The sequence below is a fragment of the Sturnus vulgaris genome, chromosome 2 (genome assembly GCF_052056855.1).
Source record: "Sturnus vulgaris isolate bStuVul1 chromosome 2, bStuVul1.hap1, whole genome shotgun sequence".
In the NCBI taxonomy this organism is placed as follows: Eukaryota; Metazoa; Chordata; class Aves; order Passeriformes; family Sturnidae; genus Sturnus; species Sturnus vulgaris.
The window spans coordinates 86,962,004-87,454,927 of NC_142244.1; the positions used below are offsets into that span (position 1 = coordinate 86,962,004).

The window sequence follows — 492,924 nt, forward strand, 5'->3', positions numbered from 1 at the left end:
AAGATTTGACCATTTTATGCTAGATTTCTTTTCCTAGAGTATGAATCTTTTATTAAGAAATAGAACTGAATAAATCATAGACATTTGGTTCTGGTGACTGAGAAACAATTTAAGAGATGACCAAAGCTCAAAAAAGACAAATATTTATTTATTTATTTATTTATATATTTATTGTTTTAAATTATGCTTAGACACATTCCCCTTCTCTCAAGTAATGAAAGTTATTGCAAGCCAACCAGAACCATTTACTTCTTTGTAAATAAATGTGGGTGGTTTGCTATTTTTTGTTACTTCTTATCAATTGCAGGGGGAAATTATTTACTGTCCTTATATTTAGATTTTTTTTTAAATACCTCCTCCTGTCTGGCATCAGGCCATGGCTTGAGGTCATCTAGAATGCTGCCATCTAAACATATTCAACCCATCTATGAGATATCATTTCTCAAACCTCAGATACTCAGATTTTCCTTTTTATATTGTTCTGTTTGATCTGCTGAGGTTGAATTAAGCAATTCCTTTCTGAGTGATAAAAAAAAAAAAAAATTACTGATGTATCAAAGCTCGGTGCATGATGTTAGACACATATTTGTCAAGGATGACATCATCCCAGCTGATCCGATCTACAGAAAAGCGTAGACAGTCTTCTAGTCCTGTGACTGTCTGACCCTCATTGAGGCTCATTTGTGTTTGTGTCACGCTGTTCTCTGCACCTTTAGGTTCTGCAGGACACAGCCTGCCTGGAAATGCCTTTGGCTCCAGCCCCAGGATCCCAGAGGAAGGTGTTGGATTCTGCGGGGCTGTGCTGGTCACTGACATTGTTCCTGTCCATACCTGTCCTGGAGCATCTTTAAGGACTGTAAGGTTGGGTGTCTCATTTAACCTGCTTGGGATTTATCGTCTGTCACAAAACGTGCTCAGCAGCATTCACGAAGTTTATAGCAGGAGTAAGCACCCGCCGTGGCTGACAGAGTATGGCTGTGCTGGGAGGGCTCAGGTTCGCCTGCACAATGTTTTCTCAGCTGTAATATCTCAGCTGCCTGAGTCTTCATAGCCAAGAGTGAGGTGCTATTTATGCTGAAAACCATGCCTGCAAGAAAGGTTTTCAGATTTAAAATGCTCCAAATTTTTTCAGCTTTTGTTAACACAAGCACATAAAAGTAAAATATTACTTCCAACTGTAGATGAAAAGACAAATAGAGTAGTGAAAGTTAGAAAATTATGGTAACATTCAGTGTCCATAACATTTAGTGTTCAACTAGCTAATGGGAAAACATCATTCCTTTCTCAAGTGCTTTACAATATCCTGTAGCTTCCTTGAAAATTAAAACTGCCAAATAAATTTAAAACAGGTTTTTATGTAGTAGCCTGCAAAGTGAGCATTGACTTCAGACTCACTTCTGGGGCATCTTCACAGAAGGGAAAGTCATTGGCTGAGCACTGTCCATGTATAATAATGAATAATACATATCTGATATATAGCTAAACTAAAAGTCAAACAACACGATACAGGAAAAAACAGGAAAAAAGAGCAATTGTCATGCCAGAGCAATCATCTCCTGTGAGAAATTTGATATCTGAGTTTAGAGGAGCAAGGACTTGAGAATAACAGCAGGAGGACGAGGCTGAGAAAATATCACCACCGCAGTTTAGGTGAAGGATTGCAAAGTGAAAGGCTACAGAATTGCAAATCTGAGATCTTTAGCATTACAAAGGTTAAGGCACAGTGTGACACTGGGAACTTGAGGCATTTGATGAGACAGTCATTATTCCTCAAAGAAAGAAAGGCAAGATCAATAGGAAAATAAATAGACCACTCTGCAGCTTGACAGGATTTTACAAGATTCTCTAATTGCTTAGTTTCCTCCCTTTGTGTCTTTCAGAGAAATAATGACACCTGGCTCTGTAAGTCATTGCTAAGAAGCCAGCTTGACAGCTTCAACTGAGGAGTTTAGATTTCAGCTTAGAGCCCCTCCATGGACTAAATACTGCTGCAGAAAAGGAGGCAGTTGTTAGGTGTATGGCAAATATGCCAACAGCTGTGGTTGATGGATATGGAAGTGGAACCTCTTGGAGGAGATTTGGAACTAGAGTAATTCTATGCTTTTTAGGCCTTGCTGATGTGATGATGCTATCATGACTCATCTGCTGACATGCAAAAGTGTCTCCTTCTACTAAGTGAGGGTCCCAGCTCTTTGGTCAGCCAAAGCCTTAGCTGTAAATAACCTCAGGCCAGCGCTTGCAAAGCCTCCATCCTCTTGACCTCTGAGGAACGCCAAAGAAGGGGACTATTGGAGTATTTCTTAAGTCAGAGCATCCTTGCTTACTCTGTTCAAGTCCTGTGAAAAATATCTCTGAAGAGAAATCCGTGTCTAGTTGCTTAACATCAACAGCTCTGATGTGTATGGAAGCCAAAAATCAGGTTAGTTAAATAAGATCGAGTAAAAGAGGTAACAGCCAGGACTGTTTGTAATGCTGTTTCTTCACAAAGAACAAGCACCTGGCAAAGCAATTTCTAATCTGAGGAATTGGTAGAAGATAGAGAAAGTGTTTTCTATGGAGAATGGTGTGATGCCCTTGGCACAGACTGTGGTGGTCCCTAGAAGTGTGCAGTAGATACTGGTGGGTTTTTCAGTATCTGGTAATTGAAACAACATTGCTTCTACTTTTTTCTTCTTTCAAGTCCTAGGAGCTCTCCTACTATAAACTGAAGGCAGGCAGTGTTACTTAAGAATAATAACTTTAAAACTGCAATTAACTATGCATAAATTGTCTAAATCTATGCTGATACTCTTGGTTTCATGGCTCTCTGCTCCAAGTTTGTAAAGAGAAAAGTGACACTGCATTGAAAACCCTAGAGAAATACTGGTCTTGAATTGCTTGTTTGGGAATGACATTAATTACGAAATAGCCAGACAGAGGAAACCACATAGAAAGCTGTTCCTGACAATAGCATGAATACTCCTAAGGGCTTTGTCACACAACCTACATGTTCTTACATCTAATCAAGTTGATTAATAAAGTAACAGATGAACAAATTCTTTCTTCTGCCCCAAAATGCAATCCAAACATTGCTGCACAGCTCAGAATTGCACTTGTGTGACAGTGTCTCTTTGGCACACTTATTCCTCTGGCATGTTTAGCCCTCTAATGAGACCCCACAATCAAGGTATACACACTTTTAAGGGATAAAACAATTATGTCTTAGCCAACACACACACAGGTTAGCTGTACTTATGAAGCCACATGGTTTATTATATTTTCCACCCGAGCAAGACACTGAAAGACTGTTTGTGGGCCAGGTAGGCATTAGCCAGGAAGAGGAATTAGGCAGAAATTGATTCTGCTCCTGAGCTGCTACCTTTCAGCATTGCATTTGGGGATCTTTTGTTTGTTTGGTGTACTTGTTTTGTTTTGTTTTATTTTCTTTTATAACCTTCCATGATAGTGCTTTCCTTCTTGAATCCAAGAGCTATTAATGATCCTGTCTCAGCATTCTTACCTGTCTTCAACTTTATCTTCCTTATCCTTGCTCTACAGACTTTTTCACAGCTTATTCTCAAACTGAGTAATTAGAAGTCTGAGCCAAGGTTGTGCAACTCAGCCACATCATTATGTGGCTTCACATTCATGGAAGCCTGGGACGAGTTACAGAGGGGTGAAGAGGGAGAACTACACCACCTTGTCTTTCATATTCTCCAGCAGAAGGACAGTGAAGCAAGGAACAGAAACTATAGCAAGGACTTTCTTATATGTTAAATTTCACTTTAACACAGCTTCTAATGATATTTGAAAGAGCTTCTGAGGTAAATCCTGACCACTTTCAAGATAGAATGGTATTACATATATTATTTTGCACTAGAAATGTGATTCCGAAGAATAGGTGCTGAGTGATTAAAAATATAAGGAACGATACCCATATGCGAGTTTGAGTCTCCTGGGCCTCTTGTGCCTTCCTGGCTCAGGTTAGATCTTTTTTAAAGATTATCATATGAAAGGGGAGATATGTTTGACCCTTACTGTTTGATTTATCTGTCAGTGCCCCAGGAAACCCGAGACCCTTGTGCTTGACCAGTCTGTCAGTGTCCCATTAGAAGCACACTTCACTGAGCAGTCCTGCTGGGATCAGAGGGGGATTCAGCTGACTTCTGCAGAACACACACCAACAGCTTAAGGGACAGCCCCCGGCAGGTCTCCTATTTGAGTTGAGTGTGTTGCCTGCTACTGGTGATGGTCAGCGCCTGTGAAGGACCCACACTAGCAGTTTATGGAATAATTCTCTTTCATTTTAAACAAATTAATTTAATTTCAATAGAAAATTGTGACAGGTTAAGGTTCAAGGATTGCCAGTGACTGTATCTGACTCCAAAAATATATTCAAAGCAATACACAGATGAGCTCCAATCCCCAATTCAGTGTGAATAGAGTATGGTTCTTACCCATCAGGCATCCCTATGGGGCAGAAGACAGGTTCAGTCCGTCAATTGATCCTAGAATTTATCATTAAGTTTTCCCTGGCTTCTCTCTATTCTTTACTTACTTTTATGCTATTTCTTTATGTTTAGAGCTTGAGCAACTTTAGCCAAACATACCTTTGTTATTGATTGGTGTAAAATTCTCTTGCTTCACTCTGAAAGATACAGTCAAAAATATAAGCACATGCACAGTAAGGTTTACCTTGGAGGCAGGAAACTTTGGGATGGAGGTGTGAGTCAGTATCACTATGAGATTATAATGAACCAAGTTCATCTGAGGAGGGCATTGTTGGCTCAGCAGCAGGACATTTTCTCCTATCTCCCTTGGTGCTTTGTGATATTTCAGCTGCAAAGTACCACAAGTTACCACCGAGTTCCCCTCCTGCAAAGGTTTCAACACAGCCCGGCTGTTGTGTCTCCACTCTGCTCCGCCTTCTCCATTCCATCTCCTTTAGCAGGTGCTTACAGTAGCACATTGTGGGCGTGGGGAATCATTGTGGAGTAGGTTTCCATCATGCCAACCACATTCCATCCAGGGAGTAGCAGTTGCATTTCACCCTGTAATTCCTTTACTTCTGTTAGGATGTGAATATAACTTCTCAGTTTCCCCTAATTTTGCCTCCAGCCATCTTTTCATGAAAATTATAGTAATGTCTCTTCTTCTACACAATTGTTTCTGGAATTGAGAAATATTTTCAACCTCACATAAGATCAGAGACTAATTTAGGTTAGAAGAGAACTGTGAAGATCTCTAGTCCACACCCTGGATTCAAAGATAGATCAATTGCTCTGACCGAATTATGAAAATCTGCAAGGATGGTGATCACACAAAACGTCTTGGCAGGATAACCCAGTGTTTGACAATCCTCACCATGAACACTAGTTTCCTCATTTTCAGTCAGAATTTTTGAGGCAACTTGTGCCTTGTTGTCTTTTGTTCTTTGTAGAGTAGCAGAGAAGAGTCTATCCTCCCAAGGAGAGAATATGCCCGAGTTACAACCTTGAGCAACACAGACTTGACTTGGGGAAATTAATTTAATTTATTCCTAATCAAATCAGAGTAGGATGATGAGAAATAAAACCAAATTTTAAAACACTTTTTTCCCTCTCTTCTTTCTCTGGCTCAACTTTTCAGACAATTTCTCTACCTTCTCCTGTCTTGGTGTCATGGGAGATGGGGAATAAGAGTTTTGGTCAGTTAACTGCACTTTGTGTCTTCCTTCCTTTTCAGGGGAACAGCTCCTCCCATTCTTCCTGGCTCCACACAACTTAGACCACTAGGTAAAAATCTCCAGTTGTTATTCACTGCCATTATTTCCTTCGCTGGCTTTAATTCCTATTTTCCATTATTTTTCTCCCCTCGCTTTTGGATGCACAAGAAGGATGCAAATGAAATCTGAAAACTTCTTTCAAAATTGAGAGAAATATGTAATTTAGTCCAGTAGATTCTCGTCAATATTTCTTCTGTTATAAAAAGACAAATTTCAGCTAAGAAAATGCAGTGAATGAAGACTATATCAGCAAGTTTCTTAGTTTACACTGTTAAACATTTTGAAACAGAAAAACTTCAGATATTATATAAAAAACACAAGATCCTTACAACAGAATAGTTCATTTTGCCTTTATGTCCATTTTGGCTTGTAATTTGCTTAAAAGCTTTGTGGAGAGAATCATTTATGTTTTCATAAAAATGGTTAGCAAATATGTCAGTGCACTTAGGTTGTCTTGTTTGCATGGGCAATGAAGTTTAAGGTTAATCTCATCTAATCTAAATGATGCTCACGTTAGGCTTTGCCAGAGAGCTGCAGGGTGAGGGATCCCATGCCTGTGCAGCAAAGCAGGCACTTACCTCCCACATTTCTTAAAAGAAGCATTATTTCCAGATGCCTTATCCTTATATTGTATCCTCAGTTCAACTCCAACATCAGAAAGCAATTAACTGTTTTCATCCCTACTTCTGGCTGGGAGCATAGGCAGTAGCAAACTGCTTGGTTGTCAGAACATTTGATGTGAAGGGCTGAATTTCCACTTCAGTGCATGAGATTCATCCCTCTGCTTCCTATTAACATTAATGGGGATCCCTTCACTAAATCCCCTGCAGTACACTGAAAATCTCTTCCTGTTTATAACTCCGGGTCATGTTTTTTTTTCTCCCTGGATTGTGTCCTGAGGGGATTATATCCATTTTTATGCCCATGCTCTCACATAAAATAGAAGGAGATGATTTTTACATTTTCAGGCAGCGTAATTTGCTTTTCATGAGTCTCTTGGAGCTTGAAGATGATTAATATGTTGCAGTCCTAATTTTCCTCTATGACTGGACACACTAAGAAACAGTTCTGGCCCCCAAATAACAACAAAAAATAAGAATAACTTACATCCTCTTAGATCTCTTCTTTAGTTTTATTGCAAGTTGCTTCAAGACCTGAAATCCCAATCTGCAGCTGGTCTGAACTGGCACTTTACAAGAGTACACTGTCATTCTTGGGTGGGCCATGTGCATAGATCCTGCTTTAATGTACTGCTGAGGATGTTGAGGAATTTTAACCCCTGGAAAGCATTCACAAATTTCACAGTATATAAGTAGTCCTGTGAAAGCACTGTGTGTGTATATGAGGTGAGTTACTGAATTGTCTTTCCAGCTGTAGGTTTGTAATAGTAAACAGAGAGTTATTTGGACAAAGCTGGTCACAGCTGTCTCTTCAGGGTGGAACAGAGTTGCAGTAAGTGTTGAAGTGGAAAAGCTGTGAAAACATTAAGGAGTAAATGCTTTAAAATATGTCTGAAATGTCTAGCATGACCACAGAGCAAAGTGAAAATGCTGTATTCAAAGACTGCTTTTATAGCAGTAAACAAAATGTGCCTAGGAACAATCATGGGCATTGATTGTTACCAAGGTCCATCTCTGCAAAGAAACTATTACTTTCCTGCCCTGTTGTCAGTTGGGATAGTTAATTTTCTTCTTGTATAATGTTGTGTTTTGGACTTAGTACGAGAAAAACGTTAATAAGACATTGATGTTTTAACTGTTTCAGAGTAGTGCTTCCTCTAAGTCAAGGATTTGCCAGCTTCCCATCCCCTGCAGGCAAGTAGGTGCACAAGAAGCTGGAGCTGACCAGGACAGCTGACTCGGGCAGCCCAAGGGGCTCTTCCATACAGTAGAACATCATGCTCAGTATAGGAACTCATGGAAAGGTCCTACTGCTGTCTGGGCATCTGTCAGCAGGTGTTGAGCAACTGTACTGTGCATCACTTGCCTTTCTTGGGCCTTATGCCTCTCTTTCACACCTTTTCAATGCAATTATTATTACTATTATCATAATCTTTTTTTTCAATTATGAAACTATTCTCATCTCATCTCAACCCATGAGGTTTACTCTTTTTGCCTGGTGCTAGCTGGGGTTAAACCATGACATCTCCCAGAGCAGTTTTGCCTGCCTGCAAACTGTATGTGTGTGTGGAATTGTCTCTCGTGTGTGCTGACTCCTGAACTATGCCTGGGAATTATTTGTATCACACTGACTGGTTTGGACCAGAACAAACCCACAGTTCACCCGTTTAACCATAAAAAGGGCTGTGTTGCTTAATCCACTAGTATAAATGCATCCATACTGTTTGCACACTTATGTTTGCTAGTTTAAACAACTGTCATAATAAAAGTAGTGAAGATGCATCAACTCAGGTTTTATCTGAGGCAGGTGCTAAGGTGCAACCTCTTGACTCCAGGAGCTGATTCTGCATGTCACCTTCTAGCAGCACATGCTGACATTGAAACTATCCCATCCTTGTTGCTGTTGCTGTCCCTGCTATATAGACTAAATCTGCCACATTTGTTTTGTGGGGTGGACAGGCCATATGCTCCTTAGAATTTAATTTCCATTTTAAAAATCATTTGGGTGTTGAGCTGCCTTAAACATCCTGAAAGTCAGCAGAGTTAAGGTCACAAAACACTTGGCAAACTTGTGCAAATGCTGCTCAGTGCCTGTCACAGGCTGGCAGCCAGAGAACCAATGCTGCAGCTTGCAGCTGGCCCTGGAGGACTATGCCTGAAGCCTCCTCTTCAGGGGAAGAAGACGAAGTCTGCCTTCTTTAGGGCAGATTCTTATTGGGTTGAGACCCAGGGCAGCCATGGGATTCCATGATGCAATAAACAGATCTCTGTATGAGTTAGGAGCTCACATGCCTTTTGTCAACCTGTCCCTGCTCACTTTGGTTTAAATCATAGCCCAGTCCTAACTGGAGCATTTTCAGCCTACCTGCCCCTCACATATCATGCTTGGGACTGTAAAGAGCTTTTTAAGTGAACTTCGCAGCCAGTGTTAATCTCAGTGTTTTTGATTTGGTGTGCAGGCTAGAAAATATACAGGGTAATTGGCATCTGCTTACATTATTCCAGAGGCACGGCATGGTTCTCAGCAGAGCCACACATCAAGAGAGCAAACAGGCCTGCAAACTGCTGCCTGTGCACATTTGCATACTTACAGAAACACGGTTCATTGCTGCTCTAATATACAGGTTTGTATCTGTAGGTCAGAGAAGAGTCCTGTGCTTTCCTGGCCCAGTCCTCTGACCAAGCACAGTTTCCACCTCCAGTGCCCACAGAAGTCCCCAGGTGGCTCAGGCATGATGTCAATATCAGCTGTAGCCTGTGTTTCCTTCATTTGCTGCTCAGAGCACTAGATGAGTAGTGCATTCAGAAAAAAACTTCACAGGCATTGTGAAAACTTGACTCACTCAGCACTGGCTTAAGAACACTATCAGGAATCTTTAATAACCATAAGCAGCTACGGCTCAGGATTGTGGTTCTTCATGAGAAAAAAACCCACAAGAAAACACTTTTAGTTACTGCACTATGAAAAGTGTTAGAACTTGAATCAGAAGGGAGAGTCCTGTCAGCTGAGTCAAATTCATCTTCACATTAATACTAAATATAATTGTCCTAGCTACTGGCAGTTCTACATTTTTAAATAAGGACTGATGCAGCCTGTTCTACACAAGCATACATTTTTAAATGGACAAAAATTATTTAACAATAGGAAGTTTTGTTATATTTTTGCATGAAAATCATTTCCATATGACTTTACTTGAGGATGAGCCAAAGACTCTAACCTTTCTCCATTCCAAATAAAGACTTTCACTTTGAAGAGATCACATATAGGCAATGTTTAACCCCAATTTAAAAGCTCAAACAAGTGGTAGCAATTACCATATGTGTTTTGTTGACTGCCATATTTATTTTAGTGATCTTGGAGCCAAATTCATTGGATGGTGGGAAAGACTGAAGTACAATCCCCTAAAAAATCCCCCAAACCAGCTCACATAGACCTTTCCTTTTTTCACAAGTCCATGCTGTGTGTCAAGAATCACATTTCTGAGATTCACTGAGTATGCTGCTGCTGGCTATTTAAAGGCACTGGTAATTCTGCAGTTATATTTTTCATTTATCATTGTCTTCCAGCACTTCAGAGCAAAATTGTTTAGGTTTCTTTTTCTGCCCACTTTTCAAAGGATGTGTTATCAAGTTTTTAAAAAACACTAAGGGGAACATATTTATGACAGCTATATCCTGCTAATGGACAGAGAAATGCTGGCAGCTTCTTTTAATTACCTGCACAACCAGGGTCCAACTGACTGAACTTTAGTCCCTTCTCATCTTTCATCCAGACTTTATTCCTTTGGGACATACCCACAGCACTCCAATGAATTATATTTGTCAATCTATTGCAAGCAATGTTTTGACTCATGAGTCACCATGTCTGTGCACAGGTGCCTGCTGTGGTGCTGAAGAGGATACCTGCTGTGGTGTTCAGGTGAATTGAGCTGAGCTTGGAGGTAAATCAAGTTGATGAACTTTGGCTAGGTCAGGTCTAGTGTCAACAAGGAAACTTAAGAGTTTCATCCAGGCTGTGAGATCTTATGTAGCAGGGTTCTTTGCCCCCTGTACTTGTTGTGTTTTATCTTTACAAATGTTCTTTGAACAGGTATTTCCTAAATTCCTTGTGCTGTGTTGAAGCAAAGAAAACAGGACCATAGATAAGGATAATAGGGAGGTTAGGAAACCTTTGTACCCCAGTTACTTACACTGTGTTAATGCATTCTTTACTACTTGGATTTTTAACATTTTCTTGTGGTAGAAACAGAAAGTTCATTTTTCCAGATGTTAGTCTACCACTTATAAGGTATCCTTCTGAAGGGACTAAACCCACTCTTGAACGCTTTTTGCAGGTAAGCTCTGGAAGAGATTGCTTAGGGGTGTAACTAAATCTTCTTTACTGAAGACCTTTGTGAAGATCTGCTATGAATGTGATAGGTCCAGCAAGCCCAGATGTGGGGGGAGCCTTTGTAAGTCAGTCTTACTTAATTTTTGCATGAGTTAAATTAAAAATAAAACTTCAAACCATAAGGAAGATACAGGAGTAAACCCAGATTTTTTTCCTTTTTGGTCTGAAGGTCTGTAAAGTACAAACCTGAAAGAGGGCTGTAGTTATTCTACAACTTTTAAGTGGGCAAAATAAGCTGTAAGAAATTTACCAGAATCAAATACTACCCTTTTGAATACTGCATAGATATTAAAAATTATGACACTGTAGAGCTGGTAACTTCCTTCCTAGTGGCTCTGCTTGCAGTTGATTTGAGATGCTCGGGGACCATGCCAGAGCTCTTGTCATCTTCCCTGCAGGGAAAAGTGCCTACTTATTTTTCTTCAAATACTAGAGTCCTGACATTAAGATGAGATACAAATCACAATATACAAGACAGATTTTTATGTCCCCTTTCATCTTGCAAGAGTAATTTAGCATTTTACAAGACTGACAGAGTACCATCCACATAAGGACAGCAGATTTGGCATCTCAAAGAAAGGGGACACTTGATGTTGTGCAAAGCTGTCCACAGATTCTTGAAGACACGTCCTTGTATCCATTATGCTTGCTTCAGCTATTTCCATAATTTTTTAATAGCTAAGATTTATTTGCTTTTCTTCATTAAAATGCTGAACTTAAGGCAACAAACTCAGAAAAATGTTGCCAGTATTCACTGCTTGTGCTCCTAATCCTTTCTCAACATGCTTGGATGAGCTCTGCTTGTTCCTTCTGTCTGTTGTCATTGTTTGTGCTGTGTTTTGGTGGACAGCCAGGAGAAAAAAAGAAAAAGGGAAAACAGGCCACAGCTGTATAAAGGAAATGCATGAAACAATTGCACATGAAGTACCACTGAATAACAAGCTAATTAAATTTACCTGTATGCTTTAATTTTATAGAATAGTATAAATTATAGCAATTTTTTGGATATATCATCGCCATCACTGTAATGGTGATGACCTTACAAATATTTGGAAATAGGAATAATTGTGGAAAGCTGTTTCTGGCAAAGATATGCTTGGTGGAAATTTGGAAAACAATCAATAATTTGGGCTTTATAGCTCATCTCTGACAAGGAAGACCTATAGCAAGGGCAGTGGCACAATGACATTTCTAGAAGGTCAGGTGTTCTGAGGGCTGCTAAACGAATTCTGCCTCCAGTTTGGAGAGACTTGAAACAGGAGGGTAATTAACACCTTCTTGATTTCTGGCCTCTGACATAAAATCTCAGAGAAGAGAATATTCTCTGCAGGTAAATAATATATATATATAGCTCTATATTACCTCAGTGTTCACTCTTCCTCTTTGAAAAAGAAAAGAATGCTATTTAATGAACATGAGTTTGTTTGTATTTATTTTGCAATGGAAGATACAAGGCAGTGGAGAATCTGACTCCTGATGTTTTCTCTGTAGATTCACAAATCACCCATTTTGTTCATAGAAAGTGGAAGAGGTAAATCTCTGAAGAACTCATGAAGCAATAACAAACTTCAGTGAACAAAATGTGCTATACCAATAGAGAAATTCTTTCTTTCTTTCTTTCTTTACTCTTGCCATGGACAATTACATCAAAGACAGAAGTGTTGTCACTGCACTAATGATCAATTTTTTCATGTACTTCTGGAAGCTACTTTGAGCCTTGTTGATACCTTCTATTCGATTATTATTGCATTGAAAAATTTTCTGATATATCAAGATTTTCAAATGAATCTGTGGAGATGTTGTTTATGGATTTCTATTTTAGAAACGGATTCATTGGAGAGTGTAAAATACATATTTTCTTGGCATATAGTGAGCAAAACCTGTTGCAAAAACTATTGATAGGTGTGATAAATGAAAGAGCGTTTGCCTTCATTTTAACCTGGACAAGCTTGCATAGGCTTGAATAGATTAATTTTGCTATTTCTGTGCATCCTACTCTATGGTCAGACAAAACCTGGTTGTGTCTGATTTGTAACAGGGGGAGGTATTAATAATGGAATTAAAAACTAAAAGTTAGTTCTAACACAGATTTATCAAGAGTTATAGTAGGAAGATAGGACATACTATATATATATATACACTACATATGTACTGATGTACTAAAGTCATTTATCAGATGTTTCAGAAAAAGCCTTCAGTGGGAGATTAAATATTTGAGAAGTCTACACTGAATCATTCATTGGTAACTTGGGAAGTGGTAACATTAGGACACCATGGTTAAAGAACTGCTAAATGACAGTGATAAGCAGAGCCCAACTCCATGTTTTTGATAATTGATGGGTGCTAAGACAAAATGGGCAAAAATTATGCCTGTCTAAAACAGATCAAGCTGATTTATTCTAGGTGAGTTTTAATTTATAGTAAGACTGAGGGATCCTGACAGATCACACAGCACATCTACAGGGCAAGTGAGGAGGAGTGATGCAGAAGAACACTGCATACTTCAGACAGCTTCAGTGAGAAGCACTTAAATGCTCTTAGACAGTCTTGTGTGCAGGTTAATAATCAATAAGAGCCTGTCATGAACTAATTACAATTATAGAAATAACTACAGTGTTATTTTAACTTCTCAAGGAGAAGGCATGCTCTACTTCTGTGCCAAAACTCCCCTAACTGGTGTGTGACACTTGGTCTGAAATGAGAACCTCCTCTAAAGGTCTGTGCTGGTGTGGAGGCCTTGTTCTGCCTTTGAACTACAAAAGCAAGGATTTTCTTTATGGACAACTATAGTCTTGTTATAAAATATCTGAAAAAATAAGTTTTAAACAGTTAATTTTAGAAACTTTATTTCAACTAAATTAGATTTCTTTGATTATAAAACTAAATAGATAATTGCATTCTTAGGGGAAGAATAATACTAGTAGCCAAAGCTAAATGCATATTTTAATTTAGCTATCCAGTCAAAAAATATATGACACCTTATATAAGGTTTAAATCTTCCTTCTTGTGGGTGTTTTGCAGTGGAATCTGACTCCCTCCTGGTACCCTCTCATTAAAAGCAGCCCTCCATATTTACAGATGTTTAACATCACTTTTGACCACAGGGAGAGATCAAGGAGAGGCAGACAAAACCCATCCATGTCATGTCATGTCATGTCATGTGAATTAAGAATTATCACCTCAATTTTGTTTGGACTCTACAGGTACAGTTTAGATTAATTATTATCCAAGAACTGCATCTGGATGAAGACTGTACTCCAAAGTGGATTTAGATGAAACACATAATGTACAGTTTATAATGCAGTGCTCACCTCTAGTCATGGCTTTTAGGGCAAATGAGTTTTTCACTTACACAGGCATTTTTACTATAATGGCATTAGCACTTTGAGCAGGTTTAAATGTAACTGAGACACTTAAAACAATCCGTGTTGGCGGAGTGCAACATACTCTCTGGTTCATTTTAGGTATAATCTATTTTCATATTTACAGCAGTGAAAATCTTTTCTGTGTTTAAATACTGTTTAGACTTTGCATGGTTGAACTCACCATTTGTCAGTGAGGTCAGCTGAAGAGTCTTTTTTTTTTAAGTTGACAATAATGTACTTGTTGGTTTGTGTAAACTTACTTCACCCATCCCAGTGGTTCCAATGAAAATATATACTGGATTACCTTTATTATTTACAGAAAAAAACCCTGAATTTATATAATTCCTGTAAACCTTGGAAGTGCCAGCCTGCACTGTGGTCCCCCTGAGAAGCTGGCTAGATTCCCTGGGTGTGAGAGGGGCACCATGAGATGACCTCAACCTGCTAATGGTCATTTGAAACTCATCTGTTTCTGATAAGCTTTCACCATTGTTCCTTCTGGCCTAAACTTCATCAAATCAGGTCCAGAATTATCCTAATCTCATCTTGGATAACTGAACCTTCATTTTCCTATATCTTAGCATCTCCTTCTGTACATTTTCCAAATTCAGTTTATATTTTCTAATCATAGCTGACAAGAAATGCACATATTTCATGAATTGTGTAGCCAGCACTTCAATAGCACTTATTTTTACCTTACTCCTCAAACATCTTAAGACATAATTTCTCTTTATTATGTATAACCTTGCATTGATTGCACTTAATTATGATGTCAGAGACTAGACTTTCCAGAACTCTGTCCTTGGCTCTCTTCCTACTATAATCTTTCTTTCAGAGATGGGGGAGGAGGTGTGAAACTCTGCTATATCTTGCAACATTTGTCAAAGAATCACAGAGCAGGTAAGGTTGGAAGGGAATACAAGGGGCCATCTGGGAACATGGCACAGGATTGCATCCAGACAGTACCTGAATATCTCCATGTCTCTCTTGTGCTGGGGAGCCCAGAACTGGACACAGCCCTCCAGATGTGACCTCAGCAGGGCTGAGTAAAGGGGTACAATCATCTCTCTTGACCTGCTGGCAATGCTCTTCCAAATGGTCCCCAAAACACCGTTGGCCTTCTCAGCCCCAAGGACACACTGCTGCCTCATGGACAGCTTGCTGGCCACTAATTAGTAAGGAATGAAAGATTAAAGACTGCAGCGTATAGGTCTCCTGGAAAACATAAAGTTGTGGTGATAAAAGTAATAAAAAAATCTGTTCAGAAAAATGCATCTTAATATCTTCCAAAAATCTCATGGATGGTTGAAAGAAACTGGAATAATAATTGTAGGGAAAATGGAGAAAAGAGGATGCAGTACAAATGGTATAATGATCACTTGCTAATTTTGGTTGCCTATCCCATTGGCTCATTAACCCTGTGCATATTCCTCTGTGTTAATCACCATGCATTGTATGTCATAACAGCTAAGAAGACTAGAATTTTCTTATGTTACTGTTTTAGTAGGCTTTACTGGATAATTATTTGAAAACCAGTAAAAATCTTTCTGTCAGAAGAGTTTTATGTATATTTTTTCTTGCCTGGTCAATTGTGTGTATTGCAAGGAAAATTATGTCACCTCATCTAGTTATATTATAACTTACACTTACAAATAATATTATGTTCCATGTGGAGATTATCTGAGGTTCTGAGTGAAATAGATGGACAGTGAAAAAAGTATATCAGTCTTTCAATAAGTTTATTTTGCTTTGACAATTGTGGCTTTTCATTCAAAATTGTGCAGAATAACTGCAGTTTATTGTACCCTAGAGACTGGTTAAGGATGTTTCAGTAGACACTGGTGCAAATCTGATATTTAAATCTACCCTCGACTTTAGAATAATATTCTAATTTATTCAAAGTCCACAGTTTCCAGCTGTGTGCAGTTTGTAAGCTGGAGAATTCATAGTGTAAATATATTCAGCAGAAAGTATTTTATAATGGACTTTTGAAAAATGCTGTAATCCACTAACAATAACTCCTTTTGAATGGTGAATCAATATGCAGATAGAACTTTGCACTAGGAGGGTATATTTTTCTTTTTGTGTCTGTGAATTGAGAAACTTTAATGAGAATAATTTGTGCACCGCAAAGTTTTTCTAGGCCAATTTGTCTTCTTTAAGAAGAATTGAAACTTAGCCTTGATACTGTAGCAGAATTATAAATATAGAATAAGCAAGATTATACTCACAAAGCAGCAAGATGTTTCAAACTGTAAAATCTATGGTAATGCACCTGCAACCTCTGGCCGAGTGCTCTGCTCTGGTGACCACCTTGCTCAGGCAGGACTTGCTGAGGGTTTTCAGTGCTCTAAGGAGAGACTCAGTAAGGAAAAGTTGTTATCTGGCTGACAGAGAAGATAGCTCATGAGTTGAGGACTGAGCCTGCAAAGAACCATATCTTGACTCCAGTGGTTTAGATGGATACTGTTTGTGAGTATAGTGAATTAATTTTCAGACATACCAATCTCTCCACCTCAAAGTATTTCCTGTAGTGTCTGCTGACCTGCTTGCTTAGTTTAACCTCCTTCTACATTAATGTGGGAGGCTCTAATTCCCAGACCAGCTTCTTAGCATATGTGCACATGCCATATTAGAAAGAGTGAATATCTGCACTCTGAGGATGCACCTTCCCTGAGTTTAAATCTAATTTGTCTTCAGTATTGATGGAAGAAAGCACCTTTGTGTTTTGTCACTTCTCTTGAAATCCTTTCACTAGAACTCTAGACAAGCTACTCTCTATGATATTTTTCAACTTGAGCAATTCTGCAAGGTTAATTTCAAAAATAATCCCACAAATCACATATCCACTTCAATAACAACTAGGCTTTCATCAACAACTAAAATCAATATGGTGACTTTTTTTTTTGCATAAATCACCACCTTTTTCTAGCAAATTGTTGAAGAATGGAAGAATGGCCCTGTTATCAGCAGAGACAAAAAACATGGTGGGTCTTCTGCTTTGTACAGAAACTGCAGCATTAATAATTACTGGTAATGCATGAAAAATACATACTGGTTTTAGATGTCAAAACCACATAATGGTGCAAATATTCCTAACTGAGGAATGTGACAGTTGCTGTGACAGGTGTACTAATAATTGTGCGTTGGTAAGTTCCTACCAAATTTTCCTCCTTATCAGTTCTATGTGAAATACAAACACTTTTCTTCCTAAAATAAAGCCAAATTATTCTAATTATGTTCTTTTGAAAGAAGAATTACGTGTTAAAATGGCCTAGGGGAAAAGAAAATCTCAATAACTATCCTTGTTAATAAAAGGTTTTCTCTATATGAACTGTTTCTGAAGAGGCATGCTATAGGCCAGGCACAGACCATCTTTTATCCATAGCGTTGCCAAGCAACACTTCCTTGCATTCTTAAAATTAAAATTATTTCCCTTTCATTTTGCAGAGCAATAGGGTTGAAAGGGAGGGGGTACATAAGGCCTTCAAGTGAAAAATGGAGCTGGAACTTATTATGGTTACTTATTCTCTGTGTAATTGAGTAACACATGAGCATTCCTGTTCTGCAGCACAAAAATTCCTTTACAGTGGCCATGGCTGTAATGTGTGAGTAGGTGTGTATATCAGATGGAGCACACCAGTGTTTTAAATTACAAAATATGTTTTTGGGGTTTTTGAGTGTTGCTTTTGGGGTTATACTTGTTTTGTGCTAGAAGTTATCTATCATGTATCTCATGCTGAAAAGGGATTTACAGTGCTGATAACAAGTGACTAACAAAGTGAAGACAAGAATAGCTGATCACTCCTCATCATCATCATCGTAAGACACCAACTGCAGTCCAGAGGATGGCTCCTCCACAGCTACATGAGAAAATCAATTAAAGAAGTCCCTGGATCAGGGATGACATACTTACTCCACTAGAATGTGAAGAGTGACATTTTCTTGACTTGAGAGGAACACCGGTTTCCACAGGAATTTGGGAGATTTGGAAGAGCAGGCATTAATATTTAGATGTAGCAAGTTGATCTCATGCATTTCTAGAGGCAAAAAATTATAAAGAAACCTCAGAAATCCCCCAAATGCAGGGGGTCTAGTTCAGCTGTGGATTGAGACACTGAATTTCAGGAAGTGTAGTTGTCTTTATGTGACACAGATGTCTAAGCTCCTAGGATGAAGACAGTACAATGGATCTACTCTAGTGACATATCCATCTCATCCTCAAAGGATGGTGCAGATGACAATGTTTTATCACCTGAACAGACGTCTTTAGGCATCTCTGTCTTTACTGTGGCCTTGTTATAGACAACCACATGAAGCTATAGATCACCACTGATGATAATGAGAACTTGGATGTACAGCATACAGCCTGATATCTATGTCAGGATACCTGATCCTGTCTGAAACTTAAGCTTAATGCTCCCCAAACGTGATAATTCACTTGTCTAAATATTGGCACCTACTCCTGGTTCAGCTCTTTGGAGGCATCTATCTGGCTGCTACATGCCAGCATATAGCCCTGTTCCTACAGCCCTGCTATTTCCACAAGCCTCACCTGCACATTTTGGACTCTGCATGATCTCTGAAGTGATGTTGGATGTCTTTAGGCAGAGGTCTCCGTGGCACCCAATGCTTTGCTCCACATATACCCTTGTATCCATTCCCTAAGGATCCAACCAGTGCAACTGCAAAGCAAATGGTTGGATTCATCTCATCATGTCCAGAGGTTTCAAGGGTAGAAGCAGATTTCAGTTTCCAGAAAGAGCTTTCTAGGACCATTTCAGACATCCAGTATTATCTGAAATTTCAGCTGATTTCTTCAGTTAGGTATGATGCAGGACCTATAGAAGGATAGGTCCTGAAACAAGGTGAGATTTGAAATGGCAACAGGCACCTCTTTTTAGGTAACTGAATTTCATCCTAATTGTCTATATCTGGGCTCATAGTTCTTTTATACTCTATAGAGGGAAACAGGCCCCTAGAGACATGACAAAAATATCAAATCCACATATAAATGTCTGTTCTGCAAAGCTTGATATGCACAGTAATTGTCTAAAGCAAGGCAAAATTAAGGTGGCTGGAGTTTCCCACTCAGTTTCACCTTAACTGTAAAGCAAGCATGTCATTGAAAAGTAAGGTTACATCTGCATTGTTTTCTGAGGAAACACTGCTTAAGAAAATAGACACAAGGTGTATATTTATAACACCAATACATACAGCTTATTCAAACCTAGGTGTACTTTTATGTGAAGGACTTTTAAAATGCAAAACATAGACTAAGAGCTTGCACAAGGTGTTTTCAAATGCAGCTCAAGATCTATTTACTTTGATAAGAGGAATAAAGATGTCTGAAGAGATGATAATATAAGAATCACCTATGGTTTTTATGACTATATAAATGTTACTGTTGAGCCAATTATGCATTGGAGAGGTTAATAACCTCTAAAACAGTGAGCTAATAAAGCTTAATAGTCTAAGATAGAGTGACATTTCTTATACTGACATTATGCCACTGTTGTGTGCACTGTTGGTAAAGGTGAAAATTATTTCTGATCTCGTTCCTCTAAAGTTTGTTTCTGTGGTGATGTTTAAGCAAGCATTAGTGAGGCATGAGGTGAGAATAGGTGTGAAGCAGTGTATTTTTATACAGTAGATGGCAGGATTTCTGGATATGAAGAGATTGTATTGCCTGAATTTATACTAGAATCTCTCAAGATGGAAACGACACAAAAGGATCTTTAAATACAATTCCCAGCTCCTTGCAGAGTTCCTAAATGTAAACCATGCTATAAAAGCATCATCTAGACACTCTTTGACCTCTGGTGCTGTGACCACTTCCCTGTGGATCCTATTCCCCTGACAGACCACCTCATCTTTTTTCTTACAGAAAACACAGCCATATCTTAGATGGTTTTACTCAACAGTTTTCCAGTTCTGTCTGTTTTCTGCAGAGCCGTATAGAAAGTAATCTGAGGTTAACCCCTTTTCATTTGTGAACCTAAGCAGAACATTTCTACCCTGTCAGAAACTGTTAAAGTATGGAGGGGACTTCCATGACCTTCTTTGATTACAAGCTGGAGACCCTTATTTCATTTTGTTTCCCATCTAGCTGAATGAGAAGAAAATTACAGATACAACCCAGTAGGAAACAAGATCCTAAAAGGGAACAACAGTGGGAATGGATTGTTAGTGTAATAAAAGTTGAGAAACACCACTACAATGCAGCTAACACAGTACACAGTAAAATTAGTATTTCTAAGAAAATCTCCACCCACTAAGCAACAGAAAAAATCTCTTGACATTGTTTATTGTGCTCTGAAAAGAAGACCAATGAATGTGATTGATTCTCTTACAATTTATTTGAAATATGTTCTCAGTCTGATTTATAAAATGAATCACATTCTTTGAGTTGGGCTGGAACCCTGTGTCTTAATTAATGCCAGTACATCTTGTTTAGAAATATCCTGGGGCCAGAAACCTCCCTCATATTTTATTTAAATGTTCCTCCTTTTGCTCAATGTCCTGTCTTGTCTTCATGACTTTAATGAAACACTTGGATGCCCAGTAGAGATAATAAATTGTATGACATTTGCAAATGCCAGTTAAATAAACATCTCTGGAGATCTTGGGTATTGTCATTGGCTTGCCTTAACGTTAGAAGAATGAAAAGCAGCTTCTCTTTACCAATTACAGCCTATGAACAGGTATAGCCTGATGGACAGCAGATACACTATTCTCCTGACTGTCAGGTAATACAGCTTACCGAGCTAGACAGTTTCCTTTTCCACCAAAATTACTGTAGGTAAATCTTACAGAGTTCACCTTTCTTCTCCAATTACTTCTTCCAAGAGCAGTAGGTTATTTCTCCAGGCTTTCATAAATCTTAATTTTCAATATTGGCATCTTTTTGGCAGTTAAATGGTTTTTTGTTTATTTTCATTAAAAACAAAAAATTGCAGTTTTTTTTCCCCCCTAAACCTATTTTTCCTTATTTTTTCTCATATCTCTCTGACACACCAGAGCAAAATTTTACTTCTCCAGTCTGGGCTGCTCAGGTGTAGGTATAAGCAGCACAGACACTTCTTCAGGCTCTAAGAACGAGACTTAGCCTCTCTGTTTACATTAATTCCATTCCTTGGACTGCAAAAGTGATTCTAACTTCCCATAGTAAAATATGACAGGCTGAAAAGTCAAAGCTGCTCATCAGAATAAACACCACGTTGAAATATTTTTGTTAGACAATATTGCAAATCAAAGCTCTTTTACAGGATAGTTGCCTCTGTATGCCTAGAGAGGAAAGAGGAGGTGTTGAAATGTTGAGGAAAAAGCAATTTCCAGGGCTTCCTTCTGATGGAAATACTACAGTGCTGCTGGCTACGTTGGAAGAGGAATGTGAGAGGTAACCTAGCTTTTGCAGTTTAACATTCAGGAATGTCTGCCAGTTTGTAGAGAAATAAGCATGAAAGAAACACAGAGCGTGGAAATGTGAACTGACATAAAGGAACCTGACACTTGGCACAAGGGAGGAACAGTAATCATACGAACTAACACTGAAAAGAAAGCAAATTTAGGGAAATAATGCTTTAAAAAAAGGGTCCAATAAAAGAAAGGATTCTCTCAGATACTGTTCCCCTTCATGCTGCTGCAGTAAAATTATTCTAATGAAGTCTCTGGCATCCTTTAAGAGCACAAAAATTAACTATTAGTATTATAATTCACTGAGAGAGAAATGGAGCAAAGAGATTATGTGACCCAGGACAGCAGCTGAGGACATTGGCTGGAGGAATGGGACTATTTCTTGTAATACTTGGATTCCCAACAGATCTCACCCTCTTATGCCTGAAAAACAAAACAGAGAGATTTTAAAAGAGGGCTGGAGATAGTGATAGATATTTCCTAATAACCAAGTGCCTCTTTTAGAAGGCCTACTCATGTTCTTTTTGCATAGTTTCCTGTTGACAGCTGTGTTTCTGTTCAACTTGACACTTTTTCTGAGAATATATCAGTTACATAATGAAGAACAAAGAATCAAGAGGAAGACACAGACCTTGCTTTTGCTCTTTTGTTAGTCATAGTCTGTTAACTGCAAAAAACTTCATCATAACATTCAACTTCCCAGGTAGGGCTGGATCTTGGAACAAGAAAGTTCAATGCTATTGATGTCAATGGCTTCACAGACAAAAAAACCTGTTGTGCTTTCCCTGCTGTTTCTAGAAAAACGTTTTTACAGGAGAAAATGTGTTGATAGGAATCAAGATAAATTTTACTAAAATGGCTGTGGGTAAATGCCGAAATTCCACTTGTTAAAAAAATAAAAGCAATTGGTATATCATGTTAATTATGTGAAACATTTTGTCATTGAAAACGTCTGGCACTCCATTTCCGTGGTGCAAATCAAATTTTGGGAAATAACAATCTTTTAAAGGAGCCTGCTGTGAGTATACTGAGTCTAAACAGTAAATTCAGGAAGAGAATACAAAATCTGTATTTTACACTCCTGACTGTGATCTACAAACTGCCTACCAAAAAGCTCTTTTGGCTTTTATTTATCATCCAAGTTAGATAATGTAGGGGCTTTTTTGGTTGTTTGGGGTTTTGGTTGTTTGCTTGTTTATTATTTTACATTTTCTTTATTTGACTACACAGTTACTTTCCATTCTGTCTGTTAAGTGGGGTGACCTATTGCCATCATGTTCTAAACTTTGGGATTCTCTTGTGATATTAATTGATGAAAAGACAAAGCAGGAACATAGAACTCTGTAAGTTTTCCACATTAGAATAATCCATCAGTTCATGAACAGCAGAAATGTCTGGAAAGATAAAGTCTAAGCAGACTAATTCACATATATGTTTTATAGCATTTTGCCTCATTTCTCTTTAGAAAAGCAAACAGCTTTGTTTTGCCTCTGGAATGAATGTAATGATTTTGCTCAAGAGTTGAAAAGACTGGGTAATTAAAATGTATCCAATTTGAAGTTTTGTTTTTTATTTTCCTTTTTGTATGAAGAGCTGCATCTTACAGGGTTGGAATTGAGGAATCTGTCTGCAAAGTAGGTTCAACTGCTGTTTAACTTAAAAGAAGAGGAAAAACTCTGCAGAGGATGTTCCCCTGGAATTCAAGGATGGAAAAAAAATTGGGTGTGTCCCCTGTACCCTCCCAAAAACATTACCTTTTGCATCCAGAAAACTCCCCAGAGTGGCAAGAAAAAGCAGACTCATGGCTTATAAGAGTAACTGAGGCTTAAAAACCGTGAAGCTTTAGAGTTTGCAATTGTTAGGTAACACAGGCAGCCCTATAGGCACTGAGGAATATGAGGCCCAAGCTGGATGTGCACAGAATCAGATCTTACCTCTCCACTTGGTTTTAGCATCTTCTGGATATAAATGCACCATTTAACGTTGGACTTGAGTAAAGAATTAATGATATGGCCTCTATGTGGGCTGCTAGCTCAAACACAAATCTTCACTTACAGAGAGATACAGCTGTCAGACTAGAACCAGTTCCAGTTCTCACTCCATATCCCTGAAAGTCTTTTCTTTATGAAAACCAGTAGGTAGGTAGAGGTAGCTCATTTTGGTCCCCTCCCATCTTTTCAAGGCACAGTTTGAGCCATTAATGAACACAGATCTTCTGTAGAAATAAGCAAATGTCTCTACCCGATAGTACTTATGTATTCCTCTTCCCATCATCAGTGCCAGAATTCCAGCAAGAAACCTAAAATCATTGTTTTATAGCTTTTTATAAGTGCCTTTCTTAATTTCATCTTCACAGCCACCTAAGTTTGTAGTGAATTCCCATTGTGCAGAAGAAAGGCAGGATACAATTCAATGATATCTTGATATTTTAGGGCCCATTTAATTTTCCTGCAACTTCCTCTTCACATCTCCCAAAGAAAGCACTAATAATTCAAATACTGTTTTTGAGCTCAGATAAAAGGTATTAGCTCTTGGAATAGAATTTTTCTGTTTTGTGGAGAGGATCAGGGGACTTGCTTTGGCACTCTGGCACTTGTCAGGTTTTTAGGATTATTAGCATCAACTCTCAGATTAGTAGTCTACACCATTTGCTGCAGATCATTTCATGTACTGCTCCTGCCAGAAAGTATTGTAATGCACTGTACCCAGTCTTTTGCTCCTGCTTTGCCTTTCTCCTTCCTTTTTGACAGGACACAGTTTTCTATGTCTTCTGCCAGCCCACCATATTCCTCCTCCTTTCTGTGCTGTCCTGTCTTTCCATTTCCTCTCTGCTCAATTCCTCTACTCACTTTCTGTGGTCATCTTAGTTCACTTCTCTGCCTCCTGTCACTCTTTGTTGTCTGCTATACTTTCCCACTTACTAAAAAGGGGATTTTGTGGGGAAGTTGAAATAGCTGTAGGCTTAGGTATTGCCTTAAGTAATACCTTAATACTGTGAGTCTATATTTTGTCAACATTTGTGGTTTTCTGAGTCTGCAAATTGCCACACACCACATGCCCTAAATTTCTATATACATTGAAGATTTTCTTTATGTATGCACACTCTTATTTTTCACCCTTTTTCTTTTTGGAATACAGCTTCATGTATTCAAATATGTTCCTAACCAAAGGCAAGAAACATGCAAATTAAAAACCCAGTAGATTCTCATGGTATCACATAGCAAGAGGAGCAGGACATTAAGGCAATGCCTACTATTACAAAACTTATAAGATTTGGAAATCTGGCAATGTAGTTAAAGCATTGAGCAAATGTAACTATTTGGTCTTTTTTGTTAATTTTTAATTTCTTGTGAAAGTGGGATGAATATAATTGAAATATAAATTTTAATACGGAGAAATTTAATCTGAGACATAAGGTTTAGCTCTGATTGTGCTGTGGGGATCTTGAAAGCGTCATGAATAAATATTCCTGTGTAACCTGCTTTAGGTGACCCTGCCTTGGCAGGGGTTGGACTCTTCAGAGGTCCCTTCCAACCCTAATGATTCGGAGGTTCTGTGAATATGAATTAACCACTGTTCCCATTGCTATGTTAATGTGACATGCAGATGGAGCACTTCATTGTGACATGACAACACTTCTCTACAATCTCATAATAATATTTTTTTCTTATAAAAGCGAATGTGATGTTTGGATGCTATTTTTATAATTATTCATCAGCTTTTCTTCATACTGATTACACTTAATACATACCAAGACTGTTTCCAGGCAAGTACTAATTAAAGCTATCTTTATGGACAAATAGGAGAACAGAAAGAAAACCAATCTCAGTATAGAGTTTTGCCTTTAACCCTTTCATACACATCTGGGAAATGTCTTCAGGGTTTCACAAGGAAAATTTGATAGCACTTGTCTGTATTGCTTTGTTGTTGGAAGCTCATTAACTGATTATAATGTCCTAATAATATAAAAACAGCAGAATTAATAACCCTACTTAAGTGGCGGTGAAACAGCTCAGTGTCTTCATCACTGAGCATGTCCTACAGTCACACTCAGCTCAACAGGTGTTACACACAGGGAATCCTGAATTAGGCAGGTGTAAAAGAATACCAAAGGAAGGACACTGCCTCTTCTTTGTGCTTCTGAGTGACACGAAATTCATATTGGCCATGGCTTTGCTCCAAAGCTATGTTAGTGCAGGAAAAGTGATTTCAGCCATGGGAGCAGCCAGTTTATGCTGTGTGTGCATGTCTTCTGGATGCCATGGCTGCATTGATATGGATAAATTGGCTTGGACAATCAAATTTGCTTGAAACAGGCCAGTCCTGCAAGACTTGGACAGCCTAGAGATTTTTTAAGACACATTGTCATGGCTGTTGCTTATGCTTAGATCAGTAAATAACGGGCAGTGGGCAGGCTGTTACTGCAAGTTTACAGGGAACCTTAAAATGAGACACCTGAATTTAAGTATGTGAGTATTCACTAGAGATAAAATGGGAATACATGGAAAATATAAAACCTTTGCAATTACCCATTCTTGAGTGGAAAAAAGTATTTCTTTTGATCTTTAATTCAGCCATACAGCTAAACCCAAAATGAAGTAAAATCTTAAGAGAGCTTAGCTTTGACACAGATTATTTGAATCACATTAAGGGTATACATGTGTTTAAGGATTTTATTACAATGGAATGACAGCATGCCGTAGGATTGGACCAATATTTCTCTGGGGTACAAATGTCAGACTCACCTCGGCAAGGCCATGATATAAAAATGAAACCTCAACAAGTTTTTCTAAACAAATGAGATGAAACTGCAAAGTGGAAACAGAAACTAGGTGTATTTAGTATGTGTCAATGTCTTATGATCTGAGAGAAATGTAAGTACATGCTAGGACTGTGTAAGGTAATATATAATAGGCCATGAACTTTGAATGATTGATTTAACTTTAAAAAAAAGATGAAATTATGGATGGTTCTAATGTAATGATTTTTTTTATTTGATGTGTCAATGATTGTTCAAGTAATTGAAGAAATGAACAACCAGCTGAAAGCTTTTAACATACTCAACACTACTTAGATATCTACCTTTTCCACCTTTTCCTCTGCTATAGATAATGAATCTTTTAACTTTCTTTGGATAGACAAGCTCAGTGAACTTTAAGATTTTTTTTTTTTTCAGCCTGAAGTTTACATTCTCTTTGTGACAAAAATAAGTTACCTGGAGATATATATGAGTCTCTAATTAAAACAAGTGTATCTTATTTACTTCTTCATCCAATAACTTTGTCTTTTATATTTGGACTTATGTGAACAAGCATTATCTAAATGTTAATATGTTTGGGTTGATGCAATTATCTGAAGAAAAAGCAAAAGAAATATAATCAGTACATCTGATTCTGGCAATGTGTGTGGGGCTACATCCTTGAAGATTATACAGAACTCTTGAATAATCCCCTTTTGTCAATATACTCTTGTTCTCAGATAAAATCAACCTAACTCAGCCAAGGACTTGAGATTTATGAAGTTTCTCAGCTCTTAAAAATAGGGCTTTGGTGAGATAAAATTCATATGCAGAGGTTGTGCTGCCTCTGTGTACATAAAAATGTCTGTCTGGTAGGATGAAAAGCCTGTCTTACTTTAATGTTTTATTACCTGGAGTTCAGGTAGTCATGAGAAGTTGTATAGTAACAACCCTAGAGTAAGCCATATTAGCATTATTTATTAGCCAGACCTTAAAGTAAAATATCAAGTACTACTCTGATGTGGCCAATGAAATCACAGCAGAAGAGTACTGGGATCCCCTTCTCTTTTATTATGTGTCTTTGTATAGTCTATCAAATTTTCAGTGGCAAAACAAATAATTTACATCCTTTCAGATGCAAATGCCTTCATTTGCATGTGTGACTGTAAATATGAAGGCAGTTTATTTGCATCCTGACAGTTAACCTCATCTTTAAACAGTTTACTGAACTGATTCCTGTGGAACTACGTCAGTATTTGCTGCCCTCTGAATATGTAGATGTCCCGTATATGTCCTGTACTTGCTGAATGGATGGGCACTGAATCATGGCAAATGTGTTATGTGAATTGCAAAACATCAGTACAAACAACTCGCTTAAACAGGAAAGGTCATTTAATGATTATCTTTTGCTGACGTGATTCTGGACTTCTAAGTGGGCACTGATTTGAATATTTGCCTCATTTACTATAAAGATTATGAATTTACATAAATCATCGCTAGTATCTCTCTGCTTACCTTTTGTACATTCTTTTTTCAAAGCTTCTCTGCATTAATCATCAGTTATTTCAGAAAATAATTGCACCATCATTACACTCATATTAAAACAACACTTCAGCAAGTGTGCTCTGATGGCCTGCTGTTTTTGCTAATTGTGTTCACAAGCATGTGAATATTCAATATTTTTGGGACATTTTCTCACATGTTTAAAAACAATACAGGCCAATATCTGTTGATCATTAAGTGTCTGAGATGATTGAAACAAATTATTTAAAGTCATAGATGGTTGTAGGGTGAAAAACCTGTGAACTAACAGGTGTCCTGCTCTAACCAGCACAGGGTTCATTTTTGCAGTAGCCAAGAGGAGGCATGGCCAGGACCCAGAGGTTATTCTGTACCACCTCCTGCCATTTCCTGGAGATGGGAGAAGGGGTTCCTTTTGGGTTGGGGTAGCATGGTGATAGACTGATGTTGTTGGGCTCTGCATAGAATAGTGGTGAACACTTGAATATGGATTATTTGCCTCTCTTATACACTTTTGCTAATAATATTGCTGCTAAACACTGTTCATTTTCTTACCTCATTGCTCATTCAGTAAACTGTTTTAATCTCAACCCGTGACATTTACCTTCTGTACCTCCAATTTTCCTGAGAAGGGAGGGAGAGAGAGGGAGATGTAGGAGAGTGAGCAAACAGCAAGTGGTTTGGAGTAGTTTCAATGGGAACACTAAATTGGAGAATACAATTCCTAGACAGAAACAATAAATTAAGAGAAAGACTCAGAACCTACAAGAATAAACTACCTCATTTCTTTCCTATAATGTACCACTTATCTTCAGCTGAGATATTAAGAGGAATAATAATGAAACTACTAAAAAAAAAAAAAAAAAGGCAATTTTGTTTAGCTTATTTTTCTTGCTGGTTTTCTGCAAAACAATTTTTCTCAGTGAAAGAACCATGGTAATTTGTCCTCTGAAACTTATTCTGGTCTCTCCTGGTTCTTAAACATTGCAGCATTGCATATGTAGCTTTTAAAGAAGATATCATTTGACTCCTTTTATTTATGAGTTTGCTTGAGTCTTTTCCAAAGCTGTAGTGGAAACATGACTCTAAACTAGGTTGAATTAGGTTGGTATTTTAAATGAATCAGAATGAAGATGATTTATTATTTTTAACTTTACATTTAGCAGTGTAAAATTAATTCTAAGATTAGATTAAATATTTTAAAGTCGATTATAGGAACAATAATTTGGGAAATGACCTTTTATTAGCTTAAAGCTACAACTCTAATGTATTTTGTCTCCAGATTGTCCCACATAAATGATTGCTTAATTCAATAATTTTTGTTACATTCATATGCCTGTCTGCTGCCAGCCTGTGCAGGTTGGTTATATTTTCAAAAGAGTAATTATATTATTGATACCGATGTGAATAATCAAATGGCCCTACATTGTATACAGCACTTAATGGAAACAGATGCTATTCAAGCTAGCAGAAGTGCTGAGACCTACAAGAGTGCACTGAGAGATGGAAAGCTGAATAGTTCATCCTTGCAAGGGAAAGGAGGCTATTACTTTGACAAATTACATCCCTCCTTTCACTCTCTCTACTGATGCAGCTCCTATTAAAATCAAAGGAAAGCTTCATATTGGCTTCAGTGAGAGCAGACTGGAGCTTTGTCATACCTGTGAGTCACTGAAATAGAATAAATCTTCCTCTCTCATTACTTTAGTCCTGGCTGATTTGTAAGTCCTGAGCTCTACTGTCATCTTCCATGCCATGCAATCCAGAATATCACCAGAGCACTTGTACTAGCTCCAAGCTGGTATCGAAGCTCAGCATCTCAAGAGAAGTTTGTGTCCCCATCTGGCATTTTTCCTGTAGCACAATGGATGGGACAAGATTTATGGTGCTTTTTAGTGTAATTCAAGCCACAACTTCCAAGAAATGGAGGCAGGAGACAGAAGGAACCAAGGGTAGGTCTAAGTAGCAAGTCCATTTTTTTGGAAATTAAAGAGATTAATCAGACTAAAAATAAGAACCAGACTGAGGATGGATTGTTGCTGATGGTTAAGGAAAAAAAAAAGAAAAGAAAACTTGTTAGTATGTGCTCATCTTTATATAAAGAAACTACTTGCAAGTTCCAACATAGCACTTTAAATACACACAATATATTCAATCAGTTCCAGCTGGAATAAATCCATTTATTCTCAGGTTTGCAAACCTAAACTGATGTGTAGTTTTTTGTTGAGCCGTGTACTGAAAAGGAAACCTTTTCAAGACAGCAAGACTCTCAGATTGCATAGAAGAGAAATGGAATATTACAAGTTATTGCTAGTTATCCAGAATAAGAAACAGCAAAATGAAACATTTTTGGGAGGACTAATGATTACAACTCTGACCCATTGCAACAACATGAAGTTAATTCAGCACAGAATTTTAACTCCTTGAGAAAAGATAAGTGGAGTGAGTAATATAAATTATTCACTTGAAAATCTGCATGCATATTCTTTCTGCACTGCACTGTCAGATACTGCAATAGGTAGAGTCTATTACATCCTCCTAAGTGTCCCTCAAAACACTAACAGAACAGTAGGTTTTAACAAGCTTATCTATTTTGCTGGAAGTACCTCTCATGAAGACTTTTTATAAGAATAAATAGAAAGAACCAGGATCAGAGGAGATTGCCTCCTTTTGCACCTGGCAGAGGGTTGGACTCAATAATAGGAAAAAATATTCACTGAAAAGGTGGTCAGACGTTGGAACAGGCTGACGAGGGAAGTGCTGGAATGACTATCCCTGGAAGTGTTCAACAGGTGTGTGGATGTGTCACTTGAACAGATGGTTTAGTGGTGAACACAGTGGTGCTGGGTTAACAGCTGGACTCAAGGATCTTAAGGGTCTTTTCCAAACTTAATGATTCTATCATTACGTGACAGAAGGCTTTTTGCTGTAAGTTTTATTCCTATTCAATTATTTCAAAATTCATTATTTGAGGCAAAGGAGGACTTTAATAAATTAAAATTCTTGTAAGAGTAAGAGCTGAAAAAGTGGGCTTCTTGGGTTTGAAACTTGACACCTAGCAATTTCAGAGGTGTCTAATGTTGTATCCACTTGTTTCTTCTGTATTTTCTACCAGGTAATATGAGCAACCTGAAGTTGCTCAGTGCTCTTATCTAGAGAATCTAGGCATACAGACTTGGTATTTAGGTTGCCATAAATAAGTGGGAGGTTCAAAAACTTGATTTTTTCAACTCTCATTCTTTCCTAAGTTCTTTTGTAGAGGTAGCCCTTTGCAATTCAATGCTATTGTTCACATTGTTTGTATTAAGATAAAATATATGAAATCTTAGAAAACAGTACTTGTGAGTCACTGCATCTGTTTTCTGATTTTTATACTCATTTTATGAACTTTATAAGTGTATAAATTGGAAACAATCTTGACAACAACATAAATGGATTACTCTTATGGAAGTTTTAGTTAAAAAAAAGAGAAGTGAATGTGTAGTGTAGTCAATTAGGAAATATTATGCTAATTACTGTAAAGAAAACAGCTGTTCATACTCTTTGGATTATTAACACCTTCTACACTCCAGCAGGGAAGCATCCCATGCAACGCTAATCTTCCATGTGCAAACAACTGCTGCTCCTTCATAGGGGAGTGGATAATATATTCTTCTCTCTGACAGAACAATAGGTGAGCAACAGCAGGCAAAACAGAAGTTTTACGACTTTCAAGATTTTGTTAATGTCATTGGTGCTGCAAACTGTACATATGCTGTTTCTTATACAATACAGAATACGTGTTTCTTATAAAGCTGAAATCCCATCCAGTCTTTTATACATAAATAAACTACTAGATTAGGCCAGCTGTTACCTTTTTCTCTTTGACTTTATCTGAAAAAAACGCTAAATCCAACATCATTTCTGAAGTGACTTTGTGAAAAGGTAGATTTTTTACTTTAAAAATCAAATCTGTAACCAAATTATTATGGTGCTCACTCCTTATTTTCTGGATTATCATTTCAGCATACTGATACCTTAAGTGTTCTGCTCATGTTCCAGAACAGGATAAAAAAAATATGTTATCCTTCCCTACCAAGGAAAATTGCCTCTGATTTGTGAAAAGGTAGAACAATGTTTTATCCGCAAAAACAACAACAAAAACCCCCAAACTTGAATAGTAAAAAAAAAAGCAAAAACACTCTGAATCCCTGTAATGTAGGATTTGAAAGCAGTGTGAAGTCCAAGAAAAAAATACAAACAAGTTACACAATTAGAAAGTTCATGGGGTATCTTGATCTATTACACTTAGAGTTTAATTAAAGTGAATTGAGACATTTAAAAGTTGCAAAAGCCACGGCAGTAAAGAACAAACAAACCTGAAAACATCTAACTGTGAAGGAAATGAGATGGATAAAGCCATCCCTTAGTGCTATGTTGTGCTCTTCCTGTGAATGAATCACAAGGCAAGCCAGGCACTCTGGGTGCTTGCTTTGGCAAAGCTGTGGGCAAGTGCCTGCTGTTTTTGCTGATAACCAGCAGGATTAACAGGTTGTGACCCTCATTCCCCTTCACTCCTTGCACTAAAAAGAACATCCAAAATGGAGCTTTCACATATTTATTATATGGGCAAGTCCTACCTAACATTGTTCTGTCAAATTTCTCTCTATCTGCTGTTCTCCCCCTTGCCCTCTTAGAGAACTGTTCAGATGCCTGTGTTATCCTACATCATTTTGCTTGTCATGGGGCACCCCAAGAGAAGCTGTGCCAACAAAAATCAGGAGTAGAATCTCGAAAAAAGTACGACTTTCTGAACAGATTGTTTTCCATATATTTGTATTGCTCACAAACTTCCCAAATTCTCTGGTCCTTTGGTCAGCCTGCAGCTAAGGAACATCCTTAACAGGGTGAGTCACCCTCGATGAATCAGCTCTGTACCACTCTGAAGCATTGAGGTGCATTTTGCATCACTCCAGCTGAGGTCAAAGAACTGCCAAACCACAAATTATCCCCTCCCCCTACCCAGCATTCATGTTCAAAGGGACACCATGACGTGTATCTATCTTTTTTCTCCCTAGTTAGTACTCAGGCTTTGTTATCGCAGAGAGATGTTTAGTGCAACAGGCCATTTGCTTGTGTGGATAATAAGCTGTTTCACAGCTCATCTCAAACAAGAAACCACCTTACTTCACTCTTCATGGGAAACCAGGAAATGAAAAAGGATTTATTTCCTGAGACCTTATTTTCTAAGGTCTGGAAAAAAAAATATCTTCACATTCTCTGTGGCATAATGCAGGTATCAGACACAGACAAGCTGATAGCTGGCAGCAAAATACTAGAGTTTTCAGATCTTTAAAGCCCCTTTTCATAGAGTAGAAGGACTCTTGATCTCAATGTGTAAGAAATTAGGCAAGGAAGGCTTGGCATGGCTAAGTCAAGACCTGTTCATCAGCATTAAGGCCCAGAAGGAAATGCACAGGCAAGGGGACCAGGGACAGGTATCCTGGGAAGAGGATAAGTATGCTGCCTCTTTGTGTAGAAATGGAGTCAGAAGGCCAAGGCACATCTGGAGATGAACTTGACAAGGGTGTATAGAATAACAGTTATGTCAGTCAGAGAAGGACAAAAAGTGTACCTCTCTACAATGAGGATCAGTGGCAAACGTGACAGTGGAGAAGGCTGAGGTACTCAGCCCTTTTGCCTCAGTTTTCAATGGTAATCTCTCCTCCCACGCCTCACAAGTGGATGGTCTGCAAAGCAGGGACAGGAAAGTCCCTCCCTCTGTAAGAGAAGATTATGAAGAGAGGTTCATGATGATGTGAAGAACCTGATTGTGTATATCTGTGAAACATGATGAGATGCATCCTGAGGGAATTGGATGACGTAATTGTGACTCTCCATGATATCTGAAAAGTTATGTCAGTCTGGTGAAGTCCCAGGGGACCAAAAAAAGGCAAAAAAAAGTGCATTTTTAAAAAGGGTAGAAAGGAGGGCCCTAGTAACTAATGACCCATCAGCCTTACCTCTGTACCTTGGAAGATCACAGACAGACCCTCCATGGAGGACAGGGAGATAATTCAAGACAACTAGCACAGCATTAGCAAGGGACAGTCTTGTCTGACCAACCCAGTAATCTTCTATGATCAAGTGGCTAAACCAGTGGACAAGGGATGTGTCATCTACCTGTACTTTTGTAAGGCCTTTGACATAATCCCCTCCAACATCCTGCTCTCTAAACTGGAAAGATATGAATTTGATTGGTGGAGTGTTTAGTGGATGAGGAATTGTTTGGATGGTCACATCCAGAGGAGAATAGTTAATGGTTTGCTACAGCAGACCTCTCATTAGGGGTAGAAATGAGCCAAGATATAGACTCTCATTCAACAGCATGAAAAGGGCCCTGGTTCATTCTTCTTTGCAGATTAGCCATCCTGACTCTTGCTATAGCAACCTCCTACTGCTGGGTCCAACTGCAGACTCTGACTGCTGGCTGCTGGCTATTCCCTACTAGACTGACTGCAAGCATTGGTTCACAGACTCTGAATACAGCTTTCACTCAGCTCAACTGTGACTGCAGTGTCCAACAGCAACTTCTAACTCTATCAGACCCAGACTGACCTCACAGCAGATCTTTTACAGCGGCAACTCACTTCCTTATCTCATTTTTCTTTGTGTTTCTCTAGATCCTTCCTCATGCTCGCCTACCTCCTTAAAGCCCTCTTTCCCCAAGCCATCTATCTCCAAAGCCCCCCCCCCCCCAACCAGGCAGCTCTTTTATCACACTTATCTTTATTAGTTACAGCTGCAACCCATTAAGGGCAAGGCTGTTTCTCTTCTTTGGTAATTAGTACAATTGTGAGTTATTAGGGGCAAGGTCGTCTGTAATCCTTTCTTCTACACCTACAGATGGCTCAATATCTGGATGAAGGTCAGTGACAAGAGATGTCCCTCAGGAGTCTGTGCTGGGACCAACACTGTTTAGTATCTTCATCAATGATATAGATAAAGGAACTGAGCGCACCCTCAGCAAACTTGCAGAGGACACCAAGATGGGGGATGAGAATGGTACACCTGAAGAGCTGGATGCCATCTAGAGGGACCTGGACAAGCTTGGAGTGGGTCCATGGGAAAGTAACAAGGTTTAAAAAATTTAACTGCAGGGTCCTACACTCTGTCTGGAAAAACCATCAGTATCAATACAGGCTGGGGGATGAACAGATCAGGAGCAAGAAAGACTTGGGGGTGTTGGTGGATGAGAGGCTGAACGTGCCCCAGCAATGTGCACTTGCCCAGAGAGCCAAACGTGTCCTGGGCTGCATCCAAAGCCGTGTGGGCAGCAGGGCCAGGGAGGGGATTCTGCCCCTCTGCTCTGCTGAGACCCCACCTGCAGTGCTGGCTCCAGTTCTGGGGTCCCCAGCACAAGAAAGAATCATACCTTTTGGAGCAAGTCCAGAAAAGGCCACAAGAATGATTAGAGGAATGGAGCATCCCTCTTATGAGTAAAGGCTGAGAGAACTGGGGTTGTTCAGCCTAGAGAAGAGAAGACTTCACTGTGACCTTGTTGCATCCTCTCAAAACCTGAAAGGGGCTTATAAGAAAGATAGGGACAAACCTTTTTAGGGTATATTGTGATAGGACAAGGGCTTAAAGAAAAAGAAAAGAGAAGGTCTATTTAGATAAGAAAAAAGGAAGATTTTTTTTACTGTGAGGGTGCTGAAACACAGGAACAGGTTGCCCTGTGAGGTAGTAGATACACCATCCCTGGAAACATTCAGGGCCTGGCTGGATAGGGCTCTGAGAAACCTGACCTAATAGAAGGTACTCCTGCTTATTGCAGGGGGGTTGTTCTGGGTGACCTCTAAGGGTGCCATCCAACCCAAATGGTTCTATGATTCTACAATTCTAGGCTGATTTTACCAAGCCAAGTTCCATTTCTGAGACATCCAAATCGACCATAATGTATATTTCCTGGTATAGGACCTGATAGACATTATTTTCACTGTTTCTTAAGTGTTTCCAGTACAGAACCCCGAGCTAGTTCCCTGTGGACTCCTTCTCAGACAACGGGTGCTTTTAGAGTAAAAGGCACTTTGGCAAATGGAAGTGCTTAATTTAGGATGAAGTGAAGCGAACCACAGAAACAGTTCCATAGACAATAAGGGGAAAAAAAGAGTAATTCACTGAGATGCAATGTCTGTATTATATTAGACTAATACTGTCTTTTGCATTTAACTTACAGCAAACTTTGTTCTAATTTAGTTGAATATTAAAATACAGTGCAAGTGCATCAGCTTGTAACTCTATTTTAGCAACATTCTGTGCCTTAAAAACATTTTTAGGAAATAAAAGCTTTACGGAGGTGAAATTTTGTGAAGTATTATCTTAAAATCCCCAGTCATTTTGTTCCAATCTAAAGTGAAATTAGAAACCCTGCCTCCTCCGGTTTTACTAAAGGACAATTCTATGTTAGAAACCTCTGCAAGGTTTATTTTGTTCTAGACATCTGAAGTTCTGATAGAAATAGTTTGAAATTAACTCAGTCTTAGGAGCTTGCTTGGATATTAAAAATCTTCAAAATTCTATTTGATTTCCTAGTTTCTGTGCCAAGGATTATGTGGTGCCCGATTTTGGAGTCTAGCTCTTCCCTTGCAATTACTGCTTTAACTGGAGTGTAAAATTAGGCATCTCCAAAATTTGTATCTATTGATAACAGTAGTGAAAAGGAAAAGGGACAGATAGCTCTTGAATAAATATTCATCTGTAAATATGATATAAACATGAGACATACGAACAAAATAATGTTTATTGTACAGAAAGCCAAAATAATGTAATGCTACTCATATTTCACATTTAGGAAGCATTTAAAAATAAAAATTATTATTGATATACACTAGGAATGTCTTTAACCTATACTAAATCTAGAAGCATATAAGGGATCTTTTCTGCATACAGGAAAACTCTACAGATAAAATACCAATATAATTCAAGATCTTCCTTATAATTTAATCTATGAATTTTTTGACATTTTTAGGTAAGTATCCAGATGCTTTCTAATGGATAGATACATATTTTTTCACTTAATGGTGGAAAACTGGAACATTTAATAGAAAAGAAAATCTATGTAAATGTAAAAGGTTATATTTAGGGAAATGTTATGCTGTATAGAACTTTCCTTTATTTGTAATCACTCAAGTAACAAATTGCACGCATTTGATGTAAATGTTCACATGATCACCCCAATCCTAACCTATCTTCCATCTTTTTTAGTGATCTTGTGTTGTAATGAAAACTTTCTTATTAAATGCCTTCTGCATGTCAGGTGGTGGTTATACCAGTAGATTTCCAATGAAACAAAATCTTGACAAGAAATCTTGCAGAATAGAGAATGTGGGCAGCTCTGTATGAGTCAACATTTTGTCTGTTTCCTTATCCATCAGGATCCGAAAAAAATATTCCCAGGTTAGCAAAGTTGGTATGTATTGTTTTTGTAACTCTACTTTTTTTTTTTTTTTTTTTTTACTTTTGTTTAGCTTGTGTTTCCCATTCATGTATTTGAAGCCTATTTTTCTGATGTGCATGATAACATTCTGCTATTCCATGGAAAATTGGCTAAATGTCTTGAGAAGCCTGGGATGGTTTCCAATATTTGATATAATTAGGAGCATCTCAAGTAATGGTGGTTTATTGCATCAGTGAAAAACAGGAAAAAATATTTGCTTTTAGTGCTTATTTAATAATCAACCCTGCTAAATTGTGGTGGGGTTTTAAAAATTATTTTACCTTTTTTTAATTGTGCACTGCTCTTTTTTTTTCCTCTGCTGCACAAGAATGTTGTAGAATTTCCTGAAGGACACTACCACAAACTAGCTTGAAAATGTCTTTCATAAAAGTAATTTAATCTTCTGTCTTTGATTTTATTGGATTTGGATCATTTTTGGAGAAACTGGTCATCTACTTGAAGGAAGTGGTTACTTTTGATAGCACAACTAATGCTTCATTTACTTTGCTGATTCACAGAAGGTGCAAGCTAATCAGAAGAAGTGATTCATGAGGTACAGCTGAGAAAAGACATAATCTTCTGTGAGAATCTTAATTGCCATTTTGTAGCTTTTGCTCTTGTGTTTTAAACCTACAGAAGAAACTGATATATCCCTGCAAACTTGTAGGATTCTGGGGGACACCATGAGGAATAATTGTAAAGGTTTTGTGCTCAACTTCCTGCTTCATGGTTCTGCTGTCATGCCCAAGCTGAATTTTACCATCCTTCCTTGACAAGTGAGAATGCAGAGAGACACTCATTGCTGGTTTTGTATGAGATATGACCTCTAACTCCTCCATCTAACAACAGCCCCTTTGCTTCTTGCAGGAGATCAGGAACCAGAAAGCCTCCTGCCTACACTGAAGCTGACTTTAGGCAGTGACATTTTTTGACAGGTTCCATACATACATATACCACGCGTGCATTGACTCTGCATTCCATCTTCCAGGATAATTTACAAAGGCATAAAGGCCATGAAGGATTTTTCCAGACTTTGGCAAAGACTGCACCACATCCAGTCTTGATCCTGGGAGTTCTGAGTGTGTCTGAAAATCTGAGGAACCCCATTTGACTCATCATTTTGCTATGCAGAGCAGCTTTGGAAGCAAGACTGTGTAGGTCCATGGAAGATAGATTAGCTAAATCTCCTCTTCCACACAGAACAGTCAAACAGGACTCTAGGATGAAGCTTTTTCTTGTCTGGTTAATCAGATTCTGCTGCTCTAGCTAAGAGCATGAAGGAGCAAATTTCATCTATATTCAGGCTAGGACATAATGGTCTGGATGGGTGGGTGACTACCTGGGTAGATAACTGTTTGGATTATCAGTAGTTAATGTGTTGTGCTCTGTTTGGGTGCCTGTAGTGAGCACTGCAGAGGTGTGTCCTGTTTAATGTCTTGGCAGAGGTGGTAAAATGCATTCCAGGCGAGTTTGCAGGTTACACAAAGTTGGGGAAACATTTGATAAGCTCAAGGGTAGGGCTGTCTTCTTGGTTGGAAGGAAGATGCCAGCAGAAACCTCATAAAATTAAACAAGGATAAATGCCAAGAACACAGCTGGATCATGTGTTCATTTTTTGCCTCCCTCAAATAAGAAAGAGAAGGCTTAGTGGAGAACCCGAAGCATCATGAGGCTGGAGTACTTGCCCCACATGAAGAGCTGATCCTATTCAGACTGGAGAAGGCATGCTTTTGGGAATATTTAATAGTTCCCCCAGCACCTACAAGGAGTCCTTTAGGAGCTGAAGCCATGATTCTCAAAGTGGTGCAAGGCAGAACAGTTGAAACAAAAGAAGAGAAAGCTTTTCCTGGGAGTCAGGCAGTGGAGAGGTTCCTCTGATGGGCTGAACGGTGGCCATTCCTGAAAGACCCAGTTGTGCAAAGTCCTTCTGATCTCATGATTGACTGTGCTTTGGCAGGATTTTAAACTAGTTGGCATCCCAATGTCCCTTCCAACCTGAATTTTCCTATCAGTGTTATGACCTTCTTTCAGCAGCTTCTATTTCTGGACTGTTTTTAAACTGAGATTTCCTGGGCTAAAGCCTTTCCAGAATGTTTGGAAGGGAATCAGTTCTGATTCAGATTGTTTCTCGCTATCCTTCTCTGTGAAAAAAGTGTCTTCTGTCATTGGATGAAGAAGAAAATTGGAAGTAAAATCACCTGACTGTTAGGATATGCAACATAGATTCCTACATCTGGACTTCTTGTCTAGACTCACACTGTAACTGATAGAGAGAAATGTCATTTTTGGAATGACATTAATCTCATCTGAAGGCAGATGTCTAAAATATATTTTCTGAATCATGCATATGTTTCTCCACTGGCTATATTGGAACTTAAGGTGAATAGCTGAGTTGTATCTGCCTGTAATGTAGCTGCCCACAGAGTTAAATAAGATCATTCCTATCTGAAATGCCAGCAACTACCCACTACCCTTCCTATCTGCTCTGTACACTGAGAGCTGTGTGACAGGTGGAGACCAGCTATCTCCTGAGATCCTTTGTCTTTGGAAAACCCTATGGGAATAATTCGAAAGCAGCATGAATCTGTGGGCAAAAATGGCTTTTTCCACTGTACAGAAACCACAAAGTACTGACAGAGCTTCAGAAAAAATTTGATCTTGATAACAAAAGTGATGATTCTTGTATATCTGTCTTCATGATGTGAATCTGGCAGAAATAGTCTAGCCTTTCCCCTGTTTTTTATTCTATAGATGACAGCACAAATACGAGGAAATTGGCAATGCAATTATGTACCTTAATCCTACCAGCTGAATGATCCTAAATTACTCCTGTTGGCAGAAGGATAAGGAGCTCGTAGCTGATCTACCTCACAGTTCAATGTATTAGCTTTGTGTGCTGTTCCTCTGAGTACTTTCAGTATATGAAAGAATGGTATGCCAGGGACCCTGACCAGGGTTGCAAAATTTCAGGAGGGAGAAAGTAAAACAGTTTTAAGACTGAGGCCTGAATGAGCCTTTATATCTCTTATAGACAGATACACACACATGTGCACAACACCTGGGTCATTGGAACTAAACATGCTATCTCTGTCTGACCGTCCTGGTGATTAATGTGCAGAGACCTCTCACATCTCAAAACACCAGCACATTAATCTCATCAGTTTAGGCAAGTGACATCAGTTGTAGAGAGTAATATTTTACAGAAGCCTCGATTTTGCAATTTTAGGACTGTGTTAATTTACTGCCTAAGTACAGCAAGTTTAGAACAAAATTCATTTTGACTTTTCTAAAAACCATACAAGTTCCATTTCTGGTTAGAAGCTTTTCATAACTAGATCCAATCCTATAAGTCAGAGCAAAAAATTTAATACTTTTGGTCATGTTCCCATTCAGTCAATGGTAAAAACACAATTTTGTTCTTTATGTTCCTTTCAGCAAGTACTGTATGACTCATGAATTTACTTTTTATTACTTGATAATATTTTTTTGTCATTCCCTCCCCTCTCCCTGCTGTGTGGTTTTCTGTGAATGCTTTGTGGCAGCCACAGCATTTGAAATCAGACTCATTCTGGCCAAGGATACATAGAGGTTTCCCTAATTGAATGAGCATGTGACAATCAGTATGATGTGTACCTGAGAGAAAAAAATTATTGAAGAAGTCAGCAGGTAAGCAAGGAATATGGAACAGGTAGATATTGAACAAATTTAAACCTTTTTCTTTTCTTGGTCAAGGTAAGACCACTAACAAGGTTTCTGGCTCATTATTAGTAGAACTGAAGTGTAATTTTTCATAAGATTCAATGAATTAATTGTATGTGAATATAATAAAAATAGAAGGCATAATTCTCATTCTGTTGACAAGGAAGATTTTTGACATTGATTTCAATGAAATCAGGGTTGTACATGAGGTCTTTAAAACTTTCAGAATGTAACAAAAGGAGTGCACATGCAGCACACATAGGAGGGAAAAATATCCTGTAGGTTGAATTAATTTTGTGCATGTGTATATGTAATTAAGGGTGCTGAATCTTGCAAAAGTAAATTATTTATTCACACAATTTTGCGTAGGTAGAATTGGATTCTGAAGAAATATTTAAAACTGTAGTTTGTAAAGTGAAGATTGTGGAGTCCTGAAGAGAGCTTGTTTTGATGCTTCTAATGCAAGAGACAAATTTTCATGGATTTGGGGAATGGAATGAAAAGAATTATAACAGCAGATGAAAGGTAATTAAACTTAAGGAGCAAAAGATGTAAAATGCAGTTATTGTGTCAAGTTCTCAAAGCTGCACACAACTGGGATGTGTGTGCTGTTCCTTAAACTGCAAATATCAAATGAAATAATTGGCCTTGTGATCACAATGGCAAGTACTGAAAAAGACACTTCACTTTAGATTGAAAGATATTGGAAAGATATAGAAATTGCTTCTCAATAGTTAAACAAGGTGGCAGGGTTTCTTAAAAATATCTGAAAAGGAAACAGACTGAGAAGTTCATTTTGGGGGAACTAACTGTTAGCAGAAAGTCTATTCATGCTAGAAAAAAGGTTCCTTTTTCCTTCTTTACAGTCTTCCTATTTCAGCTTTCAGGGGTATATTGAGGGAGAACACTTAAGATCAAAACCAGCAAAAAAGACACATTTCTCTTATTTTTATGATAATTCTTAAAAGTGCTGAAGAACTCTTTGTATAGGATAAGGACTAGTGATTTTGAACTGAAAGAGGTTGATTTAGATTAGTTTCCCAGAAAGATGGTAGATGCCCCAGCCCTGGAAATATCAAGGTTGGATTGGACAGGGGTGTGAGCACCCTGATCTAGTGAGCGATGTCCCTGCTCATTGCAGAGGGCTGCACTAGATGACTTTGGAACGTTTGCTCTAAACCAAACTTTTCTATGACTATATGAATTCCTGGCCTCAGAGCAGTGGGTTCTAAACTTAAGGTGGATTCAAAAGTCAATTGAAAAACTTTAGGTGTAAGAGTCCATTATGACTAGTTCTGATTCAGCTACAAATAACCACAGATGTTGAGCCTGGTCTTGAAAAATATCTCTACTCTTCCTAAATATATAAAAAATATAATCTTTCTTTCTAGTCTTCACTATGTGCTTGATTCTGGACTAGACAGAAATTCAGTCTGACCCCACACAGCTCGTGCTGTGGTTAATCTGTATGTGCTCAATGTGTTTTCTCTTTCTCTTAGATTGAAAAGATGGAATGGTTTAGATTTTGGCTAATCCTGGGGACATTCACAGTGTATCTTCTATGGGTTTTCCAGCAGATTTGAGTTTAATAAGAATTCCAGCAGAACAAAAAAAATGGGGCTGTGAGTTGAATGATTTTATTCAATAGATAATGACAACTACCTAAGTTCAAAGCTGACTGCAAATTAATAATTTGGTACACAAAGAAACAAAGGTCTTTACTTTCTATTGTCCTATGTAAAAACTAGTGTTTACCACTATCTAGTATTTATCTGTTCTGTATAGAGTAGAGCTCTAGATCTTCTTGGGTACTAGGCTGGCACTGGGGGAGACTACTAGAAGGGATGAGAGTTTCAGCATTTTCCTTCCATTACAGCAGTGACTCCTGAATAATAATTGTCTCAGCTTCAGACTGCTGAAAGTAACAATAAAGTTTTACCGCACTTTTATCCTAATTTTAGAGGATGTTAAATCAAGAGTTTTCTTCAGCAGAACTGGAGGCCTGAGTTTTCACCTCTTTTCTTTTTAAGGGAAGTCTCCACAGTTTTCCTGTCATATCCTCAATGACTTTATCTGATCCCTTTATCTGCCAATAGCAAGTACCTCTGTAGAGAGAAGTCATGTCAAAATATTAGTCTGAACTTTTTAACACAGGGCTAAACGTTGTTCTCTAAAAGAGAAAATTACATTCCTCATGGTCAGTATCAAGTATACATGGTAAGTATCAAGGATCATGGAAATTCTTGTGCTTTGACACCAGATAGGTGTCTTCTGAACTAATGACTCTAATACTTATTCCCCTTCCAGCTGATGAAGAGGAACAGGCAATTTTAATGCCTGATTAAGGTACTATTTTAGGTAACTCCAGAAAGAGTTCAGCAGCACAGTGTTTTGCTTTGACTAGGAGAAACTGGTCATCACTAGCTCCCATATAGTTGCTTCAGTGTGGTCACATGGACCCAGTACCTTCCTCAGAAATTGCTTCTGCCCTCTTTTCCACCTATGACCCAACAAGCAGAGCCATCTGACTTGCTTTGGAAAAGCCAGGTGGCTTGGTGGCCAGGTGCTTCATAGAAGCAAGCAGATGCAGTGATCCAAAATCTATGTCTTTTCATCAATTCAAAACAAAGCCATAGCAGCAAAGGAGCAACCACAGCCTTATATTGATGAAAATCACACCCATCTCAGCAGTGATAATTCCAGCTTTTTTTTTCCCCTACCAAAACCTGGAAAAAAAAACCTGGAAAAATTTGTTCACATATTGAAGTTAGTGGTAGCTGTTTCTTTCCTCATGAGGTGATACTTTTTAATTAAAAGTTACATGTGTTATTTTTGTACTTCTCTCCTAGTAATTGATTCACTTTTTAAACAAAATTTATATTTTCAGATAATCAAACTATACCATTATCATGTGATTGTGGTATTGTATATGCACAGAAAAATACAGTCATTATTAGAAGTTTCCCTTTTAGGGTGAATAAAAGGATTAACATGAGTAGGAAACCCATTAATTTTTTAATTTAAATACACGCCTCCTCCCCAGCTGCCTGATTAATTTAGTTTGTAGTGCTCTGGACCTCCTAGAGTCAGAAATAAAGCATCAGTGGGTACTGGGAATACAAGTCACTTCCATATCTTTGTTTTTAGTATTTAATGAAATCCATCCATTCAAATATACTAACAAATATAAAATTTACTCTGCATAAGCAGAGCTCCAGCAGCACTGGGTTTCTTCCTCCTACCCCAGGCCTACCAGCTCAAAGGTCAGTGTGCAGGACACAGAGAAGCTGTTGCACATTTCCAAATCCCGCTGTACACATTTGCAGCTATTTATGCTGATAGATAAGAAGAAATTAAATTTCCTCTGAATAAACACATATTTAGTGGAAACCAGAAATAATAGGCATAATTGGCGTTGTGGGCTTAAAGAACCCCTTGTTCTACCTGGAGCAAGGGCGTTTTGAACATCTTTCCCTTAGCAACCACAACACTCTCAACTCCAGACTGCTCTTTGAATAGTCCCAGGGTACATTCCTGTTTTTTCCTGATCCTTTTTATCACAAATCCAGCCAGCAGTATGGCAAAGGGCAAGTTTAACATCCTTTTCAAAACAAACCATTGATACCCCAAAATTAACTACTGAAGCTGCCTCTGCCAAGTGAAGGTAAAGAGATGAAAGACTGAGGGGAGAAACATGAGATAGAGTTGTGGCTTTGATCTTCCTTATGCACTCACATCAATTGCATGTGCATCAAGAGCCCCACAGTAACTGCACTGGCATATCCAGTTTGCCTACTGCAGTGTACCAGGACACCTTGTGGAGTCTGCCTTTTCTAGCAGGTCTGCTGGAGCAGTCCCCTCAAAGTCTGAGTGAGAGCGAGACATTAGAAGAGAAACCATTACACTGACATTCCCGCCTTCCTCTGTGAGAAGACACACTCTGCTGACACCCTAAGTACTGTGTACAGACAGAGGAAAACGTGTCCTCTTTATAGCACCAAAGAAAGTAGATGGTGTTGCTGTCTGCAGTGTTTATTCCTCTACAATTCTTCCCATTAGCCTATGGGGATTGGGGGCCTTTGCTTTACAGCGTTAAAGTCTCACTGTTTACCCACCACACTACGTGCTGCTCATCAATGACATTTGCTATAGGAAGATGGCTCTGTCCTAGCTTTTGCCACAGAATACTTGTCTAATTTCTCTGATACAGAGTAATGATTTGTACTTTTGTGCTTCCAGAACTGCTCACCTAGTTCTTATTCAGCTGGCTTTCTCTGTGTTCTCCATCTGCCTGCCTTAGTTTCCCCTCCTTGCTGCTGCACTTGGCTTTGCTGATTCTCTCCCAAGACCTCTCATCCAAGATCCCTGACTCCTCCTGAGCTGGCAGCAATTTCCAGCTGTTGCTGTGATCTCTGGTTGTCCTGCAATAAGTGCTGTGAGGGCTGCCTGCTTCATCTGGAGGGATTCTCTCCCAAGAATAATTGTTTGCCTCCAAACAGGCAAATGGCATTTTTCAGGCAGCAATCTTTCTAGGCATTCATATTTATCCAGGCTTTGGCACCATGTCAAAAAGCTGTGTTGTCTGGTAGTATTTTCTCACTGTTTGTAAAGCTAAATGATTGAGCACTGTCAGTTATTAATTAATTTTTTCATTTTAGATCAAGTGAAAATTGGGAAGTTTTAAATATTCAAAGCGCCTTTTTCATTCCTCTTTGGTTGGACCATTAAATAGAAAAATGAATTATTTGTACAATCCTATGAAGATAATATTTTTTATTCTCCCTGCATTATCACCTGACACAAACAACATTTCCTTAATATTCTGTATTTGGCCATGGCATCATTTATGCTCAGCTGGGGAAAAAAAAAGTCACCTTCTTAATTATAAATCTCTGCAAAAATTAAGGGAAAATTGGAAGATAATAATTAAAAGCCCAAACAAGAATGATTATTGAAGAAAGCAGTGTTGGTTCTTTTAATACAATACAAAGGCCTTGTTTAGTAAGTAACTAATACACGATGAAGTATATTTTTCCCTCACAAGATACCACAGAAACGACTGCAAGTATTCAACTGGAACATGTGAAGGCTTAATAATGTGAACTAGGAAATGAGAAGATAAGGTGAAACAATTCAGAGTTCTTGCTCAGCAATTGAAGGAGGAGCTGAAAAGGAGAGCAAAGAGCATTTGATGCATATTAGAACTTCCTGATATTCCTATGCTTGGAAAAAATTGCAGATATAACTGTATAGCTGCAGCTCTTTTGCAAGATGATAAGCGAAAAGAAAAAGACTTCTTTGGAAAGAACACTTGTCCACCTTAAGTGCTACAAAACCCTGAATTCTTAAGTCCCTTACATAGAAAAAGATGAATTATATTACATATTCTTGTGTCTGAGACTGCAAAAATAACATTTGGGGTTTTTGACTTTTTTATGCATTTATAAATACCTGGTTTTCATTGTAGTGTTTTCAGGAATGAGCCTGAAGTAAATTCTAGTCATCAGTTTTACATTTCACACAGAAACAGCAAAGAAAAAATTCTTCTGACATAGGAAAATATGTTTTTGAGAACAAAGAAGTGGACACAGAGACTCCAAGGCAAAAAAACACCTGAATTAACTCTGCAGTACTTTTCTTATGATCACATAGTCACAGAGTGGCTTGAGTAGGAAGGGACCTTAAAGATCATCTAGTTCCAACTCTCCTGCCACCGTCACGGATCCATTCACAAAACCAGCTTGCTCAGGGTCCTGTCCAACCTGGCTTTGAACAGTTCCAGGAAGGAAATATACCCAGCCTCTCTCAGCTACCTGTTCCAGTGCTTCACTATCCTCTAAGTAAAGAATTATTTCCTAATATCTAAACTAAACCTAACCTCTTTCAGTTTAAAACTACTGCCCCTTGTCTTCTCACTATCTGCCTGTCTAAAAAGTCTCTCTCCCTGCTTTTTTTCTAAAACATCTTAAGGTACCTTCAATGAGGTCTCCCTGCAGTCTTCTCCCAGTGGAACAACCCCAGCTCTCTCAGCCTGTCCTTGTAGGAGAGGTGCTCCCACCCTCTGACCATCTTGCTGGTCCTCTGAACTTGCTCTAACAGACCCACAGTATTTCAGGTGAGGTCTCATGAGAATGAGGGGGAGAATCACTTCCCCTGATTGCTAGCCTCTCCTCTTTTGATTGACTGTAATTACCAAAGAAAATTTTCCTTGAAACAAGAGAATAAAATTACATGCTTTCATTCTCTAAATAAGTTTTGTGATATGTTATAGCTTTATACATCCAGAGAAGGAGACTCCAGCAGACATTCTGTCCTCCAGAAATTTCATTAGACAAATGAGGAATATGTGGGGTAGGCTGCAGGGCATGCTCTCTGAACATATGCTGTGAGGACATTATACAAATTGGACAGTAGCTGAAATAGGAGTTCATGTGAAACAGAAATCGGGAAGGCTGACTTTTGTACAGCAGTGGGGGCACCTTAATGGCTAATTTAAAAGAGGGCCAGATATGCTCAGCCTGTGATGACTTAACATTTGACTAAGTCATATAACACTGAGTTGTTATTGACTGCTACTACTCGTACTGGGGCTCCCATCATCATCAGAATGTCCTTTGTAGAGCTCCCCCATACCCACGAGTCACTCAGCCAGACTTCAGCCTAGATGGAGCATTTTGGAATTGACCCTGTTGCATTTTGGACCATTTTTAAGGGTTTTTTTCCTCCAATTTTCAGGATCATTCCTGATCTCACCAAATACTCTAGGCCAATCTTGACTTTAAGAATTTGATTCAATACTTCTTTCAGGGAAGGGAAATGTTTCTACTATCTTTAGAAAGAGTGTAATCAGTCTCTTTATAACCAGTTTATCTCAGTGAAAGTTGACTAATGTCAGAATAAATCTGCTATAGCAAAATAATTGAGCTTTTTCTGCAAAATGCAGCTTGGAACAATAGCATCATTTATAGATGGAAAGTTATTCTGGTGGACTGCTTATCTCAGAAAGATAGATCTCCTATGTTTCCCTTTCCTTTATTTGTGTTATTTGTTGCTGATTAATTTAAGTGGGTTTTGATATTTTATAAATTTGCATTTACAGTCAGTATTTAATTGATTTTGCCATTAAAATTCATAAAATGATAAAGTTATTGATCAATATAATTATTTTAATGACAAAATAATTATAAAAAGTATAATTAATAATTATTAATCATATTTCAAGTTGTATGACCCAAGGTGTACTTTTTTTCTGTTCTCTATTTGTGCTCATGACAGTGGAATGTGGCAGTGCTACCAGGGTACTTTGATATTTCTAATTCAGATAATTTAGGAATGAGTTGTATAAAGCTTTTGATACAAGTATATATCTGAATACATTTTTCTTTCTCTACAGCTAGAACATTTATCTTAGTCTCACAGAGGGAAAACGTCAGATATGGGTGGTAAAATTCCAGTGCTGAATAAAATCAGCCTTTAAAACTAACCTCAAATTATGACCTGAATGTCACACAAAAGTTTTAGGAAGTGGAACTTCAATGTAACAAGCTATTTTTTAAAGGACTTAGGATTTTAAACCCCTTTTGTTACTTCAGAACTCTTTGTCTTGGCAATACTGCAGAGTGAAATTTTCCTATGAGAAATTCTACCTCTGTCAAATGGATTGATGAAAATTTTTTTTAAGTTGTACTTAAAATTGGTGATGATTAGTGCTTTGAGCAGAAAGACATAAACTTTAGCAAAAAAAGAAAATAGAAAAATTCATATTATACTCCCTAATTCATTTTTGTGTCGCAGTAACATTGTTCATTATTTCAGATCTACTGCTGTGATTTATAGATTCAATTAAATGTGCCAAATACTAAAGCTTCCACTGCTTCTAAGTTATTTTTCACTACCTTACCTGATAGGTGTCACTGAGGAAACAGGAACTTTTTCTGTTCATAGATTAATTAGAGAAATTCCCAAAAGACTGTTTCAAAGAAATAGCTTGGAGAGCAAACAGCTTGACAAAGAATGAAAGAGGCAAAGTCACAGTGTCAGTGTGTCCAAACTCTGGAAGACCAAGCCACTGTAAACATACCCTTCTCTCAGTTAATACCATGCAATTCTCAAAGCACACGTGTGTCTTTGCTCCCTGCAGTGTCCTCCTGATCCCTTCCTGTGTGATGAATGATGACTAGACAAGGGTATGACACAATAAGTTCAGGAACTACATCTTCCAGGACAATTATTTTTAGGTGCCAAGGAAAGACATTCAGGACTCTGCAGTCAATTGTGTTTCTATTTATAATCAGCACCTTTCTTCAGCCAAGCACTCCAGTTTAAAAGTCAATTGATGATTGACGCTGCATAAAGATTTCCTCACTAGATCATTACAGCCTTAAAAGAGTGCAGAATTTGTGTTTAGACAAAGGATCTAGTTAAATCCTTTCTCCATCCAGGGTTAGACTAGACCAGTCTTAAAATACCATCTAGCTGCAGCAACAGGATGTTAATCCTTTAAAAGCAATCTCCTGTTGTGTGTACATTTTACACCCTTGCCTTTTGTTACTCAGATAATTCCTCCATACAATACTAGCTAGGGGAAAGGTATATCAGTGCTGTGTTTGCCTCCTGCTTATGCAGAATTCCCCCTGAGACTCCTTTGATTTTTGTGCTAGAGCAACCCTTTATATTTTGCTGGGCCAGCACTAAAGCCAATGGCAAGGACAGAGTCTGATACAGTATGTTCACCAGTTTTAAAATCAGATTCACTGCTGATAGAAGCTGGATTTGGAACATAGCAAAGGATTGCATTGTCCTCTGCTTTCTACATTCCTTCAAAGCTGAAGAAGCATTTATCTTGCTTCTCTACTTAGCAAACTGCTTTGGACAGCATCAACTTCCACTGGAGTCTGTCAAGCCCTCCTACCCTTTCATTAATTTTTGTGTTCATGATCTCTTGATGGAGGCTTCACATACTCCTGAACAAGCAATCAAAGGTTATCTGGACGTCTGCAGAATTAATTTACTTTCTTTGCTGCTTTTTTTCACCCTTACTTCCCCCATTTATAGTCATATTAATTACGGGCATATAAAAGTATTCTGTCTCTTTGACATTAATTACCTGGGAGTGAAGATTAATGAACTTGGTAAAACATTCAGTATTACACATTCATAAATGGCTAAGAATCTGCATGGGTCACCAGTATAGTGGAAAACAAGTAATGACCACAAAAAAGTTTCCTACTAGTAGTCAAAAGAAAAAACAAATAAACAAGCCACTAAAAATTCCCCCAAGTAAAAAAAGAACCTTATTTATGTGCAAAAAGCTATGCAAAGTGACTTTGTAGATGAATTTTTTATACATTGTAGTCATTTCCCACCAGAGTAGCTAGCCTGTAAAGCCTTTTTTGTTTGGGTTTTTTGTTACTCTAATGAAGCATAATTTTGTTAAAATTTGCTGTTTTCTCACCAAGCTCTGAGTCTTTTTCTTCATATTTTCATTTCTACACAAAAAAGAAAATCTACCACTGAGCCGAACAACACTAGCATTTTTATGGCAAATCTCTCAGGGTTTGCACAATTGTTTGGCCAGAGAGAAGATATTGAGACTGCTATAACTGGCTTATTATGACCAGAGCTGCACAGCAGATAGGCACAATATTAGGTAAGTTGGAAAAAAAAAAAAAAAAGAAAAAAAGTGCTGTAAACAGTAGTATGACCAAGAATGGTGTGTAATTTCCTTAAATCTGCCCTGTGTAGTCTATGCTGCTCCTGGTGGGATGAAGTCTTCCAGTAGGCAGCCTAAGAAAACATTACAGGGGCCATTTTCCTGCATCTGCTCCTCACATGGCATTAGGCCACAGAGGAGAAGGTCAGAGTGGCACAAAACTGAAAACCCATGAAGAACAGTTTGCAAACTCTGTAAATTCCAGCAACCACACAACAAGGGATTAGAGCTCCATGGAAAGGTGACTGTGCTGAAAGGGACATGCTGAATGTCCCAACACTGCAAGCCTGTGCAAGATGCAGTCACACACACAGTGTCTGCCATGGTGTGGATTAATTAGCTGGTGGCTTTAGCTGGTACTGAAGTAAACAGAAGTGTGTCAGAAGCCCAGACAACTGGGCTTCTACAGTTACAGTGAAATAGCACAGGGATAGGGTCAATAAAAGTTCTGCAAGATCAGAAATGAAGCTTTTCAATAAAAATCTGAGCTCTACCTGAAATTCTCTGTAGCCGTATTTTGAGAAAAGACTTAATTTGCAAAAATAGACTACATATGTTATTAAAGCTAGTCTCTAATTACATCATGTAGAAAATATAAATCCAGTTTTGATGGCTACTACGTCATCAGAAGGGAAATGTAGCATGACCTAGAATTCAGCCACTTTGTGATTAGTAGTTTACTCTCAGCTGCATTTAAAATGCATTTTAATATTTACTGTTTTATGCAGCTGCTTCACAGTCTTCATCTGTTTCATCACAGCAATACAATGCATTAGGGAAGTTTCATTGCTTTTATTTTTTAGATTTCACAGAGAGGAAAAAAGGCCACAAGTAAATTGGTGCCAAAGACGGAAACTGAATCATGAATTTGGACTCAGACACACAAACTCTCAAGAAAATTGAATTTTTCTGCCTATAGTCATGTGGAGACACATATGGGGCTGTAATCCAAGTGTACATGTACTTTGCCTTCCACAGGCTTATGTTTTATGCTTGCAGCTGGCTATGGACATGACTGTTTCAGGACTAATTAATACTTAGTGGACTCTATCCAAGTGCTACCTCACTACATCCCTACTGTCCTTAAGGTTCCCATGAAAGACTTTTCTACCTGTATCTTCCTCTGCAAAGTACATTGTAATTAATTACTTATATTTCTGCAATTCTCTCTCCTTTTGGATGACTCACTCTGTAATTGATAGACATTTTTCATATTAAGAGTTCAGGAAAATTATGCTTGAACTTAAACATTGTTAGGTTGAATTGTATGGTTTGGTTTAGCTGTAGGTCAAGTGCTCCAGTATGATTACTGAAAGTGCAAATGAGTCACTACTCACTATGCTATTGCTCATCACTAATTCCAGAATAACACTGGTTCTTTGTTATGGGAAGGAAAAAAAGGACTTTGAATTAACTTGCACATGAATGAGACTTTGATCTCAATTATATGCATGTGGTAGCAAGGATGAACATTAATGATGCATTGAAAGTTTTTGCCATATTAGGCCTAGGATATTTCCCAAGAGTACAAATCGACTTTTCCATAGTGGGTAGATTATTAGAAAGCTTGTTTGGTCCAAGCTTTCTAAAATGTTGAGTGCCTTTATTTTTGACAGCCAACTTTAGCTACCTCAAACGAACTCTATTTTAGATTTTAGATTGTGCAAGAAACATATTTTTGAATATGTAGTTTATTTCTTTCACACTGGGTGCCTAGAAGTATCTTGAAACTTTTAAAAACTGATAGATCCGTGCTTTTATTTTTCCAGCATTTAAGAAAAAAAAAAAAAAGACAATTATATACAGTCTAGAACAAAACTCAACATACAAGATTTTTTGTTTCTTCCCTAGTTTAAGAATGCTTGTTGAGGTAAAGAATTTTCTCAAGCAAAACAAAAATCTTCACACAGTCCATTTTAAAGTCCCATTTTCAGTATTTGACCAAACTTCCCTCACCCAGGGCTACAGTTATGGCCATCTAGAAAATAACATGCTAAATATATGATCAGCAAAGCTATCAGTGTGTTAACAGAACTGACTATATGGAAGACATAGCTATAAATGCAATCATTGCCTTTATAGATTAACTCAACCCATTTAAAATTCAACTCCTGCAGCCTAGAAACAAGAATCTTGAAAATTTCTTCAGGTGAGGATTTCTCTGGTTCACTTTGGAGCAAAGAAAACACAGTAGGAAACCAACTCCTGAAGCCATATTTCAAGTGCAACTTTAGTCATTGAAGAAATAAGAATATTAAAAATATAAATTGAAACTACTTTGGAAGGTAGCATGTTATTTGTTGTCTTGTATTGAAGAACTATTCCTTGAATGTGTATCAGCAAAAAAATCCAAGCAAGCAAGCAAGCAAGCAAGCAAGCAAGCAACCAAAAAACCTCAAAAATCAAAACACCAAACATTTGTTGCTTCATAAATCCTAGAATGCTGAGGTTATAGATCAGAAATAGAAATAGGAAAGGCTTGATTTTTGACTCAAGTCCAATATATTCTTCCATCAACGGTAATGTTAGGTAGAAAAAGACATTTTTAAGCCTCTGGACCTGTGACTCAATTTAGTCAGCCTTGAGCTGAACTGATTTTTATGTCATTCCAGATATGTTTTCTTAAAAAAGACCAATAATGTACTTAAGAAGTAATGTGAACCTACAGAATACATTTCTCGAAGACAATATCTTGTTTGGGTGTTTCCCCTGAGAAGATTTTGTGTGTTTTATTACTTTATATCTGGAAGTTTAATAATTGTCCTATGTGAAAAAAAACCCAGTGTGGTGACCTTTAATTCATGGCAGTAAAAAAGGCCACCAGAGGGCACTTATTCTGTGAGAATGAGATTTTTTTCCAAATTTAAGCCATAGTGGATTCCCACGTCACCTATTCTGACCTGTAGCATATCACAGGAGATTCATCATTTACAGATTGACCTTCAGTCACTATTACTTGAATGGTGTGGATAATGCACATGTATAAGTGTTTATATGTACCTTTGCAGAGTTCATAGCTATTCATATGGCATATTCATATGCATATTTTCCCCATTTCAGCCCAGCATCTGTCTGATCAAGTCTGTCTCAGCATGGTAAAGCAGGAGAGTGCATATTATGTAGGTGGTGCAGGTACAGATGGCAGGGGAACAAACCTGGCAAGACACTGTGGTGCTGGAAGATGTTCCTTACAAATAACTGAACCCCTCTCTAAGAAATCTCAGCCCTCTTGTACTCTATTTTCCTGTATCAATTGTGATGCAACTTGATAACTGAAAATTAATTATGTGCACATAATAGTACTGTAAAGAAAAGAGTAATGGAGTGGTTCCAGCAGAGGACAATGAGGATGGTAATTGGACTGGAGCATCTTTCTTGTGAGGAAAAGTCATATATTTGGGCCTATTCAGCCTTGAGAATAGACGACTGAGGGGTGACCTCACTAATTTATGTAAGTCTAAGTGGGGGAGTACCAAGAGGAGGGAGCCAGGCTCTTCCTGGTGATGCCAGTCACTAGGACAAGAGGCAGAGAGCAGAAACTGATGTACGGGAAGTTCCCCCTGAATAAGAGGAAGAATTTCTTTACTGTGCAGGTGACCAAGCACTGGAACAGATTTCTCAGAGAGGGTATGGAGTCTCCCTCACTGCAGATATTCAAGAGCTGTCTGGACACAATCCTGTGCCATGTGCTCTGGGGCGTTCCTGGGTGAGCAGGAGGTTGGACCAGATGACCCACTGTGGTCCCTTCCAACCTGCCCCATCCTGTGATTCTGTAATGAAAAAGACATTCTGAGACCACAAGAGGCCTGAAACTCATCTTGTATAACCACTATACCCTGCCCTAACGCACTATCAATTAAGCAATGAAGAGAGTGAAGATTGTATGCTTTGATTGAATTTTTTCTGCTACTTTCACTCTTATTGTGTTTATTCAAAATAATTAAATAGCTGGTACAAGACCACAGAAATGTGTCTTTATGCTCAAATGAACAAAGAGAAGCAACAATTGTTAAATTTGTGTGGCAACTATTGTGTGGCAATCATGAATGTGGAAACAAAGATGCCAGAAGCAGGCACCAACACAGAAGTTCTTTTTCCATCTATTTACCTCTTCCTTTAAAAGAGGTGGGTATGGGGGCATGGCATCAACAGAAGTTAACTGGATTGTTTTGAACAGGAACAGTATTGCTTCATTCATAGGAGGGCTGCACCTTTGCTGTTCGTGCAATGTGAAGAATATGATGAGCCCATCCTTGCAGAGTGGGATTCCAGGAGCCCGTGGGTTGTGCTGTGTACAATGCATGAGGCTGGTTACCTGTGCCAGCTTAGTCACACAGCTGACACAGAGGGATTGGGAACGAGGGCTCACCCTGCTTAGTCTCTACACACAGTGGGAATACCTAAAGCTCTCTGTACCTGAACTGATTCTCTCTGAGCTATCTAGGAATGAGCCAAATTGAATCTCGATGCTGTGTACAGATTTTAACCTGAGGCAATCAGTCTTGCTGACATGGATCCTGCATAACACCCTATGACCTCCGTGTCAAAGATAACTTGTGTCTGCCCAGATTGGGGCACACACAGGCAGTGAAGCTGTGTCTGCCTATGTTATCCACATGTATATATATCCATCCTCGATAAATATGAGAAAGAATATAAATGTATTGCCCTGTTACAGTAAAAGGCATCCCTAGAGAGCACAGCTGAATGGGATGGACGTACTGGGTACGTCTAACTCCATAGGAGTCTCCCTCAGGCCTTAGTTGTTTTCATAATTGCCTTTGGAAAGCAGCTGACAACCAAGGAGTGCATACCTCAGGGACACCACTTCTTTATATCACTTGTCATCCTTTTACCCTCAGAGACCTCTTTATTCATTATCTTCAATCTTGCCTAGCATACAGTTTTGGAACCTTATCAATCCCAAAAACATGTTGTCCATAAACTGACAAAACAAAACCACTCTCAAGTATAGATTGAGTTTAAAAAATCTGCCTGCTGTGTAGCCCTAAATGCAAATATGAAATAGCTGCAAAGATGAGCCGCCTTTTATGCTCTCACCAGTGATACTCCAAAAATGTTTTTTGCTTTCCTTGTGGGAGCACACAGCAGTCCTGTGAATGTGTGGGGACCTTATTCCTGTGTTGGCTGCAATGGAAGGATTTCTGGATGAATTTTACAATAGTTAAAGAGCAGTTCTTCTTCAAACATAATTTTTACTTTCACATGTTTTAAGGTTTAAGTAATGTCTTTTACAGTTTCAATTTCCATGTGGAAATATTCATCCAGCTTTTGATTTTTGCCAGAAATTCAAAGGAGGATGAGAATTAGGGGAGGAACTTGTTTGCCCAAAGTGTTTGCTCAAACACATCTAGCATGACTTGAGATGCCCTTGGATATCCTGGGCATCCAGGCTGGCAAATAAGCCACAGATCTGAACTCTTCTGGAGCAACAGTTCTAGAATATCTGAGAGCACGTCAACTTGTATGATGCATGCAAACATTAATCCTCTTGCTTTCAGTGTAACCCTCTGGATTCTCTAGATAATACCATAGTAGTTAGTACTGCTACCAGTATCTGTATTCTAGATAATTAAATTGGCTGAGTTTGGGTTTGGGGGGGTGGGTTGTTGTTTGGTTTGCTTGTTTTTATCATATAAAATATGCTTTTCTAGGTGAGTTTTGAATGCACATATGATGGTAGAATTATGGGTGCCTTCAATCACTGCCTAAATTATCTTCATGGTTAATTTTTACTTCCAAGGTGAGACAGTTATTGCCTGGTTCAGACATATGTTGCTTGTTTGCATTGCTCCCTTGTATCCTGTAGTTGTACCTGTGTGTTGCTTTATCCCATAGGTAATCTCAGTGCAGCTTTTTGTTGTATGCACAGTGTACTGGAGAACTGTATTTTTATCTAGTGATGAAAGGAAAAACAACAAAATTATCCAGTCTGTGTTATGCAGCAGTGGCCACATCAGCTACTCTGTACGTATGAAGCAAAATCATAACAAGGCTACCAGCATGCAGCAGTTTAGCTCACAGCCTGGAGATGGTGTAAAAAAGAAGATTGACTAAATCATTGATGCTTTACAAAAGGTCAGGAAGAAAGTATCTCTTTCCTCCTTTCCTTCCTTCTTATCTTCCAAATAAACCAGCCTATCAAAATGTGAATTGATGACCATAAGATATAGGGGGTAAATACAGAACATAAAGAATAAAGATTTTGGGAAAGTGAATTAGCTGAGAAGGAAAAGAGCAAATGAAGCATCTGACTCCTGCTCAATAGAAATGGAAAGATATTAGCAAATGACAGTAAAAGGTCAGAGTTTTCATTGTCTTTTTTGCAACAGTCTTCACTGAAAAGGTTAATTTTAGACAGGTGGCTAGCTTAAAGCCACAAGTTAGATAACCCAAAAATTTACCTATATTGTCTGAGTGATGGAAGGTCTTTCAAACCTGCAGGTAGGTGCTTTTGAAAATCTGAAGGAGCTGGAGCTGAGTGAAGCTTCCAGAAGACCAGAAAATCGACAACAAAAATTGCTGTGTCCCAGGACAAGGAATTACAAGCTTAGGTACTTTCCATTTCTACAAAGATATCGAAATATAATGAAGTAAACCTTGTGTAAACACCTAGAAGATAAGAGAAAGAAAACATGTAGCAAATACTTTGTCAAGCAGATATCAAACCAATCTAATGCAGCCCAGTATCAAACCCCGTGTTACAAAGGCTTTTATACCAGTGTTATTTACGATTTTTGAAGACAAACTAGAAAGATATACAACAGCTCTTAGGTGGATGGGCTGCTGTTGGAAAACTTCTTGGAGAATAGCTTTTAAATCTTCATTGTCAGGAGTGAAGAGTATATTGGAGGGAAATGATGCAACTCAAACAGGGCACATTTCCTTGAGAGCAAGAACCGAGTGTGACCTGAAGAGAGAAGCTGTAGATTGCACAAATACAGGGTAGAGAAAAACTGACTGGACAGCAGTTTATTGAGTGGCACAAGGGATTACAGAGGCACATAAGGCAAGCATGAAGCAGTATTGTTTTGCCACTTGTCATACAAGGTGTGTCCTTGGATGGATAAGCAGAGTTATTTTTTGTGAGAGATGCGAAATAGCTGTTCCTATTTGATGCTGGCAACATCTGAGTGGACTTGTGAGGAGTCTTTATAACTTCTTTTCAGTAAAATATACATAAATGGAGGGAAAGTACATAGCAAGCATGATTTAGAAAGTCCTCTGAATGAGGAAAAGTTAATGGAAGCCATGGAGTTCTTTAGTTAAGGAAAGATATAACTTAAGGCAGACATGGGACCACTTTTCAAGAAATTAGTTGCAAAGGAAAAGGGAATAAACTCTTCCCTGTATTTTATGAAGAAAAGGATAAAAAGTCATAAATCTTTAAACATCTGTCAAGGCTGGTATAAGTATAGCTGAACTGCCTTGGGGAGTGACAGGAAATGGATGATCTAAGTGCTTTCCAGTCCCATGGTGTGTGAACTATAGCTCTGTATCTATATCTGTAGTAAATAAAACCAATATTTTTATTATTGATAGTGCAATTCTTAAGTACTTCCATTTAAAAGCAGGTTTTTCAAGCATAGATAATTGGCATATCTATGAAGCATGCATACTTTTTTTTTTTTCATCTGTCTTAGAGAATAAGTACATGAATTGAATAAGTCATCATTCCCCCATCTTATCTCAGCTGGACATGACCAGAATCAGTGCAAGAACCTGAGTCAGGTCTTTAGAAAGGCTTCAATTATTTTGGATTGATTTCATTTTAAGGTGTTACAGTCACACTGTGATTAATGGGTCTAGTCATGGTACAATTTTTCAGTAGAGCTGTCACAGGCAGTTCATTTTAAAAGAGATTTTGTTGCTGATCAACCAAGAAGGAAATTAGTTATAACTGTTGACATTTCTACATATATTTGCCCACCAAAGCTTCCTACTGAAACAGAACAGTGTTACCAGCCCTTTTGGGTATTTGAGACTGCATTCTTGCTCTCACACATTACATTATGCCTCACTGATGCAATTTCACCTTGAGAGCTCAAAATATCTGTGTTGTCTGAGTCAAAATGGGAACTTGAATTCACAGTTCTTGTATGTGCATTTACTGAATATTAGCTATGGGAATTTTTCAGGATCTCCTGCTGGAGCACCATGTATGACATGGGGAAGTTGACAGAAAGAGAAAGGGGTCTCTGTCATCACCAAGACATGCTCTGGCCATTCCCACAGATAGTTCATTCATGAAACAGCACAGGCAGACAAAACCTTATTAATATTTGAAAATTTCAGGAATTGTAACTCAGTCTGTACTGATTCTGGGGATTGTCCTGCTCAATGTCTTTGGCCTTGTTGAACCTCACAGATTTTTCACCTTTTGGATCCCCTGGAGGACTCAGGCTTGGTTTGTTCAGTAGCAGTTTCATTCGTGGCTGCTCCGCATAACTGATACACCAGTTTGTGGGAAAAAAAAGGATGTTTGAGTAGCATGTACGTTATTTGTTTACAGCTTCTAATTACTCAATAAAGCCTAAGATAGGAAAAAGGATTTAAACTAAATCTTTCTTCTTTCAATTTTGAGTTAGCCTAAGTGGGGCTTATCTGCTGAACTCTTGACTTCTGAAAATGAGCTGGTTATTTAGACTCTACAGAAAAAAACGGAAGAGTATGGGAGGAAGGTAATTTTTCTTATTTATCTTAGATGCTTGTCCTGAGTTGCAGTGATTTTCTATGTGAAAGTATCCACATTGTGGAATGGCAGATGACTGGCCTTGTAAGCTAAAATTCTTGAGTTAAGCACACATAGCACCTGCTCTTTTTCACTAATTTTTTGTCCTTTTTTAACCAAAGCCTCAACTTCACAGTCTTGGTTTGACTTTTTCCACTTTTTATATTTTATTTTTCTTCCAGTGCTTAAATATGTTTCCTATTCTAAGGTTCTCCTAAGATCTGCATTAACCTAGAATATCAGTTGGGTAAGTTCTGTGTGATAGTAGAAATAGCATCCCAGATGAATCATATCTGACATACATTAAAATTATGCAGAAACATATAACTAAATTATGACTAATACAGGAATGACACACTGTCTGACAACTCAGGCAAACATACGTCACTACCTATAAATGGAGATGCTACAATCAGCTGAAAAGCAGTTAACTCTTTCAACCTGAAACAACAAAACCCATCTTGGTCTTTATCAAACTGGATATAACACACTGTGGGTATGATTGGCCTGGGTGTGGACTAGGAGAAGCATGATCTCTTGGGTACCCGCCTGTAGCACCAACTCAGCCTCTCCAAGGTGCCCTGATCCCTGCAAAACAGGGAGAAATTCTCAGGCTTTAATGTGGAGGCAGAATTGTGAGGTTCATAAATTCTTATTGGCCCTGCAAGAAGCAGAGCCATGGTGCTGTAGTGCTGTGCTAATTAGCCCTATCTGAATTAATTAACAGACTCATAAACTGAACTCAATCAAGTGGTTCTTTTGCCTCCAGGTCCTGGAAGAAACTCATTCAGAGCCCATTCTGGGGTCTTTGCACAGAACACCCTTAAGCCTCGCCATAGCATCCTTCAAAAGGCAGCTACCTAGTGCCAGGCTCTAACTTCCTGCAGTGCCCCCAGAGCACTCTGCACTCAGGCAGCACAGTCCTGCAGAGTGCTGCGGTCACAGGCAATGGTGCCATGGGGGTCAGGTGCCCCGAGCTGTGTCAGGGAGGGTGGCAGTGCCAGCAGGAGCTGCTGGTACCGGCACGGCACCGGCACCGGCACCGGCACGGGCGCGGTGACCGAGCAGTGCCCGCAGCACAGCAGCGTGCAAACAATGCAGCACTGCACACAAATCTGGGGCTCTGCTCTGCTCTTCTGTGCTCTGTGTTGATCTAGCTTGGTGCCAAATGAAGCACTTTTAGTAGCAGCGAGGTTTACCCTCTCTCAGCTATTTTTAGCCCCTGAAAGTAAGAAATTAGTCTTTTCAAATACAGTCACACAAGAGTTCTTCTTATAAAACTTCTAACTAAAAAGGAAAAGGATTAAGGATATCATTAAAGTAAAATCTGAACTTAATACCTTATATCATCAAAGCCTTAACCGTTTTCATTTTCTTCCTTTCCTCTGCTACCAATGGGACATTTCCAGGTTTTTAGTGGTAGTTGTTGCTGTGGAATGAAGCAGAACAAAAGCACTTTTCAAAACCCTGCACCATTTTCACCTGTTCAGTGCTGTATCTAGCTTTTTTGCTATCTGGTCCTATCGGTTCTATTAGAGTAGTCTAAGAGCACCTGCAAATCCTGGAGCTGAGCCTGTAGCTCTCAGGGTGCTGTGCAGCCAAACATAATTCCCTGTAGCCATGGACAGATCAGCATGAGGAGGAGGATGAGGGGGAGGAGAAGTATTATCCCAGAGTTATTCAGAAAAATGTTTATAGGAAGATATGTAGACTTCCATTGTTCTGCCAAGCCAGGTCAGAGTCACCAACAGGTGACATTTGCTGTGCTGTGGACTAAATTTTTTGAGATGACTTTGAAGTTTCTGCTCAAAAAATGAGAGAGGACACCTTTAGATACAATTTTATGAAATCAGAGAGCATTCAAATAAGCATTTGAATGTTCAGTTTGACAAGCAGCAAGTCAGACTGCTTCAATCATCATCAAAGTTTGCAAATGTGCTCTCTGAAGTACCACAGTGGTGCATGTGACTTCTGAAATTTATATTTGCTCTTTGGCAAGTAATTTTCTTCTTTATTTTCTAAAAATCAATGTTCATACCACCTCTCAGGGGGCACATCTTCACAGGGCAAGGACAGATGATGTTTTAATGGGTTCTGTGCAGCAAGTGTGGCAAAGCTTATTATTATTCTCTCACAGGGTGCATTGGAAAGTAACACTTAATAAAAAGGACCACAGGAAGTCAATATCATGTGGTATCTTTTTTATAAAACATGTAGCATCTGTGGTTTACACAATTTGGGACAAATGAAGCTCAGTCTTATAGTTTGTCAATTCCTTTTGAATCCATGACAGAAGACATTAAAAGGCTGTTTAAGCTCTTAAATACAGATAGACATTCAGATCCAGCATGGGTGCCTGTTGCAGCACAGCATCTAATCTTCAAGTGCCAGGTATTCAGGACTCAGATGTAAAACAGGGTATTGGCTGTGCTTGAGCAAAACCGCTCTATCTGGGACTACATGCACTTTCTGTAGGAATTCCAGGGATTTTTATTTTTTTTTTAACTGAGATCTGCAATCCTGTTGTTGTCCACAGTCTCACTGGCATCTAACACATAGCCAAAATTTTTTAAAATTAAAAAAAAAAAAATTAAGTGTCATTCCAGCTCCAGACACCTAAAAAAGTAGGAGAACTAAGAGCATTCACCTTTTGAGTAAGATCTTTAATCTCTGCAGAAGGTGGGGGTAGAGGTAATGCATATGGAGAGCGGTTCAGAAATGTGACTTTAGTAAGGTGAACAGGTCTCTGTGCTTCAGTAAAGTGTGATTTGCTTCTAAGCTGAAATTAGTTACTCAGTTGTAGGTGTCCAGTGCCATTCTGCATCTGCAGATTCTGCATTATCTTGGGATAACGTTCTAGGGTGTGTGTGACACTCATCAGCCCTGGGTCATACCTGCCTTTCAGCTCTCCCAGGTGCTCATGCCAGAGTACCAAATGTAGGCAAACTACTCAAGCTGCCTGTAAGCTACCATGATGGCTTAAACAGTCAGGATATAAATCATCTGCAAACTATTAGATAGTCAACTAACATCTTTTTAGGAACTATGGGAAATCCTACTGGGTTGCCAAATAGTGTCCCAAAGGCTCCATCCCTTCACCACCACACAGATTTTTCAGAGGCTGTAAGGTATATCATACGGCACTAATTTTCTATGTTTTATCAGCTATGTGATCCTGGTTCATGTGCTGTAGGCTGACATGGCAGAAACCTAAATCTAGTGGTCTGAATTCCAATCTGAATCCCACCTGAAGTTCTGTTGGGTTTTTGTATGTTTGTTGTTGCTGTTGGGGGTTTTTTTGTTTGTTTGTTTTCAAAACCTGGTTGACAGGAGTACCAGTGCTGATCTTTTCTGAACAGAAGTGCTTCCTCCTCACTTGTGTTTGGCTGCCATCTCTGATCCTCCCTACCCAGGTTATTGTTCTGGAAGACAAAGTTTTCTATTTTGAAGAATTGGAGTGCTGTTCTCCCTGTTCTCCATGTTCTGCTGATGCAGAGAGTTAGCCACAGGCTACAGTAAAAAGCAAATTGTAGTTTCTACTGCTACAGACCTTGGATAGGTTGTACATCAGAGTACGCTACATGCTGACACTTCACATGGGAGGCAGTAGTTGGTGGCTTGGGTTTTCCTTTCTGAAGTATGATGACAGCTGGGAGCTGAGGAACCTGCTGGTTCTGCAGATACTTTCTATTACTGCAGAAAATTCTCTGCTGTAAAGGCGATGTGGTCCATTGAACATGTGACTTGGTGAACTTCCACCTTTTCCAGTTAATCCTTCTGGAGAGATCAGAAGGGTGGTTTGGAGCTGTTGTTTCAGCATCTTTGCAGGCTCAGTGGAAAAAAAAAAAAGGTGTTTGAAAGTACTTGAAGTATTTGGGGCACATTTTGAAACTTAATTTTCCAAATGAAGGCTAGACTGCAGTGTAATCAGTTCAGCCTAGGGGTGAGATATACAACTGAGAGTTATTAAAACTGCACTGTTTCAGTTGATTGCAGGACATATTAGGACATTTTATAAACCTGAGTCTTCAGGAGTTTCAGACAATTTGTGTGAAGAAAATTTTCTGCCTGGAACCACTAGCTCGGTAAGCCTGAAATACTTAATTCAAAGCATCTCAGAATCATAGTCCCATGGAGCATAGTTCCCGTGGAGCTGAAACAGGTTTGTGCCTATCCCAGAGCTATAGATACTCTGAGCATCAGGGTCAGTGTCTTGGCATCCCACCAACATATCTGCTGTGGGCAGGAGAATACTGAAACCCCCTGCAACTGCTCTCATAAATCAATGTTACAGCTATTTGTAGGCAAACTGACAAGAATGTCATATTCACAGAACAGTTGCTGGCTCTGGGGAATTTCTGCTTCACTTTAAATTTTTATAAAAAGCTGGTTTTAATCTGAATTGAATTAAGATTTTATGCCAAAAACATTCCTGCACATTGAAACTTTTTTTTTATTGGCCATTCTGTGACAGGAAATTATACTGGAAAAGGGTACTCTGATTACAATTGAAATTAATGGTACCTCTGCTTTTTTTTTTTTTTTTTTTTTTTTTTTTTTTTACCAAGCCATGTCTGCAGCTACCAAGCTCTTAGAACCAGTGTGCATTAACTCATTCCTACTGGATAATCCCCTTCTGTTTGTCTTGAGTACCCCAGAGTGAACCACAAGTAAAGGAAAGTAATTAGTTCCTTTCCAATGGCAGATCTAAAACCATGTATTGAAGAAAAAGTGACTGAAAATGCTTTTCATTAATTTTATTAAAAGTAATAAATAAGCAGGAATCAATTCAAAGAGGACACAATACTTAAGCCTTCTACAAGTACTTCCCAATCACTTAAGACTTCATAAGTACAGATATCAAATTGTGGTCAAAATGAAATCACGTAAAAATTTATCAGAACTACTAGCAGTAAATCCTCAGATTAGTTAAAACCATCAAATGAATACTGTAAATAATTACCCCTAAAATATAAACCTAGAATTTCAGGGAGATAACAATTCATTGAGTTCCAAAACATAATGTACCACAGCCATGGCATACATCTTTAACTGGGTAAATATTTTAGCTTAAAAAGAAGTGAGCATAAATCTACAGTACAACCTCAGAAGTCAATTAATGTATTTATTTTTTTTTTGGAAGTTCACCACCAAATACACATGCTAATCAACTTGCTCTTTTCTCTCCTCTCTCCTGGGGATTATAAATGTTACAACATGTTTTGATGAGCACATATTTCAGTGGTTTTGTTGCAGGTCCACCATTGAAAAAAACCTAGGAAAATTGCAATGTTTGTTTGGAAGGGAGGGTGTTCTAGTTTAGTATGAACATATTCTCTGGTGCTTCCCTATGCTGCTACTGAATTTACATAATTTTTAATTATGGAATAAATACAGCCAGGGATATAAGCAAGCCCAGAAGTTAGAGAACAGCGTTTTCCTCCTCTTTCCATTGCTGTGTGCCACAACCACTGGACACTGATCTTTTTTGTTTGCTGATGGGAATTGCCAACATTCCTAATAGTTATTTTTACTTGCACAATAGCCATCTACCAATAGATGGTGTCAAAGGGTTCCTTCACCAAACTCCTTTCCTGTTTGATGGTGGAAGGGAACGATGGGAATTACTCCACAGACTGGGGATTTTGAACTTGTCTGCTTTAAGAGGTGCATAACTGTGGAGGTGGGGCAAACAGCACCTGCACATTCAGCTCAGCAACATTGAGGAGTGGGTTTTCAGCTCTGGGTTTTGAATGGCACGACTGCCCTGCAGGCCCAAGCTCTGCAGTGCAGCAAAAATTTCTGACCTGTTCCAGGATGTAGAATTTAGCTGCAGATTTTGCCCTCAGTAACTTTAAAACATCAAAGTCTTCTATTGAATCTGGCTCAAGGTGCTTATGAATGAAAAGTTTGCCAAAACTATTAACATTGTGATGACCACAGAAAGCTATATAAGCAATACTTAAACTCTTGCATGAACTTATATTTTAAGTGAAAAATAATTTTAAAGAAACCAAAGCTGCTCTAGGATAGGTTTTTGTCAGGTCCTGGTGCACCACTCAAAATGAAAGTGAATTTTTCTCTCTGTAATGTTTCTCTCACCAAGACTTCAGTTGAAACTGCCCAAGACCCACAGTCCTTGAAAGAAATACTTGAACTGAGAACAGAATGACTGGGTTCAGGTGGGAAATTTATATTGCACTACTGTCACAAGAGCAGAAATCTCTGAATACAAAGTGTGCCATCATTGTGAATAGTACTGGCAGAGGAAACAAACCTTAGTCCTACCAACCTAGATGAATGACATCTGGCATTGTACAGATGTTAATTTAAACATGTCTGATGGTTTGTTCCTGACTTTTTAAAAAGAATTAGCAAGAAGATTAGCAATCATAAAATAAGATCATTTAGCATTTACCTGAAAGGTTAAGATGTATCTTAAATGTGAGCGGCAAGTACTTATCTAGGAAAGATTTTTTAATGGAAAATAACTGAGAAAAAGTAACAGACTGAGGCAGACCTTTCTGACTGCAAATATTACTTAATTTAACTAGACTTTCATTTCAGGCTTGATTCTAGTACTTATCCAATCACAGCTCTCAGTCCTCAGTGCCAGAGTGCTATTCTCAAATTACAGTTGTCTGAAGCAGAAGACAGATGGGACAGATATCTCTGCAATGATGAGATGTGGAAATGCTTTGCCAAAGACCAGCTTCTTCCCTGTCATGTGAGCTAGAGCATGTGCTAGCACAGATGGACAGAGTAGCACCTGGAATGCCTTCAACTTTCCCAGGAGATGCTCTTCAGCTACCAAATGTTGCAAAACAGTTCCTAGGTTTTATCTGACACAGTGGTGCACCAGGAGCTGACAGAAATCCCGACTAGAACTGCTTCAGGTAACCTGTCCCTGTGTTATCCCTGCCGTGATCTGCCACCAAAGGGGAGCCCCATCTCTCTGGATGCTTATGGATCCCAAAGCAGCTGCAGCCCCTGGAGGCAGACACTTACTGAGATACTGTTCCTTATTCTTCAGTCAAAAAGAGCCACACGCAGATGTTCCTGCTCTTGGGCTTGCTCTAGGTGGTAAGGAGGTGTTGTTAATCCTTCTGGGTGATATTTGATGCCTTGGAGGCAAATCTCCCAGATGCTAATTACAGCCATGTAATTTCTTTCTTGTGCCATTCGGCCACAGAGGCTTAGTAGTGATGCAGCAGCTACCAGCTGAACCAAGATGTAGATTCAGCAACCAGGATTGTACCTGGTTTGTACCACAGGCTGTAAAATAAACATACTTTTTTTTTACTAGCTATATGGCAAAGCAGGTTCTATCTGTCAGATTTAACTGAGAGACTGGTGAAACCTGTTAGAAGACCAATGATTCTGGGTACCATTGGAATAAAAACATGAATTTTGAGCAGTTTTACTGCAATGTTTAATGAACAGATTGTCCTAGGATTTAAATTGTTATTAATTAAGGACCTCAATTGCCATTAAGCACTGTTTGTCTTGTTATTATAGCCACTGCCTGTAAATGGTATCATTGCTAAGAGTCATGTTCCATGCCACACTGAGTCAGAATATTTAGGAGTAGAAATAAAACTAAGTAGTTCACCCTCCTCCACTGGTTAGAAAAAACCCACAGTTATTATTATAACAATGACAGCAACAAGAAAGGACTGCTAGTCAAGGTGGTTTTAAAAGATTTTTTTGTTGCAAGAAAAAACATTATGAAGTCATTAATAGCTATTAGAAACTTTCATAATTCAATTTTATAGTAACACTTGGACAGTTTTCTGCAGAAAGTGAGGTAGAAAATGTCAATTTGCTATCACTCAGTCATTTTAAACCACAGTTCCCTTACAACACAATTTAGCTTTTAGCTGCACAAGTATAAGGAAGCATCTAACCTTTAAATTGTATTTAAGTGAGTATCCTGTGGAGATAAAACAGAAAGGAATCTATAAAATCCAGTCTTGATAATGGATGCTGGACCACTTGTTCTCCATTAAATTTTAAGGCCACCATGATGTTGTCTATCATTTGAACAGTTACTATCTGATTGCTGTTTGGAGGTACATATATTTTCTTATACCAGAGAAGGTTTAAAGAAGTTAATAACAGAAGGTAATTAACACTCACCTCTGAAGCTGGAAACAATTTTAAACATTAGGAACATATCCTGAGTTTGCATATATCAGTCAAAGATAAGAGAAGATAATAATATGGCTGAAGGAGCAAGTGTTGGCTAATATATAAACCAAAGTAGTTAGATTCTACCAGAGCTATGCAGAGATTCATCTTTAAAAGCATCAAGTGGCCAGGAGACATATATAAATTATTGCTGATCTGCAAACCCTGCTTTGTGGAGTTCCTGTGTCTCAAACCTGTAATAGGTGTTGTCAGTTCCTTGTGAAATGGTGACCACAATAGCCAGAACTCATGCAGTGACTGCATTATTTCACGGGAATAGGTGCAGTACTAAAAAAAAAAAGGAGTGAATTTCTTTTTCATTTACCTTCAGAGGAACTTATGAAAGGTTTCCACACCAGGAGTCTTTGGGAAACGGAATGAAGGCTCTATCTTAGAACAAAATGTTAAGAGATCAGGCAGCAAATTAAAAAAAAATAAAAAATTAATAAATTGCAAACTCTTCATGGTGTTCGCCCAAGAGCTCTCAAAACTTTGAACATCTGAACTGATGCACAACTTGAAGTTTACAATTGTTTCTGTATTACAGTACCAGGCTGCTGACCACTTTTGGACAAGATTCTACTCAGGTGCAATGAAATACTGATCAGTAAGCCTATAGGAGGGAGAAATTTTATGTGGGATTACGTGGGAAAAATCACATGGATTTGGTATAGTCAAGTCCCATCTAACAGAGTTACTACATTATGCTGAAAGTGAAGAAGATGGACAAAGAAGGTTTCCTCTCCAAAAGCTCTTAAAGTTATGATAAAATAAGGGAACATGCCCTCCTATTGATACAGGGGAATAAATGGATAAATAGCTCTGGATTCAAACTGAAGGAAGTAATCAGTGACAAAAGCTGTTCAGGGTGAAAAATTTAAGGGTAAAGCTAGGTAAAAAGATGTTAAAGAGTGGCAGAAGACTCTAATGACATGGCATGGATGATCAACTAGCAGGTGAAAATCAGTACACATAAAATATGATTAAAACTTCCAGGAGAATTGCTTTGTTGGCAGTGACTTAAATAGATACACTCTGCTCAGCCTGAAAGAGAGACTACTGACAAGAGGTATATGATGCAGGTCTATAAAATATTCTCTGGCATAGGTTGGGGTATGGGAGACAATTCCACTGTAAGAGCTATATAGCCTTCAAGTAAGCCAGCAGGAGCCAAATTCAGGGGTGAAAAGGAAAAGACTCTTCAGGTTAAACCAAGGATTGAAGCAAAGTACTGAAGGTACTAGCTTACAGTTCTTTAATAAGTTATCAAATGAAATTATGGGTGAAGATCACACAGAATGATCTGAGATACAAAGACCCCACCACTCCTTCTCACTGGGTGCCAGATTCCTGCAGGGTTGGAAGGCTGCCAGGAATGGGAGGAGGGAGCCAAGCAGCAGTAAGTAGGCAGGCACTGTCCCATCTCAGGAGGTGCATCCTGCCAGGCAATGTGTATCAGTAATGAGTGATTAGCAGGTGTACATAATACCAATATATGAAGATGCAGGTAAGTAGCTACAATGATGTATTAATATGTTCAAATAATTCCTGAATTGCAAGCTATTCTACCTTTACACCAGCCTTTGGTCTATTAGCATTTTGTCGACCTCTGAACTTTTTTCCAGTGAGTCTAATATGGTAAAGAACCACATTATTATCTGTTTCTCAGACTGGCTTGCAATTGAGAATATGGTGCTTTTTTATATTTAAGAGTTGACACAAACTGGAATAAATAGTGTTCATTTTAAATTAACAAAAATCAAGAGCCTTTACTGAGTTAAAGACAGACTTGCTTCTGTATAGATAATCACCTTCAGAAAGCCCTTGGTAAAGACATGGTAAAGTTTGAAGATGTTTCCCAGACAATATTACATTTTTATTAGATTTTGTCAATTAATTTTATTAATCAGAGACAAGAAACAGAATGTTTCTCCAATTGGTTGCTCCTTTTGCAAAAAAATAATAATCTGGAAAGCATGTAATGGAAATCTCTTTTTGCCTAGCTCTATCTGAGAGAAGAATCTTTGGGATTAGCTATTAAAATTCTTGTTCCCTAATAGTGCATCTTCTACTCGACTATTTGCAGTGATACCAAGAATGACACTTGCATGTGTTTTTGGTGAAAACACGAACATAATACTAATGATTTTCTGACCTAGGTTTTCATGGACATTCAGATTAAGTCTTCTGATGATTAAGGATAGGGTAAAAGTTGCAGCAGCTCCCTGTTGTGACTCCCTGAATGCTCCTAACACTCATTTCCACAAAACAATTATTTTCACAGACCTGCTTCTCTCATCTTTAAGTTTGGTAGAATCATTCAGCACATGTTTTAAATGTGTCTTCAGCTTACTTTCACATACTGCCTTTTTTTGGTGTTGTTATTGGTTATATTTCAGCTACTGGTTCTCTCTTTCTATCTCCAATAAGTGGTACCTTGTTATGTCCTGACCTAACAGTCTCTTCTCTCTCAGAATACTCATCATACACTCACGTGGTTTATCATCTGGTCCTTTTACCTAGCTATTCTGACACCCTTTTGGCCAGTCATATTTACAGTTTTAAAATCTGTTTTCTCAAATTAATGCTTTGCCTATAAATGCAGCTAAAATTAGGATTTCAATCCTAATATAAAATGATGGCTCAACAAGAAAAAGAGGAAATGCTAGAATTACAAATAAACACTACAGTATTTAATTAATCTACTACTCAGCTCCTGATGATTTTAAAAGAGCTGAACTAGTCTGGCACTGAATAACATATGTTCAACCACTGCACCCAGGCTCCAAAGACACTGCAGCTGCACTGTGAAAAATACAGTATGTGGGCTCTCCCCAGATGCAAATATAATGTAAATGCAAATTTATACAAATAGAGGCTATGTGCAGACTTCTGTGTGCAATCTTATTTCCTCCAATTCCAATCAATGTGATTCTGCTGGATGAAAACCGTGAAGAGTGGAGCTGTTAAACACATAAAAAAGGGTCACCAGCATATCTGACCTCCACAGCGCCAACAAGGATAAAATGTGACTGCAGTAATTCTGGATGCCACAGAATTGCTGACTGCAGAGCCTTCATGGCTCATAATAATCCTGAGATACATCATTCCTTTGCAGCATGAAGGAATTCCAGCTGCTCCAGCCACCAAGTCAGATTCATCAAGATCCCAATTTCAATGCCTCTATGCAAATGGCATGGGGAATAGACAATATGAGGAATAAACAAGAGGAGTTATAGACATGCATGTCTGCAGGGCTGTGATCTTATTGGCACCAGAGAGACAGGGTGGGATGGCTCCTATGACTGCAGAGTAGGAATGGAAGGATATAGGCTCTTTAGGAAGGACAGGTGGGGGAGATGAGAAGAGGGTGTCACCCTCTATGTCAGTGACCAGCTGGATTGCATGGAGCTCTGCCTGCAGACTGATGGGGAACAGACCAAAACCTTATGGGTCAAGATTAAAGAGAAGGCAGGGACAGGTGACATTGTACTGGGGGTCTGCTACAGGCCACCAAACAAAGAAGATGAAGCAGATGAGGCCTCTACAGACAGATGTGAGCAGCCTCATGTTCACAAGCTCTGATCCATGTGGGGGACTTCAATGACCCCAATATCTCTAGGATGGACAACACAACAGGGTATAAGCAGTGCAGAAATTTCATGAGCTGTGTTGCTGATAACTTCCTTCTTTAAGTGATAGAGGAGACAATGAGAAGAGCACATGTCTGTGCTATGCTGGAACTTGTTCTCACCAACAAAGAGGCAGTGGTGTGGAATGTCAACTTGAAGGGCAGCCTTGGCTGTAGTGACCATGAAATGGTGGAGTTCAAGATCCTTAAAGAAGCCAGGATGGTGCACAACAAGCCCACTAACCTGGACTTCAGAAGAGCAGACTGGTCTCCTCAGAAAGCTGTTTGGTAGAGTGCTGTGGGATAGAGGTCTGGAGAGAAGAGGGGCCCAGGAAAGCTGGTTAATATTCAAGGATCACCTCCTCCAAGATCAGGAGCAATGCGTCCCAGCAAAGAGGTCGTCAGACAAAAACTGGTTTGCATGGATGAATAAGGAGCTCCTGGACAAACTCAAACACAAAAAGGAAGCCTACATGGGGTGGAAGCAAGAACAGGTATCCTATGAGAAACAGAGATATTGTCCAAGCATCCAGGAAGCAGGTTAAGAAAGCTAAAGTTCTGAAAAAATTAAATCTGGCCAGGAATGTCAGTGGCAACAAGAAAGGCTTCTGTATTTACACTGGTAATAAAAGGAGAATTAGGCAAAATGTTAGCCCTTCCTAGAAGGAAATGGGGGACCTGACTCCCTGGGTAATCACTGACTTTTTTGCTTTGGTTTTCTCTAGCAAGTGTTCCAGGCAAGTGTTCCAAGTTACTGAGGGCAAAGGAAGGGACTGGGAGAATGAAGAACCACCTGCTGTAGGAGAAGGTCTGGTCTGAGACCATCTAAGGAACTGGAAGTTTCACAAGTCCATGGGACCTGATGAAATGTGTCTGTGGGTCCTAAGGGAACCGACAGAGGAAGTGACTAAGCCATTATCCATCATATTTGATAAGTCATGGCAGTCTAGTGAAGTCCTCATGACTGGTTAAAGGGGAAACATAATCCCCATTTTTTTAAAAGGGAAGGAAGGAAGACCTGGAAAACTATGGGCCAGCCAGTTTCACACTGGTGCCCGGCAAGATCATGGAGCAGATCCTCAGCAGAGCTCTGTGCTGAGGCAAACAGAAAATAAGGTGGTGATTTGTGACAGCCAACATGGCTTCATTACACTTCATTACATGCAAACGGTGCCTGGTAAATTTGGTGGCCTATGACAGAGTTACAGTGCTGGTGGACAAGTGAAGAGCAACTGGTGTCATCTGCCTGGACTTGTGCAAAGCATTTGACACTGTCCAGCATCACATTCTTGTCTGTAAACTGCAGAGACACATTTTTGACAGATGAAGCACTCCGTGGGTAAGGAATTGAATGGAGGGTAAGTCTCAAAGAGCTGCTGTCACTGGCTAGATGTCCACGTGGAGAGTGCTGGCCAGTGATGTTCCTCAGAGCTTGGTATTGAGTATGATGCTCTTGGACACCTTTGCTGGTAACATGGATAATGGAACTGAGTGCAACCACAGCCACAGTGACCTTCAGACACACTGGGTTGGTGGAACACCATCCAGATGGACTTGAATAGGTTTGACAGGTGAGCCTGTGCAAACCTCATGAGGTTTAATGAGAGCAAGTGCAAGGTCCTGCACATGCAGTTGCAAGTGCAAATCATCCTGGGCAGAGAATGGACTGAGAACAGCCCTGATAGAAGGCCTTGGGCTTGCTGGTGGACAAGACAATCAACATGACCCAGCAATGTGCACTCACAGCCCAGAATGACAGCTGTGTCCTGGGCTGCATCAAAGGCTGAGAGGCCAGCAAGGCAAGGGAGGTGATCCTGCCCCTCTGCTCTGCTCTTGTGAGATGCCACCTGCAGTGCTGTGTCCAGCTCTGGAGACTCCAAGGTAGTGCATTAAAGTCAGTCCAGAGGAGAGACACAAAAATAATCACATGGCTGAAACATCTCTTCAGCCTGGAGAAGAGAAGGTTCTGGAGGGACCTTATAGCACCTTCCAATACCAAAAGGGAGGCTGTAAGAAATCTGGATAGGGATTTTGGCAAAGACATATAATGATAAAACAAGGGGGAATGGCTCCCAAATAGAAAAGGCTAGGTTTAGATTATATATTAGGGAGAAATTCTTTATTGTGACAGTGCTAAAGCACTGGAACAGTTTGCCCAGAGAAGTTATGGATGCCCCATCTCTGGAAGTGCTCAAGGTCAGGTTGGATGGGGCTTTGAGCAACCTGATTTAGTGGAAAGTGGCCCTCCCATGATAGGTAGGTCGGAATTAGCTAATCTTTAAGGTGCCTTCCAACTCAAACCATTCTGTGATTCTGTGAATATTCTGTCATGTATGATAAGACCTCTGGTATCTGGTTTTAAACTCCCTCATTTCCCCCTTGTAACTTCTGTCCGATCAGATCTTCTAAGCACCTCCTAACATTCTGTGAGTAAATTTTGCATATGTAAGAATTACTGATTTCCTCACTAATTTTGACAGCTGGCCTCTATCAACTATATTGCATAGCTGTGTGATCAGTGTCACTGTGGTGAAACTTGCAGTGTGACATGCAATGTCTCATGATGATGTGCCGATAAACCAGATTGGAAAGTGCATGAATTCTAACAGCATTAATAAAATAGGACAAAAGGATTTGCTATTGACTGTTTTATCGATCATTTCTGCTCCAGTAATTTAGCTATAGAGTACACCAGAAGCTAATTATTTTCTTGTAGCACTTACAATGCTAATGACATATGGACTGCTTGCAAGGAAATTGGCTTTATTTGCACCATCGACAGGCACCAGTCCATTTAACTACCAGTCCCACAGAACATCACATTAACTTCACTAAAAGTTCATGTACATGCCTTTTTCTTTCTTTTTCCCATAAGTTGTTTTATGCTAAGACAATAACCTTGAAGTGTGAGTAATATGCTGGAGATTGTCACACTGAGTGCTGGTGAATTCAAAACTGCCTCACTTGGGTTTTTGTCTTCATAGTCATGGTTTTTCTGTTTCATATCCTTAAAAAATACATGTTTTTGTGAGGCTTCCTAAAAAATACTATTAGGGAAAAAAAACAAACTTAAAACACACCTTAAACAGCAATATTTTTGCAATTTAACTAAAAATTAGAAAGGCAAAATGGCATATGCTTTTCTGGGTTACCTGTGTTTGTCTTCTAATGATTGCCTCCCTGCTTGGATATCTCACATGTTTTAAAGAACACTTAAAAAGTCCAACTAGCTGGTTCTCAAAATTGCTGTAGTGTTTTCTGTAAATACTTGTCAAAACTGAGAAAAACTTTGTAAGGCAGGTGTAAAATAGTGTGACCATCCAAGGCAAGGATCATATAGTTACACTACCCTTTCACAGGATTGAGGAATAAAAATGAAGAAATCTCAGCAAAACCAAGGAAGTCTATTTTTTTCCCCAATGGATCTGTTAATTTCAGTTGCGAAACATGAGATTCCTTAAAGGGAGAATCTGACAGTCTTTATAATGAGAAAATTCTTCACATCACCATTCAGAAAACAGGATGTCACCGAGATTTCTGAATCTGGATTAAAACTTCTCACAATCAACACCTGCTCAGAGAAATCTGTTCTGAAAAGAAGCTTACAGAAATGATGTCTTTACTATTTTGTTATGTCCTAGACGGAAAAGATAGACTTTTGTGCATAGACTTAGGATGTCTCATCTGCTGTGGCAGGGGGAGTGTTAATAGTGCAACTGAATAAAAAAAATAAAGTCAATGTATTAAAAAAAAAAAAACAAAAACCCAAACCTGATATTAACTGCGCAATAGCAAAAATATCGCTTTGAGCCTTTGGGGCTGAAAAGTGGCTGACCTTAATCATTCAGCCAAGAAAAATAGAAGGGGAAGACATAACACAGATTTCAAGAAAATAAAAATATCAATGGGAAATTTAGGATCACCTGAGTCTTGTTAAGATCCTCAAACCATCTACAACACCTTGTGCAGTCTTCTTCTATATACAAGGAAGGTTTTAAAATATTACATAATTATAGAAATATTTCAATTATCTCTTGCTTAGAGGAAACCAAAAAAAAAAATATTGTTGGCAAAAAGAAAGGGTGGCAGGTAGGTCTCGTGCCAGTGACATCATTCATATATTTTTACTACCTTCAAGCGACACAGTGTCAAAACAGCAAAATCATACTATTCTACTACAAGACCCAATTGAGTGCCCTAACATCCTGAGAATATGCCAGTCATGGCAATAGGTCGCTCACTGCACATTTTGTCTCACAAAATTTCTGTGATTAATTGTGTGGCACATTATGCTTTGAATCAGCCTTTTGAGACAACACAGATGTTTACTATCACGAGCTATGTGGTGCTGTGAATGCCACACCTCTGGCACCTCCCTCCAACAGCCCTGCCACAGGGGAGGCAGGTCACAAGGGAATTGTGCATCTCTAGGCATTTCACAGGACAAGTGAATTGAATGGATTTACTGCTTTGTCTCTCTTAATGTACACTGAGGAAGCTTTCTATTTGGTTCTGTGTTTTGGCACAAGGCATTCATACTGGAGGAAGGAGATGGATCATACACTGCTTCTTTAAGCTGTAGTAGAAGCATATAAAAGCTAGTAAGAGGCAAAGAAAGATGAAATATTAAGACGGAGAGAGACAGACTGCAAACTCTGATTTAGGTAGATTCCTTAATTAGAAAAAAAACCACATTCTGTGTTGAGAGGGTTTTTTTGCCTCATTTTCTCATTAAATATGTTGTATTATGAGAAGAGGCTTATTATCTCTGATAATTTAGCCCCAGAAATTGCTGAAATACTTTTTAAGGTTGTGTTCAATGTTTTAAACAGAACAGGAAAAAAACCATCCTTCAGACCACTCAGTGCATCAGAACACCAATGTATCCCTCTAAGGTATTTCCAGCTGTGAAAGACAACATATATTGCTGTCATATTCACATTTGGAAAATGCAGAATTCCTTTGTTACTCATTTAAAATTAGGTTATGCTGCAGATATTCATAATGAACCACTTCTATCCATTCACATGACAGTTAGCACTTTCTAAGACTATTAGAAGTTAAAGAACAGATGCCTCCTTTATACATCCCTGTACAGCTGATTTAAATTAAACCATTAAGGGACAATTTCACATAGCTTACAGCACCTGTTTGTTGGTGAAAGAGTAAATATTGCAATCAGCTTTTCAGACTGATGGTTTTTCCCAAGAAGATATTAATTTCCATCACTAAGGATCTGGATTGCAAAACTGCCTCAAGCTTCATTTGACTGGCAACTTCAGTGGCTTGATCAAGAACAAGGGGAAGTGAAAAATTTTGTAGGGTGAAAGCATTATTCTTGGGGGTTTTGAATTTGTTGATGTTTGGTGTGTCAACATTGGGGAAAGACTTGTAAACTGCAGGAAAGACTTGTTCTTCTCAGGAGTTTGTGCTCAGCTTAATCACCTGAGTGCTGCTGAGCTGGGGACTCCAGTGGCAGTGCAGTAGCAGCTGGGAAATAAAGCAGAGTTCCTTTCCTTCTGTTCAGTGTTGGGTAGCTCTGGGAATGAGAAGAATTGCATGAATTTCAGCTTGGCAGAGTTTGCTTGGTTCCCACCACACTGCCTGCCAGGCAGCAGGCGAGAGCCTGCTCCTCCTGGAAACCTCAGTGCTCTGTGCCTCAGACAGGCAAATCCTCTTCTAGAAACAGCCTTTCACATTTGGATGCCTCGTCCTCATTGGAAAACCTATTACAAATAACAACAACAACAACAATAATAAGGAATAGGGAAAAAATGCAGAGTCTGTTGTTACCACTGGATTTATCAAGCCCTTGATTTTCTCTTAAGTCATACTCTCAATCATAGCATGCATGAATTATTTTAAATAGTTAATCTCTGAAGGCTCCTGCCATTATTATCACAGTTTTGGGGAGCTCTCTGTTCAAACTCTTTTTTGGAATAAGTGAACTGTCCATTCAAACTGTGCTTGGTAGTATACCTGTTATTTTTTCTTAAATGTCAAGAGGGGCTTTCCTGGAAGCTTGTGTTCTTTCAGCATCGGTCAAAAGATTAGACTGCTATCAGCTTAGATTTTTATCACTGAAGTTGATAATGTTGTGAAAATTTCAGCATCTGACTGCATACTGTTTGTTAATAATTTGTACCAATTCAATATTATGTGCTTAGATGGTGAATTTCAGCAAATAATATAGTTTTTGTGGGTGTTTCAGGCAAGCAGAATTTATACAAACTTGGAAAGGGATATTTCTGGTGAATATGGGCATTTGCAATGGGAGAAGATGCAGCTTTCTCTTACTGCCTTTCAAGTATCTTTATTAGCATTTCTATTTTTGGAAGTATAAAATTGATGGGAATATACTTACGTATTGCAGCATTAGGAGATAAATCTGGTCCAAATACTGCTCATTAATTCAAAGGATGACAATAAACATTATTCATTCAAGTGATCCACTAGAAAATTCTACTAAATATTTCAGATTTCACTCCACTACAGTAAAATGAAGCACAATAACTTCAACTACTTTAATTGTTCTCCCTGCTAAATAAAAACTGGGCGGGTTTTTTTTATGAGTGTGAAAACAACAAGCTGTCAGTATTATTGCATTTGGCAAAAGAAACATTTCTGTTAGTGAATTTTTGCATATTTGATGTCATGCAAGGATAGGATAGGCCATATCTCTCACAAACAACAAAAGAAAATATTTTTAAAGTTCAAGAAGCATATTAAGAAATGTAATACGAACATTAGCAACTCACTGTGGACCAGTTTTGTATAGGTGCATGTATTATGTTCTGAATATACAAATTTTGCATTTGCTTTCATGTCAGTGCCTTAAAACAGAAGCAAAACAACTGGTAGGAACTAATCAATATTAGCCACAGCATAACTAAGAAGAAAATTTAGAACAAATCTTGAGGGAAAAAAAACTGAAATAGCTTTTCTTTTTCATTTTGCCCTAATAATTTCATTATTACCCTTGTTGTAACACATCGTATACATGCATGATGAAAATGCTGAAACTCTCTCTTTTATCTGGTGTCAGAGATTCCAATGGATATAAAATCAGATTTTTATCTCTGAATCAATCAAGGGAGAACTCAGCAGTGTATGGATATTCTTACTATTTCCTTTCCCCACTGAATTATTTTTTTTCTTTCGGACATGTGAAGAACAATTTTATCTTTTTTTTTTCTTCTCATAAAGGCAAGGGAGAATAGGAGAAGGTGTGAGGGATGGTCTTTGTAGTTTAGGGAAGTTCTGGAGCATTGACAATATTAATGACTCCAAATGAGCCAGAGCTCAGTGTCAGTTATAAATAGTTAAAGCCACAGGGCATCATTAGATCACTGGGTGTGAATTCTGAATAACACAGGTGCTACACTTGAGAGACTTGAGAGGGGGCCAGTGCAAACCTAATGAAGTTCAACAAGGCCAAGTGCAAGGTCCTGCATGTGGCTGAGCACGATCCCAAGCACAAGTATAGGCTGGGCAGAGGATGGACTGAGAGCATCCCTGAGGAGAAAGACTTGGGGTGTTGCTTAATGAGAAGATCAACATGATCTGTTCACTGCAGTCACAGCCCAGAATGCCAGCTGTGTCTGGGCTGCATTAAAAGCACCTTAGGATGACCCTGCTTGAGCAGGGAGGTTGAACCAGATAACTCACTGTGGTCCCTTCCAACCCTACTCATTCTGTGATTCCATGATTTCCCTCTGAATGTTAGAGCTGGTATTTAGCTAAACAGAAGTTTCATCAGGCCTTTGAAGGATACTTTAAAAGATGAAGACAGTGCTATCGCTCTCTTTGAAAGTTTTGTTCCATATCCTCAACTTGAAACTTCACATATTTACACAATTTCAGTTGTGTTTTTACATTTTAACTTACTTTTTCTGTCCTTGTTGCCATGCAATGTTTCAATGCACCAAGCAAAGATTCACCCCTTCTGTGATAGAGACTGGGGAACAGCTATTGCATTTGCTTGGCCAGGGCATGGGACTAGGTGATCTCCAGATCCAGGTACCTTCCAAACTTGGGCATCCTCGTATTCCTTGAAGTATTTCCATGTGGTAGGACTGGAAAAGGTTTTCTAGAGCACAAAGTGAAACTCTCCCAGCTCAGCCACAGCCACACAGATCCACAATCTGATCTCTGAGTGTTTCTTATGACTCAGGTGAATGTTTTTGGAGAGAGTCCATTGACTTTAGATTTAGAATGATGAGACAGTTACATGGTCAGACGGAGATTATTTGCCACTGTACTTGACATTCATCTGTGAGGGAAAAGCTCACCCACGACTGCTGTTGGCTGAGCACACTGCCATGGGACAGGCAGGGGTAGCACCACTCCTGCAAAAAACTCTGTGAATATGAAACCACTTTTCATATGCTATGCAAAAGTGAATTCTTGGCTTTCTAAATGCAACTTGTGACTGTTTGCAAGCTCACAGGGCTAAGTGAGATTTTGGCATATGAGATATTCTCAAACAATCATACTGACCTGCAATTTCCTTTTTCCTAAATAGGAGAAGTCCAAAGGGTCAGTAGCAATATGTTTCCAATGAAAGTGTCCATAAGGCTAGAGCAAGGAAGAAATGAGGAACAGCGAAGGGAAAAAGGAGTTAACATTTCATCTTTGGTTGAGCTGTTAAATTTTCTCTCTTCTTCCAAAATATGCACGAGAAAATAGAAATAGGCAATAACAATATAAACCAGTCTAAATTAAAATAAATAAAATTTCTGCCCTCCTCTTTTTTGCTCAACATGACACAAGAGAATTCATATTTCCGTCTTAAGAGTCACAGATGTTTCTAATTCTCAGCAGGTTATTACTCACACAGTAAGTCAGCAAACACAAATGTGCAGAATATGGTGGAGCATTATTTGTTACTTATTCATGGTAGCTTGCTTCGGGAACATCACTTTGTTTCTGAGCTTATTCCTTGGACTCATTTGTCAAGAAGAATTTAAAAATGACTAAAATTTAAGTAATAAGAAACAAGTAATTTTTGTAGAAATTAATTTGTCATACATACGGTTTTCAAAACCAACTGTATCCAAAATTGGTGGGCAATGATACATCTCACAGAAGAAGTGAGCAGGAAAACAAAACACTATCAGAGTTGCTGCTCACTGGTGTTTGACGAATGTGGCACCAGTATACTGTAGAGTTCATTCCTCTTAGCTATGTATTAATTGTAAACATATAGATCTGAGATCCCTGATACCCAATGGAGTGAAATCAGCACACTCAGAGGCACAAATGCCCAGAGTAGTTATGCAGACACACACTTGAGTTCAAAAGTTCACCCCTGAGCACTACAGGCTTTCCTCCCTGTCTCCTGGGGGAACTTAAGGTGACAAGATCAGATACCCCAGATGATTCTCAGCCAAAATAGTGTCACTCTTATTTTCCTTCAGAATTTCCAGGATAGAAATTTCAGGATAAAGCTACCATTTGCCTCCTATTATGCAAGCTGACTGGAATAATGAAATACAGTATTTGAGAGATGACAAGATGTGATTTAATTACTATTTACACAGCTGCATGCATCTCAAGAAACTGTACGGATTCCCATGAATTTATCTACTTTAATTTTGTACGAACATAAATTTTTGTATAGGATGCTAATGTACTAGCTCCTGGGATGAAATGTTATTGTTCATTTTCAATTAATTCTCACGGATCAGAAAAACCCTGCAAACTACCTTTGCAGAACTGTTATCCAATTGGTGTTATAACACAGCATAGCATAACAGAACATATGTGACATGACATAACATAACATGACATTGACATGACATGACATGACATGACATGACATGACATGACATGACATAACATACATAACGTAACGTAGCATAACATAATGTAATGTAACATAACATAGCCCAAATATCTTTCAGCCTATGCAATTCATGGTTTCTTTATCCTCAAATTCTGGACTCTAAATGAAAAAAAAGTAATTGCAGTTAGAAGCCCAGGTAATAGATTACTTGAAGTGTGATAGGCTGAGACCAGAGTAACAAATCCCCTTTGAATTTGAAATCTGCCTTGTAAGCTAAAGCATAGACTATCACATTCTGTGGCATCTCAGGTACATAATAGAAAGAAATAAGTGTGTGTATTAACTCAGATATACAACAAAGGTAGGAAAAATATAAAGAAAAAAAATCTTACAAAGTATGTCCATTCTAAGCAGTTTGAAGCTTCTCATAATACCTAAATTAGTTTCCAAGTTATTAAAAACCACCTCCACAATATATGAAAGTTGTCTGCCTATTGTGATTGCCCCACTTAAAATATTTCTTTAACCAAAGAACACTGCAAATAAGTCTAACAGAATGCGTGAAGAGAGCTGTATGATTCTTAAAATTTCTGCGGATCACAAAATCTCATATATTCTTTGTGCAGCAATCTCTCTCCATAATGTACATCTTGCTTGGGAGAGAGTCAAGCTGCAGATAACTGAACCATGACTCATGGACTTTGGCTCACTGATTTGAAAGCTTTGGGGGATGGCAAAATAGACCCTGAGAACTGAAGGGCTAAACACAAAACTGCATTTGGGCCACCGCCAGTGCTTGTCATGGAAGCTTTTATTAAAAGACCAGGCCCATACATCTCACCAAAAGACAGAAAAAATCACCTTTATCCAGCTGAGCTAAGTTATTTTAAGTGGTTTTGTAAATTAAATGAGGGAAGGGAAAATGGGAACCATGAGCACATAACCAATGCTTGGGTAACTCTTCAGCATGTGCACTGTTGCCAAAGTGATAAATCTGGGTAGCAAGCAGTTGAGCAGTCAGCAGCTGAGACAAAGACAGCCTGTCCTCTATTAGAAAAGCTCCACTGGATACATCCACTGTTGTGCAGAAGAAAGCAGTGATTTTTAGTACTCCTAAACAAAACTTCACCAGATTTCCTTGGGCTGTCTGGTACCTGCTGTACATCAAGCCTCCCACAGATTCTGCTTCTTTCAGTTCAAAGGATTAAGTTCACAGTGACTGAAGACTTTTCATTCTTGTCAACTTCGAAAAATTTTTCAGTTCTTTCTGTGAGTCTAGTAATGGTCTTTTGACCCCAGTAGCTGCTTTTTCTGCTTCACCTTCACTCATTTTCTGTTGTTTTCACTAGCAAATACACTTCCTTAGTTTAGCCATCTTTGCATATAGTAATTATTCCTTGCTCCAACTACAGTTAAACAATTATGAAAGTTTCCTGAAGCGGTGACAGAAATATTAGGTGGAGAGCTAATGTTCACCAGTAGTGAAATCTGAGCTCTGTTTAGTGAACTCATTTCAGCCTGTATCTGTAGTATAGACATGATCAGTAGGAAAGCAAGAAAGTCACTCTAGTGATTGACAAGCTGTGCTGTGTCTGACTTTTCTCTCAATCACCAGTAAGCCTGGCTCTGAATTTGCAGTGAGCTTCTAAGAGTGGACCATATTCTCTGCAAAATCCCCATGAAATTCAGTGGCCAGTTCACCCCACATAGTTTTAGTCAGTCTTTGCCTCCTTCTACAGTCAGTGGAGACACATTCAGAGGGCAATTTCTCACAAACTTAAATAAGGAGATTTCTTGCAGGCATCAGCTCTCTTCACTGATTACAAAAAGGCTCTGAGCACCATAACAAGAGGTCAACTAGTTCTTAGATGGCTGAAATTAAGTATTAATATTAAATATTATTAGTGGAGATAAGAGATAGGATAGTGCTTCATACTATGTGAATAAACAAAGTGACAGGTTTTGCTAGAAAAAGTTTACAATTTCAAGGACATGGGTGAAGTATTGAATAATACAAATGGGTCTGGGTTGATAGCAGAAAAATGGTTTGTGATTATGAAATCCTGGGCTAGTGTCTTTCTAAGGTTATGCATTATCTTAATAACATGTAACACTGAAGATAATTTTTCTTAGGAAATGTATACACTTAATCTATTTGACATTCACATCAAACACATTTCAATGGCCAGATGCTTGGTAATACACACTTAGGGGAGCATGTAGTTCTGAAAATATACAAATTTAAAGCAACTACATTCTATGACACATGTTGGCTTTGCAATTTTTGCACAAGAGGAGAAACACCTAATCTTACCAGGACATCCACTCATACGTCCCTGTTGCCTCTCTAGCACCCCTCAGACTGCAAACACGATTTACAAACTGACTAGAAAAGCTGACCAGTATACTGGAGATGTTTGGAAAGAATTCTTCTTTGGTGTATCTAGCAATAAATTATTATTTCTTTGTTAATTTATGATCATTTACTCAGAAGAATCAGACACCTCTGTGTAGCAAAAGGGGATAGGTATTACTGGTTTTAGAAACTAAAGAATTCAGAGTTAGGCCAGAATATCATGAGAAACACAGCTGAATGCAGTATAATTAGCTATAATGGAGAGTTAATTTATATGTTATTAAAAATATTATTTCCATTATTCATTATATGTTTCAAAAAGGAAATGAAAAAAAGATACAGCACAGTATTGCTGTATTTTGTAAATAAATTCAGAAATTTTAAAGTATCAAAATTGAGATGGTTTCGCTCAAAATTCCATTCACTATTACAAGAGTTGTTTTCAAAGTGGAATATTCATCTCACACATAACAGACATAAAAGATAGACACTTAAATTTGGGAGAAGGGAATGGCATTTTGAAAATAATAACCCAAAGTTTCTTATGGATCTAGAATGCAGAACATCTATGCTTTACACAAATACCTATTTTTCTTGAGCACAGTAAAAAGCTTCATTCTGAAATGTGCACCCATCTTTCTTTTCCACATGTTCATATCCTTTTGAAAATAACCCTCTGTTCTGAAAGTTAGAGATATATTTTCCTTTCATAAAATTATTAATGCTAAATATAATGTTTAAGCTTTCTGGAACCTACACATGCAGATTAGGGTTTCCTCACATGAATTCTACTGCAGCCAGCATAAGGATTGACAAAAAGGAAACAGATTGAAAAACAGCCTCTGATAAAATGATAAATCAAATACACTCTAAGGAGGAATAAACATTGGATATGCTTTTGCAGGGGGGACACAAAATAGAGGAGGAACACAGCAGAAATAAAATGCAAGTCCTAATTTTAGAAGTTGACATATGGCATTGTTCTAGCAGTTCTGCTGTTTAACAAAGGGTAAGTTCACACAATCACAAGCCTTGAGTTATTGCATATTCACAATATATCATTTCTCATCTGATATGGATGTTCTCCTGACACTGAAAATGTCATTCACCTACACAAAGCAGCACAACTCAGTCATATGGAGCCCTGTGAGCAAACCTTAAGTGCACATGCTCCCAGGAAGAACAATCAATCGTTAATTTTTTGTTTGCTTTCTGAGTCTAAATCTATAAACTATCAGTCACAGTGTTGTGCTCATGTCTGTACAAAGTAACCAGGAACACACTGTGAAATGATATCTGTCTGACCTAATGTGTGTGTGTCCGCCTAAACTACGTGCTAGGCTCTTGTTACAGGCAGTGGAGGGAAATGAGTGCTTCTGGACTGTCACTCCCTCCCTTCTCAAGTAGCTGTGTAAATAAGGCAGATAAATCCTGCCTCAGCAGGGCCCTATTTCATGTCACTAACTATAAGGAGGTGTGAGGGTGACTGGCTCAGAGAAGATGGTGTCACTGTGGACATTCTGCAATTAGGCCATCTTTGATGTCAAAACTACAGCAAGCACTAACAAATGCAGGAAAAGTAACAACTCATAAAAATGAAAGGATGTTTTGGAAACAAGATTTGTAAAAATGAAGTAATAAAGATCTACTAATAATGGTGATGACAATAGTTATTTTTATGAGTCTGGGTCTTTCCATGCATTTAAATGCTCGGGACAATCTAGGCTCATAAAAATAACTATTACTATTGGCACTCAAGATAAAAATCGGAGTTTAAAGCAAGATGATCAGAGATTCCCCACCAAGGATACAATGTGGAGCAGGCATCTATCTTGAAAATACAGTCTGAAATATCCTCACACTAAATGAGTGAGATGCATTTGAACTCCTGCTCTCTCTGAAGCACAGGCACTTGACTGAGACATTGGACAAAAGTGTTTTTGTCTGTCCACTTGGGGTAAGACCTCTGCACCTCAGTTAAGTCCTTGCCTGCACATCTCTGAGCTGAGTTCACTTGCCTCTTTGACATCTTGATGGCAAGAATGCTGTGCTTTTGCCTATTTATGTGTTTTAAGGCACTGCTGGAAATGTTTGCAAGTATGATAAGACACAACCATTTGTGTTCAGATGGATACTTCACAGCAGAGAAGAAGAAATACAAAAAGAGCAACACCTCTCACTTGACAGAGATTGTTCCTATACTACTTCTGCTTCTCATTGCTGACCTATTGTGTTAAAAAAATGATGCAAGGAAAAAAGAGTTAAAACTGTGGGGAGAAAAGTTGAAGCTCAAACTGTAGATGTCATAACTGAGAGGGGAATATCTGTGACTTCATGCATTAAATATTAATAGAAAATGATAAATGCCTTCTGGAAAATTAAGTGACCTTAGAGGTAAAGTCACGAGATGTCTATCTAATAGTTGCATTAACACTGCAGTGATATTTCATACTTTTACAGAAACAGACTTTCTGGTCATGGACCTCTTAGAAGAATATTTATTCTATATCTGCTTTACTTTTATTGAGTAGTTTTTGGTAGAAAAACCGGGAGAGCTATATGATAAGATCTAGGTAAATCAACCAGAAATATCTACATATATTAACAGCAATGGAGAAAATTCCAGTTTCTTATATTTCATGCCTCATCTTTGTTAAGGTGCAGATTTCATCTACTCTCCATGCAATGATTTTTTTCAATCTACAGACACTGACTGGATCAGCTAAATCATAGAAATTATGTTTTTAATAGGAAATTCCGTGGGATGAATAGAGGCATATAGTTATTTAGATGACTTTTTACAGTGTACTTGGTTTTTCTCAAGATGTCTTTCTCCAAAACATTCCAGTTTCAGAGTGTTTGGTGTAGCTACCCAAATGTTACTTTTGGAAAGGTCTTCACATGAGATTCCACTGTAATTTTTTTACAGAGGGGAGAAAGCATCACATATTTGCTGTAACAGTTAAAGATAGCTTATGGTCTAATCTGGGATGGGAGAGTTAGGGGTAGCATGAACTGAATCATTGTGTGTAAACACTTGAGACTAGAGAAGGAAAGAAACCAGGACCTTGTGAATTAAACCTGGGCTGTCATGGGTTTATATCTGCCAGGTTCAATGGATGATAGTGGGTCTAGTTATATTTGTTGATATATATTGTCAAAGCTTTTATATATAAGTAAATTGGTGTAGTTTCAGTATTGATTTTTGAATGGGCCTCTGCACTGATAGTTATAAATGCATGAGATGATAATGGGGATTTATGTATCTCACACTGCTGGCAGTATTGCTATTCTCATACTTGTGCCATACCACTTGATGAAGCTTCACTGTGCACTGCACCTCTCCCACTCTCTTCTCCTCATGCCCACGTCTTCAGGTGCTGCTGCCTCCATAAGGATTTTGCTTACAAAGGTAAAGGAAAGAAGAGTTTGCACTCATCCTCACTCCCTTCTCTAGTTACAGAGTTCCTCTTTCTTTCAAACAAAGCACTAGCAAGAAACAGCTGTGCATATAGGACCCCAGTGTGCTGGTGTTGCATTAATTGGCACTTAGAAGAGGGCTTTTGTGGATGCCCACCCAGAAAAAGTCAATATTAAGGATGGCATTCTCAGAGCAAGGACATTTCCTGGGAAGCAACCTCCTGATCACATTTTGTGATCAGTTTGTATAGAATAGAAAAGCAAAGAGAAGAGACCTTGAGTCCTCACCTGTGAATCTCTGTACTCACACTGACCTTCCATTCAAGGTCAAATAATATTTTGACCTTAGGATGCTTTTCTTTGGAATGTGTCTCACAAATGCTTTTGACAGGATTGCTCATCATGATTATGCAGTGTGTCATCCCAACCTTAGATACTGCAGGTAATGCCTGAAATCTCAGGAGCTTACTGTCTTTGCCTTCTAATCACACCTGGGAAACTGAATATTAAAGTGTTCTCCTGACTGGCTCAACTCAGTTTATCAGGACAGTGAAGCAGAGCTATTGGATAGAAAGCCTAAACATCACTAGTTCTTTGACTGTCTGCTACAGGTTTTTATGTTAAACAAGGATTTAGTAAAGTGGTTCTTGTGGGATTTTTGCAGCAAAAGAAATATCACTGTCCCTCAAAATGAGTCTGTTACAGGCACCTGTCCATGTTGCCAAAGAAGTGCTTGCAATTGTACCACTGCCTTTTTCTTCTGCCAACTTACTGAGGAGATAAATGCATAAATATATACATAGATATGACACTAGTCATCCTTTTAAAGACAGCAACACTTCTCTTAGTTGATATGCTTCACTCAAGGGTCTAATAGATATAAAATGAACCTATTACAAGTAGCTTCCAGTCGGAGAGGACTGAGCAGAATTATGATTACCTCTTTTGTTTTAGGAGGGATCCTTTTCAATTATTTGCAGCACAGATTGGCACTTATTTACACTGCAATGACAATCCACTGTGAGCTCCTTTTTAATATATTTGTTATAGCTCTGGGCTTGGTTTTCTGCATTACTGCTTTTCTAAACAGTAATTTCCAGTTTTCTATCTCTGCCAATTATTTTTTTCCCGATAAATATGCTACTTTATATTTATCTATTTTAAGTCTCATTTATTTTTATCTTCCTCTGCTGGCTTGCCAACTACTCTGCAGCACTGCTGTACACTCTTTTGGATGGACATCAGCAATTCACAGCCATTATCATTAAACAAACTCCTTGTATCTTTCACCTTTTTTATTTTCTCTTCTGTTTATTTCCGTTGTATGATTTGCTTGGATTACAATTCCTCATTACATTCATTTCGTAATGACTAAGTATTTAACTGCTCTTTCACTGCCAAGATCAACCAAGGCCAGCATTTTAATACATCTGAAAGTCACCGATAAGGGCCCTGAAACAGACATGGGATGCCAAGCTGGATTTGGATCTTCAGCTTCTCAAAGTGTAATGTTGTACAGAACTGAGGTTTGATTGCAGTCCTCACTTTTTGAGACTGATTAAATATCTGACTCAAAATGAAAAACAAAACCTTGCTTTAAAAAAGTTTCTGTGAATTTCAAGGCAAATTTATTATTTTCTATTTATGTCTCCTTATTTTGAGATTTCAGGACAGAACTGTTGGGAAAACTGTTTTTGACCCAAAAGAAAAAAAGATTTAGCATTGATAAGTTTAGATTTTGTAACAGGCTGATTTTCAGGCTGTAATTCAGAAAGGGGATGAATTATCATGCCTCATGTTACAGATCATATACAAACTGGAAGAAGGTCACAACCATCATGAGGTACATGACAAGTTGGCAATTCAGAATTATCTTGGTCCCACGGTTGTTCTCCCTATTCATTAATGTGTTTATTTTAGACTTGTCAAAACATTAAATTGATATTAAGGAAATTTCTTAGATATTAAACAAGTGATTCATGACCAGACTTCTGCTCTGTGATTTTCTTTTCATTCCAGGGCGTATGTACTAATATCAGATCCATGGGTCTGGCTATTAACAATTTGTAAAAATTGCAATAAGAAGTAGAAAATAAAATTGCAAATGTTAAAAGCAGCTTTTATTTATTTATCAGAATCTGTCAAGTTTCTCTGTCTGTTTGAAAGACTTTTTTTGGTTAAAACCCTCTTCCTGGTGCCAAGGAATTACTTCAACAAAGTGAACCCAAGTAAAATGCCAAACTTCAGAAAAAAAATGTGCATGAGAACAATTGGAAACTGTATTTTGAGGAAAGTTTCATGCAGATATTGAGGAGAGGAACTGCTGCTGGGGAGTTTACAGCTGTCTGTCAGACCTTTATACAGGGAACATGCTGGTGCTGAACGTGTTTCCTTATGCTTGGGCCATTGACAACCTACTGGAAAGTGTCAGAAATCCCCAAGTGCCTGCAGGAGGAAAGAGAAGACACAGGGTACTGTGATCTCTCCAGATTCCTGCCTGGGCCTCCAGCAGGAGAAGAAAGCAGAATGAGCACAGAGGGACAGTGTGTCTGAAGGGGAAAATGCAACATGGGTTTCTGCACCAGACAAAGCCTCTTTGCAGCTGCACTTCCTCCTGCTTCTCCTCTCTGCCTCTGCTCAGGTGGCTCTTTGCTCTGCTGCTACTTGAGTGACTCAGTTTCCTGTGGCCAGGCAATGGGGCCATTGCAGGGGACCACGAGGTGCCCTAAGTGGTGTCAAGAGGAGGCAGGAGCCCCGTGGCCAATGGGCTCAGGTCTTGTCATCCCCTAAGCTAGGGCCTTACAAAGCAGTCACTTAGTAACTGCTCGTTTAGCTAAGTGGAAAAGAAATATCTGGCAACACATACAAACAATGGAAAAAATAAAATTTGATGACCTGGAGCTGAAAGCAGACATATCCAGAAAGGAAGTACAAAAAACTTCAGAGGATAATTATCCATGGACTCAGATTATAACAGTTCAATTGAACTGGATTATTCATATTATATTTAAATAAAGATTTAGATTAATCTTCCACAGAGTAATGGTCTGCTCTGATTACATAATTTTATTTGTTAAGCCCAGGGAATTAATCTGTCCTTTCTACATTATTGTGAGTTTGGTTTTATTTGCGTTTTCTTTCCTACTCCTCAGGTACTTGGTCTCAAGGTCTTCTAGCAATTTCTTGCAATTAGACCTAGACTTTCTTACTCTGTGTGCATAAATGCCATCAAAAATTCTGTCACCTAGCTATGCATATCTTTGGAAAGCTCATAAAACAAGTTAGAATAGAATAATCAGTACCACACTTTGAGCAGCTTGAACAGACTTTTCCTCTCACTGTGGAAAAAAGAGTGTGGGCATAGTTCACTCATTTAAATAAGAGTTTTTCTCCTTTCTGATGGGAATTCGGTCTTTGTTTGGAGGTAGGGGAAGGTCTGTTCTTCATCAGGCTTGTCAGGGGTTGATATCTGTTTATGATAGGACAGTGGGGGACAGACCCTCCAGTCAGGACCATCATTACCCCATCACCACTTGTGCCTCCCTTCTGGGAAGTGAGAGGGAGCCTCCTTGCCCTGCTCCCTGGCCATGACACAGATGGAATGGGACAGTGAGATATCTTGGCCAGGCTCCACCCTCTCATGGCCCCTGCAAAAAACTAACCCTATCCTTGGGTGAAACTAGGACACAAATACCATTTGTGCAAGGCTGCAGGACGTATTAGTGTTTAGCTGGACTCTGGCAGGAGTCAGAGGAATTGCACTGGACCAGAGCAGGGTCACATTTTCCAAAGGACAGGTGTTGTTGACTCCCCCCCCATCCTCCCCAGTTCAAGCACATACACACAGACACACAGATCTGGCTTTGGGTTCCTTCCAACCTAAACCTCTCTATGATTTTATTGTTTGTTCAGTTTACAGTGAGCAAAGGAGGAGAAACTCAAGGAGATTTACGTGTAGCTGGAAAATCCCCATGTTTTAAGGATAAGTAAGGCTCTGCTGAGCAGTGTATTTAGCCCTCAGGAAGGCTGAGTTCTTTACTGGCAGCAGCAAACCTGATTTGTTCAGTAATAACGTGTTCCAGGGTAGAAACGGTGACTATAAGCCAATTCTTTCATATCAGGAGAAATAACATATTTCCCTTATAATTTTTAATTTTAGTGGATCCCAGTACTTGAATGCAATCAGTTATGTAAGGAAGAGCTGGTAAATTTTGACAGAAATAGACATACCTCTGTTCAGAATGAGAAAGTCATGGATTAATTTCCTTTAAGCCAAAGGAAACTAGATAGAAATTTAACACAGAATATTGCAGGGAACTCCCTACTGGCTTAATATGCATGGCATGTCATTAAAGATCTCACTCCTTAATCAGACAGTAATAAAGATGAAGTACTATGGAGTCCTTTTAGGATTATGCCATTATTCTAGAGCCTTTCTGGGAAAAGAAAGTATTATTAGGTTGTGTTGCAAGAACAAAATGGGCAATATGTATTTTCATTTTTTAGCCTTAGGTTGAGTAAGTAAAAAATAATTGAAAACTTTCTGTACTAGCTCACTGACTCATTTTGCCACCCAACAGTGATAGGGCATTGTGTGGAAATACATGTTCATATGTGCACTGGTTTTAGCTGGGGTAGAGTTAACTTTCTTCACAGTGGCTGGTATAGGGCTGTGTTTTGGATTTTTGCTGAACAGAGGGTCAATAATAAAAGATGTTTTTATTATTGCTGAGCAGGGTTTACACAGAGCCAAGGCCTTTTCTGCTTTTCATACTTCCAGGCTGGACAGGAAGTTGGGTGTGCATGGGATATTGCAAGAAGACACAGATGGACAAGTGACCAAAAGCATATTCCATACCATACAACATAATTCCCAGTATATAAACTGGGGGGAAGAAGGATGGAGGTGGTGGGGGGGAGATATTTAGAATGATGATGTTTGTCTTCCCAAGCAAGCATTACATGGGATGGACCCTGCTCTCCTGAGGTGGCTGGGCACCTGCCTGCCCAGGGGAAGCAGTGAATTAATTCCTTGTTTTGCTTTGATTATGTGCATAGCTTTTGCTTTTCCTATTAAACTATCTTTATCTCGTGAATTTTCTAGCTTTTACCCTTCCAATTCTCTCCCTGATCCTGGTGGTTAGGAAGTGAGCAAGCAGCTGCATGGTACTTGGTTGCTGGCTGGGGTAAAACCATGACAATATGCCAGGTTGAAACATGAAAGAAATTAATTTATATTTAATTTATGGCAAGAAACAAGACAAATAGTATGTGTATGACAAGTTCCCAGATCACATGGTCATGCTTTCTCCGGTAGAGCTAGTTGCCACAAATTGCTATAGTTCTGCATTTCTAGATGTAGTGGCACTCAAAAACAAAGGCAAGTATTTTAGAAAATTGGATAGAAGAGAAGCTAAGAGCAAGGACTTGAAACAATGCAACATTTACATAATGTATGCCAGAAACTTTTCCTTTATTAAAAAATGCTTTCCAGATAAATAACAAGCGCTCAAGACAGCCATTATTTTCCTCTGCAATCATCCTTTCATGTAATCTATAAAAGTATTCTCACAGGAATAATTACAAAGTATTCTGATGACTACTATTAACAATCAACTGAATTGCATTTCAGAATAGTTCCTCTCAGATTGTGACCATTTAAAAACTATTGTCAACATATGCCCAGAAGTTTGGAGTGAAAATACACTGCAAGTCTGCAAGGGAGGCATCAGAAAGGAAAGACTGAGCCAGATAATAGACTACTCGGTAGACAAGGAATGAGCAGGACGCTCACATTTAAAGACTTGCAGTCGGCTGTTCAGTGTCCAAATGGAGACCAGTGATGTGTGGTGCCCTCAGGGGGAGGTTTTGGGACCAGCTGTGTTTAACATCTGTGTCAGTGACATTGGCAGTGGGACTGAGTGCACTTTCAGCAGCTGTCATTGGCACACAGGAAGGGAGGGATGCCATCCAGAGCAACCTGGACAGGCTTGAGAGGTGAGCCCTTCGAGCAGGCTGCTCTAGTGGAAGGTGTCCCTGTCCGTGGCAGGGAGGTTGAGACTAGATGGTCTTGAAGGTTTTTTCCAATCCAACCCTGTCTGTGGTTCTATGAGAATTAAAGAAAGAGTTGCAAAGCTGCATTTCGGAACAAAAAGATGAACAAAATGATAGAATTCAGGCTCAGGGGGAAGTTTATAATTTTCCAAGCTTTATGAGAATAATCATTGCAAAACCTCCTTAGAAAGAAAGAATAGGGTAAACTTTTCCAAACTACTGTTAAATTTTGGAAAAAGATAGAACAGTAGTTTAGGATAGAACAATAACTTAAATGACCTTGTGTAAGGTTATCAGAAAAGGTTATTTTGGGTTGCATTATAAAGCATGGATAGTTTTGCTAACCTCTGTCATGGACTGTGAAAACATTTGGCACAAGAAATTTCAAAGCTTGCAAAATCAATGTGTGGGTCTTCCTTCTTTTTTTTCCTCTTTTTTAATCTTTTATTTTAGGAGTATTTTCATACCTAGAGACCAGTAGGAAGTAGAAATGTGGAAGAAAGTTATTTAAGACAGTAGAGATGTCTTATTTTGAACCCTTTTTGAAACCCTTGAAAGAGATTTTAAAGAAAAACAACACAGATATAAAGTCTAATAAGAAGTTGAATACCAAATGTAGAGCACTTAGTCTGCTTAAATACCTTTTTATTGATAACAGATTTTTCAAGACAGTCAATGCAGTGGGTTAATTTATTTGTACTTAAATAAAGCACTTTGTCTGATTGTCATAGGAAATCCTTAATGGCAATGAAAGAAAATCCAAGGTTAGCAGAGTTGAATAAAGTGGAATTATCAGGATAAAGGAAAGAAAAAAAAAAAAACTAAAAAAAGAGTGTTTCTTAAGAATCAGACTTCAAATTGTCCCTGCTGTAGATGCTAATATTTGACTTCTGGCAGGACCAGCCATCCATTTACCAGGAAGAGGAAGCCCTGCCTGCATGGGTACAGGCTGCCAATTCCATTGACACTCTTCCCCACCTCTTTTCACACTGCTTTGAGATTAGTTTTTGTGCAAATTTTTGAATATATCATATCCTCATGAACTCAGAACACCGTCTGATTGGCTGCCTTTGTAGCAGGTTTCCTTTGGAACAGGAACTAATCATATGTATAAATATATATGTATATATGTCAGAAATCTTTTTATGACTATGTGAGGAGAAGAGGGATAGAAGGTTGTGCCCTGATCCCTTCCTGTTCCTGCTTGGACTTTCAGCAGATAAAGAAAGCAGAATGAGCATAGGGGACAGTGGAGTTTGAAGAAAAAAAATGAAAACATCTGTAAAAACATGACCTACAAACAACTTCTTAGTTTGACTGATGGTCCATGGTTTAATTTTTTATGTGTGAGTAATAGCGGGACAAACACAGCTTTCTAATAGCTGTGAGTCAGAAATGTATCCCAAGCTCCTGGGGTCGGGGGAAATTAGCTTCCCACACTATCCCTGTGGACAGAGCCTCTGGCTCCTGTCCAGCACCCACAGTAATGAAAAGGGGATATTAATGTGCCCTCCATGTCCTGAACCTTCTCTGGTAGAGCCTTTGAAGGGGTCTCTGGAGGGTAGAGAAGCAGATTTCTCATGAGCTGGAGCAGCCTGCTCTTTCAGGGATGTGCTTTGGGAGAGGGTCAGGCATCTGCACACTGCTGGCTCACATCCTGCAGATCTGCCTCAGTGGACCCTCTCTGAAGTTCCTGAGACTCATGGGGCTTATGCCTGGAGCTGAGGGGAAAACCTGTAATTTCCTTCCCGTTTTGGCCATTGAATATCTGTGTCTCCCTGTCTGGAACAAACAACACGGCTACCATACACCTCTCGTGGCCTGGGATAGTGTTCCCCTTGTTGGGGCTTGCCCTGTCCCCAGCTTGCTGGCTGATGCAGGATAGCACACACACAGCCTGCCCAGTGAAACCATCCCACGCAGCCCTCTCCTCACCTATCATTGATCAGTCAAAAATTGGTCTCCATTAGTAATCAAATGAAACTTAGTTATGAACAAAATCATGTCTCGAATTAACCTGGCCATGTGAGATACTTTTGCAGTCGTCCCACCTTGGCACTCTAAAACGTACTGAAAACCCTTAGCCAATCTCGTTGGTTGTTTTATTTATTCTTTATACATTGCCTTGAAATGTGAGTAATAGAATTTCGTACCATCAGACCAAAAGTCTGAGTAATCTTTAGTGAATTGGGAGTGGGCGCTGGAAGAAAATGCCCAATTAGTGATACTCTGTAATCGGTTTCCACCAGTATAAAGGAGAAAATACCTAATTTAAGATGGGTTACATCTGGCTTCAGAGATGGATGAGGATGATGTGGTTGGTTGTAATAAGAGTGATAATGATCAAGAATGTGTCTCCCTGTCCTATGGCTTATTCCAGTAAAGACTGTCCCCTGACACAGGTAACACTGCTATAACTTCTTTACAATTGCATCCCTGCTAAAATATCCAAAAATTCTTCAGCCTTTTGACCACATTTCAGTAGGTAAGTAGTTAATCTTGATCCCTGAACCATTAACCAGGAAATTTGCTACAGCTCTAGAGGCAATTATAGATGAAATATGAAAGGCAAGATGACTGTTAATTTTAAACAATTTTGATACACTAAGGCTAACATTTCTCAGAACTACTTACCATGTTACTCTAATTTACATCACAATAAAGGCTTAAAATTCAGCTTGTCTAAGAAGCTGGACTGCAATTTTAATAGGTGTTTCTTTGGTATTAATTTCCATGTTATCCAAGCATTTTAGAGGAAGAGTTGTATATGCTATGAGATTGTTTTCTCAAGATACTTATAGTGCATCTATTCAGAGCATAGGACATTTCTGTTTAAATGAATGACAGAGCAACACCCACACGGCTCAAGTCTGAAAATAATTTACATCTAAATAGCTGTCTACCAATTCTCCTATATAAATTACTTTTTTCTTTTCCTTTTTTATTTTTTTTTTGCAAATGAATGTAATTATGTTCACAGATTGTTTAGGCCTAAAGGAACTACTAGATTTAACTTCTTGTTTAAGATTTCACCTTATTCTTTTTACTGCAGTCTGTGATTAACATGAGAAATGTGTGATGTTATCAACTTCTTTAGGACCCAGAAGTAACAAAAGCAGGCTTCATCTGTGCTACTTAGAAGAGCCTTGTTGCCATATTTCCTCATAATTTTTATTGTACTATTTCTCACAGTGCTTCTGAGTTAAGGAAATGGCATTGTTTTCACTTTGCACATGATGGATTAAAGCAATTTGCTAAATGCACAGGTTTGCAACCTCCTAGCCGTAATTCCACAAATAAATGAATAATATAAAGGTCTAAAAGTGAGGTTCTGGAAGAACTATTCACACAGTGATTTGGGTTACAAGGCCCTTATATGATGGTTAGGAAAGGCTTTTGCACCTGAGCTGGTCTCCATGACACACAAGTTAGTCTGCAAGAAAAGCCAGTGCCTTAAACTTTGTTATTTGGGGCCAAAGGCCACCCTGTGGAATTGAAATGCTGCAAGTGAAACCCTTTCTCTGCCCAAATCACTAGCTTCCCGTGCTCAGTCAAATGCTCTAAAGAGATATTTTCTGATCCACAGGAGATGCCACAGAATAACATGGCTCATTGCAGCTTTTACTTCAGTGGACACAGGCATCCCCTATGTCCTGCATCATGTTTGCAGTGACATGGGCTCTCTGGGTGCTGAATCTTGCTCTAGTTGTCTTGTTTCTATTCATATGAGGTGACAGAAGAAGATATTTCTAGGGCATTTCATTACAACGTGAATGTCTGGGGCTAGATTCAGTTGCCCACACGTATGTAGCTCATGCCATTTGGGACTGTCTGGGTTATCCAGGGTTTTCTTGGGTCTCACAAGGTGACACAGGTCCTGCTGGAAACCTGTGCCTATCTGGAGGCAACTGGAGGCAAGGTCCATATTGGTGGTTACATATGAGCAAAGGATTTCTATGCTATACCTGTGCAAAAGAGAAAAAACTTTAAAAGAGGCTTGTTTTACTGATTTAACACTGAAGGGAGTTAAATGTGTCAATTAGATTTAGCTGCCTGAAAATGAGAACAATCTTACCCTGGGTATGAGAGGTTTTACTGTAAAGTTTGGTTAAAAGTAACATTTTTTAAAAAATATCAGATAATTCATTCTTCAAATGCTTCCTGCTCTGGGAATATGGAAGCATGTAGATGTTTTGTAAGTCAGTCTCAGTATTCACAGCTATGAAAAAATCTAAGGGTTTAAAATTAACAAAAACCTCTCGAAGCTTACTGATCAGCAATATATATAATTTTGCAGTATCATAAGCTGTAATATGCTTTTAGATGTAACATGCATATTTGTTGCATATATTGTCCTTTCTCTGTTCATATATTAAAACAGCAGGATTATAAAGTATGTGACTAAATGTGCAATAATTTATGCAGCATAAAAAACCCTTACATACTTATTAATATGTGAAATACTTCAATAATTTAAATGTTCTGTGGGATTAATGATGGAGCTAGAATAATTCTTCTACTCTTAATGCAACACTTAAATAGTACTTAGTCCCAGAACTAGATTGCAACAGAAGGAAGTAAAAACACCTTTCAGTTTAGCATTTAATCTGAAATAACGATCCAATACTTTGAAGAATAATGAAATTCTAGTATTGACTAACAAATCTGAAATTATCAAAAAGAAAGAAGCACTCTCAACACTATTACAACACTTGACACTGAAACATCCTCACTGAAATGCAAATGCACTGTTTTGAAAAATGTTCCAAGTACTGAAGTGCATACAATTTTTGTAGAGTTTATGTGAAAAGTACTGTGTCTTCAAGAATATTCTTTTCAAATGAATTCTGAAATTACTGAAGTGCTTGATTTGTATTTACTTACCATTTATAGGGCATGAGCTGAAGAAAACAGTGAAAATGCTCCATATAGCTCTAACAATCTGCTTCAAGTTTGACTTGTAGAACCTAAGCAGAAGGGTAGGAGTCCTGGGTATTTTATTGTCTCAACTAACAAGCACATGATTGATTCTGCTACCTACCTGTCAGCTGACAGAAACAAGTACCTGCACTTACTCACCTGTGTCTGTCAGGTTAATTTCATGTAGTAAGTGGACAAGCAGTCAGGAGAGGAGAGGAGAGGAGAGGAGAGGAGAGGAGAGGAGAGGAGAGGAGAGGAGAGGAGAGGAGAGGAGAGGAGAGGAGAGGAGAGGAGAGGAGAGGAGAGGAGAGGAGAGGAGAGGAGAGGAGAGGAGAGGAGAGGAGAGGAGAGGAGAGGAGAGGAGAGGAGAGGAGAGGAGAGGAGAGGAGAGGAGAGGAGAGGAGAGGAGAGGAGAGGAGAGGAGAATTCACTCCATCCAGAAAATGCATGACTATTTTTATTAATCCTTGAGGATCATTACTCAAACAAGGAGTGTTACTGTTATCCAAAGAAAGAGATGTAGCTTCTATTTTGTTTATTCCAGAGAACTGTAAATATAAGTGCTATGGTCTTCTCACATTATGAAAAAGGGGGAAACAAAAGTAGAAAACACCCTTACTGAAGCTGGCTGAGAAACAATTACACTGGAGCTGGAAAAAAGGCCACCCTTTTGACAATCAAGCTTTAATAGGATAAATGAAAACAGCAAGTTGCCTCTGGTGAGTCACACTGCACCAGCATTTCAGTGGCAACATCCATTGTCTGTTTCATACAAATTTCTGTAGCAATTATGTCCAGACAGAAGTGCAGCTATACGCCCTGTTATGCTGGTGACAATGGACACATCCCCATTTGTGAACAGAGGCCAGACTCTGTCAAAGGACTGTTGGGTTGTCTGTCAGAAAACCCATTCCAGCTAGGATTCATATTCATATGGCTCTGCCAGCTTGAAATTATTCTTCAGATTGTGCCAAGTACAGCATGAAATGCAAGTCAGAAAAGGAGGGTAGCTTACCTCTTGCTGCTGACCATGTGAATGGGAGAATCTAGAGGCTTTGGGGGTGTGCATGATGGTTGCTTTGCCTCCATTCTTCTTTGGCAAGTGTTTTCCTCATTTGAGAGTATATGCAGAGCACATGGATTTACTCTGATATCCATTGAGAATATCTTCCTGGAAAGTGGGATGGTCTGTTATTCAATGAGAGGGAAGACTCTTTATGCAGGGATTTGAGAAATATACACAGTTTAATCCCAAAAGAAAAATATATATTTGTGTTGTGGCAATAAGATCTCTCCTGCCATTTCAGTAACCCCAGTCAAAAAAGCAAGACTTCAATGGCATGAATGAAGAATAATGACAAGAGGGATGCTGCTGCATATCCAAACAAAAGGTTCTTGGCATATTTCTCCCAGTATTTGTGTGATAGACAGATGATATGTTAGTGAGATATTTAGCATACTGCATCGTAGCCTACTGTGTCTATATTTTCAGCAATTACTTTAAAATGGGCAGATATTTGGCAGGAGTACTTCAGTATGACTTTATAGCTCAGGGTAGTTTTGATAGAAGGAAAAATTTCTGTGACAACATTTAGCAGAGCACAATATAAAATGATTGATGATGGAACTCCCAAGAGACAGCAGAAAAATGACAGAAACTGTGAAGTTATTCCCCTGAGATCTCATATGTACTTTGGTGTGCTGTATAATATGTAACACTTCACCCTACTTGAGTGTTCCCAATGCAGAAGAGCACGTTACAAGTTCGATGCAAGTAACATCAAAAGCACAACGCTGCGTGTATTCTCCAGAATAAAAGTATTTCCTGTTCCACATCACCTTGCTTTCCTACTAGCTATTGTCTTTTGATCCTTATTCTGTGTAGAAATGGTTTGAGATCATCTAGAACATAACAGGAAAATGAGTTGGGGCACCTGTGTTGCATAAAACTGACTGAGACCACTTATCAAGACCACTGTGCTTTATACTTTCTATAGGTAACTTTGGGTATGAAACTGCTGCATGTTATGGTGAAGTATAGAAATATTTGAGTCTTTTTTTTCAGACAGTTTGGAGAGCCTAGAGCTCCCTGCAAAGTGAGTGATCTCATGTGCCACTCCATATTATCAGAGCAAGAAGTCTCCTTACTTGTTCTAGTGCAGCAGAGATACCACAGAGCACAACGTGCTTGATAAATGTAGCAGATACTGTAGACATATTTGTGTTGGTGTTTTCCCTTAGCTCTTGAAGGAACAGAGGTACACATCCAGCTCTTTTCCTTGTAATTGCAGTATTGCTTACATATCTTACTTATGCTCTTGTTCTGTGTCCCTCAGTGCAGCATCCATGTTTCTGCTGTTTAAGAGATAGCAGAGGATTAATCTTCCAGAATTGTAAATGTTTATGTCTGGGCTAGACTTCCTTTAGACTCCTTTTATAGTTGGTGAAAAATAAGTTAACTCTTTTTGAGTATGGTTTATAAGATGGCAATTTCAGATGTCTTCTTTAAAATAAATTGAGCATATCAGAAGTATCTGTGCCTCTCCATCAACTATAAAGAGAATTTAGATTACTAACTCCAGGGACAGAGTCTACAATATTTATAGCTATATTTGGACAGATGAACTTTACTTTGTGTTGTCCTTTTTTTCCACTGATATTTGATTTGACTGGGCTCCTGCAATGTAGAAATAGTGATTTATTTTTGCTGGATAGCCACCTACAGTAAAAGTAACTCAAGCAGCACATTACTTGGAAGAGTCCTTTCTTTTTTTGTTCTCATGGATCTCTTCTCATGGAAAGAATTAGGAGGTTTCTTTTTTTTTGATGTGGGAGTGCTGAAGTGACAGAGAAACCTCTGGGTGTATAGAATAGGGAGCAAAACGTGAAAATACAGATTACCTCCTAGAACTGTTAGTATCTTAGATAGTCAACACTTTTAAACCTGCAGGCTCCTCTTTCTGTCCGGAGCACATTACTGACTACCTGGCACATGGCAGGGATGGGAGAAGTGCAGTCCCAGTTGCCTAAACAGCAAAGCAGCTGGCAGCAATCTCCTGTCCTGACTGACGACATGAAAAGTCTGACAGCACTTCACAGATCACATTTGTGCTTACTGCTTGTAGTTTGAGTTCTTCCTGACCTTTATATTTCTGGGAGTGCTGTCTTGTGTAAGCAACTCTAAGCTGCATTCCAGTGCCATACATAGGTGCAGTGTGATGAGGCCATGCTGGGAATTCAGCTTTCCTTAGGGTATAGCCTACACCAGCCTCTTTGCTCAGGAGCTGCCTTTCACTGCCTCATCTGAGATGCAGAGCCATGGGATGAGATCCTACTGCCAAACGCCCTCTGCCCTGTTATTTCCAATATCTCTGGAGTGAACCATGTGTATCAACCCCTTCCTAGAATCAGCTGCATAGCAGATGGGATTCAGATTTAATTTGCACAAAGCTAAGTGTTTCTGTTTCGGTAGGTTTCTCCATAGATGTGTGAAGATAATACTTTATACTGAAATGATCTTTATATGATCATGAGTTTCAATCTGGCTTTGTTTCACACATGCAGAACTAATGAGTTCAGTGCCTCTCTTAAGCAAAGATATGTACACACATTACACAGATAGAGTAGCAACCTTTGAGCCAAAGGTACTCAGTAGAAATGTTCTCACTAACTCAAGACCTTAACCTTATGCTAAGTTTTCTGTATTCACCTATCCAGACAGTCTCGCACATGTGAATGGCTGGTTTTGTATGTGGCCAAAGGGGAAAACATGTATAAGAACTTTGTAGAGTTGTAGAGTGTAAATGTGCATGGCTTGTACATTTTTTTACCCTTTTGGATACAACTGCACATTGCATGCAAAACATAAGCAGACAGAGGTAATTTTATTTGTGTATGTAGCATATAAAAAGAGGATAAAATATATATTTTGCGTCCACCAAATGCTGGAATTACTTTGTATGTACTTACATTGCAATAAGGGCTAGAAATTTAATTAAATTTTTGTGAGGGAAGTTATTTGCTTGCCTGCTTTTTCATACACTGAAGTATCTTCGCACATTATAGATCCAGTGAACTGCACCTAGATATTCTATGACAGTGAACCTGTTACTCAATCATGCATTTTCATGTTCAAGGTTAATACTTTTGTCTGTTTGAAGCCTGGATTTGTGTAATTTGTACATTGCCCACTAAAAGCTGCTAGGGTTTTTCCTTCTTGCAACATAACATGGAAATAGTACAATTTACAAACTTGCAAGGGGAAAATAAGATAGGGATGGTATCAAAAGCTTCTTTTAGAAAGCTGCATAATAAATGTTAATTTTTAATTTGACAAAACTGGGACAGAAATATACATTAAAAAAATCATTTGCATAAATGGCATGTTTAAACTGGGACTGTAGCCATAAAAAATCGGTTTCTCTAGATGGCATCGAGAGGTTTCAGTAGAAAAGCACGATGTGATTCCCTACATGTCTTATGTACTATATACAGACTGTTCAGAGAATGAGTAATAGCAGCAATGCCAAAGCAGATAGTTTAAATGTTGGTTTTAGTCATGACATTGTTCACTATGTATCTAGTTGAATATTTAATGAAGGGTAAATGGTAAAAAAATCCTTTTATAGAATCATAGAAATGCTGATTAGAACGTGGGGGGTTTTTGAGGTCATATTAAGCCCTATGCTTGAAGGGGCCCCCCACCAACACCAGGCCAGGATCTATCCAGCCAGACATTGAAAGCCTCTTTGGCTGAAGCCCCCGAGCCCTCCTAGGCAGCCCCTTTCTTGCTGTACTGTAATGTGCAAAAGTTGTTCCTCATCTCCAACCTAAGCATCTCAAGGTGAAACACCTGTCCCCTGCTATCTTACAGCAATGCTGAGAGGAGACTGAGAGTTTGGCTTTAATGCCTTTGTTTCTGTGTTTCAAGTAGTTGCAGTTTACAAATGCAACATCCCTTAGCCTCAGCTCCACATGAGCTCTGTTCCTCAGCTTCTCACAGTTCATCTGCTCCAGGCCTTTGATCATCTTAGCAGCTGTCTAATAGGTTCCCTCTGGTTTTTCAGCATCTTCCATGACCTTGTGGTAGGGAGGACATGCCAAAACCTGTTATTACTGTCCTGTAGTAACCAGAGCTGAGCATGGGGCAGTAAGGAATTCCCTTGATCTGCAAGACACATCCATAACATGATCCATTACAGAGCTGTGAGAGCTGTGCTGGGGACACATCGTTACCTTGCATTCAGCCTGGTGATTGCAGCACTTTTCACTGGCTCCTTGTGCTGTTCTGCTGGCTCATTACCAGCCTATATTGATGTGTGGCATCTGTCTGCTCTCCTACAGAGTGGTATGCTTTTTGTTATTGAACTCCAGTTTAGCCCTCAGCAGAAGTGCTAGGAGTGGACAATGGCGTGATTTATAATTCACTGGACATGGAGATATTCAGTTGCTGATTGCACAGTCAATGTGTAGTAATGACAGTGCAGTCAATGTGGTATTAATCCTAAGAGTCCTTGCTGGATCCTAGATAGATTCCTGTATAATCAATTAAGAAGCACTGCAACTTTCATTTACACTTCAGCTAGCATGGACAGGGGGAAATAAGGGAGTCGATGGGAATTTTGCATTTAACTTTTATAGTTGTCATTGCTTCGAGTGAACAGTTCTATCAAAAAATAATGGTCAAAGCATTTGACCTGATATTTAACAACTTTTCTCTGGTAGAAAGTGCATGAGTATCTTTAAAACAAGGATATTTTGTAGTAAAAAAATATTGGAAACAGAATATCTTGGGGTATGAGAGGGGTAAGATTTTGGCTGAATATGAACTTTGTCAATTCCATTTTTAATGTGTCTTGTGGTCTTGACTTACAGATAGATATATTAAAATCCGCTATTTTCTGATAAAATCTGATCTTTCATTAATGTATTCATGACTGCATTCGGTGAGGATTCCTTTTGGATGAACTGTCACAGCTTCCACTCCTGTGTGTTTTATAGTCTCTTCCATGCATTCCAGGTGGCCATGCCTCTGAGCTGTGCAGGACTCAGGGCTGTTTTCCCTCCTGATCACTGGACTTGTCAGGACCATGGCAGCAGTGCCCTCGCTGCTGGGAGGATGTCTAACAGCAATGACCCAAGAAGTGCTATTTATGTGTGGAGGGGGAAAATGGATGTTACAGGTAAAAGACCCCACACAGGATAGCAAGGACTTCTTTGTTTACCTAGGAAGAGTGAAAGTTTGCTTTTTTCTTGCTTTGCATAATTCTGGCATTTGGTGGACCTTTGGCTCCTGCCTGAGCACCAGGAGACTGCACCTTATCAATGGGTATCTTTTTGGCTCTGCTATGATCTGTGACACTGTTTAACTAAGACTTTCTCTGTAAATATATTCCATCTTCTCACAACTAGAATCTAAAGTCACTACAGTATATAAAGATGTATGTTTATGGTGTGCACTGCTTGCCCAAGACTAGAGGAGGAGCTAATGAAACTCCCATTGGCTCAGAATTTGCTTACATGAAAAATTAATTATTTTAAGGCCATTTCTGTTGCACTGTACAAGAATATAAGTTATTAAAAAAAAAAAAAAACGCAAAAAGCAAACATGCAAATCAGTTAAAAAAACCCCAAACCTGGCACACATTGCTGCATGTGAAACTTTAGCATATACTAATTATTTTGTGTTGCTAATACAGGTGCTTTCCATTTATAAACCAACTTTTAAAATCTGAGGCTTTTTACTATGGCTATTAAGTGACAGTGGTTGTCTAATACCAGTCAGTAGGAAAATGTCTATTTCGTTAATTCCTTATTTTCTGGATAGCTCCCTGATGTTCAGCTTTGCTCATTTTCCATTGCACAAACTGAGTCTACTTTAACTAAAACTGCCAAGCAGTAATTCAGTTCTTAACTAGATTTGAGGTGGTGAGACAGAGGGTGACATAAAAAGGCAGAACTTATTGGCACGATTCATCGTCATTCTCTATTGCACACTCGAGCCTACTGGGCAGGAAATGTTAGCAAATTGAGAGAAATTCAGAGCCTCTGGAATTTGGCAGGATGAGCACCTTAAACTTCTGGAACAGCTGATGTGCTCAGCTCATGTTCAGGCTCCCTGAATAATTGCAAGAATATAGCTGGTGTTCCAGGTTAAGTTCTTCAAGGGAGAAGAGCTGGCATTGTGTTCACACTGTGACAATGGCAAGAGTTAATGACTAATGTGTAGAAAGAAAATAGTCATGGCAACAATTATGCTTGCTAGTTTTCCAGGGGAGTGAGGCATAATCACATCTACCTGGTTACTGCATTTTACTGACTGTAATAACACGGGTCAGATGCTGTTGGGGAAGTACAGAATCTACGTTTATTTTTGAGCAGACAGGTCAGGAAAGTATCTAGTTGTTGTATCAGAACACAAATGGGGATAAAGCATGAATTGCATGCCAGACTAATAAGTGAAAACAAGAAAAAAGAGATTTCTTAGTGAAAATTTAATTAAATACTCTGGGTGTAATTGGTTTTTGTGAAATAAAATGTCCTTTGGAAAAACATGCCTTAGTGCAAGGAACATACAGAAAGCATAAACATAACAAGTTCAGATAGGGAAATCTGTGGGGTCATGAGAGATTTGTAAAATTTATGCATTATCTTATGCATTATCTATGGCCCAGCTGTCAGCTCCAGTGTTAATATGGAGTGGAATCCTAAAACGAAGTAGACATTTCACAGTTGGAGTGGGTTGAGACTGACAATTCCGTGGTCATGAATGTACAGAGGTGGGAATTACATTCAAAGAGCATGAATTAAGAAGATAGTCTTACTTAACAATAAGTGGCTGCTGAAAAAAAGTATTGTAAAAATGTAGAGTATAGTTTTACCAGCAAATTTCACTGAGTACTGAAAAGTTGGGATTTAGAAAGTTTTGAGGCCAAATTTGATTACAATTTTAAAACTGCAGTCTTTACATTCAAGCAGTTTATGAAAAAGACACAGCCTATTTCTTGATTTCTCTTTGAATTTTGTAGCATATTATTCCCAGTTTAAATTAATCCCATGGATAAACTGCAGTCTCAAATATTTTTTGCAGTTTAGTCAACTCATGCTCACTGTTGGAAGCATTTTTAAAAGACTCATATGAAATTACTTCCAAGAACACTCTATACCCTATTAGAAAGGTAACACACCATGTCTTTTCTCTCAAGCAAATCTTCAGAAATCTATTTCTATTTTGTTAAGCTCTCAAATTCTTCAAGAAAAATACAACCACCAAACATGCACATCATATTTGCATTTTCTGATAATGTGTATTTATTTGTATCCAGAAATACAAACGCTGGGATCAAAATACGAATATAAATAGTATTCTAGACGCACAGCCCTACTCCTTAACACAAAGTAAACTGGAATGGATGTGATCAAGAAGGGAAAGTCGTTGTCTGAGAACTTGAGGAGATGAAGCACATGGGTGTTTGACTTTTCTGATTAGGTCAGTCTGGGGGATCACTGGGATGGCTATCTAACTTAGAATGACATACTGGTACTAGTGCTACCTGTATTATTCAAGGCACATTGGGCACATAATTGTACTTTCATTTCACTATGACATCACAAGCTGCACTGCTAGCAACGAAATCACATACCCCTAACAAAAAACTTAGGAAGGAAGGATAATTAGAAATCTAAAATTTTGTCTGTGTTCTATAAGAAAATTAAATTTGGCACATAGTTGGCAGTATTTATTGGATTATTAAAATTACACTCACTTAAAAAAAATCCATGTGTTGTCATGGTGGGAAAAATGTTTTGAGATCAGTATACTGAGATTTTAGATCAGGATTATGTGAGGGGTTTGGTGATGACCTGTGGTGGCCACAGGTAGCTCTATGATTTAAGGTTGGTACTGCATGTGATTGTGGATGACAAAAAAGTCACAGTATTGAATGGCTGCAAAAGAGAATAAGGGAGTGTGATACTGTAATCTCTCTGCACCAGGTTTCCCACTGTTGTTCAAAGGAAGTGTTTTGTGGGAGCTTATTCTGTTTATTTTTTTTCCTTAGCAGCACTCTGTCTGGCAGTGCAATACTTGCCTGGGCTGCCTGTGTAATACTGTCAAATGAAATTATTTTACCAGCTTCCCATGGGCTCCAGAGTTGCTTTCATTTTAAGGATCCCATGAGGTCTGTAAGCGTGGAAGGGACTCTCTACTTCACATTTGTCAGTAGATTTAAAAAATATGTCATCAGCGTTGTTCTCTTCATCCATTTTATATTAATGTGCAATTTAGAAATTTTAGCATTTACCTGTTTTACCTGTTCTAAGCCTCACTTTAAGTATGTAAATCGCTTAAGTGCTGAAGTTACAAATCTATACTCCACAAGTTTTGAATCCAAACAACGGATAATCAACTCACAGAATATCATCCAATGATCTTCCTGATTTGAACTTAAACCCCTCTCTTGGTCAATGGTCTTAATTAATGTGGAAAGTTTTGACTCCGACCTAGCAAGTTTGTTTTTTTAAAACTTGTAATCCTTATACAGTCTCAGTAACAAGCCATAACCAGCTTCACTGTGGATATTTCATTCTTTGTATTTTAGAATATATTGTGTCAGTACAGCTTCCTGTCTCGCAAGCTCTGCTGCAAGAAGTTATAGAGACATTAGACGAGTATTAAGGGCTGTATAAAACACTAAAGGGAGCACCTGCATTCCCCTATAAGAAGCTCCACAGGCTGGCTAAGATCTCCAAGTAAAGTTATGTGGGTGCTTCGATGACACCAGACACAACAGTGTCTCCTCTGACTAGAGCCATTCCTTACCTAGATAAAAGAATACCCAGCAAGTTACTGGCTGTGCATCAATGCCTGCTTTGCCTGGTTTAGACCTTGAGAAAGCTTTCCCCTAGATATATGAATAAACATAACCACATCTTCTGCTTGTCCTTTATAAATAGCAAATGATTAGAAGATCAAAATGAATGTTTTGGTAGAAAGCAGAGAATTCTCAGGTGTCCACCGCTGAAACACTGAATTTCATAATGAATTTTTTTCTCTAATTTCACATATATTCTAGGAAAACCCTTAAGGACACTGGCTTGAGGACTCACAACAAAAGAGGAAAAGAAAAAGAAAGTCAAGTCTAGGTGTCCACCGCTGAAACACTGAATTTCATAATGAATTTTTTTCTCTAATTTCACATATATTCTAGGAAAACCCTTAAGGACACTGGCTTGAGGACTCACAACAAAAGAGGAAAAGAAAAAGAAAGTCAAGTCTGTAGAAAGCAATACATCACAGATATTGGATATCTCACTTGAGGAATGTCAGCAATAACTAACCAAGTGCTTGAAGTCAGTCACGATCCAAAGTCATTTAAAGAAACAGCTGCTAGGTAAACTAGATGGTTAGAACAATATTTATCCCTAGCTCAGGGCTTAGTCCTAGCTCGACATGGTTCTAGGCCATCATATCTCTGAATTATCCACCAAATGTTCAGCATAAAAAAAAATACTTTTAACTTCTCACAGCAATTAAGTTCAAGCTGAGTTAATTTTTTTGTTGTTGAAACATAATTTCACTTTAGATATAAAACATAGCTTTGGTTTTAATATCTAAACCAGTGACCTAAATTATGAGGAAAGAACTCCTAGATCCCAGGGAAAAAGGCAATGCTATTAAGGCCACTGAGTCTTAGCAAAATGCCTTAATTTGTTCACATATATACTAGAACCCTTCAAGTAGAGAGTGTGATGAACCATAAGAAGGTCGTGGGCATACAAGTATAGCATCAGACTAAGAACTATACTTTTTTCTCAGTAGGCAAGTGTAAGTTGAGCTAATTTTATGCTTGTGGGGGGAGGAAGGAGCTAAAATTAACTGAGAAAAAAAAGTTGGAAAACCTCTAAAGGAAAAAACCTCACCTTTCATCTATGGAAATACATTCCAAATTCATAGACTGGTTTTTGCCTATATAAAATAGTCTTCTGGAAAGAGATCTGGATGAGCCTGAGTATCTCTTGGTGGAATGAAATTGTCGAGTGAAGAAGGAAGGATTCTGCTAAACTGCTGAAGTTCCACTGCAGCCTTTTGCTATTTAGGAAATAAGAAACCTACAGACTGTTTAGAAAAATAAAGAAAGTTCAGAGAAATGCTCAGTCTGTAGGTTGAAGATATTTAGAATATTGGTCACACACTGTGGTGCTCAGGAAGAACTCCAGGAAGGTCATTGGTCCCACTTTCTAACTTTCAGATGAGAAATAGTCTTTAATGTTAAGGAATATCCTTTCATATTCATAAATGAGAAAGGCACTGACATAAGAGGCACAAGCATTTCACTGTGAACAAGAAGAAGAAGAAGATACCTTGAAAAAAAATCATCTACCTATGTAGGCATCTAAGATTATGAGATATGGCTTGCCTTTTCTTACTGTATTACATGGAAACCAGGAAAGAGCAGCCAATGGAAAAAGTACAGGCTGTTATGGACAGCTTTTACACGTTTCAGTGGGCACTTTGTTTTATAGTTTAGAAGGTAACACCAACCCTCCTGATGATGAGGCTAATGAAATAGTCCCTGGAAGTGTTTAAAAAAAGACTAGGCATGGCACATAGTGCAATGGTTTAGTTGATAAGGTGGTGTTAGGTCATAGGTTGGATTTGATGATATCCAAGGTCTTTTCCAATCTGTTTGAGTCTGTGATTCTGTGGAATCTGTCTGTCTCCCTTCCCATAAAGTCAGCAGTTTCAGAGCTACCTATCATCTGGTCATGTAGGAGAGTCATTTTATTAGAGATATGGTGAAATTTTGTATAAAAAGGAGGTAAACATGAAATGACCAAGTAAGGAGAGTTGTGATAAATTAATGAAATAATGTGAGATGCTAGACACCAAGACACATTAGAGCTGCAGAAGTGTTTAAGATAGCTATCTGTCTGAGTTATTTGGCAGTATGCTTGCAGTTCCAGAAATAATTTCCTATCAGCTAAAGGCTCATGTGTCACTGCTGTTCCAGCTGATGAATGTGCAAACCTCCAGGTGGATGATTTGGAATTAGCTGTGGGTTAAATTGAATAAGAAGACTGCAACAGATAAGAACTGCAGAGCAATAAAAAATAATTTCTTTCTCTTCTTTTAGCTTCACTACTCATCACTGTCTCTGTGAAGATAGTTCTGGCTTTTGTAATTTTTATCATTTTTATTGGTATGCACAATATAGCAATATACAGTTGAGAGTTGATTAAGGAGAACATGAGAAAGAGGCTATCAAAATGCCTGAGGTGTTTTAAAATACACCCCTACTTTTTGGTTAGAAAGTTATATTAAAATTGTGTGGTGTGTGGTGCACTGCAGTTCCATATTGCTGCTGGACACTGAAAGAGCATAAACCAGCTACAACTTTTTTATACCCTTATTCTTGGAAGAATGGCTGTAAGAAAACGAGCTGTCAATATGCTAGGCATCAGAGCCAGGAAAACTGAGAAGATTTAATTAAGCAGACAAGTATTTTTTACGCATTCTTAGTTGCCTTGAAAATGCTACCCTCAATAAAGAAAAATGATGCCCAAGAACTTTTAATTGAAGGGAAGAATAAGAGGACTGACTTTAGGTCCTCCTGGGGAAAAAAGGTAATTATTTAAAAAACCCTCACAATCCATTCTGCAACTTCAACAAAGAAGATATGCAATGTGAAGATACTTGGTTTTGAGGTTTTATATAACCAAATGTGTTCATTTCACTGCTCATTTGGTCTTACCTTCCTCTGTTCCCTTCCTTGGAAGGGTAAAAAGGGTAAAAAACAAAAAGAAGTAGTTGAATAAATGCAACACTCTAATATGAAATTATATGAAAAGAACGTGTTCTAAAATGCTAAAATACAGTTCTTACATTTCTCATGGGACAGCAAATGAAAATGTTAACTTTTGCCAATTTGCAATAGAAGCAAGAGAATATCTGAAGGTGAATGAGGATATTCTTACTCCTACAGAAGGATATGGCACGTAGATGTATGCCAACCACAATGGCATTTTGAATGATTCAGATCAAAGAAAGCCTATCATCCCTTCCTCTAAGGTTTTTCAGTGGCTGCCAAAGCATGGAGCAGTAAAGCAGTGAGAATAAGCCAAGTTACTAGGAACAAGCAGAGGAATGCATTCAGGAACCTGCCAGCCTGCAGCCACTTGCTTTGCATAAAAATCGAAATTTTGATAACTCCAGAGTAAAATAAATTACAAAGTAGAATATGTCCTCTGGTCTCACTATAAGAGCAGAAGGCAGTAGTGTCTGAAGCTTCTTTCTTGATTTAAGAGAGTGGAAAAAGTTGGAATTATATGCTTCCATCTTCTGTTTATGAAAAAAGACAGAAAATGGGCAATATGAATGGACTTAACAGAATCAGTCTTCCAAAGAAGGATCTGTTGGCATTATCTGCTTTCAGCAGGGCTCGTGCGCAGCCATGAGCAGAAGTGGAAGAAAAGCATATGCTCATCATCTAACATGGGAATGTTCCACTTCCCAGAAAATTCACACAGCATGGAATTGTTAAATAAACCCCACTTGAAGATCTAATGGTGGAAGGCACCTGATTGTGCATCATTCATCTCAATACTGCCACCAAAATCAATTCATTGTGCAGAGGGTTTGCAGGATCACCCCCCCTAAAGGAAAATGGTTTCCATTCTTTTATTTAGGCTTGGAATATTTAGGCTTGCAAAATATGGCTGAAGGTGACTATTAGAGTAGACTAATTAATAATTAGAGATCAGGATATCCAACTCAAATTTAATCACCTTCTTGCACTACTTCAAATATCACTGCCATCCATAAACTAAGTCCACATCTCCAAGTGTAGGACACAGGTTTACAGAGCAGTTAGTTTGCTAATGAGAGTTAGCAAAATTTCAACATGCATTTTGAAAACAGAAGGTTGTCATTAGTTTAGAAGACATCAGATTGGGCAGATCTTTCTAGAAATAAGTCTTTGATTCTGCCTCAAAGTATTTCTCCTCTGTGCTTTTAATTTGAATTTTGTCAGTCCTTACAGAAGTAATTCCCCTCCACGATCTAAACCCAGATATGTTTCTGATATTTCAGACAATTTAAAAAACAGAAGTAAGATTTTTAATAACTACAATTAACTTTTGGGTTAGGTTTTTTCTTGTTTTCCTCCAATTAAAAGCTCAGTGGAAGAACAGAGCAACAGCAGTGAGAGACAGTGATGTTTCAAAGAACATGACAGCATTTCTGTTCCTTTAGAATTACCAGTGCATTTGGTTTTGCTTGTTTGCAGGATTTTCGTTTTGAGGAAAAAGGAACTCCTTTCTAGTCACATACACTATTCATTTTTTCATCAAATACTGCAAGGAGGAGACACACATTTTTTGAGTTCATAAAAAAATTATCTCCAAAAGAGAAAAGAAATAGGATTGTTGTTTTAATTATCTTTTAAATTCAATCTTTTGTAACAATTTGTCATGCAAAATGTAATGAAAAGCTATTGCTATTTAATTCTGGATGTGTTTTGTTTGCTTAATAACAATTATGTAGATAGTCTGTAAAAGACATCACTTAGTAATACTGTAAAACTAGTTTTTGAAAAAATGGGTAGTTTAGAGTTGAATGGTCAAAACTTTGAAAAATACAAAATTGTTTTTTAGTGTAAAATATGGTTGAAAATTTTGGAAAAGAATGAAGAGAACCTTTTTCTATATGTGGCAACTATTTAATGTTTAATCCAAGTGTCACAATTGAGTTCCTGTAATGCACTATTCAAGCCACGAGTGATCAGTCTTTTTCTCAGGCCTGGGGAACAACTACCGTGAGTAAATATTGCAGTGCTCCATGTTATGAAAAGAAAAAAATAGGCCTTTGGCACACATTTTTCAATTTTGTAATACAACTTTGAGAGAAAAAAAAGGATGCATGGGCCCACTTTTTAACAGATTGAAATCCAAAGAAAGTCACATATTCCTGGTGCTATTATATAGTGATTTTTACTCATGGGCTATGCACTATGAACTGCTACAATGACACAAATAAGCAGGAACCTTGTCCTGCTTCAAGTATAGTTCTTAAGAAATCAATGACCATCCAGTGTTTAATGAGTCATAAAAAACACAGTTAAAAGCTTGAAAAACTGTAGAAGTTATGCCTACAGCTGCCTCACAGACAGGCAAGTCTTATTTATATCAAAATTATATCTTTCTTCTCTGTCTGCCTTTTAACCTTTAAGTTAAAACCAATATGTGTGGGTAAGTGGCTAATTCCATGAATTCCAGACCTCTGCAGAAAGTAACGTCCATGTTTTGATCCTACTTGACATTTCTTATTGTCTCTTGGTGGTTACTCTATATCAAGGAGATCAGCAATTTCCCAAAACCTATGGTATCAAGCAAATTTAAATACAAATGAGCATTTTCGTCGGCTTTGGCTTATTTGCTAGTGCCAGTGTACATTGCTCTGAGCCTTAGGGATATGGCAGCATTTTGAAGAAAGTATGGGAATGAAAAGTAAAAATTACATATTTAAACTTTGCCTGAACTGTGAATAGCTTCTATGGCAAGGGACAATAATAGAGATTTTAATATACAATAATTATTCATAAACATGGTTTACACTACAAATTCAGCTGAAATTTGTAAGAACCTTTTAATTAAAACAAATAGCAGTTAGGAGAGAATTCTTCCGTGTTTTTCTTTTTCAGGAAATTACATGTTAAAATTCTTCATCAGGCTCTGTGATGGTGAAGGTTAATGTGGTCTTTATAATTTGAGATGAAACTGACTGTGTCCTTCACTTTTTCTGCACTTTCACCATCCGTCCGCAGTGAGAAAATGCAGCAGTCTTCACTGCTACAGGCAACATTTAAAGATAGAGGTATCCAACCCAGTAGACCAGGTTAAACAGCAGGAAGGATGTAGGGAAAAAGACCCTAGAGTAAGAGTCCAGTTCTAAGATGTCTATGTGAATCCGTCCTCTCCTCCATGAGCCTGATTTACACTCTTCATAACAACAGAAAAAGCTCTGACAGTCTTTCCCATCCAGACATTCATAGACACAGGCATCCTCAAAATCTTGCCAATACATGGCATTGTTCAATGTGATGACTGTAGTTGGTGGTCTCATGTCAAGTACAGAATAATTCTGAGGAGAGAAAAAAAATGCAACAGTTTGACAAGTTTCCCTGGATGATGTAGATCAAAATTAATAATCACAGCAAATAGCAATAATTTTTTCACACCTAGGAGCTCACTTGCCTGTCAGAATATTATTTGCAAGTTGTTTTAAATACTTGCAGCTCCTTCATTTAGGATGGATTCTAAAAAATAAGGAAGATATGCCCCCTTTCCATTTAAATATACATCCTCCACTTCACATAGGTGCACTCATTGCCTCTTAATTTGACTATGATTTTAAAAAACAGATATGGTCAGCAATAGATAGTGATCATTTCAGTACAGGATTTAAAATGCCATCCCAAGGCACGTCCCCTTAGTGCTTATCACACTAACCATGCTCAGAAATAGGACACTTTGATGTCGTGCATCCTCACAGCAGCATTCACGCTTACAGACCTCTCCTTCTCCAATATACTCCCTATTTATACTTTGTCAGCTTTTCTGTCACATCATTTCCTTGGCATGCAAAATGCCCTCTCACAATAGTCTCCTTTCTCATTAAGCCACCCATTCCATCTTCATAAATGTCACCTCCTCTGCTGACATCACTAGAAAAGATCCCATCAGCTTTGCTGCCTGTCTGCACTGTCCTGACACAGCCCTGACAGCCTGGTTTTCTCTCCCTCAGAGTTTTCTCTCCCTTTCTCTCCCTGGGATTGTGCTGAGCACTGGCTTTGCTTGCAGGAGCGTGCTGGCTGTGCTCTAACAAGCTGGTCATGACTGCTTGCATTTAGGAGGATGTTCTGGGCTCTTGCTTCCATACTATGCAAAGTACTCAACATTTTCTGCTGAAGGTATTTGGGGGTATCTGAAAGCGTTCCTCCTAGATGTGAAGAACATTGGTGATATGACTGATGTGCCTCAGTGGAAACTTTTCCTTTTTATATTGACTTAATTGGCTTTCTGCAAATCTTTTGGTTTGGCATGCTGCAAATTACCCATCCCATTAAAAATGCTGATCCCTGAGCTAAGAACTTGATGTGGCATCCCTCTACTTAGATGTTGGCACTGCCAACACAGATAACTAACACCTGAAAAACTGACCTATGGAATCCAGTCAATTACTTCTGGACACAATTCATTTTATCATAAGTAAATGCTAAAATGTCTCAGGTGCATTCTGCTTTGAACTGCAAGCAGATTGCAGTTTAGAAGCAGATTATTGCAAATCTATTTGTATAATGACTTTATTTCTGAGATTAGATGACAGAAATTACATCTATATGGTCTTCTCTCTTTTTGGTAAAATTTTGGGTAGCTTGTTTCAGAGCCTTACAATGTGTTACCATGTGAAAAAGGTCTAAGATTATTGTACAAACAATCTTTTTTGACTCTAGTACTTTGGAGATAAAAAACTATGATTAGCGTATACACAGAATTCTGCTATACCTCTACGTCATATATTGTACATTTATTGCTTGTCTTTATGAACATTTCCAACACAGGGACTGAAATTTTCCATGCCTGTCTAAAATATTTATGTTAAAAAAATAAAGGCTCAGAGAGATTTTGGTGAGTGAAGATAAAGAAGTGCTCTGGCTCTGCAAAAGAAACTTCCTCATCTCTGGGGTATTTTGTTGTTGTGTTGTTATATCAATTATCTGCTCAGGACAGAAGATAAAATAATTGCCCTAATAATACAGAGAGATGAATCTGGTTGTTTTAATCACTGTCAGGCAGGAGGTATTCTGAAGTGATAGGATAGGAGGGGAAGGTGGATGGTCCCCCCATGCTCTGTGTGTCCAGCTGAGCTGGGGCTGGGAGGAGAGTATTGCACACACAGTGGGCACCATCCCTGTCCCACCCAGGAGCTCTGCCAAGGCAAGGAACTTCTCCACAGCCTTGGACAAGGCAGTTCAGGTGCAGTGTTAAACATTCTTAATAATATTATTTCTCATAAGGTATATGTATGTTTTCTAGGAGGAAAAGGCTTGAGATTACCTGAACATGGATTTAGTAAGATTAATAAATTTCACCTTTTAGTGTCATCACTACAAAGCTGAAAAAGACAAAATGATATCTTCGGAGCCAGAGACATTACTTATTTAAGCTCTAATTTGAAGATTTTTTTTTTTGTATAGACAAAGGTCCTTCTCAATAACTATTTTAGGATGAAGGAAAAAAAGAGCAAGTAATAAAATTGAAAATTGTGCAGATGCTTTCCAACCAGATCAGAATGACTAGTTCTAGATAAAGATTTTTAAACCCGAATGCCATTTAAATTATCTTTTCCTATAGCTTTTAGTTTGAAAAAGGAAAGTGCTGCTACCACTCAACGTCCTCTTGTTAACATCAACTTTCAGAAAAGTCTGTCCAGGGAGTGACAGCAGTAGAAAGCAGATAGATGCAATGCTTGCTGTAAACCATTAATTGCCAATGAGCATACTTTCTAAGTTATATGAAGTCTTAATATAAATCAGAGAACTCATGTTTAAAAAAGAAAGTGAATATTATTATTTGTAAAATGATATACTAATAATATGGATCTGGCAGTTGTAAATGAGAAACTTCAGCATATCCCATCTAAGAAATGAAAAGCCCAATGTTTTAGTTCTGACTCTGTTCTTATTTGATGGCAGACCATTCAACCAGCTGGTTAATTAGTTTCATGGTTATTTTATATTTGCATATACCATAGCAGGTATTCCAGTTTCAGATTTCATGCAACTTAGAGACATGATTTTGTGCTCTGTTCCAACTTTATTGCTGTTATATTCCATTTGTAGATAGAGTTGAACTTGTGTTCAACTTGTGTGCCTAAATTATTTGAAAATCCACCTGAAAGCTTGCTAAAGGTTTGCATATGCATAAATGAACTTTTTTTTCTGTGAAATTTAGTTAAAACTCCATAGAAGTTTATTTCATAAGTTGTGCTTATTACTTTCTCATAAAATGTAGTGAGAAACTTCTGTATTATATAAAGTAGGTACACAAAATTTCTGAGTTAAAAATAACACATAATATTCTATACTTAACCCTCCTCCCTCCCATATCACTTGATAAGTCCTTATAGAAAGAGGCAGCTATGTTTCTCTGCCACAGCTGAAAACAAGCTGACCTTTTAATAAAAAAGCAAACCAATATTTTTAGTGATGTTTGGGTAAAGCATAACACAGCAATACAGCTCTCTCAGGAATTAGTGCAAGTAAACGTCAACCATCTATTTGCACCCCCAATTCTCCCACTGAATAAAGTAACTTACTTACCATTACATGACCAAAACTTACATCAGGTAGCTTAAATAAAGATAACAAAATAATTATTCAGAAGAAAACTTAGTGCTTCACATGCATCTATATTCAATAGTATTCCTTGGACCACGTACTTAAATGCATAAAACACTTCATACAGTGTATTCTATATATTCTGTACATTTGAAAATGGCATGAAACTTCAGCACAATGCACATCTTGTTTTCATAGACTTAAAATCTTTACATTTATTTATTGAACGAACAATAGGTCAGTGAGCATTTTTTCTGGTGTAACTTTAAAATCCTGTCAATGTTGCATGCTTTCTCACATCGTCATTCATATGTCTGGAATTACATCTTACTAACAAAGATAGTCATGACTTTTTAATTCAGTTTTTCTATAGGATGGCAATTTTAGTTTGATCACTAGCAAGTTCATTTTGATCTCAAACTTTTCTTTTGGTAACAATCTTTTGCCTTTTGTGAGCAATGCATTTTTGCAAGAAGCTATTTTAGGTTTAGTGGAGTTGTTGTTGATTTAGTCTATGGCTTTCTAGACGTTCTCTAACCCTATATTTGTTTCAGCTTTTCCTTCATTAGTTCTCCATTCAATCATTTTCTATAGCTCTTCATTCAATCCCTTTTTACATCATGACCTATTATTCCCCAAATTTAGGCTTCTGTCTCCTCAATTTCCCTCTTCACATTTTTCCTATTTGGCTTTGATTTCTGATTTCAAATGTCCTTATTTCCTCCATTACACACAACGGCATCCAACATCTCCAACTACTGGTCTTGAACACATAATATTTATCACTGATTGTGAGTGGTCAACCCCCTTCTGTATGTTTACACTGAGAATTGTTTTCTCTATTAAACTGCTCCCTCTCATTCTCATAGTCAGTTATGAAGTAAACCAGGCATTCTCCCTGCATGATTGTTTTAGTTGATTCTAAATAGATAGCTTTTGTTTTTCTAGGTGTTACACTTGGAAGTTGCTTTTTGGCCAAAATTGAGCCATGCCTAAACCCTTTTTTACATGACCTCCATTTTTGTCCTTGGGAACAGGCATCTTTGTGCACAGAGCTTAAACTAAATGCTGGTTCCCAGCAGAGACAATGGAATTCTTCTCATAAATATTTCTAGACCTGTTAAGCCATGAAATAGCAATGCATTTGGATATACATTGATGTGCATTTATTTGTATAACAAGTTATGCAATCCGTTTCAGTGGGACACTTTTCCGACTATTGGCACAGTAATTGGAGGACAAAAGATGCGTAGGCAGGGCTGGTGCTCCATGGTGAGCAGGCTGCTTCTGCTGGGAGCAGACCTCACTCAGCAGGCAGGTAACTGCTCCTGCTGCTACTGTGGGTGACTTTTCCATCAGCTTTCAGCGCAGATCACACCATTGGGAAATTTTTGGAGGAGTGAAGTGCCATGTGATTACAGGCTACCATTGAATGATTTCATCTGCTCTCTGAGCTGCACATGAAAAGAAATTTAAATGCTCCCATCTTACCGACTTTTTCTTCTTAGTACAGTTTGGTTTCCTGCAACTTGAGTAGTAGTTGAGGGTGGCATACTCCATCAGAGCAGCAAAGACAAATAGAAAGCATACAGTCACAAACAAATCCATGGCAGTGACGTAGGAAACACGGGGCAATGACTTTCTTGCAATGGTACTCAAAGTTGTCATGGTCAATACTGTGGTGATGCCTGCAGAGAGAAACTTAATTTAATTGTGTGCAATATCACTGAAGAATCTTTCAGAATAACATACAAAGCAGAAATCCAGAGTGTACCCAAGCAATTATTTAATTTCATTAAGAAATAATGGAAAATAACATCTGTAGGGAGAAGTTATTTTGTAAACAAAGATTTGCTCTGTTGTTTATTTTCATCTTTGTGAAAGTGACATTCTCATGCCTCTCAACACGCTTTTCTTCATCTCTTCCTTTTTCTGATCCCAGTTAGGTTGAAGATGGCAGTGAGGGAGAGAATGATGAAATTTTTGAAGAAAAGTATGAAGCAGAAAAGACACTAAACCCGGAAAAATAAAACCAAGAAGTGTAGTAAACAATGAGGGAAACATGTTCTATTCCACAGTAGTAGGGCTCTCAGGGAACATCTTATGCTTAAAAAAAGAAAAAGAAGTGGAGGTAGGAAAAAATTTCTGCTAAGATCTGACCATGAATTCTGACAGTATGTCTTCACACCACTGCTTCCTTGGGAGTCCTCCAGTGCCATTTTCTTTCTGAGTAAGGGAAGTCAATGTTACTTGCTCAGTCAGAGTAAGACTCTCATACAAACTTCAGATGCAACATTAACAGAAAGAGCCATTTAATTCATACAAAGCATCACTTCTGAGATTGATTCAGTAATAGTGAATATAATGGGATTGGTGTGAAATATCCAACTTAATAAAACCAGTGATAGAATGAAATCTGTGTCATCTCAGTAATTTGACTCCTAGTAATCCATACAATTTCTCTTCTTTCCTGAGGAATAACAGTCTTTTCATTCCCAAGTTATGTGAACTGCATGTCTTCTGATAGAAAAAAACCCAACTTCTTATTGGCTTGGGAAGAAAAAATAAAGCTTTCCCACAAGTAAGTCTCAAGAGAGAATCTTCTCAGCAAACAACATAGCCATAAGGTAATCTTTCTTTTTTTTATAGCTAAAATGATGTTTCACAATGGTGCAGTGTTTGAAATGGCAAGGAATGACTGAAATTATGCCTTATAGTTAAATAACTTCTCACTAAAAGCACTCTGGAGAGAAAGAAGTATCTGTGAATTACTTTTATCTACTTTCTCTTTATGAAGGATTGCCCATCACTGACTCATAAAGTTTGATAGAAGCTACAGTAACTCAATGGAGCAACTTTCTCCATTCAAGATAACAGAAAGTCCCTGGAAAAGCCAGAAGGCAAATTATTGCCTGTCTCAACCTTGAATAATAATGATTCATTGAATTCCTTTTATATCCATTACCCAGAAACAAACAAACAAGAGTTTCTGAAAAAAATCACAAGTCAATAACCAAGATGAAAGCAATGCTGATAGGAAGTGGAAAGTGTGGACTTTGTGTGTGTCTTGGACATCTAAAAACTATTGGGAAAATATTTCCATTTCCTGAAATCTCAGCCACTTTCCAGTATAAGCAGATGGGGTTGGCATGATCCAGCAATCTCTCCAGACCCCTCAACATCAGTTCTGTACTTGGCTAATGCTTTAAAAAAGCTGCAAAGACTGTGTTTATCCTTTCATCACAGTAGCCAACTGCAGAGATGCCCAACTGCAAAAGATGTGAAGTCACAGGCTTTGATTTGACCCTGACTAATTACAGGTCAATCACTTTCTGTATGGCCTTGACCCAGGCCTTGGGAGTCACTAATTTCAAAAGAACCACATGCAGACTATGACATACCCTACAATATAAAATAAAGTTCTTTAACACTTCCAAATCCACATTTAGATTTCTGACACAAAAGTGTCTTTTCAGAGCCACCTGTACATGCCTTCAGGAATTTTACTATCTTTTAAAATTCCTCAAAAGCTATAGAGTTTTTCCAGTACAATATACAGCATCCTGTTGACCTGGACTCAAATGCAAGTTTTTATTTCCCATTCATCCTGTGATAGGACAGTTTTTTATTAAAAGGCTAAAAATAAATAATTAGTTTAAGTATGGAAGTCCTCAACTCAGCCTGTATCCTACATCCATGCCTTAAGCCCAATGTGAACCATCAGCTCAAATCATGCTTGCAACTGGATTCCTGCTCACACTGTAAACAAGCACTGAGTGTTTGAAATTATTAAAATTCTATCTAGTGTATACATTTTACATCTAGCACACAGGCACAAGTTTTAAAATGTTAAAATGAATTTATGGGGATACCTACAGAGAGGAAAGAGAAAGAAGATGCACCAGATGATATAGTTTTGTATTTCTGTACATTTACAAATCGGAATATATATATATATATGGATGTATGTATGAATAAAATGCAGCACCATTATTTCCAAATATAATATCTAGTTTCCATACCCTTAGTTCATTTTATCTCTCATGCTAAGGAAATTCAGTTTGTTGAGTGGTTATGAATGCATATGTCTTGCCAGATGAAATTGTGAAGTCTCTCACTTTGTGGAGTCCCATATGGCAAAGTGAGCTTTGCATCTGTTATTGAAATTCACAGTGATCATGAACTATCTATTTCAACAGAATTTTAGTATCAGCTAAGGACAGCTCTGAGGTAACCTGACTTCAAAATTTTCAGGTAGAAATTGTAAGTGTAAGCTTACAAGTCTCTGTGTAAATACCATATTGGACATTATATTCTCTCAGTAAATCCCATACCAAAGATGTTATTTGACATAACAAAAAGGACTGACTTGAAGATCAAATTATGCAGATATACATAATGCATGAAAACACTCTAACTTTTTGATCATTGGTCTGAACAGTTATTTAAAATTATTACTGCTTGAAATCTGCTTACTGGACAACCATACGCAGAATGAGGTGGCAGAAGTTTCACTGTAATAAACTCTTTGGTAAGCGAGGCTAATTTTTTCTTATTTTCCTGAGGTTATGTTGGTGGGACACTAAAGGAAATGTCTGCTGCTTTCATGCATGCTATTACTTGTTCATAAAGTTAATTCTCCATCTTTCTGGTCTGGCACCTGTTTTGAGTACTTTCTTGGTTTTCTAGTGAATGAGGTAAAGATTAAATGGTAAGGAAAGAAATGTTCATATTTTATTAAATATCATCTGTATCTTTTTTTACATCAACACATTTCTGGCCTTGACACCCACTGTATCTTTTTAAACTGCAGTTTGATCTTGCTCTCTAGTAACTGACTGGTCCTATTACATATTATACCCATTTTGAAAAGTGCAGGGAAACGGGATGAAAGCTTCAGTTTAACTTAATTCCCTTCATCTTCAAGGAAAATAACCTATTCTTTTCCAGATCATAACTTTTCTTCAGGGAAAGAAGAAAAGTCTCTTGACTTAGAACATTTTGAGAGAATTTTGATTACTAGAGACAAGCAGAAACTGCAGAGAGACTTTTTTTTCTCTTTGAATGAAGAGCAGAATAACTCAGGATCAAAAACCACAGTTCTCATCCATCACTCAAATTTTACTTCCATTTTCCCACTGACTCTTCAGGTGGCCTGGAGTTAGTCTTGTTGCCAGTCTGAGAAGGCTTCAAAGCTACCTCAAAGTGCATGCAAAAAGGGGACTAAAATAAGTTTTAAAAGAATGTTTTAATGTATCTGGACAGTATTGCTGAAAGAATACTTATGGTCTGAAACCCAATTTTTTTTTCCCCAGCATGGAAATATGTTAATTACCATTTATTCAGAAAGGAATAAAACCTGTCCTTCATGTAACTGTGAGTAGTTGCCAATAACTTTGCAAATTATGCATTAATTTCACAGAGTAAAATATTTCCCTGGTGCTAGTCCTTTACATTAATGCAGCTATACTTGGAGAAGGTTTATTGCACAGAGTCTCTACAATTAATTTCAATTAATATTTTCCGAGTAGGACAATTAGTACAACAATTTCAGCAGTTTGCCTTTGGCTGCATTATTCACAATCTTACCATGTGCCACTGTCTAGATATGGATGTGTGCTGTTGCTCAGATCGATTTATAAGTTGCATTATACACACAGGTCCACACCAAAATGGGAGCATCTGCTTATTGCATCCTAGGAGTGAACAGGCCATTTCCAGTTTGGGAGCAACAGGATTCTGTGCACAAAAGAAGTGACTCCTATATACTTGACTTTAGTTTTAGAAAAGTTATATTTTAGCCTATGAAATTAAATTCTCAGTCGGAGTTTCAGGAGTGAGTCATGACGTCCATAGAGTAGAGCCTTGGAACAACTCATTTTTATATTCTTACTCCAAATTCATGACTTCAGTATCTCAATATATTTTTTCTCTAAACTTCCTGCTGGCTGAGGGGTGAGATGGAAAGCCACAAGTTAGTGATTAGTGATCTAACATACTTCTGTGTCTAATTGTTTGGAAAAATGAGCTGTGGGGAACCACCCTTAGGTGCAGGATATGAAAAATGCTTACAGAAAATCAATAATGCAAAGTGTTAGATGTCTTTTTTCTCTTTTCTCTTATGCATTAAGAAGGATAACCCAGCTGGATGCTATGTGACTCTCCCCATGCATGGGGCTTCAGATTCCCTTTAAAAAAAAAAAGTAGAGAACAGTCAGTCTTTATCTTCCCTGAGTCACCCAATTTAGGAAGAAAAGTTCAGTTTAAGAATTCAGCAGAGAAGTATACTTAAGACCTAGTGCTCAGATTTCTGGCTGTCAGAGGGAAGTCTACACAGCCAGGAACAGGCACTTGTAAGCTGCTCTGTCCTCACCTATGTATGGCCTTTTGGCTGTTCTGGAGGTCTTCCTGGATAACATAATAAGTGTGAGTCTTTGTGTCCATCCTGTTGCTGGATCTGCAGTGTACTGTCCCTTTAACATTCACATGGAGAGAATGAGGACTGAATATTCTTTTACTGTGGCACAACCTCAGAGAAATGGACCTACATAGTAACAAACTCTGGCAGGAGGATGCAATGAATAGCTGGGAATGGTTGAAAACAGACATGCAAACTTTGACAGAGGCTCCCCTTTCTTCCTAGAGACTGGTGGTTTTCTGAATCAGTTCATACTGGCACATCTGGCAACCACAATCTGAACTCAGGAATGTTTTTCCTTTGGTTCTGATGTTTGCATACAATTGGCTGTTACATACCCCTATACCCCTGATGATCTCAAAACATGCAGGTTTTCCTATAGATATTAGAAAAAGTTTCTAAGTCTAAGTCAACCTTTCTATGTGTATACTAAGGCACATTGCCAAAAATGCACATGCTGGTCGTGACACAATGAGTTTCTGGAAAATCTAGACCAGCATAAATCTCCACAATCTATGAAAAATATCAATATACCCAGTGTGAAGCTTAACTTCAAGCATGCAAGCTAAAACACTTTGCATGAGTTAATACTATTATATCCCACAGTTTTCTGTATATATAAGACATAATGCCCAGTGGGGGAGAGTTACAGAAGGGAAGGAAACCAGCAGTGCAATTAATTAATTCTTCAAAAATGTCACTAAAATGTCATGATGAGAACAAGGAGACAGCTATTAATTCAAGAGTTTTATGCAAAATAGGTGGCAGTGGCATCCAAAGGGTCAGATTAGTTTACTTTTAATTACCCTGTCACAGAAAAAAACCCCAGCGGTCTCAGTAATAAGTAGATCTGGTTCTGTGTGATGCAGTAGTAATAATCCAAAATGTATACCTATTGGTCTCTTTGAAAGGAAGTTGACTTTTTCAGATAGTAGTGCAGGACATCAGAAAAGGGAATTATTAACAACTTACCTAGTGCTGTTCTTGCTGGTGTGGCATCTTTTTTGATCCAAAAGGATACCCAGGAAAGAACAACTGTTAATATACAGGGAATGTATGTTTGTATAGTAAAGTATCCCATTCTTCTACTTAAGTCGAAGTATATAGTCATGACTACATAATCACCTGCAAGAATAGCACAAAAAAGAAATTCACATTGCAATGGGATACAGTTGTTCACTGACCTACTAGTATTTTAACTTTCATAAAAACACTGCATATGAAATATTTTTAGAGTTTCAACAGCATCTGCACTGTAATTCTTATGTGAAATTTAAGCAAACTTTGCCATTCTAATATCCTTAAGTTTTAGGTCTCTGTGGAAATTATGTATTTGACAGGCAGAGCTTCTCAGCAATCATTCTGGATGAGTAAAGTTTTGAAAAGCATCTTCAATTTCCAGACATGGTATTTCCAGATATCTTCATGGCCACAAATGTGAAGGTACTGTCATTCACCAGATTCTGCAACCACTACACACAAAATCCTTCGTTCTGCAGGCTATGTCTTCTATGCCCTAATTTCAGGTTTGAGTGGCTTCTGTTATCTTCTTTTGAGATATAAATCTGAAAATAGGGGTCTTTATGGCAAATGTAACATGCACATGAATATGCCTTTACAGAGGAAGTAATTTATAGACACTAGAACTCAACGCTGGCATTTCAAAACAATCGTGGCCATTTGTGGTATTTTCAGAAGGTCAGTCTGAACACAAAGTTTATTATTTTGCTGTACAGTAAAAATCAGGCATTCAATAAATCAGGAAGAAGATTCGTTTATCTCACATGGGTTTTTTCACTGTATCTCTTTTGCTAACCCTTGTGATTCCACAGGGGATAATAATCTGTCCCTCCCTCTCTCCTCAGTAAAGGCTACTGACCTTATCACCTCTGCCCTACTAACAGCTCTCAGCCTCATAGATGTTAACTTTCTCAGACAGTCATGGTGAATAACAGCAATAAAACTGAACTAGGACTGATTTCTGTACTTCACTTGAAGTAGGTTGTTTCCATTTCAGATGTAAAGGAGAGCTTATATCCCAGAGAATTTTTATGTGGTTTTGCCTCACTGCACCAGATTTGGTCTAATAAATTTTATGGCTTCTTGTTACAAACCTTAACTTTCTAGAGTATGATATTTGCAGAAGGCATCATTTGCAATAATTAAGTAACTCGATCATGTTACAGTAAATGATTGGAAGAATGAAGAAATTTGAAACATATAAAGATTAATCCCTCAAGGAATGTACATACAACTCACCCAAGAAGAAGCACAATGGGTTTATTAGTTGAGGCAAATTAAAGCTTAATCATCTAGTAACAGAGGGCATATAAACAAATGTATTTCATACAGTGGATAATTTTACTACAGCTAAATATTATACAGAGAAGAAATTAATTCAGTAAGAATAACTTTCATCCAAAACATCTCTGGAATCACTGTAAAATCAATTAATTGATGTAAGTTAGAAAGTTAAAGGTAAATAAAAATCTGATGGTGGGAATTTGGGAATGTGTGAAAAGGAAAAGTTCTTATATGCAAAGTACATCAGTTTGAGATAGATATATTTGGAAGAGGTTGACAAGCCTGTTAATATTTCCATAGTGCCTCTGTTAGATGAAAGTATACATTTCCACAAGAATTGTGCCAGTGAAAACTGTGTGACCCTGAGAAATTGGAAGGTCATTTCTGAAGCTGTGCTTACAGAGCTCACTGTGGTTACAACTAGAAGGCATGGCAGTACATCATGACATAGTGAGCCTTGGGGGTTTTTCTACAGGCTAAGGGTTATTGTCATTCCACTAATCTCCAGCAGTTTTCTCTGTGCAGGAAATGGCACCAGGGAATTGATGTGGGTGAGTAACCACAGGTTCTGCTGGCTTACTGTTTGGCTGGTTTGCCTCACTGAAGAAAGACTTACACCTCAGCAACCAAGAAAATTTCATGGAAATGGATGTAAAGACTCAGGTGGAGTGTAAACCAGTGCTTCTACTGACATGAACAAACTGAAAAGCATGGAAGAAATGTAAATGAGTCAAACATTGTCTGTCGAGGTAGAAGAATGTGGGAAAAATGAAATCAAAGCCTCTATAGGAAATGTGTCAAGCCTTTACTTAGTTCCTGTATGTAGAACTGTCTGTTAATGGATAAGCTGCCTGAGAATGGTATATAGCCAAGCACAATCTGCACACCTCCATTGTGTATAACAATGTATGATACACTCAATTCCAGTACCCACACAGGTCACTGCTGCTCTCAGTAGCGTGGTCATGATACCCAGCACATCAACTGGGACTAGGAGTAGGTACTGCACTGTAAGATACTGGGAAAGTAAAAAAGAGCATCTGCTTCCAAGGCCTTTGACAAAAATAAACCTGATAAATATGAGAGTGGGAGAAAATTATGGCACATTAAATGATGTAGAGAGTCCATCATCACAATTAATCATTAAATTATTCAGTGTCTTTCAGGCAGGATTCATTTCTTTTGTGATTTTAGAATCTAGAAGGTAAATTCTATAGATGACCTGCACACTGTAGCCTCCTTTCTTCACTTAATGAAAAGAAATTGGTACTTCCAGTATATGGTTTGTCTTATCTGCTTTAGAGGCACATTTTGGAAGGTGAATGTATTCAAAACATTTCCATTTCTCTCCTGTGATTAAGAAACAAGAGTGAGGGGCTGAGATGTGAACAAAAACGTAGACACTTGCAGATTATACAAGGAGTTAACCACATCTCTTGATTCCATGGTGAGATCTAAACTGGGTTACTCCTGTGAGGATGTTAAGGTTATTTTATTTAAATATAATAACCTTGATCTTTTAAAGGGTATTTTAGTTATTTTCCTCCTTTTTCCAGTTAAAGTCGATGTCCTCATCCTTTAGGATATGCACAACTCCTCTGCTTGTTCTTTAGTTCCCCACCTTCTTCCCTTCCTTCCTCCCTTCCCTCCCGTTAAATAAAGGAACTCTGATTTGATAAAATTTTACAAGCTGCAGATTCCCAGATATCTAACAAGGACCCATAGATGTGTAACAAACACCCAATGAAGATGAAATCCTCCATTCATTTATCTATCCACTCACCTATTTTCTTGTCTGAGATCCACAGATATTCTCACAATGCAGAAGGCAGAACCAGTCTTACAGGCAGCAGCTGTGCATAAGGACGCATGTACTCTGCCCTCTCTGCTGCTGTGTGTTTATGGGACCTCTCTGACTAATAATAATATATCAAGCAATTTGCTTCACTACAACTAGTGTCACAAAGAGGAAGTAAGAGGAGAATTTGCAGGTTCTCCTACAGTACTCAAACCATGCTTAGAGAGGATGTAGGTCTGAGACAATGTATACTGCTGACAATGTTTGTGGGAGGGAGAAATCACCATTCTTGAAATTCAGAGCCCCGGCTGAAAGCCACCAGTGTTGCGTCTACTCTCAGAGGCAAGTGTGCTTCTGTACTACATGTACTGAATGAATTTTTTTAATAGCTATGGTAAATTAAAATGTTCAGCTTAATTACCACTTCAGCTCTATCCTCGGCCAAGTCAACTTCTATTGAGATTACCAGATTCTCTCATTACATTATTTCATTACATTACATATGAGAGTATGTGCTGTGGCTACTTTCCTTATTGCACTACTCCAAACTACATGCTGCTGCTGCTGCTGCTGTTGCTGATTATATTATTCTTATTCCTTCCAGAAGTAAATATTCTCTATGTATCTGAAAGCACTGCATGCACATTAAAGAAAAGTGCCCATGGTACATTTATTGCTTTCGCTATACACACAATATAATCTGTGCAAAGAAACCCTTCTCTCTTCTGAAAGACTCTCTTCTGAGATACAATTCATTCTGTAAATCCTGCAGTCATGTGCAACCCAGAAGAGGGAAAAACTGTCAGGAGCTCTGCTCAGTGCCTCCTTGTACCTTTGGGAGCCTTCAGAGCTCCACCTGCTGCTACTGCCACTGCTAGAAGGGGAGCTGGGGCTCATTGTGTGACAAAGTTCTGCAGTGCAGAATCTCCTTCCTAATGCATGTCATTAGACCAGAGCACTTGGTTTGAAAGTAATCACACAGTGGTTGCCTAGCAAAGGACCACTGGAATAACTAATACCAAGAAACTTCATTTTTAAACCCAGAGAGGAATTCTACCTTTTAACGACTTAAATAATATTTCCAGGAAGGCAAACTAACTTTGAACTGAATGATCAACCATCAATTCACTGAAATACTGAAAATTATCTTGAGGCAAAGTAGATCGTGATCAGTTTTCTATAAAGAGAGCAAAACATGCACCTTTAGGCACCAAATCTGGAGTAATCGAAATAGTGTAGCAACAATTCCCAAGAAACAAGATGACTGCTGACCGTGACCCATTGAATTATACCAGTCTAAGTTTCTACTTTGAAAGTAGGACATTGTTTAGAACAATAATGATTTCCCATGTAATAACTGCTGTGGATTTTAATGAGTAATATTACACTATAGCAAATTTTTTTGACTTTTGAAGACTAAGTGTCTGTTGGCCTGAATTGTTGGAATTTTGCCTATGTTGCAACAGGAATGGCTCCCTTGAAGGTAAAATGTTTGAGCAGATTGCAACTGGTTATTTTATTAAAAATAAATACATTTTAAAAATATAAAGTGATATACTGTAAGTAATTTATTTACTCAAACTATACTATACTATCTTATATCACATTTTCATTTATCCTTCCATTATAACTTAGAAAAAAGATTAAAATTATTAACTTTACAAAGACTGAAATATGAAGGTACAATGCATACAGAGAGCAGATTCAGGTTGTGTGAATGAAGGTTATGTGCCAATTGTCTGACACTAGAACTGCAGAATAATGAGGAGTGGCAGAGTTTATCCATGTTACTACAGGAGTTTGATTTCAGAAGAAAGCCCTAGTCATTAAAATGAGGAGTCACACTGTGTGCCACAAGTATTACTTTGTTGATCAGCAAGACCACAGAGACTGAATCGTCTTCCTCATTATCTTAATAAATCAAATTTACTTAAGAGCATGCAAACTAACTTTCTAAACTTCAGTGCATTTTTATTTTTTATTTTTTCATTTGGAAGCCAAGAGAAGACTTTATTTAATCTTGCCATTAACTATTCATGTTACTCTGAACTTTTTTTTCTGATCTTTGCTTCCCAAAGCTCCATTTTTTATGTCCTGGGCTAGGTTTCTCTTCTTTCTCAGTAAGTTGGAAGTTTTCTAGTCAGGATGTACAGAATGTTCACCAGAGAGGATTATTGGAAGAGATGCATGTGGAATTGGAAGCGAAACTATTGCAGCAGTGCTGGTGCCAACTGGGAATGCGCAAGTCTCAGGTTCAAGACATAGCTCCAGATTCTGCACTGGCTGGAAAGAATATCTCAGTTCAAGGTCAGGCAGAAACACAGGCAGTATTACAAAACCCAATCCTGCCTAATTTAGATAATGGGGATTATTCAGCCTGGAAAAAAGACTTCAGAACACCTAATTGCAGCCTTCCAAAAGCTGAAGTGAGCCTACAAGAAAAATGGAGACTCTTTTCAAGGGCATGTAGTGACAGAATAAGTGGGAATGGATTCAAAATGAAAGACAGCACTATTAGATCAGATATTAGGAAAAAATCTTTACTGTGAAGGTGGTGAGGAAGGAGCAGGTTTCCCAGTGGTCAGTCCCTGGCACTGTTCAAGGCCAGGTTGGATGGAGATCTGATCAGCCTGGTCTGGTGCAAGGTGTCCCTGCCACGGCAATGAGGTTGGAACAAGATTAACGTCTCTTGCAACAAGCCATTCTGTGATTCTATCACTATGATTCAAAATCAAATGGAACAGTCATGTGAGCTAGTTCTTTCCACATCCCAGGCCTTCCTCCCTGTACCTCACAGATATGCCCTGTGGAGGGTCAAGCTATCCTCTTACTAGAACTACTAAGAAAAAAAAAGAAAGATGGATTGTGATTACTTGAATTACACTGCCTACAATTAGTACTTCATCAGCTGGTCTGTCTTCAGAGCTGGTATCCCATCCTAACATGACTTTATCTGCAGCCAGGTATGGACCGAGTTTTGACTTTGGAAGATCAAAAATTCTACAAAATGGTAGAAAAAAGAGATTAATGTACTCATAGGTGGTTATGACTCCAAAATGAGCCATTTTGTCCATTAAGACAAGAAAGACAAGGGTGAAAACAGGATTTTGCAGTTCTCTTGAAGAAAAATGTAGGACAAATGAGAGTCATGAAAGTATCATTAAAGTGCCTTTATCTTCTTCAGCATCATTATAAATAATGAAGAAATGCTGGGGACTTCTTGCAGGCTTATTCTGACTCCTCCAAAATAGGTCAGTCAACAAAGTTTTCATTGGTGGAAACAATTTTTCCTCCACAGTAGTCCAGAACAAAGGCTTCCAAGACAAAAAGAACAAAATTACCAGTCATGCTGTCAATTAAGGGTTAGTCTTAGATTCTCCTATGCTGCTTTGGCATTTAGGTATTCCACAGTGACACCTGAATTTTGTGCTTGGATGGGAGCGTGTGTACAGAAGAGAAAGATATTTACACCTTATCTCAGGTAAGTATTATTGGAGTGAAAACAGGCACTGCTATATAAATGCATTTCTGCTTAAGCTGCATGTTTAACCTCACAAAAAATGCATTCAGGGCTTCAGAGGTGTCATTTCTACATGTATTGCCATAGTAGCAATGTGACTAGATGTCTAGTCACAGGCAAGGATCTTAGGAAACAGATCAAAAAAGCTTTCTGTGTCCCAAAGATCTCTGGTTTTGAGTTCATAATTGCCTTTGGCATTATCAGGATGTGTCTGTGTGTGCATGAACTAGAGCAGTGTAGCCCAGATTTGGCTTTCAGCTCTTACATTTGAAAAGCACATTTTTCAGAAATACATTCATACCATGACGCCAAATCCTTGTTAAAGTTTCCCATTATCATAGACAAATTACTGTATCACTACACAGTGGAAAAAAAAACCTCAAGACACCAACTAACCCTAATAGCACTGTTTGTGCCTGTAGAAATCATGTTCAATTATGATTATACACATGTGTATTAGCATGCATAATAAAAATCAAATATTGTTAGATTATAATGCGAAAAATGAAGACCAGATCTTAGGTTGTCTCAAGGCAAAATAATTTTTTAAGTTAAGTTAGACCAAGATGTCTTCCTAACCTGGCAGAACCACAAGATATTATGTTGGGTTTATTGCCTTGTGTAATATCAAGAATATAATATCAAGAAACATATTTTTACTTGAGGCTATCAAATTTTTTTTATCCCCATAAAATAATTTGCATTTTTCTGTTTGTTCTTCCTTGGATGCTGAACTTTCATTTTCTTTGACGCAAGCAGCATTTTCAAAATAGTTTTGTAAAATGACAGTTTTGCTAAATGAACTTTAAAAGCCTGCTTTTAAAAGTTGATAACTATATTTTCAGCACAAATAGTTATTACACCCTCTGATTTTGGCATTTATTATTGAATCTGGAAAATAACTGGATTTGTTCAAAGTTCTAGCTTCTTTATGTTGATCATTTTTTCCCCAAGAATCATTGGCATACATATTTTATATACTGGAACTTTTCATGAAGAACTGAAATTAAATAAGCAAAAGACCAAATTTCTTAAGACTTAAATTAATTTTGTACCAGAGTAATTTGAAACCTATTAGTCAGTATTTATTGTGCTCAAAAAAATTCTTTATGTGCCATTGACAGTTGAAACTGACAGTTTCAAAGACAGTTACTTTTGATTCTACTGCAATCATTTCACTCCCCATATCCCATATTTTCTGTTAAGTGTCTGGGATACTTTGATTGTACTCAGGAGATGAATCAAGTTCCGTGACCTCCAGAATAAATTAAAAGAATAGAAGGCTTGAAAAAAAAATTACTACTACTTTAGCATTTGGAGCCATGATCAAGACTCTTTTATTTGTATACTTAAGTGTTTATATATATAATATAACCTGTCCTGCCAAATACAGCTATTCTGTCTTCTCAGTCATAACTACTGTATATAAAGCCCTCCTCCCACTAAGCCATGTGAAGTTGTAGCATGTTATTCATCTATGAGGTATTATGAGCACCAGAATTGCTCTTGGGATGTTCAGGCCTATTAACTTTAACCATAATGACATTTTCATTTTGCAACATGAAGTATCATTTCATGTATCCTTTGAAATATAGAACCACTGAAAACAAAGGAATTTTAATTTGGCTGTTGTAAGGTATAAGTAATATTGCAAAATCCTTCAAAAAATGCAGTTTCATCCAGGCACATAATGGGAATAAAAATGTATAATATCATAAGTGGACTTTGATCCATGATTACCAGTCCAGTTCAATTTCTGCCTTATCAGTAGAAAAGTTACACACATAATCTCTATTTGAATTAATGTATCAATCTGAGAGAAAATCAATATACAAGTACAGTGCAGCATGGCATGATCCATTACTCACTATTCTTAAGAAGTCTTGCTATTTTCCATATATAGGTTCTCTTTTGTGTTTGAAGAATAGAAGTGAACAATAGCAGATGAAGTAAAAACAATAATAAATTACTGTAGCTGCCAATGTGAAAGTAGATGAAGGATCAGAGTGAAAATAAATGTCTTTTATGTAGGAGTCTTTCCCTGAGAGGGTTTATTGATGAGCTGTGCAATGCTTTTTGAATGGAATATTTTTTCACACTCCACAGAGCATCAAATACTGTAGCACATCTGAGGATACACAGCATTAACGACTCTCGCTTTCACTTTGCTCTTAAAAAGCACTGAGAACCCCCAGTTTCTTGACATCTGTCAATGCCATTCATTTCTTATTTATTTCTAGTATTGAAATTATTACTCCCAAGTGTTGTTGTTTGTGGGATGAGGCCCATTTGTGTTGAATATTCATGAGTTTGGCCTTACCCACAATCATGATAACTGTATTATATTGCTATGACATCTTTTATATAATCTTAGAATGGAGCAGCCTGTTTCTTTCTATCTATACTGACACCTATTCCACCTCAACTGTCCCTAACAAATGCTCTTGTGGATAGCTTTAAACAGTATCTCACTGCTGGAAGCCCTTCCCTGTTGGTCATTCCGTGTTCTGAAACAGATTATGGTGATTATTTGGCTGCATTTTCTTAATAGTGAAAACCCCAAAGTTACTCATAAAGTAGAACATCTTTTAGAAAGGCATCCTATTTTTATTTTAAGAAATACTAGCAGTAGAGTTTCACTACAAGCCTTGAAGTTCTTTCAATGCCTAGTTATTCTCACTGGGAAGAACAGGCAAGTCTGTTTTAACTGAGTGAGTTTTTTGACTGAGACTTAGTCTGCAGGCATCTAGCATCAACTCAGGCCTTGAGCCTTTTATATCTTTGCTAGACTGCTGATGCATTTTTAGCCAGTTTTGTTTTTCTCATGTAGGCATTTAGAGACAGTAATCTGCTACTCTTTATCCATCAAGATAAACACTTATGGTCTCTTAACAAGAGGAATTGTTTCTAGTCTCTGATAAACCTTCTGTCTCTTTCATGGACTCCACAACTTTTCAAGAGAATTCTTGAAATGCAGCCATCAGAATTAGATTTTAATTTAATAGCAGCTGTATTAATATAACATATACAGATAATATAAACATCCTTCTTCTAGAAAATAATTCTTCTCTGAGCACATGTGCAAAGCTTGTGCTTAGTCCTTTGGCCACACTTTCAAACAAGGAGTATATTTTGAAATAACTAGTAATTCACAAGAACTATTACATAGCCTTTAGACCTGCAGCACCCAGAATGGCAGATATCCAATTATGGAAAAGCAAAATCATTAGGCTTCAATCTTAAGTACCTGCTTCCAACTTGAGTACAAATTCTGAAGTATAGAAATGCATATTGTCACTTTATCCAGGCTGCAGAGCTCCCTGACTTGTAGCTACTATTGACCATTCCCTCAATCTTTGTGTCACTTACAAGCATAACAAGTCTCAATGCTATCATTGCTTCTCTGTCATTAAAATAAGTATTAAGTACCATCAAGCCAAAGATGTAGTATCTCAAAAGAAAGTCCTGGCGAATAATATTTTTTCTAGTTATGTCATAGATCCTTCCAAGTAGTCAAAATTTGGTAATCTGATATGTGACACTGATTTTCTTATCATTGTAGCTTCTTAATCAAAATGTCATACTGAATCATGTGAGATGTCTTACAAATGCATGCTATATCAACAGAAATGTATAAGCTCAGAAGACAACACTGAGCTAGTTTGACAGGAGCTTTTTTCTATTAATGAATGTTTATTGATGATAATTATATTACCCCCTACATTTGTAAGAATCAATTCCAGGGTCATCTGTTCCATAAATTTGCTCAAGACCAATGCCAAGATTTAAAAACAGTAAATATTTTGGTAATTTTATTTCGATTTCTCAAACTGTAGGATGGGGGATAAATAAATGCTCTACTTGCCCTCAAGCTTCATCAGCTCTTTAAACTATTACTATCAAGTAACCAAAGGATATCTTAAACAAAAAAAGAATTAAGAGACTGTGCTGGGCAAGTGACTGGTAATGTCAGAATAGAATAGAATAGAATAGAATAGAATAGAATAGAATAGAATAGAATAGAATAGAATAGAATAGAATAGAATAGGTTTTGGTTGGAAAGGATCTACAACAATCATCTAATCTAATCACTTCAGGACTGACCAGAGGTTAAAGCCTGTTATTAAGGCTATTTTCCAAATAACTATTAAACACTAACAGGCTTGGGGCACCAAACACCTCTTTAGGAAGTCTGTTCGATGTTTTATCACCCTCTCAGTAAAGAAATGCTTGCTAATGTGCAATCTGAGCCTCCCCTGAGCTTTAAACCCTTCCCATGTGTCCTATCACTAAACACCAGGAAAAAGAGCTCAGAGCTCAGCACATCCCTCTCTACTTCCTCTCCTTAGGAAGCTGCTGAGGGCAATTAAATCACCCCTTCGTCTCCTTTTCTCCAAACTAGACAAACCCAAAGTCCCCATCTGCTCGTCACAGGACACACCTTCCAGCCCTGTCACCAGCTCTGTCACCCTCCTCTGGATGCAATCAAGGACTTTCATATCCCTGTTACATTGCAGTCTTTGTTTTCCACAAGTATCGATTATTTGCATTAAAAGAAAAGCAAGAGTTCATTTCTCTTTTATACTCTAACACACATCAAATTCCTGCATGCTGGAAACAATGCCATTTTAGTTAAGAAGTAGTAAAGGCAAAGGTTAAGAGTTTCCAAGGAATGCTAGTATTTGCAGAATGGGCTTTCTAGCATAGTCTTTCAGATTAAAGCCATTTGACAATGGTATTTCCCACTTCACATTATAGGTAGATATGGGCTTTTTCCTACAAAGGTATTGGGGAATCTGTAACAGATGCAAGCTTGCATTCTGTGTGCTGTCTTATCTGGTAGAATAAAGAAAGATATTGATCTTGCAGTATGCAGTCACTTACTTCCAAGACATTTGACAGCTGAAGAAAAATAATGCTTCTTCTGAGTGTTATTTTAGCTCTTTCTTTGCCTACTCAAGGCTTTCTAACTGGATTACTATCATTCTTTCTTGCATTCCATGCAATAGCTCTTTTGTCTTCAAGTTTCCTTGATATCACCTTTTCAAATATATATTCATAATCAGGCCATGAGTATTGCCTTTATTAATTTCCTCAGCTTGCACCTCTGGCATAATGTAATGGGGTTTTTTTCCCTTCACATTCTCTAGTGCCTTTGTTCCTACATGCTATTAATAAATTAATTTTGTGATTTTAAAAACGGTCCCCTTTTTCTCATGTCTACTAGCCATTTTTTCATTCTTGTACTGTCCTCCTGGATTGTCTAGTCATTCTGCCTGGTACTTCTAAGTTCCTTTGTGAGGAATGAAAAAGCCAAAATCTCATCCAAATCCAGCTGCCTCTCATCTGTTCATCTCTATTTATGAATAATATTTTTCATTTCTGAACTCTGTGCTCAGACTTTCACTTGCTTTCATCAGAATTTTCATTTATTTTAGTTCAACTGGAAATAAACTTGTCCTTAACCCACCAATATAATGTTAACTTAAAATTGTTAAAGTCACAAAATCAGCCCAAATTTCTTGATATCCCTCCCCTTGCTGTCTCCCGGGAATTGCCATGTATATGAATTAATTCTCTTTATCCAATATTCTGCAGTGGGAAATGTTTAACTTACAGAATAACATGAACTGATTTTTAAGGGCATCCTGTCAAATTAAATACTGTCAGAAAAACCACCAATGGTCTCCCTGTGGCAAAAGAAGAAATAGAACTGTTTTCCCTAAGTACCATTCAGTAGCACCTTTAAACCTTTAAATAGGTCTCTTCACACGTGGGCAAGAGCCCACATCTTTTTACATCATCTCTGCATGACTTGAAAAAGGACAAGTGACCACAAAGAACTGCAGAGAGAAGAAAGGACTCCTGAAAAGGACTTCTTAAGAAAGGCATGAGCCTGGTAAATGTTTCAGTAACACAAAGGTGATATTTCATTCACAATTCACAGTTGTAGAATAGAGTAACTGTAGTGAAGGATATCAATACCCATTGATGCCAGAAGTTAATTCGTTTTTGCCAAACAAAACCAAAAGGTATTCTGTGTAGCAAAGCCAGACCAAACTTTGGATTTCTTTTTCAACTCTGCTAACTTTTTGAAAATCACATGGTAATTTCTTAGATGCTTACTTCATAGGTTCCAGTTTTCCTCAACTCAATTCATGCAATTACCTTAAAATTATGAGTTTTGGGAGGGAGTGGAGTGGTCTGATGTACTTCAATGAATGAATCACCACTAGATGCTTATTCACACGGGCCTGATTGAAGAGGACTGAACATCAGATAAGTGCAAATTAAAGGAGAACATAAGATAAACTCTGACTGTGGCACTACAAAGTTGAAAAATTCAGAAACTCGAACTAACTGTTCGTAAGAGGAGAACAATTTGGAAATGGCTAAATATGTAATTTATTTTTTTAACTATTTAATGCCTGTGCTGCTGTGGTGGTTAAAGTTCCAGACAGCAGACAAAAGCAAAGAATAGAGTGTATGGTTTAAAGACACTTTTCTCCCAAATCATGGAATCACAGAATAGCTTGGATTTGAAGAAACCTTAAAAACCATCTAGTTCCAGCTCTCCTGCCATGGGCAGGTGCACCTTCCAATAGAACAAAGCCCCATTCAACATGGCCTTCAACACTTCCAGGGATAGGGCATCCACAGCTTCTCTGGACAACCTGATCCAGTGCTGACATCCTCACAGTAAAGACTTTCTTCCTTGTATCTAATCTAAGCCTACCCTCTTTAAATTTAAAGCCACTCCCTATCTCTTTGTAAAAAGTTCTCCAATTCTCTTGTAGCTCCTTTAGGTACTGGAAGATGCTATAAGATCTCCCTGGTGGCTTCTTGTCTTCCTGCTGAACAACCTCAGCTCTCTCATCCTGTCTTCACAGGACAGATGCTCCAGTCCTCTCATCAGCCCCTCTGACAGCATTGAAATCCTTCTTCCTCTCCTAATGTAATGGGTCTTCCCTCTTCAGTCTGCAGAGCCATGAAGTGGTTCTGCCAAAGGCACTTTAACCTGTGCCTGTTGCTGCTCCTTGCCCTAGCAAGCCTCCATTCTTCTGCATTACTGATCCCCTCCCTTGTACTTGTGCTGCTGGGGAGGTTTTGGCTGCTTGTCTGTCCACTGCAGACTATCCTTGGAACAGCTACCTAACTCCTTCTCAGCCTCCCTGAAGTTACACAGGCCTGCCTGTCCCTGTCCCTGTCCCAGGAGAATGGTTCAGACCCGACCCACAGAGTGAGGTCCACACTGCTGCCTGTCCCCCAGCAGCTCTGTGTGTGTGGAGGCACTGGCCAGCACAGGGATAGATGAGGCAGACCCTTTGGGGTGGCCCCTGCCGAATCTCCTGGCCCCACTCACACCTCATCAGCCACTCTTCTGTGAGTTGCCAGCTCCTGGCCAGTCTCAGGGATCCCCTGGGGTTTCCTTGGCTCAGGAAATCCCCCCTCTATGCCAAGATCTCTTGCTCCACTGCAGAACATGCCTGCACCAGAGCTGCTCACCTCAGGGAGTCTGGGAAAGATCACATTTTCATGCATGTTTGGTTGAAAGCACAAAGTCTGGTTCATCCATGTGAAAGGACTGAGTTAAAAATTTGAAGATCTACACTGGTGGAATGGCTATGGAGAAGCTGGAGGCTGGTGGCAGTTCATAATAGTTGTGTATCTCTGGTTGTACTGCTTGTTTTCGGCATGAACAGCCTTCCTTGCTGTGCCTCGCAGGCCTGGGACTTGTAACCATGTCCTGCCTTCGTTAAACGACTGGATATGGACTCCAAACATTTGTGTTGATGGCAGCTTAAATATTTGGTAGCACGTTCAAAAGCTCTTCACTCTGTTGTGAATCAGTGAGGCACAGATTTCTAAGTCACTTATGCCATGTATTTACCAGGCAATTGGATGAGCAGGAGGGAGGCTCTAAGCACAGCATGCTCTGGCACAGCTCACACTGCTGCTATAGGAGGGCCCTGTTAACACTGATGGGTTTCCAGTCTTTGTGGGAACACTTTGGGGCCACTGCTACTGTGCATCTGCAGCATGCAGGCTCCCCATGACTCTCTGTACTCCACAGGTTGACCAACAGACACTTTAGAGAGTTTTCTCCTAGAAACACTAGTCTTAAATATGTAAACATAATCTGTTAGTACTGGTCATCTAATGCAAAAAGTACAGGACTTAGATTCCATATTTCACTCAAATTATGTCTTCAGAAGAAGAGAGTATAGGAATGTTTCAATTTTTGGAGGGTTTAGGACTGCAAAAATGAAGTGTTTGATGCGGTACCTGAGGGGCAGCCAAAAAATTTCATTTGCAGTGTTAATTTAAGCCTTTGATTTGTATTTTTTTTCACAGCAAGCAGTCTCTGCCGTGAGCTTTGCTTCCACAGATGAATCTGAATGCAACATGGGGAGAAAATACCAAATGCACAAAATGTAACTAGCTGGGGAAGATATGATTCAGACCTGTGAGAAGTAAACTCAGGAATTTAAAGGTTAGAGTCCCATTTAAATGACAAAATACACCTTTGAAACCTGACCACACACATAACAGCCATCACATTTAACTACATACTTTGCCTAAGAGCTGTCTGAGCAACTGTCTACTTTGAGAAAGAAGATAAAGAAGTTTTTCATATATCTCCCTGTCCTAGTTTTGACCAGGACAGAGTTAATTTTTGCAGTACCTGAGGGGATACAGCTGTGGATGTGTCTGAGGTTATTCCTTACTGATTTAGGTAATTTCCTGGGGTGGGGGAGGACAGGGCAAGGAAGGGATGGGACAGGAAAAGGCAGGACAGGACAGGAGAGTTCTGGACTCTCTCTTCTTTCAAAGGAGATGGGTGTTCCTTTCTGGTTGGGAAGGAGCAGTGGGGTGCAATTACACTGCATCGTGTCAAACTCAGTGAGCATTGTGCATGTAAATCACTCTCTTTTGCACATTTCTGTTATTAATGTTGTTGCTGTTACTACTCCTTTTTCTTATCTCAGTGCTGCTCACAGTAAATTGTTTTTATTTTAACCCATAACCTCTACCTTTTGTATCTCCCACTGGACAGGGGAGGGGAGTGAGCGGGGTGGTCGTGGTTCTCCTGAACCATGACACTCCTCAACAACAGCACTATTTTAGAAACCACCAGACTGGAGAATGAAGTATGTTACTTGTACAAGTTGTTCACAGTTCTCAGCAAGACAATTAGCATTCGTGATGCTCCATATGCATCAACCTGAGGGAAGCCTTCAAGGAGGAAGACTAGTTTTAAATTTCACCCTGGGAAGGGTGCAGTTACCAAGTGTTATGGCTGAACCTGTGTAGACAGCACCTGCTTACTGAACACTAGTTCTTGACATTTCAGTGATTTGCAACATATGAAATATTTAAGAAGGGCATTAGATGACCCCGGGGTAGAGGTTGGAACTGTATAAATAGATTCTCAAGCAGGACCTGTAAACAAGGAGTAAAGTTTCCGTGTACACTTGCTCCAATAAACAGCATTTTGAGAAAAAAAAAAAAAAAGGAGCAGGACCAAACCAACAGGCCTATCCTTTTATATCCTTCCCTTCTTTTTTTATTTTTAACTCTACTTGGGTAAAAAGCTACTTTTCTAAGCCCCTACATAGTTTAGCCCCTGAAATCAGGTTTCTCTGGCACTGCCAATCAGTTATGGAAAACTTTGAGTCCTTGTACATAAATAAAATGTTAGTGAGTCGCTAATGACAAGTGTAACGTCCTTAAACTGTCATGAAATAAATAGGAGACACTGTTAAAACTGAAGTGCCTGGAAGAGCCTGAGAGAGCACTTGTGATGCAAGTAGGTTGCTTTTCTATTAATATTTAAGTGTCTTTTTAGGGCAAGGACCATAATATTGATACATACCAAACTGAAAATGGAGGTTCACCTATGAGAACTGTCTGAAGTTTTTATTATTTTTTTATGTGTAGCTGCATTTGGTCAGCACTTCCCAGAGATTTTGGGGATGCATGGATCATCTGTGAGAGAACTTAATTTTTTTCCAAAAATACAACTGTTTGGAGAGCTCTTTATTTGCGGAAATTTCAGAAATATTACCTTAGAAAACAGAAGAAATTTATTCCCCTGTACATTTTTTAATCTGGTTTAATTTAAGCTGTTATTTTTTTTGCCAATTTTAACATAAAATAATTGCTTTGTCTATTTTTGAAAAAGCACATTTAAATAACCACAATAAAGAAAAAAACCCAAACTAAATCCCTTCTTATTCTGAAAATATTTCCAAAACAGTTCAATTATGAAACCTCTAAACACTTCCTTTGTAATTTTCTCCTTGAATCACCTTCTATCTGGTTTATTTCAGTTGGAGCTGCCTACCCTCAGGCAGTCATCATTCTGTTTCATTATTTCTTTATTATGATTATTTTCCTACTTTGAGCAAAGAGAGAGATGCAATTTTGCTTCAACTCAACCTATCAAACACCTTTTCTTAACTTCTATCACACTCCGTCTTTGCTTATGAATTACTTTGGAAATTATCACTTAAAAAGTTTTCTCTGCATTGAATTTTAATGTTAGAAAAAGCAATTTGTTCTTTAAAATAATCATTAAACACAGGTTTTTTATTAAGCCAATGGGACCAATGAATAATGTCATTTAAATACCAGAGAGCAATTTATACTCTTACAAGATAACATACATGTTTCCATCAGAATTGACAAACATAATTAGTTCCCATGAGCACACAGAAATATATTTCTATTCTGGTAATGTCTTTTATGATACTGTCCATGAATTACTAATTTTAAATGGCTTTAATCAAGGCAATTTAATGTAGTAGACAATATAATAAAAACATTTCTTACATAATTCCATAGATGCGAAAATATATAAACTTAAAAGACAACTATTAAGACTGAAGCATTATATGAAGTTAGAAGTTCAAGATTGTAAAATTATAATTTGGTTAACCTTGGTACATATATATTGGTCCTTGCCCTCCCACCCTCTCAACCTTGAAAGTAATGAACTTCAGCAATAACTAGTAATCCTACTTCATGATTATATGTCTACTCCATCCTTGAATGTATTTCTATATAAACCCATAATAACCCACATTTTTAGGAAACAAAAATGGTGAGTTGGAGGCCAGGAGAGCAGAGATTATTCCTTACTACAAACAGTAAGGCAGTCCAGGATTTGGAGCTTCCAATCTGCCCAGCTTCTAATCTATCTGTAATATTTCTAATGTAGTAAAAGACTTGGGTAACTTTGAGCAAAAACAGCTGTAAATATAAATCTAAAACTAAATCTGACATGGTGTCTCTTCAGTTGTCGATTATGCGTCTTTTCCCTTGGAATTCTTTTCTTGAAGAAAACTATTATTCCCTTATCAGGGTCTGGCCTTGATTTGAAAGGGTAATCTTTACACAGGTTCATGTTAAAACCAGCACACTACAATGTTAAGAGCCAAAACCTTCTTTTTTGTTCCCTGTGTTCTATTCTTTCAGTGCAGAGCAGTATGTTTTTAATGCAGATTGCTGTGATTTTCCCTGCAGGAACCTATCAAGTTGCACAAAGCTTGATGCCCTGCCAGCAGGGAATATTACATTTTCAGCAGTTCCTTCCCAATAACAGTGAATGGCAAAGAACAGAATGGTCAAAGCTTTGTGGCTGTTGCATTTAGGAGGTTGTTTGTTCATTTCATGTCTTGATTTTCATCCAATGTTTTGCTAGATTCAATGGCCTCTATTGAATCTCTCCACTTCCTGACTGAAAAAAAAATGTTCCCCTGAATATTTTCTCTCCTTACTTTATTTGCAGATCATCCTGCAACCCTACTGATACCTGAGCTCAGTGACTGTTACTAAGATCATTTAGGACACAATTCCAGAAACTGAGAAAACAGATATTTTGCCATGTATTCATAAATGCGTTGTTGACAGCGGGGTATTGGTGAGCTCTGAGAGTCTTGACTCCCTTCCAGGCTCTGAGCAGCAGTGTAATCTTTTCACCAAGCTTAATATATTCTGCATCTCTCCAAAGCCTTTCCTTGTTCACAGCTCCAACTTTCTCGCTGCTTGTGCAAATGGCTCCAGCACTAGTTCCCTAGCTTCTCATCCTATTCCCAACCCACTCTTTCCTGTTCTTTCCCTTCTTGCCTGTGTCCCAGACTTTCCTACACTGCATAGCTTCATTTCCTATGAAGTTTTGTTATCCAGCCTTCCACAAACTCCTCTCTTTTTCATTCTTCTCCTTTCATGACCTGCTTGCCTCTCCCTGGATATTAGTGTTCTTTGGATATTAGTGTCCTTGTCCAACCAGACCCAGGCCCCTGACCGGAGCTTCCAGTTTCTCATCACTTCTCAGCTGTCTTGCAGATTTTCAAGAGTGTTTAATGATTTTATTAATGAACCATGAACAATAATGGGGCAAAATCACCAAATGAGACATGCTTTTAGGTTAATTTAGTCTGGAGAAGAACATGACTTGGAAGAGAGAATTTCTTTCCCTCTATATTTACAAGATATTTTTCCTTCAGCGTGATCTCCTGACCAGAGGGAGCCTGGACTGGGCTTACAAACTCCTCAAACATGGAATAAGACAAGGTATTTTGCTTGGAAAGCTGTTGGTCTGGATTTCTGAATCCTGAGGTGCAAGCTGTTCCTTCCATGTCTTGACTCACATGGTGGCCTCACACAGTTGGAACAAGAACACTTTAAATTGAGCTATCCTTCTTCCTTAAAATTATTTATTTCAATGTAAAGCTATTTCCACAATTAAGTTTTTAAATCTTTCTTGGTTTACTTATGGACTAAAATCTTTTTTAAACATAATTTCTTCCATTGGTCCTGGCCTCAAAACAAGAAGCAATGGAGCATTAAACAGAGTTCTTAACTGACCAAAACTGCTTAGAATTTACCTACTTAAATGGATGGGCAGGAGACTGGACTGTAGTTTTACAAATGTTGGGCAGGCCTGTTTATGATTTATATTGTTGGATTATATAGTTAAAAAAAAAAAAAAAGAAATAGAGGACTATGTATCTTCTTGACACTTACCATTAAGTCAATATTTCATGGAAATGTTTCCAGGTGCTTAAGCATTTGCACTATGAGATTATATCAAGTATTAATGATGTTTGAGTGGCTGAACATGTTTGATTAATAAAGCTGCCGTTTTTTATTACTAATGCTGGAAATCATCAGAGATCCTGTAACACTAATGACTGAGGCTGCATTTACATGGAATTGCAGAGGAAGAAAACTGTGTTTTATCATAAAGAAAAACAGTACATGCTTAATTACACAGACACTATGATAAAGAGGTTTTTCTGGCTTTTTTCCCTCTCTTTTCTTTAGGCATATTTATTTAGAACTAAATGCAAATCTCAAAGTTTTTATATTGCATCTAAACAACTAAACCTTTCCTTCCCTTTTTTCCTTCAGTCTCCAGCTGTGCAGATAATTTCATGTTCCCTTTTTGCAGTAAAAAAATTGCATAAATACACCTGTAGTAGGAAGTCAGCACTCTTAAATCCTATGTAATTAGAATGTTCTTTTGCCTTTTTATTAATTCATGTAAACTTTGGTAAAATAATTTAAAATATTACATACTGAGTGACTGTTATTTTTACATCCCATTTAAACTGATGGATGCTACCACACTAAATTCAAGGGAAGACCAAACATCTCATCTGTTTCTTTTTTGGTTTCCTGATTCTGGTGGTCTGCTATAACATGCACCCAACCCACAGATCACATTCCAAGGAGGTCCCTGTGAGTATTGTGAACATAAAGGACTATCTACCTCCTAAGTAGTTTGCCAAACTGAATTGACGGCATGAAAACTTAGTAGTGCCAGAAGAAAAAAGTAGCCAAAACCAAAAAAACCCAGCCAGCCAAAAATAAAGAGGAGAATAGAAAACCTTTAAAAGGCCAGAGTTTTTTTTTCTTTTGATACAATGTGATGAAATACCCAGTGTTATTTAACTGGAGGTCACATAATATGAAGTGGTGGGGAACAGGGAAGGCAAGGGGAAAAAATAAAGGACTCTGAGGAAAGCAAATCAAGTTAAAATATTGCTACTTTTATCTATTGTCAAACTGCGATTAATTTGAGTCAGTTCTGTTTTGGCAGTAAACCCATGATCACAGTCCCCCAACAGAAGAGACCTAGGGACCAGTAAGGTAAATAAGACAAAGAGGAAGCCTTTCATGAGGCATGATACCACCCTGAACTTTAATTCCCCAACAGGATGTCTTCTGATTGCTTTCAGGAGAAACCTGGTACAAAAAAAGGATCACTAAAGCTAGAACCAGTTTCCAGCTTTGTTGAATACTTGCATTTATGGGCAAGTCATTTCACCTTTGCTTCTCACTTTGTTGAACATTGCATCACCCTGTACAAAATTTACTTTATTCTGCTTTTGTCTCCCTTTGCCTTTTACAGCAGAAACTCTCTCTAAGGTAGAGGGAATCAGGCTTATTGAATTTCTTTGTCCATGCCCATAAATCCTTTGGAGTTAATACAATCCTGTAATTTTGCATTTCCTCCAGTGAAAAAGCTACTGAGCTGTTTTTCTTACCATAAAAAAATCTCTGTGAATTTAAAAGGGGCCCAAGACATTCTGTGTGCTGTGATTTGATAAATCATTACATTAACAGCTTTCTGCACTGTAGAATCAACCCAAGCTGGAGGGAGAAAAACAGAATAGAGACAGCCTTGATACTGTGACTCAAAACACAAACAATCTGATAGACTGCAGAGCTACTACCAGGTGAAGCTGCCACTGCCAGTGACACACACCCTTTATTTCCTGCACTGCTTGTACATGTCATGCAACTGTAAGCAACATCATTCATGCTTGCAGTTGAAGTGCTGATAAAAGTATTTCAAGTTTCTTTGTGGCTCATGTATGACCCAAGAAAGCATGATGGTCCAATGCACCGTGGAGGTTGCACAGGGCAGGGAATTCTGTGGAGGTGGGAGTCAGTGTAGACAGAAAGGAAGTGATATGCTGCAATATATGGGAAGAAAATCACCAGAGCAAGAGAAAATTCAGGCAGGAAAGGGCAACATTTGTGAAGATCTATGCTGATCTTTACCTTTATTTGTTGTATCAGATAGACAAGGGGAATATCTTACCAAGTATGGAAAGAGATCTGCTTTCCTGAGTTTGAAGCTGGACTACCATCACTCTGCTGACTGCAGAGCGGGAGCAGACAATGTCTGGAGAGACAACAGCCACATATGTGATTTTAAAAGTGACATTTGTTAGTCCTATGCTTCTTGGTTGGCATTTTCATGTGGATGATGGGCATAAAGGGGGGGGCAGTCTGTTTGACCTGTTATTCCTGAAATGTTGAACCAAGTTAATTTTTGATTGAACTAATATTAGTTTTTTACTTGATTCCTGGGAACTTACCCAATCTCCCCAATTGTTCTTGATTTCACAAATATCTACTAATAACCTGTGATTCCATTTTGCTCCTTAGAATAGTAGAATTAGATTTTTATAAACAGAAATCTTAGATCTTTATTGCTTTATTTCTGTTGCATTACAGAACTATCTTTGTATCCTCATACAGCTCCTCATTCCAAACACTGATGTTGGCAATTGTTCAATAATAGTTTACTAATGATCTTTATTTGAAACCCTTCTCTGAGCCCTGGTTCTGCATTGCTCCAGCTCCCTGGATCTACACGTGTGACTGTGTAGAAAAGTTCAAATAAAGCCATAATGATGTGTTGCCAGTGAGGGATATTGAATGCTCCAGGGCTCTGTCAAACCCACTGTTGGTGTCCTGGTCCCTTTTGAAGGGTGGCAGGAGAGATTTGAGCCAGGAGAATGTGCATGGCTCTAATGCAGCATGACCCTTCTCAGGTGATGGTGTCATGCCTCTGGGTAGGGAAAGAATGGCAACGTCTGTGCTGACAAGAAAGCACAATAGCCAAGAACAAGGGCTGTAGCAAAAGGTCAAGGAAGGTCTTACTCAAGTGTGTGTTAAAAGGATGGTAAAAGCAAACTGGCATGGGAAGAAGAACAGTAGTGCTAAGGGAAAATGGTCTTTGGGACAAAGAAGTAGGAAGGAAAAAACAGAAACAAGCAAAGAGGCCTGACAACTAGATGTGGAAAGGCAAGCTGGATTTGACATGTTTGAGTCAAATTGGCATAAAACTGGCAAACCAGCATAGTCAGATTATAAGTGATCGCTTCTATTCACAGTGTGTTTTGGGTGGTTTTGATCCAATACCAAGAGGCATAAACTATATTTTTGTTGAATCCCATCCCATAATTAAAAGTTTTCAATTGTAGTTAAGAAATATGATGGACTAAAGAATGATTAATCTCGTATTTTATTAACATAATGTTCTAGGAATGTCCTTGAGTATTGTCAAATGAATTTGCTGTTATTTATTTGGTATTTGTTGAATACTTTCAATAAACAATTTTTTCAATACAATTATAAACAGAAAATCTTTTGTGATGTAATGACCACAATGGCACTGTCTGTGCTTTAACTGGCTGACAACTTTCCTAAATAAGAGAATAAAAAATGTCTTTCAGAACAAAGCAAAACCAAAGTAACAATAATGACAAACACAGGTTTTTATGTACTGAAAGATTTATGAATCAAAAGCATGAATTCTATGAAGAAACCTTCAACAATATTATTTTCATTATCTTACTCAATTCAAATTTAGAATTACTTATGTCCTTTTTTACTTACAGAAATGTAAATAAGATGAAGATAGTTTCTGAAACACATAATGCTAAAGTTTTTTCATTTTCACTGTATTTCTCAGAAGCTTTCTGAAGAAAAGCTGAAAATGATAATAGCATCTCTACAGGATCAGCTAGGAGCTTACTATAAACAGACAATAAATAAATTTTCTTAATATTTTTTTTTTCTCAGACAGTATGACTACTAAGAAAACACTTCCACATCCCAGTTATAGGGTTGTACAAGAATCTTGCAGTCAAAGAGAGATTATCTCAAGAAAATTGTGGGCTGTGGTCTTCCAAATTCTATTTGTTTTCAGCAAATAATCCTTAAGGGTTCAAAGTTATGTTTAGAGCATTCTTCAAGAAACTATTGCTTCCACAAAATGCAACACTTGAAATCAGTTTTTTTTCTTGTCAATTTGTAAAAAACTTTGGGAAGAAGTGGAGAAAAAAGGTCATTCATGTATAAATTTAGGAACCGCAAAAAATAGTTCACAAGTTACCTTATAATGCAATGGCTAATATGGCATTAGTGGGACTGAAACTGTTTCAGGATGTTATTGCTGGTTCAGTCTCAGATTCAGCTACAAGAGTAAATTTTTCCTTCCAAACAACTGAGATTGTATGTCATCAATCCTCATATTTTATAAATTATTTCGAGTATAGGGTAAGAAAAGGGCACATTGGCAGTTCAATATCAGAGGCAGTTGGAAGTTACCAAAACCAGAAGAAGTAACAAATGTATTGTTTTCTATAATTCATGGACTTCTCTGAAGTTCCCCTGTCCTCAGAAGACTTATTTGCCATAAAAATGTTAGATTTAAAAAAAAAAAGAAAAAAAGAATACAATTAAAGTGCAGTTTTATTTTAAGATTGTGACAATGGGAACACTTTGTATTATGTTTTAAGGAATCATCCCTTCCTAGATGATAGAGTATTTATTAGCATCCTGCAGTACTGTCCTCTGCACATCTCACCATGGATCTGATTTTTAAGCACATGATGTTAGAAAATGGGATTAAGCACTATTTGCAATGGACTTTGGCCTGAAATGAATTCTGAGGCTACACCTGAGTTAAAAAAGCTTTTGTTATCTCAGATTGGAATGACTAAACCTAAAATGTCAACACCTGTAAGTGACAGCATAGAATGTCAAGAACAAAACACTTCCCAGCTGCTTTATTTGCTGTTAGAGGATGCTAAAGCTCAGCTCTGCACCCTCACCAGTTCTGCCTGATGGTGATGGAGGGAGCTTTCAGCAGCCCATTGTTGACAGTACTCCTCAAGGATGCACCTCATTGCAAAGGGAATGATCTCACCACATTATAGTTCCCCTGCCTCAATGTTTCTGGTGACTTCAAGTAGTAAAAACAGTCCAAGTTTGCTCCTTAAAAGTTTTTGATGATGCCTGTCCCATGAGCAGACACATTCTGGAGATGTGTCTCACACAGTTTGAGTTATAGAAAACATTGATTAAGTCCATGAGTGTTAGACAGTGGTGACCTGAAGTTCAGTATGCTGAGAAGATCCTTGCATGCACTGTGGAAATCTATTCAAGACCTTGTTCTTTTCCAGACATGATGCTCAAGATGTGTCCTTAGAAATAACTCTATCTATTTAAATATGAGAAAGCTGCAACAAGATTTTTTCACATTTGAAAACATTTAGTTCTTTCTTTATTGTGTTAACACTGGGAACATTTGCCACATTTTCTTCCTTTTGAATGAAGCATTTAGAAAGCAAACAGACATGTTCTGTCTCAGTGAAGGACCAGAAGAATAAGGATGAAATAGAGCGTTTGGAATGGCAGTGTGTAAATCAGCATTACTAAAACAGACATTTTAATCAATATTTTATATTAATAGACATATATGTAACAGTTTGGAGTTTTTTTCTGGAATGTATCCTTATTTAAAAAATTAACTAGACAGAGAAAAATTCAAATCCAAGTAGACCAGACACATGCTAAAATTATGATCTGCATGCTTTGCTTCATCTTTGCTTAAAGATTTTTGTTATTTTGTCAAGTGTCCAAATACAGTAGGAAGGTTCATGAGCATTTAAATTCCTTTAACCTTTGAGATCTTTATGTGTTTCATATCAATCTGCATGCAGTGAGCAATGAATTAAGTGCACATTCTTCTTTCTCTTCAGACTGCTTTGCAATTCTATGATACTTGTACTTCATTACTCTAAGACAATTTCTGTTTTGAATCAATATTACTGAAGGAATAATTTGGCAGTCTGTTTATAGCATGCAAGGGACATGCCTGAAGCTATAGATACGAAGAGCAGAAAGAGCCTCAGATTTTTTTCACTCTTACTGCTCCTCCCTAAAAGATTTGTGCAATTAACTGTGATAATGACTTGAATTAGAATGTGGGTGGTGGTTATGTAAATATGTTAGATGAAAATCTGTATATTACACTTATCTAAAATTAAAGTCCTCCTTTGATACAACACCATGAGCTGTTTTGTTTGGGGATGAGGAGGAGAAGCTGGAGCAGGGTGTCCTCAGGTCCAAGACAGACTTCAAAGATTTGTACAACCTAAAGGGAACTTACTGCAGTTGCAGACACTTGAAAAACTAGAAGAGGAGTAGATGTGGATTGTGTCTGGTAAAGAAAAAGAATGTATTCTAAATGCCTTGCATTGGGGAGCAATGTACAGGTGTTCAGAATAGCTAAATGTAGTCTTTCAAACATCAGTCTTTATGGGTCATGCCAGAATGAAAAATTTTAATTTTCCTCTCCACTGAGGATCAATAGGACATTGTAATTTCTGAGAAAGACCAAAAGGTTTTGAAAGAAAACTTGACGAGGAAATACCCCATTATCATGCAGAATTATCTTCTATATGGATATTGCCTACTATCAGTTCATCTCTGTTTTATAGAACAATGTCTAAAACACTAAACAGTTTCACTTACAAGGCTCATTCAAGAAGGCAATGTATTCAAGAGCATTTATCTTTTCAGAAGCAGAAGGACATTGTCAGATCTTAGTACAAATCACTTGAATATTTTGAGATCCTTTTCTTAATGTCACCTTCCTGTATTCTTGGAATTATCTATTTTCCTGAAACAGACCTCTGGTCCACACCTTCAGTTTGCCTCAAGCTGACTACGATTAACTTTTTCTGATGTAATGAGCAAATTTTGGTGTCTTCTGTCAAAATTAATTTGTAAACTCTGCAATACATTGTGACTGCTACCAGGTGAGGGTTTTGTCACGTCCAAATGGCCCCACACAAGTTCCAAGGATTCCCCTCTGGTTTTCTATGGGATGCTGTGGCAGTCCTTGTCGTGGCAGGCTTACTTACATTTCTGGAATGCTCTCAGGTTGTCTCATATCACCACTTTGGCTGTATTTGCTGGAAGGTTTGGAAACTTTCTGAAGGCTTATTCTTGTACTGTGCCATTTCCTTTGCTATCTGACAGCATAGCTCATATGTGCCAGACTTTCTGGCAGATAAAGGTAAGATGAATATTGGCTTCAGTAGACAGTGGATAAATCCAGCATCAGGCAACTAATCACAGAAAAGATTTTGGCTCTTGCCAGTGTAACTATGAAGCAGAAGGTGTTGACTGAAATGGAGCTGTTATTATGAGCAAGACCTGAATGTTGTGAATATTAGCTGCAGAAAAGGATCGTAGAGGAAAGAACTTCCACAACTCCATGAAAGAAATCTGGAAACCCTGATGTGGAGTAAAGGCTAAATTTAGAGATCTTTCTAGCAAGTAACTAGTCTGTGTTGCAAAGTTTGTTAGTTTATGGGAAATTGAAATCTAAAAAGACACTTAGCATCTTTCTGCACCATGTGAATAGCTGTTCTGTACTCTCTGTATCTAAAAATTTTCATTAAGATTGTAGATTCAGTAGTGAATAAAATATAAAACAGCCTCTGCAATACTGTGAGTTTTAAATTAAGTACAATTTCTGCTTCTGAAAGACTTTTAGATAACATTTTTGTGACTGTGCAACCCTGGCCAAAGGCCAAACCTTCACAGTCTGCATTAATATAAAGCTTTTGATTTAGCCAACCATAAATCATCAATATGGTGATGTGATGACAGAGAAGTAGGAATAGAAGTCAGAGGTGCTGGAACAGCAAATATAGAAGGTTATTCTCAGCTGAATAAATGCAAACAGGCTCACAGTTCTTATGTAATATTTCCACCCCCATCACAGAGATATTAATAACAGAAATTCTATCATCAATCTGCATTGCAGGTCAAGATATGTTTCACAATTTGAGTCAAAATATTCTGTCTACATTGTGCACCTAATTAGAAGTCAACTTATGGATCCAATTCTGTTTTGTATTTTGTATATTAAAGACACTTGTAAAGCCATTCTGACTGCAGTCGTGGTGTCTTTTCCCTGGAAATACTTCCCTCTCTTCCCTACTGCTTTAGCCTCCATGACAGCCTGTTACTGCCTTTATAAACATAGTTCAGATCAAGGGTTGCACTTGCAAAGGTCTAGGTATCATACACATGGCAGTGTGGCTTATTATTTGGCAATGTCTGGCCACACAACTATCCTCACACATCAAACTTTGCCATGACTGCAGAGAGCAGCAAGTGAGGGAGCTGGAAATCTCAGAACAAATTCCTAAAAGCTATCAGCTTACCTCAGTGTTATCTAGGCTGGGCAGGGAAAATGGAGATGAGAAGTGACGGCTATCAAGAAGACCTCTGTTGACTTCACAGTTCTATTCTTCAAAAGAAAGGAACCAAAATCTTTTTCCTAGCAATTCCAAAACATGGAAGCAATTCCAGTCTTTTGTTTTTTACCTTGTGGTCTCTAGTAAAAGCAGCAGGACATTTGAGACCAAAGTCCCTGTGTCTCAAGTGAGGGACTTGGCTAGCCTTTGAGCTAAATTCTGTAAGGGGTTTACTTAGCTCTTCATACTTCTATTAAACATCCACTCTTTCAAGCTCAGAGGAGAGCTAAGACTAAAATCCCAAGGTTTATTCCTACTGGAGAACAGAGTCAACCTTGTTATCTACCTGTCCTGGTGAACCATCCTGGAATGGAAATTTATGTAGATCCAGCGGAAGGGAGCAGGAGATCAGGACTGCATGTACAGAGAGGAGCAGCAAATACAGCATTGTCACTCGATGAGTGAATGATGACACTAATTAAGGAACCCTAAAGCTTAAAGTCAGACACATACAAAACATTCCAAAATATGGAACTATCAGATAAAAACATCAGCTGAAAGAAAACATAATGGAAAAAAGACTGTGTTTATTTCCATACAGCATAGAAGTCTTTTAAAAAGGACAACTTGCCCTTTAACAAGGACAACTGGATGTCTTTTTAGGGAAAAATTGCTTCTTATTGAAATTTTCCCTTCAGAAAAAAATACAGGTGAAGACTTTCCCCCAAGTCTTTTACTGTCTATTTTTTGTTCTACTTTTGTCTGTACTACTAAGTAAAATTACTTCTTATTACTTATCTCTCACCATTTGCTTCAGTAAGGGCTTATACAAAGGACATGAAGCATTTGTCTCTGCAAGGCAAAGTATAAGAATGAAACCAGTTATATATACAGTTCTGCTGACCTTACTAATTATAGAGAGGAGTAATATTCTCTCTACTCCTCTTATCCTAGTTATCTGCTGCACTATTTGTGAAAAGAAGAGGGAAGGTGTTTTTAGAGCATGTTATACTTATTCCACTCATATTATTAAGCTGAGCTTTCTCTAGTTTCTAGTGACCAAAGAATTACTCACATTAAATATACAGTTTCAGACTTCTACATTTCAGGATCTGATCCCAGGCCAGCACCAGGGAAAAGTTCCATTAACTTCATTAGGCTATTGAAGTAGTTATAAATCACTCTCTTCAGAAGATATCTTAGTATTAGCTTTATGAGAGAGTTTCGTAACAAGATGGACAAGTACTGGATTTTCAGGGCAACATAAAAGTTTTTATTCCCATTAGTGGCTGTCAAACTTGCAAGCAACATAGGAAAATGCTTTAATAGACTAGAAGTATTATTAGTAATGATCTATTTATTTATTTATTACATTTCTAATCTGAGTAGCTAATGACAAAGTTATCAGACTATTATATGAATTACAGTTAAAAATAAAAATTGACGCTTCTCTTAGAAAAACTTCAAAATATTCAAAATATTCACACTGATCAATTGCTGTTTGACGTATGAATGAATATCTTTTAAAAGTCAATACTGTTGATTTATCTGCTAAAAAGGGATTTGGTTTATTCCAAATACTGTATCAGAGATAAAAACTCTGTCAACAAAATGATTATTGCTAAATCTTCTTATAACCAGGCTAATTTTCTGTTGGTATTTACTGTCTGAAAGTAAGTCCTGTGATATTCCCTCATTCCAGGACTTCTGCAGAGGCAAAATAGTTACAGTATTATTCTGTTCCTCTGAATGAAGCCAAAGAATGAGAGAGTCAGCTCAAATCCAGGTGTATATTTGGTGCCACACACAAAGTAGTCTTAAACTGTATGAACATTCTGGATTTTACAGTGTTAATGGAGTCCCTTTCCCTCCACTCCCAATGAAGGTGGTATAGAATAACATCCACATCCTGGCCCTGCCCCTCCTGGCACTGCAAAAATTAACCCTGTCCTGTGTGGAACCAGGACAATGAGATACCCATGGTGAAAGAGGCAAAGACCCTGCAATGGCATTTAAATGAAAATAGACACTATTTTAAAATGGTGTATTGTATTTTTCTGAGTCTCCACCTACCTGCTTCAGGATAGAATCTGGTTAAAGACAGTCTGTGCAACACAGTAAGCTAAAGTAATGTCTTCTTGATCCCAATGAGTTTAGCATTTGAGGAAAAAAGTCCTGAAATTCACATTTGGTGTGGGAAGAGCAGAGATGACAAGAGTTCTCTGTTGTGTCATCAGGACTCGGTGGCACATTAAAAATGTCAGTGACTTTAAAACCCGCAAGTTTTATAGATATTAATTAAATAAATAGCTTCAGATGAGTTAGCTGGCTCATGAAGATGTGACTGAATCATATGATTAAAAACAAGTATGCATGGATGCAGTCACATTCAGTCACTGTGGCATTTTGTGCATTTTCCCCACTCATTAACAAGACCATAAAGGCACCAACAGGCACCAGTTCACTGATAAGCCTCTGACTGTCCTTCTTTGCCACCCCTCTTGCAACCTCTTCCTCCAGCTCAGGGCTTCAGCTGCCTGCTGCTGACCCTGGCCTTTCCTTGTCGGTCTGATGGCTGGGATGGGTGGTGGTCCTGCCCTATCAACGTGGCCCTTTGGGATGATGACTGGACTGCTGCCTAGCCCTGGGCTGGCACTGGTCAATCTGGTTCACCTTGTGTGGGTACTTCTCGAGGGCTCTCTGTGCCTACAGATAACTGATCTGGGAGCCTTTGACAGTAAATAGTGAGCAAAGGTGGCCATTTTGAAATGCTTTCTCAAGTCAGCTGTTCTTTGTACCCCTAATAGAAGAGAAAGCCATGAGCACCATCTCCTCTGGATAAATCTCTGGGAGTGTGTTGACTTCTGACAAAGCCAAGGAGCATCAACTAACATCAGTCTCAGGTTCACCCACAGAATCAGAATCACAGAATGGTTTGGAGTGCAAGGGACCTTAAAGATCATCTAGTGTCATGTCTTGAACCATGGGCATGGACACCTTCCACTAGACCAGATTGCTCAAAGCCCCATTCAGTCTGACCGTGAAAGCTTCCAGGGGTGGGACACACATGGCTTCTCTGGGAAACCTGTTCCAGCATCTGTCCAGTAAAGAATTTCTTCCTATCTAATCTAAATTTACTGTCTTTCAGTTTGAAGCCATCTTTCCTTGTTCAGTCATACAGGCCTTTTTACAAAGTCCCTCTTCAGCTCTCTTATCATCCCCCTTTAGGCACTACATGGCTAGAAGGCCTCCCTGGAGCCTTCTCTTTTCCAGGCTGAATCATCTCAGCCTGTCTTTACAGGAGAGAAGCTCCAGCCCTCTGATCATCTTCATGACCCTCCTCTGAACTCACTCCAACAGGTCCATGTCCTTATTATGCTGCGGGCCCCAGTGCTGGATTATATTCCCTGCGGGGTCTCATTAGAGTGGATTAGAGGGGCAGAATCCCCTCTAGAATCCCCGTCAATATGCTAGTCATGATGCTTTTGATGGAGCCCAGGATACAGTTGGTATTCTGTGCTGCAAGAACACATTTGACTTGATGGAGGGCCTCCTAGTGAAGTTTGGCATTCCTATAATAAAAGTCTGTCCCTTCTTTTCTCTGCCAGTAGCGATATATGTATATATGAACCATACACGTATATATGTATGCAGATATTTGCATTTTCTTGAAAGACAAGCTTGCTTTATTTTGTTCTGTAGTAGTTTTGTACTTGTCATTTACTGAGTACTTTGCAACAGAATATGTACTTTAATTTGTGTTCTTATTGGCATGGCCCAAAAGAGCTTTATCTAAATCTGTGACAACAGATACCAACCTTGATTTGCAGCCCTGTGATACAGGGCTGAGAGCATCATTTAAGCTGAAGTACTTTATGAAACAGTAATTTCAAGACATAAAGCACAATATAGAAGTTGTATGACAGGCAGACTCCTCTAATCATCACCCATCCATAGTTATGTGAACAAAGGTGTACCTTCTTATGGCAGTTGTTATGGTTATTTATTGAGATTGTGTATTGATGCCTGGGATAATTCAAAATCTAAGAAATGGAGCTTTCTGTCTGATTTTATATATATAATTTGCAATAATCAGCTATAATTTTTTTTAATAGGGTGCTTTTATTGGTGTTTTCTATTTCTGATGAATTATCTTGAACTTATTTATGCAAAATCTTTGAACTGCAAAAATCTCTCAGGCTAAAAGCATCTGAGGAAGAACACAAACAACACTTGTATAATGCAAAGAAGTTTTTAAGTAAATGAAAATAAGATTTAAGAGCTACAGTGTCTTTGTATATATCTAGCAGTGTGAAAAAAATAAGTGCTTTTAAAAGAATTAATAGACTTTCCAAGGGAGATGTCAGCAGAAAAGGGCAAGCAACACTACAACTCATTCCATGAGTTTTAATTGTAGAGTCCTCCATAATTCTGCTGTGGGTTTTTCCTGGTCTTTGTTTTTGGTCCCCTCCTATGCCCTATGCCACCACTCCCTTCAAGTGTATTTGGAATGTCTAGGACTCAGAAACCTGAAGTTTACCACAAACACACACAGAGTACTTTCAAAGATGACATTCTTCTCTCTCCTCGTCACCTTTCCATTGGCTGACTTGCAGTTTTAAAATCTGCACATTTTTTCTACACATGCAGTTTGTCCTTTCTTTTCACAGGTGGCTTAGTACTCCCCACTTTAATTATCTTTTTCAGCCTTATTTGACATTGTAGCAAGAGAAGTGCACTTGTTACAGTATCTGAGTATCTTTCCAGATGGCAACAGCAGAATTTTTTGGTATTTGGGAATTAATTTGATATCACCTGACAGTGAGAACTTTCTCAGGGTTCCAGATAAAGGTTCATGACCATACCACTAGCACAGTGATTTCTGCTGTTTATTGCATGCAATCACCATTTGCAGTAGGTATTTAATTTTTTTTGGTGTTTATATCTTAGCATTAAGTTAAAAAATATATCCTCAGGAGAAAGCTGCACACTTCTTCCAGGTGGCAATGAAGACTTTATTGGGCTGTCAGATTATTGTAAAAAAAGAGCAAAGTACAACACTGTGTCAATAATTAAAGCCACTGCTGGTTCAGTGCAAAAGATGACATTTTTCATATTGCTTAGATTTCTGAAATACATTCCGTGACAGCTGACTTCTTACTTATGTACCTCTGAAATTATCATAGATTAATATAAAGGTTATTTAAATGTCTGAAAAAGGTTTGGAAAGACTGAAAAAAAATCACGAAGCAGAACATTTCCAAGTCTTAAATTTAATAATTCTGTCATGAAAATGACTACCAAGAAAGGACTTAGAGCAAATGAAGAAGAACAGCAGCAAGTTGCTGTGTGGTCAGTGTGACCTCTCTTCATTATATCCAGACCACAGCTGAAGAGGAGATAAAAAGAGATGCCCAAGCTGGACATAGGAAGGTAGCACTGCAGCAGCTCTCACATTATATAGATGCAATTTAGTGAGAAGTAATAGTGTCATAAACAAGCAGAAAGGTGTAAGTCAGAAGCAAAAAAGAAGTTCGGGTTTTCAATCCATCTCTTGTTAGTGCAGGACTGGTCCCTGCAGTAGATTTTGTCATGCTATGCCTAGTCTGCTTTTAAATGCCCTCTGTAATAGTAGTTTCTGTAATTTCCCTTGGGAGGATGAGATGATGTTTAGTACCTTTTTTTCAGAAAGCTGCTGTTGCTGCTACCCTTCTCCTAGCTCCACTTATTAGTCAGAATGATCCCCTGTGCAGCACTCTGAACAATGCTGCTTCTCCTTTCTGTCCTGAGCCTGCAAAGGGGTGGTGGCTGCTGGGGCCATCCCACATGGCTCAGAGGGGCCCCAGGCAGGCCAGAGTGCAGGGTAGGAACTTCTCTCTCTGAGGAACAGCATAAATTCTAGGTGAGTCCTACACCCACAGTGTCCTAGGGGCAGCCTCAGGGCAGTCTCCCTCTCCAGGTAGATTGAGTGCAAAAATGCCACAGATCTTCCATGTCAGAAGTTGTCATCCCTTTTTGGACCACCTGCAGCCCCCCGTGGCATGGCTGTAAAGGAGCTGTAACACCTGTAAGAGGCAGCTGCCTCCTTCCTCTATCACAGATTGTCCAAACAGTAGGAAACAGCAGCTTTGTGGGTTCCCTAATTCTCAAACTTCTTGGCTGGGGCTTTACTTCAGTAAATAGGCATGTAGATGCCTCTTTATCCTATTTGCCCACATATATTTTGACACAGCAGGTAGTTCAGGTAGTCAGAGAATTAGCTCAAATTTTGTCAGAGGCATATTGCACTGTGGCTTGCCCCCTTCCCTCTGTTTTAGAACAGCATGGGGCATAATCAAGGTTTTCTGTACTTGTTTTTTCTCAAGTCCTGGCCCTGCTTTGCTCTTGACAGTAAATATTGTTGGCATTCAGTAAACTTGGACTTTGAAATTGCCTTAAACTATAGAGTAGCAAAATATAGTCTATTTTCTGAAAACTCAGGTCCATGTGCAAACTCAGGGGTTTATTTTTTACATCTCTCATATGTTTGTTGACACCTTTCTTAGATATTTGGTGAAATGTGCAACTCATTTTTCTAACCTGATAACTCCAGGTGACAATCTGACACATATATTTTACATTGTTTCTTCCAAGTTAGATTCTACAATCTCCTGGCAGGGATTTTTGATTTTCTTTTCTCTTGTTGTTTTGGTTTTTTTTTTTCCCCAGTGTTTGAATAAGCTTCAGTTTGTCAACAACTTTCTGTCACTGTGGTGCCTCTAGCAGAATAGAAATATCACATGGTTCCAGTAACTTGAGTTCAACACTGCAGCTGGATTTTGCACTTACAAACATGGGTGATCAGAAACATCAATAGCAATTATACAGAAATATTGTGCCAAGTCACTTGTCTTAATAAGAACTGGGCACATGCTAAAAAGAACATAGGAAATAGGTTTTTCTTTGCTCCACATTATCCATTCACTTATTTAAATATGACCTCTACAAATGTGATTTTTTCCTGGCAGAGTTAAATAGATTTGTTTACCAGGACACTGGTGTCTTATTAATAACTTGGTAATCCTTTTTCATGGAATCACAGAATGGTTTAGGTTGGAAGGAGACCTTAAAGATCAACTAGTTCCAACCTCCCTGTTTTCTTGGAGAAAGCTGAACACCTGTCTGCCCATGGGAAGCAGTGAATTAATTTCTTGTTTTGCTTTGCCTGGGTGCACAGCTTTTTCTTTCCCTATTAAACTATGTTTATCTTAATCCATGAGTTTCCTTGCTTTTATTCTTCTGATCCTCTCCCCCATTCCGCCAGGGAAAGTGAGTGAGCAGCTGCATGTGGTTAAGCTGTCAGCTGGAGTTAAACCACATACATAGATACCTTAATGTTTTAATATTTTGTACCTGATTCAATTTATGGGAAATTTGCATTCCTGAGTAACTTGCACATTAAAGGGATTTGTATCCATAACAAAAGATAACTTTCATATGTGTGCTTTTTGCAACATTTTTTTTTGCTAAACCAACAGCTCAAAATATTCACTAAAGCTTTAGTGACTTCATTTCAAAATTTGCTGTCTTGTTCTAAGAATTCATTGCTGATGTTAGTGAGTGGGCCAGGGCTGAACAGCAGTAGTTTCAAAGATTTATAATTTTTTTTTATCATTAATGTTATTCACAGTGTTCTGAAAAGAACAGCTTAGCTTTGCTTACCTTTTGGAAAAAAAAAAAAAGTTAGATTTTTTCAAAAATTCACTACCTGTTAAGCAGAAGGTTGCTTCTACCAAATTACCTCAGCATCTGTGAGAAGACTTACCAAATCATGGTAATCACGAGCTTACTGAAGTAATTTATAAAGTTTAGACACAGTGTGACTACAATTTATCCAGTTCAAATAATGTATCCCATTTAAACTTTTTTTTAATCTATGTTACAGCAAGATTTCTGAAGAAATAGAATAGGCATCATGAGGTTTTAATTGCAATTATTTGGTACAGTCACTAGCAAAGGCATTTATCAACTGAGAAAAAGTGTCTTTGAACTATGAAGAAAAATATTAAACCATTGTCTGAATGATTACTACAGAAAGTGTCTAATTTCACTAACCTACCATTGTGCTCAAAATATTTCTCTTTAATTTATGGTGAAGACAGATTCAATGCAGGAGTGGCCTAATAAATGAGGAATGAGAGTCATAGAGTAACTTCAAGTCTATAACAAAAAGCCATAGCAAGGAAAGATTTATTCCTCAGTTTGTGAAGTCAGTAGAAGAGTAGAGATATCAAAAATCAAGATAAATTCAATGTTTCTGAGGTCTGAATTTTACAAGTTCTAATATGAACATCGGAACATATTAAAATCAATTTTCACTTGGATGAAAGCAAAACAAAGATAAATATTTTTAAATACTTTGAATACTAGAAAAAGCACTACCAATTTGTATCATTCTTACCTGCAGAGGTTTTCACAATTTCTGAAGTATTTCTGAGACCCATAAAGTCAAACTGATAGAGTCTCCAAGATTTCTGGTCAGCAGCCTCCACTGAATTTTTCCTCCATCTGTAAACCATTTCCTCTTTAGGATAGCCATCTAGAAATTAATATATATATATATACACATATGAATATTTTTCATTTCATAAAAAAATGTTCTGCAAAATATCTGTTCACTGTTTCAGTGCTATTTGGGAACACCTAAATTTCTGAGCTGTTGCTTTGTCAGTGAGTTAAGTGGCATCATTCAGCCAGAGTTGTATGGCACACAAAAGTAGACTCATAATACACACAAAAATAGAGTCACAATACCAGCAAACCTGTGATTTTTCACAATCATTGTTTTTTAACAACAGGAAAAATAAGATAGGTTCTATCAGGAACTGATCTCTTCAGAGGTGCATTTGACTGTACTAATTGGAAGTCCAGACACAGAAGTATGCTGCTTTACATAAGTTCTGGAGAAGCTGTGGAAACCAATAGAAATCAATAAATGGGTACTCTCTCAGTGTAAGATGTGAACAATTGAAAAAGATGCATTGTTTTAAAAGTTGCAATAGTTCTGATGGTGGGGTGTGCTACTGTGCTTCTGAAAGAAACAAAACAGTGCAAAAGAAAGCAAAATTGTAATTAGCATGTGAATTTTAAAGTGATTATGCTGCCATATTTCTTCTGAAGTCTGGGATAGCTAATGAGGAATCACCTGATCTCTACTGCCAAAATAACTTCTGAAAATCTTTATCAGTTTAGCACTCAGTGGTCATAATTAATTCTTATGCCAATTTTTAATTTCCTTTTAGTTGGAGAATGGTATTTTCCAATCGATGTCCAACAAATCTTCAACCAGTCCAAACCATAATAATAAATCATCTAGAAAACAACAGTCCACCCATGCTAGTTAAAATTGGATTGTTCTCTAATGCATAATACAATCAATTTTTATTCATGTCATTAATATAATGGCTGTAGATTACAAGGCAAATTAAAAGCCTAACAACGACAATAGATGGTTAATATAATTGTCACATCAGTAATTTCTTTTTCCCGTTGAAAACTGATACATTTTTATATTTGCATTGCAAAACAACCACTCTGGTCATGGCACTATTTCCTTGATGTCTTCCTCTAATGACTGTCTTTTCAATCTTGTTTAAGGTTCCACCCTGCCAGGGTACTGCTGTAAGGTGTGCACAGCCTCATTTATCCCTCTCACTAACACAGCAAGTCCCTTAGTTCTAATCTAAAAAAATGACTAAGACATCACTATGTGTTAATTCAAAATGTCACATTTGTATCTTTCCCATCAATGTAAATAAAGAAATAACCTGTGAAGGATCCAACTGAGTAACAAACACTGTTCTCTGTGAGAACTCGGGCTGCCAAATAGATTTCACTGCCAATTCTGCTGTGCAAGTCTGTGAGAATGACCTAAAGGTTAATTTTTTTTGGCTGGCAGATTATGTCAGAAGATGCAGCGATACAGTGAAAGAAGTCAAGCTTTGCAGAGCCTCCAAGCCATAGCCCTGAATGATCTGAAGTTTTCTTGAGTCTGGCTCCTGTTTGACTGAGCCCTCTGATCACATTTCTTTCTCTTACAAGTAAAAAATAATAAGATGAGGAAAGGGCCTCAATTTGCACCAGGGTGGGGGCTGATGGTGTTAGACTGAATATTAGGGAATATAAAATAGAGTCCCTTTTCTTAGATAAATTTCATTATAATCATTGTAAATAAAAATCTTAGAAATATCCTGCAAGTAAAAAATAGTTTATTTTTAATGCATTATTTTTAAATGATCCAAGCTGATGTTTTTATTTTTTTTCCCCAAATTTTACTTTAAAAGTTGTTCCAGTTTGTCTTGAATTCAATTTCTTCCTGATTTTTGTTTCCTTTCTTTTCATCCCATGACCACCTCACAAAAAAAAAAATCCATTACACTGTCAGTATGCTTGAAAGCTTGCAATCATATTAACTAAGGCATAGCTGTTTAACCTGACAAGAACAACATGTAGTCAGGAACAAGTTCATGAGACTCTCATTCTTCAAGATTTTTCCTGTATTTTTGACTAAGAAAGGTCAGATTTAGTTTCACAGTATTTCTACTTTCAGTATTATTCATCATCATTAAATCAAAAACAACTGACCTCAGGATGACATTTCAATCGTTCCTTAATCCACAGTTGCTAAGATCTGCTCTTACAATGATATGGTTGCTTACATCAAAAGAGAGAAGTACTGGAGATTCAATGGGAGTTGTTTCAAACTCTTAAATAATTGCTATTATGTTCTGCTCTGGTGCCAGGTGACTGACTTCACTTTTCAATTATTTAAAAGAATAATAATTTTATGGAGGAGTGACACATCTCTTTGGACAGTATATGACTCCTAGAATTCATTTAACTTACAGAACAGACTGTTCATAATGGTTCTTCTTTTGGTGATATTCAATATTTCTTATACACAGCCTAATTGTTTCTTTCCCTTTAAATATTTCATTTTAGCAAATATCAGAACTGGAGACTTCAGTACTTCCACAAGAAGATGAAACCTTTGTTGCTCAGCTTCCTTTCACTTTCCCAGCATGACAAATGACAGTAAATTACCTTAAATTTTTGGCCTTGCGGCTTCAAGTCATTCACCCCGAACATATTTCTGTCAAGGGCATTTACCCTGCCAAGATGCTTTAGGTTATGTAAAAATATTCACACTGCAGTAGGGCAAGCCTCCAGGAGGTCCTGGAGGCCTTCCAGCAGGGGCCAGTGAGATGGCAAGGGTGATGGCACGGGAAGAAGACAAGCAAGTGTGCACCCTGTGTTACAGCCATCTGAGCTCTGGCAATCTGCAGCTCAGGATCTTCTCCACCAAAGCCTGTGTCAACAACTTTGTTTCCCCTCCCATCATTTCACTTGATTAAATTCTCCTACTTTCTGGCCAAAAGGTTGTCTTGTAGGCAGTGTACAATTTTTTTATGCCATATCAACAACTTTGAGATCACCCTGATCATCTGTTTTTTTGTAAGACGGCACTATATGTTTTTGCAAAATCAGGTTAAAACCAAATTTGATTATTTCTTTAAGAGCTCAAGAGAAAGTATCTGTGCAATGCCTTGTGTTTACTTTCACCAAACATACACAATGACTTTGCTTTCCTACTTTTTGCTTTTCTACTTTTCTACTTTTGGAGGTGAAACTATTATAACAGAAAGGCAAATTGTCATGACAACCTCTGAGATTCTCTGGATTTTCCTGTATTTGCCCTTTATTATTGAAATAATTGGACTCATGTTACCAGATCTTCTCATATCACCACCATATAACTTAGAAGTGGAAGGTTAAAAATAGTTAAACTTCATGTTCATGCTGCTTCACTTTTTAGGGAGACAGATTTATGCAGAAGGCGCCATCAAAGTGCTGAAAATACAGTTAAGGCCAAAAACATCACCAGGCTGGATAAGAGGCATATGCAACCAAAAGCTTGCCCTGAGAATTCGTATCAAGTGGCCCTGAAGCACATGTGCTACAGGAATCAACACTGATGGAAAAATCTCCAACTTTTGTAGTATGACAAATCGTTGCCTGTTTGTGCATACTGACTCTAACCTTGATTTCCTCAATGCTGTTGTTGACCTGGACATCTTAGATCAGCGCCTGATATCTTTACTTCACTTTCTTTTGTGTGATAATGTGGCTATTTTGGTAAGTGAGTAGAGCTGGAAAGATAGATGAAAAGACATCATGTCAAAAAGGACACAGACCACTTGAAAAGGTAAAAAATTTTCCACAGGAAAACATCCAAGACGTGGAAAAATAGAGAGGCATAGAAAAAATAGATAACGTCTTTCATCTCTTCAGACATACTTTACCTACTCTGTGAAATACATTTATTTCACTGCTGGCTCCCCACAGTTTGCATTCACATGTAACACAGGTAGACCCAGCTTACAGCAGAAGGATTAATGCAATTAGGCTCCTTCCCAGCCTTGCAAGAATTTGCGTGCTCAGAGTACACGACAAGGAGTTAATGAAAGCAGCAGCAAAGCTGAAAATGTGGGGGAAGCACAAAAGAAAGGATTGGTTCTGTTAAGTATCTGCCAGGGCTGATGCTTGTGACAGGAGTATGTTTTTGAAAGATGTAGCTGGATTCTGGGGAGGTTTTGTTTTTCCATGGGTTCTAGATACAGACTCCAAGTCAGTGGAAAATGTGATCTGAAAGATGAGCTGCTGCCATAAGTGGTTGGAGTTTACATCATGGGCATGGAGGGAGTGTTGTAGATTCAGCTGCTGCCAGTGAAGGTGGTCAGGAGAGGGAGGATGCTCTATTCCAATTAGAGGGAAGGAATAAGCAACCCTTTACACTGTACAGCCAGAAACACTTTGCCTCCTTGGATGTTAACTCTGCTTCAGGATAATTGGGAGACCTCTGTCAACACAGCCTGGGTCAGAAGAGGATAATGAAGTCCACAAATGCACCTTTCTCTGGTACGATGTTGTGAGTGACAAATAATATGCTTCCACAAAATCTGCCTGGGCATTTTTTTCTTGTTAGCAGTCTTTATAATTGCTTCTTTGTTGGCAAGCAAACTGAATTTTAATCCAAACTTCTTGCTGTTTGGAGGAAGAGGTTTCTCAGTGATCTATTCCTGTATCTGTTTGGTGTTTGTTCTCAGAAGGCTTTTAAAGTAGGAGAGTCCTGGAAGTTCTCCTATTAAAATTGGTATTATCTTAGATTTTATGATAGTATGAACTTATTAAGCACAACTAGATGGCAGAAAGAGCAAAGTTTCAGTTCAGTAAGTTTAAAATAAAATAAAATAGGGTATATAGACAATTCATATGTCTCTCCAAGAGGAACCATTCAGGGTAGACTAAAGCTGAAGTAGGGAAAGTGAATGGAGACTTAATAGTTTACTTCAGATTTATGGAAAACAATACTCATAATTTAATGCACATTGACATCTCTCTGTCCACTAATGAAGGGGAAAGGAAAGGAAAGGAAAGGAAAGGAAAGGAAAGGAAAGGAAAGGAAAGGAAAGGAAAGGAAAGGAAAGGAAAGGAAAGGAAAGGAAAGGAAAGGAAAGGAAAGGAAAGGAAAGGAAAGGAAAGGAAAGGAAAGGAAAGGAAAGGAAAGGAAAGGAAAGGAAAGGAAAGGAAAGGAAAGGAAAGGAAAGGATGAGGTAGTTGAAAAACAGCTATGGCAATAAGGATAAAAAAGATAAATGTGAATGTTATAAAGACAACTTTTAATTCTGAAGTGATTTATTTCAGCAGTAGTAGATAATTGCACTTAGGTGATAACTACAGCAATTAGAAATGTTATTCTTTGCCCTGTTTGCTTGCATCGGTAATTGACACCTCATTAACAGTACATTAGCTCATGAAAAAAATCAACCAACATAACTATGACTGCAGATTAATGGATCTAATACTGCCCTGAAGTTAAAGGATACGTGTCCCATTGAAAATAGCTTTTCTACCTAAAAATTTGCTTTAATATGACTGTGATACCATTCTGATAAAGAACTAGAGGATGCAGTCACTATCATTAACAGTAATGATAATTATCCCTTACCTGGGATTGGTTCTCTATTCGATAGAAGTGTAGAACACTGATGTGATTTACTGATAAATTACATGATAGCTTAGCTTTTGGGAGGAATTTGTGGCATCAATTCTTTTGGGCCTTCAAAATAGAAAGAAGGGAAAGAGAGGTGTTGCTGTCACGGAAATAGTTCCCAAAACAAGGATTTTCTGTGAACTAGTTTTTGTAGGGAGTAATAATTTTCTTGGTACTATAGACAAATTAAAATTTTGGCTCAGAGAAAACAGAGAAGAGAATAGAAAGGTGAAAATGAGAAGGGAAAGAAGGCAGAGAAAAATAAACATAATTTGCCTGAAAAGAGAGAAGTTTTTCGTGATGACTTTTTGAGATGTGGCTTTTCCATGTGCTCACTATCTTCTAAAATCTGACAGATGCATCTCACATGTGAGTGCTAAGATTTTGTCACACACAGCCCTAGCATTAAAAACTCCCTCTTCCAAGTATCAGATCCTAAAGGATAGCTAGAGTAGTTTGAAATTGCCTTCAGAAACTAAGGCAATCCTGTTGCATCATCATACCTTTTTGCTCTATTCTTATGCTCACCAAACAATTTCCATTTTAACTTACTTACAAGTAGTACCATGAGTGATATGGTTTTCGAAAATGTTTGGTTTTCTCATATATTGTCCTTATAATTCCACCTTTCTGTTGTTTTGAAAATGCCTTCATCTTTTCTGGAAAAAAAAATCCACCAAAACTAAAACTGAAAAAGCAGTCTCATAGCCTTTACTGATGTTTTTCTATGCATTTTTATCTATATTCTTATTTTTTCTGCTTGCTAACAGTTTCATTTGGAAGGCAATCTTCAGGAGCCTCATGTGCAGCAATTGCTTGCATTGTTCTGGCCAGAGGTTTATTTCACTAATTAATTCACTGGTAACTCGAACACCTGCTAAATGTTCAGATTCTTCTGATTTAGCCATATTTCATACCCATGCCTGACATCACTAACAGTAAATGGGCTGAACTCATGTCCAGCTTGTTGGATATAAATTGTGTCTATTCTAAGGCTGGAATTCTGGCACTGATCAGAGTACTGAGGACATGATAGCATAGGGTTAAAATGTTTCTAAAATCATGGGAACTGCATACAATAGATTCAGTGGGGTAGAAAGGAAGATTGGGTCTGGTAGGCCTGGGAAAGGGAGCTAGGCCCTGGGAATGAATACTGAGCTTTGTTTATTTCTAGATCATGTGAAGCTACACCTCCGTAATCATCACATGATAAATGATATGATTGTTAAATGTAACGATTGTTTGGTAATTGAATATGATTATTGTTTAATCTTAATAAGAATCATGAGAAACGATGTAATCGTAACAAGAATCATGAGAAAGAATATTTTGGGGGGGCTTAATAAAAATTATAAGAATATATGCTTGGATAAGATCAATATATATATAGTATACAATAGAACAATATGGGTTTAATAATTAATACATAGTTATATAATGAAAAGGGTAAAAAAACACATTCATCTCTGATCTATGTCAGAGTCAGATTTGGGTCTGCGCCTCTGATTCCCAGAGCTCTTCAATAAAGCACACACATATAATCATTCTGTGATTATGTGTATTCAATGCTATCAGACAGACAAGGTTTGCTTAGTCATGTGCAGTCTTCTCCATGCTTTTTGTGGAATGGATACTTCACCTCGACTTCCCATTCTTTTATGAATGGCACAATGTGAAGATTCTGCCCTCAGTTTTCTGCAATACCAACCCCTTGCAGGGAAGAATGAAAGTCCAGAAAGCAGTTTTCCTAGCTCAAGTTGCCTTTGGATCTGAATGATTCTGGAATATATACTTGTTCTATTCTCCATGAATTTAGATATCTTCTTCTTATAAGCAAATATGCAAGTAAGAGAGAATTTTAGTTTCTAGCTCCCTCTTAGCTATTTTTCATAGCTAGCATAGGTATTTGATAATGAACTGTTGTTGCTTCACAAGTGTGTGTCTTTACAGACAAAGAACAGACTTTATTCATAATTTTGTTCAGAAAACTTCTGATAACGTATTCCAAGTCTCACATTTTTATGGGCTTCAAGACTGCAGATGGTGATTCTTGGTAAAAGGACATTTTCAGAAATGTATGACAAAGAGGTGGCCTTTGAGAATCTGCTGGAATCCTGTGCTGCTGCTTTGTCCTGCTCTAGATCTCACACACCATGGCCAGCTCTGCATAGAGATGGGAGGTTTCACCTGAGCACTTGCTGTGCTCCACAGGATTTAGGGTGAGATTCAAAGAGATGGTAGTCTCATATCTCATCTCATCTCATCTCATCTCATCTCATCTCATCTCATCTCATCTCATCTCATCTCCCTTCTTTTACATGTGTCCTACAACAACGACTGAATGATGCTGAGAATTCAAGAACTATGTACCCCTACTGAGAGAATAGACTCATTATTGTACTACTAAATATGTACATTGAGTTCTGAAATGGAAAACAAACAGCTCAAAATTAATATTTTAGCAGCTAAAATATTGTGCTTAGCTGACTGCATGAGCTCAAGTGAGAAGAGAAAAAAAATTTTCTTTTTAATTTATAACTGACTTTTGAAGAACCTCCAGCTATGTGCAAGATTTTCTCACGTCTATTTTAACATGAATTTTGTGCTGGGTGTGAAAATTTTGAGGTACTTCCCAGAATTTTTGCTGAGATGTGCAAAATCTGAATGACTGCATACTGAAGTAGCATCTCAGGCAGATATAGGTGATGTCAATCACTCACAATTTTCTATACAGCAGTTGGCTCTTAATTCAGCCTTATGTTAAAGAGGAAGACAGAATTATTACATCAAAGCAGATTAAAAATACTTTTAGAAACCAGAGAAAGTCAAAGCTCCTAGCATGAGAATTTAAAACTAAGCCTATGAGGGCTTGCTTGGGACAATTTAGAAATCAGAGCTACAAAATAGTCAAAGTAGAACATGAACTTCAGTTTATTAAAGGAATATCTGTCAAATCTTCAATTCTTTGATCTGCTCACATTCTCTATAGCCAGAACACAATCTTCCTTTTCCATTTATTTAAACTGCACTTTTATTGAATATACTTAGTAACAATGACTGTCTAAAGCAAGCATTTAAATTTCTTATGACCGAGATGGACTGCAGTGCCACCAAAAGATTCTGGACAGTTGATTTCAAACACCCCAGCACGAGCTGAATACCATTCTCTAAAGGCCTTTAAAGTTTTTTGGTTTTTTCTTACTGATTATGTAGGCCACCTCAAAATTAAGGGCAAAATAGCTGTGCAAGTTAAATGAAGTACATTCCATCAAAGTTCTTGATCACGAATATATGTGTTTTGGATTAAAATAGCCCATTAATGTTCAGTATCAGCTTCAACTGTAATGGATATTACAAGATAAAATAATCCTGTCTTTACCCATTCAATTACAGTAATTAACTTTATCCTCCATGTAGGACTACTAAGATTTCCTTTAAGACTATCCTGATGAGAAAGATAACATTGTTTACTTCATGCATTGCTTTGGTAAGCAAAGTGCTGAGAAAATGTGTTTTGGCTCATCTGAAAATATATAATGAACAAGCAGAGATTGTGGTGAAGACTCAGAGCTCAAGTAAAGTAAACAACACAGCTTTATATAGCTCAGGAAATGAAAGAAAGTACACCTGTGAAGGTTTTTAGTCCATACAGATGGGGACAGAGAGAACATAATTTAATTACAGGCTTCTTCCTCTCATTGACAAGTAATCTATCTAATCTTTTTATTTGAACACTTGATATGAGAACTCATTTTGTGTTTCTCACGTGTGTCTGAGAGTATTTAAGGATTATTCTAAACATGTTTCATCCTTATCTTCCAAGTGCTACTCAATAATCAGTATGAGTAAGTATGAGGGCAATTAAAAGAAGTATATCTATTAGCAGCATTTCTAAAGATGGATAGGAAGACTTCATAAAATAATAGTTAATAATAATAATAATAATGTATAGATAGAAAATTTTGTATTCACAACTTACAGGTAGTTCTTAAAATGAAATAGTTATAGCATCCTCAGGAGTGTTGGCATCCATCTATTTTTCAGTGTCCAACTTCTTGGGTTAGAAACACTCTACAATCTATCCACACTGTCCCCCATATAGAAATTTTCTATCCAATTTCAATTACAGAAATCATTGTATCTAGATATTTAGCTTGCATAGTCCATATATTTTTGACTAGCCTGAACTGTACATTTTCTGACCCATGAAAATGAAAATTTAGCTATTGGCAATGTTTTTTTCTGAATTGCCATGAAACCCATTACAGGCTTCACAGAAGCTGCATTAGCAGAGCCCATGGCTTTACAAAAGCCATCAGAAATACACTATTCTCAGTCAACACTTTACAGATTTAATAGAAACAGATTATGAATTAGACTTCCATACAAGATTATTATGACTTTTATACAGATCTTCTCAGAATATATCAGGAATGAATAGCAAAAGGTAAAACAACAGAACATTCCAAATTGAAAACGCAGTTTTTCTCCAGTACTGCCATTTCATAGAATAAAATAATTTGTAGCATAAATTGAAAACTAAACAGCAAATTTTATTAAAACTGAGACAGGACAATGCTGATGGAAATTAGCTGATAGTCCTGTGTACTACACTAGTCCAAGTATCCTTCATGTTCTTTTCTCACCTTTTGAAATGCATCTGTTTGTTACACTGATCTTTCTGTAACATGTCTGTGTATCTCAATGCCTTAATCTTTTGCCCAGGTATGTTATTTCAAGCACATGAAATTTATTTTGGTTAGCTTTACTTTACCTTACCTAAAACATTCTTGCTAAAACTTCTGAACAAAAATGCTCTGTTACTGTTCTCTCCAGATTCTCATAGTGACTGTAAATCTCAGTATCTTACAGTACACAACAGGGTAAATTCTGAGTCCCCTGAGAGCTTATTCTGCAATTTCTGGTCTCAGACTCTAATCATGATCTAAATCTCCTCAGATGATCCATTAATTCTCTAAAATTGAAGAGTTCTAGTGGAGGTAGATCTGAAGAAGCCAGCTCACTGATCCTTTTTCCCTTTTTTCCTGATAGAAAAAGATATCAGCTGTGCCTCCCTCATGCATCTCAATTTTCCTTGGGGTGCACTGTTTCTTAGCCTTTAGGTTCATGGATAGCTTTGCCCATAGTTAACCAATAAGTATCAACTTCTTCAATACCTATTTTCAGAAGCAGATAAAATCTGAAATAAGTCTATACACCTACCATACATAATTTTGTGTTGCTTCATTTTCTGATAAGGCTCTAGGGCATCAGAATTTTGTACCAACATAGAACACAACTGCCTGCAATAGCTCAGAATCCTCCTGAGCCTACGGTTCCCCCAAGTCCTCCCAGGGCATGAGGCTGCTGTCATCATGCTAAATGCTATCACTGCAAGGGTGATCCAGGGTGCATGCCTGCAAGCCTAGCAGCTCTGTCCCAGACAAAGGTGCTCTCTATCTCTTGGGTGATTGGCAGTGAAACAGCCTGTTCTGTGGCAGTGAAAATGACAGTAATGCCAGGTTCACAAAGCAGTTGCCAGGGTCTGTCAGAATCATTTGTTCCTGAAAAATGTGTGCCCGTGTTTCTGAAAGAAAATATTATCTGTATATCCAGCTCATGGAAAACCCTTTTTAAAATTTTTTGTTTGTGTGTTTTCATTTAGGAAGTTAAAAAAGAGGGAGCAATACCAAACCACCATTATAAAACAGGACAAGCTCTTCATGCAAGATCCTATACTTGAAAATTTTTTGGGGGGTTGGGAATTGTATTTTTGAGATGACTCAAATTTCAATTTCTTCCCAAGTTCCTCATTGTTGTGTACTCTTCTTGTATCCCAGCACTACTCTGAACACTGTTCTGAAGAGTGCACAGCTATTCTAGGCCCTATATAAATCATACTGACAACTATTAAAAAAAATTTGCCAGACAGAAAATCAAAACATCAGCAGCTTTTGCTTCATGTATCTCTTGGCCAAGTAACAGCAATTAAATCTTTTTTAGCTCGGTTTGCTTAGGAAATGGGGCTTATATAATTACATTCATCGTCTGTGTTTATATGTATGTTATCTGTCCTTGCTGCAATAAATGTTGCACCCATTCCCCAATTTTATTGTAATTTGACAGAAGATAGTAAGCCTCAGATATTATATATTCATTAAAAAGGAGCTCCCATGTAGGAGATACATTTTGCTATAATGCCCCTCAAGGAGGAAAAGGTTGCAGACTCTTATTAAGGATGACAGAAAGGCCACTCAGTCTCAAGTTATGTGCCCCTGGGATATCAACCTGCTCTTGTCCTGCTTCTGGACACTGCACTACTCCAGTGGGTTGGGAGGATTTTTCCCACACAAAAAAAAAAAAAAAGAGAGAGGAACAGAGCATCTGCTCTTAAAAAGGTATGAGGGCTCATGCAATCCTAATGACACGTGTATTGTGGAGCTCAAAGTCTCTATTTTAAATCTCAACAGGTCTCCTGACATTGTCTGTAATACACCATTTCCTTTGTGCTGCCTTCATCACATATTTCTTCAGCAGCACTGCTTATTTTAGCATCCCTCCCAAAAGATCTTTCCCTTACTACCAGCCACTGATTTAGCAGATGCCATATTTAATGTGCCTCAGACTGCTTGACTGGCTTTGCCCAAGGACACTGACAGGCAGAAGATTTCATCCTTAGGCCTACCAGCAGGCAAAAATCTGTCATCAGAAGCTTTCTGGACATGGCTTTCTGCTTCTCAGCCAGCACAGATTTTTCAATTGGAATGGCTGGCTTTGCCATGGCATGCTGTGGTTTCATGCCAATTCCATTCCTTTGAAGATGACTGATAATGTGCCCCGGATCACTGTTGACACCAGGTCTTCTCCAGTCACATTACTTTAATCCTGTTAGGTTAGATAGGCATTCTATCTTTATTTTATATGTTAATCCTGGAAATTTTTTTTATATCCTCTAACACTGCCTTTCCCTTAAAGCATTTTAGAGGAGGTAGATGTTTTAATCACTGTTTTTCTCCCATCTGTCTCTTTCTCTTGATGGGTTAAAAACCCCAGTGCAAGTGATCTTAATTCTGTTTGCCTGTTCACTGAGGACAGGTTGCTGGAGATGCTAAAGGCAGCTGTGGTTTGCCATGTCACCAGGACAGGAAGCCCAGCTCCAAAACACACAGCCCATGTTCCAGTGGAGAGAACCCTCACAGAACCACAGGGTAAAGCCATTCAAATTCAAGTGTCAGATGGTTGGTTCGAGTCTTTAAGTCTTTTATGAGCTTTCCAAGGCTCTGGAACAGGCAAAAGGGTCAGAACAAACTTCCATTCTTCTGCCCCAGACAGAAGACTGATGCTGACTTTGTCTGTCCTAGTGGTGCCTCTCCTTGCTTTCTAGGAGCAGACTGCTAAAGCAAGGAAATTAAGATGACATGAATCCATGGACAAGTGAAAGAGGAAAACAAGGAGAGCCCTACAGCCCAAAGTAAGCTCTTTGACTTATACTAATGTGTGAGTACAGGCACAGGGGGCCGCAATTTTCTCTTTGAAAGTGAACACCACTAAGGAAGGAATGGAATAAAGTTTCAGTTGGAATCTAAATATGCTGAAAACCTGTGAGCACCTATTAGAAGATTTCTGGAACAAGAAAGTTTTAAATTTTTGGAATGTAAGAGCTCCCTTTCTTGAATGATAGGTCTGAAGCTGTTTTTCAGTCACTTCTAGTAGCAACAAAAATATCCTCTCTCTGACAAAACGGGAGCAGCATCACCACCCACTCATTACAGCAGCATATGTAGTTGTACAAAACTCCCTCTCCAAATTGTCCAGTTTCTTGTTTTCTTTGAAAGGGTTTAGTGAAGCACAGGGCTGCCTGCATGGGGTCCCCATACCTTGCACAGAAATTACATAACCTGTTACAAGTCTCACTAATTCCTGCAAAAATTCTCCCATAAAGGCTGACTTGGCAATCTAAATAAACATATGCACATATATATATATATATATATATATATATATATATATATGTTATACATGTATAACAACTATCCTAGTTTTTCAGCTGGCCTGGCAAAACAACTTTCAAAGGAAGGAAAAAACATTAACACAGCAAAGTAAACAATGGGGCAGCCCTCCATCACTGAAGTAACTCTCTTCTTGCCTAGTAGTGAAATGAGGGCTGAAGTTCACACTCCTTACCAGCAGCATAGACAGGCAAATTTGCTTGACCTCAGAAAACATGGAGTTTTTTTCACAGGAGACTAAGATGTAAAAGTATTTGTCTCCTGAAAGCACCACCTCCACTTTATATTTCTATTTCTTATTTTTTTTCCCTGATCAATAGACATATGTAACTTAGTGAGTCACCCTTCAGTTAACCACCCCCATGTCTGGGTGCAAAGAATCAGAGAAGTGACATGCTGGGGAATGGGGTGAGAGAGAGAAATTGTCTGTGCATTCTCTGCTGCAGTGGTGGAGAGAAGGTGGGATGCTCTCTCTGCTTCATTTACCTTGTTGAGAGCATAAGTGTGGTGCCCAGTATTTTAAGTATTTATTGTTGCCTTTAAAAAATTTTGGTCTCTTCCTCTCTTCCTGATGGGTCTATATAGAGTGCCATTTGCTCTGCAGTGCTTCCTGTTGTGATACTTAACTATTTTGAGCCTCAAAGCCATCCTATTATTAAAAGGAAAGTATAAATTTCTCGTGTTTCCAAAGATGCTAATTAGCATGTCTGAGACACTAAATTAACTGCAGTACTCCTCACTTCAAAACATGATGGTACATATGAGAGGACACTGTGCAAATGTCCTCCCTCTACGAAATGTCCTCCCTCTATGAAAAGACAGTCATATTTTTTTCTCCTGGTAGTGCAGATGCTTCAGGTGGCTGGAGACCCCTTAATCAGCTTTTCTTTAAAAAAATGCTTTCCAGTGTCTGGACAATTACTTTGGGCCTATATTTCTCCTTTTTGATTGATCTTTTGAGATTAAGAAATTGGTAATAGTGATTTAAAGGGGGTTATAATGGCTAGAGAGGATCTGAAAAGATTTCATAAGGCATGTTTCCTTTATAACTGCACAGAATCCAAGAGAATTTTAAGAATGAAAATTTACTTTTTCCGACCCAGCATCTTATAGTGAAATGACATCCGCTGCTCATCTGAGTTTATTATAATGAAGACAAGCAGTACCCTTCAAAACTGGATACATTTTAAAGCTGATTTATGACATATGGAAAGGTAGATGTTGATGCTGCTACATAGGCTGCCTAGCAGGTTTCTTCACCTAGGTGTTGTATGTAAGTATAATATGAAGTACGTTTTAATTGTAAAATGTTAGTTAAATGTTAAACTCTGATAGTTTTTCAATTAAAACTCCATTTAAAACCATATCAAATGATCCAGTTTCCCCATTCTTTTGGCTGAGAAGGCAGCCACGTGTACTTCTGATTAAAATCTGCTGATTTTTGACACACTAAGTATGTTGGTGGGTGCTGCCTGTGTCTGGGGTGGAATACAGAAATGTGGCTATGCTGAGTTTGCTCTTGCTCTCCCTATTTCTTCTTCCCTACTTGTGCAGGCAGCTTGCCCAGGGAGCCTGACATCAATCTCAATTTGAATTACTACAGAAATCACTCAGCCTCCATTTCCAGGGGCTGCAATAGGTTTCCTACATAGATACAGATGCTTGATGCAGAGAAAATCCACATGCCCATCAAAACTATACCATCATGATCCTGATGATTGCTGAAATATAAAAAAATGCAGCTGTGGTAGCTGACATTTATAACAAGCACAGCATGAACACAGGCTTCTGAATTCCCTTCCACAGCTTTGTGACATGAACATTCCCAAGGAAAGGGATTTAGTAGACAAGCAGTACGGAAGATACACATCATACCAAATCAGTATAGCAACAAGAGAGTCCATAAACTACAACGATTGACTTCTCTAAGCATTTTTCTATATATTTATGACCTTCAAAGATACATTATTCTCTTTTTCGGCCTTAATTGGTATTTCTCTGGATATAAATCTGGCCGAGTATGTTTTAAATAGGATACCACCTTAGTAAGTCTTCCAAATGTAGTGCTTTGATTGGCACCTTGATTAGTATGCTTAGTCAAAATGGTGCTCCTTTCTGTAGTTTTTCAATCTTGTTTTGAACCACATGAGGTGGCAAAGAAAATGCAAGATGCCAAATTCAGAAACTCCTTTACATTTGAAGGGATTATCATTGCTTGCATAACAGCTGCTTACAGTGAAATGTCAGATATTGCTTGAAATACATAACCTGGCATTATGGTTTGGCATGATTCAAGACATTAAAGTTTCCAGGTGATCTGAGGAGAATTCTCGTTTCCTCCCTGCAATCTGTCATTGGATTAAGCACTTTTAAGAAGAAAGCACATGTTTATAATGGAGAAATAGATATTTTGGGGGGCTATATTATATATATAGCTCAAGGACTAATTTTGCTTGAGTTTTCACATATCTAGTGATATGAGAAGACAAGATGTCTCATGTCTGGTTACTGATGAGATATACTCAAGACTGGGAACCACGTTTCAGAATGCCTGTTAGGAATGCCTGCTAAGGCAGGGCTAAAGATGATTTTCCATGGGACAGAATGGCTTTTCTCCAAGAAGACATAATCCTATTCAGCTCCAGAATGTCTCTCCAAGTTTTCACATTCTTATTGTCCTTCCCCAAAGAGCAGATCTCACTGAAGTGACTTATTCCTGTATAGCCACAGGGAGTTATGGAGCTATCCCAGGCCTTTTCCTTTAGGAGACTCAGGTGTACAGCAAATCTTTGTTGTCAAATGTCCTAATTCCTTTATCTCTCACACCTACATTACAACTCAGTGATTACAACAATCTAAACCATCTCACTTTACCAGGATCTTATTTGGTATCTATGATTCCTTGCAATAACTAATGATTGGCTAGTAGAACCTTGTCACTTGTCACCTCTTTGCTGCTGACCAGTGTCATGCACACTGGGTGGAAGACACTGAGTTATTAAAACAGCTTCTCAAGGCCTAAGCTGAAGCTGCAACAACTCTAGAAATTCATTGAAAACTCTGCTGTCCAAGGAGCTGCAGCATTCAGAAAATAAACTGTAATAAAATGAAACAAACAAGAATGGGAAAATCAGCCTGAAAATGCAACAATTCCATTAAATTGCCTGAGCACCTGAAACAAGGTGTTCATCTCCAGCTGTCCTTTTTAAAAAAGTCTGAGAATAGGAAGAAGTGAGAGATAAATTATGGGTGTAGCTGGTTTCAGAAACTCCATTTGTGTGAAGAGACATTGAAAAGTTTGGGACACTTTATTTTAGGAAAAAAGACAAAGAGGTGTTGACAAAAGCTTTCAAAATAATGTATGACATCAAGAAGGTGGCATGAGTGCTTCATCCAGCATAGATGTGTCTCTACGGACTAAAAAAATGAAAGAGCTTGCTATTAAATTCAGAGGGCAGAAAATTAAAAAAAGGTAGAATTATTTTTTAATGGACAATAAAATTTATGGCCCATTGATGGTTATTATCAACACTATCATTAAAAAGCCCCCTCCAAACATTAAATAAGCCTACAGTTAAGATGCCAGGATGTAAACATTAAAAGTTTAAAAAATTAAATAGGATTTGGGAAAGAGAGAAACCCTCATCTCCTTTCATGACATCTCAAACTGTGCATAAGAGTATTGGAAAGAAAGGAGAGAGAAAGGCAGAAATGCTTCTACAGCTGCTTCCAGGAAATCTGCCAACATTGATGAGTGCAAGGTCTTCTCCTCCTCATGAGATTGCCAGTTTTGGCAGTGCATTTCAGCTTGAGGTTGAATAAAATAGCAAAAATTGATAGTCTTATCCTTTTATCACCTGGTTAGCCTCTCATATGTCTCTGACTGCTGCATCAATAATTTGGGGAACTTTGGGGAGTTGCTAGATCTAGCAGTGCTCACTAGCTCTGGAAATTAATTATAGAGATACAGGGCCACCTGCCCAAGAGCAGGACTGCCCTAGCTCTCAGGACAGCCTGCTTTAGGGGCACCTTTGTGGAGAAGCCCAGAGCAAAGGGGCACAGGGAGCCCTCGGGAAGCACTGGGCACTGGGACACAGGAGAATTGCAGTGTTTAACCCTGCTGAAGGGATTGCATTGTCACAGCAGTCCTGCCTGGCAGCCCAAGCCTTCTGAGGGGAAGATTGCTATCAATTTCCCTTGTGTATCAGTAGCAACAAAAATTAACAGGTGTTTGCTGTCTTTCAGGACTCTTAAGGAGCAGTAATTTAAGGCAAAAGAAAGGCAAAGAGCCAGCACAGATCAGCCTGTGATGAGTGAAGTTTTGGTCCAATTCATACATGTGCAGGATCCACAAACCTCACACAGACAGCTTCCCAAATTATCAAAATAATTTAATTTTTGCTTGCAGACTTTCACAGAAACTTCAGGTATGATCTGTTGCAAGAACATGATGCTGGACTAGATTTAGTGCCCAGTTTGATCTACCAATGTTTGTGTTTTTACCAACAGATTTCTTATGTAAATAAAATGCTCCATTTCTGCTGTCCTTGTACACTCATCAGGTATGAGCCAGAACAATTTCCTTCCTTGCAATATTAAATAGAGTTAAAAGGCGAGTCCTTTTCCCAGATAGCCTGGAGACATGTTCATTCTTTTAGTGTTCTTCACACTTTGCTGATAATGCATTTCTTGTTTATGTCTGGGAAACAAATATACTCCCTTCTGCCTTCAGCCTCAGATGCTGCTGTACCAGTGCTGATCTCTCTGCCCTGGATGCCATTCCAGCAGCTATGTTGTAAACCATTTCATTGCCTCAGGACCTTATATTTGCAAGGTCAATTGCTGCTGAAATGATGATTACTCTACAGCTGCTATGTATAAAGAGGGTGACAATCACAGCGTCCTTGAGCATTGGCTGTAGGAGGTGGCTACCATCCCATTTTCTGTGCCAAACAAAACTATAGTTAACCAGTGCACAGTTCACTGGTATGGTCCCTGAGAGGGAAAAACTGAATAGCTGTCCTGTGATTTCATCTCTGGTATTAATGTTAAACAAAAAATGTATCCAGAAAAGATCTTTAGAACTAAATCTTTCACAGACACAATGTTGATCCTGGCTTATTCATTTACTTCTTCTTATGTAATTCAAATAAAAATCTCCTTACTGCACATTTTTCATATTTGCAGCTAGAAACCAAAACTGAATTCTTTATTTGCTAAGGACGAATGGAGTCTAATTTCTGCTTTAGAAACAAAAAACTGCACAAAAGAGAGAAATAAGGCTATGAAATTCTTCAAGGTAAGTTCAATAATTCTTGAATGACACTGTCTCCTCTTCTGGAGACAGTGTAATGTCCACCAAAAACTGCCTCTCAGCCTTGGTCATGGGAAGCCAGCCAGGGATTGAATCCCTCTTTTGGATGCAGACTAGCAGGTAAAGCACCATGAAGGGGAAACGACCAGCTGTAGATCCTCTCACACGGCCAAAAACAGAGTCAGAAAAACTACTGAGGGCTCTGGTGCCTTGAGCCACACTTGCTGCATTGCAATGCTCACCCTAAAGGATTTCTGAATGCTGCATGTCCAAGATGATCCTTCAAAATGTTCATATTGTTAGGGTAAGCTTATTTTACCATCCATACATTATCCCCATAATGTCTCTAGACATTAAAGCTCATAGCCTTGAATATATAGGTTCCTTTGGCCATTGTAAAATTCGTAAATAGTTCTGTCCATACATGACCTGAAAATCAGCTTAATAGGCAAAGGCCAACAGCACCACCCTCATTCTGCTAGCCTTCCTTATGATAGAACAGCAATTTTTTTGTGCTTAGGATATCTCAAAATGCAATGGATATCTCAGTCACGCAAATTTAGGCTTTTTCTGGCCTTTTCAATTATTAAATATCAAGAATTTACATAATGGTAATACAGAGTATATTAAATTTCACTCAAATAATTTTTTAAAAAAAAGTTATCAATCATCTTTCCTCAAATACACAGGAAAAATAACATATCTGGCTAAACTGAAGAAGTAGATTTCTCTACAATTTGGCATTTCTTGCTGACTTATATTTTTCTAATTAACCATTAAAAAAAATGAAGGTAAATTTTTTCCTTATCAGATTGTTTTCTAGCTATTTCTTTAATGATTCACCCAAGTTATTAAGAAACAAGAGACCCAAACCCAGATGCCATGTTCCACTAGTCCTGGATGTGGGACCAGTGTTTCACAGCTTCCTCCCTGCTTGGAGCTGAAGCACCACAGCGCTTGAGCAGACCCAGGAACCTCCAAGATCCATCCAGGATTTCATCCTAAACATCTAGCTGAAATGCCTTATTTACTCCAGAGTGCCTAAATACTTTGGGAAACAGCCCAGTTTCTGATCCCATCAATGTGAAAAGGCCCTGAGACATGTCTGGAAGGTTGGAAGCACTGCTAGCACTGGTGGTGATCCCCAGCCAGGGGCTGATGGTTTACACCATGGCGTTTCACCCACCAGAGATTAAGGAAAGGCCTCAGTTGCTGCTGCTGCCTTCTCAACTGTAAGATTTCCTCTCAAAGCTCCTTTTCCCTGAATGTTTCCCAGGAAGAAAAAGTGAAATCTACACTTGGGTTCAGAAGGAATGAAAACCAGACAAAAAGTAAGGGCCGCTCTGGGAATTTCATGAGAGACTTTTGAATGTGTGGGATGCTTATGAAAGCAACTGGCATCTGGTCTGCTACTCCCTCTGTGACACCTTCAGAGCAAAAGGATACTGTAATAATGAAAAAGTATTGATAGATTTTCCTCAGTAATGAATTGAAAGTTTACAGTACACAGCAAGGAGCCTGGCATAACGACATTGCATTTTTGGAGAAATGTGGTTATTACAAAAGTATTAAATTATTTTTCAATCAAATATTTCATACACTGAAACACATAAAGCAGCTGGAAAAAAAATAAAATTTGAATTCTTTCTTTCAACCCTGGTGATAAATGGCTTCCTTCAAGTTCCAGGAGATAGATAAATTTAAAGACAGGCTTTCATGTAGCCTTGATTTCTGCTATTCTTTCAACTAGGGCTTAGGAATGCCATATAGAAGATAAAATTTAATTTCCATGAGAGGGCTGGATGACTCTGGGAATTGAAAGTGGCACATAGGGCCGTTTGCCTTTGTAAGTCTCTGGTTCAAATAGAGGTCAATCTGTGGCCAAACTTCGTTCCTCTCTGATGGTGGCTGGGTACACAGCCCGTGACATGGACCAGCCCTTCACAGCTGCTTTCTGCATCCTTGCAGCTGGCACAGTCCCAGATATTTTCTTTGCCAGATACTGCAGGGCTATGGGGACAGTGGTGGCAATCAGGAGGTCAATGACTTCTTTGTCATTGCTGGATTTTTGGTCTTCCCTCTGACCAAGGTGGAGTTATTCACTTGGCTGCATAACAAAACTCCACTGCTCATATTGTACTATTTCCATGGCTGGCAGAGAGCTTAACTCTCTGTGGCTGTCAGCTGAACAGCTTCCAGTAATAATAAAAATAAATTTAAAACCAATGCCCTTTCCTCCTCCCCATACACAGTATGTTTCCACACATATTAAAATCCCCAACTCAAACCATGGCTAAAGATACTTCCACCTCCCTGAATACAAGCTGATCTTTGAAAGGCTATCAATCATTTCAGTTAATTATAGATTATTTCCCACTGAACTGACACAAGTGGGGAAAAATAAGTCTGTTCTTTGAAAATTGGAGGGAAGAGATAGTGTTAAAAAGGCTTTTCTTAACTGTGCTCCTATCATTCTGGAAAAGACTGACCTTTGCAAATTCTACAGTTTTATATTTTTATGCCATGGAAGAGCATCATATTGAAGGCATGACAATTGCAGAATGTGTACTGGAATTGCTATTCATAGAGGGAGAATAAAATGTAATGTGTCTTTGAATGTGACTTCTTAAGGAGGCAAAATGAGATTTGACTCTAAAAGGGAGGTATAGAAAAAGGATCATGTACATTCTCATCTCCCTTCACCTTCATCAGCTCTCACCTTGAGCTGAACCTGTCACCCTGCAGAGCCTGCTGCCCACAGTTCCCATCTCACCCAGTGTATGCACAACACCTTGCTGCTGAAGGTTCTTACTAAGGTTCTTACTACCTTAGGTGCTTTCCACATCCTATTTACAAGATCACCAAACTACAGCACTCTGTGGTATTATAACTTTGTACAGATCAACATGAAGTCAAAATCATATTTCTGTGCCCTTAAATTTACAGTTGTCAATAGCAGTGGCTATATCAGTTATTAGGTTTTTGTTTCTTTTGGAACATATCAGCATTTCATTCTGCTTCTGTTATCTAATCAGCATGATACATCAACTACAACAACGTCATTAAAACTGTACTTCTGGCAATTGAAATTGCCTGAAACACAGCAATGCAATAATTTTCTAAATCTCCTGCTGTCTACAGATACAAAACTCCTACTCTGTTTAGAAGAAAAGAATTGAAGGGCATTTGCTGTTACTTTGGATAAACTTAATTTTACATAGAAATACCAAAACATTTAACAAAAACAGTTGTAATTGATATCACAGGTTTTAGAGAGAACAAACCTCCAGTGGATTCCTAGAGGAAAAGGCTGTAGTGAATAAGAAATACTTGGAAATTTACTACCATCTGTAGGGAACTGATGCTTGTTTTACAGGCTATGTTAATTAAAAATCATTTCCACAGCAACTTCATTTAGACTTAGGGTGTTTCTTAATTTTAATACAAAGCAAATATTCAGAAAGCCCCTTAAATAGTCAGGATTTAAAAATAATCAATTCATTAAAAGCTTTTTTAAAAGAAAAAATCCGGTAAACATGATTGCTTTTCAATCCAATAATTTCAATCAGTCCGTGTTCTAGATTAATTTAAAATAAAGATAAAAATTAAGTGGTTGCATGATGAAGTATATGCATGTATATCATTCCCAGGAAAGACAAACTTCAATATATCCCTAATTTTCAGTAGATGAGGTCTCTGGAGTACTTCCAGGTTAATCAGAAGTCCAAAGATCTTGTTAGACATTCGTCTGGGTCACAAAGCAATATTTAGATGGAAGAGATTTTGCAAAAGTTCAGCTGTGGAACAATTAAAGCTAGAACTTTCCTTTGGAAAAGGTAATACCAACTTCAGCAGAATGTGGTCTTTCCCAAAACAGATCTCAGTGGAATCAATGACCAGAGTTATTACTGAACTTATGACATTTCCTACGTATAAACAACTGCAAGTTCACTTATAAGTATAAATATGAATTATGCAAATAGATACAAATATTTGAGAAACATCTTAACATATTTTAATGTGTTATGATTAATAAATTATTCTTGATTATCATAAAACAGTCAGACTAATGATATGAACCAGTACACTTAATCAGCATTTCACAACAAAGGAGATAACAGTTTGGAGATACACTTCCAAAGATTTTCTTCTTGATATTTCTAATAAAATCTGTTTGCTTCCCAGAGATATGAAAATGATTAACAACTTTCTATTCAAATTCAGTTTATATAACAATAAAAGCTTAATGTCAATGCACATGCAAACGGACAGGGTTGCAGCTGAGACATTAGATTTCTCACTTATTTGATTTTCAGGCATCCACTCGGAAAGAAAAAGCAGTGCTTAGCTGGCTATGTACAAAAAAAAGTGTGCAGTTATTTTTCCCCAAGTAAAAGTTCTCTTTTATGTACAAATAACACAAAGTTGTCATTAATTATTACAAGTAGCATACTGATAAAAAGAAAATAATATGAATGAATTAATTATTTTTAAAAGCAAAAGCTCTTTTACATTAATCATGTGTCCAGTCATTCAGTGATGTACTCAAAAATAAGCAGAAAATCCCCACTCTAAAACTTAAAAATGCCAATGTGAGTCTTTAGTTCAACAGCTAACATCTTAGCTCATTGTTCTAAATCGCCTATCAAATGCTTTAATCTAATTTTATTGACAAACATCCATTTTCATGGTCTGCTGCCCAAACAGTTCCACTTACTTGTTTTTCTTGCTGAACTATCCAAAATTATAATGAATGTAAATAAATTCTGTATTGTTGAAACAAATGCTGGGCCAGTTTGCTGTATATGTGCAGAGTCCCTTAAAGGCAGCAGCAGACTTGAAGAATATAACTGATGCCTGTTGTGTAATGTGTGGTGATATTAATGCAGGCTAATTAATGTCTGTGGGTTAACACTGAATTTTGCTAGGTAAATGTACATCTTCCTTCACTCTAACAGTACACTTGGTCCTTAATTCCGTGCCATAGAGATTATATAGATATAGATAATAGAGATAGAGATGAGATAGAGGTAGAGAGATAGAGATAGATAGAGATAGAGATAGAGATAGAGATAGAGATAGAGATAGAGATAGAGATAGAGATAGAGATAGAGATAGAGATAGAGATAGAGATAGAGATAGACAGAGATAGAGATGATAGAGATGATAGGTATAGATATAGATAGATGATATAGATGATATAGATATAGATCAGGACAACAAATGTGGAGCCTATTGCTCCTGGAACACTGATTATTAACCCACACTGTCCCTGGCAAGCAATAATTGCCCTTGAAGTATCTCCCTTTATTAGGGCAGATTGAGCAGATCTAGCCTGTAATGTCTTGACTGTTTGAATCTTAGCATTGATTTACCCTTGCTCAGTATCACCCTAGGAGGGAAGGAGGAAGGTGCTATCAAGATTATGTTTCCTTTTCTCTATGTTTAGATTCTGAGCAGCATGGAGTGATGGCAGCACTGTCTGCTCTGTTACAGCCCATTAAGGACCAGCACCTCCATCCATTTTCAGCAGCAGATAAAAAGTTTTCACTGCAGTGTTAGTGCAGTCTGTGGTTAGTTACACCGATGTATTGGTCCATGAATTGCTCAATGACATCTTGAATCTTTGAAAGTAAACAAATAATTGATTATTCGGTGAATAAATTAATATAATTATTGAATAAATAGAATTAATTAACTGAAATTATAATCTTTCATTTAACATGTATATTCATCTTCAAAAGCATCTGGGCTTATGCAAATATTCCTCATTGCAGTAAAACTTTAAAAGAGTTATATTTTGATTGATGACCAAATGAATCAGTATTTTTTATTTGTTGGTGGGTATTATAATAACAAATACTTTCTGAAGAACAGAAAGCCATATAACATTAGGAAGTGATATTTAAATAAAGATAATAAAACAACTTTGTCCTCTATGGGGACATATTCCCTAAAAAACTTTCTGCCACGATCTTTTTCCGTGGTTTTTTGTTTGTTTTTCTTTGCATGAGTATGTCTTAGAAAAGGTAAGTTTGTCTTTTTTCAGCACTAGGGACCAGGTAGTACATTATGTTCAAAAATCAGAAAATGTATTTTCATCTGGTGTAAGAAAGCATCAGAAAACACTGCAGTTTTGCTAAAGCAGACAGTGAAATTTTTACCTCACATGAATTTCTTGGCCTTTTTAAGGAATGTGTTAAAATGCTATTTATTAGTGGAATCTATAAATAAGCATTACTCAATCTAATGAAACATTAATTATAAATATATCTTCTGCCAGATCTAAGTATTGGATGTTTATGAAATTTATTTGTGCATGTAGGGCAAAGACTGTAAAGCATAAAAGTAGTCATTAGCTTGAATAGTTCTTCTCTCATGTGTTTCATAACATTTTTCAATTAATTGAAGTTCCTTCTTATGAAGAGAATGATCTCTGTGGAATCTGATTCCTTTACTGTCCATTTTCCTTCCCTTTATCTTCAGGGTTTGTATACTTATTTTGCATATTAAAATCCCCCTTTTCTTCAAAATATTTAGGCGATTATATAAATGCATGCATATAGTTATTCTATTTACTTTCAATGATATTTTTGAATGAATGAATATTGTTACTTGAAAATTAGATTTTGTACATCAGAGCCACTGGCAGGTTATGCTAGTTCACATAAAGCAAAACCCTGACTTAGATGGAGAATCAGGCTTGTTATCTAAAATAAGATTTCCCAACTGTTCAGAAGTTAAGCTAATATTTAAACCCTGGGGAGAAAGAAAGCATCATTATTTCTTTATTTTATGGCGTTATGGTTTTTCCCACCTTCTGGTCTACAGCTAGGTTCATGAATGCAAAAATACAGAGAAAAAGGCTGCTCTAACACCACCTGCTCAGCAGTGGAAACCAACACAGCACAAACACAGCTGCTGCTGTAAGAGTTTCAGCACAGGTTTACAAACTGATGAGCCTGACGTTTGGGGACTGTCACTTTATAATAAGTTGAAAAATTATAGTAAAGCTCTCCAGTTGCTCTGTCAATTAATACAGTCTACATCTATATGGAGGCAGCCATATGCTGTCAGGGAATATGTAACTTGTACCTAACTTCTCAAATCAGGAATAATTTGGTCTGAATTTAATCTGGGCTCATTAGGTAAGTCTGAGGTAAGGCCAAGGAATTTCCAAAAGAAATAGAGATAAGAAATATGTCCAAATTTTTAATATTTTTATTTAAATCTTTATATATCTCCAACTAGTTAGAAAGATTTCTTTTGTAATCCCCCAAAGCCTATGTCTGTCTGAATAAACTGGCATGGAGAGTTAAGCTGTGAGAGTGTTATAAAGTTTTTTAATAAGGAGGAGTTGGACATGGAAGAGCCACAGTAGCCCCAGAGTCTTTCTTCAGGGACCACAGAGAGACAAATTGTTCCCAGAGCACGAGCAGGAGGTGACAATAATGGCCAGTGCTGGAAGTACTTTAGCTCCAAGAAAATTATAAAATCAATCAAGTGGAACAGAACTTGACCAAAATGTCTCCATATCTGGAGAGCGCCCAAGTGGCTGGGCTCCTGTGGTAAAGGCACAAACTGGGCTGAATGTTTTCCTAAAGTGAAATATTTCAAATAACAATGTTGCCTCACGTCAGACTTCTTTAGTCATTTCACACCCTAAACATGCACGGGTTCATAGGTGTCCGTTCTGGCTCCCAGGTGCTCCCACACACAGATGTAAGGTGCAGTGTGATTTGCAGTGCTGGAAGTCCATGAGTACCACCCCCTCTAAAACTACTCATGTTGCAGGACGTTTCATAGGCAGTGAGGCGAGGAAGTTCAGGGAGCTGTAGTGTTCCAATACAGGTATGTCCTTGTGAAGCTCTGTTTGAAAGACTACAACTCCCAGAATATTCCACTTTTTCATTAACTGCTGCAGAGACTTTTGTAAGATGACACCTGCTGCAGGAGAAAAAAAAATAAATAACTCCAGGAATCAACTGTTAGTGCATAAGAAAAAATTAGGAAAGTGTACTTCTTAAATGATATTCCAGAATCCGTGTTGGGTTGGTTTTAGGTGGCTTGAGAAATTAAGATACAGAGGACTTCATACAAAGAGAAAAACAGCAATACAAAAACTGTTATTTCTACTTTATGGAATGTCCTTTTCAAAGTTCCAGTTTGGCACTGAAAAGGGTGCTCTGGATCCGAATTGGAATTGAACTAAAAAAACATCCAGAAGGCAATCAATATTTAGGGCAGGCATAAATACAGTCTGAATGGGAGAGCTCAGCAACTTGGGGAAATATGTCTCATCTGGGGAGCTATTCAGCGACAGGAGCATCCTGTGTCCCATGCAAAAGCATATAAAATATCTTTTTATTTCAACACATTTTTATATCTAATTTGGTATTAGCAGATCACAAAAATCATTTATGCAGCACAGTTAACAGTGCACTTGAACAGGGACTAAAGAATTCCATAAACCTCCAGTCCTGATCCCCAAATATTCCTACATGATCATTTTTGCAGCTGTGAACTTTCGTTTGTTATTGTGAAAACAATTCATTGAGGATTAGCTTTCAGCATTCGCTAAAAGTCTCTGTATCTTTCAATTTCTTACCTAAAAATGTGTGCTTCTAGATAGCAGGAACACATCTAGACCACTTCCAATAATTTCCTGGGCCTGAAGACTGAATATAACCCATGACACAACAGAGTGAAATACCCGAGGATTTTAACACTTTTCTGATGAGCAACACCATCCCTTAGAGAAGTCTGAAAACAGCACAATAAAAAGTGGAAGCTGCCACATATTGTAAGGCTATGAAATGGATTCTTTCAAACTGAGAATTCTCCTAGCTTCATATTTTATTCAGTATTTAACCTAGGATAGAGGTAGTTTCTTAATATGTATGCCAGGCACACTGAGTTTTCTACAACTTTGGATCAGCCCCAGAGTTTCTGTGTGCATCCTGGATGTTAACACCCTCCTGAGGATGAAGTTCCTTTCTTTACTTTATTACAGAGCAACGGCTTCTGCTCTCCAGAATGCTGTAACCCGAAAATCTGCATCAGTGGCCCAGTGATAATGATAGTGGCCAACTGTCCTAGTTTCAGTCAAGGACATGAGGGGTGGAGCCTGGAGCAGGGTGTTCATATCTAGATCACTATTCTATACCCCCATCACTGCTGCAGGACAGAAATCAGGGATTTGCACTTCTGCAAAGCACAGGGCATGGCTTTGGGTGGAGAAAAAGGTCACGTGCAGAGGGGTCCAAAGCCAGTTTTGTCCTTTCCCAGGGAGAGGGTGGTGAGAGGAGCAGTGTGGTGGTGTTGATCCCAACTGGAGGGTTTGTCGACCTTTTTTTTTTCATTTTCTTGGGCTAGAGGAAAAAAATTGTGGAGGAAACAGTGGGATGGTACTGGCCATGGTCATGTCATGGACTCAGTGGGAATTTCTCATGTGGTTACCCTCTTTTATATGTTGCTGTTATTACTATTGTTGCTGTTACTGTTTTTGTTTTCTTATCTCATTGCTGTTTCCAGAAAATTGTTATCTCAACCTGTAACCTCTGGCTTTTTTCTCTCTCTTTCACCAGAGTGAGTTGGGGGAGAGAAGTAACTGTATGGAGCCTAACTTCCAGCTGAGCTTAAACGACAACACCAACCCATGAATTGTTTGTTTATCCTTGACTTCAATTGACCGAGAAAAATATGCCCTCCACTAGATGACAAGATTATCACAACTATAGACATTCAGAGAATGACTATTTATTTGCATTTTCAATTTGGAAGAACATCTGGAAAGTCAGAGAAGAAATACTGCATGGATCACTATGCTCCATAATTTATTGTAATGCTATGGTATTATAGGCTATGTACTAAGGTCTTTAGCCTATGATTCAATTATGCTGTGAATGCCTGGCCTGTAGTTAGGGACTCCTGCAATGGCAGAGAGGGCTTTCCAAGCATGCAAAGGAGTGACTGTGCTTCTGCACATCACTTAGAGGTGTGTTGTATCTTCCTCAAGTGTATGAGAGTCCCTCTTTCAATAGCTTTCTTTTACAGAGAAAATTATAATGAATAATTTAATCTTCTTCCTCCTCCCCTCATGAGGTTTGATACCTGTACCTTATGGAAGCAGAGAGGCAGCTATTCCCACTTTGTCTTGAAAAGCTAGAGCTACAGCTTTAGCTTGATGTAGCCTTCACAATTCAACAAAGCTTTATACTTTTCATTTTTCGTAAGTTCCTTTTCCCTGGAATTTAGTTGGAATTGGTCTGGGTGAAAACTGAAATCTCAGCTTTAACTCTTTTAAATGTGCTAGCCTTTTAAAGCTAAGAATCAGTGAAAACTACAGAAGAACATTTAATATTTAAGGATTCCACCTTTTGATCTCACTACAAAGCAGGAGAAAACTGTGTGTTATAGTGTGTTATAGTGTGTTGGTGAAGGGCATGAATGGTTCAGGCCTTCTGACTGGAAAACCCAAGGAAGATTTATAGACACTCTATACAAGCAGCAAAGATATTAAAGTGGATCCTGAGTTCATTTATATGACAAAAGATTAACTTTTAATAACTTCTCTACACTTTTTGCATTTACATAATTTTACCAAAACTGGAGGCACTTTAACCTTGTTGTGGCATACCTTCATTGCAGGCTCATCTTTTCAGAAATAAATGCAAATGCAAATAATCTTGGACATCTTTAGTTCTCATACACATTACAGCAAGGATAGAAAATAGCTTTGACATGGGTCTTATGTGTCTGCTTTGAGAATATGATTTTCAGAAAAGAATTAGTTACTTTTACCTTTTAAAAATATGGAAGAAAATATATGATATTGTATATTCTAGGATCTCAAGATTAAATATTATTCAGATTCATTTGCCTCAATTTAGATAACCAAAACTGAGAGAATTTATTATCACAGCTAATCATCTGAGATTATCCATACAATATTTCTGTGTGTGCTTTTACAACGGGATTCAGCATATTCTAATAGTTTTCTAACACACCTTATATGAGGTGAACACTTTCCTCTATTTATGAGTAGGGGAGATGGATCTCATCCTCAGAGTCCAAAAATTCAAAGATGGCAAAAAATTGTAGGTTAAATTACATTAGTTATTTTATTTTCATTCTAGTTCTTTCTGTCCTGTACACTCTCAAAACTTGAGACAGTGTTGGATATAGAGCAATTCAGGTGTATTTTTGTAGCAATTTGGTGTACTCCAGACTCTGATGTATGTAAATAGTCTGGGGAAAATCAGAGCTGATAGCAAAAAAAGGAGCAAACCAAGCTGATGGTACAATGACACCTACTAGTTCAGTATTACATTGCCCTGTAGTCCTGCACCAGTGGGATAAAAAGGTGCCACCCATCATATGCACCTTTTTGCAGGGGCTGCACATGCCATGTCTGGTCTGAGCATTGCACAGAGCAGAAGTTTTGGTACGCTTAATTTGTTTCCTGCTCCTGTTTTTAATTAAAGGGAGAACAGAAGGGACAGAAGGTGCATGTTCTGTGTCACCTTTTGCAGTGAGTTTTCTGTTATCTCTTTGTTCCTGCTGTCCTTATTCCTTGGCTATTTATTTTGTTAATAAACAATCTGCCTGCAGCTAGGTTTTTTTTTTTAATTACTATTATGTCTGATTTTAGTAGAAAGGCCAAAGTAAAATGATACGTATGTAGAATAAATCCCTTCTATACTTAACTCTGCAATACATCACCTAATGCTCTATTTCAAATCACTTGCCTTCATGCACCATAGCCATTGTAATGGGATCGACAGTGCTGCTGTATAATGGGTAGAAGAAATGGCATTTGCAGTGTGGATGGCTTTACTTCACTGGATTCATCCATTCCACCATATTCCAGCCATCCATCCTCCTGTCTACTGTTACACAGATACACAGATACTGTTGCATAGATACAGATACCTGCATCAGCACTGCTTTACATTTTTTCTTTAAGCCAATCAGTCTACCTTTTTGTAAGAAATACGTGTAATTTCTCAAACTGCTGATTAGCTGAAATTTGCACAGTACCTAATGTTATGATTAAATTATTTGCTACAGTGTGCAGAAACTGGAATGCTGTGCTAGAGAATGACATTCAATACCTTTACTGCCAGAAAGCAGGATATGAGATTTCCAGACTGCAAAGGAGAAGAGAGAGGAAGAAGGGTTGGAAAAGAAAGAATGTTGGCAGAGGTTCACACTGGTGAAAGACAACTTGATTTTAAGTTAAATGTAAACCATGTACAGTACCAAGAAATAGTGCTTGGTGGAAGGGCGTGGCTTCTTGCTTGCCAGCTGAAACTTTCTTCTGCTCTGTATCAGATCGATAAGAAATCTGGTTTTCAGTCTCACAGCAGACATACTGTAGTCAAAGAAGGTAGCTGTGGAGAGTCACCAATAAACCTGCCTGTTGTGAAAGCTACAAATTCTCCTAACCTATATCTGACATATAAGTCAGATATGGGTTTTAACACCTCGAATTATTGAATACTGTCCAGCAGCTGGAGCTTAAAATTGTCAGATATTAAAGATATGTCAATTTAAGATATGCTTCTGATGAAGGTGATTCCATTGGTCCCATTTGGTTGGGAATTACTAGTATCTAGGAAAGTAACTAATGCAACTGATTGCATTAGTTGCTCTTCGATGAGAATAAATATTCAGTCAAGTTTAGCACTGGAATGAACTGACTCTTAAGATATTGGTCACAGTCCTGTATACATTTTGATACAGAAGATTTCAAAGAAAGATTAAAAGTAGCAATTTCCTTCTTGTATTGCATTTCTTGGTGAACATGAACATGATCAAGGTTGATGAAATATCAAGCAAAGAGGTTCTAGGTCATGTACAATCATTTTCTCATTTTTTTTAATAAGCCAAAAGGATGGAAGAACACAAACCTACTTACAAAATTTAAAGATATGCTAAGCTAAATGTGATAATGATAAATTAACCACTTAAAGATGTTGAACTCCAAACTAAACCAAGTTTTGTGAAGTTTGACTTTCAAAATCTGTTACAGATTTAATATTTGCATTTGACGAAAATGCCTAAATGTATATGTCTGCAATAAATTGTCTTTTAACATAGGAAATACTGCAAATATGTAGAAGATATTAAGAGTATTGTCTCTGCCAGTGTTACTATACATACATTTTTTTAATAGCATATAAAAAATTTAAGACATTTAATCTACCAGTATTCTACACAAAATATCATGTAAGACCTATGATTGCACTATTTCTTCATTAACTGGTATAGACCCTTAGGTTTTAGAGGGGAAAAAATTGTCTTAGCTAAAACTTCTATACCTAATCACAGGTCAAGTTTTCTTCACAAAATTCAGACAGAAATTTCTCTTGAACTGTTATTCTGGCTCCTTTTTTGATCAGTCCATCCCATTAAGTTACAGTAATTTTTAAGTTATTGTCTGCCATCTCTTGGTAACTATTTTAAGGTAACGAGCCACCTCCAATCATGACATAAATACCAGATATGGGGTGTTTCAGGAAAATGACACTATTTTAAAAGGATGCTTGGATATTCATTGAACTGTGGATGCTAGGTGGGAAAGAGGAAGGTGCACGGTGCACAGATGCTGTCATGGCAGTATTTTTGATAGAAAACATATTCCTTCAGCTGCATTCGGAGAAAGGAATGTGAGAGTTGAAAGGCAAGTTTGATCTTTCGCACGAGCTGAGCTTCTTCAGTGAAGATGTGAATACAAAGTGAAAATAGAAGGTTGAGCAGCCACTCCAAATGCTGCAGAGGTTTGGCTGTGGGTCTGTACACTGGTTAATAGAAGTATTCCTCTTTGAAGCATCTGACATTACTGTATAATAAGTTCCAGACTGCCTTGCTTTGTCTAAAGGTAGATCTGATCCTCTCCTTGCACACAGCTCTGACAGACAGCATTCCACTATGCCAAGAAACAGTGAGCAGCACTTCTCACTAGTTTCAGTGTGTGATGCTACTGTGCAAAAAGACCAAATAAGAAAAGGCTTTTATTACTTAAGAGGTAGAGTCCTCATGAGAATCCAACTCATTTCCATTGGCTTCACTGACAAATAATGTTTTAATAATGCATGATAGTGCAGTAAAGCTTACACAGAAAGGAAAGATTGAGATGGATTTTTTACCATGAGCAACAGAATAATTTAGCAGTTTTGAACTCTGTTTCTCAATGACACTGAAAAACAGATTTTGTGAAGGTTCCATTCCTGGAGAAATTAAGAAAAGCAGGTGGAAAATATTTTTTATATGATGCCAAAATGAAAATTGTAGGATTTGAAATGGTAAGAAGATATACCCTAATTTCCAAGTTGTGTACTATCACTACCATTGTTATATACTTCACACCCTCTTTCATTATTTTTTCTGTATATTTCTTCAACAAACATCCTGTTTTAAATCCTTTATCTATGATAATCCCTTATATTTATTTCTATCTATATCTGTGATCTTAGTGGCCTGAGGAACTCAGTATTGGGAATGCCCAGTGAGGAAGTTTATCAGTCTGCTCACAACACTTTGGAGGCATTCATACCTGTACAATTAATACTACATTTGAGTTGCACTAGGAACAAGAAGACAAGGGTTTTCCTTCAGCTTTATGCCGTATTCCCAACATCTCCTTGATAACACGGAGGTAATTTCTGCAGTAACTACTGTGTTGCTTTACATAATAGAATACAATAGTGAAGAGGCAATGCTTGTGATGAGACCTTATTTTCCCTTTTTCGTGTATTAAAACTCCCCCAAACTTCCAAATGTTTGACAAGGGGAAAAAAAACCACACCAAAACATCTTGAGATAGCAGGGCCTTACGTGATTATGGAACTGCCTGGGAGTTTCAGATGAAATGCCATTTGTTTTTTGGTTTGTGAACTATGCATGCAAATACTTTTCTCTTTTGTCACACATAATGACCTATATGGCATATATTATATCACATTGAAGTAAAAAACGCCCCTTTTTCTAAATGAAGAAGAGTTTCATTCTTATATGGAAAATCTTCCATATTGGAGGTTGGGATTCCTTACTTAGAATATTCTGAAATTTTCTCACTTTAACTGCAGTGGCATTCTTTGGTGTTTAGAATGAAGACAATTACCTTTTATTTAATTTGTTTAAATATTAATAGAGCAACCTGACTGCAGGCCATAAAGTGAAGAAATTGTGACTTCAAAGTCATATTCACAGAGTCATAGAAACATCAATATTGGAAGTGATCTCAGGAGGTCATTCAGTTCAAGTTCCCTGTTCAAAGCATTGTTATCTTCAAAGTTAGATCAGGCTAGATCAGGCCCAGCTGAGTTTGAAAAATCTCCAAGGCCTGAGATTCTACAGCCTCTTCCATAGCACCTATTTCTGTATTTAGCTTCTCTGGGAGTTTTTTTTCCATTACACCTAGCTGGATTTTCCTTTGCTGAAATTTACGATTGTTGCTTTGTGTTTCTGAGGAAGACCAACCAAGCCACTGTATGGGGAAACTGCCAGCTGCACTGATCCCTACAGGAATGCTCTGGAATTAAATTTAAGCAAACCCTATCAGAAATGTTGTTGGGTTTAAGACCTGCAAAGTCATGGATAAACAAAACCACAGGAATGGAGACACAGGGTTATTCCTGAAATGTCTTGGTGACTGACAGTGCAAGATTTCTTGCCACCTTCTAACTCAAGTGTCCAAAGATTCTCAGATATACCCACTGGAGAATCACAGTAAGGGAGCTGAAGACATTTCACCCTACACCTCCCCATACCATCTCAATCCTGCATATTGCCACACTTGAAACAGGGAAGTAGAAGGAGGTAGGATTTCTCTGCACCTATTTAAGTATAAAGAGTATTCACTTAAACTGCTAATAGAGAAGCAGACATTGAGATAAAAACAATCTCAGCAATATTCACAAGAAGACATTATCTAAGCTCCTGTAATTTTGGGCTGTCTGATCCTCCTTCCTTTAGTGGTTATTTGCCTGTGCTACTTTAACCATGTTTTAGCTCTTTTACAGGAAGAACCAGAGCTGTGTTCCTTATGCATCAAGACTCATTTTTCTTAAGTGGTAGGTAAAACCTCCTTTTTATACCTCTTGCATATGCTGACAAACTCTAGATGCACTTTTTCAACAACATCTTCAATTACTCATCTGACAATCAGGTTCAGCTAGGTTTCAAATTATTTTCTAAGAGCAGCTGGAGCAACTGTTTGTTGACTGTTTATCTGACTTCCATCCAACATATATATCTTACACTTACATATAGGGAGGTTTAAAATTAAACAGATTACAGTTCCAGAAAAAACTGAAGGTGGTATTTCTTCCCCAAAACATGGTTAAACTAGGTACAGGATATTGTAGATAATAAAAGGTTTTGTAAATTTAAAAAGCCACAAGTAAAAGTCCAAAAGAAAAATGCATAAAAGCTTCTAAGCATGATGATATAATCTTTAGCTCAAGACGTCTTTGGGCTAAAGATATGGAAGGGATAGGAGAATATACAGAAGAGAAAATATCATAACTTTTCAATTTTTATACTCTTCTCTGAGCATTTGGTCTTGGCTACAGTTAAGATATGGAGCTAGACATTTAGATTGGTGCTATATGGCCTTCCTTATGTTCTTATGCCAGCTGCTGAGTACAATACAGCAGCAAAACCAGGAATAACAAAGCTATATTTCTAGAGCACAAAATATCTGGAAAGATAGTAAAATCCCTTTGCATGTCTTATTTAATGACCAATCTCATCCATATCTTCTGTGCGTCATGAACAGAAAATCAGTGAAATTTAAGATTCTGCACAGAATCTTTTATTCTGAATCTATTTCCATCTTAATAAAATTAATCACCTACATCAAGGGGCCATTTGTGTTGCTGGATGACATGGAGACAACCTAAGAGCCCTGTAGTAACTCTCACTTTTGAGGAGGGTGTGTCAGCTCATACTGCAATTGCCTTGTGCTTATTTTACTCGTGAAGGTCTTAATATAGAAGATTGTTAAGGAATGACTCCGAGATTACTATTATATTAGTAATAGTATCCACTATTACAGAGCTATAAAAGAAACACATACTCAAGTTATAAAAATTAATTACTTTCTTTGGTTATGGGGAGTGTGGGCTGGAAATAGCAAAGCTTACCTAAAAATCCCTAAGTTATGTTCTTGCAAGTTCCTTACATGTGTACTAAGGAATCACAAATTCCTTCAGTCTGGGTCAGTCTTTCACATCAAGTCTATCTTATTTTATAAGAGCAAGAAAGCTTTTGCTGTGCTCCTGGGGATTATGTCTGTGAAATCAGTAGAGGTAGACTTGTTTCAGGTCAATTTTATTTTGCTTTTCCCTCCATTTCTTTCAAAACTTTGCTTTCAAAAAGCTCTCCTGGCTTCAGAAATCCCTATTTAATACATTATCGCTGACGGACTAGACACTAATGCATTATTTATTATTTACATTCTTATTACATGCTAGCTTCAACATCCTACCTTTGTGGTTTATGTGCTTTATGAGGCATTGGCATTTCTCCTACAGTTTTCAATTTCATGAAAAGTAAAAGTCTACTTGCTAAAAAATCCATAGTTCAGTCATCTGAGTGTCTATATTATGCAGGATCAGGAGTCTCAATCTAGTGGATTCAACTGTAGCCTGCTAAAGTATTTCTGAGCTTCACACGCACTCTGGGGCTTAGCTTCTGTGTGACAAAAGGATGACTTGACTAAACCTAATTTAGGAATTTCTTGTAAGCTGATCCTTCTTACAACAGACAATTCAGAAAAAAAGATGTTTCATAACCAGCTAGAATCCTCAAGTCTATTTTGCTCTGACAGTATTCTTTCTGACAAAGGAGTTTGCTACAGAAAGCCTTGAAATAAAGTAAAATTTCTCCTCTACTACTACAAACCCCTTTCCCGCCTCCCCCCCCCAAAAAAAAATCCCAACAAAAACCAAAAAAACAGGACTAGGAGCAACAGCTGTTGGTGTTATCTGAACATTTTCACAGTTTTTTCCTTTAGGTTGATTTTAGTCTGGTCTACAGCCTACGTGCCCTTTCACATTTGGTGTGTGTCTCTGGTGTACTGCTGGAGCTCAGCTCTCAGTTTATCCAAAAGGAATCTCCTTTGTGAGCCCTGAGCCCACTCCATGGTTGTGTCCAAAGCACAGTAAGGGGAGGCAAAAGCAAAAGCTCTGCTGGCCCGAACCAAAAGGTTAATGTAATACAGCCACAGATGTACCAAAGCAGGAAAGCAGGAGGTGCTGGAGGATATGTGGTGCCTTGCTCAGGTGTCCAGTTTGCATAGGAGGGGTGGCCACCTCGGAAAACTGGGAAAGGCAGCTTGGCTCTTTCTGCTCCCGGTATATAGATGTGCTCTGTGGGCAGCAGAGGGTCTTTGCTCTGTTCTGGTTGCCCACTTGGAGCAGGAATTTCAGGGAGCGAGACCTATACTTGCATACATTCTTGGGACCTTGAAATGCCCTGGTTTGCCAGGGGCTTCCTGTGACTATCTGTCCCAAAAGAGCCTATTAAAATGTTTTAGTAAAAAAAGGATTTATTCTACTGCATGCTTATTGGTATCACTGGGAGAAATCTCAAACAGGAGCTCATACAACTGTATTCTAGTTCTATTTCCAATCTTTTCAGCAATTACTTGAATCATGGCATAAAAAATACTTTCAAATTCTGTAAATGATGTCAGCGTTTAAAAGAGCTGCAAACACTCTGGATTAGATCACAGCTCGAATTATGTGGTTAAATTGGAAATAGGATCAGCAGAGTCAAAAATCAATACGATGAAACTTGTTCAAAAGAAATGTATTAACTGTTGAGAAAAGGACATGAACACGATTCAAGGCCTATGTTTACTTATTCACAATGCCACCCTTTCTGAGAAGTACCAAGCTCGAGAGAGTCCTTCAGAAAAGGAGAGTGAAAACAAGTTCAAGAGGCATGAGTAAATTATGGTGAAGTTTGATTTTTTTAGTTCTGAAAAAAACCTCAAAACAGTAAAGTTCTACAAAAAGTTGCATAGACCATAGAATTTCCTCTTGAAGGTTTTTTTTTTTACAGCTGATCGAATAAACTTCTGTTAAGGTCTATGTAAGTGTCCTTGAATCCATTTCAACACAAAAGGTACTGGATTGCCTCGTGAAATTTTTGCATCTTTACATTTCTATTCTTTAATATTATGAAACACGACTACCTTTATAAATAGTGGAGTCCTGGGGACTCTCAAAGTCTCCACACCATTAGAAGCACTCCTGTTCAGCTATGAAAAGGTGATATTCCCAGTACATAAATATCTGGAGATGTTAAAGTGTCTACAGAAGTAGTCACTAGATAGATACCAGATATTTACTTTTCCTCAGAAGTAAGTTCACTCACAGAAATGGTGAAAGAAAAATAATAATTCTTTTTGTATGAACATTTTGTTAGTGTCAGCATTAGGTGATACCAGCTTTTCCAGGGTTAACAAAAGGTTTGTAATTGACAACACAATTCACAAGATGCTGAGTCAGAGGAGAATATTTGTTTGGAAAGTGGCTAACAGAGGTCTTCCACTAGCAGATCTTTGTCATTTGAATCAACTTAATTTCTAAAGTTACAGATAAGTATTCTCTCATAAATAGCCAGAGAAAAACTTTTACTTCTATTTTTTTCTTGGAATCTTTTTTATTCTTGCCTAGCATTTACTGTTTGAGTATTAAAATGATAGGAATTTGCAATGGAGAAAAATGTCAGGAAACTAAAGATTTTGTTAAAGAAAATATTTTTCCCCTCTCTCTCTGCAGCGAAGCCTTTCTTTCCTAACAAAATATCATAGGGATAACTCCCATTTCATAAGAGATGGCAAAGATGACTGATTGTTTGGTGCCACTCTAGTTGCTAATCTCCGGAGGGACATTCAGGCCATTAAACAGCGTGTCCCAGTCTGCCAGCATCCCTGCAGCCATCTTACCAGGTTTTGTGTTTGCCAAAGTTAAAAATGCCTTACACGGCTCTGGCAATCAGGCAGAGTTGCCATGGTAACTGAAAAAATAGTGGCAAAACATAAACAAAGCTCTAATAATACTTTAGGAATTGTTTTCCTTTTTATCTTCAGTATTCAGTGGTATTATAGGCTCATTTATTAACTATTTTGTGTCTCACAAACTATTGTTGATATTACTCGGCCTGTGAGGTTTCTTGCTAGCATTTAGTGTCCTTGTTAACCAGATTTAATTGATATACTTTCAAAAAAATTATATATCAGTACAGAAATTTTACTCAGCTTCAAGCCTCGTGTACATTTTTTGTGATAATTTAATTTTGAAACCAGTTTAACTCTGCCAATTTTAATCACTGAAGCATAAAACTGAAATAGTATAGAGCAGGCCATCCTAAACAAGGCAAAATTCCTTAATCTGTGGTTTTGCGGGTTCCTGCTAACAGTTTTAATTTGCACTGTCTACTTAACTTGACAGTTTGGTGATGGAAATGACAGAGAACACCTTTACTTTTTGTTGTTCTATCAGACTAGTTCTGGTCCCCTGTGCTTGAATTTGTGAGGCACGTTTATTTTGAAAACACATCTAGTACATAATATCTTGGAAGCAAACCTGAGGAACTCACCCACTATGACCACATATACCCCTTGAAGAGGTACCCTTGCTGCAAATTTTGTGGAATATCCCTGCTTAAGTGCTACATTTTCATCTTTCCCAAGGAAGATTATAAGCAAAAGTCTAGTGACAAACACTGCAACCAAATGACAACTTCCTATAAACACAACTGCATGGCACAATTACTCTAAATGTTCCCTGGGAAAGTTCTTCACATACTGCGTGTTCTGGTTTTAGCTCCAAGAGCTCTGTAACACTTTATTAAAAACAGACCTCAGAGACACTTCTTAAACAAGAACAGAGAATATTACTCCAGTAAATCAGGTTTCAAACTGTTTTGCAAAGCAGTTAGGCATTAATGAAATTGTTCCAAAGGTCACCAGGTTTAGTTCAATTTCCCAGTAAGAGGAGATGAGAGCTCAGTGAATAATTAATAGCAAATGATTGAATGGATTTCACCTTTCCATTGTAGTTACAAGCTCTTTCAGCAAGTCACCATAATCTCAGGGATGTTTTGAAATCATTGCCTTGCTTGTTTTCTAATGCTTTCTTCTCATGTAGCTTTTGGGCTGGTCCAAATCTTGGCATTACATTGAGAGACCCCAGAGCACTTGGGGCTTTCCATGTTCCTTCATCTCTCCCTGCTCTGGAAATACAAGTCAGCAGCAGTACACACACTGCACCCATGGTAGAGTGTCACAGCTCATCTAACATACCTGAAGGATGAGAACTAATCACAGAAAAGGGCTAAGGACTCACAGGGTATTTCTGAAACTTTTATATTAAGTACAGCAGGCCACAGGATGTGATGCATTTGTTCATTGCTTATTTTAGCAGGAAAAGGTTAAAGAAGAAGCCAGATGCTTGAGGGGGCTTGTCTGCACTTTAAAGTCCAAAAAAAGAGTGCTGTCACTGCATACCCTGTAATCAATGTTTTTTAAAGCTAAGAGAGCAATTCAGCTGAATGATAAAACTGCTTACCACAGTGATTAAACAAAGAACATGCAGTATCTTAAGCGCAGCAGCCCATCAAAATCAACAATTCCAGGCATCAGCAAAGGTTCCAAAAGCCTTATGATAGACTGGATAACCATATACACAATAAAAATGCTTCTTGAGAAGGAAAGGAGGTGCAGCCTGTCTCCAGGCACCTGCAGTAAGTCATCAAGAACGTTTAACTCAGTGAGTCTGAGAGACTCAGTCATTGCAACATAAACAGAGTGTAGATTTTCTTGGTTGCACACTTCAAATTTTATGTATTATTCATCTGGATTTCCTCCTAGTACACCAAACTCAGTGACCAGTTTAGGTGTTATATCACATTCGCCCTTTTTTTTTTAAAAGACTTTCACCATAGGTTACCTCTGATACAAAATACTGGCCAGACATTTTGCCAGGAAATTTTAGTGTTTTGTAGATTAAAAAAAGTTTTTGTCCTTTAGACACATTGATATTAATTAACTGTACTCCTCAAACATGGAGTTCAGATAGCACATTGTTCGTGCAGGGATCAGTGCAGAGACAGTGCAGGACAGGTGGCTGTCCACATGCAGGTGTAAGACACATCTTTGCTCCGGCCCCCTGGCTTGGCTGTTGCTGGGATGATCATCATATTAAAGTTAATGGCAACAAGATTCTCCTCTCACCATTGAATGACATTTGCTTTGCTGTTTCCATTGTGATGATATAAAGACATTTGGTTTACAACAGGCAGTAAAGGAAATACAGTCAGCTCCTGATGCCAGACTAACATCTCCCTATTTAAAAGGGCTTTGGAATAATCATGAGGAAAATAAATGTAAAACAGGAAATGTAAAGAAGGAAAGAAGAATAATTTGTGAAAAAGGGTAGCAAGCTCCTTCTTTTTCCTAACAAATGGCTTGTTCTTTCCAGTAGACTGCTACTCTTCCATATTTTGAGAAAGTGTCTTCTGCTGGGGGAGCAATTCCCTAGAGATAGTTATTTTTATATAATTGTTTTGATCTTTAATAACTCTTGATTTTTTTTTCTCAATGTCTAGATGCATGGCTAAGCGCTCTTTGAACCATTCATATTTTTAGTCTCCAGAACACCTGGGACAGAGTTTAAAAATCAAATTTTATAAAGGAAAGTCAACCTATCTGTAGAAAACCTGCCTCCCAATTATTTCAGTTGATGCTTCTGAGTTCTTACATTAAGAGAAACACAGAGTAATCACTTCTTTTCTCTGGGCCACTGATCATTTAATAGCTATATATTATCTATCCAAAACTGTCATGACAGCTTTCCGTCATTTCTTTTTTTAACAAGCCTAAATAATTTTGTAGCATCCACAAATTGTCTAACCTCATTATTCATCTCTCTTTCCAAGTAATTTATGGATCTGTTAAAAAGGAGATATCCCTCTGAGACCCCACTGCTAACCTCTCCTCTTGTTAGAATTTATAATATGTTTTCCTTTGCTCCTACTTCTTAGTCTCAACAACAGCCACATTTCTGGCTGTGTTTGCCTTGCCCTCCGTGCTTCAGTTTACTTTCAGAACGATTTCCAGTAAACCCTTCTAGAGTATTTTACCTGAAAACATCCATCTTGTTTTCTGCTATTTTAGGTCTTGTGACTGACTGTAAGAGAAAATGAGAATGGGAACTTGCAGCGGAGTAATATTTTGTTTTATTTGCCTAAATCTTTTTTTCTAATTGTAGATGTGCTATCCTGACAATGTTCAGTGAGGTAAGGAAAACAGCCTATTACCTATGTGAATAAGAAATGGATTTGGCCTGCTAAAGAGTCAGTTACCTAACAGGACAAGGATTGAACAATACTAAGACCAATAAACGTAGAATTTCTCTGATTAAAAATTGTGTCTGATTTTGTGTTTGAAAAACAATTTTGACAGCTGTGAGCTAGTTTTAGCCACAGGTATGTTTGTGCTCTTGTTTGCATTTGGAGTGTATTAAAAAAAAAATCAGAGCAGCAGCTGGGAAGAAGATGATTAATCACAGAGGGAGCTAAGACTAACCCCCTGTAGAACCAGCTTTCCCTTAATGCACAACCTTGTTCATGCTGAGCAGTATCTTGCTCTGCGAATCATCTCTCCAAGATTAATACTGCCATTAGTTTCAAAAGTGAAGCCCCACTGAAGACAGGGAGGTTTTCAAGGCACTTAATCAAAAGGCAATGGGATTACATGTTTTGCAGTCAAAGTACAATCAATCCTAGACATGAATGGAAATAATTTGTTATAAAATTGAAAATAAAGCTCACTACCAGTTTTTGAATCATTTTGATGCTCCTATTACCACTTCTGTCCCTCATTTAGATTCAACTTAATATACTGGGATCAGAAGTTAATTGGTGCAGAGCTGATTTAGAGGTGGGTCAGATTGCCTTAACTCTGGGCATTAAAGATGTGGGGCAGCTAATAAGGGGCACTAACCATTTCAGCCATCTGATTTTAACTTGCCACCACACTTTTGCCATGACCCTCAGCATTCATCTAAGTTGTGCTAATGAACATAGAAGAAGCAGCTAATTATTCCCACCTACCTTCACTGCAAAATTCCTCTTTTCATTACACCCAGCCTTCCTCTGCTCCCTTTTTTGTTTTAATTCTTTATATGTCCCAGTTCATCCCTTCATTTACTTTGGGAAAGCACCAGATCTTTATCCACATATCCTGAAATTTCCTCATCAAGGTCCTAAATTATGCACAACTGGAGTCAGGGCTACTTAGCTTCTTAATGCAAGCACATACTTAAACACCTCCATGAACTCTCTGAATTTGTGGATAAACACTCTATATAAGGTCAGATCTTTGATTAAATTGGGAACAGATTCTGAACAGCAGTTCAGATCTATGTTATAAAGACATACAAATGCAGGAGAAAACATTGAAGAACTCGGGTGTTTTCCTTTGAAACTACTGAGGAATATAGTATTACTGAGACACAGAATAGGTGAGAACTTTATGGGGCTAGTGTTAGGCTTTCCAATGTCCTGTGATCTCCTTTCCCAGTGATTTATGGACCCACAGATAAGTTTCAATGAAATGTAAAAAAGCAAGAAAGCAAGAAAGAAGCTCAAACATGAAATTTTCACAAGTCAGTAGAAGCTAGAGGTCCATGGTTGGCTGAGTCCTGCACACTCAGACAAAGGCTGTGTCTCCCGCTATGAGTGTTCCTAGGTCTTGGAGCACAACTTGAAGCTCTTGTAGGTGTTGGGGACAAAGGAAAAACTGTGTTGAAAACGGGGTTTTATTAGTTCCATATCTCATTGGAACAATTTGTTACCATAGGTGTCAGAACAGGCTGCACTTAAACAGCACGGGCATGTACATGACTTGGCTTGCTAGTTCTATTTTAACATTTGTTACAGTGAGTTATGGAACACTATTTAAATCCCTTGCTTTTTTTCATTAATATTTTCCCTAACTCAGCACAGGATTTTAGAGAAAGCAATACAATTTTTCCAAGTAGAAGCTACTTCAGGGGTTTAGATACAAATTTTTCTATTCCAGCAGAAAGAAACCTGGCATTCAGTCCCTTTTGGCAGTCAGTCATGCTAGAAGAGCTACTTAAAAATGCCTTGTTTAAAGACTCTGTTTGTTCGATGGCAACCAGATGGCAGGTGCCCACCAACCTGTTTTATCCCTCTTCTTCTCAGCTGGACAAGGGGAGAGAATAATAAAATGCAAAAAGCTGATGAGTCGAGATAAAGACAATTTAATAAAGCTAAATCAAAGGCCAGATGCAAAAGCACACACTGCGAGGTTTGCTTTGAAGAAAAGTAACTCCATCTCAGCCATACCCAGTGAAAAATATCCTGTAACACTCCTGAGTCCCTGTAATTCTTTGTGGAGGAAGATGGAGTATTAACATTGGATGGCTAGTCTATGTTGGTCACGTATCAGTGATTTCTAATGCTTTATCTAGTCTAGTAGTAAGTATCTAGTCTAGTAGTAAGTATTCTCTGCTTCTAGTGCAGTCACTTGCAAGTATTCTATATGATAGACATGCATAACAGCTAACAGCAGAATATTTTCTCTGAAAGCAAGTGCAACAGCTCATAGCTGTAGCTCAGGAAAGAAAAAAACACACCAAATCCAACCAAAAAAGCCCTGTGTAATGTCGTTTTTTAGCAAATTCTACTCTTCTGTCTTCATTGGTTATTCAACAAGAATATCATAATTGGAAATCACATCCTCTGATATGACCCTGTGGAACATTTGTACAAGGCATTAAAAAATATTTGTTCATTATCACACATCAGATCAACATCCTCGAGAGACTCTATAGAAACAAACAGCATTCAAACAATTGCCTGTCATTAAATTACACTTAAAAGATTAATTTATTTGGAAGGAGACAAACTACACAACACTCAATATCTTCATAATCAGTCAAAGGATGCCTGTTGAGCCTGTTGAAGAATATGTACTTTATGATATATGTTATTTTATTTCAAAAATAAGATTATTCAGCTTTTCCTAAAAAATGCCAGCTATCATGTACATGCCATGGGCAGATGGTAACCCCTAAGAAAACATATGTATGCACATATGTTTTAATATTTGTATTCACAAATGACTTTAATATTAAAACCACTCTAATCCAGAAATTCTATTCCTGCATTCTGTGAACATCAAAATGTATGATTGTTGAGGGCTTCTAACCAAGGAAAACCCTACTGAGAAAGCTTTACAGCTATTAATTATGCTTGCATATCACTGAGAGAGAGAGAAAATAAGTAATTTCTTTTACAGCCCATTTACAACACTCAATATTTGTCAAGCAGCTCCGCTTGTGACTCTGAATTCGAGACAAATCAGGCTGTCAGGGCTCTATTGAAAATCTGTACTAGACAATAGAGAAACTCCTCCCAACACAAATTCTGGCAACAAAAGGGACAGAACACAAGACTCCAACAGGTCTAGCTGCATAAAAGTTATTAGAGGAAATACAGAGAACATATTAGCAAAAAAATATGATATAAAGTTCCTAAAACTCTCATCCTTAGTAGTTGCTTGTTTGGCTGCTGCCTTTTTTTTTTTTTTTCTCCATTCACACACTAATGTAAAGAGGAAAATAGGAAAAGGGGAAGAGGATGGGACTGAAGGAAAACGGAAGGATTTCGTCCTTTATGAAGCAGGGTTTTCAGCTTTTAGCTCAAATACAAATATGTCCGTCAAACAATAAGGTAACATCCCAATGCATATACATGACATGCTGATAAGGAGCTACTGATTCTGGAAGCTTTCTATATGTGTTACTGTGCTGTAAAGTTCTTAAAGTCTAGAAAAAAAATGTAATCTTGCTAAAACAATGGGAATTATCTTCTTGATTTATTTGAGCTCTGAGTGGGTTCAGGTATCTTATTACATTTCCTTCAGTACATACCTCACCAAATAAGTAACATATACTTCTTCACCAGGCTGATGCAATAATTAAATGATCACTGGGGTATTTGACTGGCTTAGCAAAATCTAAGCAGTATCTCCAATCATGAAATGGGACAGAAAAAATGTCAGTCAGTTAATATTGCTTAGGTAACAGATATGAAAATGAAGACTTGATTTAGTGTGCTGGGGTTTAGAGTAAGAACACAAAACACACTACAGCATTTTTTTCCATGTAAATTTTCTCTAAGATGTTGCTTTCAATTTCAGGATTAAATAAATGATCCAGTTTTGATCTCTGATGAAATGTGAAAGGAAAAACCTCTTTCCCTTACTTCCATTAAAACTAACATGAAGTCCTTAATATAGTAGGAAGGTTTTATTAGTTTTCCTCAGCAATCTCTCCACCAAGTCAGCAAGAACCATCACCAGCTAATAAATGATCCAAGGATAGTAACAGTAATCTCCAACTGAAAAATAAATACCAAGATAGGACTCCTTTGGGAGGTGACAGAAAATAATTGAAAACAGAACTTCTCTATTTAAAATAAATTAAACTGTGATTTTTAGCTGAGTCTGTGTGGCTGAATCTGAAGGGGTGAGAAATCCAAACAACAAAAACCTATCAGCCTTACTTACTAACTTAATAGAAGTATATAAGAGACTTCTTCTGTCTTTCAATTGAAATATATAGTTGTTAACCTATGAGACAGATCCCATAAAAATGCTGGTGGGGTATTCTTGTACCAGGCTGGAGGTGATTTCCTGCAGTTGTTGCCTGTCCAAAAGGAGTTACATTCTGCCAGTGGGAAGGCACAAGCACTGCAAGGAGAAAGGTGGTGTCAGTGTCTCCTGAGAGTGAAGAACAAAGTTTCTCTCTCAACTTCCCGTGGCAAAAGGGACTAATCCCTGAAGACTTCTTGCTGCCTTGTCTGTGAGCATCTCAGCTGAGCTCCTCAAGCCCATGACATTATTTATGTGCTTGACCATGGGATGCTTTCAGGTTTCCAGGCCTATATTTGTGCTCCCATTGGGTGACATCTTCCTACTCGGCCAAGATCTGACTGCTCACCAGCCCTCCTTACCCTCATTTTACAGAGAGAGAAAACCCATGGCTATAGAGAGGGCTCCAACATGCTGTTGAGCAAGTCTTCTGGATTACTGAGCAACCAAAATCATGGAGACACTGTAGGAAGTTTCCCCACTGAGGAAGACTTGATGCAAGTGCCTAGAGATAAAAGTATGCAAATAACATAAAAGGAAATTTTTGAGGAATTCATACATCATATTGGTGTCAATAAAATTTCTCCCTCAACCTCCTGAAAGCTGATTGACCAGATCCTTTGATATCTATGCATCTTCAGGGCAGCAGTAGAGAACTAAGCCTTCAGGAGGAAATTCAAAGTTAATTCGAGAAGCAGCACAGAAAAACAAATATACAGTTGTCAGTATTCAATACATCTGCATTGTTACAGACTGGATGGTCATGCTCTCTGCCTGCCCTCTGCCTCTCTCACCACTAAGAGCCAGCAAATGCTTGTGTTTTTATTCCTTGCCGTGTACTTATAAGGGAAATAAGCTTGGTTATATCTCCAACCTGATGCTGCAATCAATATTGGTAGTGGTTCTTAAACCAGTTGACTATAAAGGCTGAGAGATAATATTTGCTCTGTCCAGATTGTAAATACAAGGGAATGAAATGTGATTTTACTGGTTTGACTATTTTTCTGCAAATAAAGTCACACACAGAAATTGCGTTTGGGTTTATTCCCATCACGCATCAGGTTTGCACATGCATAGTAACAGCAATGTTCTTCTTCCAATTTGATTCGTGTCACTACTGTAACTCTTAACAGATGTTTTGTGCATCATGTTCCTGCAAATTGCTTTCAAAAAGAAGTTTTGTATTTCTTTGGGCTGCAAATCAGAGAAGAAACGCTGAGATCTACAATATAATCAGAACCAGTCATTTATTTCCCTAAGAATTCAACTTAAGAAATCCTTTAGATATTTTTAAAAATAAATCAACTACTGGAAGCAATATAATGCATCAAACTATTGACATTTTACTTGCAGATCTGTAAGTCAAAACTACAAGTTGTTGTAGAAATAAGTGACAGACCAATTTTATTAGTTCCAATTATAATGCTGAATCATTGGAAATTTTTTCCTTTTTTTTCAGTTTGTTCAAGGATAAGTCAGGAGTAAGAAACCATAGTCTTTTCAGCATTCTTCATACCTATTGGTTTCAAAGCAAGCTATTTATCTGGGAACATTTGAGTAAAACCATATTGTTCCATAAACAGCAGGTAGCCCCAAGACCATTGAGCTTTCCTGCATGGCAGCAGGCTTGCACATCTGGATCACCCCTTGAGTAAGGATACCTCCTAAGGTTAGTCCTTGAGGTTGAGAGAATCCTTATTCAGTAAGTGAATTTGGAATAAGAGCATATACACTTTGCTATTTTAGGTAAGTGATATAAAACATTGATTGCACATACATAATCCTTTAGACATAAAACACTGACCAAGTCTGGGACTGAATCTGAATCCAGCTGCACCTAAATCCCCTTCTGAGGAATTTAGAATGCATTTCTAAAAGGTGCTTTCATGAAGTGCTTTCCAAATCTCATTATTCAATAGGGAGGTATCCCTGACAGTTTTATCCAACCCTGTCCTCTATGCAGTAAATAATCCAGTGCACCTTGCAAGCAAATCCTGTTGAACCACTGTCACATTTTCCACTGAATGTTGTTATCTCACTGGCTTGTATCAATAGAATATATTGTTGCTAATCTCTTGAGAGTGAAGTGCACGACTCCACCCGTGACAATCATGCAACACAAACACACTGTGTAGTCTATATGTTGGTGGCCTGCAGCATGAGGACTTGTTTCCTACGTTGATATTAAAAAATAAAACACCTTCAGAAAATATTACTTGTATTTACAGGAGCAATGGTACAATAGAGGAAATTAGAACTATCAGAAAGAAATGCAAAATACAGTGCACTACTGAAATTTGTAGGTACTTTTCCTGTATACAACACCTTGCTCTCAGGTACTTAATCCACACTACTCCTGGGAGAGTTATGTGCCTACCAACACTGCCTAACACTGAAATTAGCACAGCCAAGTAAAGTTATAATCCACAAACAAGAGAGCTACAAAGACTTAAAGAAACACAAGCACTATGTACCTGCAGCTGAAGCTTTAGCTCACCCCTCCAAGCGTGCCTCCTTGCTTCACATGGGAGGGGAAGTTCAATATCCAGAAAATCAGGGCAATTCAATGTGTAATGGCAGACTCTCCCTTTGAGACTGGTAGTAGAAAGATGGTTTTCCATCCAAGCCAACATAGCATATTCATAGCTAATGTTATCTTAGTTAGACACAGTGATTAATTACACACAATGATTAGATGCAGTAATTAAATCCATTAATTAAATATTGTTGCTTACCCACTTTTCATTAGTGAGTTTCATTCCTTCAAAATATCATTATAATTGAAATTATTTGTTTCATTTTAGTCATAAACAGTGAAATTCACCAAGGAGCTAAGAATGGAAGTGCATCAGTTCCATTCCTAACTCCCCAAAGCTTTTTCTTATCCCTGCATAGTGCCAGAAATGCCTGAATTCAAAAGGTGCTTCTTTGTTTGACTTTAATCCCCATTAGGAGGCTGACTGTGCCCAAAAGGTTGCTTGGAGTAAGAACACCTAGATTAGAGCCCAAAACATCTGCAAGAGAATACATTCCCACTCCTCATTTTGGTGGGCTTATTCAGATCACACCAAAACAATACAAGCTCCAGCTACCACATTCACATGGCATCTAGGTGAGGAGTAGAGGGAAGTGATATTCAATAATATTAGTTTATAAAGTAAGAAAAATTGGGAGAAAATTCCTCCCTCAGTCTCTAGTTATCCAAAATCCCAAGATTCATTAAGTGCAGGATTGCCCTGTGTTGCAAAGTTAGATAGATCAGGACTGCAATGCCCTCTGGTAAGGACAGGTCAAATATAACACAGGATTCACTAGATCAATCAAGAGCTGCCGTTGGGGCTGTGGTAAGGATTGTCTTGATCTTTGTTCCTACATCTTCTTTAGTATTTTTCCACTGTCAACATTATATTGTGTGGGAGGACTTAAAGCCCTTGAAGCTGAAGGAGGAATCAAACCCAGTGCTCTCATCTCTCGGGCAAAAGCTGTTACATTTTAGAGAAGAAAATATTTTTGGTCTGTACCATGTGCACAAACCCTGTGTTAAGTTCTTCAAACCTAATTCAAGAGAGACTCCAGGGCAACGGTATCAGTTTTCTGAAGTCCTGACTAAGATGCCTAAGGACTCAGAAGAAAAGCACTCTTTAAACATCCCTATCCTTATTTTGTCTAGCAGCTTCCAGCTCCGAATATCAGCCTGTGGGGAATCCTGTCAATCTGTACCAAACTACCCCATAGGGAATCAGACAGCCTGGACGTGCTCTGGGTAAGATGCCTCATTTTAAACTTAAAAGCACATCATTGGATATAACACAGATTTGAGATGCCCTGTTAATTAATATGGAGGTACCTATGTAACAGAGCATGGTGTCAATAAGAACTGGGAGCACTCCTCTCTCTCAAAAATATTCTTGAAGAAAAAGCGAATTAATGAAACTGTCCCTGAATTTTAGTTTCCCTGAAATTTTCCAAGCAAAGCATCTTAACTTATCTCAGAGGCTCCTGTTCATAAGCAGAGATTTCCCAGCACCTTCCTAAAAGGCAAAATGCGATGCTTTTCCCTAAGCTGTGACACATGAATTTTAAAGTCACAATTCAACTTCCATCCAAAAAAACAAGGGTACTCCTGGCTGAAAGTTGTGGGTTACCTCTGGGCAGGGAGAAATACTTGGCCAGTTTCTTACTTCTTGTTTTATGTTTGTCAGACCACCAGAAACTCAAGGGATAAATGAAGCTTTAAATTACACAACAGATTCAAAAACTTAGCAAAACAGGGGATTCTCTTAATTCTGGAATGATTCCATGTAATACCATAATCTTCTGCTAGCAGGATGCCAACTGTGAAATGAGAGCTGGGGTGTAATTAAAGTAGTCATGACAGGAGAAGAAACAACAATTGAAGAAGCAATAACAGCCATGACAAAGAGTATGAAAACTCCAGAGAAAAACGCAAATAGTAAGCAAATCAAAATCTTACCACCATCTCTATGCATCTCCCTGCCTCTGTTCTCCTCCCTTCACAAAAAAAATCCCCCACAACTCATCATCAGATATCTGGGGTCATATGAATAACCCAAAATAAAGATACAATATTGTGAAGCATGTCTACTGCACTGTGGCATATGTATAATCATGATCACAGCTTTCTCTGGACCAACATGTTAAAAAATATAATTATGTCTAAATAAAGTTAATGGGCTGGAAAATGGTTCAACAGCTTAAAATATCTAATGACTTTGAGAGCAGCTTAATTATAACTACATTAATTCTAGGCTCATGCATGTACTCATTTATTGTAACAGTCATGAGAAAATATTTGAGTCCCAGTACAGAATTTTTTCTAGAAGAGCTTTTTAAAGTAATTTTCCTATTTCTTTCTAATCTATTTTCCTTTAAAAAATCCTATGCTCCAGCACCATTAAGGATCAGAAGTTTCAGCTAGTTTAATCACATAGCAGGCACTGCAATGTGGCAAGATGCCCACCTATGCAAAGCTCAGGAATTAAAATAGTTTCAGGAAAAGCAATGTGCCAGTGTGCTGGTTCTCCAACAGAAGAGAAAAAGTGCAAGGGCAGTAAAGGCTGTATCTTTCAAACACTTATCAGTGTTTTGCTGCCAAAACAGGCAGTAGTGTTCCATATAAATCTATCATCTTGGGTTCAGTGTTATTCAGTATTTTTACTAGATGAAAAGAAATAAGTCTAAGTTAAACTTTCACATGAAATAAAATTTAAAGAAAACTGAACAAACTGGGGAAATCGTTTGAGGAAAACAGAGCATAATTCAATAGGAAGCAACACAGACGCTAACTTGAAGGGCATAAGAAAGCTGGGTAATTTCAACTTCATAAAAAACAGATATAGGGCTAATAAGTCCATCTCCTGCATGGGAAAAACTGAACATCATGACTTTCAATTGTACTAGAAGTATTCAGTCAGATATCACCAAAAAAAAAGTGAAAAAAAAACTAATGGTGAGATTTGAGTAATGAGCAAGATATGAGTATAGCCCTCCTGGGCAGGCAGGTTCCAGTCTCCACTGATGAAAACTAAAAACCAAATTTGGAGTACGTTCCTGGGTTATCAAAGCACTGGCTGGGCTTGACATTGGACATCTTTCTTTTCATCAATAGCCAGAAGCTGCTGTAAGTTTATTCTTATTTTGGTTTTTGTCTAGAAGAAGGAAATACATCCTCCACAAAGGAGCTCTTGAGCAGGGCCTTTAACTTTTATGGTGGTTTCCTGTGCAGTACTGGGGTGTCTCATTTGGAGGAAGGGAGCTTCTTCTTTGCCTGTTCTGAGTTTAAGAAAGAAGTTCTCAAAAAAACAAACTAAGTTTTAACAAAACAAACCAAATAGAAAAAAAAAAAAGATAAACCCATTATCATATAAAGGAGGGGAACAAGCTGATGGATTGTTCTTGTCAGCTATTTGTGAAAGGCAAAAGTTTAAGACAGCTACAGGAACAGAAAATGAATTGCCACTTCACATTCCAATATACTGTGAAACCTCATAAGTGCTATTTTTATTCTCTTGGTATTGCCACTAAGACCATACACATTGGAGACAAAAATCCCCTTTCTGAGGCCTGCATGAGTGCTGAGTCCTGGAGCAAGCACTGAATAAGAGAGCTGTGTGAGAGCCTTGGGTGGGTGCCCAGCCTCTGGATGTGCAGACCTACTGAGGCATGATGTGGCTCCTCTCTCCAGAACCAACACGTGGCTTTCCATCCTTCAAAACCATGACTAAACGGAATTTCATTTGCTCTTCCTTTCCTCATTCAGAAGGTGAGGTGACCACAACACGGTGACCAGAGCCACTGTCACCAATTTACTCCTAAACCTGGGCTTGCATTGGAGGAACACACCAGCATTTAAAGCACAAACATTTTTCCTGCACACCAGGGACACCGAAACCCCCTTTCAAGACATGAGAAGCACACTTGAAGTGAATACTTGACACTTGCTCACATACTGACATCAGAGCTACACATCCCTCTGATGTAGTGGTGACATCAGTTTTAGATCAGCACTTGAGAAACTTGATATAGCTTGTCAAACAAATATGAAAGCTTATAACTTTAAAGTAGGAAACCTTAATATTCAATATTTCATTTTTGCATATTTTATGTTTGGTGACAGTATTTAAGTTTAGGATAATACAAACATTGTTGCCATGGAAATTTAATTTGTGAAGTGTACTCCAATACGGTTTGAATTAAATGATACCAAGAGGCCATGGTTCAGAGATGAGAACTCTTCTGGAATTTCCAGATGTTATTAAATAAAAATTCAAACAATCTCATTATGATTATTTCTTTGCTGTTCTTGTATCCTCACCTGGAGAAGCAGCAACACAAGAGCACTTCAGACCTGCAGAGGTCAGATAGCAACCACACTACAGCATGCATGAAGTCCAGATCTGTGGGGGCTTTTGTTCAGCAGATATGAGACAAAGGAGGAAAAGATCCTTCCTTACACTGTTCATTTATCTTCATCTAGTAATGCAATATTTTTGCATTAGTTTAATAACTGAATTAAAATACAATAATGGTAAATAATAATGGCTAATAATAATAATAGAAAAAAAACAAGCAATGCACAATGTAAATGCTCACCACTCACTGACTGATGCCATATCCCCTTTCCCAAACCAGATTAGCTCCCCTTTTGGGTAACTCCTCCCAGTTTATATACTAGGCATGACATTCTATGGTGTGGAATATCCCTTTGGTCAGTTTGGGTCACTTATCCTAGTTATACTCCCTTCCTGTTTGTTTTTTCTTTTTACCTTCTCACTGACAGAGCATGTGACAGGAAAAGACTTAAGATAAACACGACTTAGCAAAAAATCAAAATAGTGTTATCAACACCATTCCTATTCTAAATTCAAAACAGAGCACAGTAACACCTACTGAGGAGGAATAATCCTAGCTGGAACCTGGACAGCAGATTAGACCAAATCTGACTCCAGGCTGCTGACTTTAAGGGTCCAGACACATTGGCTGGGCTTCCCTTTGGCCGTGTGCTATAATGCCATGCACTATACAAAAACCTTGTGTAAACAATTTACTGGGAACATTTCATATTTAACTTATAATTTGCATTGAGCTGTATTTAAGGGAAATTAATTTTTAAGTAAACAGGCCAGCATTTGTAGGTGTTTAAATAAAAATGCCTCAAATATATTTTACATAGGGGAAAGCTGTATTAAAATGTGTTCCAAAAGGAAACAAATATTAAATAAATTTAAACATAATTGCTAAAGAAATTAAATATTATTTATACTTATCTACCAATTTATATCAGACCACCTTAGCCAAGATTTTAGGACAGCTAATTCAGATCTGCTGTATCACTAATTAAAATACTGCATCACTATATTAAAAAGTTCTCTTTTTTTCTGGTTCTATTAAATTTGACTAGAAATTAATTGAAAAAGATAGGTAACTCACAGAGATGAGGGGCTTTTCTCTGAAGTTATGGGAGCAGTTATACCTGACAAGGGTTAAGTTTCAACCATCTGCAAAACTTCAACAAAACTAAATGTTCTCCATTAATGGAACTAATGCCAAAATGATTCAATCTTCTAAACTCATCCTTGCTACTAAATGCCAAAGTATTTTTCTGCCTTCCAGTACACATAACAAACATTGGCTGGCATAACCATTACTTCAATAGCTTTGAACACAGAAATAAATAGAATTTTACAGGAAGGAGGGAAGGCAGGAAGGAAGGAAGGCAGGAAGGCAGGCAGGAAGGAAGGAAGGAAGGAAGGAAGGAAGGAAGGAAGGAAGGAAGGAAGGAAGGAAGGAAGGAAGGAAGGAAGGAAAATTTAAATCAAGCATATGCTATTTATTTAGTCTGTTTACCTGCATTTCTCTGCAATGGAATATCAGAGAGACAGTTGTAGAAAATGTCTGACTATGGGTATGCTCAAATTTCTCCCTCATGGAAAAAGCCTATTTTTCCACCTGATTTACACCTCCCTGGCCAAGGGCACTCTGACCTGATCAGTGGGGTGAACCCATATCTGTGTGCCAGCAGCAGGGCCTGTGAGATGTGGCAGAGAGAGGGAGAAGTGACAGGCAGCTTAGGAATTCGAGAAGGTGGAAATTCTTACCTTGATTTGGTCTGCTCAAGGTCTCACCACATGAAAGCATAATCTGTCTCAGTGCAGGACATACATGCAGGCACATGAGCCAGCTGGCATTGACATGTTGTGGTGCAGGCACTGTGGCATTACAGAGAAACAGACCTGACTCTCAGAGTTTGTTACTACATCCCCTTTTAAAGGATTGGCTATTCACACTCCCAGCATTGTACATCATAAAGTGCAACCATGGTGAGTCTGCTCCACAGCATCTTCTATCCTCTCTATAAGCTGTAAGATATCTTGGTGAAGTGACTATCTTCATTTGTTTATTTATACATTTTTTTAAAACCTCAGTTCTAACTAGAAATGTGGGAGAAAACAAGCTGAAAGCAGCAGGCCCTCAGGTACTGCCAAAAATCATTCCTCAGATGAAGTCAGGGAGGCTGAATTAGATTTATATCTGGCTGGAGGCATTCGCTCTTGGGAACCTTAACATTTAACTTCCATCACCACACTGTATACACTGGTAAAAGGCTTAATATTTTATTAGTAGTATTTCACAAAGTATCTTACCACACCATTACATGAAGCAGTCAGATGCTTTATTCCATCAGCAGAGCTACTCCTGGCACACAAGTGCATGCTCACATACTTGGTCCATACCTGATTCTCACAGGCTGAGATGGAAAGTCCCCTGAAGTGAGTAAGACAGGGAAACACTCACCAAGTTATTAACCTAAGATAAAGCATTTGTGTGATAACATGTCTCTTAGTGAGGTCAAGAGGGGACATATGAACATAAGAGTGCAGAATTTGATCCATCCAGTTTTTCATTTTCTTGGGAGACAGCAACAACTGGCATGCAATCACAGTAGAAGAAACAGTTATATTACAGGACTGTACTTTTCCAATACCTTTGCTTTTTATTTGACTCCTTCAGTCTTTCTGAGGCTTTTCCTTTGTCAAAGTTCTCCAAAAGAGAAGCTCTCTGAGAAGGGGGGGTAGAAAGGACACTGCCTGTTTAGAACACCTTCTCTTATAAATGCATGAATAAAGCACAAGTCACCTTTGTCAGCTGGAAGGTTCTGGTGAAGCGGGGTGATGTTTTTCATTATTTGGAGCGAATAAAGGCCTTTTTGATGAGATGCCACTTTGTCACTCTTCCTTAACCAGCAGGTAGCCAGTCTGACAGCACTGTGACAGCTGAATCCAGAACCTTTTCTTTTATACAATCTCCAAAATTCAATATAAGCAGTTCTCTGCTAAGATCTAAAATTCTTTCATCTCCTCTCATAAGTTATGCTTGAATTACAGTTCATGGAAACTTGACACACACTTTTCAGCTATCCAGAAACACTCACTTTTCTGACTGGCATTTCTTTACCTATGTACAAAAAAATTTTGGGGGTTTTCATTTTTTTTCTTTAGTTTGCTCCCCACCCTCTGCAACTTAACTTTTTCAGTAGTCCAAAGCAGGTTGGGTTTTCAATTATAGGACATCTCTATGTAAATTAAGGAATATATCCCCATTCCAATAGCAAACTAACATTTCAGTCATGAAACAGAAAAAATGCAAGTGAGATCTTGGTTAGAGGAATGAAAATAGCTTAATGTTATCTTTATTGTTCCTGAACATTACAAAATTAATTTAGTAAATTCACTTATAAGCATTCTGACACTGGGACAAAAGTTTATGCTTTTCTTTTTGTAATATTTGTACACTAAGAAGCTTTGTTATCAGCTCAAAACATCTACTGTGTTGTGGCACAGTGATGTGCTACTATCTCAGTTCCCTGACACCATCACTTGCATTGCTTCCAGCCCACGTACAACAGGAGACACACTGTCACTTCACAACATGAGAGAAACCAAGGCAGCAGGAAAAAACCTGAACATCCTTGTTCTACAGCAAAGACATATTTTTGTGTGATTAGACTACTTGTAAAAATTCAACCACCTTTCACTGAATTTTAATTGCTCAAGACTCAGCTTCATGTAAGGTTAATGTTTTCCACTTAGAACATACCTAAAGCTTATTATAGTTCATCCTTTGGCACGGGAACTGAAATTAGTTACCTAATTGTCTTTCTGCAAATTTGTGCAGAAAGCACAAATTAAGCATGGATTGATGATTAGAACACTCAGAAACTGTCATTAATCCATTTTGCTGTACCAATCTGTATGCTTGGGAAACTTGCAAATTTTCTAGCACTAAATGTAAAGCTCAAAAAGCTTCCTTTAAAAAACACAGCAGAACTGACATTCTAGTATTTTGAAAGAGCTTTCTTTGAGGCAGCTGATGAAATACCAAAGAAGGCTTGGATTGCACAAGTATTACATTTAGTAGGAAAATCCACTGTAATGGCTACTACACTCCTATTAGGTAATATTGGCAATGCAGGGGGGAAAAAGAAATTATAAATCTAGAGATTTATTCTTTAAATCAGAATTATTTTAATTCAAGTATACACTAACTCAGCCACAACAACTACATATATCTCAGCTGTATAGATGAAATTCTGTGGAAAAATTAAAGTTGTGATCAGCTATAATCTGGTTTTACTGCTCTGCCACCTACTTAGCTCATTGAGGATGGAAGGGCTTGATGTGAGGTGTGAAGGAAGTTATCCCAGGAATCAGATTAATAAGTTTAAGTTTCTATTCTGTGCACAAATCCTATCGGGTTTTTTTTTGTCCCAAGGCTAGATATGCTCGGAATAGTTCCACAATAAGACAGAATCATGATGTCAGTGGTGGTATAATTCTGTAGCTTCAGGAATCTAGTGACAACACTAGTTGCTAATGCAAGTCCATGGACACGATAAAGCTGCTGAATTCACAAAAGATAAAAGTTTAAGGGTTATCTACAAATAATTTGACTAACACATAATTTTTAAACTTCTATTTGCAAAGTTGAACAAACAGTACATTGTTTACCTTTTTTGAAATGTTAAGCTTCATGGAGAAATTAAGTTTCCAGTTTAGTTTGGTTTAAATATTGCACAAACCCTTATTCAGGCATTTTGACTGCATTTCATAGCCAATGTAGAATCATGCTTGGAGCAGTCTTCTATATATATATATATTTTTGGCAGATCATGCAGGAATTAAATATGTGTTTTACATAAACCCAATATATAATTGTATTAGCCACAACAAATATGTTCCAAGTTATACCACTTGATCCTACAAAATGCTCAGTTATGTAGAAAAAACAGATAGATTTATCCTTGTTTATTTTATGTACTTATGTTTATTATAATTCTCTTAATCTTTAAAATATTAATTTATGAGTTGGCACAGTTTCAATGAAATTTTTACAACAGTTCAGAAAAAGTCTTTATTTTAGCTTTCTGTAAATATATATGTTTCAATTGTCACAAAATTTGCTAATAGTTTGTAATCTCTGGACAAATGGATGGATGATGTTCAGAAATTTTTTCTTATAATATATTCTTTGTTTACAAAATCACCACTTAAAATCCAATTTCCACAGCATTTAACAGCAGCTTCACCATAAAAAAAATATTCTGCCTCAAAGACGTTGAAAATTTGCTAAATCTAAATAGATTAACTCCTGGCAAAACATAATGCTTGCAGATGAAAAACAGCAATGCTATTTTGTTCTATAACATTTGTAAATACACACACTTCTTAAAGAATTATAAATTATTTTATACTATAAGTAATCTAGTTTTACTTCCGCCCTACGACTACTAAGAGTTGATGGCACATACATGATGGGACAGTGTTACAGCCAAGATAGTCATGATCCATGTCCCCAGGCAGAAATTGAGACAAGAAATCTGTGACTGATTCATTTTCACTCATCCAGGCATTCTTGCCAAGAACTCCCCCCTGAAACAATCATCACTCAGTGCAGCAAAGTTAATCTAAAAAAGAGGTATTTTTATCACTAAATACACCATTGTGGTTAATTTATCTAACACATCTCTATTAACAAAGTTTTATATTTTATGTGCCTTGCTTGTAAATACTGGAACTTATTTTCACTGAAAGTTACAACAATGTATTACAACAGTAAATAAAATAGAACACTCTTTAAATATTTAGCTTTCCAGAATAATATCTTTTTTTCCTTTGAAGCTGCTTAGTGTAGGACATTTACAAACATACTGATTCTTCCCTAGACATACAGTGAAATATCCCTCTCTAAATTACCATGCAAATTCTTGTTCTTGCCTCTGTCTTTTTTTCAGCCAATCTCAGGACTGTCACATACTATACTTGAAATTTCCTCATAAACATTTCAGGACATAAGCTAAGGTCCCTTGGATGTAAAATATGTATAACAGCAGTGTAAAACTCATTTACTACGTCATATGAAGCTATTAGGAATACTTTATTTTGTCATTTGGAAAGTAATACATTGGGATTGAAGTGATCAGGTGGCTTCCTCCAATTTGGACTTATTTTTCAAAATATTGTAGGACATGTAGAGTAAATATTCAAATCTTGGACACTATACAGGTCTATATTTATACAACAGCTTGAAAGAAACTTGAAATTTAACATTAAAGAATGTGTATTTTTCTTAGATCACATTAAATATACTCTTGTGACAGTTTTTAAAATGGAAAAACTGTAGCATGCCCAAAAGTGGAATGCAATTATTTTGCTACCGTTTTGAAACAATGTAATGAAACATCTCACTTGCTTACTTCGAAAAACAGAATACTGTTGTACAAAAAAACTTTGCAATCACATATTATGATGTTCAAGCAAGCAAACACACTAGAAAATTCAGACTATTGATATACACTGAAAATTGACAGCAATTTTGTGTCCTCTCACTGTTATTAAATGTTCAATTAATCCAAGCTTTTAAGGTAATCTTTACAGTATCTGAATTCTTATAATTATGTTACTCAAAGAATGATCTGTACTTCGCTAAAGCTTTCCATACACCTGTAGCAGACCTAGGTCGATCAAGTGCAACATTATTTTATTTATCATGCTCCATTGCATTAGTCTATATGAAATTATGTTAAAAAGTGATAGGTCCGAATTCATTTAATATGGCTTTCTGCTGAAACTTATTTAAGAAGCACTCCAATGCTTCTTGCTAGACAATAAAGACAATTTCATAGCACAGCCCTCTAACTCTTCAGGAATGTGCTCATTTTTTAGTCTTCAGTTGTTCAAGACTGCTGTACAAATCCATGAGCATATTGTGGTAATATGAGCAATATGAAGCTTGAGCCAACCAAAAAAAAACCACCCAACCTTAGGCTGAAATATGGTTATTAGGCAACAAGAGTCATTTATTTGACTCAGAGTGTTATAATGGCCCACACACTCTCTTTCAAAAATAAAGTCAAAGCCCTGATGAATCAAAGATCACATACCCCATAACATCCAGGAAAAGAAACTTAGCAGAGAAATATAGCTTCTTCAGTTCCAGCAGATTTTTTTGTTCACAAAAGTAGTAAAAATGAGATGGAAATAAATACCACCAAATTATCAAGATTAAGTTTTGTTGAGAATTGCATATGAAAAATGCTGAAAATAGTGCATGATGTGATCATAGATTTGGTACAGTGCATTCCACAGGGATCAGTTCAGTTCCGTAATATCCCAAGGGAATATGCCACTTTTTAGATAAATTGATGCAAATTCTATTAAAATTTATTTTGGTTTTAGCAATAACTCTGCCTTTTTTTCATTCTGCAAAACAAAGGGATAAATAAATATAGATGGAGGTTAACAGATGGCTGATAACTTCTGGAGTTGCTATCTCAACAATACTTAATCAGCTGAAATACATTAAGATTATGATAGAAGTTTAGGTTACAACTATCCAGACATGAATCTACATTTGGCCATATGGTAAATTTAACACATAGAGGATGGAGGAATGATTATTTATACCACCCAGCTAAAAATGTCTTATTTGTACTCTCTCCAAGCAGCCTACATAGCTCAGGTGCTCTGAATCACCCTCTGGAAGAGCCAAATTCTCTCCATTGACTGCCTTGAGAGTCTTGTCTCAGATGTTTGGTAGTTCAATCAGATTATGCAAATCTCCCCATTCTCCTCCTCCATCTGTCCCCACACACATTTATACATATAGCTCACCCCTAGGAGCTTTTAGAGAGGATGCAGTAATGGGAGAACAGCAGACTGATGCTGTGTAGAGCCCACAGGACACCCCAGTGTTTACTGCTTCATGTACCTGCCATTGCCAAAAGACAGTTTAATAACTGAAAGGACGGTAAGTTCACTCAGAGATATGAAATTAATAAAGACAATGTTTGGAGAAGAATACTTAAGGTATTCGTCATTTCTGCCTTTTTACTCCTGTGCATGAAAGTCTAGGACACAGAGTTGAATACCATAAGGGTGAGAGTTACAATACCAGGGTAGGTAGAACAGTCTTTAGAACACTTTCTGAGAGAAAGAGGAATGCATAAATTAGGCAAGCAATTTTACAAAATTAGAAAATTACCTCTTCAAAAAACTTCTACAAAAGAGACTACTAATCTCAAAATGAGACTGTGCATTTTCATATTTTTTATTATCCTATTTCAATGACCAACATTGGAAAAAGCTCTTTTCTTCAAAGTCCTACAAACAAAAATCTAGCCTTTAAAAAATTGCAAAATATGACAATATGTGTGATTACAAAATAATTTTCTCTAATAATTTTCCTCTTTAGAGCCTATCTTTGTAAATAATTCACACCACAAACCTGCATTATCCCAACTTTATTACTGATTTCCCAAAGAATTCAAGTCACTGACATCCTCACATACTCTTTAAATACCAGCTTCCAGAGGAAACCAGTATTTCAAGCACGTCAGTGAATGAGATTGGAAATATCCAGTTGGAAAATGCTTGTTAGACCTCTGTTATACTTTTAATAAGTTCAAATGTAGAACAAATTACACATTGTAACATGATGCTTCTAATTCCAGTGAACAACAATTCCTTCCTTTAACAAGAAGAAGCTGGAAAGACAGGCACTACCTGTCAAACCACATGGTTATTCCTGGAGAGGCTGAAATGCAGTAAAAAATTCAAATATATGTATGCATGAAAAGTAAACTGGGAGTCATTTACATTTCTCTCTTTCCTCACCCTGCTGCACTGCTTAGCCACAGTAATGACACCTACCTCTGCCTGCACCCATCAGAAGGAAGCAATGTGCCAAGGGACACAGCAAATGAGGGCAATCAGTACCCTCAGGTGGGATGTCATTAGGGGTCGAATTACTGAAAGCACCTACCCTGAAATCTGACTTGCCTAAGATTCTGATTCAGGCTAAAATAAGGCTTGGGACTTGCTCATCAAGATACTCTCTGCAAGTGGTTAACACCCGAACAACTGACAATTTTCTACCTGAATATTTTTTTCTGTCAGAAAAGACAGTATCAGTTAACCAAACTCCCCCGCAGGAACACACTGATTGCCACAGCAACGCAAGCTGAAAAGTCAGCCATTCATTTCCTTCAAAGGAAAAATATTGGCTGTGTCAGTGGGCTCTGCCTGTTGTACAGCATTGTAGCCAATCTCTTGCTCTGTGATGTTATCACAAGACACAGACACAAAATGAAATACAGGAAATTTCACTTTAATTAAAAAAAAAAAATGTTTTTCACCATGGCCATGTTGGCTGCTATTAGAACACGCTGTCCAGAGATGCTGTGGAGTCTCCACCTGCAGAGATATTTAAGGCACAACTGGACACAGCACTGGCAACCTGCTCTATCTGACCCTGTGCTGAGTGGGGGTAAGACAAAATGATCCTCTGAGATTCTTTCCAGAGTCAACTGTGCTGTGATTCCTCTCACCTACTGCCACCACACAGCCTAAGAAAAGTTTTAAAATACCCTAGTAAAAACAAATATGTTAGTGGATGCTGGAATGAAAATAACTAAGAAATGTAGTTTTATTAGAGATATAAGAAGAGAAATGGTTTGTTTACATTCAGAATAGATTAATTCTTATTACTAGTGGTAATACTTATTATGAGCTCTGTGTTTTCAGTGTATCACACACTCTGATCTACTTTGCAGTGGGATTTTTTTAATTTTACTTGGAATACATCCTCCAGGAAGCCAATGAACATATCTACTTTCAATCTCTCTTTCCAGATATCATGCAATGATTAAATAAAATATTAGTTCAATACAGCACTGGAGGAAAAGAAGGAAAGCTATCATTTAATTAAAGGATTGATTCAGCATTTTAACTGACATATTACTGTTCCCTCACACTTGTGATTTGAAAAAAAATCAATCTATTGATCATTTATCTCTCTGTGGCTGGGTTTAAAAAAGAGAAATTTTTAGGCGCACTTATATTGGTGTAACTACTTTAACAAGTATAGAGGACATTGTAAAAGGAGAGTGATCCTTGTGAAGAATCTCCACAAAAAAGAAAATCTTTCCATAGACTACTCTTGGAATATCCTAATAACCCATTTTAATCACTTGTTTTTCTTCTTGAAATTCTAGATGTGAGATGGGTTTGGAAAAAATATGTCTCAATTCAAAACATAGAGATATTCCTATTAACAGTAAAATCATCAAAAGAGACACGTGTATTTATTTATGGTTGAGGTACAGCATGATACCATGGATATCCATGCTCAGAATACAAAAGGGAATTAATATTTTTTTCTTCATGTGTTGTTGGGAAAATTTTTTAGTCTCTGTAAGTCATTTGAGAAATCACTGTCATTTTAATATCTGGGTTTAATGTCATGGGTTACACTTGATTCAAGAATGCAAAGACTTTGTTGTTCTCATATACAGGGTTTTAATTGAGCAAAATGAAGTTAAGGGGATAATGTCATTAGAAAATACATGTTTTTCAAATAGCAATAACATCAGAAGCAACAATCTTGAGGGTTTTATTTAAATGAAACTGAAAGTAGGAAGCAACCCTAGAAGAAAAGACTTTAGAAATTATGGATAGGTATATATTGGATCATTATTCAGTCATTAATGCTTGAATTACACTTTTCTCCTGCTAATCTGAAATTACAAGTCATCTATTTGTATAACCTGGAGAAGAAATACCAACATATGGGGGAAAAAATCACAAGATTCTATTGATTAAAATTCATTCTAGATATAGCCAATATGGTTTTCATTTTTCTCTACTGCTGTTCTTTTACTGTAAAGTCCTAAATCCTAAATACTTCAGCTTATGTGCCTTGGTAACAAAAAAGCCACTTAACACTGTGGTATCCAGAGATTATATTACACAGAGAGCCACAGGCAAAAAAAACCCCTTGATAAGTAGCTAAATGGGTTTTTAGGCTGACAGTGTTTTGATTTGTAGCAAGATTGCTTTTCCCTTATCTACCAGGTTATTAAAATCCACATGCTGATGTATTGAAATAACATTTTAAAGAAGACCTTTTAAAGAAGGTGACCTTGTGCCTGGAAAAATTTGACCTACTCACGCTATTTCAGCAGAGTACACAAAATATCCAGTGACACAGAAATGAGGACAGAACAGAGCTTGAAATCGCTTTCCATTCTTTTTCCATTCTGTAAATCTGCCTGGCCTCTCTGTTGAGCATGGCCAGGGTCATTCAGCACACTGTCACACATGAGAAAGCATTCGGCTCACTCAGGCAAAAAGTGAATTTCCCAGTCTGAAGCATGCAGGTACAGGTCAGGTATGGAATAGGGAACAAAAATCCCATTTCACTCCAGAAAATTCAACAGTCAAATTAAGTAGAACAAAGGTTTAGCTGCAGTGTTCAATCCTGAGATTTCTTCCTGTGGCTGATGAAGGTCAGGATTTCTCCAGCCCCTCTATGGATGCAGAAGAGAGCAAACCTGACATCTTGCTGGTGGCAAGGGAGAGTGGGGTATTGCAGTAGGAGACATTGAGAAGGTTAAAAATAATCTAAACACCTCCTCCATTATCTAAGTTACTAAATCTGTAAAAGGTAGAGCTCAAGGAATGAGTAAAATCTTGATGACTTTGTGAAGTATTTTTCAGACCAGAATAACATTTTCTTTGCACTAAATAGAATCACATTCACTGTCTAATGAATTCTCCCTGAACTAGAACACGGTAAGGCAAAACGTTTGCCAATTGTCCCCATCTGGAAATCTGAATAGATTAGTGCTGATTAAAATGGCATTATACAGTTTGAGAATATCCTCTGCCCATCAAAATATTTTAAAAATACATTTTTCACATACAAATTTTCTAAAATTGATACAAGATACTTTACTTTATGGATGAGCTGGAAACAGCTAGTCTAAACTGACTAGTTTAGACTAGACTTCACTTAGTTTTAAACAACTACTCCATTCTCTCTGTCATTCTGGATAGTGCAATTTAGAGCTGTGACTAGCTAGCTAATATCTAAGAAAGATGTAACAGGAATCCTCATCTAATTTTAGCAGAGAAAAGTCAGAAGTCTTTTGAGACAGTATAATTAATACACAAATAATGTTCAAACAACTCTAACGGAATCCACATGAAACTTTTTCAATAAAAAATACCCATTTGCAGGGCAAGTATTTTCTATTAAAAAAACATTAAGCTGTTAGAGAGCATCCAAAGTGGGCCATGAGGATGGTGAAGGCTCTGGAGGGGAAACCTTATGAGGAGCTGCTGAGGACACATGGTTTCTTCAGGCTGGAGAAGAGAAGACTGAGGGAACACCTCATTGAAGACTCCAGCATGAGGGGAAGAGGAGGGTCAGGATCCAATCTCTCTCTATGGTGACCAGTGACAGGACCTGAAGGAATGGCCTGAGGCTGAGTCAGGGGAAGTTTAAGCTGGATAACAGAAAAAGTTTTTTTTCCCAGAGGGTGGTGGGGCACTGGAACAGCTCCCCAGAGAAGTGGTCACAGCACCAAACCTGACAGGGTTCAAGAAGCATTTGGACAACACTGTCAGGCACATGGTGTGACCCTTGGGGCAGGAGTTGGACTTGATGATCCTGATGGGTCACTTCCAACCAAGCATATCCTTTGATTCTGATTCTGTGACTAAATGCACACCCAGACATTCCATAGCCTGATAAAAGACTGCCTTACTTTAGTTTCTTTATCCACAAACTACCACAGTCTTAGTTGGTTTTAGTTGTCCCTGTGAATCATAGATGGTTATCACCCCATCACTTCTACATGCAGAGAAAAAGGCATTACTTTTCACTCCTCTCACAGATCCCTGAAGAGACACATTACTTCTTTAATGCTTGCTGGTGCGTGCATGTGTGTGGGAAGGTGCTCTTCTAAAAGCAACCTCAACATCAGACCAGGACATAGTATTCTCCAAGGCTAGATTAAGCCCCAGCATACAGCTGACATAAAACAATGTGAACAAAGCACTACTATTCAAGTGTTTCAATGACTACATCCCATTAAACTAAATAAAATGCCAGCTATGAGACAGCTAAAGAAAGAAAGATAATCATGAAATTAAATCAAAGAGGTGATTTCACTAAAACAAGATTCAATTAAATCACCTCCTGTGAATATGTGACTCTGTGATCAAAGTAGGCTTTTTCTTCTACAACTCCACCAATGCAGTGACTGTGACTGACCTTGAGTATTACTAATTCAGAATCCAAGTTCAGAGCATTGCAAAAAATGGCTTCTGTGTTAAGACAGTATGGCCACAACAGATGCTTGTAAAGGCCAGGCCAATGTATTGAGTTCATCAACTGTATGGCTGATCCCATGGAATCACAGTGAACACCCTTCAGAGAGCCCATTTTAACAGAGGCTGTGTTGACTCTAAAGTTTGAAGAATATTTGAAATACTGATATTTCAGATTAGGTAAATAGTGTTTGTCCAGATCATGCTTCCTTGTAACAGTGAAAGGAACAGACATAGATTTATTTTCATCTTGTTATACATTCATTTGGTATTTTGTTTCAAATAATGGAATGCATAGAAGACTCTCATTGGTAAAAAAAAAAAGGAAAAGAAGTGAGCAATTATTTTAGGCTAAATAGAACACAAGTGAAATTCCAGGTGTCTGGTAAGTTAAATACCTGGTCCCTGTGCAAATTTTGACTTAAATTTTTAAGGTTTCTTTAAAGCAAAAAGAGAAACTCTACCAGGCAGGAAACAGTGATTTGAAGAAAGAAGATGACTGAAGAATCTCTTACTTCGTGGATCCCATAGTTGAAGGTCTCCTCAAGATGGGACACAATGAGAAAAACACTGTCTAAAAGTTAGGTGAAGTAATAGATGCCAGAGAGAGTACTTCCTCTGACTTGGTGACAGGGGAGAGGCTTTTTGCCCTCAATATGTATGCATAGACAACTTCTGTTCTGCTTTTCATCATCTGGATTGTATTTTGAAGTGAGATTTGCCTCTATTTGCTATTCAGAAGAAAAATATCTAAATTGAACTGAATATCTGCCAAGGTGATATATTGCTTATCAGCTCTTATTCATTGCTCCTGATTGAATTTGAGACAGAAAACATTGATGGGATAAAAATATCTTTTCTGCCACTCACACAGGAGATGACAGAAACAAAGTGATATTGAACACTGACATACACCAAAAGCACAAGGATTAAATATGGTTATATGGTGTTTGAGTGATTAGTATTACCAGGCCAGCTGCTTCTTGCTATGTTGAGTTTTGGCTTAGAGAAAATGAAATTACTTTCAACATTATTTAGCATCTGGAAAAAAAAAAAGCACAGGCACTTGGGTTACAATAACCCCATGCAGTGCTGCAGGCTTGTGAAAGAGCATCAGGAAAGCTGCCTGACAAAACAGGACCTGGGAGCTGACAGTGGCTGAACATGAGCCAGCGTGTGCCCAGGTGGCCAAGAAGGCCAATGGTTCACATCAGCCACAGTGTGGCCAGCAGGACCAGGGTAGTGTAAGAAAAATTTCTTCACTGAAAGGGTTGTTAAGCCCTGGAGCAGGCTGCTCAGGGAAGTGGTTGAGTCACTGTTCCTGGAGGTATTTAAAAAACATGAAGATGTGGCACTTGGGGACATACATGGTTTAGTGATGGACTTGGCAGTGCTGGGTAAATGGTTGGACTTGATCTTAGATATCTTTTCCAAACTGAATGACTCTATGATTCTATGAACACTATGTTAGAAGTCTGTGCATTCTCTTTCTAAAATCAGTTCAGACACACAGACTGATGTAGAACACCCCAAAAACATTAAAAACCCTGCAAAAACCAATGAAAATATCTACTGAAAAAATAGCAGGGAAAAAAAAAGGAATGATAGATAACTACTCCCTAGAGAAAAACCTATGAAATACATCCAAGAATGTCATTATAGGAAACACAACTAACAGCTGTAGAGCTCTTTAATCCTATATTTAATACAGGCAGCACCAACTGTCTGATGCCCACCTCATCACAGAAGAGCTCTCTATTCAGAATGGAAAGGCAATCAGTTCTTCCTCCATGGCAGAAAGGTAATTACTATGGAGACTGAGGCTTCTCTGCTCACAGATTTGCTTGCTATACTGATTTTGATTTTTGTGGGCAGAACATTTCACTTGTGGCAAGCATCAAGTCCACAGGGAAACAGAGAAGGGAAAGCATATCCAGAAGCATCAAGGAAGCAGCCTGAAAGTAATACCAAACTGACCACAGGATAACTGAGAAAACAAAAAATAAGCAGATGCAAAGAAGAAAAAGAAACAAAGAGCAAGAGCCGACAGTCAATGTATGACAAAAGATTCATGGAAAATGAGAACTAAGGAAAACTGATGTTGTTGTAGTCCCCATAAGAGCATGATAATGGGATCTTGAGGGAGAGTCTACATTCCCCAGGACGAGAACAGGGAAAAAATTTCCCCAGTCTTTTTGAGGGGCACCAATTTTTTGTGAGTTTGTCTTGTTCATTTATTTGTTTTTCTCCTAAAATGCCTGTCCTTTTTGTCTTTTCAGCAATTCTATGGCTTGTACAACTTTATAGAATGTTTTTCTCAGGAAAGAGGAAAAAAACGTGTTATGTAGAATCTTCTCTACTACAAGCAAAGACTTCTGTGAATCTTAACATATTGTACTTAAAAAACACCAGATCTTTCTCTCAATTTCTCTTTCAATGCTATCATTATTGAACTTGTGAAAAACTGAAAAATATTTTTTAATAGCACTTACAGAATAAATTCTGAAGATTGTCCTTCCTGATTCTCTCCTTTACTCTCTTGTTTGGTTAATGAGGTGGAAGATAACACAACTGATAAAGACTGAATAGATGAATGAATTCATTGAATACATACAGGGAATCTAATTTCAATACAAAGAATAAAAGTAATAGTTGACGTAACCTTTTGATATACATTATTCATGCTAGCCAAAAAGAAATAAAAAAGCAATTTCTAGTTTTCAAATCCACCTTTGAATATTGTATTCTTTCATGGGAACTATTTGATTTGCAAATGAACATAAATCTAGATAGGAAGATTACACTTACTTTTCCCACTTTTAAAAAAAACCCCAATTTTTTGCATTGCCCGCTACTTTCTGTTTCACTAATAGTACTTGTCAAATATTTCATTCATATGCTGACATTTTTAAATAACTTTGCTTGATTTTATGTTGTTAATAAATGCTTTCTTTAGCAAGTTCAGAGATTGATGACTTCTTTCCCATGCTGAGATATTTTTTTCAAATTATATAATCTCTTTGTTCCCCATTTGACACACGGTATCTTTTACTGACAATTCCTCATCTACAGAATGTTATCCAGGACATCCAGGTCCTTTTTGTTTGCAAAGCTGCGTTCTAGGCAGTCAACCCCGGCAAGTAGGCCCCTGCTAAAAGTGTTTATTCCACCCAGGCACAGAATTTTGCTTTTCCTTGTACTAAACTTCTTTTAAGGTTCCTGTTACCCTATTTCCACCACTGTATAAAATCCATTCAGTTTTAGTTTCCTGGTAGAGTTATAGCCTCAGTGCTTTGGAGGAACACATCCTTTGTTTTCATAGGGTACTGTTTCTGGCACCTATTTATAAGTTATTCTACCCTGACATTACACAAATGTTTTGTCTCAAAGCCTGATCCCCAGATTTATTTCAGGGCTTTAAATATTTAATGATGAACTTTAAAATGTCATTTCTTAACGGTGGGAATCATTTGATATTCTACATCACATGCACAAAAGCAAAACTGGGAGCAATCCAGTCTTGGACAACAATGGTAATTTTTCTCCCAGTGAAAAATGAAATTCCCTGTCCTAATAACTAGAAAATGCAAAACATTAGGGAAATATAAATACCAAAGCCAGTGATTGAAGGAGTATCATGCTTTTCTGTTACTATGTGGAAACTCCAATCACATGCTGTTTGAAACCTCTCCTGGTGGAGCTGCTATTTCACTTAAAAACCCAGCTCCTGGAATCAAGAACATGGACTTTCCCAGGTTGCCATTTTAAAATTAAGTTTCTAATTAAATTGCAGGAAGAGAACTGAAAATAACACTGTGATTACAGAAATTCTATGTAATATCCCATCTCATCTGATAGGTGCCTAACACAATTACATTTGGTGCTAGCAGCTCACATTAAACAAATCAGTCAGTGCTTATGCCATCAAGAGGAAAGGCAGTGAGGCTTTGGTGACAATCCTATATGGATTCATTGATCAGCTGTTTTGGCATTCAAAGAATTTTAGCAGATGTCCTATGCCACACATCTTAGAAGATATCCACAGCACCAAACTTATTATGATTCTCCTCTACTCCATCACAACATGGGAATTTTTTGTGTCTGCAAAATGACAACACCTGAATTTGGGGGCAGCATGACATCTCCAGCCTAATAACCTGAGGTCTTTATGGCATTGAGCTGTTAATGTACAAAACTTTGTACGTTTCTTACAGTACTGGAGTGTAACAGATGTCCAAACTAACACACTGACATAAACACAGCGAAGACATTAGAGATTTATTTACTTTTGCATATACCCTGGTTGTGTTAAGCCTAGTGCAAGGCAAAATGTGTATTCTGTTTTACTTTTAGTTTATAAGATCACCTCATTCAAAATAGTGAATGAAAGAAAGGCAATATTTTAAAGAGTAGGGGAAAAAACCCTAAAAAGTGACATCAAACTCTGGTCTAGGTCAAAATCTACACTATATCTATCATCATCTGAAAAGTTTATTATTTATATGAGGAAAGTTACTTACAATTCAGTTTCTGTTCAATTTCTAGCTTTATATTTAAAAAAATTCTATCCAAAACTCTCTTTAAATGGATTTTTCAGTAAAAATTAAAATTAAGCAATTGTGAAAAAACCCTTTTGTATTTCTCTTGATCAAGACAGTTCAGCAATATTCATTTCATATGTTACTATCCTAGAAATGTAATTGTGATAAATATATATCACACTAATACTCACATAAAGTAGTTCTTTCAATTTTAATAATCTTTCTAGTTGCAAAATTTCTGTAAGTTAGATACTGAATATCTTAAAATCCTCCAAGGCTCTAAAGGAAAGCAATATCCTATAGACAAAATAGCTTAATAAAAAGGCCAAGAAATTACTAGCACTTCAATGAAGTACAAAAGTATTTTAGGTTACTTAACAAAGGTCTCTTCAGTTTATCAAGACCTTACATAGTTGGAAAAGTAGTCTCAACCTGATTTAAGAGGCGAGAAGAAATTAAATAAATAAATTAAAATAAATTAAATACGTTTTCAAAGAACACGCATAAATCTCCTTGAGAGATTGAACTGTCATTATGAATTTTCCATTATGTTCTGACTATTACAGGTACTGCTTTTCCTATGGTTTCAAAAGGGGTTTCTGCCTGTTACTATTAATGGTTTTAAACTGAAATTTATAATAAAATGATGAAACAGATTTACAACTGCAGTCTGTCATTCAAGATAGTATTTGTGTGATCATTACTTTCCAGAATGTCAAAAGGTTTCATTCTGACCATCACTGAGAAGAGTATAAAGTCTCTCTGAGCAATATTTCCATCTAACATTCAGTTATTACAGTTGTCCAGAAATTCTACAGAGGTAAAACCTCCAGAGAGAAATTTCTATCATGCCCTGCCTCTCTTTATTGAAGGAACACCGTGAGAATATATATTACAATATTTCAGCTCTTCTGCTCCAAGTTCTGATTAAAGTGAAAAAAAAACCAAAAGTACATGATAAGAAGACTACTGGAAAGAAAATATTGAGAGTTTTTTAGGGAAAGCTGGTCAGATTTCAGCAAAGCACAAAAATTTCAGATCATTACTCAATTATTTGAATTATGTTTATGAAAAGAATTTAGAAATCACATAAACTTTTAAAATTGTGTGATAGGTATGTATATGGCACTGTTTTATGTCTTCTAATTCTTGAATCCTGAGCAGTAAAATAATTACATATTTTCTTTCTCTATTTATGTTTTGGTTTTGGTCTAGCTTCTATACTAGTTCTCTATGTTCTCAGTACTTCCTAAATGCAAGTTTCCTGTGGATACCCTGGCATTCAGTCACAGTTCTTAATTTTTCTGTCTGGGAGGTCTTCCTTATATCACTGATTTTTTGGATCTGTCTTTTCAGGCATAGAAATTACTGTCCATTTTTCTTCTCTGGCAACATCTGCATCACAAAAATATTTTCTACTCCTTAAATCCCTTTATTATTTTCCTCAGGCTTCTTCTCTCAGCTTTCTGATTCTGCCTCCTTAATTGTATATAACTGTCTAGCTGACTGTCACTTGACACTTGTCACTCATATGCAGCAGCCACCCTGATCTTCCAAGCAAGATATATTCTCTAGGTGTTACACTTCTGGTTTCACAGGTGAACCTCAGCGTCTCAGCTCCTTTCTGTTTCTTGACAAAGAATGAAGAAGATGGAAAGAACATTTGTTCTTGTCAGATGGAGAAGGGTGTTCTGGCCACAGCCAGACAATACTGGAGTGCAAAGAAAAATTGTGTACATGGAGAAAGGAAATATTCATGGGTTGAAGAAGACACTAGAATGAAGTGAAAAAAGCATGGTGGGAGAGGAAAAAGAGAAAGTGCGGAAAAAAAGGAATGGGAGTGAGGGAGGGGAGGAAAAGGAGAAGAAAAAAGGTAGAAAGGAGAAAAGGAAAAGATATAGAAGACAGAGACACCTAAGATTTTTCTGGAGAAAGCTGCAAAAATAGGAGACGATTCCGAGGGGACAGAGTAAAGATGTAAAAGATCTTGTGTCTGACCTATGACAAAAACCAGAAGTACTGTCTAATTTTAGCAGAGCAGAATGAGCTGCCACAGTGTCAGAGCCCTTGTGTGCTGCTGTGGTGTGAACACCAGTGGCCAACAGGTGGAAGAATCAGCTATCACAGGAGCCTGCGATACAGGGACCATGTGTCAATTCCTGCACGGTGGGGAGACCTCTAAGGGAATAAAAGGAAAATTCTGTATCCTGCTTGGCTTTTGAACATATTGCCTGTTTGTTTCAGGTTTTGGAAGAATCCCAAAATATTCATCAACCTAAGTTAACTTGTTTGCGTATAATATACCAGTGATTGCTGGTGGCAACAACCACTGCACAATTAAAAATACAGAAAAAATGTTACCATTTCTAACAGGATAGATATTCAGCCATTTAAAAAAACCCTGTACCTAGGAAGCAGGAACAATTTTCAACTCTTTCCCAACTCCTCCCCGCTTTCTGAGAGCTCCTTAACAACGCCAATATTGAACTGACTCTCTTAAAATGTTTTAAGGGAAAGATGGTTTTCACAAGTAGATATTTATACTTCTTAATGTGAATTAATTGCTCTATAAAGAAGAATGTATATTTTTTATATTTTAATATAAAATTCTTTTAATAAGATATTATGATAGAGTCAGTCAGGTTGGAAGGATTTTCAGGATGTCTCTAGTTCAACCTCCTGATAAAATTAGGAGGTTTAATTAATCCAGACCAGGTGTCTCAGGGCTTTCTCCAGTTGCATCTCAAAAACCTTCAAGGACAAAGATTTCACAATGTCTCTAGAAAACTTTCTCCAGTGCCTGATTGTCTGGTGATTTTTTTGTTTCCTTCTATCAAGTCAGAACCTCAGGTAATGATCAATGCCACATTAATTGACCATGCACTTCAGTGCAGTACTTGTACATCAAAGAATACAAACGTACATTGGTCATTAATGTGCTTTGCTTTGACACATGCAGCTATGTAAGATACTGGAGAGAAGACACCCTTTGGTGGCTGTGATGAATCATAGTGAACATGACTGTAGATATAAGTGAGACTGTTATTCTGGAATCACTGTAACATCTCACTTTTCCTGCTGAAGCTCCCATAAAGTAGTGATCAGTCCCAGCTGGCTGATTTTGAAATCTGGTAGTACCATATACCAGGATTTTTTACTGTCAGTTCTGCTAAGCCTTTACATAAGAAATGCTGCTATATTTTGCACATAAATCAATAGAAACCAGCAGTACAAATCTCCCAGACAACTTTGAGATTTGCAGGTTGCTGGGAACAGCCTTTTATCTTCCTCTCTCCAGTCTCATGTTGGATAGACAAGAAAAGCTTCAAAGATTTCAAATATGGACTTTGGAGAAAGGTGTTGGGGACAATAAGAAAGAAAGGAAATACAATGGTATAAAGCACTTGGATATCTTAGTTTTCTTTTAATCATAAGAGACATTTATCCAAGAGTTTGTGTCTTGTCTGACTGCCAGAGGCAAGCAGTGTTGTCTTACTGAAATACTGATTTTCAGACAACAGCTGTGAACAAATACACCATCCAGACCTCAAAGTTCCCTTGTGTTGCAAATTGTCACTTGTAGAAAAACTTCTCCATGCTCATTTGGTCTAGAAGCTTCATTTGAAGTCAATCAATGCAGGAATAAACTATCTGTAAGGTAGAAACATGCATTTCCTGCTGCTTTTTCTTCCTTTTAACTTAGAAAGACCAACTTTCCAGAATTAAAACATCAGCAATAGTGAGTATTCTAAATGCTTACCATTTTTTTTCCTAAAGAAGTGGCCTTTTTGCCCCCTTTCATATAAATACATAGATACCACTGTAATTGCAAAGTAGCTACTATTCCTTTAAGTATACATTTTGAACTAAAATAAGCATATTGATTACACCATCTGCAGTGAAAAAATCAGAGAGATGGAAAAAATTTAAAAACTGTAAAATAGCTACTGTGTGATCAGGCCACTTGCAAGCAAAATGAAAAAAGAAAATTTTAGAGAATCTTTCTATTGTCCTTTTAAGATGAGATTTGAAACTAAAAATCACATATTTAGGATTCAGGTGCTTCAGGTCATGATATGGTAGATAAGTCTTTCTGTTGACAAAGAAAACACCACAAATTTAAAATGTATATTCCTCAAAAATAGGAGTTTATATTTCACAGGCATAACCTCCTCTAAAAGGAAAAAAAAATTTCCTTGAAATTTCTTAATGAGCTCTGACATTCAGCCTTCTTCAGTTCAAATGCCAAGAAATATGCAGATTATACCATTGCAACCCTGAAGACAATATTTTTAAAGCACAATTATAGGAAATGTATACTCAAATGTCAAATCAGTTAATGTAGATAAAGGGAAGACTTATAAGCATAGGAGCATTGGAGTACCTCAAGGCCATAACTAAATATTGACATATATTCCATTAAGAAAAGTTAAAGGCCAGACTGTTTGTCCATTTTAGAGGATTCACAGTAGGATTTGATCTTTTCTTTCCTTAATCCTGTTTAATTCTACATGGCTTCAAGTATACCGCTTGTCAGCTTATTAGCTGAGAACATGCAAGTAATGAAAAGATTAAAAATTATTAAATATATATTTTCACACCCTTTCTTATTCTTCTAGTTGTGTCTATGTGTCAAAGGATGGGTGTCTGTGAGAGATAGAGAAGAACACGGATTCTTTTTTGTAGGTTTGCTCTTGTTATGCTGCTTGTTTTCTTATCGAGGACAAAACTGGAGCAGAAGATGGTGAGATCAGGATGGATCTTTCTTTCTAATATGTCCACCTAAAAATTTCATATTAGCCTTTCACACACATTCTTTTATTCTGCTCTAGTCAAACAACAGTCAATTAGGAATTTAGATAGCTTTAATATATTCTGCCATGGTATAGAATACCTTGACCTAGGGACCAAGTCTATTCATTCATTGTTTTGTTCCATAAGAGGCCCACGTCAAACATGGAAAAGCTCTGATGTGTTTTTCTAGTAAACTGTGTCTCTAAGGATGAAAATAGAAAGATATTGATGAAAGACCTAAATACTGTGAACTGCAATTCATTCCACTTCCTGATAATCAGATTTGTTTTAATAAAAGTCTTGTTTTTTCACTAATGGTTGTTTTCTAGAGAAGAAACACTGATGTCAAATGAGGCTTCCAGAGTTAAAAAAAAAAAAAGGCATTAACTGGGACCTTCCCTGTATTGATGCTGTTCTCAGGGCTGGCCAGGCAGAAGAGACAGGTGGAGCTGGCCTTGCTTCCCAGTGCTCATCAAGAAACATCAATGCAAGTGGAGCAAAAGCAACAGACTACATGAAAGGAATGGTCTGAGTAAGGTGACATGGCAACTGATGGAGCTGGGAGAACTTCTGGGCTCCTAGATTCTCCTATACCATCAGGAGACAATAAAGTCACACACCAGCTCTCCCTTTGTCTTTCCTGTCAAAGAAGCTCAGGTAGAAAGAGCTAGAAAAGAAACTCAGTGTCTTCTGCACAAGCTATTGATTTGGCAAATCACCTCAGAACAGCATTAACTTTTTCTTCAATGTACATGCCTTTCTATATTTACTTTCTTATAACTGATGAAAAGATTTAATGGAAAAATCAGCTCTTCTTGAGTTTTAAAAGATTAGTAGCAAAATTGCCAGATGTCACATTATTAAAAAATTAAGGAAAAATAAATTATTTTTTAATATGCATGGCTAACCCAAACATTAAATCATAACATAATTTCCATTCCATGGAAATAATCTCTCCATTTAGATATACAAAATTGCAGGGTTTCTTAAAGTACCAACTGAAAATCCTATGGGAGAACTTATATAAAAATACTTAAAAATTGATTTAAATTTCGTGTCTTAATGTGCGTTCCTGTGTTCCCCCTTAAAATTTATCACTTGTTTGTTTGTCTGTCTGAGGGGTTATGTGATAAGAAAAGACATAATCCCATCATATATTGTTTTGACAGAAAAATATGGTACTCAACTATGAAAAAGGATTAAAATGTTATTATCTGTCATACAGCATGCCCTTTACACAAAGTTAATCCCTCTTAAGGAGGCAGACCTGTACTTCATAGGAAGGGATACAGCCAGGCAAACTTCTGCAATATTCCTCTTAGAGGAACAGATGAACTGGGCATTTCCTTGACTGTCCTCTGGCACTGTGAGGAAAACAACATTCAAAGCTGCATGACTGCCTCACTCTTTCTTAGCTCCATCAGCACTTAGGATATGCTTTTGTTTTTCCATTAATTTTTCAGTACCAGATGTAAGAAAAAGATGAGGCTTTTTATTTCATACTTCCAGGCTGCCTTGTTTTTTCCAGACGTTGTTAAAAGTAAATAAAATTTACAAGACAAGGCTAATGAGTTGAGGACTTGATGTTTTCATCTTATATTTTGAGTCTGTTACGAGTAAACCTTTAATGGCTTCTACTAACCCCATTATCATCTGTCAAGCCTGGCAAAAGTAACAAGCATCAGCTGGGCTCTAGCCAAGATGAGTTTAATCTGCGAGTCAGTATTCACTGTTTTTGTTACACTTCTGTAGAGTACTGCAGGTGTTCTGGCTGACCTTGGCAGCTCTGGTCTCTCTTCATTCTTCTTTTCTTCTCAATTATTTGGTATTTTTTCTGGATATGACACTGGTTTGTTACCTCTTTGTTCTCAAAATCCCAAAAGGTTTCTTGTACTTTGAAGAAATTCTGCAGTAATTCTTCATTTCTTATAAGAAGACCAGTAAGTTCAAACATACAGTCCTCATGGTTTGGAGATGCATTACTCTAATTTTTAATGTGTCCACTGAGGTGACTATGGAAGACAATAACACAATCAATTTTTTTTTTATAATCCACTTTTTAAAACAACTAAAGCAATTGGAAAACTACATGCTCTTTGTTTCTTTAAAAATACTAAATGTATTGTACTAGAGATCTAAAATATCTTGAACCTTCTGGATTCAATCAAGTTTGCTTTGCCTTTGGAAATGTGCAAATTAGAGTAGAAGAAAGGAAATGTTGCAACTTTTCTGTTGCTTAGCAGGGTCTATATTGCCTGGACTTGTAATTTCATATTTTATGCCATATTTTATGAGGTATATTTCAGTTACATTATGAGAGGCTACAAGGAACAAAGGCAGGTAATTACACCAGCATTTGCAGAAATCTAACACTCCAAAGAAAGGAATACCAAATAAGCTGTGTTGTAACATCTGCACACACACAAGGAAGCATGAATTTTGGAAGGTGTCTGGAAATTTCTTCAAGAACTAAGATAATTATGAAAGACCCAAAGATGAGTGAGCTATGCATAGAACTGTGAAGAGTTTGGTCACTGTTGGCTCTGACTGTTCACTGTAAAGGAAAATACCTCAGCCTTCTCCTTGTCTGTTGTTACCAGTTTGCCAGTCATTCTAATTGAGGGATGTACACTTTCTTTTACCTTCTTTTTCTCCATAACATATCTTTAGAGGCCCTTCTTTTTATTCTTTGCATTCCTTATCAAGTTCAGCTCCAGATGTGCCTTGGTCTTTCTGACCCCCTTTGCACAGAACCAGACTGCATCCCTGTATTCTTCCCAGGACACCTGTCCCTGCTTCCATTACCTGCACGTTGTCTTCTTGCCCATTAGTTTGACCACCAAGTCTCAACTCAGCCATGTCAATCTCTCATCTTCCTTGCCTGATTTCTTACAAGAATCAAGAATTCTTGCAAAGCACCCTCAGACATATGTCAGATCTGTCCCCAAGGGCAGTATCCCAGGGATTTTTACTGGTTCACAATGTTCCCCATATTGCCTTGGTCTCTAAATCTTACCCATAAGCTTTTGACCTGGTCAAGGCCATTCTTCAGAGACAGATTTTAACATTCTATCCATGTCTTGATGTGGTTGGGAACCCCTGGCATATCCTTCCTGTCCAGTCTCTGCTGGAGAACCTGTAGCCACTAAAAGCTGCGCTCCAGCTGGCTACAGGCTGGTACAACATGGCTACATTTTCCAGTCATAAAATTGTTACAACATGTCAAAATCAATCCTTCCTTGTGTTAAAAAATACGATGCAAAAAACTGTCACTGTCTCCTCCTGGTGCTCTAAATATCATAAATATGAGTTCTGTATCTGTCAGATTTTACAAGTGTAGGGCTGCCAGGACTTCAGAGCTTATGGACCAGACCGTCCCTAATGATCAGATTAATTTGAAAACCTAAATAAGCAACTAACAATAATAGAAACATGAAGTACATAATAGGTGTTATATTATATTTGAGAGTTAAAACTGTTTTCTTTCTGCCAATGGTGCATTTGTCACGCTGTCAAATGTTTGGTATAAAGCAAGATAAAAAGAACAGTCTCCCGTTGGCACATGATGAGATAGTTAAAGGGATTTTAGCTTCATATACACACTGAATATCTTGAGATCTGTGATGAAATCATGGGAACTAACAATGATTATCACACAGCAGAGACTCCAGGACCTGTTGCTGATACATTCAGCTTTCAGATATGCAATCAGCCATGTCTTGCTTCAGCACTTTCTCTTATTTTCTACTGACACTATAAGCATAACTTAGCTACACATATTCTTGCCAAAAATAACTGTCTCTCAGGCAGGTTTTTTCTTTTCTGAAATTGTTTTTAAGGCTTACTTTTTTATTATTATTTATTAATAGAAAATTTAGAAAAATAAGACTGGTTGCTTTGAAAGGTTAGCCTGCACCTGGGATTTTTAGGACTCCCAGTCTCCTTTTATAAACATAAGTAAGAGCTGGGGGGGTCCTATCCCTGAAATACAATCACCTATATCAAATTTTAGTTCCAGGACTAACAGCACTTTTTTTGCTCTGAAGCAGCTCCCTGTCTAGTTGCCTAGACAGTTTGTTTCATAACACAGGCATCCCATCTTCCTTAGACAATTGTGCAGGGCAAATTGAGGTACCAAAGGTCCTTGGAAGACCACTGCAAAACTGGGGTAGATGCCAGGTTCCTGGAATAGCCTACCATCAATCCAGAGAGTCTCTGAAAGACTCTGCTGGCCCCAAGATATCATGAGTTAAGCATTTTAGGCTTCACTAATTAGCACTTACTGTAATTTTACTCTAGGGTCTCATTTTTGCTGGAAGTAATGGCAGCTGCTCCCTCTCCAGAGGAGCCTTCAATCTTGTGGAGAAAAAATTCACTATAAAAGGATAGAGACATCTGGTCTGCTACCAGTACAAAACCTTAGCTCTTTGTGAGGAACTGGAGCAATGGATATTACATGAATTAACCACAGCCCTCAATTCTGCCTGATCACCAAGCAGGCAATGGTCAACCCCTGCCCCTGGGGAAGTTTCACTGCTTTTTTTACCAGAGAAATATAATTTATGTACTAATGGTTATCAGATGCAATATCATATTGATTAATATTACACTTTCATTATATGTTGCATAGATTTGGAGCTAGTATTGAACCACATAACCATAAATATTTAAAAAGGTGCCACTAATACACCTTAAACAATGAGACACAATGCTATTAGAAACAGTAGTGCCAAAATAATACTTACAATATCCACTAGCTTGGCACAAATCTACCATAAATTTAATGTAGAAAGCATAATTTTACACTGAGTGTACTTACATCAAGGATGAATTAGAATAGTTTCATAAAAATACATCATATTTGAGGAATTTGACAAAAGTTTGCAGAACTTGCAATAAAAATTAACTTGTAATAATTATTATGAGTTTTGGCTTGGCTATAAAATGGAGTAATAAAAATATAAAGACGCTTAATGCAGTGTCTCTTACGTATTGAGAAATTTATTGAGTCTCACACAGAAAAGTAGTTGTGAATTAGTTAATAGAGAGTAGTCAAGAAATGGGATAAAGATTTGACTTCCTTGGAAACAGTACAATACTCCTTAGGAATCTAACATATGCTAGATAAAAAAAGAGACACCCTCAGGGAATTTTAAGGAAACCTAAGGAGAGTTAAAACTGAGCAATGCAGTAGCAGAATACATTCATAAAAGCTATTGGAATGACGAAATGAAATCGCATAGTATTATCACCTACTTTAAATTCACTGCATTCTGGTGCCATTGTAGGTACCTCAGAAAAAAAATGCTTAGAAACATTAATGTTCACAGGTTAACAAAGGCAAAGAAGATCCTTACAGAGTCACACACGCCTCATAAATCTTTGGGATCATCAAATTTTCTTTGGAGATTGTCTTGCACACTAGCTAAGCTAGTTGAAAAAATGTGTAATTAAAAGAGTTTAAAAGAGGGGAAATGAAATAAGAAGATATGGAAATGCCTGTGTAAGAGAAGAATTAGCAGATGAATAGGAGGAGGGATGTGCCACAGGTATGCTTCATATATTATGTTCAATAATTGGCATATATGAAAAAAAGTCGTATGCTAAATACAGAGCATGGGAGGAAACTTCAAAGGACTAATTTTCCATAAATGTATTTCTTTTTTCTTCTTTATAAGACTTCTCTGTATTGACTATTCTCTGAAAAAGACAGTCCTCTGAAGAGAACGATGGATGCATATGAATAGTTCTACCTTCCTAGAAGAGAAAAAAGCTACAATAACTGAAATATGCTCATCACAAGAACTTCATTGGTTCAAGAATTTCATTGGTGCTCCAAGATCTGGCTCAGCCCATTACAGAGAGCACAGATGGAAATTCAAATCTGGATTAAAGCTCTTTCTGCACATTAAAATGCCTTCCCAGCATCTTTAATGAAACTCCTCTTGAGATATGAACATTAAGCTGTGCTCCTTCTGGCCTGCTCTTCATCAGAAGTAAATTTCTGTCCTCAGACTCTATTAATGACTCTGCTGATGACAAAGGAGATGAAACAAAGCACAACTCATTCCACAAAACCAGCATTTATTTTTCTAGGCTAGGAGAAACATATTAAAATGGGTGATGACAGCTAGTTGTGTTAGAAATTAATGATACAAGGCTCAAAGTACTGATTGCATATCCATAAGAGGTTTCATGTTCAAAGGGAGAACATTTGATTGAACTGAGTTTATATTTAGAAAAATGGGATCTGTTCCTTTCAAGCACTATGTTAGATTTGGATTAATTTATTTGAAAAGCATTGCACATTTCCTTCCATTTTTTTTCCCCCTGCAATACTTGGCATGCTTTTGTACGTCACTTTAAAAAACCCCAAAACAACTCTAACATTTAAAAGGCCAAAAATATTTGGTTTAAGTCCTGACTGAACAAACTTGGAAATGTTGCTTTCTCCTACTTTAAATTGAACTAAAAGTAATTGAATTCTTTGTGAACCTCTGTGTCCCAGGCATGGCCTTATAAATTTTTTCAGACCTCAGGTATGCAGCTAACACAGATTATCACCATAAAACTCCTTGGACACAATTAAAAAGTTAGTTGACTAGATGCTCAGAACAAGGTGTAATGGGTCTGTCAGCTTCATTTTGGCATGGCTATCATATGCTGTCACCTGAAGAAATGTCAAATTAATCTTGAGCACGTGTATGGGGAGAGGAGGTGAAGGTTTCTGCTAGTCTGAAAGAATGAAGACCTCTAACACTTAACTCTTATACAGCTTTGGGTGAAAATATTCTCACAATATTTTGCAGCATGCTTAGTCCTCCCAAATTAAGAATATCCAGAACATTCAACAGTCTTACCAGCAACTGAGAAAGGAAAACTAAAACCGTGTAAGCTGGCTAGAAAACAGTCACATGATAACTCTAATGCTGAAGAGTTCTTACAAGTAGCTTAGCACAGCCCCTTTTTCATGCTCTTTAATCTGTAATGCTCTTATCCTTCAGAATAAAAAAAGTATTGGCCATTACTACAGAGTGATCTTGTTATGCTTGATAGCTTCCAATGCTTTGTTGTTCCAGTGCTTTGTTCAAACACTTTTGAGTTGTTATAATATTTGAGCACCCACAGTTTCCTATAGAAGGAGTTTCACAATTAATGTGCTTAACTTTTCATTCCCAGTCTGCCTTTTGTTACTTGTGTCTTATTTATTTGTTCTCATGCTGACATCATCCTCCAGACACAATAGCTCCTCTTCCTTCCTGAAGTTTATGTGAATCCTAACTACCTCAATAAACTAAATTTTATGGTGGCATCCTGAGAGTATTTCCAAAATGCTCGAATCAATGCTAAATAGAGATAACCAAGACATTTTAATGTGCTATTTGACTGCCAAAAGCAGCAGAGCAGCCTCCCTTGGCTCAGGAAGATAAATTAATCCAAATGAAGAATGACAGTGACAGAATATTTTTACGTAGCTGCATATAGTACTTTAAATCCATATGAAGAAAGAGTGATCATATAGAGCAAAACCTATCCAAGATTGCTCCACTGCAATCAAGTCACAGCATTGATTCTTTCTTCACATTTACAGGGAAGTGCACATTCATACCATGCCTTGTTGTAGCTTTTTAGTGAGAAATCCTGCTTGGCACATGTGGTTGATTAAACCAATCTGGTGCATGGAACAGACACAAGCTGTCACATGGCACAGCAGCCCTGCATTATGTTACTGGGATCAACTTTTCACATAGGCAGTGAGTGAACATAAGTGCACATAATTTCACACAAGTGCTGAGTGCACATCTACATGAGAACAGCAACTACAGACACACTGACCACAGGGCCTGATATGCCAGATGAGTCATCTCATCATGTCACCCCACACAAAACCTGCACAGGTTAAAGAGCTTCAGATTATCTCAATATTTTAAGTCCTATAAAAGAAGCTAGAGAGCTCCAGGAACTTGTTCTTGAACAAGTTTCTCCACGGGAAGGGGTAGGTATGTTTTGGTGACTACTGCTAGCACACTGAGATGGGTCCTTTTTATAAGCTTTCCTCCTTGTTCATCCTGGCAACCAGATGAAGTAGAGCTCAGAATTCCCACTGAGGGAATACCAACTGTCCCCAGAGTAACAGCAGGCTTAGGGTGCAAATTAGGTGGCACTAGAGGAAATATTCTGGACAAAATTTAAGATGAATTTCATATTTCTGAAACATCAAGGGAAATGTACATAAAAAGTCAGAAATTTCAAATATTAAACTTCATCTGTGTGTAGAGGTGTGGGGAATATTTCCTGAAACTTGTGCTTCTTCGTGCCTGCCAACATTGGAAACTACAAAGATTTGTCTGTATGCTGAGGAACAAACAGAGGGATGAAAGGGGGAGGAGAGCTGAGCTGTGAATTCTACAAAGGTTTTTATTTTATTCAGAGACATACATTTTGAAATCCCTAATCAGCTTTTCCCTTCAGAAACTTGTCATAGAAGGCAGTAATAAATCATTCAGGCATTCACTCAGTCATTCACTTCATGAGCCCCACTGAGTGCCACCTAGCTAGAGACTGCTATGAATGTACACAAGACCGAAAATACAAGTGAGTTATGTAACAGACTAATCATACAGGAGATGTCCTGTATGATGGTAATAGCAGCGCTAAAACTGTTCAAGGAAAAAAATGTAATTCACTATGAATCTAAAGAAATAAACCCTTGTTGTCAACATGACCAAAAAGGCTGACAAAACTATAAAACATTATTTTAACATTCCTCTACAGGATCCTCCATCTGGCAAGAAACTACAAAAAACACACACAGAAACTGCAACACATCCACATTCTGCTTTATCCTATGTAATCTCCATCCCCACAGTAGTATGTCTGATGGCAATGCATGTACGTTCCAAAGTCAGAAGTGTTCTGAGCTAATAGATCAAAATTAGGAGGAACATTTGCAATACAAAATGTATTTGGAACATTGCCATGGAGCAGAGCCTGCTGAAGTACTGACTGATATCCTCTCTCTTTCAATAAAAACCATAGATCATAACTTACTTGCATTTAGCTACTGCCTAGCTATTAGGGAATGTAAGATTTGAAGTGACTTCCTGTTTATTTGAGTTCACTTTCTTTGGCTACTGCTATCACAGGACTGCTTAAACTTATGTGGCTTAATTAGTCTCTTTGGACTTAAAAAAAAGTTTTAGTAGGCTGCCTTAAATCCCTGGAATTTGATTTTTAAGGTCAAATCTTAAACAAACCTTTCCCAGCACTTCAACAAAACAACAGCAGATTGTCACAAAAGCAGTTTTATGTAGTATCTAAAGATAGCTGAAGTGCATAGAGTTCAGTGACAAGTGCTCATGAGCAGGAAAGCTCCTTCAGGAGCTATCTGCCTCTTGTTCTGTTGAATACGCATATATTGCATACACCCAAATTAAACACACAACTGTATATTTCTGCCCGGATTCACATACACATATAAAAAATAAAAAAATGGCAACATAGTGACAGAATTCTGGAGGAAAGGGAGATATTTATGACAGATTTAAAAATAAATCCTATATCAAAAGATAAATACACCTTGGGTCAAAAATTCAAATCTGTTTTGTGATTGTGGATCACTGCTTGTACAATATTTATAAACAGAAATACCTACCATCACAATAGCATATTTATTATGAAAATATTCAATAGTGTTATTCTTCTATCACTTTAAAATGGATTAGGGAGATAATCTTGTTTCTAAATAGATAAACAAAATGATAAATTTTCCTTTCACTTTCTGAAGAACACATATCCTGAGTCTTATAGATTGTCAAGATTAAAATCTTTAGTGAAGATCCTTTAAAAAATGTTTTTAAAACCTTTGCACTGTGTGTTTTGGATTAAAAAACTGTGCAGGTATTCCCATGAGCAGAGAGCTCTCAAGGTTTTTCCAATGAATCAGCATGAAGACAATTTCTCAGAGTAATATTGGACCTCAGAATTAACTCACCTGACTTTTGTTTTCCATGCATTTCCCCATGTATTTGTTTTGTCTGTTAGGAAGGCTTTAAATATGTCAGCAACACAACATACAACACAACACTAGGACTAGTGGACAAGCTGAGCAATAAAAGGAAAATTACATTTACAGTAGATGCACCATTTACTTTTAGTATGGAACAGAGAGGCACTACCAGGCTACATGCTATAAACTCAAATGTTCAGAGATTGCTGGGCATGTCCCCATGCTGTGCACCTCTGCCAGAAAACTGTAGTGTCAATTCTCATTTGCAATGTCAACTGATTGTATAAATTACACAGACTGGTATGAATATCTATTGAGTTTGTGACTAGAGTATCAGCTAAAAAGGCTGGTTCTAACAAAAATAACAGAGTAAATCTGCAGGAGACTTCATGTCATAAGTCCATTGATCAGCAGTGCAAGAGATGAGAACAAAAATTCCGTAAATATTTGAGCAAACCTAAACTTCTTATACCAGTTATGGAACCTGAGAGAAATCAGAATTAAACTCATGCCCCTGCATACGAGTCATATACAAGAATACGGCATCAAAGCAGCACTTACAGCTGGAGAATATCAGAGGACATGAGTGTTCATCCATGGGGAAGTTGTGCAGCTGTAGCTGGCACTCAGCGTTGATGGTAAGCCTGTGAAGAAACCAAGGGTCTGTTACTGTGTATAGGGAACAGCCAGAGGAGAGGCAGGGCAACCTTAAGGATCATGCAAGAATGCTTTGATATCCATAAGTAAGGCCTGAAAGGAAGGAACGATGTTTGCAGATTGTTCGTTGGCTATTTAAGCCTGATACAAAACAATGATAATTATTCCAAATAATTTCAGACACTTCATCAAGACTTTCTGTATCTCAGGAAATCTGTGCACATGTGTTTCTCTAGACAATTCTTTATTGAGGGTTCTGGCATGAAAACAACTATTCTTTACAAAAATAACAGGAAATATGGCTCTTGTGGTATGTAATTCGAAAAAATTAGAACTTCAGAGGGAAACTTATTAAAATATTCTCCATGTATACTTATAGTGTGAACTTAAAATTCTTTCCATTTCTTCAGGCTACCTCTCCAAAACTTAATAAATGTCTATATGCCATTTTATATTGTACAGATGCAACAAACAGATCAGCATCCCTACTTGAAAGCTGGTGTTACATATTCCTAACAAAAAGTATACTATGAACACAGCCAGTTTTAAAATTACTAATAAAAATCAATAATCTTCAGTCTAACAGCTTGCAAAGTGAATGTACTCACTCAGGGAAATTGAATTAAGTGCTAGTTTATTGTACAGTCTTTAAAAAAATACTACATAGTTTCATGACAGAATTCATGCATGTGGGCTATGTGGGATTTTCCTTTTGAAGGCTAAATAAAAAGATGAAAAACTCTGTGGTGAAAGGTTTGTGTCTCAGATATAGGATGGCACAGAGAAAAACTCTTTATTGGAAAAGGTTACCTGTGAGGAATTTAATAGCCTTATTGCACTAACACTAGAAGAGGATTTGCAGTGTTGCAGCAGGAGGGCATTCATACCTGAAAAAGGGCGGGGAAGAATATGGAGAGGTATGGAGCATGACTGAACCTTGTACACTTTCTTCTGTATGTACTACCCACCAACACCTGACAGCACCAGGGCATACATTAACTACCTCTTTCATGTCATACCAATTCTGACACTTAGGTCAGATAAATTTGATTTGAATTACACAATGATCATTCTAACAGCTTTTCCTGTGTAAAAAGGAGGTTGACCTGAGCCATTGAAAAGGACTCAAAACATCTTTCACAAACTCCAAATGCTCATTTTTTACATAAGTAAGTATTAACTTACTTAAAGCTGGTTTAGACTAATTTTGTAGTCCATTCAACAAGTAGTTTCTTTAGGGAGAGGTATGTAAGACTAACTACTATTAGTAGTTAGGTGGATACTTGGCTTGAAATACCAAAACAGAATTTAATAGAAAAATACCCAACAAAACACCTAACCAAAATCTCCTCAGAAAAAAAAACAATAACCCAATCAAGAGAATATTGGGGCTGACACCTTAATCCTCAAACTCTTTAGCTAAAGGCAACTGAAATAAGCAAGATCTCTTCACAGTAGAGCAAGCCGATGAAGGAAAGGGCACTAAAAATATCAACAGCTTTTCCAGATGTTTATTTCCTTTCTTATTGTTTGCCAAAGACTTCATTTTGGAGCCCAACAGCAGTTGCAGTTGCAAGGATGATCAGACCTCTCAGGTGCACCGAGAGGGCTGAACACAATCACAGGAGAAAATGCAGCGTGAAAGGCACATCACTGAAACAGTTTCCCCTGTGGAACTTGGCTTATGGCAAAACTCCCTTCTGAAAAACTCAACTCTTCCACAAGTAAACACATATTTTGATTTCCACAGGCTTTTTAAAATGCAAATATATACAGCATTTCTAATACCATATAGTTGATTTTATCACAAAGATTAGAAAACTGTAAAAGCCTTTCCTCCAGCAATTCACCCTTGCGATGAGAAGTGACAGACTATCTTTCAGCATGACTTATTTGAAGAATCAAGTATTGGCATTAGCATGAATCTAAAAATGCTTTATCCAGCCCTGCATCTAACTCCAATCAAAAAGGCTTTTGACAGGTTTTATGGGACTACATGTTCCTGATTTTATTACAAGCACTAAAAAGCCCAGCTTGCACAATTTAGGGAGACCTATTTCCTATTTCTAAAGGTTTCTTTCTTAGAAAAACAAGACTTCGTTTTTTAAACTTGGCAGTACTTGTGCTTGAATAATTAAATACTTGTAAAGCATGACCATGTACGCATCAGGAAGAAAACAGCAGAGGAGAGCAAAGATATCGCTGAAAATCAGTATTACCACACCAGAGGTGGGAGAAGCTTCCAGCCCTGCACCTTGCCAAGTGCTCACCTGAGGGTGTACAAGATCTTGCCGTCATTCCATATGCGGAGGAGCTGGTTGGGGGTGGTGATCCAGTGAGCCTCTGCTGTCTTTGAGTTACGGAATATTGTGTCTGGGATCCAGATCAAGCCCACCATGTTGCTGTTCAGGGTCAGTATTTTCATGGTGCTGTTGAAGCGAAGACGACTGTCTGTCCACGTCTGGGCAAAAAATATATCAATTTGATATTCCTGCAAAGAAAGCATGATACATCAATTGAAATCAGTTCCACACTTCTCACTATTGGGTGTTTGATTAGGTCTGTTCTGGTGTAGATCAACAGGGTGTGTTCTGGCCAATGGAGCTATGTTTTTCTACTGCCTTAGGGTTTTTTATTTCCATTTTTTCACTCTTTTATTTTTATGTCTAGCTGCTAAATGAAACGTGCCAAACATCTCACTTCCATTGGTCCTATGCCGTAACAATTTCAGCATTAGCACATTCTTTTTCATTGTCTCTGAAAAGTCACAGCTAGAACATATAATTTACAGAGGCTTCTTCATCATAGGACCAATAAGAGACATGAAAGATGAACAAGACCAACACACATAAGTTAGAGAATGGTAAATTCCCCTGATTATAGCAATGCTTTTTAGGGAAGAGGTTGTGTAAATTCAATAAATTAATCTTTCCATTTACTACCAATTGTTCAGCCATTCTTTCTCAGGCCACACTGCAACAGAATGAAAAGGCAGGTTTGTGCTCCTTTACAGACACCTCATGTAGCCCTGATGCTAAGAGCTGAACATTCATTCCTAAATATGCTAATACCTTAATTTACATTAAATTTGTCCTTCTGTTTGCTCTGTGTTTTACTACTCTGTTTCTGTAGGTAAGCCATCACTGTACATAAAAATGCAGAAATTAAAGTACACATGGACAGATAAAATTATATAAACACTAGTTTATGCATTTAAGACCTCATGGAAGAAATTGTATTTTAATTTTGTATTTGAATTGTGAATTCAAGCCACTAGAGGCTGGAAAAAGTCATGCTTTATTTGCTTGTGTTCCTCTTCCTCTTTTCACAGACTAAAAAATGAAAAATAGACTGCTCTATTTTTAAACCTCAGGGAAACAGCCATCTGAGTCTATCATGCAATACCCTCCCAATACCACAGGGCTGGCTGTGACAGGGATGATGTTTGCTGATGTGGCACAAAGTGTATGCTCTACAACAGAGGCTAATACAGAGCTTGGGAATAATCCAAAGGAAAATATCTCTTTAGGACCCCTGGTAGATGCACTTCTGATATATGTGAACAAACGATAATTAGGGCTATGTGTAAAATCTGGTATGTCTTTGATAACTCAGAATTTGCTTTTATTTAATTTCTTTCTGTCTATTGTTTCAATACAATAGTACTGGGTTTTTTTCTTTATAGACAGTTAGTAGAGCTTGCAGTCTGAATTGAGAACAGTGCTTTTGCTAAAAGCCACCTGTTTCTCCTGTGCTATTACATTTTTGGCAGGCCATTCCTTCAAAGCTGATGTTATAACACCAGGAAACCTAATTCACTGGCACTAATCCAAGTCCAAAACACATCCTGGGCCTCACATCTCTAGATGGTAAATGATCAAAAGGTGCATAAGTGGTGCTAGCATGTATCCAAACACCAGGTAGTAGATCACCTCAGGAATTAAAGCCTAGCCACCAAAGGCATTGAGGACCATTTTCCTTCATAGCTTCTCTCACTACTATTTCTCATTGTATTATCAGCTTTATTTTTGCAGGGAAGATGACAGACTTGAATCTGAAGAGACTTTTCTGAAGGATGTAATATAATGTACACAATGTACCTCTGTTATTCAGAAAGAACATTCTTAATGCACCAGGTTTTAGATGCCAGAGCACTGATCTTCTTTCTTTAAGTCAATTGCATTTTAGCCTTTAAAAGTCTAGTGACAAGTGTTTGGCACATTCAGCTTCTCTCGAGAGGAATATGCCAGACGTGTCTATGGGTTTCTCCAAATGCTGAGTGAGTAGAGTTGCTTTTCCTAGCCCACATGTGAGAATCTGTATTTATAGAACCAAAGACTGTTGTATACAGCTGGCTAATGACAGTGCTGTCTTTTCACAGGACAAGTTTTTGCATGATATTCATATTTGAGCTTATTTTATATGAATGCTTCATTTTTGTCTAAATTTAGGAGTAACCATAATTCTTTTCTAGTATATCATGCATATTTAATGATTTTTTAGGATTTAAGATATTCAGGATTTCTACCCTGCCAAAAGAAAAGAAAGCCCCTGAGCTCCTTAATACATTACCCTGAGAAGGTACTGCAGCTAAATCTGAGCAAAGTGGGCCCCAGGAGCAGTATAAATGTAACGTTGTGGTTTCTATTCCAGTAAGCTACTCTGCCTAAGTGGATTACATTAGCCTAGAAACAGGGTCAGGCTAACACCACTGCCCAACTCCTGTTTTGCATCTTCGTTATTTATTACTGCAACTAGAATGTGCCACCAATGATCATTATTCAAAATACTTGTACAATGGACCTCTCCATTTGCCTTAATAAAAACAATTTCAAGTCAAATTAAATGGTTCCCAGATCTTCTGAGTTAATTAGTTCTGAAAAAACATGCATTTTTCTTTTGGCAAACTGAGTTGATAAAAAACAAAGCAACATTTTTAAAAGAAAAGACATTAAAGTTGGTTAAAGTTAGTTCCATTGACTTTTTAAACAATCCTATTAAAAACAAAAATTAAGGTATTTACAGTACTCAGTCAGAATGTACAAAATACAAAATCAAATTTTCCCAGTAAAAATAAACACACATTTCCATTTTATATCTGAATTGAGATTCTCAGCATTAATCTCTTTTAGAAGTGAATGTTGTATCAGTAGACCCCTTACATTAATCTCTGGAATTTCTTCAGCCTTTAACCAAGCAAATAATGGGGTATGATATTTATACAGTCACTCTACCAGGAAGGAACAGAAGTTACTTTTGAAACTGGCACTCAGTTCTCCACTTCTAATGGTTCAAAGTCTATGCATATTTCAGAAAATTATCTTCACTGACAACAGGCACTCCATTCTCAGCGAAGTCAACAGCTCCCATACCCTGTTTTGCACAGAGCATCAAACAAGAAACTGCCAGAAGAAAGGTTTCTATGTTGGTTTCACAGACAGGTCAATATCATATGGCATAAGGGAGTAATACTCTTCATTTGCCAGCTGATTCCTGCTATTTTAGATCCTTACAATACGTAGTGATTGCACTTAAAGAGTTTGGGCAGGACATCAGGTTTCAGCGATGTGATGCCTCACATGAAACAACACCCTAGAACTCCAACGATATTCTTTATCTTCTCTTCTACCACAAGACCAGAAATTTTATTAATAACTTTCCAATCCTTTCCTTTCCCTTTTTTTTTTTTTTTTGGCAGCAACTATTGACAACTGCAATGAACACAGGACGAAGTGAAAACCAATAAAATTTTTAACAAGATTTCTTCCCAGTAGCAAAAAAAGATATAACACATTCTATGTGTCATAATGAGGTCATGTACAGTAAAGTGTTCTGTCACTAAGTTTTCTTGTCATAATTGCACCTGGATTGCCACGCTACCTAAACAGACCCAAGATTTTCCTGCTTTACCACATATTCACACAGTGCCTGGATGCATTAACTGAAGCTGCACTCTAGAGCAGCCAAACTTTGAAAAAGGTATTCTCCTTGAGAAGGAGGGACAATTCTAGCAGGAAAAATAGGTTTACATGTTAACATCAAGAGAAATTCTAGGGAAATCTTATTTCCTTTACTACACAGACATACTTCTGAGATAATTTTAAATTTTAATGATGAAAAATTCATTACAAATCTAAAGGATTGATAGAAGTATAATTTGTTATCAGTTTTAATAGATTTAATTTTGCTTGGTTTAAAAGTAAATTCATGGACCATGCTACATGTTAAATTCCCCACTCTTAAAAACTTCACTGAAGTGAAAACTCTTTGAGGATTCTACAATCTGCTCAAAGCTGATTACATAAGGACATTTTTTATTAAAAAGTAAGTAATTTTAGAAAATTTCCAAAAATACAAACATGTTTCCTAGAAGAAGACTCCTGACATATACAAATACTCAGCTGAATCTATAACCACACAACATTAGACCTTTTAGAATATACTAGATTATTAATATTTTTTACTCTTTCTGGAAAAAGTAATTTTTTCCAGTAAAACTAAATCAGTTTATTTGCATTTTGTTTGATTGTATGAAAATATAAAGCCTCATTTCAGGCGGCTACAGTGTATCTTTGTGTGAAATGTCCTTTTTTTTCTTTATTACTCCCCAATGTTGCGAAGATACTTACGACCAAACAATTTCTCATTGGTACTTTTTTGTAGATTAACCTTAAATGAATGCATTATCTTATACATTTCATCAGGTAAAGAGACAGATCAAAAGAGTTGCAAGACTTATGCTTGCAAGAAACACTCAGTATCATCTGAAAATTGTAAGAGACATTGTGTCACTAAAAACCTCTGTATCACCTCCTATGAGGTCACATTTGAGAATGGAATTGTAAATTGACACCTGACAATGCTCACATAACTTCCAAAAGTAACTCCTAAAACCAAGAAAACCTATGGTCCTTTTACCTGCACAGTATGCAAGTAATCATCTCATGTAGAACATTTCTTCCCATTCAAATTTTATAAGTTCTCCTTTAAATCTGAACCATTGGCTGAGACAAATGACTGAATGTGATGAGGAAAATTAGATGGTATTTTTTTCTTATATAGTTATGTAGAGAACAAGAAACTAAAGACAAGTTTACCTTCTTAATTTTCACTGATTTGTGGACAGGAGCTATAACCCAGATTTAGCAATAGCATTACCTGCAAATAGCTGCACACAGTCCAAGTTCCAACTGCTTAATTCTAGCTTTTTTTATTTCACATTTTCAAATATTCTTAATGTGGTTTCATTAGTGCTTTGAAAATAATCAAGAATCAGCACTGAACTATTTGCCCTTCAACTGTGTAGGAATGATTAATGATTGGGAGCACCTTGAAAATGCCATTGTCTAAGTCATCTGTAGTCAGAGAAAAAGACATGCTTTTCAACCAAGTCTTCAATTGTTTTCTTAGTCAAAAGAGTAGCTAACCTGTTGCTGGTAATACATGGAGCTTTTCTCCTATCAAAATGTCTCATTTTAATTCTGAAAAATATGATTTAATAGGCTGTCAGAGTCAGGTGATGGATGTGAATGACTACGATGATAGTGTGGTATTCCTTTGTTGCTTCTGCTGCAACCTTCTCATTTTCTGCATTTTCAAAATTCTTTACAACAACGGCAACAACGTCAAGAGTCTTATCCTTAGAAAAAATGCAAGAATTTCTTGCGTGATACTTTTCAGGTTTTTATTGTTGCCTACAAGACAATTTTTGGTTTTTTCTGTTTTAGAACGTATAACTTAATTGGTGAAAGAGTGAGACTGCAAATGATTAAAGCTGTTACTGGCATTTGTGAGGCTGGTACTCAATCAACTGAAAATAGCCACATAATTAGAGTCCAGTTTAGATTACAATAATTCTGTGCCCTCCTACATTCCTTGTGTAACATGCCAGCACACCACAACACACAAGAAACACTGTCTGCAGAAGCTTGGAACTAGTCTAATAAGCTGTCTAAAGGAAAAAAATCTCCTTTAGTTACCAAAAGGCTGGACTTCACAAATGTGGAAAATCCCATTTGTAAGTCTAAAACTGTTCTGGAAATAAGTATTAAACTTTGATTTTATATTTCAGTCCAAACCATTCAGTAAGAAGTATGCCTAATGGTTGAACCCATTACATGCAAACTGTCAGAGAAATTTTAAGCATTACGGTATAAAAGGGAATATAGGAAGAGGCTGTTCAGAGAAACAGGAAAGAAATAGGAGCAAATCTCTAAAGACTGGGAGTCTCCCCCTCATTTCACTCAGCCATAGACACCCAGGAATGTTCTTTCAGTGGATTAGAAGTATGAAGAGAAGGATTTAAGATATTGTGTTTTAGTAGAAAATATCCCAAATTTTAAAGCCATACTCAGGGTGACTGTTTATTTAGTCTGCAATTTGATGCACTTGAGAACATCAAAAGTGAGTAATCTCTTCAGAGTTTGAAGGTCATTTTCAATAAAAGCTTGTTTTTTCCTGCCCGGCTCACCTCTAAAAGGAAAGTTCAATCAACAACAGAACTGTCAAAATTATCCTGGAAAGGGCTGCCTGATTGATCAGTTGACTATTTAGTTGTGTGACAAATGAGTGAAAAAGGAAATGCTCCCTGAAATATGGGATGAATCCCTCTTCCTGAACTGGTACATTCACATGTCTGATATCAAAATATTGAGGGCAATTCCCTTGAGCACAGCCCCCCTGCAGCTTCCCTGATTTACTGCATCTTACGCTGGGCTGCAATGAGGAGAGAATTGTTCTCTTTCCATCTTCTGAACAGACTTTGATAATTTGAAGACATATCTTGACTATAACTCTTTATGGTATTGATGGAAATAAGTGGTTCCACAACAACTGCCACATGATGTGTGCTGGTTGTTCATCAGATTGCATGCTGTATAGATGATGAAAAGTCAGAACTACAGTGATCTCAGGAGACCTCTAGGAGGCTTAAAATTCTAAGCTTTAATGTAAACCTTAATACTACTGATTGACAGCTTCTGCTTGGGTTTGCACCCTGTGTGCAACTTGCATTCTAATTTCAAAAGTTGGTAAAAACCTCTCAGAGATCATGTGGAAAGGAACTGAAGGTAATGGAATGGAAAGCTACACTCTCATTTTGTGGAAATAGTGCAGAAGTAAACTATATCTGCTGGAGAAAACACAGTAAAATAGTGCATTTCATATGCAGGGTACATTCAAAACTCTTGTGGTATCAAGACTAGCACAAGCCTCCTGTGAGGACAATAATTCCCACACAAATCCTGACAGTTCTCCTTGTTTTCAGCAGAGCTTGGGATGAGTGGAGTAGCATCGTTAGAGCTGCCTGTAACTTTTCCTGAAGTACCTCTGCCAGGCTGGAGCTTCATGTTTCCAGGGGCTGCCCAGGAGCTAAATGGGGGTGTATTTACTTCACAATACATACAACACTGGGTTTGTGGCCTGAGAGACACCATACAGGGATCATCTTCCTGCTCTCCACCAGTCTGCTTTGTTTCCAGTCTTTGTGCTCATGCTCCCTTTCCAGATCCTAATTCCTAATAGCCTCTATTGAGAGTGGAAGAGTGGGCAACACATTCTCACTTTTGGGTTTTTTTTCTCTTTTTAATCTGAATGTATCTTTCCCATCAGAGTTAAGATTGTATTTTCAAAAGATAGTCAAAAGAAATAAATGAAAGATTAAGTTTACAGGGTTAGTAAAATATGTAAGTTTGAAAACTTTCCAAACTCTTTTATGCATAGAAACGCTTTCAATGACTTGCTCTTTTGTGAGAATTTGCTTTGGTACTTTCATACTGTTACAAGAATCATGGAGAAAATACAATGAAAGAAGCAAACTCAAAACTGAGATTGCCACCACAGATATAAAGGATATTCAAGTTAGCAATGTCAAACTATTTCAGCAAGCAGCACCAATCATCTCCATAGCTGAATGCTTTGAGTCAAAAAAAAAAAAAAAAAAAAGAAAAAAGAAAAAAAAAGAACTTTTCATCACTGACTCAGTAGGAATCTTGGGAATCTTGGAGCAAGGAGGATGGAAGCTCACTTTCTTCACTGTAGTATTGCTGCCTGCCTGCTTCAGAAGGTTATTTCACTGATTTCCTGCTATTATAAAGAGGGAAAGACAGCTAGATTCACACTAGAAACAAACCATGCAATTATCATGTAGCATTTCCTTTCTCTGAGAAAACATTCGTCGGTCTCACTGCCTATTTTGGCTCTTTGGAGGCTAGCTCCAGCCCTGCTGTATTCCAAATAAATTCTTACATTCAGTTACAGGAAGAGCTGGAGATTTTTGTCTTGGCCCATCCCTTGACATCACTTTGTAAGTTCTCTTCACTCCACTTGATGGATTATCTCTTCTGCTTCAATCAATCATTTCATAGTCAGAAACACAGCATGAAATTAGAAAGAAATTCAGAAAATCAGCTGTAGCTCTGTTCTCTACCCTTTTGGTGGAACACTTTTAAATATCACTGCTTCCCATTTCTTTTTGGAGTCTTGTGTTGGCTTCTGTTGCTCTTAAAGCATTCCCAAAGACATCCTGATTGCTATGCTCATGTCACAATTGCATTTCCACAGCCTCTCCTCTTGGTGTGTCAGGGATCACGTCCTGTTACAGACTGTGCCTGATGAGAAGCTTTGCCTTCGATGAGACACAGTTGTATATGCTTTAAATTGGGCTGCTTTAGGAAAAAAAAGGTGTCCAAAACATGCAAAGAAATGCAGGGGATGCACATGGCAGCGTGCAGACTTTTCATCACTGTTATCTGGTGAGCATTGTGACTCAAAATGCTGATCAGAGTAGTCATTCCTAAGAAGATTGATGCTGGAAGGAACAGTGGTTTTGGGATTGACAGAGAAAGTACAGTGCTCACTCTAACCTGCAATTTAAGGTTTTATTTTACTAAGACAGAAGTCAGGATGGAGAGAGAGAGAGAGAGAGAGAGAGAGAGAGAGAGACTCTCCAAATGCATAATTGAAGAAATCAAGGTTGTTAACTTAAGAATTTAGTAACATAAATGCACAAGGACAAGCTTAACTCCTGTGGAAACAGTAAAGAAATAAAAATTAATAATCCCTGATCAGAAGAAACAAAGAAAGAGAAAATTAAAAGTCTGTGAATAAATGTTAATGGCTGTACTTAATATAATAAAGTACATTATCAAGGTCTCCTAAGAATACTTGATATCTGAAAAATTTATAAAATTATGAAGATACTCAATAGTATTTACATATTACAACAGTAGATGTACTGACTTTATAAATATAGTTCTTGAGGCATTACCTTCAAAACAGAAGCTAAACTGTACTTTTCACAAAAAATAAATGCATTCTCAAAGACTACACACAAAAATAATTTATGCTCATACTCTCTGTATTAAACAGGTTTTTTTAATGATGGAAAAAGTTCCTTTTAATCAAAGAAGTGCAAGAATATTTTGAAACACATTTTATGCCGTCAGCAACCTAGAAAAGGAGAGGTTACCATGACGTTTTTACACGTCTTAGCACAAGAACAGTTGTAAAGGAATGGGAGACAGGGCAGTCATGAAAAAACAGATACTCAGAGTAGAAGGTGAGGTACAGTGATGGTCTCACACAGAATTCTGAGTGAGAAAAAAAATGGTAAGGAACACTTTTTAAGGAGGCAAGTGGGAAGATCAGATGGGTAAATGTCCTGTTCTAACTGTTCCCTTCCAAAGGCACTTTTAGGGTACCTCCTGAGGCCATGTTATATCTTAAGAACCCCCATGCCACTCTACTACAGAGCCCAGGTGTCCAAGAAAGTTGCACTCTTACAACACTGTGGTTGGGAAACAAAAAATTATAACCTCTTTTTCTCAGGAGCTGAGATATTGAGAGAGCTCATGTCTTCTCCAAGATGCAGGAAACCTAGAGCTCACCCGGCATTTTTCACCATTTCAAACAATTCTGCCACGCATCACTGGACATTTTCAAGGGTCAAAATAAATACATACAAGTCTGCATTTGCTCAAAACAAACACTCACTGGTTGCATCCCCACAGCTGAATAAAGAGAGACTACACACATAGCTCAAGTACCACACAGTCATTCACCTTACTTTACTGCCAGCTGAATTCCTTGCCCTGTTGCTCCCAAGGCAAATCTGCCACAGAGGTAGCTAAAACTAAGGAATGTAGACATTCACCAGTTGGTGCCACTCAGTCTTGGAGACAAGTATTGGTCCCTGGATATCTTTGATTTAGCAGAATAGACATACCCAGGTCACAAAGTCTAAATTTATTACAACATAAATAGAATCCAAAAGGCGAGTTTAAAATGCGGGATGACAGAAATCAGGGAAATAAATGAAGCCACAGTGAGGAAGGGAGTTATATCCTATATCCACAGGATGGGAATAGGTATTACTCTAATTAAAGAAAATGATGCACAAAAAAGCCAACTGTGCACAAAGTAGTAGAAAAAAGCTCATCTGTTAAAGCCCTAATTTGCATATGAGGGAAATGCATTGAAACATTTTGAATGTTTAACTGCTCTAGAAATGAGATGACTGCTTTGCCACATAGGCACAAATAGAGGGTCTGTAATGAGTCTGTACAAATTTTTCTTGCTCTTGGCCTCTGAAGGAGCCAGGGCAGCCCTGCATCCTCTGCACCACTGGCTCAGGTGAAACCAGACCCCTCTCTGCTTCTGCACTACTGGGAGCACGCTTTGAGGGCAGGCTGAGACTTCATGTTCAAAATACAGAGCCCATAACACTGCTGGTTGGCCTAGTAGGCTGAGCCTAGCCTTCCCACATTCCCAAGCCTAAAAGCACTCCAGATCACAGCTTGCCTCTTCAGAGTAAAACACAGCAGGCAAATGTGTTCATGCTTCACCTAGGCTTCACAGCTGAAGCAAAGAGGCATTTTCACAGGATAAGTATCTGGGGGTCGATCCTTGCCTCAGTTTCTTCATCCCTTGCATTTTTCAATTTTTTTTTTATTTTGATCTGTTTTTCTGGCCTATTCCAAGGCCCTGAGCTCCACTGATCCAAGCCATACTTCCTCTCAAATCTTCTTGCATTGTGTGGTTTGACACTCAGAATTAGTTCTGCCATAAAACCCTTCTTTTCAAGCCAAAGTTAATCAAATTCCAGTTCCTCCTTGACTTAAGTCCATTCTTTTTTGATGTGAGACTTATTAAAGCATCTATTGACATCAGTAATTCTTCACTGTCCCTAGTCAGGGGACATGGGACACCAGATGAAACAGCAGATGGCTGATTGCCATTCACTGGGCCATGCAATGACTGAAATTTCAGGAGTTCAGGCTGTTGCTATTGTTTTACATGAGCACATTCCTCTTATATTCACAAAATCCATCGGTCACCAGTTGGGGAAATTCAAAAGGAAACTACCAGACATTTTCAGTACCTGATATTATTAGGAAAAAAAAGAAAAAATTAAAGATCCCAAACAAAAAATTTTAAGATATGTCTTGCAAAGCTCATTGAGGAAAATGAAATAAAGTCCTGTGAGTATGTGTAAAACAAACTCACTCCTTAAATCAGCATGTCTTCTAGTACTTCAATATTAATTCCAGATATTGGCACATAGTTTTTTACACTATATTGAAAGAACAAAAAGGAATTCTGCCACAACTTGTGAACCAGTTATACCATCATCAATGAAAAGAGATGAATATGGGCGTAGCTTGTGTGGGAAAAATAGTTTATCTCCAGTGCAGCTTCACTTTCTAACTAGAAATGAAATAGTTAAAATATTTACTATAAATAGGTGATAACATAAGCACTCTTGATATGCTGTGCCTAGGCCCACCAGCACCAGGCAGGTAATTTTGCATAAGGGCAGCTGCATCTCCAACCCAGGGGAGAAAGGCACTTCATCTGTTGCCCTGGTAACACTGCCAGCCCGTGCCCCCTTGTCCCCCACCCTCGGCTGGTCCCCTCCCTGTTGTCACGGCAACCACTGACATCAGTCCCGCTGCTCCCAGCCCTGCATCCCTCCCCGGCACCCACCCCCCCTGCAGCGTGCCTTGGGGTACAGTGACATGGGCACTGTGCAGCCGGGAATTCAGCCGGGCAGACACAGGGAAACTCCCGCTTCCGAGTCAGAAGAGGTTGTGGAGGCTCTGTTTGTTTTGTTTGGATGGATTCATGCAGGGATACGCTATAGGGGAAGTCATGGGGTCAATATAATGTTTGCACACCGTTTTCTATGGTCCATGGACCCAGGCTGATCCTTTGACCAGATGTATATGTCACTGGCAATTAACTCTAGAGCAGTTTTTTTCCTGGTATTTTTTCCTTTTATTATTTAATGACAGAAACAAAAATATCGACTCAGTCACATTTCTCTGACTTAATGTCTTTTGGCTTATTCAGTCTGCATTTTTTTCCTTTTTGAATACTGTTCATAAATTGGGAGAGGTTTTATTGTTACTTCTATTTTGTTTTTCTTTTTCCAAATTTCAGTTTAAGCGAGATGGAAAGAAATGTTTTGTTCAGAGTCTTGCAGTTTTTATTTCTGAATCCTGCTAAAACTTCTCCAGCCCTAAACACTTCTCACTGCAAAGACATAAACCTGGTAAGCTTTCCAGCATAAGTGTTCTGAACCTTTCTTAACCACTTTAAACTCTCCTAGATTAGTAAAGCTTATTTCACTAGAAGAATAGGGCAAGTCTGTCATCATCTATCTTGTTGCTGAATTGTAGCAGACAACTGGAAGTACAGCAAGAAGACATGTAAAAATCCAAGGGCTAAAAGTAGTTTCCATTTTTACCTGATTTCATTACAGATTCACACTTAACTTCTTCACTTGAGCATCTCTAATCTTGTGGCAAAAGAGAAAAATAAAGGTCTAATTTGACAACAACTTACACCAATACAGGAAGGAAGAGATCTCTTCTCCATGGCAATTTTCTATTTTACTGTTGTTCTCCAAAACATACTTCGTAATGCCCAGCTGTGAAGTGTTTTATGTAAAAAAACATAATATACATTTCAACTGCCTATGGAAGGGAAAAGTTACTATTTTATTTGTGATACCAAAAACTAGGCCTTTGTGAACAACATGAAAGAAGTGGGCATGCTTTTTTGGTAATGAAACCCTGTGTAAATCCTTACTTTTTCATTTCCTAGAATAACAGTAAAAACAAAAACAAAAGACTCAAAGTACAAACTGTTGGCAGCAGATTTTTCTCATTCTCAAAATGTAGAATGAAACACATGAGAAAGATGGTTGAAATTGTTCTGTAGGAAATAACTGAGTGAAAAATGAACTAAGAAATGTGATAATTCTTGAAAGCAGCTATTGAAAAACTGAATTTTTAATTATGCATTTTTTTTAAAACTAACGTCAGTCCTAGTTGATAAATACATACATGTGTCAGCTGCCACTACAGTGAACAAAGCTTGAGGAGCAAGCCTAACACAGTTTATATCTTTTTCAAAACCCATAAAGATTATCACTCATCCGAGTTGGAAACTGGCCACCTGCTGTAACTTTGTTCATTTGAGTTCAGTGACCGTCATAATTAAGTGGCATTACCAGCCTGGGAGAAATAAGCGATCAAATATGAAACCAAAGCATTTTCTCATTCTGATCCTTCATTTGAGTTTCTTTTCATCATGTTCTTATTAAAATACACAGATGTAGGAGTGCACAACAGCAAACATAGGAACTGTTCTACGTGATGTTATGTTCTTTGATAATAAGCTGACATTAATTACTCTGCAAGTGAGAAAAAAGACTTTCAAATCCTACAAATTAAAAAAAAAAACAAGGCATCCAGGGGACAACTTTGGACAGTTGCCACTGGTCAATGCAACTAAAATTAATGAAAACTGAATGTGATTATGTTTTAAAAGAACGAAGACTAAATGTACAACTGATGCTTTTTCCCAAGCACGACAATTTTATCTAGATGAAGGACAGCAAAGGCAGGTGGACATTCCTCAAAGCATGTTTTTTACCTAAATCGTATGAACCATAAGTTCAGGAGAAAAATTCAGCAAAGCTCTGACCAAAAATGCTGAGGTGCTTCAGAAAACTCAAATGACTAAAGATATGTTATGGAGCAAATTCAGCAGATTTTTCTGCTGGATGGCAGAATATTGCACACCTTCTGTTTAAGATACATCATTGTGCCACCAGAGAGATTAATTTCACAGATCCAGAAAATCAAGAAAAAAAAATATTCCTTTGACTGCAATATACTGCTTCTTGCAAAGTTACCAGAGTGGAAGAAGAGCAAGAGTTTATGCACCTCACATCAGACAATTACTGGATGAAAGGAAAAAAACCATGCTAAAGCTTTGTCCTTCTATCTTAGTTCTCCAATTCAGTCTAAGTCAAGCTCTGACTTCCATTCTCCCAGAGATATTTAGGGCTATCCAAAAGTCGATGCCCCAAAGCATGTCCTTTTGCATCAAATGTACTTTTTGTTAATTTAGGTACCACAGAACTCAGAATTGTGTCCATTATAAATACTGAGATGGGGAAAAAATTCAGAATTTTCCTGGAGTTTGTGTCAGTCAAGAGTATGAATTATGCTCCCAGAGAGATGTTATTCACGCCCAAGCACGGAGTGAATGCCACAGCTCTTTAGACCTCTCAATTAAATTTGTCAGGCATTGCAGTAGATCAAGAAATGTAGCAGGAAAAGGGCATGTTTGCACGACACTTTGAAAATTTCCATACTATTTTAGCAGTTAATTGTTTTTCATAACAAAAATTGAAAAAAAAAGCTATTCAAGCCAGTTGAATAACTATATTTGATACTGTTCAATCATATTTTTATTGGGAAAACTGAAGAAATTTTAAATAAGGGTACAAAGCTGATGTGTCATTAAAATATATTTGTATGAATGAGAATTCTGAAGTAGATAAAAGAGAACATATTCAAATGACAAAGGCTTAAACTGATCCAGATGAATAGCAAGCAAACAGAAGTCAATGACCAAAGTGAAACACCTGCTGCCACAGCCAACATCTATGTAAGAAGTATATTAATAATCTGAAGCATTATCTCCATTCCTATCAGAGACCCTATCAAAGATTAATAGATTAAAAAGGAAATATCCTGTCTCTTCCTACCTCCACATTCTTTTATTTCCACCTATGGTACATGGAGGACACCTCGTTCAGATTACACCTTAGCAGAACCCAGCAAAACTTCATTGCAACATTCTCAAGGAGGTGAATGAGGAAATGAGAAAAAGAACTTGACCAGAAATTTCTATTAACTTTTGAGTCACACAGTCTCACTGAGATCATTGCATCACAATAGCTATGTCAGAGGATATTCACCCTTTGTTATTTGCAGTGGAATATGCCATGATGAAATTACTGTGACTGTGCATGCAAGTGTTCCAAAATACATGTATACTGCTGTGTTGTTGAAGGTAATTACTCACTGTTATAGCAAGAAACCAATAAATCTGATAAATCAAACTGAGCCAAATACTGACTAATGAGTACATGATTTTGACAGATGTTAGGAAAAAAAGAACAAAGGTGCGATATGTCTGAGAAAAAATTGTACCAGTTTTGGATTTAGACAGACAAGAATTTCTATCAAAAAATGTACAAGTAAATTCTCAAAGTGGTGCTGCTCTTTCTTTTTGCTTTTGCAGTTCTTGATTCCTACCTGATTTCAAACATTGTGCAGATCACTTTAACCTAAACAGGAGCTAGTAAAATTGCAGAATTTATCTCAAGACTGCAGTCCAGGCTTGTCTCTCACCAGAGATCTTCCTTTTCATTTTATCACTTGAAGATAAAACAGTTAGTATAACATTTTACACTATCACATCATCTGAATTCGTGTATTTGACGGTGGCATCTCCATGCTAAAATCAAGCTCTGGCTCAAACAGAAGCTGAAGTGTTGTTTCAGTGCTCTGTCTGTGAAGAACACGTGCACACTTTCAGTGCAAACCCCGCTGAAACTTGCAGAAATGCAGTGCACTTAAATGCCTCCAAGGTTGGCAAAAACTCACACCTTGAATTGGCAATGAAATGATGCAGACATTGCCAGGACAAGAGGAAGGTGGTGGCAGAAGAGCAGGACCCAGCAGTGCCAAGGGAGCTGCCAGGTGTGATTGCAGAGCCCCTCTGGGTAATCCTTGATCAATCAGGGTGACCGGGAGAAGTGTCCAAAGACTGGAGAAAAGCAAATGCCATTCCTACCACCAAGATGAGCAAGAAGAAGGAAGAAGGCACCTACAGCCTCACCTCTGTTCCTGGAAAGGTGATGCAGCAGCTAGTCCTGGAAACAACTTCTAGGCATTGGAATGACAGGGAAATCATGAGGAGTAGTCAGCAGGGAGAAATAAAAGGGGGAAGTAATCCCTGACCAGCTCAATAAGCTGCAGCAACAGTATATCTTCCACTACAGAGCTGCTGTTTCATTTCTTACTGTATTAGATAACCTAAAGGTTAAAGAGCAAACCAGGTGTTGTATTTCTCTATGTCTGTGGGAAGTGAAGGAAGGATTACATTTCATCTGATTAAAGAGTGACCACATCCTGAATAACACTGCCAGTGTGTCATGCTAATTGTCTCCCTTTCTCTCAAATGCTATCACAGAAAAGGGGTTTGTCCACCTCAAAATATATAATTTAATGAAGATCAGATATAATAATAAGTAATAGCAATATACATATTCATATATATATATATATATATATATATATATATGAATACATAGTTGAAACTTTTTTTTTGGCAGTACTTTGCAAAAAAACCCCAAAAACCACTAAACACGGAACAACCAAAAACATCTCAGGTGTAACATCATCCTGCATATGCTCAGTGCAGCCCTTTGCTTTGGGACAGACAGATGATACAGGCATGTCAACTTAGTGAAGTGTTTCATGTGTCAAAATATGATATTTTTTCCTCTATCTCTTGCCAAAAAAGGATTCAAAATGTCAGTTCTACTGAGACGGCAGGTTGGTACAAAATGAGAGAGACAGCCTAAGTATTTTGGTTTCCTACATGTACCATATGTATTTTTGATGTAATAAGTACAACAATTTCAAATAATTGCATAATGATTTCTGACATTAGGATCTTCATATCAATCAGTACATTTAGAAAAAATAAATTACTATAGTAGGCATTAAAACCTATTTAAAGTAGAAAATACATATCTCAGAATCAATCATGACATTTTTTTCCTTATGAAACACCTGCTGCATTCTTTAGGCAGTGCCTACACCTGCATTTTTAAAAAGCAGCATTACCTCTGAAATAGTTAATGTTTGATACATTTTCCTGTTGTCCCTTGTTAGATTTACATCAAGAATTCGCTTCAGTGCCACAGATTAGAACTGCTCTGTTGCAGAAGTGCCAGCTGGGACAAAAAATTTGTTATCAGACTGATTAGTAAATTAGACAAAAGGTCTGCTTATGCTGTAAAAGGCAGTCTCCAGAAGGCCTTTCCACATCATCAGTCATGGGACCTCTGCAATTTAAAAGAAGGGCAGAGATTTTAAAATGGACCTCTCCAGAAAGATTTGGGAAAACATTATAACCCACTTCAAACCATATTTGGCACAATGGATGTGAGTTACCCAGTGGAAATTACTTCTCCTTTTCAATTAGGAGCTTTGAAATACTGCCCTGTACATGATTACTTTTTCAACAGCACTGCTACACTTGTAATGTCTGTGGCTGAAGAGCATCTCACTGCAGAGTGCCTGAGCATCTGTTGCCAATTGTGCATGGCAGATGAAAGTTGAGAACAGAAATAATTACAAGATGACAGCATTATATTGTTACTTTCTTTTTTTAAAATAACAGGTGAAAAAAATACCATCCAGAAACACTACTGTAATTTTTTTTTTTTTTACTAAAACCCCAATATCTGACCTTTTTTTCACATAAAAGAATATCTTTGCTTACAAGTTCTTCTCATATGTTCAAGCACGAAGGTCTCCTTGTTCTTGTTTCCCCCACTGTACCAGGAAGACATAAATTAATCTCGTTCAAATGTGACGCAGATTAATAGTATCAGAGCAGCATCAATTAAACTGTACCAGCTACCCAATTACACTCTTAGGTTGCCATCAATTTACACAAATTTGACTTTTTACCAAAATTCTACCAGAAGACTATTTTTCAGTTAAAAAACCTAGAAAGCCAAAAATCCCTATCTCAACACAAAAAATCCCTAACAAAAACAAATTTAAAAAAAACCCCCAAACCCCCAGATTCTACTTAACAAGGAAGCACTGCTTGAATAAAAACTCTGGATTTGCATTTCCTGCCCAGTGTTCAAATTCTCACAGAATATTTATATATAGTTCTATTCATGAAGATGGACAGATTTTGCTGATATAATAGGAATAGAAACGTTACTGAAACTACTCATACCATAGAGCTAATTGATATTTTGTTTTGGCTGGAAATAGCATGAAAGTTGCAGGAAGAGATGTTGAACTACATACTATGACATTAAAACTATAATAGAGTTATGATTACTGCAGTTGCAATTTGAATGCTGCCATTTAGTAACACAAGTGCTTAACCAAGTCCCTGTTTATATTCTCTTAATACATTTCTAAAATAAGACACTGCCGTTTGATGCAAGCATCATTTTCCCCATGAGCTTCCTGGAAAATGTTTAATTGTAAATCTGTGATCAGTGTTTCCAGGCTTTGCTGCCTTTGTGCAGATTCTATAGCAATAGTTCAACACCATGTAAGAATCTTGCTTTTCAGAGTTTGGAGGCATCAACACACCCTATGAAAATCAGTTGCTAACTCACAAAAAATTTAAACAGACTTTTAAAGACTAGAATATGCAGCTGGCTGCGTAAATACATCATTTGCCAAAATCTGGGCACCTAACTTTGTATCTTTTGGTTTATTTAACACTGAAATAACATATGGAATAATTAAACTTTCTATAGGAAACAGGTATTTATTGGTGTTTCTTTGGAGTCTTTATTCCATTTGGAACACAGACATGAAGAGAAGTCTAGTAAGTATCCAGGAATTTTACTATTTGGGTTATGGTTCTCAGCTGGACTAACAAAGAGCACAGAACTCTATGCATTTTTAAAGTGCAAGTGTATTGCATGAAACAACCCATAGTAAAACACTAGGGAGAACCCCACCAAGGGAAATAAAAGCAAATCATAGACCAGCAGCTTCCCCTGCTCACCATGGAATAGCAGCACTGTGGGAAAAGTGGGGGAATCAATGAAGCACTTTAACAGCCAGAGGCCTGATTAAGTCCTGCTATGTGTGGTAAAAGTCCATGACTCTCACTCATGTCTGGAAACAGCTGAGTTCCCAGTAGGAGTATTTCCTGCAGGAGAAAGCCCATGCAAGCTTCCTTGGCTGCACTACAGCAGCAGGGAGAAGAGTGCTTGAAGGAGATTGCACTTGTGTTACAGGAACTGTCAGTTACAGAAGAACAGGATGGTCCCCATGGAAAATCTGGGACTGCAAACCACAATATCCCCCTGTAAGTCCTTTCAAACAAAAACTATCAGCCACTGAGGTCAGTTGTGCATTAATGTATAGTACTACCATTTGCCAGGCACACAGTGGTTAAGAAGGAAGAAAACATCTTCCATTAAATATTTCACTGGAGTGTAATACCAAGTCTTCACTGTATTTGAAAAACCTGCAGCAATAGGCAGCAATACAGGTTTGAGTTACTCAGGCTTTGAACACTGACATCTCCTCAGAGCAGTATCCTGCTCCCTATAAAATTCCTTTGCTACATTTCTTTCTCATTTTTGACGTCTGATTAGCTTAAGGATTTATCTGATTCTGAGTTATGATAGAAAGAGTATATTTTTAAGTACAAGCTATCACTTCATGGAGCTTGCTATCAGAACTGGACTCATCTCCATGGAACAGTTTCATTGAGACTTACATCTTGGAACTGTTTATCTCCGTGAAGGAAGCACACTGAATTAGGAAATTAGATCAGGAGTAGCCTCAGTGGTCTAAAGCAGAACTATCTTTCATATGTGTGCATGTCAGTGCCTCTGCTGTCAAATATTGTACAGTTACCCAGCCATTGTACTTGGCCAAAAAATATATTATCCATTAATTTCAAAGCTCTAAGATATTAAACATTGTATTCATCATGAATCAGTTAAAGAAAAAATCAAACTAGCAGAATTGTTCACAAAGCAAAATATTCCAAAATATTTTTCCATCTTTCAAGATAAAGTTTTTCCATAAAAATCTTACTTTGATACATTAAAAATCTGCCAGGTATATTGAAAACCTTGCTGATATTTTGCCTAAACTCTTTTTTAAAAAAAAAAAAAAAAGCGGTTATATTCCATCATAATGCCCTGATTTAGTTGAATCAGCATTTTCCACTAGAACATTTCTCTGAGAAAATTTTAGCCCTAATTCCTTAGGAAGGAATTTATCAACATACAATTATTACCTTATTTGCTTGTGAAATGAAAACTTGCAAGTTCTCTTGCAGTAGAAGTAGAAACTGGGTGAGATTGACATATCATCCACAAAACAGAAATATCACCCATTTATCCATCCAACCTATTGCAATCACTGTGTCAAACTGCACACAGGTTTTACAGGTGGCACCAGCACTTTACAGCAGCCAACACCTCCCTGCCATTCAGCCACAGCCTGGCAGAGAAAGCAATAATTCAAAAGCTTAGTATGTTAGTGTTGAATAACAAGTTTTGTACTTCTACAGCAAAATGTGAATCATTACATTTTGTAAACTGGTCCACACTGGGGAAATTATTTTCCTTCGTTCTAACCATTCTAAGAGCAGAGGGGAATTTTGAGGCACTAAATTAACCAGCTTCTAAGTATGCCAGACTGTACCCTGCAGTTGAACACTATAATAGTGCTATGTTTCCATTTCCTCCTCAAAAAAATAGTTTAATTTACACGGGAAGATAACCAAACACATAACACTGTTTTTTAGGCTATAAAAGAATCATAGCATGCCACAGAAGGTAAGCAGTAGTAACCAAATAGTAATGAGCAGCTCTTTAACATTTCGGCTTGATTAACCAATATATTAAGTAACTGAACTACTGAAAAGATCTGGGCATGGTCCCCTTTAGTCATCCTCTCTCATCTCCTCAGACTGAGTGCTCCTCATGCTAAGTCAGAGATCTTTTTAACTGCAGAGCATGCTAAAACAACTTTTTAACAAGACAGAACACTATTTTCTGCCATACTGGCAACTAAATAAAGGGGATCCAGTCAGTTCATATTGTTCAAGAAAGAGGCAGCTGTTGCTTCTGCAAGGTAATGTGCCTGCAAAAAGGAGTGTAGATTTCATTCACTCTAAGTCACCACACGTTTCCTGTCCCAAGACACAATTGCAGGGATTATGTTAGGTCAGAACAGAGCAGCTAATGGGAAAGCTCAGCAGCAGTGCCAGATCCATCCCAGCTGGCTGAAGCAGCTTCCTTGCCTCACCTTCTTCACAGAAGGTGCTCCAAGGACAATTCAGGAATGTCTGTACTCACATCTTGTCATGATAGCAATGAATCTCTCTGTATCTATACACGTGCACTGCTCTTTCTCCCTCATTAGAGGAGCACACACTGTTTATTCATCCTATGGTGCCTCTCACAGTGAGCATCCGGAGTTCAGAGAGAAATTGACAGTGAGTTCACTTTATGTGTCTATCTAATTTTAACCATCATTTTCTTATATTGGCTTCTGCAAGGTACTCAGTTATTAGAAATTCAAATAAAGTCATATCATTGGTGCTTTAAAGAATATCATGGAGACATATCAGTTACAAAAAGCAGTAATATACAGCCACATTTATTGCCCATAAGCAGAAAAGCCATCAAGAATGAAAAAACTAACTATATTTAAAAAATAATAAAAGCTACACTTTTGCCTATACTCTCTGAACAAGCTTGAATGGGTTGTGGCTTATGACCAATTTAGAATAATTTACCGTTCAGATAGTCTGCACTGGAACAATAAAAATCCCATTTGTTTAGATTTATTTCAACAGCAAGATAATCATAGACTAATCACATATGCATCTTTTTCCCTACTGCATAATATATGTTTTCATTTAGGCAAAATTATAAGAATTTTAAGTTCACTGGCCTTGTGGAATAGAAAGGTAAAACAAATTATTTTAATGAATAAAAAAAGCCTTTGGGCCATTGATAATTCAGAACTCTAACAGAGAAAAGCGAATAACATTATAACATGGATTACAATATCCAAGCCAGAGAACAGTCTGGTTTACTTTTATCCTTATCTCTTATTTGAAGATACAGAAATATAATACTAAGCACCAGCGCAGACTTTAAAGTTCAACACTTCTAAAAAGCATAAGTAAATTGACAAAGATTAATAGAAACTACCTGAGTAGGCTACCTGAAATGGTCCTACCCGTCTTCAGAGTAAAAATTACTTTTTAAATTAATAACTATTTATCCAATATTTATGTGTGAATGCAAGTGGTTACGCATCACACTACAGTTTGTAGGATCAAGAGGATTGATTTCATGTGCATTTTTTTCAATATCAGAATTTCCTAGGTTGCTTTCCATACATTGAGGTGGCTCCCTCAGCAAATGCCATGAGACAAATGACAATGCAGTACGTGCAGTCCTTGTGAACAGCACCAGGCTGGCACTGACTGACAGCAGGAAGGGTGGGCAACCCTGGGGATTGGCATTTGGCACAACACAGGGAAGCCTCATTCTGCAGGGAAGCCTCATTCTGTAGGGAAGCCTCCTGCAGCAGCTTCACTGGAAGTAACATAACGCTTTCAGAACAGCACAAGCAAGGCATTTATCAGAGTGATTGATTTCTCTTAAAAAGCTTTCACTCAGGAATTGTATTCCTCAATAGAGTCCTGTGAGACCATCTGCAGCACTGTCAGAGAGGAGGGAAGGACATCTCTAGTAAAGCCCAGGCACAGCTGCCAGCAGCTGCTCCTTGAGAGGGTCCATGGCCTCCAGGAGCAGCTCTGAACACAGGGGGAAGCAATTCCTGACCCCTCGGTAGGGCTGCACAAGCACTTGCAGGCTCCAGCCACAGAGGACAACCTGGATGACAGACCTGTCAGGAATGGTTGCACCTTAAGAATCTCTTTGCCCTGAACAGCTGGTGGCATGTCAGAAATTTTGAGCAGAGGCATATTTTATCTTAGATGCTTGCACAACTCAAACCTTTCTCTTTGGTTTTCCAGGAACACAACAACTTGATGATAATTTCTCCCCCTCATCTCTCATGGGTAAACTCTATTAGTCATAATTATTTCTTTATTTGCATGTTTGCAAAACAAGTAAGAGAAACCATGAAGAGTAATGATTCCTGATGTGCAAGCGGACATTAAAATAGCTACACATAATAGATACACATAAAATGCAATGTATCATTCACTTTAATTAAACTGATGCAAAAGTAGCTGCCTTTGTCTAGCAATTTCTTGCAGCTCAGGGTGCAGAATCAGCTGACTAGCTAAATATGCACACTCTTGAATGGCTGCATCATGACAGACAGGTTCACCTGGTAAGTGCAATCCTGGGAAGATGCTGATCTTTTTTTCAGTGCTACTATTCATCAGTAACTGAAGGATAATTACTGTGACTGGCTTCATGAGGAACCTGCTTGCATGAATTTAGAAATTCTGTTAATTATGTAAAATTACTCAATATTTAATGCCTCAGTGTGTAATGAATCAGCCATGAACTACCTAAGTCCTTTGTAATTTACTGCCCAATCTGTCTGAAATATGAGGCCATAGAAAATGGAAGAGAGAAGTTAACTGAAATATTTAGGGTTTAGATGAACTCTCCAGTCAGATAAAAAAAACCAAAACAAATAGCACTTTGGTCCTTATCTGGACATTGGAGTGGTAGATGTTTAAAACTTCCCAAGGAGGAAAGCAGAGTATACCGAGAAGGGGCTGAAAGAAACAAAAGGAATTTCAGGGCAAGAGAGGAATAAAAAGGACATGCTTTAACTGGTGGTTTGGCTGTGGGAGCAGTTGAGAAAGAGAAAATCACTGCAGAAGGGAGGAAGAAAGGGCTGATGTCCAGCAGGAGATGCCATTTGAAGAAAAGGATGTTGGGAGGGTAGAAGAGGACAGGGGGCTGCGGGTTTGTATCTAACTATGAAGGTAGATTTGTGAGCTCAAAACAGAGCTGTGCCACAACCAGAGCCATGTCCAGCTCACAAGTGTCTGAGCTGAGAAGAGCTGCCAGACCACAAGAAAAAAACAGCTCAGTTGCACCCAGACCAAGAAAAAATGAAGGAATGGGTAGGTGTAGCACCTGTGGGCTCAAACACAAAAGCACAGTAGACATCATGGACCTCAGAGGGGATATGAGGCTGGGAAGGATGGTATTTGCCATTGCCCTTCTCATCAGCAGGAGCAAACGAGTTCAGTTACTAAATTAGAAGAATTTAATTTTCCATGCAATTTAAATTCCTGTTTTTCAGATCATTAACTGTTTTCTAGAGGACAGAAAACTCTGATTAAGCTCCTTTTCTACACTGTAATATCAAGCTATTTTTGAGTCCATAAAGATGATTTTGAGGATACTGTCACTATAGAAACTAATGCTAAAGGAAGTTGTCCTCTATTTTCCCACTAGAGAAAGGAAAGAAAATGCTCTTTATTATCTGGTTGAAATGGATGTAGTTATATTTAAATATTTTCCTCCTGGTCCTCTTTAACTAACTTTGTATTTGACAATACTACCTTCAAAAAAAGTTTCCATTACCTTTATTTCAGTCTTCAGAAAAAGGGGTTTTCCCCTTTCCCCCTGCAGGTTGTTGTGCTGGTATGATTGTATGTGACTGTGCTTGTGTGTGTCTTAAGTAACAGACACCACAAAAGAAACCAATACAAAATCCTTTTAGATTGAAGCTGATGTTTTCTAAACACGTTGTTAAATAACATGCACTTTTGGACATGGGAATTCCAAAGATAATCTTCCTTCACATAGCTCAAGTTTGTCCTCATGCATAATATAAAAATGTAGTCAAGATGAGTAATAGCTTAGGAGATGAATAAAACTGAGGAAATCTCATCTTAAAATATGCTATTACTATGCATAGTATAGTAAAAGCCAGATGCTCCAAGCCACTTGACCCCCCCCACCATTTTGTGCCCTAGTTGTGCTGGAATCTATATGTATATACATCATAAATGTATTTCTTGCTTCTAAAACAATTTTGTTTCGGTATACAAGGACTTTGGAAGATCCCACAGTTTGGGTACTCCATACTACCTATAATGTAAACAGACAATGTTTCTCCTTGCAGGAAAGCTGGTTTGTTTTGTGAAGAAGGCATTTATGAGCCATTTACACACAGATCTGAGCACCTTGTTGGCTGCTCCTGATGCTTGCAGCTCTCTCAGGCGTAACACAGGTCAGGAGGATGGGGTGAGAGCAGGCAGGGGTGCCAGGAGAGTCTGCACTAAAGGCTCTGGTGTGCCACCTGGGTGACCAGTCCCCTGGGAAGGATGACTGTCACAGCCAGAAGGCAAGACACCAAGACTTCTTTAACTGCCTCCAAGCTCTGCCTGTCAAGCAAGTGCTATTGACTCACTGTGCAGCAAAGGCCAGCAAAGTGTAACCCACAGGTGCTCTGTACTCAGCACCTGAGAGCCACAGACCACACAATCCCAGCCCTGCTGAGGGAGTCAAAGTTCTAACCTAGGCATTAGCTTTGGCATGGGAACCACTGGGGGACAAATCCCCAGGTCAAACACACCCTGAACTAGCTGTTGTTCCATGTGCAGATCCCCTCCCAGCCCATTGCATAACAGAGCACACAGATCCCATGAGGATATGTGGGCAGCTCTGCGCTCAAGGATTTTTCTCCAAAAGCATTTGTCAAGGAGACACTCACTGAAAATGCATATTTGCCTTCCTTGGGAAACGTCTGTGAATGAATGAAGACTGATTGGAAGCAAAGAGAATTTCAATAACTCAGACTTCCAAAGACCAGCCTCCTCATTTTTTATAACAACAGTTTGTGTTTTCAGAGCAAGGAGTTCAATGAATGTAGAGCCACTCTAGCACTATACAAGCATCCAAAAATGTCTAAGGCAATAAGAGGGAGCTGACAAACAGCACGGAATGTTCTTGCTTCCTTCCAACAAACAGTCCTGGGTAACGTTATCAAGAGAATTCAGAGCTGATCCGTTTAATGCTGCAAGCTGACATACTCAGTTTGCCTTAGGTTTCTAAAATGCTTAGGTCAATAAAAGTCCCTCAATCTTCTTTAAGTATTCCTGAGAGCATCTACAACACTTACAACTTAATTATGTTGCTTTGGGGGCTTTTTTTTTTATTTTACAGGTTTCCTTTCCTTTACACAGAATTTTCATGTCATAGATCACTAATACAGCACAAGGAAATAGTGCAGACCACTTGCTGCCAAAGCTGCTGCTACCACATACATATGAACTGAGTGAAAAAGTCGAAGTTGACTTGACCAGGAGAAGAGATTAGGTTGTGAAATCATGCAGTAGTATTACATTATACAATACAGAAAACTGCATTGCACTGGTTGATATACAGAAGAGTGACAAAAGCAGCTGCAATGCATTATGGTAGACCTGAATCCATCCATACAAGAAATTAAATGGCTTACTGAAATGCGATTGAAATCTGTTCTTTATTCACTGCCAATATGATGTCAATAACACATGCAGAATAAAGAAACACTATCCTACGGACTACAGAGCCTTCTTAGCTCCGGGAGAAAATTAGTGATGAAACACACCAATTTGGTCCTAATGGATGCTTTTTAAAAATATATATTGGAATATTTTTTAAAATAATATTTGACTCTGAAAGTATCAGTGCTTCACTAAAGAATTTTCTAAAGAAAATTTCATCTACAATTTCACAGGTAATGCTCCAAGCTCCCTCTATGACCTTCTACTGCTCCCACTGGAGCTAAATAAGAAACTTGAAATACAATTTACAGAAGTGGGAAAAAAAGAAAAGTGAGACTAAGTTAGTAAAAGTATGCATAATTATTTCCAATGGTAAGACATGAAGATACTACTTATGCAGTCTATAGAGTTGGCCAGACTTGAAAGATTTACTGCTGTGACTCTAGAACAATAATACTTTATGATTACAGAATGCTGAATATGGAGTCTTTTACCACTCATAGACAACACTAGACTACTAAAAGCTAAATGTGCATGTCATGAATGAAGTATTTTATGCTGTAAAATGATAACAAACATTCATAAATTAATGGGAACTGGACTCTGGTCGTTAAGAGACTACAGCCTGAGATCTCCTACTTGTGTGAACCACAGCTCTTACAGATCATTTGTTCTTGCACAAATGACTGTGTTAACAAATGACTATGTTACCCAAACCAATGACATTTTATCATGAATAGCACTTGTACAAAATAAAATAATCCCCACTAGCATAATACTAATGCTGCACTTTTAAACAAAGGCTAAGGAAATCTACAGGAAAACCTGTTTGTTCCTATGCTGTGCTGTTTTCAATTACCTGTTTGTGCACAATGACATTTCCTTTCTGAAATTTGTTTTAATAGAGCCCAATGTAGCAATTTAAAACTGTAATGCACAAATCTAAATAGAGCTGAAAATACCCCTAGGCGTTCACCGAGGAGGAGGCTTTTCAAAATCAAATGATATGCCTTTGGCAATCAGTACATCAACAGGTTGAACTCAATGAAAGAGGACAGTAGCAAATGATGGGCAAAGGATTGCACAGCTCCCTCCAACTGAAACTGTATTTGACCACAGGGCAGCAGCAAGATGTGGCAATAAACTTCCATCAAAATCAGGGATCATAACAGGCAATCACATCAAGCTAGGCTGCATCACTTGGAAAGTACAATTACTGGAATACCTGGAAGTGAAAGCTGTGTGGTGTTCAGCAAAAGACTGAACAGAGAAAACACACATACTGGGTTCAAAGCTAAAAAGTGCTGTTTTGTTGAACAGCAGGAATCTAATGCTGGTCCTTCTATGGTCAGAAACTCAAAACATATACTGTCTCTCTGATTTTGCCTTATGAAAGGTATCAGCAATCTGTACTTGTGAGAGGCCTCAGCATCAAAAGAATAGGAAATAATGAATCATTTAACGATACCCAATCTTCTTGCAAAATATATACAGCAAGAAGAGGAAAAAAAACATAAGGAAGATTTTCATATTATTACGATTCGAACCTTTCCAAGTCTCAGTATTTTTAGAAATATTCTGAAATGGAAACTTACTGTTCAGAATGAAAATATTTGCATTTAACCTCTTCTTTCAAATATGGACTTTTATTTCCAGTTTTGTGCTCTTTCACACAGTCTACAGGTTCAGCTCACTTTTATTTCAGGAATTGTATTTATTTTCTTCCTTTCTCACTCACAGAATCATAGAACATGCTGAGTTGGAAGGGACTCATCGGGATAATCAAGTCCAATGCCTGACCTCACCCAGGACACCCCAGGAATCACACCATGTGTCTGAGAGTGTTGTCCAAACACTCCTTAAACTAAGACAGACTTGGTGCTGTGATCACTTCTCTGGGGAGCTGTTCCAGTGCCCAGCCACCCTTTTCCTAATATCTAACCTAACCTTACCAACACAGCTTCAGGCCATTGCCTCAGGCCCTGTCACTGGTGACCAGAGAGAAGAGATCAGTGTCTGTTCCTGCACTTCCCCTCACGAGGAAATTGTCAATTGCAATGAGGTCTCCCTCCAGTCACTGGGATCACCCAATACACAAAAAATGAGGAATGTCTCTTTTTGTCCAGAGGCATCCAAAAAGAAAACAGTCTCATAGAAATCTAGCAGAAATATTTTCATTTCCGTTTTTGCTGACAGAAAGATTTTATTTAGGCAAAGTGAATTGTTTTCATGTCTTCAACAATTGGCAGGGTCTAGAAAAAATGAAGACAGATCCTTCTCAGGGGACTACAGTGGGAGCACAAGAAGAAACAGGTACAAGTTATAGCAAGGAAGTTTCTGGTTTGATGTGGGAAAAAACATGACTGTCAAGCACTGGAAAAGTCTGAAAAGAGAACTTACTGGAACGATTAAAAATTTTAGTGGACAACAATTTGAACAACCTGGTGCAAGGTGTCCTTGTTTTTAATGGTGGGTTCAGCCTGATGACCTCCAGAGGCCCTTTCCAGTACATATAACAGTTCTACAATATGAGGTTATCAGATACAAGCTAGACACAACTATGACTGAAGCTGGCTTCAGAAGAAAGAAATTAAATGTGTTTGATTTAAAGGAAACCGCGGCAACATTTCTACATAGCTCACAACTTGTTTTCTAGTTTCCTTTGATACCAAATTGTGAATAAATTTACCATTTGTGACTACAAAAAAAATTGCAACTCCACAAAATACTGTTCCTTCAAAATTAATTTAATTAGCTTTGCTGTTTTGATTGTTATTCCTTTGAAATAAAAATTAATTTTATTTATAAGCTACAGTTTTTTCAAACTAGCCCGTGAATTTCAAATGAGTCAGAAATATCCATGTTGTAGTATTCATGAGAGATACTAGAAGATTTAAAAAATAAATTAGCTCTGTTTATAATGCTTCTGCTTTGAATTCAGAGGTCTTTTTATTTACTAAAGCAGACTATGAAACAACATGAATATCCTGCCTCCCACAGAGTAGTATTCCTTGCCTGTGCTATTAGATATGTTCTTTGGAGCTCTGGTTGTAGAAACATCTACTTGGGTAATGAATGATTTGTATAAATTCACTATTTCTTGTTAGGATCCCTACAAGTCATAAAATTCAAGCAATCAGTGTAATTTGCCTTCTTCGGGTCCTAACTTAGAATTTTCTCCAACCATTTCTGAATCCTCAGGATAATGTAATGTGAATGAGTCCCCATAATTTTGGGATTCAGATCATCAGGTGTGAACAGAAGTGATGTACCTGAATCCTCCAATTAATGAGACTGTACTGCCAATTACAATGCTTCTGATTCTGGAAAAAACTGGGGGCCAGTGGCTAAAAGGTGAACACTCTCAGTGGAGAAAAGATCCTGAGGCAGGAGGAACCTGGAGATCAGGGACGTGCATGGAAAAAAATGGCAGAGATCCCCAGGGACCTGGTCACCAACAGCTGAGAAAAGTCACAGCTGGGCAGCTGCAGAGCAGGAACTGACACATCTTCCCAGGACAGCAGCCATCTCTCTGCTGGGAAGAGAAGCTGAGATTTGTAGAATAGAGCACTGAGGGGAGTGCAAGAGGTTGCATGAGACAAAAAAAATATAATCTTGCTGGTTTTTAAATAATTCCCAATATCCAGATCCTCTCTGGGATGTTTTGCACTCTGTTTCACCCATGGCTCAAAAAGAATAATTAATGTAGGCAGCCAGCAAAATGGAAGGTCTCTATCTTGTCCTCAGTCATCTTGTTTGTCACTTCATGATGCCCTTCAGGCTATCAAGTGTCCATGAAGCCATGTAGCAAGACACAATAGTCTGTAGTGCACATGACAGCACAGATCACATTGCATCCAATGTAAAGTCCAATGTCCCCACTTTCTGTGATCTGCACTCAACAACGAGGATGTTTCCATTATGAAAGTAGAAACCACAACCACAGGTTGCACCTCTTTTCTGAGATAAGTCACTGGCATCAATTTTAGTGAGCAGTTTTCTTAAAAAGGGAGAGAGCAATTGTTCACTTGTGGCACTGTTTTTAAACAGAGAAACAGCAACACTAAGCAAGAGTCAATAGGGAAAAAACGAAGAAAGGGGGAAAAAATACAAGAGGCAATACATGCAGAAGAATGAATAATCGAAGATGGCACAGTGGGAAGTTCATCCTTCCATTTCCTAAAAGCAGGTTAATCCAACTGTTACTTTTCTGTCTGCCCCCCTGGAAAGGGCAGACAGAAGTGAGAAAGATTTGGAAGTAATTGAACACGGTCTCTGTATCAGGACTTCAGGATTTTTTTCACATACCAAGACCAAATAATTTGAAGGTACAGTATAGAGAGAAAGCAATTTACACAGGCAAACACCATCACCTCTATACTAATTAATATTACTCAGACTCAGAAGTCAACGTTCTCTTTTCCTTCATTTTTTCCCATTTGTGACAGAGTTTAACTAGCACATTAATTAATCAAATGGAAGCCAAGCTGAATGGCTACTGTTGATCCTTCTGGTTAATTAGATATTTCAGCCAATTAGATACATTACAACTTCACAATTTCCTTCTATCTTATCTAACAGCCTCCTCTCCTGAAGGCATAGTTCTGGCAGTCGCCACTAAGTGTCACTGTTCACATAGCCTCAAAACCCATATTATCATGCCGATGAAATTGGGCTTGGGGAAGACCCTCTATAATTGGGTGGGTTTAGCCTCAAGGGTGACATTCTTATGTCACCAGAGTCATCTGCTGACAATGCCCCAAGCCGGGCCTGTTCCTGTCTTAGTCCGCAGACTGTGACATACCTTCTGTGACACAACACTGAGACAGGATCACAGTTGTTGGAGAAAAGTACAAACAGGTGAGCAAGAAGGTTAAAATGTAACACAAGAAACCTGAGGCGAGACACTTGAAATTCGGTAAAGAGCAGCTCCTCACACGCCCTCTCCTTTGTAACCAACTGCAAGAACATTTCTGGCCTGTTCCAGAGGAAAGGCAATCTCAGGTCAGCTGAAAGCGCCAGCCATCACCATCCTGCTAAATAGCAGTACCCACTACTTTGGATAAAGAACCCAGCAATTTGTTGAGACAAATAGGCAAAGGGGGGCACAGTTCATGCACATTAGCAGAATCTGCTCTGGAAGTTCAATTAATTCCTAGAAACTGGATATAACCTATAGAAAAATTACATTAATTATGTTTGACCATCTAATTTCAGAACTAGTGTATGTGTGAACACAAATCAGATTTACAAAGCAAGAAATCCAGATATCACCATCAATCAAGTTAATGGGAAATATCCTCAGGTTATTAGTCTCCCTTCTGTAGGACATGTGAATATGAATGCATGTAGGCTACCTTCAAAATCCAAGATAGGAAGTTTTCCAAGCAGCAAGGTCCCAAGTGCCCAAATAATCCCCCATGGACCTATATGTGAGGGTAATGCTTATAAAGAACAGCCTGCTGTTAGCTTTCAAAGTTTACATATATTCATCAATAGAAATAAGTTAGGTAAAAGGTCATCTTTGCCTTTTGGAAATCTGCTTTGAGTAACTGAATCTATGAAACAAAGTGTTTTTTTATCATCTAAAGCTAGTGACAGCCAGGGCACAACTTCAGCAGAGCTCAGAAAAATACTGGGAAGCAAAACTAGGAAGTTAGATCTCTTATAAGGACAGAAAAGGTGGAGAGAACACTGTGGGTGGAATAGTTCAATGACAGAATGTGGATGCATTCTATGATTACAAGGAGTTTGGCTGGAATTTTGAGACCTGGCTGCTCACGATGAGCAAACAGCAACAGAATGTCGAAAAGGTTCAGGGAACTAAAAACACTGGGAAGAGTGGATGAAGGGAGCCCAAGTCTCCTCCTGCTCCAGAGAGTGCCCAAAGGCTACGCTGTTGGCTGTTCTATGATTGACCTTGGGCACTCTCATGCTCTCCAAACGAAAGTGGAGCAGCACAGCACTGACTGAACTATGAATGCCTAATGGAAAGATTTCTTATCTATCACCCTATTACTGGAGTGATCTCTGTGCAAAGGTCAATTCTTGGTTTTTTTAACCTTTTTCCATTGTATGTCTTCCTTCATCATTTTATGTGGGTCCCCCACAGCTTGAGCTTCCTCTTCATCATGTAAGGCGCTCATCTACACAGCTCAGAGTTTGAAATTATGGTAGGTGGCAGGGTATGAGGGCTTTCATTGCCACACAGGACAGCAGCTGCCAAGGATTTTGGTATAACACAGGGTGAATTGATACTTTCAGTCTTATACTAATGAGGAAAAAAGTCATATTAAAAAGAACCCAAACAACAGAACCCTCAAAAATGAACAAACAAAACCACAAAACTAAACACAAAACTCTCCCTCACCTCTCCTGCCCCTCCAGTCAGATACAGTACGAAAAGCAACCTCTAATAACAAGAAAAGCAAATGCTTAGCAAATAGATATGATTTCATTAAATATACCAAAGAATACAATAAGCAAAACATCTAGTCAGCTTCAGACTGCTCTCTTCTCTGATCAAGAGTTTAAAAAAGATGCCTATACACAGTTTTGTGTTTAGGCAAATTACAGAACATTCTCCAATATACTCCTGTAGTGTGTGGGAAGACATTCTAGCTTGAGCAAGCTAATCAATCCCTCCTGTTAGCAGATTGAGCTGTGTTTAGTAGGTCAGAGAAACACTGAAATACTATTCTATAGTCAGAGGAGACATCTCTGAAACTGATTTTAAAATTTCTCAGGTCATTTTCTTCTGCTCGGTCAGCAGACAACTCTGATTTACAGACATGTCAGACCAGAACCAACTGTTTCTATTGAGAAGACAATTATTAGAGAAAAAGATGAAAACACGTAACAAATGATTTGGGGAGTTGCTTATACAGGTGGCGAATAAAACAAATTCAACTGCAAATGCTGGAATTAAGCATGAGGACAGATAATTGTTCAATAAGCTTTGTTTCAAAATCCTGACTCTATCTTATTTCCTGAGGTGCAAACTGAAAAGCAGAAGTTATGGCTTTCCATCAACACACACAAAACTGGAAGTGTGTTGCCTCTGCAATTTGTCCTGGCAAACAGACACATCTTTCTTCAGCATCAGTAACCTTTACTCTATTATTACCATTGGGATTGACAGAAATATGGACACTGCATTACAAAAAGAATGAACAGCAAAGTGAAGTCCACTGCAACATACAGGATTTACTTGGGATTATTGCAATTTCTGAGGAAAAAAATAGAGATTTGGATATTTGCTGCTCATAAAGACTTTACATTCTAATTTCTTTTTCTCCCAAGTTCCAAATAGCCATACCAAATTTTTCATCAGGGATTTGGATTACTGTAAATTTACTCTCAGCAGTACTATGGTACCACTGGCACAGCAGTGAATACAGCATCAGATGCTACAGCAGAAGGCAATTACAGCAATTTACATACAACTCTGTGTTCACTTCTCCTGGCACATCAGACGTTTTAAGCAGAGGTAGCCATCCTGCAAACACCCAGGAATGTGGCCCCAGAGGAGGGTTCAGTCCAGCAGCTATTGTTACTCATCTTGGAAACTACAAGATCCCATCTGTTCCATAGTCAGAGACATCTTCCTCACTAACTTTATATTTAGATAAGCATCAGAGTTTCAGGAAGAATTTTTGGTTCCAATTATTCACTTATTATAGTGGCTGGCAACTTTTGTCACAGCATATACCAACTAATGAGCCCATCATTTTGATGAAAGCAGTAATTATCCATATCTTGACTCTACTAAGGGATTAATTTTATTTCTGTCCAGTGTTTGCTGAGCTTTCTAGGTATACACTCATTATGAATTTCTCCGCCTAACTTTAAATCTGTCTTGTTTTTCTCTCTCTCTCTCGTTTACCTGTTAGGTTTGTTCTTTTCCTTATCCTTGAATTTAAACCTGACCTTTCCTATTCTGTCACAATGTTAGATGAGTCTTTATTTTATTAGATTTTCTTTCCAGGGCTTTTCACATTTTGCAGTTTAAGGTTTCTCTCAACAAATGAATGCCTTGAATGCCTTGAGTGATGAATATCAGCATAATTAACATTGGTAATAGCAGCTTTATAGTTTGGGATTTTTGTTTTGTTTGCTTTTTTTAGTTTGAGTGAAGACTACTTATGATGAAAAGAAATTTACCCATCCAGCATGCTCTTCATTAAGGCCACAGGCACTTTGTTTTCCCCACTTGGTTTTCACACATTTCAGACTCTGGAAAAATTCCAAGAGCTAGGATGAAAAATCAGGTAAGAATTCCAAGGTAAAGGATGATGGAACAGGCGACTTGACAGGTTAAACAAAATAACAAATGTTAACTTAGCAGAGAAAAAAAATTAAAAAAAAAAAAAAACCAAACAAAAAACACAAAGAAAACCCCCACAAAAATTGGTATACTTAATGTGAATACGATTTTTTAAACCACAGTACAATACAGAATTATCCCAGCTGTTACCAAATCAGCTGGGTTTACAGGCATACCAGCTAGATGTGCTAAATCTAGATTGCTTCACTCAAAACAGTGATTCAGAGTCATGTTTCTAGTTCTTTATTTTTAGTAATGTCAATACTAAAACCTTGTACTAACTCAGAACAGCTTGCTGGAGCCACTGGGTTGTCCAGGCTATCTAGAACTGAGATCAGCTTTCTAAACTGCAGAGATATTGGCTCCATTTAAGGTTGCTGCAGTTTGAAATTTCTTGGGCCATTTGGTTTTATTCTTGTGCACATAAACATATTTGCAGTGCTTTAGGTTTGGGGGGATTTAAGTGCAACTATGTGTTTTGTCTAGTGACAAAGATGAAGAATAATAAAATATAAAGGGCCGTGCTTCCTTTACTACAGAGAAAATGATGAAGGGAAAGAAAAAAGAATATGCCAAGGTTTACCATACCACAAGAACTTTGGAAATTGGTCAAAATTTCTAACAGATTTCCTAAGCAGCTGCATTTCAGCATTTCACAGTGAATTTGGAAAAAGCTTTCTGGGACCAGGAATATTTTGCTCACTGTAGAACACCAGTTAACATGCTACATGTAACACGCAATACAATCTAAGCGGACTCAAAGGAGGGTGGAGCAGAGTGGAGACACCTCGGCCAGGCTCTGTTAAAATCCTTGCAGAGGAGAGAGCCTGGTGACACCTTTTAGCTAATTCTGAATGGATTTCTGATGTACAGTGTACTGTTTTGAAATCAGAAAATCAGGTGGTCAAGTCAATATTAGCCTTTGAGAGGGTTAGAGGAGAAAACTGGGAATACAAATTGATAAACTCATGACCAAAAATTATCATCCTAAAATTGGGAATAAGCACCTTAAAACTTAGGTTGACCACCTTAAAGCTCTGCTGGCTGCAGCTGAGCACAGAGAAAAGCTGTTGCTGAAGAAACAACCTCCTGTTTCAGATAGGTGGCTCTGCAATTCAGTACTTTATACAGACCCTGAGGCTTGGGATGGAGATATTTGGTATGATAGTGATGATGATGATATCTTAGAGAACCTTGACTCCAAATCTGATGAGGGTAACAATGAGATCTGCACTTCTGTGCACTCTATCCCCTGGTCTCTGACAGAGTTGTCAAAATTGCAGGAAAATTTATTCAAGGAAACCAGAAAACTCTGAAGTTGAAATGATGTTTATACAGACTCTTGATTCCCTTGACATTATTGGAAATATAGAGGGTGATCCCTGTGATTACAAACCAGTGGGAAAATGATTCTTTATCTCATTCAAATTCCTATGTGGATGAAGCCAGGTGTCCTACAAAAACTCAGGATAGATATCCCAGTCCTATTCTCTTGGCAATTTCATTTTGCAAGATATGCCAGATATTTTTACCCCACAGCATTTTGCAACCTAAATGCCAGAAACATTCACAATGAACAAAAAATACAGGCTTGGGAGTCTGACATTCAAATTCTGTCAGTGGTTTGCATGCTGTCCTATTTGAAAAAAATTTTTAGTCCACAGTGATTTGTAGTTTGAAAATTATTTTTCTTAACTAACAGAAATGCAACGTACTGTATTCCTGATAATTGTGAGAGATTGTTTTGGGAAAAGCAAGTAACATCTCTTCACCATGGAAGTCCAGTGGCAGAACAGGACAAGATCTTGCAATATTTTTCCATTGCAGCAGAAGGAGGGTAACAACGAATGAAAGAGAAAGGGATCAGCTACCTGAAGAGGAATTTCAGCTACTCTTGATATAATATTGTTTCTAAGTGCCTAAAAGAAACCTTGAGTGAAGTCATGCAGCCTTGACTAAACAGGAGAGGTAGCTCATTTCTGTATAACAACGGGTGTAAGTCTGGAGTTATCTACGGATACCACCCATGTGCTATGTTAGCAGTATTTTGTATGAGAGCTTCCTTAACCATCTGAGAAAATGGCTTTTAGTTGCCAATGGCTACATCTGATTTGCTACTGGCAAAAAGATAACGAGTTTGGTTTTGGCAGAGATATTACTGCAACGTTCCTGACAAAGACATGAAAAGGTATACTTGGTACAGGCTAAAAGCAGTTCCTGATCTGACTCAGACGATTTATGGATCCCTATTCCCTGTGCCAATCTGGGACACCAAAAAAGGAAGAGGGCACTTTTTTTCTTTTTTTTTTTTTTTTTTTTTTTAATTGAGCCTGGTCTGATCGTACAAATTAACTAGTGAATTATGACATACCAGATGAAATAATATCCAGGGTGAGTTAATTCCAGGAGGATGTCAAATGCTAATGGATCTTACATTCCTCAACTCTCCAGAGCTCTTCTTTGTTGGCCAGTGAGACTATTTGAAGGCCAGCTGGACTGTATCAAAGAATTGCCTAAATATCATGGCAGAGTATGTATTCATGAGGCTCCTGAGCAATCCCTGCTTTACGTTATGATGGATACTTCATTAAAGCACAGCATGAAATCAAAATAAGTGAGCAAACCCCACCTAAGGTGAATGCCTGAGAGGTTGTAACAGCCCTCCACCATCTGGTCCCTAGCAGTTCACACTGGCCACACTGTTCTTGCAGAACAAGATGAGGTTGTGTTGCACATCATACCTTCAGAGCTCCCAATTTCTTTGGAAGGAAATCCATGTGAATGCCAGGTTGACAGCTATGGTAAACTTCTGTAAGTCTCCCACTTGACGAGAGAAGGAGTCTACTGTGGAGTGTACCTCCCTTACATTCCCATTGGTAGAAAGTGTCTTCTAAATGTTATGCACCACTAATAAAATATCCTATTCTAACATACAAATCAGTGGGGGAGAGAAGGTATGGCCAAGACTTCTTGGTATGAGTGCTGCTCTTTGGTTGTAGAGTTCATGGGAGATGAAACATGGGAAGTACTCAGGACCTGTGTGTTTCCAGAAGAGAAGGTTTTCAAGGTAATGTTGACTCTGCTCAGATTTTAATGATTTAATGGCTGCCTTTCCTTTGGATGGTGTGTCACTGACCCCTGCAACCAAAAACAGAGGAAGTATCTGCTTAGGAAGCCAAAGGAAACCTCAACAGTAGATAAGTTAATGTTATTCACCAGAATGATCGCCCCCCCTACCCCCAAAGAGCAGCTGAAGATTGAAGGACAAACTTAAACAAAATAACAAAGCAGTTTTGTTCAGTCCCATTGATCCAAGATACAGCACTCACTAAACCTTAAAATCTATTTTGTGTCTCCTGCAGAAAGTCTGCTGTGAAAGAAATGGAGTTTTATAATAATGATTTGGAGCCTTAGGGGTTCAGAGCATTCTCTCATTCACATTACTGCTGCCTTACTACCCAAATGCATTTTCATGTGTATCCTAATCAGTTCATTTACTGTTTGAATGCTATTTTTGATGCCAGAAAGAAATATCTAAGTAGAACACTGTAAAAGTTGTCTCTTCATTGGGAATGATGAAAATCCTTCCACATAGATTTCAGACTCTATTATAAACTGTATCTGATAATGTGAAAGCTCTGTCTCCTAGCAGTACATTAGGAAAATTAGTTTTAAGCTCCACTTGCTCATAGGATTTTAATATGGGGTTTTATTTTTTATATCTGACATGTCAAAAGAGATAACAGGTAGTGCAAGGGACAAAGAAATTTCCTGCAGAAGGGAATTGAAAGGAACAATATCTGGAACTTAAAAGAAGGGAGAAATGTGTGAATATTTCAAGAATAGCAGAAGAGCATCATTATTATAAACATGTGGAACATGAAAGGGAATTGGACAGATGTCAGGTGGGAAAGAGGGAAAATTCCTCTTACCAAGCCATTTGCTCACAGGTGCAACAGAAAAATAGCCACTAGACAATGCTTAAACATCGTGGTGGTATTTAGTAGTCACTTGAAAAAATATTTGATATGAGTTCTTTGTGATAAAGTTTAATTTATAGTATCTAAAGACTTTAGATTAGATAGAAATGTTTTGTTCTGAGATGTATTAGATTCATTTTGTTGAAAAGAGTGTTGTTCCTCACTGATATCCTGGCTATTACTGAAGTGCTTAGTGGCTACATTCATCGGGTGTTATGCACTAGAACACCTCCCCTATGAAGAAAGGCTGAATAATTTGGAGCTGTTCAGCCTGAAGAAGAGAAGGTTGCATGGAAACCTCATACTAACCTCCTAGTACCTGAAGGGGGAAAGCAAGGAAACTAGTGAGGGAATTTTTGTCAGGAACTGTAGTGATATAGAATCAGGAGTAAAATGGGTTCAAACTAAAAGAGGAGAAATTTAGGTTGGATATATAGAATAAATTCTTTACTGTAAGTGTGGTGAGGCACTGGAACTGCATATTGCCCAGGGAAGTTGTTGATGCCCTATCTGTGGAAGTTTTCAAGGGTAGGTTAGATGGGGCTTTGAGCAACCTGGTTCCAGCCACAGCAGGGGGGGTTGGAACTGGATAATCTTTAAGATCCCATCGAACCCAAAATGTTCTATGATTTTGTGACTCTATGCCCAAAAAAACGCAGATTACTTCCTAGCAAAGTCATACTCTATTCTCTGTAATAAAAAAAAAAAGTGAAGTGGCATCTATAGCTTTCTTATAAGCCAATACAGACTTCCTTAACTGGCATTTTTTAGCACTGACTTAAAATACATCCCTGTTGTGATAATTATGATCAAATGCTTTCCAATTTTTTCCTTCATAGATGAGAAGATACCAGCAGTGATCAGTTTCCCAGCCCCACACAGGTGCACAGGACACTACACATCTGTGAATGCAGTAATGAAAACTGCAACACGATGGTTGAACACTTGTTCTGCTTAATTTAACACAATAAAAAAAAAATTTAAGTGGAAGTGGTTGAAAGATGCACAGTATCTACATTAAAGGAAGCAATATGCAAAGTCGAAATTTAATTTGTTCTCTGTGTCATCTTCTACGAACCTTCTGTGTTCAGTTGGATTTCATGTGTTATATGTTGAGGTAGGAGGGTGAAAAGAAGACACAACCCTCACCTCCTGCTTCTAATACACAAGGTAATGGAAAATAACATAAATGTAGACACAGCAATGCATGAAATATTTTCAGTGGGTAGACTTTGCATAAGGATGGGTGTGTGTACTAGTCACAAAGACATTTGATCATACCAGTGGACTAAAATGCAGTACAGGTTGAATGCAAAACTACTGCCAACCTAAGGTAAGCACACTTACACATACAGTTTACCTCTGTAGTCACTGAAACCAAGCAGCTGTGGAATAAGAAATTACCAAGCAATGCAATTTAACATTAGTGGAAAGACATAACTGAGCTTCAAGATCTTGAAAGAGGGACTTAGTTGGACTGGACAGCTTAAGGACTTGGATGCAGAGGCAGCTTTGAACCTCTGGAAGACAAAGAGCACATTGTTGGTTCTTGACTGAGATCAAGGTTTGGTGGTAATCAAACAACTTGGACTAATAAAATATGTGGGGAGGTTGATCAGTATTTTATTTTTTGTCTAAAAATGGAAGCTGTTCATACAAGTCTGTCAAGACAGCTTTCCATCCAGTCTCATCAGGTGTTATATAGGTTGCAGCATTTCCAAAAAGCAGAAAGGAGGCTTCAGCTATTCTGCCTCATGTTATGGCAGAGGGAAAGCTGACAAAAATAAAAGACCCCTGTCTGTCCTGTATACTCAGTCCAAAAAGAGTTAAACCAGCATTTTTCTTAGGTAGGGGCAATACCACAGAAAGTGGTCAGGCAAAAGCAATAATTTCAACAACACTTCCAATTCATGGAAAGCCAAATTATGTATGTTCAGAGAGTAGCAGACACTGCTGAGTAACAGATAAAAATTTAAATATCATGCTTTCAAAAGCACAGAGGCTACAAGATCTAATCCAGTTTTTGAGCATATAGTTTAATCTCTAAATGTATGAGATAAGTTAAATAGCGAGAAGTGAACCCACTACTTAGGGTATTATTCCACTGTCAAAAGGACTATATATATATGAAAGCAGTGATATTTCCTTGCAAATATCCAGGTCTTGGATCACTCATTGTATGACTGCAGCCCCAGGCAGTTACATGACTGCATTCAAGCAGGGCTGTTGCAATGGGACAAAGGTTGATTTAGACATGAATAAGGAAGAAGATTTTTACCATGAGGGGGCTGAAACACTGGAACAGGTTTCCCAGAGAGGTCATGGATGCCCCATCCTGGGAAACATTTAAGATCAGATTGGAGGGGTCCCTAAGCAACCTTGTCTTGTTAAAAATGCCCCTGATCACTGCAAATGGGTTGGACTAGACAACTTTTAAAGGTCCCTTCCAGCCCAAACTATTCTGTAATTCTGTGATTTAAGAATTGTCTACAATCATCAGACTGGAATGTATATTTAATATATTATTTTATTGTTCAACGGCAAATGCTTCTGTGTCCACAATCTTGCCCACCAGAGAAGATTCTGAACCATAGTACCAGCAGGACTTACAGGAAAAAACCTTTCACAAATTTTAAGACTGAGCTTTTCTAGTTTATGAAGTAGATTAGGCCACATGGCTGGATACTAGGAGATGCTTCTATTAATTTAATCAAGACACCACACATATCTATAATAACTAAGAAAAAAAAAAAAAGCTAAGCTTTAAATAAGCAGAGTTCACTAGCACTACAAGTAATGCTAACTTTATATCAGTTTTATTTTTTCAGTCAGAATCAGCCCTGATTCTAAAATATGCCAGAAATTCAACTTAGAGAAATTACTTTTTAGAAGAACACCTTGGAGAGAGCTTTAATAAGTAATCTTTTAAGTCAGTACAGATTGTAACTTGGTCTAAAGATTTCATCTCTTATGGTTAAATAATCTGCAGCTGAGAAGAATAATTTTAATTTTTTTTCATTTGCAAGATACATCCACCCATATTTGTAAATTTATTTATATTGTTTAAAAGTAGACACTTTTCACTTCACTTTTCATTTATATGTGCATGAAAGACATGAAGCTTTTTACTTTTTTTCCACAGCTATAGCTGAAGAGTAAGCTAAAATGGCAACTAAGAGCCCATCATAATAGATATATGTTATTTTATATGGTATTATAATTTACCAGAAATATTTGGAAGTAGGCATTGCAAGTATATGAGAGAATATTCACATGATGCATATGAAATATCAATCACACTCTTCACAGATGGGATATTTCAGATTTCAAAGAATAAAAAAGAATCCTCTGTTTTGAATAGTGTAAGTTCACTGAAGCTGTACAGGAAAATTCATAGAATTATGAAAAGAACAGCATAATAATTAGGTACACTATAACCCAAATTACATATTATCTAGACTGACGAGAGCCTTAGGGATCTGAAGGCTGAATGGGAAGAAAGACTCTTCCTCAGAAGTAAGGCAATAATGGAATACTAAAAATATTATCCTCAGCTCTCTTCAGGATGACATAGAAGAGATTTTACAAGAAGCCATGGCAGCATCCTCACCATCCACACAGCATGTGGCCATATCTTCCAGGTGGGATGACACAGCAACTGCTGTACCACCACAGAGTCATCACTTCAGTCCCACCCTGGCTGCATCCAGCCCCTGAGAAAGCACAGAGATGCTGCTCAGCCATTTACAACCAGCAGTTAGTTTCCCAGGATGAGTACAAAAGATCAGGGAAATCATTAAGTGCCTGTGAAGGCTTATGCAAAACTTCACATCAGTATTCAGGAAAAATTATTCATATTGCTAACTTAGAAGATCTTGTTATATTTAGGAGTCATATAATTGCAAAACAAACTAAAACTATATGGCTTAGCTGAGCAATCTCAGTGTGAATAACAAATCAAGAACAATCTTATAAAGTAGTTTGTGAGTAGTCTGTAGGGTGAAAAGGCTCATGTAAGTCTATCCTGAAAAATTCAACATAATCAACAACTTCATGAAGAAAACAGTGCCTAACAGTAGACTACTCACACACAGAAAACAAAACTGGATTCAATACTTTGTTCCTGGCAAATGTCTTTTGCTGTTCTGCTAGTGTGATGTAGAACTGCAGCATTGCCCAAATGTGCTACAGCTAGTTAGCTACATAAACACATAAAAAAAAATGTGGAACAGTATTTGTATGACTGCAGCTAGTAGGAGTAAGGATGCATTTCTTCCCCTCTATTTAACTCTTGTGGGGTCACATTTGAATAAGTGTGTTCACTTTAGGGCTCCCTACTGCAAGAAAGGGATTGGAACACTGGATAAAATCCAGCAGAAGACCCCGAGATGTTCAGTGGCAGTAGCACATAAGATAAAAGGAGAGGCTGAGACAGCTGGGTCTCTTCACCCTTACGACAAGGCTCAAGCCAAGATTTTTACTATTGCCTGATAGGAAAGCAGAACCAGATTCATCCTGCACAGCAACAGGATAAGAGGCAAAGGACTGAAGCAGGAACATGGATAATTATAAATAATGATTAGATAAAAAGAAAAAAACAAACCAACCTTTGAATGTGGTCAAATACTGGGAAAAGGGCCAGAGAGGTTGTGCATTCACAATCTGTGGAGGTGTTGAAGACCTGATGGACATGGTCCTGTGGATCTGAGCAGCCTGATCTGACTTACCTTTGAGCATAGGGTTGGACTAAATGATTCCTGGAGTTCCCTTACAACCTAAATTATTCCATGATTCTATGACCTTAAGTGTACACATATATAGAATAAAAAGCTAAACATTAACATAGAGAAGTTAGTCACTCAAAAGATCAAATATTGACTCTGTTGGGGAGCAGAAGATTGAGCATTACTATTTGAAGTTATTCAGTGTGCCAAGCATGTAAAGACAGGAGACATTTAAGACATTAAAATATACACTAATAATCATGAAAATGAGTAGGAATTAGCAAGACCTTTCAAAGGAGAAGAGCACAGGCTTTCCAAGTACATAATTTTAAATGACTTGTCACTTTTGGGCCTACATTCCCCACAAAGACAATCAAGAAGGGTTTACATGGTGTTTGAGAAATCTGCACTATAACTATTTTAATCATCTCAGCTTGTTCTATATACTAGACCCACACATAGAAAGACAAAGCCACTTAAAATCACACAAAAAAGTTTGAGAATAGTTAATATTTTGTTCTGACTTATGTCAGCTAGACAGAAATTTATATAGGTAGCAATTTAGTCTTTATTCACAAAATGAAAGACATAAGATAAAACTCTCAAGTTCCCAATGTGTACATCATTTTATTCCTAAAACTTTTTTGCATTAATATGCAAAAACAGCTATAAATATCAATTTGAGAACAAAGTTTAATATTGACTGCCTTAGTGGGTGAAAATAAATAGTAAATCCCCAATTTATCCATCCACTAAAGTAATATTTTGCTTCATCTTTTGTAATGTGAAGGAAATGAAAATACTTAAATAACATAGTAAGGAAAGGAAATCACTAAATTATAGTTTTGTTATTAGTAATAATAAAGCCATTACGTGCTGTTCAGAAAAGTAAAAAATTATATTTTTAAAGGTTATTCCAAATGTCATAGTATTAAAGCATAATTAAAATCAATATAATGCCAGAAAAGGAAGGTCAGTGAAGGTGTACGCCCCCATCCCTGAAAACAATATTTTTGTGAACTAGTAGCAACAGATGAGGAGAAGGCTGAGGTACTCAACAAAGTTTTTGCCTTGGTCTTCAGTGAAAACTCTCTTCCCACCTCTTGAGTGGATGGACAGCCAGACAGGGACTAGGGGAGCAAAGTGTCTCCCACTGTAAGTAAAAATCAGATTTATGACCACTGGAAGAACCTGAACATGCAGGGAACATAACACTATGGGACTGTGGAGAACCAGGCACAGGCATGTTTTGTCTCAAACACTCTGATTATTGTGACAGAAAAGTTGTGATTGGAAGAGAGGGTCCTGCAGAGGTGGGGCAGGGCTGTTCTGAGCCAGCTTCTAGTTGCACTTGGAGACCTGGGCTCAGCATGTCCAGGCTGAGTCCACCCTCCCATTCACCTCCTGGAGGTTTCAAAAGGCTGCACATGTGGCAAAACGTCTAGTTTGCATAAGAAGTGTGCACCACGTTAACTATAGAAGGAAGTGGATCAATGCCCCTCCCCGTCTTCTGTTTTTCCTCTCTTTCTCTTTCTTTGTCTTATTGCCTCAGATCCATTGCAGGATCTAAGGAATAATGATATTATTTGTTATCATTTTCTCTCCTCCCCCTTGTTTCTCTTCCCTCTTGCTTTGTCAGGGCAAAGTGCAGCTGTCATATTCTATCCCATACTCCATCCTGAAGGACAGGATGTCATCCAAAGGGATCTGAACAAGCTCAATAAGTGGTCCAATGGGAAAATCATGAGGTTTAAAAAGTCCAAGTGCAGGGTCCTGCACCTGTGTCAGGGCATCCACCAATATAAACACAGGCTGGGGGATGAGCAGGTCAAGAGTAGCTGTGCCAAGAAGGACTTGGGGGTGTTGGTGGATGAGAGGCTGGACATGACCCAGCAATGTGCACTTGCCCAGAGAGCCAAACGTGTCCTGGGCTGCATCCAAGGCAGTGTGGGCAGCAGGGCAAGGAGGGGATTCTGCCCCTCTGCTCTGCTCTGCTGAGACCCCACCTGCAGTGCTGCATCAGCTCTGGGGTCCCCAGGGCAGGAAGGACACAGGCCTGTTGGAACAAGTTCAGACAAGGCACCAAAATGAGCAGAGGATGCTTTCCTCTGCTGTGAGGAAAGGTTGAGAGAATTAGAATTGCTCAGACTGGAAAAGAGAAGGCTTCAGGGTGACTTAATTGTGGCCTTCAGTACCTCAAAGGAGACCACAAGAAAGATGGAAAGAGACAATTTAAAAGAGCATCTAGTAACAGTACAAGGGGGAATGGCTTCAAACTGAAAGAGACTAAGTTGAGATTAAATTAGGAAGATAATATTAGGAAGAAATTCTTTACTGTGAGGATGGTGGAACAGGTGGCCCAGAGAAGTTGTCGATGCCCATCACTGCAAGGGCCCAAGTCTAGATTGGATGCAGCTCTGATCAGCCTAGTGTAGTTTAACATGTTCCTTGCCATAGCATGGGAGATGGAACTAAAATAGCTTTAAATTTCTTTCCAACCCAAGCCATTCTTTAATACGCAGATAATATTTTCCCACCTTTTTTTTTTTTTAACTGCTACAAGACAAAATAAATTCCCCACTAACTGTTGTTAAACTAGAGATAGTTTTGCAATCTTTACTATCAAGGGATTAATATTTATGGGAAAATATTTTGTATTTTGAGGGATATTCTCCTGGGCTATCACTGTGCTTTTAGCACTGCAGATGTCTCTGAATATTTCCTCACAGCCAGTTGCTGTAAAAATAAGTATATACAGATGGAAGTACAGCAAAATGATGCAAAGTTACAGTACCCCAGGCACTAATATTTTATGCACTTTTTAACGCTACATTTAAAAATTTTATGAGCATCTACTCTGCAAACTGACTCCATCTTTATTCCTGGAGGTTAAAGTGTGGCTTTATATACCACAAGTATTTCAGGTGAGTTGGTTTGAGAACCTAGCAACGAAGGGAAGAAATTTGTTTTCTGATTCCCAGTGGTGGGGTATATCATGTAAGCTGGTAGTAGGTTCTGCATTAATTCCTTAAATTAAATGCTGGAAGAAACATTGTTTTTGTGATCACTGTGATACCTGAGGCCAGTTGAATGATCTAAAGATCCTTCTATCCTTTTAATCTATAAATGTAAACATGGCTGTTTGATTGAGAGTGTCCAATCAAGACAACAAGTACAATACCTGCAGTAACCAGAATACCAAAGTAGATCAGAGAACCAAGAGAAGCTTCCAAATATTAGATTTAAAAATTGAGAACAGGCTAAAGAAAGGCTTTTAGCATGACAAAAAAACACCTGTAAGCATTCTTCTTATGTAAGTCCCATATTTGCCATTAAACCTTTCCTTATTCACAGAGCCTTTCCAAAGTCTTATCAAGAAGCTATTTACACAGCATTTGCAATGTACAGAACTTACAGCAATGGTTTACTGGTATCTCAGAAATTGGAAGACAGAAGAGTGGTGTGAAGCTGTGCTAGCTAGATTCGAGATCCCTACCAGCACCCAACCATTTCCTTCACCTTCACAGGATATTTTCTAAGCCATTGAGTGATACAGCTCCAAAATGCAGAGCTGATAGCATGGGCAGAATGATTTTGAACATGCTTACCCAAACATTAATTTAACCTTCATTAGCAATTATGAATTGGTTGATAGCTGTAATTCAGCAAAGCTTCTGATGGAACACAGTTTCAAAACATTAGCAGTAGGTGATTTACATTTAAAATTTATTGTACAATCAAATTGCTACTATTATATTAAAGGCGTGGTGATTTATCATAACCCAATTAGCTGAAAAGCCTGGTAATATATATTAGTGTCACTTTAATACACTAAGAAAGCTCAGACTCCTACTAAGATTTTATTTCATTTATTAAAGTAATGCAAAACTTCTTTAAAAAAATTCATGTAATGTCTGCTGACTTCTTAACTCTTTTCTAGGAACACAGAAGATAAAAGTCATGTTCATGAGGAGGCTAATCTAACATCTCAGTCTTCTACATAATCTCGCACCCAAGCATGCAATGATCTCAAGGCTAACAGAATAAAGTCTGCAGTACTCATTTTAATACCATGTCTAGTACTTGTAACAAATACAATTATCATCTGAAATACTGCCTATGTCTATGGCAACATATAGTCGTGTGCAACTATTTAAAATAAAAAAATTATAAACATTCTGAGGTATTTTTCCCTTAAATTGTGCTTATCCGCAGGATCTGCAGCATTTTGCTTGCGTATTCCAATGAACAGCAGTTCAGTATTCAAGGACTTCCAAAGCCCAAACTACCAACATGTCACCAATTAAGCAAACATCTTCATGACACAATCAGATAAAAGTCTACATGGCTAAAAATGGAAAGGAAAATGAGGAATACATAATAAAGTGCAAATACATACTCATTGTTTAGCCTGCTACAGTATGTCAGTTGATGCTGAAGCAGAAGGTGCTGAAGCACCAATTTTCATGTGCAAATTATTTCTTGGTGTCAATACCTACACAGTGAATACCAATTTGAACATCTCAAATGGGGCACTAAGGCAAATTGAAGAGTAATCCCAGAGGCAATAGTGCTAAGAATCTTACAAAAAGAAATTAATCTATAAAGTATATCTAAAGCAACAGTATTTGTATGTGGCTTAAAAGTCACTGCAGAAATGGTTGACAATGAGATAGAATCCCTTTTGTTAATTTGCAAAACAATCCTGTATACATAAATAGGCTCCATTGCAAGTCATAATGAATTCAAAGTAAGAAGTGAAAAGTCAATAATTCGATAATGTTACAAAAGTACATGCAATTCATAATTAGATATTTAATAAAAGAAATAGATAAAAGTTGGTGAAGTAAGGCAGCAAAAGTGTTTGCTGGCATAGATGCTGCTATATCAAAGATTTGTTTACAAAAGGGAAGAGAAATTTTTAATTGAAGAGTTGGCATACAACTATGCTGAATGGCAACCTTCTCCATGTCATCATATCTGTCCAGCAAACATCTTGAATTGCTGAAGCCACACAAATCATAGCTAGCCAATTTTTCGGGGAAAGAAAAAAATGTCTTTTAGAATGCAATCATCCACTTCCAGAAGAATGACTTATAGTCTCCAAAGTAGGCATTCTCTTCACTCCCAACAACTTTTATGAAAGTAAGATGCAATTTATACAATTGTAATTACAGAGTAAGCAATTTCATCATTTCCATGTAACAGTGACAAAATATATAATCCATAGGACTGTTGGGCATAAAGATGAACTAAACAACTGGAGAGGCCCTGTTAAAAATTCCTTTGTAGTGCAGGGATATGTTTAGACAGAACTCAGGAGGTCTCCTCTATCTCTGACAATGCTAAGCAGTTGGATGATTTAGATTCAGAGTGGAAAAATTTTGTACTCTTGAAAACCTTAAAGGGAGAGATGCACCTTTAAAAGGCAATCTAGAAATTCCCTCAGCAAAGAATTTTATCCTTAGACAATATATTTGCTGACTCACCAGTGGCCCATAAGCTATTAGCTGCCCTCTGGAAAGCTCTCTGAGCAACCCCCTTCTTTCTCCTCTCAGTGATGAAGGCAGATATCTGTGATTGCAGTTTAGAGCACATTTGCAGTCAAAGTAGCAGTTAATCACAGATGACAGCAAAAAGCCATGATCAGTGAGAAACCATACTGAGAAGAGTTTAAAATTCCCTTTAGATAAACCCCTGGCAGACGCAGGACAAAATATTATCCTAGACAAATTAATGTCTCAAGAAGACACATTGACAAGCACCCATGTACATCCAGTCCTTCGAAAGACATTCCGTGCATCAGATTCTACTGTGAGGTAATACCCCTTGAAAATACTGCACCAGAATGTCTGAATTGGACTCTGGTTTAGCCATATACTTTCTTACACAGGACAGGTAAACACCAAATAACACACAGTTCATTGGTAAGGAGAATTCAAAACAGAGTGTGCAAAGGTAGGTACTACATTGATTATGTCACAATTTGCCATGCCAGACCTGTGATGCCACCTGACTTTACCAACTAGCTTGCTGTTCCTCTCCTCCTGTGGCTGACAGTGGGCCAGATGCCTGCTGAAATAATAATTTAGGTCAGTGGGTACCTTCCAGCTAAAGGGGGAGAACATGAAGAAAAGGCCACTTCTGCTTCCTGAGCACAGCCAGGTGACTAGAGAAAATGAGGGGAGGGTGAGCTGGAAAGGACAAAGAAATCAATCTGATGAAAGTTACAAAAAAAAAGCACTGAAACACCATCAGGATACAGTGAGTGGAAGATTTAAAGTAGAAGCAAGACTAAGAACAGAGAAGGCTCTCTGAAGGTAAATTTCTCAGATAGTATTTGTCTTATTCGACTTAGATATTTACAAAGTAGCCATCCACATGTCAGCTACTCACCCTAGGCTACCCTCGGGAAAAACATGTTCTTAAAACCATTTGCACTCCAGAAGCATATGGGGTTTTTTCCTCCTTTGAACATTCAGGGAGTATAGATTCACTTTTCAGAATTTGACGTCTACACTTGTGACCTTTGGGAAGGAATCAGATTCATAACTGGCTAGAATGCATATAGTCTTATTAAAGAGAAGAATACAAGGAACCACTTTGAATTTGGGCAAAGGATTATCAAAATGTTTTTATACTCTTAAAATTATCAAGGGAAGTTGCTGTTGTTTTTTGGTTGGTTTCAGAGTGGTTTTTTTTAAGAGGACATTTCATTTTCACCGTAAGTATTTTCTTGGAGAGGTACAAATATGCTGCATATTTTGAGATATGATAATATGTCTCAAAATCAAAATATACCCTAAAAGCTCTGGATACTGAAGCTAATCAGGCACTTATATTGTTTACTAAAAATAAACAACTAGAATAACCTATAAGTTTTGCTTTATCTGGATTTCAGACTGTGGTAATTGGTTTGGTCATGTCCACATTCCAAATAAGCCATTTCCCTTTCCTGTTTTTTTTTTAACCTTTTCAGCTATTTTACTCTTTTATCCTTAAGGGAATAGGGCAGCAAACTTCAGGGTAGCATATTCTGCTATATTCAAGGTAACCTACATATTCACTGCAGTAGCCAATTGATTGTCAAGCATTTGATATACAGACATGTTTTTTTAAGGTCATTCTACACTTACAGAGATTCAACCTTCTGCCAATTTAACAAGAGGAAAGTGGAACAACCTTTGTCTAATAAGATAGTCTACCCTTGCAACATTTAACACTGGTAAATATTACCCTCTAGGGTCACATTTTTGTCAATATGGTGAGATCAGAATTTTATCTCGGAAAAAAAAAAAGAAAAAAACAAAGCTTTGTCCTTAAGTAGATTTAAAAAGGAGGTCATCCAGCCATCTGCCATGTGAAATGGACAAATATCAGCTGGAAAACTTCAAGATATTATGGATGTCACAAGACATCTTCCCCACTTCCTTCCTTCTAAAAAATTTGTGGGGAAAAATGGAGAAAGGAATCAGTGAGAAAGTAAACTTTTATCAGTAAGGTAAAGAGAGAGGAAAACATGCACAAATCTTATTTGTTGCCAATGCTGTTTCTAGAAAATAATAAAAAAAAAGTAAAGTTTTACAGTAGGAAGGTGATGACAAAATTATTTTTTGCTTTTCTATTTCCTTCGTATATTTGTAGCTCTGTAGACTATTGTATGGTTATATAGTTCCTAGCTAACTCCAGTTTTCTTCCTCTGATAGGCAGAAAGACCAAATATATTCTCCAGAGGCTCCAAGCCCTGGGGGTCCAAGGCTAAATTCTCTAGGAAGCAAGAACGACCTACTGTCCCAAGACACTTTCTCATAAAGTACAGCCAGTATCAAGAGGGGGACTCCAGAAAAGGGCTGAACCAGAAGCAGGAATTACCTCATTACCTGTGCTGCTAATTGGGAATTCCTGCCAATTATGCTAGTTTGCTAAATTTATAAAACTGTATTAGCTCTGTGTAGGGTGGGCATTTTTTCATAACTGCCCCTGGAGGCCTCCAATTAAATTCCAGGTTTTATATTATTTCCTATACTAATATGATCTTGAAAGTGTGTTGTTTATTTCTAGATCTTTGAGGCATCAAAAGATCCAAAAACATGGCTGAAAGTTAGACTGAATCACTCCCATGGTTCACAGAGTGTTTGAATCAGGTTCCTCTTTTTCTGTTAGATATAGCTGTTACATATTAGTAATACAGTAAGTACTGAATTACAATTATTTATTTCTTCCAATTTTATAACTTTAACTAACAGTTCCCAACGTTATCTATCTCATAGACAATGAGTGCACATGCACTGTTTTTCCAGATATTTTCGTACTATAACTCTGATATGCTTTGTAAATTCATCAACATCTTTAATCTGGACAGCAAATGCCCATAGTGCTGATAAGTTTCTCAGCTCTGTAGTAGTTTGTAGAGCAGATTTCCCCTAAAGACAAGTTATATTTGATTTTGACTATTTGTGCTCCTTAAATCATGTCATTTTTGCATTGCAGTATCTCTGAAAGAAGCTATATATTGACATGTTAAGGATATTTTTACATTCTCTTACTATCAGTTTATGTGTCTTTTAGAAAGAATATGCATCTTTTCTGCTCCCTCTAAACCCTGTTAGATTTGACATCATTCTGAGGGTTTTTTCACTATTCTTTGAAAAAAAAAAGATTGCAATCTATAAAAGAGCACCTCATATTAACAATCTACATTGAAATGGTGTGCTGACTAGTTCTATTTGTAACACTTCATTATTGCTAAAACATAAAGTCAGAGAAGGAAAAGTCATCCTTCATGTTTATTTGTATACTTAGCAGGGATTTGTTCCCTGCTAATTTCTACCTAGATTTAGCTAAGAGTAAAGTCAGTAGGAACTTATTTCATATTCCAAATAGAAGAATTATGGCAGAAGCAGAGAATAATAGCATAAAATTTACATTTATAAGAGCAGGTAGGAAGGGTTTATACAAGGCATGCTAGGGGATGGAAGCAGCATATACTCTTCCATCCTCAACCAAAGGGTAAATTGACCTCAGAGATGCTCAATCTACTTACTTTTGACACAGAATTTGTGTAGAAGTGTGAAATCTAAGTAACATTACTTTGCTGACTAATCACTAAGACAGAAATACTTTGTTGCTCTCACTTTACTTGTATTGATTTGAATAAATTGATCCTAAAAATCTGCCTGCAGCTGACACTTGTTGGAACAAAACTTAAATGAAATGACTACTATAGAAAATATAATGAAATTGTGTAAAAGGCTAACCAGGGTATACTTTTACATTAATGAAGCATTTGGGACAAATCTCCTTCTCTGGCACCTGTAACATAATACAAAGTACTATAATACAGCACAGTTTTGGGGTTTTTTAAAGTGTTTTATCTTGATCAGAATCTAAAGCAACAGGAAAAAAAGAGCATTTTGATACCAAGGATAGTTGTTCTGGAATAAAAGAGATTAAATTGCTATAGGACTGCTGACCTATGTAGAAAAAAAAGAAGTTTTAGGAAGAATAGGTCCAATATCCATACCGTAAAGGGTAAGAAATTAGACAAGAAATTAGCTACAGGAAAATATTTTGGGTTTTGGTTTTTTTTATTATAGGAACAGGTAGCAGACATCCATATTGAACAGAAACTAAAAGTTTGTTCAATATTGCAAGTGAGAAATTAATTTGGTGCTTACTTGTGGTTTGTCAATCCTGTTCTGTAAGAATGAACAACATATACTAGGCAAAAGAGCATGCAAAGGCAATATAGATCAATGCTGTTTTCTGTTTGGAAATCGTTCTCAGATTGCAGCACCAAAAACAGTCCCACAGTTAGGAAACATAAGGTTAGCAGTCACTTGGCAGAAGGCTTGTAGACACGGATCTATTCATACCACACAACCTACAAGAAGGAAATGTGCAGTGTTACCCCCAGCCCTAGGCAGCTTGGGAAGTACTTGCTCATAATCTGTAAAAAAGCTAATTTACCTCCTTTCCCTCAGTAACAGTATGTGAGAGAAATCAAGGAATATGTGCAGACACTCCTTCCACAGCCTCAGATTTACCTTTTCAAGGCTGTACAGCAGAGAAGGTATTGAAGGCCTGGCAAGAGAGTCTCATGATATTTACCTTTATAGCTACTTTAAAAAAAAATTTAAAATAAATTCAACCATCAGAGAAAGGCTTGTGGCATGTCCAGGGTGGTCAGAGTGGCTGACACAAAAGGAACTTGGGAGTCATGCATGCAGCTGTTCTTTAGGCTATGGACACCATCCGTGTTTACTGAGGGGAAAAAGAGGAGCCCCCCTCCTGCACTTGAGAATTGTTTAAAAGTCGTTGACAAAGTTTCCAAATGCTTCAGTTTCAACAGAATTGTCAGATTCATACCAAGCTATACAAAAGCTCTGCAGATTTGAATTATTAAAGATCCTTCAGTCTTGAAAAAAGCCAAGGCTGAAAAGACCTCCTTGAGGTACTTATACCACTTTCATTTGTGTTGATTGCCAAAATATTAAAGGAGTAATTTTGCTGCCTGAGAGAAAAGAAAGATAAAGAGTAAACAACAGAGAAACCAGACCCCTTGAGTATCTAAATATTGCAGGACTTTCAGAAAACTTGTTCTAGCACAAACTCTGCTGCATCAAAAGGAAGACTTCAATTTTTGTTGCCACTACCTGAACGAATAATGCTGTAGTTGCTGTAGATGTAACTGATGAGGTTAACTTTACTCTTCTAAATATGAGCTGAACTGGTTGAAACCTAAGCATTCATAACTAATATTTTTTGTAATGTGCAAATGTTTTTAAAAAGGGGGATGTTTAATTATAAAGGAAGCAGAAGATACATGTTTTATTTTGCTTGTAATGAAAATAAACTAACATAGCTCAAGCTTGCCTGCTTTTGTAATTAATTTTCAAGATATATAAAATATTTATGACAGAACATTGAATAAAACAAAGTTTATTGAAGACTATAAAGTATTTGGATCCTGCAAACAAAATCCCAGCACAAATCCCTCAGCTGTAGTGGACAAAATGACTTAATTATATCATGGCAGAAACATAATTCCCATTACTATTTCCAAAGCCCTTTATAGATCTTGAAAGCACCACTTCTATAAAACAAGAGGAAAAATCTAAAAGCAAAAATAAAGTGAAAAGGAAAGAAAAAAGATAATCTATGAAGTTTATACATGCACAGTGTGAGCATATGCAGACCTATATATTTATATATATTCACTTTTCCTGTGAAACCAAGTTGGTGCATTGAACTACAGACTGCTGTCATGGGAAGTATCTGCAATGTCCATTATTTGCTCAGGAAGAATGCCCATCCTTCCCACTCTGCAAAAGGGCCTGACCTCCAAAAGGGGTCCCCAGTAATCTCAGTGTTCATTTGTGGAGAAGCATTTTGTGTCAATCATTCATCTCAAAAATAAAACTACTGCTATGAGCAGTAGCCACAGTGTGTCTCCTTTATTCACAACTGTGCAGCATCTGTTCTGGCTCATAAAAGCTGTATAAGGGATCACCATGGATAAAGTTCTTCCCACACTGATACATTAATGACAGTCTCTGCCTCTCAAATGAACTTGTCTTTGGTCTCTACTCAGTCAAAATATTATCCCAACAGCTTTTATTCCTGGCAACTCAGATTTTACCTTGCTTCTGCTTGTGCATACCTGTGGCTAATTTGTCATGAGTAATTCAGTGGACTTAAATGGAGATATTAAAATTTTCAGTTACAGAGGCATACAGGCAACATTTGTGGGATTGGGGCCGTAGTAACATCAATACTTTTGGATTTCTCATGAAAAAAGAGAAAACATCTATATTCAGATCTGAAAATCCATTAATCAACTGCAGCTAATCTGAGAGCTGTCATGACACACAACATCAAGAGCCTCTCATTTAGTGCCTTGTTACTCTATTTCTCATTTTCTACTTTTATCCAGATAAATATAAGGAAAAATGCTTCCATAGGAATATACTACTATAGCAGCATTGCTTGTCTTGAACTTTCTCTAAACTTATCTTGGTTCTAAAAGATTATAGAAGGAAACAGTTAACAATTTCCTTCCTGACAGACTTCCACCACCACTTGTTTCTACCTTAAGCATTCCTCACCAGCAGCAACATTTCCACCTCACCAGTACACTGACCAGTCTCAATGCGAAGGTTAAATGAATGGGGGAAAAGTTCTAAAAAATATAAATACTTTTCAAGATTCTAGAACCTGTACCCTTGTACTCAGATACAGGATGTTTAGAAGGAGGTGTATGATCTTTGTCATCCTTGGAGAGCTTAGAAATTATTTAAGAACCACTGTATGGTCCTGGCTTGCAAATGCAGCCTGCACCTATGTCCTGACTATAAATCAGATGAAATGAAAGAAGGACACCTCCAGAAAGTTTGTAAAAGCAAGTAGGATTGTATCTGTGGGCCAGGTCTCTTGTTAAAGATGACCTGGGGATCAGGACTGTGAAGATGCACCTGTCCCATGGTGTGATCCTGACAACTGAGATCTCACAGCTTGAAGCAACTGCAAAGAAATGGAAAGGGAAATGAGCTAACTCCTTGTCTTGCTCTAATTTTCACTCAAAAACTGGATTTTTTTTTGCCACTCTTCAGAAAGAAAGCAACAATTGAAAGACAGTAGAGTGGATAGAATATCTGATATTATCCATGGTATCTCGGTAAGATTGGTTTAAAATGAACTATAAAATAAGAATGCTAGATATTTCTCTCCTGCCACATAAGCAGTAAAATGAATAAGGATGCATTGCATTGTAAATATTATTGAATAGTTTCCCCTCTCATAATCAGAAATTTTAAAGGTCAAACATACATTCACTAGAGGAAAAAATAAAAAAAGAAAATCATTGCCACTGCAACATTGTTCTCCTTGAGAGGAGTCACTGACAAATTTATTTCTGGAGCCAGGTAAGCAGCCTTGGTTAAGAGTGGACTGATATAAACTAAGCTTTTAAAGCTATCAGTTCTAGAAAATTAAATCTATGAGCTTTGAAAACTGCTTATAATTTTACATTCTTCAGTACATCAGAGGAGTAGGAGATACTGTGCAAAGACTATTACAAGCTTTCATTTCAGCCTAACATAACTTTTGTTTTTCTAGGTACTTACTGGTTTGCAAAAACAGTTTTCCAACAAAAAGACGTCTGTTCAGAAAATGGACATCACAGAGCAAGAACAGAATTTCTTTATATTTTCAGAAATTCCCACCCTGTATGTTTTTGCACATCAATACATAAATCCTTGGGGAAAATGAGCATATAATTGAAATATAATAAAGCATGTATTCATGTGTATGAGTACGTCCAGTTACACTTCTACAGTTTACCCTAAGGCCTGGGAAAAAATCCCATTTCATTCAAAGGTTTTCAGATGGCTTTTTCAGGTTCTTGCCTACAGAAGTGCCTGGCTCACTTGCTGTCTAAACAGAGATGAATTACAGCAGGAATGAGAAAGGTGGGAAGAGAACTGAGTTGACTTCAGTGCAGCACAGAGAGTGAAGGGCTCCTCCACAGGCATATGAGGAAGCTACAGATGAATACATAGACCTGCAAGACATTCCCACCTTCTCAAATTATTGAGACAAGTTACCCTGCTAGAAAAGTATAATCATAATGAAAATTAAGATCTACTATATCTCCAGGACCATGACTGCACAATACTTGAGATAAACTGAAGAATACACATTTGCTGGAAAATATTTGTTAACAATTTTGATCCAGTCATAATCACACAATTCCACATGTAAACACTGAAGATTTTGGGTGTCACTTTTATCTCCATTTATGTAAGTGTATACTCAAGGTGAGTAGATACTGCACTCTTTTCTTCTATTTTCTTCTTTTTTGTCTTGAGACAAAAACAGTTTTGAAATAATCACCAGGTCTAGCACATCATATCTGATATCCAATATTTTTTGTGAGGAAATGTCAAATCTCTTTTCTACTTAGTGCTGCCATAATTCTTTTAGAAGACCAGGTATGTAAGAGAGAGAAACTCACATAACTTGAAAATTACTATTAATTTCTTTATCAATGGTAAAATCAGGCAAGAGAATGAAGGAGAACACAAGTGAGATCAGAACAGATGGAGAACAAAAGAAATCACACATATAAATAATCTAGCAAAATCAAATAAATAAATAAATAAATCCTCTTTGGTGGAATTGTAAACACTAAGAATTATTAGTCAGTAATATGCAAGAATATAGGACTTCCCCAATCTCTCCTCTCCCTACTATGAAAATGCTACTTCATTTTCAAGCTTTGTAGTGTAAAAATCTAACAAGCGTTAGTCTCTTATAATTCAAGCATGCATCATGATAAGTGTAAGCTGATGCTTCAAATATGGAAATCCAAGCGTTTACAGGTCTAGTTTTAACAGTTGAAGTGTATAAATAAGACAAAAAATTTTAAAAACCCACACAGATCATAAGTCTATTCTGGATGTCTATTCTGTCAAAGATGGCAAAGAATCTCTCTCACACATTGATGGATGCCCCACTAGGAAAAGGAAGAGAAATCTCATCCTTAATTTCTGCACCAAGGGCCCAGCTTTCAGAAGCCTGCTTTTAGTTTCTGCTAGTAGTGTCTAACCTCATCAGAGAGTTCTGCTGAAGTCCATTCTCCTTCGGATACTGTGCTAAGCAGCCAGAAAGTGATTTCAACACACTTCAGGATGCTCTTCTGAAAGGAGTCCTTCTTTACTGGAGCCAAATTGTTCAAGAATTTCATGCAAAAATCATAAGGGGAAACATTCTACAAATAAAAATATTAAAGTCAGGTATGCTGCACTATTTTTCAGGCAAATTCAGATGTTGGACTACAATGTCTCCTCACCTGAGTTTTACGCAACCCTGTGTTGTCTTTATATATATTATTAACACTTAGAGTTGCAAAGATAATATTTACACATACTTTAGAGAGAATTTAAAGAATACTTGTTGTGATTTTGATGATGCCATCCTGATGGCAAAATATGTTAAGCACTCTTTTTGAGATATAGTAAATTGTGTTTTCTACTCTAAACTACTCAAATAAGTATGCCAAGCTTCATAATTGCTGATTTTTCAACTATCATATTGAGATTATTGTAGTTATCTAATTTTAAATTTTAGGTTTTAAGGCTAAGTGTTTTTTAGCATATTAGATGGATACAATTATTCTTTTTGCATTCTCAAATTAATGTAAAGCCAGTCATCAACATTCAGATATCTTTTTTTAGTCTAATCAGAATTGTGATCAAGTCATCTTTGTTATTACTGTTGAGTTTTGCTAATTGTTTCATACTGGTAGTTTTACTATGATCTGCTAAGAATCATTCATGCTAAAGGGAGGTAAGTAGTCAATTTGTTGACTGAATGGAATTTAAAAATGATGGTAAGGTACACTTATTCAAACTAAATTGCATCCTGTATTCCAATACCCATTATAACTTAAACATTTGGGTATTCAAATCACAGACTTAGGAATTATCTATTTGCTTTAGATATTCACCAACTGACACATAGCTAATTGAATCACATAACCATTACTTTGATTTAATAATTAATTTATTAATTTAGTATGTTAATATGTAGTATATACATAATAATAATGAAATATATATATTTTATTTCATAGTGGGTTTAATTAATAAAAATATAAAAGAATTTCTAGTTTTATCAATTTTATTATTTTAGTACATCCCTATGTCGCTACTTAGTATCTACACAGAAGCGTATGGATATTTGGTGGTAGATATGAATCTTCAACTACACAAACCAGCAAAAAAATTACAGAGTATAGTATTCATGTCTCATTAAAAAAACTCAACATGTTCTTAAGTCAAATTCTGAAATTTGATTAAGTGTTACATAGCTAATACCACCACTGACTACTAATGTGGAAATTGCAAAGAAAAGCCTTTTTTTCTGCATTTTCACAAAATATACTGGCACAATTCAAGAAGCAATGACAGTGGAAGCTTCTGCTCTCCAATTCTCATCATTAGGTTCTATTTCTAAAGAAATATATTTTAGGAATTGTTGAATAACACATTGATAAAAGGCATATTTTACAGTGCCCTCTTGGAATAAGGCTACTTGAAAAGCTCTTAAGGGGAATAGATTGTCTAATGTTTGCAATATTGCAACACTTTATCACCCACTTCCCATTCTTCTTACTAGTAAAGACTCATAAGAGCAGCAACAAAAAAGGCCACTCATTACATAATAAATTTGTGATCCAATAAAAGCTAGTTTTAAAAAATACTACATTCCAGTTTGTTTTTCCAAATCAATCCCGATTTACATTTTATTTCCTACAGTCTCTGGCTAATTTAGAATTAGTCCTAGGGACTTTGACACCAAAATACTTGAAGCAACCTGGCCAGATAGTGGATTGCATTGTGTTAGACATACACCTTTACCAAAATACAGGACAAGTCTCACCCGCAGACTGAGCATTGCCTATGGAAAAGCTCAGAAGAAGGACTAGTCTATAAACCTGGCTCTTACCAAAACAAAAAGTACTTCATATCATTATAAATATACAAGTATATGTGTTGAGGACTCACAGATCCAAAGTTTCTCCTGAAAAAAAAAACAAAAACCAAACATTTAAAAAGCCATTTATTTGAAAAATAAACTGAAAAGAGCTAGTCAGACACCTATAAGGCTCAGGGCATCAGGGCAATGACCATAGCTGCAGAAGTGCAAATTTTGACAAAGAAAACAAATTTTCATATTAAAAAGACAATATACAAATTGAATACAGAAAGAGGGCTTAGGCATGCAGGCCACGGGACTCACAGTAAGTAGAGCATAACAGTTTTCAAGGCAGGAGTTTCAATGTCATGCCCACCTTTGCTGGTCAGTACAATCAATGTCAGCAGTATTTAACTCTCTGCCCTCCTAAAAATGCTCTGGTAGTCTGCCAGCTGATGGTAGATGAGATGTGAAAGCAACAAGGTCACTAGGTGTGTGTGAGATGTATATAAAACAGGGTATGGACACAGGGTATGTTAAAATCTTGGGATATTGAAACAAAATGCTAAGCCTATGGAGGGCTCCTATGGCTCTGAAACCCTTCCAAGCACAGTCCCAGCACTTGGCTAGTTCACCAGGTTCTCTGACAAAGAGGATTGGATTTATAGGGTGTGGCAAGGGGAGGAATTCACTGCTGCTATGTCACTCTGGAGTGAAGCTGAGCACTAAACCTCAGCAGGCAGACGTTGCTGAAATTTTGCTCAGGTTCTAACAAGAGCATGTCCAGGGAGTTATTAATCCTCTAACTCATATATTCTTTGGAAAATCATTGAAAAGATAGACGGGACGCTAATTCATTGCTGGAAACAAGTCCCGGTGTTTTTAGGCAGCAGGTAAGTATTAAAATATATATATTGTTAAAATATATGGTGACTGGAAGCTCTACAGAAGAACAATACAGTTCTGTGGACTTAAGCCACCTCATGGCTTGCAAAACCAGTGGCTTTTAGAGACTGTTTGTTAATAACAGTTTGCAACACTGTGGTAAACCAAGGCCTGTAATTTGCAGCTTTTATTTTTAGAAATACTCATTGGAGCACTGTGGCATTGACGGCTATGAAAAAAGAAATTAGAGAAAGGGGGGAGGAAAGAGTCCATGCAAAATTAAAAGCCTTTCAAGTTTCCTGAAAAGAGTGTTTCAGAACATGAGGTTCCCCTGTTTCTTAGGGGAAGGATAGGAGCCTCAATTCAAGGGCACAGCATATGCAAAGCACATTCAATGTGAAATGCCTGACATTGTATCACATTCATAAAAAGCTGCTGCTAGCAAAAAAGACAGCCAAATTGAAACACACACCCCATTTCTATAAAAAACAGGGAAGGAAAACATCAGAAAAACTGATGGCAAGATGAAAAGCAGACTTTTTTTCTTGCTGTCTTTACTCAACACTGTAGTCAGAATCATAGGGCAAAACAAGACAGTCCAGTCACAATCAATGCTGAAAGGGGTCATTAATGGCAGAAGATACTCCTTCACAGCTTAATTTAATTGTTATGCCTGGCAACTGGAAAACCTTTCAACATTTTTTGGAATACAGATGTGTTTCCAACAGTTTCTCCTCTTTGCTAAAATCCTCAAGCAGTCATTTTTGATTTGGTTTCTTTCCAGAGCTGACAAGTCCTGTCACAGTTGTTTTTGTCGAGAGGCACTGAAACCCCACTAGGTCGTTGTAGTTTTGTTTTCTGAACCAGACTTATTTGTGTTCACTGTTTCACCTCGAATTGTCAATTGTAAAATTACATGCTGTCTTAAAAATTATCCTAACATTAGCAAATGCTCCCTCCCTCAGTGCCTGTTGAAAGCCATGCTGTTTGCTAATGTGACAGTGCAACTGCATCCCTTACTTTTGCCTTTTACAATTTCCTCAATTCATTAGTGTTTTCCTTGAAAATGTGCAGACATTAGCTGCACTAAACAGCCTCAAGAAAATAATAGATAACCAAACAAACAGTCACAAAAAGTAAACCCAACATCCTCCTTATCACAAGGTTATTCAAAAGTCCCAGGTCTAAATTAACTGGGAGCACTGATTGTGGATCTTAACAGTGGACTACAAGCTCAATCTTCTGGACCACCTATTTTGAGCAAAAGGAATGGAAAAATTCAGCCCACTTCCTCATATCTACTTTGACCTCAAGAGCAATTCAACACTGCAAAACAAGAATGGGTTAATCTCTTATCTAGGTGATATCCAATATGACAAAATGTTCAACTTCAAGTAAAACATGGCTCAGTCATTGGCAGCACTCTCATCACTGCAGTTTAAAGTTTAAAAGCATGCACAAATCCTTACAGACTCAGATTACAAGTCACTCACTCATGTACAGTCCCATCAGCAACTTTATGTGACATGAATATTTCTGTGCATTTCATGGCTTGACAACAGCATTACTTCTAGAAAAGCATAGAGAAACAGCATCAAAAGTCTTGATGACTGCCGAGAGGCTTCAGGGAACTCTGGATCAGATAATAATCAGCAGCCAAAGAAACAGAACGTTTGGCAGCTTTATTCTCTTTAAATTACCACCTGCTTCTAAAAACAATTTCAAAAGATCTAGTGCAGGAGATCTCATTATGACTCTCATGGGTAGCTACAGTAAAAAAAAAAAAAAAAATAAAAAAAAATAAAAGATCTTTCAAGATTGGATCTTTTTTTCTTTTTATTTCTCACCACAACTACTGTGAGACCACCTACCTTTTATGCACTGTTTGTAAAGCCAGTGTTTTAACTGTCGGGAAATAGTTTCCATTTCTCTGGCTGGGAACATTTAACATCACTGAGTTTTCTTATTGTGATACAAAGGTTTGCACTGAAATCGGTTCTGCAATCTCTCCTCCCCTAGGTCAAATCCTGCCAGGTTCTGCCCATTCCTCTCAAATGGCTTCTGGCATTGTGCAACAAGGCAGCACTTATTTGAGAAAAACAAGAAAGCAAAACACGCTTTGAAAAATTGTGTTGCACAGTGTGGGGTGTGATTTGTCCTACTTGTATATGCATCCTCTTCCTGATTCCTAAGCAACATGTGCATGAGTATGAACATAACAAGTGTTTAGTATTTTATTTCATGTCATCCTAAAAAGTTTATGTTTTTCCCTCTAATTCTTTTAAAAGAAACTGTACTTGGGACAATTTAAAAATTCCTTATATACTACTACTATACTTATAATACTAATACAAACAAAAAGGCTCCAGAGCCATTCTGAGCTCCATGCTGAACATAACTCCTCAATCTGAAATCCTCCTACTTGGAGTCTCAGCTGCTGTGGAGATCAAAGCAGAGAGGTAACCAATCTCTTGGGTGCCAGATGGGTTACACATCAGTACACAGAGTTCACAGTAGAATTTACACCAGCTTTATCTGCTACAAGCCTTATTCATGGCACGTCTTCCCTGTTTTCATTGTTTCACTCTGCTTAGTCTAAATCATGTTGTAACACTCAAAAATAACTGAACGCCTAATTTGGGAACTAAAATATCTTTCACAGTGTGAAAAGATTCACAGATAAATTTGCCAAGGCTGTGCTTCCACTTGCTAAGCAAAACAGCAAAAACCATTGTGTTTTTTTTTCTTTGAGCTATTATAGTTTCCTTCCTTTCCTTCCTGCATCTCTGATCTATTTATAAAGGCGTTTATGTGCAAATGGCATTCATCTAGCATTAATTTTTTATTCCACAACAGTAGTTTTGAAGGATAACCAGTTAGCTTCATGTCTCTTTAATATCTTCTAGGCTTGGTAGACACTGTTTTTAAAATAATGGGTTTCCATGATTTTGTAAGCTATCTCAGTTCTATTGCCCATATACACACTCCCTTTACAATTCTTATACCTAAGTTATAAATATAGGGGGGGAAAAAGTAAAACTACACAGACTAAATTTTCACTTACTGAAAAATGATAAAGTAATGGTTTATGAATTATTTAAATCAATGTGAACTCTACCATGATGTAGGCACATACTATTCTCCATTAAGTTCGGTGGGTTTTTTACTGTTATAAATATCTACAGGCCAAATCTAAATCAGATCATGAAGCTATGCAGAGTTTCTGACTGAATAGTACATCTGACTTAAATATGTACCTCTGTCTGTGACAAGTTCACAACTCCCAGGATTCACCTAGAAAGGAATCAAGAGTGAAGCGTTTGGTGATCTGGACATCCCACCTACAAATGCTATTTAGAGTTACATTTGCTGGACGGGCATTACCAAATGAATCACTGTACTTAGAAAAGACAGATTTCTTTCTCTTGGTGTGCCATATCTTCATGTTAGCCTGAAACATCACAAAGCATCAGCACTCACTGCCACACAGGACAGAATCTTGAAGTGAGCTTAGGCTCCTCCTGAAATAGGTGACAGTCTTTTTTAACACTGAAAGCAGAACACCACATGCAAATCCACAAAACTAATAAGTTACTGGGCTGAGAAGGGCAGTTCTGGGTGAAGTTGTGACAGTTCCTATCCCCACTAAATTTCTTTTCAGGACTATTTGGGGAGTGTTGATAGAGGAGCATCCCTGAGACAGGGAGAAGAGAAAGGAGAAATCTGTTCCACTTTCTATTTCTTCCTGCTGGAGAGCGGAGACCAGGTAGACAACCCAAACCCAGGAAGATGCAGAGCAGGGAGAAGCACAAGATTAGTGCAGTAGATACTGAAGGAGTCACAGGAGCTATGAAGGTTGATATTATTTACAATCTGGGAGTATTTTAAAAGCATTATCATCATTATTCTAAGTATTATGGACAGTTCGGTTAAGAAATGTCAGGAGGGATGTAGAATGAAGAGCTCTTTAGGGGGTACAATCACTCAACAGAAGTTTGGGTATTCCTTGACAACATCACAAGGGAGGAAAAGAGAAGATCAACAGCCCTTCCAAAAACTGGACACTTTTTCTATTCAACTCAATGGAAATAGAGGAGACCACTATTGTACCAAGGATCTGGTATTCTTGGATATTCTTTAATCTAGAACTGAATGTACCATTAAAGTGAAATACAGTATGACCAGTCCAGACTATCCTTTTTATTTCCGTATATTTCTTTCCATCTTAAAAATGGAAAATGAAGAATTATTGAGGTACATTTTTAAGCCCTTCCCATTGCTGAAAAGGGTTGAAGTCAGACAGAAGGAGAAAACCCATTTTTCACTATTTGTTAAGTTCTGTCATTGCTTTGACCTCTGCTGTTTTAAAATGATGCCCCATTTCAATAATAGCATATCAAACAAAAAAACACATTAATATGGGTCCATCTTTATGAAAATCCTACGGGATGGGAATAGTGTATGAACCAATGTAATAATGTATTACTAAAAATTTCTGATGTTTCTAATAGAAGAATGAGATCTCTGATTAAACTTTCAGACAAAAGTAATCTTTAGGCCTTTCCAACATAAGCCAACTAAGTTTTGAAGGATAAGTGGGGATGTTTTCCTATGGCAATCAATATATTTTACACAGTTTTGTATTCCTGTCCTATGCTACAATCTACTGAGAAACAATTGAGAGACATTCAATGGTAGAGGTTAATAACCTGAGAAAACATCACATCTAAGACAACCTATTTGTGCATGCCACAATGATAGCCAAATACACTGAAGGGTGCAAAGATAAAGATTAGGCACTTTGTAAATGTGTTTTTATGTGCAAACTCTGCAATTTAAAAGCTTCCTATTGATACAGACTCAAAAGAATGCTTTGAAAGAAAAAAAAAAAGTTTATTTGAAGTGCTTCTTAATGCACCTGGCAAATCAGAAGTAAGAAATTAAACAGATTTGGCACTGGCAGGAGAAGGACAAATTAATTATTGTAACCAGATAGGTGGCAAGCTTCAAATACAACTGTAGCTGAGTACTGATGTACAACAAGGGATGAATATATGTACCTAAAGAAAATTAGACTGTGAATAAGTCTCTGAACATATAGAAAACCAGAGACTACGAAGTGGTTTATGTTCTAGAAGCCTGTTTTATTCCATCGTTGCAGAGGGATTGCCTCACATGCAATGTGGACTGCATGCAGCTGAAGTGGAAGACTCTGGTAATGCAAGGCCTAATGATGACAATACATCCCCAGCAAAACTAGTGATATTCCAGTGATGTTACTACACAGACAAAGGGTCAAGCAGACAGTAACCTCAAGTATTTACTAAATACCTTGTGCTCTGGTCCATTTCAGTCCACATCATGTTTCCTGTTAGCTAACACTGGTCAATTAACAATGTCAGTGGGCCCTACATTGCTCAGCACTCAGATCCCAATGACATGGGAGCACCCATCTAATGTTGTCTGATGTTCCAAACACATCTTCAGGCTCATTTCTTGAGGATTACCAAAAGCTTGGGGTCACAAAATATAATCAAAGCTGCATTAAAAAAGAAAAAATGCTGATATATGATAATGTAGTCTTTGAGCAGCAATAAAGCCAGAATACAGTTGTTTCCAGCTGAAAAACAAGGAAATCTTCTAGACTGGCCCCTGTGCTTTCTGTGCCCCGTGCAAAGAGCATTTGAGTCAGTGGAAAACTTCTGTTGAGTCTGGGGTAAGTATTTACTACAGCAGGTGTTCCTGGGGCTGGGCAACCTACTTGGGCTCAGAAACATCACTCATCTTGTTTATTTTCTTTTTGTACCAGCATAATAGCAATGAAAGTAATCAGCATGAATAGCAAAGGGAAATGTTTGGAGGGGACTTTGGAGCTTCTTGAATGCTTTGTGAGTAGGTAATGCCACTCTTGGATTTACACTGATTTTTAATATCTTGTTGTTCAAGTCTCCATTGAAACTTCAGTGACAGTCAGCAACACAACTACTGTGGTACACCTGCCACATTTTCTCCTTCTCCCAGGCATGGGTCTTAATTAATATTAATTTAAAAGGGAAGTCTCTCTCTACTTCATATCTCCCAAACCACCATTGGTGCTGTACAAATGAAAAGAAACAGAAATCCTCCATTTTGTATCATACCTTGTATCATCTTAATGGTTTATGAGGATGTGATTTCACTTATTTGAACAGGAACCATTTTTTTAATTTCTGTCAATCTGTGTTAAGAGGATTTTAATGCTTGTTTAATGAAGCCTGGAGGAATCAAGATGTTACTCTGCTTCTGTCCGTTTAGCTGCTTTGTTAGAATTTGTATTACCTCTTACAGAATTTTACCCATTAGTTTTTCAGCAGCAATATTTTTTTAGTTTCACTAGAATTACAGCATATGCTAATCCTTTAAAGAAAGTCCTGCTCTTTGCAGGATGCATTATAAACAACTTTCCTGAGGGCTTTGCCTTTTAATCTCATTACAATGATTTATTTGCTTTTATCTACTTTCTCTTTGAAAACAGGTGATGTTTATAAATTTACTTGGTTATTTGTGTACTGAAAATTTTCCAAAGGAATACATGAATGTTTCTTTTAAATACCAAATACAGTTCAAAAATATAATTTCAGACAAAAACATTAAGTTTAAATGCAAGTAAATGGAATATTTTGAATATGTTTTTACGTTCACTTTTTCAACATTATTCTTTTTTCCTCTTTCCCTTGCTTCTTTTTAGGGTAATATGGAGTTTAGGTATATTATATATGTAGGTTGCATTTATATAAGCCTTATTTGAGTTACCATATGATGCTGTCTTTTCAATTCTCTTGGCTAGAGTATTTGGGCTGTTATTGTTTCATTGAATATTACAGTATTTGATTCAAATAGGTATTTCTTAGCTTTAATATTCAATTCATCTGTCTACCCCAAAGGTAAAGGTTTGTCCATGATAAAAATGCCATTCCTCATTTTTACAGTTGAAGATCATGGGGAGATCTTTCAAAAGGCAGTAACAATTTGAGTTTTCAGTTTCAAAGACTATTTCTTTGACCCTTCTTCATATAACAAGCTTACAGTAAATGTGAGCAGGATAAATTTAATAAAATAACAACAAAAAAAAAATTCACTGGTCCCTTGGGGTAGAGGGAAAATAAACATGAGGCAGATGTTAGTCATTACTGAAGGCATGGTAATGGCATGGCAAAGGGAGCAGTCTGGGAGCCTATCAGCACTGCAACTTCTACAGAGTAGGTGTGCAGCATATGCTTCCAATGCCATTCCTAGATCATTTTGAACAAGTTTTATTTTCAAAGCTGTTTTTTTCATTTCAGTCACATCTCTTGTGCTAAGGATGGAAAGCAGAGGAGGTAGGGGAAGTACTCATTTGAAGACAAAACTACAAGTTTCCAATAGCAGCCCCACCTGTCCCTCCTCCCACTGACTTGGGACATTTTTGTGTAAAAACACCCTAGTGATGAATACTGAATATATTTCACTCTAGAACTGTCTTACACAGGTTCCAGAGCCTTGGTGAAGACTCAGTGTGAGGGGGTGTTGTAGTCCTTGGTTTAGAGCTGCAGGTTTAGTAGGGAACTCTCCTATTTTTTTCCAGAGTTCACCCACATATATCATGCTGGCTGTAGTCTCAGGAAATAAATTTGAACAAAGAGAATAAATAATACAAGACTTTAAATACTATTGCTGCTGAGAGCACAAAGGACTTCTAAACAATTGTTTTGAAGACTTATTTTTCTCCTCCAAGACTTACATTGTTTTTCTCTGTTACTGCTGTTAAAAGTCCCCATAAGAGTATAATAGCATCCTTCAGAACTAGGTAGAAACAACCAGTGTCCAATGCAAATAATGATCTGAATCTGCAACATCAAAACTTTACGGAGATATTAAAATTCATATTCTAGAAGATGTAGATTGATATTCTTTATTGCATCATTTGGAACAGGATCCCATTTTTAAATGTTACTGAAAAATACTTTAGAAAAGTGTAATTTGGTTTGCTTCCTTAGTCAGGAGATATTCATATTATATAACAGTTTGGAAGGAGCTTTTAGTTACTTGTAAATATAAAGTGTCCACTCCAAAGCTCTTCATATATTGTTTTCAAAACTGTCTTATTTTGGCTATTTACTTGGACTTCTTCATGAGGGGAAAAAACACCCACATGAAATATGATAATGAAAATCGGCATAATGCATAATTTTGTGCAACTTCAGCTGTTGTTAGTCAGTATGAAGCCTCGCAGCTCCAACAGTTGACAGTACGTTACAGAAGGGTCAATATTTCCAAAATGTTTTTTAGCAATAGGAAATATTTGAGCATCTGAATACTGGCTGAGATTTCTAAACATAATTGGTTTCTCTAAAAAGGTCAGTTTCTCTTTGAACAAGTTTTAAGAGCAAAATAAAAACAACGTTCTAGAAGGGTAAAACCGGCAAATTCCGGATTCGCTCCAGATGGTGTGGAGGTTTGAGTTTTTCTTTAAGCAAATCTATCTTCCATTTCACAATTTCAAAACCTGTGTAAACACTAAATAAATAAATACATATACTCTTTGGAAACCTTTTGTTAATGTCTTGTTTGAAGAGTTCTAGCAACTGTTTATGGACCTGATGAAGGTCAACAGGAAAAATATAATAAAAAATTATTCTGTGATAATAGCTACAGAGCTCAAAGCCTCCAGACAACCAGGCTACTTACTTTCTGTAGCTGTCTAAGCAGATTTCAAATAACAACAGGTTATTTGCAATAACATAAATGATAGATTTATGAAATAAATAGATTTACTAAATAGTAGATTTATGGAATAGATGGATTTCAAATAGCAACAGGTGCTGATCACTGCTCGGGGACCACCTGTGCATCAGTCAGTGAGTCCAGCAGGTGTGAGGGAGCCCTGCTTTCCTGGGGATGGCTGAACACCAGTCTGCCCCTGAGAATTGGGGAATTAATTTCTTGGTTTTGCTTTACTCATTAAATTGCCTTGATCTCAACCCAAGAGTTTCTCACTTTTACCCTACCCATTCTCTCCTCACCCCACTGAGGTGAGTGAGTGGCTGTGTGGGCCTTAGTTGCCTGCTGGTAGTTAAACCACCACAGCCTAAGTGCAGCCTAAATTTCAGAGTGCTGTCTAAAGACACAGAAAAGAAGCATCACTAATCCAAAACTCTGGATTCATTCAGATGTAGGGTTGTCAGATGTGTTTTTTCCCTTGATATGGATATTGAATATCCTGTGATGAAATTGTTTCTCACTCTCCATCACACAATGTAGCATATTATTTCCTACCACAGACCTTTCCATGTACTTTTTCACTTGGCCACAGTATGAAATCAAGGACTCATTGAAGATTACTTTCAGTGTTATCTTCACTGGTGCCAAAACCAGATGTTTCAAGGAGACACAATACTCCAAATAGACTTCCACTACTGTATGAAAGGCAGTTGAAAAATAAAATTCACACAAACCATAATTTAAAAACTTGACGGCTGCACTTAACATCCATAATGTATTTTCAGACAACTAAATAAGTGGAATCCTTTGCAAAAGCTCTGCATTCCTGAGAGATCACATCATAGAAGAAAACATTCTCTTAGGTTCCTAGTACTTTTCAAAGTTGTTCAGCAGGCTTTTAAACACAGTTCTAACTTGATAAGCTTAGCCAGCATCCAAACAATTATGATTTTATCAGTGTTGCTGTTCATTTCTCAGAGAAGACTCCATATATGAACACTGTTGAAGTCTCTTTTGTTATCCTCCTGCAGAGTGAATAATTTCCCAATACCAGAATTCATTCTTATCGTGTTTTAAGGTACTCTTGAGTTCAATTCTTGAAAAACCGAAATCCTGTCTAAAATACTTCCTGTGAAGTTTTTATTCTTATTTCTTCAAACGACGTTTTGAATTCGTATGAAAAAAGTCTTTCAGGTTTGACTAAAAAGGAAAAAAATTCCTTTGAATTCAGCTGACCTTTCTTAGAATAGGAGTAATCATTTCAACTCTTTAAAGCAATGCTGCACTCAACATGTTTTTCTCACCCTGTGATGGAGATTACTGTTGAAATTCCATCTGAATACAAGAAAACACATTTTTACTGTAGCAGTTGTCATCTGGAAGAACCAACTGCCCAAAAAGCTTCTGAAATATCCATATATGAATATATTAAAAAGGCCAACTGGACATGGGCCCAGACAACATGCTCTGGTTTATCTGCCCTGTGCAAGGGGTGGGACTAAAATGATCTTAAGAGGGTCCTTACAGCCATCCCACAATTCTGTGACTACATGTGAAAAAGGAACATCAAAGTTCTTCATTCATCAGAACATTATATAAAATCTTGGAATATTTGTGTCAAAAAATCCTGGTGAAATAAAAATGGGCATTTAAATCAAAACAAACAAACATTTACAGATCCATCTATATTCTGCATAAGATCACACTTCTGTCTGGGAAGAAGGCCTTCACGAGAACTGGTCAAGAAACATGCAGTCCCTTCCTCTTGAACTCAGGCCATAAAGGAGCTAAAATCTTTTCACAATTTTGTTGATGGTTTTCTTGTTTCATCATTCCCTACTGACATCGAGATCTCATAGTTTGATGAACAGAAATCCAAATTCCCACTCCTGTAAATTAGTAAGTTTAAGCATTTACATTGTGTATCCAAAACATTCTATGGTACTATGACCTTACTAAGAACCACTTATATTTCCCATCTATCTCTAGCAGGTAGATTCTGAGCTGTAGCACACGGTTACCACCTTTTATCCAAAAATCCTTTTTACTAGTGAAAGAAGCAATTTCTGAGTAATAAGTAAATTATGCTATAGATTACGTTGGGATGCTTCTGAATGACAGGTATTATAAAAAAAGAAATCATTCCCACCAAATCATTAGTGACAAAGCCATTATTAGTTGATGGCATGCTGGAAGTCAAAGTGAAATGAATTGCCATCCACTTCAGTAATGCCTTTAATTCGTCACAGCCTAAACCAAAGAGCCTGTTCTGCTGCATGACATGAACAAAGTCACGTTAGCCATAGGTGTAACTTGGTGCCTTCTCATGACTCAGGGCAGGCACGCAGACCCCTTCCATGTAGCACTGCCAAAGGGCACCTCTGCAAGTCCGGAATCCCAAGGATGGAGGCCCTCCACAGAGCCCTGCTTGATCCAAAGGGCAGCACTTGCTGATAGTGGGAAAGCACCTTGAGCTACCTCAGACAGACCCTCCCCAGGCCTTCCACCCAGTATTTTATCCATGGAAGTGGATTAACACCTTAACAAACCAAATGCACAGTCTCCATTAAATTCATATATGACATCACAAGTTTTGTCTCAACCTATTTTTAAGTCACTGAATCTCATTCCCAGAGTTTCTGATGATTTTCACCAGCCTCCCTGAAGATTTCATCTACATGGATTTAAAGACATCTTCATCCCTAAGAGGGAACTCGACTCGTATGCCTGCATGCATGTGTGCATGCACATTTTTGGGGGGTGGTGGTAAGTGTATCTACCTCACTACAAAAACAGTAACCCAGCAGTCATTCCTTAAAACCCAATCAATTTAATACATTTATGTCTTCTAGCAGTATTTAGAGACCCAAGACCAGCTTTGCTTATCATCATTTTATCACACATTCCAGACCTTTCCAATTAATCTTTTTGAAGCATTAAAAGAAATCTCATAAGAAAAGGGACATTAAAAATAAAGAACAGAAAATTTTTAAAAATAAGGGCAGAAAAAAAGGACAGAAAGGACAGGAATAACATGTAAAAAGAGAAATCATCTGTCTGAATATCCCACGCTAAATATTCTAAAGTTTTGATGGAACTGCAAATATAGTTTGAATTCACCACCTCAGTCTTCGTGGAATAGAAAACATTAGACTAAAAACAATCTTTGGAATACTCATTTCTCAGACTAAGAAAATCCTCTGTAATTTCAACTGACATGCTCTCCATTAATGTATTTATGGCAGTCTATTATCCAAACAGGCTGTTTGAACTTCATTCTGTTACAATCTATGACACATTCAATTTTCTGTCGTTTCTGCTTTCCACATCAATGGATTTCATATTGTCTACAAGAGGATGAGGCATTTTTCTGCTGCTTGCTGTAGAAGATACAGATAAAAACGCGTCCTCTCTTCAAACTAATTTTCAACTATTTCTCTCATAATGCACACTATTTCCTTGACTTTTGTTTGCCTTTCCAGGCTCTCATAACAACTGTATAATCTCTCCTGGGTTTAAAGCACTGTATTACAATGAGCTCACCATTGAGCTCATTGTAATACAGTGCTTTAAACCAAGAGAGAGAGACCAAGAGTTTTAAAACAGTCCCAAACTATATTTACAAGTTTCAGGGGGAAAAAACATCCAAAAAGAGCTTGGCTTTTTACCTCGGTTAGAATGACTAATAATTACACTACATATACAATTTTTACTTTTTTTCCAAAATTGAAATCCATATGAGAAGTGTGTGATTAAAAAAGGAATTTGGAGGGCATTTTGGAAAGTGTGGCACTGCTTTTTGTAACAGAAATCATCCTCTTCTCTCACTTTCATGATTCTGAGCCTGGCAAAAGTTCCAGCATTGCCCATTCATAGAACATATTTCTAGTTCACCAGACATAAGGGGATAAAATATCGAACGCATCTTCAAAACAAGAGGCAGCAAGAATTCTCAAACACCCATCTTGGAATGGATGTAATGTTATGTAAGTTTTAACATACATTTTTATATCCTTGGAATGTAATTTTTTATACTAATAGTTCAGGGATTTGAAAGATTTTTGGTACCTCCAGAGGCTTTATCTATAAAGGACACAACAAACGAATAGTAAGATAGAAAGGACAAAGAGGAAACTCTTGTAGAGTTCATACTTCAAGCTTTTTCTGTTGACATCCTTTTCTGTTTCTAAAGCACTGGATAACTAAGTAACCTCATTATAACCTCCTAGTAGCACATCTGTTCTTTCAGTATGGGTGCAGAAAGGAGAGTAGCAGTAAGTTGGGAGGTTTTTCACTAGAAATTAAAAAAAAAATTCTGGCTGTCTTACAGGCTCTTTCCTTCACTTATTCCTATCAACATCTCCCCTGCTGCAAAAGAAAATCAGATACAAAGGCAGAATAAAAAAACTATCATGTCACGCACCATGTTATTCACTGGTTATCACAGATCTCTCAATTTAGTAAATGTCTTCTTAAACTGGGTCCAGAATGCTTTCACCACAGTGTTTTCAGAGGGTTTTCTCATTTTGGTCAGCTTTGCCTAAGAATGTAAAATTCTGCTCTCCATCAGCAGAAAAGACAAAATGCTTCCCTGTTTCCCTCTGTTTCTGTTTCCATGTCCATCCAGAGCAAGAGTCTCCAGTTGCACACCCTAACCTGGAACTCTAGAACAGGAAGAGCAGGAGCTTAATAGCAATCAGATTCTGTCAATGATTTGGAACACAGATATCAGTGCTTTACAGGATAAACTTTGTTGTGTTTTATCATTGTAAGGTATGTATGGCACTAAAACATATATGGGACAGGTGAAGAGTGTGAAATGCACAATTTTAAAAGAGACCAAGAAAAAGAGACAAATTTAAAAGAGACTCAAGAAACCAACTATATCCATCACAGCCAGTTTGCACAGTAGCAAAGCACACCCACTGTGCTAGGACAGAGTCCAGAAGCAGTGTCAAGATTTCTAGTCAGTATGTATTATCCAGCAATGAGCATATTATGAAAATCTGCTAGAGAAAGTAATTCTAAAAATGGATTGCCTAAGATAAGGTGTAGATATTCCCACTGAACTGAGTGAATGCATTTGTAAAGAGTCATTATTCCACTGGGATACTATTACCTGTATAGTACATTAGCTTTAAGTTTCAATTCAGTACATGTTTAAGTACAGGCCTAATTTTAGTTCAATGTGGCTGTTCCTCTTGAAGTCATAGATTCACAGGTAATAGCTCTGTGAAGGACTGGATATTTCACCATGCCATCTCAAAGAACAAACACACACTAACACAGATTTTCATGTCTTTGTACTGTTCCATAGGATTATCTTAAGCATTCACTTGCAAGGTGTGGTGTACACATGGAAAAAATTGTCTGGGGAAAATAAACAAATAATCTTACCAAAAACATTCTTAGACGTCTTAAAAGACATTTAATCCACATATCAGTAGGAAAAAAATATTGGCTCCAGGCCTCTACAAACTTTAACTTTTTCATCAAAAGCCTGGTTTTTGCAACAATACTGCATCTCTGAGGATTTAGGCATCACATATTTCACCAAGAATGAACATCACTGCTTTGTTTTTAATGCTTTAGTTTTTCCTCCATCCCTTATCTTTGGAATGTTTGAGCAGTGTTTATCAGAAAGAAAATCAACAAACCAATCCCCATGTCAAAAATAAAAACAATCTTTGCAAGTAACCTCTGCTCTTGCACTGCTGTAGATCATGACTTGCAGATCAATTTGACAAAAATGTTCTCTCTTCTTTGTATCATACTTTTTTTTTAATTATGAAAAAGAAAATACATATATAATCAACTAATTGTGCATCCTTGTACTAAGCAGTAAAAAGCTACTTTACAAAAGATTACACATAAATATTTCCACTGGGATTGAAGCAAAATCGAATTTTACAAAGATCACTGGAGTTGTATATGGTATTTTTACAGTAAATTGCACCTAGGAGTGATCCTTGAGGATTAAATATGAATTTACTTTTACTTATCATTCGTGACAGCAGTGCTGCTCTTGGTGAGAAACTGCCCCTGCAAGGTTGCCTCTGCTTGTTTTGACACAGGGAGGCAAATTGAAGAATCTTCTCTTGTTCTACCTAACAGCTGTATTCTGAGTGACTAATTGGCTAGAAATCCCTACAGGGAATACAAATGCTAGTAAAAGAAACAAGCAAAAAAAAATCCATTTAAGCCTGGACCAAGATTAGGGGGAGACAGGAAAAACAAAATTAAATAACGACAGTGATAAGATGGGAGAATAAAGCTTATTACAGAAAGAGTAGAAAGATTAAAGTTCCCATTATTAGCATTCAGGAAGAAAGCACAAGAGAAGCAAATTCTGACAGTACTCTCCATTGCATAAGAACAGCTGATATTCCTACGGGAGTCCGTGGTGGCTGGAAATGGGCATATCCCAAACAGAACTGTAAAACACTGGGAACACAGTTTGCCAAACGCGGCGGTACAGGACACGTTAAGATTCTCGGTTTGCTTATTTGCTGCATTCACTGTACAATAATTTTCTTCACACTTTGAATGTAAAGAACTCTTGTTGGGGCAATGCCAGACAACTGAGTTGAGAATTGTCTTCAGCACAACAGAGCTACAACAGGTTTACTTACAAGTAGCATTCTAATAAGCAACTGAGTAAAGACCTGCTGTCTCATAACTCCTCCCTTCCTCTATTCTAGGGACTGGAAATAATGTCCAGATTACAACCAATAGGGAAATTCAAACACTGGTATTCTTTTTCAGTGCCATTTTCATATGTATAGCTTTTTCTAAAGCAGTAATATTTTCCATTATGTAAGGATGACTTTGATACAGCACAAAGTCCTAAGGGTGATCACAAGAGAGGTCCTGATATGATGTCTGTCTATCACCTAGATCTTTAAAAAGGGATTCAACTTCCTGCTAATATTTTCAGAGGCTATGTAGTTCCCAACTGCCAATGAAACACTGGGAACTGGAAATCTACTGCTATTTTCATTCAGCTTGGTGTTTCTTTACTTTCTGAGCTGATGTACCTTGAAATATTGACCCCTAATCACAGATTATTTACTATGAAACAATATGTTTAAGGTTTAAAATCTTTTGCACTTCCCTACTGATTAAATTTAGTCTTGAAGCACTGTCCATTTGAATCCACACATATAACTAAAATCTGTTACAACAATTCAGCTTTTAATTTTGATTAGTTTTTAAATCCTTAATTATTGTAAGTCACTCTTCATCTCCCGACTGATCGTTCTGTAACAAAATTTGCCATCTTTTTGCTTATGTCATTACTTCCAACTTATTTGACTCTCTCAGTGGAAGGCACTTAAAATCCACTCTGCTGAAACAATCCATCCAAAACTAAAACCAAAACAGGGCTTTTAAACTTTCTACTGAACCCCAGAGTCTAGAACTGCTTTAGCTGCCATTTCAATGATTCTGATTCTTGCATGTAGTTTATTTTATTATATCAGTATGGACCCATCTGGCTGCTGCTCTTTTTAACCTATTTCTTTCAACAATCACATTTAACCTCCATCAGTAAGCATCGATTATTAGTTGGAAGCAAGGGCAAAGGCAGCACATTAGGATGAGAATGGTAATGAGGAGAGCAATTATAATCAGTTGCCGGGAGGGTTTTGAAAGTATTTTTCATACTTTGCCTAGGAATACAACAGCCACACACAGCCATGACCCATTTCCAATGGGAAATATGACAGCGGTTTCTGAATTTTAAGAAAGGAGCTTTCTATTTCTGATCAGATTCTAGCCCAAGCTGCTGAGAAGTAATACATAAATAATCATCAACATCTGTGTTGATGGGGCACTTGTCTGAGAGGTCAGAACTCTGAGAAAGCAGACAGGAAGATGACTGCTGCTGTCACAGCTCGTGGACTGTCTACTGGCAAGGAGGCAATAAGCAGGAACAAAGATCAATAAGAAACAGCAGCTTGCTATATGCACACTTCACTGTATCAGACTCACTGTGAAGGCCTTATTTCACTTTATTTCATAAAGGCAGTGCAAGTTATTTTCCAGGCCACTCTCAGTTTCCTGCAGATACAAAACCCTTCTACAGATCTGACCCCATTCACTAAACACAACTGTTTTATCTGGTAGCAAGCCTCCTCCAGGCAGAATTTCCTTGTTACTAAAGTGGCACAGGAATAGCCTGCCCTGTCTTATGTTGTCTTCACACTGTCACTAAGATGTGTAAAAATCTCCAGCAAAGAATTTTTTTCTGCATTGTAGAACATAGCAACCCCACATGCAGTTCAAGTGAGCCATCTGGGAATCATGGATAAGTGATAGAAAAGAGCAGGCCTGATTCAGTTCAAGAACCATTTACATTGATAAAACACAGAAGCAGGTTTAAGATGACTTCCACTTTCTCATACCAGTTCACAGTTCTTTTAAACTTAAATGCATTCATACAAGGAGTGATCATAAAGCAGTTTGAAATAAATATATCCAAATTTGAGTTGTGTTTGCAGTAGCTCCATGCAAAGCATGTAAATGGAGCATTACTAGCACTGTCCTTAATTAATCTGACTATTCAAAATCAAAATGAAAAATAGTAAAAATTCTCTTCCATTTTAAGGAACAGTCCACAAGCTGAGATGACAGAGAGAACTTCTTCCTCAGCTTCAGTGGTTGTTTGGTAAACAACTCAGTTTTTCTTTCTAACAGATGTAAAGTCAACAGAGATGCCATGATTATATTTCCCTTTTTAAAGGGAAAGTCATAGTTTGTTAGGTTATTGGGGGGCAGGAGGTTTTAAAACCTCACTCTGACACATAAATCTGGACACAACCAAATGCCCAGACCAATGGTTCAAACCATAGGATCAAATCTGCTTTGAGTGAGGCACTACATAATGATTTTTCAAAAACTGAATATGGTGAACTTGAATTTCCAAGAAAATTAGGAGAAAGAAGAATGATGCTTCCACAGAAGCATCAGGAAAAAACATTTGTTTCATCTGTGTTTGCCAGGTTTACCTTAATTGCTTTATCACATGGGGCTGTTTGAAGGCTGATTATCTTTTGTAAACTGTTAATAGAAGACAAATCTCATGTATCCCTCTATCTGTAGAAAACTGCTAGATTTGAAAGATTTGCATAAAAATAAGTTGTTAGATCAACTGAAGCAGCATGTTGACAGAACCACTAAACAGACTGTATGGCTGCAGGAGACAGATGAAATACAAGCAAAAGAATTTGCGTGTTGAAAATGCCTAGGGGCTAGCTCAGAAACAAGTATCCTTGCTGAGAATTTTCCACAAGGCTGATTTTGGTTACTGGAACAGAGCAGCACATAATAAATTCAGATTAAGTAAAAAAGGAAACATTTTATTAATTTCCAAGGTTGCATGTCCAGTGGTCCAAGCCAAATACTATAATTCTGACAAATGAAGGTTTCACACCACCCTTCACACCTTACACAGACTTGCACAAAGTGGAGTTGGGCACTAATGGTGTAAGATTGCATTAGGGGTCCTTGTTGTGGACACAAAGTGCTTTAACTGAGCATACCATACCTTTTTCCCCTTAAAAAATGTCACATGCAAGTTTTTCTCTTTTTGAAGGGAAAAAGAAAAACAAAGAAAAAAATTGTCAGATGGTAGATCATATTACTGTCACTTTCCTGGAAGCATCTCAGATTTTTTGGCAACGGGCACACTACAATGATATGAATAGAACTTAACCATGCACAGTCTAGGGAGTTATGCAAGTGGCTGTTATGCATTTACCCAGAGAGACAATTCTTTCCGATACATCTGTTAGCAACAGTTAATGGGTTGAGTAGGTGTTGAAATCTCTTTGCTGAGCTGTATTCACTTTCCCACTTAAGCAGAAGCGTTAGCCAAATGAAAATCCTTTCATAATGAAGTGTTTTTGCTCAATAGCTTCCTTTCAGTAGGTCTCAAAACAAATACAAATTTCATTTTTTTAAACTCTGTAAGAAATTATTACAGCAAAAAAAATAAAAAGCTAGATTTAGCATGTTGAAATAACAAAAACATTTTTTCTTAGTTTACATTTTCAGTCTTTTAAAAGATTGTACAAGTGTGTTTTGATGTTAAACATTCTCTGTTAAGTCGAGGAGGCTGGAGAAAATAGAGATAAGAAGGTTTTAACTGAGAAGGAAATAGAGCAGTTATGAGGGAACCTCATTCCCTCGTCCATCAAATAACTATGGGTTTTTTACTAAGGTGGATTATGGGGCATGTGAACATGGTAGCAAGAAGTGATAGTGGAAAAATATCTCATTATATTTGCCTCTTAGTAGATTATGACCAAAAAAAAAAAGGAGATGAAAGGATGAATCAGACAAGGTTCCATTGAAACTTAACTTTGATTCAGAATTATCTAATTATTTTATTAACCATAAAAAAAGATAAATACACATACATATAAATAAAAAATAATAATAACCATGTGCTATCAACCTGGAAGTGGCTTTAAGCAGTTAAAGTACATAGTAAGAATAGATACTGAATTTGAAAATTGGAGAATGTGGTGAAGGAAAACAAAATCAAATTTCTTAGAACATATGTAAATTTCCAGATGTAGGTCACTGTCTTTAGCTACACAAACAAGAAAGGTACATGAAAAAATCCTTCCCTTTTATGACACGGTGGTATGGACTCACAAATAATTATTTTGAGACCTACTTTCAAGCATGATACCAAGATAGGCGTGGTCTGTCAGAAAGTTCAAAGGCAACATAAAGACATAGAGCAGGATCAGAGAAACTGGAGATCTAAAATTTACCAGTACAGACTGAATGAGCTGTGGAATGAAGGAAGAGATGGTAATTTGAAGAACAACAGTTCAAATAAAACCTTATAGTCTTCGAATATATAAAAGGCTGGTGCCATCTGTTCTCCATATTTTAAATGCCCGAGGCAGCAAGGGATATTCAAGTTCCTAAGAGTATGGAATATCAAGAACTCTAAAATGGAAAGGCTTGAGAATCTCCATCTTTGTATGTTTAGCAACTGATACTGCAAGTGTTCATTTGGTGAGCAGAAAGATGCAATAGATCTCTGATTTTGTGCCTTACTGGACTTCTGATTAGTTGCTACAAGGGTAAGCAGTGAAGTAGAGTACCAATCTGTTGAGCTTGGGAAACAAGGATAAGGACAAAGGAAATTCATAGGGAAATGAATAGCTCTCACAAAAGAGGCTCCTATTCCACACTCCTGGATTTGTATCCTTCAACAACAAAGTCATCCTGCAAGCAGTTCCACATTCACAACCATTCAACAACATCTCCCAAAAACTTCATGGACAACATTCTCTACTTAGACTACACATAAATGCATCATATTTTCTAAATACATTTGATTTCTTGAGGTGAAAGGCAAGATCTACACCCTAGGTGTTCTTATGTCAAAGTTCTCCCATATGGAGGCAACTCTTCCCATCTTCATTTTTCTGAACCTTAAAATTACTTTTCTGTTAATTCTGCAGTTCAAAACCAGATTTTAAATGGAGCAGACTGGATAGAACTTTTGGACAGGCACGCTAGTGTTGGTAGCCTTAAGTTTCTCCACTCATCCGTGTTATAATGATTCCAGGTAGCATTAATAGCTCCTTGCAGCCCCATGAGATGGATGAGAAAGCACTCTGAGACTTTGCAACAAACAATTTCAACAAACTGGAAAAACAGAGCAAAGTAGCTTTTCCTCATAGAGGGAGACAGTTTCAAAGATAAGAATAACATGAAGCAGCCTCACTCCAAAATTATTAGCTATAATCTCCCATTAAATCATAGAATTATCATAGAAGGGTTTGGGTTGAAAGGGCACCTTAAAGATCATTTAGTTCCAATGTGACTATCCAAGCAATTCCTATTCCTATTCCGCCTAACAGTCCACCCATCATTCTCCAATTTGGAGGAAAGGGTGATATGGGGAATCATGCCAAAGGCTTTACAGAAGTCCATATAAATCCAGTTTTCGTACTGAAATTTTCCATTCCTGTCTGCACTTAAGTCTGATTTTTTTTTGCATGCTAAGGGATTCAAAGCATGCAGATTGTACTTAAATAATTTAACTTTCATTACTTGTCAAACCAGATCCCCTTTCCCTCTTGGTCTGAAGTAGATGCACTACTTCAATACTGCATATAGAGGCAGAAACCTAAAGGGGAGAAAAAATAACTATCTCATAGTGGCTATTTGATGCTTTCTTGATTTTTATTTTTATGTTTTTTATTGTTGCTGTTTTACAGATTATATTCCCAAGCACATTTTTTGAAAAGAGTTACTAGGACAGTTTTATTTTTAAAGGACTCCATAAAATGCAGGTGATGTGTTGCACAGGACTACATTTATCTACTGCTTTGTTCATCATCTAAAAAAATATCCTGCTTTTTAATATTTTGGTGCTGTAACAATTTACTTACCTTGGTAGTACATTTAACGGACGCAATATAAGAAAATAAAATTATGACAGCAGCAGTCTCTAAGAGCCAATTAGGTTGAATGGCAACAGTGTTCCTATAATGTAAAAAAGTGATGCTACAAATATAAAAGTAGAGCATTCAATAAATTATCTTCAAAATAGCAGTCATTATATTCCACAGGTCTTCAAGATGATTCCACCAGAATCACCACAATCTTGAGCCCTCTTATTGACTTTTTTTCCCCCTAATTTTACTGCACACTTGCAGACTCTTCATACATCCAAGGTCAGCAAGCAGGACTGCTTCAGGGTCAACAGAGGTTGTTTCCTGGTTTCCTGGTCTTGTTTAGGTGTCAAATGCTCTCTGTCTTAGATGCTTGGATAAAAACCTCTAAACTCTTTTTGAGTTCATTCCATATATACATTCTTAAAAAAAAATTACCTTCAAATATTTTTTTATTATTATTATTTTTTTATTTATTCTTAGGAAGATTTCTCTGAATAACACAGGCTTTATTTCCCCCTCAAAAATGCTAAGCACACTCAGTGCTGGAAAAGCTTTCATATTTTTCCCCCCCTGCTTTCCAACTCTGTTCTAAAAACAAGAAAAAAACCACACAAGCTAACTGCCACTTGTAAATATTTAATAAATACTGTAGGAGAAGATTCCAAGAATAATTACTTCAGATTATGTTTTCCTACATAATGGATATCTTCATTGGTTGAAGCACTGAATGGCAAGCCACAGTAAAAGCAAGCCTTAAGCACTGAATATTTATGTTAGCCTGTGATTTGCATGAAGAAAAAACTCATCTTAGAAGTAATGTAAACAAACTTCTTAGCAGCGAGATCAGATAGAAAGAGAATGATCTGAGGATCATCTAGCAGCACAAATGACTTTGCGTTACAACTTTCCAGACTTGCCAAACTTTACCCTAAAATCAATTATTGTTCCAGTAATGACTTTCTAGATTTCTGTAAGGGCTTTTCCCCTGACTTCAGTTGGCATGAAGTCAGTATTCAGCAGACAAATTACACAAAATCTTTATGGGAAGTAGTTTTTATAAATTCATGAACGAAAGTAAAAAAGGTAAGGAGACTTGAAGCCTAATTCAAGTCTCAAAGGTGAAGAGAGTTGTAGCACATTTGGATAGGCCTTTGAGCAACCATAGCAGCAGGGTTGGACCAGATGATCTTTGAAGGTTCCTTCCAACCCAAAACATTATATGATTCTATGAAAGAAAGACAAACTTCAGAAAGAAAAAGAAACATCTTAGCCAAGATGGAGAGTGGTGTTCTGAGATATTCTGGAATCAAGCACATGGCAAAAGAAGATTCAAAACAATTGCAGAGAAACTAAACAGAGTAAATGGAAATTTCCAGTATCTACTGTATTCTGATAATAAAACTATAGACATGAATATGTCTGTAAGTAGTAGTGAAAGCTGAAAACATGAATCCATTTTCATGGAAAAGGTACAACTTGACTGTTTTGTGCCTACTGCAAATTCCTGCTCTATATCGCGGCAGAGAAACGCAGAGACCAGAGTTTTCCACTATCTTCTCAGTTAGTTACTCTTCCCACATCTCTCCTGCAAAAGCTATCAAACCCTGCAAGGGTCATGTCACTAATTTTACCTCTAACCTCACCTCTCCAACCTCTTCAGTTTGTTACTGGACAAAGCGAAAAAGAATGTGGCTTCCTGCTCCTGAAGTACTTAGACTTTTGTTTCCCTTTAGTGCACTGCTGTTTTAAAATTAATACCTGAAATTAACTGTTTTAGATTCAGCTAAACTGAGATTTTGGATAAAACTCTAAGGTTTTCTAAGAAAACATAAAATTTTCTCAATCTGCAGCAATCTTTCCACTTCTCTCATTCAGTTGATTTGGAAGCCAAACTTAATCAATTATTCACATTCCCAAAGGGCAAATGCAGCCTAGTTATCAGTCTCTTAAAAAGCTGACAAACTGCCTGTATTCATTAATTAGCACACAGCTCCCATTAAAATGGGGAGACTTATCATTAAGTTGTTAAATTCCTTGGCTACTTGCAGTGATTAAAATCCACATCTCCAAAGCCTACTAGGATATTGCCTGCAAACATCAAGGTGCTATTGCATGAATGATGACCAATAAAAACAATTTACAGAAGTCTGAATTTAATTGACCATGCTGCCAGCTTCCCTTTCAAGGGATTGGAGGAGTGAGCTACCAGTTTAAATTAAAATCCCATGTATCATTACAAGAACAACAGAAATTGATTGCAATATCTCCTGATTACAATTCTGGGAGGATTAGAAGCTCCTGAAGTTTTATAATTAAAAAATGATATGTCTACACTTTTTTCAATCTAACACGGTATCTCCTAGTAGGAAACTATGTACACTTTTTTTTGAAGAGGGAGATCATGAACCTTGATTCACCAGATTATTTTGATCCCTCCCAAAAAAACTAAAAAACTATTTTTAAAATAATTCAAACTAAACAGAAAAAGCACAAAAATATTACTGATTAATTTTCATGGCCAGTTTTAAACTAACTGGTTTTATGGTATGTACTCTTATTTTCATAACACAAAGCCACTTTTTAATTTTAAATAATCTCAATATTTTTCCTACTTTTTTGCCATGTTTTATTATTTTCTTTGTGTGCCCCTTTTCTGACTGAACTAATCATGCTGCTCTATGCAGAGGACTGGGATAAAAGTCAATGAACAGACACCTCCTGTGAGGAGCTGATTACCAGTAGCTGTATCTCTCAATAAGGGCTTTTTGAGGCAGGAACAAACCTCTCTTTGCCTCTCCATAGTGAAAAACGAGCAGCACTCTGCAAGTCATCCTATTCAGCTGCAGACAAGTTGGCAGAGCAGGAGATCCAGAAAGAACCCAACTTCCCTCCATCATAAATTTCTTTGTGCGCTCAAGTGCAGCTTGAGAATCTTTTTGATTATTGTAGCAACGAATGCAGATATTAATTTGCTATAAGTATTGTGAGCCCGTTGCACATTTCATGGGACGAAAGGGAGAAATATGCCTACAACATTTCTAATTCATCAGAAACAGGATCTCTCCACAGACGTGCACAGGACCCACTGGTCAAACATCATACATTATTTGACCAGCTTTTTCTTCAGGCAGTAAAGGAGCTACTGCTGGGTCATGTCAACTGCCCAGACAGTTTTCATGAGTAGTAACAAGCAATGCTCCTGACCTGAAGAGGAAAACCTAGATCCCTCAGTGACTAATTCCCTTTTCTACCATCAGAGCAGGGCCGTGTGACTTCAGATGTAATGATGTCTTAGAAGTTGTGTGTTTGTCTCTAATCATTGTTCAGTTGCTGCTTTCTTGCATTATTTCTCCTGCTAAAATGAAAATATTCAGAAAGATTCTTCTTTGAATTTGATGTGTCCTAGGACTAGTAAACCTGCAATGACAAACTACTGAGCAATAAACATTTTTGTGAAGGAATGACTGCGTTGAAACATGTAAGAATGTAAGCCTAATATATGCAGAAAAAAAAAGGACAAAATATGTAAGGCTATAATGGAGGAGAGACATATAGATAAAGATTACGAAAGAAACCTCTCTCATATGACATTTCTGTCTGCCAGAAAACTCCAAGAGGATCAAAAAACCCCAAAACATCCCCGAAGCAGTGTAATCCTGTTGAAATTGATACATGCAGTACTGACTCTCAGTGACAAAGGAGAACATGTAAAAGTTTTATTCTGCATCATAAGGGCACTGACATTGAAAGCTCTGTTTAATGACCAAAGCTGTAGCTCTGGAACATTGCCTTCTTGCAAGCATTCATCTGGGTAGAAATCAAAAACAAATAAACAAGGTAAAGTCTCTTTGACTTTGAGCTCGAAGAACACCAAACTATCACATTTCAAGAGCTTTGACTACTAAAGCTCCTAAACCCATATTTATATCATTAACCATTTTCCTTCAATTTTAGCTATCATTGGGGCTGCTGGATAAATTGCCTACTAATAGTAAATGCAAATGTTCCAAGGCTACATTTACACCCAGGAAGAAGTTAAAAAAAAATCTTTTTAACTAGCAAGTGTTAAAAGTCAGTATTGAGGAAAATACAATTAAATGTGTTATGCAGGAACATTTCCAAAACAAAGAAGGACGTTCTTAGTTATCTCAATAAATAGGCTGAACAGTTTTTAAAGCCTCTGTACTTTTCAATCCTAGATCTGCATCCTGAGCTTGTAAATCATCTCTATTTCAGACCTGATTTCTTCTTGCTTATCACAGCTTTCTAGCTGGCAAAGCAATTGTTCTTGTTTCTGACATTTGTTTCAGTTCTCTCACCTGATGGACCAAACAGGATTTAAAATTACAGCAATGAAGAATGGCAGTTGGTAAAAATTGTTAGAAAGTTGATCTGCATTAAACATGTTTGAGTGACACTAGGACATCTCATACTGGAAGAGAAAAAGAACGCTGTTTCTTTTTATGTGAACTTGTGGCAGGAAAATGAAGTCCAAAATTCTTTTTCTTTTAGATACAGATATCAAACAGAAAAAAGAAGCATGTTCTGAAACTGAAATGGAAGGAAAAAGTCCTTGTTAAAACCATTATTCAGTTATAAATGGGCTGGGGTAGGAGTGGTAAGGTTTGCTTTTTGTTAATCAGATGAACTAGGTGGTCAACATTTTTTTCTCTGTGGAAAATACATATTCTTTACTTATATTCATATGAGAGGTTAGATAAACCACTTAGATAGATAGATGTTTCTAAAAATTATTATGAATTCTTCCTTTGAGATTCTTTTCAGCTATTTATAATCTGAAAGTTATTAAAATTTGAAGATGGTACCCCAAAAACTAAATACTTCATCATTACAGATCATAGGAATTACCTTGGATTTTGTTTTGCAGAATTTTGTCAGCCAGTACTGGAAAGTCAAAGGTAACTAATATCTCTAATTTAATGGAAAAGCTCTTTTAATTGAAAATTGTATTTCAGAAATTATTTTAATTAGTTTAGTTACTACATTATCTTAATTTCTGCTATCTACAGAAAGAAGAGCTTTCAGAGAGGAAGATGAAGAGCCTAGGATTTACAGAAAAAAAACAGAGGAAAGTTTCTAAACATGTTTCTGTTGATCACATTAGAGACATCGTTGCTGTTAAAAGGTGTAGAAGTATTTAAATAAGCCCATATCTTCAAACTCTAAGTTCAGGATGTTTTCCCCAGTGACAGGGAGCAACTGGCAGTATTACTGTGCAAGGTAGGCTTTCAATCTCAAATTAACTTGAAGTCACTCCTCTTGGACACACCACTGAAAAATCTCAATACACTGATTACATTTCCCTCCATAAACACAGGATTGTACTGTCAAATTCCTACACCACAATTTCTGAAATTTCATGGTTTGAATAAAAGTCTGCTCATGCTATTTTGAAACACAGCAAATTCTAAAATACACCTTAGCAGAAATGAAAGAGAAAATACCAGTTAAAACTAAAGATCAACAGCAGTATCTCCTTCACACAAAATTTTGAGCTAATACTTAGCCTATACCAAATTTGCACTGAATAGGGCAAACACCTAGCAACAAGCCTTTAAAACAAAACACTTCTTGCAAATAAAAACAAACTCTACCAAATGTCACATATAGACTTGTGTTGATGGGCATACTGGGGCATTACTGACATCTGCAGATACAATTTTTCACCAAAGTACTAAAGTTTTCAGTGACTGTCTTGCCTAGGTAGACTTCCAAACCTGCTAAGAGGTTTAGAATAAAAACTGAAATGGAAAGAGGAATGGCAGAAAGTGAGAGGCATTTTTATGGACTACACTGAATTTTCTCTAAAATGAATGGGAATTCCTGAAAAATGAATATGGAAATTTCAAAGTGCTAGTATATTTCCCTCTAAATTTGCAATCCAGACACAATGAAACACAGTCTTTCACATATTTGGTTCACACAGAAAAATCTTTGCCAGAAGTGCGAAAGCAACCCCTCTATACTATAAGCAGCACAAGAATGGCTTCAATTTAGTCAAAGGTGCAGAATGTGCTTCATACCTTGCCTCAGTTTCTCTCAGGCCCTTTTGGAACATGCTAAGATATAGGTGATACCTTTCCGTTGGTCAAGGTCTTTATTCTTTTCCTGCTAATGTCTTCTTTCCTGGAATGTTTCAGTATTCTTCTTTATTCTCTATTTCAGCCAAACTGTCACACAATTTTCTTTAAACGTTATTGTTACCAAAAACTGTTGTCAAAACTTCCCAAACGGGCAGTACAACCTGCTCAGTTGTTCTTTGTCTTCAGTCTTGGTAAAGGAAAACTTTGTTGCCCAATTCTTAATTAAAGCAGCATATAAATTTGGGAGCTTGGGAATGTTTCCTAGCTTCTAAAGTCTGAGCATGTATCCTACCTGTATCCACTACAGGGCAGGACTTAGACAAAAAATAAATCTTTTTCCTGAATCCTGATGTCTTTCAAAGGTAACCCATCCCCACAATATGAGTAAGAGTCATAACTCACATTGACCAGGTCTGTACAGTACAGAGTCACAGCTCAGCTGAGAAATCACCTCAGCTGAACAGGTGGCGTCCCAGTTCAGACACTCTAAGCCTTTAGAGACTGAAGTCGTTAAGAATTAACTTCTCTGACAAGTTTTCTATCTTCTTTCTGACAGGGAAAATCGCATGTGATGAATTCTGTGTTGGCTGGTGGGTGAGTAACAGAACATTTTAAAAATTTAACAGTTTCACATTCTTAACTACACTAGATGAATTGAGCAGAACACCCTCCCTCAAGTCATTACAGAACTGTACGATCTCTTTTAACCAAAATCCCCAAGTACTACAACAAAAACATGCTGTTAGAAGGCATATTTTCATCTCCCAAGTCCGTACTCAAATGTAGCTGAAAGCCATCAGAAATAGCTGCTAGACCATGAAAAAATGAGGATTAACCATCTATAAAATGTTTATAGCAGACAAACCATTAACTAGGGGTGAATTACTAATTCGCCAGTGGTTTCTCTGTGACAGGGTCACCTTGGAACTTACCTGAATTTCCATCCATAAAGTCCCTGGGGTTATTTTTCTTTCAATAATACATTGTCCTCAGTTTATCTTTTTGCCATTTTAAAATATACTGCTCTATTTTGACAGGATTATTTCGTCTGCTGATAATGACTAGGCTGATCAAACAGATTCTCTTATTTCTTAGACTTTAACTGTATGTATCACCAAAGTCCTACAAAGTCGTGAGTCATGGATTGCTAGAAGCATTGTTCAAGTATGGGGGAAAAAAAAGCACTGTACTACTCATTACACAAAAAATATTAACATATGTGGCTAAATACTTGGTCAAATGCTTGGCTGGGAAGTAGTCATAATTATTATTCCTCATTATTGAAAGAGAATTTTTTTTAAAAAGCACTATTCTGAAATTAGTTAAAGCAGGAAATTGTTTGGCAGATGCCTAATACACGGTGACTAAGAACTTGTTTTTGAAGAGTCAATCTGAAAGTGCAGTATCACTCTATCAAGTATAAAGATGGATTTTCATTCAGTGAAGGCAAAAACATAACATATATATATAAAGTCTGATGTTTTCCTTTCTTTGAAATGCTCAAGCAATCTTTGCCAGTGCCAATATTTTTTACATGATGTTCCTATCAGAATTCATTTCCATTAGAAAAAAAAAAAAAGTGTTTGATAAAATTATAAGTTCTTCCTAGAAATTGTCCCTAACAACATAGCTTAAAATCTCAGCCAGCACTTGAAACAATCTCTGACAGATTAAATTCTGAAATTGATCGATTGCACCAGCAAGCAATATAATCCTATGGTAGCTTTACTTGCATGCATTATTTTTCCTTCTTTCCCTCTTTTGCCCCTGGGAAGGTATTGACTCACCATTAATATTATGTCAGTAAATTGCTCTTAAGTCCTGTGGGGGCTTAATAGTATCAGAAAAAGGAGGGCCTTCAGTCCTTCCAGATTCTGAAGAGTATATGATCAGACTCAAATTCTCACTAGCATATGCGTGGTGTAGCCCAAATCAAGAATTGTTCTTTCATGTTACATTTGCAAAGGATCATCCGCTAGGAATTAAAAATATAAAATATGAGTCCAATCCTAATCTAATGAACGGATTTCCAAGAAATGCTATAAGATAAAGAAAAGTACAGTGTCTAGGAAAACAATACTCTGAAAACAGCTCAATTTTCCATATTACATATTTACTTTTCTGACCTGACTTACATTCAGGTTCTAATACACAGAATTTCATTTTAGAGGTGCAAACCTTTTCAATGATGACTTCAAATTCAAACAAGATTAAAAAATTAAATAGTGCATCAATATTTAATTAAAATCTTCTGTGCTTGCATTTTTTTAAAATGGAAATACACCAGAGCTATTTGTCTAAGTTTTTTAAAGCACCATTGGTTTTAATCAATGAAGTTTTCAGACATTTTGATGCCACAGGCATAAGCTACACATTTCAGAGATAAATTATGGCTATTGGTCATTTTTGCAAGAGAACACTGCGGCCATTATATTCCAATAATTACCAGTACTCAACCCTCAAAATCAAATACGAGCAATTAATCTGCTGGAAGACTACTAACCTATGGTATAAACTTCTATTTTTAACAGACATCATTTACATGCATCTACCTCTAAAAGCAACAGGGAAGAAAACACAATTACAAGAAAAAAAAAATTAATACACCTTTCTCCAGTCTTCTCAGGAATTGAACCTCTCAGAACCACTTTGACTTTCCTGAAAACTGAGGATGTTTGCTAGCAATCCTACAAATAAAGTGAATATAAATCCTGAAAATAGCAAACAGGTGTTGTTATTCAGCATTAGGAGCTTACCAAAATGAGATTTGTCAATCACTTTCCTACAGTCAATTTCTCTTAAGGTTTTGTGATTACTGTGGGGCCTAAGAGGAGAGTTACATGGGATGATAAGTGACTGACAACTGACTGCATGCATGGGCATTTTTCAAGGGATCTATACTTTGTCATTTAACTCCAAATGAATGCTTAATAGAAAGAAATAAGAATAAGAGGATGCCTTATTATTCTGTGATCTGACTCCTAATGAGGTTATTTCAAATTGAGGAAATTCTGAGCAGAGAAAACAGAATGTGAAGATTAAAGATAAAAGACAAAAGTAAAAAATGGAGCTGACAAAACAAGAGTGAAATAATCCAGTTTTACCCTTGCAATCAATGGAAAATTCTAGAGGCTGTGTTTTTGGACAGCCTTTTTCACAGTGGGCATGTCAGCCAGGAAATAGAGACAATACAGAGAGGTAATATATATTATAAAATTTATATTCTCAGGAAAAAAAAAAAAAGGAACTGATCCAAAAAACAGACTCTTACTAACACAGGAAATAACAGCTCAAACTTAAACTGAATTTAACGACTGTGTACCATAACTGGTATCACCCATTACAGTGCCTAGAGAATGGCACATAACACTGCCTTTTACAGACCGGGTAAGTGCATTGTGTAATAAACACAAAGCATTAAAATAGTCACATTCAAAGTCCACTGAAGCCAAAGGAAAATAGCCTAACTTTAATCCTATTTTTTTCTCTTGGAGATTTTTGACAGTGTGGAGATTTCTGGACAAGGCACAAACAAGGCAGCATGAAGCATGATCCTGAATTACCTCCTCTTTGCTCTTAATTACTTAATACTAATTTTGCAGCAGAATGTCTAGAAGTTGTTATTAACATTTTTTTCCCTTTTCTTTATGTTAGCAGTAAATCTTTTATTTCATATAGCATCAAGGTAGAGTGATCTGCATCGTCTAATACACATGCAGAGGCACCTATCACATAAGGAGGAATGTTCCTGGCAAACACAGAAAAGTACTCCTGAAAGAAGCAGGTGTCTGAGTGACTCCTGATATCCCCCAAGCTGTAGGAATAAGCCTTTGCAAGGCCCTCATTTAAGATTTCCTTCCAGCATCCAATTTTCTACTGCTATATGTTCCTAGAAGAAAATGGAGAAAGTGAACTGAGTATATCTAACCTTATGGACAAAAATGTGACAACACAGAAGATGATGGGCATCATGGCAAAAAACCTGTCAAATCACTCAGACTTTGATCCTGGCAGGACCAAAAGATGGTATAGCCTGGAGTTTCCAGTGTCTCCTAAAATAGCTGTGAATTTGTGTCAAACTTCAACAAGAGCAGTCTTCTCTAGCGTGCTAGTTTTCATGTTACTAAGAGCAGTGCCTGCTGACAGGCACTTTAATTTTATTGAGATTGCAACAAAAACATATAGTGAGTATTGTTGGTCCAAAAATTCTCCCTTCATGTGGTATCACATGCACAGGAGAGAAGGAGAAGCAGAATGTTACCTCTCTTGTTTGGCAGTCCCAAGTGATGACTGTCATAATAAGCATAAAGATTAAACAATCCGCCGAATTTATATTCTTCATTTAATCTTCATTCCCAACACTGCACTTGGTGGAGTGCTCTGCATATTTCATCTCCTGGCTGATTGTTAAGCTCACGATAAAAAAACCACATAACTATTTATTCCATTTAATCATGTCCCTCATGGTGAAAAAGTGGCACTATCTAAATAAATGAATCTAAATGCACCATTTACAGTCATAGCATAACATCCTGAACACTCACGTCACCAATCCATGCCTTCAAGAGACAGCAGTACATTCTGTTGAATGCAAAAGATTTGGTTCATGTGTCAAAAACCATGAAGGTGAAAAAACACACAGCTGAAACACTTGTTTGCAACATTGTTTAAAAAAGTATTTGTCTCTGTTGAAGAAGAAAAAAGAAAAACATTACAGATGCACAAATACCCTGATTACAGAGAGCAAAGGGAAGTAATGCAGAAGCAGTGGATGTCACTCAAACTCAGGAGTTCAGTTATTTGCTAAAATGCTCCTGTATTTGGCAGCACTATAACAGAAACAGAGCAGTCAGAGCTGAAACTAATATTTTCAAGAGTCCTCTAGCAGAGATCAATGAAAAATGAAAAAAGTCAAAAATACACTTCTGCTTGTGGAGGAAACTATCCATCACTTGCACTGCAAAATTCTTAGGTAGAGCCAGACACAGCTGTGTTTACCCTTTCAGATGGATACTTCATCTGGATATAAAAGTAGTAGGTAATTTTACAATTAATTAATTAAATGTGTTCTGTGGGAGTCTGCTGTCTCATGATACATTTTTTCATCCTTTGTAGGAAGAACACAATGCATACACTAGTCTAAAACCTCACTTATTATTCATAATACTATATCTCCTTTGGTATTCCTCGGTAACAAGTGCAAAAACATCAGAAGCATCCCAGTGAAAAGAATTTCTAATGTACCCTAAGTCTAAACATTGCCATAATTTTGAGAGGTATTTCCAAATGTCAGAGAACAAACTACATTCGATGTCAAGCCAAAGCATTTCAGCGTGGATGCATCCCTTCAGGCTTCTATTAATAGAATGATCTATTTTAAGGAAGAAACACTACTCATATTTCACATAGTCTCCCTTGGAGTTTCAGGAATTTGGCTTGAATTTCTCATGTTTTCAATCCAGCTCTTCTAGATTTACAGTTTTCCAATTACCTATATGGCCACTGAGTGTGCTCTTGTTTTCAGTTAGATAAATTCATTATTTACTGATGCTTTCAATTCTTGGTCTCTTATAGTACATCTAAATATTTAAGGTTAAACAAATTCCATTCTATTATCTTACAAGTAAACATTAATTCAAACATGAAACTATTGTTGTTCACCTCAAACCACAGTATCATTTCTTCTGGCTCACATGAACAAGTCTGCATGAGTTAAAATGCTTACCAGCCAAGACTGAGGGATGGCACCGTTTTTAGTATCATGTCCATCTGAAGTACCCTTTAACATTAAAAAGTATACAAATACATACATATATTATGCCCTAAAACATTAAGACTGTATTTTCAAAATGAAGTAATCTCTTTTCAAAGAATACTGAAGGGCTGCTTGTAGTTGCAAATTCTGTTTATAAAAATAATTCTCCCAGATTTCCACAGTATTCTGAAGCAACAGTAGTAGCCAAGAATTAATTTCTTTCAGCTGCCCGAGAATCTTAGCACATATATGCCTCTTGGTCAATTAAAAAAGAGATAGGTTTGCATAAACATTTCCTTGTAAATATTTAAAATAGGTGTCTAAAAGGGATACCTTGAGAAAAATTAATATTTTCTCTCTATATTGACTCTACAAAGAATCTAGATGATTAGCTTAGATCAAACATTTAGAGAGTTTATAAATTGCTTGGATCTGATGACAGACCTGCCACCCAAGAGCTTCCTCTTGTATGATATCAAAGCCCACAGGCCTGCAAGGTAAGAAGGTAAGGTAAATCAACACCACTAACAGCTATCCAGAGACTCTCAATTAGCATAAAGCAAGCAACATCCAGGACCTACAAGCATAATTATGGGCAGTTAGTTGACCAATACCCTTTGGATGTTGGACACTGTACTCCCACATGAAAATTTGAATTCCTGATAAACTGACTAAAAAGGCTTTGCAAACTCACATATACGCCCCAGATTTGTAGTGCTGGAATACCCATTGTCCCATGGCCCATCAGTCTTTTTGTTTCCTTAGGTTAAAAGGGCAGTCAGCAGAGCAATGTCAGCTCTGTGTACTATCATCATGACTGATTCCAGAGACACGCTGGTTGTAAGGCAGAAGCCATGGCACCAGCACAGCAATATTCTGGGATCTTTTGTGCTGAGTCTTTCATGTCACAATAGCACAGGTTGAGCTTTTTTGTTACTGCTGTTATGCTTTACTTCACTTGAATAAAAAAATTATTTAGGCAGCTTATTAACAGTCTTTTCAAAAAAGGTATTTGATAATCTATTCTCAGTTTCTTGTTTTAGGCACATGTATCCATTCTAGGAACTCTTTCTTATGTATTTGACCCATTAGACCTTTAAATATTTATGTACACACCTGCACTGAAAGCTACTCAGTGTTGCATGGAAGGATTTATTCTACTAGGACTTTCAACTTAAGGAGGACAGTCAAAAAGTTGATTTAAAGGAGCTTAATATTGATAGTTTTTCTAACTGCACTGAACTCAAAATCTGAGATAACCTCTGGAAAAATCTGTTTGTCATCTTTATTTTGAGCACCAACTCAAGTGATAAACCACAAATACTGTGAACATGTAGAAAGCAGATTAGCTTTTTTCCCAAGGCTTTTCTACAGAAAAAGCTGGAATTACACACATATACCTACTTTTTCTAGCTTCTTTGTCTCCAGTGAGGAGGTTCTATCTCTTTGGTAGGATTAATACAACCAACAATTCCCTGTGTGGGAAGGGGCAGGGGGAGGAAGGAAACCCCCCAAATTTTAGCTTCATTAGTCTGAAAAGTACTCCACAATCTATAAAACTAAGAGCATAATGCTATTAGAAAGAAATATTTCTTTTGTTCCTCTGTAGTTCAGAACTTGGGGAATTAAACACAGCAGTGTACAAAATGTCTCTTTCTATTGCTAAATAAAGCTGCCATGTAATCTTCTGCAATGTAATAAGAATTAGCTAAGTACAGCATGTGTGTAATGAATGCTAAATACTTTCCTACCCTTCCTTCTGGAAACTAGCTGACCATTGTGAGTTTTCCCTGCTAGACTAGGTAGCATCCAAAGAAAAACTCTCTGTGATGTGGGTCATTTTTCATCCAGACCTTACACCTTACCAGAGCAGACTATTACTCCATTATTATCATTACAATAAAATTAAAGAGAAAGGAAAGGTGGCTTGTGGGAACACTGCACAGTGGGGCTTTACCTCACTATAATACTGAGATTTTACTAGGGTTATACCCACACCTGACCAGCTCATAAATATTTCTATATTTATTAGTTTAACATAGTCATCACTGTCACCTGATAAAGCCACTGACCTAATGTCCCAGGCAGTGAAAATTCACTATCTAAAATGTCCAGAAGAAGAAACACGAGAAGAGCAGTGCCTGCACACAGTTTCTTTAAAATAATTGAAGCATATATGATGGAAGTCCAGCCATGGGATTAAGGTCTATCCAATTTTTATTTGATCTATTATGCCTTCTACAGAAAAACAGGCTTCCTATTGTGGGATGAAAATTCAGCACCATTGGTACATGGATCATCTCCTACAGGCAACAAGAGCTTCCAACACTGTATGAGGTTTTCTGATTGCTTTTGATTCCCTATTAAAACACCTCCTAGTCAAAAAGCATTATGAAGTTGCCATCTAGAAGAATCCCGCCAGTATCTGTGAGAGGATTCTGACAACAAGGGCAAGCGAGCCATAGATGGAAGTGTAGCATGATCTGTGGCTTCTCTGGCTACCCAATACACACAGCCAGATAAGCACTGCTTCAGGAACCTTCACAGAAAAGGCACCAACATTAACTGTGCTGCCAGTGATGTCAGACTCCAACTTCAGGAACGGGCAAGGTGGGCTTCAGATTATTTAAGACCTGACAAGAACACACGGAAATGTAAATCTGGCAAAGAGTCAAGAGAAAAAAGCAGAAGAGGGAACAAAACAGAGAAAAAAAATATTCAGAACGTTGTGTTGGGGCTGGGAAGATGAGGAATTTAAGCTTTTGGGGGAGGATACAATTGTGTCTTTTCCTCTCTTATTTTTACCAGAGAAACAGTTGCACAACTTCACCTGTATTTAAAACAAATGCAGTTTTCACCATTAAACCATAAGCAATTATTACTAGCTAGGAGCTAGTTCAGACTTAACACCCTTCCTCTGCCATCTCAAGCTCCCATTTTTTGTGAGCTGTTAACTGTAGCTATTGTATTATTGGATTTTTTCCGCTCTCTGATAACTGAATTACCATGAAGAACCTAAAAGGTCAACAAATTGTCATAACTTTCACTCCTCAAAATGTCCTCTGATCTCTCAGAGACTCTTAAAAACCTAAAAAGTGCTCTGCAAAGAAAAAGCATTCTCACTACTGCTTAATTTATATGAACAAAATTATTTGACCAGGATCATAAAAGAAGATTGATGTACTGAGGATAAACCTGCTATGCCAGAGAAAAATCTGTCACTTACTTGTAGAAGTTTCTTAAAGCTAATTTTAAGCCTCTGGAGCATTTATATAGCCTGTTTATGACCTGGGAAAACCTGCAGAATACTAGACTAATGGTAAGTGTTTAAATTGAAAGAATTGAAGTTGTTCCATGTCAACATCCCTTTGTTCCATTTATGTTCCTGTCTTCAGCTTAAGACTCAGACCTTCTCCTATTGAGCTAGATCCTGAATCACTGATTCAGTTTTTGCTTTGATGAGACTCTCATCTTGCTCAGTAGGACTTTTTAAGTAATGGCCCTGACCTTGGTGCAGTCTCTATGGAATATCAAGCCTGCTTGTGCAGGATGAAGAACATGCAGCACTTCCTTTGGGAAAGCATTTGTACCATACTGTGTCCACAAAACCTGTAATATTTTAAAGGAGTGTTAAGAGGTTGAGAGTGGTAAGAGAAAAAAGTACTTGATCAACCTTTTTATCCTTAAATTTCAGTAAGTGTATAGTTTTGCTAAAAGCTTACAACGGGTTTGGTACCCAGGGCTTAGAAGTAAAATCAATAAAGAACACTTGGACTTCACCTTAAGCCCATATGAGTTACAGCATTCCTAGTCCACCAGTTAATCATTCAATTTGCTGTGGTTGACACTGGTTCCCTGAACCAGGTTCCTGTACAGGTACACATACAGGTTATTTTCTTCTGACTCTGTATTTAGCAGGTCTCGAGTGCAAACCAATTCCCAGCCCCTCAGTCTTGGTTTCTTCAGCAATGGGCCAAGTTAATTGAGCTGGAGAAAAGCCACAAAATGATATGGTACTTTGTATCTTCAAAAGATACAAAATAATCCATTCTAAACAAGCACATGCCCGGATTCCTGATTTACTAGGAGCACATGCATTCACATTCACACGCTTACACAGCTTTCAAACTTGAACCTGAAGACAGAAATGCAACTAGTCTTACATCTGCTTCAGCTAGACCCAGCTAAGTCAAAACACATGAAATTTCATAGGCTTCTCTGGTACACTTCCAGGACACAAACATCTTCTGTTGTCCCTTTTTGGGAATGGGGCTGTTCAAACATAAGATCTTTAGACCACCAGGACACCATAGAGTTCCCCACCCTCCTTAGTATTCTCACTCCTTCCATATTGGTCAGTAGTTTAGTTTTCCTTTCCATCCTCACTGTAGGCTTACAATTGACTATTTGGGGATGTACAATTGCTAGAAGCAGATAAGACTCCCAGAACTAAAAGGATCCCTTTCTTGAAAACCAGCAGAGAAAAATATGTCCATGAAGGGTGCACCTGGTCTTATCAAAAATTATGTGTTTGATCCAATGATGCCTAACCCCACAAACACTTATTTCCCTACTGTTTAATATCATTACTAATTCAGAGGTAGCTGTCAGAACTTATGATAAAATATAACTGAAGTTTTCCATACAATTTGCTCCTTAGTTTAATTCCCATAGCTAAAAGGGAACTCTAGGCAAAGTGAAAACCACACACATAACTTCCCAAAAAATTCTTGATCACTGGGTCTTCAGAGATCCTCCAAGACATCTGTTGTTCATATTTTTTTCTCTCCAGAGAAGCATCTAGCTGTTATTTCTATAAATTAGGCCATTTCTTGTTTAGCTAATTTCTTTTCTCCTCAGTCAGTCTCATAAATTGGATTTTTCTTCTACATAACATGCTCCACTCTCCTGTCCTAATTCTATGAGCAGCAGTTCCTTCATTATTTCACGACTTTTTATCTAGAACACTGTATTCTCTCCTCAGTTTCTGGGATATCCCATTAATATCAGCTTCAAAATTATGTAGAGAATAAAAATATCAGTACTGCTTCCCTCTTCTTCTTTCTCATGTCTACTCTGTTTTCATGTGAACAGGAGCTCCCTCTGTTAAAAGATTTCCACTAGGAACAGAGTTCCAGTTTCAAGCAAGGGATCAATATGCCCCTACTTTTAGTTGTTCAATAATGCCAGCAGATGAGTCCTGACAGATGTCGTCAAATACATCAACCAGACATGACACCTGTGGTATCCAGGGATCACTGTGGAATATATTGCACATTTTTTCTCCACAAAAATTAACAGATGACCAACATGAAGACTGCCATTAAAGGGTTCAATTCTACAACCACCTATCTGACCACCTTCTCTTTAGAACTGTTGTCATACATGATCATGATAGTAAAAGAAAGTGGTCTTCAAATATACACGTTCCTACTCACTCAACATGCTGAGTGAAAAAGCTGAATTAATTTGTTCCCTGGAAAGGGATAATTTGATCAATACCATTTCAGAAGCACAGACATTAATAGACTTGTGATCAATTGGAATTCACTTGTTATGACCTGAAGAAGATTTCTAAACAAGAGAAGCAAGTTCCTGTCTAAACTTCCACCCACAGAGCAGTGTCCTGCTGCACAGGATCAAAGCAGGACCTGAAACAATAAATCACCCACTCCACAGTTCTGTCTCACTCTTTCAAGCTCAGAGGAATTCCTAGGAAAAAAATGAATGTGGGGCAAACTCCTAGTCTAATTTTGGTTCCAAGTTTTATTCAATACTGAACACTACAACAAAGATGTAATAAATCATCTGAAAGAAATTAAGTTCCCAAAGCCACCATGCTGAAGTATGTATATTAAGTTAGATGTGATTCTGACAAATGTTTGACAGTGCATGTCATCTTATTCCAGCACTAGATTTTCCAATTTGTTTCCTTAGGTCTGGTTTCTTGGAAGCAAATTGTGGTAGGAATACAAGGTTTTTTTCATATAATTCTGAAACAACATAATATACACCTGCAGTTTTAGAAAAAAAGCCCCAAACAAAAAAATACTGGGGATCTCTGCAGCCAAGTATCTACCATAAATCCAGAAATAAATTCTAGTTTTAGGTTAGCTCTGCTGTTGGAGATAAACCCAAACATCATGATGGTTCTCTAAATAGTTAGAATCCTTCAGGTCTCACTCCCATGTTTAAGCATAATAATAAGGAAATATATTTAGTCTTTTAGTCCACACTATTGGTGTCCTCCGGATGAAAACACTATGCCCTGCTGTACAATGTGCAGCTCCTCCTAGGTCATACTATGGCATAAAGTCGGTCAGCCTTCACAAAGAAAGAGAAAACATAATACAGATTACTGTACTACAGCAAACTATATAGATAATCAAAATCAAATCTATCACTAAGAAAAGGATATGCTGAAAAATTAATCCAAATCAAACTCTAACAAATACATCCAGACAACAAACACAAGTGTTGCCACACCAATCGTTCAGCTACTTCCCCAGTCTTTGTGTATTTTTGTACTTTAAACACTGATCAATTACTTATGACCAAATGTTATGGTTTATATATAATGTTTCTTTTTATTGCTGTTGAGCTAACAGATGAAGGGGGGTGGGGGAAAGGAAAAAGAAGTATTAGGCTATGTCCTAACAGGCTAACAACAGGTTACCTATGGATATGGAACACTCAGAGAGTTCCTCTGTGAAAAAAAATGATACCTCATTACCTACAAATACCTTTGCTCTTGTTCCTCCACTAGTCACAGATTATAAAGACCTCCACCATAATCTGATTTGGTCTGAGTAGCTTTACCATAATTACACCCATCCTATATCCTCTGTGTCCAACACCTTCTCACTTATTAGAAAACACATGGTACCTACAGACAAAAATGGAGAGAACTAAAACAGAAAACTGTTCTAACCTGAATATATAATATACAAGATGTTGTAGGATGTTTTATGCTGAAAATCTTGGCACAGGTAAAATGTCTAAAAATTCTTCCAGATAATAACAGATCATCCTTGATCCAAATAATAATGATAAATAGTTACTGAAAAATACTGATGGCAACCCCGAACCTCTGTCCAGGAGAGATAATGTACTATGCTTTATAGAATGAGAGTAAAAGATTTAAGAAGATAGCAAGGCTAGGCTCACTAGCCTAGGCTCTTTTACTAGGCTAACTGCAGAGCTTATCAGAGACCTCTATTCTTGCACATCCCAATTTGCTGTTTTCCAAGGCACTGTGACAAAATAGCAAGACAGAATCATGGCTCAGCTCCAACAGCAAGATCAATTAAACTCTGTTCAGAAAGAATCTGGGAGTATGACCCCAGCGCATACATTAGAATTGCTTTAAATGTGTTTTCTTCAGGGTTGGGAAAGGCAAGGCAGAAAGGAAATACAGTCTTGAACATTGCTTTTCTAAGTTAATAGCTGGATACAGTTTTCAACAGTCAGGTTAATTTTTGCATTAGCATTTTTTTCAGGTTGTCAATTCAGGAACACATTTTAAAAGAAGTATTAACTGTTCGGGTCATTTCTAAGTGAAAGAGGGCTTTCAAATATCTTTTGTCATGAAGAAAAAAAGCCATAAAGTGATATTTTGTAAGCCCACAAGCTGTAGGCAGCTAGTTCTTAATATATCCTATTCCCCAGGGAAGTTAGGGGCTTGGGGAGAAAAGTAAAGAAACTGAAATAGTTCAGGTCTTTCACCTGAAGACAATTCCTAAGCAGGGAGGTCACTAACTACTTTTCACCGAGTGCCTAAGAGGACACATTAGCATTCTGTTCTGTTGGTGGTGTCATTATACACGATGGGATTTCCCATCTCAACTCACAGTATTATTACTATTTATATGGTCATACTGTAACACTTAACTGAATAATACATATTCATATTCTGACAGAATATGCTTGATAATACAACAGTTTATGCATAGCCTGCAATTTCTGGAATTACAGAGAACATATTCTGGCAAGAAAGTGTTCTCTTCCAGTTTCATTTATATTAGCAAAGATCATAAAACATCCTGCTCATTAAAATCTGAATCACTTCCACTGGGAGTGCACTTTTCTGAAAGTATTTTCCTACAGCTGGTGGCAAGACAGATCTGCTGGCTAACCAGAGCACTAATAGGACATTATGAAACCCACAATGCAGCATGAAGACAGTTGCATAATCAGAGCAACAATTACTAGCTCTGCTAGAATATGGTGAGGACTCAAGCACAACTGAGTAGCAGGCAACAAACAAAAGCCATTCTTGTCAGTCTGAGATCCTGAACTAAACTTTTATACATTATATTATTATCTTCATTGCAAGGAGGTGAAGAATAGATCAATGATAAAGGCAGCAGTTTATAAAATGGGACCATAAATCACAGCTATAACAAATACCATCATTAACTACAGCACAAAACTCCAGTGTGGGTTACCAGCCCTTAGCTCTCAGTGGTTCTCCAGCATTTCACAAACCCCTGCAGCATTTGGTAAATGTCTAGTCTGAGGTACCTCTGCCTCTGAGGCACAAGGGCACTGATTGACCTTACCTGCCCTGACCAGCCTCACCTGGGGCCCCCTCTCTACAACCCAACTGATTTCAGCCCATGGCCATATGCACCTGCCCCAGCAACCTGGTAGGAGTGCTGCTCTCTGGCTGAATTGAAGTGATGCCTCTGCCTGGCCATGACTCTCATGGATCCTGGCCCTGAGTTGCAGGCTGGCATCCTGACCTGGCATGGTGCAGCCCTACCACCACTGGAATTTCAGGCAATTACATAGTTTCAAGTTTATCTGTTATTTCAGGCCAGCCCAGCTATCTTGGCCATGCAGATGACCAGGGAGCTAAGGCTGATGCTTAGAGGGATGATTTGTATCTACCTCCACACCAAAAAAAAGCCTTACACTTAGAAGTAAATTCTCCAAAATTTCAACCTAAAACAGCACTGGCAAATTCAAAGTTCTGCATATAATCTCTCAATTAAACCCCATTGCTCACACTTAACATTAACATATAATGCATAGTTTTCTAAAGTCTTATTTATTTGTGTAAAAGGACAACTAATGGCCTCAGATATGAGAGAAAAAACTGGCATTTTCACACTGCATTGAAAATTTTAATATTAAAAATACAAATCAGCATTAAATAGAAAACTTTATTAATTATCTATTATTGTGATTTATATAGAGAGTTCATTAAAAAGTACAACAGAAAATCACATTATCTATAACCTTATTGAAGGCATACAAACATTCCCAAGAATTTCCCAAGTCTCTAATAAAATGTAGGCTTTCTTGGAAGAAGGTTTAAGATTCTGTTCAAAGTGTTTCTATGAGCAGATGATTGTAGACCTACTTTAATAAACCAGATAGGCTGAGGGATAAAAACTAATGCTGTGTTTTTCAACCAGATACAACCTGAAGTTAAAAGACTCTTTTTACATCATACTGAACATTATTACATTGTAAATCTACAAATAAATAATGGAGCTGTACAAGCAAAGAGTGTGGAACAGAAAATTTATTGAATGCATTATCATAAGCAATTTGGTGGCTCTGTGGTTGGCTTTGTCATCTGGAATGACAGAACTGGGTAATCAAATTTAGTACTATGTTGTGGCTTGTGACAACAATGTATAATCCTTTAACAAGTTCCCTCTTGAAACACATTTGCCTTTCCTTGGAGAAGACCATTTTGTTTTCACTATTCTGAGAGTTAGAAATATTATTTCCAGCCAGCAATGAACCCCTGTGTATCTATAATTGTGTGTAAGGTTTGTATTAACCTTGTACTTTGAACTTCTTCATTCCTGCTGTTTAGTCTCATAAGAGGATACATAACCAGCAATCAAAAGTCTTTTTACTGAACAAGTCAAACTTGTTTAAATTGTTCAGCTGCATTGTTCTGTTCAGAATATAAATCTCCAAATCACCTTCTCTGCCTCTTCAAATGAACTGGCATAACCCTATATCAGTTTATTTCCTCTCCTGGTTCCGTCAAAATTATATTAAATTCTTCTGCTGGAAGGTTTTTGACAAAAGTGAGTAAACTAGTACATAAGCATCATATACACAGATCTGAATCCGTCTCAACTGCAGCCAAAATGGCTTGTATAACAACAGCTTTTAGATTGGGTGTTTTTCCTAGAAAGTAAAATCTTCACTCTCCTTACATTTTTTTGCTAGCTCTTCTTTACATCTCTTCCATGTTCAAGTCACCTTTCAAAAGGAATTTCAGCTGAATTCCCATCCCACCTTGTAGAGTATCACTAACCCTCCCTGCTGGTGGTAAATTTGCAATTTTATGCACCGGGTAAAGAGTGGCTAGCCCCTTGACCTATCTGTATGTTTGTACTTCACAGTTGTTGTCTTTGGGGTTTTTTTCCATTTTCCTCAGCAATTTTTCTACAGCACAACCTTCCAATTCAATTAAGCAGGTATTCATTAAGTATTGAGATCATACCACATTGCCAGTGAACAACAGCCCCAGTTGTACATACTCCCTTTGTACTTGGAAGATAAAGTACTACAAGTTTTAACGTTCTCTGGAAAGTGTTTTACCTTTTGAATTACTTTATTCTCAGACTTGGAAAAATGGGCTGAGTTTTCAGTAAGTAATCCACTTTGTTCTTAACAAGCTCTTTGCCGACTCTTTAATTCCATTTTCCCTATATCTGTAGCCCTCTTCTTCATTATGCCTTGCACCTCCATCCCACTCCTTCTGCTTGGGATGAAAGTCAGTTTTAGAACTTTGAAGTGCATGCCTCTTAGACATCAAATTTCTTAAGATGTTCAATCAACATGACCTCATTAAATAATTCTCTTAAATTTCTCAAAGTTTGCTTTTTTAAATAAATCAACTGAAGTGAAGGCTAAGTTGAACCAGTGTGCAACCTCTTAATTTAACAGCCTTGGATTTTTTTCAATTATTTTTTCATTACTTACAAAAGCAAACATTACAGCTTTTTGGCACAGTAATTATTTAGTAAAAAAGTCAGAGTGCTATTGCATCTAGTAATAACTGAACTTTATGCTGACCTTTACACATTAGCTGAGAAAATTACAAGCCCAAAGTGACCAGAATTTTTCAGTAAAAAAGTAAAATTCTTTTTAAGCTATCAACTTAATTATGCAGCAGAGAGACATCAAGAGTAAAGAATCATATCAGCTATGACTTGCTACACTTATAAGAAGATATTGCAAGATTGCTTGATAAAGATAGAATGAAACTAAGAGTTTAAAAAAGAAAGTAAATCTTTAAAACTAAAAGTAATGATTATGTCAAAGTACACTGATAGTAAAATTACTTGCACAGGAAGAAACCTTACCTAATTTATCTCAACTGGCAACTGAGTTTCAAAGAAAGCAGTCATATGTGATTGTACCATCTTCTCTTTATATAAAGTAATATTAAACAATAATCCATTATTCTAGCTGTTTCTTCAAGCAATTGTCTATTTTATTTTGTACCGAATACTATAGTTTTCAATAAGGTTTTCATTCTAGTTATGAGAAACCTTAACCTCCTACATTGATACCATTAGCAGAAAAATTTCTCACAGCATCTTTGTGAAAGCCTCTAGTCATAATAAAACCTTGTCCCTGGAATATATAGGGTGTCCTGTACATCCTATATATGGATTTCTTTAAAAAAAAAAAAAAAAAAAAAGAAAAAATCAAAACCTTAAATCCAACTCTACACAAAAATCCAAGGGAGATCAAACCAAGTCTGTTCCACTTGTGATATGAATTTTTAAGGAACCATCCCATCCAACAATGATATTACAACATGATCTCTTCTCGCTTAATAAAACAAAACAACCAGCACTTGTGTTCTGGACAAATATTATCTCTTACTCCTAAAAAAATCTCGTTTTCACAAGCTCTGGAACTGTCAGATGCTGTTTGGAAGACACTGATGATACCAGTAAGGTATGACTCTGGAATGAGCGTCCTTGAATTGTGCAGCCTATTTACAGTGTTAGGACTGGATGGTACCACATAAAACTCTGGTCTCCATTTCAAAAAACAGTTTTCTCAGTAAACTGCCCCAGGTCTGTGGCAGTTCTAACTGTTGTTGCAGAAGGGAAAATCATGACATATTTTCTTTTGCCTTTATTTCTTGCCTCAGTTTCTGTTTTGACAGCTCCTCCTCCTCTATTTCCAGTACATCTGTTGCTTCCTCTATTCTCAGTTTTGTCTTTAACTTTGTCATCATGGCCATGTATTTCCATATACTACACTCCCAGTCCAAAAATCTTATGATCTCTTCTATTGTAGACAGATACAAATATTTGAGAGGTAGTAAAAACTTCACTCCATTTTCATCTTACCCTATAAATCACCAGTAGCATTTCAGTTGCATTTTAGGCCTTCATCCTCTCTTTTTAGAGGGTGGGGATATGGAAACTTGTTAAAAAGCATAAAGCTTTCATCAGATATAAGAACAAGTACGTCCCACAGCTTTGGCATCCAAAATTTTAAGACAAATTTCTTCAAATGAAGCATCCAAAACCAATTCCTTCATCTGCTGCCTGTTCTCATTTTGGCATCTCAGTTAAAGCTAATTTTCTTTCCTGCCTACAAAGGTAACTTAGCACCACAATATTCCAAGGAATATACAAATTCCTGTCAGCATGCTGAGTATATAAGTACTCTTTTTATTCCAGATCAGGATATACAGGATCCCATTAAATTAATATTTTTCAGGACTGGGTATTTAAAAGTCATACTGCTAATACTAATTTAGGTAGAATAAAGGTTTGGCAGACAATGGATCAATCTGTTTAATTGCCCAAGCACATGGTATCCTAATCTGTTAGAATGTAGAGTATTAAAATACCCATAAATATTCTACTTTTCTACAGAAAATAATTTCTGTAGCACTAGCTCTGGATTTTCTAGACAGAAATATGGGGAAAAGAAATTAACCTGTAGATTATAAAGTGCTTGGTAACAGCCCTGTTGCCTGCACAGTACCAGGCACTAGTGTTTTAGGATTCCAAGACTTCTTAGGGATGCACTAGTAATTTTACAGGTACAGTAGTTTGACCCTGCCCAATCTAGGCACCCACCAAACAACTTTGTCACAACAGCACTCTGTTTCCTGTACTCATCTATAAGGAAAGGTAAGAAAAAGTAGAGAGAAAAGCAATGAATAGATCAAAATTCAGTGATGAGTATGAAATACAATCAAAATTACCCAAGTCTCTTCCCAATGCTTCCTTCCCAACTCCACATCAAATATATCTGGTGTGATAAATTACAAACTAAACTGAACATCAGTTCAAGATTACAGTAAAAAATTTTCATAAATTAAACATATCAATCAAAGTAAAAATACAACAGCTTTAGCCAATTTAGCTAATTGTGTTAGCTATTTCATGACAGTTTCATGTTTATTAAATAGCTCTTGGTTTTCAAAATTCTGATGAATATGAGTCAATATTACTACATAAAAGGATGCCTAATTAAGTTGCTAAAACATTATAGCTATACTTGCAAGTTAACCTGAAAACTTTGGAATCTATTTAGAAGACAAGTCTCAGAAATCTATTTTTAAAAAGAAAAAAGGTATTTCAGCTTTTAGGATCTTGCAGCCTTTTATCTACCCAACTTGATTCTATCCTGGTAATTTAATGAAATTTTTCTTGTACAGTTCATAGCAATATTCATTAGAATTGCAGATTTTTCTAAAACCATGCAAGAAGTAAGTTCAATTTTTCCACCTAAAGATGGATAAAGAAAACATAAAATCATTTGCTTTAAGAACAGTAAAGTAACATTAAGCAAGAACAGACTCAAGCAATGGAATCTAAAAAAAATGAAATACAGATGAGAAAAAATCTACATAAATTATCTGAACGTACCTTTAAAATAATACCTGCAGATTTCCAGTGAGTTGTTTTAAAACCTTCTTTTTCACTTTGTTTCAATAATTTTAGATACAGTCTGTAAGACTTTGTCAGCCTTTCATACTACTCCTTTACACTCAAACCCCCATCATTATGACCTACCCTTAAATTAATATACTGTCATTTTAAAATTTCTTCTGTCATTGCATGGTAAGAAGAGTCATATCTCCATGAATTATCAAGGGTAAATTAGGATGAACATGTGTTGGACAAAGAATTAGGAGAAAATTTTGCCAAATTAAACCATTTTTACTTGAAAAGTACTCTACACAACATCCCTTATTAAAATAAAAATTCCTATTACTCTGGCCTGGTGTTGGCTTGAATGTCACAACCGATGTTATAAAATATATTCGTTTTCTAGCTTGATCCTAGAATCTTTATAAAGCTGTTAATATTTGGCAGTTAAACTCCAAAGACTTCCTCAATTAGCTCCCTCTTGCCACGACCTTTCTGAGAATGAGGTACCATTAAGAAAATAGATATATTCAGCGGAAGACTCAGTTAATAGAGGAGCAGAAAGAATAAGGATCCTGAAAAGATCCTAAGAAGCAAAATGCAGTTTCAAGCTTATATTTGGTCCTACTTCTGATTATTTTCAACAAAATAATGACCTTCACAGTGTAGGGGCAAAACTTCAGACAAAAGTCAACTCTTACAGATGTATATAGATAAATAAAAATGCTGAGTTGGTACGTAAGAGTATAAGACAGCAATTTATTAAACAGTCTTTTTAGTACTTATAAAACGAAACCGAAAGTACCTGTGGACAAACTGCTTCAAGAAACTAAAGGAATTATAAGGATAATAATATCACACACTGCTGTTTTTCTCTTGCCTTTAATTACAACCTCTCGAGTTATTTCCTACTCTCTTGACTATACGATTCATAATGATGAAAAAAAGTAAAAGCTAAATGGATGCAAGAGTCACTTCAAAATCAGAACACTTTCATTTCATATTAATAAAATATTAACTGAAAGAGAAAGTCAAATAAGAATCAATTCCAATAAATTGCCAGCCAAATAACGAGAATTAAGAACAAGCTGAGTAATGATCTCACCCTTCTCTCTCTTGCCTTCCTCTAGTTGCTTACTGAAGTAATTTCCTAGGACAACTCAGTTTCCTCAAAAGAGATCTACTATCATGAAACTACTACTGCGAAACAGCCCACTATCATGAAACTCTTTTTCAGAGCTCTAATATACATACCTCTAAAACATGAGAAATAAGGTTATAATCTTTTGGAGGATTGCTGTGAGCCTTAATTAACATATGTATAAACCAGCACTTTCCCTTTTTTAATGAAGAATGGAAAAAAATCAAGAAGTTCATAGCTACACTGCCTTGCCTGTGAATCACTTGTAGGTTGCTAAAGCAATTATTTCACAATGCTTTTAGCGAGTCTGTCAACGACTTTGTGGATTGCTGGTCCACTATATGGTTTTAGGACACTTTGCTGATGCTATTTTGAGGGTCACAAAGCCCTGGTTAACATCAGGAATGAAGCACTGAATTGTTCAATTAGACCAAATGCATGCACGTAACATTTGCATTTTGCTCAGCCGTAATAATGCTTTGAAAGCTGGGATATTTCTGTAATTAATATGGACAATCTATTAATAAAATCTAAACCCCAAGAAATAAAAAACAACTTATTTTTTAAGGAAGTGAAAAATGAGTACTAAAGGAAGGAGCAGATTTCTATGTTCAAACATCTGCAGTGTTATTAATGCCCCAACAGCTGTTGCTAGCTTTAATTCCATGGAGACAAATTAATTATATCTGCATTGCTATATGTTTCTGTTGGTAATCTGACAGACCCTGAGAGACTGCTGGACTCATACATATATGAAATAAATTCTGCAGATATTAGGATTTCCTTGACTTCAAACGGTTGCCTTGGACACAAAGAGACACAGACTTAAAAATAGAGCAGTTACTACATGTGGATTAGGCAGTCAGCATTCCTTGAGCCAGACAAATGAAGATAAATCATGGCTAAGAATGGCTGGGAAGAAGCTTTCTTGCTGTTTCATCTGATTGCTAAATTAAATCAATTGGGGTTGAGAGAATATTGCAATCATGAGTAGCTGCACCAGTATTTTTCTAATGGCAGAGTATTCTTTCATCTTTAGATTAGTTCAGCCAATAAAGGTATTCCACAGTTAATATTTCATTTTCATTTCATCAGTTTATCAGTTAATGCATGAGGAGGCCATTGAAGGGAAAACTTTGAATAATCTCTAGATTATTAAAATCTAGAGAGATTTTAACAATTTGTCATGCAGCTCTTTCCCATTCTTCTTCCCAAACACCAAATTAACTTTTAAAGGATATCAGTTAAAACGTGTATCCTTCCATGACAGTAATTAGCCACTATTGTGGATATAAAGAGAGGGAAAGGTACACATCCATTTTTTGTCCTTCTGTATAGAGTCCAAAAAAATAAACCAGCCATGAGGCCTCATATCTGTTTTTCATGTCTTGGTCGGTTTCACCCTGTAATAAATAATCCCATACATGTAGGCTAAAATTTTGCCTTAGAATTCATCACATATTTGGCTGAGCTCCAACACTTGAGCATAGTTAATGTCCATATTACAAATGTGTCCTTGATCTATTATGCACTTCCTAAAGAATGTGAGTATTGCTTAGATTAAAAGAATAGTTATACCCTCATTCACAGCATTGTGAATAAATGAAGAGGGGGAAAATGGAATTCTAAGTTACCATGAGAAAAAAAAGTAATATGTGAATTGTTTTCCCATATTACACTTATAGGCAAGTTAATGGAGTAGAGACTCAATAAACAGATTATAAAGTGTATGGAAAATTAGTTGGACTCACATGGGTATCATCAGTGGAACAAAGTACAAATGGAAGCCAGTTACTATTGCCATTCCTCAGGAATCAATCACTCAATCTGGTATTCTTTCACATCTTCACTAATGACCTCAGTGCTTGATGTGGCATTCTTGGAAAGTGTGCATCACAGTGCTGGGAATAATCAACGCACTGAAGGCCTGGGTTGCTATTCAGAAATACCTTGAAAAGCTGGAGAAGTGAACTGACAGAAAACTCACTGAACTCAACATAAACAAATGTAAAGTTCTGCAGCTGGAAGGAAATAAATCCACACAATGGCTTTGCAGGAAAGGACTCAAGGACTAATGGACAAGTTGACCATGAACCAGCAGTATGCTGCTGTGGGGACAAGGGATGACCACACAATGAGATGCATTAACTAAAGCACTTCCAGTGGGTTGAAGGACATGATTGCTCCCCTCTGTTTAGCCCTTGAGAGGTGTCCTCTAGAGTGTTGTCCCTATTTGGGGATTCTCATTACAAGGCACTGACATACTGAAGCAAGTCTATCAGGGGATCATCAAGATCATCAGGAGATGGGAAAACATGAAATATGAAAAAAATATCAGAAAACTTGATTATTCAGCCTACAGTGAAGCCTTAGGGGAGCTCCTCATACTTAATGGGAGGGCATAAAAGAATATGGAGCCATACTCTCCTCAGAGGCAGGACAAGAGGCAATGGATAAAGACAGAACAAAGGAATTTCCAGTTAGATGTACATTACATGTTCTTAAACTACAGCGGTGGCCAAACAAACTGGAACAGGCTGCCCAGGCAGGGTCTGGATTCTCCATTCTTGCAGATGCTCAGAACTGCCCTGGCTGAGGCCCTGAGCAATCTGATCTAACTGAGGCTGCTTTGAGCAGAGGTCTGGACTAGATGGCTGGATTTCTAGAAGTCCCTTGCAACCTAAATTACTCCATGATTTTAAGCATGAATTAGAATCATTTTCCCTGTTTTTTTTTCTATCAGTAGCTGCTTTTTTTTTCCTGGTAAATTAAAAAGCAAAACAGTACCAACTTTTTTTAATAACAAATATTTGGACTTAATTACCACTTTTTCGCATCCAAGATAAGCCTATGTTTAGCTTATTCACACATTCCTAGTCAATTAAGGATTAAAAATACGAGTTTAATTCATACTAAGGACATACATAAAAACACATTCATGCATTGATTGAATCAGACGTCCAACAAAATGGACAGAGTGGCAAAATGATAACAAATAAGATTATGATTCTGACTCTGCAATTGAAACAACCTTTATGCTGGACTGGAATACCACATAAGTGTCCACCTCTTCTGACTCAAGTCAGTCTTCTTGTGACTACAGAGAAACTGTTCAAATCTAAAGGAATTACTAGATATACACTCTTCTCTATGCATGATTTTTAAAGATTGCCCATATTTAGTCTACCACTTGGAAAACCCAGTACTGAAAACTGAGAAAGACTGCCTGCAGAAAGGACTGCTTCTGCTCTTGCAATCACACTTTAAAGACTTTCATTTAAGAAAAGAGAAATTGAGCAGATAAGTATGGCAAACCTGAATTTCCTCAGTCTTTTTCAACCAGCTCACTGATGAGTCAAAATTGTCCCCCTGTGCTCTCCTTCACGTGTGATTTTGGTAATTGCATGTATAATGAATGAGCTAATGTATAATCCTGATGCTAATATTTTTTCCATGACCACATAAGGATGTCTAAACTCATGAGAATCTTCTATCATACACCTTAAGCAATGCTTAACCACCTGAATTACTTGGAATCTGGATTTTAATTTTCACTTCTTCGGCATTTTTTTAGTTAATCCTGAGCTACCTTGAATTCTACTCTATTTGCATATTTTTTAAAAAAAATCAGTAGTTTTTGAGAGCATACAAACTTTAGATTGATTAACTTCTGTGAACTTTGGAAAATTTTAAGATTCATCCATCAGTGATTATAACGTACTTCACACAGAAAAAAAACCCCATTACTTAGAATACATTGACATTTTCAGTGTTAAAATATTACAACTGTAAGAGTTGACATTTATACAAGTAGCCTTCAAATTTTGAATTTCCGTACAGTTTGTATACTAGGGTAGCAGTAGGCCTTTAATATTAATCATATTTATTAGGAAGAGATTATATGAAGGGTAAAATTCACTACAGTTCTGTTGTACACACTGTTATAAATGTCCCGTTTGCTAAAGAACTGGTAAGCATGACAGAATGACAGCAGAAAAAAGGCACAAAACCACGTACAAAAAGAGTTATAGAAGAGTAGTCAACTGTGCAACAGTTCTACTGGCAGGGAGAAATAAATGTTATAAAGATTGGGAATGGTCTAAGTTAGGACAGGATAAGCTGCAGGTAAAGGAAAATAAAGGCAGAAATAGGACTTCACAAGAGAAATGAGAGTAAGAAACTATGAAAGAACTGAAGTAAAGATTGATTATTTTATGGAGATAGGGAAAGAAAGCAGAGGAACACAGAGCAGACCCCTTACTTTGTAATACATATCAGTAATGAATTTCAGTATCTTCATTCACTCTTTCCACATGGTATTCTGATTATATGCTGCTTTTATATTAAATAATTTACATTTAGCCATGTAATGTCAGCAGCTTGAAGCAGGAACTCTTTAAAAAAAGGCAAGGGAGACAGAGAGAGTGTCTGGGCTTTAATTTCACACTCTGCAAATGGCAGACTGTATGAATTAAACCCCAGAAAGTAACTAATTCTCCCTTCAGATTCTTGTTTCCCTTTTTTCAGTGTGTAGAGATCATCTCTTCTTCTGTTCCTTTACTTTATCCAGCACATTGCATCTGGAAGTCTAGATTTCAATGCTCTCATATTGGACAAGAAACATAAAAGAAAGCAATTCTAGTTCTACCCTATGATGTTCTTCTTCATCAGCACAGGAAAAGAAGGAGGTGCTAATCTCTGCATTCATTTGAATGACGAAAATTGAAAATTCTGGTCAGTCAATCCTCAGAAGTAGAAAACAATATTTTAGGTGTAAGACTAAAGAAGAATACCTGAAAAGGACTAGCTTACATGGCTTCCTACAGCACCATGGAATCAGCTCAGTGATTTACAGGATAATTTCTGCTTCTATTGTCTTGCATAAAGAAATAGTGTCTTCAAGCATGGTTCTAAGGTTATATCCAAACCTGTACATTAACCTGGTCTACAATTTATCCTTCCCATAAAACTTTCAGTTACTAATTGTTGAAAGATTTCTCCTTCCCTTTAACTAATTTAGCTTTGTTTACTGCCATTATATACTTAATACTCCCTCTCAGGCACAAAATTATCTTCTCCAGACAAAGAAATCTCAGGTAGGGATTGCACTCCCAGTGTAGGGAAGCACTGGGAAAAGCACAGGCATTTTCAATTCAGTGTTCACCACTAGCAAAGACCCAGCCAATCAATATACAGCTGTTACTAACAAACAAAGGACTCTGTGCCCTGTAAAGCTGGTCAGGACAGCTGCTGAGAACTACAAAGTAGCTGCAAATTTGTAATCATTGTAAGAGCATGATTTAGAAAGGTCCTTCTGGTCACAAAGCAAACTGAGAATTTAAGAGCCCAAATATCCTTCAGCTTGTAGACACATCTAGAAATCCCACAATAATGGCAACAGTTTCTTTGCCTGATAGCACCCATTTTATTCCTTCCATCATGAAGCATTACCTGTATTATGTCTAGGACAAGAACCAACATTTTTTCCATTCATGGCTTCTCTCAGTCAGCAGGGACACGTCCATACTTGATTGACACAAAAAGATTGTACTGTATCCTGCATACCTGACAGAAGAACAACCTCAGTGTTCCCATTAGTTTTTTTCTTGCTAAGGAAAAGGTCTAGCAAAATTTTATAGACATAGTCTATAGAGAGAATAATGGGCAGCACCGATTTTTTTATTGTAACACAAAAGATGGGAGATGCAGGTACAAAGTGATTCTGTCTTTTTCTTCCAACATCCACAGGAAAATCGACAAATCCTTTTAGCAGGGCTCTTGGAGTCTGTTAGCTTCACAGAATTATAGAATAATAGGGGTAGAAAAGACCATGTTGCTGTGCACCTGATCCATTAAAAACTGAAATTGAGTCATGAGCTTGCATAGTTTTATATCAGAAAAGCACATTTAAGATTCAAAGCCATCTGAGAACTCTAGAAAATATTTCAATTTTCCATATTAAGAGCAAAACTCTCTCTCTTTCCTTTTCATTATTATTAATGTTATATTTTTATTATCATTCTTCCTATTATATTTTCAATTATTAAACTGTTATCTTGACCCACAAGTTTCTGATTCTCCTCCCCATCTCACCTAACAGGGTCAGAGAGAGTGAGAGAGCAGTTGCATGGTACTAACTTTGAGCCAGAGCTTAAAAGAACAGAAGGAAAGGGAGGTGAGGACAGACGAAGTGAGGTGGAGTGAGCACAGGTGAGAAAGGGCAAGGCAAGGCAAGTGAACAACGAGCCAAGAGGACAGCAACTTTGCCACACAATTGTCCCCTACAGATAAGAAAAAAACCCAAAACAACATCATCATACTTACTTCAAAGGCTTTCTAAAAGTATACACAATTTTGAGAGGAGAAAATGAGTTGAGGAAACTACAGGTGATAAGAAAAATAAGATTGATCTGCAGAGAATCTGTTGGAAGAATAATCAGAAAAGAGGTATTTCATACTGTACTTCCTACTTTCAGGCTCTGCCTTTAAGCTATGGATTGGATTGGTATGTCAATTTCAGTTATCTGAAAGAAAATACAGAACCAAACAATGGTGTCTTGAATAGAGACGTTTCTGCAGAGCATTATTGGCAAGTATTATAATCAATAATTCATTGATAAAAGTTAATTTCTGCAAAAATGTATAATATAGAATATAGAGGAATGCATTTGTAGACTAACAGATTTTGACCATTCAGGTGTGTGACATTAAAAATTGCAGGCTGATTTCATAATGCACTAATTTTAAATCAATGAGTGAGCAGGGATTTAATTTACATGCCAAAAAGCTGTAGAGCCTTACTTCTAACAACTGAATTCTCCTAATATGATGTAGAATTTACCATATGTCATATGCCTTCAAGCAAATCACACTGAACCTCCACCTAAGCTTTTATCTTCTTTATTCAAGGAGTGCTTCTTGCTAAACTATATCAGAATAGTTAGGGGAAAATAAAGATTTTTGTTAACCTTTGCATTTCCCCCAGTAAAAATATTTCATAAATTATATGGAAATCGATTATGAGGTATTATTTGGAGTGTATCATAGTGTCTCCCTTCAAAATATGAGCTCGGTTACTTTCCTCATCCAGTTTTCTAATCACTCTAAGGTGAATTACTCATCCTACATTTAGAAAATATAGACTATGTTCCTTTTGTATCTGAGTGTCTGCAACAATCACTGAAGAGGGATGCAAAATATTCATGTAAATGACTGCAGAATGAGAAAAAAAGTCAACCACTAAACACCTAGTTTGGGTAGTATTCAGTAATGAACTCAAGTCCTGGCTCTTTTTCAGGCCAGGCAAAAATCATGATCTGCATTCTCCTACATTCCATTGGAAGGGCCTCTAATAATTTAATCACTCACTTTATCTCTGTTTCAAGTTCAAGAAATTCTCCTGGCTCATAAGTAGAAAACTGCTCTTTAAAAGGCTATTATTAGAAACTCACAGGTTTCAAATGAGACATTTCACTTTACAGCTTATCCAAAGAAAAGAAAAAACAAAAGCAAATTGCCCATTCTCCTCAACCAGTTCTCACCACCCAGCAGCCCTTCTGCTCAAGAGGCTATCACATTTTTTGCAGGCTCATCTCATGTTGACTCTGAGTGAAGTTCGTGTAACTTTCTTTCATCCATTTTATTTGTTTCTTTCAAATTAGTCCTGAAAAAGATGAAGTCAAAAAACATGCAGGCAATCCATCCTTTGAAAACTATTTGTCAGGTAATATATGCATGGATTCTGTGTTAAAACCCTCTGAATTTCCACCTGAAAGTGAGATCCCTAGACATTTCTAATATCAATAGAGATAGACAAAATTTTGTAGTAAAACTAAGATTTTACCAAAGATGGAACTACAACTGCGCTTGACACAATACCAGTGCAAGATGCCTTTTAAGTCTCAATACTCTCACTGGCAATCCCAGAAATTTAGGACAAGCTGATTAAGAAATCCAAATACTTTCTTTAAACAGTAAGAGGATCTTAAACCCTACCTAAATCATGCCTCATTGCAGAAGAACTTACACCACTTTGCTGCAGGCAGAAGATCATTAAATGGCAGCAAGTCATAGTGGTGTTCAGTTGGGTACAGAATGAACACCACCTGGAAGCCCCTATTTCCCAGCTCTCCTAGGAGAGCCCATAACATTTGTAGCTGGTGCAAATTTACAGTAAGAAAACAGGCACTTAAGGATACAGTAAAGACAGAAATATAAGGAAAGTCCAGATAGCATGGAATTCCATTCCACTTAATTTTAATATGTGCTTTAAAACATCAGTTGAATGTGCTACCAGCCACTTATCTGTCTTATCTTGTCCTGAGGTCCATCAGGCACAGATACCAGCCAGATGAGGGTGGTGATTGTCACATCCTGCTCTGCACTGGGGCACCCTCAGCTCAAGTCCTGTGTGCAGTTTGGAGCATCACAATATAAGAAAAATATTAAACTGTTTGAGATTATCCAAAGTAGGAACATGAGGATGTTGAACGGCCTTGAGGAGAAGCTGTATGAGAAGTGTCTGAGGTCACTTGCTCTGTTCAGCCTGGAGGGGACTGAGAGGAGACCTCATTGCAGTCCACAGCTTCCTCATGAGGGGAAACTCAGGAGCAGACACTGACCTCTTCTCTCTGGGGACTAGTGACAGGACCCAGAGAATGGCATGAAAGTGTGTCAGGGAAGGTTTAGGTTGGATATTAGGGAAAGTTTCTTCACACAGAGTGTCTTTGGGCACTGGAACAGGCTCCCCAGGGCAGTGGTCACAGCAGCAATCCTGACAAAATTCAAGAAGTATGTTCCACTGGAGCATCATTCTGCTGCTTCAAACTCAAGGTCCTCCTGTTGGGCCCCTACAAGCAGCTGCTTGTACTACAATAGTGAGAAGAAGAAAACTCCTGTACAAATAAAGAGCCTCAGATCAGAGAGAAACTGTGTATGTTGAAGGAAGAACTATTTTTGCAAAACCATGGTAGACTATCAAGAAATGCAGGACTGTTTTATCATGCCTAAGTGAGAAAAAAGTCAACCATAACCTTGACTTTTCAACCCCCTCCTCCTTACAGCAAGATCACTAGGAGCACAGAACATTGCTCTTTTACACCAGCTGCAGTAGCTTAAATGTAAGCTCTCCAGAAAATCTGGCCCAAACTCACATTAAAACATGCACAACACAGGTGCAATCAGAGACAAGCTGCTAAAACCCCTTTTTTTCTGCAGAGCATGTGCAAACAGACTTGTAGGCAGATTTTCTCAGGGAAAACAGAAGGCATTTCTGACATACAGGAAATGCACCATTCTTCCCCCTTCCAGCGCCTTAAAATTTAATGTCATTTTTAACTAGCATGACATAGCAAAGTTTGGTGAAAGGTGGAAGGTCGCTTGTTTTTGAAAGTGACTGTTCCTATATTTGCTTTAGAGCCAAGCCGCTGTCTGTACTGCCTTTGGCAAAGTTTTATATATCTGCTGTTCTTTACAATATTAATCTGGAATCCACCATTTATAAAGAAAAAGATTACATAGATGTTTAATTAGATTATAGCTCCAATCCCTAGTACTTATACCCTAATTCCACCGTTTTCATTTTAGTTTTATAGTCCATAATAGTGCCACAGGAAGAAATTACTCAATAAAGTTAAAACTGCCTTCAGTTTTCTATGTAAAACTGACCCTGTCCTCCATCTCATTCTGGCAAATGCTCAGTTCAAACAAATGGAGATTTAGCCCATGGACAAGCTTCAAATTCTGAATGAAAATGGAAGCTGAGCCTTGTAAGACTCCACTAGAAACAAAATATTCAAAAAGCACTTTCAAATCCAGTTCCTGACTTTAGCTTCCATGTGATACTTGGCATAAATCAGATCTCTTTTTTAGGAGCTGACAGATTTTTGGCACGTTCCTCAATTTAATTTAATTATGATTTTGACTGCTAGTTTGTTTGTCATTTTATTCAAAGCATTTTACAAAGATCCTCGTAACTCTAGACCTATAAAGAGTTTAAAATTTGAGAGATTCTAATATGTTATCACTGCCTATATTTGTACAGGCTGAAATATATTAGCAACAGAACACATAGAAACAATTCCACACGTAAGAGGTGGCGAGATATATAGAAAGAAGCCACATTCTTACACTACTCTGTCAACAAAAACTTCATGTATATATCTGAGATAAGCCAAAGAATTTACACAAGTTGGCAATTCAATGTATCAGCTATCATTATCTAAAACAATCAGACAATACCAGTTTAGCCAGACTTCTTGAAAATCCAGCAGAAACTCTCAAGCAATTCTTTTAATCCGCCTCTTTTCAGTCAGCTAACCTGGCTGTGCCACAATCTATCAAAAGCTTTGTATGCTGGTCCAGCTAGGCAGCTCTCAAAATACAGGTCCACGTTTCTCTTTTTAAGATATTCTCCCAGGCTTCCTATATTAGTTTTTACTTTCCTTTTCTTTATGCCATTTTTACAGTACTATCCAGATGGCAAAGAAATGCTCAGACCTATTTACATAAATACAATTTCAGACACCAGAGAGTTAGAGAACACATTGCAGGGAAAACAATGAAGATAAACAGATTTCAGGTAAGTGCAATCAAACAATCTTGCACTCTTTTTTTTCCCTTTTTTTCTAATATACTCTGCAAAAAATAATATACTAAATTATAATATTATTCAAAATAAAAACTCCTAGTATCTAACCTTATAGTCTGGAAACAATAAAAACACTTTAGGTAAAAGGAAATATGAAATATGAAAACAGCAGGCTAGCACAGATCACCACATTTCCATTTACATTGATTAATTCAACCATTTATGTCAGAAACTGAGTCCCCTGTGGAATTCAGTCCACATTATCAGGCACAAGGCAGATCCTTTGCTACTGTATACATCTCCTATTTATCTGGCCACATCCAGCACAGAAGAAATTCCCCAATTTACAGGTGTTTCACTTTGCACTCTCCACACAGTGCAAATTCAAAGACAGAAGGCAGTGAGAATATGTTCTAGTGCCAAAATCAACTTTGGGTAATTTTGGGTCTTATAATTAGACTCTCAGTGTGGAATATTTTAGGAGAACATGGCTCAAAATTATTCCTGGCATAGTTGTATTCACTTTCTGAGAGATTAATTTAGCTCTTTTATTGTTTATGCTGTTGCATATATATGCATTGCATATAGGTATCAGAATAAGTCAGAAACAGAGACAAAATCATTGACTGCGTTTACCTCAATCACTATGTATGCCCTAATTGAATCACAAGCAAAAATGATTGCATGAACTGAATTTATCCCAAATTGATAGTCTGATTTCAAATCAGCATTGAGCCTACATTATTCTGACCAAACAATATAGCTTGATAGCTCATCTCAGTGTCTAATGAAGTAACATTTGCATAATGCATGAATCCAATTTAGGAAAATTGAAACTGCTTTGCCTTAAAGATGGCCAGATGTTTAGTGAGCATGTGCTCAAGGGACAATTTCACCCAGAGAAATGAAGACCAAGACTGAGACAGATAAGCAATACAGGAGGAAATTTTTTATTTCCATTTGCAGTGGGGAAGACCAGAAAGCATTTTGGTGATCCCAATTGTTCAGTTAATAGAAGCAGTACAATTAAGAAATTGGCCCTCTCAGACAAACAAAAAAAAAAAAAAAAAAAGCTTTTTTGATCCCATATAATAATCTCTATAAATTGAAAGACTAAGATCATACCTTTCTATAACTCACGACTTTGAATGCTTTGTAATTTGACCTTAATCTACAGACCTTCTAGGTAATGAAAAGCACATGCTGTGCACACTTCAGCAAATGTATCTGAGGGAAATATCTACCTGGAAAGACATTTGAAAGCATAGAGCTGTCAGAGTGTGATACATGGAGTGTGTGTAAGCAGATGACAGTTATTTCTTTGTCTGTTAGTCAACACACTTTACCAAACATGACCTACCAGCCAAAGCTCACTGTCCCTGAAGTTCACTAGCTACTGTTTCCAAGAAGGACTTTGAAAGGCAAGGTCTGAAAACAGAGGTAACTTATTGGTTAGACAATACACGTGGAAAAAGTAATAAAATTTTGTGTACACATGCCCTTTTTCTTATCTGAGCAAGCCATTGCAAACTTCTAGCCTGTTTAGATAAACATATTCTGGGTAAAAACAAGATTCATTAATGAACAGACAACAGAGAGAAAGGTTAGTACATACAGACTGAAGCAGAAAAAGATGCAACACACAGGAAAGGTGATGAGCAGTTACCACTTGCAGAGATTACCAGGAGCACAAGTACAGAGCCACAATACCCGTGTCACTTTTGAGCTTGTGCTTTTCTGTATTCAACGGGATTATGACATTTAGTTTCCAGGATTCTTCTTTTGAAGGATTTAGTAATCTCTCTTGAGGAGAAGAATCAGGAGGTCTGAAATAGCATGGCTGTCTTATGAAACGTTCTCAAAATAGTATCCAATCATTTTTGGTCTTCCTCCTGTCTTGTAGTTCCCTGTGCTGTATCACATTTATTCTGTTTCTCACGTACAGTCTTCACTGGAACTTTTGGCTTCATAGAAGAATAGTAATATGGAAGCAGATTACATGACAGGGTAATCATCACTGTGTCTATGTCAACATGATGAAGAGTCTGCAAGACCAAGTATCTTTTCTTTCTAACAGCTGGCCTAAACTCCTTCCTTCAAACATTGTTACTTGAAAATTCAAACCAAAGCAGGTACAACAATCCTACTATTATGATATTTTTTTTGTTTAGGCCAGAATTCCTAAGGAAGAATACTTACCAAAATCATACCAGATTTCTTCTGGTATGCCAAGAATCATACAGATTTCTTCTAAATTTCTAATCTCACCTTATTCAAATATTCACTAAGTATGCAAGGAAAATATCAGTGGAGATGATGTAACTATTTAACAACTATTGGCATCTATGTTAAGCTAGACACTGTAAAAAAGATCTTAACACCCGCATACTTTTATGAACCTATTGCAATTTTTATAAATCTGACCTGGCAAATAGAGGACCACATTCATAAAGACTTGAAGGCTAGGTATTTAATATCTCCCATTACTAAGTTTATTAAATACTTTTTAAAATTCTGTTCCCCTTAAAAATACGTGAAAGCAATTGCAAGAAAGCAAGTATCAGTTATCCCTGCACCCAAATCTCCCAAGAAAGGAAATTTGCTAGATAAGTTATGGGGTAAGCACAGGAAAGAGTTAGAAAGGAAGACAGCACTTTCTTTGGTTTAAGAATCTCACAATAGCCTTGAGAATTTATTCTCCTAGACCCCTGAATAGTCTCCATATCTTTACCATTTATAATTTTAAAAACCCTCAAACAACAGCTAGTAAAATTGTTATATTACCATTAAAATACCTGTTGCTAGTTTTAAAGAAGCAACTACATTTTTATGTCTGAGATGTTTAACTAAAACATATCCAAAGATCTGTGGTCAAAACTATCTGCTTCTGTGTAGTGTACAAAAAGTTAATCGTAGTTATGATTACAGCATCCTCTCACAAAATTTCTTCAGCTTTCAAGGGCTGCAAATGAAATTTGCAGAAGCAGGAAAAGAGCCACAAAGTTTTATGAGAAGATAGAAGTTTTAAGTGTAGAAAGCAGCTTGCTCAACACAACATAGTATCTAACAGAACCACCTGTATCTTAAGCCTGATGAAAAGCAGACACAAAAGAAGACTGTGGTGGAAAGAATGTTGAGGAAACTTTCTATGAAAACATATAAAGAACCTAGAATATCACTTTTTTTTTGACAACATAAAAGTGCCTTTTCAAGACCAAGAAAGCAATACATTAGGACTACTTTGATTTGAAAGCAGGAAAGTGTACAGCGTTAGCCAAAGCATGTAAGTGCTGGGATAGAATACAACCCTGCAGGCTGTAGAGCTTTTTAATTGCAGAAACCAAGCATTTGTATTATTCTTCAGTTCTGTGTAGGCATTCATCAGAAATACCTTTTCTGTACTAGAAAAAGCATATCTGAGAGTTCTTAAGAGTCAAGGGACACCATGCTCACTAAAAAAGCTTGAAAGGAAATGTAATGCAATTCTCTAAACCTTCTTTTTCAGCAATCTGACAAAAAGAAATTATGTCCAATTAGACTGATGATAAGCTCTCTTGTGGGAAAAAAATGTAAGGTAGGGAGGTTCTTCTGGGTTTTGTTCATTGCAATAATGGTGTGGAAAATGCAAATCCTTGTTCTGACATTCATATGATGCTGATGAATAGTATTCATTCTTTACCAACCTAAAAACCTTACAGAAAACTAAATATGATTCTGTGGCCCAATAATAGTTTATAGGGGGTCACCCTGTATTCACTGTCTTTCTAACTACCAAGCACATTTATAATACTGCTGGAATTACTCTATGAATGCTGTGATGTCTAGGTCTGCATTCCCAGAAAATTATACCATGAAGTCTTACAACAATTTGTCATTAGTATATCTCTTTACTTACAGAACAAATCAGCAACATCCATTTGCTTCCTGAATAAATCCATAACTGAAAGCACTAAAGAAGACCAAACTCTCAAAACTATGGTTTAAATTACATCAATATCATTCAGGAATCCAGTAAACAGGTCAGCACAAAAGTAATTACTCTTTCATGGAGAAATCATCAAAAGCTCAAACTCTAAAACAAAGTTGATAAACATTTGACTACTCAAAAATGAAACTGATTTAGGCCAAGAGATTTTCAATTTACCCAAAAGTAATTCAATACCCTTTACAGCAATTTAGCCATAGCTTTTCTAAACTAACTTTCCCAAAAGTTGGCAATGAAGAATGTGAAGCTATGTATCGCTGAACAGACAAGAAGGTCTACTACTACTTTGTAAAGGAACTTTAACCCTGAACACACTAATTCTAAAACCTAAGGTCTGCAGGCCCAAGAAGTAGGTTAGTGAAGTGGGAGAAATCAAGCTTTAAAAACTGTGACTAGGCTGGAAAGGAGTTTCTTACCACTTTTTGTGTGAAGGCTAATACATTAGCTCAAAGAGGTACCTGTTACATATTGTCATGCTGTTTATCTATGGAAAAAACATTCAGCCTATCTGCTCTTCAAATCTTTTTTAATACCCACTACTGAGCAGATGAGACATTTAATTTTATCTTACTGAAATTAAATTGCTCATTTGTCATGTACCTTTTGAGACAACACTAAGGCTAAATTCATCCATATTTGACAATCTGCTTGAATTCTGATAAGACAGAGCAGCAGACCTAAGATCAGTCCATTACCAAAGACTTGAGACAGAATCTATCATTCCTCCAAGAAGTAAACTGGATTTCCTGCCAATGCAGTAAATTATGGCAGTATGTATTTTACTGCTACACATCACAGCACACAAGCTGCATTGCAGAAAAATGAACATTAGTCCATCCCATTGCACCTCAAACAAGGGCAGCCTAAGGCCCTTCTTTATCCAAGTCTCTTATCTCCCAGGCCCCATTTTAGTTACACAGACTGGAGCTCTAGACAAGACCAAATGTAGAAGCTGCCAAGGTGATATGTGAAAAAATCAATCTATGTTCATTTCCCCAGCCCCAACTTTCTCTTTTCCAGTCAGTTTCACTTTTGAGATTATATGAGCCTTTCAAAAGGTCAGTGATGGAACAGAAGCCACAGACAGATTCAAGTTTCATTTTATTACTACTACCTCCCAGAAACATTTTCATAGTGAGGCATTGACAGCCAGAGCTTAAGGCAACAAGAATGAGTATGTAGGAGAGGTGATTTTTGTTTTACCAAAAAAAAAGTCCATTCATCTTAAAAGTTTTCTATAATGCATACATTTTTTTTTTTGTCATGAGAGATCCAAACTTAATGACAGTATATAAATATGCTCTAGAAACAAGAACAGTAACCTGATCATAATCTAGAAAAATATGCAAGTGTATGATTAGTATATTAGTAAACAAACAGGCCCACTCAGACTAGAATTTAGTCCAGTACATGAATGTTCTCTTACATCACAGAGCAAAAAAGAAGCTTGTAAGATTTTCAGGGAAAAATACAAATAACCCAAGGCATTCCATTATTTTAGTGATTATCTGAACTCATCAACTGGAAAACTCGCTCTTCAAAAAGAACTGAAACCATCTCCCTACACAATTGCTTTATAAATAGATTAGGTAAGACAGTGAGATAGAGTTAGAAAAACACACTTCAAGTTAACAATGAACAGGGCATCAACTTTGTGCTCAAACAGGTACTTGCACTATCTTTGAGAAGATGTCTATGAATTAAATACTTGGGGGTATTTCACAGTGGGCTGAAAATGGGATGAAATCTGGCTGGAAAGTAGCTTTGCCATATGATGGAAAGATTCACCAGACTATGTTTCTATAATTGCAGCTGTTATAACAATAATTTTAACTATCGAGCAAATAGACACAAAAGACTGAAAGCATGCAAGAAATTCAGGCTTAATCATAAGCTTTGAGTAGTATTTTAGAAAAGTCTCCAGATCAAAACTATTCTTTTAGATACCTATAATGTCCAGTGGAGAAGCAAAACGAGCATGTGGGGACTTTGAAACTGAAGTTCAAAGAAGTCTACCAATACATTAAGGAGTAAAATAGAGTAAAAAATTCTTTTATTTTAGGACACTTAACAAATGGGAAATATAGCACCCATAAAGATATATGACATAGCCAAGAGAGTGGACACAATAGAATGAAGTGATGAAATACATAAAAGAAACACTCTGAATTGCCATTTGAGAATACTTGAGAATAAATAGATGACCATATGTCCAGCAGATAACCAATTACTCTTTTTATGGACAGGAAAGTACAGTTTATAAGGTTGCTTCTCACACTCTCTTCAACATTCTTTCTGCACAGCTGTGTTAAAATGAGATTCCAGTTGCTAAAACCATACAGGTGTAAAATTCTTCCTTCACTAGCAATTTGTGCTGCAATTTCAAAATCTTGCATCCTACAATGTAAGGTCTCTAATAACATTGCACCTTTAAATGGAAAATTGCAGATTTCCTTAATTTACTTTATTAAATTTGAAAGTCAAGACAAAGAGATATAGTGTGCATATAGGAACATATAATTTGTCTCATGGAATGCATTTGTCATTTACTTTTAAATAAACCAGGTTTTCTATCCTTTAAATTAGTCTCAGCTCACATCCTATTATATTTTTGATAAAGGACAGGCATCAAGATATTTTTACATAAGATGGCTTTCATTTGCTAAAAAGACAGCCTAAAATTTTTGAATGAGCATTCATGTATCTTGGAATTTTAAATTTCAGAATACTCATGCATCTCAATAACACCTACCATTTCATAACATCATGCCATAACTAAAATGCTGAAATTACTTCTCTAAAGCTACTGCCACTTGCAACCACTTCCTAGTATCACTCAGTTCATGATTCAGTCTGTTTTTCCTTGTCTATTATTATACAATACCTATTTCTTCACGTCAGGTTTTTTTAAACCATGACCCAAAGAAATCTTTCATGTCACAGACAAAGGAAAAGTCTCCACTGTCTATTCAGAAAACAAGTTTCTATTGTCTTCATAAGGATATTATAATGATGAATCTCTAATAGAAGAGCATCCACATTACTGTTTGATTTTTTTCTGGAAATCTTGAGGTTTAAAATAGACATACTGAAAGTACCTACAAAATGAGTCATTGATAAGACTTTTAGGGGAATTGGCAGAAACTGTCTGGAAAAAGTCTAAAATACAGGGTTACCCATAAATTCCTGAGGATTTCGCTGTCTTTGCCAAGAACATTGCCTCTCCTTTGACTTGAAGCCCATTTGAAGGGGTCTCTAACATTTCTTCCCCTGGTGGCAGTTACAGCCTCAGTCTTAAAAAGTTTAATTCTTCCTTTTATTCACATACAATTCATCTGAGATTAACTTTGCTACAAGTAGGTGTCTGATAGCAACTGTCTTTTTCCTGACTATTAAAGAAACAGATATTAATATTCATAACTCAAGTCTAAGCATAATTGCAACAGTTAATAACATCTGAAAAGCTTTGCTCTACAAAATTGGCTGGAACATTCGGCTGAACACCCATTGAAAAAATATCTTAAAGAAAATTATTTCTTAGGTTTCACCCACCAGATGAAAATCACTGATGAAAACTGATCAGAAAATATACATGCAGAGTTTGATTTCTAGAGAAGCTCCACATGATTTTCCCTCAGAAGTGCTGCAGACCAAGAAAAAAGTAATTGAGCTAAGGTCTAAGTTTGGAAGTACACAGCAGGATAGTCCGCCTTGTACGTGTTGATGATCTCACTCTTGAAGAGATGGAAATCAATGTAATCATCGTTCTTTTTGCTCAATCAAGCACCACCTTACTGAGTTGCCTGGACAGAACAGCTCAACTTTTAATAATAATTTAGGGGAGAAAAGTTTAAAGTTCTTGTCCTGGTGAGAAAAAGAGCATAGGTGGGTTCTACCAATAATCCCTTTTTTTTTTTTCTCCTGAAATGGGATTTTCATGCACATTCTTCTCCCTTTGAAATTTCAGTTATATGACAAATATCAGACTGAAGATGGTCCCTTCCTTCCTCTTCCTCTTCCTCTGACACAGGTAATTTCGCTACTATTTCTGTTCAGCACTTTTATATACCCATGCTTCAGTGATTCACAGTCTACATGAGAAACTGCTTACTTAAAAGTAAAAAAAAAAATATTTTTAATTCCAATAAGTGATTGATTTTTTTTCAAGTAGACCAAAACATGGCTACTGAATACTGTAGTCAAATAGTTGAAATAACACAAACTAGGGGAAAAGAAGCTTCTCAATCAGTTCTGCCACTGCAGAGACAAGCCATCATACAGCACAGTGGCATGCAATTTTGTGAGGATTTGCCATCTTCACTGCAAATTTGAGACTGCAAGATCATTACTGCTCTCTTATGTATGTTTGGACAATCTCCAAAGTAACAGAGCAGAAATTGAGCTTTTGGACAAAAGTTTGCTGCATTTGAGTGCCTCAAATTAATTTCCTATATTGGTAATTAGGTTTGAGAACAGATAAAGTTCAAAAATACTAAAGTAGTTCAGATTCAGGTTCAGTGGGATGTACTGCCCACAAGCACATCTGAAATAAGGTATATTTCTATTCAAAAGTTTAAATATATCTTTAAGTAGTCTTGAGTCCTTAAAACTTTGGATACCTACATTTTGTATTTCATTATTTTATTTATCATTCTTCCCTTACACTTATTTTTACTTCGGCTGTAACCAAGAAATAGCTCAATGTCATACACTCATTAACTATCCTAACAGGACCCTTTACTATAAAAGAGATACAATATGCATTTTTAAAACTGGTATTTTGGTGCATTTATCTACTTTGGTGCCATAGGATATCTTAAACTCAAAGTTAATGCATAAGTAGACTGTGCTACAATAATCTTCCAAAACCCACTGATTTCTCCTATCACTAAGTTTTCCTTTTTTCTACCTGAAGTAGTTTTGATGAAATGCTCTCTTATTATTCCAAATACACTTCCAGCACCCAAAAATTCTACTTACAAACTAATTCAGAGAGGCAAAGAACAAAAACCCATTGTGCCCATTGTTTTTAAGCAGAGTAGCCATTCCTAGAGTAAATGCAAGCCAGAGGACCTTCCAATAAATTACTCTCCAGAGAAGTCATTATGGAAGGCCATCAGGGAAGGGCAAGATAATTAGCTATTTATTAGTTCAAGAATGGAGCAGCTATTCCCATTGCTTGACATTCAGTGCTTCACATGAAATATCAATCAACACATTTCACAGTCGATGAATATGACACCAAGTTGTCCACAGCACATAATTTGTTCTGTATTTACTTGCCAGATTTTCCACTGCCAGGGTGCATAGGAGTCTCTGACCACCTTGTATCCCATATGCTACAATGACTTGCCTTCTTTCATATTTATAGGTAAAACCAAAGAATAAGGCTGAACAGACACCTTTTAAATTCAGGAGCTTTTCTTCCAAAAATACAAAAGATACATGCAATGCATTCATTAGATTCTTATAGGAACATTGTACAGCCTTTGAATGCCATTGTGGAAAAGACACATAGCTTTGAAGAGGTTATTTTAAAATCTTTAAGCACAGTACGATATTAACAGGTCCTCCTTTCCCGAGTTCCCAATTTAAGAAGAGGAATAATATGATGAATCCAAACTCAGAAGCTGCACAAGCAGCTACAGTTACCCATAGCCCTGTAGCTACATAAACATTCAGCTTGCTTTCTAAATCTGAATGTGCTGCTGCAGCATTGAGGAAAGACCTGGAGTTCAGACTGTAACAACTGACCAACCATAGCTTTATTATTGCCACACTATCACACACTTTCAGTTTCTCCTGCCTCTACACATGCAGTACATCTGTGTATAACTTCTTCAAAATTATACTTTAACATTCAAGATTATTGGTAACTCAATGAAAGAAATACAACCACTGAAGAGATGATGAATTCCTAATAAATATGCTGTTAGTATATTATGACTTTCATTAAACTTCACATTATGAAGCTCTGTATATTTGATTGCCTCTTGAAAAAACAGCTCAAGAGTTTTCTTGAAAATGGCTTCACTTCATACTTTTTTTTCCCAAAGATGGTGATTTTACCACGGAAGATCTACCAGTATTTTTCAATAGACAACATAGAGCATAATATTGCTTGTGTCTCTTGATGAGACACAAAAAAAAAGAATTATAGCTGAAAACAGGACTAAATCAGAATCAAATCAACTTATCACTGTGGTATTTATTGTCTTTTTCAAAAGTTAGTATTGATTCCAAGATCAGCAATCCAGATAAAAATCTTTGTAAGTAAGCCACTTACCATATTTATTGATGATACAGGACCAATGCTGTTAACATAAATGTCAACATCAATAACTGTCGGTTTTACTGTGGAGAAAAAAAATTAATATTATTTTGTAGACAAAATAAATAATCACTTTAAATACTTTTCCCCCCAATAACTATAAGGTCTTTTTTTCAGGTACAACTACTGAAGAATATAGATAATGTATTTTAGGAAATCATGGTTCTATTCCTCCTACCCAACAAAAAAAATTTGCCATAAATTAAAACCTGTACCACTTTATCATCATGATTCCAGTTTGTCTCAGCAGCAATTTATTAAAGCAAGTTTCAGTGCTAGGCACAGTAACTCAAAGTCAGGCTCAAACCTAAGATGTTGACATGAAAGTAGAAATAATGCAGCGTATTATTTACTTCCTTTGCCTCAACATTCAGGTTCTTTAACCTGTTCATTCCACATCAAAACAATCTCCCCACATTTCCGCATCAGCCCTGAAATCGTCCTAACTTAAGAGTAAAATCCGGAAATCTATGAAATATGATTAGCCAAACTTAAGCAATCCTTCTTTCAATTTAGACTCATTCCCTTCAGTCCATATTGCCTTTGCATTGTTTCATTCAAAGTCTTTTGAATTTGATTTGGTTTAGTCAATGTACATTTCTCATAAGTTCTTCCATGTTTTCAGACTTCCAGGACTTAATAAGCCAAGACAAGCTCTGTATTCCTTTCCTTTGCTGAGGACACTAGGATTTCTCTTTCAGCATCTTTGCTGTCAGTGCAGCTGCTGGACATTTTTGAGCTCTTATTGGTGACATAACCTAACACTAAAATAATGGCACTCTTACACCGAAAGGCACATTAATTTTTTTACTTATACTGCCATTCTTCCAACCCCACAGGGTATATATTAAGCTCTAAATTGAGATCTAAATTAGTGGCTTCCTTTCTCCAGAGTTAGCTGACTCAAAACTAAGTATAAAGAATAAATGCTGTTTTAACCTGCATAGTGAAAGTTCATGTGAACTTGCCTCTAGTAAGCCAACAGCTTCTGTTGGACATCCTTCTTTCCACAGAATCACCTTCTCCTCTACATGGCTTTCAAAAATCTCCAGAGAATATTCAAACCACTGAAGTTTGGGAACTGTGTTGGACTTGGACTTTTTTCACTAACCCCCAAGCCTCCTAGAATGAGGAAATGCAGGCATATCAGCCTTTCAAAACTCAGAAAGCTTTCATCTGGGAAGCTGCTGAGCAGAGAAGTGAGGAACAGTTAAATACCAAAGTTCTGTTGGAAGCTTATCTCTGGTAACTATCAGTCAATTGGTCTAAAGCCATCTGGCACAAAGCTGAAGATAGACAGAAATCTTCACATGTAAAGATGAATATTTTTTGCCTGCATCCCCCAAATTTCAGACTATCAAGGAGGCGTCAAGTAGTGTAAATGTACTTGAAAATTTAGATGGTTATGAAAAAAGGAATTTGCATGCTGGCTTGTCCTGCAAGACTTTGCTATGTACATATCATTAGGAAGGCTGTATCCCCTGTTGCAAAAAACAGACATTGAACTGGGTACAAATAGTGATTAAAGATGATAACCATTCTCTCTAATTCATTAGGTAACACATACTTCTTGACTGTGTATGGTCAGAACATCCAGGATTATTTAAGGTCATGGTTTCAAACAGTCTGAAGTACTGGCTGATAAACTCAGATCTCCCCTTCAGCAAAAGAAAATGTGAATTCAGCTGAACAAGTTCAGCTGATTAAAGCAATTCTAATTGTACCCAGCTAATAACTAAATAGGAGTCTAGCAGCTTCTGGTAATCAGTTGCCTCAAAATGCAGTAATAAATGTCATTACACAGGAATTGGTAATAGCGAGGAACTACAGCTAGCTCTTCCACCAGAATAACATTCATGGAATAAAGAGCTCTCAGCTTTATAGGGTTTATGCACGTGTCTACCTGGGAGCTCAAGGCTAAGGAGTTTGGTCAACACTAATGGCACTAGACTTAAAGATGCAAATTGGCATGCAATTGAATCTTGGCAGGATCAGGAATAAAATTCAGGACAAAATTTCACAGTGCTTAAAAACTGGTTTTGTTTAATCATTGCAGTTAAGTATATAAATAGAATAGGAAGTGACAATTTCTCCTGAATGTTCTGGACCAAATTCTCTTACAATGAAAAAAACAAAAACAAAAACAAAAACAAACAAACAAACAAACAAACAAACAAAATTAAAAAACTAAGCACTGCTTGTTTGCAGTTTGATCTTACTCGCAGTAAAGGTCTAACCTTAAAACAGAATACTAAATAACAGTCACTTCTATCAGACATTTCCAGTGAAATTCAAATTAAAAATAAATAATAAAAAAATACAGGTAGGCTATTGTCCTTGTTCAAATTAAAAAAGATAAAAAAGATTGAAAATTTCTTTGAATTATTTGGTTTTATTTTCCTAGGCAGAGGTAAAAAATACTATTGTAATATGATTGGATGATAAATGTGTGTTCAGATTTTAAAAGAAAAGACAGAAGAGTGTAGTTCTTGTTGCATGTGCTCTTTCATGGATGTAAACACATACAAACAAACATAGGATCATCAGGTATAAATTTTAGATTCATTATCATGAGTTTTTAATTCAAAATACCAAACAAAATGAAGCAAGGATTTAAGATTATTCCCTCCAAAATACATTATGAAAAAGGAAATAACTGAGTCTTAAAGTTATCATGTCTTATTAGAAAGAACTGACACTACAATGCTCTTAAAAATAAACTGAGTTTCGTGGAAAGATGAAATAGCTGCACTATCAGGAAGGTTGGACCAGATGATCCACTGTGTTCCTTTCCAACCATGCTGTGATTCTGTGATTGTGTAATTTCAATGCCTGCTCAGCTTTTCTGTACACTGCATACTTTTGTGAACACTCAGTTTATGAAGGAATTCAAGCCACACATGGAGTTGTTGAGCTGCAGATGAAGTTTTTTTTCTTGCCCTAGAAGAGTCCTCACAATGTTGTTGACAGAACAATGAAAGTGTTAATACCTCACTAAAGTTGACAATAAGATTAAATATGGATACTCAACTTCATTACTGTTTTGTTATTGGCATAAACCCAAGATAGTTCTAAAGAGCTGTCATAAATTTAGAAAAATTACTGGCAGAACCATGTGTATACAACATGCAAGAGAGCAATCAAAGGTTGTCAACAAATGTACCAGCCTTCTCAAAGTTCTTTGAAATAATATTTAATATATTGCAGTAAGTTTCCCTAAAAGACAATGCAAGCACATCTGAGTAATTGCAGTGTTGCACTGCTACTCAGTCTAAGGTAACCTAGTTGCTTCTCACAGTCATTTAATCTTCAAACACGTTGGTTTTAAGTGAGGAGGGGATTTATAAAGCCAATCAAAATGTTTTTAAACAAAACTAAGGTCATCTGATCCAAATGCCCTGGCTTTGAGACAGACAGTGTTTATATTCCAGTCAGCTTTGTAACTATCACATTGCAAAGACACTACCAACAAATAGTGCCTACAAACTTAAGAAAACCCTGACAGTTCAAAACACACCTAGGAGCTCTAGGATTCATCTAGTCTTGCATTGTGGATTTACACTGGTGAAAAAAAAAAAGTACCTGATCTTGAATCTCATTCAAATCCATGAAGATGTTACTGTTGGACGTATGTGAGTTGATCATGTGTATAAAAAACTCAACAGATAAATCAGGAGAATTTCAGAAGACTCTTGAGTAAATGAAAAAGGGAATGTTATATAATTTCATGTCATGTAGAGGAAAAATCTGCGAAAAGTTCCTGTCATTTTATTATGCTTATTTACTACTCTGAATTATCCTGTCCTTCTAAAATATCTCTTAATTTTTGATAGATCTCCACTATTCAGAACTGATGCTTATTTCATGAATGAAACAACTTTTCTTCCTTCAGAAAGCTTCCTCCACATTTGAAGTCTGTCCAAATAGCACTAATGTTCCTGCATAAATCATAAATATTTAGAAATATTTTTAAAATTTTAATATTGAAAAACATTTTTACAAGCTCAATTAAACAGAGAATGTCTTAATGAGTTCTCATAAATTTAAAAATAAAATTATTTTTTGTTGAGAGTTAACCTTTCTTACCTTGTTTAACCAACTCCCAGGTTTATTCTGCTTTTACCCAACATAGCAGTGGTAAAAAATGTTATAGATCAATACATACACATATAAGCAAAGCAACTAGAAGTAGATTTTTAGAAGGCACACAACTACATAAAAATCACAGTATGATCTCTGTTCAAGAACTACAGGGTCGCTTGAATTCTGCCCAAATTTCATAAGACTTCTAAACGCAAATGACTAACTAGATTGGCTCTGCAGTAATGAGATATTTTTTTATATTGCTCTATAATGATATTTTACATTCTCTCATTACCACATAAATTGCTATTTTTAAATTGGGACAAAGCTGTAATAAATCATTACAGAGTTATTGGTAACTGTAATAGTAGTAGTTATAGTGTTAATTTTTACTTTGCATTAGTGATCATGACTATTCCAATTTTCCTACATGACCCTATAGGCAACATCTATTTACCTAGCTATTCCTATAAAACAAACTGCTATGCTAACAAGTCACTTCTCAAGGCTAAATACAGTCAGCTAACACATTTTCATTTTACAAGAAATGTTTACAACATTTGAAGAAAAACCCGGTAACAGCAAGTGTTAAGCCACCATCCCTGGAGGTATTTAAAAGATGAGAGGATGTGGCACTTAAGGACATGGTTTAGTGCTGGATTTGGCAGTGTTAGGTTAAGGGTTGGACTCAAAGATATTAAGAATCTTTTCCAGCCTAGATTATTTGATGATTCTCTTCTACAATGCTACAAATCTGTCAGTGAGGAAAATTTAAAACCCTCATTCTTCCTGCATGGAAGAGAATGGGCTTGAAAACAGATAGATGTCAGAATCTTCCACTTGCTACAGACACAGAAACTCTGACAGAAAATATATCCGTATGTTTTTGGTTCAAACTACCAAAACAGAACTGCAAATGAAAACCACAATAAGAAAGAATGTTTGGATTAAAGCAATACCAGGACGAGAACACAATCCTCTGAAAACAGTATTTTTTTTACATGCTAAGTTCGGTTGTCATTTTGTCCAAGAGTGTGAATGACAGTATGCACATAAACGGACTCCCTCAATTAACTACAAATCACTTTTATTCTTCATTTCCCACCATAACTATCAATCAACCTTCAGCACTTTCATCCTTCATTTACCATTCTCTAAGGCACAAGCTGTAATTTTTCAAGTATTATGTTGTGGACTGAAAACTTCAGATTTTAATGGTTAGGCTTGTTTTTCAAGCAATCTCTACAGTTTTAATTTTTGTTTTACTTATATTCATCAGAGGGGAGAGTTCCTGTGTGATACCATTTGTTCCAGCAAGGTCTAGCTAACTAGCAACCAGGGTCTGGATGAACAACAACAGCCATAAGAAAACTATACAGATGTAAAAATGAGCAACGATATTTAAAATAATATGTGCAGAACACAATATGTCCCTGTTTAGAGAAGACAGAACAAGTTTAGCTTGAGCCATGATCTCAAAAGGGCAACTGAACATCTTTGCAGTTCACAAATACCTGCTAAGAAACCTCTTTAATGGCAGTCTGGGCTTTAAATTCTGGGAAATCAGAGAAGGAAGGGGAGGGGAAAAGAAGAAAAGGATTTACTTATGCAATTAGTATCTCAGACTTTCCCTGACTCTCACTTAACTTTCAACTCATAGCATCCAGAAAGTTTATATGCTATACTCCCATGATCCTCTCAGATTAAAAAATATGATAGTGAAGACAGAGAAGAGAGAATAAGAACTACCAGCTTCTACATTTAGTTTTGTGTGTGACAGTTAAGACTAAGAGCCAGGCAAACATTAACTGTCAACCAAACTTTCCTACCTACATTTCTATTCAAGAAAAAGATTTCATCTGTGTGATGAAATACTTGATGCATCAAGCCATTTCAGCAGATAGTCACTGTCAGGAAATAAAACATAAATAAAAGTTATCTGCATAAATTAATTATTTACATTCACAAAGAGAAGGTTGTATTTTAAGGGAGCTTGCCTATTTAGTAATTGGGTAAAAGTCTCTTTCTTCAACACACAAGCATTACTTTTTTTTCAACCCTACAGACTGCACAGAAGACATAAGTATTGAAAAGATACAAGTGGCCTCTTAGAAATGAGAGAAAGGAGCATTCTATATAGGCAAAGAACTGCATGACCTGGGGTAAATTGTTGGCAGTAAGTTATGGGGTAAATTCAGAAAAACATAGAATATATTAATATTAAATATTTGAATACTAAAATATTTCTATATATTGAAGTACAGTAAGCTTCAAATTAAAGTGTTGCTTTCCAGCATTTGACTTAAATCAGTTGATCAAAACAAAAACAAAAAACAAAACAAAAAACAAAGAAAAAAAGAAAGAAAAAAAAAAGGAAAATAACCACACCTCTTAAATAGTTGGAAAAATGAAACTGGGTTGCTTTGGAGAGTTTTAAGCAGAAACATTGCATTGTAGGGCTTCAGGCTCAATGCACTGGGCTAAAATTTCTCTACTTACACTTTCAGTATGGCACATTAAAATTTTACCTGAGAAAAGGGTGAATAAAAAGTAGGATGTTTCCCCTGAGGGTTGAAAAGCTGTGAACCAAAGCAGGTCAGAAAGCCAAGGCAGAAATTCCCCTGTACTCAGTCCGTGGTTAAATGATTAGAAAAGCAGAATTCAGGCATGAAGAAAGCTCACTGTCAAGATGCTGTCCTGATCAGAGTTGCTCCCATGCAGGATTTTGAAAGAGCCTATGTTTAATGCACTGGACCAGCACCAAACCAAGACTATGTGCAAACAACCTATTTGTTTATGTAATCTTTCAAACCTCAAATATGTATCACAAAATTCTGAAACTGTTTTTTTGGAGTGTTCATAGAGTAGTTTACCACGAATTTGCTAACCTTGCTATTAATATTCTAGAAATGTTCATGGCCAACACTGCAAAAGAAAGCATCAGTTCCTGAAAATGGTAGAGAATTAGAACTTCTGAAGAATCAGAAAAAATCTCTTCCGTCATTCCACCTAGAAAAGAGATTGCTCTCATTTTCATTGAACAGCAACCCTTTTCTCAGAATATTCCTCTTCTTGAGGATTTCTAGTTAGATGGCTAAATCAGAACAAAAGTCTCTGAAGCGAAGACAATCTACTTCTACCCCACCAAAAAAGAAGAAAAATGGAAGTATCAGTGAGAATAATGAAAGCATTTCTGAATTTTTTAATTATGATTTTTTTCATTGAGTTCTCACTATATTCAGCCCTGTTTCTACTAGGTCTTAGCCACAGCACTCTGTGTCCTCAACAACAGGTTATTCAAGTTTATTCTTCCATATAAATCTAAATTAGACTAATCTCTACAGTCTTCTGCAGTGCCCAGTACTACAGAAGTTGGATCCAGGACTATGGCTTTCCCCTTCTGAGTGCTGCTGTAACACAGCAAAAAAACCCAGTAAAACAGAGTTTACTCCATTTGCTCTACCTTTACACACACAAGTTGTCTTTCCAGGTACACCCGTCTATGATCAATCCTGAAGTAATGAATGTCTCTCTCACTACTTCATGTTGTAAGATGCCTGACACTGTCTTGTAGGACAGTACAAAAAAAGACAGCAGAAAGTAGTCATTTGACCTTGCATGACACTTCACAGCTTTCTCTGCACTATGATCTGGAAAATATTTTGATCTGCCAGGCAATATGCAACCCTCTGTCACCACATATGGGGAAACCTAGCTGGAGCTAATTTAAAGAGCATCAGGTGTGGCAATCAGCAGCTAGCAAAAATAACTTGACAGCCCCTGTGGTAATTGCCTGTGGTGCACTTCAGGGTTCATTTCTGTGCAACATGGTAGGAAAGCAGGTCAGACAGGAGAAAGGTTGTGATACTGCTTCAGAACTCAAGATTTTCCATAGGATTGTGCCTGGAAAGGACATATACTTCAATAAACAACAGAGTTGTTTTCTTTCAACCAACAGATCTGCTCCTCGTGCACGCTGAGAAACTGGTTAAATTAGTTACAGAGAAAGCCTTTAACTGCTTTAAAAAAGAGCTGCTGTTAATGCTACCAAGCAGCAAAGTAAAGCACATCAGATAGAGTTTAGTCTTCTGTGTTTGCTGATTCAAATGAGCCCATCTATTTGTACTAGCTATGCTTGTATAAACCTGCTCAGGGTAGTGAGAGCTGCACAGCAGTATCTGAGACTACCCTCATCTTCAGAAATATGGCTAATGCTTATAAAGATACTGGAGGAGTAAGGAAAACCAGCATGAATCTCAAGACAGCTAGAACTGGTGGAGTCAGGATATTGCATATTCCAAAGTGAATTTATTTGTGCTTATAAATACCTAATAAACACAGACGACTGCCAGAGGCTGCAAGGATCAAATAATTTTAGAGGATCCAAGAGGAAACTATGAGTTACTGCAAAGGGAAGGGAAGGGAAGGGGACATTAGTGTTTGCCTCAGAACACAGACTGGTGAAGCTGTATTCAATATCTGCAATTCAGAGGCTTCCTTAATGTAATGACACATCTGAGAAACAGAGGATGCAAACATGCAATACAAATTGCCTTATTACTCTGCCATTCAAAGCCTAATCCAGGGTGATACTTTTTCCCTCCCACTATTAATGGCACATTTTAGAAACCTCTCACATACTAACTTTTTGATGGCTAAGGTAACTTTCACAATGAAAGAAAAACATAGCATATTAGTTTCTACACATAAGTTCACTCAGGGAATGTGACTGGAAAACTTTCCACTTTGTTACAAATTTTCTGTTTAAAACAAATTATATTCCATATGAAGTTAAGCTTGAAACCATGTAGGGTTCTGAAGTAAACTTTTCTTTTCCAGAACTTTGTTGTGGTCTAAGCTGCCCACTAAGGAAAGTGAGAGGGAAGATTTCATTAAAATAAACTGACTTTGAAGGAAACTGTTCTGCTTCACTGTTTGGTTTTCTTTTGTTTTTGTTTGTTTGCATGCTGGGGTTTTTATTGTAATTTAAATTTTAGGCTTGTCAATGCAAGAAACAAAAAGAGCAATGACCAAAAAAATCTCGTTTATCACTAGAATCTAAATGAAACTGAAATTTTTAAAGCTGTAATTATCATAATTCTGTTCTGTGCCCTGTTGGTTTCCCTAATATTTCTGTTTTCATTTTATTAATAAAGAGGGAGTAAAATTTCAGGGCCAGAACCTGGTCCTACTAAATTTCAGGATTTAAATCAATGTGACATGGGAGGAAAAAAGCACACTTGCAGGGCAGCAAGTCTTATTGCAAGTAGAAAACTATGCATATCCATTAAATGGGTCTTCACTTCAAAACACTTTGAAACAAAACACAGAATACCTGCCTACAGAAGAGATGTTAAGACCTTTAAAGTTCTGGATTCGTTTAGTTTTTTTCTAGGATTGGTGCCTTTCATACCATGCAAGAGACCTGAGTATCTCAGGTCTATAATTGTAGCTGGTAAAAAAATAGGTGAAAAGATGCTTTACATCATAAAACACTTTTCTTTTTGATCTAATCAGTACACTGTTATTAGCTATTCAGTAGAAAGTGCTATATCTTCTTTCTTTCTTTTTTTTTTTTTTTTAATTCAAAAAGGCATGTATTTTTTGTGGTATAATGGAAACTTTCCAGATGTCACCAATAAAATAAAAGCCCTCAAAATCCATGATATTCATGGAGACAAGAACTGTGTGTGGCCACAGGGGATGCAGTCAGGCATTCCCCTGCTGGTAGAACACTGCTTTGTTTCCAAAGATCAAAGGCCCCTTTTAGCTAGACAGGTCCTGTTAAGGTATCACTTTGCTAATATCCTTCACGTTAACTTCTTTGCCTAATATCTGGGTTGTTCAATTTACTGTCTAAAAATCCTGGCTTGGAACCTTGCAGGTGATGCCTGAAGTGCTGAGTGTACATTGTGCCCATGATCTGAGCAACAGTCATTTATGTGGAACCTGAGGCCAAGTATAAGCCAGGATGAGGAGAAAAAAAAAAGCCTAGCTTTGCATCCAAGCAGTGACCTACACACTCTTGACAGTGGTTGAGATATGCTTGAGTGACAGAGGAGGAAAGAGGGTAGCTAAGTTTCACATCACTCACTGATGGCTGCACTACTGGCACGGAGGAGATGTGATGGCTTGGCAATGTCAGTGCCCATAGTATGGCAAAAGGGCACTCGGAATATGCCTCTGCCAGGTAGGACTCACAAATACCTGAGCTAGCCAAAATACTAGGTGCCTTGAGAAGGATGAAAAGCCACAGAAGCCACTGCCTGGTCTGCATGCACTTCGATACATTTTATTCACCACAGTCTTCTTCTCTTCATGGTTTTGGTTGTACAAGTATCTGAAACTGGCAATCCTAACCTTAGAAAGTGCAAAGTATTTCCTAGGCCTCTCTGACTGCATTCAGAACACAGATTATTTCCTCAGGACCATGGCTAAAGCTACACACTGTTAGAAATAGTGGATTTGCAATAAAGGATTGAAAAACTGAGTGAAGAGCAGTGTGACAATAAATGGTGAGTGTATCTGTCCTGTGGGTCAGACAATTAACTTCCCAGCAGTACCATGCTAATGTAAAGGCTCTGAGTAGGTGACTGTTTATTAGTCCTGCATTTAACCCTCAGTATTGGCTCAACTTCTGCTTGATTCTGAGAATTACTTCTCCGTTCTTCTACTGGTTCAGTCCATGCTTCCTCTAATTTCCAAAACATGCATTTTCTTATTGTATACTCTATGTTACCTGGGAGACTACCTTCTTTTCCTTGTGCTCTTGCTGGTAGGTATTATGCTTTAGAGCATTTGTAGTAATACCAAGACCTTCAGGGCAGCAAGACAATTCTGTTGCCAGGACATGTCAACCACCCTGTTTGGAGGACAACTGGCTCCCAGATGGAAAGGAAGATGTGCTTGTGTGTGAGGCACCAGCCAGCAATTCAGGGAAGTTATCTTAATGCCTGATTCTCTAGCATTCCCCTTGTGTTCTCCTTGCCAAATGTGACAGCTCTGCAACTTCAAAAGGGCAATGTTATTTATCTGCATCAAAGGTAGGAGAGGTGCAAAGAGGGACCAGGGGAGGAAGCAGAGATGAACTAACTTCTGTATCATTTGAACAACACTCAGCTCAGGTTCTGAAACAGCCAGATTGTTATCAAAGACAAAAAATGGCCTAGGACCAAGATGCTTGATTGAAATAGATGTAGTTGAAAACTGGAAAATCTGTTTGATATATGAGGAGCTGTGTAATTCGACTCCTTTCTCTAAAACAGGATTTACGAAATGTGGAGAGACAAAAGGAATTATTTTGGTAACAATGACTTCCCCATGCTGTAAGATATGTCTGACCTCTACTGATTTTATGGCAACCGACATGGGGACTTTGAGTGACTACTTTGCCCCACATAAGCATAATGTAATTCACTCTGCCATAAGTCAGTGATTTGAAGACACAGTGTACAAAATAAATCAAAAAAATTTGTCTGAGACTCTCTTCCAGATGTTGATATGGGTGGGAAAATGCATTAAAGAACCTCTCCATCAGATAATAAGGATAGCTAAATCCAGTATGACAAACTAAGTAAAGAGAGATAAATGTCACTTTGTGATAAAAACAGATACATCTATCAAGTAAGATCTTTGTAAATACTATGGAAAATCAAAGTAATAGCTACCAAAAAGAACCAAACATACCCTTTCTTTAATAGCACAGGATATTCTTTTTTTTTCTGCAACTGTTGCATATTGCAGCTATGACACACTAATAATTGCATATTGTAGCTATGACACACTAATAATTGAAATGATGAATACATACAGATGGGTCTTACTTCCTTCTAAACTGATCTAAAGGGATCACCTAGAAAGTGTATCAATACACGTGCCATTAGCAAACAATAATTTCACTTATAATCAGGGGTAAGAATTCTCCCTCTAATCCCTGCAAATATTTAGGAAAAGTAAATTATATTAGGGGAATGTTTTGAGTGTTCCCCATTCTCAATTCGTTCTGAAGTACAGTAAACATAAATGAAAAATTCTCTCTGATTTCTGTCATACAAACTTGCTGTGAACAAACTGAGCAGCAGTTGTGCTACAGCCATTATGCTCTAGGGATGGAAACCAAGAAAAAAAGAGCATAACTACAATAGAAGGAGCACTAAAAAAAAAACCAAAACAAAACAAAGGGGAAAACCCAAACAAAAGCAAACAAACAAACCCCCCCCACAGCTGGTTTGAAACCTCATTATACAAATTAAAACAATAAAATAGCCCAAGGTGGTTATATGCAGGTATCTACTGGCTCTTATTTAAATGTTATACTTATACACAGTAGTGCTGATCACAAGACACTGATTCTATAAAATTTCTTTTGGAGACGTCTGCTGATTTGTGGAAGATCATCTCTGGAGTTGCCCTATACACAGGCAAATCCCAGCACCTTCTTCCCAGCATTAAGGAACATAACTTTCTGGATCATATTTTGAAGAAAATAAGTGCACATTCTTCTCTTGCTGTATCTTACTCTTTGTTTTTAATATGCTGAGGTTTTATTTCCTTTTCAGAGTGGGATATTTTCAGCATGGACTGGATGACAAAAGAGGTGTTCTTCCTCTGCCAAAGACCCGTTGAATACTTAAGAACTAGCTCTTCAATATTCTTACACAAACTTTGTACAAACCAAAAAGTTTTTAGGACCCTAAGATACTGCCAGATTTATTTGTGAGAATTAACGTTTTTAAAACACTGACTTGGAAATTAACTTCAGCCAAAGAAACTTAATATACACTTTCCCAGATATTTCTGCACACTTCCAGAATATAGAAACATGTCTTCTCTGCACCCAGAGAAGCTCATCCTCACTTGTGCAGAAAGTAGTACTTACTTCCAATATCTGGTCGCAGCTTTTTGTCATATTCTCTCAACAGCTTGTTTAGTATGAGAGTCACATCTCTGTCTTGTGTTTTTGGAGCTAAAACCCATTTTTGGTTAGTTGTTCCATCTTCATATTCATCCTCTTCAACCGTTCTAGAACTGCAAAACAAATGAAACAAATAGATATTATTTTACATAACCAAAATAGGATGCAACAGGATACAGCAGGATGCAACAGGCACAACAGGATTTTCCCATTAACAATTGTTGAGTATCTCTGGATAGGTCATGATTGACAATTGTTTAGAAATTGTCTTCTGGAAGTGTCTTCAAAAAGTTATACTCTAGGAGATAATACAGCTATCAGAGTACTATTTTATATCCTGTATTTTAATGAACCTATTCTGACTAGTTTACAATATGCTTTTACAAAGAACGAACATCTGCAGTATTACTTTATTAATACATCAAGACAACTGATTCATCTCTTGCACAAAGGCTAATAAGAGTATTAAAAATTCAGATCTGTTAATGCTTCCTGATCATTTTATCCTATTAATAAATTATTATATTCTCAGTGCCTGAATTTCAGAGTTTAATGTATTACAAGGCTTAGAATTAAGAGCTCACTCCTTGAATTTGAGATGGATTATCACAAGCACACAAATACATTGCATATATTAATCTGAATTTCCCTGCAGCTTAGGTAATTTTTTTTAAATGGTACATCAACAAGAGTTGCAACTTTATTTCTTTAGAGGTGGATTATGTTTATTTTAAGGGTATATTAATGCAAATGTGGTGAAACTACAGTTTCACCAGAAATCACAGCTAGAGGTATTTTCACACAAAACTAATTTCATTTGTGCAGCTTTTTGTGCACGGACTTTAAAATGTTGATTTGAAGATGTATCTTTTGGTATCTTAGAAACCAAATCTGTTTGATGCCTCTCATTGGAAAAAAAATCTATGACAGACTGAGATTAAGCTATTAGGAGAAAAGATAACTTCAATGGTGGAACCTATGGAAGGAATCGTGTTGTTTCAACCTGTGATTGCCATGGGGATATGAAATCATTTTGCAACATTTTTACATAAATATCAGTAATTATGTGAGGAGCAAAGCAGTGGAGAATGAGAGGCATCACCCTTGTTTGTTCATGGGATGTGCTACTCGTATCAGTGCAACTTTCTTTCTCTCCCTCACCTTTTCTCCATAATGACACTAGTGTCCTTTAAAATACCTCAGATGTCCTGAAGAATCGATAAACACTCTGTGAACATAAAAGGAACCTGATACAAATATAAAGAATTAATCACCGAGCACCATCAACCCTCACATTGCTCAAAGACCACTATTAGAGAATTGAATGAAACTTTAAACTGAAACTGCTCTACAGCCGATACACCCCTAAGGATTAACCATGAATCACTTAACACGACCTCACAATTTGCAATTGCTCTAGGCACAGTTTCTATATAAAAATAATTTTTAAACTTAGACCCTGAGGATTTTTTGCAGAGAGCTCATATAACTGAGTTGTAAAAGTAGAGAAAACTTAGTAGAGATTAAATTTTGAATAGACAACCACTACTTTTCTGTTATTGGTCTGTATTTTCTAAAAACTTGATTTCTTTTCTTTCTATAATTCACCCAATGAGCATTAAAAAACCTCAAGAGGATTTTAGGAGAATTTTTTTTTTCAATCAGATTCATGACAAGCCCTGTGTTTTAATACTGCTGCTACAGAACTATTCTCATAGGAGGCATCATCTCTGAACACACATGGTTGATATTTCCGAGCTGAAAACCTGCAGTGGTGCTGAATTGCTGATAGCAAAGAAGGACAAATTATACGTCTTTTTCTGCTGCAGCCACCACAACTTTACCACAGGCATTCAGACTGCACCTCGAAATGAGAACTGAGTTCAGATAGTATCATGATTCCCATTTCAGGGAGATGCTGTTTTAAAACAAGTCACTAACAAGAGTCTAACTAAGCACTGGCAGACCTTTTAGATCTTCTCACTCTAGCAGCTTCTTTCCTAGAAAGTACCTGAAAACCATCTAAATCCCTACCTATCTTCTAGATTAAGACTGGAGGTGCGAGAGCTTTCACAGTGGATCAGAGTTATACACTAGACACATATTTTTCGACCTTTTTTGCTTTCTTCCTTAAAAAGTTATTATTTCCCTTCCATTACTTGCCTCTACATAGTTAAGCTCCTTCAAGGCACTTGAGGTTGCATTTTTCTCATGTAACCTTACTGGTGACTGCCAATTCCTATCATATTCCTGGAATCCAGAGAAATAAATATAGGGTGATGGCAAGCCAGTCTCAAACTGGGAAGGAAGAAAACCTGCATGCTTTCCCCCAACTCTTCCTCAGTTTTGATTCTATAAGGGGACAGAGAAGAGACGGTATGAACTGCAAGGGAGGAAGTCTAGAAAACTCTGAGAGGTTGTCAGGAAAAGGGTTTATTTCCTGCAATAGGTGTGTCCCACACTTGCAGTGGAGGCTGGCATGAAGCATCCCCTAGTTCCTATGCAGATTTAGGAGATAGACACCACTCAGGTGTGGGGCAGGCTGCCAGGGAGGAGAGGGAAAGGCCCCTGAGTATGCCTGTAGCCTGGTTTGTGGTGGTTCCTACAGAGGGAAGCGGAGCTGACCCTTTTGCCTGGGTTATTCTCTGAGGGTATACGACAGTCCCGGACAAGCAAAAGGACCGAAGTCCCAAAGGTCAGGGCTGACGCTGTGCCCGTCTGGGTGCTAACAGTGGATACCGGACCCCGCCGGGTAGACCCTTCCCGGCCCTGAGGCGGGGACCAGGGCATCACGCATCCCTCTATTCACCCTCTCCCTCCTCACGCCGGCCCCGCCCGCGGATGCCCGGGGGTGGCGTGGGGGGAAGCCGGGGCTGCGAGGGGAGCCCGGGCAGCTCCAGCCTCCGTCCCACCGGGGCCGGCAGCCGCCCGAGGGGGAAACTTTCTGCCGGGCCGCCTCAGGACAGGGTCCTGGCGGGCGAACTCCGGCTTCAGGCGGGCCGGGAAGGGACAGCGGTGGTGCCACCGCCCTGGGCGCACCGCGGAGCCAGGCGGGTCCCGGGATGGGAGCGGGGTAAGCCGTGTTCGGGAACAGAGCCCCGGCACGGCGCTGAAGAAGGTGGGGAGAGTCCGCTGTTCTTCCTGGGTGCCGAATATTGTGCAAACTCCGGCAAATGGGACTTCAGCCCTCCAGCCCCAGTGCAGAGAGGAGAGGGGCTGGAGGGAGGCGAGGGGAGCGCAGACTTACCAAGCGTGGAACACTGAGAGGAGGAAGAAAACCGGCAGGAGCTTAGCGGACATGGTCCGGACAGCGCTGGCCAGGTGAGAGGTGCGGCAGGATGAAGGAAACGTTGCAGAATGTTCACATGGAAGGGAGAACAAGGCAGTGAGGTAAAGGTCTGTGCCTCTCCTCCTCTGTATTCTCAGCTTAATACCCTGAAGAAAACACTCTCTTCCACAATGCTCCGAGAAGGGAGGGGGGAGGCGAGAGGGAAAAGAAAAAAAAAAAGCAGCAGAAGAAGAAGTGGAACGAGGGGGAAATCCCCAGTGGAGAGGCTGCCAAGGCCAGGTATAAATCAGGCTCCGCGGGCTGACAGGTGTTCAGCGGGCACGGAGCCGCGGCGCGTCCCCTTTGCCGGCAGCCAGTTGCCGGGCGCAGCGGCGCGGCCTCTCCCGCTGCCCGGGCCGGCGCTGGCCGTGCCCCCCGGGCGCTGCACAGCGCGGAGCAGCCCGGGCCCCGCCGGGCCGCGGGGCGGGCCGGGCCGGGCCGGGAGGGGGGCGGGCTGGGGCGGGGGGAAGGGGCGCACCTTGCCCCCCCCCGCGGAGCGCCTGCCCGCAGCCAGCCCCGCAGCGCGGCACCGGAGCGCTGCCGGGGACCGCCCCGCATCGGAGAGCGCCTGGTCCCCGCTCGCTGCCCAACAGGTTCCCGCCTCGCCGGCAACTGGAGGAGCCGGGAAGTGAACCCTGCCCCCGCCCCAGCGGGCGCACACACACGCACACAGAGAGGGGGAGCAGCCGCAGTCAGCCGGCACTTCTCCCCGACATCTCCAGCCCGATGCCCCAGAGAGGGCGGCCGGTGGAAGGATCCCCCTGCTGTTTTGCGAGATGCCCTCACTCCCAAACCCCACAATCACTTGCCGAAAGCCCCCCCACCGCCCGGGGCTGGAGGTGCTCTCTTCAGACGGAGGGAGGGGGTCGGGTGCTGGTCTCGGGGCGATCGGAGCGACGGGCATCCCGATGTACACACAGGCGCAGATCCGTGTAATCGGTGCGGCTGCTTACACGGACAGAGAGACGAGCGCAAGGCAGAGTGTTTCTGTATGCCTCTGTATCTAGGTGGATGTATGCAGAAGTTTGCATGCACTGTACGAATGCATGGATACACATTTATATGCACAAAATATACCAGGAAAATGTATACACGGAAAAAAAGAAGAGGTCTACACGATCCTGCAGACCAGGTTACATGGACTTACGTGTATATTGTGAACTTTGGAGTAAATTAGGTTTTTCTGCTGTGAGAACTCGGAAATGAGACAACAGCCAAGTGTATTCAGGGCAAAAATAGTTTGGGTTTGGACAACTTTTGTCTTTCTACTCCACTAAGAACAGCACAGATCTGATTTTTAGCGACTTCAATTCTCTTCAGGTGTGTGGAGCTTTGCACTGGGCATCAGGGTAATTGAAATACTCCCCTTTGTTTTCAGAGTGGGAGGTGACAAAATTTCACTTACGTAATGGTCATTTGAAAACAAAAAACTGCCAGAGGTATAGCGAGTCACCGCTTTCCTGTGATCAGAAATCTCGGGAGTGTAAATCTCTTTTTCCTTTTCCCTTAGGCACAACTTCCATGTTCTGGGGGAGTCGTTTTTATTGTTTAATTAAAAAAAAATCTGCTGGAAGATGCAATCTTGCTGTTAGAATAACTCCTACATGATGCCTAGAAGAGCTGGCTATAGGGAGTTCTGCTCTAGAAGTTAATTTTTGAAGGAAGAATCCAGCTTAAGGAAAATCTGTCGTGAGTCAGGCAATTAACTCTCAGTTATTCACTTTAGGGGTTTTCTTCCAACCTTTCAGGTTTTGTTGGGTTTTTTATTTCTAACCTAAACGTCTCTTTACTAGATCATGCAGCAGTTCTTTCGCGTTTACTTTGGCTAATTGCAGTCACCATGAATTGCTAATAATCATTTGTTACAAGGCTTGTGCTCTTTTCCGCCACCAGCAGAGAAATGCTGGTGGAAGCCAGGCCGCCTGCTGCCCTGAGAAAATGAGGAAGGGAACGGGCGGCGAATGCTCGGGGGTTGCCTGGATTTCACCAGGAATAGCTATGCTGACGGTCAAGCAGCACGCTGATGCGCTGGTGGGAAGTTTGCGGGAACAGCAGCGCTGTGGGGCGGGGGAGAGGCGGGACGGGGCGAGCAGGGGAGCCACCGGCTCTCAGCGACCCGAGAAAGTCCCGGCGGCACCGGGCTCCGGCACTTGAAGGTTTCCTGAAGGCTGCTGCTTATGCCAGCATCATTCAGGGCCCCCAGGTCGTGGTTCCCATGTCCTGGCTCGCAGCGCCCGCGAGTTTGGAAAGCAAGGACGGGAAGCGCTCGTCCTGCAAGGAGGAGTTTCCCCTGCGCAGGTCACGTAGAAAAATGTGTATATTCGCACACACACTTAATTTGAATAAATCAAAGCTTAGCCCGGCCTCGGGACCCCTGCTGGGGAGCCCAGCAGCGCTGGGGCGGTGCTGCAGCATCGGAGAAGGCTGCGGCGGCCCGGGCCGGCGGCACGAGTGAGCCAGATAGCAGGTGTCAGAAAGACCCGGAGGAGAGACACCCCGGCGGCGATTTACGAAGAGAAAGGGTGAGGGCAGGTCCAGCTCGGCATCCCCGCTCTCGGCGGCCCTGCTCCGCGGGGACCCCGGGGCGGGCGGGGAGGGAGCCGGGGGCGGCTTCCCCGGCGCGGCGGCTCCGTCGGGCGCCGCTCCGCCTCTTCCCCGCCCGCCAGCCCCATCCCGCCCTCACCGCATCCTACCGCGGTGGCGGGATCCTCTGGCGGCGGCAGCGGGAAGCGCCTGGGATCGGGCTGGGTGCCCCACTCGGCGCTGCCTCCAGCCGGCGGCAGAGCGCTCGGCTCCCCCTGCGCCGTGACCGGAGCTTTATATGGCCATCGAGTCACTCAGACCTCGAGAAAGACCCTCACAGTGTCCCCTCTTTCCTTGCAGGGTGTCAGAAATCCCCGAAGTTCGATCGGAGCAATATGGTTCATTGATTATTAACTCCTCCTCAGGCTGTAAGAAAAAAGAAAAGGTGATGTTTAAGGTTTTCTTTCAGTTGTCGGTGAGCTACATGTTAATGCCAAAGGGATACTTTAGCATCACTCTTCATTACACCTCATGCCTCGGTCATTTCTGCTCCTTCCCTTCCTACTGATATGATTTTGCTTTTAAGCACACTCTCTGCCTTTGTTGAGCCTTTCAAATTGTATATTGAGGTAAGGGTCATGATCATCCAGCACAGGTTTTAACAAAAGAACATTTTATCATGCCATGTGATGATAGTAAAATGTTTATATTCTCAGTAATATTCTCCAACACAACAAAATGCATCCAACATTTTAACTTACCTTTCATTGCATTTGCACAGAAGTCGACTATCTTTTCAACCTGAGGGATACCTCTGTTGTATGTCTTGTTCAGTGGGGAAGTATGAATCTCTGAAAGTAGCTGTGCAGGGAGCTAGTTAGCATAAATTAGGGGGGAAATGCCGAGGAAAGGAATGGGACTCATGGATCAAATTCCTCACTTGCTAGAACTGGGAGCCCTGACTCAAGCACTGAACAGTTTGAGCACTTGTACTTTTCTGAGGTTCACTGTTGAAGGAGAGCCCTCCTGGTGGTTTTCCTGGCACCCCAGTGCTACCTATATACCATGAGAAGCACAGAAGGGAACTGGGGCTCCTCTGAGACAACGAAGGACAGACCTGAAACCTGTCTCCTACAGCTCCTGGAGTCCTCCAGCTGAAGGCTTCTTAGAGATTCCTAAGAGGCTTGAGCCAGTTTATTCTGACTGAAGGTCTCTGTGGCTCCTGCTGGAGCCTTTAGGGAGGAAACACTTTCTGTGTGCTCTCAGTTCTGTCCTTCAGCACAGGGTTCTGTGCTCTCTGGGTCGTGGACAGGATAGGGAGAATCCCTCCTGATGCTGCCGTGCTGCAGCTTTTCAGCAGCTTTGTACAGACTTGTGGCAGAAGCACGGGCATCCAGGGCAGGCAGGGCTGCTCCTCTGGGGCCAGACCACCCCTGAGCAGTTCTGAGAACATCAAAACCACCAGCCCCCAGTGAATGAAGAACTGAGCCCAGATCCACTGAGGCCAAAACTGCCTTGGGTGGCTGGTTCCAACAGTTATTAACATGTATATGTGTTAAGTTTCAGTGGGGGGGTTGCCCTCTGTGTAGTAATTTTCCTACCTACAAATCCAGCCAATCATTGTTGGTCCAGTCCATCGTAATCTATCAGAATTTCTCAAAAACTCTCCAAATTCATCTAAGTGAAAGATACTTAGTTGGTATCTTCAATCAATATTCTTCCTTTTAACTTAGCTTTTAGCCAGGGACTAATTTAAGCAGCAACTTTTAAGACATTATGACTGTAAGAAGTGATAATTGCTTTTGAGGATGGCACTGAAAAGGAAATAACACATTGCAGAATGGGACACTTACACCTGAGTCTAAATTAGGGGTAATTCTTGGAAGATCCTTCAGAAGTCCTTTGGGCTTCATAAAATCTAATTTCCCATCTTTCTATCGTCTCAAAATTGAGCAAATGTCTATAACAACTTAGTGGAAGATGCAAAATTGGTAAAGTGAGGATGTCATCTGAGAGTCACCATGCCATGACCATACTTATGTATTTGTAGTGACATAAAAACAAACAAAAGGCCAGAAAGGATTCGAGCAATTTTATCATTTCAGTGTCAATTCCAAACTGAGAAGGAAGGGTATTGGGGAAATACATCCTTATTACAAAGAACTTTACCTCCAGATTTAAAAAATCTGCAAGTGCTACATTCATCTTCTCTGCATAAAATGAAGAACAAAGCATTTAATTCATTTTTCTTCAAAGTTTAACTTAGATGTTGAGCAAGAATTTTTGAAAGAGGAGATTATTTCACAAAATCATTCATTCCTCAGTTTTGTATAAATATGTTCAGCTATCCCACAGAGGGCACATTCCATTTAGAAAAAAGCAGAAGACAACTCAAGATAACAGAACAGGGTTCAGCTTTAGAAAATACATTGTTGCTTAAATTCATCCTTGAAATAAGCTGGCACAGCTCAAATATCAGAAATTAAAAATCTCTTCAATTGCATTTAACTTGTTCCTTCACTCTTAACGGGTGCAAGGAAGGAAATTTGGCAGCAGCCTGCACACACTTCCCCTACAGTGCTGAATTGTTGTAATTCACTTCCCTTAACTCTTTTTTCAAGAAAGCATACATGAAAAACTCAGTGAGAAATAATTCCTGTTTTTTACTCCCTTTGGCCATGACTAAGCTGTGAAGTAGCTGTGTCCTGTGAGGTCCTAGTTCACCCATTCTGGGGACAGTGACACAGCTCACTCCATTCCTGAAAGCCCAAGCTACTTCCAGGGGATACCAGAGGAGGGTGATGCACATGCAGATACCACCCCAGCCTGGGGCAGGACAAGGCCAAGGTGTTTTGGTTGAGCCTGGGAAATGCTCCTGTCTCCCACAGTTCAGATATCATCTCAGTAGGCAGTGATCTCCCACACAAAGAGTTCCATTGACTGTGGAGAGATTTTAAATTGTGAGGTGGTTTATAATGCGAGGCAATAGCATTTAAGTATTCCAGCCTGGAATGTATCGGCTTATTGAGGCATCTTCCAGACTATGGAACTATGGAACTATGCTCATGCACAAGCACGTGCTGCAGGCAGACCCATATTTGTTGAAGATGACTTTCCACATAAGCAAAATAGATCAGATTTAGAGATCCTTTCACTGAGTCCTGCAATGGAGACCAGGAAATAATGGTGTAATACAAAGTAAGAGTCAGACTTGGGTGTTAGCAGATAAAACAAAGTACAGAAACTCTCTGGGGCAGACTCCAGAGCTGGCCTGGAGAACATGCTATTCAAAGATGGTTCTGAGTTTCTCATTCACAAAGCTCAGTCATGTAATTCTTCGAGTTTCTTACCTGAAGAAATAGCCAAGGGACTTAAAGTTTTGCCTTTCAATAAGCACTGCATTTTTTCAGGGATTTTTGATCCCTGAAGGGCCAAAGGGATCCCCCAAGGGGATTATGAACAAGGAGGTGTGTGGCTGCTCAAAGACACACAGGCAGGCTACATGAAAACAGTGATCCACATCCTCACCTCAGCTCAGGCTAGCACTGAATAGATGGGTGTGCTCTCTCCCTTGCTCTTTTTTATCAGCATCCAGTCACTTGTTCAGTCCCATGGCTTCTCTATTGCCCTCAAGAATTTATGCATTTCTCATTCCAGAGCATCAAACAAAAAGCTTCAAAAACAACAGATGTATGAGATTTTTTCTTGGCAATTTTTAGGAATGAAAGGGTTGAAGAAAAGACACAAAAGAAGCCAGTCAACTCCCCAGTCCCAGACCAGACCCTCACCTCAAAGTGAAGCATGAACTCTCCACTCTGTCCCCAAAAGATCATGAGATTGTTGCACCATAGCAAGATAGCACCTAATTCTGCAACAACTCAATTCACTGTGCTCACTTAAGACATGTCCCTTTCTGGGCAACAAGGAGGATATGTCACATGTGCACATGTGATCGAATATGTGCATGTGTGCTTTCCAGTTAATTCTTCATCTTCTGTGGTGTGCTCTTTGGTCTTTCTAAAAGGATAACCAGTATAAGAATGACATTTTGCAATCAAATGTTGAATGCATTTTTTATTTAAACATTAAGATTTAATTACAAAAGCTTCTGGAACAATTAAAGGATGCCAAGGAGGAAAGAGCTGAAAACTCAGACTGCATTTTCTCATTCATTGTGAAAGCAAAACACATTGTCAGCAGCAAGGCGTTTTATAGAAAAGTTTCAGATGGACAGTACAAAGACCTTTCTATCAATATTGTCACTGAAACACCTTGCTGTCATGAAACACATCTTTTTTTCTGATCACACTTCCTAATGTTGGTTGATTGGTTCTTGCAGTGGGAAACAAGTAATAATTATTGCAGAATGACTGTAATTATTTTCTGCTAATCTCTGCTAATATAACACAATCTTCTTCTTGGAAAAATGTCCAAACATAATTTACTTTACCCGGATAAAAATGTCTACTGATGTTGTCAGAAGTTTTATTTGCACAAGTATGTTCCTAATCTATGTTAATTTCATGCAATATAATTCTTTATTTTTGGAATAAATACCAAGAATCATTAGAGAGAATTCCTTGGAATGCAAAATCCAAACAAACTTCGCATTTTCATTTAAGGGCAAGATTCTGTCATCTTTATTTACATAAGTAGCATCCTGCTCCCTATGTTATTTCACTGCAAACTACAGTCTCAAGCAGTGAAAATCACCACAGTTCCCATTAGGATTTACTGCATTGTATTAAACTTCCAATGAAAATTGGGCCGAGCGGTTTTGACTGTGGAGTAATGCACTACCTGTAACTAGTAAAGGTGCTCAAACATAGCCCTACACTTAATAATTTGGCACATTTACAACTGGCGTTACTCAGTAACTTATCCGATGACAATAGTGGAGCTCTTCTGTAAAATATAGGTTAAGCCCATATTTGTATGACTGTACATCTGAAGTATAAAAACCACGATATGTAGTACACTTGAACAGTTAAAAAATATAACTTATTTTATTTGTAAACTATCAATGCAAGATACTCAGCAGCAAAGAAGCCATGTTCAATGTCTTCTGATCTTTTATAAAGATCCGTTGCTGTAAGTAATATAATCGTCTCCAAAACATCTGAGGTTACATGTAGAAACAATCAAGGCAATATTATTTGTACATATTATTAAACATGCAAAAAACTTCCTGAAGAATATTGCCCAAACGTAGAAAGTCATCTGGATTTCAAATTTTCCTTGGTAGCATCTGCTTTGTAAGTATGGCTCACATGTGGCTCCAGAGTACTTCAGTTTATTTTGGAGAATTGGCACCTTTAATAACAGGCTCCCTATTCAAATATGTGGCCCAGTAAACTAAGTTAAAAGTTCCAAACAGCACTGGAAAAATTATCCTGGACATTTTGTCAATCTTACTGATGCTGTTGTAAGTCTTTTTGCTTTCTGCAGGCTTTTCTTCTGCAGGCTTCACTGGAGCAGATGTAGTGTTTGAGATGACAGATGGGGCTGAGTCCTTTGGCATGTTTGGTGCAGGAGTCATCTTCCCGGTGCTGTAGGTATTAGTTGGTTTATTTCCCAGCAAGTTGCGCTCTTTTTTCTGCAGCATAAAGAACAAAATGTTATACCACAAGAACAGAAAGTGGAAACGTTCTCAAGATACTGATCCAAAAAGCTGAGCACCATAATCAAGCATGCTCATTAATGCCTGTTGGCTATTTTGACTATCAAACAGATGTTTCTGCCTTGCTTTTGTAGCCCTTATTCAAGCACAATTTTCCTTGATGGGAGAAAGCTGAGACTCACTTGGTGGACCCACATCCCACCCGGCATGTGCATTAGCAGCTTCTTTTATCAGTGAGATGGGGTCTTGCATCTGAAGAGGGTGCTGCCCCATAGATGTGAGCCTCATTTCCCCACCTGCTAAAAAAGAGTGTGGGGAAGGGCTCATTGCCCCTGCCAGCTTGGCCTCTTTGTGGGCTCTTTTGGGATGCCTGTGGATATCCCATGGTCTTTAGGAGATGATTTACTAAGAGTCAGTCCTATCCCAAAAGTTTCATTTCAGCATAAACTCAAAAGTTTGTGTTTTCTGTCCAAAGACAGAACCAGTCTTTGTTTCCTTTTTTTTTACTGTGGTGGGACCCTGATTCATGGAGCTCAACGTGAGCTTTGTTATTTATTTAGGAGAGCATACAGGGAGTGCTCTGCCGAGATACATTTCATGGTGTATGTCTGCTCTTATCTGAACTCTGATCATTGAAATCCCATGCCCCATGTAGCCAATGCCCAATGTGCTTCTGTAAGCAGTCCTCTTTATACAGATCATAGAGACTGGTAGTCTATTTCTGTGAAGGGAAGGCACCACATTTCCTTGCAAATTTTCCTCTACAGGAAGGTAAAAGTACGTCATGAGGTAATGAAATACCTTTTCCACAAAGAAGCTAAAAATTGACCATTCAGTTGTTTAAACTGGTTAACTGCTTTTTATTTCAGGTATTTAAAAAATATAAGTTGAGCACCTTGATTTTTGCAGCTTCCTGCGCTTTTTTGCCATCCCATGCCCAACTCCTCTTGGTGAAATAGTTTACTGTTGCAAATTCAATCAATGCCGAAAATACAAAGGCATAGCAAACAGCTATAAACCAGTCCATTGCAGTAGCGTAGGCCACTTTTGGCAAAGAGTTACGGGCACTGATACTTAAGGTGGTCATGGTGAGGACTGTTGTTACTCCTGCAAAGAAAAAAAGAAAAGAGTCAGAGATCAGTTTGTTGACCCTTGTGGGATCCCGAGTGAGTTATGAGCAGGTCCCAATTTGGCAGGATACCTTAGAAGGCCACATAAAGTCAGTCAGTGTTTGCATATCATGGTTTGAAAGAGTAAGAAAAAATGAAAACCTTCACCCTCAGATGTTTTATTCTATGGAGCTCTGATTAGTTCTAGCAGTAGTGTACTTAAATAAGGATTTTCAGGGTAGCACAAGCTCAGGGTTTATAACTGTCAGAATGAAGTGGGATTACTTATTTCATTTTCTTATACAGAGATTTCATGTTTAAAATTGTTGACTGTTAGGGGCTTCCTTGACTGTAGCTCCTCCTTTCCCATATGACAGTAAATGGCAAAACAGCCACTGCTTTCATGTGTGGGAAGATCTCCCCAAGAGCAAAAAACTCAACTCTCAGTTACAGCTTTGCAAACCTAGAATCAGTCAGCACAGTCATGCTACTCCTGGTATTCTCTCCATACAACTTGCTGAGCTGACTTTGGAACAAAGCTGCCAGCTGACTTCAGAAGGCCGGTACAGAAGAGTGACTCCTTTAAAATAGCTGAACAGTTTTACTTAATAAACTGTTCCCACTCCCCTTGTTTTTCATCTAGTAAAAATCTTACGTTTCATCAACCTTCACTTGAGAAAGTGCTTATTTTCTGCAATCTTCTAGGGATAAACCAAGTAATTTAATGACACCCCAAAGGTTTTTTCCATAACAATTTCTTCAGTAAATATACAATTTCTAAATGCAAAGTCATATTAATTTGTTTGATGGTAATAGAGATGTCACTAATTAACCTCTACATGGTTTTCCCAGATAAACATCCTGTAACAAAGATAAACAAAATGTCTTGCAGCAATATCTGCTTCAAGTGCTTAGCTAGGGTATACATTAAATATGATAATCCATATGTCTTTTTTTCTAAACCATCCAATATCCACCCAAGTGGAGAAAACCCAACACAAATCACACTACTCTGATTCTTCTGTCTTCTGTCCTTAATTTTCACATAACTGATTGACCAATTTCTGTCATAACTTTACAAAAACAGCTCAGACAGGGCTTTCAAATTGATTTTGAGTTAAAACTGGAGGAGAATGAAAAAACATTCACAACATCTCATGCAGAAATAAACAGTAGTGAACTGTGGTTTTGTTACAACAAATCACTTCCACAAGCCACAGAGATCCTATCTGTGTTCTAGGAGAAAGTGGGATACTCACCAAAGACAGTTCTAGCAGGGACAGATTCTCTGTTTAGCCAAAACGACACTTGTGATAAGATCACAGTCATAATGCAAGGAAGGTACGTTTGGATGACAAAATAACCGATTTTTCTTTTCAGATGAAAATGGGCTGTCATAATAGTATATTCACCTAGAAGACAAAAAATGTGCATTTGAGTAAAATAAGGAAGGCTTACTGATTTAGGGACTGAATGAGGCCAGCTCCAACCCCCCATTTGAGGATACCACTCAGCCATTCGTAATTTAATGAAAAATGTCCGGATTTCTGCGCTGTAGAAAAACAAGACTTGAGAAAGAGGTGCTGCTAGATCCTCACATTCAGTCTCCAAAGCAGAAGACAATGACTGCTACTCCTACTACACTGAAAAGCTGGAGTCCTCCTATGCAGCTAGAACGTTGTGATGTTCACAGGCTTGAAAATCTGGTTTGCTGGCACTGCCTCAACACTGTCTGGTTTTGACTCAGTCCTACAAACTTTTGTAGCATAGTAACAATTAAGGCCCTCGACTCTTAGAAACCTGATTTGGCAGCAGGATTTAACCTCATTAGGGAAACTATTACAGCCAAGCCATCAGTTTTCAGGAATGAAAATGGGTCCAGACACTCCTTCTGCACCACATTTTAAGGATTGCTAGTCTCAGAATCTTCTGTGAGAACTAACACTTTGCATATGGATCCTGGGATGTCTTATTAATCTGAATACCCAAATCCTTCAGATTGCTGGCCCAGGAAAAAAAAAAATCCTTCCAACGTATGCAGTGTTCCTAGAATTTGGTACACTTTAGCCCTTCAGAGGATTATCTGTTTCTGGATAGATATTGTGTCCTGTCTTGTTCACCTGTGAAATGAATATTGTACTGCCTGCATGCAGAGTTCCCTAAAAGCTGCCACAGCAGTGCTAAATTCCATTTCTTTTTCATATGCCAAATTCACAGCATTGCCTTAATATGCCATTTATCCGCTCCTTTGAATTTCAATAAAAGCCTAAATAAATGCACTCAAAAATCGCCAGACCAGCTGTCACCTTCCCTAATGTTTCAGAAAAAAATCAAACCTTAATCAGTTCTTTCAGATTGTTCGTGGAAAGCCACATAGTTGTTACTGAGGGCTATTCCTGGTGGTAACTGCTCCCTTGGTTCTTTCAGAGTATTTCTGGAAAACCATGTGGTTGTTACTGAAGACTATTCATGACAGTAACTGCTCCCCAAATCCAAAATCTTACTAGCTAAAAGCATGCTGCTATTTGCCTAGGAATAATAAGAGTAAAAAAAAAAAAAGGAAGAATAAAAAGCAATCCATCCCTTCCAACCTTAACAGTTCTTCACTGATATCAAAGTAATTTAAAAGCAAGCATCATTCAGTTGGGTACTGATCAATCAGAGTAAGGCCTGATTTGAAATATGTATTGTCCTTCAAGAACAACTATAGCTATAATCTCTGTTACAAGATTTGACTGTAAGAACATCCACAAAAGGAAAATATCCAACAGACTGATTCTGCCTTGAGTGGATAGCCTTAGCTGAGCTGTGGCCAGCATTGCTAAGCTATTAGATTTGGCAGATTACTTCTAACTGACAATATGGCTAATTAGCAGAGAACAGGTTTACAGTGAAAGGGTTTTTGCAGGTATAGCTGCACTCATAAACTACGCTACAGGAACTCTGCTATTCTGCATCAAGTTTACAGACCTTGTTCATGCTGAGGATTTTAGACAGAAAATGAAATAACACAGAAATACTTTAACTGACATCCTGCCTCAATCTTTATGTGTTTCTCTGGAGTCCGATTTTCTGGTGAAAAGGTTCCCTGAAGAGTGATGTGGAAATGGACACCGAATGCTGTGAAACTAGGGAGAAAACCCCTGTGAAGAAAAGCCTAATTCCCTTCCATTTAGTGCAATTTTGAACCAAGGAGGCTGAACATGCAGTGGTCTCAGGAGGAACCCCACTTGCTCTTTATTAAGGGGTATTTGCAGCAGGGACTGCCTGCCTGTAATCTCAGGATTACAGAGAGACTGTTTCTCAGTTGCTGCTGCACTGGGATGTGTTTGAGTCACAGTTTCCCTGCTTGCCACAGAGTAACAATGTGCATTATCGATTTTGACAGTATGCTCTCAGAGCTGGAATAAAAAAAAGAATCTACACAGCTTCAGAAGAGCAACAGGACCCTCTTTTTTTTTCATTTTTAAACCACAGAAAATGAATGCCTACATTCTGATGGCCCTCCACAGCTGATTTTTACCTTACCATTTTCTTTAACCTATCAAGATCTAAAATCACAATAAAAAATAATAATCACCACACCTTGATTTTGTACTTGCTCTCCTCCCAGCTGACATATTCTTTGATTTCCCATGCTGTCCCTTTTTAAAGATGTCTATACTAGGAATACTTCTTCCAGTAGATTTAGGGCTTAAGAAAACCACACAGCCTGGTTTCTAATGCCCTGGGACTGCTGCTTAAAGTAAAGCTAAAAGCTGCCTGAGTTGGCCTTTTGTTTATAGAACAAGACACTGGCTCTGTTGGAGCAGCAAATCTCCCTTTTACTTCTGCAAGGCCACTGTTTATCCTGAGACCATAAGCTTTCTTGAGCAAGAGCTAATTTTTGTTATAGGTTTACGTAGCACTTAAAAGAGAATCCTGTTCCTGATGGGGTCCACTCATCACTGCAGAAAACAAATTATTGTTAGTAAACAAAAACCAAATCTAATACTAATGAAAAGCCCTAGAGCAGAAATGGCTGCACTGTTTCATGGAGCTGTGCTACTCTGCTGCTGCTCTGAACGGTTTTTGTATGCTTTAAAAGCTGCTACAGTATTATTTTTGGTATCTAGTTGATGGAGTTCTGGACCTCACGCTTACAGATTTTCCACGTTCTCACACACATTATTCCATTGCCATTATGCTGAGATTCAATTGAGTACTTTAAGGAGGCTAGACCAGCCCCTAGGCTTGCTGTTTACTGGATATACCTGGACTCAGTTCTATCAATGGCTGTTCTGGCAAGATCTTGACATTAGGTACATTAGACACCTCCCTGACTATGCTGACATCCAGAATATTCTGGCCCATTAAAAAAATGCATGTTCCCTTTTATAGTGATGCTAGGGAAATATTCATCTCAAGAAAAAAAAATCAGAATTATTTAGTTCAAAATGAAGAGCTGAATTATTCTTTTATTATTTAGGCTTTGGATATTACAGAGCTCAGGCGCCAGCTGGCAGTATACAAAAGAGTGGGTTTATGTTTTGTTTTGTGCCACTGCAGATCCTAAGTTAACTATGAGAAATTCTGGGTATGAGGAACATAACTGGGCAACCATTTGTGGAAAGCAGCAAGATCCACTTGGACTCAAAATCTCACAACTGATTGTTTTCAGCACTTTTACCACCAGGGCATAACAGATGTTGGTTCTGTTGGAAGCCCTGTGAGTAGTCAAATGTCTTTCTCTCAGGTGAATAACATTTGGGGATGTTAGCACAAAAAAAACCCTCAAAAAATAAAAAAATCAAACAGCCAAAAAAACAAACAGGTGGCACATGACAGAGCTGTTTCTGTGCCATGGCTAAAATGTTCCAAATTTCAAGATTTGTTGGAGAATTAAGAGTGCCAGGGTGTTTTTTTTCTGAGAAGCTAGCCAAACAGCAGCTTGCCTAAAAATCAGCAGAATCCCAAGGAACCAGTACAGGTCTGGCACTTCCATTTTTAAAAAGTCTGCTAGAAATAAGGGCATAAATGACCTATGACATACACAAACATTTTGTTTATACAACTGCAAGGGCTGTGTGTGTCATAAAAGCCACAAAAAATCCAAGCACTTGGATTATGCAATAGCTATTTGGTTTTCCTTTTTCAAACTCAACAACTCAATAGAAGAAGAAATGCCTTCGATGGCCATTCGTAAGTAATGCTGATTACTGGCCTCCTACGAGCTTGATGAAGTCCAGAAAATCCATCGTTGACTGATGCTTTCTCTGTGCAAAATCGGATTTTTGTATTTTGCTAATCCCCGGTTACAATCTGTATCCCGCTCTTGGTGATCCACCCTGCAATCAGAATCCAGCCAGCCCAGATGTAACCCAGGACATTAATATAAAATCTTGACGTTGGAAACACAGCATTTATTAGCATAAATCTTAAATACGTGAGGGAGGTGTTTACTGTGTGGAAACTTTGGGATTTGTCTGGAGTGTTTCCTTGGGCTGAGGAGTACAAGAAGCTTTCACAGGCAAAGCAGCAAACTGGAAGTGGCCTGGAGCTGACACGCTGGAGCACTCACTGCCTGAGCTGGATGGTTTTCTTGCTCTGAGGAGCAGGACGAGGTTGTAGGAGATGCTCCAGTACATCCTTTGGATCTTTTTCTTGGCAACAATGAAGGCGAGAGGGGAGCTGCCATTCATTGCAGAAAACAACGCAGCTATGATGGTGAACTGGTAAGGAAAAAAGTGTCTTTACTTTTTAATGGGAGATAGTGACCACTGTTTATTTGTTTCTTTTGAATTTATGAATCTTGGCTTTAGCATCAGCTTTGTGTCTTGTGAAATGGGCAAGGGAGGGGCTGAATGTCTACAGGATGGAGATGGCAGTGAAATATAGGGTGGAGTGGCTGCCCAACGCAAGCCTTCCCTCACTTTGTGTCCTTTCTGGAGCACAAGGGGCAAGCTCAGATGTCCCCTCTTTATTTGCCAGTTGGAGCACAAAGTTCTATGCATCTTTATGTTTCAGTCCAACTAACTTTGTGTGCAAGTGTACATGTACCTGTTTTCACGTCTCCTAAATTTCCTACAGACCGTAAAAGCTTCCTAATTTAAGTTATACTTTGTACTTTGTTCCCTACAACTCTGCCCATCATTTTTCACCGGGGACACAGTGTATCACCAGCAGACTCTGCTGGGCTTTGCCTGCAGGCATTGCTCCCAGGAATGTTGCTGCCCCTTTCCGCGACCCAAGCCCCTTGCAGCCACCAGCAGTGGAAATCCCCCTTTTCTCCATGGCAGCCTATTTCATCTCCACCTCGTCCCCCTCCCTTCGCTGGATGCCACTAATGCTCTCCAGCCGAGTGCATTGCGTAACCTGGTTAAGCCCGGTCCTGGCGAGTGCACGTGGTCCCTTGTCCCGGCCCCGACCCCCCGGGACCGCCCCCCCAGCGGCACCCAGGGCCGCCCTTGCGTGGGAGCCCAGCGAGCCGGGGGGGCCCGGCTCACGCGGATGCCCGCCCGGGGATTAAAGCTGCTTTGCCTCCCTAATGCTGCCACATCTGGCGCCTCCGCTTCCACCCGGGAGGGAACGGGAATCCTCGGGGTTTGCACCTCCTCCGCGGCCACGTGGTGCCCCGGACACGCTGCAGAATCGAACCGAACCGAGCCGAGCCGAGCCGAGCCGAGCCCAGCCCAGCCGTGCCACAGTGGTCCCCCCCGGCCCCCCATTCCCCTCCTCCCACGCAGTTCCATCAAGCAATCATTTTAAAGCGATGATTGACACGGATCAAATGCGTGGGCTGGGCGGTGTTTGCCTCCCAGGGTGGTTCCTCCCAGGGGAAATAAGAAAGCAACAACGCTGGCAGCCTCAGCGAGGGCGATCGCCAGGAAACTGCGTGAGCTTCTCTGGAACTCCTGTAAAGACCAGGAGCTTGGACGTGTATTCAGTCAGAGCCCTGCGATATACCCAAGAGCCAGCATTTAACCCTCTCAGTGTTTAAATACCTCTGCTAAGTGGCCATGAACCCGCACAAGATCTCCCTAGCACTCCACATCCCACAGCTGCTTCCCTCATCTTACTGCAAAATAACCAGAGCCTGTGAATCTCCTCTCCTGCTCCAGCCATCAGCAAACCGTGGGATGGGAATATTCCCCCTACCTGTACTGGTACTGATGTTTTCTGTGCCCACGGTTTGTCCCATCAGGTGGTACTGGTTAAGTCGTGAGCCATCTTCAGCCACCACCACAGACGTTGTGGTGCTGTTAGTCCACACATAGATGACTTCAGAATTGGGATAAGCATCTGCCAACAAGGGAGAAAAAAAAACAGTAAGGAGTAAAAACCACTGTGTAATATTTTAGTGGATCCTTAACTGATAATGACAGGGAGAAAGAAGAATGGAGGAGTGAGAGTGAATGGAGAAAAACAAAAAAAAGATGATATAATCATGGTCCCATACGCCCAGCTCAAAAAATATTAGGTTGAAGCCTTCTAATATAAGAGATGTGTGGGATGGTTTGTGAAAGGCTGGAACAGTGGAAGTATAAATATAATCCATCACAACCACTCAATTTGAGAAAGAGCAGCTCAGACCTATACTCACCTCACTGGGGGTTCCTAAACCCCAGTAAGCTGCAAAAGGTATTTTGAAGTATTTGAAGTTGCCCCTCAAAAGGACTCAGACACCTCAAATGCCAGGACAACAGGGAGTCTCTGTGTCTTGTCCTGTCTCCAGGATGGAATTCTAGTGATGCCATGTGCAAGTGCAGGGTCTGGTGTGTATGCACTGACTGGAATATGTACGTGAGGGTGAGGACATGTGGATAAAGGAAGCTAGAATGTGCCTGCCTGTGCCTGTGATGCTGAAAAGCAGACACAGGATGCAGGGGTGAGAATGCATCAAGGAGAGCAGGAATGGGGCAGGGAGCTGCGAGGAGAGAGTAGTGTTTGTGCATAGGAGAATGGGTGGTGGGAAAACACCTGCACAACTGCAGATGTGTTTGTGATTTCTCTCATGCTCATTTAGAGGTCCTAGGAATAAAATGTTGTCGCAGTACTGCCAAATCATTCCTTCTTCTATAATGCTGCTGCAATTTTTAATTCTCTAACACCCAGAGTGATCATAGTATTATAAGGGAATCTCAGTTTTCTTTTACAGTCAGTCAATGCCGGGTTTAGATTTTAAACCTTCTCTGCAGATGGTCTCAAAAACCCCAGGAAACAACTCTATATTTAATTATATTTTATTTAATACAAGTAGCTCTCACACTTTTTAGAACTCCCCTAGCATTGAAAGCTTTCAGGTCACATTCCTGTTAAGCATGTTACATACACTAGGCTGGAATACATTGTACTAAAATTTCTGGAGAGCAGACAAGGCTTACTCCACAAATGGAAGGTGAAAAGCAGGTAGGTGTGGAAGTGGTCTGAAGTCAAATATTAGTATCTCTTTGCTTTTTAACTTGGAAGATGGGAGTACAGAATGTTTCTTTCTGGAAAAAACCTGACATCCTCAGGAGACAATACATGGTGGCTTTCCAGATCAGGACTTGAGAGTCAAGAACAACAGGCTAGTTGAACGGTGTGTACTCACTCCCTCAGACTGTGGGTTTTGTTTGCTAGAGCAAGTGAGCTTCTTGGAAAGATGCAGCTCCATGGGGGACTTACAAAAAATTCATAGGCATTGGGTCATAGGAAGTGGGTCAACATGAGCTTCAGAGGCACTGCAAGGGCAAGAAATGTGGTAAGGTGATCCGTGGATCTATAAAACCAGGAATGTCAAGTATAAAATGGAAGCGATCTCAGTTCAGGCTAAGAGCACATGTGTAGCACAATGAGCTTCACCTGAATGCCAGACCAGGTAGCAGGGAAGAAAGCAGCACCTTCTCTGCACTGTTATTAATGGCACTGAGTTGTATGTGGGAGGCAGGGCACCAGGCCTAGAGAGACCTTTGCTCTGAGTGTTTAGGGCTTTTCATCCACACCTCAGAAAATACATAGAAATAATGAGGACAGAGAGGCAGAGAGAGTTCAAAAGGTTACAAGTACCTCCAGGAACTGGAAAATAAGTCATGATTTGAAACTTAAGCAGCTCAGCTTATTCAGCTCTCTGACAAAAAGCTGAGCTGTAGCTCAGCTGAGTATAGATACTTGCATACAGAAATATGAAACCAGGGTGGATCTCTTGGACTACTCACAAAAGGTGCCTAAAAGATGGTTCCAGGCAGATTCAGATGAAGAACAGGGCAGAATTTCCTAACTGGGAGAGAGGTAATTATATAATGGATAATCTTCTGAGAAAAAAAAATTATTAACTACTGTCACTAGGAACACAATGATAATTTGAAATATTTTTTTGTCAAATATCTGACAGTTGCTGCTGTATCCAGGGCTGGAGCTGATCCTGGGTTTGGAAGTTGAGAATCTACAAATATTTCATCCTTTGTTAGCCATGCAGGACTGCCCACATGCCTTCCTTATGCTTGTTATTTGTAGCTCTGCAGTAAAATTACTGTAATTACATGTCATGATCTGCTTTGAAAGGCTAAGAAGGAATGTATTCCCTATTTCAAAATATTTGCATCATAAAAAGTAATGGAATTTCACCTTCCCTTTAGAGCTGAGATACTTCATTATCTCTGAGATGGTTACAAGTTCACAATGTACTGTAAATAATTTCAAAGCCAGTTCTGGAGAAGGCAAGAGGGAGGAGATGGTTCCATTTTAAAAAAGTGATGCAGAAAGCCCTCCTTTTTTCAAATGCTTATCTGGTCGGTGTTGTTCATGTGCTGATTATCCCCAGAGAATGTCGAATTTGTTTAGGTAGATTTGGGATTGTTAGAAAATTTGATTCTTACCTGTGTTACTTTGCAAAAGTATGCAAAAAAATGTTTCTAACATGCAAACTAACTATGGAAAGAAAAGCTCCTAACAACAGCATTGGACTTTTTTTTTTCCCTGGGATGGGCTAGATGTATCCCAACTCAGCACTTCCCTGTTTCTGCAATGATCCCAACCACCAGGATAATCGGGTTTTTCCTGTTTTCTGATGATGATACACATTAATTCATCCTGACTAGATGCTTCCCAATGGGAGTACTGTAACCAAATTCACTGAAATTGCAATCACAAAGGAATTTTGGCCTGTAAGGGTTAACAAGAATTCAGATGCTTTGGTTCTCTCCCCTGGGAGAGAAAATCATTCAACACCTCTCCTGTGAATTGCAGCCTTCACTGGGTGCTAAAACACAGCAGGGGAACAGGGCTGGGGGCTCCTACGCTGCAGGCGTCCAGCAGCTCCTCTTGTCAGATACCTGCAATTCAGACCACAAGGTGCCAAAACTCCAGATCTCACAGGTATGCCTGAGCATGACTTCATCAGGCTCTTTTCTTTTGAAACCACGTCAGGGAAGGGGGATGGCAATCCCAGGCCAGCTGGTGAGAAGAGAAAGCATTCAGGCAGGCAAGAGCACAGCATGAGGCCAGTCCCTGCCTGGGAGGAAGAGTCCTGTCTGTAGGTCCTTTCTCACAGGATTGTGAGGCTACAAGACAGAGAGCTGTGTCACTGCTAGGCCAGGAGTAGAGTATCCAGGGGAGAAGGGAGAATAATAGCTCATCTAGAAAAGTCTCTTGTGCAAGGGCAGGATGGTTATAGCCAGGGCTTTAAGACACAAGAGGATAACAAATATATTCCTGTGGGGTCCAACCCAAACCAATGCAACCTGCAGTGATTCTACCTCCTCAGGAGAAGTCTGTCACATTAGGAATAGCATAAATTTACCCCCATCTGGATATATTCTATTGTGATCAATCACATATATGATATGATCCTCATCTGTCTTCCATGCAAATATGGTTTGTGTTTTAAGAAGCTCTAATATAAGTTTTTTGACTTTGTGCCTCCTTTCCTTACTACACATCAAGTTCTGACAGGAAAAAGCCACCCCATGCTCCTTGGTGTGGCAGCTGACCATCTCTTTTCTGGTCATCTAGATAAACCTCGAGACAGATAAGCCTGTGTACTTTTAGCAGGTAGCTGTCTTCCTACTGCAAACCTTGTGCCACACCTTCACAGAAGCCTCAGACTCCAGTTATCCCACACTTGGCAGCCAGAAGCTCCAGCTCTGTGGCTGATAACCCCTGCAGTATAATTAGGCATGGTCACATTGAAAACTGGAACTGTGGATGTAGTCTAGAATTATGTTATTTTGCTATTGGAGTAGAAGAACTAATGGAGACATGGTATTATTCACTGACACGTCAAATTTTGTAAAAACATTCTTCCACTTAAGCAAAGCTTCCAGTAGGCTGCCTACTAGCCTTGCTTGCTGGAGCATTGAAGAACTTCAGGTCTTACTGTTTAGACATATGAGAAAGGTGTACCAATGAAAGGAAATATGGAAATATATCATCTCCGTTGCATTACACACAGGGTGGGGATGTCTCTAAAAGGGTGATAGGAAAATGTAGTTGCAGCTCTAGGATAGCAAGCTGAGAAAATAATGCTGGTAGTTTTGCAAAAGCAAACTCAACTTCAAAGCCACTGCAAATCCAAGTGAGACTGCTTGGTGTTTATTCTGCCTTAAGCAAGTGCATGTCTTCTGGATTTATGAATCCAAATAATTAATCTTGTGTTCTTTAAAATAATTTTGTTGTCTTGTCAAAGACAGGAGGAAGCCTCATTAAAGTATCCTTTCTCTTCTATGCTCACTTCTTTGAAAAAGGAAAAAAAAAGATAGCACTTGAGATGAACAGCTAAAATTGCAAAGAAATAGAATTTATTAAATGTGAGAAAATGACAACAGACATTTATTTCTACTGGACAGTTGATAAATGGCTGCAGGCTTATCACCTACCAGAATGATGAAAGAAATAATACCTTCTCTTATTTATTTATTGACAAGCAGGTCTCTTTCCCTGCTCCTGTACGTCTGGCAAGGAAAGCCAGACAGTCTTTCTTATGCCAGTGAACAGCGGGCAAGGGAGAGACCACAACCAGAGAGGAATTACATTAAGATAAAGTCTAGCAAAGCACAACAGTGAGTGGGTAAGACCTGGAGGATCCCAGACATTTGCCTTGGCACTGAGGATAGCCCTGTTTTCATTTGCAAATGAAACAATGTGAGCAGAATCCTCCCTTCCACTGAAAAAGCAACTCACAAGCAGAGTTTTCTCCTGCCACTGCCCCCACCACAGGGCAGTAGTGATATCTGTAGCAACTGACAGACACTCTCCTTCTTGCATTTCTTTCCCCTCCGTATTTGAAAGAAACTCCAGGGGTGGAAAAAAAAAGTGGTAGTGGGGAAGAGAGTTTCTTGGCACCTAAATGTGGATGGATGAACCCAAACTTCGAGTCTATGGAACCCAGACGTATTTCTAGGACTGATTTTTTTTAAGCTGTAACCCCTGAAAAAAAATCACCACTGATATCTGCCAAGAAGTTTTCATTCCTGCATTATAAGGCATCAAATAATAGAGAAGCAAAGAATCCCTCTCCAACACCCCCTAAACCCTTTGACAGACCTCACAGGAAGCATAAAGCAGTGTTAAGTTAAGGCAGCATGTTTGGATGCCCACTCAGCATGCTTAAGGTACATTCCACAATTAAACAGAGCATTTATCCACAAGCCATGGCTGGAACTTTCCTTTCAGAAGGAAATGCTAGCTGGATGTTGAATTAACTTAAAGAGATACTTTAGAAAGATGACTTCTCGTTTGTTTTCTATTTTATTTATTCCAATTGTGCAGTTATGTTCTAAGCCTTTATTATCGTGACTTTTAGTACATGCCACAAGGATTGTCAGATTGCCTAATCTTGGGAGTATTGCTAATCCCTGCCAAAGCCTGTTGATTGGGGAAGATGTGCATAAAATTGTCAACTCTTTTAGAAACTCTAATTACAATCTGAATACACATACAAATATCTATCTTATCTAACCATTACTGTATTTGACTCACTTAGAGGCTGTTATATAACTCACTAGCAATCCAGATTTACAGCCTCTCAGACTCCTGCAGGCTGCAAAACAGCACTGCTACTAAGCCATCATGTACCAGCTTGAATTCTGAGAGTCAGGCTGGATTTCTTGTGGTTTGTGCAGAAATACTTTGTAGCCCATTACAAAGCATCTGTCAACAGTTGTGCCTATGTGACTCAGGCCAGATTTGACCTCCATAATTGGAATTTCCCATTAAAATGACTTTATAAGAATGACCCAATATACAAATGAGATCATTCTATAGGAAGAGCAAATGGAAAATAAATCTAGTAAAAATGTACTTTTAAATATAAAAAAACGCAAGACATAGTACTAATATGCATAGTCTAGGTCTTGGAGGAAATAGCTTTTTGTAAAAATAAATTTTTAACGTAAAATAGCAATTTAAATATTAAGAGAAATGTATTCACATATTAAATGATTAAGAGCCTAAAATAAAGACTTTGGCATAGTGTGATGAATTCTGATGTTCTTGGGAGAATTTTAGGGTTATGGCAATTACTTTAGGGACGTGAAATCATTAAAATTGAGACTGATCATTTAAACTAGCGTGAGTTTACAGTATATGGATAAACAGCAGGCATGATTTTAAATGCATCACAGACAAGAAGTGTAATGTGTACACTGGACTACAGATTCACATAACACAGAGTCACAGGACAGCAGGGACTGGTGGACACCTCTGGTGATCATCTGGTCCCACCTCTGCTGAAGCAGGGACACCAAAGGCATTTTTTCCAGCAGCATGTCCAGTCAGGTTTTTAATATCTCCATGATATTCAAATCACTGTAGCCAACTGTCAATCTCCCTCGACAACGTGTTGCAGTGTTCAGCCACTCCCACAGTAAAAGCACGTTTGCTTCTGTTTAGATGGAATTTAATGTTTTTTTAATGACCACTGGCCCTTATTCTGCTAGCGGGCACTACTGAGCAGCACCCAGCTCCCTCTTCATCTCTCATTCCCCAATCCCTGCAATTTCTACAGATGGATTAGGACCCTCTGAGCCTTCCCTTCCCCACGCTGAACAGTCCAAGATCTCAGTCTCCCCTCACAGGAGAGATGCCCCAGCTCTTCAGTGATTGTTGTGGCCCTGCACGGGATTCTCTCCACAAAGTCTCTATTCTTCTTTCATTGGAAAGCTCAGATTTGCCATGCACTCAGAATGGTTCCAGATGTGAATAAAAATGAAATGCCCAGAAGGAAATGTTTTTGCAATGACACAGTATCATTGTCTGTGACAACAGAGGACATCCAAGGAGGAAATTATTCACGAAAACTGATGAAACTGATGAAAAATTATAGGACACCACTGGCTGTAAAACAGGCAGTAGAAAAGTCCAGTCATACTAAAATGTTCATTTCTGTCCTTCCTGAAATTAAAATAGAAATAAAATTTGGTAATATAAGTAGTATTCTGTATGTTTTCCTGATACAGTTTTTGATCTTGTTGTCACATTCTGCAGGGAATAGTATAGGATGTTCTGAAAAATGTGCCAGACAGGTCTCGAGAGACATCATTACTAAGCAACACTAATATACCCTAGTGATCATTGCTAAAAGAATAAAGCTCTAAGTTAGATCAAAATGATTCTTTTTCAGAATATAATTTACAAGTCACCTCAGGAAAAGGTGGGAATAAAAATTTGGCTTTGGAAAATAGAAATTTTGAAATAGAAGCACGGACTGTACCCACAGGGTGGTGAAACATACAGAACTGAAGATGTCTGTCAAATTCATTTTGAGACACACAGTTTTTCAAAAGCCATTTTCTTTGGCTTTTCAACGGAAGAAATCAGGTGGAAGGTCCTGCATAATTTTAGAAGTTCCAGTTAATGGGAGGAAAGTCTAAACATGACCCAAATTTGAGGTCAAAAATATAAAGCAAAGGGAAAAAACCCAAACCGAAAGCAACTGTATATTTTGGAGGTTGGATTCATGATTAGCATAGGCAAGTCTGCTGACTTCTTCAATACAATAAATTGACTGTTTTCAAGTTGATACACTGAATCACAGTCATACTGATGATGGATGTAATACAAATACTAATGAACAGTGTCATCCTAATAATTCAGTCAATTATAGCACCTTCACAGGATGCAATTGCAGCATTTAAGAAGAGTCCTGAGCTGGGAGCTGTGCAGGGTAACACAGAATGTCTCCTAAGAATGATCACCAGTGACAGCAGCTCTATCTCTCCCCATCGTGCTCACCCATACCATGAGGGAGCAATAAAAGGGATGCATCTATTTCCCAAGCACTGGGATTGCAACTGGGAGTGACTACTTGCTGTGAAATCTGAGACACAGGCAGTAAAAACCAGACATGGCACACTGAACTGAGCTGTGTGTCTCAGGATGGCAGATTCTCAAGGCTCCACTCAAAAAAGGAGAAAAAAAAAAAACAACCCAGCAAAGAAGATGTTTTTCCACGGTGCAGCCTGGAGCATGCCAAACAGCAAAGAGACATGTAGGTGTAGATAACTCTGCCCCTCATGGTGTGGGATGCCTGCCACAAGCTGCCTGGAAGAGGTGTCTGAGCAGGGTGTGCTGTGGGGATGTTACACAGCCAGTGCTCCAAGGTACCAGCAGTGCCAGGTCATCCCCCCAGGGCTCCTACTTCCCTCTCAGAGCTGATGTTAGGGAGCATCACGCCTTCCTTCTTTTGCCTCTTCCCAGTTCTTCTTCTCACTACAGTCAGTAGTTGTAACATAACCTCTTTCTTTATTTTCAGATTTAGTGGCAGCTGTTTCAGTCTAGAACTAACCTGAGAATTGTTTTTACATTGCATCTAATGGTGGCTATACAACTGCTTTTCATATGGAACTTGTCAAAATCTGGTGTGCCAGCCTCTGATCCTTTTCTTTTTCCCTTTTATGGCTGGCATAAATACCCACTGTAAGAGGACTAGAGAAACAAAACAGTAGGATGTGCTAGGATTATATTTTTAATTGCTAAATATCCTAGGAACGTTTCTGACCTTATGTTGGTCTTCCTAGGCCAGGCATGTGGTAATTCCACCAGCCAGCCAAACTGAATGCTGTACTAACACTTAATGGACTTTGAATTTACCATCACAATATTAGGCACTTATATTAACTGCTTCATTAGGAAAAACAGCATGGTTATGAGGATGATGTTAAGACATTTAATTTACTTTTTCCAAGGCAAACAAAAGTATCCTCTAAAGTGTGGCAGATATCATTACTCACTTTGCATAGTAACTTTACAAAGATTAAGCACTTTTGCTTAATCTTAATTGCAGTGGTCTCCTCCTTTTACAAGGTGCCACTTAATATCAGCAAAGCTAACATGACCTGCTCTGCAGGAGTGTCACTGGAGTTTCTTTTGAGAAATGCAGAGTGAATTTAGAAAATACTCCAATTGATCATGTTGTGGAGGGTGCCTTCACAAACATGTTTTTTCTGGCCACATGTAACATCACAGAAGGAAACTGTAACCTCACTGTAATCTACGGATATTCTTCTCACCCACTTAAGTGGCATCAGGGACTCAACCATCTTATTTAGTGTATCTGCTGAGCTTACCATTCAAAGCACCCTTACTTATAAATCTGTATGGCCTGAAACCAGCTGAGAGTGATTGGAACTATTTGCACAGCTAAATATATACCTCTGTTTCTGAATCCTATCCCTTAATGAAGACATTTACAAATCTCAGAAGTACTGCTACATTAATAACACTGTGCGAATGTGTAATCAATAGGTATGCAGAGAGAGAGCAGGCTGAAATACTATTATTCAAACACTTTAATACTGCCTTGAAATTGCAATCACAAGAACTTACTCCCTACACCAAAGGTGCAGTTATCTAAACCTCGGAAGATGGATTACAGACCTCTGCTCTGGGGCACAGTGCAGCCCTGTATTTCAGAGAAGGGGATAAAATCTCCTGAGGCCACCAGTTCCCAGTGTCCAGCCTCAGTGATGGATCCGAGCAGCCTCTCTGAGGAGAGCTATTGCTGACCAGGGGCACTGACATTCTACATGCTCCCTGCTAGAGTACAGGCACACATCCTGTCTTTGGGAACTGCCCCCTCACAGTCCCTCTGGAGACCCAGATCCAAAGGTGCCCACCATCTCATTTTCTCTGTGCACACATAAAACATCTCCTTATTTACAGCCATCAGCTGACCTATTTTAGGAGAAGATTAACCTGAGCCTAAAAATATCTACTTCTCTCCCCTAAGACGGTGGGAGCAATCAGCTCAGCTGTATATATTTACCCTACAAAAACATAAATTTAGGACAGAGGAATCCCAGCTTTGCTGACATATTTAGCTCTGGGATGTTTTCAGCAAAATGGCTGGCTGCTAGCACAGGCTGGCTGTGAGGAGACTCTCAGTGGCAATGATGATGAAGGGGGTAAAAACAGAAGGCTTATCAGGCTTTCCTTCTTCCCAGTTCTCTTTCCTTCTCGTTTCTTCATGGGGGACACCATGAAACAACTGTTTCCTTTGAAGAAGCTTGCTGGGCTGGGACTGCAGCAGCACTAAATGACAGCTTGGACTAGCTTGGCTCTCTGTGCAGAAGAGGAGGCTAATGAGGTTCCAGCAATTTAGGTAGAGGACTTCCTGGCCCACCAGAGACCGAGGTGTTATAAAGGAGCTGCCAGACTAGAAACTGAAATCCAAGTTTGAGCAGTATCTTACAGCTTTTTTCCTTCCCCAAAAACCCTAGGCAAGTAATTTTGTCATTAATGTACTGCAGTAGCACTGGGAGGCTCTAATTGAACCTAGGGACCCATAACGACAGAGGCAATAAAAGCAAGTAATGAACCACTCTATCTTTGCTCAGAAGAGACTGTAATTGCTCTTTGCTTCCTTTATGCCCACCTGCAAAATGAAGGCAGCAGAGACCTACCAACCTCACACAGGGATCAAGAGAATGATTCCAGAAATGTTTATGAAATGTTCACGAGCCATGGAAACAGCCATGTCTCTTAGAAAATAAGAGACATCAAAAACCTGGCTTGTAAAGCAGTGGAGCAGTACCTACCCATTTGTCACATTTACAAATAATATCCCATTTGCCAGTGGTACAGACCCCTGTCCATGGCTGGCAACCATAAGCCTGGCACTGCCTTCTGGGGCCCTATGAGACCAGCGATGTCTTTGCAGGTTTGCACCCAAAGGCCGTTTGAAAGCTTAAGCATATTACATGCAGTCTCTGCATGCTGTTTTCTATTGCTGATAACTCATATTGATTCCCTGTAATCAGGCAGTTATGCAGCTTTAAATTTAGGCTGTAATCTCCAAAGCGGGAAACGTGTGCTGATGTTTGTACCATTAGCAAAGCACCCCAGATCTCCACGCAGCTCCACCACAATCCTGTCTAGCCTGCTTTCACGTGAGACAAAAACACCACTGCTGAGTATCTCCACACCAACCCCTACCCTTGCCTGAACTTTTGTCTCCTTGAGCTCAAAACCGCCACCAGCTGAGCTTTTCTTCCCCAAAGAGCCTGAGTGTGTGAGCTGAGCCAGCTCACGGTGAGGAGCACAGCCTTTCAGCGCTGGTCGCTCACGGGGCTCTCTGCAGCTGCTACAAAAGCTGCTGCCGGCACCCCCAGGAAGCATTCCTTACAGATCCAACAAAAGGGGCTTCCTTAAGGATGATACTGCCTGCATGGACACTGCTCTCAGCTGGTAGGGAGCCAAGCCCTGGGCTGCTGCACATCAGCAGAGTTTGCAGCCTGGGCTCAGCCCTGGCTGCAAGGCATGGGGAAGACAGAAGGTTTTGTTCTTTCTGACCTCCCTTTCTCACTCTGTTATGAAGCTAAAGCTGGAAAATTCACTGGCTTCTACACAGTGGGTGACCAGAAGTAGGAGCTGATTGATGCAGAGCCAGGCACTGTTCTGCAGGAAATTCATCACACAGCCAAGGGGCTGGGCTGCCATTCTAATGTATTTTAAAAACTATCTCAGTGCAGACACACAGTAACCGTGTACATATGACACTTTGAGAAGTTAAATACTGACAGTTACTGCAAGTGCTTGAAGGATATACTAGCAGTTTCTTCAGCCTTTTCAAGGAAGTCCTGGATGTATATCACTGTAATGGGTGAAGAGAAACTGACTGATCTGATCATTTTAGGGAGCCCTTTTCCCTTTTGTCAAACTAAAAGGTATACTTCTATGGCAAACCTACCAGACAAATAAGTTATGGTCATACTCATTTTCAAGTTATGCAGACTGGGATCCTATAACAACAGCTGCTACAGAAACCCACCACATGGTCCAGGCCCAGAACTCTGTGTTTTAATTTCTAAGCAGCTTCCTGTTAAAAAAAATCTTCTTACATCTTGGGAATACTTGAATATTACAGTATTTTCTTTTACAAACCATTCTTGATGAATTTCCTGCCCTTTGGGAGCTACATTACTCCACCCTGACTGTGGGACCTAACTGCCCATAATGCTGGACTAAAAAAGCTCTATTGCTATACATACATATCTGAAATTACTACAGGCTATGATGCAATATCTGTGAGAAGGCTTCAGTGCCTGTTGTTATAACCCACTGCACTCAATGCAGAAGAAACAGCACAGCTCATGCAAGATGCTTGAATAAGTGGTAAAGTTGTCTCTACATTGAAGAGCCCTACTGACTGTTTCATTGAGATCCTTTGAAAAATGGGCCTTCCAGTAGAAATACCTAGAAGTCCTTAGGAGAGATACAAAAGCTCACCACCAATATAATGTAACACCTAACTAATCTACAACAGTGACTGTTTCTTCTGAACTAAGTATGGTTTTGTATTTCTGAGCTAGCAGTGCAGAGAAAAATTGACTTCTAAGTTGCTTTGACTAGGGAATAATACACTTACCTACATGAGATAGCACTGCAGAAAAATTGGAACTTCTAAAATATGATTCATCACATCCTTAGGCAGATATCAAAAATACTTCTAATGAACCTCACTGCAGAAGTACTTACTTCCTTTCAATGCCCATAGAGGGACTCTAGACAGCTAACTGGAGCATGTATTTCTATCTGAAATTGTCACAGATTCGTCCCACCCATTCCCTAGAGCTTCACTGTCAATACAAGGCTTTTGATATGGGCCAAATCCCTGTGCTCATTCTGCACTAAAAGATTTAACTTTTAAAATATCACAGCCCCATGACAAGTCATCTGTCCATGATTCCAAGGAAAAAAAGAAGCAAATAACAGCAATACCATTTGGTGGTGTCCACTCCCTCCATTCATTCTAAGGGTTCCACGGAAAATTAGTTCAGGCTAGATGCCTGTGCTTTACTAGCTACCTATACTTATGTAGAACTACAACAATGGTCCAACACAGTTGTCTAAACTGCCTTTTTGATGCTGCCACAAGTATGTCTTTCATTGTGTCTGCTAAAAATAAGGGGAAATGTATTTTAACTGAAGAGGTAGTTGGTAGCTGGGGGTAATATAGGATTGAAAGAGAGAGAGAAAAAAAATACATCACATGTCTTAGAAATATTTCGTTTTAGTATTCACCTAACTTCACCTTATTTTAGTAATTCAGTATCTGTTGCAATGGAGGTGTCTAAGGAAGCAGTGATAAGCCTTAGGAAAATATAACAGAAGATATTACCTTAGTGAGCAGAACGTCACCAAACCTATCCATTCCCTATTAGCTGACTTCTGCCTTAAATTGCAAAATCACAACTTAGTTTTGAACTTGGCTGCTCAGCATTTCACAGGGGTCCTCCTGGCCCTCTCCACGTGTCCTTTCACAAGGAAGGCACTAATGCATCCCAGCAGAGTCAACAAGCTGTGCTGACTGTCTCTGCTCTCAGGAATAGATTCAAGGAGCCTCTTCTGTCCAGCTGTAGGGGCAAGTAGCAGAAAAGCTCTGCCTCTGTTTATGAATCTGCAGTTCCAGCAGTCCCTGAGACCAACATATGAAAACCTTCCTAAGAGCCATTTCCACTTTTCAGAGTCTCTTAAAATTAACATTTGTCTTTATTATTCATTTAATTATATTCTTATACAAGATTTTACACATAAGTTTTGAGAGGCTGAATACATTCTTTATCACATTTTACTAAATCACAATTAAAGTCTGTTTAGAAGGACACTGTTTTCAAGTTCTCCCTCCATACTTGTCATTTTCCTGCAGTTCTTGCAGGTGCTAATGGGGAAAAGTATAAAATCAAGAAAAACCCTGTAGATGCCTTCACCTCAGTGCCTTCTCTACATTGTAAGGAAATATCAGAGAAATTTTCTTAAAATACCTTCTCTTTTGGAGAAATTTCGCAGTGGCTACAAGTTAATGGATAGTTTGTGAACAGTCAGTGTCTTAATGAGTGTTGCAATAAAATCTGGGATACTGGTGAAGTTACTGTCTCCTCATTACTCTGACTTCACCACGCTTATTAGAGGAAAATAATTTGAACATATCTCCTGCTACAGAAATAGCCTGTGCACTTTCCTTTATCAAAAGTCAAACTGTGACTTTGTTTGAGGTGTTGAAAAGGAAGATGTACATAAACTATGTTAGCTACTATCTCCAGGCATTACAAATTGTTTCCTTACCAAGAGCTGGAAAGCTTGCTTGTTGATCAACAGCCACCAACCTCGGCCATCTTTATGGCTGACTTAAAATTCATCAGGAATGAACGCAGGTCCTCTTTTTCCTGTGCTCATGAGCTTAGGGATCTCATTATTTTCAGAATATGCATTAAACTCTCTGCTTACTCTAAAAATAATATGGGGTGTTTTTGCTGCTTCATGTATTTATCCATTCCACAATACAAGGTCTGATAACTCCATGGACTCAGGCACTGTGTCTTCAAGAGGCAGTTGTCATAAACACACTCCACCTTACAGTTTTTGATATTGTCAAAGCACCAATTAACAGCAATTAACGAATTCATCTTCAGGGCAACCCTGTGAGGTAGGTAACACCGATATAATTAACACAAGAGTGAAATGAGATTTAGGAGTTAAGTCAGTTGCCTGGGCAGAGGTCTTCATGATCTAGTGGATTAGACATCTGCCTCTCCAACCAAAGACGTTGAGTCTAATCCTTTTTCTGACATTGATTTGCTGCATGACCTTACGGAAAGTCAATTAACTTCTCTGTTTCAGCTGCCCTAGAGATAATGATGCTTACCCACCTGGTGACACCTGGTGACAGTTTCGAAACTGTACTAAATTATACTCTTAATGTATTCTTAGGGACTGTCAGTGGAAGAGGTGAAACATTAAAGATGGGAAGCTTTAATGTCCTTGCTATTTTATCTAATTCTTCCTCCCCACACTAGAAATAGCATGGGGTTAAGATCAAATTTCTTGGGTTAAGGTGCTACTAGTGAAACTGCTTCTGGCATCAGGAATTTTCATTATATCCTGTTTGACCAGCAAAGTTATTTAGGGTACAGGTCAGCATTAGAATTGCAACGTGAAGTTATTTTAAATTTGGCCATGGAAGAAAGCAGCACCCTTCCCATGCTGCCACGAGGTAGCATGAACAGACTGTCACAGCAATTCCCATCGAGCACTCTGGATGCAAAGGGAGCAGAGCCTGCTGCAGAGACCCCCGAGCCTGCTCATGCATCATCCCCAGTTCCCTCTAAACGAGACTTCTGGAGGATAATTTCTACAGGTGTCCTGACCCCTAGCAGGGATGCAATCCTGCAGGAAAAGTGCATACATGTACTCCTGGAGTAGAGCCACCTGTTCTCGCCATCTCGGAGCAGTACAGAGCTGTACTTAAGAAAAGGACAACTAAAACCTGCTCTGTTCATTTAATTAGAAGCCGTCCCTGAACTTCTGTCCTTCTCATGACATGCCATAGAGTGTTTAAAAATGCACAGGTAACTTTATATCACATCTTGTGTATTTGACCGGGCTTTTAATTACTTCTACAAAATACTCTGTTGCTACATATCAGGTTTCCTAGGCCCATGAAATCTCCCACAATTCTAATGCAGCAAGGAATCAGTCAAATAGGACATAAGAATTCAACATTTACCTTTATTTATGTGAGAAATAATAATTTTCATTTTCTTTCATAATGAAGGATACATCAGGCACTTTTTGCCTTTTGCCTGCTGAATTATAGCAAACATAGTCAATGCTCGTGCAGCCAGAAAATTAATAACCTGCTCCTGCCTCTGCTGCAACACTGATCATTCTCCTTAGCACCCTTTTCTGCTGCTGATCTGCCGTGCACCAGCTCTTTCATTTCACTGCCCTGCCCTCTTCATCCTCAGACTGGTTACCACCAGCTTCTTCTCCACCCCCCAGCTCCATTGATACTGTGTTTAACATTTACTTTGATGCTATTCCTTGAGGCTTTCCAAAAACCTTTTCGGAAAGAACACCATTAAAAAAGAAAGTCTTTAGAGAAAGACAGTTAGGAAAGCTAAAGCACAAAGGGTATGTGCTTATGTATCATATTCCCCTGTAGGCTTTGTCTTGCTGCAAGCCTGGACATGACTCAATGCAAACCCATACTGCTGCCAATAGGGAATAAATATCGTCCTCTCCTAAAATACACCTCGACTAGTTCAATAAACCCTGATATACTGGTTGCTACTTGTACAAACATAAGCATATTAAATCCCAATAAATTAGCAGGGAGCTGTCAGATCGTAATACAGATATTCCCAAGGCCGAGAGACTGTCTAAAGCTTGTCTCTGTATATTTACTTTTTTCTGCCAGTGGTGTGGCTAGCACAGACCAAACGGTTCCATGTCTACACACTGTGAAAGAATTTAAAGGTGACTGGTAATACCTTATAAACGTATTCTAGGATTTTATTCTGAGCATGGCAAAGAGCATAAACCAAAACTCTATTCACCCCTCACAGACCTAAAATAGAAATCCTTAGTGCTGGTTTTGACACAGATTAAAATTACCTGTGTGCTAAGAGGTGATTAACATGTAACACATTTGGCACTAGCAGGACATATAATTACATTCAGACAGATTACTGGGCACTCCTTCTAAGCATTTGTAGCTTATCTTGTAATGTTACCTCATGCACATGTTTGATTTGGATGCTTTTTTTTGGTCTTACTATGTGGGGAGTTAGAACCTGTATCTTACCGCACCTAATCTACTAATACATGGAAATATCCATTTAACTTTGAGCTTCAGATCTCTGCTGCATCAGGTGCTTTGTTTAAATATGTATGTTTTAGTATTGTGTATTTTGCAGTATTTCAAAGAAGTACACAACATACCAGTTCTCTAGTCTAGACTAGAAATCAACAGATGTAACTTCATCTATTGAGAGACTAAACGATATGTAATACCAGGAAAGAAAACTTCTTTTTGTCTTATTCTTTCCAGTAGCTTTTACTTAACCCTGGATATAAACAATTACAGTCTCCTGTGAGATGTTTTCCCATTTTCAAGTTCAATTAAATGGGTGATTTGTATACATGTTTTTTTAAGTGGAATGTAAAGGTGTCTGGACCTTCAGATTTATATTGGCTTTGCTGTAAATTAATGCTGCTGAAGTCAATGAACACACTTGAACCTGCAGTGACCTTACAAAATACTGGTGGCTATTTGGATGAAAAAGAATCTTTCTGGATTGGAAGAGGGAAAGGAAATCAGTTCATCTCAAGTTTGGTAATGTGGTATAGCTACTGTTAGCAGTGTTTTTACTTCTTAGCATGCTCACTAGAAGACAATGTATAGTGAGTATTAAATCAGGGCAGATACAGACGATAAAGGCAAAGCTTAATCTTGCTAGGATTAGTGACTCTAAATTGATATGGCCAAAAAACATTGCAAAATGCTGAAGTTAGGTGGCTTCAGGGGCTAGCAAAATGCCTTGTCTGGTAATTATCAAAAGTCTTCAGAGAAAATTATTGCACCTGGAAGCTCTGATTTGATTACCAAAAAAAAAAAAAAAAAAAAAAGTCTACTGCAGTAGCCTCATTTGTACTTTAATTAAGAGCTTTGTTTTTAAATATAACCATCTGATTCCCTGGGGTTATTTTTAAAGTAAGCTTCTGGCAAGGCAGCAATGTGGTGGATTAGAGGCTTGGAATTGAGGAAAAATCACCATTCAGCATACAGTTTAGAATAATGTGTGCATATATACAAATACATGTGTATTAAACATCATGTAACAGGATACAGGACTGGATTTATTAAAGCCAAATGGAAAGATATTTCCTCTTTTAATATTCTAAGATCTCTTTTAATATATGCGATGCAGATATTGCACTGCAGTCTGATTCATGTAAATACCATAATAATTGCACATCAATCTGATCAGTCCACTGAAAGCTCTGTTCTACTCCAAATGTAAAACCAAGTTATCAGTTTAGCTGCCTGCATCTAGAACTCCATGTAACAGTGGCTGTTACACTTGGTGTGGATGTATAAGACACATCACCCATCAACTCACCGTTTATCATGGAGTATGCAGGCATGAGTTGAAAAGCAGCAGACTCAGAAAAATCACAGTCATGGAGAAGAAGCAGCGGGGTAGCAGCAAGGGGGACAGAATGGGAATGCTAAAGAACCATGTTAAAAGGGGAGGGCTGGGGAGGAGGGTGAAAGATCTGTACAAAACATTTCTGAACATGAGAAGCCAGAAAACGGTATTTTTCTAGTTGCTATTCCACAAGAGAACTTACAGCTTCCAAATTTTAATGGGCAAGCATGTGCATCCATGGGGAAATCTTCAAGCTGCATGGGACATTCAGCAGAGATGGTCAATCTGTGGGGGAGTAAAAAGAAAACACATCATTTTTTTCCCCAGCACTTTTCCTTTAGGCCCCTCAGTGCACTACATGAATGCTGATATAAACATGCTTTTCCTGAAGGCTCCTTGCTCCTTCTGAAATCACAGCAACCCTCTGTTAAACTAAATGTGAGATAAGCCAGGTGGACCACTCTGTGTGCATGCCCGAGGCATTATCTAGTAACCCTGAGACATGTGAAATGATTTTATTTATGTAAGCTGTCCCAGTAAGATCATTCTTTCTTATTAGTGTGTGAAGAAACTCCTATGATGGAGTTTCTGCCATATACCTTATACTTATCTGCTCTCTGTACATATTACAACTGGACTAGGAATTTGACTCCTGTGTCAAATAGCACTGTTATAGACATAAAGAAACATTGACTTTATATGTAGATGTAACTATTTAAATACATAAAATAGATATTTATAGATGAAAATATAAAATATAACTAATTATAGCTATATATAAAGTTATATATCATCAAGGACATATATGCACCACTTTATATAGCACTATAGTTAACTTCTGTGGGACTCACATGGTATTGGAGTCCATTTCAGTTCAATATACTGTGAACTACCTGGGCATCTTGTCAGGCAAAAAAAATCCAGGGTCATATTCCCCAGTGTACTGCCTAGGGAAGCAATTCTATCCTGGACTCCCCAGCCACTATGTGGAAATATTTCATCTAGACTGGACACAGGGGTAGGGAAAAAAAACCCCCTTTGTCAAATATAGATGTTTCCCATGGATGTTCTGCATGATTGCCAGCCCAAGCTGAAGACCAAGAATAGTCTGAGGTAAATTTCTGAACGGTGCAGTATCAATTATATTGATATCAAATGCATCAAATATATCAAATATCTCAAGAGAGCCAAAGCTTGCTTCTAGCACAAGGAGAATCCGTTTTGTTTATGCCATTTTGATATTTGCATAATACAGATAGTTTGCTCAGGACAGTGGGGATGAAAATCTCATTTTACATTATGAATATCTTTATGGCTTTCTCATTTTATGCCGTTATTCCACCTCAGAGGCAACAGCCCAGACACATCCCAGGCTTTGCAGACTGCCTTGTGCTGGGGTGACACAGGGCTCTACTGGAGGGCAGCCTGGCTCTTAACCAAACTATCACTTGGGGAGTGAAAATCTCCAAAGAAATCCACAACACCCTACTACCAGCATGCAAAAGTACACTTTCCTATCACTACAGCAACATGGAGCCATATATACTGGCTATATATATATATATATATATATTCACCACTTCCATCAGCACCCCAGAGGGCCATAAGAACTTCTATCCTATGGGACTGTGAAGGGTAATAATCTGTGTACAGACGGCACAGTGCTCAGCCAGTCCAGTTCAGTACAACACAGTGATGCCTTGCCAGGGCACTACAGCTATGCAAACAATAAATTGGGGGAAACAGCTCCATTCTGCTAACACACAGAAATTCTGGAGCTGTACCAATGGCTGGAAATGGCAAAATAAGCACAGAAAATACAACAGTATATTGGCTGGAGATATATGCTGAGCATGAGCTGGGAAACAGGAAGAGAAAAAGGCAAAATGCACACAGGAATAGAAAATGTAAAGATAATATGCCAGAGAAATCCAAAGGAAAAAAAATCCAGTTCAGAACAGAGATAATTTACTATTTGGTAAGAATGGACCAAAAAAAGAGAAATTACTGAGGCCTGAGATACCTGCACTTAAGCAAAACTGTTCTTGAGCTTTATTTTTGTGAAAGATATTTTAAGATCACTCAGATATGTAGTTGTCTGCGGTGGAAACTGCCCTTGGGCACCAAGGCCAGCAAAGCCAAAGTTACCAAGAATGGTGTGTGGATGAATTTAATAAGCTAGTTCTAGTAGTATCCTGCCCAGAACTTACATCCTTTTCACAAAAATCACTGTAATGGGGACTTGAAAGCAAGGCTGCCATCCGTCCAATGCATCATTTTACTTTCCGTGTTAATGTTAAGCACTGCAAATTTAACCTTCTTGATAAATTCAGAAGCCTTGCTCCAAGAGCCCATAAGAAAGCCAGTGTATTTTGCTGCAGCCCATCTCCTGTCTCCTTGTCTACCAACAGTTTAGGCATGTTATTTCAGAGCTGCAGCTTGACAACATTTTAATATACACACCTGTCATCTGCAAACATCAAAGAAGGGGATGCCTATATCCATCTTACACAGACAACAGGTGTAGTATCAGGAAGTGAAGGACTATTCAGTGCAGAATTATGCCTAAGACCTTCTGTTTCATCTCACTGTCCTATGAATTGTATCCTGCTGCCTGCATCTCTGGAAATAATCCTTGTGTGTAATGAGGAAGGCTGTAGACATTTATCAACTATAAACGTGGAAGAGAAGTGAAGATGAGTTGCACTGAGACTGTGACCTAGTGGAATTTAATTAAGTTCCTCCTGAAATTATTTTTGCCTGTCCTAAATAAAAGGGTAGCAGATAAAGCTGGAGGGCATCTGGCTGCCACTGCCTGACTCAGAAGCCACAAAGACTTGTGGTGCCAGGGTACTCCTCTGTCCCCGCTGAATTCCTCATCCAATAAAAGGCAGAATATCCCTTAAAAGGGTGCTGCCTGTTGCAGTCTTCTGGGTCTAGCCTGGGGGTAGGGGGAACCAAGTTTAGGAGCTGTTATTCTGCTTGGGATAGCCTTTCCTTTCATTAACATTAATTCTGGGGATAAAAAAAGTTCCTTTTTATCTCTACCAATGATATCTGCTTTCCTTTTCCCATGCCCCTATCCTAGCAGCACTCCTAGTCTGGCCATCTTGAACAAATCAACGAGCTCTACCTGTTTGTTACATGCTATTAAGAACTACGTAGTTGAGCGTCTTACAAAAGTGTGCATCACCCAAGGTTTTTGAAGTGCATTTTAATGGCCAATGTGACAAAAAACTTGACAGAAAACTTGTAAGGAAACTTGACTGTGGGTTCTGATTCACAGCACAAATGTCACCACCCTGAATTTCTGTAGGTGCTCTGTGCCCAACAGGAACTGGTTTTCATAACTGTGTGAGGACCTGAAAAACAAAGTCACTCAACTGACTCCTGGTTCAAAGAGACTGGATTTTCTACTGCATACAGAAATAAAAGCAGCACAGCAGACATCTACACTCTGGGGGCTGGAAGCATGGGTTGTTGCATACAGATTTGCTCTGAGATGCAGAATACAAACTATATATTCAGATCATAGCCCCCGGAGTCTCAAAAAATTGATATCTGGGTCTACTCCTTCAAATATCACCTGCAGTGATATTTGCACACTTTGTTTTTTAACATTGTGATAAAGCTTAGAGACTAATTGTATATTCTAGTTTACATAGCTGATTATTATGCAGTTCTTGGCCACAGCCAGCATGGCTTCATGCTTATCAAACCTGATTTTCTTTAATGACAAGGTAACCCATCTGGTGGATCAAGGGAAGCCAGCTGATGCCATTTTTTTGGACTTCCATAAAGCTTTTGCTACTGTCTCTCACAGTATCCATCTGGACAAAATATCCAGCACACAGCTGGATAAATCCATCATGTGAGGGGGGAGCAACTGGCTCAGGGGTTAGAGACAAATGACTGCAGTGAACAGGATGACATGAGACTGATGACCTGCCACTAGTGGGGCTCCACCGGGCTCTATCTTTAGGTCCTGTGCTCTTCAACATATTTGTGAATGACTTGGATGCAGGACTGGAAGGGATACTAAGCAAGTTCACAAATGATACAAAATTGTGAGCAGCTGTTGCCTCCCTTGAAGGCAGGGAGGTCCTGCAGAGAGACTTCAACAAATCAGAGGATTGGGCAATCACCAACAGTATGAAATTCAACAAGGTGAAGTGCAGGATTCTGCACCCGGGATGGGGCAGAATGCATAGACAGACTGGGGAATGAGATGCTGGAAAGCAGCACCATGGAAAGGGACTTAGGGGTCCTGGTCAGTGGCAAGCTGAACATGAGTCAGCAGTGTTCCCTGGTAGCCCAAAGGGCCAATTCTGTCCTGGGGACATCAGGCACAGCATCACCAGCCAGGCAAGGGAGGGGATTGTCCTGCTCTGCACTGGGGCAGCCTCACCTCGAATATTGTGTGGTTTTGGGTACTACACTATAAGAAAGATATTAAATCATTAGAGAGCATCCAAAAAAGAGCTATGGAGATGGTGAAGGGCCTTGAGGGGAAGCTGTAAGAGAAGTGGCTACGGGGGCTTTACAACTTCCATGTCAAGGAAAGAGGAGGGGCAGCCACTGATCTCTCTGATGACCAGTGACAGGACCCAAGGGAATGGTCTGAAGTGGTGTCAGAGGAGGTTCAGGTTAGATACTAGAAAAAGATTCTTCACCCAGAAGGTGGCTGGGCACTGGAACAGGCTCCCCAGGAAAATGGTCCCAGCACCAGCCTGATAAAGAGTTCAAGAAGCATTTAGACACGTGGTGTGATTCTTGGGAATGGTCCCATGCAGCAGGAACTGCACTTGAAGCTCCTTGTGGGTCTGTTTCAACACAGCACATTCTGTGATTACAACAAAATTACTCCCAGTTTGCATTTATTTAAGGGAGAGAAAGGAGGCCTGGGCACACATACATGAAACAGTCTTTGCCTAATCCTTTTAATATGGTGACTCCATCATGATCTTGCTGTACCCAGTGCAGCACAGTTACCTGAGCTAGAGACAGTCACCAAACCAGGATTTTTCTGTCACAGCACAAACATTGCTCAAAAGGCAGTTCTTACCAACAGACATCCCCTCCTCCACCATCACCCTCTATTAATAAAAGCCCTATGGGATTACTTTCACTCAAACATGTCTATGACAAGATTATAAGCAGCTGTTGAAGGTCCTTTGCAATATTTTACAGAAAATAATGGTAAAATTCTCCTTACTTGAATGGGGCCACTATTCACCCAAAAAATGTAACAAACCCTGATTATAGTTGCTGATTTATTAATGACATAATTTTGTTTTCATAATGCTCCAAATACTCACATTGTTATCCAAGTGTTAATCAACCAACTAAATGCTATTGTGTACCTTAACTATCTGAAAAAGGAAGTTAGGTCTAGAAGTTATTTAATCTATCACCTATAATTGGACATGAAAGCTTTATCAAAGCTTCATTTATCAAAGCTTTTACTTTAAGAACATAAAGTGATTACTGACATTCTGTTTCAAGACACATAAACAAATATCCAAGAAAAGCACAATTCAAGTAGCAAGACTTGTTCACTTCAGAAAAGTCACCTTCAACCATTTCCACTGGGGAATTAAGCATGACAATGCTTTCAAGAGATTGCTGCTTTTTAGCAAGAAAGGAAATAAGGAGGTGTTAAAATCAAGGATGTGGCAAGGAAATCAATTCAGATATTAGGGAGGCAGACATTTGGAGTAAGTGTGCTTCAAGGTGAGGCGAGAAACCCTCAGTAGCAGTCCCCAAGACAGGAAGCACCCTGTCCTGCAAGACCCTGGTTTAGGTCACTGCAGGGACCCCCGGCTGTTCCCATGATCTCCTCAGTGCAAGAAGCATCTGTTCCTACTTGTGGGTAAAGAGAGGGGCCACTCAGCATCCCTCTCCTACCCTCTAAGTGCAGGAAACATTTTCTAACACATTATCTGCAGCTGCCAGGCAGGAGATGAGGGCAGTCACCTGCCCAGGGAGCCACAGCCAGCTGCAAAACTTGATTTTGCTTATCAGCTACTAACTTTAATATGAAAACAAATTAAAACAGAGAGCTCTAGAATGAGAGGGGAGCAGAAAGGCAGAGTAACCACTGGCTTTTAGGAGAACTTAATTTAAGATAAATGTTGAACAGTAATAGTTACAGATGCAGAGGACACAGGAAAACTTTTGTTGGCACTAAAACAATGGCCAGAGAGATATGAAGATTTTCTGCCTATTTGCACTAATCCCCAAACCAGCTCCATCTTCTTAGTTATTTATTTCTGTGCAGTACCCTTACCTGTTTAAAGGGAGCATTTAAATGCTGTGCTTTGACCCCACCTCTGCTGGCAACCGGTATTAGCTATGGGGCTCAGGTGAACCCAAGTGCTATTCCCAGCATGAGACAGAGATTTTCTCTAATAAAAGGCAAAATATTTGCTTGAAACTCACCTTAAACCTACCATAACATACCAAGAAAGAGTTAAGTGGATCCAGTCTTTAGCCAGGCTATAGCCAACTCCAGTGGGCTTGTTGGTCAGGCCCTTTTCAGAAGCCAACTATAGGAGAAGTTTCCCAGGACATCTGCTCCAGCAGCACCTCAGCAGAATGATTTCAGCCCTTGTGGGATCTCCAATATGCCCTTTGACACACATGGGGCCAGGAGAATAATAGAGTTAATAGTTTGGGTTGTTTTTTCAAACTGTGAACATATGGTTAGGTTTGTGAAATTACTCATTTGACCTTGACTGATGACACAACCATTCAGCTGTTCTCCCACTGTGATGTCTTGGGAACACTTCAATAACCAAACTTGTATTTCTTTCACAAGATTTTAAATTAAGATTTGTTTTAGGCCCCAGCACAGTAATGGTATAGTCCAGGGTACTGATATCTGCCTGTGTTCCTGAAGTAAATATAACATGTGCCAGTATAAGCGTATATATATAAGCATATATATATACACAGACACACACAAATATTGGTTCTGAAGCACTTGCTATACAGTCCTAACAAACCCTTTTGGTGGTTGTGGGTCACAGACCACCACACAAAAGTGTTAGAATGTGGACAAATATTGACTCATGGAAACACAATGGCTCTAAGAGTCACCCTGAAACCTGCCCCTGGCTGGGTGATTGCCTACAGCTCAGGGGGAGAGAAGTGATTATTCTTAGTAACTCTAACGCTGCTTTGCTCATGAATTTCCATCACTTTGTTGGAAAAAAGGCCAAAATACAGATTCAGGGCCTTGATCTGCATGTCCACGTGGGATGTGGTGGCAGTTCACCACTGCTTCCTACTTATAAATACTGATTTCTTTGGAATACATCAAATAAAGTGAAAAGAGGAGAGGAGAGGAGAGGAGAGGAGAGGAGAGGAGAGGAGAGGAGAGGAGAGGAGAGGAGAGGAGAGGAGAGGAGAGGAGAGGAGAGGAGAGGAGAGGAGAGGAGAGGAGAGGAGAGGAGAGGAGAGGAGAGGAGAGGAGAGGAGAGGAGAGGAGAGGAGAGGAGAGGAGAGGAGAGGAGAGGAGAGGAGAGGAGAGGAGAGGAGAGGAGAGGAGAGGAGAGGAGAGGAGAGGAGAGGAGAGGAGAGGAGAGGAGAGGAGAGGAGAGGAGAGGAGAGGAGAGGAGAGGAGAGGAGAGGAGAGGAGAGGAGAGGAGAGGAGAGGAGAGGAGAGGAGAGAAGAGAAGAGAAGAGAAGAGAAGAGAAGAGAAGAGAAGAGAAGAGAAGAGAAGAGAAGAGAAGAGAAGAGAAGAGAAGAGAAGAGAAGAGAAGAGAAGAGAAGAGAAGAGAAGAGAAGAGAAGAGAAGAGAAGAGAAGAGAAGAGAAGAGAAGAGAAGAGAAGAGAAGAGAAGAGAAGAGAAGAGAAGAGAAGAGAAGAGAAGACTGAGGTGGTCTGCAGAAATTTCTGTCTTAGCCCGTTTTACTGTCATAACCACTCTGCCAAGAATACTACTATGTCCCAACGTTCCTATGATGCTGGGATGTGCTATCATTATGTGACAACAAAATGTCCTTTGAAATGCTACAGGGAAGGGACTGTGGAAGACTAAGAGCTCCAGTCATTGATGCTTTTGGGAGCTGAGAATACATAATTCAGATGCATGGTGTACTTGACAGCAAAACTCTCATTTTAAGCAAACAAAATCCTCAGCATAGCTTCTGCTGAAGTGTGAAACAAGACTTTAAATGCCTAGATGAACTGTGCTGAAGACTAAGTTATTGTGACGCAATCTGAGGTGGCAGAATTGATCTCAAAAGCTATGCCACTATAAAAATGACCTCCCTGCACATGGAGCAACTTAACATATCCAGAGCATACTCTTACACAGGAGCAGGGAAGATGTTCAGCCTTTAGACACAGGAAAAAACAGAAAAAGGCAATGAAATAACCAGTAGGACACACAAATTATACGGTATGGATGTGGGAGGTTGCAGAAAGAATTGCAAAGCAGACGTTTATAGCAGAGGTAATACCTTTCATTCTCCAGTACTTCTTTTAAGTGCATAAAGCCAATGAATGAAGCAGTGAGGTTATGCTTATCCAACCTTGCCATGCAAGTGATCTAATGAAGCCCCTAAGCAAGGTAGAATTTGCTGGAAAAAGCTCCGTTTTTTTATCAGTAAAAACCCCAACCTTTTTAAGAGACCATTCTTTCTTCAGGTTCTCTTCCTAAAAACTTTATTTTCCTAAAGAAACTTTAGATCAAAACGGCTATGCAGCTCTGAATGCTCTGTAGATTATCACACACATCTACTGGATCGTTTCACTGAAAAACCTCTCCAAGCTTTCTTTTCTTTACAGTCTCTTATCCATGATGAATTCTCTTTTGGCACCCCATGAAGAAGGCTTCCAAACTTCTCCTCTGCAGCAGCTTCTTTTTTTAGTGAATTCTTGAATTAAAACCCAAAAATCTAACTAGCTCTAGCAATGCTGAGAAGCTGATGCAGTTGTTGATACAGGTGAAATGGGAAACAACATCTCAACCAGCCCACACTTCATTTTGCCAGGCCACACATCCCCCAAGTCTGCCCATGCTACATGTTTTGACTATAATCTCCTTATCTTTGTGACCTTTTGATAGCACGTTCAACAAGGAGCTAACTACAGTAAGTACAGTTGTTCTTGAAGTGCTGAGTAACACTAACTATGAGCTTCTTCTTGGCTTTCAAGAGAGTCCCAGTTATTGTCAGAATCAGCCAACAACAGTAATACCTGGTGCCAGTCAACTGCACATCTGATCTCTGCTTTCAGTGGAAGAAAACCCAAGTACAGGAGAAAGAAGGGAGCATAGAAAGCACACTAATTCACAGAATCACAGAATAACTAAGTTGGAGGAGACCTCCAAGATTGCCTAGTCCAACCCATGCCCTAACACCTTAACTTGACCATGGCACCAAGTGCCACATCCAGTCTTTTTTGAAATACATCCAGGGATGGTGACGCTACCATCTCCCCAGGCAAAGCATTCCAATACTTTATTATTCTTTTCATGAAAAACTTCTTCAGAATATCCCACCTGTATCTCCCTTGGCACCTTGAGAATGATGAAGGCTAAGGACTGTGATGGACATGGTGCAGTCATCCTTCAATTCTGGTATCACCTGGTAGGCAATTTGAGCAGTGCAGGTATTCTGGCTGTCCAAAAGGGATTTTGTTTTTCCATTTCTGCCTGTCAGTATGGCACGTGTTCCTCCATGGATGAAGGCTACTTCACTGCACAGACATCCTTTTGCTTCCTCCCAGTTCACACACCCTTTATATTTCTATGTACAGGCATAAACTACATAAATTATTTTCTACTGAGAAAAATTATCCTGATTAAGAAAGTAAGGGTAGGGGAAGGGATGAGGAGGAGGAGCAGATACCATAGGGGCAGTCCCAGCCCATCTTGGTTCTCTCACATCTAGACTGGGATGTAGAGACATGGCAGGGTAGGTAGAAAGGATTATGACTTGGCAACCCAAAATACAGAACTAAAATCTTTGTTTATTTTCCACAGTTCTGACCTAGAGCTCAAAAACATCACAGTTTCTGTTCAACCACGTGCATTTAACCTCAGATTCCTCTTATCCATCTCAGGTCCACCTCCAAGGTCACTCTTCATCATAATCTCCTGCCTTTTGTGTAACATTAATGCTCCCCACACTTCTGCAAAAGAGGGAAGTAGTGATTGGGATAAGGGGGTTTTTCACAGAGAAATGTGCACATCCCTATGTCAATGTACTGTACCTTATTGGCACATGAAGAAGGTTGTTTAGCCATCCAAGCAAGATGTTATTATCTGGGTCTTTTTTGCCTTGCTTCTGAAATGCTACATGCTCCTGATGAATACAGCCATGAAGGGCCAGGAAAAGGGTCAGACTATGGCTTTTCACTGCTCCAGGAAAAGAGCCCTATGACTCCTCAGCTGTTTAACACCATAAATAGCCATTAAAGAGGCCTCAATTTACCATCTGTTTGTTATTTATGCCACCACCAGTGCTAGCATCTGCTACAGCATAATCACCTGTTTGTTACAGTTCAACCTCAGACGGAAGGGCCGAATTTCCTAGTGACATTTGTTTCTGGAGCTCCTCATAAGGTGCACTATATTCCCTCCTACACCCTCCTAGACAAAAGTGAAGGACTGAAGCCAATTTACGTGTGTTCAGATGCACTACCCTTGCACAACCTTGGGCTTTATGTGGCACAGAGAGGAGAGACTGTGTGAGTCCTCCACAAAACAGCTACAGGACCAGCTGCTGGCCAGGACATCCCATAGCTTTAAGTTGATGACACGTTTCCAGGCTACGTGAGTAAGGAAGTGGGAAACACCAAAGGAAATAAGGGACTCATGTGAGTAAAGAAAGGTATCAATTACGCTGAACTCCTTTGTCTACCACTGTGAAAAAAAACCCAACAAGATCCCCTAAAGTGTGAGCAGAGAGAAATAAGTCTCTTTTAACTTCACTATTAAAGTAGACATCTGAAATAATGCAGAGTTCTAACTCCATAAAAAATTCTCTGTCCTGCATTGGGAGCAAATCTGAGGCAAGAGGTTTGGCTGCAGTCACCAACATTACAGATGAACAGAATTAGGTGAATCCCATCCACCCTGCCTGGTGCCTTACAGTACAGTGTATTTTAGATTACTCACTGGCAGTCAGATATTTCAGCACAAATATAATATATTTCAGAGGATGGTATTTCTAATTAGGCAGATGAAATTTCAGTCTAAGTGAAATGACCAGGGAGTCCACAGTAATGTTATCCTACCCTAATATTAAAACAAGACAGCAGAGCTGTAACAATTTTTCGGCATCTACCAGGTACTTTCAAAGCCCCCAGATTCACCCAGATTCACCAGATTGGGTAGAGACAGAAGAATCAAAGCATCTGTGCTTCCCCCGGGTGCTTGGGGGGCACCTGTCAGGGCATTGCTTCCTTCCAAGCTCTGTTCAGTCACCCCATCCATGCATGCCAGCCCTATTGCTTCATGCCTAAAAAGCAGATGGAACACAAAGGAATCTGGCAGGAACTGTACCAGCTAACCCCAAAGAAAAGTTGGGTCTGCCTCGGAGCTCAGCACAGACCTGGAACTAAAGTTATACCTTTTGTAGCTCCTCAAAGTCCAAGCAAGTATCCCCCTCATCCAAGGACATGCTAGTTCTGGTTTTGTCTTTTAATCAATTCTGCCCTTGCTGTGCAAGTTCCCTTCTCTGTGATGGAGATCTCTGCAGGGATCTGCCCACTTTTATTACGAGCAGAATAGGCCATTGTCACACAATCTACATAGGGACTATATTTGGACAGGTCACAATGGCCCATTTTGAATGTATTACACCACAGTCTCCTCTGATGCCTTTCTCTCCCTGGTAGTAACTCCAGCTATGGATTTTTCAAAACAACAAATCTTGGTTCCTTCAAGGACAACTTTTGAGAAGTGGGGCAATGTGCAACCAAAACAGAGAGGAGGGGACCAGGAGATTTGGTGTTTAAACAAGAATCCTGCTCTATCCTCAGGGAAGAGTCCTTCACATATCTATTTTCTCTCACTCTGTCAAAATCTGAATTGACGAAAAGCAGCTCAGAGTCCTTGCCACCACGGCAGGATTTCATCACTCTGTAAGACGCAGCCCAATGTAAAAAAATTACTTTTTTTTCTTCCAGCTGCAGGCAGTTTGAAGCTTGAATATACAAGAAAATGCAGCAAATCTAACACAGTGAAAGGAAATGCGTATTTGTATGTCTTCATAGCTTCTTAATTAGTTTTGCAATATTTATACGATACCTAAAAAGCACTTACAGATCTTTTTTTGTAGATGTAAATAAGAAATAAGAAAAAACACATTCAGATTGTACAGAGACGTTCCCATCTAGATATCTAGCTGATGGAAAAATGAGGATTCATTTTAAATAACAGATTTGCTGGTCACTTGTCACTCAGGGCCACTCTAGCAAACCTATATCTGGCAAAGTCCGAGCTTGAGAACCCACACATTTCTCATGGAATAATTTTCTCTTAAAACAAACAAACAAACAAACAAAAAAGAAAGAAACAAACAAACTCTGGCTTTCCCATTGAAAGTGTTGAAAGCACTGTATCAACTGGTTTTATGATCAATAGCTCTAGAGCATAAAATAGTTAGGTTGCTAATCCAAGCCCTTTATGGAGGAGCAGAATTTGCGCTAACAAGCACCCAGGACATGTGTTCACTTGCACATAGAATTTAAACGCTAAGTGTTAATGCAGCAATGAGTATTTTCAGCTGAGGCAAGCGTGCGTGTGCACCACAGCGGAGCAAGCAGCGGGGTTACGCTGCCATCCAGCGGACACACATTGCTGAGCTGTACATACCTTTTCGGAGCAGTAAAGATAACAGCACTTCAGGGCTGTACTAAAAAATCTGGAGTTCTTTTAACACCATGCTGAAAAAATGTCTGCATTCTACAACTGGAAAATTATTCATATGCAAATTATTGGGACAGATTTTACTGTAAACTCACACAGGTTCTCTGGCAACCTTCAGTTACCATAATAACGTGGGAAAAATCTGTTTGTGCACTCCTCAGATACATGACTATGTTTATTTAAAATCCCAGATTAAATCAGATGCGTGGAAGCCCCAGTGGTAAAAAAAGAGATTTGGGGTCCTTTCAAATTGACAGTGAGAATGAGGCTCTAAGGAGTGTCCTTGTGATGGCACAAGAAAGACTTTTCACTATCTACAAGCTGACAGAAAACCATTTAAAATGCATAAAAGCTGCTGGTGAGAAGTTAATTTATGGTCCGAAAGTTTAGCTCTAGTGAGCATGCTCTACTTCATACCATTTTTGACTCCTTCACAGCATTTTTTTCTGGCATTCTACAGCAAAGTTTATCAAAGCTTCTGTCTTTACAGCCAATTCTCACTGAGCAAAAAAAAAAAAAAAAAAAAGCAGCTCACTGAAACATGATGGTTCTTTTCTTAGCCTGAAAATGCTGCTTAAATCACTGTTCCAGTTTTTCAGAATAAACGATTTCTATACTTTTTACAATATTTATTTCTCAGATTAGATAAACTAAATATGTTTTACTGGTTTAAAAGGAAATAACCTAATTTGTACCTCCATTCACAAAGCTATTTTATATATATATTAGTGAAATATGGAGTATGCTTTCTAGTGCTTTTTATACCAGTGTTCTTACTTAAAAAAAAAAAAAAGGTAAAAACATTTAGAAGTGGAGCTACAGACAATACTCCCCTCTAGGGGCAGAAACAGAATTTGCAGCGTTCCATTCAGGAGCGCTTCATTTGTAAATCACATTAGTGAAATAAAGCTAATAGGTCCTTCCAAGTGAAAGACAACCAGAATTATTAAGCCATACCCCACAGAGAACACTGCTGTCTGTGAAATCTGTCTAGAGGACATGTTGTATTCCTATATTCACACAGAAGGGCTTTAATGCCACACATATACAGAAGCCCATGTATCAGATTTCCCTAGCAACACACATCCCATCAACTTCTGACCCAGACAACGTAGCATCAAATGCAATAGCAGAGGTGTACATTTTTCTTTGTAAGTAAACACGTGTGTCATGGAAACGTATGTCCTGACAAGTGCTAAAGCTGGAAGTCTGCTCAGCCGATCATATTTAGAATATTTGGAAGTGAAATAGGATGGAAGGTCAGCATTGGTTTGGCTGCTTTCCTCCCCTTCATTCAGGCAGCCAGATGCAAGGTAGCAAAAGCAATTCAAGCATCTCTGTCAATGACAGAGGGTCCAATCCTCCCCACACAGAATACTCCTACGTACAGTCTGGGAAGCTCGCAATTCCTCCTTGGAAACGAGGAGAATGCAGAGCTAACAGAGGGTTGTCTACACATCCCCAGATCCTGAGAACTGAGTAAGCCTGATGGGAGCTACAGGAACTGGAGCTCAAGCCTCAGCTGAAACTCAGTGCTTCACAAAGCACCACCACTGAGACAAGCAGCTCCCCCTCAAAAAAGCCCAGCACTGTCTGTCTTCTCAGGGAAAGCCATCCTAGGTAACTCTGCTAGCTGTTACCTTTGTTAGGACACTCAAGGAAGCTGAAGGGGCTGGCTGCTTGTCACAGTCACCTCTGAACAGGTTGGGATGGGATCCTCAAGCCACCCTGCAGCACAGAATGGCTCTGCATCTGAAGGAACATAGCTCCGTGCATGTTACAAAAGCGGACTCCTGACTCATGTTTAAGCAGAAGGGCATAAACACTTTCAAGTTATTACTTGCAACAGTGGAAAGCAAGCTTATTTAAAAGCTTTGCACTCTATTTCTTACGACATATACCATGGTTAACAGAAATTTTATTTCCACAGACAATATTCTAACAAAAAAAAAGTTACATTGCATGCTTTTTAGGTTACAAAAGCATTCTGTTCTTTCTGTAATCTACAAAATCATCCATCCCAAAAAATCAGGGGAAAAGGAGCTGAGTGGGATGATGAGAAAGTCTGTGTCATATCCATATTTTCCTCCAGCTGCATATGCTGAGCTTTTCCTCAGTAGGGTACCTGTGGCATCTGACAATACTGTGCCATTTTCACCAGAGAGACACCCTGACGGAGTAACTCAGATTCAGTGATGAGCTTGCCTAGGTCTAGTTCACCCAGGTCTCACTCAGCTAGCTGTGGTGGCTTGGCTCCTCACCTCATAAATCAGGGCATCACTGCATTTGTTTAACACTGCAAAAAAACAGTATTTGCACGGAAATTGCGCAATCTTCCCCACAACGAAGTGTTTCGCTCCAGGCTGAATGTGAGTCTGATCTTGACTTCACTTACACAAGTAATTTACACAGATAATTGGGAATTGCCACTGCTGCAGTATCTGGAGTGATACTTGCACAGTCCATGCAGCAGTGAGACTGGTTTTAAGGCTGGCATTACTAACTTTTTTTGTGAGGTTTCTCTGATAGCTATTTGGACTTTTAAGTGTGTCCATACATCTTCAAATTTTTTGGTTTATTACTGTGGTGATCACTAATTTGGGGCTAGTAAGAACAGAAACATAAGTAAAGAGAAAATTAGGATGGTTTTTCCTTCTTTTAAACATCCATCACGTCTAAGTCTTTTTAGTGCTAATGCAGTTACAATTGGGATGATCTGAAGCTGTAAGGACATACGTAAGGATACCCTTTATCTTCTTTTCTTTCCAGAAAAAGGGATTTAAGACTAGGCTCAAAAAAGTCAAACATGTCTGAAACACCTGAAATAAAACCTGGGAAGCTCCAGGTCCCTGTGTACAGAAGAATAACCCTCTCGAGCCTCACCAAGCCCTAACCACTGGGCCCACGGGCGAGCTTGGGGCTCGCCCTCCCAGCGTGCAGGACTGTGTGGTGTCACAGCAGGACACAGCACTGGCTGGGGGGTGCCTGCTGAAAACCCAGTCATCTCAGCACCCAACTTCAGGCTCCTGAGCACTCTGCTGGGCCTCGGGCACCACTCTGAGCTTGTTCATGGAAAGTTCAGAATAACCCTTTGCTGTTCGGTAGGTTTCTCCTTTTATCTCTTTTTCAAGTTGCCCATATGACTATGGGCCTGGAGAAAATCCTGCTGGAGACAGACAGCAGTCTCAATTACTACAGACCAATGACCTTTAATGAGCAAATTGCCATACACTGATGTGGGATTTCTCCTGAAATTGTTTCAGACACGTAAAATAATTGATGTTATATCTTCTGTCTACATTATGCAATGACGATTCTTGGCAGGATACTCAAATCAGAAGAGGAGTATAACTCTGAAGATCTGAGACATCCATTTGCTTCTCTGTAATATAATGTCCCAGCTTTGTTTGCAGGATTGAACTTGCTAAAGCAGCTTTACAGTGCTGCTAGCTTATGTCATTTGTCCCTATGACCATTTGCCTTTTAGCACTATTAGTCAAATTAATAAAAAAACCATAACAAAAGCTCCAAGGGCTCAAGATGTACTGCCCCAGAAAAAAAAAAATCTCTGTTTCTGGTCTCAGATACTGTTCTCCTGCAGTCTGCACTACAGCTGCAAACACAAACAGTAAGAAAGAACAGATCATCATAAAAAAACTGAACTGAATCATCAAATCTGTTGAGAATATGCTCTCCATTTAATCAAAAGAAATAGTTAAGCACTAGCACTATTCAGAAGCTACAAATCAATTTGTACTTGAAGGCCACAATTATATTTTCCATTTTTCTTTATATTCACACAAATGTGTGTGAAAGATTGGTTCCCTGGCTCTACTAGGAGTGGAAAAAGTGATGCTCCCTGCAAGTAATTGCAGTTATCTGGGAATCAGCATCAGAAGAAATCAACCCTGGCTATTACCTCATGGTATACAGCAGAGTGCCATCATCCTCCAGGCGCAGAAGTTTGTTTGGGGTTGTCATGTTGTGAGCAATAGACTTCTTGCCATTGTGGAAAAAAGTGTCTGGGGTCCAAATCTTGCTGGCAAGCAAGTTGTTAAGAGGGAGGCGTTGCATAGGTCCTTTGAATCGAAGCCTTTCATCTTTCCAGCTTTGTCGGAAAAAAACGTCAATGGTGTATTCCTGGCACAAAGAAACACTCGAGGTATTGCAGGATTTGAATAGAAGCGATGGTTCCAAAAATGACTTTAGCAAAGTAAATACAACCGAGTTGGCAGCCACATGCTAACTTACCATTTCTGTGTCTGACACAGGGCCAAAACTGGTAACGTAGATGTCTGTTTTCACCTGAGTTATTCTCTCTGTAATAAACATAGGCTTCGCATTAGTAATTGCTTTAAAATGCAAACACCTACTGGCAATGATTTTTTTATGTTAACTCCCGAATCACTCAAGAATCCCCCAAAAGATTGAAATTAAGAGCATGCTTGAGGAGGCATTTCATCGTGGATCAAATGCAGTTGTTGACCTTTGGGAGTCCAGGCTTTGTTCTTACAATCAGAAAGAAACTGGCCCTTCAAGGATGCATTTCCTCTGACTGTTTTTATCATAGAAACACAGAATGGTTTGGGCTGGAAGGGACTTTAAAGGTCATCTAGTTTCAACCCCCTGCCATAGGCAGGGATATTCTTGACTAGATCATGTTGCTCAGAGCCCCATCCAACCTGGCACTTCTAGGGATGGGATATCTGCAGCTTCTCTGGGAAACCTGTTCCAGTGCCTCACCACCCTCAAGGTAAAAAATTTCTTCCTAATACCTAATCTAAATCTACCCTTCTCCAGTTTAAAACCATTACTCCTCATTCTGTCACTGCACTCCCTAATAAAGGGTCCCTCCCCATCTTTCTTCTAAGCACCTTTAGGCAATGGAAGGTTTCTACAAGGTCTCCCCAGAGCTTTTTCTTCTCCAGGCTGAAGAACCCCAATTCCCGAGAGATACTCCAGCCTTCTCATCATCTTGGTAGCCTCCTCTGGACTCGCTCCAACAGGTTCATGTCCTTCTTATGTTGGATTCCAGAGCTGGACACAGTACTCACAAAAGCAGAGGAGAAGAATCTCCTCCCTCAACTTGCTGGCCACTCTTCTTTTGATGCATCCCAGGATGCATCAAGGCTTTCTGGGCTGTCAATGCACATTGCCAGTACTTACACAATACCTACCACAGGGTGAGATGAAGTATATCTTGGAAGGACCTATTCCCCTCTGCTGGCTTGGGTGATCTGCCTGATTTCAGACATCTATCAGAGATGTCCAAAGATAGGTCAATTTATTTCTACCCTCAAGTGTCTAAGTACTTCTGGCATCCTTTCAAATTCAGGTCTCATTTAATTTAAGGGCAGAAATTTCAGAAGTTCGTTATATAAGATAAAAAGCATCGAGCCCTATTTTCAAGCATCTCTGTGTAAAGTGAGAGGAGAAGGAGAGAAAGGGATGAAAGCAATGTGTTGGTCTCACAAGAGGAAGGGGTGGGGGTAGCCAGATTAAAAAAGGGCCAGGAAGAAACATAACAGATGGTTTACACATGGTAGAAAATGAGAGAAATCTGGGGGAAAGAGAGCTGAAGGAGGGCTCAACAAGGTTAGGATGGCAACCACTATTCACATGCTACAGTTTTAAAATAGCTGCTGTAGAGGTTATCAAAAAGACATATCAATACAGATTTTCTGTACTTGTCTAAATATGGTTTGGGGATCTGTTTTTAAAATAAATATGTATTACCATCATAATTTTATACAGGCTGACCAGTAAGGGAATCTTGCAGCAACCTGCTAGCCTCATGTCTTGCTCACCTTAGGAAGTACCAGAAAGTAAAACCCAAACTCTATTCAATTACAGAAAAAAATGTATCATAGCTGCTCTCCTAAGCCAACCTCAGATGACCTGAGTGACTGAAAGAACACGACTTTCAGTCATCTTTTTCTTGTGCCCCACTTCCTAGGAGACAGATCTGCTTTCTGGACTTAGTTTAGCTAACCAAACACAGGTCCCTTGTCCTGGCCAAGAGCAGGCACCCACTGGAGAGGGCACCGGGTGTCCGATGGTCCTGCCCAGCAGGGAGCAGCCGAGCCAAGGCGTTATCCTACCTCCCAGTCCCGGGCGCAGCCTGTTGTCGTAGCCGTCCAGCAGACCGTCCAGGATCCTGGTGAATATAGTGATGTTATCATTGGCCTCCTCTTTTACTGATGGTGTTGGCGTTTGTGAAAAGCTGTTTTATGCAAACAAAAGGAAACGTGTCAAAAGTCATGCTAGTTTCAAGGAGCTTCGGTCTCAAGGGAACTTTGTGATGGCTCTGTCCTCTCCTGCTGTTCCTGAATAGCACAGGGAGCTACAGCCATTTATTTCATCATTACTACAAACTCATAAATAGGTCTCCCTGGAGGAGGACCCAAAGATGGACCCTTGCCATGGAGGTAAAACCCTGGGATGCAGGATCGGGGGACACCTGAGCTCTTTGATCTTTGTCCATTATGCACAGGTAGATCCCTGTCCCCTGTGCTGCCCCTTCCCACACCAGCCCCACCACCTCTCCAGTGCTGGCATGGCTCCATCCGTGACAGGGAGCAAGGTCAGCTCACAGCACTGGCAAAAACTTCCTGGTTTTCCCCAGGTTAGCTTGCCATTCCTTAGGATCTACATCAGCTGGCTGGGGAGCTGCATGAGAAGCACAGGTTTGCCTGGGGATGCACCTTCAAGTATGCCTGAAGGTGCTGTTCAATTTTTAAATGCCAAACAGCTTCTGATTTTCAAAGTTTCTGTAATTTATTGCCAGAACAAAGGATGAACTGTGACCTTATTTGAGGATAACAAACTCCCACTACATTCAAAAATCCCACTGGGGTATCACTGGGGTATCTGAAAAACATACTGCTGTACAGAAAACACAGTTCTTCACTCCTCCTCTCTCTTTTGCATAAATTAGTTCTCCCTTGTAGTATGCAAATAACAGCAATGTGTAGTGGGCCTCATTCCATATCTTTTGGGCCAGATTTGTTTTTATTCCAAACTATTTTTTATTTTATCCATGGCTCAGACCTAGGAAGCTGCTCACAGCACAACTGACAATTTGCATTTTTAAATCTGTTTGATTTTCATTTAAAGATGCTTAGGAGAATCCCCTGCTTATTAATGCCTTAGCTTACCTAAAGAATAGACACGGGAGATTATCCATAAGCATGCTTCACCTGCAGCAATGAGGATCTCTTAAGACAGCTCACACTAGGCACTTATTCATGATTCAGCCTCTGCTGAGATCACCAGCAAATGCTCCAGCTGTGACAGGGCACATGGCCCCACCAGGAACTGTACTCTGCCTCCTCATGCACCCTGCCAGCAGGCAGGAACAGCTTACACAGCAACCTGAACTCGCTGGGAGACAGTCATCCAGAGATAAATAAATAAATAAAAAGAATCTGTGTTTATTTACTATCAATCCCCAGGGAAATAAATCAGAAAATAAAGAGAGAAGCTACGAGTATCTCTCTGAACAGCTTTCCTTGCAGAATGCTTGCAGCATATGTGTTTGCCTTACCTAACAGAATAGCATTCATACAAAGAGAGACAAAGGCACCTCAGCCTGGTTTTACCTGCATAAGGTTTCCACTAACGAGCCCTCACTGACACCCCTGTAAAGCATCTGGAAGTTTTAGTGACACCAGACCTAGCTCAGAACAAGCTGCTCTCAGCCATGTAATCCCTCACAGACCCGGGGACCCCCAGTCCTGTGCTTGTTCCCTTTACAGTTTGTATGCTTCTGCTGAAAAATAAAAGGATTGCAAAGCCTCTCAGGACATGGGAGTAAGGAGGCAGCACAGGTGTGAGTCCCTGAAACACCAAGGCCCATGAAAATACCTCGTTGAGGTTTCTTATGGCCTGAGGGCAGTTGGCACTGCTGCAACCCTCAGCAAGCTCCACACTGCAGAGCCCAAGGCCACCAAGGATCTCCCCTCGCTGCAGGTGGAGACATAGCCACAAATTTTGCCTATTTTTCATCTCCATGATCTAAAGACCAAATTAATTGTTTTTTATGCCACGACCGCAACCTCTAGTGAGCAACTGGGGCAGACAAGGAAAAAAGTTAATCCAGCAGATGCAAACTGATTACAGAAACATTAGATATATTTTCAGGCTGGACCATTCCAGAAAAAAACTGTACACTTTTTTATCAATTGTAATTGAAGGGATTCACCATTTAAAAGTGAATATTCACAAGTAGCAGCCTAACAAATGGTAACAGAAGACAGAACTTAGAGACTTTCTTTAAATGCAGCAACCACAACGAAGGCTTTGATAGAATCCTAGTATAAAGCATGAAAATCCAGTACACCTAGAATACTATTTTCGACTTTTCTCATCTATTTTATCTTCTTTTCTTTTTCATAAGAAAGAGATATGCATCATGCTGTCTGCCTGCTACACCGCATCATCGTAGGAACCCATTTTCATTTTCCACTGCATCTGACAAAGAAGCAGGGAGATCAAACTTCATTTCATTCCTACAAGTTTCATGAGAAGCTGTGACTAGACAAGGGGAGCACAATCTAAATTAGTGCCTCATTAAGTAAAAATGTGAGGTTAGCAGTCATCTATTCCCTCTGGCTCGCTGACTGGGCCACTCAATATGCATGTAGCTCAAAAACAGCCTCAGCAAGACCAGCCCCCCTCCTCTCTGACAATTAAGAGATATGGAGGAGACTTGCAGGGTCATTATGAAAGATCTTGGGAGAAAAGGAGAGTAGAGGTAAAATGTAGGTGTTGCAATGGGAGACGGGAACAAGGGATATCAAATGTGGAGCTGGGATTATTGCAAAGATACAGTGCTTGGGGCACAGGACACAAAGCTTCACTAGTTTCTCTGCTCTTGAAAAAGCTTGTTATTTTTAGTGCTTATGACTGAATTCAAAGCCAATTGAACTCTGAGGGAGGATTTCCATTGAACTATTTTTGTGAGGATGGGACAAAATATACTTATTTCTCCTAACTGCTCCTCTCAATCTAACAAGAGTAATTGTTGCTAGTTCCCTCTATCTCAGCTATGTACATCTTTCACAGGAATAGTACATACACCCCAGATATTGAAATACTTTTATTTCTTCACAACAAAAGCTAATTAATAGAGGAAAAAGATGGAGAGACAACTATGGCGAAGACTAGTAAAAAGTCTGCACTTTTGCAAAACTACAATCCAATTTAGATTTGGCAGATCACTTCACCCAAAAAAGATGGCATCTGATTCTGAATTTCAGCAAAATGCCAGTATTATGTGAAGTTGCATTTGTAGATGGATTGCTGCTTGCTCTTATGTAAGCTTGACTTTTTCTGTCTTAACAGAAAGTTAGTGTTGAATTTCTGCTATTGAGATTGATGGTGAAAAATGCATGTTTTGGAGTAAGGGCTTAGACTGTCGTGCCATGATGTGTCGTGACATGTAAAAAGACACATAAACTCTACTTGCAAAGTTACATGCATATATTAGATACTGTACAACTCAATGAATAGAGAGAAATCACTGCTACCTCCCCTAAACTAATTATTTTCACATAGCTAAGGATTAGGCTTTATCAACATATTAGTAGGTAAGCACATTATTGCCTCTCTGCAGTGAAAAATGTTTTCAAAGCAGAAATTTTCACTTAAGGATAAAAATAAACCTCAAAAATAATCTTAGGGAAATGCTAAGAAAATTCAGAGATAATTGCATTTAAAGCTCATTATTGAACATAAACTAAACCAACCAGGAATACTTCTCATCACATTTATTTAATATTGCAATTTCAGGGTAACTGAAAAAATCAGAAGCCACAGAAGGGGCCCATCAGTGTAAAATGTAATAACTCTCTAAAGATGCCCAGCCACCTCTTCTGATGACTTCATCATTTACCACTTTAAACATCATTGTCTTTTTTTGCCATCTAGTCAAAATCATGGCAGGTACTATTCATAGCTTAGTTGTAATAAGAGGAAAATATATGGCAGATATTTAATGATTTTCCCTAAACTTCTTTTAAAAAGAAAGGTAAGAATTTCTGAAAAAATAACTGAACAGTATTTCACTAATGAGAGATAAATTTTAATTCTCTCTCTTTTAAGAGTAGTGTTTCCAATAACTTGCTTTAATAGAATTGAAATTATATCTGAACTTCAGACAAATTAACAGTTTGTGGAAGACAGTAGAGAACGCAAACTTTTGGATAAAGCCAGCTGGCCAGACATCAAAGGAAATAGACTTACTTTTCCAAGTTATCTTCTTGCTACCCCTTCCGTATGGATTCTTGAGATCTAAATGTTGATTTTGTGAATTTGTGCACTGAAGACTCAATTCTTTCAAATTAGATCAGAACAGAGAACTGACTAAAATGATGACATTTTAAAAATATTTTCAGATTCCTAAAAAACAAATTGATTCTTTTATTTAGCAAGAGCAGTGTTTTACTACCTTCTGGGAAGGAGCAATTTGTGAGCAGTGCAGTGAAAGCCTGTTTTTCACAGGGTGACATCTTACAGTCCTCCCCCCCGACATCCTAATGCCCCTTTTGATGTCCTGAACTGCTTCCAGAGTCATAAACACCTCTCAGTGCTCTCAGCTCCCCAGTCACTGACCTGCAGCTTCACTGGGAGGCACTGAGTGCCAGGGCTCCTCCTGCACCAAGTTCGAGCTGGATGGCCTGAGGGTCACTCCTGCTCTTTGGCCAGCTAGCAAGCCAGAGATGCTGGAGCCATTCAGCTGTTCAGCAGCAGGACTGACTGATACCTGTCTGCCACCTGCAAGCAGTTCTAGATAGCAATTTAGTTTTCCAGTTATCAAAATTGTCTAATGGGTTCAGAAAGCTATCTGGTGCTAAGGAGAATGAAAGGAAGACAGAATAAAAATATAAACAGACAAGCATGACTGCATAAGGATACGATAATTCTTAAAAAATTAATCTTTAAAACTATGAGGAAGGACTCCCTAGCATCACAAGTACTTGGAATGAGGTATCCCAGCAGAACTAACTGCTTAGGGCTGCACAGACTAACTTGACAGAACAGCCTGAAGGAGAGGTATGTTTTGCATAAATAGCAGGATTATGGTCTTAGCAGTAATGGCTGTGAGCTGGAGAAGAGGCATGTGAAACTACAGACACACCATGGACTGAACTCTGCAGAGTGTACAGATAAATGCATGGTTGGCTACACATCACTGGGATCCTCTGTTCTCCGTGTTTCTGCTATTATAAATATTACTAGCAGATGGCAACTATACCATGGATACATGAACAATGTCCATCCCTGCTGGTTCTGGCTCTTGGACAGATTTCTGAAATGGCACGTCCACAAGGCAAACACACCAGGACTGTGCATCACCAGTGTGACCCCATGGACGGCCTGGGAACTGCAAAGTAAGAGCTGGCCAGCTTGGAGCCAACCATGGGCCACCTCATTTCAGGGAGATCTGTGCGCAATCAGCCACACGTGGCACCAACCCTCACTGGGCTGCCACTACCTGGGTGCCCGAGGGCCCACAAGCAATGTTTAATTTCACCTGAAAATACTCTTCATGGATTTATTTTAATCATTATCTACCTTTGTTACTAATGTTTACTTTTGAGACAATTGTGTGCTACCTTGAAATAAGCGCTTAAGTAAAACTCCCTAACTTGCTAGAGCATTATATACAACTCGAGGCTGAAAAAGCAGGCTTGAAAAAGCTTTGACTCATGCTGGACCGTTTCTACAGAAGTAGATTCATAAAACTGTTAAACCGAAAACAGGAGGGGACTTGAAAACTTCTTCTCAGTTCATCTATATCTTTGAATTTTAATTCAGCGATTTTTCTTTAGATAGCTACTACCAATTATGTCTACATTATGTCTCCTCTACTGCCTACTAATGTGGATAATTCTCAATAGTCATTACGCATTTATGTTAAACATTAATCGGAGTCTTTTGCTAAGATTTCTCAAGTAGCTTAGTAGCTTGAGATACATAACTTCTGTTTATGGTACCAGGCATTGTGAATCAAAATCCCCTAAGGTGGCTTTGGCTGTGTCAGCAAAAACCGTATTTATTATTTAATATAAATATGGAATGACTATGGAGAACTGTAAAAAAATCTGTCTTCATCTGTAATGTCCTACAGTATTTTGATTTTTAATTTGTGCTCCTTTGACCAATCATTTATCTAGCACATTGCAAAACTCACTGCAATATTAAGAGCACAGTAGAAACATGGATGAAGCTAATAAAGAAGAACCTGGTAGCAACAGCAAGTGTTATCAGTATTAGATGCCTGCAGTTAATACAGCAGCCTACATGTTAATTGTACTGCTCCGTCCTGAAGAGTCAGTCCCAAAGCACTTAGCAAATTACACTCTGAAACTGCTTCTGCCTCTGAAGCAGAAGCACTGGAGCATCCTGTCTTTTGAGCAGGGTCAAAATTCAGCCCTAAGGCAGTGTGTGAATGGTGCAGTGAATTGAAGCTGCTTATCTCTGCAGGCCTGGACTAAAATTACTGGATCAGAAATGGGGGGTGAGGGGGGTGGGGTGGGGGGAACTTACAGGATGATCTCATTGTAGTGCACAAAAGCTTTTTGACTAACTTACAGAAAACAAGTGTCCTAGTTTCCTCTAACTGTCCCATTTTGGTTATCTGCCAGGTTACAGGTCACACTGATTTCTACTTAGGACTTCGATTCAGTATTTGCTTTGGAGTCGAAAGGGAGTTAAACTATCTAAGTTTTGGGTCGTTTGGTTTTGGGGCTTTTTGCATCCTCGTCTATCTATTCTTCTGTTAGAGGACAAACACACTTAAAAGACCCACACACCAAGCAGGTCACACTCAACTATTGCAATGTGCTGCCTTATGCAGGGATGACGAAAAACCTAGAAGGACTTAAGGTTACAGTCACCAAGATTTTCTCAATGTGGAAATACTTTGTCAAACTACAATAACGTAAAGACAAATTTAAAGCGAGTCTCACTCCACATCTGCCCTCTTAAATTCTGTCACAAAATGCTGGGAGACTTTTGCCTTAGACCATGGTGAAAGAAGGACCAGGTTTTTCCAAGGTGAATAAACGAGTGTGCACCTCTTTGCATCCTTTGTAGAGTGCAGCCCTACAACTGTTCACAAAAACCTCTGAGGTGTACAGGATTCTGCCTACCTGCACGGGACACGTGCTGGATACCAGGCTAAGCTTTGCTTATAGCAGAGACAGTCACCACTCAAAGTTTGGTCTTTCTCCTAGTTCCAATCTGGAACAAATTCGTTTGCTTGAAATCAGAAACTGATTTGCATCTCCATTTTATATCTTCTTATAGCAAGGAATTGATGGGTGTGCTTGTGAATCAGCATGTTGGGAGGGTTCATTTTTTTTCTGGTGAAATCATAAATAATTGTTCTCCTCCACAAAGAAGAATCAGCCTACGTTTCCCAAGCACTTGCAAAATACTTTTTCCAGATTCCATTGTATAGCTCATATTTGGAAAGTTCTTAAGATCTTTGAGTATAGGAAAAATAGACGAATAGAGGATTTCTGACCTTATTTTTCATTTTCTGAGACCTACAGTTGGAGCATCTCCTTGATACAATTTTCAAAATATCACTGTCAGGAAAGCATCCAAAGCAAAAATAAGGAAACGGGATTCCTTCCAAAGCAAAAATCGGGAAACACGAGTTCTAATTATTCTAACAAGTTTCAAACTCAGATATCCTTCTAAGCAGTGACTATCTTAGGTCACTCAGGAGGAAAGTCTGTACCAGCTAGTAACATGCATCGAGTCTCACTGTTGCAGTTTTGGGGGGTTTTCTGCACTACTGCCTATAACCAGCACCCACCAGGTGAGAGGGAAGGTGCAAGACCCTCTCATCACAGGCACAGGGGCAGAGGGCACCACAGCCCCTGGCTGTTCTAAACCCAGGTCAGAGCACTCAGCAGCTGCAGGCCTGCTCTGAGCTCCCTGTGCCCCACAAGCCTTTCCTTGTGCCACCGTAGCAGGCATAAAGAACTGATACAAGAGAGCAGATTTGAACAGGAGAGCAAATGACTCCCTTCCCCCTGACACCAGCACCTTAAGACGAAACGCAAAGCTCGCTTGTTTTGTTCAGCTGCTCCATACCATACAGAGCCAAGATTTCTCATTTCCTTAAAAAAGCCATAGCAGAAATTCAAATGCAACTGGCAACTCACCCGAAGTGGCTGGCTAAACTCATGGAAACGCAGAAGAGGAAGAAGTTTTTGATCATGATAAAGTCAGAGACCATCCCATTGTCCATTCCAGAGGAGAAGAGGAACGCAGGTGGTTGCTTTGGTGAAGGTGCAGCTGTTCACTTTGTTCTTACACTGCAACAATACAAAAAATTGATAAATTATTGCACGGACGGAGAGCAGGATAGCGGAGTTCAGCTAACATCGCATCTTTTGCTATCTGCGTTTTTCACAAACTTATCTAGGCTTATGTAAACATCAGCTGTTTATGTAAAATTGTATATCTTCAAGGACACGTTTTACCTTCTGCTGTCAGCAAACTGCAAAACACGAAAAATTCTTTGTGGCCCAGCTTTTCCCTATATTCATCTGTGGTATAAGTAACTAAAAAAATAGCCACCATTTTCCAAATGCCAATTTCAACCCTTTACCTATTTCAACAACTTCCACATGCCTGCAAACCCAGGGCTGTGTGCAGCCTCCGCATCCTTTCCTTCCATCGCAATTTTTTCCCATTAAATACCCAGCTTCCCTTTCCAAAATCCCAGTTGAAATGCCAAGAAACACCTACTGCTTCTTGGAATTCATGCTGCTGATGCACGGCTTAGCAAAAGGAGGGTGGGTTGTTGGGGGGGGGGAGAGGGTAAAAAGTGACCTTCCTCGCAAAGGCACATAAACCTCACGCTAGCACGAAGAACGACAGTAATGTAGCTGCTCCAGCGACTGCTGCTTTTTGGATACCTGCCTCAGCGACCAGATCACCAATTTCAGCATTGTGCACTAACGTTTTCCTCTGTGCCCTATTAAAAACAAACAAAAAACCAAAACCACAACAAAACCCCCCAAAAGCCAACGGAACAAAAAACAAACAAACCACCCCGAACCCAACAAAAACCCCAGAACAACCCCCAACAACACACCCAGAGGTGAATTGCCTGGATTTTCCACCTGAACCCTGTGCCCCCGTGCTACATCGCTCAGCAACTTGTTCTCCCTCCCCGCCGGCGCCGCAAGGCAAAACGCCCGAACCAAAAGCCGCCCCCCGGGGTCTCCCGCCCGGCCCGCGCTGCCCCGCACCGGGTCCCGCTCGCTCCGCACCGGGCACTGCGGGGCCGCCGCTCCCTTCCCGCAGCCCCGGCCCGCCCGCACCTGTCCGGCGACCGTCGCTCACTCGCCGCCGCCGCCCGCGCACTGCGCCCGGGGCGACGCGCACCGCTCCGCTCCGCTCCGCTCGGCGGAGGCTGCCACCTGCCCGCCCCTGCCCGTGCCCGCTCCGCCGCTCCTTCCCATCTCCCCCTCCCAGTGCCCGCGGCACCCCGGGACTGCCCCCGCCCCGCCCGCCGGCCGAAGTTTCCCGCGGCCATGTGCGCGGCGGTGCCCGCCCGGGGGGCTCGGCCGGGCTTCCCCGCCGCCCTCCGCCCGCCCGGCCGGGCGCGGGAGCCCGGCGCTTACCGGCCGCCGGCGGGGGGACGAGGACGAGGGGGCAGTGTTTGCCCGAAAGTTGCGGAGCGGCAGCAGGAGCGGAGCGGGAGCGGCGGCGCTGCCTCCCGGCCGCTGGCAGGCGCGGCCCCGCCGCAGCGCCGCGCCCGCGCCGCCCCCGCGCGGAGCCCGCGGCCGGGAGCGAGGGGCGGTGTGCGGGGCGCGCCCGACCCTCGGGCACCCGGCGGGCACCTCCCGGCAAGGGGCCGCTCCCGCACACGTCCAGCCCCGGGAGGCTCCAGCAGCTCCCCGAGCTCCCCGCTCTGGTCTCCCGCGAGGAGCCCCCAGCGGGAGGCCCCCGGGGCAAGGTCCCGGGCGAGCCCGGCCGGCACCGACTGTCCTCGGGGAGAGGGAGCCCCTGACACAGCCCGGGCGTGCAGGTGTGTGACCGTGGGGCAGGGGCACCCAGCACGGCCGAGGCTTGTCGGTGTATAGGCTGTTTGCACCACACGTGTATTAGCGTACGTATGTACACACACACCCCTACATACCCACATCTTACCTGTACTCCTCTTCCAGTGGACCTGACCTAAACCATCATAGCTCTTAAATGCAGAAGCGGTAGGTTTATATCCCCAACATAAACTCTCTTTTTACATCCTCGCTATTTGACATCAATGGTTTATATATCAGTAATGTATATTCCAGGAGACCTGCAATAACTTCGAGGTTTCCTTGTGATTGTGTGTGATGCTATTCCTGAAAAATGGATGCATTGGTTCACAGCTTCAATGATAGGAGCATTACACTCGCTACATGTTCAAGTCACATATATAGTGTACTGTTTTCAGGTGCATTTTGAACTGCATGAAAGATGAAATTAGTGTTGTATAGTCCCAGTTCCTGGGGATTCCTTAGGATGAATGCAACGTTTTGCAGCATGTGCATGTTACACGTGACAATAAATGATTTCAGTATATACTGCTGTGACTGTATTTCAAAGTAACACTCCAAACTCAGTTATTAAATTATCAGATCTAGTGAGATAGTGCACGTCTTTCAGGCAACGTTATGGATCAATGAAGCACTTGTTTTCTTCATATATCCATATAAAAGCTCTATGGAATTAATCCCTCCACTGAAATCAATATTGGTTCTGTAGCTCATTGCCACAGAGGGGTGCATGTTGAACCCTCTGTGTGTGCCTGGTTCACATTTGCAGTGTCTGAGTTGTAAACTGGTCCTTAGAAATTTCAGTTTACATGTTTTCCCACCTAACAAAACCAGAAATGCTGCCCCAGGGAGAATTTTCTATGTAAACAATGAATCATTTTCCTACTATCAATCGAGTAGGATCTTCTCGGACAGTTCTTTGTAATTCCTCTCTTCAACATTCCCTTGAGACCCATCAGGGATTGGATTAGATGATTTTTAAAGGTCTCCTTCAACCCGAACCAGTCTATGGTTCAATGACTCTATATCTGGTGCTTAGCTGTGTTCGAGTTTTACAGCAATGATTTATGATCTTGAATGCAGAGCCAATGACATACGTTGTTCCTCGTTGTTCCTTAGTGACTTCAATAAATATGAAGTTGTGAATGAATGTTGCTATCAGAACAGCTTTCCCAGTGCTTAAAAATATCTGAGTTAAGTAGTATGAAGCGCCAGTAGTTTCTCATGATAATGTTCTTGCCTAGGAGTGTTTAAATCACTTTTTTACAGGGCTTTGATTTATAGTACTAACTATTTATATCTTTATATAGATGATGCTGTAAAAATATGTGATCTTGAAATAATTTTACAAAAGAGGTATGTAGGAATATTGGCCTAGACTTTAGTGCAAGCAGGTGAGAGCTTCGGCCTCTCGCTCCAGCTCCCTGGCGAGCAGAACTGAGTCTCGGTTCCTCTGACTCCCTACATCTTCTCCGCGAAGCCATATGCTGCACATCCGCTTCTCAACACCCAAGGGAGAGAGCGTTTAGGAACTGGGGGAGCAGAATGGCAAGAAAATGTTTAAGGAAAGCTTAAAGAAAAAGAAAAGATAAATGATACAGAACGGATTGGGTTGGAAAGGGATCTTTTAGCCATCACCTAGTCCCACCCCCTGCCACGGGCAAGGACACCGCGAAATGCCGGTGTCTCACATCGCTGCGCCCCGGGGTTCCTTCCGCGGGTTCCAGCGTCGAGCCCCGCGCTGCTCCCGCCCTGTGTGTCCCGGTGCCCGGGCGGGCGGCCTCGGCCCGGGCGGGTGCGGCGGGCGGCCGCCGGAGGGCAGCACAGCTCCATGCAGGCACAGCTTCATGCAAGCACAGCTCCATGCAGGCACAGCTCCATGCAGGCACAGCTCCATGCAGGCACTGCTCCATGCAAGCACAGCTCTACTATGCAAGCACAGCTCCAGGCAAGCACAGCTCCACACAAGCACAGCTTCACACGAGTACAGCTCCACACAAGAACAGCTCCATGCGAACACAGCTCGACACAGCTCCATGCAAGCACAGCTCCATACGAGCACAGCTCCACGCAAACACAGCTGCATGCAATCACAACTCCATGCGAACACATCACACAGCTCCATGCAAGCACAGCTCCACACAAGCACAGCTCCACGCTTGCACAGCTCCACACAAGAGCAGCTCCACGCGAGCACAGCTTCACGCAGCTCCACGCGAGCGGCGGGGCCGGGGAGCGGCGGGGCCGGACCCGCTGGCTCGGTGGGGCACGAAGCACGCTGGTGAGGCGCTGGTTGCACAGGGCTGTGTCCCGGCAGGACAGCGCCTTTGGCCTGCGATCGCGGTTATTGCCAGCAATAGAGAGGGCAATGCTATGAAGGCAGCGGTGTTGCGCGTCCTCCGCTGTGTGTTTCTTCACGCGCTCCCTTGTGATTCACACCCCGTTTGGATCCTCAGCCTCCTTGTCACGTTTTAAAGGATACCTTGAATTGAGAATGTGAATCAAATGCTTTCTGTTAGGGTCAGGAAAATGTTTTGTTTGGTTGATTGTTCTCTGTGCTGGTGTGCAGCAAAATACCAACATGGCCATTTTATACGATGTTTTTCTTTCAAATTTGGGAGAAGTTTGCGTGGTTCCTCTGTGGCAGTTCTCCACCCTGTTTCATTACTAAATAATGTTGCTTATTTGCAGAGATGAATGGATTTGAGGTCTATCATCCTCTATATGGGACTGAAACAATAGTGCAGGCAAATTGAGCTGTGATTTTTACCATGGCACATGCTTGGGAGCTCACTGGGAAACACATACCAACTTCTCACTGTATTAGGAAATGACTTGTTTTGCCAGTAGCCATAGGTGCCTCTGTAATTGATCAAGTCATTCCTTCTTCCAAGAGAGCTCTTGAAGTTGTGTGGAGGTGTGACATGCTGTGAGAATTGCTGCAAGTAGGCTCTTTAGAGGCATTCTCCTCTACCAAACAATTCAATTCCATCATCTAGTTAGGGAGGACTGCCTGTTCTCTTGAAATCTTTTGCCTTTGGCCTCTTAGTTAAGATTCCATAAAAGGCAGCACTTGGAACAGTGACTTTTGTGATACAAGTCCTTTTCCAATAGAGAGCAGTCTGAATTCATCAGTCATTGAAGGAACCCCTAATCATCAGCTAACACACTCAGCTACTCTCAGTGCAGGGACTGGATCTGAGCAAAGGGTGAAAGTCTTGCTTTCACTCCCTTCTTTAGTAGTATCTGTGAAAACTGGAGTCAAGACTCTATTGAGCCCAGGTGAGACACACCCAGAGTTTGTCAGTATGAAAGAGACATGCACGTGGTGGAAGAAGTCAAGCAAAGGACCAAGATTATTAAAGGACTGCTTGTCCAGACAGGAGAAGAGAAGGCTAAGAAGGATACTTATCCATGGGTGTAAATACCTGAGGGCAGGGAGCTGAACAAGAGGGAGACAGACTTTGCTTAGTGCTACTGACTGACAGTGGGTCCTATGAGGAGGGAGCTGGGGTTGTTCAGCCTGGAGAGAAGGAGGCTCAAAGGAGACCTTATTGCTCTCTACAACTCCCTGAAAGGAGGTTGTAGCCAGGCAGGGGTTGGCCTCTTCTCTCAAGTAATCAACAAAAGGATGAGAGGAATGGCTCCAAGCTGCACCAGGAAAACTTCAGGTTGGACTTCAGGAAGAATTTGTTCACAGAAAGAGTTATTAAGTATTAGAATGAGCTGCTCAGGGAGGTGGTGGAGTCACTATCCCTGGAGGTGTTCAAGAAAGAGCTGGATGTGGCATTTAGTGCCATGGTCTAATTAGCAAGGTGGTGATCAGTCAAAGGTTGGACTTGATGATCTTGGAGGTCTTTTCCAACCTAAATGATTCTGTAACAGGAAAAAGTACAGCAGTCACAAATTAAAAGACATGACATTCCATCTGAATACAAGAAAACATATTTTACTTTGCGGGTGGTCAAACATAGGAACAGGTTGCCCAAAGAAGTTGTGAAATGTCTGTCTGTGCAGACAAAACTTGAAGGTAAATGATCCTGGGAAACTCACTGTAACTAACTCTGTTTGAGCAGGAGGTGGGCCTTGGTAATCTCCAGAGGCACCCTCCAGCCTCAGCCATCCTGTGATCTTGTGAAGTATGAAAACTGTGCCATCCTGTGAAAGTCTCTCCTAATTTCTCCAAACCATTTCACAACTGTGTCTGGTAGTGAAATGATGCAAACAACCTTGCAGATGTGAGAGGTACCAGAGTCTGATAGACTTTGAAGCATTTGATGTATTTCTGAATGATAAGGAGGGATATTGATAGCCCTTTTTTCTCTCCTGTAATGCCATGGAAGCCATAAAGCATTCCCAATTTGCTGCATTTCACTTGTCTGCTGAGCCATGCTGCAGACAGAGCTGCTTTTAGGACTTGGTGTCTTGGTGGTTTGTTCTCTGCATCCCAGTGGCAATAGGGAACTACTTACCTGAGTTTTGTGAAATGTGGCAGGGGGCAGGGTAACACTGGGGAGGATTGCTCAGAGAAAGAGTTGGTTCCTCTTTGTGTAGCATAGAAGACATCAGTGGTGCCATTGGGAGAGAGAGGCAGATGCCCATGTGCAGTGTTCCAGTAAAATTCCAGCTAGTTGTCAAAAGTAACACCTTTAGCAAGTGACACTGATGCTTCTATGTACTATTTGTTGTGATTCCCAAATCTGCAGGTTCAAAGGTTCATCTGAATCTTATCCTGAGCAGGGTGCTTTCTGCATTGATTCAGTTTAGAAATGAATTAAAGGCTGCATTTTCTCTTTGGCAGTTCATCCTGTTTGCTATGGGCAACCTTCAGTCCATTTCCACATATTAGACTAGCAGCTGAGCAAATTTGCCTGAATACTGTTGTCATGGATTTATAGAATGTCCTAAGACTCACTGTTTCTGAAAACCACTCTAGGCACTTTACAGAGGGTCCTTACTCCAAGACTAGAACCCCAGGTGCTGGAAGCCTTATTTCTAAAAAGTGTCTGTCAAGAAATGTAATGACTTTGTATTAGAGACTTTGCCCCATTAGACAAAGCAAAATGTTTCCTAGAGATACCTCCCACACACAAAGGAGTGGAGAACATTTCCAACGTTTTTCAGCCCATTTTAAGGTTTTAATGTTCTAACCCTCGGATTAGAGCATTGAAGCAAAGATTGTTACTTAAAGCAACATCCCTGTCTTTCTGCAGCCATATAAAAGTTTCCATCTTTTTCTCCAAACCCATTTAGGTGTTTGACTCCTTCAAGCTCCCTTGTCCCTTACCCATTCTCTCCTCTCTACAGGTTAACCCAGCTGTGGGGCTGACACATCAGCCCTGACACTGCCCTTGCAGTGCCTTTGCAGGGAAATGTTGCACCAGGTTTTGACCATTTGTTTATATCAGTTCAGCTTGCCACTGAAATAGCCCTTTTGCCTCTGCCTTCAAACAGAGAATTTCCTCCACACCAGTGGATAGCAACGAAAACTCAGAGTGAAGGGTCAAACCTCCTCACAAATATTTTTCCCATAGAAGAATTGTGCTTTTATTCATATCCTTACTAGGTTCAGATGTGAAATCTGCTCACTGTTCCAGCAGCCTACTGAAGTCTGCCCTTGAAACACAAATAATGAAAGCCAAAGGGATTTACAGCACATCCTGGTTCATGGTCTTAGATTTGGGAGGCAGAGGAGCTACCTAACAAAAATCCCTCCTGCATAACACATCCCACAGATTTCCATAGTACTATAAACTGTGACTTCCTGTGTTGTTTTTCTCCTGTGATATAAGAATACAAGCTCTTTTTTCTGTGTATCCTTAAACTGCAGCAAGTCACCTCTTCCATGAGTGTTATATCCCATAAACAAGGGCCTGCTGTTATTTCACCTTGAATCTTGCCCTGAATCTTTATTCTCTTATTGGCACTGTGCTTTTAGCAGAGATAAGTTTGTGGACACAAGATTTTTGCACACAAGTGAGCATCAACTCAGAAAACCTGTGAACTGGAACTTTATGACCCTATCATATGTAAAATACCTTTAGTTAATTTTTTCAAAATGGCTAAATTTACTGGTTAGTATTTTAGCTAGGTAGAGTAGCAGTTATATCTATATCTGAAAAATAATGGGTCATTAGGGTAGCATTGTACATAATCTTTAAGGCCTCAGCCTGGTGATTTGGTGCAAATTTACTGTAAGGCGCTGCATGGTGCACTCCTTGTGAGGATAGAGCGTGCCTTTAATGATACAGTGGAGCAGAAACCATCTAATTAAGAAGGTACTTTGTGGAGAATAACCACAACAATTCAACTTCACATGTATGATTCCTAAAGAAATCTTAATCAGGCTTAAACTGGAGCATGCAAGCTCTGCATCAATATTCAAGGCTTAATGCATATGCTACTGTACATGTAATTCCTTCATAAGAGGAAGGAGAGAACAAATCTTAGAAGGAACAGCACAGAAATTCATTGAACAAAGAGGAATGGATCAATGTTGATAAATTCTTTATTAAGCATATATTCAAATATTCATAATGGATGAAAGGTGAGTGTATTAACGGACAATGTAGGACTATAGTAAAATAATGTACTTACTGATGTTAAGAACAGAGTATTTGAAGTTTAGAAATTGGTTAAATACAGCCAAGAGGAATCAAAATCTATTCCACATTCAGAGTAAATCTGTGAATTCTATTATACATACATATGCATATCTCTCTCTCTCTCTCTCTCTCTCATATTTAGGTTATAAGATCTACATATTTGTCTATTGATACATGTATGTACATATCAACTGTCAGCTGGGTTTTGGTTGTGTAGATATTAAGATAAGATTGGATTAGCATGTTTTAAGTTGTTGTGATGAACCCAGGTCTTTTTTTTGGCTGCTGTAGTTTCTGTATTTACTGCATTTCCCTGTGTTTATATGTGTGCTGGGCATACTGACAGGACTCATTATTTCTGTTTCTGATCAATAAAGGTAACTGTCAAAGATGCCAACAAATATTAGTATCCACTTTTGTAAAATTTCACATAAGCTTTCAAGTCACCCTGTTCGTGATTCATTACAATAATTAGCTGCTGCTACAGGAAAATACATTAATGCATACCATTTGGAGAGCTGTAGACACTTCTTACATTTATTTTAGGATTTGCAATATACTGATTTTCAGGCTGAATTTATTGGCAAAGGTTAGGTGGGAATAAATGTTCTCAGCAGTTCCGAATTCCATTAAATGTGACTCCTGTTGTATAGATTCAAGTGCTATAATTAATAAAATTTCAAGAAAAATGAGTTTTTAAATTGTTTTATCTAGAATTAACTTTTACTGAAATTGAGCAGAGCTGGTAAAAAGAAAAAAAAGGAAATGACCTGACAGTGCCTTGTTTTGCAAAAGATATTGATGATTTCAAAATGTTTACAGGATGTTAAATATTAATGGTTGAACTATAGCAACCATTAAAATACTCCACACCGATGCAGGTGATGCCAGTCCTTCAGCTTTGTAGGAAAATATTTTGTCAGTCCCAGTGCAGTAGAATTCAGAAAGATAAAAATAGTAGCATATATCAGTCAATAAGCCAGATTTTCATGCAATATAAATTGGCCAAGTGAAGGGCAGTAGAACTACACCCATACATCAGCTGAGGTTATGCCTGGAGCGTGACCCAATAATTATGACTCAGTCAATGAGAGTTTGTTTGAATCTGAAGAATGAGATTTGGCACAAATATTAAATAGGGGCATTTTTTCATTTTATCACAAATTTATTCGATGAAAAATGCAGGTGGCTTGCTCACAAAACAGCTGCAGTGCAGCCTCAAATTTGCCAATTTGTATTAGTCAATAGAAAAAATAGTAGATTAAAACAGCAGAGTTAATATGCATTTTGGTTTTAATATTTCTGAAAACATCAGTGGGATGGAAGAGGAGGCTATAATTGCAAAAATACTTAAGAACAGCTGTGAGGAGCCATCATATAACCCATGCTTCGGACTTTCATTTGAGCTGTGAGAAAGTCAAATTAACTCTTTGCTGTGGGTGGTCACTTTCTTTTTGAGCTTTGGAAATTTTTAATGGGTTTTCCCTGTTCTCTCCTCTTAGCCTGTTTCAGTTTTACAGAGGTGATTGAGTGTTCAACGTATTTAGGACTTAGATTCAGTTTCATTCCTGGGTGCAGAGCGTTTTGCTTGACAGCTTGTGCTGTAGTTTTTGAAGGAAGGAGCCAGGCATATGAACTGGAGGGACAAGGCTGCATATCTGTTGTGTCTGGTCCTTCTTTAAAGTCCACAACAACTCTATTGGCTGCAAATTTTTGAGAAAGAAGACTGCTTGCTTAAGTAAGATAAACTGGATTTATCACTATGCCTTTCACTTTCAGCAACTGTAAACCAGTGGATTCTTTTGGGTCTATATACTTTGAATGGATCACAGGCTGCTGGTCAGTTGTCTGCAAAAAACTTTACCTGCTTGTCTCAACGGATCACTTGTGGATGCAAGGAGCTAACACCCATGTTAATTTTAGCAGCCAAAAAGTGGGAATGGTCAATGAGCGCAGCATCTCAGTTGCACAGCAGAGGATCAAAAGAGTAGCTTCAAAGAGAAAATAGTGACTTAAATAAATCATGACCACTAGAATGATTGCAGTTTGATCTACTGGTGTTTTCCCAGTTTGCTAAAAAGAACAAAACAAGAGCCATCAAATGTTAATCAGATGCTTTTCGTGTGGAGAGTGCTGGGGCAGCATCCTGGGTATGTTCAAGGCAGCAGGAGGGAATGAGTTTCAGGTCGACAATCTAAGAAAAGAGAAATTTAGGCTATGTCATGTTTCTTTTAACACACTCTGATCAGACCTGTCCTTATCTCAGTACTTTGTGCCTCACATTGGGTGTCAAAAAGGCCTGTCACGATTTAAGTCCCCTTCCCAAACCCAGGTCAGTCCCCCTTCAGGGCAACTCCCCCCATTTATATGCCAGGCATGACATTTTGTGGTGTAGAATATCCCTTTGTTCAGTTTGGGCCATCTGTCCCAGCTATGCTGCCTTCTAGTTTATTTTTGTACCTCCTCACTGGCATAGCATGAGACAAGGAAAATGACTTAGGATGAAAACAACTTAGCAAAAAACCAAAACATCAGTGTGCTATCAACACCATTCTCATTCCAAATACAAAACACAGCATTGTAACAGCTACTGAGAAGAAATGAATTCTACTTTTGCTGAAATCAGGAGAGTCTGCCACTCTTAACTGTGTTAGTTTTCCACTCTTAACTGTGTTTCATAATAAAATGCCATTTAAAAAAATCAGATTATGGTGCTTTTATCACAGCTTTTTGAGTTCCAGCATCTACATCATGGAAAAGAAAACTACCCATCCTGGAACCACCAGCAGCCTGGTAGCTAAGGCATTCACCTAGGCATGGGTGAGCCCTTTTGTAAGCACTAGACTGAAGTATTAGTCTCAATGTGAAGAAGATAACTCCAAAATTTTGGCAGCTGACCTTTCACTGTATGTCTTATTTTATGGATGACCAGTTTGGGCTGCCCAAGGCTTATAGAGCATTTAAAATGGTAGACAAAGTTGGTGAGAGCTGTGGTTTCTCAGCGCTTCAGATTGCAAGGCAGTGCAATCTCCAGTAAAGAGCACAGGGTTGCAAGCCATGAATTTTAATCCTTACTCTGCCACTAATTCACTGTGTAGCTCCAGGCGAGTCCCTCTCTCTTCAGCTGTAAAATGGGAATAATAATAATGGTTTCCTATCTTTCGGCAGCGATAAATTCATCTGTGTTCTTGAGGCATGCAAATACTACAGTGATGAGTGGCCCAGAAAAGACCGTGAAAAAATGAATAATTCTGTATTTACAGCAGGCTTTGGGTGTGCAGTAAATAAGGCTCTGCTAACTGACTGGTGAAGATTACTTTTCTAAGTAGCTGTTTATTCAGTAGGTGCTGTGTAATCAGTACCTACTTATCCTGTGTAATGAATGATAAAAGGTTCCTTGAGGGGGAAAAGGGAGGTAAAGACATATCAAGAAAATCTTAATACTGATTTACAGGAAAGTATAGTTAGGATTTCATCATCCATTTAGGTTCTAGTCTTCTTCAACTTTAAAGCTCTTGATTTTGGCAGACATCATGATGTTCTTCTGAGACAGTTGTCTTCTGTGCAGGCACATATTTAGGTGTAGTGACCTTCCCCCTGCCATAAGACAGAAGGGATGCTTTACTCAAAAAATAATGTTGTGACTAAGCACATATATCATTCTTCATGTGTAATTATTTCTGTCTGAAAAACAGGAAAGACTAATCTAACATGTTATTTTTTTAATGGCTGTTTTGATCACACTATTATATTCCCGTTCTTATATTCCATTTTTCTGAGTTCTCAGATTAGTTTCAAGGTAGGTGACCTGCACAATATAGTGCCTTTCTCTTTTGTATACAAATAAAATTCCCCTAAAGGGCTCCTCTCTTAACAAATAAATTTCTGCTGTTGAAAGTAGCAAGAGAAACAATGACCACTGTACACAGTGGAATGCTAACACTTTAAACTTTGTTAGAATAGTCTGAGCATGTTTATCCTGCAGTTTAGAATATTGCTATCATATCTGCTAAAAGCATGTTCAATCTGCAAAACAAGCTTCCAAATGTCCCTTTACAATTACATTGTCCAGAGATCTGTATTTTCATTCTGGCTGAGCAGATGAGGGGGAAGAAGTGCCTATTGTGTCCCTTATCTTCAGCAAAGCTTTTGGCGCTGTCTCCCATAAGATCCTCACAGGTAAGCTCAGAAAGTGTGGGGTAGATAAATGCACACAGAACAGAACACACAGAAAGAACACACAGTGAGATGAGCACACAGATCGAGAACTGCATGAGCTCAGAGGATTGTGAGTCTATTTACAGTCTATTTACAGACCTGCAGCAAGCAGTGTTCCCCAGGGGTCAGCACTGGGACCATTCTCATCCAACTTATTCATCAATGACCTGGATGAAGAGATGGAGCATGCCCTCAGCAAGTTTGCTGATGATACAGGACAGGGAGGAGTGGCTGACACACCAGAAGGCTCTGCTGACAGTCAGTGAGATTTGGACAGGCTGGAGAGTTGGGTAGAAAGGAACCTAATGAAATCCAACAAAGGCAAATGCAGGGTCCTGTACCTCAGGAAGAACAACCCTGATCTGCAGCACAGGCTGGGTCTGACTTGCTGGAAAGCAGCTCTGCAGAGAAGAACCTGGGGAGCCTGGTGGATGACAAGCTGTCCCTGAGCCAGCAGTGTGTCCTTGCGGCCAAGAAGGTCAGTGGTGTCCTGGGGTGCATTAAGAATAACAAGGCCTGCAGGTCAAGAGAGGTGATCCTCAACCTCTATTTAATCCTACTGAGGCAGCATTGGGATTACTGTGTCCAGTTCTGGACTTCCCCATTCAAGAAATATAAGGAACTACTTGAGACAGTCCAGTGGAGGACCATGAAGATGATTAGGGAATAATAGATCATCTCTCTTGTGAGGAAAGGCTGAGGGATCTGAGACTGTTTAGCCTGCAGAAAAATGAGAGGGTATCTTATTGATGCATACAAATATCTTAAGGCTGGGTGCCAAGAGGATGGGTCCAGACACTTGTCAGTGGTGCCCAGCAACATGATAAGGGACATCAGGCCCAAATGGAAACACAGGAAGTTCCTTCGGTATGAGAAAAAAGTCTTTACTTTGAGGGTGACAGAGCACTCAGACAGATTGCCCAGGCTGTAGAGTCTCCTTCCATGGAGATATTCAAAACCTGCCTGTTCTGTGTGACATGCACAGGTGGACCTGCTTTAGCAGGGGGATTGGACTAGACAATTTCCAGAGATATTTTCCAACCACAACCATCCTGCAATTCTGGTATTCTCTATTTTGTACCTGTGTATATGAGGTGTTAGTGCAGCAGTCACCCAATGGGTCTTTTTGAGTATAGTTTTGAGTCATGCTTACTTTTCTATATGGAAGAAAATCTATGTTCTGCCAAGACAGAGTATGCATAGATTTGTTAGTCTGATCTGAACCCCATTTGGTGGTGCTATATTTAAAATTAGGACATATCAAATTAGAATTGTGGTATTTGCAGTAATCTTGATATAACAGGAAATTATCTACTGCGTAATCCTTAAAGCCCCTTGCTGTATCTAATAAAGAAGCATGTTTTATTGTAATCTAGCTCTACACATTTCTGACATTTACTTGATGTTATTATTTGTGATATTTAAGATCTATTTGAAATAATAATAATATACTGCATAAAACAATGTACTATATGTCCTCAAAGGATATTAAATTTATATCTTAAAATAAGTTTTTTCATGCTACTTGTACTGCAAACCTTTGCAAGCAAATATTTTGGAGAAAATTATTTCCATAAATGTTTTTTAATAGCCCTTATCTTATGATCTACACACATAATTCACTCTAGGCAAGAGAATTTTTGGCAACTGAACCAACATGCAAAATTATACCTGTGATTAACTCCGTAGAAACATATTTGCAACACTTTGTCCTTTCGGTTTTTACTTTTCACTTAACAAAGAGCCCTATTAGCTAGGAGCAGGATACAAACAATAGGCACAGAATTATTGTTGGGGATGGCTTTTACCTCTAGTCACTTATGAATTAAACATCTAATGTCTCACATTGAAAACATTTTAAAAATAGTTTGCATATAAAAAGGACGGCTGTCAAACAGATTTCAGTGAAGAAATCTTCAGCGTGTTTTGAGCATGGCAGCTTTGTTGCTCAGTAAAACTTTGCCAAAAGTGCATCACCCTTTGCGTTGTTGTCTAACAGAATCTGATGGCCTAAATTTCATTTAGTATCTTTTGCTTAGTGTTTGCTGTTAGGTACATCTACACCTTCAGAGGCACCTAGATATTAGAAAACATGGCAAAGTAAATGGAATGTGGATTATTTGAATGTGAATTTTCATGTTTCATGAAAGAGAAGTCAGAAATGTCCTTTTTCTTTAGCTGCTGATGAGCTAATTGGAAAAAGCCTCCTACCATGATCTCCCATGAAAACTGTGGCCACCAAAATAATGTTACTATTGAAAAGTATGAGACGAACACAATTGCAACAAGCAAAACTTCAGCAGGGACTGCACTAAATACAAAGAATTCAGTGGTAGAAGATTATTGTAACCTGGCTGTACTTGGAGTTAAACATAAAACTCTCATCTTCTTGGAATAGCACCCTGATGCTTGTAATCAAAACCAAATTGAAACACTGATGTCTGTTTCTTGGTGTCAGGGAAAGAGATTAAGGGGAAGGAGAGATCACTGTCATCTTTCATATCACAGAATGTACTTTGAAAAGGTCAGAGTGACACCAGGGAAAAGCCTGCATGAAGAAAGAACATACCATCTACCAGTGCCTCAGCATCAGCTGTAACTTAGAGCTGCGAGCAGCACCACAAGCCAGGTTATAATAAAAAAGATGCCTTAACAGAATCTGTGGTGGTCAGCAGCAGCTATGCAATTGTGGCTTGTTTAACCCAGTTATTACTGCACACAGGTTTACATTTTAAAGACAAGAATTAAGTGTGGAAAGGAGCTTGATGTTGTAATTTTTGCTGTGTAACTGTTTCCATTGAGATGCACAGAGAGAATTGAGGGTGTTTGGAAGGCCAGACCCAGGTGACAGAATGAAAACCTGAGCAATCTCCATATTATATAAATTGCCTGAATCATTCAGAAGATTTCCTATCCTTAAAAACAAACAAACAAACAAACAAACAAACAAACAAACAAACAAACAAGGTATTGCTGCTAGGCCTTCAGATGCCTACATAAATAATGACAGATTTCTCTGTCATTCTTTCTATTGCATGTAGGCACTCCATGGTATTAGCAACTTTACTAATGTGGGTAATTTCATTTCAGTCTTATTTTTAATTGTTATCATCCTCCCAATTTTTCCTTAAATGTATTTCCCCAGTGGCTAAAAGATTAATGATTACCCTCCCATTAGGGAGGAACAAAAAGATGGCTTCAGCATTATTTATTTATTATACTTTTTCTTAGTTGGAAATTGAATTATCTACTCTCTATTTAAGGCCATTCTAGTGAAAATGTCACTTGCCATGAACTAAAGTCTCTTTAATAGCAGCAGTACATGTGTTCCTTAACAGTAACAGGACATAGCTAGCTAGCAGAGCAGAATAGGAGGAGAGGACAAAAAGCAAACTTGGATATAGGACTGTGCACATCTACACATGGAAATAGGTAAGAACATTACAAGAACAGATGGGTTAATATTCAGTGCACCCTCAGCAATGTGGTCACATCTTTCTCAGTGACTCTCCTAAAGGATGGGATACCATCCAGAGGGACCTGGACAAGTTCAAGGAGTGGGTCCATAAGAACTTAATGAGCTTCAACAAGGCCAAGTGTAAGGTGATGCACCTGGGTCAGGGTAACAATGAGGGCTGTGGGATGAGAGGAGCAAGAGCAGCCTTGATACTCCAGCCCTGCCAAGAAGGACTTGGATGCTGGTGGATGAGAGGCTGGACATGAGCTGGCCGTATGCACTTGCAGCCCAGAAAGCCAATCATACCCTGGGCTGCATCCAGAGCAGCGTGGCCAGCAGGGTGAGGGAGGGGACTCTGTCCCTCTACTCTGCTCTGGTGAGACACCAGGTGGAGTGCTGCATCCAGTTCTGGGTCTGCATCCTGTCCCCAGGACAGGAAAGGCAAGGACCTGTTGGAGCAGATTGAGAGGAGGCTATGAAAATGATCAGAGGGCTGCCCCCCCCTCTATGAAGACAGGCTGGAAGAGTTGGGACTGTTCAGCCTGAAGAAGAGACAGCTCCAGGGAGAACTCATTGTGGCCTTAAGGAGTGTCACTGAGAAAGATGTGACCACATTGCTGAGGGTGCACCGAGAATTAACCCCTCTGTTCTTGTAAGGTTGTCTGTTCTAGATGTTAATGTGTTTTTTTGGTAAAATCCTCTGACTTCTGCTAATCAATATATGAAATAACCCCTCTAAAATATCCCATGCTGTGCATGTTATGAAGCTTTCCTCTTATCTAATTTTAAGGAAAATTACCCAAAATTATCAGAATATTCTAAGGAAAATTACTCCTGTATCAGATGGTACATCAAGATCTTCGAAGATTATTGGAGTTCCCCAGAGTTCAGGTTAACCAAATTATTTATGGTGGTTGCTAGAGGCTGCTATCCAGTACCACTATATGGTGGAGGTATTTCCAAAGAAAAAACAGAGTAAATTTGTCAATCCATTGAATTTGTTAGCAAAATGACACCTGAACTCATGCTATGCCATCAGGCAGTCTTCTCCATGTTGTCTTTCCTGAAGTTTGGACTTACACAAGAATTTGGGCTGTTTCTATCTCCCTGAGATGCATGTATGAAACAGAGATTTGCATCAAATTCTCTTTAACAGCTCCCTATGTTTGCTCATTCTGGCTTCCTACGCAGAAATGGCCAGAGTGCTCAAGCAATTCCCTTCCTCTTGATGGGAATCTCAAGCACTTTTATTCACTCATAAGTATCCACAAGCGATATTTCCAAAGGGAAGGTTTGGCCTAATGCTAGGCAGCCCTTGGGACGAGGAGGGTGACTGCAACATGTGAGGTGTGGGGGCACAGGCACACCTGTGTGTCTGCTCCCACCCTCCTCATAGGCAGTTGTGCATGGTACTGAGGACTGTGTCAGCACTGCACTCCCATTCCTGGCCTATCAACCATCCCTCAAGATGGGAAAATAAAACCTAGCCACCTTCCACACTGGCCAAGCCCCTAGTAAAGGACAAGGTCCATGCCTGAGAAAGGTGCAGCATCTGGCACGTCTGCCATGTGCGATGGAGCTCCAGAGCTCCCAGTGGGCTGTGCAGCTTGCCATAACCTCCAGAGTATGCATGTTTGTGTGAGGCACAATCTGGCCCATCATTTCATAAAATCCCCTTAGTTTAGAAGAAAAATAGTGAGTTGTTACTTAGAAAAATATTTTCTAAGTATTATTGCTTTTTACTTATTTTTCAAAGTGGATTGTGTGCATAACTGTCAATGCAAACAGATCCAGAAAGAGATCACTAAAAGAAGAAAAAGAAAATTTCTGTTACAAGAGCTAGATTCATCTTTCCAGAAGGGGAACTGGGAAATATGCTAGAATGTACAACAGTAAAACGTAGAAGTTGTCAGCTCCATCATTTCCTTTTTCAATCTAATATTAATTACAGTGGACTTGTAGCAATTTCACTTAATACTAAAGGGATGATATTAAGGCGGGAATAAAGGCTGACAAAGTATGTGTTTTATTCAATTTTTTACTGTTTTAAAGAACGAGGTCTTAAACTTTCTGCAAGTTATTAGATTGTATGCATTGAAGAAAAAGCATGAAAATTTTTAAGAGTAATGTAACATCGATTTCTATAGCAAAGAGGAAATTTGGTCTGAAATTCAGCAAACTATAGCTTATTTTCATTATAGATACTTCTACTGAGAGATTCTGTTAAGATTTAAAACTGCTATTGAATGCGTCCAGTGAAATGGCAAATCTCTGTACAGTTATAAGCACATAAGGAATGGGAGCAGACTAAAACACCCTATTCAGTGATTCCCCCAAAACTTACAGAAATTGGGTAAGAAGAGGACAAGTACTTTCACAACCACTGAAAGAGAGAGCAGTCCCCTTGTGCTGAGCAGCAAAAAAGGCTGTGAGAGGGTCCAGCCTCTTGTTCCCTCCTGCTATGGTCCCACTCTGCTCTGGGTGTCAGACAGAGTCCCCACTCTGCCTGAGGTCCACATGCAGAAATTTCAAGAGATTTAGAAGCTAAAAAAAAAAAATTAAAAAAAAAAAATAAAGAAATACATTCCAGGCTGGTAGTTTGGAAGCAATGAGAAAATTTCTGGTGATCAAGGAACTAATAATATCCCATTGGTTGAAGGGCCAAAATTGCATTCTGTGTTACACAGCGTTGCAGGGAAAGTCAGTTCTTCCATAACTCTCAGGTTCTAGTAATCTGCAGCTTAGAGTTAAATGTTATATAATAAATCTATATATAAGAGTTCTGCATGCCAACTTAAGGGTATTAGGATAATTGAAATACTACAAAATAGATGTCTAATTGATTTAGCACTTTTAAACATAGAATTGCTTTCTAGATGGGAAAATGTAATTTATGTTTCCTCAAAGTTACAACAAAGTATTGGGCATTAGGAGGCTAATATTCTCTTCCCTATCTGCCAGGGAAACCTTATAACCAGGACTCACAGCCTGACATTGATAAATGGTTTAATTCTGTAGTGTTTGCCCCATATTCCTCAAGTGGGATTTTTAAATGGAGATTAATAACTGCTCTCGTCTCAGAGGTTTCAGATGTCCCAGTTTTACAATGTCTAATATATATGTACACACAGCATTTGAGAACTTTGAGAGAAAAATACTAAATATAGTTGAAAATTATATTAGGGCCTTTTAGCCAGCATGCCTGCACGGTACAATTTATAAAGCTGATGATGAACAAAGCCAGGCAATTTAGAGATTCTAGTGGATGACTAAACACTGAATGAGTATGAATAAAGGGGTATGAATATGAATTTTTTTATTGTTGCTTACAGGCAATAGAAAAGTACTTCAGGCATTTACAAAACTGTTTATAAACTCTTGATGAACTGAGGTGTTGAAACGTGTACTCTGGATTTCATAAGTGTTTTTTCAGACTTAATTACTTCACAGTGTCTTCCAATAAAGACGGAGGGAATTTTGAAACACCATTTTAATAAAAATATATTTTAAAATTTCATCCTTTAAAAGTTTTTTGGGTTTTTTTAATATTTACTAATGTCAAGAGGAGAAGTGAGATCATTCTAATGTCGCTGGATGCTTATTTTGCATTTAAAAAAAATAAATTTTTAGCACTACTGCAACAGACAGGGGGATCTCCCAATATATTCAGGACAGTTTAAGTGTTCATATTCACATCTCAAAATCCTGTACAAAAAAAAAACGGTGTTAGTTCTTCTGATTAATTTTTAAAGCAAAGAACATTTCCATGTTTTCCAATTCATAGAACATTTCCAATCTTTCATAGACTGGCTTGACTATTTAACTACACTTTGCAGTTCTCTCACCCTCACACTTGACGTGAAGTAGGGAAAATGCAAAGATGCATAGGCTCCTTTATCAGCTTGTTTCTCTTTTAAATCAAAACTTCTGATGATTAAAGAAGAGCAGATAAAAGAAAGTAGAGCTCGAGGCTATGATATAATGCATTTAGAGGTCTCAAAGGCAATATTCTTAACATCTACAACCAATCCTGAAACATAACAGAGAAATGTAAATGTTAGGGCTGGACTCTTAAATTCAAGTTTCCTGACACACTGTGGGCTGACAGCCTTTGAATTTATAAAGACCTCCTATTTAAACAACCAAAAGAGCTAAAGATCACTTAGAATAATTATTTTGATCTGTACTTGCAAAGCAGTAGCAACCTGTGAGAAAGTATCACCATGTACATATCCAGGCGATTATTTCATCTGATCATATGTGGTTTCATCATCTCTTAAAATTGCTCTTCCATGCATAGCTGGAGACTAGTTTTATCTGTAAAAATGTGTGTCAGGGGATTCATAACCCATTTTAAGTGTGTATAACCACAAACACTTAATATGTTTTAGAATGGATTAAGAAATTTTTCTTCCTCATGATGTTTTTTCAAATGACTGAAATACTTGAGTCTTTAATGGAAATACCTTCTCTTAGTTCAGGGTTTCTTCCATATTATTATAAATAATAATAATAATTTAACCCCCCCCCCCAAAAAAAAACCAAGCAAAAAAAACCAACGAAAAGAAAAACCAACAAAAGAAAGTATTTTTGGTTTTCTGTGGATGCCTAAAAAATCCAAGGACTGAGCCACAGAAATTTCTTTGGAGACCAAGGGCACCTTAATTTTTTTGCTGTAAAAGTACCTGAGGAGTATCTAATGGCCCCTGTCAAACTGATGTGCTCATTGGCATGGCTATTGCACAACAGCTCTGAGTTCAGCACAGAGCATGTTAGCAACACCTGCTTTCAGTCAAAACTGTCATGATGTTGGGCCAAGGTGACCTCTTCATTTTGTAACATGGCTCGTTGAAAAACATGCACATGTCCACTAGGATGCCTGAATGAGAACTCAGGGCTCTCTTCTGCCTCCATGTACTTTGCATGGAAAATTCAATCCCTCTGAAAACTAAAAAAAAACAAAAACAAAAATAAAACAAAACACTGATAAGGAATTTAAGAGCTTGAGAGAGAAGGCTTTGTTTAAAATCGTAATTGCTTCTGCCATGAAAATTGACGTGAGCCCCAATATACCTTAAAATTCAATATACATCTTTTATAATACGGGTATGCTTATTGAAAATATATTCTGATCTGTGAAATGTAAAGAGGTTTGTTTCTAAATGTTTTTATGAGCACTCCCTGCATCTGAATTTTTTTCTTTCTGAGTAAATGCGTTTTACTACAGTCGTCTAATACCTCAAGAGGGCTAGAAGGACACTGGCAAACTTTTTATCACCCTGGGATGTGTGCAAGTGCTTCAGAGGATCAAAGCTTAGAAATCAAAAATATGCAACTGAATGAATTTCTGAAGTAAGAGAAGTAAAGTCAGTGGTTTATTTGGACCAGTGGAGAGAGTAGTAATGAAAACAACAGACATTTTAAGGTGTGAAAATTATTTAACTGCTGGCTCACGGTAAACCAGAAACATGTATTTCTGATGGCATTGAAGATAACCATTCCCAGACTGAATCAAGCCTACGTTGTGTCAGTTTTCTGTCACCTGACAATGAGCAGTGATAGTACTTTGGGAAAGACACATAAAACAGGACAGATAAAACCCAATTCCTTCCCAGGTATAAACTTGCATTTTCAAGCAATCTGAGGTTTATGGACTTCCTCAGGCAGAGGGTGCATTCACATCATTGATCTTAATATCTACTGATGGAGCTTCTTCTCATGCATTTGTCTAATGGATTCTTGAGCCCGTTTATGTCTTTGACCTCCACAGCTTCCTCTGGCAATGAGCCCTACGATTTAATTATGCATTGTGTGATAAAGGACTTCATATTGTTTGCTTTAAACTGACCGCCTGATCATCTGAGTGCTTCTCTGTTTTTTATAATACGCGTGATAGCAAATAATCATTTAGGCAGCCTGTGACTTCATGTACATCCATCATCTCTCTCCTTCCTCAACTGCCTTCCAGACTTAAGTGTCTCAGCCTAAATCTTTTTCTTCCTACCAATTCCATTCTATACTTCTAATCATCCCTGTAGCTCTTGCCTGTACGTTTATTGAGCACTCAAGCTCTTTGAGATAGAAGGGAACAGCACAAAGCTTCAAGGGTGTGGGTAGAACACAGATTTCTACAATACTGTACTGATCCTGTTTTGTTCTATTAATTCCCTCATTGTTCTTACAACTTGTTTGCCTTTTTGACCTCTGCTGAGCGTGGAGCTGGAACCTTCACTAAACTATTTGCTGTGACACTGAGATCTTTAGTATAAGGATAATGGAAAATGTATACACTGGTCTTGTGTGTATTTTCATGTCTTTCCCTATGCCTATTATTTTTATATTTGGAAATAGAATGCATTAAAAAGAAAAGAGAAAATAAATTCTGTGGGCTAAAATAATGCTATAGAAACTACAGAATGTGAACTAGAACTAGACACATTCAAAAATATCCGTGATTAAATGTGAGCAAACAGGAGTCCACAATTTGACATAGTCTCGCTTCATCCTTCTTATCTTGCTCTGGAATGCCAATAAACAGGTTTTTTGCTAATTCATTAGCATGTTTCTGAGCAGTACTAAACTTCCCATCTCTGGCTGATGTCAAAAGGAGTCAAGACTGGCTAGCCCTCATAGAAGTGGAACTGAAGAGTATTGTTCTGGTAACCGTTTATACTATGTGACATTGTCACTTCCATACTATTTGTGGAGCTTGATGCTGGGAAAAATGAATTTCTAGAGAGGTTATGAAAGATCAAGGATGCTATAATGTCATCATAATTACATGTAACTTGGGCATCAGTATTACATAAAAGCATATTGAATGCTTACTTAACATAACATTTGAATAAATCATGTTTAAAATCATGTTCACTGAAACATTTATTTCAGCTAGAGCTACAGTTTAAGCTGCTCATACATAAACATTTTTGGCATTATTTATGAAAACTTGGCTTGCATCCACTTAATTTATATTTTAAAAAATAAGAGATAGCTATATGAATCTTATATTTATAGCAAAAACCTCCATCGTCTGCTGCTTACTGAGGTTTCAGCAGATCTACAATGGTAATTCAATAACTGTGTCTACAATATCCTGGGAGTTTTAAACACAGTTTCCCATTTTTGCATTTGACATTTCAGTCTGTACTTTCTTACTTTTCTTGATAGGCTTCTAGGTACTAAAAATAATTAGTTAGTGCCTATCACGCTATGTGACAGTGATGCCCTTGAATACTTAACATGGTTAGCAAGGGTTGAACCTCCCAGGAAAAGCGAATTTTATTGACTCATTGATGCAAGTACCTCACTGCTTCTGAAGTTTCTGGAAGGAGAGTTTGCAAAGTGGGTTGAAAAGTCTTGAGGCAGAAGCCCAGAATCAGCTGTTCTAGGGAGGAAGATTTACAGTTGGGCTTTTTCGCTGCAACTAATAGTTATTGCACCGAAGCCATGTGGAATGGCCTTCACTCGGCCTCTATTGCATGTGCTGGGTCAACCAGCAACCCCATTTTCTTCATTTCAAAGTGAATAAGGCTCAAACATAATGAGGAGTACATTCCCCGAGCCAGTGGAGGGGGAGCTTAGCATCACATTTGTTTTTCTTCCTGTTTGTAAATAGCTTGTTTGAGATGTACTCTGAGAATTCTTCCCAAAGAAGAAAAAGCAAGTATTTTTTTCTCAGTGGTGGCCTTCCATGTTCAGATGCTTTCAAATCTGAAGCTAAAATATCCCACTTCCTTACCGTTAGCATTGTCTTACTAGCTATAAAATTAGTCTTTGTCTCTCTATATTTTCACACTGAATCATTTTGTTAGATCCATAATGTCAAGAGTACTTGTTAAGCATCCTGTGATTCATTAGCATTGAAGTATAAAATCATAGAATGGTTTGGGTTGGAAGGGATCTTAAAGATCATCTAGTTCCAATCCCCCTGCCATGGGTGGGGACACCTTGCACTAGACCAGGTTGCTCAGTGCCACATCCAGCCTGGTTTTGGACACTTCCAGGGATGGGGCATCCACAACTTCCCTCAGTAACCTATTCTAGTATCTCACCACAGACTCATCATAGTTTGAAATTTTTTTCTAATATCTAATCTAGATGAACTCCCTTTTAGTTATAATCCATTTCTCTTTGTCTAGTAACTACATCCTCTTGTAAAAAGCCCCTCTCCATCTTTCTTACACGTTCTCTTTAGGTACTGGAAAGTTGCAATTAGGTTATCCCAAAGCCTTCTCTTCTTCAGACTGAACAAACCCAATTGTCTCAGCCTTTCCTTATAGGAGAAATGCTCCACTCCTCTAATGATCTTGGTGCCCCTCCTCTGGACGTGCTCCCACAGGTCCTGTTCTGGGGACTCCAGGGGTGGATGCACCACTCCATATAGGGTGTCTCACCTCACCCTGCTGGCCACGCTGCTTTTGATGCAGCCCAAAATACAATTGGCTTTCTGGGCTCCAAGTGCACATTGCTGGGTCATGTCCAGCCTCTCATCCACCAGTACTGCTTTGTATTGCGACCTTAATACAGAAAAGATGATCCTTGCTTAAAATTCTACTTACATTTGGATAAAAGACTCCAGCAATTCCAGAAATAAAGTATTAACTTAGCAGAAATAAAGTATTAACTTAGCAGCTTCTCTGTTTCTCTGCTGCCCACTAACATTAGCAGAGATATTCTTCATGGAACTCCAACCGAAAGACATCTTGGTCTAATAAACTTTTGTAGGGCAATATGCTCAATGTACTGAAACAATCTTGCCTTCATTCCCATTAAATCACATAAATGGGATATATCTTAGGCAATACTACCTACCCAAAAGTTAGATGTCTTGCTAGCTATGGGCTATATGTTCATAGTTATTAGGTACTTCTGGAGGGTAATTAATTTACACTATTTTAGTCTGTTTCAGCCTCTGGAGTTTCTTTTAGTCTTTGGACTTGCTTTTGCTGTCCTCACCGATTATTAAAGTAGTCCATGGTAACTGGCTCAGACTTACACATTTAATCTTTGGTGCTTACATCAGCAAGGAGGAATCCCAACCAGAGGCATTCTGACTCATGGTATCATCCAGAAATTGTGTGTTCTTTAAAAAAACACACAACGTTCTAAGTTTGCAGTTCAGGAAAATCCTAACATTCCAGCATGGGTTGTTCTTAGCATGTTTTTCTGTATTATAATAAGTGGGCCTTCAAAAGAGCTGGAGAGGAAAAAAAGGGGGAAAGATAAACTACTATTTCTGTGACTTTAATAATTTTAAATACAAAACATTAGCTCTTTCTAGCAACAAAAACTCCACAGCCATACTGAAACCATATGCCCTCCATTTGATTTACCATCAACAACTGCCTGGCTGCACACAGAGCCTTTCTGCTTAATAGTGGCTCTAGGCAAGTGCATGCATAATATTCAAAGCCGTTTTGTTCTTTTATTAAAGTTGTGATAAGGAGGCAAAGCATTTTAATGGGAATAATCAATTATATAATGATATTCATATACAACAAAGTGCTTTTAATATAAGTACTTTTAATGTGCCGCTTTTGTGACGGGGGATTTACGTTTGTAATACTTTCAGAAGTGTCTTCTATTGGTGCCAGGCAGACTAGTGCTAGGAGACTCCTGAACTCCATTTAGTCCTCATTCACAAGAAAGCATTTTTCAATGCAGAGACCACATGATTCCTCACCACTCTGCTGAATAAGAGAATTTCAACATTAAGATGTGTCTACGGTTTTTTTTTGCAAGAGAAGAAAAAAATGGAGTACATTATCAGTCTGAATAAAAGCTGACTTTGAAACTTCAACACTTACAAGATTAAATTTTATTCTTTCCTGTTATGTTTGCCTGACGGTTTTCCTGATCTCCTTTTTCCATTATCATTTCTGTACCAATAAGGAAGCTAAGTTAATTCTATCCTGCCACTGGCATTTTTGATGATGGATGTCAAAAGTTTTAAACCAGAGTGGCCACACATGATGCTTTGCCCAGTTCTGAACATTTTCACAAATCTGCTAATTTACAAAAACACTATTGTATTCAAATTCCTGTTTATCTCATGGGTATGGATATATTTAGGTAATGAAATAGAAACCAGATGCTTATTCCATCTATGCTGTAGATTTTCATTCAGAAGTGGTGCCCTCTTCCACCCATAGCTAATTTGCTGTGAGTCCCACGCCAGTTGTCATGGTTACGGGTTGATCTGTGTCTGTCTCCCAGGTGTCACTGGCTGTGTTTGGGAGCATAGTCCTAAAGGATGATGAAGGTTGAGCTTGCTCCCTAACTCTCTGTATCTGGCCTCTGCAAATGCAGTGGATGTTCCAGTACCTTGCAGCAAGCTGTGATGTGCACTTCAGAAAAGAGCACAGCCCTCTTCTTGTCTGAGCACTGAACCATGTGACTCTGCCAATATGAGATCCCTAACTATAATCAGAAGATATATTTGGGCAAGTGTTCAGGCCTCAGATGCTACTTCTCTGCTATTCCTCCCTTTCTGAGCTCCTTTGCTGAGCTCAAGAAATTCCCCGATGGGGGTCATGGAGGAGCAGAGAACTAAGTGTGGAGAATAAATGAACCTGTACTTGAGAATATTAATCAAACCCCAACAGACCATGCCCAGGTGTGGTTGCAGGCATACAATACTATGATCTTTAAATCCAGAGCAATGTCATTTGTGAGTCTTGATGCTAGAACAATCAAAATAACATAAAACATTGTGAAATTAGGAGTAGGATTAATCTGAAGATTAGACATAGGTGTCTACACGAGACCTGGGTGTTCCCATTATGTCAACAGAGATCTAGTCAACTCAGTTAATATAGCCTTTGTATAGAAAGCTAGGGATCCTTCTCTTGGGTGGAATCTGACCTGAGAGTTCCAGCCCAGTTCCCATACACAGGCATTCTGAGCCACTGGAATTCTCCAAGGTGTCTCTCTGGAATTCCATTTAACTCCCCAGTAGATTGTGGGTTTCATGTGGTAACTGGCAACTCTATTCAGTGTCTCAGGTAACTCAGGGCACCTTCAATGGACCAGATGTTGGCAGCCAAGCTGAGCCCAGCCCAGCACTGTGTTTTACACAGCTGGCTATTTCAGGGAGATCCAAGACATGAGAGAGGCCCCACATTTCCTTACCCAATGCACAAGAGAGTTGAGCAATCACAAAACTCAGCTCCTAATATCCTTTAGTGCATATTTAATGTAAAAGGCATAACCACTCCAGGAACAGGGACCAAACCCAGCATCTAACTTTCCCATGTAAGTGGAGCTTAATGCATCCAAACTCAGGATCATTTACCCCATGCTTTTAGTTGCTTCTCTTTAACTTCTCTAAGCAGACAGGTAAAGTAATGCACAGAGACATAAAATCAGATTGTAAGATACAAATCAATACTTATTATGGAGTGCCTCTTAGATTCATCACGCCTTCTCAGAAACTACGTAGCTAAAACTTATATTTTATTGCTGATTCCAGCAAAGCCAACACATTTCAGACAACATTTCTTGCTCTCCCTCAAATCACTAGCACTATTTCAGAAGAGTGTCTTTTTTCTCACACGTTCAGAAACAGTCCAACAAAAAAAGTTCAGGAAAAAAGCCCTTTTTTTTCTAGTTTAAGAATGCAAAATGTTTTCTCCAAAGTCACGTGGATTTCAACTGAAAAAGCTCAAAAATATAGACTGCAGCTTCGAATTTTCAATATGCCTTTTTTTTAATATGAGCCTCAATGTTTAGTCATACCTAAAAGTACTCAAAACATCAGAGTTACATTCTCATGTTGAATACAGTGCATTAGACTTCAATTTATTTTAAAATTTTATTTATTAAAAAAAATAATGAAATAACTGAATTGGATAATGTTCATCTGGATCAACTGGAAAGCATTGCTAAAAATTATTCACGTAGCTCCATCAAAAACATATCTTTTCATTGTGTTTTTCACAAAAGCAGTTACTATTTTTTCTTTTTTATTTCTTGGCAACAGAGTCATGGATCTATAATTAAAAACTCACTTAGGCAATTTCCAAAGGATTATTACAATCTTGTCATGTGAAGGGTTGAACAATCAATTTATAGGTTATTTTTCCCCCCATTTCTAGATTCTACAATGATGGTCTGAAAATGTTTAGAGTCATAAATGAGGGTGGTTTTTTGGCAATGGACACAAGGCATGCAACTAATATGCTCTTTTTCTCTCTTTTCAGGAATGCCGTTGAAGAAAACAAGAAATTATATGCAATTTATGACACAAGGTGAGTTACTAAAAGTACTTTAAGCATGTGATTATTATCTGTAATAGAATGTAAATACTTCAAAATGTTAAAAATTATTATTAACATTTTTTTCCTGAGCCACGAAGTAGTCTTTAAGGCAAAATGAAAAATATTTTAACGCATCACACACAATTTTATACATACCTAATAACAATTTCCCTTTAACTATAGTGGCTTCCCCCTCTGCGTACACTGCATATGACAAAGAAATACCGTTACACAACCAGCTTAATTTACATGTTATTCCACAGATGGAATATTGCCCACGATCCTGATCTGTGTATTATGAGCTTAGCTGTGTTTGCCTCTGATGCCAGCGTCTGGGGAATGAGAGTGAAGGGCTAGCTGGCACAGTCTTGGGAAAAGAGGAAGCATTTAGAAGGACCAGCAGAGCTCTGTGCCTTGGCAGTGGAAGGCTGTGGATGCAGCCTCCATATAAACACACCTCCGCATTCTGGAGCCTTTCCTTTCCCCTCATCCTTCATGGACTGGTTCCTGTTAAGGGCACTCCTCGGAGTAAGCAAAAAAGAATTTGTGTCCTTCTCAAAGGATAAAAGCAAGATATACATCAGATTTTCACTTTCTCCTACCCTTAGATTTTTCTTTGTTACCCTGGATTCTCACTTACACAATTGTGTCTAGAAAATTAAAAAAAAATTCATTTCATTTCCTTCTCATTGCTTATCCTGTTTTACGTGGAAGTGTTTGCACTTCCCTTCCCTTAGTGTTTTTTTCCTTGTCTTTCCTCTTTTCCTCTATTAAAATTCAAAGGGACATTTGGACGAAAATGCCAGGAGTCAACATCTTGGTGTTTTAGCTAGTCCTAATACAGATGCATCAGTTAGGATCCTGGCTTGATCTTCCTTTAAATATACATAATATTAAATATAAGGAATTCAAACAACTCATGCTTGTCTTCTTCACTCTGTATAATCTCCTGTGAAAGGAGGCTGGGATCTTAACTTGGAATTCTGGCTGCTGTTAGTAAAAAATTGCATAACAAATAGTTATAACAAATAAGATTCATAAAGGTATTGATAAATATGAAAACCTAAATATATGGACTATATCCTTCTGATATAGCCTTTTAGAAAAAAGGTAACTGTTGCATACTGTTTGTTAAGAATAATGTGCTCCTGGCAAAGGGATTTAGATAAATCCACTCAAGTAGAAACCTACCAAAGAAGTCCTATATAAAATAGCACTTCCTCAGCTGCAGTTGCAGTAAAAAAATAAAAACTGTTGTAACTCAGTTACTCGTCTATTTTTCTCAAAAGACTGTTTTCACCTAGACAGAGACTTAAAAGAATAGCATTTCTAATGCACCACAGGCTTCTCTAATGTATTTGTGTTATTTCGGTGCATAATCGTTAATCTTTATGATGAAAAAATGTGAGTTATAAAAAGTCATGATTATTTCTTCCTCTGCCAAAGTGTCAATGGATTTTTATTTTGACGTGTCTGACTCACTAAATGCATAATCCAGAGGTTTTTCTGCATAAGGAATGGAATGTTGCAGGAATACTTTTTTAAATTCACTCAGATAATTCATATTTTTGTTCTATGTTCTTGAATATGAAGAAAAAATACCCATCTGAAATTTAAACAGCTGTTCAAAACAATTTGGGTCAAGCCTCTTATTAAAGGCAAATTTTCCCCATTACTCATATGGATTAATAACTTATTCTTTATGTGGCCCACTGAAACATTCAGATCTCCACTACATCAGAACTGTCGACATAACCCCATTAATATTTCTGTATAATTAATTGTAAACCAGCAAATTATGCAACCAAAGCAAATGGATTCATGCAATGCTGCTTTCAATCTGTCTGAAAAAAATGAGGACAATAGTATAAACTCACTGTCAATTAAATAAACGATTGAGTATTACCCAACATCAGCAAATATTACACACAATTTCTGATAAATATATATAGTAGATAAACATAATCTTGTTCTCCTCACAAAGCATGTCCAACAACCACTGATCATTATCTGAACAGGCAAAACACAGTGTAAAAAACTGCCAAAGTGCAGAGTATTCCCTAAGCCCTAAAGCTTCCCAGCATCCCCCTGTCACTCTAAAGCTCTGCTTCTGCTGAGACACTGCAGGGTAGGGTAGAAAATATGAAAGTTGAGCTTCCTGAAGAAAATACTAGTTTTCTATTGTATGGTATTTTTATAAAAATGATCCTCAACTTTTGATTTCATAAAGCGAAAAAGAAGTCAGGTTTAGCAAAAAAAAAAAAAAAAAAAATAGTGTTGAAAATTTTCTCGAGTATTTTTAGTATTTTTTCCCAGCCAGTTTTATTAATTACACCTTCTCAGCAGGTTAAACCAGCAGGCTATTAAAATTGCTGCAAGGCAGAGCAGGTAAGCAGCAGCATGGGTCTCAGCCTAGTAAGATTAATGTCCTGTGTTCCTCAGAAGACAACATTTCAGCCATAACAGCAATTCTTCCCTCTTTCTTTTAGTTTCAGTCTCTCTCTCTTTTGTATCTCTGAACTCTTTGTGATTGCAGTTTGCTTCAGGATAAAACTGGATCTTTGTCAAAATCAGTTAAATGACAGAGAATCCAGAAAGGAAAATGAAAAATAAAATATTTGATAAGTGATTCTGACCTCAGTCTGTAAGTGGAGTTAAGTTCATTTTGTCAGGTAAACACCCAGTACCACTTTGCAGCGCAAAGTGATTTATTGTATGGTGTGATCAAATACTTCTTCCCTGATTCTCAGGCCAAGCTTTCTCCTACATCTGGTGACTGATAGTGGTAGTACTGCAAATGCATCACTTGTGAGCAGACCTCTCCTTTTCTCTAGCCTTCCTGTCATTGCCTCCTCTGCTGTATCTCCATTAGTACTGACAATGATGAAGGAAACTGGAATTTGTTCCAAAATTTTGAGTCGCTTCTCATTCCAATCCCACTGCCTTCAACCATTTCTGTCCTTTGACAAGGGCTGAGTGTGCTCTGTTCCAGCTCCTTCTGAAACGAGATGATGGATGCATCTACATAGCATTTTACTGCAGAGCAGGACTGTACTTGCAAAGTGAATCACTTGATCATTTCTACTTACTGTGCTTTGATTCACATCTCAGAGCAGTCTCGGAGTACATGCACACAACTCCTTTCAAACTAAGTTGAAAAATACACCCCAGCAGCACATTGCTCTAACTGCTAATGAGCATTTAGTCTAGTGGACCAGATTTCCCCACTTTTCCTAATGGGGTAAAAAAAAAAATCAAACCCAAAACAACAGGTGTGTATGGCATGGATATCAGATCCTCAGCAACAAGAGTTTTTGCTCTAGAGACCAGCCCCTGTACCTGCTAACCCAGACTTAGCTGATGAATCCATTATAATCCAACTTCCCTCAAAGATTTCTTTCATGTGCAGGCTTGGCAGTTGTATTGATCCACACTTATTTGCATTGGAGCAAGGACAGTCCTTTTGCTCCTTCATACACAATGCTCACCTTTGCAGTTTAGACTTATCTCTTGTTGAAGTGGCCTTTACAATATTGGCAATGCTGAGGAAGTCAAGAACACATGCTGTGCTTTTCTCATTGAACAAAGTCTGATCAGGAGCATAGATCTTAACTGTCCAGTGGCCCAGAGGCTGGAACATTCACCGAAGTTGTAGAAAATGTGATTAATTTTAGTCCCTGAACTGCAGTGTTCAAAGTCTCATATCTTACAGGGATAGTTTTACTGGGACAAAAAGACTGCATATTAAAAAAAGAGCAAGGAGTGAAAATGAACAATGATGAAGGCACCCAAAAGAATGAGAGAATTGGGTTCCGTTCTTTATACCACTGAACATTTATTTCTTTTATCCAGTAATTAATTCATGAATCACTGGATTATTTATGAAATAACAGTAATTCCCAGGCAACAGCCAAACCAGTAGGCCACAGAGTTATGTTAGCTCCTTCCCTCTAGGCTACTTAATTATTTGCTGAAAAATGGAACTTTTCAAAAAACAAAAGTTTACCTTGTGATCCTGGAGTCTGGGCTTATCTCAGGAGATACGTCCTTGGGAATTTCTTGGATGGACAATTTACAGGTTGTGACTGGATACTTTGTTTTGCTTTGGAGAATAAAAGTTCCCAGACACCTTCCAGCCATATCTTGAAATAACCTGCTTGCCTTTTGAAAGGAGACGTTTGGGAGTCTCATTCCAGAAGCAAAGTCAGGATGTTGAATTCTGGGGCAGGACAAGGAGTCGATTTCTATGCCCTGTTTTATCCTTATTTCTTTATCTCCATATTTTCCGCATTAAATAGCTCCTGGAAAGTCTGGGCTTCCACTATTTCCTTGAATCCTGTGCAGGTCTTTGCTGTGTCTCACCTTCATTCCACTGCCACAGAAGCTTAGTTATGAGCCTTTCCTGCAGACAAAACCCACAGTGCTACTTTCACTGCAAATGCCATGTCACAGAGAAGTCGAGACGATTTTTACCTTGCATGAAATTCATTGATTGTTTATAGTTTTTAACATCTTTTGGTTACTGCTAAGCCTAATAGAATCCAGAGACCCAAGGAACAAATGTTCCATAACCCACTAAATACTTCCTTGTTCATCAACTCCAGCCTAGATTATCTTTATGTTGTTCCCAAGTAAATTGTTGCTCTGTGAGATCAAGAAGACAAATACTTAAATGAAGTGTGATAAAATATGACAGACTCTACAGCACTGTTGATTCATTCTTACCTCAGATGTGTTTCCAAAGTACCAGGATAACACATTAATCAGAAATAGTGCTAACTTTTTTTATTTCTGTTATAAAACGGGCAATCTATTCAAGAAAAGTTATTAGTGTTTTAATGTGCTTTTAAATCACGTTAAACTCTTCATAAGAAATATTTTCTTTGGTGTTAATAGTTTCTTTCAGAATTTAGGGGGACAGAATTGAATTAGTACCCTTCCCTAAATTTACTCCTTCTGAAGTCTTTGAAAAAATAGTCTTCAATAGTCTTCAAAATAGTCTTCAAAAAACTGGTCTTCAGTACTGCCCATCTACAGCATTAAAAAAAATCAGGACCCAGGACTTTAAAATTACTTCTATAGTTACTTATTATTTGACTTTTCACTTATGAGCCCTTGAGTCATGTAGCTTCATGCCACAATTCTCAAACTTTCATCGTAAGCTTAATAGGATTTTTAAATAAAAGCTAAGATTTTCACTTACTTTATAATCATAGTAATTATGGCACTATTAAAAATCCAAATATTAACATGAAATCACAAGATTTGGAAGCACTTAATTGCTCCTACTCTTACATTTTTCTGCATTGCCTATAGAGCTTAAAATCGTTTTTAAAACTGAGCCTGCTCCTTCTTTTATTCGGATCGTTATAATTAGCTGCAACAGCAAAAAGGTCAGGACAATGGATTGCACTTGCCTTTCTTTTCAATAATTTGTTGAGGAGAGAGTAAAAGCCATCCATGTTTTCTCACCTGTACATAATATCATGGCATTACTCAATGGCCATTCTTTTCATAGCAGTTTTTGTAAGGGAAGAGAATGTGTGGAAGGAAAAACAGATGTTAAAAGTGAAAAAGAAAGACAAAGCTTTTCTCCCTTGGCTACTGAAATGATGTGCTTTGTCATGGACCAATGGCCACTGATTGCAATGTGACCAGAATCAGAAGCTGGCCAAGGGCATGTTTGTACGTTCATAGGGCACAGTGAACAGCTCCAGTGGTGAGGAGCTGCCTCTGCAACCAAAACCAATATACCTAAGTCAACATTCTTCTGTTTCCACACCAATAAGTCCTGCTGAAAGGACTAATTAACACGGAAGAAGATTAAAATAATAACAACTGTGCTATCTTCACCTAACCAATGTTTTATACAAAGTTGAGAGCATCCAGAAGCTCACAGGTGACAGCTCTCACCCTACATGTGTGGTGGCAGTGTCATTTCCGTTCATTCCTGTCCCATATGACAAGCCTGGCTACACACGGTTTGAACCCAGCAGTTTCTGCCTGGCAGGGCATGTCCATCTCGGTCAGTGCAGCGGGCACTGTCGCAGGCACGGCTGGAGGAGCCTCAGGCCCGGCACCTGTACATGCACACCACATCCCTGGCCATGGCACAGACAGCTTCAGGCCCTTGCAGGTCATGGCAGGGGTCCCAGCCCAGCTCCCTCTCCCGCCCCAGCGGCTCACCCCGGGCATCGCTCCCAGGATGCGCCACATGGCAGGTGGGCACAGTCCCCAAAACAGAGGCGGACAGAGGGACGGCGTCGGGCAGACCCTCTCACCGGCTCCAGGGGGGACCCTGCGGGCTGCCCCAGCCCCGCAGTGCCGCTCCTACCCCGGGGAGATGGAGCCGGCTGCGGGGACACCCCGCGGGAGCTGCCGGTGACCATCGCCGCGCCCGGGCGGGTGCGGCGAGGCCGGGGCCGTGCAGAGCCGGGCGTGCCCCGAGGCGGTGCCCGCGGAGCCACCGCCCCTCGCTGCCTGCCCCGGCCCCGCCAGCCCCGCTCCCCCGGCGCCCCAGCTCGGGCTCTCCGCCCGCAGGGACGGCGGTGCCCTGCCTCCCTCCATCCCCTCCCCTCCCCTCCCGGCTGGCGGGAAGGCG

The 492,924-nt window shown here is 38.4% G+C and overlaps 2 protein-coding genes and 1 long non-coding RNA gene across 11 annotated transcripts; 1 reads left to right on the top strand and 2 right to left on the bottom strand.

Moving 5' to 3' along the window:
* Positions 1 to 105,270: 105,270 nt before the first annotated feature.
* On the bottom strand, positions 105,271 to 396,495 carry GABRG3 (gamma-aminobutyric acid type A receptor subunit gamma3). The gene is made up of 10 exons (XM_014892603.2): positions 396,106 to 396,495; positions 392,823 to 392,971; positions 379,817 to 379,884; positions 250,182 to 250,402; positions 247,816 to 247,898; positions 161,038 to 161,175; positions 124,580 to 124,732; positions 118,681 to 118,877; positions 117,172 to 117,201; positions 105,271 to 113,930 (listed from the first exon to the last, which is right to left on the bottom strand). The coding sequence occupies exons 1-10, from the start codon at positions 396,156 to 396,158 to the stop codon at positions 113,652 to 113,654; spliced, it is 1,371 nt and encodes a 456-aa protein (XP_014748089.1). The 5' UTR covers positions 396,159 to 396,495; the 3' UTR covers positions 105,271 to 113,651.
* LOC148224881 (uncharacterized) lies at positions 395,787 to 409,022 on the top strand. Its single transcript, XR_015801611.1, has 3 exons — positions 395,787 to 396,426; positions 399,070 to 399,154; positions 402,429 to 409,022. It is a non-coding gene; the product is annotated as an uncharacterized LOC148224881 (long non-coding RNA).
* Positions 402,769 to 460,245, bottom strand: GABRA5 (gamma-aminobutyric acid type A receptor subunit alpha5). 9 transcript variants are annotated; one of them, XM_088159949.1, is made up of 11 exons: positions 459,367 to 459,495; positions 458,656 to 458,714; positions 457,897 to 458,049; positions 449,815 to 449,936; positions 447,965 to 448,032; positions 447,633 to 447,853; positions 431,029 to 431,111; positions 412,576 to 412,719; positions 406,698 to 406,850; positions 405,225 to 405,436; positions 402,769 to 404,305 (listed from the first exon to the last, which is right to left on the bottom strand). In XM_088159949.1, exons 3-11 carry the CDS (start codon positions 457,980 to 457,982, stop codon positions 404,003 to 404,005), a joined length of 1,392 nt encoding a protein of 463 aa, XP_088016075.1. In that variant the 5' UTR covers positions 457,983 to 458,049; positions 458,656 to 458,714; positions 459,367 to 459,495; the 3' UTR covers positions 402,769 to 404,002. The 9 variants fall into 9 exon arrangements, with proteins under 9 accessions (XP_088016075.1, XP_088016073.1, XP_088016079.1 ...); XM_088159947.1 differs by having other exon boundaries at positions 458,660 to 458,714; positions 459,367 to 459,494; XM_088159953.1 differs by lacking the exon at positions 459,367 to 459,495 and adding an exon at positions 459,064 to 459,170.
* Between the last annotated feature and the right edge of the window lie 32,679 nt (positions 460,246 to 492,924).

Bases quoted from the DNA above. Each gene is read 5' to 3' on its own strand.
- GABRG3 (XM_014892603.2), bottom strand. From the start codon at position 396,158: ATGTCCGCTAAGCTCCTGCCGGTTTTCTTCCTCCTCTCAGTGTTCCAC. The intron at 118,878-124,579 runs GTAAGTTGTTAA...TTCTCTCTGCAG, and splicing joins ACCAGCAAGAACAGCACTAG to GCATCACCACAGTATTGACC. The intron at 113,931-117,171 runs GTAAGTAAGTTA...TTCTCTCCTCAG, and splicing joins TAAGTTTTGGTCATGTAATG to AATTATTCTGTACTTGACAT.
- GABRA5 (XM_088159955.1), bottom strand. From the start codon at position 457,982: ATGGACAATGGGATGGTCTCTGACTTTATCATGATCAAAAACTTCTTC. The intron at 406,851-412,575 runs GTAGGGGGAATA...TTTGTCTTCTAG, and splicing joins AAACATCAGTACCAGTACAG to GTGAATATACTATTATGACA. The intron at 404,306-405,224 runs GTGCTCAACTTA...TTTATGCTGCAG, and splicing joins AGGAAGCTGCAAAAATCAAG to AAAAAAGAGCGCAACTTGCT.